At 38.2% G+C, this 576,716-nt stretch overlaps 12 protein-coding genes across 27 annotated transcripts in view; 6 read left to right on the top strand and 6 right to left on the bottom strand.

Moving 5' to 3' along the window:
* The first annotated feature begins 148,942 nt into the window (after window positions 1-148,942).
* tenm3 (teneurin transmembrane protein 3) lies at window positions 148,943-376,381 on the top strand. Its single transcript, XM_084098060.1, has 33 exons — window positions 148,943-150,910; window positions 169,389-169,715; window positions 175,640-175,918; window positions 248,619-248,825; window positions 267,343-267,571; window positions 278,220-278,318; window positions 280,558-280,796; window positions 291,224-291,346; window positions 301,723-301,928; window positions 303,454-303,664; window positions 306,190-306,291; window positions 306,729-306,923; window positions 309,177-309,377; window positions 312,808-312,993; window positions 319,587-319,610; window positions 320,659-320,679; window positions 321,782-321,928; window positions 323,683-323,899; window positions 329,521-329,640; window positions 332,366-332,627; window positions 336,092-336,359; window positions 337,743-337,886; window positions 351,018-351,267; window positions 353,560-353,580; window positions 359,221-359,453; window positions 359,947-360,101; window positions 362,762-363,636; window positions 364,537-364,712; window positions 365,524-365,759; window positions 366,395-366,691; window positions 368,818-370,429; window positions 370,554-370,684; window positions 370,909-376,381. The coding sequence occupies exons 2-33, from the start codon at window positions 169,484-169,486 to the stop codon at window positions 371,665-371,667; spliced, it is 8,457 nt and encodes a 2,818-aa protein (XP_083954186.1). The 5' UTR covers window positions 148,943-150,910; window positions 169,389-169,483; the 3' UTR covers window positions 371,668-376,381.
* A 29,931-nt stretch (window positions 376,382-406,312) lies between these two features.
* On the bottom strand, window positions 406,313-433,796 carry dctd (dCMP deaminase). Of its 2 annotated transcripts, XM_084105726.1 has the most exons (6): window positions 433,647-433,796; window positions 428,476-428,587; window positions 426,431-426,566; window positions 421,283-421,399; window positions 412,834-412,930; window positions 406,313-407,133 (listed from the first exon to the last, which is right to left on the bottom strand). In XM_084105726.1, exons 1-6 carry the CDS (start codon window positions 433,685-433,687, stop codon window positions 407,031-407,033), a joined length of 606 nt encoding a protein of 201 aa, XP_083961852.1. In that variant the 5' UTR covers window positions 433,688-433,796; the 3' UTR covers window positions 406,313-407,030. The 2 variants fall into 2 exon arrangements, with proteins under 2 accessions (XP_083961852.1, XP_083961853.1); XM_084105727.1 differs by lacking the exon at window positions 421,283-421,399.
* Window positions 433,797-435,794: 1,998 nt separating this feature from the next.
* Window positions 435,795-443,519, top strand: irf2a (interferon regulatory factor 2a; the record flags this gene model as incomplete). Of its 6 annotated transcripts, none has more annotated exons than XM_084107215.1 (10): window positions 435,814-435,984; window positions 438,464-438,557; window positions 439,675-439,774; window positions 440,002-440,178; window positions 440,337-440,371; window positions 440,464-440,575; window positions 441,024-441,116; window positions 441,259-441,302; window positions 442,792-442,854; window positions 443,196-443,519. In XM_084107215.1, the coding sequence occupies exons 2-10, from the start codon at window positions 438,471-438,473 to the stop codon at window positions 443,517-443,519; spliced, it is 1,035 nt and encodes a 344-aa protein (XP_083963341.1). In that variant the 5' UTR covers window positions 435,814-435,984; window positions 438,464-438,470. The 6 variants fall into 6 exon arrangements, with proteins under 6 accessions (XP_083963339.1, XP_083963341.1, XP_083963337.1 ...); XM_084107211.1 differs by having other exon boundaries at window positions 440,949-441,116; XM_084107214.1 differs by lacking the exon at window positions 435,814-435,984 and adding an exon at window positions 436,381-436,618.
* A 742-nt stretch (window positions 443,520-444,261) lies between these two features.
* tmem134 (transmembrane protein 134) lies at window positions 444,262-448,699 on the bottom strand. Its single transcript, XM_084107217.1, has 8 exons — window positions 448,517-448,699; window positions 447,417-447,673; window positions 447,262-447,329; window positions 446,167-446,253; window positions 445,951-446,027; window positions 445,663-445,707; window positions 445,399-445,452; window positions 444,262-445,172 (listed from the first exon to the last, which is right to left on the bottom strand). Exons 2-8 carry the CDS (start codon window positions 447,627-447,629, stop codon window positions 445,090-445,092), a joined length of 627 nt encoding a protein of 208 aa, XP_083963343.1. The 5' UTR covers window positions 447,630-447,673; window positions 448,517-448,699; the 3' UTR covers window positions 444,262-445,089.
* A 4,000-nt stretch (window positions 448,700-452,699) lies between these two features.
* On the bottom strand, window positions 452,700-507,539 carry stox2a (storkhead box 2a). Of its 4 annotated transcripts, none has more exons than XM_084100930.1 (4): window positions 504,677-507,539; window positions 465,559-465,711; window positions 458,726-461,240; window positions 452,700-456,423 (listed from the first exon to the last, which is right to left on the bottom strand). In XM_084100930.1, the coding sequence occupies exons 1-4, from the start codon at window positions 505,002-505,004 to the stop codon at window positions 456,222-456,224; spliced, it is 3,198 nt and encodes a 1,065-aa protein (XP_083957056.1). In that variant the 5' UTR covers window positions 505,005-507,539; the 3' UTR covers window positions 452,700-456,221. The 4 variants fall into 4 exon arrangements, with proteins under 4 accessions (XP_083957056.1, XP_083957057.1, XP_083957058.1 ...); XM_084100931.1 differs by lacking the exon at window positions 504,677-507,539 and adding an exon at window positions 481,955-483,628; XM_084100932.1 differs by lacking the exons at window positions 465,559-465,711; window positions 504,677-507,539 and adding an exon at window positions 481,955-483,628.
* A 1,141-nt stretch (window positions 507,540-508,680) lies between these two features.
* Window positions 508,681-512,299, bottom strand: ing2 (inhibitor of growth family, member 2). Its single transcript, XM_084100961.1, has 2 exons — window positions 511,990-512,299; window positions 508,681-509,977 (listed from the first exon to the last, which is right to left on the bottom strand). The coding sequence occupies exons 1-2, from the start codon at window positions 512,126-512,128 to the stop codon at window positions 509,280-509,282; spliced, it is 837 nt and encodes a 278-aa protein (XP_083957087.1). The 5' UTR covers window positions 512,129-512,299; the 3' UTR covers window positions 508,681-509,279.
* Window positions 512,300-514,013: 1,714 nt separating this feature from the next.
* Window positions 514,014-516,028, top strand: sod3b (superoxide dismutase 3, extracellular b). Of its 2 annotated transcripts, none has more exons than XM_084100877.1 (2): window positions 514,014-514,211; window positions 515,245-516,028. In XM_084100877.1, the coding sequence occupies exons 1-2, from the start codon at window positions 514,093-514,095 to the stop codon at window positions 515,873-515,875; spliced, it is 750 nt and encodes a 249-aa protein (XP_083957003.1). In that variant the 5' UTR covers window positions 514,014-514,092; the 3' UTR covers window positions 515,876-516,028. The 2 variants fall into 2 exon arrangements, with proteins under 2 accessions (XP_083957003.1, XP_083957004.1); XM_084100878.1 differs by having other exon boundaries at window positions 514,072-514,211; window positions 515,264-516,028.
* A 520-nt stretch (window positions 516,029-516,548) lies between these two features.
* aip (aryl hydrocarbon receptor interacting protein) lies at window positions 516,549-525,079 on the top strand. Its single transcript, XM_084100866.1, has 7 exons — window positions 516,549-516,852; window positions 517,639-517,821; window positions 517,962-518,150; window positions 518,289-518,465; window positions 523,569-523,710; window positions 523,913-524,145; window positions 524,269-525,079. The coding sequence occupies exons 1-7, from the start codon at window positions 516,754-516,756 to the stop codon at window positions 524,272-524,274; spliced, it is 1,029 nt and encodes a 342-aa protein (XP_083956992.1). The 5' UTR covers window positions 516,549-516,753; the 3' UTR covers window positions 524,275-525,079.
* A 50-nt stretch (window positions 525,080-525,129) lies between these two features.
* On the bottom strand, window positions 525,130-531,083 carry cdk2ap2 (cyclin dependent kinase 2 associated protein 2). Its single transcript, XM_084100900.1, has 5 exons — window positions 530,590-531,083; window positions 530,161-530,320; window positions 529,624-529,715; window positions 525,757-525,877; window positions 525,130-525,445 (listed from the first exon to the last, which is right to left on the bottom strand). Exons 2-5 carry the CDS (start codon window positions 530,213-530,215, stop codon window positions 525,378-525,380), a joined length of 336 nt encoding a protein of 111 aa, XP_083957026.1. The 5' UTR covers window positions 530,216-530,320; window positions 530,590-531,083; the 3' UTR covers window positions 525,130-525,377.
* A 3,761-nt stretch (window positions 531,084-534,844) lies between these two features.
* On the top strand, window positions 534,845-538,870 carry lgi2b (leucine-rich repeat LGI family, member 2b). Its single transcript, XM_084106804.1, has 8 exons — window positions 534,845-535,145; window positions 535,339-535,410; window positions 535,612-535,683; window positions 535,869-535,940; window positions 536,404-536,475; window positions 536,576-536,745; window positions 537,214-537,378; window positions 537,471-538,870. The coding sequence occupies exons 1-8, from the start codon at window positions 534,949-534,951 to the stop codon at window positions 538,286-538,288; spliced, it is 1,638 nt and encodes a 545-aa protein (XP_083962930.1). The 5' UTR covers window positions 534,845-534,948; the 3' UTR covers window positions 538,289-538,870.
* A 1,450-nt stretch (window positions 538,871-540,320) lies between these two features.
* On the top strand, window positions 540,321-551,959 carry ccdc149b (coiled-coil domain containing 149b). Of its 6 annotated transcripts, none has more exons than XM_084097961.1 (13): window positions 540,321-540,549; window positions 541,523-541,684; window positions 542,454-542,492; window positions 542,953-543,060; window positions 543,229-543,345; window positions 543,953-544,125; window positions 545,908-545,980; window positions 546,110-546,194; window positions 546,326-546,473; window positions 546,636-546,712; window positions 548,837-548,869; window positions 549,022-549,108; window positions 550,705-551,959. In XM_084097961.1, exons 1-13 carry the CDS (start codon window positions 540,499-540,501, stop codon window positions 551,235-551,237), a joined length of 1,686 nt encoding a protein of 561 aa, XP_083954087.1. In that variant the 5' UTR covers window positions 540,321-540,498; the 3' UTR covers window positions 551,238-551,959. The 6 variants fall into 6 exon arrangements, with proteins under 6 accessions (XP_083954087.1, XP_083954086.1, XP_083954089.1 ...); XM_084097960.1 differs by having other exon boundaries at window positions 550,702-551,959; XM_084097964.1 differs by lacking the exon at window positions 540,321-540,549 and adding an exon at window positions 541,306-541,407 and having other exon boundaries at window positions 550,702-551,959.
* A 9,742-nt stretch (window positions 551,960-561,701) lies between these two features.
* Window positions 561,702-576,716, bottom strand: part of LOC311078321 (uncharacterized protein) — a 25,017-nt gene continuing 10,002 nt past the window's right edge. The window contains exons 2-9 of the mRNA XM_084107068.1: window positions 575,706-575,818; window positions 575,316-575,391; window positions 571,730-571,916; window positions 571,428-571,496; window positions 568,118-569,064; window positions 566,091-566,914; window positions 565,822-566,001; window positions 561,702-563,495 (exon numbers count right to left, since the gene is read on the bottom strand). Coding sequence (XP_083963194.1) covers window positions 563,200-563,495; window positions 565,822-566,001; window positions 566,091-566,914; window positions 568,118-569,064; window positions 571,428-571,496; window positions 571,730-571,916; window positions 575,316-575,391; window positions 575,706-575,818 — 2,692 coding nt within the window. The 3' untranslated portion in view covers window positions 561,702-563,199. The remainder of the gene's footprint in view (window positions 563,496-565,821; window positions 566,002-566,090; window positions 566,915-568,117; window positions 569,065-571,427; window positions 571,497-571,729; window positions 571,917-575,315; window positions 575,392-575,705; window positions 575,819-576,716) is intronic.

Below are 576,716 nucleotides of genomic sequence, written 5' to 3'. Positions count from 1 at the left end.
ACAATGACATTTATTTTGTACAAACTGTATATTTTATCCCCTAACCCAACCGCTAAACCTACCCATCACGGCAAACTTTCTGCATTTTTACATGATTTATACAATGATTTATAATCTGAAATTGCCATCTTTGTGTGGACATTTTGTCCCCATAATGTAGGGTTTACCTACCTAATGCACTGCACTATATGATTTGGACTTGTTCGTGGAATACATTTTTTTAATTTATTTTTTTATTAACTGAACAGATTGTTAAAACAGATTTTTCACGTCTACCCTGCTCCTGTTATTTACAGCTGCCTTGCAGGTCGCATCAAATACTGAATAATGTCCTCGACATATTCAGCACTGCTCTAATATGCTGTGTAAATCAAAAGAGAGTGCTTTAAAAGTATTATGACACAGTCCTATATTTTTTCTTTATTTTTTTTTAATTTTTTTAATTATTATTTATTATTATAACACTGTCACTGTCTTTACCAGTAATGACAGAGGTGATCTCTTAATATGTGTACTAAGTGCTCCCCTACCCTTAAAATACATGCATTTGCTCTTAAGGTGATTCCGGGAGTTTATCTGGAGTGTCTTCGTTTATTTAGCTGGTCCCCTATGTATTTATTTATCTGTTTCCCACAGTGCTGTATTACCTGTCCAATACTGTGGCCAGCTCATCCATCACTACTGCAGGCTGTGTCGGGCCTCTACGTGAGAGCACCCGGTCATGCGACACACACACACACACACACACTGCCAACCACTCATGAATACATTTTTCACTACCTTGCTCCTGCATTATGCCCAGCCCCATGTTCTGTCATTTTCCCTGTGTCCCATCGCTGTCTCCTGCTGTCCCACGGCTTTAGAAAAAAGAATGCAGAGTACAAGAATACACATACGGGCTTACAAACAACGAACAGAGAGATATCCAGCCAGGGTCTGGAATGGAATTAACTTTTTTCCACAACTGAATTGTGAAAACGTATTTGCCATAAATATACCTTACCATATTTCATTAAAAAAAAAATTAAAAAAATAATATTGCTTTTTGGAGTAACTCTTCCTCGCACCAGCTTTTCTCTCATTTGCTGCATGCCGAGTTGATTTTCTTCCCAGCGTCCGGTTCAGCATTGTGACACATACATAGTTGTCCTCCTTTTCACTATTGTCTTTTTTAATTATGCATTGTTATGGAGTTATTTATTCAGTTATTTATGTTTCGCTTTTCTTGTCTCATGCTTGCTGCCAGTAATGCAAAGCCTGAAATAGGTTTGCTGCGGCAGCACACGGATGCGGAAATGTGAAAATCAATTTCCCCCACTTTATTGTCAGGGAGAAGAGGAAAAATAGTTTATTTGGCGACTCCTTTAAGGTAGCAATATTATTATTATGCAAATACCTGCAGAGCAGAGAGTCATTATTTTTGATTGAGTTTGCTTTTCTAGATGAGCAAATCAGTGGTAATTGTGTACTCAGGCTTGGCACACAACAGGTCTATCACAGGCAGTGTCACAAGTTCACATTACCGTGATGTATGGAGAAAAAGAGACTCGCATGTGACTCACACATGGGATTGTCACTGCACAAATCTTGACTGTAATTCTGGAAGTTCTCATGCTGTGGATCCTGTTTTAATGATGGAGAGGGATTCATTTAGCTTATCAAGAATGAATACCGCCTGAAGTCAAGGCGACGACTCTGAAGTCTTTATTATTTGTTTTCAGAGCCCTTTTCTTGTCGAACACATACACACACTCCTAAATGTTTAGGAGCCAAGCCGTTGAATCTTGAATTTCAATAGCAAACTTTTTTTTTCTTTTTTTTTCTCATTATCATAGCAAATCTGATTGGACCCCTGCTAAGGAAGTCTGACAATGCTGAAACATGCAGATGTGATATTAATTAATGTGGAATTAATATATATACATATATATATATATATATATATATATATATATATATATATATATATATATATATATGATTACACTTTATTTTAAGGCATCCTTGTTACAGTTTAAATTACACACATAAGTACTGAGTAATATTAATTAACAATGGACTTAATATATGATTGGGGTTTGGTTTAGGGTTAGTTGCTTGTACTTATGCACAATTCACTGTTATTACTATAATAAGAACATGAAACGTATAACAAGGACAGTGTAAAAAATGTGTTAGCAAATTTATTATGCAGTTATATACTGTATTGTATGCTTTTCGTTTTAGAGAAAAAGGGGGAAATTGGGTCCAAGTAACATATTGTTTGGCTAATGTCAGAAACAAAAGAAGAGAAACAAGAGTGATGGCAGGAGTAATTCCATTCATCAAACTGAAATTAACTGTAATAGCTGAGAGTTTTTATATATAGCTCACTTTTTGGTGTTGAGAGATTTGCCGCTTTTTTAAATTTCTGTCATACTGAAAAACATTAATCACTCTGGCCTCTAATAAACACTGTGTGAAAGGCAGAGATGGAGGTTTTTGAGGGTAAAAGTTGTTCATGGGAATTGTTAAAAAAAAAAAAGAAATCACTCTGGGGGTGCCCCTGCCCGGCCTCTCTCATGGCCAATTGTGGCGAGCAGGACGAGGCCGAGGGCCGTGAGAGAGCGGCACGAGCCGGTGGCGTGATTACTGATGAGCGACACCTGTGCGACGCACCGGTCTCATATCTCTCACGGAGGAGCAGAAGCATAAAGGGGAGCGACGACAGTGGAGATCGAGAGAGGACAGGCCTGAACTTGTGTTGTCTTTTGTTTTATTGTAACAGCAGTCGTCCGTGAGGGGCTGCTGTCTTTTACTTTCGTTTTGTATTTGTTTTATTTTTATCATTAAAATGTGTTTGAATGTTCGCCGGTTCCCGCCTCCTTCTTCCCACAACATTTAACCTCGTTACACCAATCAACAGCTTCACTCCTTCTGCCTTTTATTTCATATTTTTGCCATAGCAACAGGCCTGAACTGCAGCAGCTGACAAGAATTGTAATGCATTGTAATGCATTTTCTTGCATATCTTGAGTTATTTTTTTACACTCCTTTTTTCTCTATGCATCTTTCATTGACTTGCTCTTTTCTCTTTATTTGTTGTCTTTATGTTATCTATGGCATTTGCTTTTGTTGTAGTTATCAGTCACTATCAGCAAAGCACTCTTTTTTTAGTACTCTACTAATAGCAGATTCATTAACATAAATTCTATACTGCTCGATTTACCTCATGGATCATGGCATTGTGTGCATTTTGACTAAATTGGTTGTGACAGGAGTATTATCGACAGCCACAGGAGATATGGGCTTATGAGATCCTGTTCCCTCAAGGAGGTGACTGAAGCTAAATTTTACTGACTCCAGTGGTCATATTGTTTTCCCTTTCCATCGAAATTTTTTTTTTCACCTTTCAGGGGATGGTTTGGAGTAATTTCAACCTAGGGTCCTTTGCACCATGACCTCGAGCCAAACACCCCCCCCCCCCCCCCCCCCCCCCAGAAGCTTTTTTTCCCTTGGTCGAACAATATTAAAGTTGGAGCTTATTTAGAGATATCAGCCGAATGGCTAAGTGAAGACGCTAATGGATCCAAGGTTGTATCTCGTAAATTATCCCACTAATAATGCCTGGAATGATACCAAACTTCTACAGTATTCTACATTTTCTGTACTCATAAAACGAGGCATTGGAAAGTTTGTAAGTACATCAGGAGTTTATTTAAATAACACTTGCCTGATGGCTTATGCTACCATTAACCCGGACGTCGAGGTCACTTCCGTGATTTAGGAAAAGCCCGTAAAAGTCCTGGCAGAAAGCGATGCATTTTTTATTATTTTTTCCGAAGTGTTGACAACTTAGTGTTAACTAATAATTGTTGCAAATGGGTACTACAAACAAAATATTGCATTTAAATCATGTTATTTTTAAACAAGTTCATATGAATATTGCTTGCTATTAAAGACATACTTTTAATCATGCCCAAATCAGTGAACTTATTACATAAATGCATTCAACGTTTAATTATGCAACACTCTTTACAGAAAAATATCCCACAGTTATGGATAAACTCACAACATCATCATCAAGTGCTGTGCTGGGCACATTGGGCAACACGTGTCCTCCAACATATTCGATTTGTGGCCAAGTTCTATACATCTTCCCATAGGACACTGACATTCTTCAGGTCTTCGTGAAACATCTGTCTCCATGTCTTCCTTGGTCTTCCTTGGTCTTCCCTGCATCCTCCTGGTGGTGTCCACTTCATAACTGTCTTTGGGTGTTGTTGTTTGGGCATGCGTAGGATGTGTCCAGCGAGGTGCAGCCTTTGCTCTGTCACAGTCTTCATGTGGAGTCTCCTCCTCGTGATCTCTTTTATATGTGCAGAACCAATATTGAAAATAATTGATCTTTTTCCATAGTGTTAAAGTATTTTGTTTTCTCTTTTCAGCTTCATAAACTGTACTTGATGTCTGCCTAATGCCTTTATCAAAAAAGTGTCAGTGCTCATCAGGAGTTTTGGTAAAGGACATATTCATTGCCATCCATTAGTTCTAGTCATGCAGCGACTTCATGATGCAATAGTCAAATGTATATTTCTGCAAGTGTATATAGCAGGTGTTTGTCTGAACAATTGAAGATAGTGAGAAAAACCTTTTGAGGAAAACCTTTTGAAAACAATCAATAGTTATGGAATTCTGTTTGGTGCTGAAAGGGTATTACAGAAACGACACACTTGACATACTGGACATTATTCTGTCAGTTTGTTACCTTTACATTTAGATGGACTTAATGTCTTGCATTTACCTTCATTAAACCTTTTATTACAGTGGTCACTATAGTAAATGTCCACTATAACTACATCTATGGTATCATTATATCACTACCTGGTTCATGTAAATGTAATATACCTGTGAATGTATTTTATTGAATCATTTTCTTGCTGACATTTATAAACTATTTTAATTTGCCTTTCATTTAGTAACAATAAAAGTGAACAAGGATATAGAATTAAAGTTGAGAATGTAAAATGTTGTTCTTAAGTATTTCCCTATTTTTTCTTTAAAGGGAAGAAACAAACATATTTTCACATAACAAAGTTGAATCTCATCTCTTGGTTTGTAAAAGTATTATTACTTCATCAAAGCGATTTGTTTAACTATAATAAATTGCCTCTGTATCTGGATAATTTTTTTAATTAACTGTTTTTTTTTTACTGTTTTGCAGTAGTTTTAGCACTACATTTGTCTTTAAACAGTTTGACATTAAATATTGGAATATGCTTTCAAAATTGCTTTTGTTACATTTATTTTAATTCCAAGAGTTCAAATGGTGGAGAATGGCATAATTAAATTACATTTACATTTACATTAGATTATATTACATTAATTACATTAGATTACATTTATACCTTTGACATACTATACATACACTGTAAATGTTAGAAGTACGTTAGTACATGCAATTATCTTTAATTAAGATATTGAAAAAAAAGTTTATCTTTCAAATGTATTTATGCATCAGTTTAACCACACAGAGGAGTCTTTTGTTTTAAAATGTGAGTTGTATTATTTAATTACATATTTAACAGCCTAAATATTAAATATTTAAGGAATCTTGGTTTGCTTCAGCCAGACCTGGAAGAGATCTGTCATCATTTACCATAAATTGACAAGTAAGTGTGAAGCATCCGTTCAGCTGGGTTGTTATTGGCTGTGACTTTATCGCAGAACTCGCTGTGATTGGACTATAGTTTAACCCATATAAAACGGCGCTTCATGTTACAAAGTATGTTTTGGTGTATTAAAGTATTATTACATTATACATTAAGTTAATTGTAAAGTGTCTCTATGTTGTGAGAAATTACTCCTTTGCCGAGATCCCAACCCTAAGCATTTCTGCATATGTGGGTAATGTAGTTTAAAACGTTTAGTAATGAAACAATAAATGTTAAATAAATAATATCTTTAATGGACAACTGGATATCTAAATATGTTAACTGTGCAAACCTTTATATATGAGGGGCAGGCAATTTGATATTTTACTGTGAGCACTTTTAAAAAACCTTTATGCCAGCTTTATGCCTGAAAACTGTGCCCAACATTATTTAGTAAACATATATAAGCAGTTGTCCTGTCGATTGTCTCTTTGACACACTAACCAGACTATGAGTTACACCCATTTGAAATGTGCATTTTGTTTGCTCTTATTTCAAGTGATAACCTGTACAATGTAAAATTGTTAAAATACTGCAATACAAATTTCATGGCAAGAAATAAGAAATGGGTACAGAGGCACAGGATGTACCATGCTCATAAAGCACCCATGGCCATGCATACTTCTCAGAGACTAGAGACTGGAGTATTCCTCCGTGGCTGCACATTAGTCTTTTCCCTCTAGAATCCTCTGAAGTTTGTGCCTTCTCTGCTATCCATCTTAAAGCACAAATGCAATGTTTTTGGTCTGTGCAGTATAAGGCCTTGTTTAAGCCAAAGAACTAACCAGATATTACACATAATTCAAAGAACATTTACTATTTGATTCCTAATATATGCCACAACTCATTATCTTCCAAAGCTACCCAGAACACCAGCATTTACAAAACAATGGAAAAATGTAACCTGTTTATATTAACTAATTGCTTTTAATCACACTGGTCTGCTTTTACCGAAGGAAAACAGAAGGTGCCATTTTTAAGAACTTAATAGTCCTTTGAGAGATCGACATCAAATTATGTACTACATATTACAGCATTGTTTCAAAACTAGACATACCAATGGACTCGCGCACCTTTCTGTCTTCTTTGGGCACAAGATGTTCCTTCCTCACCCTAAACAAAGGACTTATTCGATTAGCTTGCTTTGATATAAGGACTGGTCTTCCTTCTCTGCTGAAAAACAAGAAAGTCTCTACTTACTCTATGTGCAATTACTATTGTTCTTGAGACATATAAATGAAGACAGTTATAAATAAGTTAATTTACCATACGATTCAGGAGAGAATTTGATGAGTAAATGATTAGAAAAAAAAAAGAAGAAATATTCTAAACTTTACCTGGGAAGGGTCTATCACAGCAAGATTCGCTGCGACTCACTTGTATCTATTGTGAGGGTTGGCTGGGTTAAAAGAGCTGTTGAGTTTGATATTGTAGCGATCTTGAAAAAAGGACTAAGTTATCTGCAAGTAAGCCTGCAAGACAGAAAGAAAGGTCATCTTATTACATTACATGCAAGTAGTCAGTTTATATATAACTGTTGGATTTATTTCTGTAAAGAGTGTTGCATAAATTAAATGTTAAATGCATTTTTATGTAATAAGTTCACTGATATGCGGACATTTCCATGAATAAAAGTATGTCTTTAATAGCAAGCAATATTCATATGAATTTGTTTAAAAAACAACAACAACAAAAAAACATGATTTACATGCAAACGGGACAGTTATCAGCAGTGTAACTGATCTGATCATGACAAAATAATCGAATATCTGATGTCATGTGACAAGTTAAACTAGCTTTTCCACTCTTGCAAACAGAGGTAGGTTATGAGGTGTGGAGAGACATCATGTATCATTGGAACATGAACAGACAGTGCCCAATTTGTAATAGTTTTTAATATAATATATATTAATATAAACTTTCTGACAGTTTGTGGGACATCCGACTACTTTCCAAGAAGGGGCACAACTGATTTACAAATATTGCAGGATATTCTGCAGGATTATGTACGAGTATCGTACAAATTTGACAACTTGTTAAATCTTGTGAATAAGTAAGACTCTGAGACTATGTTTGTACTGATTGGGCTATGGGTTTTGTAAGAAAAGGTTTAAGAAACAACAAACGCTTGATAAAATGTTTGATTAAAGGTTAAAACCAACACGTACATACCATTGCAAATATTTGCCTTTGCAGCTTTTCCGTCTCCTCCGTTTACTTCTCCTCAAACAATAATGGGCTGACTGAGTCCGAAAGGCCCTTTTGGTATTTTCAGCTGAAAAAAGAGAAAAGAAAATATCATTATGTATAATATATAGGATTATTTAAAGGAAAAAGTACAGATTTACCTTACAATTTTGGGATTTTGTGGTAAAAGCATTGTGAGTGTTGTTTTTACTGTGCTTCTACTACAAATACCACTTTGGAACTAATAGTACTACTCTGAACCTGATATGAATATGATTAACTGATTGAAGGTCAATAGCACGTCACGTGACAGCTTGTGTTTAATCACCCTAGTTTAGTAAGGTGTTTTGAATTAGAAAGCAATGAAACGCAAAGATATAATGCAGTGACTGAAAATGAGGGAGCTAATCTGATTCATATCGACAAACAGAAAAGATATATCTATTATTAGGAGAACAGCGTATTTACGACTACTTACCAACAAATGGCACATGTGAACTGATGCCAAATATTGTGATGTGTTCGGAATGAGACTTCTTCAGCGCGATTTCCTACTGATAATATTCACGTCTGTTGTTGACACCACAGGTTTCCCATTGAAAGCAATGGAGTTTCCAATCGTCCATAGAGTGACGCCAAGGGGCGACTTTGCTGTCTTCATTGTGACACCGGGGGCGCTTGGCCATGCTTCAGTGTTTGACGCCTTGGGAGTGAGAATGGGTTGCTGTTCATTTGATTCACATGGAGTTTGAAACTCTGTGAAGCTGCTTGTAAAAATAGCCATTGTTTCAATGCACACCTTTTTTTTCAATCTGAATGAATTCATCCATTGAATCCGAACGTATTATTTGGTTATTATGGATTATTTGGTTGAATTTAAACGTTGCAACTGTATTGTGAAAAGTGCTATAGAAATGAACTGACTTGACTTGTATTTGGAGTGTCTAATCTAGAGACCCTCCAGACAAATGCTGCGTCTGAAATAGCATACTGTTGGTACTACATTTGTCGCGTTATGTCAAAATTGCACCTGATACGTTGGATGGGATTATAATAAGCGAGACGCTCATGTTCACTCTATACAGAGTGTTAGCTCAGTTGCTTACTCTCATGACACATAGGAACACAGCTAAAAGTATTCCTTTGTTTGACCTTTTATTGAAAGTAGACTAAATTTACCTGTTGAGACATGCCTTCACAAGCACCCATAAAAGTAGTTGAGTTGTGTTTGAGTTGAGTTGTGTTTGAGTGTATTTTTGTAAGTCTGCTAGTGTCACAGAAACTCCATGTTTCACCTTTAAATGGTACGGCTCATCGGCTGAGGACACGCATCTAAATCAGAGATGACAAATAAGAAACACCATGGCAGGTGTCATTTTAAATGTATGACAGAAGTGTTTTTTAAATGAAAAATGAAAAATAAGTAAATATAATAAATATTATTGGCATATTATAAATAAAATATAAGTAACATTTAATTAGAATAAATAAGTATAATCAAAATATAAGTATTCTTTAAAAAATAAGTTGAAATAATGCAAATTGATGACTTTAATAAACCAATAATCGATAGTCTAATAGCCTCAGATAGTTACAGTAGGTCTGTCTCTAACAGTTTATACGTTTTTGTTATAAATACATTTCCCTATGGAGAAAATGAAATACTATGAAGATAGTTTTAGTTATGACATTTTTTTTACTTGATTTAGTCTATTAGTTTTGTATCAAATACAATGTGATTTTCTTGATCGATTGCTGTCAGAAACAGATAAATTTTTCACTCTGGCGAGCGATTCACAGACAGCCTTCCCTAAATGAAATCAATTATTTGCCAGTAAACCAATGAGAACACGGGGCAATGATGATAATGATTAATCCACTTACCTGAAACCCTCCATAACTTGCAGATTTGAAGAAAATGACCATCGTTAGGCAAAAAAATAAATGATGGACAGTTACATACATATTACCAACATTCTATCATGTAAGCTTCATGGTACACATCAAACAAGGGTATTTATGGGATTTATTAATTCATATTAATTAGCGAGTCTACGAATCGCTTGGGTATGCAGAGCATTCGCAGCTTATATGGCCTGCATACCTTCTTTATAGTATGAATGTGTGTGTAGTATGAATGAATTTTGAATTACTACATCCACCATGGTGTCATTGTCATGTGACCAGCTGCGTCAGTTGCATCGAATCCTCTCCCGTGGCCTCATGGGATAGTAAAGTGTCCAGCAAATGCACACTTCAGAGTCTCGCCACTAGTAGTATGTAATCCGGATAGTTTTTGTCTACTGTTTGTCAAAATTTGGTCAGTTTCTGCTACAGAAAAAAAATTATATATATATATATATATATATATATATATATATATATATATATATATATATATATATAAATATATATATATATATATATGTGTGTGTGTGTGTGTGTATTAAATTTTCTCAGTGCAAACATTCTGTAAATTTCAATTGGACAAATAAACAAAAATGGCTTCTGGCAGCCAGTTAAATGTAAGGGACCAATAATTTTAATTCAGTGGCTCCTCACCATGACCTTTGATGCATGCAAGTATTCTATATACCAATTGTATCTACAGGATCTGTTGTTGCACATTTCACAATTTTGATTATGATCCCCCTTTCCAATGTTCTTGGACCCTTAAGATTGTTGTTTAATGCCATATTTAAGTAATATACTGTAGTTATGTTTTTTATATCCTGGTATGTAATTACATTATTAATACGGCCATAATCTTTATTTTGATCCTTGTACTAAATTTGAATTAGAATATTATAATCCAAAACCAGTCTAACTGAAAAACTGTTTTGTAGGTACAGAGTCAGACCACATTTCACAATAAAATAATATGATACTATATATTTCATGCAGGTCCTCTCAGCCCCCTGGCTAGTTTACAAGTCGAAGAAACCCAGATACTAGTAATTTAAACATATTTCAGCATGAATAGCTATTTCCTCATATTTTTCATGCTTGGAGGTTGATTTAGTGCTTGTAGATAGACACCCCCCTGTGAAACATTTAATTGTCAACATTCATCTGTATAAAAATGAAATATAACCCCCTTTTATCTGCTTCTGAGATAATGACACCAAGTAATAAATATGAGTTCCTACCTACTTGCTATTTAAGGCTTATTTAACTTGGCTCAACTATTCTGGGGATGGTTTTAAAATCATATTTAAGTTGGCTCTTTTCGCCTTATATTTAAGCAATTGGCACACAATAAAATTTAATGTTGTGTGCAATGTGCAGTTTATTAATCATAACAAGATGACTTTTGTTTGTGAGACAATAACTCATACCGGATTCTCGATTGAGCATGTAGGCTGTGTTTTCCTGTGCTATTGTTTTAATAATGTGGTGGATAAAAAGAAGGAAGGCAAATATGGAGGCGTGTGAAGTCTCAGAAGTATAGAGTACATACGTCAACGGCTGTCTCGGGATGGTGCTTGAAAGCTCCAGTCAGACGTATAGCTTTGAGCCAAGGTGCTAGTAGGGTTGAACACAGGGACACCTAAAAGATGTTATGTCTCTCTGCTCTTTGATTCTTTTTTAAAATGTTTTTCTTAATGTCTTTCAACCACATGCACATTTTAGTTAAAAAAGTCCTTCTGCATGGATTCAACCTACTTAAAAGGTAAATTGTCAGTCAGGTTGAAAAATGTCACCGAAATGACAGAATGCTACAATTACAGCATTGCCCTGAAGCTTCTAGGCATTTAAACCCCTAGTGTAGTGTGTAGTAGAAATTCGCAAATCTTCATATAGTAAAGCACAACCTACATTTATTAGACAAGTAGTGGCCTTAGACCAAAAGAAAGCCACCTCTCTTTTAAGAATGTACATGAAATGCTGTTCCAAGTCACACCAAAACCCTAATTGTAAGGAACGAAGTTTCTTTGTCATGGGAAACCAATTCCGACTCAATTATCTCAACTCCCTGCTGCTTATGTCCTCTGTTGTGGTCGATCAAGTAGCCCTATGAGGTCTCTCATAGGGGAGAAAGGGGGAGAAAAAAAATAATAATAATATATATTTAAATAATAATAATTAAATATATATATTTTTTTTTTTTCAAAAAACAGTATATGCTCAATTCACTCCACCTGCACTATGGGTAAGGTTGTTCTCCCAGCTGGATTTAATTTTCATATTCTCATTGTTAATTATCTCCAACCTCTTGAAGGGCGAAGTGTGGCTTCAGAAAAGGAGCTAGAGAAAAGGGAAGCCGGTCGCTAATAAAATTTAAGTATAGGTGTCATCAGCTGTTATGTCCAAGTCTTACATTGTCAGATTTCTGTAGCTTACGTCAGTTAATTAAGCACGCCTTGAAAAAGTCAGGGAAAATTTCTCCCGTTCACGAACAGGCAAAGCGTCTGGGCTTATTCTGTCATGCCAATGTAGGGATATGTTGCCGCAGACAGTTAAGCAGCAGGAAACAAATGACAAACTAAAGTCACGCTTGGTAGAAGTGAGGTAATGCATCAGTGCAGCCCTTCTTGTGTTGCAGTCAACGCTGTCCCACGATTTCAAGGTTACATTTTTTTTTTTTTTTGTCTTAATTTTTCTTCCCGTGGAAAATCTCTCATACCATATTACACCCGCAACTGTGTTTACTTTGCCCATTCAAAGAAAATAAAATAAAAAATAATACATTCCATCTTCTGACCTGGCTTCTTTGTTATTATATTTTGGGCAGAAGATAATGCGCTTTTGTCTCATAATAATCTCTGGCTAAGTGGTAATTGCTCTATTGATGGCATTACTACAAGGCTTTGACACATCATTACTCACTTAACTACTTGACCTGGAACAAATGTTGAAGCAATTATTGCTGAGAGCTTCTCTACATGGAAAATTGCCACAAACTTTTGCTCGGGGCATTTCATGAATGACTGTTTATGTGATATCAACAATAACTTTCTTTTGACTGATTTTATTACTGTTATGTTCATTTTCCTGTATGTTATGTCTATTCATTTCAAGGGTAGATTTAGCTTTTTACATTAGGGATGCTCTATTATGCAAATTGTAGCCATTGCTGATTAGCTGACAGCTGTTTTGAGGTTGTGGCCAATAACTGATGTAAAGATAATATTGTAAATCTGTTCTACTTTAAATAAATAATTAACAAAAGAAACATACATACGTAAATACACAAATAACAAATAAATAAATATTCCATAAATATTCACACATGAAAAAAAGAGCTCTTAAAAATAGAGGATGGACAACTGAGATGCTGGTTACAAAGGTTTAATGCAGCAAACTCAGACACGAGGGAAAGATGGATATAAATACAGAAGTTTTATTAAAGTTATACATTTAACTCAGAAACTGGAAAAAACTAAACACAAAGAGACTGTACTGAGAACACCAACATACAGCCATAGAAGGACAAGTGCCAACAATCAACACGGGAAACATTGGGGTATAAATGCACAGGATAACAAGGGGCAAACAAGGAACTGATGAGAGTAATCAGTCACTATGGAAACAAACAAGGCAGCAATGAGAACAAAGGCAAACACAAAGAACTAAACACTACAAGTGAAACAGCAGAACAATAGGAAGACAAAATATACTTCAAAATAAAAGTCTTTCAACAAAAAGATTAAACATGATATGCATTATATATACATTTAAATAAAATATATAATATTGGCTAGTACTGATAAATACGGTTTAAATATATCGTTCATACTTACATATTATATTTACCTTTTTTTTTGGGGGGGGGGGGGGTTGTGGTTTTTTCACAAGAATGGGTGCTTTAGAGTTAATATTTTAGATCTAAAATCTGTGTCATATCTATATTATATATTCTGATTTTTGTTGTTGTTGTTGTTGTTTTTCTAAAATTTCAAGTATGTTTTGCAGCTATAATTTATTCATTCATTTGTGTTTTCAAACTTCTTTACTCATAGGAGGGGAAGGCTGAAGGAGGTCACACTGTCAGATAGAGACCTCTCTCTCACTTTCTGCGATTAAAATTTAACCAGCACTCATGTCACCGCTGTTGGTTTTTGCAGAGTGGCTGGCCAATCCCCTGGGGAGGATAGTGCTTGTCTGAGGAGACCTGAACAAGTGAGGTTAAACCGTGTCATCCACCCCACGCCTCATCCACTCTGACAGAGGATGAGGGGTGCCGGCTGACCCGACTCGTGTCACATTAATTATTGCAATAATCACTCAGTAAGTCAGCTACCCTCAAATGCAGCCCTGCCAGGCTTTGTGACTAGCTGCCAGCAACCCCAACATTTTAGCATACAATGCTTGAGATTACCATATTGTCTCCATTTATTTACCTAAATAAAATAAAAGAACAAAATAAGTGGGCCAGTCATTTGTGTGCAGGGTTACAAATTTTGGACAGAGTAAGTGCTTATAATAAATTTAATTTTAACCTTTTTTAAATAAATTTTCTTTTCATGTCTTTTTGGGCTGGAATAATAACACAGTATTGTTGTCGCTTTCATCCTTCTATAAAATTGCTCTAGATTGACAAATTTAACCATAAAGACACAATCTTAGCATTTTGCAAGGATTTTTGCAGATCATACAGCCGTAGCTTTGATTTTCATGGCACATGCGACGAGGTGGTGGTGGATCAACTGTTTAATTCCTTTCTATTTTTCATTTCTTGGATTATGACAGGCAGAACATGAGCAAAGACTCAAGTGGTGCTCTTTCCATTGTTTGTTTTATTGTTCTCTCCAAAAAACCATTATCGTGTCCATTTATTCAGCGACTGTAGTCACACCCATGCACATACCTCAACACAGAGGGGTTAAAAACAATTTGTGCTTGGATAACCTTTTTCACTGACTTTATGTATTAGTATTGTGCAGTATAAATAGCTTCAGACATTTGCAGAAATTGTGGCCGAATAAGAAGTACCTGACTGCACAAGTGCTGATGGGCTTTTGCATTGAGGACTTAGTAGTAAATGTCCCACAGTAGTTTTATCATCAACCATTGATGTCTTTTTAAATGGCATACTTGAAGCATGCTCAGTAGCTAAAAAATAAAATAAAAAAGCTTCTTTATTCAGTACATTTTCTCACATATATACTGAGATGCCAATAACTAAGGGACACATTTATTCCAGTGCTTTGAAATTCAACACAAGTGTTAAATCATCAATTTTGCCCTCTGCTTATATGAATAGAGGAAAAACGTGATGTATATCGTACAAAGAATCCATAAATAAAATGAGGTGAAGTCAGTGGCTGAAGCCCTGGGATACAACCCTGTGTGTGTGTATATATTGTAGTTCTGAGGCCAGTGAATTTAGATGAGGCGTTTATTTCTCTGACGCTGGAGGGCTCACTCAGTCCATATCAATAATGCAGCGCTCTTTTGAAATGGATTGTTGTAACATACATTTATTACCACAAACAGAATAATGCAGTGTTCTCACTCATTGTTTGCCATTGAGTTTTGTGGGTTTAGGTGAACGTCACCTCTTTGTTTCCTTTCAAACCACAGGGTCAGAGTTTGGCACTGCATGTGTGTAGTGTACTGTACTGTAGCTAGTGACACCAGTCACATTGGTTGACTACCTACTGTATGTGCTCTTGACATTTCAGCACTTCACCCTGGTATGTTGTTATGCATACGAATATTGATATATCCCAGTCAAAATGAAATCAAACTTGAAATTACTTGAAATGAGAAAGTTTAAAATTAAAAGTACCTCTCCATTCCTGATGCCACCATGACACCAGCAGTATTACCAATGATAGTTTGTAGTAACAAATAAAAGCTACACAAAATTTGTTTAACTTTATTATTGTAGCGAACATAAATAAATAATTAAAAACTTTGAGACTTTGTGACTTGGTTTTAATAATTAGCATGTTTATAATTATTTTTTAGAGTAGGATTTCCCAAACTGGGGTATGCGAACTCCAGGGGTTTGAGGGGGAAGTGGATTTGTGAGTTGATGAAAAGCTAATAACTTATTAAATCATAAATATGCAAAATTTAAATAACAATTTTAAAACAAATATCAAAATAAAACACTCACTATAAAAAAAAAAATTAAATATGTATTTGTTTACCTGCGTGTTCGACATCAGAGAAATGTGATCATGTTGTTAAATTATTGAATTATTTTTCACATAATGGTTTTAAATAATAATAATAATAATAATTAGCATTTTAGGTTAACATGCATAAGAATATATAATAGGAAAGAATATATGTAGTGTAACAAGTCACTATTTCTTTTTAGTTTTTTACCATTTAAATCAACTTTGTCATTCATTTTTGTCAAATATCTTCAGTGTAAATAATGAAGTAAAACATTTCCTTCTAGTCTATCAATTAATTTGAGGTCATGGAGGTCATATTTTAGATGGAGTATAGCATGTCTCACCTGTCAACTTCCCAAAATGATTTTATGCCACCTACACTTATTATTATTATTATTATTATTTTATTTTTATTTTTTTGTATATCAGCATCTTTAAAAGCGTATTTGCCTGGAAACTGTTAGGGATTCTACATCACTGATAAGAGCTGAATAACTAGCATGTCAAATAAAATAATTGATCATAGTGTGCCTGATGCAAGCCTTTGCAATGGGGACTTGATGTTTCTTTTTGAGGAGTTACAGTGAACCGTTTCATGATAATACCTTACAGCTATTGCTTTCAGCTTCTTGAAACACCAGAAATATGCTGTTTCAGTGAGGCCTTCTGTAATGCTTGAGTCAGGAATGATAGTGTGTCTGTGGCATACTTCAATGGGTGCTGTTTGTTCTCTCTCTTTTTCAGGGGTCAGCTGTGTGAGAAAGAACACTTTTAGATTTTCTCAAGAAAAAAAAAAGAAAAGAACCAAAGAACTGCTAGATTGTTAAAACAAGGACATCTTCCTTTTTTTACCCCAAACAAGATTCTCCTCTACACACAATCCCACACTCATACACTCTAAAACATAATAATACACTTAGTGATACACATTTACGCATTCATGCACATAAACACATACACACACACACACACACACACACCGGCAAGTGATGGTGACATCTGGAGTGTTTCTGCCTGACTGGTGCTAGATTCCCAGCGTGACTGACTCTGTAAGAGCTTAAAGCAAGGCTTCTCTTCACTCCTTTAGCCTGTCTATCAGTAAAATAAATATATAATAAACACCTCACTTTCTGTGCATTAGACCAACTGCGTGTGATAATCCCATGTAACGCTTAGGTTAGTGAACCCTTTAATAGGTCGACCTGATTAAGGCACAAGCTGTTGATTGGACAAATGCTGTGTCACCTTCAATTACATGGATGTGGGTGAACTGTACCACCATCCTCCCTTTGTGCGATTGTGAGTTTGTGTGTGTTACAAATAGACTCGGTATTATCATAACACTTCTGCCTCTGTGAATGGTTTCTTTGTGTCCCTAAAAGTGCTTATCCATTAACAGCCTTGGGTTAAGAAGAGCACATTTAGCTATTACCTTTAGTCACATCTGGTAGAGCAATGTGATTTAATACAATTTCCATATGCTTTGGAGATTTCTATTTGTACTTTCTTATTGTCTACTATTCCACTGTTGGTATTTTGCTCTTTTACTTGTTTAACCTTTGACCTCTTGAGATGAACCACTTATATTAGTTGACTATGAAATAAATGACTCATCTGTGTTGTATTGTATTGCTGAGAGCCTGATTTGTTATTACATGTCGTCTCAGCAACAACGCCTGAGAGGAATGCAAATGGGATCCTTTCAAAATGTCATTAAAAAATCATTATTGGCTTACTTTGACCTTTCTTTGGGTAACCATGCCTCTGTGCTTAATTTGGCATACATAATTGATGGAGACCCATCCTCATTCAGAGAAAAAACTTCCACTCTCAATCTCTGTCAGTCACTTACACTTGAAACAGATGCAGGACTGACACATTGTTGTGTAATTCTTTCACAATGATTTGGACAATTGCACTATTTTATGTGCAATAATTTTGTCCTGCATGGTTTCAAGATGTGTAAAACACAGTTAATATTTTGTCTCTCACAGAAAATGCTTCTACGTTTTATAATGATTAGTATTGTTTCACTGTAACTTTTGTAATGTAGTAACACAGAGATGCTTGATTCAGAAAACCAAATTTATTTATAAATTTTTCATCAGAATTATTGATGGAGGTCAGTTGTGTTTAGACATTAGTGACTTTCAAAATCATTAAGTGAATTTAATTTCTTTGTCTTTCATCAAGTCCCACACCAAACTTACAGATCTCTCTTAAAAAAAACAAACAACAACTTTGAATTGAATACATATGATCTTTAAATAATAATAATAATAATAATAATAATAATGCATATGTTTACTTATATAATTTTTGTATTAAAGTGTTACCAAAATGTCACAAGTTTTGTTTTTATAAAAGTCCTTCAGTTGATTTATCTAAATGATAAACTATTATATAAATGACACTTTTATATATTAAATCATGTTAGAATTATGCTGCTTTATTAAAATTAACACTGTCTTAGCAACGTTTTCTTTAAAAAAATGCAGCTTTTATGACCTTCAATAAATTGTGAAACTATGTGGAATATTTGGAATGTATTTTTCTCATCGCAGAATAATTTAAAAATGATCTAGTGCAGGCAAAAAGTGATTCAAAAACTCTAAAATAAAATAAAAACTTTCTCTTCTGTACATTTTAACACAACATTGTGATAGTTGATTAAAAACATTATACACTAAATATCAGCTAAAATCATTTGTCCATGTTTCACACCCAAATAAAAAGCTTTTTTTTATTTGTTATAATTTAAAAAAGTAACATAAGTTTATGTTGTTGTTATTTATTTATTTTTTAAATATTTTACCCCTCTCCATGTTCTGATTTTTGTAGCAATAAGATCAACCCAAACTAGCAAGTGTGCTGTAGTGGCATACATTTAGATCACTGTTGTGTCACAGTTACAACTATTTAATAGAGAAAATAAGAGGAGAAAAACAAAAAAATGGCTAGATTAGTGGAGCTAAATCAGCATTATGGTCATTATAGGCAAGACTCTGCTCTCATTAGAGACACTGCAGCACTTAGACGCCAGTAAAGTAGGTATGCCATAACCATGTCTCCCAACTTTCTTCTAATTGAGATATCAATAATTAACAGAGTAATATACTGTCTAAATAAATCATGTAAAATGCCGCCCCAAAAATCTTGCAAGAAAGTCTAATATTTATTCCTCTGACTGACAGAACGAACATGGTACACAATTCAAATTAAACTGGTTCGCTTTTCCTAACTTTACTTTTACTTTTGTTTCAACGGATGTGTTCTTAAAGGAGGGAACAGGTTTTTTTACCCACAAACTGTGAGTATTTTCTTTTCTTTTTTCTTCAAGTAACTCTTTACGCAGCAGTGCAATTGATCTCAAGGGCAATCATATAAGAGCTTTTCTCACTGTGCTCAAATCTCTACAAAAAGGGGCTTTTTTTCTTGTTTTTTTTTTTTTCTCAAGCTTATCATATTATATCATATTATCATAAATAAAATATAATATAATATAAATATAAATAATAGTTGTATATTATAAATATTACTAATATAATATAACAAAACATTTAATATTAATGTAATATTAATTATGTTTTACAGTTGCATTGTGTGATATTTTATTCATTAAATTATTTTAATTATACATGCTTGTTTTGTAAATATAAATATGTCCCTTACATTTTGGCTCACTTAAGATGTCAACATGCAATATATTGTAATCTTCAATCATTCTTGTTTTATTGCTCTTTCTAGCACACACAACTAATACAATTATTTCCTATACACTGCAGAATATTAGACCCAGAATTTTGCATCACAACCACACCCCCTCCATGCATCTAGTTTCCTCATACTTGATTATCTCCATACATCTTTACAAGGGGCTAAACGCATTGCTTGAGTGTAGAATTAAGAAATAATCAGTCTATTGATTATAATTGTTTCAAAATTAGAACTTGAACTTTTAATTGTAAAACAATTGCTTTGTTATTTGTTTTTTTGTTAGTTTTTCATTATGATTCTTTATTTTAATTATACTGTATAAAATGGATGCTGTTACCTTATACATCAGAAATATTACTATATTACTTACTCTACAATTATAAAAGTGCTAAATGAATAAATGTAACTACATCTCATGTGGATTTATTCATTAATACATATTATCATTATTATCACCATCATCATCTCAGCAGTGTGGTTTCATTTAGTAGTGAGATTCCATCAGTTGATTAATACTATAGTTATTGTATTATGAACTTTACATAGCCTAGGTTAGACTTTGTGTTTGTTTTGTTTACCTCCAACTATATTTTGATATTTGCACTTTTCTATTTTCATTTCATTTATTTTGAAGGAGAGAAGAGTAAGCTGATTTGCACTTTGCAATAATTAACAAGTCCCAAAGTTTCGTTTAACCCTCTCTAGGAGGGTTTAAGAAGTTCCCAGTGATGTCCCCTTTCATTTTTTTTGTCTCCTTCTTGCCGATGTCATCCCTTCATAGCTTGTTCCAAATGTCAAGTGCTTTGTCTCCTGCTGCCTTGATGACAGCAGCAATTAGTCTATTCATGCTTCATTAACACTCCATTTTTAATCAGAATTAAAAGTGTGAGGGGAGAAAACACACACACACACACATGCATGTGCACACACATACTTTGCACACGTACTCTGAAAACACACACATTAAAAGCGCACCCCATGCTGTTTCTTAACCTCTCTGTGCCCAAACCATCGTGCTAGGCAGCTATTAGTGAGATTTAATGTGTCCAGTTATGTGGCCATTTGATTAACTTTCTTTTTTTTTTTTATAATAATTAAATAATATAGTTAATCACTTTGAGATTCGCTTCTCACTGATGATTCAAAATCAAGTCATTGGGTTTGACGTGGAAGGGTGCGATTTTATTGTTGGGCCGGTTTCTCTGCCATAGTGAGGAGGAATCGGAGGGGGAGAGAGAGATTGAAGAGGAGGAGAAGGAGAACATGAATAGCACTCGACCGTGGCTTTGACCTTGTTAAAAGGGAACAAGGATTTTTGGGTGCACTCCATCGTAGCAACACACTCACCAAAGAGACTCGAATGGAAAGGCTATCTGGCTTTGTCACTTTTCATTAACCTCATGCCCTTCCCTCAACTGGAGGTAGACACGCACGTTTCTCCTCCTCTCCCTCTATCCTTTATTTCCTTCTGTGTTTTTCTTTCTGTCTTTCTGTTACCTGCACACCAAATACTTATCCACAGGGTCACACGTTTTGTGGGGAATTATTTAAATTAGCTCACGCATTATACTCTTTAGCGTGGCATGTCTAAAGACATCTTCGCGCAGAATGTGATACACCAAGCTGTTGTAAGTAAACTGTTTTATAATCAGTGTTAATATTCTGGCTCCAAAATAAATAAAATACAATACCATTTTTTTTTTTTTTAAACAGAGAAACAGAGTGATCTACGCCAATGGAATATAATTTCAAGTAAAATAAATATTTTATAATATATATATAAATATATTGATTTTATTTAAATTTTAAACTTACATAATAGCAAAAAAATAATTACAAATTATATTATTGGCTCATTTAAGAATATCAAGAAGTTCATTTTTGGAACATTCACTATACTCTTTTTATTTAATTGTTTTTTTTTTTCTCATCACTCATCACTCGTAACACTTTAAAGTTTTACACATTCACTGAACCCTGCACATGATTAAAGAAAGAGAATAATGAGGAAAGACTTGCTGTGCTACGATTGGGAATGTCATTTGCTGCATGAATGGAAATCACATACCATCAGAGAGGCTCTATCAAATGGCTTATTATTATTTTTATTTCACATATATATAATATTTTAGAAGATTATTCTGGCATTCCCTTTAAAAAGTAGGCATGCTGAGATTTATATATGAAAAGGTGTATTTAACAGAGGTATTTGGACAACAGTAGTTTTGAATAGATTATTCTTCTGTGTATTATACTTGTGATTATGTAGTCTTCATTTTTGTCTATAAAATACTCCTGTGTAATGGTTCACCAGTTTTCTACTGCATTTTGTTTTTTAAATGCTATGAACAGCATTTTATAAATGCATTCTCAACATATTTCTCTATAATGGCACTATAACAGCCATACAATGTAGCGATCTATAACAGCCCTTTCAATTGTTCTACTGAAATTTTACATGGCCATATCCTTTAGTCTCGTGTGTGTGTGTGTGTGTGTGTGTGTGTGTGTGTGTGTGTGCGCGTGCGTGCGTGTGTGCATGTGCTGTGCGTGTGTGTCTGTCTCTGTGTGTGTGATATATATACTGCTCCTTTTGATAGAACATAATATAAAATTATGACTTTGCAATCGAAAAGCAAATATTTTTCTTTATAAACGGAGCAGTGTGCTCTTTATCACTAGAGCTGTTATGACCGAGTATCTTTCTTTCTTTCTTTCTTTCTTTCTTTCTTTCTTTCTTTCTTTTACACAAAGTTAAACCTTGAAATTAAATACACAATTTAACCCCACTGCATGGTTTTTCAGTTTAATTTTTAGTAAATAAATCAATTCAATGCAAAGTCTCAAAACTTCCTTGCACCTTTGTATGAAGGCTGGGCTATTATGCAAAAATAATAATGCCATATGCCATCTTTCTAACAAAAGAAATATTGATTCACCACATAAAATAATACATTTCATAACTGTATAAGAAAATGTGTAATGGTGTCACCTTGTAAGGCACTATTGTTTGTAAATCTGCTTAAACCATAAATACACAAAATACATTGAGTGTGCAAACATTTAGGTGAGATATTTGTAATAAAAACAAAATGTCTAAAATATGACCCCCCCCCCCCACCCCCACCTCTCCCATCAAATTAAAAAATCTCCCATAATAATCACCAAAGGGGGCTATTCCTCCCATTTTCCCAAATGACTTTCAGGCTTTATGTTAATTTGGCACAGCGTCTTAAAGCATGGTGTGAGACGGAAGACGTCATGACTCATGGACCGACAATTAAAAACGATGGTACGGACAGAATGCGAGAACACGTTCATATGAATGGCCATGATCTGTACGATATCTATCATCTGGTCATTATCGCAAAATAAACCCCATAGGGTGATTAAATGCAAAGTCAATCACAATCAAATATTCCAAAGAGCGACGTAATAAACAGGCAATATTGATTTCTAAAGTAAATTTTTGTTTGTCTGTTCAAAGCTTTAGACATTTGTCACAAAAATGTATTTAAATGATGAATTTACCTGATAATTTTCGACTCCCTTATGGGAAAAAAAGTCTAAGTGAATTGTTAAGCTTTGTGCAGGGAAGGGTAGACTTGTGTATGACTTCTGTGCATCTGCGGTTGGAGTTTCTGTCTGTGTCACCAGCATATGACCCCGCGTTACCAACATCTCTCGGGAGTGAGCTTTCACTCTTAATGAAATTTGAATGAAATTTCATGTAAATGACTGCGCTAATGATGTTAGCACAGGCGCTATGCATCCCTTCTGCAATTTCATCTCTCTAGACAGACATTGATGCAGCCCACTCTCCCCCTTTAATGATAGAGCACAGAGCAAATATAATCACACATGCCCCAACACCCCGCAAACATATGAGCGCCTCTGACAAACTTTATATGGCCTGGATCCTTTCCGGTGACTGAGGTTGTTGGTGGGGTAACGTGATATATTTTTTCTAATTTACTGGCTCCTGTTTCTTCTTATTTAGGCTGCATCAAATCACACACTCTCCCGGCGAGAGGCAAAGGTTTGCCGTGAGTTGTTGTGGCGCCCTGCTGCTTTCATGATAAAAAAGACATCGTTCCGAATGAGTTTCCCCCCACAGCGCGTTGAACAGGGTGTTTAGACTGGCACTGGGCCGCCCGGGTTTCCAGCTGCACATTTTGACGGACTGCGTACAAGGTGGGCCATGGCAAACACAATCAGAGACGGGATCTCATTCCCAACTCCAGCTGAAATTAAGCTGCAGAAAGAGTGTGAAACAGCTAAAATATCCCTGAACAAACACCAATCACAGTAAAACCTATTGATAGGTAGTGAACAATGTGAGCAGATGAAAAGGAATGCATCAAAGCTTTATCTTTTATTGCTCATAAAAGCTTTGATTTCTTTTTCATTTGCTGGTATTGCATCATAGGGTCGGCTATTAAACCATGTTATTGGCTTAGGTGAATTTTTTTTTTTTTTTTTTTTTAGTGTAGGCTTACCTAAGTTTATTTTAGAGAACATGCACATTCTCAAAAATTAAAACGCACAATCAGATGTTCCTAATAACATTCCTATTGTCCAAGCTTGACTAATGGTTCCATTTTCGGACATGAGCTCGTCTCCCTCTCTCGCTTTGTCTCTACTGCTCATTAGAGCTTCATTATGTCATTAGGGGCTTTGGAAATGGGTTTGAAAACAGAGCACATGAGTAAGAGGAGTCCTTAGAAAAATAATCAAACTGGTAATAACAATGAGGCCAATTTGATCTCCCCATTATCCCATTTTCAGGCATGTGGATGAATAATGAAAGAGAGATGAAGGATGTTCTCCGTGAAGGGATGCCCTGGACCATGTCCAATTGTCAAGCAGAAGCTATACTTGAAAAAAGTCTTTCTAAAACAGACCATGATAAAGATGCATTTGAAGAACATGCTCCCTCTTGTACACGCATGCACAGCATTTGATTTGTTCAAAACATATTTTAATTCACTCTCTTCAATTTTTTTGTTCACTCCCTTTTTTCCCCATTTGTAGTTTGTCTCTCTTAAGAATACAGTAGACAACATAAATGTGGCACTCACAATATCATTTTCTTCGGCTGCTTCTTTCTTAGCTCTGATCCATATCAGCTTGCACAAGGGAAGTGCACATACAAGCATCGGATTTAATAACACCGTTTTTTTTGTTTGTTTTTTTTCATTTTAAGAACAGTCAAGCTGGTATATGAAAACATTATCATGTGTGTCAGCAGGTCAGAACATGGTGTGTCAAATAAATGCCTATCTCCATTAGGTAGACACGGTGTTCCTCGGTACACCAGTGTTATTGAAAAACAAAATGGTTTTTTTCCCCCGTTTACTCTATTAGCATGCCCATTCTCTCTCCCCCCTCTATATCACTCCTCCCATTTCCCCTTCTAGTTTACCTCTGCTCACCTCTCTCTACCTGTGGGTGGGTTTGCATTTGCCTTGATTCAAAGCAAAGCCCCTACTGTGCCCTTGAAGTGGAAGGCTGAGATTATTTTCAGGAGGAAAATCCATAAAGCTCTCTTCTCTTCACTCCCTCTCTCTCTTACTTTCAAAGGAAAAGACCTTTACAGTTTGTCCCTATGTCCTTTACAAAAAATCCTGCAAACACCACACACTGACAAATTACATTACCATGCAGTGATTACATTTTTTTTTTTTTTTTTTTTTTTTATCGTTTTGAGGTTAACTACTTTAAAACGTATATTTATTCATAATAAATTAAAATAATATAAATATTAATATAAATTAAATATAACACCAACATTATCATTAATGTGATTTATTTTTTATTAACCCCATCTTGGTTTCATTTATAATTTAACTTGACATTAAAATGTTTTAAACTTGAACAAATGCGACTGAACCTTTGAAAAAACTCACAAGGACTTTATGCATCTCTAAAGTTGTGCAAATGGAAAAGTGTTTAAGGTTCAGATGCTGTAGACAGGTTTACTGTGCAATAAATGTGTCTATCCAAACAAACAAAAACATACACATCTTTGCATACAAATACAATTGAGTTGTTAGGAAGGCTGATCACAGAATCCATGTAACACATGTAATGGACACTGGAGATTAATTTAATAAGGTAATAATACAGTTTGAATGTCAATAAATTATACAATGATTTAACTTAAATATACACTCTTAAAATAATCCAGTGGCTTTGTAAATATCACAATGATAAATAACAGTACTACTTTAATAAAATCTCTGAATATCACATAAAGACTATAGATATAGAAAGACATTTGACTTCTATTACTTATGAATGGGAGAAACTGCAACATGGCGGAATACATCCCGCCTTTATTAAAAGAGCCACTCGCTGATTAGTAAAGCCATTGCGTCACTACAGCTGCCGTTAGAAGCTCTGTTTCCCATAGAAACCTGAGACTCGCGCTTAGGAATGCACATGCGCATTGGCTCATCTAGCCTGAAAAATTACTTTTTTGTTATGCTACTTGAGCATAAGAAACAACATTTGTGGGACAGATCATGTCAGATTTTGTTTCTGATTTGAAATGTGTTACTTGTGAATTCAGCAAGCAGTTTTTGAGATTTCAGGATTCCCCCATTCAAATAGATAGGACTTGGTCTTGGATGCCCGAAATAGCTGCCCGGTGGTGTTGCAAATATGGCTGAATTTCCTTGAAAGGGACTTTGATATCACTCAAGTGATTGAGTTTTGTCTAAATTGTACAGCTATTTTTTTTCCCACTAAACAAAATTAGTGTTTGACTAACAAATTAGATTGTTAAAATATACTTAATATTTTTGTTATATTGCAATCAAAATAATATAAATAAATGATCTAAATAAATCAATTATAATGCTTAGTTTCAAGAATCACAATTATTTCATATCAATAATATTCATCTTTGACAAAAATGTAAGAAATTTAGTAAGTTGGAGAAATTAAAACAGTCATTCTCATTGACAGTTGAAACAAATGCACTCCTCCCCCACCCTTCGACGAAACAACCCATCGGTTGAGTTACTGAGCAAGGGCTTTTTGCATTCTCTTCAGTGAGCAGTTCCCGGTAAAATACAGGTTTGTGTATGTTCTATTTCATCTATAAAATCACTTCTATACTGTTAATCATTTTATTTTATGCAAATGATCACATAGGGACATGATGTCAATCAATTAAACGAGTGCCGGATCTGTCTTTTCACGGGATGCCTGATGCTTTGCATAAAATAAATGACTTTATCCCTAAAGATACTGGATACAATTAATTTGGATGTTAAAATATGTTCTCAGAACTGTGTAAGTTTATTGGGCGGATTATGGAGTCAGTCACTGCATCTTTTGGCTATGAGTGAAATGCAGGGAATAACTCTGAGGTTCGCAGTTCCCCGCCAAACATAAGTCCAGCTCCAGCACGAGAGCCAACTCAGAGTAATGAAATGTTTGTTAAATGAGTTTAGGCAATATTGTATACATGTTAAAGCAAAATAAAATATTCTGTAGCCTATTAAAAACTCATCGAAAATAAAATAACTTATCTTTTAAACCAGGGGTTGTGTAGAGTATTTTACAAAGGTTTAGGGGAAATACATTCATATTACTCATAAAAATTATAGTTACCTTAACTCATTGCATCTACAGTACTTAGTTTTATTTGTCCTGGTACCAAATGTAGTTACTCAGATCTACTGAAATTTACTTACATTTACTCAAATCATAAGGTATATTTGTTTTCACTTTCAAATTTAATCAATATATTTAAGTGTAAAAATGTTTGATAAAAATAAAAAAAGTTACATCATAGTTGAAGTTTTTACAGTGTAATACTACATACTAATAATAATGAGCTATGTGAAGCAAGTACATAACATTTAGCAAGAACATTATCACACCTTAGTGAGAATTAACGCCAATCTGATGCCTTCCTCCTCTCTCTCTGTCTCGCTCTGTTGAACATACCAGTCTGCTCAGTCTTTTAGAAATAAAACTTTCACTCTCTGTTTTCTAACTTACCTCCCATTCTTTCAGCCAATTGGTTGAGGAACGGGGGGAGAAAATGGCCTTGTAAATCATGAATATGGAACACGCATTTCCCTCCTCTTCATACACATTTGTTCTCTCCAGGTAGTCCGGCGTGGCTTGATTAACTTAGACTTACGTCAGGCACTCAGTGTGAGGACCAAGCCACTGTGCTACGGAATACTGCTCGCGATAAGTGCCCGCTGTTTGACGTCCCATCAGGAAATTCCACAGAGTGAGTGCTGCACATATTATGCCACCCCCCACCTCCCCCTCCCTGTGACTGCACTAAGGGACTGGCAGTGCTCTGGAGTGGTTGGGATGTGTCTGATATCTGGCGTCAGTACTGATATGTCCTCTTCCCCTTGTGACATTGCCTCACTCCTTCCCCTCTTGGGCCCTGTTAAACATTTAATCTTTGGATGAATACAGTTGTTCTGCCCACTGAGTCGAACCTTAATTGGGTACTAGAAGTTCAGAGAGCAATGAATTTGGTCTGACTGTATGTGTAGTGTATAATGTAGGACATTATGTCCATTGAGGACATTAGTTTTTTTTTTTTTTGGGTGTCTCGTCTGTACACTTATATTAAACTCTATTACACTCTATTATATTAATTTCAAAACTACGGTGGAGATTGTTTCTAGTCTTCATGTTTTAAATGTTAATGCTAAAGTATTTGTAACCGTGTGTTTATTAGCTTCTTGTTTCATGTGTAGAAATGTTTCTTTGGGTTTGTTTTTTCATGGAGTTCAGAAAAAGAAACTGTACCGGACACCGTCATCCGGAAGGGCAGGAATTATAGTCACTTTATAATTTTCCACTCTTGACATAAATTAAGAAATTACTGTCATGGATCCAAGTTTTATCATAAACAGTGGTCAAATATAAAATCTGGAGACTTAAATCTTTCTAATGATACAAAGTTTGACCCGATCAAGTAAGACTGTGATGTTTTAACGCACAGTAAATGTTGAACAACAATAACCTGGGGGCGCCAGCGATGCAGTGCAGGTTAAGGAGTTAAACATTTGCTAAATATTCTGTTCAAAAGGTAGGGGACATTTTTCCATAATAATAATAATAATTGTTTCTTGAGCACCAAATCAGCATATTATAATTATTTTATTTGTTGCTGAAAATTTTGCTTTGCCATCACAGGAATAAATTACTCTTTAAAATATATTAAAATAGAAAATTGATTTTTTTTTTAACTGTAATAATATTTCACAAACAAATCCAGCATAAGTGTAACGGGTGCATAGGGATGAGAGGGGGTGAATCCAAATGCACAAACAGTTTATTAACACAAGGCAAAGTCACAGATAATCCAAACCTTGAGTAGGCACATACTCCAGACAAGAGAAACACAGGAATGTAATCCAAAACACACAGAGAAAACAAGAACGTCCAAGCACCCCCCGACCGAAAACATAACCATCAACAACTAAAGAAACACTACTGAAACATAAGAGCTTAAATACTCAAGGAAATCAAAAAAATGAATTACAGGTGTGTCTAATGATGATAACCATAGTAACCAATGTGACAACAAGGAGAAACAGAAACCAAACACAGGAAGTGAGCACAGAGAATACATTTCAACATAAACGTCCATACAAAACAGAAGACACAGAACCGGGATTGTGACAATAAGAAACATTCAGAAACATACAAAATCTTAAAAACTCGAAGTTATGTTATTACAATTACATATTACAAAGTTATTGCACATGTCTACACATGCCTACTTTTTGATCACTTCCATTATAATCAACCAAGCTGTCTACACTATGTGAACCCCGTTTCCATATTTGATGCACTGCAGCTACTCCAGCCACTTTATTGGCCTGTCTGCCTGATATAAAATGATTTTATTTTCAGATTTAAATGCATGAATTGATTTCTATTTGAGTCCTTTCAAATATAAATACAGTTTTATGCAAACGTTTGGGAATCCCTGATAAGTATCATAATTTCAGTTTTTATATTCTGCTGGGCTTTCGAAAGCAGCAACTTCATTTGGATATAATTTATACCTTATGGAAACAGTAAGATTTCAGTTCTGAAATGTATTGAATCAACAGAAACAACACAATGTGAATCATAACAAAAACAGACAGGTCCAAAAATTTGCAAACACGCCAATGGAATTACCACATTAATATTTAGTAGAGTCTCCTTTTGCTGAAATAACAGTAGTCCCATAGCATGATGGACCCTCCACCAAATTTTACAGTAGGTAGCAGGTTCTTCTCCTGGAACGCTGTGATCTTTTTCCGCCAAACAAAGCGCTTCTGGTTGTGACCAAATAACTCTATCTTAGTTCTACCAGAAAGACTCGGGAGATAAAGTGATGTAACAAAGCATATATTTATTGACAGCCCGGCAAGCATTGTAAAGTTCTTTGGCGTAGGCCCCATCCATAGCTCGTAATCCGAGGGTAGCGGATCTGCATCTCCTGCCTGAAGACGAAGGCAGGGGCGCAGCCGACCCCCTTAGAAGGTATGGACAGGACCATCCTGGTGGTGGTGGGGAGGGTGGAGGTTGTTGTCGCGTCGGCATCTGCGAACTCAAACATGTGTAAGTACCTATCTTTTATACAGAAAGTATAAAGACGTGATTGGATAGAGATGAAGGTAATAAGTGACGTAGTGATTGAGTCTTCCTGGCAGAACTTAGCTAAGGCTTCCATTTTCTCCTTGGAGGTGGTCTGTGGTTTGTCTGTGACCATTCTAACCATTCTTCGCCTTTGCCTTTTCTTGGCCTACCACATCTTTCCTTCACAAGGACTGTTGCTGTGGCCCTCCATTTTCTAACTATATTTCTGACTGTGGAGACAGAGACCTTAAACCTTTGTGATAACTTTTTGTACCCTTCTCCTAATTCATATTGATGAATTATCCTTATCCTATCGTTTTTAAGTCAATAGAGAGCTCTTTTGAGGTTCCCATGTTGCTACTTTCAGAGAAACACAACTAGCTAGCCTGACGTCGTCATACTCAGATTCTAGTCAGAATATGAGTCTGATACTGCTGCATTGGGCTGTGATTATGGGGCGTGTTTCAACCGAACCAGGAAAGAAAATGCCTCAGCACTCAATTGGATAGACCTACAACCAATCAGAGCAACAGAGTAAGTGACGTATGTTCTTCATTCATCTTTTTTCGACAAATGCCTTGATCGCGGTTCTCTGTTTGTCTTTTAAAATGAATGCGCTGTCGATATCTTCTATAACAGACGCGATAGCGGAATCTACACATCTCAATTCTCCAGCGGCAGCCGTCTTTGTTGTAAACAAATTCAACCCAAGCGCTCTTTGGTGACGTGGATGATTACGTTACTGTTGATCATCTGTCCATCATCGTATAAAACCCGCCCTGACAATTTGTTTGGTCCGAACAGCTCTGGTTCGAGCATAGTTGCTCCACAACGGATCAAGTCCAGACCGAACTTCCCGACAACAAATGTTTTGGTTGGGGCTAAGTTCGGCTGGCATCCAGGCTAACAACTAGCAATAAGCTACCTTGAATGTCCTTTTTCATGATTGGTTGCACTTGTGTTTTCAGTCTACTGTTCATTGAGCCAATTAAATTAATTATGTGTTGCAATCAATCAACATTTAGTGACTACAGGTATTCAAATCAACACAATTGAAAGGGTGGCCAAACTTTTGCACAGCCTATTTTTCACATTTGATTTTATTTCATACAACTCAGTACTGCTACACTAAGAAGTTTTGTCTGAAAAACATCACATTATCCAGCTTTCTCTAGAAACTGAATGGCATATCACTATGATCTTTTTTTTTTTAAAGACAGAGCAAATTATCATGCAACCTCAGGGGGATGCCCAAGCATAAAACTGTAACTTATGATCTTCACATCAAAGCCAGGTCATGATTTGTTTGGTCTCTTAATGGGACTGCTGTTCTTAATTGGAATACTCCACTAATCATTCAGAGCAGCTATGAGGGTGATATTCAAATCAAAAACTGCATAAACTGTATATAGTTACGATTTGTGACTGTAACAAGACTTTATTTACACGTTATTTGTAGTACCAGTTCAACTCATTCTCTATGGAGAACAGTAGTGGCTCTTGAGCACAGTAGTCATTTTTATTTTGGAAGGGTGTTTACATTTCATTTATTTTTATTATTAGCTATAACTTCTGACTTTCAAACACATGGTAAATAAAACAGTATGCCTGATTTGTATATATTTTTTTCACTGAAATGAGTCGTAAACAGGATGCAGCTCCATTTTCAGTAAACAAACTCCACTAGCGATCAGTAAATGGCAGTGGGAATTCTTTCATTGAAAATTCACAGCAAATGAATTGGCTGAAGACCACACTAGGCACTAGCGGCTCTGAATTAGACTGATTGAACACTTCACTAAGTGAGATGACTACTTCAAAGATCAATTTACACATCTCACTGTGTATTGATCAAACTATTTGCAAGCCCGGCATTCTCACGGTGAGCATTTCAATTAACTATACATGAATGTAGGAGTTGGATCAGTAACGTTTGCTTGCCTGGGTGGAAGTTAAATCATGGAATTTGGGTTGTTTTTGCTCTGAGAAAATTTGGAAAAGGCCTGCCTTGGTGCAGAACTCATTTTTCATCATGAGTGTCATGTTGAAAATATTAATTTACAGTAATATCAGTGTTAATAATAGTGTTCATCAGACATCAGTAAACAACATAGTTTCTATATTATCATTGTAGGCTATGGAGATACTTTTAGTTCAATGAAAAACTGAGTGTTAGTTCACAATATGTTTGTCTACTATAAACTCTCCCAGCAGGGGACAAAATAAGGTTTAATGTTTCTATGTGGCCACTAAAAATCCTTAACAGCTTTGTGGCTTCTCCTTAAAAGTGACAATAAAGAGAAGTTATAGCACAGATTTCATAGGTACACTAGAGACTGGTCAATAGCTATTGTTTTAGCCAGTGCATTATGAAGGAACAGCAGAAGAATGCACATAAGCCAGATCAATCAGACGATCAGACGAAGCATTCTTCTGGAGTCATTTAACAGTGTAGCTAATGACCTAAACATGATCATTATCCTCACCAGCGATTTCCCTTTTTCAATTCTGGGAAACATTTGGTCGTCTCTCTGAACATAATGACGATTCAGCTAAAGATGTTAACTGTGAGTGATTTTTAGTCTTGTGTAGTCAGACTGTTTACTTGCAGCAGAGTCTTGCCCTCAACTTATTCTGTCCAAGTTACACAGGATAAGGCCATCTGATTGACACAAAAAGCAACCATCCACTTGGTCACTTTATTTTTAACCTGCTATTTAGGGATGACCTTAATAAAAATTAATCAGATAATGGCACAGCAGTCTCCATGAACAGCTGTACAGAAAACAGTAAAATAGTGAACCATGTGTATAAGATCCAAATGTTTGCTAATCCAAAAGACAGAACAAACAGAATATAGAAAGTTCTGCTCATGTTTACTTTTCTGAAATTGGTGGATTGGGCATCAGATGGTCAGTGAACAGACTGTGGTTTGAACTGTAACACTGTAACATGGCATATGTCATCCTTTCGACTTCTGTTAGACAAAGCTATGGCTGTAAAACTTTTTTTTGCCTTTGGCTGCCATCCGCATGAGAGAAACAATTCTAAGGGTGAGTTTTCATGGTGTTGGGATAATAGCCATCTGACAGACACGAAAGCAGGTAAAATAAAATCTCGTAAAGTGGAGTGAGGCCTCTGCTTTCCTGTTTCTGGCATGTTCCACAAACCATGTAATGAGGTCAAGCAGCAAGGTGCTGTTACCACAGAGCACAGGAGCAGACGGTTAGAAGCTGATGCGCTATAGACACTCATGTTTTAATCTCTCACATGGCTTCTTCCTTCACTCATTACCAGATTGACAGGTTTTATGGTCTAAGCAGGCAGTCCTGCTCTCACAGTTCTGTAATATATGCAGGCATTCCCTCATGACCTTGAAAGATAGCTCAGCTAAAATTTTGTGATTTCTTTCCATGACAATTATTCTCTTTCCAGAGTTGATGGATTTCATTGGCCTGATTAGTTTGTTTAACCTGCCATACTGCTGATGCAATGAGCACTTTTTTTTTTCTAGAGATTGGCATAATAATGTTGTAAAGCATACAACAGATTTTTTTTATTTATTTTTTTTTTTATTTCAGTTTTTATTAACAAAGAGAACATACATTAAATTCAAAAGCGATTCACTGGTATCTGCATTGCATTGTATCAAGTCAAGTCAAGTCGCCTTTATTTATATAGCACTTTATACAATACAGATTTTTTTCAAAGCAGCTTTAGAGTGATAACAGGAAAATTATGCATTTTGTCTGCTTCTCAGCTGAAGTCAGTGCAGTGTTGATTCAGTTCCATTGTAAAGATCATCAATTATTGAATTAGCTCATTTCATCTATAAAGCAGTTCTGCAAAAATGATGTCATCGTCCAGCTCAGTTCATTTCTCATACAACAGCGTCAGTACAGTCAGATCAATAATATTGTTGAATATTAAGTATCTCCAACTAAGCAAGCCGGATGCGACAGTGGCAAGGAACCCAAACTCCATCAGGTTACAAAATGGAGAAAAAACTCTTGTTTCAGTCAGGGGGCCAGTTCTCCTCTGGCCAAAAAATTAACGAACACGGTGTCATTATGATTCAGACTGCATCACAAGTCAGAGTTCAGATCGGGATCGGTAGCATTCAAATATTCATCCGGTTCCTTTTGCTTGAAGATCGATCAATAAAACGTAAACGTCAGACGTTGTTATAGGAAACATGCTGAAAGTCAGAAAATGCGGAAAATGACAATATAATGGAGACATGTTTGTATACCAACAGAGACGAAAGCGCGAAAAAATCTGTACATACCAGCCTCTTACGGTTCTGCCACTGCCTCAGAAGCAGCAGTAGACCAGCAAGGCAGCTACACATTGTCATGTTGTAAAATTTAAATAAGACAACATCTCTATTGCAAACCCCTCCCTCCATGTTGCGGTTGTTGTTGTTTTTGGCATATTCCTACCAATAGGAATAGGCGTATTCTATGGCAACGTCATTGCCATAGAAACCAATGCAGATATTCCAGAAAACTAAACAGCTGCATGGACACTCAAATCGGATCTGAACAGTTGTGATACACAGTGTGGACGTCAATGATTTTAGATCAGATTCCAATCGTATACACAAATAATCAGATTTGGACTGACAGTGTGAACCTAGCCTAACAATAATTTAACTGATTTGAATAATAGAAATTGTTAAGGGTAAAGAGATGTGTTTTTAGTCTAGATTTAAACTGACAAAGTGTGTCTGCTTCCCGAACGAGGCTAGGAAGACTGTTCATAGCATATGCGCTGCATATTACCGTATAGATATCCACAACGTATAGCCTTCTATCAAACACTTAGTTCTACACAACATGCACAACTTTGTACTTCACAACATGTCCAAATTATTTGAAAGTGAAATCCAGAGCAGTAAATGATTCTATCAAAAACGCAAAACAAATCCTATCATAAACCATCCACTAATAAACCATTTTACCTCCTACAGTTTAAAACGGCTTCATTTATTTATTCTCCCTGTTTCCCCTGTTCAAATGAAACGTACAGTATGCCACTACAGCAGAAAGATTTCCTTCGGGTATTTTTTATTTTATTTTATTTTTTAGCTGCACTGACCTTGTTTAAGGACATAATTGTGTTATCATTCTTATGTGAGGAATTTTGTAGAATCAAAAGATGTTCTGTTGAAAAAAACAAGCGGAATGAATGTCACAATTCTCACATGTCGTGAACAAGAGAAATGAATACCTGAATATGCATTTTTCTAATGCCTTATGCAGGATGAAAAGCCCAGGTAAATATTGCTTTGAGGGATTGAACAATCTGTCTGCCCCATCACAAGCAATAGCTCTCGCCTATCGTCATCATCATCAGTCTTGTTAATTATAATCATTTTGCTTGTGTCAAAGGTATCCAGCCCCAGAACTGTTTGCCCTGTTCCACAAAGAAACATAATTGTAGTTTCTCCCTCTCTTTCTTGTCTCTTCATCGTAATGAAATATGAAATATGATGTTCTGTCAGCAAAAAGCATTGTTTTCTTTAGGGTTTATGATAGCCGGGAGGCTGTGTTCAGACAAAAACTCACTCAGGGCTTTTTGACTAACTTGATGGAATAGATGGTCTGTCCGAATGCTTGCCCACATCAATAGGTATTCTGATGCTCAAGGTCCTGTAAATGCTTTAGCACAAAAGCCATTAAAATCCTACTTCTGCTGTGGGAGAAAGTCTTTTTTCTTGTACTAGGGGCCCTCATCGCTTTCCCAAGGCCATTTTTTTCCTCTGTGCGCGTGTTTTTTTCGTCACATTGAGTTGCTTTAACACTGCAACATTAATGACAGTGAACTATGTTTGAACTCTGTGTTCTGCTCTGACATTTTTCCCAAGTCCTGCAACCCAGACTGTTTGCATAAAGTGCCTTCAGAGTGTCATATTTCAAATAGACAGAGTGTCTATCATTAAATAATTCATCTATGTGCAGATGTCTTGACATGGCAATTAATATTTATTGAATTAAAAACCCTGCAAGAGCAGCCGTCTGAGTCCCCCCCACCTTTTTTTGGAAAGAAAAGCAGAGGAGAAGAAATAGATTGTGAAATCTAATCATTTGTTTTATCTGTCATGCTTCATTTTTCCTCTCAGAGAGCACACTCTTTTTTTTAACATCAACACTATGGTGTAATATTATGTTTGATCTAGACTGCAGCTGCAGCCTTACATTTGAGAACAATTTCACCTCCGTCGCCTCACATGGTCGTCTGATTTCAATTAGTGACTTCGAGAGGGTCTTGAAAGGGGCTAATAGCTCAATTACAAAAAAGAAAGAAAAAGAAATCACATATTACTTCAAACCATCCCCTTCTGTGTTTTCATAACCTAAATTGAAAACAGTTATAATAATGTACGTGTCTTCATGCCTAACTTTTCCTTCTTAGAAGAAATCTTCAGGATTTAAGTAGGACAGACAACTATAAAACAATACAGTAATTGTGTTATTTTTTGATGTAGTATTAATACTGAATAGTAATATGAATTTATTTTAATAGTGTCTATTACTTTATTAAAATAAGAATAAAAATGGAAATATACAATTGCTTGGAAAAAGTAACATTTAATTAAGTAAAAATGTTTCTTGCACATATTCTTTTCACTGCTGTCCTTTGAAGAAAAACAGGTTTTTGATAAGCAAATGAGTGCAGATATTTGATGCATTCATTTTAGAGTGAAGTTAACATAATTAAAATTATCTTAACGAGATTCAATTTAGCGTTTGGGTAAAATTATAGTGCTAATATACAGTATGCAATTCATCATTTATAATTTCATTATAATTATAATGCTGACATGGAATAGAACAACATCATCAGTGGTTTTAAATGCTTTAAACAGTGCAACCTGACCACAGTGAACTGCGCTTTTGAATTTCAAAACCACATCATAATTACTGTATTCATAAAACAAAGAAAGAAAATCAAACGATGAATTCAATGCAATATGCAAATGCAAAGATGCAAAGTAACCACACCCTTTTTTTTAATCAGTTTGTCCACGCAGCACTTTGATTCTAATTGGCCCTTTAAGGAAGAACCAAGTTCATAAGGTCATGAGCTATTTTTATAGGAAGATTTTTGGAAGAAGCTTTTTTTCCTTATCCCTCCTGTCTAATATGACAGAGCGTCTTCCGCATCATTACATCCCCCAGACAGTCATCAGCGCAGGGAGTAAGAGTTGGCTGTGGGGAAATTAGATTGCAAAGCTCCCTCTCCTCCCGCTTCCCGGGCTTTTTTTGGGCTAAATACCTGATTATCCCACATTTAGGAGTGTGGGGAAAAAGAAAAAAAAAAAACAGCAGCTGGATTGTAATCAATCCTTTTAAAAAGTGCAGCTTGCACGGCACTTCTCTCCAGTAGGATAAATGTGACACAGAGGCCTCCGATTCCGCTCCCCTGATGAATCGCTCCCCGCTTAATGATTACGGGAATTGTCATCGACTGATCATCAGTCTCCATTTATTTCAAATCAACGTCAGGAGTTTGTATGGCCCCGAACGAGGATGTGTGTGTGTGAGTATGTTTTCTCTAGATTGCCTCTTCTCATCTGCACCGCTCCATAAGGAGCGTCAGAGCGGGGTCATGTATCATACCAGTGTGTGTGTGTATGCTTGTGGTGGGATGGTAGAGTGCAGACCCCCCTAGTGTCATTGGCCCCCTGAGTAGTGCTGTTTTAGGAGCCCCACTGAACATCTCATCTCCGCCTTCTCAACAGTAATGGCTCTTTTGACACAGGCTCTGCACTACTTTTACAAACACAAGTATTACCTACTCTACTTTCTTGGGTGGATTTGTATGCTTTAGCTGTAACGTTTAAATGGCAGCCAGTCAGTAGCAGAGTGTATCGCTTTCTCTTTTTTTTATCATTTTACGTGTAATTTGCACTTAAAAGGTACACTTTTTTATGTTTGAAACAGACAATATCAACATGTAATTGCATCATCTAAAATGCAATCAAAAAGCTAAAATACATCTAAAAACATTTGCTTTGTAAAAATCTGGAATTATAATATATAATCTGGAAAGTTGTATTATATTATATTATATTATATTATATTATATTATATTATATTATATTATATTATATTATATTATATTATATTATATTATATTATATTATATTATATTATATTATATTATAGTAATAACTTTTGTACAAATCCTTATAGTTCCTCTGACGACTGGCCAGTACAAAATTTTCAGTAAATGGGGAAATTTTGATTATGAAAGACATTTTTAACAACCTACTCTATTGCCTTTAAATTAAATTTATAAATGCAATAAAATAAATCTAAATCCATATTACCTCAAAGTATTTGTAAACCTTTGTAAGTTTCTAAAATTGCTTGTACGTATTGAGCGTTTACATTTTAGATGTCTTCAGAAGTGCAAACATACAAAGAAAATTTGCAATTAGATGCTGAGTATCACATTGATTAGCATGATATTAGCCATACGGAATGGGTGACAGCTAATCAATGGTAGAAAATCTCCTCCTTTATTCTATCTATTTGCTCATAGACACACAGAGACTAATAGTTAATCAGCCTGTGTCTATATGGCTCTCTCTCACACTCTCCTCTCTGCTGTTTGCTTTTTTCTCTTATCGCAAGGCTGTAGTTAATACCCAATGCTCAGTCCACAGAGCTGACATTAAGCAGACTCCAGTGTGTGTTCCAGGGTTAAGCTAGATTAAAGGGAAGAGCCCCTCATACACAGCTTTGTGTTCCAGATTTTCTCCATTAGTCTGCAGGCCTTTCACCTCAAGGCCTCATGTGAGGACTGTATCACCTGAATATTTGATCAATAGGCCAAAAAACCCTCGTGCAAGGAATTAAGCAGTTTGTTTTAACTTCTGAAATATAATAAATGGGTTCTCATGTGTTGTGTTGAAAGTCAGTTCTTTCACACCAAATACAAATGCCTGTCTATTCTGTAACAATTTTGAAAACACTTGATTTCATGTGAAGGCACACCAGAAATATTTACTTACTGCGAAGAAAAAAGTTAATATGGTAAAGGTAAAGTGAATGTGCTAATGCATGAGATGATTTACTTATGTTCAATGCTATTAATACATTTAGCCAATTTTAGCCAAGAGTTGATTGAGTGATTATTAATAGATATTTTATTAATGAAATGAAATACAATTTCTGTATATTGGATTTGAATAGTTGCAGGTCTTGCAATTTGTGAAATGATGCTACATTAGACACCTGCACAAAACAAAAACAGCAGAGGGACTGAATAAAATATCAAATTCACTTTCTGACAGTAGATGGCGCTTATGGAAGAGCAGCGGCTTCTTTGGTTTACTCTGTACACAAAGCAGTTATAAACACTACTTTATACGGAGGTAAGAGGAAAATAAAATACCATCAAAGCTTTTCTGAAGACAGTCAGTTGCCTTCAGAGACAAAACAGATACAAACAAACTTTGGTTTATTGTTGGGCAAATATCTGACCCTAGTGTGAATGGATTCATAGGTATGCTTTGTTCCTATTCAAGATCTTGTTTGTTTAGACTAAATATATTTGCACTTGGTTTGAAAGAGTATAAAACACGAACAAGGTCTTGTGGTTTCAGTGTTCAAGTAGCAAGTGTACTTATAACAAATGCCCTTGATGCTGTTTTATTTTAATTATTTTAAAAATCTTCAGTTTTTCTTCTGTAAATACCATATAAAATGTCTGTTGGATCGTCACTATTCAGAGCCACTCTACTCAAGCCAAATCAAACAGACTCAACTAGGATTATAATCACACTGATACTACCCGTGCGTACAGTATGAAACATGATTAGTAATTCATAATTCTCAGCCATGTCTCAGCAGAATTTCTAGAAGATCTCTTTCAACAAGCTCCATGACAATCTAGATGTCAATAAAGTCTGTCTTACCCTGGCCTGGTTTCTGTGACGTTCTGTGACTTGAGGCCCTCCATCCCAAAGACATGTCCCGTCAGGAGAGCACAGAGGCACCTGAGACATTAAGACTCACAGGTTAATGTAGTCTTTGACGCAGGCAAATTAGCGCAACAAAAATAGACCAATTGACCCCATTAATTTCTTCTTCCACAATCATCCCAAGGGCCGGAGGAAGGAGGCGAAACAATAAATCACAATTAAGCAAGTCAGCTATGTTCATTAAGCTTCGTAAGGACTAAATCTGCACTCTTTATTCTGTGAGATTTGCAATCAGAAGTATGGGTCACTTAGATGCAGAAGTAGTTGGCGGATTGATTAAGATGGTCTGGAGAAGTGTGTGGATTGATTAGTGTGTACTAGACTTTAGAGAGACTTTAAAGTAGAGGTTTGGCACAGGTTGAAATGACTCTGCCTCAATTTGGTAGGTGTCTTGAATTTGTAATTTGTATGCAAATATTTATGGTTTTTGAACATCAAGTCCATGGAGAAGCTTTTTTTTCTAAAATGATGTTCCAGCACTGGCAGCAAAAAAGTGAATATGAGATTATTTTTTATTTTTTATTTTTTTTAAATCAGAGTGATTTCTGTAAGTCTTTGAAAGTATTACCCTTTTAAATGGCATACACAAAATACAAGACTTTCTTGCTTCTCAGATTAAGAGCAGCTGTTTGCCTTTTATGGAAAAGGAACTGTTGAATAGAGTAAATTGTGTTATCAATTTTCCCGGTGTTCATTATCGCTGAATTAATTGATAACAGATTTTGTCGTGAACTACCCTGCAGAGATTCTTCCGTGAGTTCAATATCCTCTGTACATTTAATCACTTTCTCCAAAACATAGAGTCAACACTATTTGAAGATGACAAAAAAAATAATTGCTCTTTGACGAAACCTCTAGAGATTCATATCTATTTGTCCACAAGACATGTAGCTGTAATATTAAGCTTTGATTGCTGCACAAAGTTACACAATCACTGTAAAAGAAATATATTATTTTGTCAAGAAGTGGATCTGAAAACTGATAATAATAAATAAAAAAATGCTGTTATCCCCTTAAAATTTAAATGTAATAATGTAAATGTAAACAGTGATTAATTGAATCCAGATCTAAATCAATTTGTTGTTCAATGCTTTTGAAGATAATGTAAAACTAGAAAAAATATATCTGCAGTGTAGCCCAGCAGTTCTTTGTCAGATCATTTTTGAAGCTAATTAATGACATGCCCTGTTATGTTGAGAGTAGCAACATCAACACAAAAAAATCAATAAAACATGATGTTATCAGAGTTTTTTCATGATTAGTATGGCCATTACTTGCATGTGAAAATTACACAATTTATTTTTTTCTTAGTGTTATCTCTCTCATTTCTAAAGGAAGCACATCGACAATTTTCAGGAAACTAGTAAGCAAAGTGCAGCCACATTTGTACCTCTCAAAAACATTAAGAGATGATGTGGTGGTTTCACTTATTCACCCACATCTTCATTTCACATTTTGACCAAAGCACCACGAAATGAAAATTACCACCACCCGTCGCGTCTAATGCCTTTTCTCATCCCATAATTCTTCAAACCCTTTCAACGTGCATTCAGTTGTTCTCTGACGGCAGGAGCAGTGGCGCCTCTTCGTTTAGAGGAATAAAAAAAAGAGAGAGGGAGGGATGAGTGGAAAGCAACCCACCTCAATCAAGAGGTCCATTCATAATTGAGGAGGGGAGAGATATGTGCTGCAGGTCAAAAAACTCTACTGCATAATTGAGGAGCAGCTAAAGCTGGAGTGGCTCCATGGTGGCACTCTGCAGCCATAAAAAAGTTCCTGAGAGGCTGTGTATGTGCATGTGTGTCTATGTGTGTATGCATTTGGTTGCACCTTGCCAGGTCTGTGACCCAACTAATCTTGAGTGCACAGTGGAGAGTCTTTTAAACGGTACGTTCTAGAGATCTTTCAAGCATTATGAATGAGTTTACATGCACAAACTGACACAGAATACCCTTAATAACTTGACAATGTCATGTAAATGCTTCAATTGGGTTCTTTTAGCGAGTAAAGGTCATGAGCGGTTTGAGCAAAACCCAGTTCGCACACCTAGATTTTTGTCAGTTAACTATCAATAATCATAGTATTATTATAGGAGTGCTAGTAGTAGCAGTAGTAGAAGTATTAGTATTATTATCAAAATACATTGTTACACAACTAAATAAATAAAGGACACCATCAGGTAGAAATAGCTCTTCAAAGATGACAATTGCAGGTTACCATTTTGATAGTGTACAGTCGAAGGCATTTTCTGTACATGATGTTGCACATTGTTGGGTTATTACATTTTAATTATTATAATATTATATAATATTATTTTAAAATAAATAATGTTTTTATTGTAGTTATGCAGTAATGTGATTGTTGGCCTTCCTTTTTGTAGAAAGAAAGAAAGAAAGAACACTGTAAAAAAAAATTACATCCCCAAGTCAAAAATTTCAAGTGACTGATAACATCTAAATTTTTCAATTAGTCTGACGTATTATTTGTCATTGAGCCAATGTTAACAGACTATTGCAACAAGAATTTCACTTGGGCCAATTGAAAAATGTAGATGTTATCGGTCACTTGAAATTTTTGATTTGGGAGGGTTAGAAATTTTTACAGTGAAAGAAAGAAAGAAAGAAAGAAAGAAAGAAAGAAAGAAAGAAAGAAAGAAAGAAAGAAATGTGGTGATCATGATGGATTGTTAGTCGTTTCATTTCTTTAAGTACGACACAACTTAGCATTTTACTGCACCATTTATATCTCAGTTGGCAAGAATGATTTCAAATGCCAAATCTGTCTTCTGAGCAGACGCTCTTTTGGAAGATGCCATTTCTCATGACTGCAGAGTGATGTTTTTTTCTGGGAGCTTGTGGATGCCCTGTGTTTGACCCTGAAGGGTTGAGTCATGTCTGTTGGGCTTCTTCTTCTGAGAGGCTTGGAGAGCCTCCCTCACCCTTTCACAGCAATGTCACATGTGCTCGAGAAAGCAAAAGTTCAGCTTTTGCTACAAACTGTGAGTCAGTTTCCCTGACACCTTCACCACGCTGTTAAATTATGGATTTGCATTCCTCTTCCTCAGATGCCTAAGTGACTCTGCTCCAGCAAGTCAGTAAATACATCTCCTGTTTCTGGGAGTTTCTGCCAAAAAGAGAGGCAAGGAAAGTTGTCAGGATGTGGAGGGGAATTTCCATACAGCGCAATTGGCTGTCAGAATTGGCTGTCAGTTTTTTTGTTTTTTTTTCTCCCCCAATCCCTTCTTACTTCCAGAATTGAACCCAGTCACACATTTGCAGAGGGTTAACTCGACAGAAAACTCTTTGGATGCAGTTCCTGAAAGGTTTCTGTCATGCATATGTAGTCATGACAGGGATGAAATTTAAATGTGTGTGTGTGTGTATGTGTGTGTATGGGGGGCACACGTGGGGGCGCGTGTGTGTGCTGGTGTGTGACTGCAGTCAGGCCACTCTGTGTGCTGACATGTCCCTGTAGCCTCTCACTCCATCCAGATGCCTCCAGTAACGCATATTTATACATATATTACAATCAGGACTGAAACAAGTCTTCAGCAATAAGCCACAGGAGTTAGCACTCCCAATCCCCTTAGGGAACCGCTACTGTCCTGTCTGTCTTTACATGTCCACTCAGATCCGTCGGAGCACTACTTTGCAAATGTATTCACATCTCTGCCAATTCTCAGTTTACCGAAGTTTTAGTTGCCCTGTTGATTCTGTGGAGTCAGCTGAGGCTCGGGAATGAATGTAAAACTAAACTTAGTAACCTGGACTATGAAATAGTCTTGGTGACCATATACCAAGAATCTGAGTGTTTATAGTTTCATAATAATAATTATTATTATTAGTAGTAGTAGTAGTAGTAGTAGCAGCATTAAATTATCTTAATTAAGTTACAGAGAAGTCATGGAAATGTCTTAAGTTAAGGCAAGACATCACAAATAATAGGGTAAAATGTTAACTAACAGATATCACCATACTTCCTCAGTTGATTAATAACAGTATGTATTAAATGCTAGGTTTAAATGTGGAAACTACTTTTACTTAAATGTGGAATTTTATACAATTCTAGAACATAAATCTGAACACCGGATGAAGACAGATTCAGAATATAAGTTTAATTTTGTCGACATATTAGAGTTCATACATGTTAAGTTTTTACAAAGGAAATTGTGGATGTCTCTCTCTCTCTTTCTTTTTTTTTTCTCTCCATAAATCAGAAAATACTATATATAATAAAATGATATATAAATCAATTCAATTATATATAATCAAACCCTTTGTAAAATCCTTCAGAATTTATATAGATCGATTTAGTTCTATAGTGGATACAAACTAATGGATGGATGAGTGGATGTAGTGGAACAGCACAAACAAAACAAAAAATTAATTTTGAAAAAAAAAAAAAAAAACAGCCTTTAAATATATGTATTGTAATTACAATCTACTAGATTGTAGATTGCAATCTATACAGACACAAATAAAGTAATAAAAAAATAAAAAATAATATATATATATATATATATATATATTAGGGCTGTCACGATATGATATCGTGATTATCGCGTCCAAAATAAAAGTTTGTATTTACAAATGTGTGTGTGTACTATGTATAATTATTTTATATATATATAAATACACACACATGCTTGTATACATTTAAGAAATATTTGCATGTATATACTGTTTATAGATTTATATATAATTTATATTATATAAATATAAATATTGTATATCTAAATAACTTTTTTTTTTTAAATATATACATGCACGTATGTGTATTTAAATATACAAAATAATTATACACAGTACACACACATTTATTATGAAAATACAAACTTTTATTTTGGATGCGATAATCGCGATATCATATCGTGACAGCCCTAATATATATATATATATATATATATATATATATATATATATATATATATATATATATATATATATATATATGTGTATATATATATATATATATATATATATATGTATATATATATATATATATATATATATATATATATATATGTATATGTTTTATTTCCACTAGTCTTGAAAGCAGATATGTTACGCAGATATGTTTTTATATTTTAGAATTGACTAATGCATGAAAAAAAAAAAACATGGTTTTCCATATATTGTGTCTTGCTATAATATAGGTCTATTTTTTCTATAGTGGATACAAACTAATGGATGGATGAGTGGATATAGTGGAACAGCACAAACAAAACAAAAAATTAATTTTGAAAATCTTTACTCTGCACAAAAAATATCACCTATATGTTCTTCTTTGTAAGCCCACAAGCTCAGGGTCTTATTGAAGATATTTGTTCACTAATTAGACTAACTATGTAAATCTATCAATTCATACCTGACCTACAAATGAAAGCTCTATGGAATGGAATGATTAAAAAAATCCTTATTCAATGGATGACTGGAAAGGCCATAAATATTCTTGGTCATTTTAATAGATTGACATGGGGGAAAAATGCCATACTTTTGACTCAGTTTACAACCCTATCCAGAGAGATTTTTGGTGTGAGTGTGTGAATTTTATGTTTTTATGAGCGTCACGAACTGGCTGTTCCTTGAGTCATGTCTCTCCACGTAAACTATTGATTTATTTTGGCAATGTGACACCAGTCATAATTAGGGCTTTGTTGTGAAATAAGATGCTTCTCTCTGACAATGTGTCCCTTCAGCAAAATAAATAAATAAAACAAACAAATAAATAAATAAATCATTGTTTGAGCTATCTGGCACCCTCCCAGCTTGTTCACAATGCTTCTGTCAAAATCTTCTCCTACCAGCGCAGACGGCATGTGTCATTACAAGAGTGAGAATGTTCATCATGCACAATGACTAATCAGAAAAAAAAACACATATGCATATTTACACAGATAACACTGTCTTGATATCAAAATCCTGATCCTGTAGGTTAATGGGAAGTGAAAAAACAAAGAAAGAAAAAAGAGAAAGAAAGGGGGGGGGGGAGTGTACAACTGTCATGACGACTCAAATCTGTTTTGACTCCTTCTGGCCCAAAGAACTTTCTAAGAAGCATCTAATGCTTAAATGGGGTCAGGAGAAGGTTAAAAAGCGCTACATGAGCGCAGTCATGAATATTTCAGCTGCTGACTTGAAAATACTTGCAGTGTTCATGAGGGAGGTGGCTCGTGTCACATCCTTTTCTCTTTCCTGCCGCTGAGCAGCACTTGCCCTCACAACCACAGGATTTTAGCCTCTGTGTTGGGTGGATATGAATACCCCCCTCAACACACGGATGTCTCTGTAGCGTAATGCCCACAGCAAATGTTCTATGCAGAGGCTATAGTTACCAAAATGTCTGCTCAAAGCATGCTGACAATATGCAGGATTTGAGTTAATGCTTTAGTGCTGCTGCTGCTGCTGCTGATGATGATGATGATGATGATGACTGTTATCAATTGCAGATAGAACAAATAGGTTGACAACTATTTGTATTTATTATTATTATTATTATTACTCTGTAGCTTTTTACAATAAAACTATTTTCACCACATAATATTAACTGAATGATAGGTGTGTATTAACAAAAACAAAAAGTTTGTCTTGCTAAGGCTAACGTTTTGTGTGTACACAATTACATACAATTTGCACTCAGTACATTGAGTTTATTAATGGCAAAAGTCTGGAATAGAATCCCTATACAAATTGTCTACACATTTAATAAATCATTTCCACACAGTATTGATTATTTTACTTTGATGTTGTTATTGTTATTATTACTTAAATGTAATTCATATTTTTATGATGGGATTTTATATATTTTAAGATTTCAAGTCTATAGGACTATACTAAGAGTAAAACTCTACAATCTGTACACGTAAAAGTAATTAAAAATGTACAAAAGTATGTGTGTGTGTGTGTGTGTGTGAGAGAGAGAGAGAGAGAGAGAGAGAGAGAGAGAGAGAGTCACAAAAAAAGACTATTTCATTAAAGGTAGATGTCCTCTTCCATAGCAACCAACGATATATCAGAGATTGCCCACATTTCTTTTACAATATTATTATTATTATTATTATTATTATTCAGTTACATTAATATTTAAGGGTGTTATATGCATCTTTCAGTAAATTCACAAGCTCTAGAAGTGCATTTATTTCGGTGAAGCAGTTTTACATGTGGTAAGTGCCTCAGTGAATCAGGAGAATAGCCCCATTAATCAGCAAAAGGTTATTCTTGCCATTTTTCAATGTCTATAAATTAATTAATATAAAACTTTTACAAGAAACTCTTTTAATATTGTCTTTAACACATTCTTTAAACGCATATACTGATCCTAGTATGCTCTTTGTTCTTTGTTTGAGCTTGTGTGCTTGTTCTTGTATTTATTTTACAAGAGGCATTGTGATGAGTGCATCCTAAACCAGTCTCTAAAGAAAATCTGGGTTCCGCTCAATTGTCCTCTCCTGGTGCGATTCAGAGTGAATTTCCTAACAATAGCTTCAGCGCTCCAAACTTCTCTTTCCCTGTCCGTCACAGTTTCTAAACAGGCACATCTGGCCCAAGCTTGAGGAGCAATAAACATCCAAACGACAAGCACACGGACGAGATTAGCAATGAGGAAGTTGTTAGTCGTGGTGTGTCCCACAATAGCCTTCTGCTCTATCTTTTCTGCTACACTGTGCCGACTGCACCACAATATTATATACACATTTAACAGAGACTGATAGAAAAATATAAGATGAAAACATGTCATGTTCTAGGACCTTTACAAATTAGAAACATGACCTTTTGTATTTATTTATTTCTTTTTGGTGGTCACAACATTTAGTTCTCATTGTACAGCTCACATTGTACAGATTTCTAATATGAATTGCAATTTGCAGACTCAGGGCAAGTATCATTTGAAGTGCCTACACCTCTTTTAAAAGATTCCTCTGATAAACACATTGGAATGGAAATCACGTCTTTAATATTAAGGGATGATGGGAAATAATTTAACTCACCGTCTATGTGTAGTTTGTTTGCGTCTCTCACTGGTGTTTTATTTTGCTTGTTTATTTATTTCTATATTGTATGCTAACATACAAATCTCTATTTGCTTTTCTTTCGAATGAAGTAGATTTTGTTGAAGTGCACTCTACTCTTCCACTACTCCAGTAGATGTTGACTATTCATATTGATGATGACTGGAACTAGTTAGAGGGAAAATAGCTTGAACTCTCTGACTGCCTCACAATCAATTCTATGCTCTTGTCGCATATCCCCGTGGCTGTAGTCTTTTTTCTTTGAGGCTGTTTATTGCACTGCCAACTGGTACAACATATCCGCAGAAAAACAGCAGAATTGATTTTAAATGTAGAAAAGAAAAATCATTTAAATGTCAAGTCCCATTTTTTTCAGTTCTTAATCTTATTCATTTTTTATTTTGAGTAATTATCAAATAATACATTACATGGGGAAAGAGTAATTATGCAAATGTTTTGGACATAACACATTATTAAGCATTGTTTGCGTAAACTATTCTGCATTATCTGAAAGATAATGGTACAATTTATCTAATCCGTCAAACAGCTCACATTAAACAAATGGTTGAGTTCAATGTTCAAACATATTTGTGCCATTAAGGAGGCTTACCTCAAACTCCTTTTTTTTTTTTTTTAAACGACAGGTTAACGCTAATTTTGATTCAATTATAAGACGGTCATGAGTCAGATGTGGAAGCATTTTAAAGAATATATAGCAGTGTTGGACAATCAGATTTATTTCATTTTATGATGGAGGAAAGATGAGACACAAAACTAATCGCAATGCTTTTCTATGCAGAGATAAGAGCCAATCATTTCATCTTTCAATCTTTTTTTTTTTTCTCTCACATGTTTTACTGTTAACATTCTTGTGGTATAATAGAATTGAGATTGAGAAATCAGAAATTTTATAAGCAGCGCAGTAGGTACGAAATGTCGGCAACACTTGAGTGTGCTCTGGGGTATGGCTGCCGTGGAAAGAGAAGATGTGTTGGAATTGTTTGAAGGAATGTGCCAAATAACTATAAGTAAAACTAAAAGAAAAATGCAGCATAATAATAAGTCCTTTACAAAGTAACTTTTTCATGGCAGGAAATAAGAGATATTTCTCGTAGTTGTTAAAAGCTCTTAAAATGAGTCCTTTCTAGATGACTCGGAGAATCAAATTGCTGTAAAGGTCCCAAAAGAGGCATGTTTTGAAGAACCCTGAGTGCGTAACTTCCTAAAAGCTGTTCCCAGACCAGTGCAGACGGGCGCATCTTTCATCAACGGGGTGATAATAACCAGACTGGTGCGAGACGGCGTCCCCCTGGAGAGCCCACACTGATTGATTCAGGAAAATGTTTAAACAGATGATACCTGAGGGGACGCAAATAAATTGTGGTGTGGGTTCTTATTTGTGGAAGGGATCAATACCATTCGAAATGAGTTTGGGACCCTGTGTGCCTTGTCTAGTGGTTTAATATAGAGGAGGTGAAGTGTCTGCGTCGGACAGAGAGAAAGTGCACTCAGACCCATCCTAAAGGGCACCAATCAAATCTGTGTTTTACAGGGAGTCAATCATCAGCCGTGCTTTTATTTGAGACCGTAAGCTGCAGCAACTTATTTGAAGTTGTGGCATCAAAACTTATTCTGCTGCGATTTATGAACAAACAGGTTTCTGGTTGGTCAGGGTGCTTGCAATTTTTTTCACTCCCCTGAGAGTATGCGTGTATGTGTGTGTGTTTTTTGTTGAAAGATAGGACAGTAATGGATCAGATTACATCTCGCTGAAGTGGACCGGCTGTTTTTATTTGCCTTTGCACAGAGCTAACATCTGCTATCTGTGTGCCCAGTTGAGTTGATTTCCCCTATTTTTGTGCACGTTCTGTTTCTTACTGCAGAAAGCTCTGAGTTTTTCAAATCAGAGAGAGAGAGAGGGAAAAAAAATATTCAGAATGGCTCTGGTCATGTATCATATTTACTATAGTCAATAAAAAAAGATCAAATTAATTTTATGATGTGCTGAATAATTAATCAAATTAATAGCATATGTGCATTTTCTGTAGATATGTATATTTGATGTAAAACCCAATGTATTATTAAAAGATAACTGAAAGACATTCAACTATTGTTGTAGATAATAACAAAAGTCAATATATTGTTTATTTCAATGTTCAATTCTTTAAATAATTGTTTCTCCATGTACACATGCACATCAAAATTTGGCCATTGTGTGTGTTTTATTGTATTTTCAGATTTAAGTGGCACATTTGTATAAATACTTTAAAAGATGCATTAATAGCAGCTGGATCTGGACTGACCTTGGATTCACAAAAACACAAAGGTAGTAGTTGAGCTCAAATTTCTCAGATGGTTTGAAAAAGAAACCATTACAGAATTTTAGTGTGGGTCAACAAGGATATTTTTTTTATATATTAATAACACACATTTTCTTATTTCACTATTGACTCTGAATTATTACACTAAATGTTCTGTATTTGTTCATTACAGAGGTGAATCTCTGTTTGACAACACAGCATTCTTAGCATTAAGCGCAAACCACAAAGACACATGTATTTCTGTTGATTATTATTGTTGTTGGTGTTTTTTTGTTTTTTTTTCGTTTTTTTTCCTAAGACCACGTTCATGGTCTGATTTAACCTACCTGTTGTCAAACAAAAAAGACAGGATTGTTTTTTTTGTTTTTTTATAACCAGTCGCTGTCCTTTCCTCATGTAGAAATGGTTCACACTTGCTGAAAAGTTGGTGTCAAAATTTGTCACTTAGTTTGTGTTCAGTGCTTATAGTGCGCTCCAGGCTGTTCCCTCTTTCACACACATTCAGACATGATGAGTATCAATAATTCATGGGGACTCGTGCTGACCCCGCCTGTAGTGACCTCTGTCATGTCCTGCCTGCTGCTACTTTATAAATAAACATCTGTTCATGCCATGTGTGTGTTTGTGTGTGTGTGTGTGTGTGTGTGTGTGTGTATACAGCAGCCTCTCGTTTGGAAGCCCACCATATTCCCTGTACAGTGCACTTTTGTTTCAGCTGATAAAGAGCCTTTGTATCGTAAACTTAAAAATGTATTTTTGAATTGTCTTCGATCTTTTGCAATAAAGGAGTTTGGTGTCAGGGTGTTCTAAGTTTATGATCTGAAAATTTCATCCACAGTCCAAAAAGACTGTCCCTAACTCACCCTAAATTATTTGGATATGATTATATTGGGACATACCTATTCCACATCTTCGTCCACACACTTTCAATAGATCTGTTTATGCGTCTGTGTTTGTTAAGTTTATGCCCAATCCTAAGTGTTCTCTCATATTTTTAAATGACACACAATGTCATTTGTACAGTACAATGCAAATGAACACATGGCTACCATTTAAGCTCACAGCCAATCAGCTTTAATTGGTTGAGATCAATACAGATTGGTTTTGTTGTTGTTGTTTTGTTTTTAATTGTTATTTTAATGAAGTGTAATCTAAGACTTGGGGAACAAAGTTAACCTTAAGTATGCACACCTGCAACACATAAAGAACAAAACAAACAAAAAAACACTAGACTAGACCTGTATGATGACCTGTATAAATTTCTGTTTTCAGCTTTCTTAAGCCTCATTTTAATTGCTTGTTTTATTGACAGAGCAAAGTTGTACAAGAATAAAAGTATAATAGTACAATATATGAAGGACAGCTTTGTTTAGTTTGTTTATCTTCTTCAGTTCAACTTCTTAAGTTCAAACAACTACAAAGTGCTTTAATAAGCGTTAATGTTCTAATGTTCATTTAACAATAATTCTATCAAGAAATGAATCCAATTAAATTAACAGAAATGAATCAATACGTGAAATACACAGTAAATTAATAGAAATTCTCAACAATTCTGTAGCGTCTACACACACAGTTTACACACCATAGTTCTTTAAAACCTTGTAAAGTCTCCACACATCCTCAATGTTCTGTGAGCGGAGTTAATCAAAGCTCGTGAATCATGTCCACATGCACTTACAGTAGAACATTAGGCATGCAGAGGCAGTCACCCTTGTGCAATTAATGGCAATTAAAGTTATACTTTTATGATGCCTTCTACTTCTACAAAGGAGTAATTGCTTTTTAGAGCTTTCAGTTCGATAACTGTCTTTTTATAGTGGCCCACTAGTTCTGAGGTATTCCCAAAAACAAGCTTTTCAAAAGAGTTTACATGTACATTACAATAATGGATTAATAGTGTTTGGTCAGTAGCCAAATGGCTCTCCTGTCTTCTGTATTTTTTTTTTTTTTTTCAGGGTTCCCCTCATACACATGTAACTGAGCTTTTTTAAATGTACTGAGGACAGTCGGTACTGCCTAAAAGATGAGAATCAGCACTTTTTTTTAATAATTAAAAATACAATGCCAGCAGTCTCTGTGTCCTACTTTTTGTGTGTGTGTATTTTTAGGCCTGTTAATTTGACATGTTAATGTAGTGTGATTAATTTTTAAAATACAATTAATCGTGTCCCCTGACCCGTATGTAAAATCTGTAATAACGGACCCCACCCCCCACCCCCCGCACACAATCAGCACAGCCCTGGTGCTAGTACACCGTTAGCTTGGACAACTATACTTACGGAGAGCTTTCACCTTGATGTTTTCTTTCATTCTTGCTCTAGACTTTCTCTTTCTTTCATCACACTCATAAGCTGTCTCCAGAACTAATGTTCATTCATTCACTCAGTTTATCCATAGCCAGGGATTCATTTACATCCACAGTTTAATTCTCTCCTTGTTGTTGTTGTTGTTGTTGTTGACACTTTTAATAAATATGCTAAAAAAAATAGTTATGATTCAGGATTTTTTTTTTTTATTGAATTTGAAAGAAAGAAAGAAAGAAAGAAAGAAAGAAAGAAAGAAAGAAAGAAAGAAAAAGTTACAATTTAGCCTAAATTAAGGGGACCAAATGTTGATTTGTAGTTATTGCAAACATTTCCTTTGAATTTAAGAAAACAAATATGTTTGATATATTTTTTTTTTTTCCTTAAAATAACTATAAAAAATAAAGGTATTTAATAGTTATTTTAAAGTTACTATGGAATAAAAATGAACAATTTCTATGTTTAATGGAATATTGCGGTATTTGTTATAAATTATTTATCCATGCACACATCATTATTTTTGTTTTTATTCATGTGCCCTTGTAATATTTATTCAAATGATCTTTCCCTTCCTCTTGCAATGGCATCTCTTCTCCGATTACTTCGCTAGTTTTTGTGCAGTCTAGTATGCAACACTTTTCTGTTCAAATCATGCAATACAACGGAAATGTATTATTATTGTGGCAACACTACAGTTAGCTCTCACTTGTTAACATGTATTAACTAACATGAACTAACAATGAGCAATACATTTGTTACAGTATTTATTAATCTTTGTTAATGTTAGTTAATAAAATTCCAGCTGTTCATTGATTGTTCATGTTAGTTCACAGTGCATTAACTAATGTTAGAAAATACAACATTTAATGTTTTATAATGTATTAGTAAATGTTGAAATTAACATTATTTAAGATTAATGCTGTAGAAGTATTGCTCATTCTTAGTTGTTGATAAGTAGTTAACTAATACAACCTTATTGTGAAGTGTTACCATTATTATTATTGTTATTATTATTATTACCTCCAACACCGTTCCAAGGAGCATTCATAAAATACCTTATTTTCTGGTTTCCTCAGGTTCTTTACCATAATTATTCTGGCAGCTCCATAACACCATTTCAAATTTGTTTGTTTTGATAGTCATTGGAACAATTATAGATGGGTCTGGAAGTTAGCTCTTCCTAACTCATTCTCTCTCTATGTTTGCCTGTTTCTTTCAGTTTGATTGAGGCAGCCTCCACCTCTTTTAGTCACGCAAATATAGTGAGTCCAATGGATTAGGATGAGGCAGCTGGGCTTCCATGTGTGTGACCAGCTACCTGAATTGAGACATCTGCTTTGGAGACAATTTGATGGGAGATGAAACGCGTAGCAATAGGTGCTTCACCGTGGTAGTGTTTTTCATTTAATCTTTGAGCTGCTCACACAAAAAATGCAGCACAGCATTGCATTAAAACATAGTTACGTTTTGCTTTTATATATTTACGATATATTGTCTCGAAACATAGAACTGTTATTTTTGATTGTTTCTTAGTAATCTATTAGTATTGAGTAACTTTGGCATCTGGTATCTGTGTGTGTGTGTGTGTGTGTGTGTGTGTGTGTGTGTGTGTGTGTGTGTGTGTGTGTGTGTGTGTGCGTGTGTTTCTTTACACAGTGCTGACACTGCAGTCCTGTGTTGCTGGAGTTTATTGTTGCAGCCTACTGAATAGAGACACACAGTTTTAGGGAAAGAGAATTGCTCAGGTCTTCCCCTGAGAGGAGCGAGAAATACACAGAGATGGACTGAGGGAGTATGAAGTGAAATATAATAGACTTGGCCAACGGTTCTTTTCTTAGGACTCTGGTTAAGCATGCTGAAGGTGTTCCCAGCAAGGACACATGTTGCTGTACGCTGACTGCTTCAATAAAGATACCTTGCAAACCTCTAAAGCCACCTCTGTCACAACCGGTTCCCACTTTTCACAGACATTTGTCTCCTTTTAAAACATTGTGTTGGGGATTGAGACACAATATTCTCGAATTCATCACAAATCTCTTGCTGACAGTCACATATAGTTTTATTAGCGTTAGGAGGGCAGGTGCTGGCATGTGAACACTTTCATCTCCCATTCAAAAACACCTTCAGCCCCTTTAAATGATGTGCGCTGTCAGCAGCCTATTGATTTTATATTGCAGATATGAAGTCTTCAGGTGTTCAAGGTTGACAAGGACGACTGTGAGCTGCCAAGTCCAATATTAGTCAACATATCATCAAAGGGTGCGCTACCTCATCAGCCAATCACAGTGCTCTTTCAAGAGGCATTTTGCAGGAGTGAAAAGTAAAAAAATAAAATTGTTCTGGGCAAATTACATTCCCAAAAATTTCGGAGAGAGAGAAGCGATGCTCGTTAAAGGCACTCAAGCAGGTGAAAAACACATTTTTGGCATGAGCTTATAAAATCAGCATCTACCGTATATGCCAATGATTGAGTGGAAAAACTCAAAATTTAAAATGGCTGGTTTGTCAGGGATGGTTTAGAGTGGCACCTGTGAAAATGTGAAACAAACATCGTCCTTGACACGGCACACACAATCATTCCTATAAACTCAGTGTCACACCGAGCACCAGTGCTGAAGCATTTCTAGCCCTGACATTTGCACAGACTTACAATTTTGTCATGCTGCTTAAGGGTTTTTTCTAGATTTTCAATGTATAACTTTTTTGAGATAAAAAAAAAAAAAAAATAGCACCTCCGCTGAAGAAGGGTTGGGTTTTGATCACTCATCCCGCATGCTTGTCATTATATATTGAAGTGTGCATGAATGCATTTTCTGGTTGTACAAACCTATTCAAGAGTCATTGTAACTGTAAATCTTAGAAATGTATAGAAGTGGAAAAAAGTATCATAAACAGTTGTGCAAAGTCTAAGAATGTCAGCATCCATGTGAGGAACTCCTACACTTACCTTTGTTTGAAGTTCAAGGTGTTTTTCTGCAGGATATTCAATGAACACATGGGTATGTTCGACAAGATGTAATGAGTCCTGCGTGTACAACGTGGAAAGAAAGGCGCGAACAGGCAAAGTGGGTTTGTTAGCAGAGCGAGTTTTGTTACAGAGTGGGTGCTGACAGAGTGTCGGGGTTGTGTGGCTGAATTGACGATGGTGACGCATCATTAGCTTAGTGGGGTGAAATAATAGTGTGCACCGCTGTTCCTTCAGCTTTGTTTAGCGTGGCGTCCTAGCCTCCCGGGATGCAACATGGAGAAATAGGTGTTTCTCTCTCTACCGAGTGAATGTTTGCAGCCCTAACAAGACACCCAGGAATAGGAGTTTTATACGCAGCACAAGCCAAGCACATTCCGGGGGCCCAGAGAGCCTCAGCGGCTCCTACTTGCTCCCCTGACACCGCGATTGATGCTCCAGTTACTTTCCTTTGCTTGAAACCTCCTACAAGAACAGCTGTCCCTGTATGAGCTTTATTTGCTTAAAACTAGTTCAAAAACACAAACATGACCTTAAATCATTTAAATAGCCTTAAATTGCTACCAAACAAGTTTGTTTGACACTCATTTGCTTCGGTCAAAGTGAAATAATCCATTATAGTGGCACAGGATATGAAGCTAAGCTTAAGTGGTGCTATGCTGGGAATATAACATGCGCAAAAGACCAGTACGCGTTGCCTGTTACTCTTTTTATACATTTAATTTGCAACCCGTGCTCATCGGAAACATGTGCCTGAGGCGACATTTCTCTAAAATTATATTACATTGCTTTTTACACTTTTCGAGACACTTTCAAAGTTGAATGTTCTGTGAGTGGTGGTAAAAACGCTTTTAACTTTATTTGAAACAGATGAACGTGAATCTTGCAACGTTTATTTCAATGGTTGTTTTTGCAACGTGACAGTTTGTAAATTAAATGCCTGGTGTGTGGCGCTAAAAGCTTTATTGCATTTGAAAATTACGTACCACCTACTCTACAACCTAAATAGTGTTAACAAAAGCAAACGAAAGATAAAATGCAAATGTGAGTGTGTTTCAAGCAGCTTCAAAGGGCTTTAAACGATACCAGACGATGAATAAGGGTCTTATCTAGCGAAACGATCGGTCATTTAAAAAATAAATAAAAAAGTTTAAGTTTTATAAGCACAAATGCTCGCCTTGCTCTGTTCTGTGTTGAAACGTTGAAAAAGTCACGCTTTTCTGTCCTGACGAAAATTTTCTTTTAGGCTTTTTAATATTAAAAGAAAATACCCAGGATACGCACACGAAATGGGCATTTTAAACGATAAACTGACACAAAGACATTTGAATATGTGTATATGGTCCTCCTTCTGCACATTTGTAAACACTGACTCGGTACTTCCGCCTACGTCAAACATGACCTTTTCAACGTAATTGCGTATTACGTGACGTCACAAACGCGCATCACAGAACAGAGCAAGGCGAGCATTTGTGCTTATAAAACTTAAACTTTTTTATTTATTTTTGAAATGACCGATCGTTTCGCTAGATAAGACCCTTATTCATCGTCTGGTGTCGTTTAAAGCCCTTTGAAGCTGCACTGAAACTGTCATTTGGACCTTGAACCGTTTGGGGCCCATTGAAGTCCATTATATGGAGAAAAATCCTGGAATGTTTTCATCAAAAACCTTAATTTCTTTTCGACTGAAGAAAGAAAGACATGGACATCTTGGATGACATGGGGGTGAGTAAATTATCAGCAAAAGTTTTTTTAAAGTGAACTAATCCTTTAATCAATAATCTTACTGTATCATTTGTGTTATGGAAATACAAGCTGTTGGTGTTTTTTACCTCCTCTAGTGTTTATTACAGCTGGGAAGTGCAGTAGGTACATTTTGCAGAAATGTAGGTAGAGGCACATATTTCCACTGAGCCTGGGCTGTCAGTTTGATGGTAAATAGAGTGTGTTTTTCATTCTGGAATAATTTTGCTAATCATTGAGTCTCCTCCTTGACAAACCCTTTCTCACAAAGGCTCTAACACTGTGAGATACAATTATATGCACAATCTAAGACTTTTATCGAGAAGCAGTTTAAACAGTGACTGTGTTAAGGGTGAGCGCTAATCTGTGTGTGTGTGTGTGTTTGTTGACAGTGTCACTGTCAGATGAAGGATGATTCCAGTGCAGCTGCAGGGAAAGAATCTCCATATCTCCATCTTTGTGACATCCCTGGTTCAACATCAGTCACATCTGTGTAGCACAAGCACTCACTGGCAGATACACGCCATGACACAAATCATATTTTTTATGATTTCCTTCTCCACATATACAAGTTGGGCAAATTCATTAATTCATTCCGCCACTTCCGCTTTATTTACTAGCCACAACATTTTGGACATTTCTTATCAGTTTTGGCACAGTAATTCATCAAATTTTGATCAGATGATGGAGAAGAGCAGACATGTATCAAGACACATGGCCATTAGATAAATTATCTTTCTCTCTTTTAGATTTTATTGTGATGTCTAGATTATAATGGTGGAGTGAGGCTGTACAGTCTCAAATTCCAGCAGCTCATGGTAGTCTGGTGCATCATCTGCAACTTAGCGCTCAGAACATGACTAACAAAACGGAGAATTGCGTTGTGAAATTGCAATCAGCACTATTTGGCAGATTGCACCATAACCTTGTTTGCCTAATTCCTTATTCATACTTTGTGAATTCCCCTCTCAGTATCTCACACACTTGTGCACTCACTAAGACCCCATTTAACCCATTGCTAAATTGCCATTTTGGATCATAGACTGATTGGATAGCTAGTGAAAACATTATATGCAACCAAGATGCATTAATGATACACTTGAAACTGGTTGTTCAAACCTTAAGGGAGGTGGTCTGAGACACATTATTGACAAGTTAGTCAAGGAAAAATTTTCTACAGGCAGTGTCAGCAACATCTCTGTCTTTCCATCATCTTCTTTTTTTTTTCTTTTTTTTTTTTTTTTTTTTTGTTTGGAAAAGGCATTTTCCATCACGATCAACAGTACAAAAATACAGAATTGGTGTTTACTTAAGTCCTTTTCCTGTTTATGCAACCGTTTACAGATGAGTAACAAGAGTCATTGAAGGACATATTTTGTGCGGTAAAGGACAGTCCTCCTGTTCCATCATGGGCATCCCTTGTCACTTTCCTGAGAACATATCCTTATATATTCCGCTAAATATGAAAGGTCCAGCACATTTGCTCTCATTAAATTCTCTCTTCAACCCACATGCTTGCAACCTGCAAAGTTGCGTTTTATGCATCAACATATTAACAATCTTAAAAAGACAACTATATACATTAGCGTGAAGGAACTTGCTTATTGTTGTTTCCATCTGGGATAGTAAACTGACAAAAAATAATAATCACATAAAGTAATACATATTTTTTTTTTTTTTTTTTTTTTTAACTTCAGAGGGATCATACAAAGTCTGCTCTAATCGGGGTTATAAATTCAATCAATTTTTCCCAAATTTGATAGAACTTAACCTTTTGGGTTCTCAGACAATAGGTCAGCTTTTCCATTTTGAATATTTCAAGAATTATTCCGTGCCAGTCCTCAATTGTGGGTGATGTTACATTTAACCACTTCCTGGTAATGGATTTTTTACTTGCAGCTAGAAGAGCCTGAAGCAGCTTTATGTCCCTCCTTAGTTTCAAGCACACTACATGACCCAGATACAGATTTTCAAAATTAAGGGGTATTTGACACTTGAACACTGTATTTAATGTGTTGTGAATGCCGCTCCAGTACTGGTTCAGTTTGGGGCAGCCCCAAAATACATGGAAATGGTTTGCCTCTGGTGAACCACATTGTCTCCAACAGGTTACATTAGTGTTCTTGTATTTCTCTTGACATGGGGTCTTAAAGTATCTTATAACATTCTTCCAACAGTGCTCTCTCCAGTCCATGGAGTTGGTTGAAGACCATTGAAAAGTGCATATTTCCCCCCAAACCTCCTCAGAAAGCCTTATTTCTGCCTCTCTTTCCCATTTTTCTTTAATATGAAGTGTACTTTCATTGGTGGCGTGGAATAGTGAGTTGTATAGTAATGAGATACCTTTTTTCGGAGTTGAACTGTAGGCTAATTTCAGAATTCTATAAAATGTTGATTCTGCTGCTGAAAGGTCTGTTATTTTGCATTTCTGGTTGAAGTAATCACGGATTTGAAGGAATCTAAAAAAATCGTTTTGTTGTAGGTCATGTTTGGTCCTCAAACCCTGAAAACTTTTCAGCTTTTTCTGACCGTACACGTTTTGTCCCCAAACTGAAAATGTATCCTTGGTAAAGTTCGTCCATCCATCTATCCGAGACCAAATGGGTTTGTTGCTAGGTGGACTTGTTAGGAAAAATAGATTTTGGTAGAAGACCTTAATAATTTATTGTAGTTTATTGTATTGATCAACAGAGATCAGTCTTTTAAAATTCAGAATGTGTCTTTTACATACCAAGAATTTGAATAAATAAAATCATTGCATTTGATGTATTGATGTCTTTAATTTAAAATTCTTATTAGATCTTGGCTGATTTCAGTAAGATTTTTACAGTGACTGGCAAACCTCAAAACTAAAATTGTCCAAATTGTATAATAAAAACCAAAAAAAAAAAAAATATATATATATATATATATATATATATATATATATATATATATATATATATATATATATATATATACATATATATATAAATATGTGAGCTTATATAGTATGCAGGTCTATTACTCTCACTTTTCCTGTTGTCTGTGTAATTCTGTCTCTCTGGAATCACTCTTTCTTACATTTGCGTATAAAGCTGATTCATTTGGGCTGCAGATGACACGGTTGACCCAACAGGGTTTGTAGGGTTAAAATAACAGCATGGCACAGTGTGGATCTCTGCGGGTCATCCTGTGCCGGCGAATAACAGCCTGTCTGTTGATTGATGCTTACAGGACCGTGTTATAATGAATAGGTTGGCTAAGTGAGCCATTTTCTCAAATAAGAAGTTTATTTTCAACCATTGACCTTGCCTTGTTGAATAATGCATGGCCAGGCAGGCTGATGTGTTTGAATGTGTGACAAGCTACTGAGAGGAGTTAATTTGTATTACACGCAAAAGGCCTGTGCTGTATTTAGTGAGTCCAGTGATGTGTCATCATCTGGAAATAAATCTTTGACACCTCTAGTCATTACTACCAACATATACCAATAATTACTCCCCCTCTCCTTCCCTCTGGCCACAGCTTTCAGTTCACATTTTGCACAGTTTTAAGCGGTTTATTCACACAAGTCGGTCTTTCAAATCTACGGCGTTTAAACATCCTGTCATTAGCCATACCAGAGCTACGCGGCGGTCTCCAAGGCCCTGCTGTACAGTAACCATGGCAGCGTCCAGCCTCCTTGAGAAGATTCCCTATTGGTTCTTATTCAAACGCCGTCCCAGCATGCCTCACTCAAGAGCTATGCAGAGCAAACGGAGGTATGATTAGCTCTCTGTGTGCTAGTGATGGAAGTACAATTTTGAGACAATTACTCAGCTCAACTTCACGATAAGTCCTTCTCTCTGGGTTCCTGTGCACCATGCGCTTCACAGATTTTGATTAGTGGCTATCAGCAGCCAAAGCAGAGGAAATTTCAGTATACCAAATTCGTCCAATTGCACATCTTTATTTTGTTTTATATTGGTTTGTGAAGCAGGTAGCAGTTTAAACTGTCCAGCTGTTCTTTTTTTTCTTTCTTTTTATGTACTAGTTTGTGGTTGTTTCGATAGTTAATTGATTATAAAAGGTTATTAAAAATTGCCTGATTAAAGACATGAACACGTTTAGTTAATTTTAATGAGCTCCAATGAATGTAATTGCAGGGGTTTCAGTAGTTCTTGGTGTTTCACTTATATGAAGCATTGGTTTTTTTACTATTGAAAAGTTTAATGTAATGCGAATCGGATTCCTCTTTCTGCCTAACACTCGCCATGTTTCTATCCCATTCAGATGAGAAAAGAAAAGCGTGTACAAATATAACTTCATCACTGAATTGAATTGGCCACAACACACAGGAAGTTGAATTAGCATTTGAATTAGGATTTCAGGTAGAGGATTTGCAAATCAAGGAAATTCAACAAAGGTAATGCATTCTCGGAAAATAAATGTTTTTCCACCTTGGTCCAAAAAGAAAATAGATAGATAGATCTAGGCAGCAACGGACAACTGCAGCAGATAATCAAAAAGAGTTAGGTAACTTTGCAGTCACAAATAATCACAATACAAAAATACATGCAAAATGAGACCATTAAGTCGCTGTCTGGAGGTCTTAAAGTGTCTTTTATATTGGAGTTGTGCAAGCTAGTTTGAAGTCCAAGGAGTCAACTCCACTAATTAAGAATGTGAGAGAAGTAAGTCAGAAGATCACTGGAGATGTTGTGAAGAAGTGGGGATGGAAAAAAAAAAACAGGTCATTACATGAAGCTTGGTGAGAAACTGGAGCGTCTCATCTGAGATGGTATGAAGCAAGGTGACACGGTCAGGCTGTGGGTCGCGTCAGGGGTGTTTGAGAACTGCTTTCAAAGTGGGTCATAAAGTGTTTTAGAGAAAGTGCGGTTTGCAGAGGTTAGAGAACAGAAGTGATGATTTAGGAATGAATGTATGATGTACTCATTTAATGTCAGAGGAGAATTTACATAGTTTTCTTATTTGATAGTTATGCTAAATGTGTTACGCGCATACCCGTGTCGTGTCTTATCTTCAAGGAATACTGAAACGAAAACAAAAGAAAGCCAAAGACTTGCATCTAAAGTAATTTATTTGAACTGAAAAAGAAAAATAATTTGGAGAGGATCCTTTGTGAAGCCTGACAGGCAGACCAGAACATTGAAGGCAATAGATTGTAGGAGTGATAGGCAATTTGTATTACAAGGGTATGGGTCATATGATCAGCATGTCTTCGCTGTCCTCTGAATGGGCTTTAGTCCTGCACAAATGAGTTCAACTACTCTTTGGACAGTAGGGGAGAGAGACAATGTAACATTAATGACTCATGAAAATGAATTAGCGGGCCAGAGAAAAAGGAATAACGCCAGAGAAAATAATTAAAATAATTTGCCTGTTTAAAAGGGCAGAAGGAAATGTAAAAATCGAAAGGCTGTTAAAAAGTGAAAACCGTGAATCACAGACCCAGCTGAACAACGTGAGGTTGGCACAAAAAGGGAAGAGGATGACATACAGAGATGGAGAGAAAATTGCAAACAGAAAGCTTTGTGTTCTGAAAGACCTTTGCCACCTGTTGCAGATTCTTCCATCTGAAGAGATGGTGAAATCGGAGGGAAGAGTGGAAGGCTGCGGGTCACTTAGGAAATGAAAAGGCTGAAGTACGACCAAATATTAATAGTCCAGGACTGAGACTGAGAGAACGAAAAACAAAGTGGGAGGGAATGCACATTGAAGTAGAGACTAATGGGACGAGGTCTGAAGTGGATGTGAACCTGTTTCTCAGCTCTACTTTCTGCTTCCTCACACTCTACCCTCATATGACAGTAGCCAAACACAGCAAGCTTTCATCAGGCTTGATTCAAATTGAGCACCCTCACTTCGAGAGCGGCCATTCTTAATGCTTACTGTCCTTATGTTCAATATCTGATGGAAAAATAGCCCGCACACAAGAAAAAAAGAGAGGTAGAGAGAGAGAAACATGTGTCTGTTTCTATTTGAATATTGATTTTGTCCTTTTCTAACTTCCCTTGAACACATCAGGGTCCTTTTAAGCAAAGAAAAACACAAATGTCAGAGGGTTAGAAAGGAAAGAAGAGTGGGAGAGAGGAATAGCGTGCAAGCGTGGAAAGTGTGCATGTCGGGCTTGTAATTACAACAACGTGACATTAAATCAATGTGGATTAGAATGCATCGTTCACATTAGCCGTAGAGAGTGCATCTATTATGAGCTTTAATCAAAAAGTGACAAATGTAAGAATGAGAAGCAACAGGCAAAACTGCAGCCATATATTTATTAAAATAGCTTCCATTTGCCCTTGCGTGCGTCACACACTTTTAGTGTGTTATTATCAGACGATTGAAAATCAAATGGAAGTTTTCTGTTATTAATAATCATTAATACAATCTGTATATATCTTAGACTGAGTTTAGTAGTTCTACAATTTCTGCAATTTGATCTGGGTTAGATGTGTTTATATGGGTCCAGCATTTATATGGATATTGCTAATATGGGAGTAGGAGTGTAATTGTGCGGAGCCCCTAAAGGGATGTGGTGGTAGTAAAAATTTGGGATGGGAGAATGTTTTTTTTTCCCAAACCTTTTGCGTTCCCTTGAAAAACTTTTGCGTTCCCCCGAGAAACTTTGTGTTCCCTCGCAAAGTTATTTGCGTACCCGCTACCCGTACATACAGCTCCATATGTTAACAATGAAGCGTTTCATAGTGTTTGAACTTGGACTCAAATATAAAGAAATGCGGTCAGTGCTTAACTCAAGGAGTTCAGTGAAGTTGGCAATATATTCAGATATTCGAACTTCCCGGAAAAATAACTTGTAAGCTAAAGGTTGTTAAAACAAATGACACCTATTTACAATCACAGTAATGTAGACAAAGAGCTACAACCCAATTTTCCTCAAAACAAGTTTTATAATATAAATTTGTCTCTAAGGGGCCGTCTGCAAAATGCAAAAACCAAAACCCTTTTGCACATTTTATATTATGAAATATACTCAATAGCTTCACTGTTACACACTCTGCTGTTACTTAATTCAGTTCACACATCACTGCTCTCCTGCTGGTTATACGACAATACTTAGTTTGATTAAAAAATGCATCATATTTATGATTATTTATTATGAAACTAAATCAATAACTTCACTGTTTTTCATTTAGAAATTTCACACTGTTATACAGTATAATGCCATCCAATTCAGTATATAATGCAAAAGCTATGGTTGTAACTACTGTATTATGCTAGCTGTCTAGCAATATCATTTGTGTAAAGAATAGGCATACTTATTTGTTATGTGCTATTACTTGCCAAACTAAGTGTTGTATAACCAGCATTAAAGCAGTGATGTGTGAACTGAATTTGGTGTGTTACAGTGAAGTTATTAATATTATATTATATTATATTACTGTACATTTATATAATATTTTTTCATAATATAAAATGTGCAAAAGCATTTTTATTAAACTAAGTGTTGTAGTATGACCAGTGGGAGACCATTGATGTGTAAACTGAATTTGGTGACACTACAGTGTGTAACATTTAAGTTAATTACTATTTCTGTAGTAAAGTTTTTTGGGCTATATTGCACTTTGCAGACGGTCCCTTCGGACTTGTATCTCAGCCGCCTGCTCATAAAGCTCGTTTTTTGGAAATTTGTGTTGTAGCTCTTTGTCTACGTTACTGTGATTGTAAATAAGTGTAATTTGTGTTTTAACAACGTTTAGCTTAAGAGTTATTTTTCCGGGAAGTTTGAATATTTGAATATATTGCCAACTTCACTGAACTCCTTGAGTTAAACACTGACTGCATGTCTTTATATTTGAGTCCAAGTTCAAATACTATGAAACGCTCCATTAACGTACGGAGCTCTGAAACACTGCCAGCGGGACATTAAACAGGACGTCTCTGTCCGAGCTCATAACAGGTTTTGAACGCAAATATCAACGCAATAATCCCTCGAAAAGATATTTGTGTTCCCTCTATTACAATATTCCTGCTATTACAATCCATGAGAAAATTTAAAAGGCAGACAACCATGTTTTCCCAATTACATTGTTGTCAGCCAAAGGTCTAAAACCTTAACCACCTTTTTTCTTTTTCTTTTTTGCCTGTTTGTTGTGAAACATACCTGGACCCTCTTGACCTGTCATTTTGTCTGGTCCAGCAGCATAAAGCAAGACTCCGCTTCTAAAAGCAATTGCTGACGTGTGTTGCGCTCAGCTGGCAGTGATAACTGCCAGTGCGATCACCAAGGCAACTGTTGCCAGCGTTCCATGGCTTGTTCATCATCAAAGTTAATTCTCATTCTTTCATGGAGAGATAGAGAAAGAGAGAGATTTAGTCAATGGGCGGGTGAAATCACTAAGGCAGTCTGGGACAAAGTGACCTTTTTGTAAATTATAAAGGAAAACGAAAAAGACGTGGAAGACAATTTAAAGTGAGATGTAAACTTTTAGGAAAGATCAAGACGGCATTTTGATTGAACAGTGGAGAGAAAGAGGTAAGGTGTGGGAAGAGTGTGAAGGTGCTGGTGGGCCTTCACAGGGAGATGGGTTTGTGAACATGCTGGCATATGCACATTTCCCCTCTCATCTGTCTCTGTCTCTCTCTCCTTACTGATGGGCTTGTGGAATCCATCTCTCCCCTGCTATTCATCATGAGCAAAACAGGATGTCACAGGCACCATCTGTGGACCATGTTATTCTCCATTACTTTCTTTTCCCTCTATTTTTGTCTGAGCGGAGGTGTTTGTGATTAGCCCCATCTACCTGGCTAATTAAAAAGGCTGGCAGGCTGACTTGAAGATGGAGGAAGCACTGGTGTCACTTCCTGATTATGTACCTACTTTTGAAAAGAGCACAATGTGTCAGGGCTCCTCTGAATCTCCTACACACAGGTATTTCTCCCCCTTACTGAACAGGTGGCCAGATGCACTTTTACTGTGTACAAGTAGCACTAGTGTGGTGTGCAGGCACTGGATGCTGCTAATGGAGTAGACTTATTATTATGAATTACCTATGGATTTGGCTTAACATGGCTTAGCTTTATTGTTGTTGAGAAGACCTGTACAGTCATGTTGTATTCAAGTGAGCCTGGATGAGGTGTGCTTTCATCGAGTTCAAGATAGATGGGCAGAAAGGCAGGCAGATGAGCTCATGATAAGACCACAGGGTTGTTGGAAGGAAAGCTATAAGTAAAAGAGTAAGGGTTTCGAGCACTGGGGTGATTCAGACATCCTTCTCCATGATGTTTCTTCCCATGAAATACTGTAGGACTCAAACCAACAGAGAGCACTTCCAGTGATGTCCAGTTTTGAAAGGGTTTATAGCGCTGATGATTTACTTTGTCGAAAGCACCATTATAAGTATATGTGAGAGTGATTGAGAGTGGGAGAAAGAGATTTTTCTTTTTATGTGTAGTGAAAAAAAGTCAACAAGATAGAATAGCCAAGCTGCTCAGTGCGAGGTCATTTTCCACAAAGTCAGCACAGCCTTATAAACAGGCATAAACAAAGAAGGAATCTCTAATTCTCAAGTATTCTTGCATACCACAACAGTTGCACATTACAAAAGTAGTGCCTTTAGATATTTAATTATACTAAATTTGCAAATATATTCATATTAGCCGCGTTTCCACTGTCGGGCCAGTGCGAGCCAGGGCTTTAAACGGGCCGTGCCGGGCTAATAGCCTCGGGCCAATAGCACCGGGCCTGCGTTTCCACTGTCGGGCCAGAAGCTCCACAGCGCTTCACTAAAACACGCCTGTAACACGCCTCTCTGGAACAACGTCACACTAACCCATCATTTCACCAACAAATGGAAGTTTTATCATAAAACTAATCAGAAATCACTGGAAACAGCGTTGAAAACAAACACGATAAAAGCGGCCGTTTGCTGGAATTTTTTTGTTTTGTTTACTTGAATATTTAAAACCCAAGCATCGATGTTTTACCACAGGTTTACAATAAAAAGTGATACATTGATCATAATGAATTAATTTATGTCAAAATTGCACATTAGTCACTCAGAAATAAATTACCGTTAGGTCTATTTCACAAAAGAAAGAGGACACACTTACTTTTTCAGTCGCGTCTGTTTCTTTATCTGGTAGTTACAGGACACATAGATGCATCACATTTAGAAAGAATGATAATTTCTACAAATATATGCCATACGACCTGAGGAGCTTTAGCACTCTCTCGACTCCCATACAGATATTTTCAGTCAGAGAAACAGAGGAAGCTCCCGAAAAAAAAGTTACTTTATTTTATGATAGTCCGGTTTAAAGAGACGAGACGTAGGCTACTGACAGATAAAATAAAAACATGACTGTGATAGCCTTTATGATTGGTCTGATTTCTTCAAGCGTTCACTATGTTTTTTTTTACTATGCGTATCTTCAAGCGTTTACTATGTTTACTATGGTAACGGTTAGCGCGCATAGTCTTTTGCATCACAAACAGAAGGCATTCAAACATGAACGCGAGTTAAATTATTTTAAAAGTCTTTAATGCTGACAGAATCATCCGACGCTGCCGTCTCCCGACTCAGGTGAACTCCGCCTCTGTTCGTAACCACTCCTCTAGCCCGAGCTGGCCCTCTTTGGCCCAAGGTATTCGACGGGCCAGAAATCCTGGCCGTTGGCCCCGAGTAAGCCCCGATCAAGCCCCGGAAGTGACAGTGGAAACGCGACTGGCCCTGGCACGCTCTAGCACGGCCCGGCCCTGGCCCGACAGTGGAAACGCGGCTATTGTTAGGTCATTAATTGGGTTTGTGCATGTTCATAGTACAATCCTTGCGGCCCTAGGGTTAGGGCCTTACACCATGTTTGTTTATTTGGGTTGGTTTGCTTGTTTGTGGTTTACAAGACTTGTTTGATGCCACTGACACTAATCGATGAGAACAAAAATGTAACTGAATTGAGCTGCATGATGTTTTCCACAGAGCTGCTTTATAGCTGAATTTTCTTTTTCTTTATTAACGAATTTTGCAACATTGACACTGTTATTGGAGTGAATTGAATCAACACTGAGCTGACTCAAGCTAAATGTAGAGCTGCTTATAGCTAAATTGAACTAATTTCATAATTGATGAATTTTATACAGTTATTGAACTGAACTGAATCAACACTGAACTGACTTAAGCTGAATAATGACACTATTGTCTTATGTAGAGCTGTCTCATATTTGATTAAGTTTGCTTCATTGATTCGTTAATTGTCCTGTTTATTACTGTGAAGCTGCTTTGAAACCATCTATGTAACCATAACCACATATAAAGCTCTATGTAAATAAAGGTGACTTGACTTGCCTGTCATTGAAAGCCTTTGTTACTAGGGATGGGAATTGATAAGAATTTAACGATTCCGATTCCATTATCGATATTGCTTATCGATCCGATTCCTTATCGATTCTCTTATCGATTCTTATTGGGTGAGGGAATAAGTACAAATTTGTTTGTATTAACTCGCTTTAATATCTGATCAGAAGACACAGCACAGAGTATACACAAATTATGTGTAGCAACCTCAGAACAAACCTAAAAGTAGGTGAGCTACTTCTCAAAGTAAAGTCCAGGGACCTATAGCCTAGGGCAGTGTTTCTCAACCTGTGTGCCTTGAAAGATTATCAAGAAGAGTGCCTTAGGATTAGGAAATTGACAATTTTCACATTCATTGGTCCGGACAAAAAAATAAATAAAACTGCCATTTATGTGCCATAAAAACTAAAAACACAGACTGAAAACAGTTTAGGAAGAGCTTGTGTCTTTTGGAATATTAACAGTGCTCATTTGGATTAGGCTATTGAGTTACTAAAACAATCTTTGTCAAATAATACACGGGTTTTCTTCACATTTTGAACGTTTTTGTTTCCATTTGTTTAATTTCAAAATCTGATGTGACTTATCCATTGTTGTTTTTACAGCTACAAAGCTGGGAGCACTAAATGATATTCAGGCACATTATACACGCTTTTAACATTAAATAAAGCACAAAAATAGTAGGCTACCTGATTGCCACACTTTGAGATTGTTGTTCCAGCGCGACGTCGCAGTAAAATAGGATCCGTTTCAAATAGAATCGTCGCGTGTCGCGGCTGGTTAAACTTTGATTAACATGGAAAATGATACTTTTTATCGCGTGTCGCGCCGTCGCGTCGCATGTAGTTAGGACGCGGTCAGAGCGCTTCTGCCTCGATGCCATGTTTGCTCATAGTGTTTGCTACGTTCTGAACCAAAACAACGCAGCACGTGTGTGACGTCGTGTCACATTTGAACGAGCGGAACCGATAAGCGGAATCGTTAAGCAGGCATGCTAACGGTTCCAAGGAATCGATTCACTGGGCACCGGTTCTGAAGAAGAACCGGTTCTCGGTTCCCATCCCTATTTGTTACACATCTTCTTTAATCGACCATACGATATTTCTTGTCATTGAATTTAGAAATTGGTAGATTGACTCATTAGGGTCCTGCGACCTTATACAGGCAAACTACAAAATGTAAATGTATATGCAAACGAACAAAAAATCATAAATTTTAGATTTTACTAATAACCGTACTGATGTAAAGAATCTGTCACGACTAACCACTGAGAGCAGAACTGCCTCATTATGCAGATCAGACATGTAGCTTTATGTGCTTTAATTTACAGTTACTTTTATTTATCACCTCAGATATTCGAACAAGTTTCAGTGCTTTTTTCCCATGACACTTGGCTCATAAACACATGCACAAACACATCCATATACCAGAACCCCCTGCTTACACTGTCCGTATCCCAACAACCATGTAATATCTTTAGTTCATGCCTCGATCATCCATAACTTAAGCAGCGGGGGCTATTTTGAAGGCCTTTCTCTCATGGTATGCAGCCCAGTCAAAAAGAAAAGAGAATAAAAAGCAGAAATGAAAGACCATATGACAGAAAATGTAACAACAGTAGTCACCAAAGTCCCTTTTGATCAAAGTCACCATATACAACACTTGAAAGAAGCAAAGAAAGCATCCCTCTCATTGACTGACCCCTTGTGAAGCACTGCATTCTGAGATGAGCTAACCTAAAATAGTTAAAGTAATAGACTGTTCTCCGAGCTAGTATGAAAGAGAACCTTGTTGGTTTAGATTCTGACTTGTAGCTAAGGGGCTGCAGAAATGTTATTAAAGATGTCAGTTTTGTTTTAGGAGGAAGGGCAAGCTTAGAGAGGGCAAGAGGCACATTGCTGTGAGGATGTCCATGTCAGATTAAAACAGACCTGTTCTCTGACAAGCTTTCATCTTGTTGAGGGCAAACTTTCAATAAGGAACAACAGGGGGATGTGCCATATATGTGCTACATGGGAACGGAATAGAAGTGCTACCTAGAAAATGTGCAGTTGTTACCTTAAGATACTACTAAATTGTACTTAATATCACACTTTTTATTAGTAGTAGTAGTACATTTTATATTATTATTTTGCATAATTTCTAAATTATATATTTTACATTCTAACTTTAAACTTTTTTTATACTATGGGGCAGTTGAATGCTTGAATCTGATTGGTTGACGAGCATTCTAAGGTGTGCAATTATTTTCAGGGAAACACACGGCTAAAGTAGTTCCAGGCAGGTCTTGACCGCATTACAGTTTCATATCACCTTGCCAAATGATTTCAGTTATTTTAGAAGTCCTTATAGACTACAACAGCAAAAGAAACAAAAACCACAATGACACTGACCGAGCAAATAAATATAGTAAACAATAGGATATAAACGACAAATTATGTCCATGTTTTTTTGCTAGAAAATTACGTTTTATTATGTATGGAAAGCGCATACTCTCTTTCTCCTGCTCTCTCGCACTCAAAACACACACATACAGTACGGACACACACTCGCACAGAAACTGTAACGGTCACCAGCTGGAGTGCCCTTGAGAACCACCAGAGGGCACTCCACACCCGACTATTATCACTCTCTCACAAACTACATTTCCCATAACTCACTGCCCGGACTCATCATCGCTGATTGCATTCACCTGTGTCTCATCATCCTTGTTAGTTTCAGCCTATTTATTCCTTGTTCATTCATTCAATCATTGCAAAGTTTTGTATGTTGTTGCACTGCATCTCTGAGCGTTTTCCCTGGTTTCCTGTTTCTTGGTTTTTGGATTTCTTGCCTGTTCCATGGACTATTCTCTTGCCTCTGACCCCTGCCTGTCTTGTTTTGTTTGTTTGTTTGGACTGCCTACCTGTGTTTTGACCCACTGCCTGTTTATTGGATTACGTGTCTAGATTGCCTCTTAATAAAAGCTGCATTTGGATCCTCTACTTTCGTGTCTTGGAGCAGATCGTAACAGAAACGTGTTGTCAGCACTACTCTGATGATTTTAAAAGTAAAATAGTTGCATAACAACTTAAAAGCTACATGAATTTCTCACTAGTGATGTATAGATAAACATACAATTTCGCTATTAATAGAGAGTAATTAATCTCTCTCTCTCTCTCTCTCTCTCTCTCTCTCTCTCTCTCTCTCTCTCTCTCTCTCTATATATATAATAATAAATGTCTTTAAATACAGTATCTGAACAATGTTTTGAACAATGCACACCCGAGGTGGTAATGTGGTCACGACGCGAAGCAGAGTCAGTTATTTCTTACTTCAAATTCTGCTTCAATTTCCTACCCCTTTATGGAATGTTCCCGATTGAGCTCAAGGGCTAATTGGAAACTCCTCTGGCTTGAAAAGCATCACAAAGCACTGCCTTCTCATTTACTTGTAAAATAAAATGTCTCCAATGCCATATCATCCCAGCTCTGTGTGAAAGCAAATATGGACGCAAATGCATTGAACACACATTTGTCCACACAAAGGGCGGCCTGAAGCAATCAACCCTGGCTCTGCAGTATCAAAGATACAGTCCCATATCCATAATAAAACACACAGGACCAATTAGACTGCTGTCCTTGAACATGTCTGTCTGTTTCTCCCTGCTCAGAGCCAATCAGATCAAATACTCCATGTTGTCCGTCATCAAAAAGTAACAGAGGCCTGTTGTCTAAAAATCTATTTTGTTGAATCTAACTGAAAAAGTTTAGGCATAATGTTTTGTCCCTGTATAGTGAAAATAAAATGTTATATATATTTTTTTAAATGTAATTAATATTTATTAAAGTTAACATTAGTAATGTTATTGTACTAGAGCTAGTCTTTTAAGGAGGAAATACAGAGAAGTTCTTAAATGTTATAAATATTTTATGATGATTTTCACATTGCATACAGCTGCTGCTGCTGCTACTACTAGTAATAATAATAGTAATAATAAATAGTTTGTAAATCTGTAATAGTTTGTTATTATTATTATTAGTATTAGTAGTAGTAGTATTGTACAGTATCCCAGTCATTCAACAGTGTAAAAAAATAAATAAAATCATAATGATAATGCTTTACATATTGCTTGTTTGGACACTTTCACGTAAGAGAGGATGCACAGCTATCCAGTCGTTTGTGTGTGTGTGTGTGTGTGTGTGTGTGTCCTTTTTTGGTTGTTTTGTGACCTCTTTGTAGATGTGCTTGTCTTGTGTTTGAGGAGGGAATGGTGAGATCAGTTTTGGCCTGATGATCATCCATAGTGCTCTTTACTTGACAACACACTAGCCTTGATCAGTGGCCTTGGTGAAGGTTTGGTCTGTTTAGAGAGCACTCTGTTTTAATTGTTTGTAAACAGTGGTAAAATGTTGTGCTCAAGAGCTTGAGATGATGGTAGAGCGAGCTCAAAAAGCTGCTGTGAAGGGTTACAGTTAGGTCACCATGGCTATGAGAGGTAAATGGCAGAGGTCCTCGGAGAGACATGGAGCAGATCATTGTACAACTTCTGTGTGTGTGTGCTCATCCGAGGGTCTTTTTTCTTCCTGCCCTTCCCGCTCTCTTTGCCTCTACTCAAAGAATGTGTTATTCTGATGAAGTTTCTTTCAGTGGCAGGCATCTGGTCTATATGCAGCGACTGTCATCTCCTCCAGTGCCCACACAAAATGGCCTCCAACTGCCAACATAATAAAATGGCAACGCATATGAAGACTTTTCACCCTGCTGGGGTCTATGAAAAAAATAAAAAATGTTGTACTCAAATGATCTTTTAATCACTCACTGCATCCTAAGTCATCGCTGTATAACTTTTCATGGTAAAATTGAATTTTCCTTTGTTCAAAAAACAATGCAGAGAAGTTTCATAACAACCTGACAATGGCAATTGTTTTTCTTTTCAAATGTCTTTTCAAGAGACATTCCGGAGTTGTGTAATAATCACAGAAACGGTTTATTGTTTTCTATTTAAATAGGGATATTAAAAATAAAATCTGGATATTTACATACAAATTACAAAACTATGTATTAATAAGTGGCTTTAGAAGATTATATTTTGTTTATTTCTGTATAATTGTACTTACTGTAAAGTCCGTGGCAATCCAGTTTACAATCCAGTTTCCGAGCTGGACTTGGGGATGCGTTCAGACTCGGTTTACTTTTTTTTAATTCGCCCTCTGTTGAATCCTTCTCTTTAGTCACAACATGTGGGATGACATCCAGCATTCTATAACGAGCACACACACACACCAACATGCAAACATTCTTTCTGCAACTCCTCGCTTCTCTCCTGAGAAGTCCCACTCTCTATCTCTCTCTACCTATCTCTCTATCTCTCTCTGCAGGCCTCATTACTGTACCTGCAAAGAGTGACAGAGAGGAGAAAAGGTTGTTGAAGTCAGAGAGAAAATTCGGGGACATATACACAGCAATCTGTCAATTCTAAATATACAGTAGAAGCCGGTGCTCGGCTCAGCGGCAGATGCAGTGGTTCTCCGAGCACCGGAGAGGGGCTCCATGTGGCCCAGCTGTCTGCCAGCTCAGATCAGGTCAGGATACAGAGTTCTCACCACACCACATTGGGAAGAGGGCTGTGACTTTGCCTTTGAAGTAGCACCCGGAGGCCGAGTGGGCCTTTGCATTTAGTTTTCCCTTAAAAGTCACCTCAAGGTAACGTGAGACTGCCTGAAGAAGCCAGTATTCTGGTTCTGTTTAGTTTACAAACAGCACTCTGCTCCTCCTCTGTGTTTCAGCCCACACCCTCTGCTGTTTCAGTTCTCTGTTCAGTCATTAGTCCCTCGATGGGACTGAAGCTGTTTTTTTGGATCATGGCCGTACCTTCTAAAGTGCACAGAACTGTGGCGCCTCTGTTCTTTACCACAACTCGCCTGCTCCTCCCTTAACTCATAATGGAGCTCATTACGGTAGCCCTCCATCTCTGCTGTGTACTATATACGCACATCAATATTGATGAGGCGCTGATATCATTATCAGTTTTGAGCTGTTTTGGAAGAGAAATGCTGATTTATGACCATTTGTCTCAGCGTTCAGAGACAGAAAGGGAGGAAAGGTGCAAGTGTTGCAATCGTGGGTCAGATCAGACATTTTTTAATTATATCATAATTTAGAGATTAAACATTTATATTAATCTCTTTGTTTATTTTTTTGTGATTTAATTATTTTCATTTGCATTATTTTGTGTTTTATAGTTATCGTTAGTTATAATGTTATAATTTATTTATTTATATATTTTATTTGGCTATTTTTTGCTATTTTAAATGAACCAACCAAACTAAAATATCTAAATATTTGCAGTAACCACCTAAAATGTAAAAAACACATATGCGTGTATGTGTATTTTTAAAATATATATATATATATATGACGATTAATTGATGAATTCATTTCAGTGTCCCAGTAATAATTGTTTATGTTTTTTTATTGTTATTTCAGCTCCATACTCCATAGGGTTAGAAGCCATCCCATGTGTATTTTAGTGCCATATTGCTTAGATTTTTATAGTTATTGTTAGTTATAATGTTATAATGTTTATATATTTGCTATTTTTTGCTATTTTAAATGAACCAACCAAACTAAAATATCCAAATATTTGCAGTAACCACCTAAAATGTAAAAACACATACGTGTGTGTGTGTATGTGTATTTTTTTTTTTATATGACGATTAATTGGTGAATTAATTTCAGTGTTCCAGTAATAACTGTTTATGTTTTTTTATTGTTATTTCAGCTCCATACTCCATAGGGTTAGAAGCCATCCCATGTGTATTTTAGTGCCATATTGCTTAATAAACTAATTAGTCATACTTCAGAGTCACTACGCTAATAATGTAAAGAAATGCTTTAGTTTAATGCAAGTTTAATTTACTTTTAATCCTTCTGCATTATTTTACCATGCCCTCAGAATTCATTCAATTTTAGAGTTATTTCCCTTTTTTGAGTTAATGTTAAAATTAAAATGAGAAAACACTCAAACTATGTGAATCTCAGAGCACACATTGCTAGTAGTATATTGGATACTGGATCTTTTTTAGTCATCTTTAAATGTATTTGAATTTTTTAGACTAACTTCATCCATTAGTAATTCAGTCAATAGATATATTCATTACTTTTCTATAATTGAAATACCTCTATATAATTAATTGATGTAATTTCGGTTTTATTACTATTTTTAATGTGAAACATTAATTTAAGTTATTGAATATGTTTAACGAAATGTTTTTTTGTATCATATTGTACAATTTCAAATAGGAGTTAATATACATTAGATCATGATCAAAATACAAAACAAACATTGTTTTAACAGTGGATTACATTTGTATTGTTTATTTTGTTTTAATTTGATCATATCTAATACATATATGACCAATATTCAGCAAAAAAAGCACTTCTTACATATCAGCTCTCCCATTGTATACACAGCTATCAGCATATTGTTTATTTTGTTTTTACAAACTGGATGATTTGAAATAATTTTCTGTTATAATTCACAGCATTCCAGAGATGTTCCCATGCATTTCCCCTTATTTTCAGTTTACCTTTTTATTTATTATTCATTTATTTTTATTTTATTTTATTTGAGTTAGAAGCAATTATTTAAAGGAATGTCAAATGACCTGAAGTGTTTGCAAAAGTAATTCATTTTTATGTAACAACTTTATATTAAAGCAGTCCACACGCTATTTCAGCAAGAATGCATCCAAGGAATTTTTCCATTTGCATAGATGACATTCTGTGTTGTTTTGAATACTTGAATTTATTTTGTAAGAATGTGTCAGTAGGGCTACATAATAAGTAGGGATAATAATAATAAAACAACACAAACGAAAAACAAAAAAAAACAAAAAAAACAATCATTTTAATTTCGTAAAACATTCTGAGAGCGGTTTAATAACTGTATGCAGCTCTTGGATGTTGCATGTTTGATTTTAACAACAGGGTTTACAAAACTATTTTCATGTTTCATCAAGCAGAATACAAAGAGTCTCATTATTCTATGTGACCTTAAGTTTTTGCCTGAAGATGTTTAATTTCCGTTATCATTAGAACAATTTGCTGATCTGAGTCATCCAATATGCAACAAAACTAAATTCAAAAGTAGAATATTATACTAACCGCAGCTTGTGAAAGAAGATGCCCTCAGTGTGTGTGTATACGCAGGTCTGTGTGTGTGTGTGTGGAGCAGGCAGTTCGTTTTTGTTTTGGCTTGTGTTACGGTGCATTTAAGGGGGAAAGAGAAATGTACCGTATCAGGGCGGGGCTTCATTTTGAGCAAGCGGGCACAGATAACATCTCTGAAAGTAACATTTTAATCTTGTAGAAAAAAAAGCATTAAATAAAAAAAGTGTATATATATATATATATATAATATTTGTATTGTTGTAATAATAACTTGTATATAAAAGAATAACTCATTTATATAATATAAATAATTATTATCTATATTATTTTTTAGATTTAATATATATCAAGGTATAGTCACCAGTGTGCTTTTCTTGGGACTGTACTGAATACAAAGTCTGCACAGGAGAATGTGACCAAGAAGAAAAGGTGGAGATAAAAATGCGTGTACGCATTTGTCCTCATTGCTCAGATGTGTACAGTCTATGTGCATGTGTTTCTGTTTGCATGTCTAATTTTTAAATGCAAACATATCTATTTATTTGTAGGTCTGAATGCTTAATGAAGTTGAGGAGAAGTGCTGAAATCTATCTGTGTGAATCGGTTCACTCGCTGCCATAGATACACAGTCTGAACGGTTGCCAGGGTGATGGGGTTCTGACCTATAGAGGCAGGGGAGGGATTGACCCGTGTCAGAGCACATTTGCTGCTTTTGACAGATCAGCCGTGGCTTTCCACTCTGCCGCTGTCTCTCAGGTGTCTTCAAGGCTGTCTTCATCCCTGCGCCGCTCCTTTGTGAGCCCTCCCCCTGTCCGCCCGCATTCCCCCCCCCCCCCCCCCCCCCATTTCTCCATCCCTCCACCCCGGCACGAAATCTTTTCTCTGGTTTTCTTCTGCAGCTCCACTGTCTCGCTCTCAGCCGCTGCGGTTCTCCTTCCCAGTGTTTGGGTGTGTTGGGTTAATGCTGCGCTTCCCTTGTTTCCTCACCTTAGGTGGGGTGAAGACCAAAGCTAATATTCTCTCCCCCGCATATCCAATCTAAACATCTTTAGCCGTGGATTGGCAGCCTAAACAAGAACCCAGCAAGACTGGCGTCCTCGGTGAGATGGCCCCCTCCGTTTGACATGTGCACAATGGTGCTGACCCCTTCTGACGCTTCTCTCTCAATCCCATCGTCCCATCGCCAGTACACCTCCCACATCAGTTGTTCTCATCTGAGCAGAGCTCACCTTTAACTTTGATGTACATACTTAAAGGATTTTTCATTACTAATCTATCAAAAGTCTTTTCTTTTTTTTTTAACAAACACAACAGCTCATATTTATAATGTTGCTGCTGTCAGCGGGAAAGTGCAGTTTTCATGGAATTGAAGGGGGATTTCACAAGGGTAAGAGTGACTAACTTTTATTAACCCATGTAATACAGGTCAAAGGTTTAGCTTCTTTATTATTTGTATTGATTAATTGTAATTACAACTCTGTGCTGATATTGTGCAATACCCATGAGAGCACTTCTAGTGAGCATACGTCTTGGAGCTCTTTCAAACATGTAGCAACAGTCTTATATTGTTTGACTCCTCTCAAAACCCGTCAGCAACATGAAATCTGCTTGCATTTACAATGATCGATTTAATACCAGCTGCATTTTCCATTCACAGCTACTTTTGGTATGTGCTTTTAATGCTTTGACAGTCAAAACGGGTCTTGGCGCCGAAGCAATAGCAAGAACACATCTGAAAGAACAGCTTGGAAGTCAACTTGCTGAAATATACATTATGTTTCTATTTCTGCTCAGCTGATATGCAGCCATTAGAGGGCACAGTTGGCTCTCCACAGCAGGAGTCCACAGTGCCCTCCGCCCCACCCCCTCCTGTCTCGCTTTCGGTTTCTCTGTTTCCCGCTTTCTTTTAGAGAGCAGATACTGGGGCACTAAGAGTCTTTATAGCAGATATGATCTGCTGTTTACATTCTGTGTTGCAAATGTATGCTTGTCGCAAATCTCCCGCACTTTACGCAGTGGGCTTTGAGTTGTACTAACACAGATGGAATTCAGATTTGCACTGTGCTCAGGTCCCGACACGAAAAGACCTGTTTATTCTTGGCCGAAACAGGCTCCAATTTACACCTAGGTGCAAAATCCTTGAGCCAAGGAGATTTGTTGTGTCGCAGCAAGATGCTGTTTCTGTGTCGCACAAGCACATGCTGCTTTTACATCTAAAAGCTCCACTTACCTGGTTGCTCTGGTATGAGGATATTCCCTGCACAGTTTGAAGAATAGCGGCTTTTTCTTCTGTCTTCTGTTACTATCGATTTAGTCTTGTTTTATGTGGTTTATTTAGCCATTTCAGTCCTAATGTAGAATCATTTCAGTCCTTTCAGCAATTCAGTCCTTTTGTAGAATCATACATACTAAATATTATAGGAATAATGCCTGTGTGGGTGTAAACAAAAAATAGATGAATACGTTTTTTATTATAATTATTAGCACATAAGAGAAAGAACTATGAATTTATTTAAGAAATACATTTCAATAATGTTGTTCTGATAGGTGCATGATTTTTGTCATTGCTTTTAGATGTTTCCTTGTTTTTACCAACTTCTTTTAATTACACATGCTTTGTGTCGCATCTTTGTCTTAATTGTGACTAGAGCCTGTTACATCGGGCTTTAGCTAATTATTTAATTGTTGCCTCATTTGTGATAATTGGCCATCTGAACAAGAAGACATTCATGCCTGTGGCAGATTTCGGGCCCATCAGAGGCACGTCTCTGTCTCTCTTTCTTCCTCTCTCTCTCACACACAATCATGTTTACTTAGCTGGCTAAATGAGGACATCTCATAGACTTCTATTGTTTTAATATAATGCTAGTTAAAATTAATACAGACTAACCGTACCCCTGCTATAATTAAACAAATAAAAATAAAAAATAAAAATAAAATCTTTAAATAAAAAAAAACAGTAGTGTCATTTTGTATAAAAAGTATGTTCTTTTTTTGCGGTCACACACTTTTTTCCAGTTATGTGCACACCTACATATCCTGCTTAGTGCAAGGACAAAAGGTGCCAAAAAAGTGATGAGCGCCATATTGTCTTTTATCATAAATTTTTAAAATAATTCTTCATTGTTTGCATCTCCCTCACCTGTGTATTTCTCACTTTCACAGCATTACTGCTTTCTCATTCTCAGAGCATCCATCTCTCTCTCTCTCTCTCTCTCTCTCTCTCTCTCTCTCGCTCTCCCTCTCTTTTTTCAGCGTACTTCATTGGCATGACAAATAATGGTACACTTGTATAATAAGACTATTTGTACATTTGTATAAAACATAAATAGGACAAAACAATATTACGTTAAAGGCAATATTGTAGTAATACAATATTAATAGTAAAACAGGAAGAAATAGTTAAGAAAGTAAATTAACTGAGGTGGAAGAGACGAGAAGAGAAGGCACAGTGTTCACTAACCCATCATATTGTGACAAGCAAACACGCACACGATGCTACATGCTTGTACTTGTGTTCCTCTAATAGATAGGGCAGGTTTTCGTTGCTTGACATGTTGTCAAATTTTGGATATATCTGTTTAATTTGCTGTTCGGATTTCACTGAACTTTGTGCATTCAGTCAGGAAATGCAGGTCTGTCTCAGCTCCAGTGTTGTTTGCATTATATGCACAACCTTTTGTCTTGTGGCAGCCATGCTTTTCTCAACCCGTTTCCACATCTCTGTTGATGTTCTCTATTTCTGTCTCTCTAACTACATCTAGTTGTGAGGATCAAGCTACATTGCTCTTAAGCATATTTTTTTTCATGTCTCTTTTTACGTCTTTTCAAATGTGCCTCTCTCTATAGTAAAACTGGGAGGTAATAGCGCCCATGTTGGTGAGAATAACGTGATTGGTTGGCTCCTCCAAGTGATTGCGGGTGCTATTTTTCTCTCTTCGCTACCAAATGGGTTGCCAGGGAGGGGGTCTTTTACTGAAATCAGACGACAAGCCAATGAGACGCTGGCATGCCAGATCAGGCTACTGAGGTGGATTGTGGGTAGAGAGGGTGGTTATTCAGTGTGCCGTTAAAGTAGGCCTCCATCCCAGTGCCCCAGCTGTGAGACGCCATGAGCTGAATAGGGCCGATTTCACAATCCTTTCAATTAAAATCACAACATAATCCTTCGTGCAACCTCTTCAGCAAATTTCCTCTCCTTCAGTCTCTTTGTGTGCCGAGTCTGAAGTCCGGTCACCAAGGGGAGATGTGTCTGGCATTGAAATGTTTTGATTCACTCAACTCCTTACTTTGAGAATATATTGCAAACGAAGGCCTGACAAATTTCAGATTTGTTCTTAAAACAAGCCTTGAAGACTTTGAAAAGAAAATCAGGGCTCATGTTGTACAGTTGTGATTGTCGTAAAATGGGGCAAGCTCTCTCAGGGGAGTACGTGAGCTCTAATTTGCCTTGGTGGACTAGACAGTCCCAAAGGGAGATGGATTGAGAGTTATGGTGCTGTATCAGCATTCATTTATTTGTGAATGAAGATGGGACAGACCGTTTTCAAAGCGCTACATGAAAATGGAAACTGCGAGGTGTGTGTGTGGGGGGGAGGGGGTGTTGAGATGAATATGAGACATTTTTTTGAAAGCTAAACATAGAAGTTGGGTACGGCCTGAGCTAAATTCACTAGATCACTCATAATCAAATTGTAAAATAAATAATAACCGTCAATTACATAAAATTGGATTATGTTTTCTTAAAGTAGAAATATAGCCAACCATTTACATAGCAAAGGCCTCACTCCATAAACACACTGTAACTACAGAGATGGCAATGCCCTTGACCTTTGGTGTTAATGTAATTTTTTAATTGGCTTTAAAAAATAGAGGCGTCTCAAAAGAGCTGTCATAGCTTATTTACGCCAGTCTGATTTGATGAAATTCTAGAGCTGTGCAGCCTCATGTGCACAGGGGTTTTACAGGGCTTTTTAGTAGTTACATACTCATTTTATCATTTCTGCTCTCCCGTTTTCCACCTCTCACCTCTTATTCACTTGGACAGGTCAGCAACACCTTCTTAGTAGTTGCATGGGGAAAATGACACAAGCAATTTGCAACTGAATCTTGGCACCATTAGAGAAATAAGGCAAGTGTGATCAGTGGTATAAATAGTACTTGTTATTCTATGTAATAAGGTTACTCCTGATTGCTTCCAGGTGCACGAGGCAGACAGTGGAAGCCTAAAGGTAATTCAAGCCTTTCGGCGCTTCTCCCACCAGGTTTGGGTTGAGAAAAGCAGATTGTCATTTCACTACATTTTTTCTCTCCTCGTTTCTAATGCTCTGTAATTCGTATGATTAACCTCCTGCTAGTCCCACCTCAGACCAGTGAGGATCATGTTCGCTCACGGTACCCTGATGCATAAAACATCCCCCTTCGCCGACGCAGGGAATTCCAGCCTAAGTTGTAAACATGTAAAAATGAGAATGATTGTAATTGAAATTGTTTTTATGGACTACTAATGAACTGAAAAGTTTGGCTTCCGGAAAAGCGAGACAGGAAAGTGAGAGAGGAAGGAAAGGAGAAAAAAAATGAATAAGCAAAAAGTAATGGTTCTAGTATGCGCATAATCCTAGGAGCGATTGCTTTACACAATGTTCACATGTAGACAGTGCGTGTGGCTCTCTCTGTCTTTGGCTGTGTTCTCGGCGATCAAACAAATGAATAAATACATGGACATGAAGTATTGATTTCAATTGAAATTATTATTATTATTATTAAGCAATCATTCAAGCAACTTTTTTTTGTTAAATGCACACTACCGTTCAAAAGTATAGGACAGTTTTTTTGGGGTGAAAGGAATAGATTAAAAGTTACAGTCTTTACAATGTTACAAAAGATTTATATTTCAAACAATTTCTCTTCTTTTGAACTTTTCATCAAAGAATCCTGAAATAAATGTATCATGGTTTCCAAAAAATATCAAACACAATTTTAAATTGTAATAATTATTCACAATATAACAGTTTTTACCAACCCCAAACTTTGCTAGTGTGTCTTGAAAATCTAATATTTTTCATATTATAGAATATTGTTGAGCTATTTTATTATCTTTCAGACATGACAAATGCAAATTAGACCTAATATAGGTTTATATAATGTAATATTATTAAAACATAGTTGAAAAAAAAAAATCCTTATGAGATTTTACTTGCAAATATGCTTTATTCATAGTCTACCGTGAGTCTTGTTTTGGAAAGTTGTACATGAATACACACTAAATTGAATGAATTACCAAGTAGTCCTCAAAGCATATTTTGCAATTAAACAAAAAGATTGTAACACTTCACTCACCACTGCCAGTCAGTCGGGATGTGTAGGCCACAGGTCACCTAATGCAGCAAAGAGGCGCTTGTGGATCATCCTACAAACTCATCTCCCAACAATTCCAGGAATGAGAGAAGACTGTCAACACAGTTATAATCAATCACATACCAGTGCTCTGCTTTTTCGTCCTAGGAACACGTAAGCTTTTTGTTCTTGACTAGTTTTACAAAGATGAGGAGGAATTAACTTTTAAAGCGCAGATATATTTGACTTATTTATGCTCCACAGTGTGTCTTTTTCATTGCATGTTTAATTGGTAGCAAACTAGCAATAAAACATTTGCATGACTGTAGCTGTGGTATTTTTTACTGTAAACAAAATACCATCGATGATGAGTGATGGCTGTAATCAGTTGTGAGGAGCATTCAAGTGCTGGACCCCATAGATGGTTTCATTGTGAAAATTATTTGTCCTCCATTTACTCCAATTGCAAGACATTTAGGGCTGATTTCATTGCAAGCTCAATGGTGAGGTTTTGCTAACATTCAGTTGTGAAAATTGTAAAATTAGCATAAATGACCGACCATGGTTTAGTTCCCCCAATTTGTGAAATTATGATTTTAGAAATCTGTTCATTAAGTGGAAAGTGACATTAAAATTGCTTACATTTTTTAAATCAGCTTTAGCTTCATAGGAAAAATAAATTAATTTAATAGCAATCATTACAATTTCAAGATGTATAACTAAATTGTATATATTACGTTATACACTTTAAATAACTGTTAGTATGGCGCCTTCATGAATCACAAATGATAAATAAAGTTTGAAGCAAGACCGCATGCCCTAAGTCATTCTTGGCTATGTGTGGAAAGGCATGATTTAGACTGATATTTCTCTCTATCTGTCAGGCTATCTTTCTATATTCTCTCTTTGAATCAGTTTTCGTAGAACTAGAGGTTCTCATGTCAACACATTGCTCAAAGAATCCCATTTTCCTTTTTATGAAGTGATCCATATTTTTTATAGTAGCATTCTCAAGGAAGTAGTCTTCACACAGGCTGGAAAACTTGAGCAGTCCGAGAGGCTTCTTGCTTTGAGAATTTACATTTCCCACATGAGTTCGGTAGAGAAGATTCACAGCAGCACAAGGGAATAATCAAACATGGCCTCCAGAGACTTTGTGCATGTAAACATGCTTTCTCTCTCACACACGCATACACATGGACAACTACACATAGAACTTTTATCAGGGCTTGGGTTATACGTTTGAAAATAACTTTTGGCCATACATGCTAATGGTGAGTGAAGTGAAGAAGAAAACGATAAGTTATATTGTTCTTGTTTTTTTGTTTTTTTACAAATACAACTATCTATATCAATATAACATCTATATCAGTGGTTCTCATCTTGTTTGTTCATTAAACCACGATCCACATTTTTAGGAATTTGAACCAAGCAAATTTATTTCTCAAACACACACACACACACACACACACACACACACACACACTATACATTTATTTATTTATTTTTTAATTACATGCACACAAATTGTAAGAATACCACTAACACAGATAAATATACAGTATAAGGTAAGACTATTAAATAGCAGTGCCAAAATAGTTTTTGTTAAAACAATACATTTATGGCGCTTTTCCACTGCATGGTACGGTTCACTTAGCCGAACCGTTCCGCGCCGAGTCGAACCGTACCGAACCGAGCCGTACCATGCAGTGGAAAAGCGCCATTAGTAAGATGGAATGAGCCACAGTCATCAAAAACATTGAAAATAACACAAATCGAAAATAAAGTTGTATTTTGGGTTAAGATTATGGAAACTACAGTTACCATGGTAAATACACAATACTAACATGAATTGTTAATATAACAAATGAACACTGATCCTGATGAATGGAATGAACATCATACCTGCATTCGAACCCTTCCCAGCTAACATGACATATGTATATAGTGAGCACAGTATAACATCTGACAGGACAGGAAAGTTCGTTTTTCTGAGGTGAGAGACTTTTTTTTATTTCCAAGCAATTTCTGAAAATAACATTAGAATAATGATACTAGCCTGACAACATCTCATCTGACAGCAGATACTTAATCATCAGTAAACTGCGTAATTTACCTGCATTGTGTCTTCAATTTTCTACTGTTGAGATGTTTCATGATCTTTTTTTTAGAGAATGAGAATGCATGTCTTCTATATGCTTTTATACATATATCTGCATCTCTCTTTATCCCTCTAAATATCTACTGTAAACCTTTAGGTGAGCTATGTATATTTGTGTTTGGTGTTGGTGGATGTTTGCATTGATGCAGCTCAGCTGAGGTTGTGCTTCACTCTGTAGTGTAGTGTGGTCTTGCATGGTGTGTTTTATCGTGATTTTGGTCTTGAGTAGATGATAGTGATTGCTGAGACAGACTTTCTCCCTCTTATCTCCTGAAAAACTGAGTTGTTTGTGCTTTACAGCTCACCAGGAGGTCCGCCCAAACCCCTCATGCTATCTCCCAACCGTCCATTGTCCAGATCCCCGTCTCCATAGGGAACTAATACTCTTCACTCTCTTCTCCTTCTGTCACATACACACAGACACAGACACACACACAAAGACAAACACACACACACACACGCACACACTCTCTCCTGCAAATGAGAAGAGGATATGCAAAACTGTGTCACTCGGCAAATAGCTCTCAATTAAGCCCCGATTAGGTGAATCCATGAATGATAATCAGGCCTTCAAAAAAGTGTGTTATCTATGTAGTATCAAAGCTTGTGTACGGCCTCTCGTTGGGAATAAAAGTTCAGTCAGGAGGTTGTCAGGTTTGTTTGAAGGCTGAGGTGGAGAGAAATGTGTGGATTTTACTGGCCTTTTTTTTTTTTTTTTTACTAGCCTTTATACTTTCATGAAAACAATATTGCATGCATTTTTGCCCTTATAACATTTATTTAACCGTTTATTCCTTGCATTTTAGTGATAAACAATGCAAGTAATTGTGTCATATGAGCTAGTTTCCTTCAGTCATTGAAACAGCATAGGCCTATGCCTCAAGAAATATGCTTGTTTCTTTTATTTTCATTTTGGTGGCTTAATGTGAAGTATATTGCACATATGAGTTCTGGAGAAAAACAAAAACCTTAAGCATCCCAGATCAACTTCTGAGGCAAATTTTCAACTGAGGTGAAAGTTGTTAGAAGATACAGTTAACTTACAACAGAGATTTCTTTAGTAGATGAATCGCTCATTTAACTTACATCAGCAAGGTACCTACTATCATTCATACAACTTGGTAAAAACCATGTATTATGTTGCCATTCTCTATAATTATCTGTTAGAGTTAACTTAAACCATATAACAGTACATTTTACATATAAATTTACTAACCAAACTAGGGTAACATTGTTTTATATATATATATTATTTCTGTACTCTAGGTTACTCAACTGAATAAAATTAAATGTAAAATGAAAATGAGTTCATAAGATGCTGCTGGGCTCATGAGAATACGTGTGTATTTTTACCTAAAGTGTAACGTTAGTTCTATCACACGTACATTTACTTACGTTTTATACACAGAGAAACGTATAATACTGACGTATTTACAGGACTAAAACGTAATTTACGTATGAACAACCCTACCGACGTACAAATTTGTACGTATTCCTATTTATGCATATTAAAATCGTGGCATTAATGTTTTGACTCTATTGCATTCAATTGTCTTATCAATTACGCTTTGAGTCGCATTTATTATGCAGTTTACTCTTTTAAGAAATAATAACATTTCGCTCTGTTCGTGCCTTCTGCTGCAAACTAGTTTCGGAGGATTAGCCTAACTTACATGGTGTTAAACAAGAATACACTTTAAAACCTTAAAAATACCTTCTTTAATCGTTTAACCATTTTGTAATATTTGATTTATTTACCGTGAGACACAAAAGGCGTTTTCTCCTATAGAACCATAATACACCATAATTTTATTAGCTTGATGTAATCCAAATCTTTATAATCCATACGTGTGCAAGAAAGAGATCCAAATTCAGCCCTTTATCCAGCGATCTTCATCTCCATTCTCAGCAGCAACAACCGTAAACGTCAAATCCCGCGCTCGTGATGTATTCAAATTCAAAAATTGCGCCCTCAAGTAGCGTTACGACATGTTTTACGACAGTGATACCAAACGCTCATTGGCTCTCGCCATCTGCTTGTTTCGTCACAGATTGCGACATGCCGTGTTTCAGTCGGTGAACTACATTTGAAATGGAGAAGCGCGCGCGCCTTCACACAGAGCGAAGCCGGATTAACATTTTCGTGGATTAATAACTTAAATTCTGCTCTGTACCTCATACAAAACTATTATATACTGCCAGAGAGGACTGCGACCGCAACACATCATCATGTGAACGACTTTTGGTACCGGTTTTGACATTTTCGCAATAAATAAATTATTTTGATTAGCTGCTACACATGTCTGTTGTTTTTCTTCATAATTGTAGCTTACGTAGTTTTAAGAAATGGTTATGGGTAGGTTTAGGGGTAGGAGTAGGATTAGTGGCTCAACATATCTTTTATGCTATATTGTTAATACAACTGCCATTTCCCTACACATCTCTGTCCATTACGTTACGTTTCATCCTTTTTATAGTCTGTATAAAATGGGTATGTTTAGGTTTGGGATTAGGCTTAAGGGATCTTACATTTATCTATAAAACGGTAAAAGGGAAATTATACAGATATATTTATGATATGAAAGATTAGTAAACAGTAAACGTTTTGTAGCTGTAAAATCGTAATAATGTTACTTTTAAATCATGGTGCAGATACGTACATGTCCTACATTTCAGCATCTATCCAAATGTACAAAAAGTACGTTTCTATCTTTGAAAATTACGTATTAACAATGAGACATGGATTTTTAAATTTTTTTTTTTTGTTTTTTGTTTAGATGTCTGTTTATGTCACTCAGATGAATTTGCAATCATTTTGCAGTTCACAATAACGTTACTCTACATCATTATTATTATTATTATTATTATTATTATTTAATTTACTTTTCAAATCCAATTTTACTTGCATTTAGATCTTAAATAGCATTAATTGTGTCTTGACTGAACTTACTGACAGTCTGTCTCGTTCGAACTACATTAATTACACCAAGAGTCTGTTACCCCATTCTCTAATAAGCCAAAGAGACCTTTGCCCGTAGTGAGAACATGTGCGGTGAACCCACTGTGTGAGATGTGACATCCATTTCCTCTTTTTTTTTTTTTCTTCTCTCGTCTTCAAAGCAATAAACTCAATAAATTCAAAGTCTCCTCTCTCTTTCCTTGCAGGTTGATTTGCTGATTCCTGGCCTTGATGCTCTGATGTCTGCTGGCCCTTGACCTTCATCCATGGATTAGTTCTTCTACGCTTGAGGCAGATCTGACTGACCAGATGGTATCCCTATGTGTCACTTCTTGTGGGTCAGGTGAGTGAAGCCCCTGTTTGAAATGACATTTAGTTACTCCATTTGGTCAGGACTGTTAGAAAGATTAACCTCGGGAACTGAAGATCATGAATGGGATGTAATGCTATGCATGAATCAGAGACCTACGCAACAATACAGTGGAGCGAATAAAAATAACTATTGAAATCCGCACCAGTCGGCTGGCCCATCAACAATTAAAATGCGACTTGATTTTCTTTGTATCATAAAGCCTAAAACTGGAAAACATCTGCGTGAATGCATATTGTGATCGTGTTAGTGTGTCAGTGTGTACAAGACATACTTTCTCCCATCCCTCCAAGGCTTAACGTCGTCATCCAATCAGCGACTGGCGCTGCCTAGATGAACCAATGAGAATGCATTTGGTTAGTATTCGTTCTATGGAATCAAAGGCACAGCACTCCTATGATATTAAAATGCCCTCTGTCTTTGTTCATACCACGCCAAACCAAGAGAGAGAAAGGGGAGGGTGAGGGGAGAGAAAACACACTACCCAAAAAAAAAAAAAAAAAAACTTTTTGTATTCCTCCCCATATGTCTCTGCGGGTGGGCACGCAATGACTCTCCCACTTCTCGCTTTGAAATCTCTGCCACTTCAGCTGCCTCCTTGAGCTTTTGTCAGCTTGAGACGCTGCACCTCGATGAAGTAGGGCAACTAGAGTACAGTCTACAATTCTTACTGCCGCCATCTTGGCCCTTGTCATTTCCTTTACTTGTTTGTCCCAGTTTTAAATGTTACATTGCTATATATCCAGGTTTTTAACCTGCCCCAGTTGTTCGTCCTTACACGTTTAAAACCTCTTTAAATCTCTATTTTCGTTGCTTTGTTTAAATAAATGGAAGTTTCAGCATCACATTCTCCTTTGCCACTGACCTCTCTGGACTCCTCTCTGGACTCCTCTCTGGACTCCTCTCTTCATAGTAATCATACATATTGTTAGGCTTTTCCTTCAAATTCAAGAAGAAAGAGGTTTCGGTGGGGTTTTGAATTATGCTTTCTCTTGATTGAATAGACCAGAATTTTGCTTTCTTTTTTTTCCATATGGAGTGGCGATATTATTGGGCAAATTGCACTCCTTTCATGCAGATAAATGGGCGTTCGATAAATGCCGGAGTGTTTTTTGAAGCGGCCAGAGAGCCAGGCTGCGTTGGGTGATAACTTCATCGCAGCGTGGGGTCAGGGGCAGGAAGAGAAGCCTAGCTGAAAGGGGATTAAGAGGAGCTGTCGAAGATCTCCGGACTCGGACCACCTGCTGGGGAGCCCAGGCCTGGTACGCTCCTAATGTTTCTGATCAGCTATGCCATTGTCTGTGTTCCCCTCTTTCTTTTCTCCCCTCATAAGAAAGAATTGGATTGCCTCACTGTTTCCCTGAACCCAGATTAGCAGTTGGGCCTTTTTTTGTTTTGTTGTTGTTGTCATCTACTTTCCACTATTTTTTAGCTAAGCTTAGGGATCCGCACTTCCCTTGTGCTCTTGTTTATATGTGACATGATGGATACAAGCAAAAAGGAATAGTTTACCCACAATATCTGTCATCGATTTCTCACCTTCATGTTACAAAACTGTGCAACTCAAAACAAGGATTTTATGTTTTTATTTTTTTGGAAGAATATCATGGTGACTCTCTGGGAGAACGGGACACCAAAGTGCCAAAGTGTACAAAAGCACAATAAAAGTAGTTTGTACGAGTTAAGCACTAAATTTCAAGTCTACTGAATCCATACCATTGTGTTATGAACAGACCAAGTTTTAAGTTTTAAAATGAAATAACCTGTCTGAACCTTGGAACAAATCATTCTTTTGAGGCAAACATTTTCAATAAATGTTGTAAACTGGTCAAATATAAATCATATATACATACATACATACATACATTAATTAGGGCTGCAACTAAAGATTATTTTGATAATCAATTAATCTCTCGATTGTTTTATTGATTAATCAATTAATCAGATGAAAGATCTAAAAATGTTTATACATTAAAATAAAATTGTAATCCCTTATTTTAAACAATGTTATTCCACATCCTGCCCAGTGCTGTGCTCCAAACCATGTGTAATATAAAGCCTATGAAAACAAATATAGTGAATGTATCTATGTTGTATCTATGCTGTACATATAAGCAAAACAAATTGGGTAAAAAAATACAAACATTACATTTTAAACCTAAAATCAACTGATTGCTTTCTATTTTAAGGAGATAATAAAAATACTAATTAAAACATTATAGTTAACAAAAGTAAATTAAGTTGTACGAGGTATGAAGAACATACACGTTCACTCGTCTGTACATAGTAATTCAATTACATTAATGGGCTATTCCATTTATTCCTATTAAACCTACACTTAATTTCTAACAAAAAAATATTTTAGCAAAATGTGTATTTTCGTCAGAATTATTGCGCTCCTATTCTGCGCGTGCGCCAACCAGCGCTCGTTCATTAAATTTTGTGAAGTTTAACAAGACTCATTTTATGTCAGAATATGATCAATGGAAATACTCTCGGGACTTTCTAACATTAACAGAAGAGGATATAACCATAAAATATAAGTTGTGCACTTAAGAAAACAGGTGTTAGAAGCATTAAACTGCACATTCATCTGAGACGGCAAGGCGCACAGGTAAATGCTAACGCCGCCTTCACACTGGCAGTTGAAATCAGCTCCGTAATACGCAATACGCCCCCAGCGGACGTCGTACTACACCGCTGAAAAGCGTCGGAAGCGAGTAGAACATAAATGGTGGAGAGATTAGAACGGTTGATTTTGTCAGTGTCAGAATGTACAATTCTGTATGATCTCTCTGATGAGGGTTATAGAGACATTAATCGGAAGGCTGCTGCGTGGAGGACAGTTGCCCAGGACGTTGACATGTCAGGTCGGCTAAATGTGATATAGTGGTAAATAGGGCTTTTAATTGTATTAACTGCCCTAATAACGTTAGAAAATCATGAAAATAAAAAAAATGTCATGACAACTTATCGTTATAAAATCATTATTTATTTTATTAAAAGTTAAAGGGATAGTTCACTTTGAAATTAAATTTTGGTATGTTTTAGCTTACCTGAAGGGCATCCAAGATGTAGGTGTCTTTTTTTCCGCAGTAGTTTCAATTTTGATATTTTTAGGTCAAACCGTTCTTGTCTGTCAGTCATATAATGCAGGTCTATGGTCACTGTCTCAAAGAGCATGCACAAGTCCAAATTAAAACAATTCCCCATCGTCCAAATGAAACAATTCCCCATCGTAAGTACACTTTGATGGCCTAAGACACGAAACGAGCGGTTTGTGTGAGAAAACGAACCGTATTTATATAGTTTTTGCCTCTTGAACAAAGCCGCGTCCAACTGATCTGACGGCGCGGGCGGGTATAGATACTGATGTCGCCTTGGCTAATGAACTGCAATAGCGAAGGCGACATCTAGTGCTAGTGTTTCTATACCCGCACGCGGGCGGATATAGATATAGAAACACTAGATGTCGCCTTCGCTATTGCAGTTCATTAGCCAAGGCGACATCAGTGTATATATCTATACCCGCCCGCGCCGTCAGATCAGTTGGACGCGGCTTTGTTCAAGAGGCAAAAACTATATAAATACGGTTCGTTTTCTCACACAAACCGCTCGTTTCGTGTCTTAGGCCATCAAAGTGTACTTACGATGGGGAATTGTTTCATTTGGACGATGGGGAATTGTTTTAATTTGGACTTGTGCATGCTGTTTTGAGACAGTGACCGCAGACCTGCATTATATGACTGACAGACAAGAACGGTTTGACCTAAAATATCAAAATTGAAACTACTGAGGAAAAAAAGACACCTACATCTTGGATGCCCTTCAGGTAAGCTAAAACATACCAAAATTTAATTTCAAAGTGAACTATCCCTTTAAGAATTCAGGTTTGTTTATCAGTACCATAGCAACGCTAACTTCCGCTGGAATTGTCGGATAAAAAAAGTGAAAAAAGTGAAAAGTGACACGTGACGGCCAAGTATGGTAACCCATACTTGGAATTTGACCTCTGCATTTAACCCATCCAAGTTAATGCACACACATTAGGAGCAGAGTAGTGAGTAGTTAACACACACACACTGCAAATGTGGATACACACACCCAGAGCAGCGGGCAGCCTTTTGTGTGGCGCCCGGGGTGCGATTAGGGGTTAGGTGCCTTGCTCAAGGGCACCTCAGTCATTTCCCACCGGTTCTGGAATCGAACCAGCAACCTTTGGGTTACCAGTCCAACTCCCTAACCACTAGGCCATGACTGCCATGACTGGATAGAAACAGTCCGTAGCCTTTCGCAAGAGTTTCGCATCCGGATGACCGACTGACACGATTTTTTTCGCACCGCACTCGTTCGGACCTGGTTCGGACCCATTCGCATGCGGTCTGCGAATCTCCATAGGAAATGAATGACTTCCGGTCGTTTCGAAGCCGTATCGGAGCTCATTTCAACTGCCAGTGTGAATGCTTTTGTTTAAAGCGCTTATAAATATAAAGCAGTCTAATTTTTGGACAATTTGGATCCGCTATTTTCCATGTGTGTTTTCATAGGCGTAATTTGTAGGTGGGACATGTCCCCACCACTTTTTGCCAGGGTCGATATTGTCCCCACCACTTTTTTGAAATATCCTGCGGCACGGATGTAGGCCTACCTAATACAAATGAAACATCTCTAGTTGACTAGCATTTATTTTGTTCGTTTGTTAAATAGGAGGTGATTTGGCGCTGGAATGTGTTGTTTTTTGTCCGTTGCCACTGTTATCAGTGGTGGAGGGCAACAGTGTTCTCTTGTGGCTCATGCATAATCTTCACACAGACGAGCGCTTCAATCTATCGCTGAGGAGACTCTCTATTCGTTTCCGGTGAAATCACAAAACAAACTGCACACAATTGTGTCCATGCTCTTGACATGTAATCACTGATGAACATCTTTGGATTTAATGAAGAAGATAAAGAAACCATTAAGGTTTTCAAGAATTCCATGCAAATCTATGTATTTATTCACTGACATGAAGAATTTCAGGACACATTATATTGTATTATGGTAGATGTGATTAAACGATCACGTTAAATGATAGAATAGAAGTCATCATGTTGATGACTTCTATGTCGATAAATTAAACTCAATGTACTACTGAAATTGAGTTCTGGACTTTGTAATGTTTTTTTTTCTGCAACTCCTTTCTTACTCCTGTCCTACCCACTTTTTTTAAAACAAAGTTACGCCACTGTGTGTTTTGTCCATAGAAATGGGTATATTCAAGGAGACTTTTAATATAATAATCCAAAAAATTAACAGACGCATCAACGAGGAGAAACATACCACAAGCACGCTGACATAAAACAAAGCTAGACAATGAACAGACAGAAACAGAGGGCTTATATACAAGGGCAAACTAAGGAGCTGACGAGTTAATTAATGAAACACACCTGAACTGAACTAACACAATCAGTTAGAAACCATAGGCCTTGTCCACACGGACACGGGTATTTTTATAACCGTGACTTTTTTTACGCGGTTCGGCCGTTCGTCCACACGGAAACGCAGTATCAGGTCACTGAAACCGAACATTTTTGAAAACCCCTGCCAGGGTGAGGATTTTCAGAAACGCCGGTTGCAGTGTTGTCGTGTAGACAGTAAAACCGGGGTTTTTGCTTCTGATTCAGGCTTCTGATTGGCCAGCGTGGCTTTACGATCGCCGCCTGCTGGTGTGGCATGCTCTTGACAGCGCGTGATTGCGTGTTTTCATGTAGGCGGAGATTTCTTTTAAACCGAGCATGTGTGGACGGGATTTTTTTTTAAAACGCAGGAGGAAAAACTCCGGTTATAAAAATACCCTATAGAGACAATCAGGGAGAGAACAGAGGAGAACCGAGTGAACAGACTAGAGAATGAACAAAGAAACTCAAACATGAACAGAACAGAGAAACAGATCAAACAACTCAAACTGTGACACTATATATATATATATATATATACATGTGTATATATATGTATATGTATGTATGACAAAAAGAGAACTTGTTAAAGTTCACTCTCTGTGACCTAATGTGACTCTTTCATTGTTCTCTAAGGTAACTAATGGAGAATCATGATGAGGGAGCATCCCACTCATCAGTGTCTATGGTCATTTTTTATTCATCTTATATATTCACAGATTAGCTGCAGGGGCTTCTCGGAATTTTTTATTTTCTCATTTTCTGAGGTGTCCTTTTATCAATGCCAAAGAATATAAAAAGATCATAAAAAATTAATTTATATACAAAAAAAAAAAAAAGCAACACTTTTCTTCCTAGCTATACATGTGTTCAACTGGTTAAACAGGCAACAACAGTAAAAATCTTTCCCTGCAATCAACACGTCTATGCATAAAATATTTCCCCGCACCATTTTTCATGGCTGTGGGCTGAAACAGCTGTAGTTAGATGCATGAATACTGATAGGGCCAATCGTGCAGAGTGCAGTGCAGGTGTGCAGGTGAACGCTCTCTTTGGCAGTTGCCTGACATGTTTCTTCTCTTTAGCATGGAGTGCAGACAAGCTCATGAATAACAGTTCTGATGAATGGTCTGAGCAGGCTTAGCACTAACTTCTACAGCACCTGCTACTGTGTTTGCACCCCACGAAGAAGTGTGTATATGTGTGTGCTTGACACAAACTTACCAGAATAGCTATTGTGTGCACTGACAGCTGTGCGCACTGCTCTAGACAAATAATTCATCTGTGCTTGATGAAAAACAACAGGCACATTTATGTATTTGCGTTATGTGACGTGTGACCTCATCAGCAACATATTACATCAAGTTTATTTTGATGAAATACATTGATTCTGTTGTCAAAAAACAGTAGGTTAAAAAAAAACAATCAAGCTAAATATCTGTGATGTTATAAAAAAAGAAAGAAAAAAAAGTACGTATTACAGTATTATTCTCAGACCAAAGGCTTCTGGCTTATTCATAGATGTGTGTTTTTCACATGTTTTGCTGATATGGCCTTCAAGTATTTGTCTATCTAAATTTATAAGCTGTGAATATGTCGATGCTGGCAAGGCTGTAGCACAAAGGCCGGATATGACTCCGTAAAGATGGTTTCTAAAAGATGGCTGTCTAAGCACACCATAGAGTTCCCAAGCATTTTTTTTTTAAAGCAGCCAACATCATGTTCTGGAACATTCTCGCTCTCTCTTTCTCTCTCCTCTCGTAACGGCTGTGGTCGGTCGCTCTCAGCCCGTGCCAACTTCCAATAACCATATTCCAGGAAAGAGCTCCACATGTTCAATTATATAATTACATCATCTCAGATTTAGACAGATGTCCCATAATACGTTTCAAATGCAATCAGCCGCACTCGTTCCCCACATAATGCATTTGGAGAAGAAAAATGATGTCCGCTGAGCATAAAACAGATCATATTTGTTGTGTTGGTGCTTCTGTTGCGCACACTATTGATATTGTCATTATTAGTATCGCCACAAGCTCCATTTAGTATTTTTGTTCGTAACATCAATGTGTTTTTATGGTGACTGCTTAAAATAGGCCCTTTTATAATGGCAGCGTATATGGAAATATGCCAAACAATAAACATACCCACAGACAAACTAATTGCCTAGTGAGAAAAATCACATAATAGGATGAGTGTGTTTATATGAAAATCCACAGCGATCACTCTCCCTACCTTGAGTCCTATTGTTATCCTCCAGCCTCAGTCCTCGACCAAACTGGTCTGTCCCGCTCAAATCCTGCCAGTTTTAAAGCATATCTCCTCTCATTGTTCGGCAGACAGCACACAAATCCCTTGAGCCTTGAGTCTAGTCCAGAGAACTTAGAATGAGTAATTGTTTACTTATAGAGACAAAGCTGAACTATAGTCGTACACTAGTAGTGGATAAAGACTTTTTATTTATTATTTTTCTCAGCAGTTAAGCTGCTCATAGACACAGTTTTGGCAACAGAGGAGCTGTGGGCTCAGATTGGGAAATAACAGTAACATAATTGGCCCAATTACTTAATATTGTTTTCAGTACATTTCAATATAGTATTTTATGATAAAGGTCCACTAATCGTAAAAGTGCGTGTGTGAAATTTGGCTTAGCTTCGAAATTACTTGGAGACTATATCTATATAAAAGCCATAAAATTGAGTTTGTAAACAGAGGTGAAATCATTTAAATAGCATTATTCTTTTAAAGGCCAGCGTTTTGTGCTCCGCCGATGACTGATAAGAAGGAATTGAAATGATATGAATGAGAATTTATTAATATGCACCGTTCAGTTCAAAGCAGCGCCTTGACAGGTTGAAGATAACAACATTGATGAGAAGTTGAATGACAATTGCATAAATAATATCTGTCCATCTCACTCATTTTTCAATCTTTTTTTTTTAAATCATATTAACAATTGTAAAAAGTTGTTGAATTTTGTGATCGAGTCTGACAGAGGAATGGAAATGGTGGCGAAATGTTTGAAAGGTGACCTTTACAGACGAGACTCTTAGGACAGACCGGCACAAAACATCCGTTCCATTCTTAAACCTGTCTCCATTTGTTATATCAAAATAGAGAGAGAGAGAGAGAGAGAGTCACAAAAAAAGACTATTTCATTAAAGGTAGATGTCCTCTTCCATAGCAACCAACGATATATCAGCTCACCTGCATGGCCACCTCCCTTTGTGCATGAATCAGATAACTCCACATGCTAATCACAGCAGCCGGCCCCCGCTGTGAATAACACCGCTGACCACGCCGTTGATGTGTTCTTACTACACATACTTCAGTGGTCAATTACACCCTCAAGGCAGCTCAGTAAATACTAATCCTTTCCTCATGAAGACAAAAACTGCCCGTTTTTGTTAGCTGTCACTTTGGCCTCCCAACAGATCACACGGGTCGTTTCTGTAAAGGTGTCGAGTTAAGAAAACCACATGCAAAGCTGTTCCACATGGGACAGAGGGAGTGCCACATTACGGATGCGGGATGTGAGCCGTGCAGCAAAATCAGAGAAATATTGTTTAATTAGAAAAGCTTCGTTGTTTTTTACTTTTATCTGTAAAAAACAAACCCTCACTCATATACACTGAATCTATATCCTCAGAGAGTGAACAGAGCTCAACATTTCTTGAAACAGCCTCGTAAGTAGATGTTGTTTTCAGCATGTTAGCACGAAACTAGTTTTTGTAGTTTGTTTTAGAATTTGCACGCATATACATGCATGAATTGTATCGTTTTATTAAATTAATGTACAATTAATGTAATCATTTCTGTGTGTGTGTATATACTACTGCTACTTAATTAGTTTATTCATGGTTATAGCACACACACAACACATACACTACCAGTCAAAAGTTTTTGATCTGTAAGATTTTTAATGTTTTTAAAAGAAGTCTCTTCTGCTAACCAAGGCTGCATTTATTTGATTTAAAATACAACAACAAAAACAGTAATATTGTGAAGTATTATTACAATTTAAAACAGCTGTTTTCTATGTGAATATATAGTAAAATGTAATGTATTCCTGTGATCAAAGCTGAATTTTCAGCATCATTACTCCAGTCTTCAGTGTCACATGATTCTTCAGAAATCATTCTAATATGATGATTAAATGCCCAAGAAACATTTATCATTATTATCAATGTTGAAAACAGTTATTTACATTTTTATTTCAGGATTCTTTGATGAATAGAAAGTTCAAAAGAACAGCATTTATCGGAAATAGAAAGCTTTTGTAACATTAAACATTACCGTTCAAAAGTTTGGGGTCAGTAATGATGTTTTGGGGGAAAGAAATAAAATAAATCAATACTTTTATTCATTAAGGATAAAGACATGTTTAATGTTACAAAAGATTATATTTCAAATAAATGCTGTTCTCTTGAACTTTCTATTCATCAAAGAATCCAAAAAAAATGTTTTTACCTAACTGTTTTCAACATTGATAATAATAATGAATGTTTTTTGAGCATCAAATACACATATTAGAATGATCTCTGAAGGATCATGTGAGACTGAAGACTGGAGTAATGAAGCTGAAAATGCAGCTTTGATCACAGGAATAAATCACATTTTAAAATATATTAAAATAGAAAACAGTTATTTTAAAGTGTCATAATATTTAACAATATTACTGTTTATTTTTATTTTTTTTAATCAAATAAATGCATTTTTTTGGTGAGCAGAAGAGACTTCTTTTAAAAACATAAAAAATCTTACCAATCCAGAACTTTTGACTGGTAGTGCATATGCATATATGCAAAGAGCCATGTTCTCACAGGGACCCTGGTTTAAGTCTGACTTGCGTTGTGTCCCACTTCTTCTCTCTGTACATACACTTTTATGTCAGCTCTATATGTCCTATAAAGTAAAGGCTAACAGCCCATAAATTAAAAAAAATAAGAAAAAAAATCAGAGAGAGAGATATCTCCGGTGACTTCACATTAGTGTTTGATAGCAGATGAGCGAGTTGTCCCTATTCAGAGTCAAATTAAAATGTATGAACACCCTAATAATAGGCTTTCAGCAGGTAATATTCATCCTCGGTTAGACATAAGTAGGCCCAATATACGTAGAATCTGAAGGGCTCTACCCAGCATCTTAAAACTAGGTCGAAAGTCATCTCTGTCACAGGAGACTGAGAACAGCCCTGCATTAACATAATGAGACATATCACGTCAGCAGTGGGCAGATTGCATCTTTCGTTCATTGGCATGTAGCTTGAAAGGTCATCCGGTGCTCCGTCACCAAGAACCTCTCAGGGTTCCTACAAGCACATGGAATAGTCCCAGGATGGCCAGATTTGCAGTGATAAATGCAGCGCTTTTAGTAAGACGATACATGTAGCACCCATGTAGGCCTTTATCTATGGGGCTAAACCTGGAGCGTTGTCCCGCAGCCACAGTGTACGCATCAAATTACCCCTCTCTCAGCCTGCAACAGGCCCTCTGTGGAATGACATCACTGCCAGTGCGTACCTGCTAGTGATTACTCTCTCCTCAAGCAAAATGCTTCCAGCCATCTATTACTGCATATAGCACCATATGAGTTGAATCATTACAACATTTTCCTTTTACATTCTGTGCCAACTCACTTTAATGGGATCCCTTTTTCCACAACCCTGTTGTTTTATTTTGCCGACCTGTTGTTTGTGCTCCAAAATTAAAACCATGGCACGGCATAAGTGTGTTGTAATAATGTGATCTCCATTTTCTTCTTGGCTCCCACCACATTTTTTGCCTTTTCAAATCCCCCTTTTAGAAAGTAAGCTTCTCCACAGGGAAAATTAAACAGAAACTTTATACCTTTCTTTTTAAAGGAATCAAATGTGTGTTCCTCTTCAGAAGTGTCAGTCAAACTCCCACTTGGTGGTCTGGGTTTGTGATTGTAGAGACTGACTCCGACAGCTATAGCGGTACACGGCAATTATTTTAAGAGGAAAAATATTACAGTGCTTTTTATCAATTACGTAATAGTTCGTAAACGGTCATAATGCCTCAGATAATATCCTACCTGAAAGCAGTACGTTATTCCAGTCCAACAGTGTTTGACATGGGCTTAATCTATCTATCTATCTATCTATCTATCTATCTATCTATCTATCTATCTATCTATCTATCTATCTATCTATCTATCTATCTATCTATCTATCTATCTATCTATCTATCTATCTATCTATCTATCTATCTATCTAAAATCATAAACAAAATGGAGCACATTAAATGTTTGATTAGTTGCTGAGTTTACATCATGTATGGTTCATTTATCATCAACCACTGAAGTTTTAATCATCGCGTCTTTGCAGAATATTTACTCAAACAGATGAATGCAAAAAGGACTCAACCAATCTTTGGAAGAAGGATTGTGTGATAGACATTGAATATGCTATTAAATTAAATCAAATTAAATTAAATTTGATGAGTAAATTATTATTATTGTTATTATACATTATTATTATTATTAGTAGTAGTGGTAGTATAGTTGTAGAAGTAGAAGTGGTAGTAGTACAAAACCTAAAAAAAAATGTATATGAATAAAACATTGTTTATTATTGTTGTTATTGTTATTATCCATTACTTGGCTATTTAACTATTTGATTTTTTAAATCCTCAGATTTATAAACAGGGGCTAGCACTTAGCCTCCAATCTCAATGGCATCACTAGTGTACATGGAAAGTGGTTTATTGTGTCTGCTTAAACACAAACAGAGCTGGTCTGGTCTGTGAAGTCATTTCTTTAAGTTTCAGAGATGAGATGAGATCAGTTTATGATAGCAACAGATGATTTATGCTTCTACTTCCTGTGTTTAGACTGGCCTTTAAAACACAAATGATCTCCCAAATGCTCATCACTCACTTTGCTGGCACTTTCTCATTGCCCCCATCCCATAAAAGTCCCACCCTCAGTTGGAATCCCCCCAGTGTGTGTGTGTGTGTGTGTGTGTGTGTGTCTTGTCTGACTTTCTTTTGTCTTGTTTGTGTTGTCACAACTTATCAAGTCTGATCCGGTGCTTGTATGTACATGCATTTTGTGTATGTTTGACCTTCTTGTGAAATGTTGCTACCAGCTTAGTGTGAACGAGTCAACTTTTCATCATGACAGATCTTACAGGAATGCCACAGATAGCTGTTAGCAGCCACGTATCTTGGCTAAACTACTTCCTTCAGTCATAAAGTGTCACAGAGAATCTCAAAGTGGAAAGATTTGCCTGAACTTGACTGTATTCTTTATTAGGCTACATATGGATTGACTCTAAGATGCTGTATTGATTGCACAGGTTAATGAAGAACAAAGTGTGAGGCAGACAGTTGAAAGGGAGCAAGACCTCAATATACAGGAAAAAACAATCAAACAGAAAATCCCATTAATTATCAAAACGCAACAAAACGAAGAATAAGCCCCTATTGGAGCGAAAAAGAGGAACAGAAAAAGCTGTGCAGGTCAAAGAGAGAGACTGGAATCATTGTTCAAGAGTTTCAATATCTCAACACTAATCTAAGAGGAAAAGAGAACGCGAGAATGGATGCATTCCATCTAGTGCTGTCCGTAACACGTGGCAGGTAGAGCAGGAATAGGTTAAATTAATCAGCTGCTCTTGTTGCTCGGCTCAATTCAGCTGTAGGTACAGCGTGGACCCATATCTGCAGATGGGGTCAGCCATGAAATATGGTGTGATATTGTCAAGTTGATGGAGGTCAGAGAATAAAGGGAATGAATTCATCATGGCTTGTGCATGATACATGGAGCAGTATACGGCTAAAGCGCACAGGGCAGCCGCCTGCGTTGGGAGAGTGAATGTAGCCATGAAACACACTATTTTCTCTGCCCACTGTAAGCATATTATTAAAAAGCTCAGTTTGGTAAATTGAATGGGCGTACTAGAATACACAGAGCTCCTAAAAAGGACCCATGACTGCATACATGGGCGTCATGTTTTCAAATGTGCTGTGTTTTGATGACATGGCAAAAGCTTAGCTCATGAATAATATCACATATTTTAATATTATATTTTACTACTATTATTATTATTATGTTAAAGTATATAGTACTACAATGTAAATAATTTAATAATAACATTGCATTTAGACAACATGTAAAATGTAAGCATTTTCACATTAAATACAAAGGTGTTTTGTATGCAAGTCTTGATGGGGGGAAAAAGCTTTTTGAACAGTGTTTTTTTTTCGATTCCTACTTTTTTCTGTTGCGTACCAAGAAGAAGAAAAAAAGGCAATTTAAAAAGAAAATCTGTACATTTGTTTTCTTCTGTGTACTTGAGGTGCTGTGGAAGGGCAACACATGAATTTAGCATGTTGTTTTTGGAAGTTATATCGAGCCGTAGACAGTCAAAAGAAAACTAGAGACAGTGTTGTTGCTGTGCTTTCCAATACTGATGACAACCACAACGATCACTCAGAAGAACATTAAACATTGCAAAATTCCCCAGATTGCTTCTCTTTATAATACCCATTAAAATGAAATTTTAGCTTTAGACTAGTTTAGACAAAATTGGCTATGGCAAAACTTTAGACAAAATTGGCTATGGTAAAAATAGTTGACTCTGCAACTTCACACCTTTACTGTCCCACCACAGAAATAAGGGGAAAATGAGAAGTTAAATCCTTACTGCTCATGTAGCCGAAGTTGCAACCGCTCCCCTTTTGTAATTATTACAGTATGCTTTGCAGATGACTACAGATGTTTTCTGTTAGCAGTTTTGTTTCAACTCCGAGAGGAAGATAATATGAATGTTGTTGTTTTGTAAATGCACACAAACACTTTTTTTATCCATCTGTCTGCACGGAAGCTCTTGCACACCCAGCGTCTGCTGCACATCTCATCATTCACATCATATATGATGTACACATCATGTATTCAATTCTCATTTCATATACGCAATTATACCAGTATTATTTACACGGCATTGTGTACAGCGCGTTCTGCAAGCTTCTCTGGCACCTGAACACACGGAACCCCCCGTAGTGAAATATCCAGTGATGTGCATCTGCAGAGCCCAGTGGTCACGTGACACATCTGGAGGTTTCCAGTTCTATGCCCTAGTTGGCTGGAGATGAGGGGGACCTCACAGCCTAGAGAGAGACAGACACACAGAGAGAGAGAGAGAAAGGGATGACATTGACTCGTCCTAACACTTCAGTGGCCGTGTGAGGGATGCACCCATGGAGGTGGGGGAGGGCTGTTTCTCAGTGCCTCATGGTGCAGCACCATCAGTGTACATATGCCAAACTGAGACACTCCCACACATCCACTCTGACGGCAGACAATAATTAGTAGAGGGAACGGGAAGGAACGAGTGACGCAGATATATGCATGCTTGTGTATTATGGGCTATTTACTGGTGTCGCTGTTGTATTGCAGGTAGGATTGTATGAGCATAGCCATCACACGCAGAGATCAGCGCCTCTGTGTGGATATCTGCTTCTAATCTCCTATTCTGGTGCAGTGAGTTGTTCTTGCCAGCTGAGTGTCTGTCAGCATGCAGGACAAGAGGGAAGTTTTGCATTTGTGGACACTCAGGGACAGGATGTGGACGGCTCTGTATGTAGTCAAGCATGGAGTGAAGTCAGGGTCTGTCACTGCCAGCCTCTGCTGCCCACTCGAGGCCGACCCAGAGGCACTGACCAAGCGGCGGCCGTCACACACACACACACACACACACACACACACACACACACACACATACTTAAAGACACATTGATTCAGCACCAAAGAAGTAGGAAAGAACGCGCATCCTCCATCTTATTCTTTAGTTTAATTAAATTACTGGTGGATTGTGAACTACTCAAAAATACAATAATAACATTTATATGAAATATAAAATATATATTTATATATTTGAAATATTATTATAATATAAAATAGTTGTTTTCTATTTTAATATATTTAAAAATGTAATTTGTTTCTGTGATGCCAAAGCTGAATTTTCAGCAGCAATTACTCCAGTCTTCAGTGTCGCATGATCTCTCAGAAATCAGTCTAATATGCAGATTTTCTTTTTCAAGTATCAAGTGATGTTATTATTATTATTATCAATGTTGAAAACAGTATTTTACAGCACACTTTAGACAAAATTTTTTAATTTTTAATTTTTAAAATATTAAATATTTATATTTATATTTGTGTGTGTAAAATACTGTGCTGTAAAATACATCAATGAATTCTGAATATATTCAGAATTCATTGATGGATAGAAAGTTTTAAAGAATCGCATTTATAATAAATATTTATTAGCACTGTCTCATTACTGTCACTATACTAATTTAACTCAAACTTTAGGAATAGACACATTTTAGTCCCAGTTGAAAACTACATCGTTTGTATGTGTATTCACTTCTGTGCAGCAGGTGAATGGATCTGCATCCTGGAATATGTTTCTCCAATCTGGACCCCCAGGTGTGTGAGTGCGTGCGCGTCTGTGGGTTGGACGGAGGGTATGTTTCGGTGTGGGTGTGAAATGGGTCTGTGTGTAGGGGGGTGTTTGTGTCCTGCAGTGGGAGAAAGAGAAACAAGTGAGTTAGAGAGGAAGTGATGAAGGGTGAAAGCAGGGGGAGATGAGACACTTTGATGATGTTAATTTTTGGTTTATCTCACAGATGGTATGAATGATTTCTGTTTGGTTGGAGCTCATCTAGAACACCAGGGGTCCTTTTATCTTTCCTCCTCTTATTTATTTATTTATTTACCTATTTTATCACCGGACCCCCCACCTCCACCCCACATCTACCCGTGCGGCACTACAACACTTTTGTTTTGATTACCTTGTTAACATTTCACTTCATTGAAAATTTAGTTTTCTTTGTGTTTAGAGAAGAGGCTCCATGTGGATTGATTTTGATTAATGGGAAGTCTGGTCTGAAGAGCAAAATAACCATTCTCCTTATTGAAAGTGGCTCCTAATGCAGAGTCTGAACGTAAGTGAAGTTTCCGATGTTGAATTTGGCCAACAACTGATATCTGTTATAATGATTTTTAGCAATCAAAGAAAAAAACTGTTTATGATGTATACATGGGTTGCTCTTTATTAATGATTTAAAGATTTCCACATGCTCTTATATATTATTAGTAAGTGTAATGGTATAATCTGTTTTTTGTTAGTTTGTTTTTGTTTTTTCCTTAATTGTATTCACAGAAAATGTGTAGAACTCTGCATAACAGATTTAAACACTTTAAAATACGTAAAACTAAGCTAATTTGTGAATTTTACTTGATTTCTATAGACCTTATTCAGTGTCTACGACATATTATTTTTTTGAGGGAGGGATAGAAGTAGACGATCAATACTGTGACAGTGAATAACGCAAAATACGTCTTCCAAAAGAAAAAAGAAAAAAACATTCATGGCAACAAAAAAACACACACACACACACATATATATATATGTATATATATGTGTGTGTGTGTGTGTGTATATAAACAGTATATTTAATAATATAGTAAGTTTTAGGGGATGTAAGGAATTTTATGAACGACAGCTAATTCAGTGTGCGTCTGACGAGTTCCGCGCATGATAATTCTTTGTGGGCTTGAGTTAATATTAATTTAAATGAATCATTTATAGAGAATGCATAGAATAATATAGAGCATGTGATACATATGTATGGTTTGAGAGAGTTTTCTTAATATTGGGATATATGTTGCTGCTTGCTTGCATCACATTTACTGACAAAGAGAATTATTACTACTCGTTTATTTTGTGTATTTGAATACTAAGAACAAACTATGGGGAAAGTTAAAAATTAAATGATATGAAATAGGCCTCTAGCAATATGACGATCATCCACAGAACAATTTCATTATGCATTAAAACTGGGAATACAGAATAAACTTTCCATCTTTCAGTAGTTGTTGTGATTTAATTTCTGCACAGGAGTGTTATACTGTATAGTGCAAAGGTAGACCATCATGCATGTTCAAAATATACCACAGCCTTCAGCAAAAGCCCTAAAATGCACCGACATACCACTCCCTTGTACTTTTGTTCTTCTGGGTGTCAGTTAAATTAATAATTCATATAATTTACAGAGTAAATCTGAAATTAATCCTAGCTGAAACTTGAGGAGAAAACCTGATTACATTCATTTAGCTCAGCACATTTAAGCCAAGCTTCTAAAACCCTTCCATGTTGACATGTGACGCGTGCATTACAGATGCAGACTTTTTAAATAAACGAAGGGTGCGTTCTACTTATAAAAGCAAAAACTGTTTGTTTTGCTCTGCCTACTGAGTTACACATATGCTTCTGTGGCCAAACAGTCAAAGGCATCCTGAAAATGTGTGAAACTGTAAATGAAAGAAACATTTTCCATGCTAACACTAAAATAGAAACCTGCCGTAGAAACAAGGATGCAGTGAATTTGCGTGAGTTTGGTAGAGGGTAATTGAGTGCTCTCCTTCCTGCATGAAGTGTGGGGCTGAGGATCTCTTCAGGTGTTTTTAACCGAGAAGCACACCACTCTGGGTTAAGCCGGGTCAGGCACCAAACCTTGCTAAAATTGCAGCTGCTGCTCCTCTAACTCAAAGTCTTTTGTAGTTACTAAGCTTCACAGGACTTTGTGGAAATATTTGAACTTATTTGAACCAATGTAGGTGCTAGGAGCAGGTGGATGAGGTCAGGGGACATCAGAGGTGTGCTTCAGTGGCAATGCCAATTTTAACTTACAAGACTGTCTGTGCACTCTTCATTCATCTTCAGGATAGAGGCATCTTGTTTTTGAGCTGTTTTTCCTTATATTCGTACATTGTGTATAACGTGATTCCTGTAATCTAATAAACAATTTCTCAAGTCAGTAAATCAATAGTCCATGCCTGTTTTTTAATAGCCATGTAATATGTATGATAATTTACAGTCGTCATTGTTGCAACACAAACAGACACGGTTCAGGGTTCTCTTTTTTTCTCACATATTAAAATAATTTAAAAGTAAAATGATTTAATTTCCACTTATTTATTTGGAAAGTAGCAGTCTGACGGTCATCGTGGAAAAATAAACCTGTTCAGGATGATATCACCTTATTGAGGTTTATTTCACAATATATAGCCTGCTGTATGTTGAATGGGGGATAGATCGGTGGTTATGGCACTACTGTTGTAATGTGCACCTGCAAAGGGCTTCATAAATGTGACTGAATTGGCAACTGTTCAGTTAAAAAATAAACCATCAAATATCACATACCTGTATACAACTTTTGAAAAAGGGCATTATATTAGAAGAGAGGAGGCCAGTGAATATTATTAGGCGTATGGCTTTCAGTAGTGCCCTGTAAATATATAAATATATATATATATATATTTATATCCCTCCCCAAAAAAATGCAATGTTAAAATGGTGAAAAAGCTTATGGTTAACTGTAAACTTTTGCCTTAAACATTCAAAATTATGTTAAAAGACAATACATGTATTTTTCCTGTGAAATAATTTACAAATATTTATATTTTTACTTTATATTACAATGAAGTTATTAAATAAGGTAAAATCATTAGTTCATGTATTTTATTATTTTAAAAATAGATTCAGTATAGGTCAGTATATTAGCATAATATTTAAGGACAAGTAATTCAATTAAATGAAAAGCATTATATCAGGTATAGCATGCTACAAAAGAAATGCCACTTGATAATACTTGTAACATCATCACTTTTTTTAATGCAGTTAAGTTCTGGAAGCTGCCATTTTGTTTGTACCATAAAAAAAAAAAAAAAAAGTAAATCTAGCAGTTGATGCTATTTTAATAGGCTATTTTTGTTATACAGGACATCGAACTGTTGTCATATCCCCTCCATGTTTTCGGTTATAGGAAGTGTTAACTTTTAGCATGCAAAATAACACTTTCAAGCGCTGTGCTGCTCCTCGGTGAGAATGAACTTCGCATCCCGAATGAAATCGCAAAACAGAGCCAAACCCATAAACTGCTTACAGTCGCTATCAGCCAGAGACGCGATGATGACGAGGAGCTTGTGAAAGTCATTCATCACGGTTCGGCGTTAGTCATGGATGACCCTTCATTTATCACTGATCCGGTGCTGGATACAGACATATAGCGCACTGATTGGACGCAGCGGGGGGAACCAGTGGCGCTTCACATCCAGACCCAGAGCTGAGGAAACACACACTTGCGCGAATTACCTATCTGTACTCTCGCAGCGCTTTCAGGTAGCCTAGACATGCACGCGCGCACTCCCGGCTTTGTTGTAGCTCTGTGAGGAAACAGCGGCTGCTCGTGAAACTCCGTATCTCGGTGTATCCGGACGGTGACGGCTGATATTCGGCAGAGGCACACATGAGCGCTGGGCTCATCGATCACCTCCGACCAATCTCCGTTTGCTCTGTACTTTCAGAGAGGAGATAGAAACATCTATCTGTCAACATCTGTGTGACTCGCGCTCTCCGGACTATCGTTTGGACGGGAGTTGCTGTTTGAAACGAGTAAGGAGGACTTGTTTTGCAAGAAACATCTCTCTGTTTTGTCGTTCCCTGAAGAAGTTGACCGTCGTTTAGAAGTTTTGTCAATGGGATGCTGAAGCACATCAACAGCAGGTAAGACTTCCGATGGCCTCAGCATGCGCGAGCGCTCTTGTAATGTAACTTAGTCCACTTTTACCCTTTAATAAAACAGGTCAGTGCAGGTTAATTTTTTTATTGTTAGTTAAATAAAAATGTATATAGAAAAAAAGGAATTCGGTGCATAAATAGGCCAAATCAGGCTATTTTCTGTATTTAAAGTTTAGTCAAGCGCGCGGTAATGTAAATCATTGTAAATACAGAAGGTGCACACAGGTTGTAAATGTGTTCACGTGCGGTGCGTGTAATCTTCACTGTATAGCAGCCTAACAAGGGCACACAGAGACTTTCACCGTCGCTTGATTAACTTAATCTGTTTGACTTCACCGTATTTAAAATATGTATGTACAGCAAATAGCTTGAAATTGTGTCATAAAAATATCAGTTCTTAACTAAACACTTCTGACAAGTTGCCTGTATTTACAGTAATGACGTTCAAAATTATTTTTCATTAACTGATATTTTTCATACTCCAAGTGTATGATGAAGACGTCAGATGGATATGGATATACAAATAAATGGATATACAAATAAATAACTTAAGAATGTCGTGCAGCATCTTTAAAATAATCAAACTTAAAAATACACTAACTCATTTGTATTTTGTATCTAATTGTGTAAGATTATGTTTTCTAAGCAATGACAATAAAATCATAAAATGATAAATTATGAAAGTAGTTATATTGACATTGTAACAATATCCTATGTGAACTATTATAATATCCCACTGCTTAGATTGCATGTGTTGAAGTTGTCTGTGAGTGTTTCATAAGGACTAATTCACATTTACTAAAGAAGCTGTTTTCCAGAAAACATGTAAAGGGTAACTTCCCTGCACATAGTGATTTTTCTTTGACTTGAGTTCTTCTCTCATGTTTTCTTCTGCTTAATTCTCAGCTTGCTTAATGGTTGATTCAAAACAGAATCCATTGAAATTTTAAGCCGGCGCTCATGAACAAATATTATCTCATAACCGACTTTTTGCAAGTACAAAAGTATGAGACAATTTCACAAAACACTGTCCGGCAGTTTTTTTTTTTTTTTTTTTTTAGTGTGTGTATGTGAGTGTTTTCTGAGCAACTTTTTTCGCTCATATTTTAGAGGGGAAAAAAATTATATTTAATTATTTGTTACTTATGCTAGACAAATCACAGCATTTGCTTTGGTGACTTTGCAACATATTGCTTTAGTGACTTTAATGGCAGTAAGTGTGTCTCTGAATCACTATTTATAATGTCAAACTGATCTGCACATCAAGGACTAGCTGGGTAGTAGGTAAACTACCCAAACACGCATATTGTATTTAGAAAAGCAAGATATTCAGAAAAGCAAGGCGATAAAAAAGGTTATCAGTTATGTTTTACTTATGAACACATACCTGAAGGTTGTGTTTCGACAGATAAAGAAGCAACTACACTGCAGACACACACACACACACACACACACACACACACACACACACACACACACACACACACACACACACTGACTGAAAGGCAGCATGGTACTGAGGTATCACCATGTACTGTAATTGTGTTGAAAGCTGATACTGGTGATAGTGATTGGTGAAAGATTCCTGGCCCATCCTAAATGATCTTTTGTTTAAATGTTAGTGTACAATATCTTGCCCGCTAAAGTCAGTGAGTGAACAGAGCACAGACATAGCCTCTCATTTAATCATGCTCCTATATGGCCTCCTATACTTTCATGAAAGATAATTTTCTATTTTCTGTTATTCATTATCATTTAAAAAAAAAAAAAAGAAGAAAGAAATTCTGTCACCTGGTTGTTTTGACTAGTTTAGGCTTTCTACTGTTTTGTCATTTGCGATTTTTTTTTAAGCACATCTGATTATTAGAAATCGTTCAGGTCAGTAAGGTCAATTTGAAATTGTAATATACGACTCGGACTGTACCATTTGTATATGTACAAGATGTTTGCGATACGAATGTGGATGTTTTTTTGTTTTATTTGTGGACACAGAAACGTCATAGGCATGTTTGAAAATGCATTTGCAAAGAGAGAAATCTATTATGGGGGATGCATTTATTTTTTATTTATTTTTTGTGTGTGTGTACATGGCTGAGAGACCTTTGACTAATCTGAAGTGTAGCCGAAATCAATTTTTTATGTTGCCTTGAACTTGGCCTTTGTTCACTTGGGAGACAGGGAGGGGGGAAAGAAACGGTCAACAGAAAAACTTAAACTGATTTTATTATTTCACATTAAAGTTAGAGTGATTGATAGGAGCACTTTAAAACTCTGAAGTGTCATTTATATCATGACAGATACAGCTTTTTTTTTAAGGAGCCGTGGCAGGCCGCAGCGCGTGGGACGGAGAGAGTGTGTGCATGTTTGATCTCACATCAAATACAAGAAGCAAGAGAGCACCATTTGTTACTGTAATGATGCTAATATTGTCACATATAGTGGCCCTCTTTTCCTCATGAAGGCCAGTACAGATGTTTATTGGCTGGGGGTTGTCATGGTAATGGGATTCATTGAGGGAAGATTGATTGACAGAACCTGCCCAGTGCGGCCAGATGTTTTATCATCTCGTTGCTCCTGCTTTCACACCTGCTTAAAAAATCAGCATACATATCATTTCATTATTCAAAGCCCAATTAGTCAGTGTCTTCTTTTTAATCATTCCCTGTCAATGGGAGGCATGACAGCTAATTGCAGAAACATTTATTTTCATGTAATTTCATTTTCAAGGCAATAGCACTCTAACATGATTAATAATTGTCAGGAGCACAATTGTTGAGAACAGATAAATAGGCTTTTTTTTTTTTTTTTTTTTTTTTTTTTTTTAACACCGGTTTGTGTGCGATTGTATATGGATGTGACTATTCATATCTCCACACTTCCTTCCTGATGGTATGGGACTGATTTACCAGCTTGTTAAATGTAGTGCATGAACAATTGGGAGCCGGCGTCGCATAGTGTACACACACACGCGTGCACATACACACGCACCGACGGGGGCCTGAATGGCGTGTAACATTTGGAGTAGGCTCATTGCTGCCCAGCCATGCTTAAAGAGGGATACACTGCCGTTTTTGCCGGCAACCCAACACCAGCTCAAAGCTCACTGACTTGAGTGCACATGCCAAACGACAGCCGTAGAACCACAAGCCTCGTGCCTCTTACGACCCTCTGTTCTTTTGTGTGAGTGTGACATAGGTGCATCACGTATCGAGAGGAGAGGTGAGAAAGCAAATAATGTTTGTGACTTGCATGACCGGACGGAATGTTTTTCGCGACCTACGCGAGGCTTAATTAAAACGTCACACGGCAGATGCGACGATGTCGCAGAGCTAAAGTGAACAGCTCGAACGTATTGATGTGCCTCTGTTGTGCCGCTTAATTGACATTTTGAGCAATGCACTTTCACTCGTCTGTTAACGGTCGGAGTGTGCTAATATTTCAGAGAAGAAAGGAATTGTCTGTGTTTAAGACCCATCCCCTTGACCTAGACTCTTTAATGCAAAGCCTTTTCTTTTAAGTCTGTCACTCTGATTTATGCTCAACTCCTCAATGCATTGAAAATGTGGAGAATACTTCAAATAGGATTATACACACACGCGCACACACGGACGCACACTCTGGTTGGAATCCACTCTTTTGAGACGGCCAAAAATGCAAATAGTTTTTAAATGGTAAAACGGATTGCTAAGTGCCTAATAATGCCATTACAGACAACAAAACAAATCCATTCTTGTGGAAACTACCAAAGAATTGTTAGGCAGTGTGACTGTACTGGACACCTTTTCTCATTGTCGTCTCCTAAAAGACAATGTTGACTTGCCAGCATAGTGTTCAAAAGATGGTGGCTGCTTGTGTTTGCTGGGAATTTAAGCAGAGTGGCTCAGGGTACTAGGCAAAAAGAGGTTTCAGTCAGTGTGTTTGTTTCAAAACAGCGGGACAATGGGGAATCCATTTTTCAACGTTCAGTGGGGTTTTGTGTCTGTATGTCTTTAGGTCGCTGTACTTGGCTGATCAGTTTATTTTTCAGAGGGGTGAAATCCGCTTGCAGCCTTCCAGAAATTCTTTTTTCTCCCCTCTTTTATAGTGAAGAGTGGCGAATGACCTCTCCCTGTGAGCCGCTATGAAAAATTCATGGTCTCCTCCCTCTTCGAGCCATTATGTCAACATCTAAAAATACTTTATTTCACACTGGCGCCTCTGTGATGGTCAATGATAAACAAACTGCAAAAACCACCAGCTCTGGCTGGCAACACTTTGGGATTGGCAAATAAATAAATAAAAATTTCCAGTTGCATCAAAAAAGTTGGACGGTTCTGTTGTGTTACATGCAAGCGTATGTCTTTTTGGTGAAATATGCAGTGCGACCAGTGCGGAAGACAAAGATTGTGTGAATTCTGTCGAGTGCGAAACAGGGAAATAATGGCAGCTTTAAAGTTGGCTCCACCTCCAACCTTAAATCTGTTGGGTTTTTTCCCTCCTTCTTTCATCTAACAATATTTGTGCCATCTTGTGAAAATGTATATTTGATAACAGTTAATATACAAGGGGGGCTTGGTGTTGTTACGCTGTGCTATAGGATTTGCTGCCGAGTGCCCTCTGCCAACTGTCGAATTGTATGTGCCAAATAAATGTATGATAGTAAAGAAAGAATGAGTTGTCAATGGTAGTTGATTCATTGAAGTATCTGTGTCTGTTGAAGGCTTTTTAGCTATTATTTATAGGATAGTGGAGGGAGATCTGAGGATTAGGATCAGAACATGACACAAGCTGGAGTCGAACCCAGATTCCTGACGGAGTGCCTGACTCAACCCTCACACTGTCTTATAAAATGGGCCTTTACCACATATGACTAGTGACCAAAACACCTGTTATTTTAGTTAACTGCAGATTGCACATTAAAGAACTTGTCTATTTTGACGGGAACATTATATCCATTCCCCATATTTCTTGACATTATTACAGCTGTTTCTTGGATTATCTTGGATTGATGTTATTCAAAATAATGCTGTGTGCGTGCGTGTGTGTGTGTGTGTGTGTGTGTGTGTGTGTGTGTGTGTGTGTCCAAAAGTTTGGGGTTGTTATGCATTTGTTTAATGTTTTTGAAATATATATATATATATATATATATATATATATATATATATATATATATATATATATATATATATATATATTAAAATAACCGTTAAATATATTTCAAAATATAATTTATTACTATGATGCATTACTCCAGTGTTCAGTGTCACATAGTGCTTCAGAAATCATTGTGCTGAATTGGTGCTCTAGTAACATTTCTTAGTTTTTTTCCCTGTGAAAACCGTGATACATTTTTGATGAATAATAAAAAAACTTTAATACTTTGAATAAAAAAAAGTATAAGTATATATATAAATTACTGTCACTTTTGACCAATTAAATGCATCATGGCTCAATAAATGTATATATATATATATATATATATATATATACATGCATACATACACACACACACACACACACACACACTATATTATATATATATAAATCCTACTGTCTCAATACTGTTGAACATTGGCACGTGTGTGTGTTCTTTGATTTTTTTTTTTTTTACAAGGTTAGAAATTCATTCTTGACGCACTTGTCCTCTCCTGACTATATGTGTGTCCTTTAGTCCTCTGCTCCATTTGAATCTACCTGTGCGTCCTTTGTAGGGTGCTGAGTTTGGATTGGCTGACGCCATACCTGCCGTCAGACTCTTTTATAGAATAGGACAGGTCAGTCATGTGTGTCCGTACCTTACGACACCCACCTTACGAAGCTTCACCTTTTAAGTTCTTATGCACTCCACTCCGCTGCAGCTGGCACAATGTGAGGACTTCTCATCACATGCAATCTACTTCTTCAATGACCTCTTAAAACCCTGATTCATTGGACTCGAGAGACAGGTATGATTTGTACTACGTTTTTGCAGTTTATCATTCTCGTATGGCCTTTAATAATAAATATATAATTCATTTAGACCGTCAAGATTTACTAATGTGAATACAGGTTTACAGGTGAATATGTTTAAAATGCTTTCATGACTTGGGAAGTAACTTTTTTTTTTTTTTGCTCAGTGATAATTTACCAGGCAATAAATGATTGAAAGGAAAATACATATTTGAGCAAGTCAGCGGTCATAGTTCACCAAGTGCCAGATGCTGTGATATTTTATACTTCATTGTTCCCATTTTGTTCTCATGTGTCCTCCAGTATCTTGTTTGGCATCCATATTTTATGAGAGCTGCAGTAAATAAAATGGAGGCTGCTGTGTATAAGTGTGTGAGGATGTTTGAGGGAGGGATGTAAACATGAACCGTGCTCTCCCGTGGCAGAATAGGGGTTCGCGCAAAGGTCTTTCTGGTTCTTGGTGAGGCCATCAGTCTTCCCTTTTGTCACTGTTACAGCCAATCCAACCCCACCCCCCCCCCGCAACTCCTTTCGGGCTTTCTTGGAGAGGATTCAGCAATCCTGCGGGCGCAGCTTTGTGACCAGCATGGTCAGCCCCACGTAACCTTTTAAGTCCAGCTGCGGCGTTCCACGGCAGATATGTTCATTAAGGAGAGGAGCAAGGCTTTTGTCTCCCCCGTCAGCAGAGACTGTGAGCAAGCGGGGTTTTTTTCATTCAAATAACCGCCCACTTGATCTCACAGCGGCTTAGGTGCAAAGGTTGTGCCGCTATTAATATTTTGTGTTTTTGCTTTACCAAAAGCTACCATTTTTTAGGGGCTAAAAACAACTAAGAACAATTTAAAGAATAATAATAAATAAAATAACGTTGTTGTCACTTTTTCTGTACGAGTCTCCCTTCAGTTGGAGCGTTTCTTTTGCAGACGCTGGAGAATTTTTGTGTCTTCGGTGCACCATAATTTACCACATTTTTTTTTTTTGCTTTCATTTTTAGCGTTAGGTCTAGGAATTGAAACAGAACAGACCTCTTGATAGCTTTCTTTGGATTAAGATCACGGAGGTTGAGAGGCCAGGGTGAGGGATTCGTCTTTCTAATGGCTGTGATGAAATTTTTTGCCACTGTAATTTATGTGTTTCTCAACATAACTTTATGAGCACTTACTTTTGGAATGCAGTAACCCCCTTTTCCCATTAGTTTCAGCTTTACAGGAAGGCCCACTCAATATTGCTTTAAATACCATATGAAAACCACCAAATTATAGAATTATATTTTCCCCTAAGTGAGGAGGTAAAAGGGGCCGTCATATATAATTCATGCCAAATGATTTCTCTTAAAAAGGCGTTTGAATTAATGTGAAGAACATGAGAGGTTCACTGCCTGCACTGTATGCTACAGAACATGGCAGGTAGTGTCTCCGGCCAATCAGATCCTTCGCTCCTCCAAAAGAGAGAGATAGCAGGAGGGGGTGAGAGACACATGAAAGACGTAATGAAGGTTAGTGAAATGGAGAGCAATACATCTTGCACATTGAGCTCGCTACTTGTTAAAGCGACAGGGCCTAACCAGAAAGGAATTTGCTTGATGGATGAATTTTACCCGTCTAATGGATACAAGCACTTGAAAAATGAAAACATCGATCCGTTCCCCAAGTTTTTCCATCCCTCTAATGAGAATGGGTGTTACGAAAGATTTTGAGAGGGTAGCAGGGACAGTCTTTTGCCCGATGATTCGGAGAAAATGTATCTCGGGTTTCAGTCACAGCTGAACTGCCGCTCTGTCTATTGTATATATTACAGAAGGAATAGAAGACGCTCGATTTGTCTCCCTATTGATGTGCAAATTCAGAATGTGTTAGATATTTCCTCTGTCATTAAGCTGGGGTTTTCTTTGAACCCCGTTAGCCCCCATTCAAAAGCGAAACAAAAATTTATTTTTCTGCTTGTTGCTATGGACACAGTGGTTTACTCATGTTAGCTAACTTCAAAATTCAGTACTGTTGCTTTGGAATTTGTATGAAAATTTTTTTTTGGTGTCATTAGATCTGTGGTTGTCAACTGCTGGGTCGCGACCCAAAAATGACCCGCAGGTCTGTTCCCACAGGCTCTCTGATAGCAGGAGAAATTAAACATAATTCAAATACTAAAACCAAAAAATCACGTTTGTATAGCAAAATAAACAGGCTTATCAACGTTTAAAGTTGATGCGAAAACACCTCCGTCGTTATTATTATTTATTTATTTATTATGTTGTTGTTTGTTTTTGTTCATGGCTGCCCGTCCAATCAAGCTATTGTATTTCTGAACAAATTCACCTGCCATATTTTGTAATATAGTATGACTAAAATGAAACCTATAGTTGGCATAGTGTTTCCGCTATTATGTATATATATGCCATTTTGTGCATTTTCAGCAAATGATTTAGCAGATTTTAGGACCTATACTATATATATATATATATATAGATATATATATATATATATAGATATAAAGATGCTATTAAATTGAATTACATTTTTCTGTTAATATAAAGGTAAAAAAAATAAAATCTAAATTCTGTTCTTCACAGTGGCTATTTATTGCAGGAGTCACGGCTCTTGCACTCCTGCTGTATATTCTCAAAGCGCTGTTTCTTTATCTGTCCTGATTGGGAGGCGATTGGCGGCGGTCACCGAGCAGACGGGGTGAGAGCGTGAGGCCACGATGATGATGGCGAGGGCGGAGAGACGTGAGATCCAGAGCTCGCCGGGTGCGTGAGCAGGCCGGGCTGAATGTCACACACCTCGCCCCCTCCACACACTTGTGCGGTGCTCTCATGGCACACTGTTAATTAATCTGTAGCTTCCAGCCAGACGGGCCCAGCTCACGCAGCCAGCTGGGAGATGGTTTAGACCGGGCGTGCACTCCCTCTGATGGCTCACTCTCTGGCACTGTCTGCCAGGTTACATCAGGTGTGTGTGGGTGTGAGCCCTGCTTGTGTGGGTGTAAGTGTGTGTTTGTGTGTGTGTGAAGGAGGGGGAAAAAAGGAAAACTACAGTGAAAAAAAAAACTTGCATTGATTTCCTGGCCATTGTACAATAACCCGGACTGAACGCTCTACTAAAAGGGGAGAAATACATTTCCTTTGGGAAGGAAAGAGGATGTTTCCTATACAAGTTATTCAACTTGCTTTCACCAAGGAAACTGAATGCAAACCGTAGAATGAATAGAATACTTTAGTTTCCACTTTATCTTTGTGAATGTAGTCAAACTTTATCTTTCCTTAAGTTAAGCTCAGCTTTATCAAATCAAATCAAATCAAGTATATTTGTATAGCGCTTTTCACAATACAGATTGTATCAAAGCAGCTTCACAGTATTAAATTAAAATAAAATAATACAACAAGGTTTGTTTCTAGTGGAATTTATTGATTGATAGAATAAAATTAAATATCCCCAAAATATCCCCAACTGAGCAAGCCAAAGGCAACAGTGGCAAGGAACCGAAAAAAACTCCATCAAGTGACCTAATGGTGTCCTAAAACTCCATCAGGTGACCTAATGGAGAAAAAAAAAAACCTTGGGAGAACCCAGGCTCAGTCGGGGGCCAGTTCTCCTCTGGCATTTATGAACTAGAGGCCGGATTGTAGTTTGAACTGTAAGATTAACAATATTATATGAATGCCTGGCCGAAAAGATGCGTCTTTAATCTAGTTTTAAACTGGGAGAGCGAGTCCGAGCAACGAACAGTATCAGGAAGACTATTCCAGAGTTTCGGAGCCAAATGTGAAAATGCTCTCCCTCCTTTGGTTGATCTGGATATCCTAGGTATGACCAAAAGCCTCGAATTTATTGATCTTAAAGCGCGCGATGGATTATAAGGCGATAGAAGATCCGTTAAATAGACTGGAGCTAAGCCGTTTAGGGCTTTATAAGTCAGTAGCAATAACTTATAATTAATACGGAACTTTATAGGTAACCAATGTAGTGATGATCATGATTTGGTTTTTTAACAAAAGTAGGGTTTTGGGCTGTTAAACAGTAAGCCAATAAAGGCTGTGAGGTGCAGTGATTGTACCACATATGTGACCCTGGACCACAAAACCAGTTACATCTAGCCTGGATGCCAGCCGAACTTAGCCCCACCCCCACAACATTTTTAGGTCGGGAAGTTCGGTCTGGACTTGATCCGTTGTGGAGCTATTATGCCTGAACCAGAGCTGTTCGGACCAATCAAATTGTCAGGGCGGGCTTCATACGATGATGGACAGATGATCAACTGTAACGTAATCATCCACGTCACCAACGAGCGCTTGGGTTGAATTCGTTTACAACAAAGATTACTGCCGCTGGAGTACTGAGATTTCACACTTACAAATAAGTCAGATAGAATAAATGCATATTTGGCGTGCTGTCCGAGGAGAGGGCTACGGGCTCGGTATTCGGCCCGAACCCAAAATACTCCCCCCGTATTCCAGGCTGTGGAAGAACAAGCCGAGAGTGAGTGGAGGGATGCTGAAAACTGTCAAGGAATGTTAGGTGAGTTGACAGAGTGAATAAATATATGCTTCCTCTCATGCTGATAGGGTAGACATGGTAATTGTTTGATTGGATTGATTATTTGAATGTGCTCCTCCCGAACTTTGTTTATGAAACATCATGTGTAGATTCCGCCATCGCGTCTGTTATAGAAGATATCGACAGCGCATTAATTTTAAAAGAGGAACAGAGAACCGCGATTAAGGCATTTGTCGATCGGAAACATGAATGAAGAACATACGTCACTTACTCTGTTTCTCTGATTGGTTGTAGGTCTATCCAATTGAGTGCTGAGGCATTTTCTTTCCTGGTTCGGTTGAAACACGCCCCATAATCACAGCCCAATGCAGCAGTATCAGACTCATATTCTGACTAGAATCTGAGTATGACGACGTCAGGCTAGTATACATCCATTATACATAAACAAGCTTTCCATTGATGTATGGTTTGGTAGGATAGGACAATATTTGGCTGAGATACAACTATTTGAACATCTGGAATCTGAGGGTGCAAAAAAATCTAAACATTGAGAAAATCGCCTTTAAAGTTGTCCATTTATGTTCGCGATTGTGCTGCATTCACTCACAAAAATAAATGTTTTATATATTTACGGTAGAAAATTTACAAAATATCTTCATGGAAAATGATCTTTACTTAATATCCTAATGATTTTTGGCATAAAAGAAAAATCTATAATTTTGACCCATACAATGTATTGTTGGCTATTGCCGCAAATATACCCGTGCGACTTGTGACTGGTTTTGTGATCCAGGGTCACATATAAGGGATTTTTAGTGCAACTTGATCGTGGCTCATCCAGTCACATTGTAGAATATTAGAACAGAACAAAACTGGAAAAAGTCATTTGAATTCAGTCATTTGATTCAGTCATTTCAACACTTTAGTCCTGAATTCATACCCATTTTTGCAAAGGCGCAATTGTAGCTTTGCTTCATCTAGCATGTATGCATGTTAATCTGATTATTGTTGATTACTGATAATTGTCCTCTGCATTGTATATTTGCGAATATACATATTGTGACATTTGACAGAGAGCTTCTCTACATAAAAATCCACTGGATCTCAATATTAGTGCACTTATAAATGCACTTAATGACCTTGGTGTCATCCAACAGCTATACCTAACATCTCAACTGGTTTCCCACCCACATTCCTTAAAGAATCAGAGGAGGTGCTAGACCCCTCGCTGGCACTCTCAGCACCGTCCAGCTGTAACACACCAGTAACAGAGAGATAATTTCATCTGCAGGGCTCGGCGCACTTCTCTGTCATTAATGACAGAGTCCCAGGCGAGTGAAGAGTGAAGGACAATGGGTACTACATTGAGGCAGTTGGGTTGCGACGCATTTGCATGGCACTAAGTGCATCTCAATGTAATTAAGATGGACGACAGTAGAATGTGCATTAGACTCCAGTCAGATACATTTTATGAGCTGAAGACACTGATTGAAGCCACAAAGTAACAAAGCTCGTATAAAGACTTTGTGCGGCTCACATGCGGTTTGACAAGTTTTTGGACATGCCAATTTCAACTCTTGAATGTCAGTTAGGTATTACAAATTAGGGTGTTTTCACACTTGGTTAGTTTTAAGGGTCTTATCAACACTTCTGGTTTTATTTTGCATTTGTGGAATGTTAAATACATTTTACCTCATTGCTGTACAATAATGACACGCAGAAGAGGAGTTGAGCATTTTATTTTAATGCAAAAAAACAAACAAAAAACTACAAACAGAAATTCAAAGGTTTCCCTTCAGTGTTCTGCCTGAGGCTCAAGGGCTTTACTATTTTGCAATGCAAAATGCAAAATATAAAAGAAATTGCAACAGAAATATACAGGGTGGGAGACATGACATGCAATTCTACCCGTCCATGATGTCATAACCTAATAAAAATGGGTATTTTTTTAAAATATATATCTTCATGTTGTTCCTCTGACAAGATATTATTACAGCATACCATATTTGTAGTTGGTGTATAAAGACCTCTACTTCAAATTTTTATCTAAACATCAAAATTGTCATGTGGTGTGACTGTCTGGGATATGTGTGACCTTACTAATATGACAATATATATCAGCAAAGTATAAATAATTGATAGATTTACAGTTTAAGTAACAGAATTAGGCCATTTCAACAGACACAGAAAGTGTTGATGTCTGTGTATGATTTTAAAGCAAGTTCTGGCCAAATACATTTTGTCCGTAAAATGGGCGTCATATGGTGTGACACTGCAACCTATATTTTGAACGGGCAATAATTTGGACATCATTATGATGAAGAGGTCCACACTCAACCAGGAAGTTGCAGTGGCATCTCTGGAGTGGTTTGCAAGGTCAAGAGTTGAGTTCTGGCTTTTTAATTTTTAATTAAAAAGCTCTGTATCTGATATGCTCACTAGTGGTCAGTGTTTTGTGTCTTATGGTGTGACATTTACATAAAAATGAAATACTTTTATACAAATTTTACTTATTAATTCTTAAAAATCATTCCTGCCATGTGGCAATTTACATGCTAAGTATAAGCTAGCTGTTTTTAGTTAACCAAGAGATTAGCTTAACTGAACAAAACGTCATATGGTGTGACACTGTATCATATTGTGTGACTGTTTTTCTAAGTCACACCATATGATATATTTGTCACACAATATTACATACACCTTTTTTAATGATAAATAAATAACTATTCAAAACATATTCAATGATAATAGTGAATGTTTAATAGTGAACATTAAATTACCTATACAATTAATGTATTTCTTTTCAATTTTATACTTAATTTAATGTTCTTGAAGTGAGATGGTGTTTGATTTACTCATATTTATGAGTTTCTTATAATTTTAAAAGTTTTAAAACAATGGTAGTATGTTTTTTGATTAATGTTAACTGAATTGAATTAATTGAATGTTGAATGGAAATAAAATACAGTTTTTTGCATTGACAAATTGTGGAGTGGTGCAGTTCATCATATAGCGTGACACTATATAATTTGGTGTGACATTCAGAATTGTGCCAGTAAAAATTCTTTCTTAATTATAAATCATAAAAAAGTCAACGGAACACAAGAGAAATAGTATCAGCAAGAGTCACAAGCATTTTCATAGATTTATAACCGGGTTTAACATAATTAATCTAAAATATCTGGAAAGGCTGAGGAGAGATGACTTACTTTGCATGATGATTTAGAAAAACAATACAAAATCTAATGAATCTGCACAAAATAAATGTTAAATCTTAAGATAGTAATGAAAACAATTTATGTTGAAGTTAGTTACTTAGGGAGAGTATATCCCATTTTCATTTTATATAGAATAACTTTTATGTCACACCATATGACAATTTTAGGCACGAATGCAACAAATTGGTGAATAAATCCAATTTCAAATACAAAATCTAAAAGACCACATATATTGTGGGAAATGCAAGAGTCAGTACAACACAACTCAATATTTTTTATGCCTAATATTTGAAGTAAAAAATAAAAACTTTTTTCAGGCTTATATGTCTCCCACCCAACACTTGTTTTCTCTGTACAGGGTTTTTTTTTTTTTTTTTTTTTTTTTATTAAGCCCCAGGCTGTCCGTTGATTACAAATTAACTACAATTAAACTTTTTTTTTTTTTTTTTTTAGTTAACACGATTAATCTAAGACAACCAAATTTGCTGAAATTGGCTTCTAAATATAAATATCTTCATATCATGTCATATAATCATCACTTTTAGATTACAATGATGTTCAACTGGGTGGTTCACTTAAATGAGTTCTGAGTTGGTTATTTTAAAGAGGACGAGTGGGAAAACACTGTTGAGTGGATTAGTTTCGCTGTGTGGTTTGGCACAATCTAGTGCCACAATGAATGATTTGTAGGCATTGTTGTGTTTTCAGTGGCTGTCATCTCTTAACCAGATGCTGCTTCAAACACCTGAACAAGGGTGTTGTTGACACACTCACTTTATATTTTGCCTTTAACATGCATTTTTGGAGCTCTTTTTTCAACACCCACCATCTCTGAGTAAAGGTTTAGGTGACTGCGTCATATGTTGTGAGTGAGATGTACATCTCTTCACAGAGCCTGTAACTGAAGAGCTTTCAACAGCCTTTCATCATTCCTGCCCCTCCAATGAGCTCAACTGGGTTTCATTTGCGCTCCCGTTCCCTGAAATGGAGTCTTCTTTTCCCCACCCTGATTTCCTGCATCTCTTTCCCTTTTTCTTTCTTTCTTACCGTTGACATGGCGACAGCTTGTAAGCTACAGGTGTCCGTGCTTGCCAGAGTAATGGTGGAAATAGGCTGTTGTACTCAAAAAGAGAAAATAACCACCTCACCAAACAAGACTGATTTAAAAAAAAAAATCCTTCTCTGGCTCAGAAATCCTTCTTTTAATGCCTGGCTCAGGATTTGGAGGAGATGTCTGCATCTTTTACTTTACTGGTGGTAGCTGTGTTCATGTGAGAGAGAGTAAAATATATAGAGACAGCGTCGTATTCAGAAACCAATGCCCCGTAGCACAGTTAAATCAGCATCTTATAAGTATTAGCACACATCTTATTGCTTAATTTGAAACACAAACAACTCTCCTCTCTCTTTTATGGTGTCTTTCTCTCTCTTCACAATAAATTGAGAAACTCCTTTGGTTAAAAACCACAAACAGCATGATATGATATATGTTGTTGTCTTTTGTGCAGTGGAAGAGTCCCACAGCGCTCTAAAATATTGTTGACATCAACATTTCTGCATTTGTTCTCAATTTAGTTGTTTTTTTCTTTTCTTCCCCTTTCGTTTCCCAAGTGGGCACATTGACATTTTGAATAAAATCAGGCCTGCCACTGGGGCTCCTACGGTAGTAATTAAGGGGAGGGTCTGTCATATCTGCGTTCTGATTCAGTCCTAAAAGAGTTACCACTTATCCTAATCTGTGAAAGCAAGACTTGCAAAGTACACTCTTTTAAAGTAGATGACTGCCTTGCGTAAGTGTTATCTGCAGCCATTGAGTTTAGGTTTGTTCGTGTTAAGCAAACATTCCCTGCAAATTTGAAAACAGAAGCTCTGTTCCGAAACCTAGTGAGCTAGGCAGCATCCTGACGGTCTTGGAACCTCTTAAGTGACAGATTTAGAACACTCAACATAGGCAGCCACAAATAGGCTGGACTCGCAATTAATTAATTTATAAATGTACCCACTACTGTTCAAAAGTTCGTTTTTTTTTTTCTTTCTTTTTTTTTTCTTTTTTTTTTCTTAAGGACTTTATTACTTGTATTCAGCAAGGATGCATTAAATTCATAAAAAGTGACGCTGTGTAAAGACGCTGTGTTGCTATCACAGGAAGATATTACATTAAAAAACTTATTAAAATAGAAAACAGTTAATTGATTTTTATTTCAGAAACATTAAAACATTAGTGTATATTCATTTTATTGATTGATTTATTTTATTCAATTAATTAATTTTAATTTTATTGATGACAGTTTATTTCTAATCAGCATTTGTAATGCTTTACATCTTGAATTTATTTCTAGAACTTACTTCTTACACAAATAATACATGTGATTCTACCTTTTAATTTTACCAAACAATGTGCTTTAGTGGGCAGCATAATTAATTTGCTGACGTTTTGGAACAGTCGAGAGTGAGCTTACTATCCCTTAAATTGCCTCCTTCATAGGCAGCTCACTAAGCTTTGGAACAGCAAGAATGGGCCGTACTAGTGCTGAAACACTGATTTTTGAATTGAAATTCTAAGAGAATATCTAAGCATCAGCATCTAAACCTCACCTGTTGAATAGAGAGCACTGATGACACTTCTCAGGCCTGTAGTTGTACTTTCTAATCTCGTTTGACCTTTCTAGAGGTGAATAACATGTAGCAACTGATTCTGTTTTTGTGAAATGTTTGTACATTTTCAGCAAGTCATTTTGCTTGTTTTTAATGTTGAGAACGGTTGCAATGGAACCGTTAGATTTTCATTTTGGTAAGGTCATTATCCAACCCCCCCCTTTCTTCCATTCACTTCCTGCTCGTTCACCATCCATGCCAAGGCCCTCAAATAGATGTACTCCATTTTCAAAATTAAATTTTTGCCTCTATCACTGTGGTCCTTTTGTAGTGGCGCAGGCCATTCAACCAATCCTCCTCTCTGCCTGTCTCATCAGCATCTGCTGTAGGAGGGCAAATAGTCCTAATTGTGTTTGGTGAGAAGCGACCACTGCTTGACTAATGGGCCCTACAACCCTGCAGAGAAGCAACGCTGCAGCACGAACCCCAGCATCTCCAACCCTCTGATGACTTTCCACCACAGGAACTGCAGGGTGTGGGTCATGCTGGTGGGTCAGCCATTCTGTGGTTGGGTAACAATCTCTCTCTGTACTTAGGGTCTGATGAGCAAATGCGATTGTAGAATGGAGGCCAAATTGACCCCCTCTACTTCATGATGGTTAAGAGGAAATGAGACTGTGGAGCTGTGTTTGTTCCTTTAGCTGATTCTGTCTTGCCTGCGATATCAGTGTTTACTACATCCACTTTCTGAAAAATTATTCTTTACTTCCAAACTCTTTATACACTAAAGATTTGGAAAGAAAGCTTCAATATAAAGCTTCTTTTTTTTTTAAGCTTTGGTTAATTATTCTCAAATGTAAGAAGAGTGTGATTTAGATCCAGAACTTTACCATAAACTGGGAAGGCAAAATGTCCTCATCCCTAAAAGTCTAACTATAATGTGAATATGATTTATTTATTTATATGAAAGTCAGGCTTTTTTAACTATTATGAAATCAGTAATCAGTGATGAGCTGGAACAATGTCTATGTATGCCACACTGGCCAAAAGTATGTTGTTTTTTTAATGCAGTGGTTTATACAGTGATTTATCTCATTAAGTTAATAATAAAATGCATGACTGACACTAAGCTTGAAAAGTCACATCTTGTTATTAAATGGGCTTGTAATATGAGACATTTCTTCTCATATTCAGTGCTGCAATATGTACAAGAAGTATAAAATTATGTAGCAAGCTACCAACAGGATAAGAGGCTTAAAACAAAGAACAATAAATAAATAGTCATCATAATTGATATCTTCATTCTTTTGACAGTGACACTGTCACATCTATAATAAGCAAATAACTAAATAAAATCATTGTTTCGCAAATGACTAACTTGTGTAAAATGTACACAATTATTTTATCATAAACGTAAGGTATAAGTACTGAAATAAAGATTTGCCTAGGTCATTACATTTAAAATTGACATATTTAATAAAGTAAGATCTATTTGAAGAATTTGTTTTTCACAATAATAATTGCTGCTTATTTATTTGTTTTTTTTCATTTAGAACATTGACAGATTAAAAACATGACCGACCATAATGCAAAATGTATTACACTCTGTTTATATCATAGTGTCTCATCTGAGAGCAATAACTGTGTGCATAAACAATCTTTGCATCAGTTGGGAAAACAAGTGATGTGACATTAGAGTATGCCCTTCTTCATAATTGTTATTATTATAATTGAATGATTATTTTTATGATTTTATTGCCGCTGCATTTTTAGGCTCTTCTTACTGCAAATGTCACAGTTGATAGTTAGCAGAACTCATTCAGCATGTTTTTCATGGTCATTTGTTCAAGGGTATTTATACAATCCTATTGAAAATAATGGTCCACTTACTTTAATTTAATACGAGGGCTACAGTAAATGACAAAATGAAATATTCACATTTAAACACTTCACAGGGCAGACGTTTGTCTCTCTCCTCTCAAGCTGTCTAACATAAATACCTTTTTTGGTGTGAATGGGATTTGACCTTCAACCCTACAATTTATTTTAAAACGTACAAAGCAGGGCAATTAGCTGCGCATAGCCCCGTCTTTCCCAGTGTCCTTAAGCGTCCTGCCGAAGTTCCATTAATTGCCTTCCTTTCTCATTCAGTTGTGTTGGCCCGATTGCAGAACAAACATGTTTACAATCTGGATCCATTGCACAATTCACAAAGTTTAAGCTCTGTGTTGCCGGAGCCTTTGCCTCTGGATGGATCCCCCAACGAGTACTCGCGTCCCAATTCTCGTTTGTATAGCATTGCACAGAGGGTATTATTTACCTTTGGTCCGGCTGGAAACTCGAGGGAGAGTCCGCCCATATGAGCTTGCAGCTTATAGACAGAGTTGTCCATCTGTTTAGACAGGAGGGATGGAAATGATGCGATTTACAAGGCAAACTTAAAAGGGGTGTCCTCCATTTTCTTTATTTATATCATTTAATCATTTAAGGGGGAAATTATCATTATTATTATTATTTAAGTGAGTAAGTCCTACAGTCCAGTCTGGAATGAGAACATTTTTCTCCAGCAATATTGTAGCATGTCAATCTTCAAAGCACACTGACCAGATTTACAGGAAGTGAAAGCAGACTTCATCCCATTGTCGAGGAAGTGGAGGTATCCCAATGTTCATAACACACACACTCACACACACACACACCTCAATGATAAGATGCTGCTTCCCTCACATAAGATGACCAGATGGTATCTTTAGTGTTGCCGGGTGGAGAGGGGATATTGTGTAATTCTCTCTCTTGCTGGTTTTGCAACATTTGTTGTTTATTTCAGCTTGAGAAATGCCGCGAAAAAAATGTTGTGTTAGCTCAAAAAAACAGTTGCACCCAGACGTTTTGGGGTTGTTAATTGAACTGGCCACCCAGTGCTTCCACTTCTGTTTAGTCTGTCAGTAGGAGTTTACTTCGTCGGCCTAAACAGCCACCAAGTTGCAAACGAAAACCTTTGGCTTTGCAGGGGCCGACATTTTGTGTTGACAGAAGCCAGAAAGTAGATGTGCTTGTGTGGGAGGGAGAGATCAAAATATCACAACGTGCCTTCCTGTCTTTTAAAATCATATCGTTGTTTCCTCTCTAATTCCATTATCCTATTTCACTAACAACTAGAGCTGTTTACTTTTATACTTTTGGCAAATTGCTTAATTTTTCTGCCAAGTCTTATTTTTGGAGCCTGCTTGGTTCGAACCGCATTTTTCTGTTCCATTTATCCAGATATGCACAAGAAAATACAAGCGGTAAAATCAGCAATCTTTAATCTTATGTGGATTAAGGCAAGTAATTAAGTGCTATAATTGCACACTCTTGTTCGTTTAAACACTTGTTATTGAAATAATTGGCACTGGAGTCCCTCCAAAGCCCAGGTTTTCTGACGAAATGACACAGCGGGGGCAACAGGTGACAGTTTTACAGTGATTCATCTACAGAGACGCTGTCAGCTGTACAGCTTTGGTACAACATATACACACACACACAAAAAAAAATGGTCGGGCAGGTTAAATCAGTAGAGGAGAGAGCAAAGAAAGAAAGAAGTGGGAGGTAGGGCTACTGAATAAGGATGGCATGAATGCAGTGCAGAATAGGACTTTGCTGACAGCGTTTATGTAATTTAATCTGACCATCTGGGGGAAAATCAAACTAATTTGAAGAGCTCGGGAGGGAGAGGGAGGCCGCCTCTAATCTGCTCTCACAGCCACATTGATATTCAGGAATGCACAAGTGCCACTGAAACACCGAGCCTATAACAGCTAGACACTCTCAACGCTAAAAGCCCAGTTGGGAAAACACAAAAGATGCAAGCTGTGTTACAACAATGTTAAGGAAAAAGAAGAAGAAAAAAGTTGTTGTTTTTTTTCTTCTTTTTTTCTCTCTCTCTCTCTTTTTTTTTTAATAGCTGAGAGGTTACCTATATGTTATACATTTAATACATTGATTCTACCCTCTTCTATCCCTGTATTTTATGCTCTGATAGTGTTGAGTTTTTTTGTAACAATGGATAAATACCTTATATAAACAAAATGTCTTGAATGTCAAATATTTTAGGAAATTAAGTCTATTATCAAATGCATTGCAATGTCAATGTCTTGACCATACAGAAGCATTGTAAGTATTCATACAATTGAAAACTGATTTTGTCAATGTCAAAAATGTGATAATTTAAGAAAAAAATATATAAGAGCTATAAAATTAATGTAGAAGAGCAATAAAAGTATATATATATATATATATATATTTCTAAGGGGTCGTGTGACACTGGAAACATAAAAGCCAATATAAAATCACTATTAATGAGCACAATTTTTTTTATTAATAGGCCAAAATTATATGTTGTTATAGCCTATAGTTATGGTCGCAAATTATATTACATAAAATGAGGGCCCGATTATTATTTAAACAAAATTGTGTGAGACGCTAAATGCTAATGAATAAATTTCTATTATAGACCTCGATGGACAGTACATGTGTGTCTAATGTCGTGGGTGAAGACACTTTCTCTGACATGGCTGTCCTGTGGTGTACGTGGGTGCCCTTGCCTTTTGGCAATGGTGTGGGCAAAGCCTAATGGGAGCAGCACATGGCGGATGACATGACAAACGGCGGGGGGCTTTCCATAACCATGCTTGTCGCTGGCGCTGAGGGCCCCAGCGGCTCCTAAATGCCTTTTTACTCCTGCGGCTCTCTGTCTAAATGCTGAGGATTAATTAGCCGCACCAAAAATAGAGACACGAAATGCAATTTTTGAAAAAAGAAAAGAGGACGGTGAAAGAAAAAAAGTAGGGAGAGGATGCTTGCTGTGCACTCGACTTATGAGGGGGAAATGGTATCGCTCGGGGCGACGAGGGCACGGTGCTGCATGATACAAATATGAATACATAAAAGTGAATGATAGTGCTGATAGTTTATTGCCAAATTTATCATGATAATTGTAAGATTCAAATGAGTGATGGTTTGTGCTGCCAAATCTATCTATCTATCTATCTATCTATCTATCTATCTATCTATCTATCTATCTATCTATCTATCTATCTATCTATCTATCTATCTATCTATCTATCTATCCATCTATCCATCTATCTGTCGGTCTAATTTTAAGTTGCATCTTCACTTTGACTCTATACTGTAATATTCAATCTCTGGCGGTTTATTCAGAGAGTTGAGTGAAGTCTATTACTCGTCCAGCTTCACTGACTCCTTTGCCCCTCACCGTACCCTCTGTCCATACATATATACCCCCTACCAGCAAGTCAAATGCCCATGCAGCCCTTCCCTGCCATAACCCATTACAGCACAATCATACGATCACAGACACAGCAATTTGAGCTAGCAGCATGTAGTAGAGCTGCGCTCCTCAAGTGCTTTTGTGCCTTTGCAGGCCTATTGATTTTCATATCATATGGATGGGTTCATATCATCTGTGGTGAGGAGCTTCAGATATATCAGAGGTCACTGACACGGCACATCTTTGAAGTCTCTGACCTGTATTTGCAACATGCCATATTTTGATAGTCCTCCTGTTAGATCACAAAATGGCTTCTTTTATAGTTCCCAACTCTGATGGGATGGTGAATCAGACATCCTGAAGTGCGTTTCTTAACCACGTTAGGTGTAGTGGTTCCCCTGAGTCACATTCAGTGGGAACGAAAGCTCATAGTAAACTGTCAGTGATGTTCTCAGTTCTGAAGCGGGTGAGAGTTTTCAAGAGGGTGTTTTATAATGAGAGCCAGAGAGCGTATACATGTTTAATGTTGGCCTCTCTTCCCGTATTCTCCTCTCTGATAATGCTTTCCCTTGCGCTAAAGAGCGACATTGAGAGCCGCCCACTTCAACGTTGTTTCAGCCCTCTGGAATGTTCTATAGAGGAGGAAGACTCCATTTAGTGGCTGGAGCAGCAGCCACAGTGAGAACCTTTCAGCACCGAGAGGGAAAGGGGTGAGGCTCTTGGAGTGGTTAGTCTGCTGCCTGCTTTGCTGGAACACACTGCATTGTCTTCCATAGACCTTTCTTCCTCCCTCACTTTGTCCCTGCATTCTCAAGAGTCGGGAGGGAGGAGTTTGGAGTGGTACAGCGGACTCGCCCTGCCCTCTCAGCACTACAACGAGGCCTCCCGTGAACCGACACAGAATCAGGGGTCTCGTTTTCAAGCTATGATTGTTTCTAAAGTTACCCAGTCTCCAGGTTCGCTTGAAATTTTTCTTTAAAGTGGGCTGTTTGCTCCCCTCAGATACCCCCACCCCCCCTTCGCATCTTCCCCTGGTGGTCCTTGGGAAGCCAGGTGTCCGGGATTGTCTCCAGTGTTTTACCTCGGCTAGCTAACAAGCTCCCCCTGGCCCTGGAGGAAGGCCCACTTTCCCTGCTGCCCATTCCCATAATGCTGTTTCATTATGGTCCCCACTGGAGCATACACGGCCATTCACAGAGCAAACTTCTGATGGCTTAACGACCGGTGCGGAAATGTTTTCTCCGAAAGATACTTTTTCAAGTGCCTTAATTTGAGTTTACATTCAAAGCCGTTTCCTTTGGGAAACTTGCCAGCGGTCCTGCAGAAACTTTTTTCTGCCCTTAGTGTGTGAGACCAGCACTTTAAGCAATTATAACTTATCAAGAGAGATTTTTCTTTGTTATTATGGTTCATGCTGTTTGCTGTTTTCTTCTTCTTTTTTTGTTGTTGCAGGAAACATCGAAGCCTGACAATGCCGAGATCCATTAAAAGCGATACAGCAGGGAAATTGCACACATCGCACGATTCGAGGGCCCTAATGGTGGCAGTTATAGCTCAAATATCAATCAGTTTCTGTTTACTGAAATGGATGATTCTCTTAGTGCAAGTGACTATCCATCGCCCCATTATCCTTAATGAGCAGCTGCCAGTAGACACTTTTCACATTTGTGATTTCTTCTTCAAGAACCCCTATTCGTCAGCCAGCAGGACACTCCCATTTTGGAACACGCATCCACTAGAATTAATTAGCCCCTAATGGTTTCTGTCATTTAATGCAAATGAGTTTTACAATTATCGTTTTGTTATCGCTCACGGTGTGCGCCGCTGTTCGCCTTTGCCCTCTTGGTGACACCGTTACTCCATTACCACGTTTGACGCTCGTTTCTCTGGGCCGCACCGTTACATTGACTCCAGTCGTGTATCTTCCTCTGCGTCAAGCAGAGCGAGTCGGCCCCCTTTTATCTGCCCGGTCCATCTCGATGCTGTTCTGTTTTTTATTTGTACCCCCATGCATCAGCTCCATTAAGGTCTCCACGCTCACGAAATTGACTTTCTGTTGTTTCTCTCGTCGTCCCCCTGTTGTTGCTATCACAGAACGTATCTGCTGTGTCCCGAAAATGCGTTTGCTCCCTGTCTGTTGACCATTCAGTGTCTGTTATTCAATCTTCAACAGAAGGTTTGGAGGAGGGATCCCAGCTGCTCGATGGCAGAACCCCTGCAGTAAACTATCAGATCCGAGCGAGGTCAAGCTCACAAAGCGCTCACCTCTGCCATCAGTTTCCCTCTCTACACTACTGATGACTCTATGTGGAGGCAAATGATTCCTCAGGCTCATGCTGTTAAACTTCGTTCTCCCCTCCTTCCCGTCATACATCCACCTCCAAAAGGCATAAGTAAAAAATAATAAATAAACAAAAAACAAGGTTTGACCTTCAATAAAGTCAAAGTAGTTTATTTGTGCCATTTCTATACAGAGATTGCACTTTCTGACTGTGACTTTAAGCTTAGCAGTGGTTGTCAGAATGTTTGAGGTGAGGGTTAATATTTTCGGTATGATGTGGGGGCGGATCAGAGCTGTGACACTTTAGTCTCCCCCAACCAGAAGTCAGGGATGCTGCACAGACTGCAGTACCAGTTGTCACTTGTTGTCACTTGGAAAATGACATACGGATGATCAGGACCTGACGGCATATGTGACGCTGGCCTGCCAAAAGCATGCTGGCACTTTTGGGCACTTTTTTTAACACCATTAGTCACATTTCCCTCTTGGCTTAGTTTAGACACTCTCCCCACTTGCTTTTCTGCATTTTCTCGTTCTTTCATATAGGGCTGTTAAAATCAACACGTTAAACGTTTACAGTTTTTTAAAAGTTGAATACGTTAAAAAGCATCAATTCTTTTTCTGTCATCATTTGGCTACAGATCACACTATAATTCATTCAAGTGCTATTGAACAATTTAAGCAAGATAAGATGCAAAAAAAAAACTGTAGGCCTACTGGCGCGCTGTCTGTGAAGTGGCTCTCTGTGAACAGACTTGCGCACAGAATGCCTCTTCAGAGCGCGCCAGTGCTGCACTGAGTTTTGTTGCATGCTTGAACGGACAAAAACACACAAAATTATGACAAAATTCGTGTTTTGTCGGGTATCCTGAGTTAAATGAGTTAAAGTGTGCATGTGTGTCAGATCCGTGTCATGTACGTCAGGTCTTAAAGTGACAGCAGCCAAATAAACCTGCTGCTGTCTGTGTCATAAATGTTAATTAGAGAACAAAAGACAGAGAAAATCTGAATAAGTTTTGTAGCTTTAATAAGTGATTCAACTCAATTAAATGTATAATTTATGCAGTGAAGACTTTGCAGTGTTTGATTATTAAATTTCTGTATATTTATCTGTTAGGCCTACCTGACAATCTTAAAGCACTGTTGACAGCACTATATATAGCATATCAATAAATTACAAAAATGAATAGTGAATATATTCATTCATTATTTAAAAAAAAAAAGTATTTATTTATGTAATTATTTCAAATTAATTAGAAAAATCATTGAAAAGTTCATGAAAATGTGTCTAAGTGTGGAAACACTGTATATTTTGATATAGGAGTTACAGAAGACCACGTTAATTACTAGTGCTTATACTACCTCTTTTAATTTATTCTTTTTTTAGCCATATTTTTATTCTGTGCAGCCTCTCTGAATTAGTCTTTCAGTGATCTGACTCATTTGAATTTGTCTTCCATCTCTGCTCATGTTGACCTTTGTTGAATTTATCGGTAAGCACTCAAACTAGCTTGAAACAGACTTGTATTAATGCTCTGTTTGTTTAGTATCGCAGCTTTCTCAGAATGTTCTTCAGCTTGAACAGTGGTTACATCATCATAGAACTTAATTAATGTCATAATGCACTTGCTTGGCCCGGTTGTGTTGGCCATGTGTAATATGATATAAAGACGTAATTGGTCTCTGCTGTTTTTAGTATTGCTGCGTTTCCCTTTACCCTCTTTGGATGGCGGTTGACAGATTGGTCATTACCTCTCAGAGGGCCCGAATTAGCGCCATGTTTAACGGCACTAACACAATTGAATCCTTTAATGATACCCCAGAGTGCAATGTTCTAGTGTAATGATACTGGACATGCTTTTTTTCTTATACTTTGTCCCTCTTTCTCCTCCTCTCTGTCCTAGTCTAATGCATTGTTGTCCTAGATAGTATCTCACATTTTGATGATGGGCTGCATTAGCTGCTTAAACACATCTGACTTGTCTATAACACACTGTCTGTTCCTGTTCCACTTGAAGTAATTGATCAAACACTCAAAGGGAAGTGCAAGTATCAATATTAATTAAGGCTGTCGGTCTATTAAAATATTTAATTGTGATTGATCTCATAATGTTGTTTTTGTTGTAGTTAACGCATTAACACATTCATTTACCTTACATAAAACCAAATAATATGAGTAATTATTAAGGCAATTTGTGTGGATGACACTTATAGCAGAATATATCTAGAAAAAGAGGTCCTTTGACGCAACAGTGCTCTTCTCACTCAAACAAACCAATTCTCAAACTACATGAAAATGCATGGGAAATGCAAACAATCTGCAATATTTTTTTTTGCTGCTACCGTGGTTTACATATTAGTCTTCTACTGGTGCTTGCATAAACATTTCTACGAATGGCGGTGTTTAACTTGTGGGTGATATTTCACATATTTAGTTTGGATTATAATAAAAAAATGTCATACATAGTATTCAAATGATTTTTGTTAAATGTGTCGTCTGGGTTAGAGTTGTCAATAAATGATTTCAGTTAACAGAATACAACCATTGGTAAAATTGAATAAATAATTATTAATTTTACAATTTTAAATAAATGCATTCAACATATTTAATTAACTGTATGAATTACACATAAACTATTAATATGATACACAATTAATACATTAATACAATTGTGTCGCTTATGTTCATTATATCCAGGTTAAATCTGTTTTTCTTTTCACTACAGAATAGAACGATTGTAATGTGACCCATGCAATTGGCATACAAGATCATATGAAACGCTCGCTTACTTCACTCAATAAATAAATAAATCAGTTTGTATCATAATACCCTGTTTATGGCACCAGATAAAGAATTGTGATATTTCGTGACTCAAGTATTGTGATAATATCGATCTACAAAATCCCTGCTGATTACAACCCATAAAACGAGAAATAGAGCTCATGCGCTGGATTGTTTGTATAGACTCAGAAGAAGCAGGAAAGTGTGCAAAATCTATTATGATTAGATGGGATCAACAAACTATCCACTCTATCCTTGGCATTTAATGCCTGGCTCTCCATGTCTCTCTGGACCATTCCCTCTACATTGAAGAGCTTCAGGGCACGCATTTATGTGCTTAATGTAAGCTATCCCAAAAAAAAAAACATCCACACCACCAGCAACCCTGAAATGTTCCTATTTTGTGTTTGGCCATGTCTGAGGCATAAACATCTCTTATTTATATGATTGGAGCCAGGCTTATGTTTCTCATTCTGGAGGTTTTTAGCTGGATGTGAATAAACCTGAGCTAAACCGCAACGGCTGGGCTCAGTAAGGTAACTCCTGTCCCCTGCCGGGAGTGGCCAGGGCAGCGGGGGTTCTGATGTCCGGCCTAATTGGTTAAGCATTCAGTACAAGTCGCGTCGCCGTGATCGGATTTCGACACGGACTCCGATCCTATCCTGATCAGCTGCACATGGTTTTCTTGTCTTGACAGCGCCACGGCAATCTTCCCATCTGCTTTTCATTTTCCATCCTTCCGTATCACTGCTATCTTTTTCATGGGGACATTCTTATATTTTTAGCCCCCTGAATGATTAAATGAAATGTTATATGCTGTCAATAGACTGCAGCACAGCATGATAGAAAGTGGTTTGTGCATACGTTCAAAAATTGAATCCTTTCATTTTTATGAGTTGTTTTTTCCCACCTCCGCAAGATTTTCCAGTTTCCCAGGTTACACCACCCTCCTGCGCTGTACAGGGCGCATCAGAAGGGGAGAAAAGCCTTTGTCTGAGGTTGAGCTGGCCGAGTCAACACCTAATTTCCCTTGACGGCAGGTATACGCCAGCCATGCTCTTTTACTTTTTTTTTTTTTTTTTACTTTTTTATTTGCTTCAATAGTATATATATATATATATGTAGCAGTTTGTAAAATTATGGAAAATAATGTCACGCTGATACCTCAGTGCCATGATTGAAAAACAGTTACTATCTGCATTTCCAAATGCCAGGGACATCGGTATAGCAATGGCAATATGCAAAATGACAACATCCCAACCCTGTAGTTTTATTCTAAGAGAGTAACTTTTTGAGAAGGTGTTTGATGGTCTCTGTGGTGCAGGACTTTTTCAATAATGCCTAACTGCAACAGCTAGCACTCCACAGTGAAGATAAAGCCAGTAAAGGTTATCCATCTATCATCACACACACATTGATAGGGCTGCTCAGTGGGGCTGAATAATGTTGTGCGAAGGACCACAGGGCCTGAGGAAGACCCACTGCGGTTAGCTCTTACTGTACTGTATTCTCCAGGAAAGCTTTGAGATACTGATATCCCACTATGGCTTGTGCTTAGACACACGGTCCCTGGAGTAGACACCATTATACATGACCACATGTCGCAGCATTGGGTTTTAACCAAACAATAAAGCTTGTCTTTTACCTTAAGATGTCACACACCGAGATTTCCACTCCGCTTAATGTAGCTACGGGCACTCGCCGAGAAACGCCAAATTCAATGAAATGACTTTCGTCACTGCAGCAGAATTTACTGTTTGTTTTAATTGTTGTTCACTCACTTAAGGCCCACATGCTTTTGACACATTCATGTTTTTAGACTGAGGTCATAGCAACGTTGGGTTTAATCCAAGAGTTTACCATGCACATCATTTTAAGGTCTACGGGCAATTTTTCCACACACTTGTAAACCCAGATTCCTTAAGATAATAGCTCACAACCTCTTCTTTGACTTACAGAGCTACCATTTTTAAAGCACTGATGTAATATATCTGTGAAAGGAGAGTGCTAGTTTGCAGCTTATTCACAGTTTTTTTTTTTTTTTTTTTTTTTTTTTACATCCACACATGCCAACAAAAAAGTGAGTGACTCTTCAGTATCTACCAGCATATTCCTCATTCAGACAAGTGTGCTTGATGTCTGAAATAAAAAATAAAGGGTGATTTAAACAACCATTTGTTAGCACACCTGTAGTACACACACACACACACACACACACACACACACTGGGTTACTTTATGTTTGCACATTTCCATTCATTGATGATGTTAGCAAACGCATTATTTCCAGACAGTAACGTGACTGATGTTATGTTCTTATTTTTTTTTTTTTCATGTATTTATTTATTTTATTTACAGTGAAGTTATGTTTTGTCCTTCTTAGTGGATAGCAATGCATTGCCCATCTCAGAGCCTTTCTATTTTATATGGAGATATTGTCGGCATTGAGACGACTGTCAAGTGCTATTTGTCAAAGTAGACACTTCACACTTCAGTAAAGCCCAAGTATCCTTTACACAGTCTGAAGATGGGTGTTGCTATTCACACAATTCACTTCTTACATTTGTGTGTGTGCTTGTTTCTGCATGTGTTTAGCTGTTTTAACAGCATATCAGTGTCTTGCTCTGACAAATCTTTGTAAGCTCTTGGCCCAGATGTCATGAGGCTCTGCCAAACTGTAGGAATCCTCCATAACTCTGTTTGATTAGTTGCATTGCTGCTTATCTCCATGAACAATCAACATAACATAAGAAATCACCTTACGCCAGACATACAGTATGACAACATTCAAAGTAATAGTTCACACTAAATAAAAACTGTCTTTATTTACTTATCACCATGTTGTTCCAACTTTATGTAAATGTATTTTCAATACAGCACAAATATATTAATTAGAATAAGCTATTCAGGTGTTAAATGGATGTTATATGGGACATGTTACGGTAACACTGTGACCATGTCTGTCAAGCTGCAAATATGACTAAAAAACACTATACAATTATCATAAAAGTAACCTTATGCTAGCTTTTTTGAGGAACAGAGCACATTAAGTCAATATTCACTGATATCCTTGCCCTCCAGCTTTTAACTACTCCAACCAGATTTTTGAACAATGTTTTTTTTTTTTTTTTTGTTGTTTGTTGGTTTAAAGAAAATCACATAGATCAAATAGATACAATAATTAGGTATATTTCATTATAAGTCTCTTAGTTCCCCCACCCCCTAATCTGTTTATTAAATTCTTACAATTTTGACAAGATAAAAATATTGGACAAAAATGACTATTATTGAGACTATTATTTTCATTCAGTCATACAACAAAGGATGGCTTCTCATTTTGACTCCAACTTCCCTTTTTGCTTGTCATTCACTTGATTCCACTGTTTTTTTAAAGGCATTTTGTATACTTCTAAATAGTATAAAGAGTCTATAAGTGGCTATTTATCTGTAAAATGGTAGATTTAAAAATATACCACAGTAAAAGGATTATCAGTGGTCTGTTTTGATATGTTCACACACGCTAGTTTGGATTCAAAAGACTTTAGTAAACAAGTTTTATGAGCTATTTTTATTTTATGTTATTTAATTTACTAGTATTATTTATTATTATTATTTTCATTTTTAGAGTTAAACAACCGCGATCAGATTATTTTAAATGACTCACAGTTTGTTCCACAGAACAGAAGAAAAAAGTCATTTGTGTTTTGCACAACTTCAAGGTCAGTAAATAATGACAGATATGTTTGGGTGAACAACTTCTAGCTCAGTGATCATTTGGGAAGTGCCAAGCAGTTTGATTCAAGGGCAAGAAAATTGTGCAGCGTTTCCTCTGTCTGTGAATGCTTACATTTGCTTCAGTTTACAGCCAGAAGTTTAACAATCATCAACAATGTTCTGCTGCACTTCAAACACATGCTCACAATAGACTCCCACACGATTCTGGTTTTCTGGATCCGTCTGGGAGTATCTGTGACCTAGCTGAAAGCAACCCATCCCAGCACTTTCACATGTGTCAGCGCTCTTTTTTTCTCCAAGTGCTAGAGGATTCATGTGTCTGAGATTTAAAGGTCTTAAAGATGTTAAACAGGTCATTCTAAGCTTAAATAAATACTGCTAAGAATACACGTATGCCCCTGTTAGTCTATGGTTCTACAACTTTCTGGCACTAACCTAGTGAAATCTATTTTGTGACACCCCAGAAGTGTTGTCCCATTTATCCAGTAGGTTGTATGAAAGTGTGTTCGAGAGCCTGAAGTGTTGCTCAGCATGGAGTGATTTTGGTTGTAACTTGTGGTGTTTAGTCAATGCACAATAATCTTGGTGTTTAACTGGACATGTACAGATGTATAAATCAACTGGACGTTTACAGCTCCGTTTCCAGAACCAGAAGACTACAGTGTGCGTTCCATCAGTGGCTTTAGCTGTAAGTGAGGATGGCATTATGCTTCTTGTTATCCTGTAAAAAAGAGCCCTCTAGGGCTGATTCTACATCAGATTGACTCCGATTAGGAATGATTGTAAGATTAGCATACTGGTCGGCACGGCAGACCCTGGATCAGCCATTTGTTTGTTCCGCCTCTTAAAGAAGAATCTGTTTCTTCTCAGCGCCATATTCTTCAGTAGTTTGAGTCAAGCACTTTGTTCTGATGATTCAATTTAGTCTTCCAGAGAGCAGAAATCACACAGGACCGCTAAGCGGCAGTCACAGGAAGTTCTTCAGAGAATAATTGTATCCTTCAAGCTTCAAACTTATTGATTGTTTCAAGTCCTGTGAAAATGACTCAAAGGTGGAAAAGGGGTGTTAAATTTGTCAAAGTTTCTTGTCATTACGAGCGAGACTGGCATGGATCCGAGCAGGATGTGCAGCCGTTTCAAATCAACCTAGAACGACGTGTGCTGATGAGCAATTAGAAAATGGTTTACATCATTGCAATCATCAGCCATTATCATAATCAACTTCAGAGTGAAGAGAGCCTTTTACCAACACCATCCTGACCTGCAAAATAGCACTCGCTCTCACTACGAGAGGAGACGTGCCCGTGTTTGAGCAAGAACTCCAAAAATGGCCCCAAATATAGTTGCAGTTCAGTCCGAGTCTAAGTCCACCCTTCTCGTCTACATAACACCTTCGCAAAACCCCCATGAGCTGCCCACATCACTGACAGCACAGCAATTGAAAACAGCGTTTTATGCTCTACTGTACTGCATTATTAACTGTCTCCTATGGGTCGTCCTGTTTAAAGTGTTATTGGGTTAAATTCTGTATGACACTGAGGCGTTGAGACACGCTCGACTCAACCTTCTGCTCTGGGGTCAAGTTCCCATTCTGGAGCATCAATCACGCTTACCTCATCCTGGTGGCCATATTAGAGTTACATCAGTCTCAATGGCCCCTCGTTTCAATACAATGGCTGCTCCATGGGAAATTAAAGCTTAATTAAACATGCATGGCAACGAGACACCATTGTGCTACAATATTTGACTGCCTGTGACCTGACAGATTCATTATCTGAGAGAGTTTCTCATTTTTATGACACGCTCCTCTGTGGACGTACAGGCTCTGATAAGATCTTGGTCTGTCTGCTTAATGGTCCAGACAACATGCTGCCTGCCTGCAACAACAAAATGCATTCACTGTTTATCTCATTTACAGTTTGGAAAATGGAGAGGAGGTTTAATTGAGTTTGAGCGGTTTGATGTGGACTGGGAGATTAGTATGTCTGTGTGAGAGAGAGAGAAAGAAAGAGAGAACATCTGAGAAAAGCTCCATATAGTTGCGTTTGACTTAGGTTGGCAGTTAGCCATGCACATTGTGGCAGTTTTGGCTTGGAGCAACATGAGCTGTGTATATGCAAACACACAAACACACAGTTTTGCTCTTTGATACTTGTGTACTTGCCCACATACAAAAGGTCATGCTATAATGCTAGTGTGGTTTGATATACATGCAAATATATGCAAATATATAACTGCTCTCTTGCAAGTATAGCGCTTACAAATCTTATTTTCACTAAGGCGTTGTTTGATGTTAAATGCAATAAAAACAGTAATAGTGCACTATTACTTCATATAGTTAAAAATATAATACATTACTGTGATGGCAATGCAGAGCACTGACCCCAAACTTTTGACCAGTATTATATATACTTTATTATTATTATTATTAATATTATTCATAAAATTAAAAGAAAATGTAAGACATTTTACATTTTTCCTAATACCTTCATAATCTTGTGCCTCCTTATGGCTCTCTAGGGGATTTTATTTGTCCGCCCTGGCAAAAATGTGTTTGTACTCCAGGCAAAAATCGTAAATTCAACCTCTTTCAAATTCAAAGTATTGTTCATGTCTGTAGTCCAGATTGTGCACCCCGGGGGTGAGTTACTGTAAGTGCCAAAATCTCATACTTATGGTTAGGAATTTGTTCAAAACCTTAAACCAAAGTATAACCAAGATTCTTTGCATTAGTCAGCAGCACCACTAATACTTTTAAGGTCTGTTTTAAATAGGCTAAAGGTAATCACCCTAATAAACTCATGTCCTCTGATCAGATAATAACATAAACTTAAATACATTGACAGCCTACAGCACAGATACTGTATTGAAAAGGATTTGGATGTTCGCTGGGCAAAGGTAGTTAGTGTTGGTCATTGGGATTATCTTAATACTCAATAAACTAACAACAGGAAGATTAGCGTGACTGACACACCGCATATGTTTATAATGAGGGGATTTGCACCTTGGCTATTGTTTGCTTGTCAGGAGAGCGATTAAACACCACAGGCACAGAGATGCTATGATGGCCTGTCTCTGCAGACAAAGCCAAGTGTATTTTGCTAACTCAGGTTTAGCACAGTCTGCGTACAACAGGGGGCCTCCTTCATGATGACATTTACTCTAGTCTGGGTGGAGAACAACATTTGTTAGCAAATACAAGACCCCTTTATGCACCCCGCACCATTATTATCATTATTATTACTTTGAATGTGCAAATTTGCCCTCTTAGTTGTCGGCAAATTTCGAAAAAGTACTTTGAAGGATGTAGAGTGTCATGTTTACTAATTGCAGTGTGTCAATATGCCATTAACTCTGTGTCGGTGCCAAAGAGCTGTTTGGATAAACTTAAATGGAATCATCTACTCACTAATCATGAGTGGCTGTTTGCTGTTAAATGCCGGTTTGAAAATGAGTCGCTAACTGCGAGTAGCATTTTTCACTCTGAGGGGCACTGTTCCCACTTATAGACGTGACAATTCCCACTGATTTGCACTGCACACGTCTGTCATTCTATTGTTGTGCAGCGGTCTGATAGTGAATTTCAAGTGTATCACGCGGTGAAGAGAATTTTTTCGATGTGTATCAAATGGGTGTGCCTTTCATCAACACTCAACAGGTGCTGTAGATTGTGTTTAATACATACATGTGCAAAATTGAGCAATAAAAGCAAGGTGCTCATAAAAGCTATCACGCTCGGCAAGCAGTAAGCAGCCTTGTGCTTCAGACCTCAGATTTTGTAAAGGGTCTCTCAGTCATGGATGAGTGTCATGTACCCACAGGCAAAAATGGCTGAGTGGCTGAATCAGACATTGACTTTTTTCCACAGACAGAGAATTTCATTCCTTGTGGATCAACAGCATCCCCAGGAACAAAAATATAAGAGTAAAAATGTCCCAATGGTCAAGGCCAAGTCTAAGTCAAGTCTTAGTCTTTTGTCACAAGTCCAAGTTAAGTCTCAAAACCCAACTTAATAATAATCTTCTGTAATTTTCGGTTTGGTAATGTGAATTAAAGGCCATATTTCTAGGGATTTCCTTGATTAAGTCATACTTATCTAAACTAACAAATTTATATCACTATGTAAACCTCACTGTCTGCCCTGACTAGTTTCATTGAACAGGTTCACAAGCATTTTTTCTTTTTTTCTGAAACTATGATTCAGATAAAGACTCTCTGTGTTTCCTTCATGTTCTTAATAGAAAATGAAACTATCAAAAGTTTGACGGCACTTTCCCACTGTATCCTAAGGGCAGGAATGCTCTTTTTAACACCATGGAATGCTCAAACTTCCCTTGCTCTCTCCCTGTAGAGCAGAGGCCCATAGAGTGGGATGACTTTATTAAAAAGCCACTAGAGGACTGGGTTAATCCCGTTGCCTCAGGAGATGTACCGCACCTGGTTACCCTTCAGCATTTGAGGGAATGTATGCTAACCATATCTAACATTTCCTCCCTCTATGCACACACACACTGGCCTATGTACACACAGTTCGACACAGTCAGCGGAGTCAGTTTGCAAAGAAGGATCAGATTATTTCCTGTTTCCATCCGACATGTTGTCAATTACGGCCCGGCGCCCAGCCTAACAGGACACTTTAGCGTTACCAGCAAATGACCTTACACTGTTCAAACAATTAGCCCAAAGAAAACATTGTCCTCATTGATTTATCGGCCGTCCTAAAGGAGAATTCTCCAAGAGAGAAAGGAATGCCTCTCCGATCATGCCGCCGCCATCATCTGGAAGTCTTTCCGCATAGGGTTCACAGGAGAGCCACAGTGGTGACAGGTCTATTTAGCACAGAACTCACCATCAACCGCCAACTAGCACTTACTAAGGGATATGTGTTTACAATCAACAGGGCTGTGATTCTTTTATGATAGTGATTTCTATCTTGGAATCTGAGAGAGAGAGAGAGAGAGAACAAAAGTTCACTGGCAGTGAATAAAAGCCTAAATATCATCAGAGCTAGAAGACTGTATATCTTCAAGGATAATGCTTTATATCTGTAGCAGTTAGGGTTCCTTCCCAGAGCCATGAACTTTGTTCCACCCATGTGTTTGTGCGCTGTTCCCAGCTCTCATGGCCAGAACCCTGGACCCCCACCTTCTAATGCATACCATTTTCCACACAAAGGCTGTTTTTCTGCACCAATACCTTCGTCTTTTGAACTTTTTAAAAAGCACCTTACTGATCGATCAGCATCATTTTTACTCAGAAAGAAAAGAAAAGAGAGGAGACATAGAGAGTGTGAAAGAAAAAGTGTCTTTACTCATCTTGTGACAAAGTACTCCAAGCATCTTACATGGTGTTAATCAACAGCCATAGAGCTGGCTGTCACTCACAAAAACCATGAGACGAGCCAATCAATACCAGCGCCCAGCACTGCTTTCACCGGCTGAGCTCAACTTTTGTAACTGTTACTGCAATGCTCGCATTGACCAGGGAGCCCTGCTCATTGGCCTGGCACATTCACCCTTATTATAAACTAACGGCCAATCTTACTACCATAAAGCCAGTCAGACCCCAGAGACGTGTGCTCAACAATGTAGCTCAGACAGATCTCAAACATTCCACCATTTCCACCAGCAAACAGTGAATCAGATTATCTCTGCCTGTCTACAGATAACCAAAGATGCCAAGCAGTAATAAAATACTGCGAATCAGTGGCCGCCAACTAAAGTGTTTGTTTTCCTGCATATGTGTAGTTTCATCTTCACTGGTTCTTGTCCTTGCTGCAGGCCATGCCAAATTAAAGTGACAACATCATTGGCTTTGATTATGCAGGTTTGATATGTGGTTATTTTCATGTTCCTTGGGGCGTTGTTTTGTGATATTGTTCCTGTTTTGTCTGCATTAGAGGCTCTGATGTTCTGTTGCTTCATTTCAAAGCTTTTTTAAATGTCAATGGGTGGGCTTGTGTGTGTGTGTGTGTGTGTGTTTTGGGCATCATACACTAGTGAACACCCATAAAACGGATATGAAACATCTAATCATTGATTTCTCATCTCCAGCATCTTAAAAATGCAAATGAAACATCCAAATCATTTTGCAGAGTTGCACTGGTCCTTTAACACAATACCCGCAGACACCCTCTAGTGATTAGCACTGCATTTGGCTCTCCCATCCATCCATGATGGAAACAGCCCAGTCGTGTCGGCAGCAGTCTCCAGGTTTGAAGGTGCAGCACTCTGAATGTGTGGATTTGTCAGAGTTTAATGAGAGTCCTCCCTGTGCTCTACTACAGTATCTTGTGCTGTTGACATTTGTCCACCCACCTGTGTCTGGGCTTTAATGACCCTTTGCATGTCAAGCAAGTGATTTCCACTTGTGCGGAGGCATACGCTGGACATTTTGTCAAGAATTGTGACCTCAAAGTGGATTGAGTCTTCACTTTTTATATTTAGGTGTGAAATGCAAGCCAGGTGTCTCCTCTCAGACTGTCTTTGGTATGTGTGACTCTGTGTTGGTGGATGTGGGGGTCTTTGACATTGTTCTTTCATACTAGCTGATTTTAGTTTCTAACATTTTGTTTTTCCAGTCCCTTTGCAATGTTTTTGGATATGACTAAGGCATGTCAGGCAAGAGGCATGTTTTCCATTATACTTAGTTGATGGAGTGACTGAGCTTGCCCTCCACCCCGAAATAATGGGCCAGCCATCTAGCTCTCCCTTTCACTCTGCATTCTTCTAGCTTGCACACATTGTTTCACAGTTTATTTTGTTAATACAGATAAGCCTTTAAGGAGCATGTTCTCTAGTGATCAGAATGCCAGTCTTAATTTCCTACATACACACTGCAAAATCGCCTCACAAAAAGCATAGTATTGATCACTATATACACACACTGGAAAATCACACTCGCACAGGCTCATTATTTCTTGATACTGTTGTCATTGTCTGGGAAATAAGTTTTAAGTATCTGTACACTTCAAAGAATTGCAAATAGCTTGTGATTTGTGTCTCACCTTATTTGCTCTTAGTGTTTGCATTAATGTAACACAGCTCACGTTTAAAACCAGTATTCTGAAATCTAAATGTGTGTAATATTTAGTGTACTATAAATACTATATACTTCGTATGAAGGCAGACATACTAAGACATACGTGTGTGTGTGTGTGTGTGTGTGTGTGTGTGTGTGTGTGTGTGTGTGTGTGTGTGTGTGTGTGTGTGTGTGTGTGTGTGTGTGTGTGTGTGTGTGTGTGTGTGTGTGTGAGAGCGTGTGTGTGTTTGTGTGATTTAGGGCAGCACTCTGCCTTTGAGTTATGACTCTAGATTTGTGTCATCTGTGTATATACTGTCTGTGTGTTTACTAGGGGAATGTTTCATTCTCTGAGGCTACCACACAGACCAAATTAGCTCTGTGTATCTTGTGGCATTCAACTTAATAAATATGAAGGAAAACACATTTATAGTCATCATTGTCCCAAGTTCTGGTTTACATAAAATGTCATATAAAAGAGACACAGTGTTGAGCTGGTTAACCCAAGCATCTGTTTCATGTTGTCCACTGACTGAGTATGGTTTAATATCAGTTGTCATTCAATATGGCTTTTGCACCATCATATGGCCGAATCTCACGAAACCTGCCAATAACATGTCCAGTTCATATTTCAGTCCAAATTTAAAATAACCCAAAATTATGGAAAATAGAATAAAGGAGAGGAATTTTTTTTGCTTTTCATTTTTGTTAACATTATTAAAAAAAATATATATATATATATATATATATAATAAAGCTAATAATTACAAAAAAAATAGATGCAATATTGTAATTATATTGAAAACATATAAAAGTATATCAAAGTAATTAAATTATATTAAATTATATTTATAATATATAGTATAAAATTGATGTTTTTGTGAGATTGACACATATTCAGGCCAGTGTATTGTGCTGTACTCAGTTGAGGGCTGCTTTTAATTGGCTTGTTTCAAGGAACGCATCTTCAGTCTCTCTCTCTCTCTCTCTCTCTGTCCTCTTGTTATACAGAATTAGACTCCCTCCCTATTCTATTACAATTAGGAACCCTCTTTCTCAGTAGTCTGTTTACAGTCCATTGTGCTAAATTGCTTTTATTTGTTTCTGTGCGTGAGAGCACATGACTTTGCACGTTGAAAAAAATGTTGAATTAACGGAAAGGCTTGTGATGAGTTCAAATGTTAACCGTAGATTGTGCTCTTTTGTTTGGCCGCAGCTAAATCATTTAGCAATTTCCCAGCTTGCATGTGATAAAAATCATGCACTGAGGCCAGTAATTTATCGCGCGCTCTCTCTATTTGTCTTTCGCTCTCACATATCATCCCCCTTTCTTCTGCCTATTTGTTGTCTCTCATATGCATATGCACTCCAGTGTGTACAAAAGTGCTTACCGTTGAGATATTTCAGACGTTCCCTCAGTTTGTGATGCATCACCAGAGCGGGGCGCAGCTGCAGTGCACACTGCACACTGTAGAGCCGGAGTGAGACAGGCCTATCGATCACTCTCACACCCTCTGTACATCCAGATGAGATGTACGGTGACACACGCGGTAGTTGTGAGAATGTTTCTTCCTGCCTCTAGCTCCAAATAGGCCTCGTGTAAAGTGAGACTGAGTGAATAGGTGACGGTAGCCTCTGCGCGTTCAAGTTACCCTGTGTTTGTGTGTCCAGGACTGGATGTATGGGGGGATTTAGTCAGGTCGCACACACCCGCTCCATCTTACTGTCAGCTTGACCTCCCAGCTGTGTCCTATCACATCCCTGGCTGTGGCCGTTAAAGTGTGTATGTGTGTGTGTGTGTGTTAGCAGAATCGTGCTTCTCTAGTTAGCGGTAGAAAATGAAATCTGCCTCAATTCACTAAATGCTGGTGTTAGTTCAGAACACTTCAGAGAGACACACATAAGCTCTGTTCCAAAAACCTAGTGAGCTTCATCCTTATAGGCACGCTTCCAACCCGAAGGCTGTTTCAAAAGGAAGGCATGTTCATTTTAAGGCAGCATCACGTGTTCTTCACAGAGAATGAACTGCAGCGAGCTCATCGGGTAAAAAAATCCAAGATGGCTGACAAAGAAGGAGAAATGTTGATTATAAATATAAATAAAAACTGAAAGAATGTTTAAACTATTTTTACTTCAAATGTGTGTCTGCTATGCATATTTATGCCTACTTGAACATGTCATTGTTGTCACATCGTCTGTGTTGAAATCAATTGTGAATTGAGTGACAACGCAGAGTTGTAGAGCATTTCAGATCACTCACTTGTTAGGGTTTTGTTCCACACAAGGATAGGCAGCAAGGCAGCTCACTAGGTTTTGTAACAGAGCTATTGTGGGATGTACATGACAGCATGTGGTAGACAAAGAGAGACAAAGAGAAATACAGAGTAGACGGCTTTAGGACTAGCATAATGTCCAATGGATCTGTTCTGAAGTGCTGTATGCTGATGTTAATATTCCAGCAGATCTGTAAAGCCTTTCTGTACAGGGAGGCTTTGCTGCTGCACAAAGCAAAGCATAGTGGAAAGCTAAAACATAACCACGTCAGTCCATTTGAATTCAGGTCGACTACCTGGTGACCAATAGCTAAGAAATTGTTGCAGTCATTCAAATGCTTTTATTTCATTTTATTTTTTTCTGGAGCACCACATCATGGCCAAATGACAGTCAACTTGGTACAGTATTATATTTTTTTTTTTTTCTTTTCTTTTTTTCAGTTTGGTGAAAATAGGTGTTATAATGAATAATTCACAGTATTTAAATTCTTAATTCAGTAGTCTATAAATACATTTTGCTATAAATGTATATGCATAAAAATGTAAATAGAAATTATTATGATTAAAAAAAAAAAAATCTTATACAACATTCAAATGTACACAAGATGCTAATATTAATGTATTACTTTTTTCATTATCGTACGGCAAAGTATTAAGTCTTGAGTCATATATAATTTAAATACATTATAGCATAATTTAATAATTAATATAAGTCCATTTGATTTAAATGATTATTTGATTAACAGTTTCACTTAAATATGTATTATAATTTTATATCAAATATTATGTGCATTGATTTTTTTTAAACTACATTTAACATTTTACTAATGTTAAATGTTAACAGCTGTAATATTCTTTGATATTTGATCATAATTGCAGCATTTTATATTTTACAATAAAAAAGTGAAAAATCAAGCAAGTGGTGTTTGCAGATGCGCATCAGGGACTTGGTGTGTTTTCCTGTCTTTTACTGAGTGCAGCCTATCACAATATTAGGTGTCGTTTTTCTCTCTTTTACACACACACTTTGTCTCCAGATAAATCCCAAGCCTGCCAGACTCTCTCAGTTTAACTCCAAACCAAGTGTCAACACAAAATCCTTCAGGGACGATTTCTAGCACATACACATGCACACATTTCTCCAAACATCACAATACAGAAGAAGCAGCTATTCTCTCGAAGTAAAATCCTCTCTTTCATCCATACGCACCGACCTATAGACAAGAGGCAGCGGGGAGCGAAGGAACGTGAGAGACGGAGCGGCAGAGGAGAAAAGGACTGAAAGGGAGATGGAGATAAAGGGCTCAGTTCGGCGGTTCGGCACACTGCAGGGGTGAGGCATCGTGGACCCAGGAGCTCGGCACTGTCGCTTGAGACGGCCCAGATGTGTCAGGCTCCTGCGTCTGAGAGATTTCCATCTCTTTGGCCCGTGGATCCCAGCCCAGCAGGAGGACTCCCAACCAACCCGCACAAAACAATTCGACTGCTCCCTCTACATTATTCAGCTGGCATAACCCCCAAGAAGATGGCGAGGGGAGGCGCAAATCTACATGTATGAAAGCGAAAAGAGCCCATTTTAGCTCATCGACGGATAGAAACTGCAAAAATGACGCACCACTGTGAAGCACTCCTGCAGATATTTTTATCCATTCTGAATTTTCACACTCGCAAGCCCTCTTATTCTGTCAGAATGTGCCTCTCCTTCATGAGAGACGTTTTTATTGTGTGTGTGTGTGTGTTGTGAATGTGTGTGCTTCCCTGCTATGCTGTGATCTGCCTGTATTGAAATAGCTCTGTATCATGACCTACATTCCTCAGCTGGGGGGCTGACACTCAGGGAGGGAGCGACGGATAGGGTGAAGGTAAAAAAAGAAGACACTCTGATGAGTTGAGCCTGTCTCCAAGTTCGCTTTTAATGTAGTTGGGGGACACGCAATTAAATGACTATAAACTTGACATTGTTCTCCATTATTGTTAACACTGCTGCCCCTTGCCTTGCCTTTTCTTTTTTTTTGTTCTTTTTTTTTTTTTTTTTGCAGCTGCGGCATCTTAATCCACATGTGCCACATTTGTTGTGTTGTTTATTTGTTTGTCAGGATTATGTAAGGCTCTTAGATGAGGTGAAGGGAAAGAGGGCACGACTCAAGGGAGTCGTCTTAGCCCAGGCTTGCTGCCGCCACATCACCCTCTGCTGTCTCAGGCCACAAACATCATAACGGCCAGCTTAGCACTGGCTGCTTATCTGGGAAGTTTCTCTGTCTCCCTCTCGCTCTAGATGTTGATGTATGTAGAGAGCCAGGAGCCTTTGGAGTGTTTGTTTGTAGAAGCGGGATTATTTTCCGTCAGGAATGTCAGTAAGGTGAGTGCTTGGTTTGTTGACGTTTAAGCTTTGCTCGCGGGCTCGGGGCTCCGCCGAACTCAACTCGGTGACTCTGGAGTGTGTGAGCCGCTTGTTTAGATGTTTTCAATTGTACAAATCTCTGCTACGATTGTCAGCAAACGTAAATGTAAGATCTCAAATTGGATCTTTATTCTCTGTTCTCATAGCTATGGAAGCCAGTTTCCATCTCTAAGCAAGCAAGTAAATAAATGAATTGGTAAATAAATAAAATAAAAACAGACCTTATTACACAAAATCATTATAAAAAATAAAGTAGTTCTTGTTATTGTGACTTCACATCTATGTGATCATAATTGTGATTTTCTTTTCATGATTACAACTTTAAATCTCAAAATGGTGATGACTTGATATTTCTCACTGTGTGACTTTATATCTCACAATTCTTACTTTATATCTTAATAGTGGTTTTATTTGTATTATTCTGACTTCATAATTCACAGTTATAATTTATTTTGTAAAATTTGCAACACAATTGCAAATTTATATCTCACAACTGTGAATTTATTTCTTGATATTGCAGCTTTATATCTCACAATACTTATATATCTTAGTTGTGATTTTGTTTTTATTATTGTGAATTTATTTCTTACAATTACAACTTTATATCCCATAATTGGACTATTTTATATATTAAACTTAAAATAATATTTAAAATATTAAACTCACAATTTCCTGTTTTACTTGTGTTTATTTTACTCTGAGGTGGAAAACGTGCTTCAGAAAGTAATGTGGAAAAGTATGACTTAAGCACACCGCACAGCGATGGTAGCAGCGTCATGGCGACCTGACAGGCAACAGGCTGAAAAAAATACTCGATGAGCGCGCCCTCAGAGAAGTGAAGAGTGTAGCCCGCAGTGACTGGAAACTGTTGACACCATGTGATACCAAGTAATGTGAAGAGACAGGAAGCTGCCTGTGACTCCTGTCATAGGACGAGTATCCCCCTTTGCTATGGGTGTGTGAGTTTGTGTGAATTCAAAATGGATGGATTGTTTTCTCAGGTGCGGGTAATAGTCTTGGCAGCTTTGTCGTCTATCACAAGCCAATCCAGCGAGTTCTGCAACACACTTGTGCGAGCTTTAGCATTAAAAGACACATAAGCATAGCAGACCCTTCCCTGGTGAGTGTATTCACCTGCCCATGGTAAATAAACCATGAGCTGTAAACATCACCAAACTATTTTTCCAGCTGCACATTTAAAACCGTATAACTTTTTTGCTCTTTATTAAATTTATGCAAAGAGTAAACATTCAATGCAGTCAGAGAAAAAAAAAATCTAGTCATTCTGTCTTTTTATGGTTTGAATTTACATATTTACATTCATTTGTCAAAACACAAAATCACAATACATAAAACATTTATCTTTTTTTCCCCCCCAAAGCTGCAGAGGTTTTCTTCTACAATCTGTAGTTTTGAATAGGAGACATTAATGTTTAAGTAGTTGTTTTTTAAATCATTTTTATAGCGGTCAGTTTTACTGTATTCCTTTGCTGTTAAGCGAAACCATAAAACACGATTTCCCTTTATGCATCCCACACTCTGTCTCCTTTACTGCCTCTTTCTCAGCTCGTGCTGGCCGTGCATGCTTTTAATAAAAAATTCTTAGGATAAAATGGTATTGGGTAAAAATGTAGCCAAACCACATGTGTTTGCCCTGGGTCTTTATCCAGGACCCTTTCTCATGCTTCATTCTGTTAACAAACCCCATAGAAAGCCCTGGGGGTTCATGAGCTAACTACAACACTGCTGTAGTACAGCACTAGAGAAGAAAAACACCACTCGTCTCATGCATATTCTTAATGATGTGTCCAAGCCAAATGAGGAGGTGAGCATTAGGTCAGTCGTGGGGGGAAAAGGGCTTTGATAACTCCTTGTGAGACTGTCGCAAGAATGTAAGAACCATAACTGATTTCATTTCACTCTCTGCACTCCTCACCGAGAGTTTGCTTTAAAGCAACATAATGGCTCGTCGGGGCTGATGTGGGCCGCTCTAACAGTTGGGCTGATTTCAATATTAACAAAAGAGCGGCGTATTGCACTGGGAAATCAACACTGCAGCTGCAAATTCCCAGACTCGAGCGTGCTTTTATAGGTTGGACTCCAGGCCTGGAGTAAGAGTAGGAGAGGAAGGGGGAATCAGGCAGAATCACATCACTGTGTCCTGCCGCCCGTACTGAAGTGCTCTGACAATCCATTGACCTGAGAGGGAAACTGTCTGATGTTTGATACATGACTCAGATGATGGACAGACCCAAAATCCAAACAGATATGTCATAATACAATTATTTCCTCAAGATGAATCAGCGATAGATCGCTGTTTCAAGTGTGACTTTGTTTTGTGAGAAGAGGCGGTCGGCACTCGGCTGCTACATGCTGTTGAAGTTGATAGTGAGTGCCAAAAGAGGTATTGCAACACCTGGTGCTTACATTGTGTGTGTCGGCCTGGATTTGCTGTCCTTGTGGGGACCAAATGATGGTAAAATGTGGCATACCTAATCAGTCGATACCCAGTTTTTCCATGTCGGCCATTTTGTACATCTGCCATTTTGAATTTCGATGCAAAATACTGTATTTTACATAGACATTAACGTATCGTTTCTAGACTTGGTATATGCCATTAACATTATGCATGAGGGTACACTAAAAGTTTGGGGACAGTTACAAATTACAGTGAAATTTAAAAAAAAAACTAAAAGCTTTAGATTTTTGCTTATTTTCACAAGACTTGGTTTCCATAGATTTCTGTGGTCATGCTGAAAAAATGTGATACCACATATGCCATAGTTGGCCTAATTTGCTGTCCTCCATTTTGAATTTCTTTGAAAACCTACTTTTTTAAAAGTCCTCCAAATTCGATTAGGATCATCTTCCAGGCAAATTAAAATATTTTGTGTAACGCATCAATGAATTTGGTGACACAGTGTCAAAATGGGTCTGAGGCTGTGTCTGCAATGCATTAGCATATTTAAAACAAATGTTGCGTCATTTTCACCACAGACTGAGCACATTTGGTCACAGTGCCACCTACTGGTCACAAGTGATTAATGTGCTATGGTCTTTATTTAGCTTAAAATCATATACAGATGTCTTTAATTTCTCATTTTTGCAGTTGGTGGGGTTGGCCCTGATAATTGCTGCTTGCAGATATTGATTTTTATTATTGTTTCAATCTTCTTCAACTATTTCTTGACCACAGAGGCCCAGCTGTGAGTGTTGCCACCTAGTGGACTCACTAATTAGTGTAGTTTGGTACATGCACAGATAACACAAAGTGTGTGCAAAAGTGTAAAAATCTGTCTGAATGGAGCTTGGTCTGCATGGAGCTTGTTTATATTTATACAAAATCTGTCACGCACTGTGCGCTAAATGTAGCGGTAAATGGAAAACCAAGATATGATTTAGGTATTAGGGTGTAGCATATATAATTACCTTATAATATAAACATTATATTCAATGGTCCCATGATATAAAAGTCCCCACTGTGGTATAAAAACAAGTTAGTGTGTTCTCTCAGCTTTGTATGCTTTTGACCTTACCTGTCAATGACATTATCAGCATACAGCTTAGAGACTTGTCTTTGGTAATATCACACCAGGCAAATGCGTGCTGATTAGTCTCACAACACACACGCTTACACACTCATCAGACCGTAGGGACCGAGATCGTAATCTGTTTCCTGCGCACTGGGAATGCAGGCGTCATGAAATTGTATATTTTCAAAATATCTGTGACTTGATACCACCGAAAGTATCCAGTAGACGCACCGACCCGGTCCAAGTCTCCACTAAGTCTCTTCCCGACTCTCTGAAGTTATCGTTAGCCCGCTCCGAAAAAAAAAGAAATATTAATCTATTTCCTTCCACGCTAACTTAAGTGCCCGTGAACTTTCTTCACTTTCACGCTTCTCTGAAACTTTACAATTGACTTTGTTCTGTATAATCCTCCATCAAGAAAAGATGACAGGTAAAGACTAGAGGAAGGCATCTTGGTTCAGGGGTGAGCAAGTGGTCTCTGATGCAACAGACGGTGGAGTTCAGAGACAACGGGCAACTTTATCTGATAATTGGCTCTAATCTGGATATTATTCTGGGCCGAGAGGCTTTTGTTCTGCAGTGATTATGCTGTCCGTTAGGTTCTGATCTCACCTCATGTCTGTGTAATTGAAATAACCCTGACCCTGAAAAGCCACTTGATGTGTCCATAAAGAAAGATGAGAGAGGCTGAGAGCATGTGGGGGAAAAAAACGATGCGAGAGCAAAGGAAAGCTGAGATGTTTGTCACATTATAAAAGCGTTCTCTTGATGGTCTATATCTCTGAGGCCACAGACCGGCGCACCTTCTTGTATGTCAGGAATATTGTCTTCCTCTTAGAGGAAGTATTTCTGCACCATGTCTTTTCATGCCTTGCCAGTGCTCTCGTTGCGCCGGCCAAGGTTTTGTCCCCTCTCCCCCAGAAGCCTCAGAGTCACCTCTCTCGTGTACCATTAGAAGTGCATTGTAGAACTGTATCCCCCCCCAGATTGTATATGAGAGTGGTTGAGGGTAACTGGTGTCTGATACTGTAGACAGTAGCCTGCGGCCGAGACCCAACAATCAGGCTATTGTCCAGCATCTGTATGGTTGAAAGTTGCTACCTGGTACTATCAGCGAGAGCAGAGGGTGCGGACGAGTGTGCCGTCAATGGCTGCTTTGTGAAGGGCCGTGTTTCCTCCGCCCCCTTCCCCATCAGCTCAATAGAAAGAGAGAGAGAAAGAGCAAAGGACTAAGATCCTGCCAATTAATCACCCTTTCTGATTTTCATCTATTAGGACATCCACCTTAGCAAATGCATTTGACACAGCATCACCAAATGCTGTGAAAAGAGACAATGCTGCTTAAAAGCTGTGCTAAAATATGCTGGCTCTGACAAACTAAAGCCCCTAGTATCCACAACGTAATTTTGAATTATTTAATTTGTGTAAATGAAATGCTGCGTTGCTGCAAATGTCATGTAATTTGGTGTGTCTTGTTTTCTGTCAGCTAGCTCAGCTGAAAATCAACAAGTCATAGCCATAAGTAATAACCAAATAGATCATTTGAGAGAATTCCTAGAAATAAGGGAAACAATTGGTCTGACAGAGAGGTAAAATAGTTCCTTTTATTTAGAATAAAGGAACAACAGGTTGATGGTGCTGTTATTACTGAGATCCAAAACTCTGATGTTGACAATATGAGGGGAGTGACTGAAATCACTATTTTGTCCTTTCACATTCTTGTAAGTTATAATTTATTTTAAGTGTTTATTCTGTTGACATGAACAATTTCAATACAATGTTATATTTTTGTGTTATTTCATCAGTACAACAGAAGTCTATGCTCAGAAAGCATAATTATTCCAGTCTTCAGTATCACATGAACCTTCAGAAATCATTCTAATATGCTGATTTGGTACTTAAGATTAAGTTTAGAAAGTTCAAAAGAAATAGAAATAGAATATTTTGTAACATTATACATATCTTTACTTTCACTTTTGATCAGTTTACTTCTAAATTAGTGTATATATATATATATATATATATATATATATATATACAAAAAAATAAACTAAATAAATACACTTGTTTCAGTTTTCATTCATTTCATAATTTAAATGTTTTAATTTTTTTAAACATCAATGCCATATTTACTTTATTTACTTTACTTTTTATTTATTGTTGCAATAAAAAGTATAACACAATTATTCACTTGGAAAATGCATCAAATCACTGAAATTACTGTTTCATATTGACGTTAAAGTGCAATGGTGAGGAAAGATGAAACTGCTATTTGAATTGCCTTGTTTTAAAACATGGCACAAACGGGAAGAGTAAATTCATTGTTTTCTGTAATTGCAATTCCTGTGTATGAAATGAAAAATAATGTCTATGCCATCTCATTCATGCTATATATATCCCACTTCAGATGCAGTGTATTGAATGAGGGCATTACTGCTCAAGACAAGAAATGTTCTGTGTTATTGCTAACTGCTACACTGTCACTTATATTATTGTTTAGAGGCGTTTTTCGGTACTTCTCTCAGATCTACAGTTGCCGTTTGGAAATTCTTTGAGTGTATTCTAGCTGATCTCTTCTGTGCCCTCATGTACGAGTAAGTAACTATATTTCATAACATCCGCTTGTTGAAGATTTTACCCTAACTTAGCAATGAATCTTGGAATCTAAAATTCCCTTATATGCCTTTTTGAGCATGTTGTACATTTTAATTTAAAATAATGTTAATAATAATAGTAATAATAAAATAAGCTAATTCTTCTGATCACTGTCCCAAGAGTAAAGAAAAGACTTTAAGAAAGCCAGAACCGTGCCTCATCATCCTCTACTGGCTTAGCATGGTTCTTGTTATGAGTCTAATTTAAAGGCAAATATTCATAACTCAAATCTCCTTTTCTGATCCCTGCGCTTTATACGGAATCTGTTCATTATTTAGTTGCTTCGTACAAGCCTTATTTAATTGGCATGTTTTTTTTTTTTGGCAAGTAGTCAGTTTTCATTCACATTATTATTTTCTAACCTTTCATCTACTGCACTACAAACTGGCAGTTGCAGTTTTTCATCATACATATATTGAGTTGCACAATCAGTGCAAGCGTGCTACACAGTCCTTTATGATTTAATTTCTACGAGAGTGTGTGATGGCTGTAACAGCTGGATGGCTCCTCTGGCTCTCACTCTCAGAGCTCAGACGAAGCAGCTCCCGGCGTGCTGATCATCCTCCCTATTGTTTTCTGAGTGGCTTATTAAATTACTCGACCTCCCTCGTATAGTGGGAGCTGTCAATGTGCTGCCCTGCTCCACTCTCCTGCAGGGCTCTCTCTCTCTCTCTCTCTCTCTCTCTCTCTCTCTCTCTCTCTCTCTCTCTCTGTGTCCGATAACAGGAGCTTGTATCGGGGCATTAATCCTTCTGCTCTCTTGGGTGGGATTAATACTCTCTCTTTGTGTAATTATGACCTCATTGCTCTGCTCAGATAAGAGGCAGGTTATCAGGTCAGACGACCATAGAGGGATGGCATGAAGGAAGAAGTGAGTGTCTCGTAGTAGAGGGACATTGGAGGAGACATGGAAAAGTTCACACCGAACACATTTTTGCATCTGTAAGTGCTGTTTTTCTACGTAAACATGTTGTTGATTAATGCCTATGGCTGTTGAGATGTGTCTCGCTGTCTTTGAAGGCAAGAACACATCCTGTGTGAACGGCCCTTTAGACAAGTTGACGTGACACTGTTTGTGCTGACTTTCTGTGACTTTATCAAGGAGACTACATTCTGATTTGTTGTCTTACTCCATGTTTTTCTCTCTCTCTCTCTCTCTCTCTCTCTCTCTCTCTCTCTCTCTCTCTCTCTCTCTCTCTCTCTCTCTCTCTCTCCCTCCCTTCCCTGGATGCCTGCTGTTGCTGCTCTGTGCCATATGGAGCTTTACTGGAACTCCTCTTAAAAGATTCACCAGATGAATCTCTCTCTTACTCTCCCTCTCTCTCTCTCGCTCTCTTGCTCTCTCTTTTGTGCTCACTCGCTCTCTCTCAGCTGATGGCTTTCTCATTTAACAGATTGGCTGATGTGTCAGAGATGACTAGGTTATGCCAGCGCTAAATGAGAGGAGGGAGTAAGAGACAAGTGCTTCCAAAAGCTCAGTGATGCTCCTGGGCCAAAGTTCTGTTTCTGTTTTGTCTCTCTTTGGCATATGTGTTTTTATAGCTTGTGCTTTTGGTCTACATTTGTGTATTATACTTATGTCTCTGACTTTTTGTATTGTATTAATTTATTTATTTGTAAATAGAAAGCTAATGAAGAGAAAGTGAATATACCTGTGATTTGCAGGTCTTGGGAGACTGTTTTTTTTGTTTTGTTTTTTCAGTGTCTCGCAACATGAGCTACTATTTTGAAGATGCTGTAATAAAATAAGTATGTAAATTGGAAGAAAAAAAAGAATTCTGACATCATTTACGTCAATATGTAAATGCATTCCGTAAATATGGATCAATTTTGAGCCTAAAGGTAGGAACTGTAAACTTTTAAATTAAGAATTAAATTATATTCAAATTAATGAATATAAAAATCAGTAAATGATACATAAAATATAAAGAAAAACATTTATTCATTAGACAAATAAAATGACGAAACTATATGTTTAGCAAGGGAGTTTCCTTGAGAAAAGAATCAATATTACAAAAATAAAACAAGGCAAATATTACAAAATGAGACATTAAAAAGTGTAAAAGTCACTTGCTTTTATAAAGTGACACTGCCCAACATCGACACCCACAGGTAAAGTTACAGCGGGAGGCTTGCATCACCTGTTCCCATTGACTTAAAACAGACCCCCTAATGCATGCGCTGGGTTTAGTGGGGGGTAATTGAGAATGATTGGGGGAAAGTCACCTGAGAGGATATGATTGGATATGATTGGTTCGAGCAATACATCCCGCCTCTTGTTTTTGTGCGCATTCTCAAATTAATTAAAAAGTAATTAAACAACTCAGCCTCTTAGATATCACTGCTTTGCCACGTCAAAATCAAACTTGAAATGGCCTGAAAACATGATTACTGTGTGAGTTTTTAGTGAGCAATCAGCCTGGGGAAATTAAAGGTACATCTTCGTGTCTGTGACCAGTGTTTACAAGCCTGAGGAGTGATGAAAATAAGTTGACTATTAAAAAGAAAAGCTTAACATCAATTCACAAATAATATATATATATTATATATATATATATATATATATATATATATATATATATAGTTTAAATTGTTACTGCCTTTAGTTATTATTTTTGGAATAAATGTAAAAATGTGTAAATATACTAACTTGATGAAATTTATACTTGTTTTTAATAAATAGAACATTACATAGTTATTGTAAAAATACAAAATAGAATTGTATTTGATCTCTTTTTTGATGTAATGTTTATTTAACCAGGAAAATCAAGTGTAACAGGGACATACATTTACATATATATATATATATATATATATATATATATATATATATATGAGGAATTTACCTCCTCATTTTAAAACACCACTCCACTGATATTTTAGGCAGCAGATATAAGAGTAATTCACACAAACTACTATATAAATAGAACTAATGTGCTAATTTTACTAAGGATAATTTGTCTGAGTAATGGTGGATGGAGTTAGGGTTAGGTTACTCTGTGTTTTGTGCTCTTAGTGTGACATTGTGAACAGTTATCGGGCCTGTGACTCTGCATGCGGTGTAGCTGCCTCTGAAGAGGGTGTAGTTTCTGCACAGCTATATGTTGTGTGTGAACGGATGAGTCTTGTCCTCGTCAGAATTATCTGTCAGTGTCACGCCATTCTTTTTGTGTCTTGGGCAGCTGCTGTCAAATACTCTCCCCCCCCAACCTCACTAAAACCCACTGACCGCCATTAACACACACACACATCTCAGCCCTCCGCCATCTGGAAACAACTGGGCCCCACTTGAAACACCCGACATAGATTTAGAAGAGCGGGGCTAATTTATAAGAGGCCTGTCCCACCGGCTCAGGTTTCAGGTAGCACTCAACACCCACTGTCTTATATTCACACGTCTTCTGACTGACATGTTCTGCTGCCTGCTTTGACATGCCATAGACATTCACATAGATACATTAATTTAATGTAATAGATTACTTTCAGGTGGGAAACATTATTCACTGAATCTGTCGAGTGAAAAAAATACATGGCAGATTCCAAACCATCAGCATAAATGGTAACCTATGACAACCAAGGTTAAAACAACACAGTCTCACACTGATCTACCCGTTTTGTAAGATCGAAGCATCTTTAGCTATTCTATTGTCTCAAGGCTAAATTAGACACGTTTATCGAGTGGAACAGTTTTCCATCCAGGTGTGTGTGTGTTTAAATGTGTCAGTGGTGGTCTAACTGAAGGCTGTTCGTAATTAGAACTGCTAATGATGAAGTTTAGAGAACGGGCTCCTCCAATTTGGAGCTGGGTGGCATCCCGTTGACCGTGGCAGCTCAAACTTACAGCCAATCACCACAAGGCAGCATAAATCACAGAGAACAGAGAGACATATACGGGGGAGAGGGTAAACACTTCCAGCTGAAAGCATTTGGGTGCTATTTGTTGAGAGGAATGATGTCGTTTATATTGGGTGATCAGCGATGTTTAACAGACCGGCGCTCTATTTCATTTTCTCTCCGTCTCGCACTCATCCCTCTTCATTCTTTTCTCTTTTTCCTCCCCCCTACACACACACACACTGCCTAAACACTCTTTCATCCCTCTGGATTTTCTCTCTCTCAGGGAAGGAGATGGGCCTGAACTCTGTCATCCTGCACATTTGGCGTGGAACATTTTGACACAGGGTGCTGTGGAAGAGTGACGCAGGGAGCCGTGCTGTGACTCGCTTTTGAATGTTTCTGAAAGCACAGAGTGACAACCATTTGAACTGAAACATTTTAATGATGCCTTCGTACTTCCAGGCAGAGGCAGCAGTGGAAAAAGAATGAGAAAGAAAAGTCGTGCCACGTTCAGGAGTTACGGCAAATCCTGCTTTGATGCCACCAGGGTCGCTGCATATTATCTCTGACCCCTCTATTCAGTGAGCAGAGCTTTCATTCCGGCCAGCTGGAAATGAAGTCTCTGGCTACTTTTCTTCGGGCCGCTCCCCTCCATACCGCCACAGTTCCGGTGATTATGTAGCTTCGGTGAGCGGCCGCTCGGCTGCAACGTCGTCCAAAAGTTTCAATTTCACACCATGTTCAGCCGCATCCAACCCTCCTATTCCACAAGGACCCTCTGTCAACCCCTGTAACCCCCCCAACTTACCTTGATACGTTTCCTTTTTCTCTCACATCGATAGCTCCTCTGTTTCCAATTTTACCAGCCCTCACTGTCAGTGTCTGGGTATTCTGCTGGGTGAAAAACGCTCTCTCTCTCTCTCTCTCTCTCTCTCTCTCTCTCTCTCTCTCTCTCTCTCTCTCTCTCTCTCTCTCTCTCTCTCTCTCGCACTTTCTCGCCCTCTGTCTTTCACACCCTTTCTTTCTGTGTTTCTTTCCAACTTTTTCAGTGCTAGTGTGTCTGATGAGCTCAAGCTGTTGAGTCTGCCTCTTAACAGATCGCAGATTATTAGCATGTGGCCTGAATGCCTTGCTCCCACAGTTAAACCACTCTATTGATGGAGATAATCATTACAACTATACACACAGTAACACACCCATCTCTCTAAATACTTTGCTCTCTCCCTCCATGTTAGGAAACATTCTCTTGTGCTCTTTGATTAACCATTTGATGCATGATATCAATCTTCAAAAGACACTTTTTTTAACCATTCAAGATGCGAACGAGTGACCTTTTACCCTTGTTTGTTATTCTTTATGACTACCTCTTTATATCTCTTTTCTTTGGTGTTGTTTTGTGTAACGAAAGAAAAAGTATATGAGATAGAGAAAAGGAAGTCGCGAAAAGTGTAGGTTGGAACAGTTGGGACAGACCCGGCCACGCCAGCTAGACCCACTCTGTGTTTTGGAAATTGCACGGTGAACTTTCAGACGTTGGGTGCAGAGCGTTTCATATCTTTAGTGCTGAAGTGTGCTGTCAAGTTCTTAAGGTGAATACCTGTTTACAGCCCTCGAACCTCATTTTCTCCAAAGCCATTCTCCCTACCTTTGATGGCCAGACTCATCACACACACACACACACACACACACAAAACCCACAGACTTTTTGCACACACAGTCATTCACACTCACACATTCTTATATTGCTCCGAGTGAGCATACTGCTTTAATCATTTTTTTTTTCTTTTTTCGTTTTCTATTAACATTTTTAATTTCAAATACAGCTTGTACAGTATAAATTAATCTTCCTTGGTTGTATTTAGAACAAAAGTAGACTTGTTCGATTGATATTACTTAAATATATTCAGCTCTTTTTTTGGAGGACGAAAAGTAAGAAAAAAATAATAAAAGGAATAATTATTATTCTTTTAAAGTAAAAAGAAATTTAGATAATATAATAATTTATTCGTCAAGGGTTTCATTATATTTACGTTTATCTTTTTACTTTCTTTGACCGAAGCTATTCGCAAGTCTAGGTTGCAAACACAAAAAAGCCAGACTTATGGTATTTCATGAATGCACAACATTAGTCGCATGGCTCTGACTTTTTTCTACTTTTTCCTGCTTTTAATCAGCTGCCTTAGAGAACAAAAACTTTTGATGTTTTACCTCGAATACCTTCACATTCCAGCACTGAGCTTCTTAACATTAAAATGTTTATATTAGTTGTAAGCAAGTGTATGTGAAAGAGAGAGCGGGAAAGAGAAATCTTTTTCCTTATGACTGAGGTCAAGTGAGCAGTTTTGGTCGTGACCAGTTCAGCCCAGCACAATTCCTCAACAGAGGAGTCTTGGAATAGGAAAGAAGTAACAAGACAAAAGGAAAAAGAGCAGAAGTGTTTAGGCAGGTAATCCCTTGCTGTAGGAAAATGGATCACTTCCATTCCAAACCTGATTCATTCCCTCTTTTAGTGTATCCTGTCCGTTCCTCCCTTTCTTCTTCTTTAATTCCACGCTTCTTTCATCTCACCAATTCAAATAGTCATAGGAAAGATTAACGGCGGGAGGGAAAAGCTGCTTTTTTGATGATGGCATTTGTGGGATAAACAAAAGATCTCGACAGCAGCTAACACTGAACTTTTTCTTTCCTTTGATCCCAATTTACAGAGCTCCTTCACTTGATTTTCCTCTTTCTCTTTCACTCACTCTCTCACTTTTCTTTCATACGGAACTCTTAACTTTTATATTGGATACAGTTGTGCTGGTCTGGCTTGTGTTTCTTCTCTTTTTGAGCTTTCATATCAGACAAGCTGGCAAAACATAAACCTACAACCCTACCACCGGCCAAAAAAGAAGAAAGATGGAGAGAAGAAATTCTCATAAAAGTAGAAATGCCCAGCTGATGTTTCCAAGCTGTTGAGTATGATGGGAGTTCTGGCAATGTTACGGAAAAGGAATATTTTTCCTCCAGTTCATTTTAGTTGCTTTTTAACCTTCCGAATGAAGTCATCTTTCGAGTGTGCTCAGCCGGTAATTTAGCTGGCTTTCTCACTGATCATTTCTCTTTTTTGCATTCTCTCTTCCTGGCTGTTGTGAGAAAGATATTAACCTGTGCATTGAGACAGAAAAAAAAAATGAAAATTTTCTAATTAAAGTTGTGTGTTTTTGAAGATAATGTTTCAATAATGTAAATCAGCAATACAATCTGACAACAGTGGAATTCTTTAAAATTCTTTGTTTATTTTTTGTTTAGGCTTGTCCACCTACACTGTAAAAATGATTTTTCGAAGTTGGAAATAAAACAAAGATTATTGCACTGTAGAAAACAAAAGCTGCTTCCTTACAATCAAAATGTCTAAATTAAGACATTTCAACTTAAATTACATTAAACTCACTTAAAAATGTGTTGAATCTTGTACAACTTCAGAAAGTTGAAATTGCTTAACTTATTTTGATAGTCAAAGCAATGTAAAAACAGATGTTGTCATAACTTATTGATCATATCATGTTTTACAGTGTGAAGTATGTTTTACAAGCACTTTTAAAATGCTATTTCAGTCTTTCTACTTCAAAATTTCATGTTTAATTCAATGTGTTACTTGCCATTATTTTGTAATTATTTGTGAAATTTAGCAGTTTGAGTAAAAATTATTAGTTTTTATTCAGTGTTGACAGAGAAACAAGCAGTATTGTCTAAAACATATATTTTGCTTAACTGTCTTCTAGTATTGCAAAAATTATCAATTATAATAAAAAATAACAAGTTAAAAATAATAATAATATATGTTTTTATTGTTTTCTTGTTGATTTAACAACTAAGTTTAATTGCATTTATGTTTTCATTTATTTTAGAATAAACATGTGTGTCTCTTTTAAAGTGTCTCTTTTATCTGAAAGGCAGAGCTTCCATTGCTACAGCCGCGATATTGTGTGGCACAATTCTTCCACTTCAGTGCTGGTCTGTCTCGTACTTGTCCTCACACTGTCTAGTCACGTGCATGACACTCACACACACAGAAATACACAGGGACTGACACACAGGTCACCTGGAACTGGCTACGGTCATTTATGAAGCAACCAGGGACATGTGCAGAAACACAAATGCACACATTTGCACATGTGAAAACAGTGCATATTCATCTTTGGCTGTAGCATGTTCAAGCTGAAATCCCCCCGTTGAGCCAAGTGTTACTTTTCCGCTTGACTTGATTCCTGCATCCGCTCTCACGGACAAGCACACACATGCATACGCAAAACACACACACACACACACACACACACACACACACACATACTCTTTCAACACTGAGTGACTCATTCTACAAACACACTGAGACGTATGCACACTGATTAGTGCTGTTTCTTATTCGAGGGGTTCATAGTCTGGTGGGCGTTTAAAACTGTTGTAGAGGAAGTTGTGGACTGTCGCTCTGTGTTTGTTTAAATAGTAATAGAGATTAGGGATGAAAATAAAGGGAGAAAACACATCAGCCGCAGCTGTTGTTGCTTCTTGAGGAGGACTTTATATTAACATACAAAACAGGACAGTGACAGTTGTGGATTTTCAGGTTCATTTGGTCGAGGCTAGTCCCCTCTAGCTGTATGGACGTCTCTGTTCCCACAAACCAGGCAAATTCAGATTTCATCTGTGCTGTGAGCCATCAATAATGCTCTTTATCATAAATAAATGTTGCCCCACAATAACATTTCCATGTCAGATGCTCAGCATGGGCCCTCCATATGAGGGGAAATGTATAATGTAAACATTATGAGATTTGTCTAATTTGTTAGAAGACATGCTTTAGCATTTTGCCTACGCTCCCAAATCAAATACATTTTAATAATATGAACTGTACATTGATTCCGGAATTTATGTTTGGATGTATTATTATTAAAATAATTCTGGCTGATTTGTGCAGGAAATCACTGCTGATGTGTCCACTGAAGCATGACATATTAATATATTCTCATTGATAATTTAACATATTCACTGCAAACGTAAACGATCCCTCAGACTCCCATGCCAATAGACAGCTCAAATTATTTCAACAAACCTCTTGTAACAGTTTGCCATATTAGTGATGTCAATGTTTTCCTATTTAAGGCTTGGTGCTAGTCATTGAACCGCAGCAATTTTTAATTAAGAATTTAATTACCAATAATGCAGTCGATCAGCTGCTTCTAATTCATTTCAAAGAATCAGATAAATACGGTGCACATATTCATCATAGACAAAAGTGTTCTTTGTTAAGTTAGCTGATTAGAAAATATATTTAGCCTTTTATCATTTTGTTCATAGTTTTTTTTTTTTTTTTTTACTTACACAAAAAAATCTTAAAATTGCTTAAATCTAATTATTGGGCTGATTCAAGCATTTGAGAATAAGCTCACTTTTTTGTAATTTTTATTTTCTATTCAACAGTGCTTTAAATCATTTTATACATTTCCATACTAGGTGCCTAAGGCTCAAATTAATACAGTATCTCTGAAAGTTTGGTGGTTATGATGGTGGTGAGAAGATAAATGGTCAATAAAAAGTGGAACTTCTGGTAACAATGTAATTTATACTGCAGTGGCATCAGCATATGGGCCTGACAAGCAAAAGATTTTGTCTCTGTTCCGAGGAGCAATATGGCGTGTGTGTGTGTGTGTGTGTGTACCTACTTAACTATATTTTGGGGACAAATTTGTACCCAGAAGTGACCAAAATCTCCAAAAAACTTCCTTTAGGGACGTCCTCATTTGTATATCTGGTATAAAAATAAAGTAATTTAAGGTTTTTAAAAAAAATGTAAAAATGCATAAAGTTTTCTGTGATGGGTAGGTTTAGGGGTAGGGTTAGTGTAAGGGAATAAAATATACAGTTTGTACAGTATAAAAAACATTACGTCTATGGAATGTCCCCATTTAGATACTGTAGATAAGCAAACGTGTGTGTGTGTGTGTGTGTGTGTGCGTGTGTGTGTGTGTGTGTGTGTGTGTGTGTGTGTGTGTGTGTGTGTGCTGATGCTTTTATTTGTGAGTTCAATATGTACACTCAGGCCCACTTGAAATCTGCATGCACATAACAGAAAAAATATAACTGCTGAAAATGTGAAAATTCTTCATATACAGCATTAAAGCCATATCAAAGATGTTCACGCTCATTTTCAGCACGAACCAATAAGAGCTCGGATCTGCGACAGAAGCACCTCAGAACGCTCTCTGCCATTTCAGTCAGCAACAGAGCACTCACACACACACTCAAACACTGCTTCACACTTAAGAGACATTATGATTACCCCTCTATTCTGCCTTTCAACCTTTTTTTTTTTCTTTCTCTTCTTTTTTTTCTTTCTGCTGTCTGACACATTAACGTTGGACATAAGATTATCCAACAGCAATTTTCGCCTAAAACATCCAAACCCCTCTGTTTCAGGGCCCCTCAAATCTCCAGTCCTTTAACACGTCCTTTAAATCACGCACATCGCATGCACAAAATCAAGAGCGCTGCCTCTGAGAGAGAGCGGGTGAAAGAGGAATGGCGAAAAAAGTATGTTTGAGCATGAAAAGCAAAGCATGCATGTTGGGAGGGCTCCAAAAGAGGGCCAGCCAAGAAAGAAATTAAAGTACAGCGATTATCTGGACCCAGAATTAGAAGCAGAGGGTTTTGGACTAATAAACATTTGAAACGCACCCCAGGGCCCTCGCCATCATTTATTACTCCACCATCTCCCATTAATGTATTTTTCTTCATCGATTCCCAGGATGTTTTAGGTAGATTTTATTAATTCTTTCTGGCAGGGTTTAATGAAAGGTTGTTGGTTATTTTATTTTTTTCCCTCTTCCTTTCCCAATCCCCTTCCGCTTTGTAAGTACTGATCCGGTGTTTTATTTCTGTCTTCTAATGACTGTATCGTTGTTATCAGTAACTCTTGCCGTATCACAGGCCGACAAAGAGCGGTCATCAATTAACTGACACCACCCCCACCGAAGTGTCCCGTTCTGACCTCTCAGCACTGCACTTAAGCTTATCAACTCCAAAAACAAAGCACCCCTCCATAGTCTCTTTCACATACACAGACTAGCATTATAAGAAATTATATTTTACATGAGTTTTGAAAGACTGTGTATGTACCAAAAAACAATGTAAGATAAATCCACTACACATCTAATATTGCATTTCCGTTGTTGGTTATATGAAAAAATAATCATCCACAGTTAGTGTAGTTCAAACAAATGATTATTTGGTAACACTTTACAGTTAGGTCTCATCACTTACCGGTAATGTTAATTGAACCATTTACTAACATGAACTAACAATGAGCAATACATTTGTTACAGTATTCATTAATCTTTGTTAATATTAGTTAATACAAATACAGTTTATTGCTAGTTCATGTTAGCTCAGGTGCATTAAATAATATTGACAGATACAACTTTTGATCTTGATAATGTATTAGTAAATATTAAATTTAACATTATCATACATGCTTTATAAGTATTTTTCATTGTAAGTTTCTGTTAACTAATGTTAACAAATATAACCTTTTTGTAAAGTGTTGAAGACACTATAAACCAATAAAAAAAAATATAAAAAACACAGATTCAAACTAATTATGTATTAATATTTATCTGGATATTCACATTCACTACCATTCAAAAGTTTTGAGTCATAATTATGTATTTATTTATTTTTTGTTTGTTTGTTGAAAGAAATGCTTATTTTTATTAAAACTTTTATTCAGCAAGGATGCATGTAATTGAACAAAACTGACAATACATATATTTTTAATGTTAAAAAATGTCTAAATGTTTTGAACTTTCTATTCATCAAATTTGAGAATAATAAATGTTTCTTGAGCACCAAATCAGCACATTAGAAGGATTTCTGAAGGATCATTTCAACATTGGAGAATGGAGTAAAAATAAAAACTGCCAGATCAGTTGTGCCATCACAGGAATATATTACATTTTAAAATAGTTTGATAAATATATCAAATAAATAAGTAGAATTAGTTATTTTAAATGGTAATAATATTTAATTATAATATATTATGTTTTTCTGTATTTTTGTTCAAATAAATGCAGCCTTGGTGAGCATAAGAGACTTCTTTCAACAAAAAAAAAACTACATTCAAAATGTCAAGTAAGGGCTCTTGAGTAAAACCAAGCACACAGGCTGCGGGAAACACTCTCACGCTGTCTCACGAAAGACGCCACCCTCATGTCTCCCGACAGACCAGAAGGTGGAAAGGATTTGTGAATCCTGGGAAGATTAAGTGTACAGCTTAGTGCTGTGTGACCGCTAGTTTACACTTTTTTTTTTTAATTCTTCTTTCTCTCCCTCCCTCTCTTTCCCGATCCCCATGTGCCCCTTCTCTCGCTCTCCAGGTAGACAACAGTAAGCTCACAGTCGGGCGGAGCCTGCGTCGAGCGAGCGCTCCGATTGGTTGCCTCGTTGCGTTACCTCGCGTCATGCGGGCAGGATGGATGTGAAAGAACGCAGGCCCTACTGCTCACTTACCAAGAGCAGGAGAGAGAAAGAGCGCCGCTACACGGGCTCATCCGGCGACAGCGAGGACTGCCGCGTGCCCACCCAGAAGTCCTACAGCTCCAGCGAGACGCTCAAGGCCTTCGACCACGACTCCTCGCGTCTGCTGTACGGAGGCCACGTCAAAGAGATGGTCCACCGAGAGGCTGATGAGTACGGCCGCCAAGGTGAGTCACCTGTGCCTGTCATACCTCACAGATGCAGGACCAATCCATTATGACTTTACACAGTCCAGAGGTCACATGTCACACAGCTTTACAGCACATACTGAGAAAAAATAACAACAACATATGCCTAGAAATATGCCAAGAATGACTTCTGGATGGATCACATTCAAATAATAATATATGTGATGTACAACCATAATTATACATAATTAGAGGAAATGAAGTTTGGTTTGGCACGACCGTACGCTTTCTCTGAGAAAACATTTACTCACTTTTGATTGAAAAATGAAGCGGATTCAAAAACAGATTAGACAGATTTACGGACACAAACTCACTCTGCTACTCGCCTAGTCGACGGAGCGAAGAAATAAAGCATTTCCTCTGATTACCACAATCCAAACCCCCTCGACCGAGCCCCTCATTTTCACATCCGAAGTTTCTGTTATAACATATGCCCACGTGTCCCATTGGCAATAATGAATGGCACCATAAAAAACATAAACTGCATTATTGCGCTGTTCTAAAGTTTGCAATGCACCCTGGTCGGCCACAGTTTTATTACTAATTATGAGCGCAGAGGGTCCGCAAGCATTCGCACAGCCGCACTTATAAAATCACATTCATTGAGTTCTTTGTTGTTTTTCTTTTTGTTTCTTCTGCATGTAAGGCTTCATCAAAATATGCACCAGTAAAGGTGAGTTTTTGCGCTGTGGATTTAGCACATTTGGGTCAAATGTTGTTGTTTTTTTTCCCTAGGTGTTGTGATTGTCTGCGTTAGCACTGTGTGTTTGTGTGCCCTTAACGTAAGTGTTGTGTTAAGCTGAAGGTCAGCCTAGCTGTTATCAGTCACTGGAGTGCTAGAGGCTCTGTCTGTTGAGTGTGTTTATTTTAGAAAGCACAGGAAGTGACACCAGATTACAGCAGGGGGTAAAGGAGCAGTCTGCCTGCAACCATTATGCAGGGTAGCCCACTCAGTCGCAGAGAGAGAGAGAGAGAGAGTAAAGGCGCTCACAGATGTAGTGCAGACACCGTTGAGCTCTTGAGAGACTGCACTCCGGCCTCAACACGGTCTTCAACACTCTCCCCATAATCACCCTGCCGCAGACGTCACCTAACCCAGTCTCAAGCCCTAACCTTGGCACGCAACAGCGTTCGTCATGAAACTAATTCCTCCCGTGTGATATATTTTTAGCCTTTAGACCATTGCAAAAAGAGCTATACCTAGATAATTAATTTGTGGAATAGAAAAGACCAGGCAGGCGAACTGAAATTGTTAATTAGCCATTACACAACAATGGCAGATTGGAATTACTGAGATCTGAAATAACGTAGCCTTGCTGGGAAGTGCTGCCGTTCAGTTCCATTACAAAGTTCCATAAAGTTCATTACCAGTTCATTGATTGCTTTCAAACTCAAATTAACACTTCATAAATATTTGAGCAGAAAAGCCATAATTGCTCAATTATCTTATCCTGTACAATTTCATCTACACTAATTGGTGTTCATTTGGAATTTATATGATTTTAATTGAACTTCGGTGGAACCCCGATTATTTCTGTAGTTAATAGCCCTTATTAATTCCTGTTAATGCAGGGGATCAATGGTTTTCTTTTTCATTGCTTTCCTTTTTTATCGCCATCCTAATAAAATGTGGCTCTTTTTTCCAGTGATTGTTTTAACATGAAATTCTTTGGCTTAAAATAACTGTAGTCACTTACGCATTAACACTTTATTAGGTTTAATTTGTTAACATTATCAGATATATTTAGAATATTTACTTCAGAATGCTTTTCATCCTTTGCATGATAGATATGATTTGTTTGATTTAGTAAAATGAATTTAATTGATTTGATTTAGTCAAGATAAATAGTTTTTTCTTCTTTTTCCTTTTTTTTTAACAAAGAAATGCATTTAAAACATTTTGAAATCATTTGAAAATGTTGCGCTGCATCCTTTGAGGAGTCGTAACCATTAAAAGTTACGAGGATCTGCTTGCAAACGACTAAATAAATGATCCGTTTAAAGACCAATATATTTCCACAATATATATGGTCTCAGTAAATGTGAGGAAGCTTTTTTTTTTTTTTTCTCTGGCATCGCGGTTTTTCAGGACTCAGTGTTTTTGGAGCTGTGCACACCTATCACCATGGCAGATAAGCTCCCTCCATGGAATGCAGTCAGAGTTTGGAAATCATTAGATCCAGACAAAAAGAACTGGAAATGAATTGGAACTCGTAGCGGCTGCTAAGCTGAAAGTTCTTTCACATCGTCTAACGTGAAGATACGGTTTAAAGTTTGGATTTAATGAATTGTAAATGAATCTGTTTTATTATTTTTCAATGGCATGGATTGATTTGTGTTTTAGTCTTGTTTAGTTTTTAGTTTTTTTTCCCTTTGGTTGCTTTTATAAAGTTTTTTGTTTTTTGTTTTGTTTCTTTGTTTATGGCGGAAGCATGTGTTTTAAATTATTTATTATTATATTTATTATAATTATATGTATATTTATTTATTATATTTAATTTGTAGACATTATTAAAAAAATACTTCAGTATTTGTTTTACATGTTTTAGCCCAGCAGCACATTATTTGTTTGTTATTTATTTTATTTTTTTAACTAAAGTTGATTACTCAGCTATTTAGTATGTAATCATTATCCACTTTTTTGTTCTTTGAATTTATTTTATCATTAATTTAAAGTTATTCTTAATTGTAGAATGAAAATATTTAAGTTTTTAAAATGAATTTTAAATTATCTATAAAATATATTTATATTTTGATGATGATGTGTATTGATTATCAACTACTATTATATGTTATTAAATAAGTATATTAATATTTCTAATCATATTTATGTTTTAGAATCATATTTTTGTTTGACAACAACATATATTTGTATATGAATTTCAACATGTAGCAGTAATTTTTTTTTAGTCATCTTGCCTTTGAAGTCAGATATTAACAGCCTGGAGACATTTCTGAAATCATCATCCAGATTTAAAGTGCTAAAAGTACCTGACTGCTCACACTATGGCATGATGAAGCTGTCTCCTTGTCTGTGCACATTTCCCCCTTACAGTTTTCACTGCAAAAGTAATTACATTTTAATTGCGAAATTATCTAATGATTGGACGTCTGAAGACAACAGCATGCTAGAGGTATTTTCTTTGTGTTCTATCCCATGCATAAATGGTGCAAACTACAGTAAGTCTTGCTATAAATAATACGACAGTTTTGATTGCAGAAAATCGGATACATATTGTGAACTTGACACGGATATAAATAATCGTTCATTTTAGTGGTAGTTTTCCCTTAGTTTGAGACTTTGCACAGCCCATGAGACTGCAGTCAGTTCATTAAAACATTTTTAAAGAGCATGTAAACGGCTGTTTAGACGTGTTGCCGCGGTGTTCCTCTCACGGTTAATTGCTAAAATTCCAAAATACATGTACTGTAGAAGGTGCACAGAGAAAACATCATCAGTCTCACTGTGAAACATTTTTCAAGCTCATTTTCAAGCTCACTTAGCACAACTAGGGCTGCCAGGGAACATACGTGGTGCTACAGAATAACAATTAGTCATGTGACTGCCCACCGTTATCAGCGAAAAGTGTTTGTATCTGTATTTTTTTAAATAAATAAACAAAGACAGAAGTAGGAATTTATATCTTATGACAGTTGTCTCAAATAAAATTTCTGTTATCCTTTATATCCTTTTAAGTTGTAGCCTTGGGTTGTTACACACACACACACACACACATTTGTGTCTTTGTTGCAATGTCACCTAGCACATTTATTTATTTGTTTATTTATTTGCTTTCACAGGGTTAGCTAGTATACATTTCATAGTCATTCAGCAGAAAGAAATTCTGGTAACTTGGGTTTATATCTGTGGTTCCAAATACCGATCAGAAGTCACATTTGCAGTACATTGTGGGTCTTCAGGGAACAGACTGCTAAGTCTGCGGATATTTGACTGTCTGATGAGACTTGATAGTCTCTTTGTTCCACACATGGGGTGTTAGCTTGCCGTGTGTGTGTGTGTGTGTGTGTGTGTGTGTGTGTGTGTGTGTGTGTGTGTGTGTGTGTGCGTGTGTGTGTGTGTGTGTGTGTGTGTGTGTGTGTGTGTGTGTGTGTGTGTGTGTGTGTGTGTGTGTGCGTTGTTTACAGAAGCTTTCCTTTCTGTCTGGCTTTTGGGTCAGTTGATACAATCTCCAATGCCAAAAATGAGACAAAAAAAAATATAGATTGTGCTATCAATTTACACCTTTAGTTTTCTTTCCTTTTCCCCTTTCTTTAGAGCTGTGGATCTTTTCATAGCTTGACACTATCCAAACGGCTCCCCAGTTGCCAGCAAGGCCCATTTACCTGTCAGCTTGTTTTACCAACACTCTATGGGCTGTTCCTACCCCACAGAACAGGCCAACAAAGCATACCTGAGTTCCCCCCTCACACACACACATGAAAGATGCCACTCTGTGCTTACAATGAGGACCACTTACCATGACGTTCTTATTTTTTCCCCAGTCCCTCCAGTGAGAAAAATACTCACATTTTTTCAGTGCTCATATACTATACTTACAGTGGCCTGTGTGTGTGTGTGTGTGTGTGTGTCCTGGAAAACCCTAGATTATGGGGACAAAATGTCCCCACAAAGATGGTAATATCTGAAATCCTTGTCCTTGTGGGGACATTTTTTTTGTCCCAATGAGTAAAACAGCTTATAATTTTTCACTGAGTGATATTTTTTGAAAATGTAAAAATGCAAAAAGTTTTCTGTGATGGATAGGTTTAAGGGTATGATTAGTGTAAGGGGGCAGAATATACATTTGTACAGTTTAAAAATCAAGGTCCCCATAAAACATTAAAACACAACATGCGTGTGTGTGTGTGTGTGTGTGTGAATGCATGCGGGTGTCTGTGTGTGTGTGTGTGTGTGTGTGCATTAATGGGTTATTTTTGGTGTCTCTTTGATTGATTGTTTCCTCTGCTTAACTAGAGCACTTGGAAAGTGTCTCAGTGTGTTTTAAATGGTTGCTGCATTGTGTGTGCACGTGCAGGTGTGCGTGTGTGTGTGTGTTTTGTTTTTGTATCGGTGCATTTTATTAAAATTATTTATTGTTATTTTTGACAAATATGAATACAATGATAGGGTGCATTTTATTATTATTGTTATTATCCAATCCATTATTATTTTCTTTATTATTATTATTATTATTATTATTATTATTATCCAATCCATTATTATTTCCTTTTTTTATGTTTTATTCATTTTGAAACTTTTTGGTAAAAACAGTATTATTGCGAAATATTATTAAAATTTAAAATAACTGTTTTGTATATTAATATATTTTAAAATAATTTATTTCTGTTATGGCAAAGCTGAGTTTTCAGCAATCATTACTTTTTAGTGGCACATGATCCTCAAGAAATTATTCTAATATGTTGATGTTCTGCTCAAAAAACTACTTATTATCAACATTGAAAACGTTTTTTGCTGCTAAATATTTTTCTCAGAATCAAGGATTCTTTGATGAATAGAAAGTTCAAAAGAAAAGTATTTATTTGTAACATTATAAATGTCTTTATTGTCACTTTTGATAAATTGAATGGATCCTTGCTGAAGAAAAGTATTAATTACTTTTAAAAACAAATCTTTGAAAAGACAGATCTTTTCATTTTACTTTAATTTGTTTTGATTAATTCTGATATACAAGCAAAATAACTGTCATTTTTATATAGCAGTTTAACACATAACTAAAATAAAAAACGGTACCATTCAGCTGCAATTTTTTTAATTATTATTATTATTTTTATGTTCTCTCCAATGCCAATGTGTTTTATTCACATTTGGCACTTGCAGATTGTTCATAGAAGACTATGTGTGTAGATGTATGCTCAGTTTGTTTGTTACGTTTCTCTTACAGGACAGAACTTTAACCTGAGGCAGCTGGGAATATGTGAACCAGCCACACGCCGTGGCCTGGCCTTCTGCGCAGAGATGGGCCTCCCCCACCGCGGCTTCTCTGTTGGTGCAGGCTCAGACGCGGACACTGAGAACGAGGGGGTGATGTCACCGGAACGTGCCATGCGCCTCTGGGGCAGAGGTGTGAAGTCTGGCCGCAACTCCTGCTTGTCCAGCCGCTCCAACTCAGCCCTGACCCTGACTGACACAGAGCACGAGAACAAATCAGACAGTGAGAACGGTGAGTGGAGCCACACTAGGGCCACATTCAGCCTTTTAGTGCAGATTCAACTAGCCCAAAAACTTGTTTTTTCCTTCTACCATGCTGGAAAATCCAGCTAAGGCTGAGTGCTGTGTTTTGGAACATGGTAACTGGTTTTTAGCTGGTCTGAGATCAACTAGTGCAAGCTGGTAGACTATATTGGATCAACAACAAACAAGCTTCCAATGAAGCTTATGGTGCTTCAACTTTTTTTTGGAAAATTGTGAATGTCCAAATTACCAGCTTGAACCTGCTAGAAATTAGCTACAATGTTCCCAAACGTAAGATTTCTACATAGAGAACTCTATAAAAGTTAATATTTATAGATTATACACACTTCTCTTGCACACTATTAGCATTATCACACTCTTTTGATTCTTATCATGACCGGCCACAGAGTCAATAGCAAGCAGAACAAAGTCAATATATCCGCATGCTCTCTTTCTCTTTATGCCCGTACCACTGCTTCCGCGGCCCTAAGAGGACCCTCCAGCGGCCCAATCAAAGGTCTGTCTTTGTGTCGGGCGCTAGGAGACCTTACCTAGCCATCGTTGGAATGCTCCGCTCGCATGAGCGAACACACACAATGGCTGGTTAACAGGCCCCAGTGGTTTGAAGTGCAAATTTGATCATGCTTGAAACCTGGAGAAGTGATGGGAGCGACGATCTCTCTCTCTTTCTCTCTCTCTCTCTCTCTCTCTCTCTCTCTTCTACTTTTTATTTGGTGCAGTCGTTAATTCCCACAAAGCAGCTGTGATGTTTCAAAGAAAACTCAGGTGACAGGCTTCCTCTGGGCCTCCCCGCCACACTTCCGCTGCCACTCTCCCAGAGCGATGCCTCGGCGGGGGGGGGGGGATGTCATCACGCCCTCACATGCTTTTTTGATTATATATTTATTCACACTAAAATCCCTCAGATTTGTTTCTTGTTGTTCTTTTCAGGTCCAATTGAGAATGAAGTGGAGGAGGGGTTTTTTCTCCTCCTTTTTTTCATGAATTGAACTGAGAATTAAAGCTGCTGACAGTGAGGTATAGGACAGACATTTTGAAGGAAGGGGGAAAACTAAGCAAATGAAGAGCTAAATCATTCATTATCTTCCTATGCACACACTCTCCTGTCACTTATTCTCATTTATTAATATTCCTTAGACTAACAGGTGTTGTGTGCAAATAACCTTTAAGAAGACCTTATCTAATCACTTTCATTAACACCTTTTGGCTTAATTAAGGAAAGCAAAACGCTGAGTGTGTAGGATTGTTATATTTGCTTTCATTATGAGATGAATGTGTGGGGCGACTCTCATATCTCTGATGACCAGAGCAATGAACGCACTCCTTCAGCAGGAGCTTATTCTACATATTTTGTATTCACTTTCCTTAATTTAGTTAATATTTGTGAAAGGAGCCCTGTATGTATGTATGTATGTATGTATGTATGTATGTATCTCAGTTGCATATTTGAAATTAAGAGAAGAAGCTTGAATCTAGTTGAGTCCAATATTAGTTTAGTCCAATGTTAGCATTTTGCTAAATTAAACATGTAATACTCTAACCCCGTGGTTCTCAACCAGAGGGTCCCAGCAAACTTCCAAGAGGGTGATTACATTTTAAACAAAGCAACTAAAAGTCAAAATATTTCTTATTTTAATTATTTTATTGGTTTTAAAGAACCAGGAGCTTACCTGAATATGTGAAAAAAACTCATTTTAAAAATGTAATTTGTTAGACATGGAAGTAATGTAAATTATTAAAATCGTACCCACTCCATGGGCATTTTTATAATGAATATACATTTTTCTAGTTAAACCCTGCTCTAAAAAAATAAATAAATTAAAACAGTAAATCATGAACAACTGCAGAAGCATTGGGCCTTTGACAGTGGGAGCCTTGGGATCAAAAAGACTGAGAACCACTGCTCTAACCAATATTTTAAAAGGTTGGTTCACCCAGAAATGAAAATTCTGTCAGTAATTACTCACCCTCATGTTGTTCCAACCCCGTAAGACTTTCGTTCATCTTCGGAACACAAATTAAGATATTTTTGATGACATACATTTGAGAGCTGTCTCACTCCTTCATAGGCTGCTAGGTAATCGACATCTGCCGGCCCAGACATCGTTAAAATAGTCCAAATGACTACAGAGACTACAGACAACCTTAAGTTTATCAAGCGACGAGAATACTTTTTTGGAACAACATGAGGGTGAGGAATTACTAACAGAATTTTCATCCCTTTAAAAAAATACACAGCACACAAAACATATTGGATTATTATTCTTTTTAAATGTAATTACATTTAACTATTCTATCTTTTTTATTATTACATAAAATATCAACTTTATTGTTATTATTATTATATTAATAACTTATCTTGGATTTTTTGTTCACTGACCTATTCTTAATGTATCATAATTAAGTTGACTATCTTTTGTAACAGCGTTATCATGTTCAAAAATGCCTCCTCTGTAAGCAGATCGCTAGGGTTTTTTATTTTTTATTATTATTTTTACACAAGTGTTAACATGTAACATAAGTACATGTGTTTTTTCTTTTTCTAATTGTCTCACTGAATTGTGGCATATGTTGCAGTTGCCGAGGCTTATGTCCTAACAAGAGACAGCTGCGGACAGTGTTAGTGAGTCCATGAGGAGAAAATAAAAAGAATATTTTCTTTCTGTTCTTGGTTTGTTTCACTTCACTCCAGTCCAAGATCTTTGGGATTAACTTCAGCTACTGTTTCCCTCCAATTCGGTGCCTCTTGACATGAATGTTGAAAAAAGCTTTCTCCAGCCGTACCAAAAGATTTCCTGTTTACATGTGCCTGGCGTCACCATGGAAGAAAGTGTGTCCAAATGATTGACACACTGTTTGGCTTTTTTAGGCCTCTTTCCCGACTCCCTTCTCTACCGAATTCAAGATGGAGTCATTTTTAGCTTTCAAGATTTTTCGGCTTGTCGCCTCAGAGCTTGATTGTGTTTGTGAGGATGGGCCGTCGGCCCTCGTGACACTGCCTTTTGACTTCAAACGCAGTGGAGGTTAATTCCATTTGTGGAAAAGCGGGATTTGTCAACCAGAAGCTGAGAGTGGAAGTGAAAGAGGTGTGTGTAGCTCTGTCAGACACGGTTCTAGTGAAAGGATCTCGATTCTGGTCCCACATTTCCAAGTTCACCCTTAAACTCTATTAGAAAGTACACAGAGAGAGAGACGCTCGCACAGAGACTCTCTCGGCTCGGCATAGAGAGCATTCGCTCTGCCTGCTCTCGCTCTTTGGACTTAATATCCTGTAATGGAGAAGGGGTCGGGAGAAACACCTGAGCACAATGTGTTCCACTGCAGCAGAAAAGACGAGAGAGAGAGAGGAAAGGAGAGGGCGAGCGAGAGATGGCCGCTAACAAAGGAGGGATATTTTGTCCTCCATCTCCAGGGGACATTTGAGCCAGGGATGCGCTTCACCGCATGCCCACCCGTGTCTCCCTCTTCCTGGGTCACTGCACACCTGCTCACTCCCCCAGAGGGAGCGAATGAAAGGAGAGAGGAGACACACAAACACACACACTTCAGTCTTCACAGTAAGGCAAAGAGGGAAAAAAAAGTTTTGTTCATTCAAAAGAACAGAATTTATTTGAACTGATTTTTTTTATTTTTTTTTATTGTAAAAGTCTTTACTGTCTCTTTTCAGCAAATTAATGCATCCTTGCTTAATACAAATATTACTTATATTAATATATATATACCGGTATATATATATATAAAAGATATCATACTGCCCCCAATTGTTTGATTGGTTCGCGCGCGTGTGTGTGTGTGTGTGTGTGTGTGTGTGTGTGTGTGTGTGTGTGTGTGTGTGTGTGTGTGTGTGTGTGTGTGTGTGTGTGTGTGTGTGTGTGTGTGTGTGTGTGTGTGTGTGTGTGTGTGTGTGTGCGTGCGTTTGTGTGTGTGCGTATTGCTCAACCCTCTTATATACTGTCTCCAGTAATCAAAAAATTATGGTTAAAAATAACCATATAATTTAAAAACCCTTTTAAAAGAATCAAGTAATATTTTTTCTATTTAAATAATCAATATTTAAAACTACAATACAACTTGTCTTTAGATCCAACAGAAATTGCTGTGCCTCCTCTGTCATTTGCAGCCAACTTGCCATCATATGACACCTGCTCCTCTGTCTGGATCTGTTTTTGATTTTGAGCTTGTTTGAAGCTTCTCTCTCTCACACACACACACACATCTGCGCACTACAGGGGGTCCAGGGGAAGAGGGATAGAGAAGGGGGGAGAGCCCTGACTACGTGAGAAAGAACCAAAGTCCTCAACTGACTATTCGAGGTCTCGTTAGCACCGCTCCCCGACTGAGGTTTTAATGTGCCTCTGTTCTGATTCAGGATGTTTCATTATTGGGGGCTTTAATCAAAAATTGCACGGCAGATATGAGAGAGCTTGCCCCTCTGTGAGCAAGGAAGCAGTTGCGCTGACATTAGTCCGTGTACCCGGGCGTGCGAGAGAAAGTTCCAGAACTAGCATCTAATCTCGCTCCGTTTTTTAAGAGTCTGTGAAGCTACATCAAAGGATTTGACAGGAGAGAAGCAGGAACTTCTCCGTCCTGACACTTTTTTTTTTTACTGGAATGCCTCACTTGAACGCTCACAGAGACCCATTTGGTTTGGGTCAAGAGCTTGCATTCCGTGTGTGTGTGTGTGTGTGTCTGGCTTGTAAATCCACCAAATTTTCTCAGCAGTAGTGACCAGCGGTCAAGCCAGATTTATCGTGTCAGAAGCGTCTCAAGCACTCTTTTCTATTACTTGCATTGCCATAAGCACCGATAGTCTGTGGCGCTTTTTTGCTGAATCATCAGAGGTGATAGAGACCTCTGGGAGTGATTTTCTGCTTGGTGGAATGAAGTGTCCACCACCTCTCCTTATGTTTTATATAAAGAGGGTCACAGGTGTCTGCTTAATGAGATTAAGAAAAATGTGTCAACAATAACGCAAATCCTGTAAATATCTTAACCGGCTTAGTCAGGCGGGCATGATAGTTCAGGGCACAGAAATTCCATTGCCTGGCTGTAGGTGTGAACACACACACACACACACACACACACAGTTAAACATTACAGTATGCAAAAATGTGTACTATTAATAAGCATCACATCCAAACAAGCTCGAACATTTTGCAATTTAAATGGGCAGTCATCTAATTAATTCAGGAAACTCTACAAAAGTGCTTAATTAGCCATGAGAACTATAAAGCCTTATATCTTAGGAGTGTCTTAATGTGTCTAATATATGTAGTTTAGTGCATCCTGCTTCCTCTTTAGCAGGCTAAAGCTTTCCAGACTGGACCGCTTTAATTGGATGCGTGATTAAATGAGTTATAAAGAGATAAATATGTTCAAAAAGTCTGTTGAACAACTACATTTTAACAATAACCAGGTGCTGAGAGAAAAATATTCAGAGCTGGAGAGTGGAAAAAGGCCAAGTGTGTTTTATATTATAAAAGGAGTTACTTATATAAGGGTTATGACATTCATGTTGCGGCAGAGTGTGTGTATGAATTGAAAAGCAATGCTGTTGTTGTTTCTTTCAGTTTAAAGTGCTGGGATTGTGTGGGCGACCCTAGCTGTTGTCCTCTGGTCAAGTTATTATCAGTTACATATCTGATATATTATCAGAGACCTGGCACAAGAAGATGCAGGGTGATGGCGATGGGAACGGGCTTTTGGGAAAGATTGCACCACCAATAACTAAGCCAGACCGCTGATGTGCGTGGCACATAGATAAGCCTCATAGACCTGTGAAACAGCATGGTGTTCATATGTTCATAAAAGCATGGCAATTGTTTACACTCAAACATCCACGTAATTTAATAGTGACAGGTGATTTCGTGAGATAACCACAAAAGAAACATTTATGTGCATGCCACAAATATGCTAATTGGATAAATGTGAAGTAAACAAAGATATGTGATTTGGATAAGTACTCATTATGCCATTTGTTTTGCTAATGGAAAAAGCATACCTTTTTCTTTTTTCTTTTTTTTATTCCTGACGAAAACATGGAATCCGTGCTCATTCTTTCTCTGGAGGTTTTTCTTGCACTCGTTACACCGTTTAAACCCAGAGAAATAACCATTTCAGAGAATTAGAGGTAGTAATCTATGTTCTGCAAAATAATCAAAATCTTTCTTGCCATTTTTTACAGTGCAAAAACTGCATTTAGCACAGAAAGATAATAGTTGAATTATGCAAATAAAGGCATAAATGCATTTTACATAATAAATTATAAATACAGAAATAAGAAAATTTACGTTTTAAATATTAGATAAGAAAATATTTAAATATTAGTTTTATGAATATAGCAAAAATAGGAATTAAATATTAAATATTAATTATTATTTATAATGTATATATAATTTATAAAATATATACTCTGTCATGACAACAGCAGAGTTTAAGTCTGCACTGATACTGCGTTTGCACAGAACTAAAGTCGCCTCTGAGACTAGTTTCAGAGATAAGTTGAAGCATATTTTAGTATTGCTTTTATGTGACATTATATCTTAAATCTGCTATAATACACCTTCTGAAAACAAAGCTTTACATAGTCCACTCGTGTCTTCCAGCATTTCAGTTTTGTTCCCTCATGGCACATTTCCTGCAGTGTTTAGCAAGCCAGCAATATAGACTCAATTTTGGAAAACAAACTTTTGCCTTCTGGCCTGAAACTCACTACAATCTATCCAGTCCTAGAGGAAGCTTTTCCTTAACTGGTCTGAAAGTGACTGGTCCCCCCATGAAAAAAAAACAAAAAAGACATGAAAGAATGCCTACAGTTTGATTTCCTCCCATGCCATGGCTGGATGGCCACGGTTTTGTTGCGTCTCCGGAGGCTAAACCGAGACGCATTGTTTTCCCGTGAGGGTCATGAACTCACCTCGGCAGTGTAACAACAGTGTGTGTGTCTGTTTTGTAAGAAGGATGAGCTATCAGCAGCTCACTCAAACACCCTTATCACTCACATAACAGAGAATGTGTTTACTCAGAAACACTGCACTTCCTAAGGGCCCTGTGGCTGCAATTCCAGTGTGTGTGTGCGTGTTTGCATGTGCGTGTGTGTGTGTAAATGCAGGTAGTTGGAATATTATATGTGACTTGCACGTACAAGAAACATGCTAACATTTACTAGAAAAGGGAAAAAGGTATAAAATGTAGAGTAAAAATGTCATATCATTTTTTTCTAACGTGAGTAGATTTCATTGTCACATTCTATCCCTTTTTTGTGTTTTACTTATTTCCATGACTGATTAAAAGTTATTTACAAATACTTTTGCTCTTTATTTCTCTGTTTTTATCTCACTCACATACTTCTAGTGAATTTGTTTACATGGATCATACACAATCACATGCTGCATTATGTGTAGATACATATATTTAAACCAATTCTGTAATGTGTGCCAAAACATTATGACCACCTGCCTAATATGGTGTTGGTCCTCCGTTGCGCTGCCAAAACAACACCAACTGACCGAGGTATGGACTCAACAAAGATCCCCTGAAGGTGCCCTGTGGTATCTGGCACCAAAACATTAGCAGCAGATCCTTCAAGTCCTGTTGTGAAGTGGATCAAACTTGTTGGTCCCAGCACATCCCACAGATGCTAAGTTGGATTTAGATCTGGGGAATTTTGAGGCCAGGCCAACAACTTGAACTCTTCATTGTGTTCCTCAAAACAGTGTGACTTCCACCAGGGAAAACCCAGACAACTTCCGGCAAATTTAGATTTGCTCTGCAAGTAAGTCTGGCAAAGAGCTCATTCAAGTCCATTTCCCCATGCCGAGAAATCAAGGCACCAATCAGAAACGTTGAGGCGGGCTTTACACATGACGATCGCTCTGATTGGTTTTAGGTCTAGCCTATCGCGCCCAGAGGCATTTGAGCGACGTCCACTCCGACGTCCGTTGGTGAAGCGCACCAACTTTTAAATGCATTATTATATTCAAATTGCAAACACATGAGGACAGTCTCCATGAAAGACCCACTGGCAGATGAACGTATTACTACATTTCTCTCCGAAACGGTAGGAAATTAAATTAGATTTAATAGAGGATTTTAACTGTGACAAGATGATTGACAGGGCAGTTTACATGACGGGATGCACGCGACAGATCCGTCCGATAAAGATGACGAAGTAGTATGTCCCAAAGTTGCCTACTTTTTTGCTACACATTCAAAAGTAAATACATTTTCTTCACAAAAAGAGTACATATGGCGTAGTGTAACTGGCGAATTGGGACGCAGCATATGGCTTTACACATGACGATCTCTGATTGGTTTTAGGAGTTTTAGGTCTATCCAATTGTGCCCAGAGGCATTTGAGCGACGTCCGTTGGTGACGCCCTTTTGGAAATGAGTTATTAAAGGAGCTTTGCCAGACCATAACTCAGTTACAACTGAGAATGGTCTGGTTTTAACCAGGCTACTGTTGTGTACCTGGTCTGCAACAATATTTAGGTAGGTGGTGCGTGTCAAATTCACATCCATGTGAATGCCTGGACCCAGGGTTTCCCAGCAAAACATTGACCAGAGCCAAGGTCCAGTTCTGATGCCTGTGTGGCCATTGTGTGTGCTTTCGGGTCATGACGGGTCATCATAGGCACTCTGTTTGATCTGTCTACGCAGCCCTATACACAGCAGAGTGTGATGTACTGTGCGTTGTAACACATTCCTCCCAGTAAAATTTTGTGTGACTTGTGGGCAATGAAGGCTATCATGTCTGGCCCAAGCCAACAATAACACACACAATCACAAGAGCACTCTTAAATGAGTTAAACAAAGTCTTAAATTAACATAAAGAGTTGTGAGAAAATGGGATGCGCGTCAGTTCCGCGTCATGTGCAGCAGTGGCAGGCCAGCAGCCACTTATTTCACTGAGACATCAGTACCAGTATTAGTATCAGTGACACTGGCCTTCATTCATAAAAAGATGCCATTAAAGTATTTAAAATATACTGTCTTTATGCTGTTTCTACATTCATTTGGAGATTAACTGTGAAATTATTACATTATAAAGTATATAAACAACCTATAAAAACTTAAGTGTTTTTAATCACATTTAATCACAGAAAAAATATGTGATTAATCAAAAATAGTTTTTTTTTATCGATTGACAGCACTAATTATATTATATTTATTATATTATAGTATGTTATTCCTGTGTATATAGCTTTTATACCTATAGAGCATGGAGGCCTGCTCTGAATATAAAATATGTGGCCAGTCAAAAATAGCTATCACATACCCAAGCACTTGTTCTCTCTTTCCTGCTCTCTTGGGTACAAGAGACACATACACATAACTGACCCATTTGTGTTCAGTTTAAACACCGAGCTAATACAATGTAAAACGCACAGTTACCTACAGCTCTTACTGAGAATAGGCCTCTGCAGCAGAGGGTTACTTCAAAGACATTACAGTCAGTGGGCTTCAAAGTCCTACAAAGAAACAGCAGTCGACATCAACTACATACTGCAGTTTCACATCCATCCGGCTCACAATACAACCCTCCATGTAGAATCTGTGATTCAGCATTCAACTGGAGATGTTCTTTCTTTCTTTCTTTCTTTCTTTCTTTCTTTCTTTCTTTCTTTCTTTCTTTTGATTAGGTAACAAGGCTTTGTAATGAAAGATCAAGCAGAATGAAAACACTGCGGAGAAAAGTTCATTATTTGGACTGCAAGTTGATTCTTGAGAACAGATGTAGCACAGGAAGGAAATACGGATAAATGTGGACAGGTTAAAGGTCTTATGTCAGGAAACATCAAATCATCTGTTCAATCAGCATACTGATTGATAGTCCTGATTAAGCGTAGTATATTTTTTTCTGCTTTGTTTCTCTATTGCATAGCTTGCATAGTTTCTACTGCATAGTAAGTCATGTGTTAACCCTGTATTAGAAGCATTTAGAGTGTAAATAGATGAGCGAGTAGCACTTTTAGTTGTTGTCCCTCATTGTGTTTTCAACAGGACTTGCGTATGTGCAAGCTAATCTCCATACACTGTATACATAGCAGCGAGTGCTCTTATCTCAGTAAGCCTGGCGTGAACAAGAAGCAGCTGTGTTTTGTTAGCACAAGAGTGTAGGCCACTCAGACTGGCATACGACCCTTCTCGCCCCCCTCGTTTACACCCCACAAACTGGACAGATGACAAGCAGACCTTGCTAGAAGCTCTAAGCCAGCCCTGGACACTGATAAAAGCTACAATTGTTTCTTTTCTGTCCAGTCGTATAACTCTCTGGTCATTCCATCAGAGCGGACCAAATCTAGCTTTGGACCCCAAACAAGCCCCCATGCCTCGGGACCGGAAACCCATCTTGCTGCCACCGGCCCGGCTTTCTGGCTCACAGTAAAAAAAAAAAAAAAAAGGTCATTTCCCTTTCCCCGACACCTGGAGGTTAAAAAAAATTGCAGCTCGTAAACAGAGTTTGAAACGAGCGCCATTATGGCAGGGATGTCATGAAGCAGCGCTGGCGGCGTAATGGCATTAACCGTGCTTTGTTACACTAGCACACCGTCATTAAAGAGCACTCTCTCCACAGTGGCACTTTCCAGAGCCAGGCTTTGACTGACAGAGTGACAGTTTCACGAGCCGTGAGTGAGAGCTGCGCACAATAGGCCATGTTAAACCAGACTGTGTAATCGAACATTAACAAGGCACTTTTATTCCACCCTACCCTGACGTTTGACATCAGCCTGCACGCTGGACTCTGTTCGGATGTTGAGACGTTTTTTTTCAGATAAATATTCAAATATTAGAATTTGGATATGGTAGCTTTTCATCACAACTCTGAGTATTTGAACAGAGTGTGTATCTTGAGAGGTTTTGGCCTTGTGAATTGAGTGAGCAGAGGAGTAAATTTCCCTCTGCGCTCCCAAATCACCCTCTCAATTCCAACATCAGGTTTCCAGCCTGAGAACTTCACTAAAAAATGGTGCTGTGCCCTTTCGGTGTTTGCAGAAGGGGTTGATGATGTCAGCACTGGAGGGGATGTCTAAAAGTGATAAGGAGAGATGGAGTAAGATGGCGAGATGGAGAAAGAGAAAAAGCTTCTAGCCATCTGTGCAAAGTATGAGTTTCCTCGCAGTAGTCCAGCAGATAAGCGCAATGGAAAAGGCCAGAAGGTTTCATTTACAATGTGTTTTTGCGCACTTGCATTCTTATGCATGCTGATTAGGGTTAATACTGAAGTGGCTCCATGTCAGATTTTGGTCAGCGTGAAAAAATGCAGATATGCAAATGCTCTGGACTCTAACAAAATTACAGACACAGACAGGAACCGAGTAATCTGATCCTTAAATTCTGTGTTTCTCTATGTAAGTTTCTGTGCTATGCCTCATATATAAAGTATTTCATGGCATAAATGAGATCCCACATGCCTAAACTTGAAAGCTGTTTAAACTCTTGTGTGCTGGTTGATTTTGCCTTAGCAACGTAAGCAGAAGCCAGTCATGGAGAACCAGTACATAACAATGAATCAATAGCTTACAAATCGCTTGGGGGTGTGTGGTGCCATAATGTCACAATCAGCAAAAGCTAACAATGCACCTCTAAAGCCCAGATGATATGTGCTGCTCTGTTCGAGTCCTAAGAGAGGGCAAATGAAAAACAGAACAGAGCGATAGACAGAACCACCCATCACTGTGGCACATTGGTTTAAAAGTTCAGCACCATGCTAAACTCATGTTACAATCTAGCTGTGGTTGTCATTCTCTGGAGACACTTTTTGGAGACAGATTTTTCCCCCCCTTCGTTTCAGTCGTATTTCAGTCTCTATGGGACGAATTCATTAAACACACTGTGCGCTGTGCAGTATTTCAGTGCAAAAACCTGCACTAACCACTTTTAATCCACTTAATCAGATAATAAATGTGGAAGAATAGCATTTTGCTGTATTTAAATTTTTTTTTAGTTTTTTTTTTTTAAATAGTTTTTTTGGTTTAATTTAGTTTTGTTTCATGTTTTGTTTTGTTTGCTGTCTTTTTCTGTACAGAGAAGACTAGGTGTCACTTTGCTGTCAAATCCAAAGAGGAATGCTCAGTAAAAGTGCAATTTTTTTAAGTGTCTGTCCTTGCGTTTAGGTAATGATGAGAGCACTCCAGTAGTCTGGAAACTTTTACTGGCATGAGTTTCCCTCCTTCTCTCTCTGTTAGCCATTAGCCAGGAGTCCAGCAAACCTTCTACACCTTATTTAATTACCACGCTTACCAAGACATAATTTAATTACAAAATGTGGTGTAATTGCTGATGAAAGCCTGTCTAAATGTGTGTCTCTTTTCTCTCCCCACTGCCCACTGTTAAGATCAATTGAGTTTTATAGGTCACCTGGGACATTAATTTTTTGGATGGCCGGCAATCATCCTTTTTAATGATACTCAGAAAAGGCCCTCTCAATTAGCCTGTCTGTCCGAACAAAGAAATCATTCATAGCTTCTAGGAGAAGGGGGAGGGCGAAAAAGGGAGAAGCTAGGAAATTGCAGGAAGTATGTGAGAAAAAGGGGAAAGAGTCCAAGGAAGATTAATCAGGCTACACATTACGAAATGAGCCACTGACATTGTGTTATGCATAGGGATGAAGGAAAATCATATTGTATGTGTCCAGAAATGAGAAAATAGTGCACTTGATATTGCACGGATCGCTTAATTTAACCATTTATAACTAAAGTAATGTAAATGTCTCAATGTCCGTTTGTTTGCTAGTCCCACAAATATTTAGATTAAGCTGATAAATAGCAAACTGACGACCTTCGATGACAGCTGCCTTCACATATTAAATTCATAGAAAAGCAAGGGTGTCTTGTTTGTTTTTGTTAATTTTTTTAAATTAATTCTTCTACTCAAATCATACCAGTTCTTATAATTCTTCCAGGAAAGAAAGCTTCCTGTTTCCTCCTGCTGAAGTAAGGGATTACGTTTTGAGAGTCATTTTAGGATGAGAGAAAGAATTTGCCGCTTTGTTGTTTTTAGTAATCTCCTAAGGTCAAGAAACCTTTATGTATTAGTCTCTCTAATGACTGTTATATTTTGGGATGTTTTTTGCTTGTCGTTTTTAGCTAATTCATCCATTAGGCCTATGCCCGCATCCACCGGCCAAGCTAGAGGTCAGCGAGAAACACTTTACCAGCAGTGTGTCGCGAATAACCTGAGGGAATTCTGCCTTAACACATCCCAGAGCTGCTTGTCTACAGGCTTTACAGATACATGCACACATTCCTCCTCAAAGTCCAAGGCCTGCATTTTCTCAAAGAGTACAAAGGAATATGGGAAATGTGGTGCGAGAGAGAGGCTTTTTTTGTTTTTTGGTTTTTTTGTAGACCGGGCCGATTCTTCACTGCCTGAATGCGCGAAGGGTCACTGAGCTGACTGAGTGCTTCAAGGACACAAACTCCCTCTATTCCTCTCTCTCTCTCTCTCTCTCTCTCTCTCTCTCTCTCTCTCTCTCTCTCTCTCTCTCTCTCTCTCTCTCTCTTCCTTTGTCCCCTGTGTGGTGCTGTGTGAGCGACAGCCCCAGAGGCCTGTGGGATATGTATGGAGTCAGTTGTTTAGAGCAGAGGAGCTCTCTGGTGAGTCAGAGACACTCGCTGACATGTGACACGAGGTGACAGACCAGTACATTGCTCACATTGAAAGAGAGAGAGAGAGAGATAGGGAAGTGAATGATGGGAAAAAAGGAGGAGTGCCGAGGCACAGACTGGATAGAGGTTAGACAGCACCGATAAATAAATAAAAAAGAGATAAATAAGAAAAATCAGAGGAGATGAAAGAGAAGGTAAAGACACTGTAATGTGCCGACTCATGTGATGTATTAACTGTTCCTGTTCCCAGAGGCGCCATTCCAAAGTCCCGCTGTACTATCTGCTGTGAAGGAGAAAAGCCAGATATTTCTGCCTCATCCCCTTGAGATTTTGCTATCGCTTCACATCGACTTCTCTCTTTATCATTTTATCCATCCATCCATGTGTCCTTTCACCCTTCCTTATTTTCCTTACTGCTGCCGATTCATAAAAAAATACTTAATTGAAAGAAAAAGAGTCAATAGCCTGTTTCACAAGCGAAGTTACGTCACATTTGGGCTTTCATGTTGACACAGTTTATGCTATGTTATGTTATTTCTGAGTTGGAGTATTTCTTTTAATAACTGCTTTGAATTAAAAAAAAAAGGTATTTGAGGTTGTCCTTTGACAATTATTATAAACTTTGTTGTGAAATCTAATTAAATTAAATAATTTAATTATACTTTTTTTTTATTAAATAATTTGCATCCAAATGATAATTCATATACATGAACAAAACCAAAGACCCGAAACTTTAGCTACACTTCTGTTAAAAAATGTAAGGTTAGTACAAGTTTTAGCACTGTGTCCACACAAATTTTAAGCATCATGACTGTTTTCAACATTGATAATAATGAGAAATGTTTCTTGAGCACCAAATCATCAAATTAGAATGATTTCTGAAGGATCATGTGACTGAGGACTGGAGTAATGGCTGTGGAAAACTCCATCACAGGGATAAATAATTTTAATTTCACATTTTAAAATATGTTAACGTAGAAAACTATTATTTATTTATTTAATTTGATGCATTCTTGATGAGCATAAGAGCCTTCTTTCATTTAAAAAAATCTTACCAACCCTAAACTTTTGAACGGAATAAACTGGTCTAACAGAAACTGGTGTATAAACAGAAAGCTGCTTGTGTGCCTGTCGCTGCATGAAACTGGAATGAAGCCTAACAGGATCAAGCCTTTTTTTATTATTATTGATAAGTGAGTAGTTTGCTCAGTATTTTATGTTGCTTTATAAAAGGCTATTTTACAAATCACTCTGCAGATAAGAAGGTTTCCATTTCATTTTCAAAACGTTTCAGTTCAATGGGGTACACACTTTAAAAAAAGAAAGCCTTAGCATGCTATTTGCACCTAGGCTTCAGCCATGCAGTAACCTGCTGCTTATGCGTGAAGTACACGGAATACTCGTTAATGTGAGCATTAAAATAATTTGTGCTGCTTTTCGTGCCTATCTCGTCATTTGAGGGGCTAGCTAATCCTGATGAGAATGCTAGCGCTGCAGAAGAGTTTCAGGCCCATTTGTAGCCCTCTTCGTTGTTAGCAGAACGTCAATGAATGTGGTGGTGAGCATCGCCCAAATCAAGAGCCCATGAAACATTAGAAGTACACGAGGCCTGAGCCGGAAGTGGCCGTGTTTGATCCAAATGAATAGCACTGGCTGAGTTAGCATAGGCGCCAGCCGCTAATCATTGATTTTTATGCTTCTTATCAGTAGTTTAGCCAGAGAGGCCTCTTATGCTGGAGCCGCTGGTGGCACCACTATGGGTCTATGGGTTTTTCAGGGCCGTCCGGCCTGTCTGCCCTCCAGAGCTCTATACACAACCTCAATTATGGATTCTGACGCTAGCGCTCTTCTGTGAAATGCTATCCCATAATACAAGAGTTCCAGGAAAGATTCTGTTTATGAAGGTGTTCTCAGTCATTTCAGAACAATTCTGCCACACACTAGAAGCAGTGCTCAATAGCCCTCCTTTTCATGAGCAAGATATTCAACAATTGTCCCGCTAATTTATTTTTATGCATAGGATAATCAGGTGAAGTATAGGCAACTCAGTGCTTTTAGCTGAGAGGGGCCACTCAAGGATAAGTGCAACCTGTATGTAATCAAATTTTCATTTTCGTCTTAATGCGTAGGTCACTTGAGATCTGTCAAGGCTATTGTGAAATGTGTGTATGTTGTGTCATGGGCCTTTTTGGCCCGGCTGACCTATGTAACAGCTTTAACTCTCTTTTAGACCCACAGAGGCCACTGGCAAACCTGTTTACTACTGGCTTTAGCAACTGGGAGGTCAGAGGTCGTCCGTCCTGTTACCGCTGCTGTTCAGCAGTGTGCATAGCCACCTCTGAGAGCCAATGACATGAGGTCACTTATTACATTTCAGCTTGCTTGACACAATACGAGTGTCCCCATATGGATGCCTGAATAGCTAGTAATTATGATGACAATGACAATAGCCTGGTGACATACTGCATCATCTGAGATTTGGAAGTGTGCAGCCTGTGATCACTTTTCTGTCCCATAAGTCCACATAGTTTTACAAATAAAAATAGCAGAGAACTAGAGCCTGGTGGCTTTTTTAAAGAGTAAGTGCTATTTTTCTACCAGGAAAGTTAAAATAAAATGTTAAAAGTTAACTCATGGTTAAAATGTTTCTTTGTCAACAACTCTAGAGTATTTAATTGTTTGTTTGTTTCTTTTTCTTTAGGGGTGTTTTTAATACATCATAGGTCAAAGAGCATATCGGGACAAGGCATAATGCCAACATAGTGGAGTTCCATAATGAATTTATACAACAAAGGGAAGTTCTTAATTTAATTTTTGAACACTTGTCTTATGTAAGCCTGTGCAGTAAGTTGTTTCATGTGTGAATGTGAACGATATTGTGCATTATTGTCTGAATTAGTGTATTTGTTCAGCACTCAGTAGCTTTTCTAGTAGCATATGTTAATGGGCGGGTTACAGAAATTACTTTTAGAATTTATCATTTCTCCTCTTTTCGCAGTTCCTTCGCTTGTAATATAGCCCCAAAAGATGGTGTTATTAGATGACAAGAAGGAAGCTTTTTGCTGTTATTCCAGGGTGAAAACTTGACACTTGCTCATGTTAAAACGTTGCAGTCAGAAATGAATGTCAATTACTGAGAGCAGTCGCCGGGTCTCTGGTGAGCTGGCCTTGAAGAAATGAATTTGCATCTTTAGTTTTTTTTTGCATCGTCTCTTTTTTTTATTCCTGAACAAATTTGACCTGATCCAGGCAAGAAACGTCAGGGACTTGGGTTAATTTAAATCGACGAGGAACATCATGTTTATGGGCATTAGAAATGTCAATAACACCCTTTGGCAGATGCTAAGCCATCAAAGTGATTTATGCTAATGATGATATTTTTGTAAGGTGGCCATATTATCCAGTGGGAAGCAGCGGCTTGCAAGGGTGAAGACTCTTTTGATTGTCAGCAGGATTATGTGGACGGTTTTTGAGGGTATTACGCTAGAAATGAGGTTTGTCTTAGCTGTGTGATTAGAGTAAGGCACTTAGCATTAGCCTATTCCCTTGTTCATATTTGTCCCTGGGAGATAAAGCAAGAAGCTGAGTTTTCTGTTGTAGACACTGGGGATTATTGAATTGGTTATACTAAGACAGTGAGGATGTGCTGCCTTCAAGTTTGCTGAGGACCATCGTACATTGGATTTTTTCTTGACAGAGGCGCCTAGACTACAGCCTACTGTGTATACTCTCTATACTTGATTTGCATTATTACGTAAGGTTAAATAAAACACTAGCACTAATTCTGCTGTGTGAAATATCACTAGCAGCATTAAACGGAACTGCAAAAATAAAGTTGTGTCTGCATAAATGGGATGGGAGATATTTTTTAACATCACATCATATACAGTAAATGTGTGCCTTAATCCAGTTCTTTCCCACTGAATGTCAAACTCAGGTGACAGAAGGTGCAGAGGTGGTGCTTTTCTCTCACACATGCGCTCAGTATCAACCTCTCACAATTCCTGTGTTAGCACCACATGCCTCCACAGTACAGTGCACAATCACTCTCGCTTTTCTCTGGAATAATGTGATTAGTTAAAAGCAACTCTCCCTTTGACCTCTGATGGAGAATCCAAAGACACAAGCTGTCCTCTATCAAATGGCCTCATTTTGAAGAATGAAAGTGGAGAGGAGAGATACACACACTCAAGTTTCTCTCAGCTAAAGTACCAAACCTCACCCCTGAAGCCCTATCACACTTTAAACAGCATGTAATCTCTCATGCTAATGTGCTGTATTGCATTGCTAAGCTGCTGTACTAAGTCCCCAGGTCTCCCATCTCTCACTGCTTTGAGGACTGCCGCTCTTTGACTGTGTGCAGGATTCATCTGTATGTGCTTTAACTCCCTGCTGAAAAGACCAAGCGTAGGTGGTCCCCAGCATATGGTGTGTTCGGGATGCTGCTGTGCAGGTGTCTCCACTAGGCTTCCCAACCTGCTTAACCAGCAAGACTTCCTTGGTCAACCAGATTCATCTGAATGATCTTGATGGTTGGTCAGCTTCAATAGCTCAGTTTACTGGTCAACCAGTAGAAACCAAGCTGGTCTTTTCTGCACGGCCATACAAAATGTACTGTTTTGTATCATACAGTCAGCATGACTACACCGAGTATGCAGAGGGTGTTTTTTTGTTTTTTGTTTTTTAGTCTCAGCTGTCATGCCACCCCCCAATGTCTATCAGGATTGAAGATATTTGATATAAGATATTGATTATATAAGTGTTCAAAACTTACTTCTGCCTCTCACTTCCGCCAATATGGATCAACGATTTTGATTACATCACTCTGCACTTTAGCTTCTCATCAGATTTTCTGTCCAATCAAATGCTCTCTTGAATCTAAAGCGTCCCGCCCCCTACATTACAAATAAATGCTGAAGCTGCGACTGAAACCGGTCACTTGTTCACACAATTACTACTTTCTATATGGTGAATGGCACATAGTGCACTATATAGGGGATAGTGAATGATTCAGACAGTGTAAATATGCATTACATTTGGGCGAATGAAGTTTGGTTTCACGTTAGTGTCACGTGAACCGCCGCAGCGCGCACACAGTCTGCTCCGGTCCAGAGACACGATAGCATACATCCTCAGCATGATTTGCTTTAGTGACAGTTTCATATTAAATCTAAAAGGGGAATAACACACACAGAGACAGACTTCTGATCCAAATTTTTAATGTCAGGAAATAAATAGACAATTATTTATGCTTTGTTGCTTGTGGTGGACTATTGAAATTGCTATTATGTTGAATTACCCTGACCTGCAGTTCAATAAATTACACTTCCTGTCATTCAATTCAACATACTGTAGGGTTTGTCCAATTCAATTCAAATTCCATCTCATAAATTGACAGGTCAGTTATTTAATTCTGTTTTTTTTTCCAACCCTCATTTGTTGTTATCATTTACATGCCCTCTTTAAACTCATTTTTCATACTTTCTCCACGTGTCCACACTGCAGAGTGTTTGAATGTGTTTGTGAAGTGGAGTGTTGGAGCATGATGGAATGATAAGGACAGGATTGAGGGCCCAGCCGACTGAATTCCTCCTGCTGTCTCACTCCGGCTTTCATGTTAAGGAGGTTTTGGCAGCTGTTTGGAGGAGTGTGGCCGAATTTTGCTGTTTTTGCTGCATCGGGTTAGCAGGGACAGAACATAGGACACGCTGCCAGCTGCTCTGTGAAGTCATGTCGCTCTCCTCCTCTACTTCCCTCACTCATTCCCTCTACCCCTCCTTTTTTTCGACAGCCTTAGGGCTCATGTAACCCCGTCTAGTATCATATCAGACGTGAACGACAGCAAGAAGGAGAGTGAGTGCGTGTTGGAGTAGAAAAAGAGGGTGATAGCTGAGAAATGCGTCAGAGAAGGGGGCCACAGAATGTGAAAATCTAAAGTGAGGGGACATGAAAGTAAGACGAGCTCCACCTAGACTTTAAATGAGAGGTCTGCAGAGAAAAGTGGGAGGAAGTTAAATAGCATGTTTCACCCCAGTATGTTAGGCACGGTAAGGAACACCTTATGCCTCAATGGCCAACTTTTATAACTTTAATGTCTCCCTGGCTTTAGTGCGGACCGAAGGTTTTATTTGCCTGGGCAAGCGACGTAGGGAAAGCATGTGGGCGCTGAAGGCTGGGAAGAAGAAACCGAGGCAGAAGGGAAGAAAAGGCGGTAGCTGCAGTTGGCCCTAATTATTTTTGCGGCTTACAGTGTACTTTTTGTGTCAGCCTTTGGAATGATTTACACACTTGGGAACATTATGAGGAAGCTTTGTGTTTTTCAGGGGCTATAGGAGAGGGGAAGAGAGGGAACGAGGCGGCTCGATGGTGCACTGTGCCCTAATGAGTGCCGACACAGCCTGCGCCCAACACAAACTGCATTACCAGCTGTCGGCCATCTTGTTTTAATATGCCCTTAATGTTGCTGCACTCCACTTAGCATGTCCCCCGCTCCTCTCTTTTCTGTTTTTGTTTCATCCCCGTTTTTTTTATTCTCGGTGAGGGAGTTAAAGTGCTTTGGTGGTTTTGCCTTTTTAGGGCTATTGGAAGGAGCCACAGCATTGCTTTTGTAACCACACACAGCTGGCACTGAGTCTGGGCCACAGCAATAGGGACTTTAATTGAAACACTATATGTGTTTATAGCCTCCTCCACCTCTCTGAGCCAGAGACCGTCCCACTGACGTCTTGTAATGTTTTTCCAATGCGTGCGTTTGTGTTTTTGAGACCCCGTGTGAACTGAATCTGTGAGTGTGTGTGAATGTTGTGTGTGTGCACATTTGATGGCCCCTCTATGCATGTGTGCCTGCCCATAGGAAGGAAAATTATATTATCTCAGTTGTTTCTCCTAGACGGCAATGAGATTAAAGGAAAAAGACCCCAGAAATCCCTTGTTACATTTCAGAAGCGATTTCAACCATCTCAAACTGTGCTCAGATTAGCTAAGATAAAAAAAAAAAAAAATCTGGGCAAATAAAATTAAATGAAAATATACCTCAAATGCAAAAAATTAATTAAAGCATCTACTGAAGGAGTAAACAGATTTCTCCAAAGGAACTTTGGAAGCTGAAATGTCTGAGACTTCAATGAAATGAGAACATGAGTTATGAAAGGGTAACATCCAATCCAAAAAAGGTGTGTTTGTAGTCTGCTCGGGCCCTGGTCTTCTTTGGTGAAGCTTTAAACATAAACCCAGTCCAGAGATGGGCCTCTCACGGATCTGAGGCAGAGAAACTGTTTATTTCTGATCATGGAGGGGTGGCTTCAAAAGCCTACACACAAACAAGACATTTCTAATTAGACATGCCACCAGAGAAAGGACAGATACGCCATACGCTTAGAGCAGAGAAGTGCTAAGTTTAAACAGATTCATCCTCTGTGTTTTAGGGCTGTCACTTTACATTCGAAAATCGATTGCACAATCGATCAGACCAACCAACACAAGTTTCGAAAACGAAAATGGGGAATCAATTTTAACCGTCATTTCTCGGAGCGCGTCCAGCTTGTCACGATACGCCCGCAGCGAACGCGCGTCACACAGCAACTGCAGGCTCTGACAAACACACTTAACAGCAAATTATGCTTCTGCATAATGTGTCTCTTTTTACTACAAAAATGTGAATTCTGCCGGTATGCAGACAGTCTCATGCATACAGATACAGATTCGGGCTACGCGTCTGCAATCGCCTACGTAGGCGAAATTTGTTTGACATTTCTAATCGTAAACACAACTATGTTGAAGCCTGCAGTAATGTTTTTCATTGATGTTATGGCAGTCCACTCAGCTTATTGTTTTTCGAGAATGTTGCACTCCTGTTTGTCATTGTGCACGAAACTTCACGCCAATAAATCATCAGGAATATTGCTGACTTGTGCACGCGCGTCTCAAGCGCCCTCTTTATGTTCGTCCTAATGCCTGTTAGTTGTTCGTGGATTTGCCCATATTTGGCGTTTAAAATGGAAACGTCTTTAGACATGGAAAATCGATTTTACAATCGATTCAGTGAACAGGAGTTTTCGGTTCCTTGCCACTGTTGCCTTTGGCTTGCTCAGTTGGGGATATTTTGGGGATATTAATTAAATTTTATCAATCAATAAATTTCCACTAGAAACAACCTTGTTGTGTTATTTTGGTTTAATGCTGTGAAGCTGCTTTGATGCAATCTGTATTGTGAAAAGCGCTATATAAATACACTTGACTTGACTTGACTTGACTTATGTCTCAAAAATCAACAGGATTTTTTCACAAAAGTGACAGCCCTACTGTGTTTAGATTGATACATCCAAACAACTCTCTCACAACAAATTACAGGCAGTTTTCATGTGTTACTGTCTCTGAAGGTTGTTAATTTGATTTCTTTATATTTCATGTGTTAACAAGAATTAATTATGCAGATGTAAGCTTGTTTTATCATCTCGGTTCTTAAGATCATCAACTTTTTTTGCCATTTCAATCGTATTCAATCGGTTTTTTGTCCTCCCACTCCCCCAGTGCCAGTCCACTATGTCATTACATGATCTTAGAAACAGAAACACCATATCACTTGTGACATTTCACAACTGAAATGATTAAAAGGCATATCAAAACAAAATCAGGAAATGGCATCTGTGAAATGACACACAACTGAGCACATCTTTGCATGACTTCATCAGTAATGTTGTTTTCTTGGTAAAAAGCAAAACAGGAGTCATGTTTAAAATTTTATTTTGTCACAGGTACTGTAGCCATGTTTTTGGTTCTGTAATTATATAGTATTTTTTTTTAAGAGCACACAGTTTATTACAGTAATAACGCTAATAATTAAAAACAATTAATAAGTTAATAAATACATACTGTAGCAAGGTTAGATGTTATGGGAAGGAGGAGGTGGGAACCGGCGAACATTCAAAGACTTTAATAAATGAAAAATGAACAAATACAAAATGAAAGTAAAGGCAGCAGTCCCTCACGGACGACTGCTGCCACATAAAATAGAAACAAAACATCAAATAAAATCCAGGCCTGGCCTCTCTCGTCCTTCACCGTCGTCGCTCCTCCTTTTATGCTTCCGCTCCTCCGTGAGAGATACGAGACCGTTGCGTCGCGCAGGTGTTGCTCATTATCAATCACGCCACCGGCCTCACCGCCGTTCTCTCACGGCCCTCTGCCTCGTCCTGCTCGCCACATACCCCCATCACCCCTCGCAGGCTGGGGGGTACCCACAAGACTGCGTCTACACCCCCACCCCCCTCCGGGGGGGACCGGTCAACCCGGCCGCGGCACCTGGGGGTATGGACAGATGAGGCGAGAGAAAAGGAGACTGAAGCATGCGGAGCAACAGAGATGAGAGAGGAAAAAAAATAATAATCTTGGTCCGGTTCCCGGACACACTGCCGTTCGGTTCTCTGAGAGCTGTGAGACTCACTCGCGGTGCCATGTGATGGTACTGGACATCCGTTGGGGGACGGCTCAACACTCCTCCACTTCCTGGCGGACGACGATGGCTCCTCCGGCAGCAAGTCCCCCATTCCCTGCTCTGCCCCCATCCTGGCTGACGGAAACAGGCTCCGGCCCATGTTGAACGGCGAACAGGAGCGACTCCTCCGCTCCCTCTCGGACGGCAGCCACCCCTCCTCGACCCAGGAGCACGGCAGCGAGCACTCCGTCCCACCTGCTGTTCAATCGCTCCAGCACCATCGGGCAACCATCGGCCAACCATCGGCGGTCTCCGGTCCTTTGCTGCCCGACCTCCTCAGCACCGAAATGTGTAGCAATGTTCGATGTTATGGGAATAAGGAGGCGGGAACCGGCGAACAATCAACAGACTTTAATGAATAAATTAACAAATACAAAATGAAATTAAAGGCAGCAGTCCCTCACGGACTTGTTGTGTATAAACTTGTTGTGAACCGTATGGTTATGTTTCATGGGATCTGTTGCACCTCTTGTAAAAGCCCATTGCTCATTAAAGCAAAATGTAATCAAAGTCCACCCCACACTGGCACTGGAATTACACTGCTCGTATCAACCTTCCTTCTTCCCGCTCAGTGTCTAACCCTGAAGCCAGCGTATCAAAGCAGACCTTAATGTAATTTTGGATTTATTTAATTCTTCAGCCTTAAGAAATGATCACTTTTAAACAGAAACATGCTTAAGTCAAACTGAATTCAGCACTCCCAAAGCTTTAGGCTGGGAATATGTGTGTCTAAAGCAGCATGTTTTCTCACCTCTCAGGACACAGAGCAGGCCTGCTGAAAACTCATGTTTCCACACACACACACACAAACGACAACTGCAGCAGCAGAATCTTCTGTGAGTGCAGTATCTCTCAAAAGGCTTTTCTCAACCATATGGAGGTCAAAAGGCTAAAGTGGTACAACCATATCATGCTGTAAGTAGCACTCCATGCATGCAATATGCGGATTTTCCATCCATGTGCAGGTGTTTACAGAGAAGGTTTTTTCCCTCCAGTGGGAACAAACAGAATAGCAGGTGCTGTTCTGGATTAGTGTCCCTCTCTGTCTGTTTTTCTCTTTCTCTCTCCTGAGTCTATCTCACTTGTTTTTTCATTCCCTCTTTGTTTTTTGCTTGGTCACTAGTTCAAGCAGACAGCTGTCACAGAGAGAGAAAGGTCTTCTGAGACACAAGCTCATGGCACCATTGGTTTGGGAGTGTGTTTGTGTGTATGTTTGGAGTTGTTTCCTTTGGCGATGCTCTAAAAAGTAGAATAGGGAAGTATTGAGTACCTAAATGATTCCGCATTTTGTGCCCATCAATAATACTAAAAGGCAAATCGTTCATTTGGCCTGAAATCTCCAAAACTGTTGGGGGTCTGGATTACATTTTAATAATATATTTATCAGCAGATCAGCAATAAAATCAGGTAGCAATGCCATGATTATTTTTGTTTTACAGCCTCAAATCATGCCAAAAACGGTTAGCCGGGGCAACTAATGCAAATATATATTTTAAAGTAACAACCTCTTATCTAAATTTTCATATTGAGTGTTAATATTTATAATGTTTTGTCTGTCTGTCTCATTCTCCTTAAACTCCTTAATATGTGTGTGTGTGTGTGTGTGTGTGTGTGTGTGTGTGTGTGTGTGTGTGTGTGTGTGTGTGTGTGTGTGTGTGTGTGTGTTTGTGTGTGTGTGTGTGTGTGTGTGCAATCACATACAAGATACAACATAAACATAAAATAGAACATACACAATTGTCATTAGTAGGTCAACCATAGTTTTTCTGACCACTGAAAGACCTGTTAACTCTGTCTTTTACCGTAGCCTTTCAACATTCACACATTCCTTCTCCATACAGTGCAGATCAATATTACTCCTGCTCTATAGGTTCACTGCACTCATATACTGTTTCTTTTCTTAAAAGAGAAATGGCATATTTCAGCTTTCTCCCCTTGACAGACTTCAGAACCTCTTTCATTATCATTGAAGGTTAACCCTGTCAAGTTTTTATGGTGGTCTGCCTTAATGCACAGCACTATTGTACACTTCTGCACACTGTCCCCTTCTCCTCATTCAAAACACACACACTTTTGATTCACAGAGCACTTCAAACAGTTATGCTGTGTGCAGTAGTGTGGATGTGTGTGTGTACCTGTATGTCCATGTCCCACTCTCATTTTCATTTACCACCAGGTTGTAATGAGTTTTCTCTATCTGTTTTTGAGTGATCCCCCTCTTCTCTGCCGTGGGAGAAGAGAGACATTTATTTCTCTTAATCTGAAGCGTAGCCAAGGGACTTTTCCTCCCCCTGCTCACTGTCACTAGAATTATAGATTAGGGGTTTACATTTATTAAACTGTAGTGTGCTTCCACTCAAAGCACCTCACACATATCTAATCAGATCTTCTTTTCCTCTTCTCCCCATTTTAGCGACAAAAACGCTTTTCTAATTTACCCATGTGTGTTTTGACCAGAAAGCTTCAAAGATGTAGAGAACACACTTAAACAGTCCAAGTATTTATTTATTTATTTATTTATTTACCTGAGAGCAGTATTTTTTATTGACGTGTGTGGCTAGGATTACTTAGCTATACTTTGTAAAAAAATCTACATACTTTCACAAAGTAACAATAGTTCATATGTAAAAAAAATAAAATAAAATGATTTAATAAAGTAATTAATTAAATGTGTTTGTATTTATACTTGTATTATATAATTGTTTAGGGTTAGGTTAGTAAATATAGTTAACTTTATATCAAATCAATAGCGGATTCTATTTAGATTATCTTGGTTTTTTCTACAGCCAACAAGGTTTCTGTTGAGGAGGATAAAAAAAATAATATCACCAGCTTAGTATAAAACCACTAGGAGTCAATGGAAAGTCCCCATCATGATATAAAATCAAACGTGTGTGTGTGTGTGTGTGTGTGTGTGTGTGTGAGCGGGAGAAAAAAGAGAGAGACTGAGAAAGTTAGTGAGAAAGAGAGTAGAAAGTTGTTCTGCTTTTAGCTCAGCTGGAGAGCTTTGGTTCTTGGAGGATACAGCGGTCTGGCAGTGGACTTTCCTCCATTTTGTGTCACCATACCCCTCAGTGTGGTGGACTTGGCTGTGTGTGTGTGTGTGTGTGTGTGTGACAGCTGAATGGATAATGCCTTGGAGTTAAGGAAAAGCCTAGAGTGAAACCAGACTCACTGCCCTGCCATCAATCCGCCTGTCGTCTTCCTTCCCTCTCTTTATTCCTCCCTCTTGCTTCTTTTCTCTGGATTTATCTCTATATAGTCTCTCTGTTTAATGCAGGCCTAACCTTTAAGGGCTGTTTGGGTGAACTTATTTGTCACCTTCCAGGCTTCCAGTGGTAAAAGAAGGTTCAGTGCCCTGTGGTTTTATTGGGAACCTGTAATGGAGAAAAAGAGAGAAACACAGAATATTTAGAGAGAGACTACAGGAACTGGAGAAGATGGAGTGAGCAAATACACATATCCATCACAGAGAACAGTCAGTGCAATGAAACTGCTGTTGCCCCATGGGGGAAAAATGAACCCTCAGCAGCACTCATACGTTCTTCTGAGTGCAAACTACTGTTAGCCCTATGATCGATAACATGACCCTCCGACAAGCTTAAGATGACCAGGTTTCTGAAATATATCAACAAATTATCTAAAAATTTAAAATTGTATAGGGAAAAAATCTGGTTTTGTGTATTTTGACCTTGATTGATCATATACTGTCATACTACTCTAAATTACATTTCGGATGACTAATTGTAATTTAGAGTATATGACAGAGTATGTAAGGTGTAAAGAATCACTCACGGCAACCCCATAATAATGATCCCTGACTAACAACAAGATCCATTCAAAACAATATGTGAGCACTGACAGTCACAACAGTGTTTGAGATTTATTTTTGTCATGCGATTAAATTAAATCAAAAATGATTTGCATTGTCTAATATATCTAATGATATGAACTGAAGAAAAGCTGAGGCCTTTATTCCAATGTGAGAAACACATTGAGAGAAAGACATTCGTCATATTTTTTTTTTTCTAACAATGAAAATAAAGATGCAATTGAAATTGTATATTATACTTTATAAATTCTATATTGTGAAGATCTACCAAATTAGGTATTATTTCACTGTGCTAGCTGTTTTAAATGCACAGTAAAATAAATAAATAAATAAATCAAGGACGAACCACCAAAAACTGAGAGTGTCCCTGGGAAACATGCACACCTGGTCACCCTAGACTGTGGAGTATGGTCATTCCAAAACGATCACTCAGACCTTTCATTTTCTTCTCGAGTGAAGTGTCTAGTTCTCAGAAATGAAGGGACTGTGCTGCATTGGCTAAGTCTCTTTCTCAAGCTCTACATGCTAACCTCTTTGTCTGTCGCCTGTTAAAAGCCCTGCTAAGTTCAACCAAACATTTTCTCTGGGATTTTTGTCCAGACAAAGACCCAATACCGGTCGGGCTTTTGAAAAGTAGGGCTGCTGCATAAAAGTGGGTGATTGTCCGGCTGCTGTATAGAGGCCCTGGTGTTCATGGCTGCTGTTATGCAGTAAGCCTGTTGTGTGAAACCGAGCAAGCCTCTAGATTAGCCGGCCCTGCGTCGATGCGGCCTTTTGTGCCCCGCCGCCTTTCGAATCCTGCAGTCGTGACCAACAAAGCGTGAAATGAGTAAATAACGCCCCTCGAAGAAAGCCCAACATTTTACACCATTGTCCACGGTCCCCTAAGCCGCTTAAAGACTTCAAATGCTTCACCACTTCTCTGTTCTTCCCCCCTTTTGAACAGTAAAATGATAATGACAGTCATTGAAATGTGTTTGTTTTTGTCTGTTTTCTGGGCTCTCATATCTAAATGCCAAATGATATGTTCCCAGAGCATGACCGCTGCGTGCATGCGAGAATGCGTGTGATTTACTGGAGTGATTTGGCACGTTTAGAAGTGAAATTAGTGTGGAAGTATAACAGAGAAGTAGAAATGTGGGGAATTGCCGATCTCGGCGGGCTAACACTGAGCATGAGCTATCGGGTTTGAACTAGAGAGAGGCCAAATAATCTGAGGCAGGAACTCCATGCCATCTGTAGCTCTTTCTCTAGCTCTCTATCTGTCATTCTCTCTCTTTGTCAAACATTAGCAGAGAGACCAAAAAGATTGCTGGGTTTGCCGTGCTCGCTAGAGTAATGTAGCTGCAGCTGAAAGGAAACCTATCATGAAAATGTTGCACAGATGCTTAGATGGGTTTCTATGGTGGTCCATATGGTGGAATAACACCATTAATTTCCAACAGATACATTTTAAGAGGTCGGGAAATGGTGTCATATGTAGTCTATGTCATAAATATACTAAGAAATAAAGGCTCCTTCACATGACTCGTGTCAAACCCACCTCTTGACACAAGGGTCATGCCCTGCTTTGACCTTCATATGAAAAGAGTCGCACCTAGCATTATAATAGTTGATTTTCATAGGATATATTGGACTATGATGTTTGCTCTCTGATTTGTTGATATGCCTTTGAGCTTGTGTCCAGGACCATCGTCATTGCCAAAAATATTATCACAATATTTTTTCCCATATCAGTCGGTATCGATATTTATCACGATATTCATTTACCATTAATGGGGAAATAAATATTGTCCATATTTGTTAGACCTTGAGAATGAATGTGAACAATTAAATTCCACAGTGTAAGCTACCATTTTATTTTTTGGTAACACTTTACAATAAGTTTTAATTTGTTAACATTAGTTAATTACATTAATTTTAGTAACTAACAAGGAATAATACATATACAGCATTTTGGGTTACACTTTATTTTAAGGTATCATTGTTACAGTGTAATTATATATTTAAGTACTGAGTAATATTAAGCAACTACATGCACTTACTATAGGGTTAGGGTAAGATTAGGGTTTGGTTGAGGGTTAGTTGCATGTCATTATGCATAATTTATTGTTATTACTATGGTAAGTACATGTAACATATGTAACAAGGACACTGTAAAATAAAGTGTTGCCGTATTCTGTAATTTTAGTTAATGTTAATCTCAACATTTACTAATACATTTCTAAGATCAAAAGTTACATCTGTTAACATTAGTTAATGCACCTTGAACTAACATGAACATTTTTATTAACTAATATTAACAAAACATAATGAATGTTGTTAGAATGTATTGTTCAGTTTTAGTTTATGTTAGTAAGTGCTTTAACTAATGTTAATAATGAGACCTTATTGTAAAGTGTTACCTAATTTTTCTGGATTCCATAAACTTTTATGATTTAATACAAATTGATCATAACAAATTGTAACAATTTAAGCAATCTTTAAAAATCTAATCAAATGAAAATATAACAATTTACAACAAAACATTGCGTTTTTTTTTTTTTTTTTTTTTTAAATCAAATAAGATGCTGCACAGTATATATTAAAACGGGTAAAAAAAATATATCTTTGCTGTATGATATTTAAATATATATATAGGTTTTAGGTTCATTCCTAAATCAAGGATCAGACTATTTTCTGTCTTGATTCCCATGCTGGCACCCCCCATTTCATGATGTGCTTTGCGAACAGTCTGGTAATCATTGGCTGTGCTTTAAAAGGTCAAAGGCTAACAGGGTTAAAGTTGAAATTGTCTGAACTTTGAGCATCCATTACAATGGTCAATCTGTGAAGGTAACTCTGTGTGGCTGCTTTGAGTATTTTAATGATTTTATTTAAATCTTTTTTTAAATAAATGTATTTAATTATTTTACTTTTATTTATTTATTTATTTATTGTGGCCTGAATGCCTTAAGACAAGTTACATGGCTGTGCCTCTTTCAAACACACACTCAAACACAAACACACTTGTGAGCACACAGTGCAATTTGTGCTCATTAGCACTAATTACAGTGTCAAGAAGTAATGAGAGGCTGAATACTTTCACAATCAGTGCAGTTTAAAAAGATCCATCTCTCCGTACACTATAAACACAATTAGCACTAAACTAACTTGGCTCCCTGACTTTTACCCCAAGTTTTTGTACCCTAACTTTATCTTTAGTTTCCTTTCCGTGGGGCATTTGGAAGGGGGTGGAGTGGGGAATCCAGCTTTTGAGCGGAAATGTAATGGTTTTTCTGCTTCCCTCTCCCACAATCGATTTCGCCACGCCGGGCAGGAAATGATGTTGGCACACCACAAATAGCCTGCAGATGACGGGAGATTTGATGCTAATAATTTGTTGGCGGAGAGAGTCATGCGGGCCGCTCACTGATGGAGATTGAGATGCGTTTGTCAGCAGACAGTCGGAGGTGAGCGAGAGAGGGGCGGACCGCAAGTTTTCCAAGGCGGGAAAAATGATTAGCGAATGTAATGTGGCAGATAATAGACAAGAGAATGAATATTTTATTTGGCCAGAGCTTCTGACGAGAGCAATTTGCATGTCAGGAGGTGACAGGCACGGTACAGATGAATGACAGCTCTATCGTCTGCACTGCGCTAAGACATTACCCTCAGATATTGTCTGTTATGAGACATTCACACCCTTACGTAGCACCACTTCACACTCTTTCATTGCAGTTTTCGCTTAGGAGGTGTGTGCGTGTGCGTGTGTGTGTGTGTGTGTGCCCACGTTATCTGATGAGTTTGTTTAGCTTTTCACCCCCTACAGCTATGTCTAAATTATATATATATATATATTTACTTCAAATATAGTCCATAACTTGTGGACTATAAAGGGAATTTATTATGTTAGATTGATGTCAAATATTTATATTTGTGTGAGCCAACAATGACATGAACAAGAGATGTTGCCCTGTTAAATTTGCCTCAATCCAGTTGTGTGGTTTAGGTTAGGGTTAGGTTTAGGATCCAAGAAGAGTATGTGGAGCTTGGATTAGTGAAAAGTGCAACCTCATGCCAGAAAAGCCCTAGCCACGGTCAGCGGGCCGTGCTGCAGATTTAGTGTTGGAATAACACTAATCCAGGTGGTTTCCAGCAGGATAATCGGGACATGAGAACATTGCCCTGAAGAATGTTGCATTAGGCTAAGCAGAAACTGAGTGAGGAACAGAAAAGGAGAGTAACACATACACCCTCCCTGACCTTTCCTTTATGGCAGCCAATCTGGTTTGTAAACATTAATTTATTCATGAGCGTGCATCTGGCTGTTTAAACAAGAAGTGCAACCCAGCAGCAATAAAAAGGAAAGGTTGACTGAGTCAGACACAATACACACTGACAGAGAGAGTGAGATTGAAGAGACCGTATCTAATAAACATGCTCGTACACTTACGCGAGCCCGACAGGTAGTGGCTTAAGGTTATAAATTTCCCTCCATCAATCTTTATAAGCATTTTATATAACAAACCGTTAAACCCCAGTGATATCCAATAGGATGCAATTGAAAAGCAATTCATGAAATGTTGACTGACTGTGGGTGCAACAAACGGCTGAGTGCAACAATGAGGCTGAGAGAAGTGCAAAAGCCGACAAACTACCAGCAGCTTAAATCATTTAACCACTCTTGAAAAATTACAATCTCGTAACTGCCATTGATTTCAGTCTGTTTATGATTAACTGCCATTGTATACACACATATTGATTATTGGATCTAAAAACAAGCTGCGAGAACAGTGTGTTTGTTTAGGGCTGTTCATGTTTTCTGTTTGTTAGCCTGTTCAGTATTGACGGTGCAAGTAGGAGGCATTCATTGCGGCAGTGTCACTTTAAGACCCAGGGAGACAGAATGATGTAATGCCAGTATATTTGCCCTCGCTGGAGACTGTCATCGGTCTCTGGGCCGAAAGCCCGTTTCAAATAAATCTGCAGGTCACATTAGGCTACAAATCAAGCCAAACTACAAATCGGCATGTCTTGTAGCCCAAGTTTTACCCTAAGCGCCGTAGCACCTCCCAGCTTCGCCGAAATTGAATAATGAATATTTTCCTCATCGTTGTTTTGTGCTCGGAGGACGAAGCTGGCTGTACTTTTTTGCCGAGCTTGTCCAGTGTGTGTGATGTGTTGGGTTCAGCAGGAGGTTGTGTTCACTTCCCTATGGGGCGATCGCTAGCTGCTGCCATCAGCACAACTCCTGCTTATTAAACCAGTGTTAGACATGTGGGTTCATATTCTTGGCTCTGACCCCACCCTTTCCTTTTCCATCTGCTTGGACCTTCTTATCTGCAGCCTCATTTGTCTCGCAAACCTGCTATTACCTGCAGCAGGGATGAAACTCACAGTGTGTGTGTAGGTGTAGCAGCAGTTTCATTGCACTCTGCTTCCACCACATGGACTATTTAGCATTGCCCTCGCAGTGTACCTTGATACACCCTCCCTTCCACCTGCATGCGAGTGTGATTGGTCGGGCCCGGGGGGAGGCTGGGAAATCACCTGCTCCATTTAGCCAGGTTGCAGTGGCGATGGCGGGACAGGCGTCCTGCTAGCAGGTCTTTGTGCTGTGCCCAGCACACTAAAACAGTGGGACTCCTGATTAGCGTGAATGGAGTTCTCCAGCGTGGGCCCTGCTCTTTATGATCATGGTGATTGTTGTTATTTAGCCTTTCTGTGGGTTAGATCGGCATACTGCCGTGCTGGAAATCTTTCTGACAGCGCAACAATTATCTGTGATCTGCATGACTGCATGCACCACAGCAGAAAAGTAAAAAAAAACAAAAAAAAAGAATAAATAAAATATGACCACCACCAAAAACCCCCCTTTCCAAAACCCAGTCTTGCTCTTTTTCTCAGCCTCATTTCACTCTTTTTGTGCATCTCTATCCTTGCCCTTTCCTTTGCTTCTCTTTCACTTGTTGTAGCCCCTGGCCTGAGCCCGGCAGGGAGCCATTGGGCCTCTGAATGAAGTGGCTTAGCTGGGCCGGCCTCCCTCTTTCACAAGGGTCACACCAGGGAGTCTCTTCTCGTAAGGGACAGCAGCAGCTGTGTCTGCCCCCTGTCTACACCTCCCACCCTATAATCCAGCTTGTGTTGAGCTGCATGGGGTGCACGTACATTGAGATATGGAGGGATAGTTGAGGAGGGAGAAGAGAAGAGGTAAAAGTTTTCCATAGTATGGGTGCGTGAGAGAGCACGTATCCTGGAGAGGGTGGCATATTAATATTCCGGTTCTATGAGAAAGAGCGAGGAATAGTGACAATAGATACTCGCTTTTTCTGCTCACGTCTCCATGGAGGCCTGTACTGATGCTCAGCTCTCGAAGTATCCCATCTTGCATTACAGAGACGAACAATGAAACTTTCTGCTGACTGACATTTGTTTAATGGACAGTGCTCATCATAAAATAACTAATAAGTAGGGCTGTTACTTTAATGTGTTAATTTAATCTGGTTAATTATGAATGAACAGTGCCCTCTGACCCGTACAGAAATTGTGCAATAATTGTTTTGTGGAGCCATTCGCACAGAACACATTCTGGCGTTCATAAAATGTATGAGTATAATTACTTTTAAACCTAGCAAGATATATCCCATATACAGGTGCTGGCCATGAAATTAGAATATCATCAAAAAGTTGATTTATTTCAAGAATTCAACTTAACAGGTGAAACTAATATATTATATAGGCTCATTACATGCAAAGTGAGATATTTCAAGCCTTTATTTGTTATCATTTTGATGATTATGGCTTACAGCTTATGAAACCCACGAAATCAAAATCCCAGAAAATTAGAATATAACATGAAATCACACAGTAATTACACAGTGATACCATGGTCATTGAACCAGGTTTTGGTTCTTTTGGCAGTGTGGGCAGGTGCAAATCCTTAGTAATATTATAAAATATATTGGTAACACCTTACAGTAAAGGTCCCATTTGTTAACATTAGATAACATGAACTATGATCAGCATACAGCATTTATTAACCTTTGTTATTGTTAACCTTTGTTAAATGTTCATTGTTTGTTCATGTTAGTTCACAGTTCATTAACTAATGTTAACAAATGCAATACTCATAATTATTGATTTATAATTGTGATCAATGTGCATCATTTAATCCATGTATCAAGTAATTAGATATTGCAATCGATTGGTAGCCCTAATAATAAGCTAAAATCACGACATCTCGATCACCCAGCCTCACAGGAAACGAGCAGCGGCACCATGGGAAGTCTTTTGATTTCTGTAGAGGATTTCTCTGGCATTGAGCTCCATCTGCCATCTCAAAGAGATTTTTAAATGTTTATTGCATCGTTCGAAATAACACAAATCCCTATTTTCATATTCCTCCCCTGCCCCCAAAGACCATCCCTTTGAAAGGGCCGCTTGGTGACAGTCCATCCCAGCATGCATGTACTCTGCTTTTCTCTGAGTGAGGTATTTTTGCGAAATCATTACACCAGTGGGTCAGTCTGATATATGATATCATTACAAGCCCCTGTAAATACACCCTCATTTTTTTTTTTTTTTTTTCATTCTGTGAGCAGGAGGCAAATGTAGCATATGATCAATGCTCAGTGAGAGAAAAGAGACTCTCTGAGGGAGATGCCTGTTGACTCGTAGCATGTAAGCCTTCCCTGCATATGCATTTGCTTCATCAGACGTTTACATTCGTTCTGGGCAGGCAAAGCGGCAGTGGAAATGAGGATCCGCTTCTTCGCCCCCTGTGATACCAAATGGACAGGAAAATGTGAGCTCTGTGGTTCGATTTTTATTTTATTTAGTTGTTGTTGATTTTGTCTCTAGAGACAGGATTTGGACATCGCTTCAATATGTGTATCTGTCTGTGGGCGGTCATTATTTGAGAATTGTGGGGGATATTAAAAGGACAACTCAGCTGTAGTTCGGCATTGGCGTCGTTTGGCACACGCTAAGGGGCTGGGAAGTCTTTTTTCATGTAAACTAATATCAGTCGTAAGTATCAGTGACATGTAAGCCATTTCAGTCGTAATTTTTAGTGCGTAAATCGCCAACCCGCTGCAACGGCGGTTTTGATAATTGCATGTAATTGTACTTCTTAAGATGTTCTTCTTTAAAGTTTTGTGAAGTAGTGCTTTAAAAGGCTAGCTAGCGCTGTGATGTTAATCTTAGTGTGTACCCATTAGTGCTGTGGGGCTCAAAGATATGGCTGGAAAAGAATTGAATTAAGCTTTCTAAATTTAAGCTAGCTTTCCATCAGTTTTAATGCCCTCACTCACTAATGAAGAAATGTGCAATAATTGGCGCAGGTAGCTTTTGCAAGCACCTTCTGTTGAGAATTAGCATGTCAGAGCTGGAAGCAGGTAGGAGTGAATCAACAGCCACTTTAAACAGGCATTCACTTCTCTCGCACCTCTATCTCACTTCTCTCTCCTCCTTTAGCAAGTCTGTTCACACCTGCACGAGGGCACGGGCCTAAATTACCTCCTGTCGTAGTTATAATTAACTACGGTGTCTTGTTTGATGTTTGAATAGAGTTGTCTGAAATTGACACTAATTTGCATCTAATTACGCAGAGATACTGAGACATGTTTGCCATCTCCATCAGCATTACGAGACACAATCGTGCATTTCTAATAAGTCCTGATGGTGTGTCCCATTTCTAAACATGGTTATGGCTATTGATGGCACACTTTGAGTGAATGGGTCAGGGCTCGTGCTGTATCAGTACTCTGCAAACAAAGGCCTGCTGTATAAGTTTAGTAATAACCATTCACAACATTCATTTCTCTGCATCATTGTGCAGCCCTTTTAAATACAGTTCAGTAAAGCACCGTGACCAGTTCAAGGATAATTTTTTATTTAACATTAAGGAATATTAAGAATCCGAAGTCCATTAAATTTTCGACAATGTCCTCTGAGTGGTTAGAAAATCAATAGCCATTATGCCTTGTTACATGTCATCTGATTCATCTACAGGTTTGGCAGTAACGATATCTGTATTTACCGGTGAAACATTGCACTAATAGACTGTCACACCACATTACGGTAGGCTTTAATTTAATCTGCGCAGGTGTGGGTGTATGTAAGTATTTTATGACCCTTTTTGTGCCCAGATTATTTTAAGAATCTCAACTAAATTGTTTTTCACAACTCATTTACTTCCAGATTGATATGAAGCAGATTTTGCATTGTTGTCTAAAGGCAGGGATTGTGTTTTTGGCCAGGCCTCTGTGAAGACCACGCACCGATGCCACCGCAGCCATGGCGCAAGCAGCTGCTGCTTGGCTGTTGGTTGCTGAGCCATCTGTGACTCTTCTACTAGCGGCATATTAATCTACGGCACTAAACTAGCCTGCCCTTCGAGGGAATTAAAACTAAAATTCTATCTGCCCTCTAGATAAATCGTACATCACAGCATGAGTGTGTAAGCTTGCGACATATATCGAACCTTTCTCAGGCACTAAAAGCCGGCTTCCTATTATTGGTTTATGAAAAATGAATTAGTATTGGAGAATTCAGCATTTCGCCAGTAATCTCTTTGCCGCAGCCCTCCTCAAGCCCAAAGTCACTTGACCCCACATGACCTCCAAGGTCACGCCCTGTCTTACATTTGGCTTTCGGGCCTGTCAGCATAGAGTCGGGCCTGGAAACAAAGTGACATGTCCTCTGATTGATGCTGACCTCTTATTGAACTCGCACCCCACGCAGACCACTGTCCACAGGGGACGGCTGTGGGGTTTTGACCACCAATACCTATCAAAGTCACACACAGCATACACTTTGCTTTTTTTGGTGTTTGTTTTTAAATAGAGCACGCCGTAGCTGCCTTGTCAGAGGACACAACCAGCTTTTTTTTTTCTTCTTTTTTTTTAGGAGGGGGGGGGTTGGGTAGGGTACAGCCTACTGATCAGGCTTGGGCCAGGGGGGCTGGGGAATTTGGGTAACACTTCTGCCAGGCCATTAATAAGTATCAAGTATAATATCTGTGTCTGTGTATATTAAGGAAAGAAAGACAAAAAAGAGACAGTGAGACCCAGAAGACACAGAGAGATGAGTTGCAACTGCAGGAGAAAGTTCAAACAGCATGCGTGCATGTGGCTTGTTTGCGCTGTGGCTTAAGAGCGCTGGCGGGGGGGGGGGGGGGGGGGGGGGTGCTGTATTCACCGGGGGCTACTGGGACTGGCACGTTGTGAGCAAACAGCCCTCTTTTTTTCATGGTGTGCTCTGTGGGGGCATCAGTGGGAATATAAGAATGAGGCAGAGAGAGTGAAAAAGAAAGAGAATGTAATAGAGGAAGGTCCCGCTGTACATTCGTGACCCGCATTAGCATACACACCTGTCGTCGTCTCTCGACGAATCCCCATCAGCTGTCAGTCATTCTGCAGTTCTCCTCATCGGCCGTGTCAATCTCCCCCCCTCCGCAGCTACGAAACACTGTCACCGTGGAGTGGACTGTTTACCTCATTACACTACCTTCTCGGAGATGGTAAATAGCTGGCATAGCAGGAAGACAGTCAAATAAGCAAGCAAATAGGAATAAAAATTGAATGTTAAGTGCAGTACCTGGGGACACTAGAGAGGAGAAGACACCCCGGGCGGATTAGCGGACGGTAGGATCTGTTTCTCCGTGATGGCAGGCCGTCACACTTCACTGACTGATGGATATACTCGTCCGCTCTCTGCAACTATGCTTAATTTGCAACTTAATGATCCGGCGGCGAGCTCCACAAACCAGCGCGTACATAAACTCTGTACAGTGCTAAAGTCAAGCTTAGCGGGGCGTGCCTGTATTCAACAGTGTTTTTCACAACTCATTTACTTCCAGATTGATATGAAGCAGATTTTGCATTGTTGTCTAAAGTCAGGGATTGTGTTTTTGGCCAGGCCTGAACACAACACAACTGTGTGAAGGCATTTATGGTAAGCAGAAACCGCACGTGTGCTCTCATACAGTTTATCCGTAGAGCTTTGAACGCAATGAACAGCTGAACGAAATTTTGTATTTTTTATTTTATCCTCCTTTCCCTCTCACCCCGCAAACAGTGCAATCTGCATTGTAATGCAAAAGCAAGTGGAGCAGAGAGGCATGAAAAAAAAAAAAAGTAATTTAAAAAAACACGACATTTATCAAAACCTATACACGTGTGCATGCAGAGCGATGAGAGCGTTTAGAATTAGATTACAGCGATCATTAAAGAGAGCAATTGTTGAGTCACACTTTCTGTGATGTGTCGTGGCCGCTCCGAGCTCTCCACGTGCACGGCTTTAATGAGTCCTTTTTTTAAATAGGCATTGCTCGCCCTCTTCATAACCCTGTGTGTATTTGCATGTATCTCCAAGGTGTCTTGTTACAGATCCTTTAAGATGTAAAGATGAGGTATAATCTGGTGTAGGATCATATCACATGTGTCTGTATAAATAGACAAGTTAACAGAAAGCTAATTGTAATGACAACGACTAACCATACTTCTAAAACTAAAAATGCATTTTTGCAATTGTATTTAAGATTCTCTCTCTCTCTCTCTCTCTATACACTATCATTCAAAAGTTTGGGTATGCATTAAATGTATGCATTAAATGTATCAACAGTGCAAAGGCATTCACAATGTTACAAAAGATTTATGTTTGGAATCAATTCTGTAATTTTAACTTTATTAAAAAAAAAAAAGGACAGCTGTTTTCAACATTGATAATAACATCAAATCGGAACCAGCCGAGAGTGAGGAGTTGGGGTGGCAGAGGGATGCTGGAAAACTGTGGAAAAGAAGTGAGAGACGGCTATATATTTAGGCTTCCTCTCGTTTTATTTGGTTTGATTATCTAAACATGTTTCTCCTTAACTTAGTTAATAAACTTTATGTAAAACAAGTACATTTGGTTCTTTCAGACTGCACATTTATACACATAGAACATTGATAATCAATTTGGTAAGATAAATGGCAGAATGCCTGAGAGAATATATTTAGTGAAGGACTTTATCGCTCTTTTAAATTGGCACTTGCTTTTCAGCAAATAATAATTAGAAAGTTGAAGATTGCCACATCAATTGCCCACATTCTCACATGTCGAGTAGAGCCAACAGAACCCCGAGACACAGACGTCCAGAACAATAGTTTATTATTTATTAATGGCCGGTGCAAAATACTTGTCAGAAAGCTAAAAAATAGTTATTCTGCATAGAAATGTAGGGGTCCTCGGCCTCTCTCAGTGGAGTAGAAAAGCTAATGGCCTCTCCTGAAACATGCCCGTAGGGGGTGATCATAAAGTCATGCATTTATGCACAAATACGTTCTGTTCACACCGGACCCGCTGCCAGCCATGCTCCTAAATCAAACAAAATAGCCCTCAAACTTTCACTTGTGCTTTTTATTATGGGCCACTGGACTCTGGAAGTGTTCTTCAGTTTTCTCTTCTTGTTTTGCATGATTTTTGAGTCAGGAAAAGACTGAAAGTGTAATCAGTGACAATTGTTGCTGTAATAATTACAATTAGTTGCTGGGCTTTCAACATATGCACGAATAGAGGCTTTTTCGTTAACTGTAAAGCATCTTTTGTTTGAGGAAAAAATACAGGATTATCGTTTTTGTAGTTGTTACTCTGAATTGATTATGCAGATGTGTGTGTGTTTGAGGAAAAGGAGAGAGTTTATAGAAGAATAGCAGGACTGAAACTTAAGAAGGAAAGAACTGTGTCAAGGTGGGCTTTCTTGTTCCCCCTCAACAGCAGCATTAACAGCTGCAGACCCAGGGAGTCTGTGTTTGTGTTGAAGGTGTGTGTGTGTATGTGTGTGTGCGCGCACATCCAGGGGGGTGACTGGAGAAAGAACAGTTCTTTTGGCTTCCAAATGGTTAATGCAGCTCCGAAACCCCTCCTATTCCCTCCCACTTCTACCGCTGTCTCCACCCCCTGAGTATCGGATTGACAGAGACTCGGCCAATAGCGTGTGCCGGGACCAGCCATGCGTGACGGGGGCTCCATCGAGGACTGCAAACTTCCCAGTGCATCAGCAAGCCTCTGCGAACAGCACAGACTCCGCGTGAGCGAGAGAGAGAGAGTGAGAGAGAGAGAGAGAGAAAAAGCAGCAACAGCGCAGAGTGTTAGAAACAGAGATAATCAGACCGCATGATGCTTCTTTAACCTCTCTGTGACCAACCGCGTCCGTTGAGTCAGCTGTCATCCTGCGTTTTTCATCTTTTATTTTTCTGGGGGGGTTTTTCACCTTGAGTTTTCGCTCTACAGTGGGAACACCGGGACACAGATCTTATATGTTCCGCACGCAGGTCTGGCTGCCGTGCATGTGTGAGTGTGTGTGAACGGCTGTGTGCGTGTGGAATGGGAAAAGGACGTTAAGTATTCTGTGCTGAGTCTTGATGACCCTCTACAGCCCTGGAGTGGGGGGTTCATTTTAACCCTTCAGGTCATCACTGGAGGAGCCCTGACCAAGGTAACATCTGAACACCACCCCCTTCCTCCCCCCGTCAATGCATGCTCATATATTGTTCTGTTCTGCTGTCCGATTCTTGTTGCGCACACTGCTTCTCTCACACTCTTGTCTGATTTCTCTTTGTCTTTATCTTAATGGTCTAGACATGTGCTTGTGTGCTAGTTTGCGAGAACATTTAGTGACTATCGAGTCTAATGTATCTGTTGTAGTTTTGTAATTTGAATTGTTTGAGTCCTAAAATTAGACAGAAATACTAAGACACACACTCCAAAGCTTTATTTTGTCATCACTGCTTTTATTATGATTTTTTTTTTTTTTTTAATGCCACTATTTGCATTCAAAATTAATTGTCTCAAAAATAATAGGATGCTACAAGGCAGTGCGTCATTTCTGAAAATCACGTCCTCTGTGAGCCTACTTGATCGCGATGCTTCTGAACACACTCTCAATTAGCCGATTCGTTTACATGCCCTTTTACTCATATTTTCCCTCTCAGTTAATTTTTGATTAGCTTCAAGGGGGACAGACAGGGAGCGGAGGCTTGTGCGACTGCTGCGTGCCGCCGCTCCACAATAGACATTTACAGTGCTGCTAATTGGAAACAGCTTCAGCGTGGAATTTCTTGCACGCTCTGCTACCTTTTCAATTGAACCACTCGCGCTGTCCGCTCGCCCGGCCCGCTTGATGGATGGCGATAGATATGATATCCGCACCCTTCTGAAAAGTGTAATTACAGGTTTTGGTCAGAAAAGCCTTTGATCGATGTGCGGATATGTGCAGGATAGTCATTTAGTTAACACTCTTGAGAGTCTCACCACTTTTTGTTATCTCCTTGTTTGTTTTTCCATTGTGTGTGGAAGTGAGTTGCAAATGTGTGTGCGAGAGTGTGTTTCCTTGCACATTCATCTGCTGTGGCTTAAGTTCTCCTGCACTTTTCAGAACGTCAAGTGATTTTTGAGTTGTGGAGCTCCACACGTAAAAGCGAAATCAAGAGGAAAAAGTGGTCCGCTGTGTGTATCAAATGCAACGCAGAGCCTCTGACCCCAACACCATGAGGAATAAGCTGTCAGATTGGCTATTGAGTCGGAGGCCATGTGCGGAGGTGTTTAATGTCCCTTTTGCAGCAGGCGTTAGTGTATGGTTCCACTTTAAACCCTGTATCAGGCTCACATTTGATTTATGATCATGCTCGTCTCCTCTGATTCCAAACAGAAAACTGATTTGGGAGCAAAAGGAAATGGATGGTTTGATTATTCTTTTTTTTCTTCTTTTTTTCATGGGAGAAACATAACAAAAGAAATGGAAAAAGCCATCTTCTCTTTCTGTACCCCCACCCTCACTTCATACTCCCATGTCTCCCTATTTCTCTCTCTGTCTCTTACAAATGGGGTGAGATCTCCTAGCAACCAGAGCTCCTTTTTTTTCTTTTTTTTTTGCCTTGTGTGATATATGTTCAATGTGTGCAGTAATCTTGCTGATGGAGTGCATTACTGGAGATGGTGCTATTACTCAAAGAATAAAAGTTTAAATTACCTTTGATACCAGCCAGTAATATAGGCTGATTTACTGTGCTGTAAAACGAGCCAGGTCACATTTTCTTATCCATATATTTTTTTGTTTTATTATTTTTTATTACATGATGATGATGGAGGGTGTTTTGGACGTCCTAGGTGGGAAGCGGATCGGGTCATTGGGAGCCCGTTTGAGCGGGCGCGTGTCTCTCGGTTGCTCTTTTAAACATTACCAAGCCTCATATTTAATTCATGCAGGGAAAAATTGGTTTGGGTTGAGGCTGCGCATGTGGCGCTTTTAATGGAAAAGCGAAAAAGTGAGAGAAAATTTTGCAGTTTACGTCACCGCCCTCCGCCTACCTTTCGGCCTTCTTTAAGATTTCTTCAGAAATATGTTTCTCTCATTAATAATTGGGGGGTGGGGGGGGGTTTGAATGAAACTGAAATTGAAATGAATTGCAACATGTGGGATGTATAAAATGAGAGGGATTGATTGACATTTTTCGTACCAGCTACTCTTTCATTAGTAAAGCGCCCCATTCTATTTCCATTTTTTTTTCTTTTGTCTCTTAACAACTATTAGAGCTGTCAGTTTGATTTTATTATCATTTTCTTTTTGCTTATTTTGAGTAGAGTATTGAGAGCAAGATGGAATAAAAGATTTCGAGATACCCTGCCACAGAGAAAGATACACAGCATCAATTACAAAGAGAGTGACTGAAACGTATAGATTAAGATAAATGAAGAGCAACAAGAATAGAGGTAGAGATGAGGTGTGTGTGGAATAAGCGAGTCTTATCTCGATGGGTGTCCAGATGGGTTGGATCTCTGTTCTGCTGTCTCAAAGGAGAAACATCTAGAAGAAGTCAGGCCCATGGCTGGACAGCAGAAAGGCTGAGGCACTAACCACTGTAAACCCAGATAACATCCCAGACGCTATTGATCTGTTTTATTTTCTCATCACAACTCTTGTTTTATCACAGCCAACCACTCTGATAACAGAGACGAATCCTACACACACGCGCGCGCGCACACACACACACACACACACACACACAAACACGCACACACACACACACACACAAACACAAACACAAACACTAAAAAACAAGCTGAATTTGGTTTGTGGAAGTTTTGGAATTATTAATGTGGCAATCTTCACCTTCATATTTATTATTTACTGAAATCTAAACGCAAGCGCGCTCACTGACAAATCCATAGCAACTACAGGAGACAACGTCCTCAAATATTCTTTAGCTCGGTGCTCAAACAAGTTCTCTGAGCTGTAGGTTTTTAAATATATATATATATATTTTAACTTTTATTAGGTTTTAAATTATTATTTTATTTTAATTAAAAATACCCTCTTTACAGGAATTATTTTACAGTTAAATGTATATTTAGCAACTGTAACAGCCAATATGTATTTAAAAATCTTAAATAAAATATAATTTAAACTAATTTTAGTTTAGGATGGTCATTTTATTTTATATATTTGTGTATGTTTTTGTGTGTTATGTTTCTGTTATATAATAAGTTATGCAATATTCCTAGGGTAATAATATGGCTTTGAAGAATATATTTTTCCTTTTGATTCAAAGTCTTACTATATTTAGAATCAAACATGTTCTGTAGATTTTAACAAGTATTCAGTTAAATATCTTCAGGAATATCAGAGGAGATCTTATGGCGCGTCTAACCCTTTTTTTATTATTATTGTTGTCCGAATTAAATGGTGACTATATTTTTTTGGGGAACACACACACAGACACACACGCACACACACACACACACACTCAGAGAGCCATACACACACAGATTAGATGTGTACAGGGTATATAAATTCACACAGATTTAACATTGAGAAAAAAATCTGTATATTCAGTTTTAACTTCTCTAAAATAATAATGAAATTAATTATAAAATGGTTAAATAATAAATAAATGTTAAAGAAATAAACAGATTATATAAAGATACATTTTGGTCCAATGCAGATCAGCTCTTGCTCACCACTTAACATAAATACTATAACAATTATTTAATGGCACTTGATATTATTTGTAATTAATTTATTTAATTATTATCATCATTGGTATCAAGTAGCAGCGTCGATAGACTATAGTACAATTCTATAAATATTTATTGTTTTTAAAGATGCAGAAGCACTGAAAAACAGGCGTTTTCTATTTTAGTTTTCCTTACGCTGTCCGCGATGGACTGCTGGTGTGTGTGTGTGAGACTCCGGTGTGCCGGGTGCTGGACTATGACAGAGTGATCAGCTTAGTGAGGAAGAGAGGCTTCTAGGCTGCCGGTAATGGCTGCTGAGGGAGAACGAGAAAGGCGATTCGTCAGCGCTGAATGAGGGGTCAGAGAGGTCAGGGTCCGAAGACACAGCTATTTGCAACAAATGCTTGTATGCACACACACACATAGACACACACACAAATGCTGCTGTAGGTGGGACTCACTATATTAATCCAATTGTCAGTAACAAACAAGCTTGACTGTTGCAGTGCCAAAACAGGGATTTATGCTTGCTATTTCAAACTTTTTAACCTTCACATAGCGAAAGATAGTAAGAATGGCTGCGTATATAATTTTTTTCCGATTGATTTCTCCCCTGTTGGGAAACGAAGGTGGGTTTGTTCATCTCTGTGGGAGTTATCTGTTGTAGTTTATCTCTGTCGGGTTATATTTACTTTCAGCGCACAGAACTGCATGTGTGTATTTTTACTGTACAGTATCAGCCAGCAATGGCGTTTTTTTTTTTTTTTTTTTTTTACCAGTTTTGTTTAGATTTGCTCCATATTGGGCTTTTTTTATTGGAAATATTCATAATATATCTGCTATTTTCTATAGGACCTGTAATATATGTGCAAATCCGGGCTCTGCTGATGCCCCACAGTGGCGGATGGCACTGTAATGTGGAGTACCACAAATTGGTTTGTTACCGGGGAGACGACGGGAGGAAAATCTCTTTGTCAGCAATTCGACACCTCCGTTGGTTTCAGCAGGTGACTCGGACTAACCAGATTATAGTATGTCCACTTTAGCCCCGATGTCCTTTCTCTGTCTCCTGTCGCTTCAACTCTTTCAACACATGCCACTATATCTAGTGAGTATAAAGTATTCAATGGCTCATCCACCAAGCAGCACAGTCATGTATAATGAAGCAGAGCCGCCACGAAGCGAGACAAGCAAGTGTGTTTAGAGGTTTTTGAATGTGCCTGCTGAAGGCAGTAAAACAGATTACAAACGAGATTACACTGACACGGAAGAGGAGAGACGGCATTTCATAAGCATCCAAGCTACAGTTAAACGACTGTGGCCACACATCATTGTTCTCTCCGTTCCACACTCTCATTAAGGTGATTAAATGAGCATTACTGTCAATGGGATTCAAAGAGAACGGGCTGGGCTGATAGATGCGACCTAGAACATCATGTTGACGCTATCTAGGGCACTTCTGAAGGGGGTTTAAGGGAGAAGGGAATGTCCCTTGTGTTAGCAAATCAGAATTCGCCACGGGGGGTTGAGGTGCACACAGACGAGAGACCCTGTAGTAGGTAGAACGTCACAGATGGGCGGGAAACGTTACTTCTGTCCCTTACGATCTCTTTTCACTCCAACGTCCATGATGTCAGATGTCGGAACAGAGCTCACGGACCATAATGGAAACTGAAACAAAGGTCATGAACAAACTCTGATCGTGTGTTGTGTTATAAACACTGTTTGAATGGGAACATATGAACACAGAATTTGCTTTAATGTGATGGTTTGGATAGGATAGAAAGTGTCTGGTTGTGGGTGTGATCTGGTCACACAAATAGATTAGATTAGATTAGATTTCTTTATTTGTCATAAAGTATAAATATTAAGCAGCACAACTGTTTTCAACATTCAAATTATTCTTGAGCAGCAAATCATCATATTAGAGTGAGTTCTGAAAGATCATGTGACACTGATGACTGAAATAATGGCTGCTGAAAATTCAGCATTGCCATCACAGGAATAAATTAAATGTTAAAATATATTTAAAAAGAAAGCAGTTATTTTAAATTGTAATAATATTTCATTCAAATTTTTCTATTTTTATCAAATAAATGCGGCCTTGGTGAGCATAAGAGATTTTTTTATTTGTTTTTATTGTATCGACCCCAAACCTTTGAACAGTATATGTATGTGATTAAGTATATCACAGTAGTAGAAGTTATCTTAATTCTTTCCCTTAGTTACATAATATTATAAATTATGTAATTAAGGGAAAGAATTAAGTTAACTGCTACTACTATGACTATTCTTTGAAATATGTGTTTGGAGTATTCTTATGATCTTATTCTCTTTTTATGTTGGATGGGATGCCAAGAGTTGAACCATTTTGTGGAAAGATGATGAAAAGGTCTAAATCTGTAATGATGTTGCATCAGGCAGAAAGACAGGAAATTAACCTTAAGTCAGAGTATTCAGTGAAGGATAAAAATAAGTGAGAAGTGTTGTGACAATAATAATGTACCACAATCACAGACATTTTTTTTTTTTTTTTTTTTGGATTTGATTTCTCAGAGGATGCCTGATTTAGCCGAAAAAACAGTAGGTCATTTTCTCTGTATTTTTCACCAAGGTTTTGTCTGAGAAAAACACAAACATGTTTTATTCAGATGGGATTAAAATCACAAAATGCATCTGTAAAACAAAAATGTACTTGACTAATCCCATCCGAATAGGGATTGAGAGGTGTGATTATGCAATGCTAATATGAATTCTGGATAAAAACATGCCTATTTATTAAACTTTTATTAACGGTGGTGATTATGTTTAGTAACACTAGTTTTATTAAAGTGTCTGGTCTTTCTCCCTCGTTCACTCTCCCTTTGTCCTTGTTGTAGGTTGAAAAAGTCGTTTTGATAGTTTATGTGTGACAGTGAGCCAGTGGAACTGTAGTTAGTGCTGTCCCTCCCTCACTACCAGCAGCTATATAAATCAAACTCTCTCTCTCTCACTCTTTTTCTTCCTCTCTCTCTCTCTTACTTCCTCTCTCTCTCTTTCTCTCTTTCATCTTTTGTAGTAACATAATGCTGCGCTGACCTTTTTTATGTAGCTGGGTATTTATTGTTTGTTCGAACCTCAGTCAGCTCAGTTGGCTGGCAAAAAGGCATTGAAGCAGCAATTTTCTTAGCTGCATTTTTTATTTATTTTTTTTAATTTTCTCCCCTTTCTTCCCTTCTCAAAGTGTTTTTATTTGGAATATCATTTTACAAAACAGAACCAATTGTAACGCCTAATATTGTGGCATATTTGATGTAATTATTGCAGCTCGTTGGCTGCAGTATATGCAGCCATCTAAACACTGGTTATTTAGTTCTGACCACCATATAATTATGTTGCAGCAATTTACTTAATACAATGGAGAATGATAAAACCAATATCAGAGTGATTGGATTTTCAGAAAACAAAAGTCATTGCCTCTGGCCATTTTAGTCTCAGATGCCCGTTCTCTCTCTCTCTCTGCTCTGTTTGTGTATGTGTGTGTGTGTGTGTGTGTGTGTACACACATACAGAGTATCTTTCTCACTCTCTTTTTCTTTCTTGCCATTTGAATTCAGCTGGGCACTCCTGCTGGTCCAATGCTGAAAAAGAGAGTCTTTTGATAGCTCCACTTAAATATTTTCCCCTTCATTAAAGAAAGCAGCCTCCATTTTAAAAGGGAAGCAAAAGATGGGTGGTAATGTTCTCCCATGTGGTTACCTCAACTGGTCAGCACATTTTGAGGTTTGTTCCACTTTGTTTGCTAATGTTGTTTGTCAGTGAGGATGAAAGTTTCTTACTGCTGCTGATGCATACAGTATCACCTCATTTATCCCACCGGCCTATAACAGATAATTAGACTGATGTCGGGTTCAACTAACCCTTATCAGACACTTTTCTTAGGGGGCCTTTACATAACACACTTTATAAACCGTTAGACAGTGTTTTGACATGCAACACTTGTTCTGCTCAAATACAGCGTAGTGCAAGACATACTGGTGTTTTAAAGGAGATGTTTAAAAGACAGAGCTTTTCAGAAAAAAAAAAAAGTATAATAAATTTCATAATAAATTACGTTTTTATAATGTAATACAAATGTGTATATAAAATGTATACACTGCATTTATTATTATTTTTTATTATTATATATTTTACTGCTTAAAAGTTTTGGGTCAGTAAGATAAATCACTTATGCTCACCAAGGCTACATTGATTTGATAGAAAAAATCCATAAAAAGAGTAATATTGTTAAATATTATTACAGTTTTAAATAACGGTTTTCTATTTGAATATATTTGAAAATGTAATTAATTCCTGTGATGACAAAGCTGAATATTCAGCAGCATTACTCCAGTCTTCAGTGTCACATGATCCTTCGGAAATCATTCTAATATGCTGATTGGGTGCTCAGATATTTTATTATTATTATCACAGTTGAAAATGGGGTCACACTTTAGATGAGGGTCCAGTTCTCACTATTAACTAATTATTAACTATGACTTTTGCCTCAATAAACTGCTTATTAATAGTTAGTAAGGTAGTTGTTAGTTGTTTAGATATTGGGTAGGATTTAGATATGTAGAATAAGGTCATGCAGAATAAGGCAATAATATATGCTTTAGAAGTACTAATAAACAGCCAATATCCTAGTAATATGCATGCTAATAAGCAACTAAATAATAGTGAGAATTGGACCCTAAACTAAAGTGTTACCAAAAATGGTTCTGCTGCCTGATATTTTTTCAGGATTCTTTGATGCATTCAAAAAGAAAAAAACATTATAAATGTCTTTACTGTATCTTTTGTTTAATGCATTCATATACATATAATCTGGATTGACTTCAGTAACCTAGTAGTTTGTTGTTGAATGAATGATGTCATTCAAGTAGGTGAGATGATGCAGAAATTGGCTGTTATCTGTTATCTTGTTTCTGAGCTCTGTGGGAGACCAAAAAATGAGGATGATGTCATTTCATGACATTTCTAGTCATGCTGGGCAAGAAATAATAACGATTTAGAAGAGCAGGGAGCAATCTGCAATGCTTACCATTTACAATTACAGTAATTGAGAATGAAACATGATTTCATGAATCTAAAAAGATAGTCTTTCAAGTTGTTTTTCCGAGAGAATGTTGAGGCTAAAGCAGCAGCAGAACTGGCTTTAATGGCTGCACTTGTTCCTTCTAAAATAGATTCATTACAGCGTAATTCATTACAGAAAATGAAGGCAAACAAACATAAGAGCATTTGGCTAGAATGAACATCACAACCCCATTGGGTTGACGTGTCCACACAACATGCTGCACACAGCTTTGCACAGCTTTACCGCACAGGGTGCGGCAGAAAGTGTAGCCAAAAGTTTTCGCCCACACTACCCTACAGAGACAACCGCTGAATATTATCATAAACCCTCAATAGGACTGAACACTGCATTTAACTAAATCTCCCTTTCCACATGATGAGCAACTAACCCTAACTCTAAGACTATTACACATTCACACTCAAATACACACGCATCCCCAAAATGCCTTTGCCTTTGTGGGGTGAGTAGCCATTTTTTCCCCTTTCCAACAGCATGACGTTATCCTTGAAGTTACAGTATTATTCTTGAAGATATTCATGTTTCGAAAGTAGCCTGGCATTTGGAGACAGTTGTTGGTGAGAAAAGAGGAGTGTGTATATGAGGTTTAAATCACAAATGTGTGGACATGCTGTTTCCTTCTGCATCATTAAGGGCAAATATTCTGCTAGGAATTAAATTTAGACGAGCAATTAAACAAGTGTATTTCAACCTTAGAAATGGGGTGGCAAGATCCCGGTATGAGTAATTGAATGTCATGATAATGGTATATATAATTTTACATGTTTTTCATCGAAGAGAAAAAAGAAAATATATGTATATAATGTGTATTTTAGATAATCTAGTTAATTCAATTCTTTAAAAAGGAAAATGGAATGATTTTAAATTATTTTCTGTTTTAATTTGAAACTTCAATGTGAACAGAAAAAGACAGACAGATAGAAGGATAGATCACAAACTATTGCTATTATTAAAATATGCACGTTAATGCACAGCAAAGGCTTATCTAGAGACCAGCTGACCTTCTCAAGGTTGTTTGTTTCAATACATCTTCTTTTAGTCAGCAAATTATCTCTAAGGAAGAGGCATTCATTATAAATAGCTTGCAGGAGCATAAAAAATGTGTATGCTCTTTAGACCACATTAATTACTGCAAGTCCGAATGCAGAGCTGACCGGTCCACCCTTAAACTGTGTCCAGTGGTTTCATATGGTTGTAACTTGGTGCTGTACCTTTTTTTAATGTTGTAATGATGTTAATTCTCTCCCTTAGTCCTCAAACGTGCATTGCGTTCCACTGATGCTGACAAATCATCATACTAGAATACTCTAACACTTCTATTTAACGGCGCCATTACACCACTGAATCTACAGTGTGAAACCCACTGTGACCAGTGTAGTCAGATTTCCAAACAAATGGCTCTTCTGAGCCTGTTATTTTTAGTAAATAACTATAAATGTGTTGTTTTTTATGAAAAACATCTGAACAGTAATTCAATAACTGAATTAATGGGACACATTTACTGAACCGCAAGTTATTACTTTTGTCAAGAACTGTTGTGTTGTGTTGTGTTGTGTTTCTTAAGGTTCATGGGAATTACATCAGTGTATTAATGATACTGGTTGTCATTAATAGTTTTGTTGCAATCAGTGTACTTTTATCCAAATGAATGCATGAAATGTGTTATTATTTTGCTTGTTTGTTTAATATTTTTATTTTATATAACTAAGAGCATAAGAGATTATTGCATTAATGCTGCCTCTAAAAAGTCTATGAAAAGTGATGAAAGCGCTTGTATTATATTTCACTTATTTTTAATTTGTTAAATCTGTTCTGCTGAACTCTGAAATGATCTCTTCATTTGACAACAAACATCTGAGTGCAGTAAACGCAATAAGAAATATTTCCTCAAAAGTACTAAAAGAATCATTAATGAAACAGAATCATTAAGAGAAATTGGAAACAGTCATTAAATATCTTATGACTCCCATCTCTTTAGGGATGTGTATCAGCAACAAAGTCACAATATGATACATGTCCCGATACAGAGGCCATGATATGATGTATATATCACTATACGGGTATGCACTAAATTTCACCTCAGCAGAATTTAGTACACCGCATACTATTGTCACAGTTGTGTTTTTCTGTCTGAGTCTTGTTTCATTACGTCACGTCACATGTCTTCCTTTGTTCTGTTTTCCCGCCACTCATTTGTTTCCATGGTAACCTTCATTAGTTCATCTGTCACATCTGTTTCCTCGTTAGTTTTGTCAGCTGTGTCTCGTTTCCCTATGTATTTAAGCCCTGTATGTTGCCTTGTTCATGGTCCGATCTACGTCATATTAAGTGTGTGAACCTTCTGCCCGTCTTCGATGTACCTGTACGATTTATATTGTGAGTAAAAGTTTGCATTGGAACTTTTGATTCTTCTTCTGCACCACACCGTGACAACTATAGAGCCATCGTTAACTGTAGGCAGAGCAGCTTTCCCTGTGCGTTATGAAGGGCCTTTGTAGCACTGTATAACAATAGGCAATGGCATAGGTTTCATGTTAGCATTGGGCACTCTCCACCAGATACAGTATTTTTAAGCACATAATTAATAATGTACCGTACTCATTCTATTACATTTATATTGTAATGTACTCAATATATTAATACAATCATCTTTACATTGCTGGTAGGTTATCATTGCACAAATGAACACTCTCTACATTCTAAACTAATGCGCTTTCTTCACTGTAGCTCATGCTCACACATTCAGACAGTCACTCACACAGAAACATTTCGCAACACAGAAACTTCTCAATGTGTCCATGCAACTTTTATCAATAAAATATCTTCACCACTGAAGAGCTACATTGTCTTTCTCAGCTAGGAGTTTTGCCTTGTTCTAGCCTATATATTATATTGTAATCATTAATTTCAGCACATTTAAATGCTGTTCTTGTATTTAAATTAAGCATGGTCCACCACTGCGGAATCGATACAGAAGCAGCTGTATCGTCGCATCGATGTATCGAGCACAGCCCTATCTGTAGTGGTTTTACTACATACAATTCATGGGTCACTAGCAGTGTGGAGGGGAAAAAAAACCTTTTGCCCAGATGAACTATCATCTTCCACAGACCGAAAGGCACAGTTTGTATGTAAAAAAAAAAAAAAAAAAAAAAACTCCACACTTCTGCTGACATTGCAAGCATTCCATCCAATCTGGTGTCTGGCAACAATAGCCAAGAGTCAGCCCGCGGGACACGGGTAATGACAGAACAGAGATAGAACAGATGAAGGGATGATGGAATGACAAATGCTCGGCTGCAAACTGGAAAAAGAAGGAAAGGGAACAGAGAAAGAATCATTCCTGATGGCGTCTGCCGTGGCACCTCGGCAGCGTTTGAGGGGCTCTCATGGAACAATCCCCAGATGTCTTGGCTTTCATTCTCTTCTGAGGTGATGAAATATTTTGGGCTCTCGATTTCAACTGCGGGATTGTCTACGCGTCTATGTGGAGAAGATTCTTATGAAATGTAGTCACCATTTCTTCTTCTTTACTCTTCTTCCAAAAGAGGATGTGGGAAAGAAAGACAAGGAGCTATAAAAAAAAAGAAGCAGCCGAGAGATGGATTGCAGGATCAGGTTATTTTTAATCCCACAATTAGTTGAAACTGAGCACTGAGCTATGAATGCCATCTCAGATGAGCCTGTTAGAGAGCGGCTTCACGCTTTGACTTCTCACTCCTCACAGACACAGACAAAACGACCAAACAATTACGGATACCATTGAATTTTTTATAATATCAAATTCAGCCTAGATTTTATTTCCAATTTTTATTTTATTTTATTTATTTTTTTCTCATACAACCTGGCTTAGTGAAATGGATGCATTGTAACAGTGAAGCCATTACCAGGCCCACAGAATCTGAACACCTTTTGTACAATCCAAAAATATTTGGGCTAATTTTATTATGCTTTCAGCTATCAATTAAAGTGTAATACTCTCAGCTTTTACACATTTGACCATTTTTATTGCATTATTCCCAATCTGCAGAGGATATGTCAGATTATCCAGAATAGCAGGATAGAGTAACACAATAACAAGATATAGCACCAACAGACAAGCGCTGTACTTAGAGATTTATCCATTTATTTGATCTACAATAGCCTTGTATGGAATTTGCCCTTTGGAGATGGAAATCGTGTGTGTATCAGTAAACCTTTCTCTCTGAACATGACAGACAATAGAAATCAAAATTAAAGGCACCCAGCTCCTTGTTCTGCTGTGGGCTGAGATACAGAAACCTTTTCAATAAGAATCTCTCTTTTTTTAAAACATACAAATGTATCAGAATTACAGTAACTTAACCTGTAGCATTTGCCTCCATTTCATAAGTCGATGTAATATTGTGTCTATATCATGTGTTTTTATTCAGGGTCACATTGCTTTGGTTGGATTGCCACAGCAATGATGCTCTATGGCAGCCTTATCTTCCTTTTTCTATGACAGTCCTTTGTGGAGAGAAATTACTGTAAGACGCATTCTTTAAGACTTCCAGACCTCTGTATGAAGGTGCAGAAATGCCTCCAATAGTTTATTCATAAAGATCCGCAGTTTTCTTTAAGTTCACAAGAAGCTTTGTAATGTCAACATAAAGAGGAGCCATGAATAATCATTCTTTTATCTGAGCTTTGTTGGGAGTATAGAAGAGTGGCTCGATCAAGCTGCTAAACTGTTTTCGAGCACCTTTGTAAAGAAGACAGACGGTTTTAAACCAAGGGCATAACAGAGACCACCCCATAATATGCACTTCTGAAAAACTTGTGTCAGTGTCTGGAGATGGGTTTTCAGCATTGGGTATGTGAATGTGTTGTGTACAGTAATTAAAGTGTGTTTGTATTTGCAAACAGCAGGTCAGCTGGTGAGATCAGGGTTGTCTTCCTTTCTGAAAGCAGTTTTGATCAAAACAAAAAAAGGTTTTAGGAGACAACCAACGTTAAGTGCTTACACAAGCAACAGAGAGGGTGAAAAGAGGGAGACAATGGAACGAAAGGGAGAGAATCCTTATCTTTCCATTAAAATGCTAATACATTTAAATGATCTGCCAATTCAAGTGCCGCTTGTTTTATTTGCTTTATTTGTTTTAATCCCACACTTCACAAGCCACACTGACAGTTAATACACTTGAGTGGGAACGATATTACACACACACACACACACACACGCACAAACACACTCACAGACATGATATGAATCCCTAACATGCGATGAGACAGTACTGCCAGCATTGGCATTTTAGCGACTGACCTAATTGGCCAGTGGTGAAAAAAGGAGGGGCCATCTGAGTTGACATACTAAGACAATGTCAAACAGCCCACATCACTCCAGTGACACAGGGACAATGGCCACGGTTTGGGACCCTGCAATTGTATCTGGTGTTGTTGTGTGGCGGTACTTGCACAGCTTCTGCCTGACTGCTTCTCACCGCTGCTGGCTTTTCATTAGCCTTAAAAGCACTTGGGCAGCACAGGTTGCAACGCATAGAAAAGCAGGCGTCTTTTCCAGTCTTCTGATACGAGTGCGCATGATAAAGCTCAAAGAATAGGGGGCCATTTTAGCGGCCTCCACCTCAGGCTAACTGAGTGGTTCATCTGAGGCCGTAGCCTGAGGATCTTTTGGAAAAACCACGAGTGTGTGGGGGTGTTTATTATTGTGCTCTTCTTGACCTTAGGTTACAGAGCTTCAGGGAGAAAATGTAAGCATGCATGTCTATATAATAGTTTTTTTGTTGTTGTTGTTTTTAGTCAATCTTATATAACAACACATAAAAATTACAAGTAAGGTGGCTTTAATATCTTTTATAATATCTATGAGTGCAAATTGAGACTGTTACTCAATTCTCTAGTGTTTCAGGTTTGCCAAGATACGTCTGCAATCAAAGGTCATCAAATACATCAAATACTTCCATTACCAAATCTGAAGCAATATTATTATTATTATTTTATCATTACAAATAATTGCAATGTAGCTATATATGATTATGTCAGCACAAACCATTTTATCGTTGTCCGTTACATAGGATATTTTAATGCATTGCAATGTATTATATATTGTACCATGTATCACATTAATTTTAATGTACTATGTCAGCATTTGTTTTTGATTTGTCTATTTTGATTTGTCTCAAGGAAATTTAAGAGAAACATCTGAGACAGGTGAAATAATGATTAAATAAATGATACATGTTTAAACTGAATTAATCAAATATGAAATATTAATAATTGCTTAATTTTTCCTAAATATTATATTAAATATTTTATATTAAATATTATTTAAAAGCACAAATGTTACTGATCTAATTTTGGTTGTGCTGATACAATCCCATAGATCTATATTACTTCATTTGGAATTATCTATTATATCTTCACTACATTATTGTATCAATATTATTTTTAATTATTTATATGTTGATTTGTTTAATTTCCTGTAGTTTGATTAAGAATCAGATACGTAAGTGCAAATCAGCCGTTCTCAATGAGATCAGGGCTTCTTTAAAATTCTCTCAGGTTTTCTCTCTCTTCTTGAAAAGTGTGTCTCTTCTTTGGCGCAGTTTCTATCACTAGTCAGTTTTGATATTGTGATGTATTGTGTTGTTGTATTGTGCCATATGCGGTGTGCATCGTATCGTGAGGTGGTTGTGGATACCCGGCCCCAGTGTATCACGCAGTGATCACGCAGTTATCGCCGACCAAACAGTAGGTTCAAGTAAAGCTCATGTTTTTGCTCTGTTGAGTCATCTCTTTAACAGTTTGTGCCAGCATCAAGCTTAAGCCAGCATTCACACAGATCATGGGTGAATCCATCTCTCCCTCTCTCCAAATAGCTCCTCAGTCTATTTCAGTGTCTTGTCCTCATAACTTTTTTCTCTCACGCTGTGCATGCTGACTATGTCTTCTGTTGTGCGCTGGGCTTTAGTTTTGATCTGTTTACTGAGTTGCTTGAACACACAGTGTCCCAGTAACGTTAAACAGCCCAAAAACATCTACTTGGCTCTGGCCGAGACTGAGCCCAGGGACTTTCTTATGGCACATCCTGCTCAAACTGATGGCTAATTAACATTTATTTAAGCTTTCTAAAGGCCCATTGTGTCCTGTTTACCTTGCCATTCTGTTTGCTGTGAAGGTGTGTGTATATGTGTGTCTGACTTTGAAGCGGAGCTGGAGGATAGATGCTAATGGCTCCTACAGCTATGCAAGTGCGGCATCTCTATTTCTCTCTCTTTCTCTCTCTCTCTCTTTCAGTAATGTGTATGAGGGGCTCTGGCGTGGGGACTCGAGCTGTGTACAAACTGACATTATCATGCAAAGGAGAGATTCGCCCCGCATTAACACCCGACACCTCCATAATGAGGGACCTATCAGAGGGTGTGTGTGTGTGTGTGTGATGTTCAGGTGCTCTCATTAGTCAATAGTTGGGAACTGGGCTTTGCCCCCCTTCTAATGAAGGCCACACTTTATTTCCAGAGGCCAGTCAGTCAGTCAGTCAAGTAGTTGTTACAGAGTGCTCTAACTCAGCCCACCGATGGCCTTTCAACTTCATACCATTAGAGAGCAGAAAATAGACCTATCACCCTATCAACACAAATCTGTATTTTTAACACTGTTTTATCTCAGCAGTGATGCCATTCCAATCTGTGTATAGAAAAAGAATTCTTGTCCATCACTGTGGCTGTTATTTTGTCTGCTGATTTTAAGCAGTGGCGCCTGAAGCTCTTTCTAAATCTACTGAGCTGCCTACTGTCTACATAGGCATCTACATACATTTACATTTATTCATTCAGCAGATGCTTTTATCCATAAAAATTCTATGAACATTGTTCGTTTTTTTCCATAAAACCCATATTTGCCGTAAAGAATACCAGATAAGTAGATTAGCTAGATTAGTACACAAGAGGTTACTGTTAGCATTTTGCTAACATTGTGAGACTCTAATTAGCATAAAACACATAAAGCTTATAGAAAATATGCTTAGTTATTGGACTAAGCTCAGTACTTCGCAGTGTTGAAGTTGAGTATGTTTATAGTATTTATAGACTTATCTGCAAAGGAAATATGCAGTGCTGCCTTAGAGTTTAGGTACTGTAAATTGATGAATCATATTATAATTATGCAGCCTAGGGTTTGTAAAAGTTGTTTTTAGATGCTATCTAAGTAGGCAGTTGACTCGGTTTTGGAACAGAACACACGTGCATGTGTGCGTGTGTTAAATCAGAGCTATGGACAGTGTTTATTTATTATGTTTACCTGCGGGTGCACTCTCGAATTTCAACCTCACTTAGCTTGACAGGACACCAGATTTATTTCACAATGGGAAACTCACATTTCTTTAATGGGTCTAATGAGCATCGGGTTTACCTGGGCCGTTTATATTTGCATGCATGAATGCATTTCATCATATTTGTGTGGCTGCAGTTGGGAGAGTTTGAATCAATCACTTTGGTAATGCAGGTAGGGCTTCATATTCAATCACAATGGAGCTGTAGGCCTGTGTGTGTGTGAGTGGGTGGGTTGAGACTGGAATATTTCCCACATAGCCTCTGACATAACCTATTTCAGCCCTTCAATTTCATCAAAAAACCTGTTGGAAGCTCTTCAAAGCTCCTCAATTTTATCCTCTCTGTCCTTAAATCGCAGCAAAGCACACCCAAAAAAAGACATACAAATGCAGCATACTGTAGTAATTCCACTGGTCATCCAGTGGTGTAGATTATCTGTGACATTCGCCACAATGCTTTTGATGAAGGAATTCAGGTCAGCCAATCAGGTGGACAGAGACAGGCATCAGATGGGCTGGATTTTTCAATGCTCAGAGGTCACACCAGCCCTTTAGCCACACATGCTCAGCTGTGTGTGTGTGTGTGTGTGTGTGTGTGTGTGTGTGTGTGTGTGTGTGTGTGTGTGTGTGTGTGTGTGTGTGTGTGTGTGTGTGTGTGTGTGTGTGTGTGTGTGTGTGTGTGTGTGTGTGTGTGTGTGCGTGTGTGTTTGTGTGTGTGTATGTGAGTTTTGCTGCCCTGTGACTATGTGAGTTTTGCTGCCCAGTGACTATTGAACACATTGTGTTTGCATTGTTTCAGCCTCGCTTTCTTGACCTGGATAAAGTGAGGTTTAACTGTGGAGTAACTGATGTGATGTTAACCCGAGCCTAAGGAACCTGCATCATATTGATTCTCACACACTTGAGCAAATTTTTACCTCGAGGCTTTTGGGCGATTGTGGAGCATCTGACAAGCATTCCAGCCTTTAGGACAAGCCCCTGCCACTCAGCAGCCAGTCATGTTCACACACTTCTTCCCATGTTCACACACACAGAGAGGGTAATTTGGAAATGGGCTGCTGAGACTGACATGTCTGCACCACATGCATCTCCCCGCTCAAGAAAAACCAGGCAGACAGAGGGGCTGTTGTGTGAGGGCTGCTCCCTGAAACCCCCCCCACCCACCCCAAACGCAGCTCCAGAGCCTTTCATTGCCAAATACAGCCTGCAGGTATGAGTGGTATCCGGTCCACTGGTCACTGAATCCATCCAGCACTTAGAACAAAGAGCACAACCATACCAGCAAATTCATATTCCATTTAATCACCATTCAGTTATCAATGCAGCTAACGATTGCCAAGTAAATTCAGTTTACTACACCGGGAGAAGAGGGAAAGAAACAGAGAGAGAAAGATGGAGGGCTAGTGCAGGCCTAATGGTATTTGGATAGAATGAGAGTGTTAAATTTTAACAGGGGTTAAGGGGGGTACAGCAGTGGAAATTGGGTGTTGTTCGAGAAAATAGAGAGAGCACTGGGGAAGACCTTTAAAAAGGCAGAAAAAGAGAAGAAAAACAGACCCTTTCAGTAGCTGTAACTAGACCTGAATCCCCCTGAAAAAGGAACAAGTATGAGAAAGAAAGAGATACACCGAGGTGAAGAGAAAGGTGATCCTTACGAGCAGAGATGCAGGCTCTTATCTGATGAGGAACAGCTATCGTAAATATCCAGCTCTGCCTTTACAGGAAACACATATGCACAATGTTGATCTAGAGAGCAAAACGAAAAGGAGTCCCTGTACGGGATCTGATGTCTGATATACTGCTAGGTGATAGGGATCAAAGAGCAGAACGGGACATTGATTTATTCCCATTTTTATTCCCCTCTTGGAGGAAACAATAGCAGCCACATATTGTTTGCCATTTTCTTCAAGCTGTGGGTATACGCATAATGAATGAAGCTCACAAAACCTGTCAAAATTATGCCTGGATCACATTTCTAAATTGTATTTCATAGTGAAAAAGAGGAGCTTATATTTTTGTACTACAGTAAAGAGAATTTGCCATTAAAATAATGTCCAAAAATGTAATGCTATATATATCATTAAAACATTTTTTTTTAATAATCATACATTGTATTTATATTTTTTTATTATCATAAGCTTCATCCAGTTGGTCTCAAAAGTCGATGATCATGATTTTTTTGTGTGTAGAAACTATTTTGGGCGTCTGCAATTTGACAGCCATGTTGTTTGCTGCCGGGATAAGCAGTGTTTTGAGGTTGTTTGAAGAGGAAGAACGAGCACGCGCACATATAGACATACACATCCACACCCGTGCAGATGGGCTCTTTTGTGGAGAGCTTTATCTAGGATCTGACGCGTGTTTACTGCAGTTGTCTGACAGTGGCTCACTAAGCTGCGGATGTGTATCTGAAGAAGTGTGCTTGCCTGGATGTTTGGGGGCTCAATGACCGCAACTGAGATCCAGGCCAGATGCGTGGGCACGCAACACCCGTCGCTCCATCTGACGCCCAGCATCAACCCTCGCTCTCTGTCTTTGCCACAGGCACTCCACGGGGTAGTGTACATATTTTTTGGCGTCATCTGCAGGATGAAAGCCTTGTGTGTAAAGATGGAAGAAGCGTCCTGCTGATGTCCTAGTGCCTTCCGTCCTTCTTTGTTCATCTCGAGCCAGATGTGTTGTCTCCCTGTGGTTGGTCCGGGTGTGAGAGGCAGGTCTCCTTTTGTTTGCTGCCCAATCCGCCTTCCTCTTTTCTTTTTTTTTCTCCCGCTCTCTGCTCTCAGCTGGTGCCATTTGAACATCTGCTCCCAGAGAATTGCCACCAACCAGACAACAGCGGCACACCATTTTCTAAAAAGCCGCGCTGGCAAAAAGTTTAAAAAAAGGAATGCTTTCTCACACCTCAGAGTGAGTTGTGCCAGCCAGCTGAGACTGATCCTGAGGGGGCTTGACTCTATGGTAAGCCTCTGGCCTCCTGTAAGGCTGTCTGACACCTCCGACTGACCCAGTTTAGGTGGCATTACCGTCACCCGTCCATTCACCAAACTAATCCCGCTTATTAAATCTTCTCTCTGAGAATCTATATTCATAGCACCCAATTAAAAGTGCATGTTTGTGAGTTTGTTTGTCAGGTGAGATTGAAATATTTATGGATGTGTAAATGAATGTGTATTCTTGGCTGTAGATGGCACACAAGCTAACCGCGGCAAGTGGTTAAAATGTATATCCACTTATACAAGCTCAAAAACAACTTGTGTTGTTTGAGATGCTTTATTTGAGCAGGATGGAAGGGAGCTAGCAAAAATTGAGAGCCTAATTTGTTTCCTGTTTTACAGCTCTGTGCTCAGGGACTCGGTTGTTCCTCCATAAACAATGATTTGTGATTGATGAATCCCCTTGGCACTTCAGCTGCATCATCTCCCGGCCTGCTGTCCCACGGTGACCATCTTCACACCTCTGATTGGTCCCTAGCTCCGGTCTCCTGCGGTAACAGCACAGGCCGTATGGCAGGTGTGCTGCGGGTGTTGGCTGGTGGCGAGCTCCTTGACTGATTTTGTTATCACAAGGGATGAGGATAATGAAAGGCTTGGGTGTTTGTGTATGTGTATGTGCACGTGTGAGATTACACTCTCCGAGAGGCCTCAGCCTGCTATTTTGCCCAGGAGGCAGGAGCACTGGCAGTGCTGGTTGGCTTAATGCTGAGAGATTAGGCCTCTCCGCAGAGGTAATTGCTCACAGCACGCTCTATTAAAGACAAAAGGAAAGAAAAGTGCTATCTGGAGCAACAGCTAATTTATTATGTGCTGTCCGGCTACGTCTTCATAGCACAGTGACTGTAGCCACGTGATCACACGGGTACTAGCTCCATTGTGAAATATGAAAGCCACCAGCCCGTTCCGTTTTAATTAGTGTAGTGTTTGCACACAGAAATATATTTGACAATGTCCCAGCAACATGATGAGCTTTTGTTCCTGAAAAAAAAAATGTTTTACATGTGTTTACCGAATGCTTTTTTTCTGGCCCTGCATGAGGGTCAGTTTCCAACACTCCTAATGGCTCATAAAAACACAGCAGCATACTAAACTAAACTAAGCATTCTTTTAGAATTTTTTTATTTATTTTATTTTATTTTGTGTTAGTTATTTTTTGTAATTTGATTTAAACTAAATTAAAATGATAAACAATCTTAAAATGAGTTTAATCATATATATATATATATATATCTGTGCATCATATATATATATATGTGTGTGTGTATTTTTTTCAGTTAATATTTATTTTATTTCAAGTAACAGAAAATTTTTGGTTTTAGTTAACCATAATAACCCTCTTAAGAACCCTCTGTATGAATCATAATATTCAATCATTTGTTCAACGTTTATTAGAGCGAGTGTGTATGCGCATACACTAAGGTTAACCATAATAACCCTCTTAAGAACTCATCAAATAGAGAAATAACAGTATGAAAATTGTGCCTTTGTTTATTGATTTGTGCGTGTGTGTGTGCGCGTGCGTGTGCGTGTGTGTGTGTACATCTGGATGTAGTGGCATGGTGGGAAAAAAAGTGGGAGCGGGTAGATAGCAAGATCAATAGCTCCGCATTCTAGGCGTGCATATTTTCTCTTCTTGCCTATCTTTTTTTACTGCAAGCAAGGAAGCCTTTGTCCCCACTTGTTATTTTCAAGCTGCTTTTCTTTTCCGTCTTCAAGAAGCACATGAGCTTTTTTAACTGTGTGAAATTACCAGCTAGCACAATGCCCTTGGTGTAAAGAGACGTAATCAGCGTCACTCACGAGTCTCTCTCAAACTTTAACGAGTCATTCATCTTTGTTTTGCCTCCAAAAACATGCTCGTGAAAGGAGGTGCTGCTTAACAGCACATGAAACGGTGCCATAAAAAAGCTGAAAGCAAATGGCGACCAGCCACTTTCTCTTTCTCTCTTCCTCGCTCTCTGACATAGATGTGTCAATTGCAATGCTTTCTCTCCTTAACTGACCCTAATTCCCCTTTTGATTGCTCTCGTTCAGTTACCTTAAGTGGGTAGTGTATGATTAGGGTCTTTTTCTGACCGGTCTGCTCAACCCCTCACCTCTGGATGTGCAGACCTTTCACCAGGACTTAACTACTTGAAACTTGTGATCTCCCTGTGTATCTTCTTTCACAATGCCCTTGCCTTAGGAAGCCTTAGGCTGATTTTATCTTATATGTATGTAACCAGAATGCGAGTTATTTAAGTCAATTGTTATACAAGTCTACTCTTAACAATATAATACATTAAAAAGAAACGGTTGCTATTGGCAGATTGAGGTTAGTCTAGTTTGCTAGCTGGGGTGTGAGTGGGTCCAAGCCCTCCCTGGGGGACGGTTTGTATGCTGGACTGGAGAGAAGATTGGATTTGTGGGTGCAAAGGTCAGCATGTGGGGGTGGTGGCCTGAGGACCAACCTGACCTCTGAAACCTTTATCATCCTACTCATGTCACATATAGAATATCTCTCTGTCCTCCTTTTCTATTTATCTTTCGTTCTGTCTTGATCAATGTGGCATCTGATCTATCTATTTATGTATCTATCTAGCATTCTATCTATCTTATCATACATCTATCTGTCCATCTATCCGTCCATCCATCTATCCATCCATCTCTCTCTCTTAACCAGCAAACCAGCACTAACCACTATGACAAGAATGACATTTCATTTCATAGATTCTATCTCCATCTGACATTCCCATACAGTAAATATCTGCTTCTGGAAGCCGGTTCATAAAGCCAGCTTATCTCCAGCTGGAGTGGATTGGCCCTCTTTGGTTAACTACTTGGGCTGAACCCAGTCACATATTTTTGCATTTGCTTAAATCCCTAATTCTGGCACATTGTTGAATCACCCCGACACGACTCTAAAGACCGCTGTTCCCAGCTCATTATATACAGAGGTTGAAGGACTCTTCCTTCACACAGCTGTGTGTGTTTATAATATCTGCATATCAAAGATCAACAGCATTGTCTGTGAAATTCTCAGCCACATTGATCTGTTGACAAAGAGCACTCTGCTGGCCAAAACTTCTCCTACATTTTATGCCATTGCGGCAGCTAACCACATGTGGCCCGCTGAAGAACCCTGCCCGCACCCCTCATTGTAACTGGCCGTGTGATTATGTGTGCGTGTGTGTTAACAGTCTCTCTCTCAGCACCCTGCTGTTCCCATTTGCTGGTTACAGCAATAAACTGGGCAAGCCCTGGTTGTTTTAACAGCACATGTGTTGATGAGCACTCTTTGGCTTTCTCAGCATAAGAAGGACCCAATTAGACTCAAGTCAGAAGTCTCTGGAACTGTGAGTAAGTGTGCACGAGTGTATATATTTGTATATTAGATTTTTCTCACTTGTTTATAAAATGTTGAAATGACCTTGCTTTTTAGAGGTGTCTTGCTCTTTTTTATGATGGCAGTGGAGCGCTGCAGTGTTTCTCGGAAAAGCGTATTCAGGCACAGTTCTCCAGTTGACATATTTGCATCTATTCATCCTCCATAATCCCACCATTCTTTTATTCTTCTCCAGTGGTGTTCAAATGTTTCTGTATGGATGGTTGTTGATGATGATTGTTTTGTGTGTGGTAGCATTTAAAAGACTTTTTGAACCTTCATACAGAATCTGCACTGAAAGTATTGCTTTTTAATGTAAAAACCACAACTGTATGAATCATAATATTCAATCATTTGTTCAACGTTTATTAGAGCGAGTGTGTATGCGCATACACTAAGGTTAGCTGGCTTTATAAACGCTACCCTCCACATTACGCTCTCCGCACACTTCCGTCTGCACCATTAACATCGCTGTGGCATGAATCATTGTAAATCGAATAGTGCACTTTGTGCGGGAATGAAACACGCCTGTCTCCGGATCATAATGGCGGAATTATAGCTCTCCCCCCATCATCACGCACGCGCTGAAGTCATACCAAACCCAATTAAGGAGAATCCGTCTTCATTTGCTGGGTTTTGGAGGCTGACAGGCAGAGTGTCAGAGATGTGCTTTGGATTGTTTTCTTTTTGAGGCGAGGTGGGGGCCCGGCTCGTGAGATTGATCGATCACAGGAAGCTGGCCAGGTATTGAAGGGTGTTGTTGCGGAAGGGGCGAAGACCTTAGATAACATCATCATTAGCCGGCAGACTGACACTTATGTGCGCATCATTATAGGCTTCATTGCAGATGGTGTGTGTATCATCATGAGTATAATGGTTTCGATTTTTTTTTTTTATTACTTATTGTGGTTTCAATTTCAATGTCTTGGTGGTGCTTTTTTTTTTTTTTTTTTTTCATAACATAAGTTGCGCCCCTCTCATATGTACTTATGCACTCAACCGTGTAGTGTATGAATTTTATAAAGGTTATTTTGTCATCGGAGTCTGATAGCACCTCCCCCTCCGCTATGTAATTAAAGCTGCGACAGTTGAGTGCATGAAGCGTCCAACATTTCACACTTCGTTAATTAAGTGCATCATCCAGGTATTTAAAGTGTAATTTTTCTATTTGGAATTTTCAGTGTGAACACACTAGCCTACTTACTAAACGGCATAGAATAGTGCACAAGTTCGCAAATTGGGATGCATCTATAATCATAACATGATACTATACCACACATTGTTCCATCTGCCTATGCTGACACTTCATAAATAAACTGCACCCCAATGAAAATAACTGCTTCATGATGGCAATGTCTAAGTTTAAAGTTTTATTTGTCAAATTCATAGCAACAGCTAGTACTTTTGGACAATGAAATTCACCTATAAATGTGTCATTGCTGCTACATTTAGTTGTAAATTGTGACTACCGTCACTCTGGCATCTCTAAGGCATTTATGATTCAGCAGCATAGACTGCATCTGCTCAGATCTCATGCCAGACAGCCAACACCAGAAAACAACTAGTCCCTGGATTTGTTTTTAAACTTCATGGTACAGAATGTATAAAATACTTTTGTTTGTGGCCATTTTTATCAACTTAACAAAACTCTGTCTCAGTTTGTGTTGTTTACAACATTTCAAGTAAATGGCTCCACCATTATTTGCTCTGAACGCTTTACTGCATGCTACTTTAATGTAAATTAATTTAAAATGTAGTGCATATTTGTAGTTTCAGTTTAGCTTTTGTTTTTAGCTAACTCACTTTTTTACTGTATTTTAGAAAACAGAAATATATAATATTTTCAACTGCTATTTGGTTTTTTCTTTCTTCATAGAAGTTCAATAAATGACGAGGGAGATAGATTGAGGAGCTGAATCTACGAGGAGAGAGAGAGCGCTATTGGTGTTTATAGATTCGGTCTCTTTGTATTTCTGTTGCAACAAGGAATTTCTTTTAAGGAGGGAGAAAAGGCCGGAGAAAAAAAGAGGAAGATTGAGAGAGTGTTAACAGAGAGCTAAATCATCAGAGAGAAGCAGAGAGCTTCAGCAGTTTTTGTTTGTTTGTGGAATATTGGCATTTGCAGACTATGATGTTTGCTAATGAAGTTTTGATTGATCCTCCAGCACATCACCTCCAGGCTTACCTTTAGCACTCAGTAAGACATCCAATATTTAAATGCTCATAATTAGTAATGGCATTTATGATATGTCACTCACCTTTAATACTGTTTAATTAATTTGTTGCCACATCGTTCCAATTTAAATCAAAAGTTAACATAACACAGCATTTACAACTTCTTTTTAATTGTTTATTTACATTTATTTTTACACATTTTCTCTCAAAAATAAAATGTTTCATTAATTTTAATTATAAATAAAAATCAGAACCAGATTTTAGTTATATTTCTCTTTTTTTTAACTTTACATTGGTAATTGTAATATGATAATTAATGTAAAAGGTAAAATGTGGTCAACTTTGACTTTCAGGCATATATTCACCTTCACACACTCCCAAGTTCACTTTTCACAGCACGTAATCAAAAACGTTCTAGATCACAAAGCAGATTGAAGATATGAAAACATGAAGATATGAATTGTTGCCAATTCTGCGTGTCTAAGCTATTGTGAATCTCTTTCCTGTTGAAGCATCGTTGGAGCATGGGCTGTCTCTCTCATGTTAGGCCAGCCAGACGTCCCAGGTGTAAGGGTATAAGTCTATCTCTTTCTTCAACCGTTTTCTTGTTCTTCCTCTTTCTTTATCTGTTCCTCACCAATGAGGGACCATCTCTGCTTCATTTCACATGTCGCCCGAAGGGGAAAAGTGCTGCGGAAAAGAGAAGCTAGCTATGGAGTGAGAAAATGAAAAGATAGAGGGAGCAAAAAGAGAGAAGGGGAGGCAGAGATTGAGAGAGCGAGGAATACTGGAGGCATTGTTCCACTCCAAGAGACACAAACAGTCTCAAGCTTTCTGGTATTCAACCCGCAGCTCCCCTGTGTTTGTGTGTGTGTGAGTGTTTTTCCAAAATGTTATAATTCTACAGGCAGCCCGGAAAGAGGGATACAGTGACACTAAAAGATCAGTCTGATAGAAAAAAAGATCTCTCTCTAATTTTCTTTCTCTCACACTCGTCCATTTCTCATGCATTTTTTCCTCCATCTTCCTTTAGCAATTTCTTCTCTCTCTCTTTCTATCTACATACATAAGTGCTGATGTTGAGGCCTACTGTTTGCATGAGTGGTTTTAATGATGCGCATACAAGGCTCAACAATAAGGATGGCCCAGGGCCCTTTCAGCCCAGGTGATGGATAAGGCCACTGCTGTGTTGTTTGCTGCAAACTTCAAACTCAGTGCAAACTTAATTTGGTTTCCCGTGATGCATTTTGTTTGCGTATTGTGATTTGTCAAAATTCATTTGCAGTCTAAAATCGGTGAGGTGTTTGCGAGAATGATTTGTGATAATCTTGGAAGAATCAATTACATCAGATAAATAAATTAGGCCTAGGCCATTTATGGTACCCTTTTTCTTTTTCAAATAATGTAAAATGAATTATATATGTTTAAATGTGTAATATTGTTATTATTTAGAACAATAATATAATAATAAAAAGGTAAAAATCTGAATTGTATGCCAATGTATTTAAGTAATGTTTAATGATATTTATTATATACTGTATATTATATATGATAGTTGGATAATGATAATAATAGTTATTAGCAGCTGTAGTAGTATGAATATTACATTATATCGTTATTATTAGATTGTTTTTATTTCATAATTATATTATTATGAGACCACCAAAACTATTATTCCATTTTGCTACATTTTTATATTATTAGCAGTAGTAATACAGTAGTATAGTTTTATTGTTAATAGTATTATATTATTTATTTATTATTTAAGAAAAGAATAATTTAAAAATGTAAAAATCCAAACTACTTGCCCAGGGGCAGCAGGGGGGAAAATTGTGTCATGATTGTGACACTCAATAACACCCTTGAATTTCATTTGAACTTATGTTTCTTTTAAAAACGACATGTGGTAAGACAGGTCTAATGATAATTATACAGCGTCCGCTTATTATTCAAGTGACCAACAATTGTCATTTCCATTTTTCCATTTTGGTCAATGCAATGATAGAAACGCATTAGCTGTAATGAGCATTTAATCTCTAAAGGCATCCAGTCCATTCATCCGGTTTGATGGAGCGTTTGTCATGTGTTAGTCAGTGAGCCCACCCTGCAGGGGGTCCATACAGCCGCAAAAACTCCAACTTCACACTCTTCTTTTCTTTTTCTCAATGATTCATTTCATATGCATCAAAGTCTGTGTATGTGCTCAGTTCTGTTACTGTGATGTGTCAACTGTTGTGTTTGGTTCTTGTTCAACTCTCAACCCATGAATTCATGTCGCACTAGATAACTGAAATGACACCTAAGTGGAATAGTGGCATATCAGACCATAATGCCTGGTTGTGTATGATTTATCCGCACATTGTTCTTGTTGAGGCATGTTACAAAGTGTGTCCTTCAGCTTTGTTTGAGCTCTCTGGTCTCCACTGAGGATCGGGTAAAGAGACAAAAAGAGAAGGAGAAAGATGGAGACAGGCGGTTAGTGATTTGAGCGGCGCGGCTTTTCTTAAGCGCTCCTGTTAGCACCGTGGCAAGGGTTGCTATCGATTAGAATATGAAAACCTAGAGGCCTGCATATAAGATTGGGGATGAGGAGGCTTTGGAGGGCAGTAGAACAGACAGGTTGCACACACACACACGTGCAGCAGCACAGGAAGTTGCTGATTAGGTTTGACCTGGTGTCAAGCACACAGAGAAATGCTGAAGAACGCTGGGCAAAATCACACGAAGAGAAGGGAGCAAAAAAATCAATGACTGACAAACAAGCGCCTTTAGTTTACTGCCGTGGAATGATGAGCCTGTGGAAATAATATCCTCATCATTGACTCTTTTGTGCCGTGTGTGTGTGTGGGTGTTTAGATGGCAGATGCTGTATTAAAAGCATAGAGCTCCAGATAAATGTTTGTGCAGAGCAGTTTATTTGCCTATTCCAAAAAGATTTAGAAGTTTATGAAACAGATAATTCTGACTCTTTAATAGGATGAGAAACATTCAAAGCCATTGTGAAATGCTGATAAACCCAATCCTGTGCATGTTTTGTGAACCGCCTACAATTAGTCTAATGAATTATATTACTCAGTGGAATTCAGTTTATTAATATCAATCATTTATTTCACGTCATGTCTAAGAAGTTAATTTGTAGAATCTTATGAGAGTTGTTCCTGTTCTGTGAAAACTTTGTGTGGAGTGTGTGCACAGATTCCTTGCCGGACTGCTGAATGCTAGTGCTGTTTATTGTGCTTGGCGAATCTGATATGGCTGAATTGATCCTCTAGCATGAGAGTACTAGTCCATGTCTCTTTCCTTTCACTAAAATAGCCATTTCTTCAGTTGTGTTTATGAGTTGGTTTGTTTGTGCACTGGAAGAATAGAGAAAATAACACTTCCCGTCCTGGCATTTCAACACTGCTTTCATCTCTTCTTTCTGCCCTCGGCTTTAATTGACAACTGCACTGGATTATGGGCCGTGTTCAACTTCTTCGTCTGCTCTCACAAGTCATTGCGCGTGACATGAGAGAAGCGCGTCAATCTGTGTTTGATCTGCTCACGTGTGTGAGTGTTAGACACAGGCAGCAGAGAGTGCTGATGGAGCAGGTTGGCTTGAAACCACAGACAGACCCAGGGTTATCACAGAGAGCGAGAACGAATGAAAGTGGGATGAGAGGTGAAGAGATAGAGGAAATGAATTTGTAAAAAAAGCTGCGAAACCGGGATTACGCGGCACCCTCTGCATACTCACTTTCTTCAATCTGTTCAACAGCTGAATTCCTCACCATAAAAGGCTTGTGCGCTGCAAACCATCTGAAGCTTTTTAGAATTATCAGTAGCACTTTACATGAAGTGATTTTATTACAATAGAAGCTGTTGTACTGAGCATCACCACAGCTGTGATTCAGCCATAGGATAAATAACAAAATAACAGGCTGTATCGCTACTAAAATATATGTCACTTGACATTAATCTCTCTTTTATTGAACTGTTGTATGAAAGCAATATCACTCTCACATTCATGCTAGTTCTGACTATTACACAGTCGTCACAGTTATATTGTTTAAAATAGCATTCTTGTTGTATGACAATTATAATACTTCTTATAATCTGTTGAATATTTTCATGAATAATTTAACCACTATCGTAATGCATTTTAGCACTTAGTAATTCACAGTTACACCTTTAAAATCTATAATGCATTAAAACATGATTAACACCCAATTTCATGGTTCATGTTACAATGTATTATACTTTATAATGTAAAACCTTGAATACATAAGCATTATAATCTATCATAACTCTGGTTACTTACAATTATTTATGACAATTTAGTCAAGCCACTTTACCTAAGTCTTTTATAATGCATTATAAGAGTATTCATAATGTGCGTTATAATGCGATATATCTTTTCATAAATAACTGTAACCAAAGTTAAAATCCATTATAATATTTGCAGATTCCTTGTTGCATCTGAAATTGTTTGTTTGTTGTGTTTTAATGCATTATATTTTCAAAGGCTTGACATAAGTATTATAATGTATTATAACTGTGGTTATAACAATTAGTCATGAGACCATTATAAGGTCCATTAAAAGTAATAATTAATGCATTAAACATACTTTTATAATTCATTACACATAAAGGCTTTAAGTAAAGTGTTACCAAAATATTTAATGAACTAAAGCAAGGGATGCACTAATGCAATATCTGTGCACAGATACCAAACGATTACTAATACAATAGATATAATAGATATCTTCCACAGCCGATTTTTTTTTCTTTTTCTTTTTTTTCTTTGCTAACAGGTTGTTTTTAAACCATGATAATCAATTACATATATTTTAAAGAAATTGAAATAATCATTTTATTCACTAGCAAGTGTTCCACATTTATTTAGCTGACGTTATATGCTTTATAATAATATAATATAATATAATAATATGTGTAGTATATTATGGACAAATGTAATTTCTTCTTAAATTTTGTTATACACAAAATAATTAATGAATGAATAGTTATCAACATTGTAATTAATGCTTCTGCTGCTGCAATTAATTCATTTTGAAAGTAGTTTTTTTGTTGTTGTTGTTTTGTTTTGTTTTGCTCAACGATTGAGCATTGTTCCTAATCATAGACACATCTGTTGTGTAGTAAATGCAGTGGTGAATCAGAGGCCATTTCACAAGCGTAAACACTTTAGTGCTTTAGTCAGTTGGTCTGAGCTCAGTAGATTCAACTCACACACACACACACACACACAGTGGTGTATCAGTGGCAGCACATAATGTTAATGGCACTTAATTTGTTGGTTGGGATTGGCAGGCTGGTGTGAGCCCTGCTCCCAGAGGATCTGCCTGTAATTGTGTTTCATATCATAAATATATAAATAAAGCTTGCAATGATTACAAAATAATAATTCTCCCCCACTCTTTCAGCCTCGCTGTTTCTTTTTCTCTCACTATCATTCACACACACACTGGCTTTTCGTCTGGACTTCCTTTGCTTTTCTCTGTTTCTCTCTCACAATGCAGTGTAATGTATGGAGTGGAAGGTAATTAGGTTGCGAGCAGGACTGCAAAGCCACACGCCACAGAAGCAGAGGTGACTTTGCTCACTGTCTCATGAGTGTGTCCAGATCCCTGACAGGGAGCTGAAAGCCAGTCAGCTTAATTACTATTCACTCACTGCCCTCACCCTTTGCCTATGACTGCTCTCAGATCAGGGGTCTTTGACCATGTCTGATAAGCTGTTATTATATGCTAAGTGGTGGCACTGAGCCCACGTCAGTGTTTTGAACTGGTTTGGGAAGGTGATTATGTGTCTGTGAGATTGGTTTCAGAAAGACATGAGCGAGGAAAAGAAAGAAGCCTTTTCACACAACAGGAGGACTGAAAATGTCAACAAGATGACACAATTTTCAGATGAATAGCATAAAATTAGGCTTTCTCTTATTATTCATTAGGCTGTTTTGCTGAAAAATATTTGTTTTCCTTCTAAAAAAAATGTATGTTTTCATTTAGTTATATATTTTCATGCTAATTATTATTTACTCATTGTCTTCCCTTAATGCTGTGAGTGTGTGTGCTTTTGTGTGATGTATGTGTATATGTACATACCAGCATCCAGCGTCCATTTGTTAATGGCTGATTTGATGGTAAATGGACTGCAAGCGGAGGTATATCCAAGATGAAGTGAATTTGGCAGCCACGGAAAGCGTGTGTGTGCGTGTGTGTGTGTGTGTGTGTGTGTGTGTGTGTGTGTGTGTGTGTGTGTGTGTGTGTGTGTGTGTGTGTGTGTGTGTGTGTGTGTGTGTGTGTGTGTAAAGAGAGAGAGAGATATTGTGGTTTCCTCGGCCTCACAACTTTATGCAACGCACCAATGCTGTGTCCTGAAAGACAATTGTGGGCACTGTGGAGAACATTTCCAATTTCATGTGACCAAAGCTAGTGGAGCAGAAACATCACAAACAGAATGCTTAATCATACTAGCTGCAAACCATCATTCTTTGCTGTTTTTTTATTTTATTTTATTTTTTTATTTTTGAAGCAATGGATGATTTTTGTTCACGCTGCTTGCATTAATGTTAATAAATGCATTTGATACAGCTTCACAAACATGCACTTCATTTTTGATTTGCAGGAAAGAAAAACAACTCCAACTTTATTTTTTTATAAAATCATTTACTTTTCATATTTACAGTAATGCATTTTTTTTTAAAGTACTGCTCTATGTTGGTTCTTTTCATTTGCGGTTGTTATTTTTTATTTTCCTTTGGTTTAAAGTGGTTTTCTTTTCTTTAGGTTCTCCCATGCCATCCTCTCTCTCCAGTCCATCAGTCACTGAGCATTCCCATTCTCAACCACCCTCACCCAATCTCCATGACAACCAGAGTTCCATCTTAAGTAATGCCACCACGCAGGCGGCACAGGACTCTGATTCGGAAGAAGAGTACACGGCCGTTCTCTATAGACCCGTAACACAACCTGCCCCCAGCAACAGCTGTAATGGTAAGGTAACCAGCCATCTCTTTCTTCTCTCTCTCTCTCTCTCTCTCTCTCTCTCTCTCTCTCTCTCTCTCTCTCTCTCTCTTTTCTCTCTCTCTCTCTCTCTCTCTCTCTCTCTCTCTCTCTCTCTCTCTCTCTCGCTCTGTCCTCCCAGGTCTGCAGAGTAAGAAAAGCGTGAAGGCTGTGTGTTCCTAGTAAAAAACACTGGAGTGAACTGTATGCAGGCCTTGTCTGGAAATGTTATTAATGAGAATGAGAATCTCACATCCAATGAGAGGTGTTTAACCTCTGAGTAGGTTAGGGGATGTTAAATGGACTTCAAATTGCACTCAAAAAAAAATTTTGCATGCTAAAAATCATGTTCAACTGAGAATTGCTAGACTTGACTGAACTTTGAATGAAGTTGAAGGGATAGTTCGGCCACAAATTAAAATTATCCCTTTGTTTACTCCCCCTCATGTCATTCCAAACCTGTAAGTATGGCTTTCTTTTTTTCTGTAGAACAAAAAAGCTGAATTTTGGAGGAATGTTCACACTTCTTTCTTCTGTACAATGAAAGTAAATGGGGACCAAATCCTTTAAAGCTCAAAAAGCCCATATTATTGGTCCACTTTATTCCAAGTCTTCTGAAGTCAAATAATTATGGAAGCTTGTTTCCCCCACAGAATAAAAAGTAAAAAAGGTAATTGCGACTTTTTATCTCACAATTGTGACTTTTTTTGTCACAATTGCAAGTTTACATCTCGCAATTCAGAATTGTGAGATATAAAGTCGCAATTGTGTGTTATAAAGTCAGAACTGTTGAGATATAAATTCGCAATTGCGAGAAATAAACTCGCAATTCTGACTTTTTTTTCTCAGAATCTCATGTTTATATCTCACAATTCTGACTTTATATTATATGTAAGCAATAAGGCTATTATTGCTTTATAAAACCTTTACAAAACCTTATTGCTTTTATAAAACGGTTACCACGCAATATTAAAGTAAAAAAAAAATGTATTAGTGCAACTTTCATGAAGTTAAGTCAATAAAAGCATTCCTTCCGCTAGAAAAAAATAGTCCCTGACCGTGAACAACAACGTTCCAATGTGTAATATGCAACAAAAAACAACAAACCGTTCTCAAACTTTGTCTCATTCTTTTTATTTTTTACAACACAATATTTGTGAAATTTCCTCACACAAATAGGCATAGCTTATCTCTCAGCATGAGAAAACGTTTATTTTTTTGTTTATTCCGTTATTTTCTCTCTGCACTAAACTAAATTTTTACATAGCCTAAATAAAAACACAAGGGCACATATTTTGATAGATAACAGTTAGGTCTTTAATCTATTTTATTAATGTTATTAATTTAGTTGCTAAAATGCTGCCTAACAAGAGATACTTTTTTTATTGTTGTTTATTTAAATTTATTTGAACATCTCCGTTTATTGTGCACGCATTAAATATTTGTCTCATTTCAATCGGCTCAGCACTGTCAGCAGTGTTTTCTGTTGCAGCAAGAATGTCGCTCCAGTGCTTTCTTTGTTTTAAGTTTGGCCTCCAGTAGCTCTGTAGTGAACTTTCACACTTATGTCCACTCACAGACATAATTTCCCTCGATTCGAGACCAGCATCGGACAGTCTCTGCACCATGGTGCTGCGAAGGCAGTGATTTGTGTAAACCTTGGAGGTGCCTGCTGCTTTACAAATTCTCTGCAACATTGTTGCGAGGTAGTTCACACCCATAGGCTCGTGTGGTTGCTAAGGGTGTTGCTAAGGGCGCAGTGATAAATAGAACCGTTGGGTGAAGCGGTCATAGCCGTGTTTTATCGTGAATTAAGCACAGCTACTGACCAATCAGAATCAAGGATTGGAACTAACCGTTTTATATTATATTATAACACACAATTGGGAGTTCTAAAGTTGTGAAATACAAACTCGCAATTCTGAGGAAAAAAGTCGTCTTTTTTTCCCGAACTGGACTTATATCTCGCAATTCTGAATTTATAACACGCAATTGCGACTTTATATTATGCACTTCAGAGTTTATATCTCACAATTCTGATACATAAAGTCAGATTTGCGAGATGTAAACTCATAAAAGTTTACATCTCTTATGTAAACAAGCTTCATATAATAGATAGAGAAGCTATCGCTGAAAATCTTGCTGTAAAAGTCTTGACAGTTGCAGGCAAAATCACAGCTTGGACATTGCGCTAGAAAGTCATGTGGGTTTTTAAAGATATATTATGATACAATTTTCATTCCTGGGTGAACTATCCCTTTAAAAAATAAGCTACGAATAGAATGTGTGTGCTTTTACTCGGAGCGCATTCTGTTTTATGTGTTCTGTTCTCATCTCTCCAGCAGCTATGCTTTGAGCCTCCTCCTGTTATTGTTTTCGTCTTGTGTCTTTTCAGGCACTAACACAAACAAACACTATGCTGGTGTGTTCTTGTCCTCATGCACCATGACCTCTGTGTCTTTGTTTGAGAGCCTTAGGAGCTCCAGCTGTCATCAACATCGTCTTAAGCCAGCATCCCACTAGCCGATTTTTCATGCGTACGCTTCATTTACATAGTCATTGGAGAATCAGAGGGAGTCTGTAAGCGCCGCCGCGTCTCTCAGCGGGCGAGTGTTAACAGCCCCAGCATCCAAACTCCCTGCCGACCCTCTGAAAACATCTAGCAAAGTTTAAAAAGTATCAAAGGCAGTCAGATGTGGCCTTGGTTGTGACCAATAAGCTTCTTCTTAATGAAAATTTAATGTGACACTATCTTGCCCTGATCTGATTCCCAAAAAAAAAAAAAAACTCACAAAACCATTAAACAGCTTGCGCCAGCACAAACCCTCTTTTGTCGTTAAAAAACTACTGTCAGGATTTACTAAAGTCACGCAGTGAAAAAGTAGCGCTGAAAAGGCGTGGACAGTTATTTTGCGGCTGACTTTATCGCATATACATTTGTAAGAGTTTCACTTTCAGACACAAAATCTATGGGAGTATTTGAATGAATCATGCAAGATGGTTTGCAAGGTGTTTGCGCCAGTATTTAATTCCCAAAAAAGCAGCTCTACCCTGCTCTTGGTAGATTGCGTTGGTCATTATGGAAATGATCCGGATGCCTCTGTTCTCTTTAATTTGTCTGTGATCATGTCTGTAGATCATGCGCAGAACTTTCCATTCACATCAGCGCTTTTTTGGTATTATGTTTAGTAAACCTGGCCTTAAGTCTATATATATATATATATATATATATATATATATATATATATATATAGTCTGCTATTTCATCTTCTTGTGGCAGTGAATTGGAGAGAAATGTCACAGACTTTCATTTTGTCTGTCACCACTTTTCCATTCTTAATCATTGAGTGACAGAAGCAGTTTCAGCAAAACCCCAACTACAATCGATTCGTTTCAAGTCGACCAGTGAGACATTGGTATTAAATTGTTACAAACTTATAAGCACATTTGAAACTTATAAATGAATGGTTTTACAGTTGTACTCACACAATCCAAAACTTGTATCTTATTCTTAAGCTGCCATTCATTTAAATCACCAGCAAACCTGTCAAGATTCACTTTCTTCACTCTGTGTTGTTGACATTGGTGTCGATGTATTTTTACCTCTAAAAGCCTGCCTTAAACAGAAACATTTCATTTGGCCCAGTATTTATCCATGATGAGGATGATTAGATTTTCTTTATGAGGGGAATGCACGGAGTTACTTTACCATTGTTTATTCGGGGGAATAGCGTGGCAAATTAAATTTAGGGCTCTCCTCTGCATAATTCCTACATTCTGCAGCGCATAAGGAAAGTATGTTGTTTTAAGAACACTTTATAGGATATAGGACTGCATGTCTCCCTGCAGTGACATCAGGAAGGTTGACAGACTTTACTTCTGAGCTCAAACAGGACCACACATGTCCAGATGTTTACAGTATGCTGCTTTTAAAGAAAACTCACCTTCTATTCATCCATACGATGTGATCCAAACCCTAATCAAAAGCAGCTCCAGTTAAAAGAAGAAAAAAGTGGATGAGTGTCAGGCTGTTCATAATGGAGGAGCTTTTATCTGAAGTGAGGGGCTTTCTCGATAACCATCTGAATTCACAGTGATGCAGGCTTGACTAGAAAACCCCACATTTACCGCCAGTAAGTCTTTTAGGCCGACTTGCGTGTGGCTGTCAAGTGGGGATGAGGAAGCACTCCAAGCACTGACATCTCATCATTTGAAGTGATCATCAATATTTGTAATGAGTGGAGGTGCTGTTGCTAATCGCTGCGGAGACGCAGAGGTGCCCAGACAACTTAGCAGATCAAACTGGAATGAGGGTAGGGAGAGAGAGGGAGAGAGAGAGAGAGAGAGAGAGAGAGAGAGAGAGAAAAGGTGGGACGGGTTGAAAAAAGGCTCCAGTACACATCCTCAGAGGTTTTAATAGTCTGAGAGTAGACAGCAGGTCAGTGCACCGGCTCCTGTCTGCAGCCCTCCATATTAAACGGCAGAAGGAACAGGAAAGGAGGAGAGGAAGGGGAGGTCGAGTTGGAGCAATGGTATTTATTTATTTATTTCAACACAATCTCAGCTATTTTGACTTATTTATTTCAAGAAACGGCTAAAGAAACATCTTTTTTGTCAATACTCGACCCGGTAATACTAACACTTACTATTCTATTATATTTATATTCTGTCTATTTCTTTATTTAACTAACTGGCACTTGTCACAGCACTTACATACTGTTGATTTGATTGCTTCTATTGTTCTCCTCATTTGTATGTCGCTTTGGATAAAAGCGTCAGCTACATGATTAAATGTAGTTAATCACTTCATGCATCTTGATGGATCAAATTGCATTTAATAATTTGTTAAATTATACATATAAATACACTAAGATTTTAAGGACATGAATCAGAAAATGAATTATGTATTTATTGGATTCAAGGGGTTATTTACCCATAGTTACATTGATTGCTTTTTATCATTTGTTTTTATTAAATAAAATGAATTTTATTCAGCAAGGAAAAAACTGATCAAAAGTGACAGTAAAGACATTTATACTATCACAAAAGATTTCTATTTCAAATAAATGCTGTTCTTTTGAGCTTTCTATTCATGAAAGAATCCTGAAAATAAAATGATCAGGGTTTCCACAAAAATTTTAAGCAGCTCAAATGTTTTCAACTTTGATAATAGGTATGGGTGGAAAGACCAAATGTAAAAAGCATTTTCATATGCATAAAAAACCTATTCAAGCATTCCTCTCTGTGAGTATCTATTCATCTGCATATGTTAGACTTCTATGCCTTTCTTTGTGAAAAAATAAGAATAAAGATTGAGAAAAAGGGTCCATAGAATAAGCACACTCTATTCTGGTCAAGACCCGCTCGAAATGCAGAATATGGATCAGAAGGATAGACAGACCGACAGCTAACAAGAGCTATGTCCGTCAAGAGCGATTACCCTCCGCCTGCGTAACCCATCCAACGTGGACTCTTGTTGTCAATTAGCCAGCCGGGGGTCCTGCTGAAGCGGACTCTCTCAAACTGAGCCTCGGGTCACCAGTCCTGTCGGGCTCCTCTTCTCTCACGCACCGATTGCTGTTGTCAGGTGCAGTGGGCATGAAAGCAGCAATTTTATAGCACAGGAACTCCAATAACATTTACCGGGGCCGACGGAGGCCTCCGACTCCTGCGCCTTGCTCACTCGGCCACGTGTGTTGCTTAAGTTCCTACTGTTTTTCGCTTTCTTGCTTCTAACTTCCATTCTCTTCACTTCCTCCTCGTTTTCTCAGTGAACAGGGAGAGAAAACTGGTGTATGGGCCACAGTTTAAATTAGGCGACCACATCAGTGCCTGCTAGAGAATAAACATGAGAGCATTTACTGTGATCCAGCTCCAGATGGGGGGCAGTAATGGTCCATTGGGGCTGTAAAAGTTGATGAATCAGGGTTGGATGCAGATCAGAAGCATCGTTCTCTCAAACAGAGAGAGGTTAGGTAAGGGCTAGAATAACACCTCTGAAAATAGATTCTGAGAACTGTTTGGTTTAGGAGGACCTAAGACTTTGCATTGTACAGCATAGGGCTTTGCACATTACCAAGGAAAACGGAAAGTTTTCTTCTAAATCACAGTTAGATCTTATTTAATTTTGATAAAAACAGATAAATACAAAAAAAAAAAAATGTTTCAGACAAATATAAGACTATATATGAAATGTATAAGCCTATAGATCCCTTCAATGTTTGTAAACATCGAACGCCTAGGTTGGGTGCGCGCGGGTCAGAAAAATGGTGCGGCTAATAGACCGGCATATTGTGTCAAGGCCAGGGTATGCACTGTTGCCATCACAGGAACGGGAACAGAACCATAATAAACTTTTTTTAGCTAATGGCGATTGTCTGCCTGATTAGAGTCCTGCACGGGTTCGGTTCAAATTTTGCTCAAACGGGTGAAAAATATCCAACTGTGTCGGGTCGGACACGGGTTTAAAACAATCACATGCAAACGTAAAAATATTCATATTTTTAGGAACACGTCTACAAAAATATGCCTGTATTTCAAGTTGATAAAATAATTTAAAATCCACATCAGTCCACGCGCCACGCCCTCCCAGGATCTTTCACTTTTAAAAATGCATCATAACCGCGCGCGCGACCTGCTTGCAGTCGTCGAGATGGATGCTGAGGAGTTGAAGAAAAGAATAGCTAGTGGAGATTTTAAAGTTGTCGACAGTCATCAAAAATCAAGTCCAGTCTGTGGGAGAAATTTGGAGTTATCTGAAGAAAATATTGTGAACGGTTTATTTGCTGCATGCATTTTCGTGTTGGATAGCCGCAAATGTGGAACTTCATCGCCGAGGAAGCACGCAGATAACTGTGGTAACAAGCAAGCAGTTCTGTCAAACAGTATTTTTTCAAATTTAACACTGTTAAGTATGTGTATTTTTTTTATATAATAAACGGGCAGACTGGGACAATGCTACGATCAAAGATGCTCGTGTTTGTAGTGTTGTTGTGTTATTGATAGATATTGTGACAACAACGGTATAGTTAAGCCCTGGTAAGTAAACAACTGTTTTCTGTAAACTGTAGACTGGTTTAATAGTTAGGTGAAGTTCGATATCTGGCATTAATTGTGACCTGTGTCATGCTACTTAGCAGATAGCAGTATCTATCTGAACCATAGACTGTAAAAAAATAGATCTGAACAGATGTCATCTATTTTTTTTTTTAAACGGATGAGATGCAGGAACCCTGAAAAACTTGACTCCACAACTGGTGTGATTTTCACAGTCCACGACGCAACAAGTAGGCATTTTTTCTTGACGAGAAATTATCTGGTTAACACACAATTCAATGGGATGGAATGAACTTTCTGACCCCGACATGCGCACTGCGAACCTAAAATTTTCCTGTGACGTCGATCGTGAAGGGGTCTATACATTTGGCTTATACATTTGTATAAGCCTATACATTTGCACAAAAAAAATGTATAAGAAACGTATAAGCCTATACATTTGCACAAAAAAAAAAGAAATAAAATAAATATGTCTGTTATATATGTGTATGAAAATAGTATACATATAATATATGTATTTTTTCACATACATTGCCAGTCAAAAGTTTGGAATAATTTAGACAACCATTACTCCAGTCTTTAGTGTCAAAGCATTCTTAAATGCTGATTTGGTTATTATTGGTTATTTTATCAATGTTGAAAACAGTTTTTGCTGCTTAATATTTTTGTGGAAAAATATTGATGAATAGAATATTCAATGTACAGCATCTATTTGAAACAAAATAAATATTTTGATACATATATGAGTACATTTATGAGTATATTGAATAGAGTAACTTCTACATAAAAGTTTATTTTGTTCACTTTACTATGATTCTAAATGTATAATGCATATGAAGAATCATATACAAATGTTAAGTGTGTCCAAATATATAGAGTTTGAAAAGCTGCTGCAAAGCACATCTTGTGTGCATTCTTTGTGCAAGTTTCTTCCATCACTCACTCACATGTGATGCAGCTTGTGGGATTCCACACTGGGTTATTTATAATGGATTTAAGTTTTAAAGATTAATATTGTACTTCATTCTGAAAGGATCCTTGTGTATTGTCTTGCTGGAGGTCTGTGTGTGGTTGCACCAAGGTTGCATGGAGTCATTTTGACACCAGTAATACGTCTTTCTGTCTGTCTGTCTGCCTCTCTTTGTATAACATTTACTTCACTGGGCTGGTAGGAAGAGCTTCCACTCGGGTTAGATGTAATTGGGAGCACAACTGTATGTCAGTTACAGTTCAGTGTAACACTCAACTCTGTGTGTGTGTGTGTGTGTGTTGGTTTGTGTTGCTTGGCACCCCTCTGCTGCAGCAAACATTCATTCTCACCTGCTCATTAAAAATACATTACCACCCAAAACGTTTCGTCATCAGCTTTTTAAATAATGCTCATTCTTCCTGAGAGCTGTCGATGTCAAACAAGGTAATGGGTTGTCCAGCACCTGGCACAGCTAGCGATCAGCCTGCCCATCAGCTTGTAAATGATCACCTTCCTGAGCAAACCCCTAACCTTGAGCGTACTCATCGTGGATATTCATGAGCTTCCTGCTGGTCACGGTTAGCCAAGCAACACCTGTTGAATTAGCACAGACCCGATGGATACTACAGGAAAAATATTCCAACCCGTTTTTGGCACAAAGAAGACAATAGGCCTGAGGTTGTTGAAAGGACAACATTTTTCAAATGCGTTTCCTCTGGTTTTCTCATCTTAAATTAGAAGCTGTTTATCACAGCTCTGCATTCAATTTGATGTTGCATACAATATCATATAGCCTTGCAACTCTGCGTTATTGCCTCGGAAATACAACCTTGCACTTCAATTCACCTCCAAGTGGTAATATCAGGGGACTCATCAAAGTGGAAAAAAAATAATATCCCTCTAAACCCCACAGCAATTACTCTGAATTACGCCAAATTATGAACCTGCAATTCAGCTCTGAGGCTGAGTATTAATGTCAGAATCCCTCCACTTTGTTGGTACATCTTAAATTGCCTTTCACTACCAACACGCACTTTGACAGTTTGAGAAATTTACAACCTTCTGAATGGTGTAATTACTTTTCTTTGTTTCCCTCTCCCTCGCTTTCCGTTCATTTTTTCTTGAAATATTCTTTTTTCCCCCGTTTTCTCGCCAGAGTGTGTCATGCAGGCTAGAGGTTCGATTCATCTCCAGTAATGATTTGCCCTTGAGTTTGTCAATATTTAAAAACCACTTTGTCCCCCAGAAAATCATAGACAGCCAGGCAGATAAATGTCACAACCTGCTGATATTTATCTTTTATAAATAGCACACTGTCCGAATGTTTGACGAGCGCTGATCCTTGGCGAGCAGGAACAGGGAACTCAGCTTTCTCTTTTCCATTTGCTTGACCTACAATTTCAGCAGTGCCGCCCAAAACGAGGGGCCTCTACTTTACCTCAGACATGCTGCCATTAATAACCGTTCAAAGCCACCGTCTGCTGTTCTTGGATGGTGGGAGCCCACATATCTCCCACAGTGCCACAGACTGGTCGAAATTTTGCAGAGTGAGTCGAGTGGTGGGCTGTCCTTTCTGCCTCTGTTCATTACTCTTTAGTAATGGCTGTTCTCTGTTGGGGGTTGATGCTAAATTGGCTGTTAGAGGCCAGAATCCCGCACTGGCAGTGGCAATATAGGAAAAGACAGCAGGAGAGACCTTGAATCACCCACCTTTTTCTTTTTTCCCCACCTTCTTTTCTGAAGAATGGATGTCTTCTCTTCAATGCACCCATATCGGAATCCCTCCCCCCACCCCACTCACCCGGCCGCACACATAGAAACACACACCTGTCAGCCATAGACCTTATTCACAGCAGCGCCATCTTTGATTTTTAATGGGAATGAAAGCGAGGCTGTGAGGGACAGACATGCATCTCTTCAATGGGCTGTACTGTTATTTAATGTGTTTTTGGATTGTTCTGCTCATGAAACACTGGAAAAATATCTTTCCAAGAAATTTCAGTTGACAAAAAACTCCCGACAATATAAGCTGTGGAAAATTGTAAGTAATCTAGGAGCTTTATACAGCTTTTTACAGCGGATGCCATTGGAGACAAGGCAAGACTATCCCTCACAGCCTCACTTTCATACCTGGCATGGCGCTGCTCTGAATAAGGTCTATAGACGCTTCACAACAGAGGCATTTTCAATTCTTTCTGGGTCATTGATTAGAGTGTATATGGTATCTGGTCCAGATCCAATACAAAGAGACGAGGCCTGCATACAGTGACAAAGGCTTGATCTTTCCTTTTTAGAGGAAAACACTGATTTTAGCCTCTCATCATAAAATGATAGTCTAGTGTCAAACATTTGCTGTAGTTTAGCTCTGGCTTTTAGTTAATCAAGTACCGGTAATGCTGTTTTTTAACTGTTGCATTCACAAGAAAGCTTTTCGTGTGAATCCTGCTCTCTGTTTATTGTTTATTATTCTCACCACAAGCAATCTTCAGGGTTCCCACGGGTCCTTGAAATCCTTGAAAGTTTGTGGATCTGAAAAAAAAAATGTCAAGGCCCTGAAAAGTTTTTGAAAATAAACATACATATATACAGGTCCTTGAAAGTGCTTGAATTTATTTTGTGCAAGACGTTTTCTATAAAAAAAATCCATATTATTCCCTCCTGTCCGCTAATGTGTTATTTCGCCAACACTTTGTGGCTTATGCATACTAACCCAAATATGTTCTGTCAATGACTGTATATTTGTATATATAAAACATATATATAAAAAAGTGACTATATAAAACATTTGTGATAATAAATATTTTATTTAACGTAATGTTGAATTGCTTTGCTTGTTAAGATAATGTAAACCCATGAGGTAAGAAAAACTTAAAGGAGTAGTTCACTTTAAACTGATTTACTCACCCTCAAGCCATCCTAGGTATATTTGACTGTCTTCTTTCAGACGAATACAATCGGAGTTATATTAAAAAATGTCCTGGCTCTTCCAAGCTTTATAATGGCAGTGAATGGCCGTTTCTGTTTTGAAGTCCATCAAAGTGCATCTATTTGTGTTGGTAGGTAAATTTTAAATTTAAAGCAATTAAATTCATTTTATTTTTAACAAGACCACAATTTAAATATCCAATTATTTTTTTATTTACATTTTTTTTTTAAGTTTCATTTAAAAAAAACAAAAACAAAAAAAACTTCAACGTTCAAAAATCTGAGGGGCCATGATGCTTCTGTTAGTCATTATTTTTTAAGAAACCTCCACTTAGTCCACCAGTTCTGTCGTCCATCCTGACGTCTGTGATCTGCGCACATGATGGAAGCCTTGGCATGTCTGTCTGGCTGCATTATGTTCCAGTGATGCGAATCATCTTTGTATAATGTGTTTATCTGTGGGGAAGTTGAGAGTTTGATATGTCACTCAGCTTTTTGCATGGCCGCCCACTCCCCACTGCGTTCTGCATTAATCCCCCCACCAATGAAATAGAGAGAAGTTCTGCAAGGTGAAACATGACAGGCTGCCACATTGTTGACAAATAACCTTTCCTTCCATTCCTGTCAAGCCCCCCCGAATGACAGCTTTAGCTTTCAACGACTGGTGCGCTTTTGAAATGTCAATTTAGCATCTTGACACATATTGACGACAGATAGCTGACATTTTACAGGCCTTTCAGTTAGGAAAGCGAGTAATCCCACTTATCATAATGCCAGACATGCTGCAATAAAAGAAAGTAACACTGAACTTCTCATTTCTTCATTTAAAAAAAAGTGATGTTCTCACATCAGACTTCCTCCAGAGGGAATGAGTGAGAAGGACTCAAAACACATCTGACAGGATGTCTCAGTCTTCGTTTCTTCAAATTTCTCAATCACCAGTCCATGAAAATGCACTACTCAGCATGTCCAGGAGCGCCAAACCTTCAAAATCACTCACTCTCTTTTATGACATGTTTGGTAAAGGGATAGTTCACTAAAAAAGCTATCATAATTTACTCTCACTCCTGTGTTTACAAACCCATGGTCCATTTGACGTGTGTGCTGTCTTCCAAGTCTTCTGAAACCACACTATATATTTATGAGAAGAACAGACCTAAATATAAAGGTGCAGTAAACGATTTCTGAGAAATGTTGTTGAAAGTGGATAAGACCAAGAGCCACAACACACTTGTAGCCAATCAGCAGCAGGGGGCATGTCCAGTCATGATGGGTGAGGAGAGAGAGTGAGCAAGAGAGAGATTTGAATGAAAGACTGTAGAAAGAGAGATGGCTGAGAGACAACAAACTCTTGCTTGTATATACTCTTGTGTACTGTATGTACATTTTTTTGCTCTTCCTTGTCATTTGTTCGTCATCTTCGCTTTATTTTTCACAAAACATTCTTTTTCTTCACTTCATCTATGATGAAGAGACACTCTTGCATTGTGTGTTTGTGCATTTTGGGGGCGGAGCAATGAAGGGAGGGGTGTATTTGTTTGGGTTGATTTCAAATATCAACAGTGTTTCTCAGAAATCACTTACTGCTCCTTTAAGTCATGGGAGAAGTGCTGTCCGAATCATGATGAACTTTTTTGTTTTAATCTTTTCAATGAATCAGATTATTTAGTTCTCAAAACTGGTCTCAATGATTCGTTCAATCTAGTAACAATCCACTGAAGATGAATATTATCATATTATAGAAAATAACTTTTAACAATGTATTTTGGTCTTTTTATCACACAAAGCTATTGTATGACTTCAGAAGAGTTAGTGCATAAATCGTATGGATATTGTTTTAATTGCATGGAAAACAATAAACAGCACTTTATTTTACAAAATCCTTTGTGCTCCATTGAAGAATGAAAGAAACAGGTTTGGAATGACATGATGGCCAATGGGGAATGGGTAAATAATTGCCAAATTTTCATGTTTGGCTGAACTACTCCTTTAAACCGAGTGTGTGTTTTGTAATCTAGGGCAGTAGAGCTGGTGGCCAGCTACATCTACAGTGAGTTTAGCCTCGGCCCAGACGTGCTCTAGATATCAGAGACGATACCGCTCTCCTTAATCACAGACTCCTGGGAACACCACCTTGTCCTTTCCTCTGTTTCCCATCCTCCGTAGTAGCTGAAAGAACCAAACTTCTCTCTTCCTCACACCCATTTCAGCCACACAAGGTATGTCACATAAATAAACGGTCTCATTACCCTTATGAATGTCCCACTGTGGATATACCACCGACAGCCCGCCTCAAAAGCTCAGTCCTCCTTTGGCTTTCTGCCTCTCACAGGACACAGCTCTATTAGGCCCCATTTACCCATTCACTTCTCTTCCTTCCCACAACACGCAATTCCTGTCTGACCCCCTTCGCCCGACTCCGCCATTGTGAGCCAACGCAGCAAAGAGACATTGATGGACGCTGATGGACACTCCCCATTGAGCGACTCAGTCCTTCCTTTTGTAAAGCCTCTTTCAGGAGGAAAGGTTTACAAAATGAGCATTGAGAAAAGACAAGAAGGGGGGTTGATGTTCGATATGACAGGCCTTTCCAAATGCTCCCAGCTTTCTGACAGGTGTGGGTGAAGGACGTGTGAGGTAATCTAGAGTTTGACAGCGCGAATATAAGCACTGACACTCTGGGTGCCAGGGCATTAGTGTTTCCGTTTCCTTGCACACACTGTCTCCCGCACACACACTTTCACTGCAGGTCAGATGTCTGCTGATGAACCATCACTGAAATACAAGCTCAGGCCCGAGATGTGCTGGTACAGATAAGCAGCACTTTCATTATTATTATTTTTTTACTAGCTATCACTCAGCCCCCATTAAGAGATAAACGACACTGGCTGTAATTTCAGGTCTGCCTGTGAAATCCTAATCAAATGGCTCTTAAAATATTTTTGCTGCACACGAGCATGACAGGCCGCGTCCCATGAGTTACAGCAGGCAGGGTCATCCATCAGTGATCGTGTTTCGGTGCCATAAAACCTGCATCTGTCCCATCCATCGCCAGTGACTGACATGACCTGGCCTTCTCTCCAACTACTACATTCTCCTAGCCAGAGGAGAGGGACACGGGCTGGGTTACACTTCCCTTCACCAGAGGAGACCAGAGCAGGCTGACGTCTGAGCGTGGATGGGCTTTTGAGAGGGGTCAGGCCTGGAGGTCAGAGAGCGGGCTTAAGTCAGTGTTACTGAGCATGTAAAGGGTCTGTATGCAGAGTCCCTGGAGAGTGACAGACGTGATGAGGCTAACAGGGCCTGCTGCGTGACAAATGTCCATTCAAGTTCTGGAATGGCACCTGTGTTGCAAACATATGGCAGCGAAATTGAGACGTATCGGGGAGCCGTCTCCGAGAACAGCCATAAAGTTGTCGCCCCACAGTTTTTTTGCGTTTGAGCTTGTGTGTGTGCGTCTGTTAGCATACTATATATCCAAATACATTATGTGCCTTTCTCCCTTGATATTAAATGGAGATAAGGTGAGCAATTGCTGAAAATGCTGAGCGTGTCAGATCAGCACACATGGTCGTCTCCTTCTACACTTCATTTACTCTCTCTTTATTTAATTTAACTTCTGCTAGCCAGGCAAGAAACGGCCAGAGACTATTAAATAAAATGTGATGTCTGCTGTTGTATCATGTGGCTTCATGCCTTAACTCTAATTTCTGGGATTAAAATGAAGATGAGAAAGTTTTTATTTTACTTGAGCAATCTTAGTTATGGTTCCAAACTGCAAAACCCAATTGTATTAATCAGTGCTTTTGTCTTGCTTTCCAGTAAATGTATTTAAACATTCTCCAAACAAGATACATTTACTTGTTTTGCCAAAATATGTTTTTCTCATAAAATAAGATTTTCTCATTACAGTCCTGTAAATATATTCATATCTTGAATTTTTTTTTGTTCTTAACCCACTGCTAACTTAATTTCTTGCTGTATATACAAAATTTGGTTAGATATATCCTTGAAAGCAATTTTCATCATCATTTTCATTATAATTTATGCAATAAAAAATATCTTCCAGCTTTCTTTCTATTCCAAACCATTGCTGAATTTAAATAATTTTTATTTGGCTGTCATACACCCTTGTTATTGAGAATTATTTTTTATTATTTTTTTTATTTTTTTTAATATTAAATAATTAAGATGTCAGTATAAAAGATGAAAATATAAAATTACACTTTATCAAAACTAAAGATAAAACGAAAAATATTCAAATCTGTCATATTTTTGGCACACTGTGTCTTTTGAGTAAACTCAAAATAACAGGACATGTCACATATATTCTCTGAAAACAGTTCTTAATATTTTATGCAACTCTTGTGTTAAGATTTTTAATTGGGAAAACAAGACAAAAATATATTTTTGGCCAATGCAGCATTACACTTGTGCTCAATATATTAAATAGGAAATTAAACATGTTAAACTACTGTTTTTACTGTTTGTATAGCAACACCCATATGGGCCAACTATTAACCTCAGCACAAACTATGTTAATGTGAAAGAGACTTATCATGTGGTTTATTTGTCAGACTGCCTGCCACCTCAGGTTTTTTTATGCTTGGGTAAACTCTATATAGATGTGCTCTGAACAGTTCCAATGCTGTATTGTTTATAGAAATTTCCTTCCAAATTGATCAGACTACTCCTGTGAGCCACAGTGTGACTTTGTGTTCTTTGGGCTAACATTCTGTCACCCCTCTTTGAAAGTGTATCTTCCTTAGGCATAATGGCACAGAAAACATATAGAGTTGTGTTTACTTATAGGGGCAAAAGCTAATTGAGTATATAGAAAAGCACCTTTCCGACAAGGATTGTGTGTCTGACAGACTGATTATCATGGGAATGAACAGTTCCATGCGCCATCAGTTGCAGAGGAGGCTGGAAATTGAATTTTAACAGACTCAACAGTCCCTCTTTCCTCTCCCTCCATTGTTTTTGATTTTGTTGTTGTGCTCTTTGAAGCCAGCAGCTGCAGAGTAGATAGGACCCAATGGAACGTGTTCACCCAGACTATGGAAATGTACCCAAGCACTCCCTCGACTACGCTATGAGAATCCAATCTGAAAGCTGTCTGTGCTCTCTCACCGCCTCTAGGATTCAGGTACTTGCTTTGTTTTGGTCAAAGAATAGATCAATCCTTGTTTTTGTGTGTGTGTGTGTGTGTGTGTGTGTGTGTGTGCGTGTGTGTGTGTGTTACAGCCCATCTTGAGTTTTTTTTGTTTACATGGATGACTTTTAGGGTGGAAACAGTGCAGTGCAGTGCAGACCTCAGACAAAAGCTTGAAGCTAGATGTGTTGTGATTCCCAACAGATTTGCACTCATGTATCTATGTTTTGCCTTAAGCAATCCATACCACACCTGTCTTCTTCTTTCAGCCTCTCAGCAAACCTTTCTTACCCTCCTCATTCTCTCAGCACATCATATTTTTACTTGAATAGAGCACACTGTATCCCAGTATGCTGCGGGGGTGGTCAGAACATCCTCCGTTGAGCTCTTTGATTCATGATCAGCTACACACACCTGAACCGCAGGGATAAAACTGCATCATCATTAGGGGTGTTCTGTTTGACAAAAATCATACATATCATGCTGATAGTATATATCACAATAGTGTTATTTTTGCAGAAAATTCAACCTCTGAATCTGACTAGGTACGTCTTAAGCCATTGTAAAATAAATGTATGCATACTTGCACACCTGTGACAGTGTGACCACACATCTGTTGAATTTTATAATAATGTGGCAGGTTGCTTGGCAACCTTGAACAACCTACAGTAGAGGTTTTCAAACTTTTCATACATTTTGTTGTATATTATAAACATATTTTTTTTTACTGTGTGAGAAAAATTGCAGATTGCACATAGAGGTTAATATTCGTATTACACTGTTACAACTTGGGTGTTCAGACTAAGAATCAAATGAAGAAAAGGTACAACGAGATAGTAGAGTACTTGTCAAACACAATTTGTATAACCTATGCACTATTGTTTGCTAGCATGTGTGTCTTCAAGCCTGCATTCAGAGAGACAAACAGGAGATGAGAGTGAATGAAACAGACATTTTCAGGCAGCACTAAAAAAGGTCAAAGAAGCCATGAAACGGCCTTGTCGCATCAGAAAAGATTTCTTCTGCTGCAGTCCGAATCTGCCAGAAGCTTCTCAACCGCAGTGCACACTCACTTACTCGCCGTTTGTCATTCTGCTTAGTTCTAATAGCAACCCTTCTGTATCAAACCCGCCATCAAAAAAGGCCACGTGAGTAACACAGAAGAGTGCAGGAAGTTGAGCAATGGTTTTGTCTTTCTGGAAAGGCTGCTGCGCATACATATCATTGTGTTTCATCTTATCTATGTTCAAGGAAAAGAATTTTGTGGCCTCAAGTTACAACACATAATCTCTTGCTCTCTCTCTCTCTCAATTTCTCATTCTAGATTTGACTCACCAGAGGTTTAGACGAGGACGTGATCCCTCATGATGTGACGAATGCCGCTTAAGATCCCTGACTCGAAATCGGCATAGCTAGTTGTAGGCTAATGCTAAGTACACAGCTTAGTCGGTCTTTAAAACCTCCCCTTTTTCATAGTGTTTTAAGGAGCTTGCAAAAGTGCTTTTAAGGTTCTAATTATGTGCCCCTGGCAATGACACACATCGAATTCATTGCATGTCCAAAGCCTTTAGGGCCCTGTTTAAACCTGCTACTTTATGTGTTTTCAGTGTTCGCACACTTTGTTTTCGGGTACCTCTGGAAGTGGTCGAAAGTGGACAAGTTCAAATGTTTAAGACACCATTTACACCTGTCCGTTTGGGATCAGATTGACAAAAACACATCTTATAATAAGGTGAAAACAGAGTCTATGAAAGAAAAGTAAAGTTGAAGGACAGGTAAACATACACTGTAGCTTTGTCTACGCAGTTGCCTCTAACCATACAGTACAATTCATATAAATAAACTTGATTTTAAGATTGAAGTAGATTTTCAAGGCATTTTGAACTGGCTGCAGGGCAGAGAAGTTATTTGCATTTCAACGGTGGTCGGTGGTAAACACAGTCTTAAGCTCAGCCAATAAAGCGCCTACTCTGCTCACAATCTCCACTACTCAAAACGCAACTTCTTCATAAACTTCTCGTTAACATGGTGCAATCCCAAATAAACCCAAGGGTGGATTTATTGCAATAATGACAGATAAGTGCCGCTGGAGACCCCGGCACATATGAAAGCGGATGTTTAATCGTCTCTATCATATGCTTAAATGTGTATGAGTGCGTGCATATGTGTCGTTGTCATCATGTACTCAGCAGTTCGACAGCTGGTGGGGGTGGGTACTAAATGGTTAGTCATCATCATTCTGTTATAATATGACCCAGATGTTCTTTGGCAAAAGCACATTCATCCAGACACATTTGCCTAACTGCCACAATTAATTACCAAGGACAACTGATTACATCTGCACAGCGTAACTACGCCGCCTCGCCATTGGTTAACCCAGTTTCATTTGATTCTTTCCGCAGATCAACCGTCCAATCACCATCAGCAGGGCCAGTCCACACTGCCACCAGCTCCGCCTCCGCACAAGCAGCAGCCGTCGGTGACGGCGCTGAACCACAACTCTCTGAGTAGCCGCAGGAACGTGAGCCCGGCCCCTCCGGCCGCCCTCCCCGCCGAACTGCAAACCACACCCGAGTCAGTGCCGCTGCAGGACAGCTGGGTCCTGGGCAGCAATGTGCCGCTGGAGAGTAGGTCAGTTACGCAATCACACACACCAGCACAGTTACATCCCACCAAGTGTGACCTGTGATATGGACAGATCTTTTATTTGACATTGCTCACACAGCAGAACACGTGACCTCCATATCTGTCTCAAAATAGTATGACTACAGGGCTTTTATTTATAATGCATCAAGTATCCAGCATACTAACAAACCTGATAGTATAATTTATCATTCACAAATGAATTTTTTAACATCATCAGTCAAAATTAGGTATCATCAGTCTCACAAAGCGTTTTATAATAAGACAGTGTCAAAAGTGCTTCTGCTGACTCTGCTAACATCCTAGAGTGTGAGTGACTTAGACCTCGCCAAGCTTAGGGGAGGATACGGCTTGGTTGTTTTCCCCCCATAAATCAGTGAGGCTGTAAGCTCGGAGGATACTCTTAGGGGTCTTTAAACACTAGCAGAAGGGAGTGCTTTGTTTTGGTGGTTGAACGTTAGCACTGTAATGGCCTCTCTCTGTTTTTGATCTACTCTTTCTAGTGACACTGTATATATAATGACTAAGCCTACCCCATTAAGGGATGTAACCACCTAGCACTCCTTTCATTCATCCTGTGTGATATAAGCAGAGTCAGACAGAGTGGGGGTGGGTGCAGAGAGAAAGAAATAACGGTCGTTCGAGAAACTTTTTTAAAGCACTTGGTAAGTGATGCTGTCATTGTGTTAAATATCTTACTGCCATCCTTTAAAAAATACTTGATGAAAGGCAGTCAAGACAAAGAGAGACAGTTTTTTGAAGGATGAAGGAAAAAGGCTTTGAAGAATATATGTACAGTCCTGCAGTGGCTAATGCAGTGTTTCCCATACATAGACTAAATCGTGGCGGTGCGCCACAGAATCACCACCGGCCGCCACATAATGCGTTTCGTTATAAAAAAAAAAAAATTACACTATTTAAAACACGCAGCGTATTTCAGCTGCATTTCCTTTCCCTGCTCTCCCTCCGTCTCTCTGTCACTCACGAGTCTCTCTCACAAGTGATTTTTTTGTCTCGCCAAAGCCTTATTTGATTGGTGAGTGATGTAGATGACTGCTGGGCTTGCAATAGGGCGCATATTTCTGAAAGAACGAGTAGAGAGAGGGGCTCGGTCGTGCGTCTTCAAACTGTCTTGCTCTCTCTTGCTCCCTCGCGCATATTAATCAAAATCAATTGACACGATGGTAAAAGATCGGAAGAAGTTTCACATGGAGCATTCGGATATTTTTTTCCTGAATTACTGCTGGGTGTGAATTGTGCAAAAAAAAAAAAAAAAAATGTATTGCTCGTGGTTCATGTTAGTTAGCCTAATACATTAATTAATAAACAATACATTAACTAATGTAAACAAATCAAACCACATTTAACCAGTGGCGGAGCCAGGATTTTTTCATAGGGGTGGCCAGGCAAGGGCCAGCAACCAGTCTGGGGTGGCACAGAAATCTTAATTATTTTATCATAAAAAATTATTTATGTATTGGACTGTTTTAGTGCCTACACAACTGAATAAAGTTCATTTGTACTTAATTGTAATTGAGATAGTAGTGAATTAGGAATCATGGAATACTGAGTGAATTTTATATTTTTTTATTATTACCCACCACCTCATATTACAATTAATTAAATAGTAATAAAAGGGCACACACTATAGCTAAAGTTCAACTTGCACAGTTAGCTTGGTTCTGGTTCTCAAAATCTCCAATAGCTTGTTCTACATTGTTGCATTTTCATGGATGAGATAACATGCAGATAAATACTGTAGTCCAAAGATTATTCAACCTTCAATGCGTTTGATATAATCAATGAACTCTTCAACCAATTCTGACTTTGTCAATAAAAAGTTTAACTTTCTATATTAGTTGTCAAAATAAATAATTGCAACAGTTCTATCATACCGAAATTAAAAAGGAAAACAAAAGTTCTCTTTTGAATCCCCATGTGCAAGAATGTGAACAAGGCGGAAGTCAACAGCACATAATGTAAAATGTTATGTTTTTCATAATGTAATGTTGCCAGAATGTAAAATTAGTTATTTTATGGATTTAAAAATTATCCATTTTTGTTTGTCCTTTACAAATGAACGCAAAATGAATGCCTATCGTCTAGTACAAATGCACAGTGCTCACATTTATTTGGACATTAAAACATTACATATCAGTTTGTGCCTTATATTGTGATCTCACATAGCAGAATATTTTAATCCAGACACATGTGACGCATAGTATAACAAATACATGCATGCAGTTTAGACAGCTTTAATCGCCTTTTTGATTCTTACATGAGTTAATTGACGACAACTACGGCTTTTGCGCGTGATGTGCGTACCGCAAGCGCAGTACAATGGCTGTCAGCCGTATGACAGAAAATGTAATTAGTTTTACTGACATTTGGCCCGACAACATCTCATCTTACCGAAGATAGCCAACTGAATAAGGACAACACCCTTTTCTCAGCATCTGACAGAAGTGTCACAAGCTTTCACACACATCTTCTAAAATAAAAGTAGCATCAGAAAAAAAGAGAATTACGTTTGTTGTTGACTGCACACTATTCGACTTACTCAAAACGGTCTTGCAACCCACCAGTTGAGAAATATTGACTCTATATTTACTGTTGTGCATATCACTGTCTGATGTTCTGCTGAAGCTCATTCGGCACTTGCACATTTCCGCACTCGTTTGACTTGCGCCTGGCGCTGAGGTGAAGTTGGAGTGTGCGTCTGAAAAGTCTCACGTTTTTTGTGGTCTTAAAGAGACGGTTCAGCGTTTTAAAAAACACAATTTTTGTCAATAAAAAAAGAGACAGAAACAGCAGTTGTGAGAGGGGTGGCCAAAGGGGTGGCCAAGCTTAGACCAAGGGTGGCCACCCCCTAGCTCCGCCAGTGCATTTAACACCTCTTAAAATGAGAATGTAAGTGTGCTTACCCCATTTTTTTAGTAAGAGTGGTTAGCAAGATAAACCTTTATAACCTTAATAAACTACTGTATTTTCAGGTTATCTATATGACAATGTGTAGAACAATTACCAAAACAATCTTTTATTTTAGACTGTTTGCGGTAAATGCAGTTGGGTTGTGAGTTGAGGTCTAAATAAGCTGTGAATCAAATAAACTTACTATAAATAATGTTATGTAATTTTTTTACTCTTACACTGAATGTGTGGATTTTGTGAAGGTGTGAATCATTTTTGATTAATATTTAATATAATAAAGTTCTGTGTAACTAATTATTAACGAAGGAACCCCCCCCTACACACACACACACACACACACCCCACCCCTGCCATGGAACAACACCCCACCCGCCCAGCCCCCACCACAAATTGCTTTCTAATCTGTGGGAAACACTATTAGCACTTCAATATCAAGCCAACAAAATATTGAAAAAAGTAAATGTAACCGTACCTTTCTACAGTATTTTGCTGTAGTACAGATAGTTGCTTAAAATGCTGTAATATGGCTTCACGCATAAATGCTCAAATGCACTTCTTAACGAAAATATACGTTTTGAAAAGGTTTCATGTAAATACAGTTGGTTTGCCTTAAGACAACATACACAGACCGGACAAAAAATGACTTTAATTTGTTTACTTTAATAAATTGTTTATTTTTTGATAAATATTTAGAGGTTGTATTAATATTTCTAGTAATATATATATATATATTAATATGTAATAATATTGGCTTAATACCTAATTTAATCATATTAAATCAACAGTTTTTACGGTGGTATTTAAATTGATATTGGAAATTTTGAAATGATCTATTGATCTCTGGTATAGGCTACTAAAATACTGGTATTGTGACAACCCTAGTGGACAAAAAAGTAGTTTTTAAATATGAGACATTAAGTCAACCCATTAAACATACTGTACATCACCCCTCACAACCTTGTAATTGTAACTGCGTTAGATTAAATATGGCAAGAACCCTGACTAAGGTTATAGGCATGCGGGTTCTGATGAGTGGCTTGCTTTTGAATTTATATTTGATGTACAAACACGGTGTTAAGAGATCCAGGAATAACACACCTGCCTCTGCACCTCCGCCCTCAAGTTTCACTTCATGGCCCTTCACATGGACACAGTGGTCACAAAACAGATTTATCCAACAGCTACACTTCCTTTATGGTCTTTCCCTCTGTTTCTCTGTTTTCCTCACAACTCTCTCTCACTTTATATTGTATCTCAGTTCTTTTTTATTGCTATGCCGTGGTCTTGCTTTTTTGCTTTGTGTCGTGTCAACCACAGCAAGATGTCTGCACTTTTGTCCATTGTTGTTCACCCCCATTGTTTTGCTTTCTGTCTCTTTTCCAACTTTTGCTCTGCTATTTGTTTTTGTTCTTCTCTCTCTGTCTCAGTGGTCAGACCATATCCTCGAAACCTTATCCTTGGCACTCCTCCACTCATATTGACAAAGAATTATGTAGATTTCTGTAGATATTAGCAAGAGAGCTTAAATGTCTGTTTATATCGTGAGATCTCACTGAGGAAGACCACACTGGACCACACACAGTCAGTAGGTTCTCTGACACTTACAGATGCTTGTAAATCCAACTATGGTGTTGCATCTTCTTACCAAATAAACACTCTGAAAACACACTCTAGTTCAGTTATGCTCAAAATCACAAATTGTATGCGTGGCTGCATTGGTTCAAAAGGTGCCGTGTTCCAAGTTAGACATGGAGCTTACTTAACAACTGTTTACATGATACGGACTGACTTTTAGAGTTAAAATAAACAAAATCCAGATCCTCGACAGGCACAACAGTGAAGTTTAGATGAAAGTAATGAGAAACATCAGCAGTAGTAAATGGATGAAAACATGCTGGCAGAGAGTAGAAATGCGAACGCTTCACAACGTGTCCTTGAACAAGTCCATTGATTTGTTTGAGGCAGTAGATTCTGGCTGAAGAAATGAACAAAAAAATTCAGTAGACTGAATTAGCCTTTGGAGAAAATGTAACAATCCAGTCCATAAATGCATCCTGCTAATTTACTTGCACCGGGATAAGTTATTATTTGACGTTATTTAGTTGCTGTTTCACATCATTTTCATTAGTGGAATAATTTAGCTGTTAGGTATAGTAAATTGCTCCAACGACACCTATGCTTCAATAAAGACCTCTTCCATGTATTTACTATGGATGCACCGATACCATTTTTTCATAACCGATCCGATACCAAAAATTCTGAGTGTCGACCGATACCGATCCAATACCAGCGCAGTTTCTTTTTTTTTTTAAGTAGAATTTCTATAACTCTATGTGTTGAACTGATAATCACTCTTTTGTGTGTTAAATACAATCTACTTAATACAGACAACTTCATTATAAAGAAAAACAACAAATCAAAAAAATATATGATCATAATCTATGACAAAAATGCTATTATAAACTATAGATTAGTGGATAATTCAGCAGTAAAATTTACTCTAGAAAAATCACAGTTTTTCAGAGTAAATCAGAGTGCACAATCATTTTATAAAATCTGAACATTTTGTGAAAAAAAAACATTTAGTGGGGAACAAATAAGAGACAATAAGTGTAGCTCTAAATCTGGTAAAACGTTACACATTGCTCTTTGTGTTGTTGTAAAATACATTCATGAAAAACAAGATAAAAAAATCAAAGAGATCAAAAAACTTTTAGGCTATGTATACTATAAAATTAAGACACTTTTTAAATGTATAGCACAGCTGTTTAATGAGGCAGCAACATAGATAGGACAGAACAAGAAAGGCTATGGATAATCTTTCATTGTGCAAAAGTATTATGATATGAAAGGCTCCAATATAGTGTGGCACAAAGCGCTTATCCGCATCCCGTGCGCAGGATGATGCGCTTGAAGCAACATGGAGTCACAGCGTGCATTGAAAAGTTCAAAGCACAAAGGAAAGACATATTGATGTGTAGTGTATTATACAGTATCTATCTATGCAATAGTTTATTCAGCGTTTTCTTTTAACAGTTTTAAATTTCAGTTACTGTGCGCGTGAAGAACAATTATAGTGCTCTCTACTCCAGTGTTGTGAACAGACACCCGGTAGAAAGTAACATGATTAAGGTACAGCAATACAGTCCAGCAAGATAAAGTAATTTTATGTGAAACCATAGACCTTTATCTACAGATCAAGTATAATAATAGTAACATTGAATCATCGTGTTGACTGTCGTGACCGAGCGCGACGCGCTGTTTGATGCTGAATGGAGAGTGACTGACAGCAGCAGCTGAGGGAAGAGTTTTCGTAAACTTGAATTTAACGACTTAAATATTCATTTCTACCTCACATTATACCATAGAATGGCTTCATAACACTTATAATATAGTGCACGAAAACTTTATGATGCTTTATAATGTTTGTGTGCCGATCCGGCAAACAATGGCAGTATCGGAGCCGATATCGATACTGAGTATCGGATCGGTGCATCCCTAGTATTAACAAGCATGAACAATTGGTTCCCAGGGTTCATGTTGGCATTGTTTAGCAATTACTGAATGTACCATTAAGCCATTATTGACATTGTCATGAACCTTGTGGTGAAATACAGATCACGTCTGAGCATATGCTTCTACATTCTTGTAATTTGTGCACAATTTGTGCTAAACAGGCAATTGAGTCTGAACGATCATGACTGGCTCTCATACGGTCAATTACCTCACTCTACTGTCTTTACTCTCTATGCTATTTGATGATGCTGTTAAAGTGGGGAAAAGAGAAACATGAGAAGCCTCTTGAGACACCTGCCGGTCCTTAACTGATTAAAATATCTCAAGATCTCTGCACAAGGACATTTTCCGCATTCAGAGTCTGAGTATTTCAAGTGTAAAAACAAATCAGGCAATTGGCGAACCTGCTTCTGGACTTGAGTATGCAACGTCCCCTCCCATCATTCTATATCCACTCCAGGCTTTCCATTTCCCATCCATAAATTTGAAAGAAGTTTTAATATATCTAATTATATTATACATAAGATTTGTAAGAAATGTCCTTACTGTTTTTGTTGTTTTTAATTTTGAATATACTCTTTGAGAGGGAGTGACATATTGCCCACATTTTTGTCCATTCCATTCGTTCCTTTTGCATATTATTGTATTTTTGATCGTCTTCACATTCCATCTATCTTTCTTTTGACTGCTGATAATCTATTACTGCTGTTTAATGCGTGGTGAATTCTTGCTTCTTATGCCATTAACATACATGTTCTGCTTGTGATAGAGTGGTAATGGATTTATCTTAAAATGAGGGAGAAAACTAAAGCACTTGACATTCCAAAACCTCGCTCTAGGCAAAGTAACACATCTCGCAACATACTCTGTTCTGTCCGTGATTTCATTTTTGCAGATAGCAAAACGGCTTTATTTTCAAGCTGTTCTCCATGTGCAGATAACCAGAAAAAGTCACATCAGCCACACACAGGGATCCCCCATGAGAATCTCAAAGCACTTTTGACTCATAGGTCAGTTCCCATGTCATGCCTCAGAGGTTAGACAGCTAAAGATAGACCTCACGACTTTCACCATCACAAGAGAGAACAAAGTGCTCATTGCATTCGATCACAACATCTCATTTTCTGTAGATATTAGCTTGCTATAAGGAGGAAATGGATTGTAATTAAAGCCAGTCTCTTTACACAAATCTCCTGTAAACTTCCTCTAGCAAAAGGTAGTAAACTGAGAAAGTGCCTAATGAACATTTACTGATTCTTTACTTTGTTTACTGTCTTTTTCTTTGGTACATGGTTTTGAAGAGGAGTGATTTATTGCTTCAAAACAAAACCAGACATCAAATTGACGTTAAAGTAAAGCATCATCCATCAATACAACTTCAATTGGTGTTACTGTAATTAAAAACAAGTATGAAATCCTGATGACTCATAAAGGATTGTGTGCAGAGTACAATCACACACCATTCTACCAAGTGTGCCAATTGTCAAGAGCCTTTAGATGTTTTGTTAGTTTATAAACCGGGAACAGACAGGGTCAATCCGCATAGACAAAACACACAGCAACTGTGAGATGCCTCTCAGTACAGGCTTATCTAAGAGCTGTGGATCATTCAGCACTGACACTTTGTCCTTTGTCACTTTTATAACTTGTAAATGTTCACAGTAGAAGAAAACACTGCAGGCAGCATTGAAAGAATGGGCTTCTTAAGAATAACAATAGCCTATTTGCATTTTCCTTCACATAGAGGTTATGATTTTTGTCTGCACTTTTTCTTTTTCTGCCTCCATACTGTGTTGTGGAGTGGAAAGAAGAATTTTAACATTATTCAGGCCTGTTATAGTTCATTATGAGAGAGATAGTTTTTCACAGTAGATATATGTGCTGTAGATTGAATATAGAAGTAGTTTTTCAAAAGTGTGAAGCACAGGGCTATTGGTTAGCATGAATGAAGCATAAAAAAGTGAAGTGTGTATTTATTCTGAAGATCATAGATCCTTGTTAGAAGATTATGAAAATATGTTTCCACATTATTCAGTCCATCGAAATAACTCATCTGTGTCGAATAGTAATTCCATGACTGAAAAATGTTACAATTTGTATTTCTTTCAAGTAGACTACCTTCAATTACGCCGCTGTATATAACCATTGTTGAGTTATTTGCCCGTTCTTTTATGCGTCCGCTCTTCCAAAATGTTCTGTGAAGGTATTTGTCAGAGGATGACAAATGTGAAAGGAGATACATGGATTAGCATAGCAATTTCCAGTCTGGTGTCATGCCTGCTGTAATCAATTAACAATGGTTATCCCGTCCCTCCTGCTCGGAAATCCCTGTTCGCTGCCTTCTATGTCAAAGGAACGTTATTCCTGTCCTACCTAAACAACAGATGCCCCAGTCAGTCCATAGATACTACAGCTGGAAATTCTATCTCTTTTTCATCATGTGTCTTCTGTTAGCTCTCGCTTAAGTGGGCGGTGAAAGTATTAACATTTTTACAGAGGGTCTAATCTCAGCATTTATCTAAAAACTATTTTCAAGCATGCACCACCTCTTATTGCTATGATCCCTTTAACTGTGATAAAACCCAATGTTAAATGACTATAAAAGCCATATGAACCGTGAATAGAGTGAATTGAAAGTGTCAGCAATCATAACAAAATGTAGCATTTATCATTTTCATGACAGAGTGACTTACAGTAAATAGGTCTTTCAAGTGTTAGTTCTCAGAGTTTGTCTTTGTATCTTTTTATATTCATTGTCTCAAAAATAGGGCAAAAAAAAAGGAATTTGAAACTATACATAAGTTATTTTAAATGCTGTCGTGTGGTTTGTTTAAAAACGGGGCACTCAGTGTAATTCAAGACGGACGAACATATGGTCAAGTCGTGTTATTGAGTTACATGTCAGCAAGTCACTTGTTGTAAAAACTTGAAGTAAAGGTTTGAACTCCTGCTATGAGGTCAGAAAGGTGAGTTGGTTAGAACATAGGTCATAGTGGTGTTATGCGGGGAAAACTAAAAAGTTATGTGTAAAGTCATACTGAATTACTCTTGGAATCCCATATATTTGTTTTGATCCCATAAGAAAATTTGTGGAGAGGAATGAAAAACTCTACATTGCCCCATGGCTTTAGATCAGTGGTTCTTAAGTGGTTTTACTTTTTGGACTTCAGCTAGCTCAATGCTAAATATTTTAAGCATGCAGAAATGTCCTTAAAGTCAAATATTGAAATATATTATTTATTTATTTATTTATTTATTTTAATAAATGTCTCAGCAGCAAATAATTAACTGCACAAAACACATTATGGTCAGCACAAACCATGTAATGCTGTCTGGGTCATATTTTCATTTACCTTGTGTGTGTTTTTTATTTATTTTTAATGCTTTTTGAAGATGAGGGCTTGTCACACAACCTGTCCATGTTGGTATATGCCTTGCCTCGCAATATTCTACCAAGTGACAGATGAATTTTCATCAAAATACATTAGAGGATGACGCGTGCACAGCCTTTGATGTCAGCAACAAAAGATATAGGAAGCATTGTTTTCTCCCTCATATAATTTGATTGGCCTATTTTTATATCCTAACAAAATGCAATTACAAGGTTAGTTACATTTTATTTTTGACCTTTAGCATTGTTTTTCCCAGCTGCCCGCAACCCTATCAGAACAGATCCACAACTAATTTCAGGGTCACGACACACCAATTGAAAACCACTGCTTCAGATTATATGCACCTCTAGAGATACCGATCCCTCTCTCAGAGAATGCTGTTGACTATAGAGGAAGTACAGTAATTAATATATTCTCACACTTAGCTCATTGTGGATGTAGAGAGCCTACCAATAACACTTTACAGTCATTCAGTGCTCTTGAGTAATTCTGTGGCTCTATTCACCATAATAAATATCCCCTCCTTATCAGAGCATGTTAGAGGAAATTAGAGGAAAACTGAATGATATATTGAACATAAAACTGCAGTATATTTATTTTATGAGTCTTTTCATGTGTGGGTTCGTGTGCGACTGTCTGTCTTTCATTCGGTGTACATTCAGCTATGACTGACTGCCGTCTGGGAAGCTCTTTCTCTGTGGATTTGCTGCCAAACTCATAATTAGAAATACCTTGACTGTCTCATCACCAGAAAGCACTGACGACCTTTATTCTAATTGTTTGTCTTTCTCATGTAGAAAATTAGCAAAGCAAGCAGTTCTTGAAAACGGGCATGACAACTTAATAGAGATGGATGTGTTCCCTCCCGTGTGCCACGAGGGCGACTATGGGGACGGGTATGTGCTCCTGAGTTTTCTCATGGTGCCAGCTGCTGATGCCAAGCCCAACACTGAGCCAACCAAAGTGCTAAATCTCCAGACGCCCCACCCCAACACAGCCACCCCCAAACAGAAGGCCAGCGCTGAGCCAACCAAATGGCCAAAGTCCCATATTAAGCCAACCGAATTTAGACAAAGCGGTCATGCACTGGCCCAAGCACCCATCATATATCTCTTCCCTTGTTCGGTTAGCCAGTGAATGCAAATTATCAAGAGGCATTTGATTGGCAGCAGATTCTGACACTGGTACTTGCTTAGGAATAATCGCTCTAAATTAAGTTGCAATAAAAATCCACTAATATGTTAATCGATTCGCCACTTGCATAAATCAAGTTACACAGCCTTTAATATTTTAATTTGACTAATTCTTTAATTGACATTCCTGCATTACTACATTAAATCCGGACTGCCTTGCACAGCATCTTGGCTTTGATTGGGTTGATTGTTAATATTGGAGTAACAGTGAGTTGGCAGCAACTGTTTACTGCACTAAAACAAGAGCACAGTTTTTCTCTCTCTCTCTCTCTCTCTCTCTCTCTCTCTCTCTCTGTCGCTGCATTAGAATGCAAGAATGCAGAGAGATTGTCGAATGAATTGTCTCGCTAATTGGATTTAGTGCTCAGTGTTATTTGATATCGCAGCTCGAATCATCTGTTTGTTCCATTGTTCAGTGTCTTCATGGGTCATTCTGTCAACATAAGGAATGCAATCGAACAGACAACCATGCAGTTTTAGAGAATTGCTTAGCTCTGCAAGCTTGTGAGTTGTTTTGTTTAACAAAAGGAGGGGATTTCATGTTGTGGAAGAGGGTTATGTAATAGGCCTATAATAAATGCATTGGAGAGACTGGGGTTAGTTTTCTTTTTTTAACTCAAGTGAATATTTATCTGTATAGATACATATATCTAAAAGTTTTGGCTACAAAAAAAAACCTTTAAACATTTACACTGTTGTTTCCCCAGTAAAGTACCATGACACTATATATGGGTGTTGTCACAAAGTTGTCACAATGAAATTTGCCATTAATAGTTTATTATAGGTGTTTGAGCTAAATTTAACCAGAAAAACAACTATGAAACAAAATTCATGAGAAGGGTAAAAAATATTAACAATTTGTATAGATTTATACAGGTCACAGCTACCTTCATTGTATGATTGCCTTTTGTATTTGTATTTATTTTGAATATTTTCAAAACTTGACTCTTAATTCTTTCATTTTTATATACAAATTTTCACACACAAAAACTATCTTTCCACAAGAAAATGTTATAATTTAATCTAGGTATTTGAAAACACCATACAAAACATCTGCTGGAGAAAATGTACATTTATGTATTTTGACTTTTGTTTCAAAACCCTACAGTTAGATAATATAGACAATATACTGTAGATATAGACAGCTAGTCCTGGTTGCCACTATGTCAACAGTTCGTCCCCTGGGATAATATGATCTTTAAATGCTGAATTTGATGAAATAATTTTTTTAAATGTCCTCTTCTGCTGAGTAAGTCAATACCGTTGATGATTTTTAATTAGAAAAAGCTTTTTCTCTACCTCTTAAATCCAATCAGCTGATTCCAGATGTATAGTGGAAAGTGCCACTTACACACACACACACACATTCACACATTTCCCATTTCTCCACTTTCATTTGGGCAAAGAAGCACAGCAGGCTAAAGGGAAGTCAAACACCAGGGCTTTGAGATGTGTTCGGTAAAGGTTGAAAAGAGAAGAGAGCCAGATTTTCACTGTGGTGTTCAAGCAAACAGAAAGGGCCAACTTAATAAATGTGCTGGTAATATCTTCCCAGCATAATTACCACATGCCAAGGGCTTCTGTTAGCCAATCATACTTTAAGTGCCAATCAGCAGGAGAGGGTGACACTAGCTTAGCGGGGGACATACAGGAGCAGGGCAGTTTGCGAGGGCTGTACGCCTCACTTCTTGTACTGCACCCCGCTTTGTGAACAATCTGTGCTGCTATTACTGTTCATTTAGACTTAATATACTGAGCTTTCTATGAAAAGTTATCTGATTTTATGAATTATAACAGACAAGTTCTTGGCATTAATCTTTTTTGCCTAAAGCTGTTTAATGAAAAAAAAATGTTTTATTAAATGTGTCAGATGTCTGTCACAACGAGAGTAAATGTTCATTGCTCTTTTCTTTCTCTCTCTCTCTCTCTCTCTCTCTTCCAGGCACTTTCTTTTTAAGACAGGCACCGGCACCACTCCTCTGTTCAGCACGGCCACGCCAGGCTACACCATGGCCACGGGGGCGGTCTACTCGCCCCCTACACGGCCCCTGCCCCGCAACACACTCTCCCGCAGCGCCTTCAAGTTCAAAAAGTCCTCTAAGTACTGCTCATGGAGGTGCACGGCCCTCAGTGCCATGGCTGTTTCCATACTGCTCTCTGTGCTGCTCTGTTACTGCATTGGTAGGTGAAACTCTGATGCTTTGCAGTATGATTGGGTCAACTAGATCAAATGACTAGCTGACTAGTGAAGTCATTCATTTGTTTAATGTATTTCCGTTTTCTCTGAAAAGTTGCATATTTAAATCCATCCCCTTTTCTACATCCATACACATGCAGAAGAACACCTTTGCCTGTTGCATTACCACTTGAGCATATTGCAGCATTGAGTGCATTTTTAAGACGTTGTGTTAAAGCTACACTGTGTAATTTTTTAAGTTGATTCTTAGCAAAAAACACTTTGTTCTTTCAAAATGATATGTGCTCATTAATGTGTAATTACTTCTACCAACTAATCAAGTATTCTCGTAAGCGTAGAATCTGCCATTTAGAATACATACGAGCGAGTCGCTCGAATGGCGGCAGCCATGTTGCGCCTCCATCTTGAAAATACATTAGCCAAAGAGGGACATACCTGGAAATTCAAGCTTCGCCTTTCGGGTTTTTACACTCAGTGGCACCGTGACGAATGCGAGGGGGAGATTACTCGCGACTGCCGACAGATTTGAAATAATACGGCCACCGTAGGAGTTAAAACGCCCTTGGAATGGGAGGGGCTAGAAAGTAATATTCAGTTGGTAGTCATAAACAATTTCACCGCTAGATGGGAGAAAATCCTACACAGTGTAGCTTTAATGAAAAAAATATTCTTGGAACCTCTGCTTTCTGTTCTGTTCTGCTCAGTATAACAGTTGAACACTAGAATGCATCCTGCCAAGGTGACCCTGAAATCTGAAATAATTTATCCAATTATAATGCATAATATATATAATTTATAGTATATACTATTTTTCAAATAATAATTTAAAATGAATAACTTATTTATTTATTTTTTATTATTATTATTATTTCTATTTAATTGCATATAATATTATTCCATTATTAAATAATGATTTATTGCTTCCTTAAAGGCCGGTTCACACCAAGGACGATAACTATAACAATAATGATATAATTCTAAAAATCGTTCTAAATGTAAAAGAATTGCATTGAGTCCACAGTCCACACCATAAGTATAACGGTAATGGCAGAGAGGAAAAATATAATTGGAATCACTTTCAGAACATATTTTTTTTTTCTGCTGATGATGAATAATTCATAGAATCCATTAAAAGCAATAGATGACAAAACTGTAGCGCATGTTTAAAATAAACAGAACGTTATCATGCGCAGGTGTGGACACTAATCTTGTTAACGTTATAGTTCTCGTTCTTGGTGTGAACGGCCCTTAAGACTGACTGGTCATTCAGGCAACCCAATTCATAGTTTTCCTGAGTAAAACTCCTGTCCCAGAAAACCACTTTGCCTTGTAATATTCAGAATATTTACTGCCACTTGATTTCTGAGCAACTTTATGTAGGGATAATTTCATTCAGGTTACCCCCTCTAGCAAGCCTGCAAAATGTTATTGTACAAAATATAATGGCTGTGGAGTACTATTTAAAAATCAACTGCTTTGTCAATTAAGTTGCCATGGAAACCACTGCTATTTTGTTTTTGTGTTTTTTTTGTCTATTATTCTGTCACCTGCTCAATGTGACCATGTTGCCATAGTAGCCGAATGTGGCCACATCGCCAGATAAATAAGAGTTATTTTCCTATTGCGTCCACATAGATTTAAGTTCGCTTTCATTTAGTATTTATCATGTACTGTGTGCCAAATGCAGACAGCCTTATATAAGCTTCCTCTCTGAATGGAGCCAGCAGTTTCCTCATTCCATACAAATGCCACGCTGATGAGAGGATTTGTGAATGGCCTGTAGAGATGCTGTTTTGCAGTGTGAGGTGGGCTGGTTTGTCTCAAAGACACGATGGTTCTGTTGAACGAACCACATGGGAGAGACAGTGATGCAGCAGGCACGGGACCTCTGTTTGTTTTCCTTCAGTTCACACCGCACTCTTTATTCTGCTATAATGTGAGAGGGTGTTCTTTACGCCTGGCTATTTTTGTAATGGTTCTATTACTGAAGAAAGAAGGCACACATGACACCCTCTGATGCAAAACATCATATTTCACTAATAAATAATTTCACAAATAAATACAAAATATTTTGCATAATATGTAAAATTTAGCCTGTTTTTAGAGCTCTTTTTACATCCTCTAATTGTAGCCTGCTGTAATGTGAAAAAAAAAAAAGTATTTAAATGAGACATTATGGCCCGGTTTCACAGACAGGGTTTAGATTAAGCCAGGATTAGGCCTTAGTTCAATTAGGGCATTAAAGTAGCTTTTATAAACGTGCCTTAGAAAAAAAAACATGTGCATCTTTAGACAAAACAATGGCATATTTTAAGATATGTCAGTGCAAGTTCCTTTCAGTTAAAATTAAAACAGCTTAATTAGTCTGGGACATGATAAATGTGTATCATGAATTCAGCTACACTTAATTAAATTTGATGTATTAATTTTATTCCAAAGTAATTACATTAAATAAATACATATATTTGATAAGAGTGCATGCTCATCATTACTGCATTATATGATATTTCATGTTCTGAAAATTTAAAACTGGCATGTTAATATTATGATTGTCCAACATATTGTCCTCTGTCCAAAATTAATTTGTTCCACACCTTTATTACTTCAAAAAACGTAATAGCACACCAACTGACTAATATTTGTGGAAAGTGCAATATTATCTAATCTAAATTGTATTAAAATGACAAAATTAATCATATTCACATAGTTTCTAGTGATCAGACACAGAAAACACACACCCAGACAAGCGCAATCCTACAACATTTTTTCCAAAGTCAATAAGAGGAAATGAAGTGCCCTCCGTTTCCCTTCTCAATGCAATATTGCTCCAAACCTATTCAGTGCTGTAGAGATCCAGCGGCCCCCTTTTATCATGAAGTCATAAAGGGATGAGAGGACAGCATCAGTGAGTCCCTATTACATCCAAAAAAGGATTGCATTTGTTCACTCAGTGGCCTTTCATTATTGTCCGTTTTTGTGTCACATTGAGAAAAGTCATTTTGTAGTTCAATTTGTCGCTCTTGGGATTGACAAGATGTACAGTATTAAAGCCTGTGCAGCATTAGTGCCGTGTCCAACAGGTTTAAAGAAAGTATTTGGATTCTCTGTGTGATCAGCAAGCAGAGTGGCTGAATAACAAAAGCTAATTTTGCTCTTTAGAGAAATGAATCCAAATCCATTTCAGAGTTAATTATTCCACTGTATTGGAGACAGTTCAGCAGCTTCCAGAGAGCTATTTACTGACACTCCACTGCCAGGTCTGCTGCTATTGTCAATACAGCTGCTAATAGAGCAGAGATCACAGCCTTCTAGAGAGACTGAAAGAGAGGAAGACACAATTGAAAAATTTTTCATAATTGGCCCATTTTCATTCTGTGTATTCATCTTCAAAATTATGTTCTTAGCTGTGCTCCGGCCTTATGAGAAAACATCAGTTTATTTGGCCTATTTAGACGTCTAGAAATCGAAGTAAAAAGTTTGCTGGAAGAAATGCATCATGTGTTGTTTTTTAAAGTCCTAACATTGTTTGCCATAATGACATAGCTGTTAGTTGTTATCAGCGACATTATGAATATAGTGTTTGTACTGTGTTTCTAGCCAGACCCTCAGCAGCTTTGATCATTATTGAAGATGCACACAGCAGGACATTTAAGAACATCACAGAAATCACGAAAATATATGGAGAGCTAATCATGTCAGTGCCCTGTAGGGGCCAAACATTAACAAGCCCAAAAACAGATTTCTTCTCACTTTCTTTCATCTGTGGCTGTTCCCTGTCCCGTTCCAGCTTTCATTATCAGACCTCATTATCCCTCTGAATTTGCGTTCCAAAACCTGTTATTTCAAACGACTGATGTTATGGGAATACACAATGGAACATTGTTACTAGACTTTTTCTTCCTGTTCAAGATGTTTCCACAAATGGATTTGACGGTATATTTACCAAATGACTTTCCATTTACTAAATTACTTCTGTTCCTCCCAAATTACTGCGCAGAATTAATAAAGTTTAGGGTGATAATACGTTAGACCTACTTAACCATTATGATAATCCTTATGCAGCTCTACTTACATCTGATAATTTAACTGTTATCCTAAAAAACAAACCATGTTTAAACAAAGGGCAGAGTGTCCGCAGGAGAAATACCAATTATGATATTTTCTTACAAGGCACTGTAATTGAATAGTGTCCACCTGCACAGCAGCAGAAACACACATCACAACAGTTTCCTGAAAGCAGTGCCAGTGACAAAATAATTTGTATTACTGGCTTTAAGCTGCTGAACATAATCTTAAAAAAAAAAAAAAAAAAAACATTTAACAGATATTTTATCCTTTGTTGTTATCCCTTTTTCTTCTGTTTAATTGGATTATTCCTTCCAATATACATTTACATTTCTGTTATTCTGAACTGTTTGAATATAGTTTACTGCAAAACTTGCACACGTAGTAATAAGGATTTTTATTGTGATATATTTTGTTACCAATTATAATCGTAATATATGATCATAGTGTCTTCCCAAAACTATTATATTATTTAAATATTATGCCACAACACTAAATCTATTTAGTACTTGTAACTGGATGGGTTAAATAGATTATGCAAAGGATGCAATGAAAAAGTATCTTAATGAAAGTATCCTACTCCATTACAAAAAGAGAGAAAACTGTACAATTTGATTCATAGATAATCCTAAATGACAAGAACCATATAGCATTTATCCAGTAAACACTTAGCCAAACAGATAACTTTTACTGTAATCTTCTGTAAAAACTGATGTGACATAATGGTTCTTCTGCGGTGGATGTGTCTTAAATTATGCATAAGAATGCATTATAGCTGGAGTAAAACGAGTTCAATGTATGCAGCGTCTTGGTCGGTCTCATCGTGTCTCACACTGTCAACATTGCAGATGGAGAACATATCCTTCTTTTTGGTTTCACACAGCAAACAATGCTTCTCGCTATGCGTCAGCAGCTCTTCCAGCTAGTAAGAAAACCCGGAGCCTTTTCTCTGTCAGTCCCATCTGGTGTGTCAGACCCCAGCCATCTCCACTAAACCCACACCCACACAACAGGAACGACAGAGGATGGGGAAATCAGATTTCTCTCCCTCTGTCCTTGTTCAACAGGGCTGACAAAGCCACGTAGAGATTTTCCATGAATGTTCGATCAATACCACATCCTCAGAGGATAGCTTTAATACTAGATGGGGGTTCACCCGGGTGCCTCAAACATGTTGACTGGCTCCTCGACGACCACTAAAATCACACTAGAACAATAGGTTAAGGCCAGTCATTTTTTTCTCATTTAACTGCACCTTGAAAGAGAGTTTAGCACAAGCCCAGATTAAATGCATTCATGACAGCATGGTGGTCACACGTAAATACAGAGCAGGTTTGTCCAGCAGGTTTAATTTCATTTCATAGTTTAGTCCCTCTTTTTTTATCCTAAGCTGGTAACTGTCCACTGTTCTTCTGAAAAATTGTTGGTTTTCCAGCATCTTCTGTATATTTGACCCATTTTCTGCATTGATCTAATGATTTTTAGATTCATCTTTTCACACTTAGGACAATTACAAAAGGTTATGTATATAAGGTTATAAATAAACATTTCTAAGATCTCCAGATCAATATGTAATAGACTATTTGCCAAAACAGAAAAAAAAAGATCATGGTAAATTATATGTGCATAACCTCATTAATAATTTATGAGCAAAGCTCAACCAAACCATAGTGATGCCCTTTGTGAACAAGTTGCATCTTCTGACCAGAGTGCTGATGACTTCTCACATTCCTCTTAGCATTGAGACCAAAAGCTGGAGAAAGTCATAAAGGGGCCCCAGTGGACTAAACACCAGCCAGAGGAAGCATGGCATGCCAAGAGTTCCTCAGTTGTGTTTTAAAAGATGGAGAAGCCACTCATAAATACTTCATAGCTTTTCGCACCTATGAAAAGCATTTTACATTTAGGCAGAGCCAGGCAGAGTTTTTCATTCGGTCTCTGGCTCCATGAATGAGTTGTGACACTCTGGAGAAAATACTAACTCATAGTCTTTCCACAGTGCACTCTCATTTTCACAGGTTAGCAAGCTGCTTTGTCTACGCACTTATAATTTTCACAGAATGATTTTAGAGTAACTAATAGTCTGTCATTTAAAAAAAAAATTAATAATATATATATATATATATATATATATATGTGTGTGTATTTGTTGAGTACCTTGTTCACCCTGAATTTGAAAAAGCAAGTTTTGAAAAAAAGAAATTGTTTTTCATAAATGGGCATACAAAAATGTAGCTTTGGTGCTTTGCAAGAAGTGGCTGATGATTGTAAATAAGGACGGTGAGAGTTGAGGTAATTTGTGTAGGTGATTTTGGAAATGCTCAGGGGACAGGCTGTCAGCGGTTGTACTCACAACACAACACCCTGAGGGGTGGAAGGACATTTGGTTTTGCCCTTGATTTATTGCTGCAGAAAGTCTTTTTTATTCATTGGTGTGTATCTCTCACAGTTAAAGCAACGGTTCACGGCTGACGCTTTTCTTTTCATCAGTTTTCTCAGTGTTGCTTGCTTTTGTTTTTCTCCCACTAATATCTTAAAATAGTTTCTTGTTGAGTCACAGAAAGCCAGTTTTTTTTTTTCCATCCTTGCTAATGATCATAAGTGGCATATATATATAGTGATAAATATAGAGCTGTATTTTAAGATGAAGTATCACTGGGTCCTCGATAGCATTGCGAGTCCCACTGGTTACATAACCACCAATCCTGCCTTGTATAAGTTGCCTTGCATTTAGCTGAACTGTAATTCTTACCGCTTTGCGTGTGCACTCTGCCTTGGTGAAAACTCTTCCTCCTCCTTCTTTTATTCATTCATGTACTCATTCTGCACACACCTGAGGCATGTAAACGGCCCACATTCAAACTGATCAAGCATTATGCTTCCCTCCATTGCTCTCTCTCTCTCTCTCTCTCTCTCTCTATATATATATATATATATATATATATATATATATATATATATATATATATATATATCTCTTTCCGCACACAACCATGTAGTATTGGTCTTTCTATGGAGCCTGCTCTATCATTCATCTCTCGCTGGTCCCAGGGCTCAACAAAGCGATCCACCTCCCATGATCTCACCCACCTTTAGCTGTTTTAGCACTTGTGAGACAACCGAGGGAAAGGAGATGAGGAAAAACACCTAACAGCCAATTTACATATTTGTCAGCTGAGAGAACTAGACGCTTTTTTATCTTGCACTTGGCACATTTGTATTCTAATAGCCTGGATGTGTTCCATTCACATGCATGAACGTTCCAGAACGCCCCATGGCTCTAAGATCTGTGCGTGCCCATCCTATATCCCTATTGTTAATGTTATTTATTCATCCACACTAGTTTCAAACATTGCAACAAGTGAATCCAATTGACCATCAAGAAACGGTTTCATTAACAATAAGAATCTGGTACAGAGGTGAGAGACTTTGCACATCCACATTTATTCCTCATTTATGATTCAGAAAAGTTAATGGAGCACCCTGCTCAAAAGTGTGTGCGAGCAGCTCAATCAGATCAGCAGGGGGTGGCCATCTTTCTGCCGGAGAAGTCAATACCGCCCACTCTCCCATAAACCCCTGCTTCGGCTCAGGTCAGAGTGCTGGATATCGGCTGCTCCATGAATGGGCAGACTCAGCGGGTATCTAATTTAATGAGAGAGAAAGAGTGAGAGAGAACCAGATAGAAAGATATAAAGAGAGTTTGGAGAATGAGCTTAAGGAATTTCATAAGCCAATTACTGTTCAAATACTTTAATGTAACTGAGTCGCACATCAACTCTTCTATACTCTCTCTATGTCTTTATCTGCCTCATTACTGCTCCAGTGTCATTGGAGCACTTTTGTTGTATAATGTTTCGAAAAGCTGGATAGCTGCATCTACACATACAGTATCAGGAATACTAGCAAAATCAAACAGTCACAGATAACAAGCACACATAAGAAACTTTAAGCACACAAATACACTAGCACTGAGAGGAGTATGATTTATGTAGGGAGGTTGTGTGTGTGCGCTCTGGGGGCATAAAGAGACCCAGTGGGGGTTGTTGGCAGGTCTAAATTACCTTTATTAGAGCCAACGTCTGCAGGTAGCACTGCTGTTACTCAGAGAGAGGATCAGCCTGTCCCCTCAGAGCAGCCCACCTCAGCACAGCTACCACACACACATACATACAGGGACCTATATACAGGATCTCCTCTGAGATTCTCATACTAATGCAAGACAAAACCAACTAATGATATAACAAATCACAGGGACATTACAATTACCACTAGATTAAGGCCGTAAGTAGCGTAATAGTTATATGAATTGTTCAGCCAAACATGAAACTATATTAATTTACGCTCATGTTGTTTCAAACTTGTATGGCTTACGCTTCTTTTTGCCATACAATGAACACATACAAAGTCGACAGGCAATACAGCTCCAAATAGGACAAAATAAGTATCATAGAACTATGTTATCATACTTGTTATATTCTAAGTCTCCTGAAGCTGTACTGCTGTTTTGTGTAAGAAACAGACTGAAATTAAGTCACTTATAATCTTGTCCTCTGCTACAGTATACTGTAGTTCTCAAATATCATTCATGCATAGACAAATCTGTGGATGAGACGAGACGAGGGGTTTCTAGTGTTTTTCTACCAAAAAGATCTTTACAAGCTTTAATAATATTGCACACAAGTTGTGTGTTTTTTTCTTCTTTTGAACCTTAACATCTCAATGCAAATATTGGTCATGTTTGCATTGTAAAATGAGCAGAGTTCTTCAAAACATCTCTCACATAAATGTTGATTAAATCATGACAGAATCTTCATTTTGGAGTGAATTATGTCTTTAAGGTTCTGGGATCACAATGTAAATATCATGGGTTTGATCCTTGGTAGGGTTGAGATTGCTGCAGTGTTTTTCTCAATGTCTGCAAAATGAATAACCTACCCAATGCTCAATCACTAGTATGTTTGAGCAGTATTTTTTGTCAACCCCTTGACATTTTGCTGTACTTCCTCTCATTTTACAGCCAACTAGTTCCCCATATAAGAATCAGGCCTCATGATGGCTTAGTTCCTACAGCATCTTACAGATTGAACACTATCCTGTATGACCTTTCCAGGCATGTGATTTAGAGGCATCACCAGGGAAACAAAACATGCTCAAATGGGTGCTGATTCACCCAGGTCGTCATGCTACCCACAGGGAACTGGTGCGGAATTCGTGGGAGAACGTTTGGCTGACCCACCTTGAACTATAACCAGATTGTGTTTCCAGCCACACCTGAACTGAACCTTGTTTCAGAGGTATACAGGGCCAGTGTGATTTTCCAACCCTTGAATCCCAAATTGCACAAGTTTACTGAACCCTTCCCTCCCTAGCATTCTCCCCAACACAGGCCAAATAATAGACTGGTTTGGTAAGAACATTCAGACATTTCAGGAACAAGTGAAATGAGACGGTGAAAGCAGCTGTCTAAACATATTACTCCACAGCGCAGCCGCACACTCTTTGCAGTCACTAATACTAAATTCATCAGCTAAGGCAAATATCTATCTTGGAGCTGTTTAACTTAAAACCCTGAGCTTTGATGAAGGAATTGGTGTTGTCACCTGACATGACAATGACTCTTTAAAGAGTTGCTTTAAACGAGGCAAAATATAGAGGCATAATTACAAATTGCCCTGTGTCTGTGTACACGTCATCAAGAAAGAGATGTTGTTACGAGGGGCAAGGGGCGTTAATGCTTTTGATAATGAGGGCACATTAATGTAAAAAAAAAAAAATTATGTGCTTGGATAAATCATTTATAATAAATACTGCATTATAAAAAAAATAAGAATTGCCCATTTTGATTCCATGGTGATTACTAATGGTGTTTACACAAGTATCACTATTACTATTGCTGATATTTTAAGTATTCATCTTTAGCATGTAAGTTTGTGCTACAAATCCTGTGACTTGATCGGGAAAGATGTAGAGTTATTTTTTTAAGTGATCAAACCAACAATTATTCTGATGGACATTAAAGATCCCATAGACGTTGAAGGAGGGTCCCAAGTCATATCCAGAAAACAGAAAGTCATAGAAATTTGGGGTAAAGGTGATTTGGGCCAGTATGTAACCTTCTAGAAACCCCTTAGAAAACCATATCAACATACCCTAGTAACCCTATAGCAACTAACCCTGGCAACCATCCACAACAATCTAATTGCCAAGTTTTGCATGGGAAAAGTTTGTTTTATATCGATTATATTACAGTGTTTTTACCCTCTCAACAATCCATTGCATCCTGTTCCTTTATCCTTAAGTGATAATTTCTCTATCTTGTGTGTGTGTCTCTCTCTCTCCACAGCCATGCATCTCTTTGGATTGAATTGGCAGCTGCAGGAGACTGAGGGCTATGCTTTTGAGAATGGCCAGGTCAAATCTGATGCCACGGCAACCAACGCAGTTACTGCCCTGTCTACTGAGAACAGTAAGGGTCAAACACACACGTACCCACTCACGCACAGATGCATAATATGGCACAGCCACAATCTGTTCAAGACCCTTCTCTAGCACAAAACACATTTGCATTTAGTAAACAGGCTGGAGAACACACTCAGTAATAGGCTAGAGAAAATTACCAAACAGACTCACTCCTACACAACTACACCTCTAGGACCCTCCGCCATGAAGACCCACACTCCCTTAAATAAACATAACTCGATCTAAACAAACACCCCCACACACTTCCACCAAACTCCCCCCATCCAAAAAAAAGCCTCAAACACTCCCACACAAATGGAAATCACACACTCCAAAACCATTTTCTTTGCACCGTGTCATCATTACTGGCACTCGGATGTGCGTTTTAGTGATCTGGGATAAGTATAAACCTCTCTGTGTGTGTGAAAGCAACAGGCTTACATTCCTAAGCATTTAGACACTAGTCTTACAGTATCAGGGCGGCTGCTTTGATGTGTCGACTGTCACGGCGGATGCAGACACGTCCGGTAACAGTCTGGAAATCAGGATGAGGAGCCAAAAAACATATTTAGTTGACAATATTAAGTTCAAAGAAGACAGTGTTTTAATGGGAGGATATGAGAGGGGTCTGTGTGTGCAGAATGCAAAATAAATGGGTTCTTGAGATTGTCTGAGCCTTTCAGACCATGAATTCAAGTAGTGAGGATTGTGAGATACCCTGGCATTTTACCCAGAATCTCTCTTTCTCTCTTTCTGTGTGCTCTCTAAAGTAGGATTTACTCACTAATATTGTCACTAATATTAGCTTCCACACAAACCTACTGACCAGTGAAATCCAGTGCTCAGAAACACACACTGGCTGTCAGTCGTGTTTTACAGTGTTAAGTACAGATACATTTATGCTTAGTTTGGTTATGAATGTAACTACCACCTGAATTAAACTTTCAGCATTCAAACCTGCATTTTAGGGGTGAGTTCAGGAAACCTGTGCTGTTAAAGTAACCCCATTGAACTAATATTAGTGAATTTCTTACACAGTATTTTTGTCTCGTTTTCCAGTAAAAATACCAAAACATTCTTAAAAACGCAATGAAATGGAGGCAGTGACAGAACAGATTATCGTAAAAGAAAAAATGTATACATCACCAGAGAGAAGTCTGACATTTTGATTCAAAATTACGAGATCAAAACTTCAGAAAGAAAGAAAGAAAGATACATGGATAAGTCATTCACAATACAATCTATAACATGCATTTAGAAAATAGATGAGGTGGCTTTTTGTTTCATGCTTACTTTAAACCACTTTCAGTCAAGATATATTTACTTAAGAAGCAAGATATGATATTAACATTTGTTTTCTAAAACAAGAACAAATATCTGCCGATGGGGTAAGAAAAACCTTTTGATTAACTTCTTATCTTACATCATTTTGCTTCTCAAGTGTTTCATGTCGTACAGTGCAGTGTGTCTCATGGATGTTTTCATGTAGGGTTCTGTTGTTTCATAGAAACATATGTTTCATCTGAGGATTTGCGATCCAGTCACTCAGTTTTGTGGTCTAGTCTGTGTTCTACAATTGTCTGTTAATTAGGATTTCACAGATTTACTCACACCTCGACTTGTTTATTAGATAACAATGTGTCAATTGTGATAAGACATGACGGTGTTATGGAAGTTAACATCTTTGATATTTACTGTCACCATGGTTAACGGCATGAGAATAGAATAGAGGTTGACTTCCGTTATACATTCACAAAGATAGTATTCAGTTCCCTCCTGTAAGAGTTTCCTGAACACCTGTGGTGAAAAAATGGTGTGAGTAAATATCTGTCCCAAATATTGGCTGTGTGAATGTAGCCACTGATAGCACATGCATCACACAAACGAAAGTGCTTTCCTACCAAATACATTCACTAATAATCACTAAGTCTTAGTCTGTCCGCACTAAAATTCACAACGCAAGTCACTGACTAAACTTCACATTGATTCTCTTTGCAGCATGAAAATAATCTGTTATTTAAATTATGTACAGAAAGCGATTAAAGAACTCTTCCTTTATAATCTCTGGAGCTGTCAATCACACACCGCGAGTTTATCAGTGACTGAGTTCTGGACTTTCGCCAAAACTCCCGTTATAATCAATAACGCTGTCTACACTCCACAATGAATCCCTTATTTACATTGTGTCTGCACTGCTGGTTATGATGAAAACATTCGTGAGAGTGCAGAAAGCGAGTTGCAATGATGACGGCAATGCATTCATGCGCTCAATAGACATGTCTGTCATCAGCTACATGCTCATCGCTGCAACCTTTCGTATGACGGGAGTAGATCTAAACATAATGCGATAATCAACACTTTTCAAAGTTAGTTAATCTCGACTGCTGTAATAGTAAAAAACGTAGTAAAAGTTTTCAAAAGAGTTCCACATGTAATGCTTATTTCATATGCAAAGATGTTAGCCAATCATAGCAGTGAGTGTTTATATTGAAATCTCACAACAGACATGCCCCTTACAAAAACATTCAAATCACAGAGCTAAAATAAGGGTCGAAAATTGCCTTTTAATTCTGCATTATGACATTTTTTTATGTAAAAATTATAAGTGCACCTCAGGAAACATTGTAAAATAAATATTTTTTTAAATGCAGTTCATGACCCCTTTAAAATGCAATAGATAGCTTTTAGTTTGTTTGCACATCGTTAGGAGCTTATGATTGAAAGCATATGCTAAATAACACATACAATAAGAAATAAATAACCTCAGAGAAATAGGAGCTATCGTTTTCTCCCACCCACAGACAGGTGTATTCCCACAAGGTCTCCCTCACTTAAGTACTAATTCAAGCACTCATGCGCTCTCAGAGGGACACACACTCATGCTGTGAAGATGGACGGCCATATGTTTGAAGGCCATTATGATGATGCTCCTTACAGTAATGTGTTTGTTCTTGAGGTGATGGAAGTGTCCACACTGGCAGTGATGTAGTATTAGATCAGGACATTTCTGCATCAGTTATATGAAATTTTCATTCTTTATAGTGTCTATTTGCCATCAGCAGAGTTAAGAAATTGGATGTCCTTTAAACAATTGCTCATGAATTGCAGGTAAATTGATTGTGATGTAGTTTTATAAGCGTCAGTGGCTGTTTAGTTGCACAGCAAAGGATAAGTCATTCATCTCCCCTTAAGCAGCAGTGACACAATCAGGTTAAGTTTATTTGAGCGGAATTTGCATTCAGTATAGTCGGTCTTTTGTTTCCTAGCTCGAGCCCTCACTTCCTTTTTTCTCTTTCTCACTGAAAGAAATAAAAATTTGAATGCCATTGGGTGCAGAGGAATGTTAATGTGTTAACAGGGCAGGAGAATTTGCTACGGCAGAAGCTTCCAGCGATGGGTCTTTGGTCTGCTGTGAGGGCCAAACAAGTTGAGGGGGAGTCCTGTAGAAGAGCAGCTAGTTAATGAAGCCATCAGCAATGTGTACAATCACACATCTTACTCTCAATCAATACAGACAGCAGCTAACACCCCCACCTCCTTCTGTTAACCTTTATCTGTGTGTGTGTGTGTGTGTGTGTGTGTGTGTGTATGTGTGTGTGTGTGTGTGTGTGTGTGTGTGTGTGTGTGTGTGTGTGTGTGTGCCCACCAACACCACCACCGCCGCTGTTTGGGAAGGACATGTCACACATACGCGCAGACAGCAGGGCAAAAAATGCAGTCTTGCGATTTCCATCAACATACTGTATATACGTACATGCATATTTGAGCACATAACCTTGCACCTGTATCCTTGTTGTTTCTTCACATTTGCATCTATTCTTCTTCAAGACCCCATGAAATAAGCATTAGATAGAGTTTTGGCTTTAGCCCATGTTGTGAAGTCACCTATACTTACAGAAGTTGACAAAATAACAAATATACACACTTTATTTATAGTATACAGTACCGTTTGACGTATAGTAATATAGTATACATTACCGTCACCATTTTCAATGTTGAAAACAATTGTATACTGCTTAATATTTTTGTGGATACATGTTTTTTTAGGAAGTTTTGAGTAATCAAAAGAACTGTTCAAAAGAACAGTATGAAAAAGAAGTTTTATATGACATTGTAAATGTAAATTCTTTTCAATATATATTTACAGAATAAAAGTACTATAAATAAAACGTAACTTTTGAACGGTAGTGTATTCTCTTTGAAATATTGATAACTCATCCTAACACAGATTTAGTCCAGTCGGAACAAAAATGAGAATGTCCCGAAAACGTTGCTCATCAAGCCATGTCATGGAGTCTTTAATGTAAGCTAATTAAGCAATGTCACACAAGAAAGTGTGACACAAGAAAGCAATGTCACACAAGAATGTAGCTGTTACTCACCTTTCTAACTGTATTGCAGAAATCAAAAATTGGATGTCGGTTAATTATTTATGTCTAAATAGCGATAAAACTGAAGTAATGCTTATTGGTTCGTCTCACCAGTTACGTAGTGTGAAATCTGTAGCTATAAATGTGGACGGCTCTGATATACAGTTCCAATCTAAATTAAAAAACTTGGGAGTAATTTTCAATTCTAATTTAACATTTGACCTGCATGTACGTAATACTGTTAAAGTTTCATTTTTTCATCTTAGAAATATATCCAAATTACGGTCCATGCTGCCTTTTTCTGTAGCAGAAAAATTAATTAATGCCTTGTTGGCGGGAGCATCGAAATCTATTCTGCACAGACTTCAGTGGGTACAAAATTCTGCTGCACGTATTCTGACCAGGACCAGACAAAGAGATCATATAAAACCTGTTTTAGAGACATTGCACTGGCTGCCTGTTAAATTTCATGTTGATTTTAAAATTCTTATGTTGACCTACAAGGCGTTAAATGGACTTGCTCCGCAATATCTTTCTGATCTTTTAGTACCCTACATTCCGACACGTAATCTTCGCTCAGCCGATGCCGGTCTCTTAGTTGTTCCTGTAACGCGCCTAAAAACAATGGGTGATAGGGCGTTTTCTTCGGTTGCCCTTAAAACGTATTATTTTAAAGAAGCATTTGGGTGAAACGTGATTGTTGTGGTTCTCCATGTGATATATTTGATGGTTTTGCTATAAACTATGTTTTGTTTATTGATTTTAAAATGTTTTTTTGTTTTTTTTTAGATTTATAATATTGTTTGTATGCATGCTCTGTAATAGTTTGTATTTCATGCTTATTTTTCTATTTTAATATTGATTATGTAAAGCGCTCTGAGAATTGACTTTCAAAAGCGCTATACAAAATAAAGTTATTATTATTATTAGTATTATTATTATTATTAAAGACAGCACAATTGCGAACGTAATATGGCTTTTCCTCTAAAAATAAGAAACACTTCTTATCCAATCGAATGAACCAGAACTAACTGCTGTATAATTATAAACAGAGTAATTATGACGTCTGTCTGTAAATGTCTTTATACAGAAAAGAATTTTCTTTTAAGACATTATTTAGTTCTTTAATTAACCATTTATCCTCACAAGAATGTCCCCGCAAGCTTGTTTTGTCAAATTTGACTGTTTTTCTAATGAGATTTTCAGACATGTCATGCCCACAAGGATTGAAAACCTGCCCACACACACAGACACATGAATAGTCCCAGCAAATCCACACAGATGCATATTCTTACTGACAGATTGAGCATACATCACACGCAGCAAAGTTTGACTTACATACCTGCTGTAGACCCTTTGAAATATGTATACACACTCACTCATTTGTCTGTCTCTTCTTCTCAGTGAAGAAAGAGTGAGTAATAACCGACTGCTGTTGTCATCTGCAGTTCACCTTTCTTTGAGAGACAGCTGACCTAAAAGCACTCACTCCATAAAAGAGCTTCAAGTGCTCAGTGTACCTCAAGTGTGTGTGTGTGTGTGTGTGTGTGTGTGTGTGTGTGTGTGTGTGTGTGTGTGTGTGTGTGTGTGTGTGTGTGTGTGTGTGTTTCAAAAGCAGGGACAATAGCCTCAGTGCAGACTATCTCCTAAATGACAGGATGTGCTTTAGATTATCTGCCTCACTTCAGAGGTACGTGTGTTCGTATTCAACTAGGGCTGTAGGGAATGACATTAGCATATGAGCACTTGCTGTTTTTTTAGAGATTGATTTCCATAAACACTGAGAAATTAAAGCAGACCAGCCGTTTTAATTTTCAGAAAATAATTCACTGTTCCTTGCACTCACTCTGTATTCAAACACACACCCTTCAGAGACTCCACTATCCTCACGCAGATGTATGAAAGCTGTAGTCTTGCTCATAAAACTGCATTTTATCCCACTTTTTATCCCTCGTGCTTAGAAGTGGAACCTAACGTTCCATTTAGCATTGTTTCATGGGGCCTTATTTATGTGCTGCACCATTCTGAAACAAATCATCTGAGCGACTGTATTCAGTCCCACTGCAGCAACTAAGAGAGCCGAGCATGACACGCTCTTAATGAATATACCACCACTTCCCCTAATGCACACCCAGACACACTTCCAAAGGCTTCAGTGAATTAAAAACTGCTCAAGTGACTTTTCTGAAAGTCATAAAGAGGCGCTAAATCTGAAACTGAATGCGTTTGGAACGAGGGAAGACACTTGGCAAAATCGCACATGGTGATGTTAATGTTTCTCAGGGCCCAACAGAAATGGTGACAGAAACTAGGGTGATGAAAAAATGAAAAAATATGGATGGAGTGTTGAGAAGGGAGTGAATAATAGCTATAAAGTGACAGAGGCAGAAACAAATGAATGACAGAATTGGTGTAGGGCAGAGAGAAGGGAGAGAAGTGATCAGTCACATTAAAGTGTCTCGATTTTCATGGGTTTAGCCTCCTGCTGTTGATACCTTCTCAATAGGATATACATCAAGATCAGAAATGTACTGACTTTGGGCAAAAATGTTTAAAATGCCCCCAAATTCAAGATTTTCCCGAATATTAGCACATTCAATAAATAAGATGTTGAATCAGCATTTTTTTTAACAAATCGGGTGAGTCAATTATTCACTGACTCATTCATAAAGACTTGAATGAATCAGCCATTTTGAACAAATCTTGTTGAATGAATGAATCATTGACACTCATTAAGACAGTAACTTGCTGCAACCTACTTGCGATTTTAGTTTGATAAAGTGTAATTTCAGGTTTTTAAATAATTTTATATTTCTACATTCCAAATTGTATATTTAAAGCTTTAATCTCATAACATTAATTATGCAGTTGTAATTGTTTTGGAAATGCATTTACGCCACCTCTGAGCTGCAATAAAGGGTCTTTGTATGTATATCTAAAAGCCAATTTAGGTGCAGCTTCTGTGCCACCTCTGCAGTGCAAAGATGGATTTCTTTGGTACTTATTTCATTTGATTGGTGACTTACCTGTAGTTTACTACTATTCTAATTGAATGTATTAATTAAATGTAAGAATTTCACATAAAAGATTATACATGCATTTCATAAGGTTTGAAGAAAGGTACAAAATGCCCCTGGAAATAAATTTAAGAGGACAAATATCTCCTCTTAATGGAGAAGTTAAATTCTGTCACTGATCTGCATTTTAGTAAGTTTGTCTAAGGGAGTTCTTGAAAGCACTTCAAATAAATTGAGTACTTGGTTGCATTTTTAATAAGACAAGTCAAGTTAAAAAGTTATTTCAAAGACCCTGTCTCAAGACCCTGCGTTCCATTCCATCCGGCTACGCTCTGTCTGTCCATTTGAAAGGAAGAGAGCGTCCTGTGTATGTGTGCCTCTCCAGAATCTCGACTCTGTTGCTGCCGTGTACTGAAACTTACCATGTGTCTGTGCAGTGTTGGAGCAAATTGCGATCTAATGAGTCGTACTGCAAGACACCGGTGAAAGTCACACAATACCCAATGAAAAAATGGGGCCCACTTTTTGACATTGACAAAGTTTGTGTATGGTTGCATGACCATGACTGAGTACTTGAGCAAATTCTGCAAATCACAAACATCTTGTCATCTGTCAACTGCAGCACGAAAACCACAATTCTCCTTTCTTTTAATTTGTTCAGGATGAAAGAACTATAAATATTGAACACACACACAAAAAAAAAATATTTCTAAATATTTTCTTTTTATAATTTCACATAGATATTTTCTATACTCCTACAGTTCATAATGACCAGAGGCTCTCCAGCTTTAAAAATGGCCAAAGAATCCATATGATTAGTGTAATGTATTCTGAAGTCAAAAACTGTGTACAAAAGAAACTAAAAATCATATAAGATCATATAGAACCTAAAAATGTTGACCACCAAATCTAATATTAAACATTTATCTTTTTTTTTTTCTTCATGAAATAACATTGTACTTTTGAAACAACAAATACTTTGTTGTTGTTGTTGTTGTTGTTGAACTATTAGGGGCCGTGTACATGCAGAGCCAGCAAATGAAACAAACAAATTTTTGCTGTTTACAGAGCCAGAGACAAGTGTGATTTCTAAGGACATCCATTTCAGTGATATCTGTCAGATAGCATTATATTATGCATGGTGTACAAAAGAAATACACTTACAGCAGCTTTTAATGTTATTTAGTGTCTTACTCACAGAAACATGCACACAGATTGTAAAGATCAAGACAGTTTGGCAAATCGCATGGCTGAGATAAGGAGAGAAGCTAAAGAAAGAGAAACAGAAAAAGAAGTAGAAGGCTTTAGGGAGTCTTTGCATCAAGCCAAAACAAACCTTCTACTTCTCTGTGATTCTCATGGGCAAATGCCAATTCAATATCCATGTCCAAAAAACACCCCAAGCATCCCTGGCACACACGGAAAGCAAATCCCTTTTCCACTGGCATTCTTTAAGTGCACCATCCCCTTCTTTTTATCCTGTGGACAATACTGTTGATCAGAGCTTCACAGATGGCTTCTCTCTCTTTGCTCTGTAGAGCATTTAGGGCCACAGGCGAGCTCACATTAAAACTAACAGTCAGCAAGTCCTCTCTAATTACTCTTTCATTCACTCCAATATGCTCTTTATGTAGCCGGCTGACTGCATTAGCAACACGTGCTACAGAATTACGCGATAATAATTAATTCAATATTAATGGCAGCTGCTCTCCATTAGCTGGCATATGAGCATTGCCTATTCTCCTTCTCCCATTACTGATCCATTCCGCACTGTTGCCTTTGTAACATGTTGTGAGGGGTCGGAATATGCCGAAGATTGTGTTTTGCTGAGTTCGTTGTGCGCTTGTGTGTGTAATGTCTAGACATTAGCTTTCCCGCTTGTTAAAGGAAGCGCTGCAAAGTCAAATTGCTTCACTTAGACTCTGCCTGTAATATTACTGCAGTTTACTGTAGCTACTCTTGTAAAACAGCAGCTCGACAATTACCATTGTGGCTGAGCTTTATGAACTAAACTAGATTAGATGTTTTAAGTTTATTCTGAAATCTCTTCAAGGTCCCTTTAACATTAGGAAATAAACTTGCCTGCTGGCCAGGGGTGCGTTTCTCATACAGCTCACTGCTTACAACTACCAAAGTATGATTCATCATTGGATATATTAACTAGCAAGTGACAACTGTTTCCTGAAACCGTAGTACTGTAAACATCAAATCGATGAAAAATGTTGCTAACGACGGAACTTACAACCATAGTTGTCTAACAGTGCTTTTTGGAAACGCACCCTAGAGCTATAGAGAGAAAAAATAACGGAGGTTTGAAGGAGTATAATGGTGCATAACAGTGTTTTCCTTTACTGTTGGCTGGATAATTCACTACAATGGTTATCTTGGGAGTGAGGGTCAGAAAGAGTTTGTTTGAAGATGCTAATTAACTGCTGTATGAAGTGATTTAACCATTTCTGATATCAGATTATTTTGTATACCTCATGTACAGTATGTTTGATCACACGTGAGGCTACAGCAAGAAGCACAATAGCATTGGCACACAATCGTATACGCTGCTAATGGAGGAACTTGTAGAATGTTTCATTAGATAGAGTTAGAAATTCACTCATATACACCTGTATTTAAGGTTCCCTTAGAACACATAGATTGTTGCTTAATATGTTTATAGACCACTCACTTGAATGTGATGTGAACAAGTTTCTGTATTGTTGGTTGTAGTTCCTACTGCTGGTTGCTCTCTAATGTTCTTTGTTTCCTGCCCTAGAAGTCATATAGCTTACATGACATAAATTTAATATAAACAATGCCTTCTATTAAACTATTATCAATTTATGAATCAAACTTCCATGCGATGCCAAAAATTGTATGGTTCAACATGGTTTTCCACACAGTCATTTCCTAATTATATCCTTGTGCAGAAGCAGATCATATAGAACAGGGAAATTGCTCACAGTTACGGTTAGCTTGTTTTCCATCTTGTTTTCTCTCTCTAGGAGTTTACTTTCAAGAGAATAACACCATAGACACAGGCGAGGTGGATGTGGGTCGTAGAGTGGTGCAGGACGTCCCTCCAGGAACTTTTTGGCGTTCTCAGCTCTTCATTGACCAGCCACAGTCCCTGAAGTTCAACATCTCTGTTCAGAGAGGGGCCCTGGTGGGGGTCTATGGACGGAAAGGCCTGCCTCCCACACACACTCAGGTATCAGATTTTTGTTGTTGTTGTTCTTAAGATGAATGTTCCACTAGAACTGAGAAATGTATATATTGGTTTAAATGAGGGGTATTCAACCATTATAGAACGAGGGATTTCTCCATAACACTTTATTCATAATGTTCATTGAGAACATTATAAAATGCTTACCAGTTCAGATAGTTAATACTCATTGTATTAGTTAGAAATGTCATGCAACATTTTCAAGAAATTTCTGCCTTATATATCTTCTTCACTGACCTCCTGCAGTATTTTCACTGAACCCCTGAGTTTAGATGATCTCTGTGGGTGCCAAATGACATGAAAGTAGCGCCATTGCATTTTTTTCAATGGCAATAATTCTGAATCAAGAGAAATTAAGCAATCTTTTGTAGGATGCTGTTTTTCACATTGGTAATCTTGTAATTTTTCTTTCATAATTACAGTCATAGTTCTCAGTGTAAGAAATACCACAGCACCCGCTATTCCAATTACCATCACAGACCTGCTACAAATGGCAGACAGCAAACTTTACTAAAAGGACCGCCACTTTTGTCAAACTTTCAAACCTGACCTTCAAAGCTACACAGTAGAGCTTGACAATTCCTATCCAATTTCTATCTGCCTCATCTCTGTAATTCAAACTTGAAGCAATTCATACTTCTATGTATGTTTTGCCCCCTTTGATTAAAAACTGCGCTTGGCCTTCGCAAGCAAACCAATTATTTTTCCTTGTCCTGGTTTTTTTCTTTTTGCCAAGCAACAACAGTGCCTGAGCTTCTTCAAGGGTATATCACAAAACCTGTAAATGCTTAATAGAGGTAATTGGCAGCGGAGGCCTCCACAATGAGAGTCGATAGCACTGACCCAGTACTTTAATTGCCACACATGAATCAATATGTTTCTTAAAGGCTGAATAAAGGATAGGTTGAAGTTCTATTGACAGACAAAGGTGTGGAGACTTCTGTTTTCCTCCACTGATCGAAATGTCTTCTTGTTTTGTCAGATGATGTTTTATAATTTCTTGCTCACTTATTCTTCTCTTGTGTCATTTTCCTACGGGACTCTTAGAAAAGAAATATCTTTTTAATGCTCTGTAAATTGAGAAAAGCATGTTAAACTCTTCAGAGGCCTTTACTAAGACTCGCTCTCTGGGAGCTGCTTGTCAAAGTGACAAAAAAACTTATGTCATAAAGCATTTCTGAAAAGTAGAGTGTCTTTTTAAAGATCTTCCCCTAACACTCACATTGAGGATACCAGAGTTGTTTCCAAACATATTCATTACATCTCTTACAATATATTTGCAAATGTCAATTTCTTGAAATTTAGAAGTTTTAGAGCCACATGCTCTTCTTACAAGTATCAAAACCAATTCTTTGATATTCTATTTTATAACATAATACATCAGATCCAGACATGCTGCACTGGTATTTTTCAAATCAGAGAGGTGGAGCTGCAGTGAAAATGTGCTGTTACTGCACTATGTCTGTGATTAAAATGTCGTTTGATTCTGTCTGTGTGTGTTTGTGTACAGTATGACTTTGTGGAGCTGCTGGATGGCAGTCGTCTGATAGCTAAAGAGAAGCGAGGACTGGTGGAGGTGGAAGGAGCAGCCAGAAAGTCTCGTTCAGTTAACGTTCATGAGGCAGAGTTCATCCGCTACCTGGACTCAGGCACCTGGCATCTCGCATTCTACAATGATGGCAAGAACACTGAACAGGTCTCTTACAACACCATCATCATAGGTAAACCGTGCCTATACATATATCATATTATGTTGTTTTTATAAATGTTTTTTTTTAAATATATATTATGAGAAAATTACAAAACTTACAAAATGTCAGATTTTCCTGCCTCCATTGAAGCACATTGAGCTCTTGAAACAATCTCAAATGATTTTAAATCACATAATCATCAGGTTTTACACAAACTTCAAAATAACTTTCTGCTTGAGTGCTGTTGTCAGTAGAGCCAAAATGAGGCATGCAAAATTCTAAGATGTTCTGAAATGCATGTAAAATTTCAGTTAAATTATTGTTCTGATCATTTTATTTATATGAAAAACAAATTAAATATTACAATATTACAAAAATATTACAGTATATAATCACAGTGTACAATATACACATACAATTTTAGAGAAAGAAAGTACTTTTCTTTTTTTTTTTTTTATCAAACGTTGCAGTAAAGACATTTATAACGATACATAAGATTTCTATTTCAAATAAATGCTGTTCTTTTGAAATCTGACTGCTTTAAAGACTATTTTAAATTGTAATAATGTTTCACAATATTAGTTTTTACTCTATTTATCATCAAATAAATGCAGCCTTGTTGAGACTAAGAGACTTCTTTCAAATACATCAAACAAATCTTTCCAAACTTTTGACATGTAGTTTATATTACACTTTTTCAGCCTCTGTGTGGATATTTGTATGTACAGAGAGAGATAAAGAGAAGAGTGTTCACTGGTGAGCGTGTATAATGACGATCAGGGCCGTATCGACCTGTGCCTTAAGTGGCCAGTGGGCGGCAGCTGATTCAAAGTGTTGCCTGGTGACCTGCAAGACCTTTCCTCTCTCATTCTCTCTCTTTTTCTCACCTTCTCTTCCCCTTCCCTTTCCCCACTTCTCTCACCTCCACCATGAACTCATAAAAATAGGCTTCAGCAAGAGTAATTTCCTTTGGAATTTGATCACAAAGACGAGAACATGAAAAATGGTCAGTGGGACTACAGCCAGCGTCCTCTTTTAAAAGCGGCTTGATTATGCTTCAATGAGTAAAAAGTTAACCTTTTGAAAATGAAAATTGATTATTTCTCTGTGGCGAGATAATATGGTCCTGCAGTGGGGTTGTCTCTCTGCTAAACGCTTCAGTAGTGTCATAACAGCGTGCTGGCAACAAGAGACCGGTGCAGTTCATGACGCTGTCAGAATTGACTTACTGTAGACACCAGTGAGCTGCTTCTTTTAATGAAAGAATCGACAGGCGATGTCACCTTGGCAACACACAAAGTGAGAGAGTCAAAAAGTGTGTGGTAGAAGTGTGGATCAAATCTGTGATTGGCTGTATAACAGTTGTGCACCTAGTAGAATGCTAGATCTAGTTCTTAAATCTGATTGGTTGAGCAGCATTCTTAGAGTGTTGGTATAACTGTATAACAGCCCTGAGAATTTTCACTGCTTATATCCCTCTGCTGGTCTGTGTGTTCCAGACAAACTTGGTTTCGGGGACTGATGGGACCACAAGGGATGATAAAAAATAATACTATTTTAAGATTAATCATGAGATTAATTATTTTATTATATTAACAGCCATAGTTTTCCTTCAGATTTATGTGTCTAGCAGTATTGATGAATAGAAAAAAAAAACTTAAAGTGAATATTTTCCAAATAATATTTTACTCATGTGTAATATATAAAGTTTGAAAACCCTTGTATTAGTAGTGGGGATTTATCAGTCACTCTTTCTGCAGGGTTACATTGTTTCGCCAGTAGATGACGACAAGTGACTCTCTTTAGAGTTAGCCATTGAATCCTTCACTTAACACTCAGGAACGAGACAACGTGTGTATGTTGCTTGGAAGCTTTGTTTGGAGCTAGTTGCTTTTGCAGAGTCAAGAAACAGCACTGATTCAAGTAATTTTTGCAAAAAGTTTTCGCAAGAGTCCTAGTGTATTCATATAAATAAGCGTGTTTTTAGTATATAAATGCAAATATGTAAACTTGAGCAGGAGCTGATGTGAGTGTAAACAATTTTGTGTGTTGCACGTTACGCATTTTGTTTGGCACCAGCTGTGGTTGTCATGAGGAAAACGGCTTATTAAACATGCTAAATATCTTCTTTATGAACGTGAAAACTTCAGAAAGGTTTCTGTGAGTTTTAGATTTAGGGTTAAATGATAGACAATTATCATTATTTCAGTATAAAAACAAAAGTCAATGGAAAGTCCCCACTATGACCGAAAAACAAACGCGCGTGTATGTGTTTTAATGGCCATCCAGCAGTGTAAAGAAAGCTCTGAGCAGAGCGTCTGGCTGCTAATTGGTGGTAATAATGCCTTGATTGGTTCATTAAGGCAGAGTAAGCCTAGATGCAGGTTTTTGTTAATCACGCATCTGGCACTCCTTTAATTAAAGATGGGGGGGTCTGAATGTCTGCTAATTTCCACAGACCGTCTCCTCAATTAATGCTTTTCTCACTCTCCTTTCCTTTCTCGCCCTCTTTCTTTCTGTGGCTCCCTCTCACACACTTTCATTCTTCCCCCCAGATACCCTCACAGAGTGTCCACACAATTGCCATGGTAACGGAGACTGTCGCTCGGGAACATGCCATTGTTTCCCAGGGTTCCTTGGGCCTGATTGCTCACGAGGTATGCTCTCTTACTCGCGTGCGCACACACACAGTCACACACGACTCTCCGGAGAAATAAACAACCAATGCCACTATTCATAATTGGTTTCAGATTGTCATTTGCGCAAGTGCGGCTGGCTAGCAAGCTTATGGTGGGACTCAATTCCCAAGCCTGAACGGCTTCTTATTACCAGGAGGAAGCAACAATTAGTTTTATTTTCATGGTCTTTTTATTGTATTATTTTGTTTATTTTTTAGTTCTATTATTTTTCTCTCCTCGTCGTCTGTTTGCTTTCATTGTCAGTGTATCAGTCTGGTTTAATCCATAAAGAAATCGCTTGCACTGAAAACTTCACCTGTTGAAGTCTTCTCTTCTCTGTCAAACTATTATTAAAAAAAAAATGTTTTGGTCTTTTAGCTTTTTTGCCCAATTGCTTTTTGTTTTTCTGTTCAAAGCCGCTTGTCCAGTGCTGTGCAGTGGAAATGGGCAGTACTCCAGGGGGCGCTGTCTTTGTTACAGTGGCTGGAAGGGGACAGAGTGTGACGTTCCTAGCAACCAGTGCATCGATATTCACTGCAGCGGACACGGAATCTGCATCACGGGCAACTGTGCCTGCAACACAGGCTATAAAGGAGACAACTGTGAAGAAGGTCAGGGATACAAATCAAGCACTTGTGGTTTTGCAAAGCAAATTGTCCTATCCGAGCTTGTTCATTTCTGTTTTTTTTTAAGAAAATATTTTAACATCAAAAATGTCTTTTATGTCTCTTAAGAAACAGTGTTTACCACTTCACCCGCAGATCCTCCATTGAATGGTCTGATGCTAGAAAACAGTTTATTTGTTTTGCAGAGTTTTTCCATCTGTTTCCCTCCTTACAGACATCTTCAGCATCTCAAGTCTCAGTTCATAAGAGACCCATCAGAAGTCTTAATGGAAGCATTTATCCAACACTGCTATTTTCAGCGTTCTTGCCATTAAACCCCACTGCATTACACCATCAAAGATGTGCAAGATAATGTGTTATCAACGCGATCACTGATTACCCATTGGTTTGAGCAGGGATTGATTTTTTTGTTCTCCTCTAGAAGTGTTTGAAAGCTGTCTCTGTGGACACGGACAGGCTTTTCACCAGACCTGATAAAAAAGAGAGCGAGTGAGAGAGACAGAATGGCTTGTTTGAGTGTTTGAGAGAGAGAAAAAATCTGTCCAGTTCATATCGCCTTTCAGCATCGGTTTTGCTTAATGAGGAGCCTAACGCCTTGTCTGTAGCCATCAAAGGGACTCTTCTGCCTGTGACCTTCTTTGATAATTTACTGTCCCTGCAATAATCATTACCAGTGTGTTAATAGTTCAATATTCCAAAAACAATTGCCATTCTCCACTTCACAGAGCAAATAATTACATTGATGTCCCTGCTGATGTGCAGGTCCCTTACCCATCAGCCTCGTGAGTGGGGAAAATGCTAGATTACAATTGATTTTTCTTAATTAGCAGAATTAGCTTTGTGCGTAGTGTTTATGTTACCGTGACTCGGCACGCAGCATGTAGAGTACTGACTGTGTTTATTTTTTTTCTTCCTGTAAGCCAGAAAGATTTTATTCCTGCAGCTCGATTGTAATGATTTGGCACGAACAACAAAACCGACTAATGCAATTTATGGAGGGAACTTTATTTTCTGGTCATGAATTGGCCTGTTGTCAATCAATGGCATGATTAAGCCCCATCAACTACCACACAATCAGAGGAATTAAGGGTTACTGAACCTCAGCCCTCTCCCAAGGGCTATTAAACACAAACACACACACACATACAAACATACATAATCTGCACAGGAGCCCTTTATGGCTTTTGAAAAGCAATGCGTAACACTGTCACACTCTGTGCACTCAGCCCTGCTTGCGCCTCAGTCCCCTTAAAAATTGCTTTTCCATCTGTAGCAGTGGACTTCTCCCGAAGAGATCTCTAGCACATTCTTTGAGAGCACATTGAGCGGTACATAGATCATGCTTCGCTACATGTACTGTCTGAATCTGCTTATAATGTGTGTGCACTGGAACAGGGGGATTTTTGAGAGCCATTTAATGTGAAGCTTATGCTATGCACATCTTGACAATTAGCAAATGATGGATTCCATTGAGATCAGTGAATTTTAAAAACGAGTGTATTACTGTAAAAACAACACATATTTTTCCTATTAACTTTATATTGCACAATGTTCCCTCAGGTTAACAACCCCATTTTATTTACTTTGCAAGCACACAATGCAGAGATGGTGAATAAACACAGTATATCTTCTCAGTCATTTAATTTAATTACATTTTTTTCACATTTGTTAGAGCGTAACCATTTTTTAAATAATTTAGAATGGTTTAAATTATTTGCATTTTATGAGAGGTTGCACTTAACGTTATACTTATTTTATGTTTTTGTCTAATCCATTATTATAGTGACTGTCTAGTTAGTATTAATAAATACAAAATTCTTCAATTTTACAAGTACTATCTATTCATTTTTTAGTAAAAGAATAAAAATATGAACATTTATATAAACGTGTTAAAAGTGTAAGCATTAGTATTAACATTTAAAGTAAATATGAACTTTTAATGTAGCAGCTTGTAGTACTTTAACATCAGCAAAGTTTTTAATTTCTTTTCATTATCACAGTGTTGCCTCAATGCAAAATTACCTGAAAAAAGGTCCCTCCACATATATTTATTTGAATAAGTTTATTTTTTGAATTTAGTAATGAAGTCTTTATATGCAAGAAAATTGTATAAAAATTTCATTTAAAAAATTTTCATAATGCTTGCAATGGAGGGTCAAAAACAACATGGTCAACATGCATTGTCTTACTACCCTGCTAACTAACAGGTTTCGCTTTCTTTTCCAAACACACACACAGTGGACTGCCTGGACCCCTCCTGTTCATCTCACGGAGTGTGTATTCACGGAGAGTGCCACTGCAATCCAGGCTGGGGCGGCAACAACTGCGAGATCCTGAAGACTATGTGCCCAGACCAGTGCTCGGGACACGGAACCTACCAGACGGAGAGCGGCACCTGCACCTGTGACGCCAACTGGACTGGACCCGACTGCTCCATCGGTACCCTTTATGCACTCATGCACCCACCTCCTCAATATGTCGGTCTTCCACACTTTATTATTTTATCTTGCTTTATTTGATACACTGAATGCCTGCTTATTGTTGTTAAAGGCATTAACAGGCTGTTATTTCAGATTTTCTGTCCTCCCCTCTGTTTAATCTGTCAGCAGACCTTCTCAAAGGCACGTTTGAGTCAACTTTAAATACACTATCATTATGAAATATCTTTCAGTCCATCAAAAGCTCAGCCGCAGCTGGTGTGGTATGTGTGTGCACGTCTTGTGTTTGTGCGAGTGACGATACTGATCTCTGTAATAAGAGCAGTATTGGACTCCTGCTGTTTTAGGACTCACCCATGGTCTGCCTTTTAGTTAGACAATGCTATTTTCCCAGCAGCAATCTGTGTCTAATGAAAATACTATTTCACCCTAGAGCCCCACACAGCAATCTCTCACTCACTTTTTCTCTCACTCCCTTTCTTTCTCACCCCATTTCGATCGAGGAAGAACCACCTGATGTCTTTGTAAACCACCACTTCCCTCCCTTCCATTAATTAGCTGTACATCTTCAATTAGTGCAGTGTTAATGAATGAGGCCTGCAACGCTCCCCCCCGTCACGTTGACGGCTGCAGTGTTGTGGTAAATGCAGATAAACGCCTATTGCGTGGGGACATATTTTGTTAGAAAAGTGTTTATAAAATTAGTATTACTCCTTTTGTCTTAGATAATGATAGAGTGAGAAAAATTTCATTCGAGAGGAGGGCATGTGTCAACAGAAGTGTCACGCATGTACCCCCTTACATTTTTTTTGGTTACACTTTATTTTAAGGTGATGTAGTTACAATGTACTTACTCAAATAAGTACGGAGTAACATTAATTAACTACCTTTACTTACTATAGAGTTATGGTTAGGGTTTGGTTTAGGTTTAGTTACTTGTAATTATGCATCATTTACTGTTACAGTAAGTACATGTAGTAACGTGTAACTACGTAACCTAAAAATTTGTATAAAAATAAATGTTACCCTTTTTTTTGCCAAATGTTATTTTTTGCATCTTGGAAAGTTAAGTTGCACAGTTATTGTAAGTAACTAAAATATGTGTTTTTCTAAAATACTGTGGGAGAAATTACATATTCACATTTCTTTGGTCAGCACTTCTTCACCAAACCAGAAACTTGTTCTTTTTAATTCAAATTATATATTAGTTATCATTAGCATTATTATTATTATTATTGTCACTTTAAAAAATAATGAGACAAAATAGAACATGCGCTCACTGTATAAAAACACATTTATAAAACACATTAATTTAATTTATTTATTTCAAAAAGAAACTGGGGGGGGGGGGGGTCATGGGCATTTGTTAGTCTTGCTATTTCTACATACATTAATACATCATATAAAAATTTTACTTTTAAAGATATAATTTAACATTTGGTTAATGTATTATGAAAAAACATTAACATTTCAAGTTATAATTGAAGTTATAAATAAGATAGAAGATAATGTATCATGAACAAACATAAATTAACAACCAACACTAGTATATTTATAAATTCACATTAGCCTATCAATGCCTACTGTGAAAATATTAATTGTTAGTTCATGATACCTAATGCTAATTTAATTAATTGAACTAATGTCAATGAAGTGAAGGTCTTACCAAATCATGATATTAATTCTGATTTAATTCTGCTGTTTTGCTTTTTTAGTCTATTGATTTTTCAAATTTAATGAAGCACATTGAGAATCAATTTACTAAACTAAGCCTCACAATTATATGAACTAAGTTATCGCCTAGTGAGCCAGGATTTTCCCCCAAAAAAATTAGGTGCATGACTCCTCGTACAACATGGACACACTCAGGCAATCAGTCCACACACTCTGGCTACAACTCTTGCAAAGACAGTAATCCAGATTGATATATTACAGTTGCAGCAGGCTTACGGCTCGAGCCGTCAGTTTTCCAGAAGTGCTTCCCAGCAGCTGCTCTCCATCTGTCTGTGTGAACTTACTCCTTGTGCACAGCCACTCTTTCTTTCAATCACACTCCCGCTCTAAGGAAACTGAGGTGAACTTCAGCGGAGTCTCGTCTGATGAAGGATGAAACACACAGGCGCCCACACATACACGCTGAAGGGCTGCGTCACTCCTGCCCACCTGCAGGAGGCATAATAACAGCACGCAGCAGGGAAGCCAACCACTAACTGGCACTCACCTGACCCAAGGGCTGATGGGAAATTCTCTCCACATTTCTTCACTTCTGTTTCCTTGTCTCAATACACTTTCACCAGCTCTGGCTGAGTGTCATGTCATGGTTTCACGCCTTGTCAGGAAGTGCCAGAGAAAGAGTCAGAAAGGAGGTTGAAGAAAGGAGTTTAACAATACCCCATCCCATGATTTGTCTTTATCAGGAGATGTCTTTCTAGTGCTTTGTTTCTTCCGTGACGGGGTGTGTCAGGCTGCAGGGCTCTAGTGGAATGGTGTGTGTGGGCTGTTAAACTACAGCTTGCTTTGCGCCAGTCTGTCTTCATCTGCTATTCTGCCAAACCCACACACATCTACATGCGCACATACACAAACTCATAAACTGAATCCAAATCAATCGCTATCAGACACTTTTCACAGGATATCATTCAAAATGCACCCAATTTTCCCTCATCAGCTTTTGTGGCCAGTTGCATTTACGCCCAGGTATGATAAACATGAAACTAGTTTCTATTGACAACAATGTCTGTATAGAAGCTTTTGTCAATTCAGAATCATTTCCTGTAAACATGCCAAAAAAAATGTTGAAAAGGAACAAACCTGCAAAGAGAAATGTTAATAAAATGCTTCCATGATAGCTTCGATCCCAAAAGCCATTCAAACGCACTCCTGATGTTTGGCAGAGCATGGAGTGTGTATAAATTGATTTATTTTGGCTTGATGTGTTTGCTTCAATCTATGTGGGAGGCCTGTCTTCTGGGTCCGGGTGGAAAGTTCAGCATGTCAGTTCACATTCATGTCTGTACGCTCTGATGTCTCCTTCCCTTCCCCCAAACACACACCTTTAACCAGCACCCCACTGACAAAGCCTCTATGAGGAGCGCACACACTCCACTAGGTCAGAGAAGGTTGAGAAATGTCATTGTTACGGGGTGCCGATTGAGGTGGGGCGGGCAGTCCCCCCGCCACACAGCCCGCTAGACACAGCAGGGGTCTGCAGTTATCTATTTCCTGTCATAAGTTTTTCACACTTGAAGTCAATAACTTAGACTTGACTGTTCTCAGGAATGTAACCTCTGCTCTTGCTGTTTTGAGTAGAGGAGACTTGAACTTGAAATGTGCTACCACCTTGTAAAACACATGACCGTTATCATCCTTGGCTAGGCTACAGCCCAGAACAAAAAGTGATTTTAATTTTTTCGCCTTGTTTGTGTTTGCAGAGGTGTGTGCAGTGGACTGTGGCTCTCACGGTGTGTGTTTAGGAGGAAGCTGTCGCTGTGAAGAGGGTTGGGCTGGTTCGGTATGCGATCTGAAAGCTTGTCACCCACGCTGCACTGAGCACGGAACCTGCAAGGACGGCAAATGTGAATGCCACCAGGGCTGGACCGGAGAACACTGCACCGTCGGTAAGACAAACAATCATCAGTACTGTATGTCAGTATTTACATTACATGGCCAAAGGAATGTGAATACCCGCCTTTTAACATGTTTGGCTCCTTAATTCAAGTGAATTTCAGTGGCCTTTTCTGTTCCAGAATGACAGTGATCCTATGTATAAAGCTAATTCAATAAAATAATGATGTCTGATATGGAAGAACTTGACTTGCCTGAATAAAGCACAGACCATGAATTTGGGAGGCCCCATTACCCCAAATCAGCATCTGATTTCTCTTTTGTCTGAATGGGAGTAAATACCACAGCCTTATTTTAACATCTAGTAGAGAAATGTGAGGATACACTTTTTTTTATGCCAAGCACATATGGGTGGTGTTTGGGTGTCCACATTTTTTTTGGTCATATAGTGTATTTGCATAATGTGTACAAGTTTTTTTTTTTTCTGTCTCTCAATTTTTTCCAGCTGGTGTTGATGCTATTGTATCAAAGCTATTTGCTATTTGTTAGGAAGTTTAACTCACATCTTTGAGCTTGTTTTGATTGCATATTCCCTTTGTTTGTTTTCTTCCACCTCAACAGGAAGAGGACTATGAGTGTTTGTTCTGTTTTGTACCTTTCCCCTGACCTTTGCTTGCTATCAAAGGGTTGACATTTTCATTGCAGTTGATGCAGGCTTCCACATGGGAACATCTATTCTGAAAATCAGGGAGCTAAACGACAGCAATTTCTCCTTACACAAGCACTAAACTCTGTTCATTATTTAAATGTCATGGCAAGTTGGATAGCATGTGTCCTGCTGGTTTAGTCTGGTTAATGCTGGTTAGTTGTGTTTTGGTGCTGGTCTTGTACCAAATTGTCCATATATATATAATTTTTTTTCACTTATCTATAAAAATATGGCCCAAAAAAAAAAATATATATATTTCTATTAAATTTTACATTTTAAATAAAGTCCCTCTGTTTCTTCTCAAACTCAAAGTCTTCAAGTTGCTTAACCGTCATTCACTAAATCTGTTGATTTGTTGTTAGCGTGTTGGCTACATCCTCCACCAGCTCAACTCTCAGCAGGGTACGTCAGCTGCTCCATTACTCAACACGAGCGATCGAGGTATGCGGCCTTGTTAGCAAGCAGGCCTGTTTCATTGGGCAGCTTTATGAGAATCTGGCCAACATTTTGCTATTCGTCTTCCAAATTAGCACGGTTAGCACGTAATTCTGTCCTGCTCTTCTGTTCGAGCCAGCCACCCACACACCACACTCTCACCCCGGCTCCAAACTTTACTGAGCAAAAATGCTTGCTGAGTTTGATCACTTAATGACCTTGTTGCTCTAAGTTTAAACATTATAAATGGCCATAAGACTGTAGGAGACCAAATGTTAAAATACATGTCTGTGGCTTTAATGGATTGGTCAGTTTTATAGTTTCATTTAAGCTGAAGTGTGAAATTTCTGTGCTGCTAGCATCACCAAATGAAATTGCAAACATAATGACTGTTATCAAACATGTTTGCTGAATACTTACCCTGCTTGTCGTTTGTCTGCCGAAGAAATTGTACACGCCATTGGTTGAGCCAATGCTGCTGTTAGGCTTGTCTGGGTGAACTTAGAAAAAGAGCAATGTGTTGACACTTTTCAGAGAAATTCACCTACGAATGGCTTACTTGCTTGTCCCTGTATATTAACACTTCAAGTTTAAAGTGTTTACAGTATAATGCATTTATGTGCAAACAAATATACAGGTTGTGTTTACTTTGTGTGTGGCCTTCCAGAGTTTGGAGGATTGAATACATCTCTTTAGGCCAAGGTTGATACTTCGTCCCTCTTTGCTGAGTGCATGCATTGCAGAAGGTGTGTGTGTGTGTGTGTTTGAAAGAGAGCACAAGAGGGAGCTAAAAGAATTATGGTACCTCATACATCATATGTGTCAGACTGAGATAAGGGGCCTCTTGGATCCATGCAGGGGTGTGTGTTTGTGTATGTGTGAATTGTGTGTTTGTGTGTGTGACCTTCCCTGTCCCTCTACACCCACTCACTCTCATTAGACCTCTTCACAGTGAGTCCACACACACATGCCTGCATTACAGCATACTTGCGTCATGATTATTTCACACAAAGACACTCAGACTGACCGGCAGCATCCAGACATTTTCAGTATGTATTTTATTGTTATGACATGAAGTCTTTCTCAAAAAGGCTAAAAAAATACAGACTTTTTTTCTTTGCTCTATGGGCTTTTTTTCTTAATCTGATTGGGGCCACTTTCATATATTGTCCTAGATCCTGGACAGTTTGAACTGATTCAATGAAATTTATAAAATTATCTCAATATTTTTTTCCCCCCGAAACTATTCTAATGACACGCACTTTAGGAAACTTAATGCCGATATAAAGCTAATCTATACTGTAATATTCACAATGTTACTTAATTTTATAACTTCAGCAAAATCTAGAGTATTTGATATATCATCAAGACCTAATCCTAACTGAACATTATGATCTGTAATGTGAACTTATCCAGACAGTACATCAGATTTTTAAAAGAGGCATCTGTTTGATTTAGCTTAGTGTGACTCTGATCTGTTTATTCATTTGGAAATTATTGGGGAGCTTCATGAGAGGAGGAGAAGGAGAGTAGGAGCATGAAATATTTCTCACGACACCCAAAACACATTCTCTGCCAACTGCACATTCTCTTGTCGAAGGCTGCGATGCTCTTTTTAGATAACGGGTTATTTCAGGAGTTGTTGAGCGTTAATAGGGCTTCTCGAAGAATACTCAATTTAGTGGGTTGAGGTACATTTAGTATTTTTTTTAATCCACTTGTAATCATATCACAGAAATGGCATCTATATGAGTGGAAGTCCACGTATCATATAAAAGAGCCAGTCATTTTTTGTGTATATATATATATATATATATAAACCACCTGTTTGTTTACTCTGAAATATGCATGTGCATTAGCAATATATATATATATATTTTTATTATTATTCCGATTTTTCACACAAAAAAAACAGGAAATTTCTGTTTTCCCTTATTAGTAGTTGTGTCACTGAAAATAGTAACTGAGTAAACTGAATTAAAAGGACTTTGGTGTAACTTAGTGAGCTACACTCACTAAATAAAAGCCTGTTTCTGAGATGCATCATCTCTACATCCTCTGAGCTCAAGCATTCACTTTAGCAACAAGTTTGGGAATATGATGAATCACAATGCATGTTGTATAATGTGGATAAATGGTGCATATTCTGGAACACGAATATACTCGTGAACCCATTTTCTTAGGATCGTTTATTAGTAATAGCTCTTTAAAGACTCTTTATGACTAAAGAAAAGAGATTTTTTTCTGTGAAGTGTGGCTTGTCAGAAGCTTCCACTGCCAGACATTTAAGATTTTTTATTAAGACTTGTATGCTTCATTAGGCCTTAGGCCCTTCCAGATCATTCATCAGAAGCACAACTCTTGCTGTGAGAAAGCCATGGATTACAGCAAGCTGTGCACACACATCAGTCAACCCTGCTGGAGCATACAGAAATGTACCCACACACACACATTCATTCAAAATAATCGTCAAACTTCCGTACTGTAAAAGTGCACAAATTGAACTATGATGTGAAGAATCCTAAAGCATTATTGGAGCAGATCGGTTTACTCAGCAGCCATATAGGTACTGCCCCCAGGCAGCTATTTTGTAGTCATGCAAGTTGAATGAGGAAAGACCGAAATATCCAAACTGCTTGGCAAGGGTAGGTTTCAATAACATGCCAAATCACAAATAAAATTTGACAACCATGGTATCACAAATGTTACTTTTATAGTTAAAATCTGGCTACAAAAATATGTTTTTCAGGTTTGTCCAGCTGATGGACATGCATGTGTTAGAGCAAAAAGGTATTGGCTGTTATATATTAAAGGCAGGACTTTTTTCCCCTAACATCTACCATATTGAGCTTTGTGATATATCGCATTTATTTCAGCACCAGTGTCACATGTTTAATATTTTTGTGGAAACCATGATACACTACCATTCCAAAATTTGAGGAATGTATGATTTAAAAAAAAAAAATCTTTTAATTGGCAAGGATGCATTAAATTGATTGAACAAAAGATTTCTAAGCAGCAAAAACTGTTTTCAACATTGATAATAGTAAGAACCATTATTAATAATTGAGCACCAATAATAATTGATGATACCTGTACATTGATACATAATGAAAATTGCACTTTAAAATATATTAAAATAGAATTATTTTAAAATGTAATAATATTTCACAATATTACAGTTTTACTTTTTATTATTTATCAATTCAGTATAATTAATACAGCATATTTAATGTTTGATCGGTCGAAAACAAATGCATGCGGTACTGAAGCGCCTGTCCTTCAAAACCTCCCATTTATGATCACGCATGCACAAAAAAAAAATCAATAGCAAAACCTACAGCACGCTAATACACAACTACATCATCTTGATCTCCAATGCCCTCAATTCTCCCCTCACATCAAACCATGTCTGATAGATGGATGATTAAAGCAAAAACAGCACGCACTGTACATCTACAAATCATTTTCCACACTTTATCATTTCAATCAGTAATTAAGGAAATGCCCTGTTACAGCATATTAATCCAAGCATGCTCTGAAAAGACTCTTGCAGTCTGTGTAATGCTGCGGATGGAGGTGGTGGTGGTGGCATGTGCTATCCTGTCATTACGGTGGCGGGGCATCTGTCGGGCAGGTAGAGGGCTGACACATTGCTAACATTTGATTGGTTCTGTGGGATGGCTTGAGGTGCCCATGAGCGTGATTAAAACACGTTTGGCCTCTATGTCACACTAGCTATACCCACAGCTGTGGGGGCATGTATACCACCATGTGGCTGTGCATAGCAATTAGGATAATGGAAATTAATATAGGCTTTTTCTTTTTGGAAGAACAGTGACTTAGCCGAGCTGGACGCGATGTGTAATTGTTTCCAGATTAATGTCACTTTAATCAGAGCTCTTTGAATGTGCACGTAAATAATGAAGCATTGATGTCCGTAAAGGGATGATTGCCTTTTTTTCCCTTCCCCTCCGTCTCTCCTTCACTTACTCTCTCTCTATCTCTCTCTCTCTCTCTCTCTCCCCTCAGGACCATCAATGTAAATGAACAAAAGTTTGTTGTAATTAGCCAGTAATTGGCTGCCCTCACTGGCAAGTTTCCAGCTCAGAGTATGCGTTAGCTTGTGTTTTCATAACCCATTGTGTATTCTGGGATAGATACGCAGCCCGGTCTTCTACAACTGTGTAAGTTCTGGATCTCCCAGACATAACAGTGAGTGTGTGGAAACGAGACACCCAAGGAATTTAATCAGTACGCTCTTGCTCTCTCTCTCTCTCTCTCTCTCTCTCTCTCTCTCTCTCTCTCTCTCTCTCTCTCTCTCTCTCACACACACACACAACCTCTCAATCTGTCTCAACCACACACAGTCATCTTCCATTCACACAAGAGTATCTTCCTTAAGAACATAATCCAGCTAATGAAGCCTCTGCATAGTAGCGTTGTTATGCTTGTATTAAAAGGTGACCTTTTATTTAAGATGATTTGTTGTGACTTAGCATATGTAATGTTATGACACGCCGCACAGGGTTTCTCCCAAAGCCTTGTCAGAAATCATTTCATTTAGCCACAGGAAGGAGATGATTGCTCTCATACACATGCGGATGATTCAGAGCTTATCCATACAGTATTCCCACCAACACACACTTTTTTTTTTTTTTCTCACTCAGGGCCATATAATATTTCACTCACACACTGAGAGGCTCTAGGATAATGTACCTGATGTGATGACAATGTGAAACGTGAAATAGCAAACATACAGCAGGATTCTTGAACCACATGTCAATCATCGGGATGCAATTTCCAATTAGCATGTGAGGTCCCGTTCGGTGCAGTACTGTAAATCCCATGATGCCTATGTTATTTACTTTATGCATTATGAGTGATAGTGTCACACATTTGAAAAACGATTTATGGGAACGATTAGTGAATACTGAACAGGAAGAGTGAGTCATTTTCTATGGGGGTGTTGTTTTTCATTTGTTCCACAAATGGTGACGCAGAGGATTGTGCAGGGTACCTTTAGGCTTTGAGAACCACGAAAGTCCAAGACTGCTCAGTGGACGTGTTTTTGCTTTATCTAACCCAGTGTGTTAGTTTTTGTAAAGGAGTTGTAAAGTAGACTGAAAAATATTTGGTGTATGATTTACTTTGAAACAATTTTCACTCAGAAAATGCTTGTAAAATTCACAAAGAAATGGGAAGTGAATTAAATGTGATATTTAAAAAAAAAATGTTATCTATGTTTTATTTACAACTTTGAAAAGTCTTTGTTTATATATATTGATGTGAGAAAGGAGAAATCAGTTAGCATGTCTACTCGTTTTGAATGTCTGTCAGTAGAGGATGCACTTTGGAACCAGATGCTGAAATTACGCCATCTTCCAGCAGTACTAAAAAAGCTCTTAGTTTCTGTATGTGGTTTTCAGGTTGACTGTCTTTTCACACCTTTTTAACATCCTCTTCTCTTCATTTTTCTTCTTCTTCTTGCTCCCTGTAAAGCTCACCCGGAGACGTATGTCCAAGGTACTGTATCTTTCCTCCTTTTTCTCTCTCTCATTCTCTCTCCCTTGAGCTCTTGTGTCCCGGATTGAGGTCTTTATGACATTTTTATGGCGCATTAATAACCTCTTCTCTCTCTCTCTCTCCTCTGCGTGTCTGCTATTATTGTGATTCTTCATTGGCTTCTTTTTTTGGACTGTCAGAAATCCAATCCAATGTCCTCAGTGCTCTCCTTGGCTAATGTTCCAACTTCTGCAGAACCATCCCCCTCGCCACAGCTAAATCACCACTGCTCCACATCTGCAGTTTAGCACCTCCTCCGTGTCCCAGAGTCGCACTCACGTTCGTTTTGAAAACAATAGTGCGCCATGAAAACTGCACGCAAATGACGATCAGCCATGTTTATTTTATAATGAACTACGAGCTGGCGGTGTAAACGGAGATCAAGTGAAGAGATACTTGCAGATTCTTGTTTACTGTTACTGAGGTGTTTTTGGAAATGATTTCACAGGGCTAAATCAGTGCTAAGCCAAGTGTGATTCTAGACTCGCATACTGGCATATGGTGCATCAGAATGCCAAGATTTAATTTTTTTTACCATTTAAGATGTTTCTTAAACTCTTACAGGCTTACTTTGATACTTTTACTCCAAACCTCAATATATTAGCTCAGAACATGTTTTTCGCTTGTTTTTGTGTTTTACCACATTCCATGTTGCTTTTTTTCATTTTCTCACTCATACAATGCTAAACCGACATGGCACGTAGTGTATCTCAGTATGGTATTTATTAATGCGTTGAGTAACACAATATACACGCTGTGGCAATCCTCCAGACGGAGTCGGCCAAAGTCGAAACAGCTCCCACTCCTCTTTCAACATCTCGTCTTCCTCCTTCTCAAAGCCCTTCTTTCCTTTCCTCCTTCTCTTTATGGTCATTTGCTTCCTTTCTCTCTCTTTTCTTTCCATTTTGTGTTTTTGTGTTCTGAATCGTCCTTCACTTGGACTCAAGTGCTCAGATTTTTTTTGTTAATTTTCTTTCCCGAATTTTCCTCCCTCCCGGCCCCATAATAGGAGAGAGGATAGGATTTAAAGGTAATGCATACCAAAGCCCCAAAGGAGACTGTCACAAGCAATCACTCCGCTGTCTCTCTGTGTCTTTCTTTCTTTTCTTGTTTCTTGCTTTCTTTCTTTCTCCCTCCTTCACTTTTTTGTCTTGAAGCACGATGTCAGCGTGTCTATGTTCTAGTCTCCTCGCTCTATTTATTGTTGTCCTTTATATCTGCCAAATTCATCATTGTTTGTCTTGAACAAGCCACAAACACACACACACGTAATTACTGACACGTGCACAAACACACACACACACACACACACACTTGTGGTCCTTGAGTTTTGTTTGGGAATCCTGTGGGTCCTGTCTCCATGCATCCCGCAGCCTGACCCCTGGTGTTTGTTAGCCTAGCTTCTCCCACAGTCCTCCCCTTCCCTCCCCCTGGCCTCTCTCGCTTTCCTCTGATTCCGTCCGGCGGAATGTGACCTGGGCAGAAAGTATAGCGCTGGAGGCACACACTCTCTCGCCAGCTCAGATGTCCACCCTATACTTTATGCCACTGGGATTCTCTGTGTGCCGTAGCTTCACATGGATGCCATTGCTGATTTATGATTCCCTCACCCTTTTATATCCCTTCCTTTGATCTCTTCTTCTAAATTCAATTTTCTCTCTTTTAATTGATTTTCTTTAAATATTTTTTTTCATTTGGATTCCTCAATCGGTTCTTTTTCCTTTTGAATCTCACCATGATTTTCTCACAAACGTATGCCATCCCTTTTGAAATGATTGGTTGTGTCGAGAGAGAACATCCGTTACATCCATGTGAATCTACAGCCTCTGTGCATCTCTCTAGGCCTGTTTGAAGTCCAGCGTCAGTCTGTGTTCACCTTTAAACCTTTAATTTCATTCTCGACGATGTCAGTGTATCTCTGTTTGGATTACCATTTGTGTTTCACAAGTCGAAGACACACTGTGTCCTACTGTGGCCACGTATATATGTCGATTTTTAGCTGCAACAGAACAACTTTCAGAGAGAATACTGTCATATAAATTTTAAAACACACACATAGAGACTCAGTCCAACACACATTTGAACATGCACACGCCCGTACTAGTGTATGACGGCTCTGTCTGTCTCTGCAGAGGGATGTCCCGGTCTGTGCAACAGTAATGGCCGCTGCACCCTGGATCAGAACGGCTGGCATTGTGTCTGCCAACCAGGCTGGAGAGGGGCTGGATGTGACGTTGCCATGGAGACGCTCTGCGCAGACGGCAAGGACAATGAAGGAGGTGAGGTCACCAGTGACTGGACGCATAAATGTTATAAAATTTAAATGGGATGCATATGGGAAAGTGAATGTAAATATCACATACATATTTGTCAATGATAATCAGGTCAAGTATGTCACCCTGGTGGAAATGGTAAAATGTGCATGTTTAATTGTTTATGAGACAACTGACATATTGTGACATTGTAATTTCTTCACCTTTAGTAAAAGTCATGATAAATTAAGTTTAGTAAGTAAAGTTTTTAAGCAGGTCTTAAACGCACCAAAACTTGTTATGGCTGTCCTAAGCAAACGGATAGAGTAAGCATATATTGATTTAGAAGAGTCACGCTATTTCTCACTGGTCTATCCCATCAGAATATAGCACACAAGATATGACCCTAAGACCAAAGACAAGTAAATCTCAAAACTGGAGGTTAGCTTAGAGTCTGAAGGTTCTACTTCTAGTCTTGACAGACATCAGGGAGACCGACTATGACAGAGCATCTCTTTTTACTTGCATTCAATAAAAATGACAGGCCTGCTCAAGGGGCAAGTAGTCGTGAATCCTTCTGCACTGATCTTGCATTCAGGACATGTGTGTCTGGTTGCGGAACGTTTTGGTACATGTGAGGTTCTGTTGCACGCTTGAGGTCCAGAATGCGGTCTAGGTCTAGAAATCTTCTCCACTGAGCTGAATGCATGAACCTTTAAACACAGCTCAATTCCAAAGCATTAGAGGAGATTGTTTTTCTAGTTGGAGATAATGCGGTCTGTAACATCTTAAATCTGAAGGATTTACAGTCCTCTGGAAGCCTGAAAAGAAGCTTTGAAGTTTTTCCAAAGCGGAAAGAAAAATATACAGTAAGGTTATGATATATCCTCAGTCGTTCAGTAATCGTGCCACGTTTTGCAGATTTTCTTTGAATTTGGCTTCCTTTCAATAGCTATTACAAAGAGGTACTGTAAAAAGATCAGAACATAAAGTTCTTTACAAAAACAAACATAAAAAATAATAAATACGTTTCTCCTTAAATACACATACATGTCCAAAGATCCCATTACGTGACCTCTGTTTTGTGTGACCTATATGCAAGCTATGTTAAAAGATTCTGCTCCCTCTGGAGGAACCTTTGCATGTGCGTGTTGACTTTGGCCGTAGCGGACCGGATTTAAAGCAGCGTGAGAGTTACGAGAGGTCCAGATCTCACATGAAGTTGCGTGGTGCTTTTGGCAGGGGGTGCCGGGACCCTCGTAAGGCAAAACAAACAGTCAGACACTCTGCCTCGGATCTCACCAGAGCAGTGTCAGCTCAGGGTGCTGTAAAAAAAGAATTGGTCTCATACTGATTAGTGCGTGTTTGCACATGTGTTATTTTACAACCCCCCTGTGACCGTGTGCCAGATGTACACGGGGCTTTTTATAAACTAGCTGAGACGGATGGCAGAGGTTTATGGCACTTACCTGCGGGAGATCAGATCGCATTTCCACACAAAGCATTAGGTGTATACTGATAGAGGCAAGAGAGAGTCTTGACAATGTGAAAGAAGAAAGAGAGGATATTGCTGTCATGTTTCTGAGCCTAAAGGTGAAAGAACTAATGCGTGGATGATGTATGAAGCATAGATGCAAAATCGTATCAATTCTCTCACACTATAAAAGCGTGACGGGATCTGTAAGACAGGACACAGGATATATACTGTAAGACACTTGAACACATAGAACCTCATATTTTTTATGTGCATTGTTAAGTGAGGTGTGTGTCTGTGTGTGCAGATGGCCTGGTGGACTGTATGGATCCAGACTGTTGCCTGCAAAGCTCGTGTCAGACTCAGCTCTTCTGCCGTGGCTCTCCTGACCCCATCGACATCATCAGCCAGAACCAACCCACAAGCCCACAGCAAGCCGCCCAGTCGTTCTATCAGCAAATCAGTTTCCTCATTGGCCCAGAGAGCACGCATGTCATTAACGGAGACAACCCGTTTAACAGAAGGTATGGCTGTATCAGGGCTCATCAATAAGGATGCCGTAAAGGCCCAAGCCTTATCGGGCAAGTGATGAACTACATCTTACATTAATCTTTTTAAACATGTTTTATACCAGCCCAACTTAAACAGTGGGGTTTTTTTTGTGGTCTCTTGAGTCGTCTAGTTCTCGGTTTCCTCCTAATTCTTTGTCAAAACAACAATGATTGTCCTATTTTATAGATATTGTTCATTTGGAGCGATCCACTGCTTTAATTAATAGAGCAAAGCCAACTATTCTGCACTGGAACCGAACTCATGACAGCTTGATTTCCATTCTTAAAACTTAAGTGATCTAAAGGTATAGGATCGGAGAGTATACAAAGATATAAATTAAGGCAAATGGGAGTGCAGGTTCTCTTGTTTGTTTGAACTATTTCTTTTTTTCTCCTCCTTTTATTTTGATAGACACCTTAATTACCTTTATTTCAACAGACACATAATTTCTCTGAAATTATGTTTATAGTTATTTTATTTAATTTTTTCTACTTTATGTACTGTATATGTACGTCTGTTTCTCTTGTGTATATCTGCTTTATTTTAGTTATCAGTTATGTCCTCCATGCTGAATTAAGTCTAACAAATAAATTGTTAGTGTTAATGCTGGTAACTTTGTTCGTAAGAAAAGCACAATAAAGTATTGGTAAAAAAAAAATGAATAAAAAATTATAGACAAATCAGTAGCCTAATGGTTCACACAATGAGCCGTTACCATAACATAAGCCATTATCATTACCTTAAGCCATATTGTTTCCAGCAAATATGGGATGTTATAGCTGTCGTGGAGTTGATTTAACCCTGATAGATATATAGCAAGGAACTGAACTTTAATGAAAAATATTTGTTAAAAGTCATATAGTTCATTAAAACACACACACACACACTATTTATCATACTTGTGGTGAGGCCAGTGCAGCACAAGTAAAGATGCAAATTACTAAACCAACTGATCTATAGCTGAAAAGGATTCTTAATGTCTAACAATTAAAAAATACTGAAGAGCAGCACTTGTTCATGGTGGCTTATGATGTAAATTTTATGAATCCAGTTTCTGCTTTGCCAGCGACCATGTGTGTGAACCACCATTAATAAAAAAGAAAAAAACATTACTCCCTACAATTGCTTCCAACAGCCCTCTTAAAGACTTCATACAGTTGCCATGGAAACAGATGTGCTGACAAAACCTCATAAGAACCGTGTGACCCGAGTTACAGAGAGAAAGATTTTCGAAGTTGCATTAAAGTATAATTTACAAATTATGCGCCTCAATTTGCATTGTGTATGTGAGAGCACCATAACGGTTATTGGAAAGAGATGTTAGATCTGATAATAGCCTGCTTGAATAAGCACTGCTATTAATTAAGTTGTCACATCCAGAGAGTGGGTTTGTCCAAAGCATCTTCTCTACGTTTGCTTGAATGGATATAATCATTTATTAGTTGTCATGGTCAACTGCCTTGATGGCTCTGTTTTACCTTGTTCATCCCTTTTGCGCTGTCATTTAAGCGCCTGTTCCTTTTTGTGCAAGATTCAGTGAGTAAGCTAATATCGGTGGAGACCAGGAATAAAAACACAAAGCAGACTGACTGATCTTCTGCGACACCACAAATGCTCGCAGTCACGTTTCAATTTGACTGATACGTGATAATAATGCAATCACGATCAGTTTGTTTATCTCGTTCCCTGCCTCCTATGCACAACTCAATGCACATGTTCTGATAAGATGGAAATCACATTAAAGTTAGCTTGATTACTCTCAAAAATTGCTTGGCAACTGCGATTCGGTCATGACAGATAACACGATTAGCTACAACAAAGAGTTTAATAGGCCCAATGCCGGTGCCCCATATGTGAGGACATTAAACCTTTAAGTACCTCTGTGGCAAGATAAAGACTGATCTGATAAGGGGAGGTGTAGACTAATGTGATTTAAAAATAAATGCACAAACCCACGCGGGGCACATCTGCACTGAATATCGGTCATTTTGGCTGGAGAGTTTGTTTGGCAGTCATTGAATGTAACACAAACCATGTGTACCAGACTCCCTCATCCTCCTAGCTCATGATAAAATAGAATAATCGCTCACTAAATAATATAGATGTTTAAGTAAACATTACAGTCTCTGGTTTTTGTATTCATTGTGAAGTTTAGTTCGATTTGTATGTTTTTTTTTTTTTTTATCGTAGGCTGCTTTTTGTTTAAAAAGGACAAATGGTGATAAAAGGACACAGCACAAATATATATATTTTGGCTGACTGAGGAAAGGCCGTTATTGTGAATAATGATATATATAGTGCCTGTCAAAAGTTTGGAAACATTTCCATTTTTTATGTTTTTGAAAGAAGTCTCTATGCTCACCAACGGGGCTGCATTTATTTAATCAAAAATACAGTAATTTCAGTAATATTGTGAAATATTACAATTTAAAACATTTGTAAAAAATTATTTATGTATATATGTGATGGTAAAAGCTGAATTTTCAGCATCATTACTCCAGTCTTCAGTGTCACATGATGCTTCAGAAATGTATAATATGCTGATTTGCTGCTCAAGAAACATTTCTTATGATTATCAATGTTGAAAACAGATTTGCTGCTTAACAAAAGAGAGATATTAATACTTGTATTCATCAAGTTTGCATTAAATTGATCAAGTGACAGTGAAGACATTTATAATGTTACAAAAGATTTTTATTTAATAAATGCTTTAATAAATGCAAATAAATGCTTCTCGTTGAACTTTTTATTTATCAAAAACCCTGAAAAAAAAGTATCACCATTTCGACAAAAAAAATGTTAAGCAGCACAACTGCATTGATACTTAGAATATGAAATGTTTCTTGAGCACCAAATCAGTATATTAGAATGATTTCTGAAGGATCATGTGACACTGAATATACTGAAAATTCAGCTTTTTCATCACAGGAATAAAATACATTTTAAAATATATTAAAATAGAAACAGTTTAATTTGTAATAATATTTTAGTTTTTACTGTATTTTTGGTTAAATAAATGCAGGCTTGGTGAGCATGAGAAACTTTAAAAACATATTGTTTTTTATTTTATTTTTATGTTTCCAAACTTTTGACAGATACTATTTATCTCCTCATTCTGCCTTCTGGGTCAACAAGGTTTCAAAGAAAATCCCGCTATGAAAAAGTTGTTGTTTGTGTGTTTCCTCAGGGTAACTACCTACTGATTCACAGCATAAACAGTGTAAAACAACATGCCACTGGAGCAAAAGTGCCAGCTCCTCAATATTCCAGAATTAAGTATCTGTCACACACCCTATATAGCCCAGCAGCCTCTCTCCAGATGTTTCTCCTATTTCATCTTCAGCCGTCCGTTCACTTGAACGCCTGGCTCAGCAAACCCCTGCCTGTGTACATGAAAATGTCTTGTTTTCATTTTGCTACATGCTTCCCAGCACTAAGGGGCCTTTTAAGCAGATTAAGCTTCTGTGTGGTGCATGTTGGCAAAATAGAAGGTGTTTTAAGCAGTGAGGTTTGGATGGAAAACTACTGGAGCATTGAGAGGGTCAGCAGCCAGAAGAGCGCATTTGTATGACCCCTTTAAGAATGAAGTAAATAACCTTGAGCACCTTGGTAGATGTCCACCTGGATCCAGCCATAATCCTTGTGATGGCATCATCGTGAAGGTGATTCTTAGAGAGAGAGAAGGGCAGAAAGGGAAAGCTATTAGAGGCTGTATATGGTCTTTAAAAAAATGTGTAAAATCCATTGATCATTATGGTGTTATGGTGTTTTTTTGCCATGATTTTTATGGTTTTGATTATTTCAAAACTAGCATATATATATATATATATATATATATATATATATATATATATATATATATATATATATGAAGAGTTCAGATGCAAAAGCCTCTAAGTGCCATCTGAAATCTGAAATTATTATTTTTATCAAGCTCGTATTTTTAAATTCAGTAATTTCACTTAAATGGCAATGAAAATTACCTATTGTCATTTAAGTGAAATTACTGAACTTAAAAATACGAGCTTGATAAAAATGATCATTCTAGAAGAAAATTTCAGATGGCACTTAGAGGCTTTTGCATCTGAACTCTTCATATATATATATATATTTCCATATACATTTTCTCTGTATTTTGATTGTTTTTGTGCATTTTACAGTACACATTTGTAGTTTTAGGTTTACATTTTTTTTGCACACTTGCATTTTTATTTCACTGAAAGGGATAGCTCACCCCAAAATGAAAATCTTGTCATCCTGGTGGCCTCAGAGCATGTGATATGCAGAGCTACAGTAATAGTTGTGTGTTGTGGTGTTCAGGGCAAAAGAGAGAGAAATACAGCACTGAGAGGGTGAATTACAGCATGCTTTTAGGACACTCAGGTTGTGGCAGCTAACACTGGACACTATTGTTTTATTATCTCACACAAAGCAAATGGGATTTCTGAGTTACGGTCACATCATGGGGAATGGCAGCTTATTTGTGGAATGTTTACCTGTGCCTGTGACCCTGGGGTCATTTCCACACTTCCCTTATCCCAGCTTCAAGTGGGGGACGACGCCACACTTTGATTCACTGCTGCTCTGCTGATTAGGCCCCCAGAAAAACAGTAATGACCTGGAAAATCATTCAATAAGTAGAGTGAGGTGTCCTCGGCTCGGCACTGCGGTGAAGTGACTCTCTGCCTTCCTGCCATTGATTAACAGCTAAAGCAGATCTCTCCCACTCACTCTGCCCAAAACAACCCAGCCTCTGATTAACTTGATGGTTGCTTTGTTATTTTGTTAGGAATGTCAATTGATAAAAAAAAATTATAATAATAGTTATCAAATTAGATATCCCAATAATAAATTAATTGCAATTGTTTAAATATATCAGTATCTACTGAGAAGGACAATAAGGTGATAATTTGATTAAATTAAAATAATATATTTTTAATTATTTATCTCTGTACAAGTGCGCTCTGGTCATTCAGTCATGCCTCAGTTCAACAGTTTAAGTAAAAATATATTTAAAAAAATGTATCTTGTGACCCCATTGTTGCACCTGTTGCTTTAAACTGACAGCTCTAATTTTGTGTGTGTGATTTGAAAGTCGAGTGTTTATCAAAAAACTAATTGATAACGCAGTTATTATTAAATAAAGTAATTTAATATTACTTAATATAAAGTAATATTAAATACTTATTATTACTTATAATAATAAGTATTTAAGGTATTTATTCCCCGGGTCGGAAAGTTACAGTTCTTTAAACAAAAGCCTTGGACACATCGATCATTATAAAGCTCTTTGAAGGAAAAGCTGCCTTGGGAATTATGCACATAAGAATCCCACTGCAGCCTTTAGGGGACTGAATTATGGCGGTCTACAGAGACAGGGGCGCAAGAGTCACATAAATAAGCATAGAGTGAGTGTGTGTGAGAGAGATTTTGTGTGCTTTCTAGTTATTTACAGTGGATTAGACATTTTAACATCGCAGTGAAAGCTTAGTGAATCCATGGTCAGTCATGCTGTAAATCATATTAATAGTGTGTGTGTGTGTGTGTGTGTGGGTGGGTGGATTTTTTTACCAACTGTGTGTTTGTTTTGCAGCCTGGTGTCCATTATCAGAGGGCAGGTGCTCACTGCAGACGGTACACCCCTGATCGGAGTCAACGTGTCCTTTGTGCACTACCCAGACCATGGATTCACCATCACACGGCAGGATGGCATGTAGGTTGATTGAAAACACAAGCAGACACATATCCTATATACATTTCCATACTGTTTCTGTCCTTGAATAACTGAATGTCATTATACAGCACAGGGTATAGATGTCACCAAAACCATCTGTTTAGTTATGTTTAGTACTTATGCATAAAATATACATACATACATGTGTGAAAACCTTTTCACTGAATACATTTGTTTTTTGTTGATTGAATACACAACTGAAAACCTTTATGGCGCCACAACTGTGTGTGTGTGTGTGTGTGTTATAGTGTGCTGTCTGATCTACCAAGATCATCTCGTGAAAATGTCAGGCATTGCTTCAGGAAGCAGTGCTTTAGCAAACAGCCTGTTTAAAATGCATTGGATTTACAAGGGTGGAATCAATCAGCCAATGGGCTGCACTCTCTCGTACTGTTAAACCAATCCCGGTATTATTAAGGAGCTGCAGCGCCGCAATCATGAAGGCCTCAGGACTGTAACCAGCAAGCTCTTTATGCAGACATCTTTGTTCAAGGAAAAGGAACTGTTAGGACCCACTATCATGTCCTGTCATTTGTCAGTGCTGAATGGCTAAAAGGCAGCAATCATGCAGAGAGGAAATTAAATTTGAATTGAATTCAGTGCAATTAAAGATAGAATCACAGAAAAGGGCATTTAGGTGCAGTTGATGGACTCTGTGGGGTCAAGTTTTTAAAAAAATACTTGAATGGAAAATGAAAATTCTGTCTTTATTAATTCACCTGCATGTCGTTCCTATAATGACGGTATGACTTACTTTCTTCTGTGGCGCACAAAATGTGTCACTGACATCAGACCTGATGCAACACATCTAAGGGTGCCATATTTGATTTGAGGTTCACAGTCGATGATTTTCAATGCTAAGTTGAATTTCAATCTGTTTATTTTAAGCTTCAGAAGATTTGAAATGACACAAAACTGCATTTTTTTTTTTTTTTGTACTTCATTGTTACTTTGGTTTGGAACCAGTGTTATATACTATTACAGTATTTATTGATTTTTTTCAGTTTCATTTTAATTTTGTTATAAGCTTTTGTCATTTTTATTCTTTTTTTATATTTCTATTTAGTTTTATTATTTCATTTTAGTTTTAGTCACTTTAGATTAGGGTCTAATTCCCACTATTATCTATGACTTTTGCCTCAATAAACTCATAATTACTGCTTATTAATAGTTAGTAAGGTAGTTGTTAAATTTAGATTGTGTGTAGGATTAAGGAATGTAGAATAAGGTCATGGAAAATAAGGCTTATAAATGTGATTGAATGTGAAGTACTAATAAACAGCCAATATCCTAGTAATATGCATGCTAATTTGCAACTAGTTTTGGAGAATTGGAGAAGTTAGTTTTGGAGAAGTGGACCCCAAAACTAAAGTGTAACCACTTAAACTTATTTTATTTAGTTGCTAAGGCAACATTTCTAATTTTGTAAAAATTGTTCATATTTTATTTAATCTTTATTTCAATTAACAAAAACAATTTTAATAGTTTTAGTTAACAATAGCAATACTGTTTGGAACCTGACAGCACTCGTCGCCATTCACTTTCATTATATGGAAAAGTGTAGCCAGGATATTCTTCAAGAATTCTCTGTTATGTTCTATAGAACAACAAGCATCCAAACATCATACTTGATAACGACATAGTTACAGAATTTTGTGGTGATTTTGGCTCCTATATTTGTTTTCTATTAAGTGAGAAATAGAGGGCATTAGCACACATAACAGCAATAAGGAGAGGGGTTTAACGGTATCAGTGCATCACAGAGATAGACAAAGAGAGGTGTTAGAAAGAGACTTCCAGAGAGATGTTTAATAGAAAATGTGATGAGAGAAGAGGTTGGACTGGAGAGAGAAAACCCAGACTGAACGAGAGAGAGTACAGGGGGTAGGCTATAGATAGAGGGAGTGTGTCCGAGATTAGCCCACTCAGCCAGCTGTTGCAGCTCTTGAACACCACAGCGGGGCAGGCCGTAAAAAAAATGGCAGTGGATAATCATGCCCACACCTCTTCCACATCCACTTACTTCAACAGGGAATCAGAGTACCAGCCACGCAGCTGTTAGGGACCAATCACCAGCAGCCTCTCCTTCAGAGCTGCTCAGATGCTCTGCTAGTGTGTGTGTGTGTGTGTGTGTGTGTGCGCGCGCGTGCACGCGTGAGCAAATCTTTACGCTTCTATGTGCATATTTTCTGCCCTATCTTGCTTTTCCCCCCTGCAGCCGTTGCTGAATATTGGAATATAGGACAGTTCGCTCAGTTCCTGACTCATTTCCCTTCTAATAAGGCTCTCATGGCAACAGAGAGAGAGATAGAGCCGAGGGAGAGTTTTGGCTTTTACACAAATGCATGATAAAAAGGCTCAGCCACATTATCATGCATTTTTTACCGTGGCAAGGCCCTGTGTCAGGAAGGAAAGGGCCTTCTTAGAAACTCTTGGCTCAGAGGAGACACGCACTGGGATCAAGAAGGTTAAAGGAAGAGACAATTAAACCAGGTCTAGCCATCAGTTCTCATGTCTAATTCATCTCAGTTACTCACTCTATCACCTCCACAGTACATTACCTGCATATTACGCATACCTAATGAGGAGAGTATGACAGCCCTATTGTTTTTTAAATGTGTATATCATTTTATACAGAACGTTATTAAGTTCATAGAAGCTAAGTATTGATATTTATAAATACACACCTGTTTTATCTGTGCAGGTTTGACATTCTGGCCAATGGTGGAGCATCACTGACACTGAGCTTCGAGCGGGCGCCATTTCTGACACAGTTCCGTACAGTATGGATCCCGTGGAATGTCTTCTACGTAATGGACACGCTGGTAATGAAGAAAGAGGAGAACGATATCCCTATCTGCGACTTGAGTGGCTTCATTCGACCCAGCCCTCTCATCGTGGCCACACCCCTCTCCACCTTCTTCAGATCCTCACCCGAAAACGGCCCCATCATTCCAGAAACACAGGTAAGGCTTAGTTTGACTCCTTAAATCAAGGTGATTGTGAGATTTCATACTTGCAAGCTACAATGTGGATGATGCAGATCTCCAAATCGGAAACAATCCTTCCCACCAAAGTGATAATTCTGGTCAGCTGGAAACTAAATGATAATTTATTTACATATTCAGAAGAGGGTATCATATGGCAGTAGCCAGTGTGAATCTGCAGTTGAGTCTAGACGAGCAAGAAGGGGCCTTTGAGAACAGTGATGGCACTAAAAAAACCTTGAGGAAACAGTCTGTTCTCTGTCCTCATCCTGCACCCAGCATGCAGTACTCAGAGGAAAAACTGTTTTAAATCTTAGTGTGGCGCTTGCAAGACCTACTGTAGAAATCACTACAGCCCTCGGCGTAACCCCACATATTGAGGAGATATTGGTCAGCATTGTATATCCTCTTGCACACCCTCCTTTTGTTCCTTTTATTGTGCAAATAAGCACACACTATCCCCTACATAATCTGTGTAAAATGACTCGAGCCTCTTGCTGCCTGTCTGTAAAAATGAAAGCTGGACCCACATCAGACCAAATAAAGCACTGTGTCTTTGGGGAAATGAATATAAAACATGCTTAGTTTGTGTCTTGCACAAAACAATTCCTAAGGTCTTAAAGGAATAGTTCACTCAAAAATGAAAATTCTGCTATTATCCTCACCCCCTTGTTTTTCAAAACCCATGTGATTTTTTCAAAACCCATGTGTTTGTGAAACACAACAGGTATATAAAAAAGAATATCCTAGCCACTCTTTTTAATATAATGAAAGTGAATGAGAATTAGAGGTGTTTAATCTATAAATGAGTCTATGTCTATGTGAGTCTAAATGAGACATAATGTATGAATTTGTTTTTAATTAATGATTCACTCATGCAGTTAAGTGCTTGTTGGAGATGTTGCCTGTTCATCAAAGAGCTTTCGTATGGCTTCAGAAGAATATAACATATGGACTACTTAATACTTTCATGATACATTTATCGTGCTTTTGCTCCCCATTTATCGTAATTGTATGGAAATCAGTGACCAGCTCTTTATTTAAAGTCTTCCACAAAAGAAAGATCAGAAAAAAGAAATGAAACAATTGTCATTGTTGAGTGAACAGATCCTTTAAAACTAATTGTAGTTATAAAAAGAAAGGCAAAATAAACGTTGATATTGAATGCTTCAGTCACTTTTTCTGTGCCACGTGAAATGAGTGCTGTTGTTGATTGAGAGGTTCACAAAACTTGGCTCAGTTCTGTCTGTTTCTCTCTGTCTGTATTTTCTCTTCCACCCTAACTTGTGTCCAGATGTGTATTTGATCCCTTCCTCTATAACCCGGCTTTTCCATTCTTACCTTTCTGTGGCATGTGTGTGTGGGGGGGGGGACATCCCCAGTAATGCGAGCACTCAGGGCCAACACATATGCTGTCTTACGATTTTGCTCCGAGACATAAAGGAGAAAAATTGTTTCCTTATTGTCGGCAGCATATGTAACAAGGCCACACTCCTCTTCCTATGTTTCTCCTCGGTCCCAACAGGGGCGTCTGTCCCCTCTGAGGAACCCCACTCATCAAAGTAGATTTGAATTACAGCCTGCTTTGAGAGCAACTCTAAACAGGGGTAATCAGACCCAACCAAGTTAGCATTTAATATGGGGCTTTTGGACTTCAGCTGTAATGGCCTCCAAGGTCTTTTTTTTACCCGGAGCGTCACACATAAATGGCAAACAGACATCCCTCAGCCAGCGCTCATAACGCTTAGCGGCCGTGACACTGAATGGGAAGGCATATTGCTTCCACTTGGCCGTCGTGCAGAGATGGAACATTTTTTATTTGGCTGGAGGAGAACGGCACGTTTTCACGTCCAGAGAAAAGCTCTAGGCGACAGTGGAAAATCACATGAGACATTTAGTGAATGAAAGATATATGGTTTCCCATCATGTTTTGTGTTTCTGCTTCAGAAACTACTGTGTCTTATAAGGCATATCACCTCTAAATGCAACGAGAGTGCATTGTTTTGGCTGCTTTTTGGCCTCTCACAGAAACACTAGCTCCTTTTCTTACCATGAAAAAATGCTTGATGATAAAACTCAATCTGGTCTTTATTACTGTGCATTTAATGGTCTGTATCAAATGAACTTTCAAAGCCTTTTTCATCTTCCCTTTCATTTGGCAAATGAGAAAATATTTTGCTTTAATGCAGCCATATGCACTTATGGCCCTTGCCCCCGTGGCTAAGAATAACACGGCTGCACACGTAGAGACACAGCAGCGCATGCGGTGCCATTTATTAAGAGCTTTATAGCAGGCGGAGTAAAGCATGTTATTAGCTCAGACTCTGTAATCAAAGTTCACAGAGGGGAGGCCAGTACATAGCATGAATGCATTGTGGCTTATAGACGCCCTTAAGTAAACCTACAAACATAGGATATGCACACACACACACACATGTGGATAGCATCAGCTAGTGTTAGGGTGGCAGCATAGTCCCTTCAAATTGAGAACATAATGCTACGGTCATGTCCGTGTGTGTAAATGTGAAACCTGAAAAGTGTGAGTTGAAACCACCAAACTTTGTCTTAACTTGCTTTCCTTTTATTTATCCCCTACCTATCATTAGTTTCCGGTTTGCCTGGGATTTTTTGTTGTCGAAGCCACAGACTGCATATCAAAGGTTCTCCCAAAGCCATCTAGCCCCATCTACTGATCCCTGTAAAAGTGCAGCGGCATCCAAACCAAAAAAAAAAAAAGAGAAGAAAAGAAAAGAAATTCCCTCTGGCTCCCTTTGTCCTCTGTGTTAGAGAAAAGCAAATGTCCCCTCCCAGTAGGACACTTGACAATGCCATGAGCTGGAAGACAGGGGGATTACTGTCTTTCCACAGTGGCTTGACTGGCTTTTCATTAAGCACTTGAGGAGAAAGCTGTGATGCAGAATTTCTCTGTTGATCCAAGCTGCTCCTCATCTCCTGTGTTCCTTTTGTGCATCTCAAAGAGGGAGAGAAATTAGCGCTAATGCTCTGAACTTTGGTGACTCCTCACCAGGGGCACCTTTAAATGCCACTAACTGCACGCCTGTGTTTCATCTGGTACAATGTGCCAGCTTTCTAGAAGTCTGAAATCAATCCAGTTTGAACTCTTCTACTGCAAGTTGTGGCCCTCAATCCTCTGTCTGTTGACTATTTCTCGTGGTCGAGCATGTGGAATCCGGTACAGTAATAGCCTCCGACAGTGATGTAAATATAAGCATGTTCCGCCCGTGAAAATCTCCCTCATTAGATCCAAGATGTCAAGTAAATGGCGGTCAGAGCAAACACAGGCACAGATGTGCTTTAATCCTGTGGAGAGAAAAATCGGAGTCCTCATCCTTGGCTCTAATGCCGCTTCCAGATGCTCCCGAGTCACTCCTTCTCTCTCCCATCTTCATTTATCTTCACCTCTTTCTCTCTTTGATGTGCAGGTTCTTCAGGAGGAGACGGCGATTCCGGGAAGCGACCTGAACCTCATGTATCTGAGTTCGCGGGCGGCTGGCTACCGTCCAGTGCTCAAGGTGACCATGACCCAAGCCACCATCCCCTTTAACCTCATGAAGGTGCACCTGATGGTGGCAGTGGTGGGACGCCTCTTTCAGAAGTGGTTCCCCGCGGAACCCAATCTGTCCTACACCTTCATTTGGGACAAAACGGACGCATACAACCAAAGAGTCTATGGCCTGTCAGAAGCTGTGGGTGAGTACACACAGAGATCAGAGACTAATATATATATATATATATATATATATATATATATATACTACAATATTGAATGTCCAATTAAATGTGAAAATTTTTCATCCAAGTATATTTTTGCAAGATTCTCTGACTGTTAATTTAGTGTAAATTGACACAGCATCGCACCTCTTCTCAAAACCTCCAAACTTTCCAAAAAATGCCTCCCAATTAACAGCATTTTTCATGTTTTTACTAATATTAATTATGAAATCAGATAGTGTAGTTGAGCTGATAAACACCCATCTATCACATGCTGTTCTTATAGATTCACAGAGTAGAGCAATAATGTAATTTACCCTCTGTAGAAAGACTGAATTTGTTACATGCAAAATGTAGATGTGCTTAATGGCCCATGCCACTTATGACAGTTGCATTATGGGATGTCTCTTTAAATATACCTATGCAAATCGGGAGTATAAATGGAAAACAAAGCAGTTATGATTAGGGCAACAATAGCACTGGAAGCATTTTTTTCTTTCCTCTAAAAGATTTTTTTTTTCACTGTGGCATTTTTTATGCTGACTGTATTTTGTAGTATGATTACCCATCAACAAAACCACAGAGAACAACATAACTCGTTCTGTTCTGAGGAAGGTCAAGGCGAATCTGTGGCTTTGTTTTTCACTTCAGCATTGAGAAAGACGGCCAGCTGCTGATGACAGCGCCTCAGTTTATTTTCAGCTGATGATGTGGCAGGCAGTAGGCCAGACTAAACTAGAAACATGCTTTTCAGCGCCTCACATAAACAAAATTTAAAGATGTTGAACCACAAAAGACATGTTTTTTTTCTCTAAATCAGGAATGCACTTTGCCTTTGCAAAGTGAACGGTGTAAAATTGTAAATAGGTTAGCTAGGTCTCACGAGTATTGATTGGCTTTCACCTTCTCATCAGGCTTTGGTTTGCCAATTGCATTAAGCAGGTAATTTTTTTGCCCAACGAATAGCAGTGCGCTTATTGATTCTCTCTGGGGGACATAAGGTCGCTTTCTTAATATGATCGGCTGAAAACAGTTATAAATTTAAAACGATTTGCACCTGGTGAAGCGCAGATCTGTTATAAGATTTACGAAAGTTATGATAGAGACACTACAGTGTTCAGGCTGGTTGCAGTAAAGATCAATTTATATTGTGTAGAACATCTGATAAGGCCTGGCAACGACTGCGGTTTATCAGCTCGATGTTTATGTAATGATTTATCTGCATGCCTCTTAATGTGGCGTTAAGACTTAGTCTGTATTGATTACTTTGCACTGGTTCTCAAGAAGGCTGCATTTGATATGATGTTTATACAATACATTTGCATGCATGAACAACAGCAATCTCTCTCTGTCTCTCTGAAGTGTCTGTGGGATTTGAGTACGAGTCCTGTTTGGATCTGATCCTGTGGGAGAAAAGAACAGCCATCCTGCAAGGTTACGAACTTGACGCCTCAAACATGGGAGGATGGACGCTGGACAAACACCACGTTTTGGATGTTCAGAATGGTAAGCCCACCTCTAAACTTTGACTTCTCCAGTGAATAACACAAATATCGCACTCCTACACTGATTTAAAATGCGCAGCTCATTGATCTTGGCAATCAGCTGAAATCATGTGTTTACCCACGCACTCCCAAATTTAAACAAAAATCAATTAAAACACACTTGCCTTACCTCTCCTTCCTCCTCTAAATAAGGTCCATTATCTGCCTGTTAATAGTTATTAACATGAGATAAGGTGTAAAACCTTTAATAAGGAGTAAATGAGCGCTCATTAGTGTCATTGCTTTTAAATGGCGTTGATGAAGTGGAGCTAGAGCAGCACAGCATTCTTATTGTCTCAAGCATGCCAATGAAGAGACATTTGACATTTTCATGTTAGTGACCTTCACCCAGATGAAGCAATCTGGAGTGCTCTCTGCAGCAAACATTTATGGCCACGTGTCATTGGGGGAAGACTGCCTTGATGAATTCTTATGGAGTCTCATCCCTCATCTTGGCTTTAAAAGGGTGATCAGCAGAGGCTGTCCCCATGTACCTTGCTTAAAGGTTGAACCTGTTTATTCACCACCCTTGTGCCCTTTCAAGGGGACATGATGAGCTGTTCTTAGTTTCCATAGCCCTGAAATGATAGTGGCGAGCAAGCTCTCTTTTCCAGGGCTAAATGTTTGTTTTAAGCTCCTACTGAAACTGAAATGGCTACCATTTGGCTACATGATAAAAAAAGTCATATCTTAAAGCACAAATTGAGCATCTTGTCATCTTTTACTCACCTTCGTGTCGTTCCGGACCAGTATTATTTTCTTGTGTGGTAATTTTTTAATGCAAAGGGACAAAAAAAGCATAAAAGTAATTAATACAATTTACATTTCTTGTCTTCTGAAGCCGTACGATTGGTTAGAGTGATGAACAGACCAAAATATGTTATTCACAAGAACTCTTACCCGCTACTGTAGCTCTTAAATATAATATGGCACATGTTTGATCAATACAACTTTTGTAGTTTATCGCAGAGCTTCAGTAGAACGGCTAGTGGCTTACATTTTGGTCTGTTTCTATGGTATGGATTCAGAAGTCCTTGAATATAAATACTGTATATATAGCACAATGCTTTATACGGCAGTCTGTGAGATCTGACACATAGAAAAAGAACAGACTTCACAGAACAGAGTGAGAGAAGAAAAAACTGTTCCTCACTGGGACGGCCGCAGACAGTGATGGACAGCTAGGAGCTGGTGAATCCATTAGGGGAAAGGTCATAAATTACCCAGTGAAGTGGGCCTTTGATGGAGGTATGTGAACAGGCCTAGTTCAGTGTAATGATTGTGGAAATTAACTCTCTGGAGCGAAACACAGAGGGCATTGAGGAATTGTACTAGTCCGTTTATCTTAATCTGAGAGTGAGTGTAGTATAGATTATAGATATACAATATATAGATATGTGTTAAACAGATACAATTATTTATAAATCAACATAAGACCTTTTCCTTCATTTCATCTGTCAGGGTTATAATCATATGCTAAAACTAAGATAAAAACTGTTGATTAAATAACAGAGTAAACAGGGGTTTTTTTTAAGTAAACTAACTATAACAGAATAAAACTGAAAACAAAGGTTGAGAAGTTAACTGAAACAAAATAATCAACACAAATAAATAATGATTTGTGCAGTCATGAAGCACTCATCACATGTCAGAATAATGTGACCTGTCTGTCTGTGTGGGAGAACACATCCCACAGGCAATATGGCATGATGAGATGCCAGTAACATTTTCTGATACTGACACAAATGAATTTGCAGTGACTGGTGGGAAATGGCACAGCTCTCTTCATTCTGTTAGAAACATTTAACTTTGATTTAACTTTTGTTGCAGTGATTTTATTTTTTACTTTGATTCAATGTAATTTTTTTTTATGTTTTGCTTTGTGTATTTAAAAGTTCTAATTCTTATGCGGCTTTGTTTCTTTGTAAATTAAGTGCTGAACATTCTTTTGCACTCAGAAAAAAAGAATAGCCAACTACAGGATGGGCGCATAGTCAGCCCTAGTTGCTCAGGCCCTCTTTTTTTGTTGTTGGCAACTTGATTGACACTAAGCCCTCTTTACTTCACTGGCTGAGAGCCAGCTGTCCGTACAAATTCCAACGGTCTTTCATCTCCATGCCTGTTGCCCTTGCGTCGTCCCTGACCCCCCTTTACCCAGCAGCCTCTATACCTCCTGATCCCCAGCATGTGTAACTGCCTGGTGAGTAAGGTGTCTGCCCCACCTAGGGTATCCCAGAATGCACTGCTGCAGTCCATTCAAGCTCTGATGGATGTCATTGATTCATGATTGTGGATTCTTAGTTCCACGGTTCAAGCCCCACATGAATAGTCAGTGCTTTCCAGTGTGTGTGTGTGTGTGTGTGTGTGTGTGTGTGTGTGAGAGAGAGAGAGAGCAGTTGAGTGAGATTTCTCAATCTTCTCATAATAATAATGTTGTTTTGTTAACTTAATCTAAAACTATTAAAAATAGTTTTATGTAATTGAAATAAATCTGAAATATAATAAAATATAAATAATAATCCTAGATGAAAAACTGAAAATTAAATACTGAATGAAGCTGAAAATTAGAAAAGTTGCCTTAAAAAAAATTATATTTAAATGCTTTAATTTTTTCCTTTCAGTTTTGAAATTAAATAAAATTAAAGCATTTAAATAGAATTTTAATATATATATATATATATATATATATATATATAATAACAAATGACAAAAGCTAATAACAGAATGAGTAAAACTTAAAAATGTAAATGAAAACTGGAAATGTATGAATAAAGGCTAATTTAAAACATTAACAAATTGTATAATATATGAATAAAATTAAAATAACACCAAATAATATTATTATTATTGTAATTATAGCATTTTAGGCAAACACTTTTTGGTTGCACTTTATTTTACAGTACGTGCACTTTCAATGTACTTGCAGACGAAAATACTGAGTAAGGTAAGGTAACATCATGGGTTAAGGTTAGGTTTAGGGGTAGGTTCAGGGTTAATTAGTTAGCTAGTTATTATGAATAGAATGTACTTGCAATACAGGGCTGTAAAATAAAGTGCTGCCCACTATTTTCCAGTGCAATGTTTAGTATGAGTAGGATCTGTCTCACATCACTCTTTCAGAAGAGCACACTGCCATTTGAGACCACTTATTACTGTCATTAGTCTCAAAATGGCTGCAACGACCTAATAGAAATTAATAGTAGCTTTCCAGATCCATAAATGTTGAACGTTTAGTGTGTGCAGCTAGGGAGCTACAACGTATGTTATTGTAAGTGTCCATCTGAAATCTGCCTAGCTGTAAGCTTTAGGCCTAAAAGTCCTTCAGTGTGTCTATATTCTTGTCTAGTTATAATGAAAGGAACAGAGTAATAAGACCAACAGTATGGTCCTCTGAGGTTTGGTTAAGTGTAGGAGTGTTTGTTTGCATTAGCTTCCCGTCTCTGGTGACCTCACCCTGTCACCACACTTTTCATGCTGTCTCACGGGGAAAACACATGCATGCTTACATCCAGACAACGCCCAGCCACAAACTAAAACACACACTCTCTCTATTTTAGCGTCCTCCATCTGTTCACATTCACAGTCTTTTCTAAAGCAACTAAGTTAATCTGCAGTCAGCTGGTCATTATCGCAAAATAAACCCTGACAAGTTGATCAGGACCCGACAGGAAGCGAAAACATTAGACTAGCACTGTGTAGGAAATCTTTGCCAGTTATATGGTTTAGTGATCATTATATAAAAGTATCTGATCGCACAATTTGGCGATTGAATAATCAGAATAGCATAAACATTTATACAGTATATGCACTGACATCTAGACCAGGGCTGATTTTATATTGCCACTCAGTTGGACAGAGTTGTAAGTCAAAGGCCCTGTCCCAAATGGCTCGCTTGACGTGCCCTTTCAATGGCCGTTGCTTGTCCATGAAATCCACAAGACTATAGGATGTCCCATTTGTTTTTTATATTTCACATAGGTGTTTATGAGTGGCTCTTGGTGCTCATTATGTGCTGAGCAGGGAACTGAACCGGTTCAAGAAACAACATCAAAAACCAGAAATGAAGAAAATTTTAACAGGAATACAAATGAAAACTAAATCAAGTTTAATCGTTCTGAACAGGAACGCTAAATTGACACTAACTGGTTAATAACATTATTTTATCGTTCTGTTTAATCATTTAATTTATCAGTCATCCAATCAGGAATTCAAATAGTGCAGCCTATGCAAATTTGACGTTGACGTTGTGAAGTCATTATAGGTAAGTCACCATGGCAATGCGCTGGCATTAGCTTTTGGATCTCAGGAGTTTTTCTCAAGATATGTCACCAACCGTTAAAAAGTGGCAGGTTATATCCAGCGTGGCATGTGTTTTGAAACCAGCAAAAATTGCAGGTTAGTGTAGAACCGCTACTATTTAGGAAATCAATTTTAAAAAAGCTGTATTTAAAAAAAAAAATAACTAAGCACCATGTTGTCAAAGTTAGTATTGTGGCTTTATGTATGATCAGACACTTGCATTTGTCATTATATTATTAACATTTCACCAGAATCAAGCTCAAATGGAGTTACAAGTTTTTTCACCAATGGGAATGTCTGAGATTTGTGTTTTGTCCATCATTAGAATGGTCGCATCTGAGGCAGTAAGTGCATCTCTTTACGTTTTTAGTAATTAGTACTTTGTCAAAGAAAAATGCAAAAACAAAATAGTCATCAAAGATGAGGATATTGGGCCCTCCCATCCAAAGCTGTAGTGTCTGAGATTTAAAAATAAATAAAAAATGTAATCAGTTGAGCCCAATTTGATATAAATATTAAAAGGTAAGATTAGATGTTTTATCAGGCTATATTATTTTTACATTTAGATACCCATGTATGGCAGAAGGCAATGTGACTGAATCTGATCAAATATACTGTATGGGGGTTCAGGGTTTTCCTCTTTAAGTCTAGAACACTTTTATGTTATTTCTTAAAATAAGTAATCTACTAAAAACAATCAAACGATGTTTATAATAATCCTAATTTTCATCAGAGAAGAAAACAAAGTTAAATAGTAATTTCAATGGTTTTTAAGGGGTGGTTGATTATGATACATAGTGCAGCAGCAAGTGTGAGGTTGTCATGGCAACCAGATACATTGCACTTTAATTACTTGCGCTACGTCTATTCTTGCAGGGCTAGCAATAAACACGTTGAAAATAATGCACTATAAACGTGTTTGTCAACAGAATCTCAAAGTAGGCTTTTATTAAGCAAATCAAGGAGTGAACTACTTACCCACTGCTTTAAAACAGATATTTGTTGGGCATGATTAAAGTTAAACATGCAATAGCATCCATACAAAACACTTAATATTTAGTAAATATTACTGAAAATGGCAGATTAAACAGTTTATATTCTAAAATCTATGTTTAAGTTTTGTTCTGTGTAAATTGAATAACATTTGGATGTAAATGGTCCTCTTCCTGACATAAATGCAACATCGGCATCTTCATCTGACTTTATTTTGCTTTGGTCCAGATTTCTCTGCAGCTGTTGTACATAGTAAAAAAAAAAAAAAAAAAACTGATTATCCATTGACGCCACACTACAAGTAAGCAGTATATACAATAGGCTTTTATCCGCCAAAATTCCGATTCGTCATGATTCGATTTGATTTGTTAATTTACTTGCAAAATATCAATTTAAAATTGATTAAAATAACTACATTATATATGCATATTTACATTTGAGTTGAAAATATTCTTAATTAAAAAAAGATTTAGTAAAATCTTTCATTCGCTATGGGGGTCCCATGGTGTGTGTTCAGCTTTGCTTGTCCACATACCACAGCTAGCGCTGGCTCCAGTCAGGTTATCTTAAAGAGCTCAATCACAAAATCCCCTTGCTTATGAAGAGCGCCCTTACTTTCTCTACCACCTGCTGTTATAATATATGTGTGCATATTAGTGCTGTCAACAATCACACAAAAAAATCTATTAATCGCACATTTTTCTGTGATTAATCGGACCTAACATTAAAGTTTTTCATTAAAAAAAATTTATGGTGTAAAAATATATGAAAATATATGATACCAGTACTGACAGTACTGTCTCTATTGCATTTTTTTTTCTCAATTTTGGCCATTAATTATAGCCATTGAACAGTACAGTATAATTGGAAGCCATCATTTTTAACATTTAATAGGTTTTAAAAAATATAGCAACGTTTAATTTAAGTTAACTTAAAATAATTTTCACATAGGCCTAAACCTATTGTAATGTCATATTTACATGAGCCCTTTAATACATCAGGGCTCAACGCTAAGGTTTTTTTCTACTGGCCCAGGAAGGACAGTTCAGATTTTTACCTGCCCTGCTAAAATGCTTTTGACCCATGTAACCTTGTAAACAGTGCTTTAAGATTTTCAGGTAGGTCTAACATGTAAATATACAGAATTTCAATAATCAAACACTACATAGTCTTCACTGCATAAATTATAAATTGAATATAGATTGATCTTCATTAAAGCTACAAAAGTTATTCAGTCAAGAGCAGTGAGTGATTTTCTCTTTGTCTTTTGTTCTTTGGTTGACATTAATGACACAGACAGCAGCAGGTTTATTAGGCTGCTGTCACTTTAAGACCTGATGTACATGACGCGGATCTAAAAAAACGGATCCTGTGTTAAATATTTTAACTAGTTCATTTTGACAGCCCTAGTGCATATATATATATATATATATATATATATATATGTGTGTGTTTGTGTGTGTGTGTGTGTGTTCCACTCTAACCTTTGTCCACATGCATACATGCATACTCACGAAAGTGGCGTAATCGCATTTTGACTCATTGTTAACTCATGAGTTCTTTTTCAATTTTTACCTGAAGGCCACTCCACGTTTGCCTCTCACCTCTCACACAAAAGCACTCACTCACTCCAGCACAGAAAATTCAGCTGCACTAGACTTTACTGCCCTTTCTAAATCCCATTGAGTTTAGCTTTGGTCATGTGCAGGCATGTAATGCAACTTTGAATCTGGCTGCATGAGCCAAGCACGCCTCGCTCTCTGATGTGGACGACCACTGCCTACGGGGTTTACCTGCATCCTCTCTCACTCGCTCTCACCATCTCAGCCTCCGATTCCTTTCATCTGCCCTTATCAGGCCCTGTCAGTGCTCAGCCACTGTACCTCCCCTCCCTCCACCTAACAGCGGGAGGTCAGAGGGAGAGATTCAGACACCTCTCTTTGGGACCGCAATTATTCCAGTCAGGAAATCTTCAAAGACAGTGTTTGATTGAGGAAGAGCATGTTCGCAGATTTCCTCCTTGTTTTTTCTGCAGTGCCGCATGCATGGTACAGTCACTCTGGACCAAAAAAAAAAATATATATATATAGCATCCCCTGCTTTTCACTAGTTTTGACCTGACTCCAAACACACTGTTTTCCCATTATTTAAATTGAATAATCGGGAAGGAGTTACTCCATGAAATATTAATGACAAAAAAAATGGCATAGAGATGTGAGAAATGAACACACAGGGAGAGGTGAAATGATTAAATTAAATTGATTTTGGTAATACTCGATGACCACTAATCGTACTCTCTCTGCACACACACCCACACGCTTCACGTGGCTCTGCAAAGATTTATTGCTGCTTTTCCATACTGAATTTATTTTCCAAATTAGCTGACACAGTGACTATGACTGTGCAGATAAACCAGTCCTTTGAGAAATGATGCATTGCTTCAAAATACCATAGGCCTGGAATCAAAAGAAAACAATACATAAAGGACTTTTTTATTTAATGCAGCAAAGTTTTCAGTATAATACGATTCTTGTTTAAATATATCTCACATATATTTGCAGTGTTACCAGATTCTTACAAAAGAGAGGCAAAAAACTAAGCATTGTCTGAAGACAGAGAGATTGAAGGAGAGTTGTTGAGACAAAAGAAGTGGAGTAGAAGCGAGACATGAAATGGAACGCTGAGAGAAAGAAAAGGAGGCAGTGACGGATGGTTTGTGAGGCGTAAATGGAAGAAAATTGAGTAGACTACAGCTCTAGCTCTGTAATCTCATCCAGTTTCTGACCCAGCATAAACACAGCAGCTATAAACTCCAATACAGCCTTTTATTGGCAAATCACTGCTTTCCACTCATGACCTGTCCCCCTCTGTCGGATTTATATATAAACACACATCACGCATATCAAAGGAACATGTACACACAATCATTATGAGATGAGGGCTGTCTCTCTGCATGCCTGAATAAATAGTCCAGTACGCCCCACATTGTGAGCCGTTCTCAATTTGGGGCCGTCATAACTTGTGTATTGTGTGTGTAATTGAAGACATTCATTGTTGTGCGTGTGGGTGTATGTATATCCGCTTGCACTATTATTCACAAGCCCTTGTTCGGCAGATCAAACAGGTGCGGTGTGGGTTTCATTACTGTAATGCAACCACGAGTAATTTGCGTGAAGGAGCGACTCATGCGCATGGCTCCGATTAGCCATTGAAAATGTGTTTTTTTGCATACACGTGTCTGTGTGTGTATCTGGAGCGACCTCCCTCAGAGAAGCTCGGTTTGAAGTCAAGGTCGTGTGGGTCTCTCCCAGGGCCAACGAGCCTCCTTTGTCCAATTTGTCTTTGTTAGCGGAGGATCACTACAGAGTAGCCTAAATGTAGTTTAGCCCTCCATCTACGAACCTCCATCCCTCTCACTCTTCCGGCCAATCCCTCGCTCAATGGCTTAATCGATGGTGGGTGGTTGATCAGAGGAGGAGGTATATTGAGATTTATGGGGACGTTTAGACCGCGATGCGGCTGCTGTGTGGACCGGTGCCCAAGCACACCCGAGAGGGGGCTTAAGATGGCGTCATTGATCTCACTCATAATTAGCGCACAGTGGAGCTAGATGCAGAATTCCAGCACGTTGCCCAATGTGAATAATTTAGCGAGCACAGCATGAAGTCATCCTTTGAAGTGCAGCTTTGAAGACCCCCCCACCCCAGTCTCGAACACCCTGCTGTTTTCAAAGCAATTCCCAATAAGCAGCTAACTGTGATCGCAAGGGCGCTTTTAGAAAACATTATATTGACTTGGACACTTTGAGTTCACCTGCACACTTTGACTCGACGTGCGTACGAACACTTCCTCTCTCTCTCTCGAATCTCTCTGGTTCTGTCCAGTCTTATCTTTAACACACACGCATTTGCGAAGAATGAACAGATGCTCACATTCTCCATGTTTTTGGAAACACTTTTGCTCTGTTCCAAAACAGTGTACTTACTACAGAGGCAGCATTTTAAGGCATCACAGACTCTCCCAAGATGAGGGAAATATTAATTATAAATAAACATTATTTCCTTCACTGCTGAAAAGTATTGATGATAATTTTTCAGTGTAATTAACTGTAGTGGAATCAATTGAGTCAGGTCTCTCCTGTGCATAGTGCTATTTGTGTGGCAAGCAAGTTGGTACCGGTGTAGCGCACTCCAAATCGGACACTTTTGAGGTTCCATGACGGTTCGGATGTAGGCAGTGTCGCAGCTACTTTTGGGAACAAAATTTATCCCTCTCTGTGTGGGAGGGGTTGTGCTGAGAAGGCAGTAGGAAGTTAGTGGAGTTCACAGTTGACAGGAGACTTGTGGTGGACTCTAATTTGAGCACTCACAGTGGATGACAGCGGTTTGTGGTGGCACATGTTATTTCTGCTCCGTCTACGAATCGCTTGTCTTTCCCTGATGCCCTCCATCTCCTTTCCCTCTCTCTCGGTCTTGTTTGCTTTCTCTATGGGAACTGAGAGCCAGCAACCCCATTAAATTCAGCATTCTGTATGAAATTGTGAGGCTTGGCTTAGCAGGTGTCATGTATCCTCAGCTCTCTTTGCTGGTTCTTGCCATTAAATGTGATGTGTGTGCTTCTTCTAAGAATATAAATGTAAATATAAACTCTACCTGACACTGGGAGTATAGAATATTTACTTTTTCCTTTTAACATTTAAAATCACATTCCTTATTTCTGGGCTTTCATAAGTGTCAGGCCAGATAGTTTGAGTTTTGTGTGGGGTAGTTCATCTAGTATTTAAGGATGCCCTGGTTTATGTTTGCTTAATGAACTGTATTACTGTAGTGCTGTATTACATGTATGCAGTATTGACCTGCTCAAATGAATGGAGAAAACATGCTGAAGCAACATGCTTTCAACACACTTTACATTTCAAAAACTAGTTGTTAAAATGTAATGGGGGGGTTTTTTTCCACCATGAAAGCAGGTAGATATTCGATATCTTATAAATTTCTTATTGACAATAGCTGCAGATTTATTAAAAGTGGGAGGGGTACTTTTGCAGATTGCCCAGGGCTTCTACAGTTGTAGGATAGTTTTAGGGCATGTTTTCTCTTATTTTAACTTTATTATTTAGTGTTACTAACATTGGTTATTTTTGTTTACCTATTCACACGTTATCTGGTATTTGTATACAATTCCTGCCTCTCATAAAATAAAAGAAGTACTAATTATGCTGCTGTCTGAGGAACAAGGTAACGAGAAACGACCAGCGGTGGTGGGGTTTAGCATAGGGTCGATCGGGTGTTGCTATTAGTGCACCATTAAAATATATCCTGAGGGAGAATATTAAAGGACAACATCGAGGATCAAATCCAAACCTAAGGCCAACCAAACTCATCACACAGCCCAAACTCGCACGCTGTGGCTTTTCCACACTGTGTTTAACATGCACACACACAAATATACAGCGAGACTATCAGAAACAAATTCATGTATGCTTTTCCCCCAAATATACTCCAACTTACAAGCACGCAAATTCAAAATTGCTGTGGCTATAAGATTAACCACGGTGTATTACCTGGATTCAGAATTGAAGTGGTGCAGTCATAAATAGAAAAACTGGAAAAAACTTTAGTTGCTATACATAATAACTTGTTCACGCACAGTTTAGTGACAGTCAGGAAATCGTTTTAACAGTGGGAATCAGGTCAGTATTAGTTTTTCATTTTGAATTTATACTAGGGAACAAAAACAAAAAGACATATTAAAAATATAAAGATAACTTACTGTGATGCACCCAACAGTCATTTCATCATGTGATTTGATTAATTGATTCTCTTAAGTTGCCTGTGCCATATAACCAAGCAGCATGTGTTTGGGCTGTTTATCGATTCTGAACTGCTGCCAGATTTCCCTTTTTCTCGCTGCTGAATATAGTAACAGTAGAATTATCAGTATGCTACGTTACTATAAAGCAGACCGTTTTGTGAACCAGTCTGAAAACGGCAACACCCTTTGATAACATTACATTAAGGTGCAAATTATCTGAGAATAAAATATTCAAAAGCAAAAATTAATTACTGTTTAAGAAATGCTAATACGCAAGATAAGAAGCAGTTATTTTTTCCTAATTGTTCGTAATGTTAGTTTGATATGTTTCCTAGTTTATTTCTGCCTAATTTATATAATTAAAATAATTAAAAAAAAATTAATATCCTATTTAGCCAAAGGTATGGATAAAGGTAGAATATTGAATAAACTACACAGATATCTTGATGTGCATGGGATTTATAGCAGTAACGAGATATTCCATAGATAAACTCTCTTCTCATTTACTAAATGGGTATAGCTGATTACATTTTTACAGATTTTTTGTCTTTTGCTTTGATTACTTTATGATTGGTTTAGGTTGGTCTAGTTGTTAAAAAGTCTGATAACAGAAAGGAGTTTTCCATGAACGATCACATGTCTGCCTGTGAGCAAAGCATATCCTCGGGTTACTGCTGGGGGGAATGTCAGGTGTACACACTATGATGTCTGTGTATATATATATTATATATACATGTCTTAACTGTGAACTTGTTTACCCAATCAGATTAGAGAACTGGATTAATGGCTCTGGTCAATGGCATTAGAGAGAATCAAAGCATGTTCTATCAGTGCACGACTTCAGCTTATTCAGTTTAAAGTTATCCATCGTCTGCATTTTTCAAAAACCAAACTGAATAGGATTTTCCCTTCTGTCTCTGCCGCTTGTGATAAATGTAAGGCCAGTGATGGGACCTTGGGTCATCTTTTCTGGGCATGTCCCAAGCTCACAGCCTTTTGGGGTGAAATCTTTAACCTGTACAGTGTCATATATAAAACTCCATTGAAACCTGATGGCCTCTTTGCAATATTGGGTTGTACCCCTTATTCACTAACTCTCTCTATAGACCTACAGCAGGCCCTCATGTTTGGTATGGTCGTAGCAAAGAGGATTGTTTTAAGGGAATGGAAATCTGTGTCCCCTCCCTGCTTTAAGATGTGGTTGAATGATATGGTATCCTGTTTATACCTGGAGGAGCTGCGTTACACTTTGTCAAACACCCAGCGCAGGTTTTGCAAGATCTGGGGGCCTTTCACTGACTATATTAAGAGACAACAGGATGAGTCTCAGGTGGAAGTTTGATATTATTATGTATTATTTTCCTATTTTCATTATGTGAATTGTTTTCATTTCAAGCCATCATTCAAGTGCTGGGACTCTGCCCTTAACTTTGGGCTTCCTTGACCTCACTTCTTCCCAAAACCATGGAACCCTTACTCTTCAGAACCTGTGGACATTTTTTTCAGTTCTTGGACTGGATTATAGATACAGGCTGGCAGTTATTGTTTTTGTTTTGTTTTGTATTGTTGTGTCCTGCCTTGTTGGTTTGTGTCTGTCTGTGACTGTTATGCAGAAAACCTTTGAAAATAAAATTATATATAAAAAAAAAACACGGCAGCTGTGGTTGCCAGTATTTTACCGTAAAAAAATACGGTAGTAATATTTTAGGTTTTATGGCATTGAACTTCAGTTTATGTAAAAACTGCTAGCTGTGGTTTCCTGTAATTTAAAAAATATTGTATTACAAACCAATTTGTCATAATAAAAGTTATTATTGAGAATTAAAAAAAAAAAGTACTGGATTAATGTTACATTATAAAAATCACAGCTATTCATTAGATCATGATATGAATTTTTAATTTAGCTTCTCCATCTTTCCAAAATCAGCTATATTATGATATGCTGTAGAGTAGCTCACCCACACAACCCTCTCTTCCTGTCCTGCAGGCATCCTGTACAAAGGCAACGGTGAGAACGTCTTCGTCTCCCAGCAGCCTCCAGTGATCAGCACCATAATGGGTAATGGGCGCAGGCGCAGTATCTCCTGCCCCAGCTGTAATGGCCAGGCTGATGGCAACAAACTGCTGGCTCCAGTGGCCCTCGCCTGTGGATCTGATGGCAGCCTGTTTGTCGGTGACTTCAACTACATCAGACGCATCTTTCCCTCAGGAAACGTTACCAGTGTTATGGAGCTGAGGTAAGAAACGCAAGCTAGTAAAAGAGGAATGAAAGGAAATTAAAAGAGGTATAAAAGACAGTCTGGTGTAGCCTTTGTGCTAATGATATGAATACTTTATGTCGTTAGACTGTAAAATGGGGCACTCAGCCCAGTAAAAGGCTCATGTGGTCTGAAAAGAACGTGCTGACAGTGACGGAGTTCTCGTCTGTAAAGGGTGACTCATTACTGGTGCTCTCGCCCCCCCCCCCCCCCCCCAAGACGAGAAGAAATACATATTCCCATACCTCGCTTTTTTATGATCCAACACAAGCCTTCTATTGAGCTCGTCCAGCCCACATCAAAGGCTGTGTGTCTGTGTGTGTGTGTGCCTGTTTATTTACTGAGCTCAGAGAAATAACAGTGTTTATCTCTCAGAGTTTTTCTGCCAACCCAACTAAACTAAGTTTTTTGTTTCTTCAAAGAGAGTAATCACTGATATTTGTATTATATGGCAGTAAAGATTATCATTTCAACAAGTATGTTTATTTTTTATTGAAATGTAGTTGTATTTTGTTGATTATAGGGTATTTATTTGCCACCAAAATTTATTGTGGTTGAGTTTCATTTCAGTTTCAGCTGGCATTCAAAAACTCAAATCTCATCATTCAATTATTTTACAGCAGTTTAGCCAAAAGTTACAACACCTCTGCTGGTCCTCTAAATATCATAAAATGCATTTTTATTAATAAAATGTTCATTTAAGCTAAAAAAAAAAAAGTGTAATCATTAAAGAAGTGACAAAGTGCATGTTTTTTTTTTTGTGGAACCCTAAAGGAGTTATTTTTGTATGTCCTGGATACTCTTCTCCAGTCAATCAAAGTGAATGATTACCTGGGCTGTCAGAAGCTCAACAGCCCCAGTCTCCAGTCACTTTCATTGTATAGAAAAGAGCAGCCTGGAAAAAAAGAACTCCTTTTGTGTTCCTCGGAAGATAAAAAAAAAAGGCCTACGTTTTTGGAGTGACATGAGGGTTAGTAAATGATGTCAGATTTTCCCTTTAACAGGAAAATATCACCAAAAAGCACTGTCAAATGTGCCACCTCTGTAATAGAAAAATTGGTTTTGATTGTTCAGTGTCCATTTAAAAAAAAGAAAAGAAATTGTGGTTTAATTTAACATATATGAGTGCAGCATGCCTATATTCATTTAATAATCTAAACTATCTCAAATATTCAAACTGTATTCTCTCCTGACTGTGATCACAGTGTGTGAATAATCAAAACACCATGAAGTGCAGAGGTGCAGAACTGATACATTACAACCATGAGGTGAACATATGTGCCCTCTTCTTTAAAACCTCAAGACCTGTCATTTCCTTTCCTTAGATCTAGAGTGGGCTCACACATCCACACAGAGACGTGTAGATATTCTTTCAAAGTGCTCTCAGGGTTCCTCTATATGAAATCAGATCCGTGTCTCGGGTCTTTTATAGACTCTCGCTGAAATGATCATAAATTCTTCCCTCACACTCGGCGGGGCCTAGAGGGCCCTCCATGTCACTCTCTGCTCTCCTGCAGCACCTCATTTAGCCATTGCGGTGATACATGACCGCTACCTCTTATCTCCTTTCTTTCCTTATCTCTTATTCCTTTCTCTTTCCCCTTAATTCGTCTGTCTCGTCCTTTTAGCCGCCTCTCGTTTTCCATCTCATGTTTTCCATGCCTGTGTCTTTCTGTCATTGACACTTACTGTATTTTTAACCTTATCTTATCATCTTCCTTTCATTCCATCTGCCCCCAACTTGATACCCACACAAAAATGTCTCATATGTGCACTCACACGAGTTCTCTATAAATGGCCCAGCACTTAACAGGTTTCAGTATCATCTTTGTGTGTCTGCTGCTCCTGTAAATTAAATTCCTTCATTAAAGCACTTAAACACATGGATGTAGAAAATGAAATGGTGGTCCTCTGTGTGACATATTCACAGCGTGGCTTCTGTACGGCTAAAGGCGATGTTTAAGGAATTGCTTTTCATTGTCTGGGACACAATCAATTTGCTATTATGGGCCAGTTAACCTCAGCATGTGCTGTGAGCTCATACTGTTCTTCAGTTCCCAGGTGGAATATTCACATATCCAACTCTGTTTAAGAAACCAGACAAAGTACAGTTAACAGCCCATCTCGCTGCGTTATTTCCTGTCCATGTGATTAATATATGCACACCTGTTTTTTTCTCTTTCTTAACAAGATTTATGTGCTTCTGCTGTTTTACACTCTCTCCCCTTTCTTATCTCTCTTGCTTGTTCTTTTTTCCTCTGCTGTCCTAAGAAATAAAGATTTCAGACATAGGTAAGCCATCTCATTAATGCACTGCTCCTTCCATTCTGGTGCAGTCTATTTATTTATTTTTAAGTGATTGTTGTTGCATGTCATCAGAAGTAATGTAAATGTGTGTCATCTGCCTCAGATGTTTCTGGAGTACCAATGACATTTTGAGATCATTCTTAAAGTTTTTGATTTTCTTGGTATTATTTAACTCACTTCATTTGCTTTAAAGCTCATTGCCCAAATCTTTAGTAAAGTGAGGTCTGAAAATCTAAGACCACTAGTAATGTTTTTTAATTACAAATTATATTATCAACATGCATGATTTCCACAAGTTTGTGTGAAACCTGATAATCATGTGATCCATTGCACATACAGGATGCTTGAAGTAAAGTAATTACCCCTTATACAAAGAACTCGCGTAGTAAATTTTTCAATCAATCTTTAATTCCAGGATTAAATCACATTTTGTATCCCAGATTGTCAATGTGGTCTCAGACTTCAGATGTCTCTGTTGATAGTGCAGAAATGGTGTGGTTCCATTGAAAACACTACTGTACAGGTTTTGACAACAGATCTGAATTCCTGACAAAATGGTTAGTATAATTCAACATAATGGCTATAATTTTTCTTCAAACACAATCTTAGTTTGTCAGTGGTTTATAAATCAACATTACTAATCCCAAATTCCCATGTCTTCCCAAAACAATGAAAAATTCCTTACAACCGTTTTTTCTTGCTCTGTGAAACCTCTTTCTTCACTTTGTGGATATAAGGGAAGCTTAGCTGAGACATTTATGTAGAACTCAAGTAAAACATTTTATTTTAATTTGGCATATTGCATATATCAGAAAGTCAAAAGGTACCTCATATAGCTTAGAAAGCAATTTTTTGTTTTTTTGATTTTTCATCTTTTGATTCTCTGGCCAGAAAAGGTTTAAGTAAAATACACAGACGTCCATTTTAGCTGACACTGGTGTAGACCTGTTTTCTAAGGAAGGATTCAGAACATAAACCTCTCTTGACAAGTCTCCAGTACTTCAGCTCTAAATGTCTCCGCCCTGTACAAGCAGAAGTTCCTGATAAACACTGCAAATAGACCCTCATCATCCCACAGATGTTTGAATAGTTCCAGTTGAGGGACGATGTACAGAGTGCTGTAGATGTTGATATCCTACATTAAGTTCTGTTTGAAACCTCTGTAGGGTTTAATCGCAGACGTATGGAGCTCATGAATGGAAATAAATGCAAGTAATTTGAAGTGGGCGAGCCAAAGCCATTAGAGCCTGTTGAATAAATTTGCAACCAGGGATAAATTTAGGAATCCCATGGACATGCTAACCGTTCCTCTCTGTCTCCTACCAAATCATTTAAAATGGAATTAGTGGCCAACTTCACTATATGGTTACATTGTGTGTGGGCAAAATAGTTCAGTTGACGTAATTAAAAGGGCGTATTTTTAGATGCATCCATCTTTTCACCAACATTTCTCAATGCTTCTGAGAAACAAAAACGACACATTAAGCATTAATGACTCTGAATTAATAAGTGCTAAGAGTTATTAATTCACAAGCACTGTTTCTGGCTGGTGAACATTACAAGCCATCTAATGGCTAGCCTTCGACTTCCTCTTGTCCTAGATGTCTCGGCTCATCTGTATGTGTCATTATGTCACGCCCATATAGCCTAATGCTCCACAGAGCCTCATAAACTTAGGAGATTATTGACCCCAAGCCTCAGTGTCCTTAAACCAAGCCGTTTCTAAGCCTCTACCTTCCCTGCTTCACTCCCAGAACTCACATTTGTTTCCATTTGGCACAGCAAAATGGTATATTATTTTTAGTCTGTTTGATCTATATTTACTGTAAGTGCAATGTGGTGTCTATGCCACATAGCAACAATAACTAACATAACCCGGAGACCTTTTTAGCCCTTTGGTCTTTTCCCGAGTTGCTGGTGCATGCTGATTCAAACTGTAAACAGTGTAATTAGCACATGTGAAAGCTGTACAAATCTACTGTATATTGCTTTTCTGTAAAATAGGGTTGATGACATGGTACCAATATTTCAGTAGTCGGTACCAATACCAGTCAAATTTCATGGTTTAATTTGAAAATTAAATATATTAAATAAATGAAATTAGATCATCTTTAATGCTATTAATAATGATAAGTAAATAATACATTAAAACATTAGCATGTAGCCATCAAATTGTTCAGTTAAGTAAAAATTGCATTAAAAAAAATCAAATGAATAGTTAGTGATAAAATGAAAAACAAATTAAACACATTACAGGTAACACAATAAGTGGCAGGTCTATTGCACTTACACTTTAAGGGCCCTATCTTGCACCCAGCGCAATTGACTTTGTACACCGACGCATGTATCTTTCCTATTTTGCACCCAACACACAGCGGACTTTTCCCTCAACAGACGCACTTTGGTAAATTAGGGAATGAACTTGCGCTCCCGTGGGCGGTTCAGCGAAAAGAATAGGCGTGTTCCGGCGCAAACGTTCCCTGGTGCTATTTTGCAGTTCCAGAAAACAATTCCACCACAGACCAAGAAAAACCTAGTCTAAAGTCAGTGGCGCGTTTTAAGGGTGAGAGAAGGGTGCATGCTTGGCCATAATGTAGCGTGTGCACAACGCGCATACACTTTGCTTCTCTCATCTACACACAGATGCAACAGTTGCCATTTTTGAAAACCATACATAATTACAAGGAAAAATGTTCCACACGAGGGAAATCATTGTGGTGTCCATGTAGATGTGAAAAAATAGGCATAAATCTAGCTTACACATTTACCCAAATTATTATACTCCTGTTTAACCGAAGCTTATTTGGGTGGGTTTCTCCCATCCCCATACAATGTCACTTTTCTGTCTTTTACGGCCCTGACGAGAACGTCGGTCTCCTCGGCTGTGAACCACTCCTGGCGTGCGCCTGGCAAATCCCCCGTTATAATAGCAATCCGCCATGGAACAATCGTGCCTGCTTTTAAAGGGAATGTGAGATGACACTCTGATTGGTTCATTTCACGTTACGCCCAAACCACACCTATGAGTAATGAAGCTACTTCAGACCAACCCATTTTAGATTTGCGTCGGGTGCAAGAGTAATTTATCCCGCCGGTATAATAGCAACAGCACCTTAGATCCGCCCACAAAGTTACTTGCGTTTTGCGTTTGATACTTTCGCGTTTCAAATCATTAAAATAGGGCCCTAAGACTTAATGCACGGATCTGTTTGACATTGCAGTTTCAGAATCAGTCCGATTGTCACGGCACTCGATACTGCTGGTACTACAGAAAGACTGGTACGTTACGTTTAATCTAGGGCTGCTCGATTATGGAAAAAATCATAATCACGATTATTTTGGTCAGTATTGAAATCACGATTATGTAACACGATTATTTCACCACTTTGGGAACGTGTTGCATTTATTAAAAAGACACGGTAACACTTTACAATAATGTTAATTAGTTAACAGTTAATGTATTAACTAACATGAACTAACAATGAGAAATACATTTGTTACAGTATTTATTAATCTTTTTTATTGTTAGTTAAAAATACAGTTGTTCATTGTTTGTTCATGTTAGTTTACAGTGCATTAACTAATGTTAACAAATACAACCTTTCATTTTAATAACGTATTAGTAAATGGTGAAATTAATATTAACTAAGATTAGTAAATGCTGTAGAAGTATTGTTCATTATTAGTTCATCTTAACAAAGGTAGTTAACTAATGCTAATTAATGAACCTTATTGTAAAGTGTTACCAAAGACACCTTTCAACAATTCTTAAAAAATCGAAATTTGAACATTTATTGTACTTTTTGAACTATTAAAATAAATAATATATAACAGATAATACTTCAATGAGTATTTTAATAATTCCCGCAGGTCTACCACTTATAATGCGGGAAATTCCCCCGCAAACATTGATTCACTTTAGCATGTAGATTGTATGAGTAGCCTAAATGAATCCACACAGATTATAAAATCAAATCAATAATTTTAAAACTTTCTCCAAAACGCAATTTCACAAACCGCGTGAGTGTTCAGCGGTGCCGCGTCTTCTCTCTCTCTCTGTCTCTCAAAATGCGCTGGACAAGGCAAGCGTCGAAACTACACATTCGCGTTTAGGAGTCGGGACATGATGGAGTTGCACTTGTACAATCGGACCAGCATTGCATCGTAACTAAAGTTTATCATTTTCACTTCTTTTTAAGTTTTATCAGTTTAAACATTCAGGCTGAGAGAGTTTATGGCATCGGGAGGGGCGGATCTGCGCGTGCGCGCGTCATTCAGAACACAAGACAAAATAAGAGCGTTCTTTCAAAACAGAACATGGCAAAATAATCGTTTTTACTCGATTATACTATTTTGGTGATCGTTGGGAGCAAAAATCGAAATCGAAATTCAATTAATTGCACAACTCTAGTTTAATCTCAACTTGGTACCGAAGTACTGGTACATTGACAGCCCTACTGTAAACACACAGTTCTGTTCCAAAACATAATGAGTTTATTTGCTGCCTTCCAAACACCACTAAAATGAGATACCTTAGGTCAGAGGTCTTCAACCCTGCTTCTGGAGACCCACTGTCCTACAAAGTTTATTTTTGCTTGATTAGCTGGTTCAGGTGTGTTTGATAAGGGTTGGAGCTAAACTTTGTGGGAAAGTGGGTCACTAAGAGCAGTGTTGAAGACCCTTCACAATGGGAGCATGCCGATGGTGCCTTAAAATCATACCTCCATAAGCAGCTGAGCTCACTAGGTTTTGGAACAGAGCAAAATATCTGATAACCAAAAAATGACCATGGATCAGCTCAAACATGGAGCCCAATACCACTTTGTAAATTTGATTTTAGATCAGCAAGTGAGGTTATCTAAAAATATAAATAAAAGTTAGTCAGTTACTGTACACAGCAGAGGTTTCAACTACAGCAGCCAGCATCTGTTTGCCTGCCCCAAAGCCAACCCTCTTGCAAGGTGTCTGCGCTATTCTTAGTCCTTAGTCGCTTCTAATTGAAACACTGCGACAAGTTGTTGATTTTCTTCAACAGATACATCACTTCATGTTGCTTGCTGGCTTTTTCCTTTGTCATAGGAGTGCGGATGGGAAGTGCAAATGATTGAAAGGATGTGACAGTTTGGTGGGCATCATTATGGTTGTGTCAGACGATAGTGATTTCCAGTCATAACGCATTAGGTTCACTCTGACAGAGTGCTCAACTACTTTCCCCTCTAGCTAGCCGGGCCAAACAAGTACATTCACTTCAACAATAAAACACAAAAGCCTAAGATCAGTGATCACATTTCTATACATCTGTAGGCCTTCAACAACTTAGATCTTAACTTTGTGTTTGTAATTTTAGGATTATTACCATAGTGGTTTACGGACATGAGACATCTACTAAAACAGAAAGAATTGTTTTACCTGTTCAGTTATCCATTCCATACCTCAAACTTATAAAATGAACTTCCTCTTATTCTGTCTCAAAGTCATCCATTCAATTGTGTTGTTGTATCTGTTTGTTTATATGTATATATATATATATATATATATATATATATATATATATATATACATTTTATGTAGGTTAACTACACTGACATTCTTGTAATTATGAAATTTTTACTTTTGTCCCAATAGCAACAATCCTGCACATAGGTACTACCTAGCAACAGACCCAATGACAGGTCAGCTGTATGTTTCGGACACCAACTCACGACGAATCTTCAGGCCTAAAGCCCTAACAGGAACCAAAGAGCTGTTGCAGAATGCAGAGGTTGTGGCAGGGACCGGAGAACAGTGTCTGCCATTTGACGAGGCTCGATGTGGGGATGGAGGCAAGGCCACCGAGGCGCTACTGCTGGGACCCAAAGGTAAAGAGACTAAACACCTGTAAATCAATATGGACTACTATAGCTAAACATGACACACTTCTGTTCTCTCACACGAACACATGCACAAATAATACAAAACACTATATTTTACTAATAAAATAATACTGGTTTCATTTGAAGTTATCAACACAGCAACATCCAGCCATTAAGCACATTTCTCTGAGAGAACTAGTGAGGCCTATGATACTCACTCAATCAGAGCGCAAGAGGGTTCAGTTCCTTTAGCTCTGACTAGATTTAAAAAAAACATATCTTCCTGCATATTACTTGCTCTCAACATCACTCTTAGCTCAGGAATAATTCACCACCCAAAAGCTCATTGTGAATAATTCACCAAGCGCCACGTCTTCAGTGACCTGGAAACCACAGGGGCAAGCGTGACATGTGTACCAGTCGTGTTTCGCCTGTTTGCAGGTGCAGTGTGTGTGTCTATTTGCAGATTTCACATCTGCCCCTCCCCCTCTCTATGTAGGCATTGCTGTGGATAAGAACGGGTTCATCTATTTTGTGGATGGTACCATGATCCGGAAAGTAGACCGGAATGGCATCATCTCAACACTGCTGGGGTCTAATGACCTTACATCTGCTCGCCCTCTGACCTGTGATACCAGCATGCATATCGGACAGGTATATATCCATACTCACCTGCTCTACATCACTGCTTAGTGCTCTTGAATCTTAAATATGAATTTGTCCATTTATTGCTGCAACAAAAGAAAAGCTGCAATACTGCTAACCTGAGTGTTGTATGGTCTATAGAGTTGAATTCAGTCCAGTTATGCCACTGGGCTAAAACAAAACATTAAAGGGCAGAAAGGTCAAATTTCGATTTATTTCAGAATGCGATCTGTGATTCTCAATACAAAGATATAGCCGTTTTAACCTGATACTCTTGCTTTATCACTGAAATGGTGTTAGGATGACTGGCCTTGTTTCAAAGATAAAAACAGAGGCTGGAAGCAACTGAAACTGTTGCCTCATTTGAACTGGAAGGCAGGATTGTTTTTCATGTTGTCCTTGATACATTTTAATATTATTTTGTATTTATTTACTATTTGTTTATAATAATTAAACATTTGTATTATCTGAAACCCTGTAAATAATAGCTTATTATTTAAAGGACCATAACAGAGAGTTTTAGAGCTTGCAGACTTTTAAATTATAAGTCTTAATTAATATTTTTATCTAGCCAACCACTTATAGTAAACTGCACTATGACCTTCTGTCCATCCACTGACCTCAAGACAAACCAAAAGCCTGAGGTCAGCCCTCTGTAGCAGCCTCCACCCAAACAAAAACCAGAGGAACTTTCTTGAAGACCTGGAGCTCCCCCCCATGGCTGCTTTCCATCTAATCAGCTTAGATTAGTGAGTCTGTGGAAAACATCATTGACAGGTCCACTCGGTAGTTTTTTTTCCTCATTAAAAAAAGTTTTACACAAAGGAATAAATAGTACATTTGAAAAATATGATTAATATGATGAACACTCCTGAGTTTAAGACTGCAGTCAAATCAGTAGCCTAATAAAAGCTGTTTTATTTTACATGGAGCAGTTTTTCTCAACATGTGATCTCCATGTTGAGATCACATGATCAGCTGACTACTATTAGTTTTATCTCAGTACCCCACTCTGATAGGGCACATTCTGGAATAAATTAATCATAGCTGGCTGTAAATAGATTATGTCTGCAATGACAATAGCTGAAATTGTATGTGATGCTACATTAATGTCGTTGAGTCTCAGCAGTCCAAGACTACCATATCAGCCAACCCAACAAACAAGAAATTGTGTTCTTTGGTAATTGTGTAATTTGGTAATATCTATTGTGGGTGTAGGAGTGAGACTCCATTTTACCTGCAACTTTATTATCAAGAGGGCCTTTTGCTTGAAATGGGGTGATATGCAGTGTATCCACAATCTTAGGCAGAATCCTTTCTCCCCTCACTTTATTTTTTTCTGGTCTCCCCACCAATCCCATTTGTCTCTGTCTAAGTGATGGAGGTTGGGGACGAGACATAAGGCGGTTGTCTAACATACCCTTGGGTCCAGGCTCAGTGAAGCTCAGTGAAGTATGGACAGACCCAGACAGTTGGTGTCAGCCTCACAATTACCCAAACGTTTGCTGTAGCAAGTCATCGATGTGCATCATTAAGGATATATACAGCTCAACCTACACAACTGTCACCTACCTCATTTAGGCCAATAGGGACAGCAGAAAATAACTCAAAAAACTCTTCAAGGAAATCTTCAGTTAAATCTGGGTTTAAAATGTTCAGTCTAAATCAAGTTTGTCCCCAAAGCATAAAAAGTACTCTAAGGCTACCAAGTTTCCCTTTTGCATATCAGGTGGTGACCTGAGGGTTGATGAAACATTTTAGGTGGCATGTTGTGGCGCACCCAAGTAAAATCTGTTTGCCCTAAGTAAAATCTGTTCTTAAGTTCATGCATTATGTAGAAGGTGGAATCACAGACGGGCCATGGCTGAGCAGAGAAAGCTTTTATCCACAGGAGCTGCTGTAGTTCAGAACCATTACGCTTTAATGTGGTGCTCTTGGTTGAAGACATTGAAGACTTTCTGGTTAAAGAAAGTCCCAATCATGCCATATAAGTTGATTTCATTGAGAATAAGTCTCCATTAGTGTTCATTAGTGTTCATCAGCTTTAGGAACAGACTGAAAATTACATTGTCAGCTTATCTTCACAAGAGTGAGTTATAGATTATGCAGTTGCATAACTTTTCCCCACTGGCACTTGGCAGCGTTATTGAAGTTGTCGAGACTGTATTCAAGAAATATTGAAACCAGATAATTCAGACAGACAAGACAATGTATAATCAAGGAAAGAATACTTGCACTTTTCTCTGTATGTCTGAGAGAAAGTGTGTGGTGGTGAAGGATTTTATTTTATTAATAGACATCCAAAAAAGACTGTCCTTGCAAACCTTCTTTAACAGCCTTGTTGAAGCAGTGGAGGTATTCCAGTCATCCATGTGGACAATGTTGTTCTGGCTGTGCTTTTGTTTGCCAGACAGTTGTTCCCTGTAGGCGCTGAGGAATTGCATCCCATTGCAAAATAAATGACCCAGCGACAGGCAAATCGAATGAACTTGAGGCACCCAATGTATTAAGCCTCCAAAGTAACAGATCCTTCTTCATCAGTGTCAGACCCAAACATCAACTGTGCACAGAGTGAGAGAGCAGGCGGTAGATGTAATTACGTGTCTGTGTATGTGTGTATATGCATGCAAGTTTTTGTGAGCTGTTTGTTTGATCTGTCCTTTCTCCAGGTGCGTTTAGAGTGGCCTACAGACCTGGCCATCAACCCTATGGACAACTCTATCTATGTGCTTGACAACAACGTTGTACTACAGATAACCGAGAACAGGCAGGTGCGCATTGTGGCAGGCAGACCTATGCATTGCCAGGTGCCAGGCATCGAGTACACCATGGGAAAGCGTGCCATCCAGACCACTCTGGAAGGTGCAACAGCCATTGCTTTGTCATACAGCGGTGTGCTCTATATTTCGGAGACGGATGAAAAGAAGATCAACCGCATCAGACAAGTTAGCACGGATGGCGAGATTTCTCACTTGGCAGGAGCACCCTCCGACTGTGACTGCAAGAACGATGCTAACTGTGACTGTTACCAGACGGGCGATGGGTATGCCAAAGACGCAAGGCTAAATGCTCCTTCCTCTCTGGTGGTCTCTCCTGATGGAACGCTCTACGTAGCTGACCTGGGAAACATTAGAATTCGTGCCATACGTCACAATCGACCTCCGCAAGGCTCTTCGGGTCTTTTTGAAGTTGCATCACCTGCCTCGCAAGAACTTTACGTGTTTGACTCCAATGGAACACATCAGTTTACTATGAGCTTAGTCACTGGTGACTATAAGTACAACTTTAGCTATAGCAATGAGGATGATGTCACCGCTGTAACAGATAGCAGTGGAAATACGCTCCGGGTTCGTCGTGACCCCAATCGAATGCCAGTGCGCATTGTTGCCCCTGACAACCAGGTCATTTGGCTGACAATTGGTACAAATGGAGGGCTTAAGACCCTCACAGCACAGGGGCAGGAACTAGTGCTCTTCACCTACCATGGAAACAGCGGCCTGCTAGCCACCAAAAGCATCCAAATTGGCTGGACCACATTTTATGAGTGAGTGCTTCTACTAATTCCTTTACATTACAGCACAGCGCATCTCTTTTTTATTATTATTAGATTTTAAATTAAGATATTCAGTGTGGTCTCAGATATATGCATATACATACTAAATTAAAAAAAAAAAGTAAAGAAGTTTGAGTTTTTACCTTTTAAAGATTTTTTTAAGATGTGCAGTTTTGTCAGCCTTGACATTTTGGATACATTGATGTTGCAGTGCACATTCCTGCTGTAGGGTTTAATAATGCTTTTCTAAGTCTTCAAAAATGCAGCATGTAGTTACAAAACCTACCATTTAATTTCACCACATGCTATTTAGAGCATGGTGAAAATGCTAAATGAATTTGAATGACATTTTCCGGCTGGTGGTGTACCAAAAGGTTTTGCATAATGCCAGTCTGGGGTAGGTCCTTCTGGCAAACATGTTGGACTCAGTGTCTGTGCACCTACCCTGCAATAACCACAAAGACATTGCAGGCATTGACAGACCTTAATGATTATGACTTCAATGAGTCAAGTTTTTATTATGTTTGTGGGTAAGAATTAATCCCCATTTTATATATATAAAAAAAAAATGTCCTCCGGCCAGTTGTGAGTGTAAGGCAACTCAAACTAGGCAGCATTTGTCAAAAAGCAAACCACACTGGAAAGAAACAGCCTATTTCACGTTTTTTCTGCACTTTTGTTTACGCCACATTTTTCTTTGTCTAGTGTACACAAGCAGATTGTCCATTTGACCTCTGTCAGATAGCATACATATAAACAAGGCCCAAACAAGACTGACTCTAAACTGTACACTAGTCTGCTTAATGTCATTCCATCATTAGAACTGCTGCTGACCACACATAAGTGAGGTCCAACTGCAAAAGGTGCTGTAATGGCATTTTTGATTTTCAGCTATGATAGTGAAGGACGCCTGACCAACGTGACATTCCCCACCGGGATTATCACCAGTCTGATTGGAGAGATGGACAGAGCCCTAACAGTGGACATTGAGACCTCAGGACGAGACGACGATGTCAGCATCACCACCAATCTCTCCTCCATTGACTCATTTTACACATTAGTTCAAGGTGCGCCATATCTCTGCCCTATTATTATTAACAATGCCCTGATGGTGCTTTAAACTGACCTGTTGCTTTAAGTCTTGGAAATGTTCCACACTGCTAATCAAGCTGTAACTCACAGGTTAAATCAATATTAATGACCAAACACTCATTACTCATTCATTAGAGCTAAAATTGTCAGATGGTAATTTATAGTTTCACTATAATCACAGCACCACAGGGAATGAAAACTGGACAGCTGGGTTCTGAAATAATACATCTGCATAGCACAGTTTAAAGCTGAATTATTTTAATGTTAAAATACTTTTAAAAACCTTAGCCCAGCTTAATATGCAAAGACAAATAATCAAAACATCCCAAACTGTCTTAACCAGTGACCTGAGTTTGGGACAGGACAGTATGTTTATTTAACCAGTTGCAGATTGGGAAACCTGTTTGAAAAGTTATTTTTGCAATTTTGTTTGGTGATGCAGAAATTACACACTTCTGCTTTATAGGGAGAAGTAACAGGCAGCAATAGGGTGACTTAATGCCAATTTGGGAAAAGTCATTATATTAAAATGAATTTAGTTAGATTAAAGAAGATTATGTATTTATTTGTTAAAGTGTAACCACAGCACAAACCAATGTAGTTCATGTGTCATGGGGTTTTCTTTTTACAAATCCTTTTCTAACCTCCTTAACTAAATATGATGGGACTTGATAAAAATCAAGGTGGTGATCCTGCCACACTGAATTAACAGTCTTAACATAATCCTTTATAACCTATCTTCTCCGGCTTTTTCCCCCACTCATTTCACTGTTTTCCTCTTCATAGATCAACTAAGAAACAGCTACCAGGTGGGCTATGATAACTCTATGAGGGTCATCTACGCCAATGGAATGGACTCTCACTTCCAGACCGAGCCTCATATTCTTGCAGGCGCATCCAACCCAACAGTGGCCAGAAGAAACATGACGCTGCCTGGAGAAAATGGACAGAACTTGGTGGAGTGGCGCTTCAGAAAAGAACAGAACAGGGGCAAGGTTGTAGTGTTCGGCAGGAAACTCAGGGTATGTAAAAATGTAATTTAGAAAGCTCTTTGTCAGTAGTCATATATATTAGATGTGTTTACTGGCGTAGTCAGAATAATGCATTATGTCTGTACAATACTCTTCATAATGCTGTTTTTGGCATGACTGATGTGAGAGTGCTAAATTATTGGCATTTTAAAATATGCATTAGTATTTCTGCAAACACTGAAACAAGAGGCTTCATCTTTAATATTAATTGAAACAACCCTCATATCCACATTTTTATTTAAACTAATTCTGACATAATGCAACCCACAGACACATATCAGAGAATGGCTTAAGAAAAGCTTTTGTCTATTCATCAGCTTCTGTCAGTGAACCAAACTATCTATTTCTCTTCTAAATTCTCTATTATTTTTTCTATATATATTGTTTTTGTAATGAAGAAGAGTTATGAAGAGCAGCTGAATTGTAATTGTAATTGAGAGAGAGAGAGAGAGAGTGTCACATAATGTGTTGATGACCAATATGTATGAAATTTTTATGTTCTATTCTGTCCTCAAAGTAATATATGTCTCTGAAATTAGGGTAACCAACTCCACACAAAAATACTATACCTGTTGTTAGCAATGAATGTTCTAATCAGTAAAATATTCTGTTTTCTTATCATAAAGGTCAACGGTAGAAACCTGCTGTCTGTGGACTATGACCGCTCACTGCGCTCAGAGAAAATATATGATGACCATCGAAAGTTCCTTCTGAAGATCGTGTATGATGCCTCTGGTCATCCTACACTGTGGGTGCCCAGCAGTAAGCTTATGTCTGTCAACCTCACCTATTCCAACACTGGCCAGGTCACAAGCCTCCAGAGAGGACCCACAATTGAGAGGGTAGAATACGACAGCCAGGGACGCATAGTCTCCAGAACCTTTGCTGATGGCAAAACCTGGAGTTACACCTACTTGGACAAGGTGAGAATTGTGAATTTTTTAAACAGTAGCTAGGCCTCTTATACCAGAAGATTTGCTAGATTGTGTTGCATATGTGTTGTGTTATTTGTCTGAAATTTCCAAAGGTTATTTTGCAAGGAAGTTTAAAATGTCTCAATCAGACTTATAAAGATATAAATGGATTGACAGTGTTTGGAAAGTACTAAGTTCCTTGTGTTACATTTGTGCATGCACATACATTTGATACTCCAGCACAATTTACCCTTAAGGGTAAATGCTTTTTGGAGATTGGTAGTATGAATATTCCACTTTCCTTGTATGGAAGTGCAGCCTGGACAATCTGCATAATAATTATGTGTTTCACATAAGAATACTGGGTTGGAACAAAATGGGAGCAAGTAAATAATGACAGAAAACTTAATTTCTGGTTGAACTGTTTCTTTGAGTTCAAGGTGTCCACAATCCGCCATCATAACTGAGATTTCCTTATGGTTACTCCCTTTGAAGTGGTTTTCCTTAAGCACACTATTTTCACTGTGTCAGCAGTACAAACATGAAGTTTGTTGGTCCAGAGAAATAGCTATACTACAATGACTAGTGGGGCAACGGATCACAAAACTCACGATTCGGATCATTTAAGGTTTTTGAGCCACGGATCGGATCATTTTTCAGATCAGCAAAAAAAATTTTTTTTGGGGGGGGGGGGGGTAAATTTAACTTTGCTTTATAACTTTGTAACTTAAATGTAATCATTTGGACGTGTTTTGTCTTGCCACTCTATGATGGTTAAACTTAGCAGTTAATCCACAAATCACATGAATGCCGAACCGTGTGGCCTGGTCCATACGGATCATGGATCAACTGTGATCCGTTGCACCCCTAACAAAGACCCCTAGTTATCTAAGAGTCAGAAATTTATGTGGCTGGTTTATAGACTTCAGAAACTGGTGTGTACAGAAAGGGAGAGAAACTGGATGTTGTGGATGTTTGTTGAGAGGAAATTTGCTTTGTAAAGTCTTTTATAGACAAAGTTACAGTCTTAAAATGAGACTGCAGGGAAAACCCGTGGTTTGAGCTAAGCCTAATGATACCATAAAGATAGAGACAAAGAGTGATATGAAAAGAATAAATTGTACCCCAACCCTTCAAACTTGCAGGACATCCCAGCTTTTTTGCTGTTGTATGCTGTACAGTTTTGTTTATGGACATTTAATTATAATGAAATATTTTTAGATAAAATTTGAGTTTCCCTTAAGAGAGCACTCAGCCACAACCACAAAAGTTTTGTGGCAAGAAAAACCATGGTGTGCAAATGTGTAGATTAAATATGCATGGATAGTCTGTCTTTCCGTCGCCTGCCACATGCGCAGGTAGCGTGACCAGTGAGAGGATATCAAACATACGCCACCAGCAGTGCCTAGGGAACTAGAATAATGTCTGTCCAAGTATGGTTGACAAGGTGAAGGCTTCTCAAAGGTAGACACCTCCTGTAGCAATTCCCCAAGGTGGAGAGGCCTCTAAGGATATCCCTCAAAATCTGCAGACGTCAGTCAGTGTGCTTATTTTACCAAGCAAGACATGAATATAAGTGGAGTGATGCGGTAGCTCTGAATGCCACAGTCTCAGATCCATTCAACGTAAGGGTCTGGGGATGTCTGTACTTAAGCCCCACAACATGAAACACTTATTTATCATCCTTTGCTTAAACTCACCTCTCACATTGTCCAACAAGACCCAAAACAGGCACAGAATAAACATGAGGCCTCCATCATTCATAACTCAAAGACAACTTGCTGACTTGTTTGTTTACCTCAAGCTTCCAGCTTAGCATACAGATGCATTTTAAAACCCCTTTTTATTGATGCCCCAGTTCCACAATATTCAGAGCACGAAAACCGTTTTCAACCCACCTTATTGAGATAAGTATGGGCACATCATGAGGCTAAAGCCTCATATTTATGCAGCAACAGACCTGCATTTAGAAGCTTGAGGGTCAAGGAGAACTCAATTAGGCAAAGAACGAATCACTAAATGGAGCGTTAATACCTGCTTTTACACACGATTTGTATTTTAATAGCATGTAAGAAAAGCATGAAAGAGTAATTGTTTAGGTTAATTTCTCCTCTCTCCCACCTTTTGATTTACAGTCCATGGTGCTGCTATTACACAGCCAGCGGCAGTACATTTTTGATTACGATCTGCAGGATCGACTCTCTGCCATCACTATGCCAAGTGTGGCCCGTCACACCATGCAAACCATCCGCTCTGTTGGTTACTACCGCAACATCTACAATCCACCTGAAAGTAATGCCTCAGTTACGGTGGACTACAGTGAGGATGGCCAGCTCTTGCGGGTGGCACACCTGGGCACTGGCCGGCGTGTCCTCTATAAGTACCGGAGACAGAACAAGTTGTCCGAGATCTTATACGACAGCACACGGGTCAGCTTCACCTATGATGAGACAGCAGGTGTGCTGAAAACTGTCAACCTTCAGAGTGAGGGTTTCATTTGTTCTATCAGATATCGACAGATAGGTCCTCTGGTGGACCGGCAGATATTCCGCTTCAGTGAGGATGGCATGGTTAATGCCCGCTTTGACTACACCTATGACAATAGCTTCCGAGTCACCAGCATGCAAGGAGTCATCAACGAGACCCCTCTTCCTATAGACCTTTATCAGTTTGACGACATCTCTGGCAAAGTAGAGCAGTTTGGGAAATTCGGAGTAATCTATTATGATATTAATCAGATTATATCAACAGCTGTAATGACCTATACAAAGCACTTTGACGTACATGGCCGCATCAAGGAGATCCAGTACGAGATCTTCCGCTCCCTCATGTACTGGATCACCATCCAGTATGACAACATGGGCCGTGTCACCAAAAGGGAAATAAAGATTGGCCCTTTCGCCAACACCACCAAATATGGCTATGAGTATGATGTGGACGGGCAGCTGCAGACAGTCTACCTAAATGAAAAAATGATGTGGCGGTATAATTATGACCTGAATGGCAACTTACACCTGCTGAACCCTGGCAACAGTGCACGACTCACTCCCCTCCGCTATGACCTACGGGACCGCATCACACGGCTGGGCGATGTGCAGTATCGTATGGATGAAGATGGCTTTCTGCGACAAAGGGGTGCTGAGATCTTTGAGTACAACTCCAAAGGGCTCTTGGTTCGGGTGCATAGTAAAGCCAGTGGCTGGACCATCCAGTACCGCTATGATGGGCTAGGAAGACGCCTGGCCTCTCGTAATAGCCTGGGCCAGCACCTTCAGTTCTTTTATGCGGACCTCAACTATCCAACACGCATCACCCATGTGTACAACCACTCAAGCTCTGAAATTACCTCGCTCTACTATGACCTACAAGGCCATCTGTTTGCCATGGAGATCAGCAGTGGTGAGGAGTTTTACATCGCTTGTGACAACACAGGAACACCACTTGCAGTATTCAGCAGCAATGGGCTTCTCCTCAAGCAGGTGCAATATACTGCTTATGGAGAGATCTACTTTGACTCTAACCCTGACTTCCAGTTGGTTATTGGATTCCATGGTGGCCTATATGACCCTTTAACAAGATTGCTGCACTTTGGAGAGCGAGACTATGACATTCAAGCAGGCCGTTGGACCACCCCAGATATTAGCACCTGGACCAGGGTGGGTAAAGACCCAGCTCCCTTCAACTTGTACATGTTCCGCAATAATAATCCCATCAGCAAGGTGCATGAAGTCAAGGAGTATGTTACAGGTAAGAGAGGGCCCTTCTGACATGCTGTATTGGTGTTTTGTTTGTGCAACCATGATTTTAATTAGTTTAATTGATTAGGGTTTTTTTTGTTTGTTTTTTACTATGTCTGTTCTTTATTTTATAGATGTCAACATCTGGCTTGTGACATTTGGCTTTCATCTGCATAATGTCATCCCAGGATTTCCCATCCCTAAATTTGACCTCACCCAACCCTCACTGGAAATGAGGAAGAGTCAACTATGGGATGACCTACCGGTATGCCATCTAATGCATTTTTCCCTTATGAATCTTATGAATATGTTTGACTTTCTCTGTCCTACATAAACTACTTGGCTGGATCTTTTTAAAATTTGCTATTTTAGTTTAAAAGAACACGATAAAAAAACAAAGTCTTTTAATTTGTATCATTCAAGTTCAAACTCAAATATAAAAATAATTTTAATTATCTAATGTGTTTTGTCTTTTTCTGCCAACTTTAGTCCATCTCAGGGGTCCAGCAGGAGGTTATGAGGCAGGCCAAGGCTTTCCTATCTTTTGAGAGGATGCCAGAGATCCAGTTAAGCCGACGACGTTCAAGCCGGGAAAAACCTTGGCTGTGGTTTGCCACAGTCAAATCCCTCATTGGTAAAGGTGTGATGCTTGCCATTACCAGTAAAGGCCAGGTGGCCACTAACGCACTGAACATAGCAAATGAGGACTGCATTAAAGTGGCCACTGTCCTCAACAATGCCTTCTATCTAGAGGACCTGCACTTCACAGTGGAAGGCCGCGACACGCACTACTTTATAAAGACCAGCCTGCCCGAGAGTGACCTGGGCGCCCTGCGACTCACTAGCGGTCGCAAGAGTCTAGAGAACGGAGTCAACGTAACAGTGTCACAGTCCACGACCGTGGTCAACGGGCGGACACGTCGCTTTGCAGATGTGGAGTTGCAGTATGGCGCATTGGCTCTGCATGTGCGCTATGGCATGACACTGGACGAGGAGAAGGCACGTGTCTTAGAGCAGGCCCGCCAAAGAGCACTGTCAAGTGCATGGGCTCGGGAGCAGCAGCGTGTGCGTGACGGGGAGGAGGGAGTGCGTCTTTGGACAGAGGGGGAGAAGAGGCAGTTGCTCAGCTCTGGGAAGGTGCTGGGTTATGACGGCTACTATGTACTATCAGTGGAGCAGTACCCTGAACTGGCCGACAGTGCCAACAATATCCAGTTCCTGAGGCAGAGCGAGATTGGGAAGAGGTAACAGTCTGCACAGCACAGGCTGTTCAACAGACTACTGCCCCTCTTCTCCCCAAGCTCCTCTCTCCTGTGTACACACTCCCAGAACTCCTATCCCAGAGACTTAAGGGAAAGGGGTTATGTCAGAGAAGTGAGGAGTTGTGCCTAAGTGCCACACACACACTGCAATTATACAAAAAAGAAACTTGAGGCACTTCCTCTCATTGACTGAACCACACCCCCATTCTACATATTTGTCCACATTATTGCATTGAATGGATAATGGACTCTCTAAGAGAGCAACCCAAGAAAAAAAAAACTCAGTTATGGTTTGTTTTTTTTGTTTGTTTGTTTTTTTGCTTTTTTATATAAAACCTTAAAGGTGACATGGTCAGTGATAAAATAGAGGGGAAAAAATCAAATGTGTTTACATGCAAAGACCACTGCACCCAGATGAACTAATATAATGTCTTTTTTCGCAAGACAGTGACTAATTCAGTGGTTCAAACTGTCCTGGGCATCCTTGTTTTCAGCAAAATTTTGTCAACTAGTGAGGACTGAGGTTTCAGACTGTGAGCTAGTTGATCGTTTCTCTTCTGCTTTGATTTTGTTAAGGGACACAGTTGTGGTTCATATAATCAAATCTGAGTGTACAATCTCATTCCTGAACCAACCCGAGTGGTGAATAGAGCGGAAACTGACAGAACAAAATATATAAATATATATCTCATAACTGACCGGTACTTTGACAAGAGATGTTAGAATATCTTTATGGATTTTTTTTTAATTAAAAAAATTCCACTTATCCGTACAATATTAGTCGCAGAGAAAGTAATTTATGTACAGTGTTTATACATAAAAATAAAATCTTACAAATATTGAGACTTTTTCGTCTTGTCATGCATTACTGTTTATACTCATGAATTTTACTATTTTATCTTATCCAAATTTGTGGTAATGCTAATTGAAATAAAATCAGCTGTACTGTGTCAATGAATCCTCAACATTGTTTTTCTTCTCTTTCCATACTCTGAAACTGATTGTTGCCATTTTTTCTTTTTATTTCTCTCTTTTTCAGATTGTCTAAATATGTTCAGAGATTTCATGCTGTTGCTGCAGCTGTAATCAACAATAGGTTTAGAGTAGCTGTCAGATGTGGGTTGAGTAAATACTACAATCGAATACTAAAAACCCAACAAGGGTTTAGTAATTTGCCAGAAATTATCTAAATTGTTCCTTTACAGTAATGTCATGGTAATGGTATTGTTCTGTCTTTAATTGGAATGCATTTCAAGCTTAAAGTGTCACTTTCTGTCCAGAGATACAACTTCAAGCTATAGCCTCGCTTTCTATACAGAGATATAGTTTTTTCAGAAAGTTTCCTTTTTAATGTTTTAGATTAGGGACATATGACACTAGTATTAATGTCTATTGCCACTGGCAGCATAGGGTGAAACAAAACTTCCAAGGAGTTTATATCCCTGCATTTTAACCAAGACTAAAATTTCCCTAGACATGAAGAAAGCTCAAACTCTCTTGAATCAAAAGGGACATTAGAGAGTAGACGGAGTGTGGCTTTTTCCAGTGAACACAGATATTGTAACTTACATAAGTTCTAAAGCTAGATGAATTTAGAAATGTAGGGTGTGTTCACACTTGGCAAGTTTGGCTTGATTAAAACGAACCCTGGTGTGATTGCTCTGTTAGTGCAGTTCATTTGAATAAAGCCCCTTTCACACAGAGATTCCGGAAAAAACACAGATAATGTGTACCGGGATTTGTCCCAGGATCGTTTGATTTTGGTTCATTCACACTGCCAGTGATTTTCCGGAATCTGTGAGTGCGTTCACATACATCCCGCAAAGATCCCGTAAAGACACGTGACGTCAGGATGTGTTGTAGAAAGGCCAGTCTAATCTTCCACTACCGCTCTTTCCATTGTAGTCATGCACTTGGTGGATTTTTTTACGCAGTGTCTTAAGTTTACTAATGATCTGCGCTTTTGATCTCGAGAAACCATGCTCGAGCATTTTTTTCCGGATTCGGTCGTACACTAACGCATCGCGTACCGTTCCACAAAGCTGGCGAACGATCTCAGCTTCAGCGCAGATAGTAAGGAGCTCCCGGGTCTCTGCTTCATTCTAGTTTGCACACATTTTTTCGTTCTTTTTTTGTTGATGACGAACACAAACTTTCTTCTAAGAGCAACAAAAGTTACGCATTGATCCTGGCTTTTGTTCACACGGGGCGCGTTCCGGGACTGATCCCGGCAATGTTACTAGGTCCCCATCCCAGCATCAATCCCGGGACGTGTTTGCGTTCACACAGAAGGCACTCTAGCAAATGTACGGCAATTTCCCGGGATCAACGTGCTGTGTGAAAGGGGCTTAAGTGTGAACGCTACCATTTGAACCCTGATGCGCACCAAACAAGCGGACCGAGACCCCTGAAAAGATGAGTCTCGGTCTGCTTCCAAAACGAACTCTGGAGCGTTCCGAATGATATATGAACAGAAAAACGGACCAGAGACGTGTAAACAAACCAAAAACAAGAAGATGAGACCCTAAAAAGGACAGAATGCTCAAGCATAGCTGTTTTTTCTCATCGTAGTCACGATGTTGCCCATCACAGTTCGGAACAGGCAGAACTGTGTCTTTGAGCAAATCTTCGTTTGTGTGTGTGAGACGAAGGAATTCCTGCCGCTGTTTTGATTCCTTTACACATTTTATAAGCTATTCACGAGTTCCTAGTTGGTCAAAATACCATCATATGTAGGCTAAGCACATACAACGAGCGCACACAGCATTGTTTTGGACGTTCAGTAAGTTCCGTCTCAAAATAGGCAATACGTCATTAAAGCCGACTAATCAGGTTGTGAACGTATCCCTATGCCTTTAGGTTTGGTATCTTAAAGGTTAGGTGATAAAAATGCCAATGTGAACCTGATGGTTCCCCTGGGGGGGGGAGGGGGTCTGGACCAAACGAACTAAGCGAACTGAACTACAAGTGTGAACACAGCCTGAAAGAGCACCAAATATGAAGTGAACAGTTACCTAAAAAAGATTTTCATCATGACCCACATGAATGAGATTGATTTAGGATTTATTTTACTTTTAAACATTTGACCAATGAGTTCATCTGAGAGCACCACAAACATTAAAGTGATCAGAAGTCAACCCAAAAGGGAAAAACAATATTAATTTGTATGCCTAAATGGACTGCCTCCTTCTTCAGATACTGTTTTTGTAAAGGCTTTTTAAAGATTGTATAAAATAAAATGTTCTGACTAATGAATGAGAAAATATTGTTTCCATTTTAGTTTGTTGTTTTCCTATGACAAGTTTTTTAATCAATCATGTAATTGTACGGTGGAGCATATTTTTCTATTCATGTGTGAATTGAGGTCTGAAGGAGAGATTACCCACCTGTGGGCCTGTGAGGTTTTGTTTGGGATTCTCAGTCACTGACTGATCGGGAGGGTCTCAGCTCATTGTTAGGGTGAACTTTTCCCTCTGGAAAAAAAAAGGTGAGCACTTAATTAAAACACTAGTAATAACAGAACAAGAACCACTGCAATATTAAGAAAAAAAAAAAAAGTGTTTGCCTTAAAAGGTCTACACAGATTCTCTGAGTTGCTCTGCAATACAGTAATGTTGTTTGTTGGCATAAGGAATGGCCACTGTACTCAGGAGTCCTTCAATCAGTGTGTACGAACAAATTCCAATTTTGTTTGTCAACATAGTCAAAGTATTCTTATTAAAACCCAGAACTAGCTTAACAGAGGCGGATTTGGGAAAAACATGTTACTGAGTAGCGGTGAGGATATAAATGTATGTGAGAGGAGAAGTGAGGAAAGAAAAGGTCCTGATATGTTTGCTAGTGATTGCATGCATACAGTGTAAACTCAACAAATCAAAGAAAGGTCACATTTTTCTCTTGCAGCATATTAGTGCCAATATGTACGTGGTCTGTTTTGATATTTCTTTGCACTACAATGTATATGTTAAAGATGATGCCTCTACATTATACATTATTGCAGTTGTCACATCTCTGGTCGGATCTGAGGGAAGATTGTAAAAACTGGTTATTTTTCCTAAATTAAAAGGAAAGATGCCTGTACAGAAAATCATCGGTATTTAATTTATAACTTTTGAATAAATGCCATTGTTATCACACAGTTCAGTCACTTAACAGTAATGTTTTCTCATATCGGATCTGATGTGGGATTTGGTTAACCTAAAATGTGTGCATTGTCTGACTGAATTTGTCTGAGTACTGAACATTTGAAAATGCTGTGTGTGATTAGCTTTGTAGCTACTGCGACAAAACAACCATTGCTTTTTTTTTTATTACTTTGTTTTTTGAACATTCTCTACATTTTGTGTATTTTGTATTATCTGTTATTCCAAACAAATACTACAAACTGAAGTGATTTTACCTGTAAATTCAATAACTTATCTTACGATCTCTCGTTTGTAATGAGGATTTAGAGGAAGTTGTATAATGATGTTATGTTATTTGTTTTTGCTCAGTTTTGCTTTTGTATTGTTTTATAGCCATGCGGCATCTCGAAAAAGGCTCATGATTTCCATTTGATAGACACGTCTGTTTAGAGTGCAATTAAAGTGCAATTTTGATGTAATCTAAACTAGATCACTGCTGGATTCATTACCTTTTATCTTCAACATGTTTAATGCTCCACAGAGATCAATCATAAAAAATAAAATGTAATATTCAAACTGGTTGTGTATTTATTAGTCCATTTCACAAATGTGACCACATTCACACATTCACATCTTACCCATTTAGCCAGACAGCAGAAGAATGCAATAGAGCAGTTGTTCTCTAACTGTGGGTGGTACATAGTGTGGCCCTGGAAATGTACATAAAAAAATAATAACAACAATTTACTTTTTTTTTTTAGATCTAATGTCTTGTTACTATTGTGGTGTATGTGTGTTTTTTAGAAGCTAGGGATTTTACAGATCAGCAAAGGGCCAATCAAGAAATCGATGAGCAGGGATAAAAAAACAATTGGCATTATTCATTCTGTCATTTACTCATGTCATTCCAAACCTGTATGACTTTCTTTCTTCTGCAAAATACAAAATATATTTAAAATGTCTACATTTGCTCAAAAAATAAAATAAAATAGAACGAACATTGTTGGTGACTAGGTGATGCTTTGTTCTGAGCTGACTGAAAGTGGTACTTGCCCTGAAATGTTTGAGAATTCACCGAAACTGAATATCAGTTCAATATCCATAACAGAACAGATAAAACAGAAATTAAAATAAATAAATAGATAGTACAGTCAGACTGTCATTATCACAAAATAAACCTTGACAGGGTAATAAATATAAATGTTACAATGAAAGCATGTATGTGAAATCGTTATGAAATTGCTAATTTCACGGTTTCATGATTCCCTATAATTCATCAATTATCCATATGTTTCATAAATTCATTCTTATGAAGCAGAGAGCCTTAAGGATTTGGCCCAGAAGACAGTATCTGATTTTATGGGCAAAGACACATTCCTTACTGCAGAGAAATAGCTTTGCTGGCCCTTTGCTGTTTTGAGAGCACCAGTCCAGATGTGTTTCCATAACAGTGTTTGAGGCTCACAGTGGCATAGTGCTCTCAATCAGAGTGGGACGCCATCCAAAAGGCCCCACATCTCAAATGTGGTCGTGTTTCCAGCAGCTGCAGCTGCCGAACAGAAGACACAAAGCACACATAGAAGATATGGGAAGGCTTGTCAAAAAAAAAAAAACCCTGACTGGTTGTAATGGGCTTTCCAGTCACTTCTGCTGCATGTCTTTAAGGCCAACCACATCTCTTTTGTTTGCCATTTATGAGAAGGTCTGAAGTGCTGAAACCAAGGCCACGTGGTGAAATGCCTTACAGGTGCTGTGTGTCTGTTTGCTCTCATCACTGGCGCTCCATTATACTCTCAAAGCAATCTTAACTGAACATCCAGCACAGGCTGTTCCTTGAGTGTGTGACAGACAAACGATATACAGCCTGTATGGCTGCTGCTAACCTTCTGATTTATTTTATGAATGCGAGTTAAACAAATCAGATGCTGTGTCGAGTAAAAACAAAAACATTGCTTACCGGATATCAAAAGTAAAAAAAGTATAACTGGAAGTAGGGATGATCTGATACCATTGTTTCAGAACTGATCTGATCCCAATACCAAAAATTCAGAGTATCGGTCGATGCCGATTCGATACAGCGCAGTTTTTTTAAATCATTGTAGAATTTCTACATCTCTGTGTGTGGAACTTATAATCACACTTTTATGTTAAACACAACCTCTTGAAACAGACTACTTCATTATAAAGAAAAAAAAAAACAAATGAATGAAAAAATATTTATTCATAATCTATGACAAATATATATTATGAACTAGGTTAGTGGATAATTCAGCAGCAAAAGTTAGTCTAGAAAAATCATGAGTGCATAATTATGAAATCTAAATATTTAATAAATAAAAAAAACATTATGTAGTGTGGAACAAATTAAAATGAATAAGCATAGCACTAAACCTGGTAAAATGTTACACAATGCTTGTATTGTTATAAAATACATGAATGAAAAACAAATTGTATAGAAGTAAATATATTTAAATGAAAGACATTTATTTTAAATGTATAGCGTAGCTTTTTAATCAGGCAACAACGTGATAGATAGGACAGAACAAGATAGGCTATGAATAATCTTTCATTGCGCAAAAGTATTATAATATAAGGTTGAAGGTTCCAAAACAGAGCGCCACAAAGTGCTTATGCGCACATCCCGTGCGCAGAATGATGCGCTTGAAGTAACATGGAGTCACAGCGCGCAGCACTTCACATTGAAAAGTTCAAAGCACAAAGGGAAGATATATTAAGGCTTAGTATATCTATGCTACAGTTTATTGAGCCTTTTCTTTTAACAGTTTTATATTTCAATTAATGTGCGCGTGCACAAAAACTTTAAGGGGCTTTATAATGTGTTTATGCCTTTTGTGGGACTTACCAAATAACGGAATAGTATGCACAATATTGGATTTGGATCGGTCCTGTCTGACTGATCCGGCAAAGAATTGCAGTAGGCTATCGGAGCCGATACCGATACTAGTATCGGATCGGTGCATCCCTAGCTGCAAGCAGCGATGACAGGCCCAAGCACCGGCGCCACCACCCGATGACTTCAGGCAAACAGTGCACGGTGGGCAATATGCATTTAAGCTAGTAAATATAAAAGTGAAACAATCAGCCTAATCGGTTGAGTTACAGGAGTTAATAACGGAGCAATAAAGCAACAGCAATAAAGTGAAAAAATAAAGTGTATTTACAATATTCACATGAAACTCCAAAGTCTACTCGAAGTCTATTCGCACCATATGTAGTAACTGAGAGCGGATCAATCAGAGATTATTTAGTTCAAACAGAATCCCATAGAAAGTCCAAATGCACAATACTATAAGAAATATGTCATTTGAGATGCCATTCAGTCTGGAAACTAACTGACTCTTCTACATATAAGACAGAGAACGCTTGTAAAAGATAATCCCAACTAGAGAACAAACATAAGATGTTCAACTTTATAGGCAGTTTTAGAGATAGAGGTTTCTGGATCATTCTTTTGCTCCAGCTGTTTCACCCATTTCTTGTCTCTCCTCTGAAAACACTCTGTGGTCATCTTTACAGATTCCTCAAACTTACAGAACTTAACTCTTTCCCCGCCATTGATGGAAATTTCCGTCATTAGGGAGACAACGCTTCCACGCCATTGATGGAAATTTTCCAGCTTTCCGTTTTTTCACTGTTATTCGGTAGGGGGCGCTATAAGGCATCTTCTGAAAGAGTACTGAATCTCCTGATTAAAACACAGGCGAAGAAGAAGCAGAAACAAGCAATATCATATGTAAGCATGCATATGTAAAATAACGCAATCATCAACATTAAACAGCATATAAATTAAAACTGCCTTATGTTACTGAATGAAATGTCAACCCAGGACGAGGTATAGGACTGTGCAAGCAATTAGAAATACACTTCATGGTTAAGATTACTTTCATCAGAGTCTTTAAAATCATTCTGCTGTGCACACTAGGGCTGAACGATTAATTGCATTTGCGATAATATCGCGATATGATAAAACAATGTTTTTTTAACCACAAAGGCTGCGATTACATCTCTAGTCACGTGACACACGAGAATAAAGCAGTCTGCAGAGAAAGCATAAACCTAGCATGCTACGCTGTACCTTGACCTGTTGTACAATGGCCTCAGGCTCGACAGAACCTGACCCTGCGGAATCTTTAGTGTCAAAGAGAAACAGTGCATCAGTTGTGTGAGACTATTTTGGCTTTAAAAAAGTAGATGCTGCACAGCGTCAGTATAAAGCAGTTTGCTGTTGTTATGAGGAGGAGGAGGCGGGAACCGGCGAACATTTAAAGACTTTAATAATAAAATAAACAAATAAAAATTAAAGTAAAGGTAGCAGCCCCTCACGGACGACTGCTGCCACATATAACAAAAAATGCAAACATACAGTAGAGTCGCAGCGGAACTGAAAACAAAGTTTTTCGCTGCTACAACTGACATGTGGACAAGCCATACAGCGGAGAACTATCAGAGTCTTACGGTGCATTTCATTACTGAAGACTTCGACCTCAAAGCTCGCTGCCTTCAAGCTGCCAACTTCCCAGACGACCACACAGGAGAAAATATTGCAGCCGGCCTTAGAGAGGGGCTTGCCAGCTGGGATCTCCACGAAGATAACCTTGTCTGCACTACGACGGACAACGCATCAGATATGATGAAGGCAGCACAACTTAATGAATGGACCAGGCTCCAGTGTTTCAGGCACATATTACATGTGTGACAATGTGTTTTCAGAGTGAGAGAGAATGTGATTGTGTGTAATGGTCTTGTAGCCTTGTATCACACAAATTTTTTAATTGTTATTTATTTTTCCAGAAAATGCAATCAAAGATGTGCTAGAAGCTGGTATAGGGAACTTCTCTCACAGTTGGAAGGAGGAGGCAGCAATGACTGAGGCACTGAGAGAGCTCAAACTTCCTGAGCACACCCTCATAACTGAGTGCCCAACAAGATGAGGATCGACAGAAAAGATGATTGCCAGAGTGCTAGAACAGGCCAAAGCCATATCCCATGTATTGTCAGGTGACCGATATGCACGCTCCCTCATCCCAACCTGGCAGGATATTGAAGTGTTGGAGTCTATTCACAAGGCACTGCATCCTCTCCTGGAATTTACAGACACTCTTTCTGGAGAGTATGTGAACATCTCCTTCCTCAAGCCAATTCTCCACCTTCTGGCCACATCATCCTGGCTAAAAATACAGATCAGACTATGTTGAGTAAAACCAAGGTCCAAGCTTTTGGATGTTGCGTCATTCATGGACCCTAAGTTCAAAACGCAGTACATCAGCACAAACAACATCCCTGCCATTAAAGGATAACTGTTGCCAAAATGCAACCTAGGGTCTTTTTGTTAATCTACCCGAGGCAAACTTTCATTTAAAAGCATAATTAGAATTGAAACGCCACTTTTAAGTTTGACCATATTTTCGTTTTCGGTCAAATTGCCTTTTGAATGGGAGTGCATGGGGTATCAAAAATAGTCAATCTCCGAATGCAACGTAACAGGGAGGAGAGTAAAGATGGAAGGCTCCTAAAGCTTAGTTCCATATAAATTCACGGATAATTTGTGGTTTTGTCATTAGTGAAAATCAGTATTGACCTTATATTTGAAAAAGGATGCTCATATAAGAAGCAATACTAAAATTCAGAGTCAGTTCATTCACATTCGGAGATCGACTATTTTTGACTGTCAAAATGCCGGCAGACACAGCTACAGTGAGTCGTTCAAAATCGTTCTTTTTAGTAAACTCTGTGTACACAAACAATGTTCTCAGTGCTTGAGTTCATGTGTAGAGCCCCTGGTGATACTTCGAGCAAAGTTTCATGTAGTGTTGAGCCTTCTTATTGTTTTAAAAATAGCGATTTTTGATGCTGTCATAGTAGTGCCCCAAGCACTCCCATTCAAAAGGCAATTTGACCGAAAACGAAAATACGGTCAAACTCAAAAGTGCCGTTTCCATTCTAATTATGCTTTTAAAAGCTTGAAAGTTTGCCTTGGGTAGATTAACAAAAAGACCCTAGGTTGCATTTTGGCGACAGTTATCCTTTAAGACCCGACTGAAGACGGAAATACTATAATAATCAACAAGATGTACACATATAACCAAGTTAATAATTATGTCCTTAAATTTGATACTTCCACAAACACATACATATTTATTTGTAATTCAACTGCAAAACTAATGTGATTTTCTTTTTCATCTGGCAGGAGAAGAGATAGTGAAATCGTTCAGAAGTCTCCAAGTGCACAGCCCTCTGGGGAAAAGGCATAGAAGTCACTTGGCAGCCTTTTCAAAGCCACTATGGCCTCTTCTGCTTTGCCTGAGCAACTTGAAGATGTTACGGAGGCAGAGTTAAAGTTACCCGTTGACCCCTGTCATTGATGGAGAGGAAGATCCCTTGGCCTGGTGGAAGGTGCACAAGATCAACTTCCCACAACTGTGCAAGATAGCCCACCAGTATCTCTGGTTTTCCTAGCAAAAAACCTATGAGCTACTGAGAACCATACATTAGGATCACCAAGGCTGGCGGTGCCATACTCATTGTGCACTTTAGTGTACTTATTTGTGTACTGTTTATTACAGTGACTTTGAATTATCTAAATGCTGAGTGTGGTTAAGCCACATATTTGCTTTTTATATTTCTGCAATATGCACTTTAGTTTGTGTGATTTGTTACTGACATTAATGTTTACACCAGACTTATTTGTCAGTGCTTTATGTTGTCATGATAATTATTACATGTTTACAAGGCTGGAAGTTCAACATATCAGTCAATATACTACTGCGATTGAAGTAGTTAAAAATGTCATGCATCACCTAATTTCATCATAACATAGGCCTGGAAATAACAATTTATGTTTAATCAATCTAATATTGTTTTGGTTATACTATACAACGATTTATTGCTTGTCTTTGTTGAATAATGCAGAAGATAAAGAGCTTAAAAAGTAATCACGTTAAATCGTAATATTGGTTAAAAAAAAAAAAAATATATATATATATATATAAAATCAAAGAAATCTGCCTTGAGGCCTTCAGAATCAATAGTGCGGGCGCCTGTAGCTTAAAATGAATGGCAATGAAACTGTTGTTTTAACCAATCAGATAATCAATCAGATATAATCAATCAGATTTGATTTGCCCATCTAGCAGGCGTACAATAACGTCAGCATTTTCACGTTTTTTGATTGGATGGTCAGAGCGCGTACTATTAGCTACAAGTAGTCAGAGCTAGCAAACTGCATCTGTAGCGAACTGGAAAAATGAAAATATATTCCTGTAGATTTAATAGTTAGTAGCATTAATGTTTCTTTCCCTCCTCGACCCCCAACAGTTTCAAACCTACAGGGGTAAAAACCCTTATCCAGCCTTATATCAGGGTGAGAGCATGGGCTGTACACATTGTCATGCGGTGACTGTCCCCGTGTCCACTGCTTCTGTCGAGCGGACATTCTCAGCCCTAAAGTGAATTAAAACTTATGCCAGAAATATGACTGGACAGACCCAACTTTCAGCATTAGCCTCCATGGCGATAGAAAAGTTTGTTGGGACTGAAACGCACAGATAACCTGTACAACAGAGTAATTGAAGTCTTCTTGAGGAAAGAAATTAGGATGGATTTTGTGTAAAAAAATAATCAGCAGTTTTAGTGAGTAGCCTAATATAGCCTATTGCTTTTTTTTGTTCCCAGTTTTTCCATGCTGAATATAATTTTCTTCTTAATTTTTCTTGTAATTTTTTTTTTTTTTACATTCATACTATTGTAACGTTTGAAGAACGACAAGACAAAGGAGGCTCCGTTTCTGAACTTTTTAATCGGAACGCAAGAACAACTCAACTCACTCGCTCGTTTCTCGCTACCCAGCCTTTTCCGAACTCACCACATTAACCCTGCAAAATAAAACAGCAGTTTCACAACAATTATAAAGAGTCTGTGCGCTACACTATTAAAAGTTATTAATTCAGGTAGGACACCACTGAAGGCCTAGGTGTGAAATGCACCGCCCGCTACTGAAACCAGCAGATGTATTGATAGAAGCAGCATTATCCTGATTAGTCATGATCTTAAAACACTCTTCTCAACACAGCGTGTGAAATATTTAAATGTTCCCTTTACGAACATTTAAAGTGTATTTACAATATCCACATGAAACTTAAAAAAAAAAAAAAAAACTAAAAAACTGTCCCAGTATCACAGATTAAACAACATGTAAACCTATTAAAACACCAATAAAACCATTATAATATAGAGCGTGTCTTATGTGACAGTGTTACAAGAGGATTATATTCAAGTCATTTGTATGTGTCACACTTCCTCCACACTTCACACTTCTCACACAAAGCTGGTGCACCATCATTTTGTTACCAACAATCAGTTGCTGGTACCTAATTCTAGTAGTAATACAAAGAAACAGAGACAGAATGAGAAAGTTTTTCATCTGCTTCCAAAGTGGAAACCTTTTCACAAAGAAGCATAATCATAATACATTCATTGATCGAGTCTAAGTAAAAAGAGCACTTGCATTGCACAACAAAACATTTTCAACAGCTGCAACTAAATGTTTTTTGTCATTTCATTCTGTCACTAGTCCAATGCCCTCCTCCAGTTAAATGAGACAAAGATGCACAGATTTGGAGATCATAATTGATTAGCCGTAGTAATCAGACCTTGTTGACTTTGCAGCCAGTCTTCTGAAATCTGGATTGAAGCCAGTATGAAAACTTTTTTTTTTTTTTTGTGACAGCTTAGGCTTTTTGTGACACGGATTAAAATGTTTATTTTAAAGCACAGACAGGTTAAGCTGAACTACGCTTGCAGAGTCACAAACTGCCATCAGCCCTTTTTGATTGAGCAATGCTTTGGTATCGAGTTCTCTCTCACATTTTTTCTCCAAAGACGACTGATCAAACTTTGAGTCAGACAAAACTTTTCTTTAGAGATGACACCTTTCTGCTCACAAGTCTCCAGAAAGACATATCTTTAGAGTTGTACATAAATATTCTGTGTTACCCATTTTGGGAATTTAAAAGTGGCACTAACCTGCAGATGGCTGGATACTTAACATGAAAGATGGCTCTTAATTAGTATGAAACGTTAAAGCAGGACAATGCATGCATTTGAAATACAGCCAATGCTTCTTTTTTGTGTCAACTGTATAACCCACCTTACACTGAAGCCATTTTTATTGTGCTTTTCCCTCATTAAATTAATGCAAATAAATGTTACAAAAATGTACTTCGTCATAACAGCACCAACCTTTTTTCATAATTACATGCAAAATTTTAACCAATCTTTGAGTGAACCTATATGGCTAATGTGTGAACTGGGCATGCAGAATTAAATGCAAACCATTTTTGAAGCAAGGAGGGCTAAAAATATCAACCCAGGAACAAAAAAAAAGTGTCCAACTGACAAGGCCATAATAATCCATAAAGAAAACTGTATATTCTGACTAGCCAAATACTGTATCACGTATCATATTTTATTTATAGGCAGGTGGAGTGGTCCCATCAGCATAATTCATTAACTACCTTCAGACAACCCCCACACATTTTCTGAATTTTAATAAGATCATAGGCTTTAGGTGGCAGGTAGTGATTAGGTTAAGTTAAAGTATTTATGATAGAAAGACATTTATACTGATTGGCTTCATCACTCTGTCTCTTCTCTACCAATAAGCTGGTGTGTGTTCTGGCGCAGTATATGGCTGCCGTCGCATCATCCAGGTGGATGCTGCACATTGGTGGTGTTGAGGAGATTCCCCCTTCCATGTAAAGCGCTTTGAGTACCCAGAAAAGCGCTATATAAATGTAACAAATTATTATTATTACTACTATTTAACCTTAATATGGTTCCTTTAAAGGGGCTAAACTAAAGTGGGGTGGAGTTTGGCAATTCAAGTTTTGGTAGCTGAAAAGTAGAGGAACACAAAGCAGTGGACCTCATTCCTGAAAGTTTTATAAATATATGAGTAAACTTGGAGTCATTTGTGCATAGAACAGACCTTCCTGAAAACCCTCCTCCGGATTCACAAACGTTTTGTAAACCTCAGATTTGATAGTTAAACATGAGTATGTAAATGAATTCCAATCATTCATAAATAGGCGCACTTGACACTCATTTACAATCAGCATAATCCCCGCCTATGAATTACAACTACGTAAATTACATGTCCAGGGGTTTCATTTATAAACGTGGCGTATGCACAGAACGGGGCTGGAAACATGCGTACGCCTCTTCTCACACAAAGTTTGTGATTTATTAAAAACAAATTTTGGAGACAAAGCAGGTTGGCGACAACGATGGTGAGCTGAGGGACTGACGGCAGATGAAGGAAAACCACTTTAAATCCTCATTATGAGTCCTAATCAGAAATACAGTGCATGTTCACAATAACAGTTTAAATAAATCAAATAATGATTTAAACTATGTTTTAAATCTGATATACACATTGAGATTAAATATGCCACTCATTAATGGAGTTAAGCACTTAAATTACATGAAATCATTACAGAGAAGTTACAAAAAAAAAAAAGATATATTCTAATAAACTGAAATATTTGTAGTGGATGCGATGATTTTGAACACTTTTCCTGTGGCATGCTGTGTTTTAAAGTTTTAACAGCAAGGATTACTTAGCGCATGATAATAGCAGAACTCATGGTCTGAGAAAATATTTTCATGCGAATAATAATCAATAATGCCTATCTGAATCCATTAAAAATACTATTTGGCCAATGGAAAAGATTGAGGAAAAACTTTCTCTGAAATGTATTTTAAATACAAAAGTAAATTCTATTTTGTAGGCTATTTTTACATTAATGCAAGTAATGTTCTATTTCACTGTTCCAGACCACCAGAGACGGTCAATACATGGTGCAAGGAGTCACGTCTCGCGTATCACATTGAGAATCTCATATCAATTCAGTCACACGTGACTTCGACCGATGACTTTTTTTTTTAAAACAACAAAACATACAATTTTAGAGCCAGGGGAGCAAAGAAAACACAAAAATAAATAAATCACAAGAATACAAGACCTTTGTATCAAAGATTTTGAAGACAGTACACAAATTAACAGTCTTAATAGCTTTTCCATTAGTACTAGAATGAATAGTAGAAAAGTCATTTTCAAATTCTTTAAGGAATACTGAGAAAAGGGGCTTTTTGTTAGAAAACTTACACTTATGGATGTGAAATTTGAATAATAAAATTAAAAGATTAATTACAAAAGCCTCCTTAATGTCAGGGTGTGTGCAGGCAGAAGAAGAGGAAGGCAGAAGGCTCCAATACAAAGTGTTTACTTACAAATATAACTCGAGCGATACAAAATGGCAGGATACACACACACAGGTTGCAACGTTACATACTGTAGACGAGACCGGACAAAGACTGACTGAACAGAGGGAACTAAATACAGACACTGATGAACACAAACCAGGTGACACAGATGAAAATGATTGACAAGACACAGGTGATGATAATGAACTAATGATGGTAGATATGGCAACGGATGAGTGGCGGGAAAACAAAAGACGTGACTAACAAGGCTGAACAGAAACACAACAGTTACACTTAATCACACTGTTATCATACTTTGAATATCCAAAAGTTACATTTTCAAAATGCAAAACAAAATTTGAGAGTACCTTTTCCTTAATAAACATAGACACTTCATACCATAACTTTTTCACATGACTACAATGCCAGAAAATGTGGGGTACCACATTTTCTGGTACCCAGGGTCTGTGCAAGAAGGCTCACTGGGGGATACGCATACTTGCGGAGGCCCTGCGGCCAGCTGTGCGCCAGTGCATCCGTGCCAATCGTGCCCTCGGTCAGGGAATAAAGCAGGTCGCAATGGGACAAGTCGTGGGAGGCAAACAGGTCTACCTGTGCGTCCCTGAACTGATCCCAAATCAGCTGAACCGTCTGGGGATGGAGTCTCCATTCTCCAGGTAGAGGCTGAAGCCGTGAGAGCTCGTCGGCTGCACAGTTCAGGTCTCCTGGAATGTAAATGGCTCGAAGCGACCTCAGATGCTTCTGACTCCATATTAGGAGGTGGCGGGCGAGTTGCGACATACAGCGGGACCATAGACCACCTTGTCGGTTGATGTACACTACTGTTGCGGTATTGTCTGATCAGACTAGTACGTGCTGGTTCTTGAGCAACGCACGGAAGCGGTGCAGAGCCAGACATACTGCCAGCAACTCGAGGCAATTGACATGCCAAAGGCGCTGGGGTCCTGTCCAGGAGCCCGCAGCGGCATGTCCAATGCACATGGATGCGAATCCCGTGTTCCCGTAGAGGAACAAGGGCTGCCTCGACGACCTTCGTGAAGACACGAGGAGACAGGGCTAGCCCGAATGGGAGAACGGTGTACTGGTATGCCCGCCCCTCGAAAGCAAACCGTAGGAATGGTCTGTGTCGAGGTAGAATGGAGACATGGAAGTAGGCGTCCTTCAGGTCGATCACTGCAAACCAATCCTGTGGCCGCACACATTCGAAAATGCGTTTGGCCGTGAGCATCTTGAACAGCAGCCTGTGAAGGGAGCGGTTTAAGATGCGCAGGTCCAGGATTGGCCGTAACCCACCGGATTTCTTGGGTACAATGAAGTAGGGGCTGTAGAACCCGGACTTCATTTCGGCTGTCAGTCTCGATCGCACCCTTCACCAGTAGGGTGGCGACCTCCACTCTCATGACAGGGCATTGCCACCGACCATAGTGAAGCAGAATCCCCTGAAGCGGGGAGGAGACCGTGCAAACTGAATCGCATAGCCGAGCCTGATGGTTCTCGCAACCCAGCGGGACAGCTTGGGAAGCTCTAGCCAGGCTCCCAAAAACTGTGCCAGTGGGGTCATGCGAACCACAGACGTACCCTCGGTGGTGCAGCGAGGTGGAATGACCGGCCCGGATGTGGGCGGCGTAGCGACCCGGTGTGGGGGCACGGTCATTAGCCGCGTCCTGCCAGAGGAGGCCAGGGAAGGACCAGCGTTCCACGGGGGCGTGCTCTGGCAGGGGTCTGGTGACAGAGGGGGACGAGAGTGGCGAGGCTCGTGAGCGGCACGCACTGTCATCCGAGAACTCTGTGTGCTCAGAGATGGGTATGTCAGTTCTTTCTTTAACCACATTGGGGTGCTGCTCGTCGTGGGACGAGCAGCGGGGTTGGGATAACTGTTCTGCCCTTTATCTCAAACGCCTTGCTTGAATATGCAGTCAGATAACGCCTCCCAAAGACAACAGACACAGGGATTGTTTCCAAGGTTTACTGCTGCCCAAGGAATAACGTAAAACTGTAAAAATACAAAATACAGAATCCTAAATGTACAGTGTCAATTACATGTTTGCATCAGCACAACAAAGGCTTTTACATTGCATATAGTTAGCATCAACTATAACAGAAACAGATTGTGCATTCACGAAACAAAGAAAACTAAATTTACATCTGGGATATAAGATATAACAATTAAATATGCATAGGAATTATAATGTAGCAACATCTACATACCGAAAGTGCCTTCAAAACAATTTAAATAAAGGAGCAATAGTAGCCATGACCGCATGCTTTTCTTTGCTGCTGGGCTCACATTTGTGATCATATAAGGACATTAACAATATTATATGCAGTACCCAACTTTGAACAGAAGGGGTCAATTTACTACAACTTTTACATAAAATAAATGCAGAATGTTCATATAGAACAGCACAATAACCAAGGATTCTCCCCCAGCCTTACACCGGGGGAAGGAGTGGCCCTGCTACCATCTCCTGGAAAGAACTGATCACCATCAGCCCGTCTCAAGGGCGCCGCTTAGCCTGGCGTTTAGCAGGGCCAGAGAGGGCTGTGGCGCCTTCCTGCGGCTTCCTCCACGACGCGGCCCGGGTGAAGGCTGCTGCTGGGGCCGTGCGGGATGGGCGGGATGGGCGGGAACCGCAGGAGGGTGCCCTCGGCGGCGAGCAGACTGAGGATTCTGTGCCGACGGCTGGGTGGAGGCAGCAGCGGGCCGTCGGGGCAGAATATGTTTGATGGCCTCAGTCTGCTTCTGGGCAGTCGAGAACTGTTGGGTGAAGTCCTCGACCGCTCCGCCGAAGAGGCCAGCCTGGGATATGGGGGTGTCGAGGAAACGGGTTCGCTCGGCCTCCCTCATATCAGCCAGGTTGAGCCACAGGTGTCTCTCCTGGACCACACATGTGGACATCACCTGACCCAGGGAGCGTGCGGTCACTTTCGTCGCCCGGAGAGTGAGGTCAGTGGCAGCACGCAGCTCATCAAAGAGCCCTGGGCCAGTCCTCCCCTCGTGCATGTCCCTGAGCATCTGGGCCTGATAGACCTGCAGAGTGGCCATGGCATGCAAGGAGGCGGCTGCCTGCCCCGTGACTCTATAGGTCTTCGCCACGAGAGTGGAGGAGAACCAACAGGCTTTGGAGGGGTGCTTTGGGTCACCACGGGAAGAAGCGCTCTGCGGACATAGTTGCATCACAACAGAGCGTTCAACCTGGGGAACCCCAGTGTACCCTTTAGCAGCGGCCTGATCGAGAGGAGGAAAGGCAAAGGAACGATCACCGAACGATCACGGGAAGACTGGGGAGTCTTCCAGGACCTCGTGACCTCCTCATGCACATCCGGGAAGAAAGGTATTGGGGTTGGACGCTGACGGGGATCAGCGGCCGCACCCAAAAACCAATCGTCCAGCTGCGAATGCACATGGCCGGGTGGAGGAGACCACTCGAGCCCAATGGCCGCGGCTGCCCGGGAAAGCATGGCCGTCAGCTCGGGATCAGACTCGGGCAATGCTGGCACACCTGAAGGTGGCAGCACAGCCGAATCATCTCCCGAGGACTTCTGCCCACCTTGTGATGCAGCAATCGACATTGAATCATCGTCTGGAGCACCAAAAGAGACCCGCGTCATGCCGAAAGACGATGTTGCGGGTTCAATCGGGACGCTCTCGGGTTGCAACGCTTGAGAGGGGGGTGTGGACCGAGGAAGAATCGTTGGTGCTTTGTTCCACACCGTCACCCTCAGGTCACCCTGGCCACCAGCCGAAGTACCAGCTCTCATGGAGGAGGTAGATCGGGGTGTGGATGAGGGGACTCTCCCTCTTACGAGGTCATTGAGTCTCGACTGTAGCATTGCGATGGTCATGTTTGGTCATCCACAAATGCTACCTTAGCGTGATCAACCCCCAAACACGCAAGACAGCGATTGTGCCCATCAGACTCTGAAACAGCGCGACCGCAACCAGAAGTGCACGAGCGAGACATCTTTAAAAAGACGCGCCATGTGCGAGCTCTTTTGTGAGAGGAAGAAAGTCTCCGCAGAGTGCTGAAGCGACCAGGGAGATGAACACACAAACACTGGCAGATCACTGCACAGATCAGCAAGGAATGATCTGGTAAGGTATCCTTGGTATCCTTGAGTGTTAAACAAATGACAAACTAAAACGATACCCTTTTCAAACCAGCTTTCTAAAAAAATACTTTTGTGTTTACAAAATACAATGGTTATTCCAAATAAAAAAACACTGCGGAGAGAACTTGTGCTTGTAGATCAGTTTCCAAGCCAATAAACTTGAGCATGAAAGGCAGAAAGTTTCACTGGCAATTTGTCAATATTATAATCACACATTAGTAAAAAAAGAAAGACCCCCAAGTCGGTCAAAAATAAAATCAGGAATAAAATAATTTTGAGGGTATTATTTAAAGTAGAGAAATCTAGAAAATCAAGGCCACCACTTTTAAGATAATTTAAAACAACAGATTTACGAATGTAGTGCACATGATTTTTCCATAGAAAATTAAATAAAATCTGATCAATAGTTTTGATAGTTTTATTGTCTAAATGTATAGATGAAGCAACATAGGTTAGTCTAGAAATTCCTTCTGCCTTTGGCAGATTGGACTCCACCTCTAAGGGACAAGTCCCTTAATAACCAGAGATTAAATTAGCTTTTAATCTTTTCAAAAGCAGGATTAAAATTCAGAGAAACTCTATCTTGCTCACTTTTCGAGACAATGACTCCCAAATAATTAACAGCTTCTTTAACAGGGATACCATCCAGGTACAAGAGGGGAGCTTTTCAAGGCTAATATTTCACATTTTTTTAATATTAAGGTACAGACCTGAGGCATTTGAAAACAACTGAATACTTTTAATTGCCTGATGAACCTGGCTAGAGTTTTTTTAAAAATAAGGCTGTGTCATCCGCTAGTTGACTAATTAAAATACTTCTACCAGCAATATGAATTCCTTCTAGCTTACTATCCTTAAAAAAATGACAGAAGGACTGTGCTACAATAAGAAATTAAATTAAAGGGTGCTCAATAGTGTCAAAGGCCTTGAAAAAGTCCAAAAAAAGAATTAAACTGTCATCCTCAACAAGATCAGAGTAATCAATAAGGTCGAAAACAAGCCTAATATTATTAAAAATATGGTGGCCTTTCATTAAGCCTTATTGATTTTCATCAATAATGGAGTTCAAAATTGACTTGAAACGGCTTGAGAAAATGAGGGCAAACAATTTATAATCATTATTAAGGAGGCTGATGGGTCTCCAGTTTTCTAAGAAAAGTGTATCCTTTTTAGGCTTAGGTATTAAGCAAATGACACCCTGCTTCATACTTGCTGTAAGCTCAGAGCAATTTAAGCTCTCTATATACACTTCGAGGAGGAAAGGGGATATAACCTCAGAATAAGCCCTGTAAAATTCAGCCGTTATCCCGTCGTTACCAGGCAACTTGTTATATTTTAGTTGAGAATTTGCTTCCTTAACCTCATCAACAGTAATTGGAGAATCACAAAAAACCTTTTCATCCTGATTAATAGAATTAACATAACCAAGGTGCTTACAGAAAGTAACTAAATCAGCTACATTCAATTTAGAACTATACAAATTTGAATAAAATGTATAACAATATTGGGAAATTTCTTAAGGATTTTCTGAGACAGACCCCTCAATATTTAATTGACCTAATGAAAGCACCTTCTGCTCTTAATTTATACAAATCATCTAACTTAATTTGCAAGTCAACTAAATACGCTTTTTGATATCTGACAAATTTTCAGGTAAAATCTTGGTAATAGACGAGATTTCACTGACAACTTCCATTTCTTTAAGTCGTTTTGAATTAGCCAAATTAGAACTATATTTTCTTAAATATTTCCCAATTTAAAATTTTGGTTAAAAAATTGGTGCCAAATGAATTTTCTTGTTTAGCTTTATTCCAATAATACCCAGTAAGTCTTTCCAGCTCTGAAATAACCTCTTCCAATAAGAGGAGCCCCTGTTACAACTAGCTTCAGGAGAAAGCAAAAATTGAATGCATACAGCCTTATGATCTATTAATGGAGTCGCCGAGATATCAACACAAATAGTATCTTTGTCGAGATTCCTAGAGACTAACCAAAAATCAATTTGTGAAAGTCTAGGTGAATTTTTATTGCTCCATCCATGTGTACATTCTATCATTTATGTTATTGGCCCTCCATATATCTATAAGCTCGAACCTATTCATAAATGCTTTCAAAGCAGAGTTTGAATTTGTTGGTCGACCAGGTGGCCACCTATCAAGGGATTTATTTAAGACAACATTAAAGTCACCACCAATCAGTAAGTAGGCGTTTTTGACTGCCAGTAAGGAAGCTTGTCTTCCATAAAAAATAATAACTGATCATTCTCAGATCTAGAGTTATACCCATAATAATTGACAACAATAAGATTCACATTGTAATACTTTAGAATTAACAAAATAAAGTGCCCATACTCATCACAGTACGCATGTAAAACATCACCTGCAAAGTTCTTTTTTAAACAAGATACCCCTCTGCTGAATGCTCCGAACCATGAGATAACCATATCTCGCTACCCCACTGAGATTTCCAAAAAGTTCTGTCATTATCTTTAGAGTGAGACTCTTGAAAAAAAACTAAGTCAGAACCAAACTGTCTGGTAAACAAAAATAAGGCCTTGCGCTTAACAGCATCTCTTAAACCTCTGGCGTTTAAAGACAAAACAGAAAAAGACATTTAAAGAACACAAACACTATTAACCTGCTTAAAGACAGAACTAGGTAATCAAACAATTATTTAAAATAGGTCACAAAATCGAAAAGTGGTGAAAAAGGTCAGATAACAGCAGCATCATTTTATATCTCAAAATCTGCAAAAAGAACTATAACAAACGAACCAGAGACAGCCTCTAAAAATTACTTGTCAAAATTTGTATCACTGTCTTAAAAGAATACCTGACATCAAAATTGGCAATGTCAGGTATTAAGATGAAAACATCTCATGCAGAAAGAACGATTTCACCCTGTCCTTGAATAAAAGCTCTGCCTCCGACGAAGTATGCCGTCTTCCCCTCTGCACGTGTCTTCTGAACCTCTGGCCACAACTTCCTCCTTCTTTCACGATCTCCAGACAAAAAGTCCTCCATGAAATGCAGACCATCCTCTTTCAGATATGAAGAAGTCTTCGCGGCCTTCCAGACAGCGTCTCTGTAAGAGCGGACAGAAAACTGTATGATGGTCGCCCTGGATCATTCCGCTCCACCTTGTTGAATCTTCCCGAGACGATGAACCTCGTCAATAACTTCTGGGAGCTTGTTTTTTTTGCTAGGAAGAACTTTTTGACAGATTTTGACCACTTCAAGGCGGATGTCTTCATGCGCAGATTCTAGAATCCCGCAAATCCTCAGATTACGTCTTCTCAAGTACGTCTCCATGTCATCCATCCTTCGCTGCATCTGCGCTACGGGCCACTCAACATCATCCACATGCCGCTCAAGATTTGTAACCTTATCAACAACAACTTTCAATTCGGCAGACATATCAGAGATCTTTTTTTCTATGTCATCAGAGCGGCTGTTGATCAACTGCGTTATGCCTAACAGTTGCGATGAGACATCAGCTCGAGCATCGTCACTTGCTCTTTTCTTTATGATCGGCAATTTACTCAGGGTGATAGGCAATGCAGGAAACTCCTCTTCAGCTAAACTAAACATATCTTCCTAGGACGTACAAGTGACCACGTAATCATTGCCACCACTGGCTAAAGAGCACGTGTTATCATTAGCCGGTTTAGCAGCGAAGAGTAATTCGAATGACCACGTTTACACCCCATGTTAACACAGAACAGAGGAAAACTTAAAGTCAGAGTCGTAACAAAAAAGCAACACAGTGTACAAATAACAAAAAGCACAGTTGGTGCAAGAGCTCGAATAAACACGTCTGATCAGGTAGCCATCTTGGACTCCCCCCTTTCTTTCAATAGTCTGACCGATGTCATGTCAGAAGCTATATCAGCTTCCGAATACATCACGGACGGTCTCTTTGTCATTCTCGCGGAGAGATCTCGCTCGAGTGTGCACAGCTTTTTGGGTTGGCATTGCTTCCCGCTGTAGCTGTGTCTCGAGAAAAAAACAAAGATACGCAATTTTGCGTTGGACGATCTCGAAATCCCGGGGAGACTCACTAGTAGCTAAGCCTTGTTGTTTAACTACTGCGCTCTCTTACCGGTAGGCGTGGCTTGGGAGTGGCCTCCTAGGGCAGCGAAGCAAGTGCATTCTGGGAGGAGTTGTCTTTCATCCACATGAGCCAAAAATACATTTTTTGTTTTTTGTCAGTGTAGAAAGCTCCAAATTCAAAAATAATTTCACATTTCTTCTACATAAATTACCCATTTTAAATACACATCCATCTTTCCAGAGGTGAAGTATCCCTTTAAGTCCTATGGGCCTTATGGATGCCCATGTTCAATGTCCTGCCTGTCTAGGCATCGAACATCTCAGGGAGGCTTAAACTGACCCTTGTCTGGAATGTAATTCGATGCCTTTGGAGGTACAAAGGTTGGCAAAATTTTAACCTGAAGTTCAAGATTTTTTGGCGCCAGTCAAAACCAAGGTTCAGACTGGTAGCAAGCGTTCAGCTAGCAAAGCTAAAGGGCCTCCAAGGAAGAAGCAGACCCCAGATGCAACGCTATCCCACCAGGTAGCTGAGCTATCTAATGCTGTGCAGGGCATTCAGGCTTTGTTGGAGAAGTCGTTTCCTTCTGCTACTCAAAGCACAAGTATGGATATGAGAACATCTGTGCTTAACCCCTTGTTGATCAGGTTCGAACCAGCAGCTGAATGTTCTAGGGTTGAACTGGACACATTAACTCTGGCAGCCTCAGATTCATTAGTCGCTGATGAGCAGGACCATTATACAACCCTTGGAGGAAACTTCTGCTGTGCATGCCCAGTCTCAGCACTCTCATAGTGATGAGAGTTCAAGCATTCAAGGTGCTGGTTTTTCAGTGACATTTTCAATGCAAGACACAATCAAGATGGCCCTTACTAAGTTGAATTTGGACCTACCTTCTCCATCATTGGGGCCTTCAAACCTTTTGCATCGTCCGCTTGTTCGACCAGAGGATTTCCTGATACCTAGCTGTCCTGACTTTACTGATGTTGTTTTCTCAGCATTTCACTCTGCCCCTTCTTCCAGACCAGATCGGGTAGCACGCACTTTAGCCACAATGGCTGAAGCCCAGGAGATGGAACCTCCTGTAGAGCCATGTATCTCTTCTTTGGTGGTGTCTCTGGATGAGGCCATTAAGCAGCAGTTGCGCTACCCCAACCCGAAATGCAGGCGTGCTGATGATTTATTGGTTAGTGTATATAACACTGTGTCAGGATTGACTCGTGTTGGAAATTCAATGACTCATCTTCTGCTGGCACTTCATTCGACCCTGTCTACAGCAGCACCAGATAATACTGCACTGGAACTTCTTGATGCTTCTTGGCAATGGCAATCTTACAGGCCGCCACAACCGGGTTATCAGTCTGGTTTGCCATCAAGAAGAGAAGTACCCCGTTCTCAGTTCAGGCCACCAACTCGTCCTGCCCCTACTCACCGACTGTAAAGACTGTTGTGCAAAAGTAATGATTATGAATATGTAATATAGCAAGGAGACATTTTAACCCTTTCGCACGTACGATCACACCGGTGTGATCAATCTAGGCTGGTCCCTGGAGCGTACGATCACAGAACGGTCAGTGCATCACGTGATCAACTGCTAAATTCAAATGTGCTTTCGCGCGTTGGCTGGCGCTGAGCCAGAGACAGGCACGCTCAGAGCTGTCATATATCACAACTTTTCAGTGTTTTCAGCCACATAATGTTTATTTTAGGTTTCAGCAAGGGCGTAGATTTGGTTTGAACTTTGGGGGGGTTGAAGTTTGGATATGCCTCCTGATATTGTGATCATGGTATAAATGTTGGGGGGGTTGTAATGCATATATTTAAATATTGGGGGGGTTATCTCCCCCCCATCCCCCCCACAAACTATGCCCCTGGGTTTCAGACATATAAGTACTAAAAAACCAATACATTTAGAGTTTGTAAAATACACACTGATGTCAAAGGAAGAGGCAATAATAATCCTTTCCATTATAATTAGTTTTATTCATATCAGATACACATTGTGTAAGTAACTTTAAAGTTTACTCTATTCTTCTCCCAGTTCACCTGCCACTTACTTTTATGTATTTCGGGAGAAGTGGATGAATTCACGTGTTGTAAATCCAACAGATCCGATTCTCTGAACTGCGTCTGGGGCACAAACTAAGATGGCGGCACCCATCGCGCATACAGCTCAACTAACGCGATCGTTATAAAGGTGTTTAAACGACAAAACACTTCCACTTGCATATATTTGACAATCGGAATATCAGATATTTCATGCCATATCTAACAAATTTGTGAATATTTTGAATAAAAAAGGAAAAATGACAAAAGCAGATCATCATTCATTCAGCTCTGTTGTTGCTGCGGTGTTTCACGTGACAAGCAATGACGCGTCACCATGGAAACCATAAAGTGACACATTCTAAATAACGGTCGCTTTGAAAAACTCACGCTGGGGGGTCAGCCAGAATATTTTAAACTTACGTGTGAAAGGGTTAATTGTTTATTTATAAACAGGCCCGGTCGTCAAGGGGGGGCTTGGGGGGGCTTAGCCCCCCCTAAGATGGTCTCAAGCCCCCCTTGCGGTGATCTGAATGATGATTATGTGACTGAGCGTTCGTGCAGGGTTCGCCTAAACACTTTATGAATAAGATAACAATAAACGAGAACTGTCTGAACTGTTCTTGACTGGCTATTAAACGTCTCACACACGTGAGAGGAAAACCCGAAGACCGTGACACCCCAAGTACAATGCATTGCCTATCTACGGCAAGCCCCGAGGGGAAAATGCATTGCACACACACATAGAACGAGCGCCAGCACATCCAGAATTAATGCATCATAACACAATCAAACATAAGGTCTGTTACAATTATTATTATGAGGCTACTTTTATTATCAAATCAATATTACATTAATTAGCCCCGCAATAATTTCATAGCGCATCACTGCATAACCGACACGCAGCGATGAAGATGTTATATTAGTCCTCATTTAAAAAACGTGTTTAACACGAAATCATTCTAATTTTTTTCACCATGGGCCACAAGAGAAATATTAAGAAAATAAATTAAGGTTAGGCCTATATACGTTATCAGAACATGTTGAGTAGATTCAGCTCTCATCGGTCAGTTTTTACTTTCACTTTCTATAGTGAATAATTGAATGGGATTTGATTACTTCTTCACCGACATATCTTTCGCTTAAAATGCTCGCCTTCATAGTTTAAAACACAAATATTTCAAATGTTGCGACGTGACGTTTTTCTTTTTCAACAATTGCGCAGATTGATGGACAGCAATCACATTTCGCGCACGTCTTATCCCCGCAAAATGTTTCCAATCGCATTTCGCATGCGTTCCGTGATTATCTATTGTCTGCTATATTTATTAAATTATTCTTATTTATTAAATCCAGGCAACTGGTTGATGAAACATTGGTTAAAATTAAGATACAATTAATACAAAACGAAATTCACTTTAAAGAAAGGCTTTGTGCTTTCTGTTTGAGGTCTCTGTGAAAGTTTTAAAGGTGCCGCTTTCAGAGCGGTCACGTGCGTAACGGAGAACTGTCACGTAACATTGTTTTTTCCTCATAAATGCTAACATGAAAAATTAAATAAAATGAATATTTTGTATTCTGTGGAGAGCCAACCCTTCTTCATCCGGCGGGTAGTATTACTTTTGGTTTGCGCAGTGTAATTCACAGAATTACTAAAACATATTTTGCTACCTAAAAGTTAAAGATTTTTTGTGTCACGTCCATAACCATGTGTAGCCTATTTCCCTCATTTTAAATATAAAACGCATATGTAGACTGATATTTTTCTAATGTCTGGACTCCTTTAATAAGGGAGTATGGATATATAAACAGTTTCAGTATCTATTAAATGCATTTTCTGAGAATTTATATTTCAAGTTTTTACTGCAAATGTCACGTCCATAATGCTGGAATTGCAAAATTTTATAGAATTTATCCTCAACTAGTTTTTTTTTTAGTTTATTTGTGGTGTAGGTCTACGTATTGTATGTTAACTTAAAATTTGGGTGTGTCGCGATTCTGCCTTCTCACACCGCCTCACAGGTTCGTGGATCTGAGTGTCGCGATTTCGGTTTCATATTGCATATTGTTACAGCCCTAATTATTAGAAATATAGACATTAATAGAATAAATTGTTATGCAAGTACTTTTAATTTTAATACTTAAAGTACATTTAAAATCAGATACTTTTTACTTAAAGGGATAGTTCACTTTGAAATTAAATTTTGGTATGTTTTAGCTTACCTCAAGGGCATCCAAGATGTAGGTGTCTTTGTTTCCGCAGTAGTTTCAATTTTGATATTTTTAGGTCAAACCGTTCTTGTCTGTCAGTCATATAATGCAGGTCTATGGTCACCACCTCAAAGAGCATGCAACTCACCGCATCTTTTGCAGCGATTTTTGTGTGATATCAGTGAACACCCCTGACCACTCGGTGAGTTTCACGTTTTTGTAAACGAAAGTGTAATGCGTTTTAGGAAGGATTGTTCCAGTGCACCTATGTAACCATTGTGGAGGTGGGGGGGTGCTACCACAGAAACTGAAAATTCTCGGGCCAGCAGCATGTGTCCAAATTTCAATTTTAACCGTTCTATTTCATCAGAAACGATCTGAAAACAGGGCTTTAAGTGTAAAATACCGAACTTGTCCTTTAAGGATTTTTAGATTTATTCCAAAATAATAACAATAAGAATGCAATGCAGAAACAAATTTCAGATTACATCTATATTTTATTGTGTTCAGCTGTATTTATTTTTTTGTTGTTGTTGTTGTTGTTTTTTTAAACTTATTTTCAAATCATTAGTCATCAAAGCTCGTAAACACTGCAGGTGTCATGATGGTCACAGACACTATGTAGCCTACCTTTAATTACACCAAGTTTAATGCTCACAAAAAAAAACAACACAGATTATGTTTTCAAGCCATCTCAAGTTTGATTTTGACATGACATAAAGCATGATACCTAGGCGGGTGAGTTGTTTACTTATTTTTTAATTTGTCTTCCATTAACACCGTCATTTAATTGACTCACACCAATATGCGGATGCGGAACGCCACGACAGGCGGGATTTATCGCGTGAACCAATCATAACTAAACACTGCCTCCTCTCATATGACTTTCCCCCATTAATTTTCAATTAACCCTATCAAACTCAGCAAAAGCTTTAGCAGGTCTGTTTAAAGTCAGAAGGCATGAGAGACGCTGATTCCTGCGGGTGTCACTGTTGGGACAGTGTCATTTTAGAAAAACCAGTGATTCATACACTTTTGATGTCATATTCCGTAATATTTGCGTTGTTCGGTAAACATGATTAGAACAATAACAATGTAAGACATCCACACTAGATGCAAAAAAAGAGCGTTAAATACTTCATAATCAAAGCTGTGACACTTTGTTGATCTTTTCACCAGGTATTATACTGTTCCCTGTTTTTTCATTATTTTTTTTTTTTCATCTGGAACATTATGGGAAGCAAGTTTGATGGATAGCAAATTGAGCTATTTGAGCTTAAATTCCATAAGCTGCAGCAAACATGAAGGTAAGTGCTGCGGTTAATTTAAAATGCTGTACTGCATTCAGGTAATTTCATTAGCTAGCTGCACATCAATTTATGCAATTAGGAGGTTTAATGGAGACAATGGGCCAAAATGAAAAAAGACATTAACTTAGTACATTCCACTTTTTACTAATTTCTCTAAGAGGGCATCTTTTAGGCTACATTTCTGATCAAAGTGTCTCTTTACTTGGCAGCCAAGAGTTTTTAATGCAGACACCTTCCTCTGTTTTTTACTGTTTTTATCTACACAAGGCTTTTGGCTAAAGACCAGTGTTTTTTCAAGGCTGAAATTGAAAGAAGCATTGAGGGGGCTCATTGCAGGCCCATGCAAGGCTTTTTCTCTATATTAAACCTGAGCTAAATCAGACGGAGCACCAATGGCAAACCAGCTACTCTATTATTTGTCAGTAAATTAAGTTTTCGTACTAAATGTATTAATTTTATTTATCTTCAAACACTCACATTACGTTTACCTGAAATATTAAAATGTAAGAAGTAGCTGTCAGAGTGGGATAATGTAAAAATATGCTAGAAAGTAAAAGGTAGGTTTTCGGTTTATTCAACACCCACATCACCTGTCATTGTTGTTACACTTGCTGAGCATGATTTGCCAAACACCATATCGGACAGATTGCATCTCTCTGGTCTGAAAACTTCTGCCTTCAACTAAGGCTGAACAGCCTCTTTACTGGAATGGAGGACTTTTGTTTTTCAAAGTGTTAAACCTTGTTTTCTAGTGTGAAGATGAAGCCTACAGGAAACTATAGCTTTTAGGTCATTAAGTTGCTAAGGACAGATGTACTTTACTCAAAGGAAAAGGAACTGATCCACAGTGTATTTCAAACTGTGCTTATATTTATATACACATACACACAGGGGTGATGCCAAAGAAACAAACCAAAACAACCACAAACTGTTGAAACAGATGTTGACCACCACCATAAAGCCTAGTGTTTTTCACAAAGATAAACTAGCCTACGTGATTAACAGAATTGGTCCCTTACCAGCTCTTATGTAGAGAGAGATTTTCCTCCGATTTCTGACATAATATAGATGATAAAGATGTTGATTATAATAATAGATAAGTAGTTGGTTTAAACTGACATAATCAATGTGCTTTGTCCTTCAGATGCATTATATCTGACATTGATATAATTCATCTTTCTGTCATCAGCATGCCTCTATCTGCCACCACAGTTATCTCTTTACATAATTCCTGACACTAAGTGACAGGACATTGGGTACTGCTGAAAGTACGCTAGATCTGTCACTCACTGACCTTTTTGAATGTCTACACAGGACAACCATTTGATGAGAAAGTAATGAGAAGAAAAAAAACACACTTATTTTGAAATAAGGAACATTTTACAGAAATCATGTGGCTTTTCACACCAGTTTTGTTCTGTTCCTAAAGTAGATTGTCTTTCCCCAAATAAAGACCGACAAAACATTTCAAAGTTACAGCACTGAAATGCTAGATTTTAAAAAGATGACCATATGACATTAGCACAAAAATGAAAGGCGTATGTCTTTTAACCGCCTTTCCAGACACCCAACCTGAAATCCATCAAGTATTTTTGGAATGACTTGAGTCTATCACAGGTCATCACCAGTATGACAGAGCTTTTAATGTTCTTCAGTATGTGCAAAATTAGGTAAAAATATCTATAAAAATAGGTTTTCATGAAGTACTTACTTGTTTTTTTTAACAGTTAGATTTCTTTTTTGCATTCTTTTTTTTTATTTAGTTGTTGCAAGGTCTGCTTTGTGTGGTGTGTATATATGTATGTACATTAAGAAATTTGCTGAAAAAATAATTGACAGTGAGAGGACTTTCTTTTTTATGCTGAGTATATATTATATCATCACTTGAGTTTTACATAATCTAACGTGCATATATGCAGAGATTATATCTTCTCCCTATAATTTTCTGTCAGCTCTCAGACTGCCACTGTCTGTAGTCAAGTTAAATTATTACTATGTCCTCCCACAGTTTGTATTGTAATAGAGTAAAACTAACATCTTGTGATCAATTTGATGTTACCTGTGTCATTTCTTTAGGTATCAGTACTTCACCTCTGAAGAGGGCTGCTGTGCTTTGGTCTGTCTTCTCTTAGACAGTGTTGTATGTCTGTCTGTCTGGCTGTCAGTGCGCTGTGTTCCAGAGAATGATTGCACTTGGTTCTCAAACAGATACGCTGCAGCACTTCATCAGCTACACCATCTGACACATGAGCAGGTTTTCATCTGCTTGCTGTAAACTTTCTTTGAGGCATTTTATAACCCCCTTTGCTGCTCAAACAGCATACTTTCCTTTCCTGCAAAAAGACCATTACAAGAATTATTTTTAGCAGCACCTCCAGACCCATCACCCAAATCAAATCATCAAAGGGAAAAACGTCATCCACATTGTGGATGATATGATGCAATTTGCATATGTCAACCACTCATGTCTTTTTAACTTAGGCTTTGAGGTGTTTATGACCTTTACCCTTAACAACATACTGTATTTCAGAGAAAAGAAATGGAAGAACAACAGGTTTTTTTCCCTCTTTAAGTATAAACTCAGTGGGCCTATTCTGTTTCAGCAATGACAACACTCCCATCAGGTGGGTGTAATGCCGCAATACATCATCATACTCTGACATGAAAATATGAGCAGCCACGCAGTTATAGAATGTGCTAAATAAAATATAGTCACAAAAGCTGCAATTAAGTCTATAGTCAGGGATAGTTCATTAACAATAATTACATTTTAGCCATGCATAACATTCTTCTGCATATGTAGTGGCCAAAAGTGATTAATTGGCTTTTTCGCACTATATTCATACTTTTACTCAAATATTTATTAAATATACTATATGCATGTTGTGAAGTTGTGCCTAAAGTGTAAAACTAATGTATGCATTCCATGTTTCAATTGTATAATTTGTCATGATGCAGTGAAACAGAACAAAGTGTGTCATGCTAAGCTTGCACTCATTATTCCCAGCCTATAATTCAATAAATCACGATGTGGTAGGTATTAGCTATATTATTAAATGTAGTTACTTACTATTTTTGTGAAAATGGCCAGATGGAAGGAGCTGTCCTATTTAACCAAGGAGGATATTAATAAAATGGCTAAATCTAGCCAGTCGGTTTTGGATATTGCTCATGTGCTGGATGTGAATGGTCACAATGTGCACAGAATTCAACTCACATTGAGACCACTACCATGCTGAAAGTAATAAGGAAGACTAGTGAGCATTTTGACAGGAGGATGAAAATCACCTGAATGTGGGACCACCTCAAACGCTTCAAAAGACCTGGATGAGACGCGCAATTGTGAGGAACGTCCAAGTTCATCTTGAACTGTAACCAACAGCTAAAAGAGGCTGGATTGAGAGGTTGTGTTTTTTATAAACCTGAATGAATTGTGATAAGTCATAGGTCTTCCAATGAAGCTTAACTTTTGGAAAAACTTAAGGAGGATCCGAAAGTTAAGCACGACAAATGCACGAGTCAAGTGTTAAGTGAGTCAATACCCAGAGGGAATGGATGCTGTAATCAAACACAAGGATGAACATAAAACATATAAATAACTGAATACAATGTAGTCAATATTTTTGCTTGAAGCTTTTTGCTTTTCTATGCATAATACTATAAAACCCATATTCCATGATATGCTGGAGATTGCCTTTCTTTTAATACCTTAATCAAGTTTAGTGTATTCTTCTTCCCAGTAAATCATACTCATATTTTGTAAATATCCCCTCTGGACATACCTTTTGGCATATACTGTGCATCTCAAAATGTCCAAGCTGCTATTTTCGGGACAATGCTAGACGGTAGACTAGGACCAGGGACATTTCCTTGTGGCAACAGATCCATTTTATTTTCCATTAATTTTCTTTTAGAAAATACTTTCTTTCATGCAAGTGATAAGATATATTTTAATATCTTTTTATGTCAAAAGACAAGAGTGCACAAAAAAAAAAAAAAAAAATTAACAATTGGCACACAAGAAACATTAAATCGCATTTCACTGACCACCTATTAATGAATGACCTCTTTCTGGATAATTTCTGGAAGCGGCATTGGTTCTTATTTTCATAAAACATGTGCAACCAGCATATGTAAGGACTGTCTATGGTGCTGTTAAGTAACTAGCTTGAATGACTCTTTCAGTATGGCACCCAGTGATGTCTGGTGCTTATTTGTGTTCACGCTCTGTTGTCTAAAGAAAGTTTCTATTTAACAACTAGATTTGCAGTGTTGAGCACAGCGTTTGTGCGCTGCAACTTCAGTCACTCACAGCACTCTTGCTCGGTTTCTGTATATAATTTATTAGCAATTTGAATAAAAGTTTTATTTTTCATGCTGCTAAGAGGACCAACGGCCACGTATACATTGTAGAGTTTCATGAGAGACAACTGCATTTAAATGCAGTGAATCCTCTAAAATATTTGGCTATATGTTATGGATACCTCTAAGCGCCTATGGTGTTATTTGAACAAATCTGCATAATTATGCACATCTGTTTAAAATGGCCTATATGGGCAGATTGTTCACATGATGTAGGCAAAAGATTGTTATTTTTTTGCATGACAATTGCACGTTCTCATCTGTTTTTCTTTTAATTATTACCATTTTGGGCAGCATGTCTAGCTATTTTTCTTAACTGCATCAACTCAGTTGCATATTGCATATTGGTAAACCCACCCTGCACCCGCAGTACTTAACAGAACACCCGACCTGGGGTGCGTTTCCCGAAAGCATCGTTAGCCAACTATGGTCGCAAGTTCCCTCATTACCAATAGAGTTCAATGGACATTGCGATGAACTTGCGACCATAGTTGGCCAACGATGCTTTCGGGAAATGCACCCCAGGTCGGGTGTTCTGTTAAGTACTGCGGGTGCAGGGTGGGTTTACCAAGCAGGACCCGTGCAAGACTCTTGAGTGGAATCATTTACAATGAGCTGATAATGTGCACTTCCCTCACAGTATATGAAAGTGTGCTGGTCCTCCAGACCTCATTACGCTTCAAAAGCCTTAGGATCTCAGTATTCACGAGCTTAGTATTAATTATCAACTTCTTAACTGTTATACAACTCAGAAGTGACAAACCAAACCATATGACAAACCAAAAAAATTAAAATTGCAGTGCCATACAACCATTACATCAACTCTCAAATGAAGATTTATGTTGTTAAAAGATCTCTGCATTATCAAATCCCAGGAGGAATAGTGAATAGTAGTGACCAAATGATGCTCAGAAAAAAATGTCCAATTATACTGTTAAGAAATATCATTAATTCCAAAGTTTGTTGTGTGTGATGGGAAACCGTTCAGTGATGTATGCATGCCACATAACAAAAAAATAGCAGCTGTGTGGGCAGATTTATTTTGTGTTGTGTAACAAAAAAATAAAAATAAAATATAAATCTCATAGGATGCCTATGAACCAGAAACAGAGTAATTTTATTCAGTTTTTATTTTGAGAGTGTGATCCTGGTATAACGATACCTAACAGTTGCAAATACATCGCTCTAAAATGCAAGTCTTTTGTTGTGGGCTCTAACCTGCAGACACAACATGCACAAAACAATACGGATTGCGGTTTGACAAAATATGAGGTTTATCTGCTGGGGTTCTTACAAAAGCTTATGAATATGAGCAAAACAGTCATCAGAGGTTTATTGAAGGAAAGGGTAATTTACAGTTTTTGAAATGAAATGTGAGTGAAATGAACATCAAAATCTTTTAAGATCAAAAAGATTAGAAGACAAAGGTAAATAATTTGATTTGGTTAATGTTGGCATCCAGTTTGATTTTAATTTCCTCATTATCAACCCAACTGTACTCTAAAAGAACTCTAAAAGAATCAATTTAAAATAGGCACATCAGCCAAGGTCACTTACCGGCCGCTATTTTATAAATTGATAAAAAAATATTAAATGTTATTCATTAGAGCATATACATAAAAGAAACACATTTCAAAACTTTAACTACTGTCAATTTCAGCAAGTTTCAAGATTTGAAGAAACGACGATTTAAAACAAAATTGCACGACAATGAACTATATCTATTTACTAATCACTCTCAAACCCATAAAGACCTTCACCAGTACATAAACAAGGTAAACAATGTGTCTGTTTTATGAATACTTAATGTCACGCTCCAAGTTCCTTAGCTTATGATGACTGTACTCCCCCAAAACCACTGGAAGTGTTCAATCCGGGGTGGCTGATTGAATTAAAATCAATGACAATCTTTCCTTGCTTTGGCTTGAATTGCCTGTAGGACAGAAATAAGAACAGAAAAAATATATAAATATATTACTGAAGCATGTCCAAATAAAACAAGTAGTTTGTCACTCTTGTCAAATCAGAGATGTTTTAAAACACCTTTATAAAATTGACAAAGAGAATTCACTTCTTGTCCTCATTGTCCAAGTTGTCACACCTATAATTCACCTCAGCATGCTGGAGTTGAGGAAACCAATTACACACTAGTCCTTGTGAGAAAGAACACAAGCAGCATCCCCTCCAAAAGGCAATCCCACCAGGACCAAGCACCTCAACATCTCACGAGAAAATACCCTGCCAAGAAGAACCAAACCAGCAGGTGGTAAACTCCTTTCCCCCCCACTTTCAGCCTTTTCTTCCATCTTCACCACAAACCTTGCTTTTCCGTTCCTTTTATTTTTCTTGTTCTCAATTCACCTTCTATCCCACTCTTTTTACTCTTCATTCTTTTATGAACCCCTCCCTCTCAGTGTGAGATGAGCTGGATGTGGCAAAAATCTATTCCTCATCATTGAACCTCTATAACAACAGAAGCCAATCCATACAAATAGAATCTCCATTGACAGAAAAATTATTAAAGACTTTGTCCACGAACATTCACAAAGCTTGGACTCTCGCTCTCCCATGTTCCTTAATGCAAAGCCGGCATCAGTTGATGCCTGAGCAAATTGATTCATCATCTTATTCAGAATTCAAAATGCAGAACTCTGCACAGCAATGGTGGGGTTTCAATCCTTCATTTCTCATCATCTGGCACTTAAAATGAATAAATAAAAAGCTGAAAACATATGATCTACTACTGCAGTTCATTGTCTGAGTCAAAGTCAGATGTAAACTTTTATCGGACATGCAAGTAGCGCATTTAATTCCTTTTTCCGCAGGTCGAAAATGTGCATAAGGAAACATTATATGTAAACATAACAAACAGACAGACAGATAGATTTCAAAAGTTTGGGGTCAGTAAGAATTTTAACATTTTTGGAAAGTTAAAGAAATTACTTTTATTCATCAAGGACGCATTAAATTGATCAAAAGTGACAGTAAAGACAATTTATAATGTTACAAAAGATTCTATTTCAAATAAATGCTGTTCTTTTGAACTTTCTATTCATCAAAGAATCCATGAAAAATAAAATGTGTGACGTTTTCCACAGAAATCTGTTTTCAACATTGATAATAATAATCATAAATGTTTCTTGAGCATCAAATCATAATATTAGAATGATTTCTGAAGGATCATGTGACTCTGAAGACTGGGGTAATGATGCTGAAAATTCAGCTTTGATCACAGGAATAAATTACACTTTACTATATATTCACATAGAAAACAGCTGATTTACATTATAATAATATTTCACAATTTTTACTGTATTTTTAATCAAATAAATGCAGCTTTAGTGAGCAGAAGAGGCTCTTTTAAAAACATGAAAAATCTTAACGACCCCAAACTTGTGAACGGCAGTGTACATAGATAGATACCATACATACATCCAATCCATCCATACATACAATGCAAAAGTCTTAGGCACGTTAGTATTTTCACCCCAAAAAATGGTTTTAAGGCAGTTATTTGTATATTTTGCTGTAGTGTGTCAGTACAGTAGGAAATATCAGTTTACATTTCCAAACATTAATTTTGTCATTAATTGTAATAATCCAATGACATTTTTGTATGCACAAGGAATGTCAACAGCTGGTGCTCCACACGGAGATCTGATCTCACCATAATCGAGTCCATCTGGGATTACATGAAATAGAAATACAGTGAGGAAAAAAGTATTTGAACACCCTGCTATTTTGCAAGTTCTCCCACTTGGAAATCATGGAGGGGTCTGAAATTGTCATCGTAGGTGCATGTCCACTGTGAGAGACATAATCTAAAAAAAAAAAATCCAGAAATCACAATATATGATTTTTTAACTATTTATTTGTATGATACAGCTGCAAATAAGTATTTGAACACCTGTCTTTCAGCTAGAATTCTGACCCTCAAAGACCTGTTAGTCTGCCTTTAAAATGTACACCTCCACTCCATTTATTATCCTAAATTAGATGCACCTGTTTGAGGTCGTTAGCTGCATAAAGACACCTGTCCACCCCATACAATCAGTAAGAATCCAACTACTAACATGGCCAAGACCAAAGAGCTGTCCAAAGACACTAGAGACAAAATTGTACACCTCCACAAGGCTGGAAAGGGCTACGGGGAAATTGCCAAGCAGCTTGGTGAAAAAAGGTCCACTGTTGGAGCAATCATTAGAAAATGGAAGAAGCTAAACATGACTGTCAATCTCCCTCGGACTGGGGCTCCATGCAAGATCTCATCTCGTGGGGTCTCAATGATCCTAAGAAAGGTGAGAAATCAGCCCAGAACTACACGGGAGGAGCTGGTCAATGACCTGAAAAGAGCTGGGACCACCGTTTCCAAGGTTACTGTTGGTAATACACTAAGACGTCATGGTTTGAAATCATGCATGACACGGAAGGTTCCCCTGCTTAAACCAGCACGTCAAGGCCCGTCTTAAGTTTGCCAATGACCATTTGGATGATCCAGAGGAGTCATGGGAGAAAGTCATGTGGTCAGATGAGACCAAAATAGAACTTTTTGGTCATAATTCCACTAAACGTGTTTGAAGGAAGAAGAATGATGAGTACCATCCCAAGAACACCATCCCTACTGTGAAGCATGGGGGTGGTAGCATCATGCTTTGGGGGTGTTTTTCTGCACATGGGACAGGGCGACTGCACTGTATTAAGGAGAGGATGACCGGGGCCATGTATTGCGAGATTTTGGGGAACAACCTCCTTCCCTCAGTTAGAGCATTGAAGATGGGTCGAGGCTGGGTCTTCCAACATGACAATGACCCGAAGCACACAGCCAGGATAACCAAGGAGTGGCTCTGTAAGAAGCATATCAAGGTTCTGGCGTGGCCTAGCCAGTCTCCAGACCTAAACCCAATAGAGAATCTTTGGAGGGAGCTCAAACTCCGTGTTTCTCAGCGACAGCCCAGAAACCTGACTGATCTAGAGAAGATCTATGTGGAAGAGTGGGCCAAAATCCCTCCTGCAGTGTGTGCAAACCTGGTGAAAAACTACAGGAAACGTTTGACCTCTGTAATTGCAAACAAAGGCTACTGTACCAAATATTAACATTGATTTTCTCAGGTGTTCAAATACTTATTTGCAGCTGTATCATACAAATAAATAGTTAAAAAATCATACATTGTGATTTCTGGATTTTTTCTACTCTCACAGTGGACATGCACCTACGATGACAATTTCAGACCCCTCCATGATTTCTAAGTGGGAGAACTTGCAAAATAGCAGGGTGTTCAAATACTTATTTTCCTCACTGTAACTGAGTCAGACTAAATCCAGAAGAACTGTGGCAACATCTCCAAGACGTTTGAAGAAACCTACTTCCAAAGCTGGTATGTGTAAAATTTAAGGCACTGTTAAAATGCTGTAAAGTGAGGATGCTTTCAAAAATAATGTCATAAATATATTTTATCTATCAAATAACTTCTATTAACTAAATCAAATCAATATTTGTTGTGACCACCCTTTACGTTTTAAACAGCCTTTGTCCAGGTACACTTGCACATAGTTTTTCAGGTAGCTTTGCAGGTAGGTTTCTTCAAGCATCTTGAAGACGTTCCCGCAGTTCTTCTGGATTTAGCCTCTCTGTTTTTTCTGTTTCTTCATGTAATCCCAGATGGACTCTATGATGGTGAGATCAGATCTCCGTGTGGAGCACCGGCTTTTGTCAGACTCCTTGTGCATACAAAAATCTCACTGGATTATTACAATTAATGACAAAATGAATGTTTGGAAATGTAAACTGATATTTCCTACTGTACTTTCACACTATGTGGTTAAGACTTTTGCACAGTACTGCATTAATGTTTATTTTATAATATGAAATCTAACTAACTTTTTTGTGAAATGTTTTGCTTGAAAAGTTTTTTAGTTCTATTTCCTTGAAATAAATATCACTTGGTTTGATATTTTGTTATATAAATGCTATACCATGCCTACATTTATGAGAGGCTTAAATGTCCAAATACTTGGCACAGATGGACACAGACTATATGGACATTGGGTCAAATTTTTTTTGAAATTGTGATGGGTGTGGAATAGATTTTAATATCTTTATTAAATAGCCTATGGCTCTGCAATCAAAGGGCTGAAGAAATGGAAATGCAGAGATCCATAGTAATGCTGGAAGTATTGGAGAACAACCTTCAAAAAGCGGCAGCAGGGGAATTAACCTTGCTACCCTCAAAGACAGGCAAGAAGCATGAAAGTATCTTCAAGGATTTCCTGATTTTCATCTTCAGGCGGATCTACTCCTTTTGTCTCCTCAGGCTCATGTCCCCCCAGTTCTATTTGATCTGACTCTGATGAAAGGCTTCAGAGTTTATTTACCGTGCATCTATATATAGTGTGTACATACAACTGGGAAGATGAGATTTCCGTCCAGTCCGCTCTTGCTGTAGTTCCTGCTGGCTCTCTCTAACATAGAGGACTTTGTTAGGACTGCAAACCCCACAGAGAGTTCAGTTAAGTTGTCAGTTAACCCTGTATCTCATTAAAAAATAAAAAAGTGAAGGGCTTCTTCGCTCACATTATGCGTTTAAACTAAAGGTTTTAAATGTTTGCATTTACATTTTGCTATTTTAATCCCTGTATTCTTGAACTTTAAGCTGACACCTTCGGCGTGGTACACTCATTCTATTCGGACTGTCTGATGGATCACACACACACACACTTAATTTTAAGGTGACGTTGTTGATGATCTTTGAACTGTCGACTCAAACTTCTTTGTCATGTTTGTCTGTTCAGTCTGACTGTATATGTTTATATTCTAAACTTTGTTTGTTTGTTAATGTCATTTATGTTTTGTAAAACACCTTAATTACAGATTATAAGTTTTTATATATTATCATTATTATTGGAAGTAGTAGTAGTAACAGTCACTGATGCCAACATGCATGAGGGGAAACCAGCTCAGCTCCATCTTGAATAAAACAGCTTTTCTAGGCCACTGATATTACTGCAGTCTCCATCTCATGTAGATATACATGATTGTAAATCATATTTTTTTAATAATACTACTCATTTCTTTGTTTGCCAGGTATGAAAAATACAACATTACAATACAATACAATACATGATTTTATTTTAATCATCCACCAGGCTAGTCTCTTAAAGTAACAGTACACAGTTCTCTAAGCAAGCCACAAGACTTGAGGTATCATTCATGTCCACTGCACAAACAAATGTTTGTGTAGAGGTGTGTGTATAAAACAACAGTAAAATATAAATATATATAATTAGTAATTTATAAAACTTCATTGATATGATTAGTCAATTGAGGCTGTTTATTGCACTTTTGAGGTGGTCATGAAGGTGATATGATTTGGCTTCCTATGGAGTATGAGACAAATCCAGACTTGTGCACAGTGCTTACTCATTTTTCCCCAAGCATGTCTTTTTTCGAAGGCTCACAGAAGCTTTTTGATGCTTTAGGTCACACATACACCCACACATCTGAGGGTCAGGCTCCGTTACAGCCTTGATTGTACAATCGTTCGGGCCAGTCAGATCCGACAGGAATGCAAATGAACCCTCTTAATTTCCAAGCCACACACCAACCCCTTACTAAGGTCAGACTCGAGAGACTTACTTGTATGTGATGCCCGCCAAGTTAAGCAGACGTCTGGAGGCAGTCATTTCTGGAGTGTCATGGTATTTGTCTGACAAATAGATCACATCCTTTATACCTGTAAGGCAGAGACAGCAGAAGAATAGTGTGGGTCAGACAAATGCACACACACACACAAAAAAAAACAGAAGGAGAAATTCAAACAAACAGGCCCAAAGAGAACAGGGACCCAAAATAGCCTGTTAGGAAAGAACAAGAGCTTGTGCTAGGGGAGAAGTCGATAACTTGTCGCTGCAGGCTCAAGCCAATAATCAACCAATCCCAATTGAAACGAAATCTGCCCTGCTGGCGTCTAAAAAACGTGGGGCATTTGGCAGCACCCCCACGCATCCTGCTGACTACTCACAAGCGGCCCACATGAGGAGAGTCTATAAAAGGCCCTGTTAGCCAAGCTTTACAGAGAAACACGAGGAATCTGGTAAAACCACTTAGACTCCCTCTTGCCCTTAACGCTTTCAGAGGTGAAAAAGAGTAAACCAACATAGCCAATGGTTGTTGCAACTGCAGGTGAATATATCGGAGAGAGACACACGCACACCACCCCAAAATACACAGCGTCAAGTACTTTTATCTGCACAGGAGGAGAAAAGTGCTCTGATCGAAGGCAAAATGACTTGCAGAGTGAATTCCACCTTTCATTAAAGGCTGTCACTACAAGCATGGGGCTTCTCCATGGAATTATTTGAACAATTTAAGAGGCAACAGATGAAATTACCATGGAACAGCCTGGCTATGCTATCTTAAAACCATGCCATCTTTTGTTGGTGACATTTCATGGTGCATAGGGGGGAGGGAAAAGGACTTCTCATCTGGCTATTTAAAATAAAAAGCAAGCACTCAAGGTCCAAAAAAAGCCCTCAAACCATTTAAAGTGTTCCAACTAAAACCTGACGTGATACCTAAAGGAAAAGGCCGAAGAAATTGCACGAGTGCTTCCATGTAAACATGCCTTTCCATGAAAAGAACATGAGGATAAGTATCGAAGCTGCATAAAACACTTCCAAGACGACAAGCTGTCCAACAGAAGGGAAGCTTCTGATAGAAGGTGGAGCAGAACTCTAGAGATGCCACGTTTCCAGAAGGCTCTCCGGAGATGAGGTGACAGGACAGTCCCTCAGTCCCTCCAAAAAACAGTCACAGCAAGTGACAAGATGGCAGTTGCTTGGGAGCTGAACACTTTAATTCCTCAGAGAGAGGATAGGCTCTAAAGCCGCGCTTCAGAAACCCTGTCGCTGGCACCGAGAAGCTAAAGTGCAGGGGGGACATCAACATGGAAGCCAGAGGAAGTGAAAATGATTGGTGTCATTTCATACAGTAAGATTGAGAGATGGACACGTTTGAACTGCATTTGAAATGAGCTGTAACACTTTCTCACTGGAGGAATAGCTACAGAATTAGATACAGAAGGGGGGAAGTGTAATATCTAGGGTCTTCAATTTCACATTTGTCGTGGACAAAATTATAGATCGAGAAAAAAGGGGGAGAAAGTACAGTGAAAGATCTCATTTCTCAATGAGTGCGTTTACATGCCACCTCATAATGCGATTATAATAGGATTTTGGCAATATTGCGATTAAACTTTACCTCATGTAAATGCAATACTTCGATCAAACTAATGCGATTAAGCTCATAATTGTAGTAAGCATATTCGCATTGTAACGACTGAGACAAATCAGACACAATTATTTGGTATATGTACCAAAAAAATCTTTAAACTTCACTCTGGGATCTGTGGTCCCATCCCCCCAAACAGGGCAAGGTGGTCCAAGTTACCATGACCACGATCAGATAAGTTGGTTTTATTGGTGTTAAAAGAATGTGGCCACATGCTCAAGAGAGAGACAATGGGAAGACAGAAACAATCTTTAATACAGACTTTGCTGCATTAATCATAGACAAACTGATCTAAATGAACATGCATCCCAGAAACTGTGTGAATGATTTACTGTCTTGTGTACTATTATGTATATACTATGGTATGTATTTTATTATACAACCAACCAACGGTCAATGTAACCTTACCTGTATCATGTCTCCTATCTAATCAATCCTCATTTAATGACTCACACTTTGATGTACATCACCTTCTCTTAGAATGCAGTGTGGGTTTGTTATACCTATCTGAGCATTAATGAACAGAAAAAAGGTAAGGCAGATGTCTAACCACACTTGAGATAGCGTCATAAATCCTCCCCACAGAGGAAACTCCCGCTCAGAAATTCTTATTGGTTGAGCCAACCCCAAAAGGGGTTACCTTTGTCCAGCAATAAATAGCTTCTCCATTAGCTCTTAGCTCTCTTCTCTTCTGGCCTCAACTGCTGCTTCTTCAAGTTGATACTGTGATATGACAGATGAATGATTCTGTGTAAACTGGAGTGAATAGATCTGCTCGTGTCATTTAAACATATTACTGCGATTAAAACCTCACTCACTCTTTTTCACTCACTGATTATTAGAAATAATCACATTATTGGTGCACATGTAATCATAGTCATTTGACCAAGAAAACAAACTTTGTGTGGGAAGTCAAACGAAAGCTTTGTCACCGGGCACAAAAATGCATACCATTGGCACCAAAATAAAGGAAAATATTCCTTTTAATAAATCCCTCTGGTTGTAATTAAATTATGTTAGTTTTCTGTTAAAGAAGCACACACCAGCAATATCAAAAGGTTTACCACGTACATAGAAACAAGATACAGCCCGGATGCCTTTATAAGAGAATCAGGGTGGATTCGTATTCCAAGTCTACTAATATTCCCTTTATCCTCATGTTTTTTACATGCAGAGGCTTTTGTGTTTCTTCATATCGTGAGGCTTTACAACTTCTAGTAAACAAACATGGCCAGAACACCTTCAAAATTAACCAGCAGCGACGACACCCCGACTCGATTCTTTTAAACTCAGCATTCAAACATTAAACATCCGCTTGGTTCAGCTCCATCTGATTGGCATCATCAGAGGGCGTTTTTAATGAGGTCGGACGATCATTTTTAGCAGCGTTTTGTTGCATCCTATAGAGCGTGTGGAGACGAAAGGGAAAGAAAGTGCTGTGTGTGTTCCTTAATGATGCCAGTGCATTGAGAGGAAGCTGACACCCCACTGAGAGATGGGCCGGGGCAAGGCCAAGCATCCTGAAGATCAGACGGCATCGGAGCGTGTGTCATGCTATCTTCAGCACACAGCTTCAGTAGGCTTTGCCACAAGTGTACATGGAGGGGAATCAGGAAAGAGAGAGAGAGAGAGAGAGAGAGAGAAGATCAGGACAAAAAGACTTGGAGGGGAGGAGAGAGAATGAGGAAGAGGGTGTTAAGAGAGTTCAACAGATAAGAAGAGATTGAAAATAACAACAGAGCAGGGTTTGGAGAAGGAAAAATAAGAGGAAGACAACCTGTCACTATGTAGGCTGTATCTAAGCAGCCAAGAAGGCTCACAAAGAAGCTGGCTGCTCAAAGTGACGCCCACTGCAGGTTTCTCAGTATGGCAGGATGACCATAGAGAACCTCAGTTTCCACCTGTCTCCACTGTCATTTCATCTGCAGCCACATCAGCATTGACAAGGTTGCCACTTTAAAAAAAAAAAAAAGCTCACTGTTTGAGCGGTTCATCTTGTGTCTACCTCAGAAAAAATAAATATTAAATGTGTTTGAAGTGGAAAGTACATAAAGCATAATAAAGAGTTCTTTTCAAGCATAATTACAGTCATTCTTGTTGCTAAAACAAAGTTTGACAAAACTGTTTAAGAGCTCAGTAGAGATTGCATTTAGTTAACTTAAAGAAAACCCTAAAGAGGGTAAACAAGTTATTCAAATGATTTCTCACTGAAGCAGTTTTGGTGCTACTACTGAATTTACTTTTTTCTTTTTTTAAAACATCTCTGGTGCCAAAGTGACAATAGGACTGTTCATATTTGTTCCCTACATATTGAAATTTACAGCATGGTGCATTTTCCAGTGGCATATAACTTAGTGCTTTTAAATATGTGGTAAAAGGGACTTTTTGAATTGACATCGGCCAGACTGAAATAAATAAATAAAAATAGTGCGGTCAAATCGATTAATCGCATGCAACATAAAAGTTGGTGTTTATATAATATATGTGTGTATATATATATTATTATATTTATATATACACTGCCGTGCAAGAAGTTTTGGATCGGTAAAATTTGTAATGTTTTCAAAAGACGTCTCTTATGCTCAACAAGGCTGCATTTATAAAAAAAAAAAAAAACAGTAATATTGTTAAATATTACAACAAATTAAAATAGCTGTTTTCTATTTGAATATATTTTAAAATGTAATTTATTCCTGTGATGCAAAGCTGAATTTTCAGCATCATTACCCCAGTCTTCAGTGTCACATGATCCTTCAGAAATCATTCTAATTGTAATGTTAATTTGATGTTCAAAAAACATTCGTTATTTTTATCAATGTTGAAAACAGACAATCTTCTCAGGATTCTTTAAATGAATATAAAGTTCTATTACATTTATTTGAAATAGAATCTTTTGTAATATTATAAATGTCTTTACTGTCCCTTCTGATCAATTTAATGCATCCTTGCTGAATAAAAGTATTGATTTATAGAAAAGAGTTGTTTTAAATTGTAATATTTCACTATATTACTGTTTTTTTTTGTATTTTTAATCAAATAAATGCAGCCTTAAGGGACTTCTTTTAAAAACATTAAAAATCTTACAGATCCCAAACTTTTGAACGGCAGTGTATATTTTAGTGCTGTCAATCAATTAAAAAAATAATAATAATCACACATTTTTTCAGTAATTGATCAAGAATCGCATTTAAAAACATTGGAGTTTTTAATATTTTTATATTGTAATAGTTTCACAGTTACGCTCGAAATGAATGTACAAACAACTTAAAGACAGTATATTTTAAATATTTGTTGTAATAGCATATTTTTATGAACACACACACACACATTAATTATAGACATTCAGCATTACAGTATAATTAAAAGCTATCAATTTTCAACATTTATTAGGCTTTAAAAATAATCTTTAATTTAAGGGAACTTAATTTTAAAGATTGTTTTAATCTTGACATAAACCCTTTATAATAAATGTAATTTACCTGTGGCCTTCCTATCTGTGTATTTTTAATGGAACAGATAGGCCTTATTTTTTTCAGTGTGAATAAGACTCAGCACATCATATGGAGTTATTCTTGAGCCAATAATAATGAACGTAGCTTTTCAAGAAACTAATGAAAATATAAATTGAAACTAAATAAATTATCTCTGAAACTGAAAAAGAATAAATCGCAGGCAAATTCTTTGACTTCGTTTTTAATACACTGCATGTTTTGCTAACTATTTCTCATATTTCAGTCACTGATCTGAACTTACAAATGCGCTTCCAGAGTTTTCATTTACGCTTCTGAAGTTTTCGTTTACGCTCCCTGAGTTTTCGTTCGCCGTTCTGACACATTTCTCTCGTGGGGGCGGGGCTAGTAGCAGTGTGTTCTCATTGGTTACTGAGTTTTTGATTGACAGCTTCGTGACCTGGAAGTGAAGACGTCAGCGGTGTGTTTATGTGTGGATGTGAGCGTCTGTAATCGCAGCTTTCTATTTCATTTTAGTGATATTAAGTTTATATCTGTATTTATTTGCTGCTACACTATATTGTTGAGATGATTTCTTATAGAAGGAATAGTACAGACGAATGATATTTATCATTAGTCATCGTTGCTATATCAGGAGGATACTGGATAACGTTAGCCTACTCGTGGTAAGTCTGATTTTTTTTTTTTTTTTTTTAATACTATACTAATACCATTTATAATACAGTACTGGCTTTTTTTCAGGTGGAGAGGCATTTTAGAGCTCAGTGAGAGCCCATAACATTATACAGCTGTGTTGTCTTGATTTAACTGTTAGCCCAATCATTACATGACTTGTTTATCTACATTCGGTTACAGTCTTCGATTAGATCATATTTGCTTCGATTAGATCATATTTCCCCACAGCCACCCCAAACAACATTGGGCTAGAGTACTGTACAGTATCTGTACTGTATCAGTCAATGACCGATGCCATAGGACCAGAGCGCTGTCAGTCACTGCCTGATTCAACTTTGGCAATGTAAAGCCTTTTTTACCATGCCAATAAAGCTATTTAAACATGAATTTCTCAATTGCTGATTAATTTGCGATGCAGAGTTTTTGAAAGAGGGGAGACACGACTTGACCACAGACCACGTCTCTGTTCGTAATATGTAAACACTCAATTATTTTGAAGTATCGCCCTGGTTGCAATATTTATTCTGATTACTTTTGTGTGATAAAGATGACTGATAAAGCTATTATATGTATCTAGTATGAGTAACAAAATGCTTTTTCTGTGTCCATATTTGACTAATAATAATGAAAAAAAGTGCACTTCAAATGAACATTTCTGAGAAAAATGTTTAATCTTTAATACTAAATATATGTCCAAATTAAAAACTTAATACATGCAAGTAATTATGACTGAAAACATCCAGCAACTAAGGAATACACAGCCATTATGTTTATATATAGGGCAATACAGCCATCTACTGGTTACACAACAGTATTACAGATGATAAATGCTGCTTGACTCCGAGGTAAATATTTAGTACTGTAAAATCCCTTAAATGTATATGTATATATGTATATATGTATATATATATATATATATATATATATATATATATATATATATATATAATATTTTAAGTATGCAACTTGTTACTGTATGTGGGAGTTCAAAGCAGTTTGTATTGTTAGATTATAATACATTTCCGCTCTCATTTTCCAACTTTTCCATAAACAAAATTCTGATGCTGACACAGAGGATGGAGTGATAGTACCAGAGATCCACTGTCCCTATCAGACAATAATCTTACTTTGTTCAGACACATCACCTTTGAATGACTGGGATCTTGATCTTCAGACACCTGATTTATTTTAATATAAACTAGCAAATATTTCAATTTCCTCTAGATTAAAACAAACAGTTCACAAGTACACAAGAGGTTTCACTTTATTCTTATTAATCTATGCTGATCTTGGATTAGCATACCAACAGCATATGAATGTTCAAAAGTTCAACCAAAAATACAATTCTCTCTTATTTTACTCACCCTCATGCTGTCCCAGATGCATTTTACTTTCTTTCTACAGATAAACACGAATTAAGATTTTAAGGAAAGTAATCCATCTCTGCGAGTCCTAAAGACGCTTTAAAAACCACACACAGTGAGCGTGACGGTAATCCATGCGACCTCAGTGGATGAGTCAATGCCTTCTGAAGTAAAACAATAGGCTAGATAAGAAAAATACTAATAATATGACTGTTTTAACTATTAAAAATCACTTCCGACCAACTGTCTTACGTACATGGGTTACAATCCACTTGTATTATGGACTCACAGAGATGGATTATTTCCTTAAAAATCTTTGTCTATGTTTATGTCAAGAAGAAAGTCATATACATCTGGGATGGCATGAAGGAGAGTAAATGATGAGAGAATGCTCATGTTTTGGGTGGACTATCCTTGCACTGCTTGTGTCCAGTCACTGCTTTGTTACTTGTACTGCAACAGGAACTGCTCAAAGAATCATTGCAACATTTAAAATGTATATGAATTTTTAAAATGTATTCTGTATTTGTAATTGTGAATTTTGTATAGTAATGTATATCATGAGAAGACTTTCTTGACGGCTGAATATATCACACACGTTTGCTAGTATTCTCTTTAAATTGTAACAGCTGAACCTAATCAAAGCCTAACATGCAAAAGAATCATCAGGAATAAACAAATATTCTCCGAAAACATCGGACACTACAATATTTTAAGTATTATATACAGTACTTTAATGTGCAATTACACCTGAATAGACTGAATAGATCTCTTGTGCTCCTAAAAGCTTCTGCCAACTAAGTAGTAGCAGCAGGTAAATACAGATAAAATTAAAAAACAAACATAACTTAATATGACTAAAATGAAACAGAAAGCTGCGATTACAGACGCTCACATCCACACAAACACACCACTGACGTCTTCACTTCCAGGTCACGAAGCTGTCAATCAAAAACTTAGTAACCAATGAGAACACACTGCTACTAGCCCCGCCCCCACGAGAGAAATGTGTCAGAACGGCGAACGAAAACTCTGGGAGCGTAAACGAAAACTTCAGAAGCGTAAATGAAAACTCTGGAAGCGCATTTGTAAGTTCAGATCAGCGACTGAAATATGAGAAATAGTTAGCAAAACATGCAGTGTATTAAAAACGAAGTCAAAAAATTTGCCTGAGATTTATTCAGATTTGTTCAGTGTGCTACTAGAATTCCTGAACAGTGGAAATAAAAGTGTTGTTTGAAAAACCTAGACATGCAGTTAGAAACAAATGCTCAGATACACTCTCACCTGCTTGAATAATGAGTTTGGCGCACTCGTTGCAGGGGAAGAGCGCTACATACATAGTGCAACCCTTGACATCTGCCGAGTTCTTATTCATGATGGCGTTCAGCTCTGCGTGACACACTGCAACAAGACATGAAAGACCTGTTAGAAGCGTTCAGAGGTCACAAAGGCGCATACATGCAGCACAGAATGATGAATCATAGCTATGATTAACAATTCTGCTTCACAACATGGATTGAGCTTTCTTAGCTTGTCAACATTGTACCACGCCACCAGAAAAAGGCTCCAGTCACCAGTTCACTGTTATAAAGGAAAAAGATTTGAGCATGAGTCTGAACAGATGTCAGCTCTCCACAACATCACCCAGAAAAAGCCCTGTCTAATCACTCACTCTGCTCGCCTTAATTACGGAGAATGAATTGGCCCATCAGCGGTGGCACATTACCACTGCACCACGAAACACCGGCCTGACACACGTTTATTTTGGCAGAGCTTCAGCACAAGGCAGAGAGAGAGAGAGAGGGCATGTAGTTATGATGGAAGAGAGACATCAGTAATTCACACAGATACATTGTGTGTTTTAACTGGAAGCAGGCACACACATAAAGCAGAGAGAGTGTGCATGATAAAGCTCATGACGGAGTACGATCAAATGAGTGAACATGGGAGGGGCTGAGCTATTAAATCTATCAAACATTTGATGCATGTTTAGTGTTAATCTGACTGGACTGTCATTTATTTAAAAGGTAGCATGGAAGATATTGCTATATGGACTGCAGCAAAATAAAGCATAGCATCAACTAACATTTTTCTCTGTGGTTGCAGCATATAAACACTGTATCCTATTAGAGAACGAGGTGAAAGTGTCATTATATTCTCAGGGCAAAAAAATTTAAAATAAAAATCACATTAGGCCAATAAGTCTTATATTTGGTATTTCAGCAACCTCTAGTGGCACAATACTGTACAGACAGTTCGTTAAATCATTTTTACTATTGCTCATACTTGATGTATGATGTATTAAAATGTCAAGCAGTCCTCATCCACCCTCATAAACACTGTGAATAACCCTCAACTTAAACCCTCAACTTAAATGAAAATTTAGCAAAAATGTAAATATTGTTTTACACTTAAAATTATACAAATGGCTAAAGTTAAAAGTTATATATACTGTAGATTGATTTTGATTAAATTATGTCATTTTCAGTTTCACGCTTCAGTACAGTTTTGTAGTATTCCCCCCAGATTTGCATACATTTTTGCTCCAAACCAAATGTTGTAATGCTGTGACACTGTAGCACTCCATTTGGACACGGACTTGTTTTACTTAACCAACAGAACTATAAGCAACATCCTAAATCAGAACTAAAAACCACTCTGAACATCTAGCCAACCACTACTACAGCAAAGCCTGAGGATTTTGTCTAAACATCATTTACAATGTTTTTTTTTTTTTTTCAGAAAAATCCTGCTCTGGACTATTTTATGAAACAAATACAATTATTCTACTTAAACAACTTATTCAAAATGTCCTCTAGTGGTGCTTTAAGTTTTTTCCTGCCTCACTTGCTAATAATACAGTATTAAAGAAATGCCCGATATGTGGTATCCTTTAGCCCTTATATTTCAGCCATCACTTCTGCACCTGTAAACATTGTAATATAAAAATTCTACTTAATATGATTGATTACACTCCAAATCAATGAGACTCTAAACTATGGTCCTTAAGACTAGAGCTGCCCCAACTAAAGATTTTCCAAGTCGGCTGCAAGTCGTTGATTTTAGCCATTAGTCGATTAGTTAGGGGAGAAATACTAAGCCACAATAATGAGCAATTCAAATATAATTAAGCGCTCAAGCGCACGCATAAAACTTGCCGCAGCAACACCAGCAAATATCTCATTAACTTTTCTGAGATTAGAACGCAAACAAAATACATAACCTATAATACACATATCAGCCTTATCTTAAAATAACGAAACTTAACGAAAATATTTTTCAAATGTAAAACATAAATATAAATTATAAGCAAATTATTAAATAAATATTCAGCAAACTGAAACACTTAATAGAGAAATACCAGTGCAAACATAATCAGGTTGACTGACAAGTAGCCTTAACGAAGAATGAAAACAGAATGAAGAAGGTTTTTTAAAGAAACAGTTGTTGGCCCCACCCGTCCCAATGAGAACAAAGACAAAATCATTGTATGCAATGTGATTGCAATTAGTTTATCTGTCATACCAGACTTCAGAAAAGTTATATCATGGATTAAACAACATTTATCACATGAAAACAAAAAAACAAAGCTTTCCAAACTCCATGATCTGTGGAACCAAACCAAATTTCTTTTTAAAATTTTAATTTCAGGATCAATGTAATGAAAATGAATACAGTCCCTAAGTTTTTATACTTGTTCCTTGTTCCTAAACTATACATTAAGATTTTTTTTTTTGCTCATTTAAACAAGATAATCTCCTCTTATCTTTGGAACAAGAAACCCCCCAGAATACGTCTGTGTCTGTGCAAAACCCTAAAGAACAGACGGGGGTGGCTCTCCCAAATTTTCAATTGTATTATTGGGCTTGTAACCTAAGAGCTCTGACTTACTGGCAAGGTTCACATTACATAAACTACTCACCAGACTGGGTCCAGAGAGAATCCTCAGCTTGCCTTCCCTTCTCACTTTCAGCCCTCCTATTCTCACCCTTACCACTGGGTCTAGACTCTCACTCGTTGGACCCTACGGTATGGAACTCCGTCCAGATTTGGGCCCAAATTCGCAAATATTTCGGATGGCGGAGGGGTTCAATTCAATCTGTGCCCCAGTTGCTAGAAATCATAGATTCACTCAGCCTCTAAATGACCAGGCATTTTTGCTATGGCAAGAAAAAGGTATCTTAACATTTAAAGATCTTTTTGCTGATGGTTGCTTCTTGTCTTTTGCGCAATTAGAATCTCTAAAATACCTAAAGCCCACTTTTTCAGATATCTACAGGTACGTGATTTCACACGTAAGAATTTTATTTATTTTCATTCCCTTCAAGATCGAAACCCTATTGATCAGCTTTTTCCTGAAGACCCAGAGCAAAGAGGCAACATCTCTAGCTTGTATAAAACTTGCATCATTATTATCCACTTCTGTTAACACACAAAGAGATTCCTGGCACCTGGACCTTAATATCTGCCTGACGGACGAGGAATGGGATGAGGCTGAATATAGGATCCATGGCTCTTCTGTCTGTGCTAGACACAGCCTTATTCAATTCAAAGTGGTACATAGACTTCATCTAAGGCCAAGCTGGCAAAGATGTATTCCTCAGTTGATCCCACCTGTTCAAGATGTAAGCAATGGATGCAGATTTTTGTATCTTATTCTAGAATATTTAGTAAAAATGTTTGTGCAAATCCTTTAACCACCATCTTTGGCACTGTGTGTGGAAAAAAAACACACTCAAAAAGTGAATTGGACTGTATAGCTTTTACTTCTTTGTTGGCAAGGCGCTTAATTTTAATTAATTGGAAAGAAACAGTCCTTTCCCCCTTCATTTAAACAGTGGGCCAGAGATGTTTTACAAAAAAATAAGACTTAATTTAAGAGGCTCCAGGTTTAAGTTCACTGTCATGTGACGTCCTTTCATAAATTATAGCGGACAAACTGATGCTGGTGTCAGATTTTATAATTATAATTGTATGTATGCTGTGATGATATGTGAATATGTTTGTTGTTGATTGTTGTTTAAACAAAGAAAAAAATAAAAATAAATAAATAAATAATTCAATTTAACATTTTGGGTCACTTTGTGGAGTCCAACTCAATTGGCTTTACTAAAACACCAAAAAAAAAAAAAAGTCGAGTGCCAGACTGATAAATCCTCTCCCAAGTTTTCACACCTTCCCTTTGGCAGTACAACCCATTCAAAGTCTCAGGTTGGCATGTGCCGACTTTAGGATCGCCAGCTCCAACTCATTTCCATTTCTCACACAAATAGCTGCCACAAAGTGACCTTGCCCATTCCCTCACTCAGCAGCTCCACCGTTATCTCTCCCATCAGCCCCATGCAGGTGAAAAGTAATGCATGACTGCCACCATGTGCTCAAAAGAGCATACACATCACCACACAGTGTTTACAGACACCTTACGCTGCATTAACAGAGCCTCAAACTGGTGGTAATGTGGGTGTTGTGTGCTGACCTGTCGATGTCAAACAGAGGCAGACAGACTGATAATTATGGGTAACTGATTCTTGCAGTTCAACAGCCCAGACTCCAGAGGCCTGTTGCATGAAGCTAGTTGAACTCAGAGTAGGTTTAGAGTTGACAAGTACATATAAATCCAACCTGGTTTAGATCAGGTTCAACAGGCTCACAACGCTCTGTATAAACGTTCTGCCAACTCAGGTTTAAACGAAGATTTACGATTAACTCTGAAGCGCATGCACCTGAAAGTGTGACACGTGTGGCAAAACAGCCAATCACACGGAGCATGGAGAGCGTCAGTTTGATTCACTTCTTTTGAGAGAGTCGGCACAATTCACTTCTCTGTTGAAGATTAAGAGATTGTTATGCAAAATATAATTAATTTAAATGCATTTGCAAGGTAGGAATAAACACCACTGCTGCGGCGAAAGTTGGAGAAGGCAGCTGAAAGGAAATATCTGAATCAAACAAACTTATAATTTATATAATTTTACAAAGAGCTCAAAAGAATACTAATGTTTAAAAGCAAAATGTAATATTAACTGTAAATTATTATAATTACATGATATGAATTATACATAATTACAATTCATATAATAGAAATATAATAAATAGGTTAATTAGCAGCAAAATATGAGCAATTTTGTCTCTAAAATTCTTTCACTCTGAACTGCTTTCATTTGGAGCGAGAGATACAGGGAGAGTGGCTTTATTGCATCAGATACATGTCACTTTACTCACAGTGAATTGGTCCAGTTTTGGTCTGCTCTAACCCTGAATAAAACCTGATCCAGAGCAGGTTAGCCATGTAGCATAAGTTAGCATGGTGATGAAACCCGCTAAGAACCAATCCATATTCTTGAGCCCGAAAAATAGAATTTGCTCAAACAAATCTCAAACTTACCTGGGTAGCAACTGAAACAGGCCACAGGGATCAAATTCAGAACTCACCATAGGGGTATTTGGTGTCCAGTCTGTCATCAGCACTGCGCGACCAGGGCAGAAGGTCATCGTCACAACCGTTGGGCATACCATTGTAGCCAATACCCACTATCTTGTTCTCTTGATTCACGATACAGGCACCAACCTGAAATTAAATCAGTTTTAAGGAGTGGTGATACTAAACTTTTCATTTCATTGACTTTCATTCATACGCATGTGAATAAGGGAGACAGGAAAAGCAAGTTCATGCAAATTTAGCTTCGTTTACTTGCAAATTCCTATCACTTGAAGACATGTGACCAATAGAAGATCGACAAGTCACGTCGTGAGCTGAATTAACAGAACGCATGGTGACAGCATCCTAATATACCTGCTGCCGTGCACATCATTATTGTTAATGTTATGTCATTAATGTTTTATCTCGGGATGCCCGAGGTAACTAGAGACTACACCAGCTCCAGTTTGGATTCGGCGTATTACGAAGAATTCCAGATGCCCCAACGCCTGTGAAAAGTGTGAAATCCCAAGAGAACTTCAGATGACGCAAACTCTGAATGAATCAATCAATTATTATGATCAAAACTTGTAATAACTACTTCAATGAGCTCATTGCTTCTGCCTAAGATTAATACATGAAACATGATGTTATCTAATTGCATGATTTGTAGAGGGCTGGACCCGAATATTCGAATATTCGTTCGGTGGGTTGGTATTCGATTTGAAAATTTGACATTCAAATATTTGTTTTTTTGTTTTTGCACACCTGGCATCCCCCTCGAAACGGTTCTTATTCGCGCTTGAATATGTTCAACACTATAAAATCTGACGAAATACAATACTCTTTTACAGTTATCTTATATAGCCTGGCCATTTTTAATAGGATGGACAGTTGAAGGAACCCAACCTCATTACACTTAATTCATATATTTGCTTCTTCTTGGCCTACTAAAGTCTTCCTGCAATGGGAGTATTCTCTGGCTAGAGCGCAGAACAGCGGAGTGTGTGTGGACAGAAGTGCATGCCGTAGCTTGTGTTTTGGGTTAAGCTGCGTTGCTTTGACATTGTGGAAAATAGAATAATAGAAACAAAATGTATTAAGCTTTTTACCCGTTATTATCAGTCTAAATTAATCTTGTTTTTAATTTAACTTAATTTCGTTTTTCTTCATTTAAAATTCCTTTTTTTTTTTTCTTTATTTAAATTACATTTTTTCTTTATTTAAATTTAGTTTTTCTTTATTTAAATTTCATTTTTCTTTATTTAAATCTATCCTTTACTGTGACAGTAATTTGTTAGTCAGAAAAATATTAGACTACCTTATTAAAAGTATTGCTTAAGTTAACAGACCTGTGTGTGTGTTACGTGCGAGTGTATTTACTTTGTGTTGTTCATGGGGAAGATGTGTTTAATATCACTAGTGCAGTGTCCGTTCTCAGAGCATATAAGTCCTGCCCGTGTGAGGCGCGCCGCTTCCCGCTCGCGTTGTTCTGTAGTTTATTAAAAGTTTATTAATTCTGAACGTGTCACGTCTCACGTGTCTATCTATATTGCACCAAATGCGACACTGCACTCCCTTGTGAAGTCGATCGGTTCTCGAAATAATCAAAATGCAAACGGACAGACAGACAGAGAATACTGCCTTTATTAGAGAGAAGAATATGTTCAGCCCCCTCTCTCCGAAGCTTAGAATATTCGATGTTCATAACTACTAATTAATCAAACAACAAAAGACAGAGAAAATCACTCTTGTAGCTTTAAAAAAGATTCATTATTCATACATTCAAAACTTGTCCCTACACTCCCTACAAAATCCCCACAATCATTCTATAATGATTAATTCTTTCCAAATAGAGTTATTCAAGTCATGAAATGTTTTCAAATTGTTTTAGTAGCGCAGAAAAACTAAATATTGCAATGTTAGTTTTTCCAATATCGCGCAGCCCTATTTAATTTCATTTTGAATACTATTTAACCACATTTCAGATTGATGAGTGGTCACCAAATCAACCCACACTTCAAATTAGTTCGACTGCATGCAATCGATCTCTGGGTACCTGAGAACTGGGGTCTTTGCTCCTCTGTGCTGATAAGAAGGCAACAGCCATGAAATACTCTGGCCACTCCAGGTAGTCCTGCCTCTTCTTTGTCAGACCTTCACTGTGTGTTCTGATGGATTGAAAGAATGAATGAAATTAAGAAAAAAATAAACACCTGTAGCCACAAGAGCACAAAAAAAACCAGACAAATCATTACATTTAGGGAAATATAGTACATGACAATATGTGTAAACACCAGTGTTGGGTGTAACTATTACTAAGTACTTGTACTAAGTAATTAGTTACTGTAATTTAATTAACTAAGGGATTATTCTTAATTTTTCTGTAATTTAATTACAGTTATTTCTGATGTAATTGGGCTAAATACTGTGTATAGACCAATCCGATCTCACAGCAATTCGTACGCATTTTATGAGGTGGCTATTCAATACATACAAATTCGTACGAATTAGGCTAGCCACCTTGTAAAATAAGTATGAAACGTCATGAGATCAGATTGGTATAAACCAGTGGTTCTCAACTCCAGTCCTTGTGAGCCGCTGCTCTGCACATTTTGTCTGTCTCTCTTATCTGACACACTCAGTTCAGTTCATGGAGTCTCTCCTAATGAGCTGATGATCTGAATCAGGCGTGTTAAATTAGGGAAGACATACAAAATGTGCGGAGCAATGGAACCACTGGTATAAACTAGAACAATTATATATAAAACAATAGTGGGTTTAACATCAAAATGTTTTGTCTGATGTTAAAAAGTATGTTTATTATGTAACCCTTTAAATTGTTTGGTCAGTTTAAGGATATTTCATGCAATTTTATAGTATTTATTTGAAAGAATTAGAACAGTTGCATGCCTATCCTTGTATTATTCAGCTGGTTGAGGCTGATATGGGATTTAGAAAGTAATAAGTAATGAAATACTTTTTAGAGAGAGTAATTAGTACAGTAATCTAATTACACTGTTGAAGAGGTAATTAGTAACTAGCAATTCATAAAAATTTTTAGAGTAACTTAACACTGGTGAACACAAATATGATTATTTTCACCAATATTTTAAGAATGTGAAAATATTGAGGGCAGGATTTATATAATACTATTACCCTTAATATTAGCCAAATTATATAATTATTTACATTGTCATGAACATTTAAGTGCCAGGCACATTGGCAGACAGATGTATTGGCAATATTCTGCTGTTTTGAGATTATCAGCATTGGCCAATATTCGTGCCCTCATGTCAGTTCAAAAATCAACTATAATAGGCTACTTATCAAATGGATTGTGTACAATTTCTGTTTTCAGAAATGTATAAATAGTTTTCAGCATATGTGTGCGTGCATGCATCTCAGTTGCCTTTTGAATGGTTGTGTACATTCATATCTGCATCTCCAGTATAGAAGATTCCTATTGCCTCAGCAGAGTACTACATCTTTACTTGATCTTAACACTGGCACCCCTGACGCCCTGCAATGACTGTCTACTCTATTGTGTGATAAGGACTGACAGACATGATCATCAGATGGTTTTCCTCCAGGGCTTTCCGTTTTAGTTAAAAGTGATATTACACCTTGACTGTCTTAGAAAGGCAAGGGGATTTATGTGTGAAGATGTAATGGACCCATCTGACTTGACTCACTCTTTTTCCTAATGTCTCTGGTGATTCTCTCTTTTTTGAGCAGCTGTCAGAGCAGGTGTGTGTGTGTGTGTGTGTGTGTGTGTGTGTGTGTGTGTGTGTGTGTGTGTGTGTGTGTGTGTGTGTGTGTGTGTGTGTGTGTGTAAGAGAGAGAGTCTAATGGTGGAATACTGAGGGTTGATGATCTGAAGCTAATGGGTAGTGCAGTGAGACAATGCTGAGGTAGTCATTAAACAGTTATAAAATGTGCAGTTATCTGAAAACCATTTACACGATATAGGCTAGATGAAAATACAATGGGTTTTAGATTTTCCTTTTAAATCTAATCTGATTTGATTAGTGAGCCTCACTTACGGTCGCAGTGATTTTGCCAGATATGTTCCCGGATCAACATATTTTGTTTATCCTGGACATTCCTTTCCGAAAACAGTCCTAACCCTATCCATACCCCTAATCCTTCCCATAACTTATCCCTAAAATCAGAGGGAAATGATGCAGCTAATTAACCCTGCTGTAAGCCTAAACTTGACATAACCTGATTAGTTGATTGCCATGTTTTTCCAGGATCAACAGAGCTGTTGTTGATCAAGGAACATGGGGCCCGTTCTTCGTACGTCGCCAACTCAGTTAGCTGGATTTGATTGTTGACGATTTGGCATGATCTTGGATTGTTTGGTTCTTCGACGCTCATCCTGGACTTGCTGTCATAGCAACAGGTGCGCAAGCTTAAACCTGCTCGGGAGCAGCTTATTTCATGTTAACAGGATTAGACTGCGGCTCATAAGCGGAGCTGATACGGGAAGTCCAGCGCAGCGCGATAGTGCACTTTCTGAGATATATATTTTTTCTCGTGACTCGTGAGATTGTCGTTTACGTTATTAATTTGTTGGAAACGCACATTTATTTTCGACTTGTCGGAGTCGGGCTTTAACTACAGCACAAACTGTTTGCATTGCCCTAAGATTATTAGTGGCTCTTTCCTTTATATTGGAGATGCGGAGAACTTGATGGAAAGTGCTGTCTGTCGTGTCATTCGGAGTTTACCTGGCGCTTTTAGGTTTAAAAAACAGTTTTTTGGTTTTTTTGTGGCATTTCCAAGCCACTGAAGACCCAATGTTGTAAAGCAGTTTTTTTTAAAGCAGTTTTCATAATTTTTTATGAAGATCATGCAATCATGACCATGCCGATTACAGTATATGTCACTCAGGCTTCACTAACGTGACTGGTACCATAGACTATACTATAGGCTAGACCATAGACTGCCATCAAGGCCTCAATGAAGGGGACTATGTGAACAGAAAGGGGGTTCACAATGTAAATGTGCAGCCCAGTTACTATTGGGATTCTTAATATTCCAGATTAATAATATTATATCAAATAAAAAAAGGCAGTTGACTAAAATCTTCCATCACAAATGTGAAAGCAAAATGGCCAGGATCTGTGCATGACTTAAGAATTTTCACAAAAGATTCACATTTATGCACATTATTTGAAAGTGGTAAGAAAAGTTCCACAATTAAATATCAAGCTCACTGTATTACACACACTTATGCTGATCCTAACAGAACTGCATCTTTTCATAGGTGATTGTGACCCCATTCCCTGACCCAAACCAGTTACAAAGCAGCTCTAGCCAGGACAAGGGCACACAATGAAATGAACTTTGGCTAACTAAAGGGAAGATTTCAGTGTCTGAAAAGTCTGAGGGTTGCACACCTGACAGGGCCTGTGACATTGTTGCATGTGCCATATTACACAACATTGCCAAAAAAACACTTTTCATTAAATGTTTAATAAAAGACAAATATGCTTAGTTCCTTGAGTTTTATTTCAATTGTTCTTTGTAAAGAAAAGCCAGTGGTCAAGTGCCTGCAACAAGAGATATTAGACACATGCCTCATGCAACAAATAAAAAGGAAAAGTTGGCTATACACTGCCCACCTGTAGGCCTATGTGTCCTCTGTGTGTGCAGACTCTTCTGTAGGCCTTTCTGTAGATGTGGAATCCTGCAACTTATATTGCTGCCATAAAGCATACAAGTATAAATTAAGTAAAGTTATTTATGCACTTGCAGGTAGGCTAGTTCCTCCATATGACAGTTATCTGAGAGGGTTTATTCACTGTCCAGTGCAATGGAAACAAATGGACATTACAAAGTCTTATACTTTCTTTCCTTTGGAAAGTTAGAAAATGTCCACTTACTGCACATATTTCAGCCACCACTTTCTTGGGAACAGATACAAGTGTTGGTGTATTATGTAAAAGTGCACAAAAGAGGAAAACACAATGTCATTACAATGAACTACACTCGGGAAACGTGTTCAATAACTAATGGCAAAATATTTTTACATTAACATAAGTTTATCAGTTTTCACTTTCACAAGTCAAAGCAATTCATCATTACTTGATTTAACAGTTGAAGTGACTATACGGCTTAATTTAATGCAGCAAAAATTATTTTACAGTGTAGGCTACTAAGATCTTTTCTTTTTTTTTCCTCAGCCTTTTTCTTGGTTGCTTTTATAAACAGAACACCATTTATTTAACAGTGCCTTTTATAAAAGAGACTGTATAATATAATAATATATATAATATAACTATATAATATAACTAAAAATTACCATTATGTAGAATATTTTTGTACTTCACTTTTATTTGTTCCCATGTTCTAGTGTGGTGACTCTGACATTACAATGAACAAAGTAATTATGCAATTATTAAAATACAAAAATATAGGCTAATAAGTGATAAAAACATCTAACATGGCCACTTCTAACGGATTTAAATTGTCTGCTACTTTTTGCCAGCCCTCTCTCCTGGCTTTAGCAGACTTTGAGGTGTTCCCTGGCGTTTTGATTAAACATTAAAATTCCGAATAAACTTCGACTATTAGTTCTTGCTCTGCTGAGGAGAAAAACTGAGCGCTCTTTGGCCACTCTGAGCAGCCAATAGCAGCGTTGCTGATCAATATTTCTACTATCGATACATACATATCCCCTTTTCAACCAGCACATGAACGCGCAATTATCTCAGATAACTCAATCCAGCGATACTAATCATATCCGGCAAGTGTGTTCGAAGAACCGAGTTAGCCAGATCATGATTCGCACGATGATATCATCTTGGATGTTTCATTTGATCTCGGATGTAATAAGCAACGTACGAAGAACGAGCCCATGTTGTACTTGGTGAAATCACAGCCAGCTTCCAGGGCTGAAGACGCCACACATGGCCACAAGAGGGCAGTGATCATAAGATCCATCTTCATGTGCAACTATTTTTCAGTAGGCATATTTGTCAGCAAGCCAAAATAGCGTTTTTGTGCTAATGTGCCATAAACATAAACATATATCTTCTGAAAAACTGCCAACACACCGTTGTTGTTTTCACACAACGTTCAGTTCTGAAACCAAACTTATGCACTTCTCAGTACTCTAACACATTTCTCAGGAACACAAATCTAAAATCATGTCACATCTCCGCCCTAGCATGTGCTGATTATGAATTTAACAGTAAAGCAATATATAAAACACGTTACCCGTTGAGCTGGGATGTGCCGTTCTTTGCCTTGTCGTCCATGTCTTAATCAGAAAGTGTCTGCAGTGCTCTTATCGACATTCGGCTGTACGTCCACTGTGCAGAAGCAGAGCAGAAGAACTTCCCGCGAAAAACAAGAGACCAGCCCCTGTTCCGGGTTTAGAGGAGGAGCAAAGAGTTGAATAGCGCCATCTCTCCACAATTCTGCACACTGCAGCGAGTCTTTCTCTTTACATCTCACCAACCACTCTATTGCATTTTTGTATATTAAAATACGTCGTACTCGTTCATAAGATAGGCTACCGCTACATCATTATGAGTATTCTTCTGTAGCCTACTTTGTTTTTGTTAGAATAATAAAACAGAATGTATAACATAACAAATGTCTCTAAAATTATTGAAAATGAGTATTGTTTTAGAAGTATTGTAAGGCAGTTAAGTATAGGCATACCTTCTTAAAATGAAATCGATGAACGCATATGGAGTCATAACATGAATAACACTGCAAATAATAACGGGGTCAAAATCACCGTAAAGTGCATTTGAGACTTCATAATTTCCTAAATAAAAAGCCGAGATTTTCCATATGACTTTAATTTGTTTTGTATTAAGGAGACCTTATAGGCTGTTAGAAATGCATGTTGGTCAAGCTCCAGCACTTTTTATGTTATTGTATGATCAAACCACAATAGCTGTCATGTTCATAGTGATTATGAAATGTAGATTTTCAGAAAGATGTTTAGTCCCTTTCACAATACATTTAGTTAATTGGAAAAGTCTTTAATGAAATAACAGCAAAATATTTGTTTGCCTATATATAAAAAATAAAAAAAATGTTATAGATTTGCACTTTCTTTTCTAAATAATATCTAACAACAAATATATCTGGTTGGTAAAACTTTCACACAGTACTAACTGGCCTCATTTATTTATAAAGAAATTACACAAAAGGTTTTGCTAAATTGTTAAAATAATTAGCTTATTTTCATAAAAGATTGAGATGACGGTAGACAACATGACAGGTGGACAACAAAATGGCATGGTGGACAAAGGCTTTAATGGATGAAGAGAAACAACAGGAATAACAAGAAACCATTAAGCAATATACACTATGATGATACTCTAAATATGAAACTAAAACCACTCGATTCATCAAAAAACGTGGATTCATTTCAGTAATGAAACCCCGCTGTGTGTTGCTCGGAGACGCACACCATTGGATGTTGTCAAGCTTAACATGTCCACCCAGTCATAGTGAAATATTAATTAATATAAAAACTTTTCAGAAATTAAAAATATAGGCTATATTTCAAACAATACACAGTCAGCTTCAGCAATTAATGTTGAATGCAGCATTTTTTTCTAAAGTTAGCGTTTAATGAACACATGGTGTAGGCTACCTTCAGTTAGCAAAGTGATTTATTGTTGATGCTGACTGTGTATGGTAAAAAATTTCTATTTTGAATTTCTGAAAAGATTTTATATTAATTAATATTTCACTATATGACAGGGTGGACATGTTAAGCTTGACAACATCTAACTACAAACATAATAGGCTATGATGTATCGTTTTAGAAGTAATTTAAGACACCGTAAGTTTAATAGTTTAGTTTACCTTCATAAAATGAAATCGATGAACACATATATGGAGTCATTACATGAATAACACTGAAAATAATAACAAATAGCCTATGAAATCTCAAATATTAACAACAAAACTGAACAGATGGCTCCTTTTTGCACTCATTCACTATTCATTGATAACACCATTTTTTAATTACAATTGAGTGAAGAAGAGTTGAGTAGTTGAAAAAGTTCTGACCCTATCCTTGCGATAGTTCGCCCAAAACAGAATTTTGTCATCATTTACTCACCCTCATATCGTCCCAAACCTGTATGATTTTCTGTGGAACACAAAAGAAGATATTTTGAAGAATGAAAGGTTACAGTTTTGGTTCCCTTTGATTTCCATATGGACAAAAATGCAATGGAAGTCAATGGGAAGAGTTTATATGGAGAGAGTATGCTCTCCATGCTCTCCATAGGACCAGTTGTCAATATAAAGTCATACAAAGAAATTATACCCATCCCATCCCTGCTCCGACCACACCCTCCTTAACATTGCGCAATTCGCAAATTAAATCAGTCTGTCCAAAACAAGCTGGGACACAGACAGACAGCAGAACACCGCTGAGAAGTTTCACAACACAACTACAGCGAAACCCACCCTCACTCACCCAATGGCTATAAATAACTGTGCTCTTCTAGGATTATGGGGTTAGGACAAGTCCGAAAGAAAATAAGAGTTGACACAAAACCTACAGTTTGCTCAAAATCAAGTAAGTTATACAATTTACATTGTATTTTGTGTGTAACTGGACCATAAATACTCAAATTTTATATTTCGGGAACATTCCAATGCGTTCAACAAATTAAAATGACAAATGCCACTCTTGTTGTTCATACGGTCTGCTTTTAAAGTGGCATTCAATTATTTCAGCATGCATGCTTTACCAAGTTCCACAGTCACAAAATGTTTCGATCATAATTTGTACTTGTTTTACTAATTTTTTAACGCGACTGAACACACGTCCCAACCAGTTGGACCAGTGCGATTTTACTGGCAGTAACGCCAAGCTCCAGCAGGCGGTGTGGCATAATTTAGGAAGCGGAAGTGAAAGTGAAAGGAAACGTACTTTCAAAAGATACGCCGACCAATGAAACGTTTCGTTGTTTCACTTCCGCGGTCTGCTGCTTGATGACGTGTTGAGTCATTCTATCAAACGCGAAAGGCTTCTGGACGAATTCACATGTCGATTAAAAAAACACTAACGTTACATCGCTCTGCTTAAGATGGAGAAAGAAAATCTAGAACAAAACATGGCGATGTTTTCTGCGCAGTTCTAGGACAGGGTTTTATAACACATCTTATCGAGGAATCTCGGAGTAGGCTATCGATTGCCTCTCGTCCAGGTAACGTTAAATACATGGCTTCATAGCAGAACTATTCATTTATTAGTCTGTTTATAAATACATTGATTCTACAAGATTCTCTGTCTGTGCTGGGCTGAAATGAAAGCATGTTTACATTAGTAAACGTCGACATATGTATGTCACATTATGAAAGCAAATTTACGGTTTTAATTGACTCTGACAGATATGATATCGTTTATTCTTCTGTCTTTTATGAAAGGCATTACATATTTGAATGAATACATTAATGGCCTTCTATAGAACGTGTGTGAAAGGTAAGCCATAAAGGTGGAGCACGTTGTGTATATTACGCAGAATGAAGTATCGTTGTAAGAGCACAGATTTGATCATTGGGAGGGTGTGTGTGTGAAGTGGAATTCTCCCTTGTTAGATACTGAGATTTATTTTATTTATTTGTGCAAAGTTGATTGATTACTGTAATTAATTAATAATATTTAACAGAATTCCTTATTTGCATAGAATAATAAACAGATAGGAAGTATTTTGAATTATTTAAGCATCTAGAACCTTTTCAGTTTGTCAGAATTTTGAATTTCAAAGTGCCATGGGAAGTATATCTTCACTTTATATGTTTTTTTCTATTTAAAATGCAAATTTTCTACTCTTAACAAAAATTGTTTTCATTTCATCAGGTTCCTAATGTTTTTTTTCCACACAAAATGTTTGTTTTTTTTCCTTTGTGAGGCAAGGTGTCCAGTATATTTAAAGGGTTAGTTCACCCCAAAATGAAAATTGTCCCATAATTTACTCACCCTCAAGCCATCCTAGGTGTATATGACTTTCTTCTTTCAGCCAAACACAATCAGAGTTGTATAAAAATTATCCTGGCTCTTTCAAGCTTTTTAATGGGAGTGAATGGTGCCTTTTTTTTTTTAAGCCCAAATAAAATGGTAAATGGACTGCATTTATATAGCGCTTTCACAGACCTATGGCCACCAAAGCGCTTTACATTGCCTCACATTCACCCATTCACTCACTCATTCATACACCGACGGCGGTGTCAGCCATGCAAGGCGCCATCCAGCTCGTCGGGAGCAGCTGGGGTTAGGTGTCTTGCTCATGGACACCTCGACACTTGGTCAAGTGGAACCGGGGATTGAACCACCAACCTTTCGGTTTGTAGACAACCTACAACTTCAAATAAAGTGCATCCATCCATCATAAAAGTAATCCATACAGCTCCACGGGGTTAATAAAGGCCTTCTGAAGAGAAACAATGCATTTTTGTTAGAAAAATATCCATAATTATAACTTTATAAACTGTAACCACTAGCTTCCGGTAACATCCGTCCGCTCTTCGAGTTCCGGTGTTGTGCCGAATTTCGACCCCCCTGCCAAATTATTACCCCCCTCATTGAAGTCAGTACCTGATTTCCTAACCCCATCCCTAATCTTAACCCCTCCCCCACAACTAATCCTAAACCTACCAATACTAGGGGGGTAATAATTTGGCAGGGGTCGAAATTCGGCACAACACCGGAACTACACTCGGAAGTTCCAATCGGAAGCCAGTGAATATAGTTTATAAAGTTATAAATATGGATATCTTACTAAAACCTGTCACTTCAGAAGGCCTTTATTAACCCCCTGGAGTCGAATGGATTACTGATGGATGGATGCGCTTTTTTGGGCTTCAAAATCTCAGGAACCGTTCACTCTCATTATAAAGCTTGGAAGAGCAAGGATATTTTTTAATATAACTCTGATTGTGTTTGGCTGAAAGAAGTCACCTAGGATGGATTGAGGGCGAGTAAATTATGGGATACCATTTTTGGGTGAACTAACTCTTTACAACTTCATTCTATTTGTTTCTTTTCTATTCAGAGTCAAGATGCCAGTGGACAGAATGAGAATGCGCCCCTGGTTGGAGCAACAGATTACCAGCGGGGAAATTCAAGGTCTTCTATGGGTCGATGAGGTGAGGGTGGAAATTCAACAAAATTCTATTGTATTCAGTTTAAGAAGAGAATTAAGTTTGAACATGTAATGCTTAACTCATGTGGCACTTTGTGTCTTTGCCAATACATTGTCAAATTCCAAATGCAGACTGTCAGTCAAAATCCGATTTTTGTGCATATCCGATTCGAATTGAATCTGATCATATTTAGCAAGTGTGAACAGCAAAAAAAATCACATGAAATCTGATTTCTTACTAATCCGTTTCAAGCTACATTCATATGTGGTTTGAAATACTATTCAAATCTCATTTCTGGAAATCCATTTCAGTCTGACCTCTCTGTTCGGATTTCGCATAGCTTTTCTCCCTATGTGTCACTTTCTCACCAAGTAAAAACTTCAGACATCGTTGCAGGAACAAGGTTGCGTTGTGTTGTTGTCAATGTTTTAGTCTGACTACGTCAGACTTCGTACTTCCGCTCAATTTCAGTTCGCTTCTGTACTCAGTCTGAGATAGCGACCATTTTCCCCGTTTTCCTCCGGCCTCAAAACAGCCGGCCAATCAACGAACAGAGAGCGGGCTGAGAGCCGTGACGTAGACGCTGATTGTACCGTGGATTAGTAGATTTACTTCACATAATCTGCAAAAGACGTTCACAGCCATGTTAACTCCGTTATTTCGCTCGATGGTTTTGTTTTCGCATCATACATGTGTTTACAGTGGAAGTTAGATGCGGCTGAGCCTGCGCATAACACACGCCATAACCAAACGTCATGTGATTGGCTTACGTGTAACCAATGATTTTAAACTTCAGACAAGAGAGACATCTCCTGTACAGAATAAAGCCACTCATGTGAGCCTCAGTTTTTGACATTGCTTTATTAGTAGTCCAGCGCTGCAGCTACACATTGTCAAAGACAACATTGCAAACCCTTTCTAGTTGTTTTTGGCATAGTCCTATCAATGCCATGGAAAACGAAAGATAGCCATGGGACACACAAATCAGATCTGAACAGTTGCAATACACAGTCACTGATCATTTAGATCAGATTCCAATTGGATACACAAAATAATTGGATTTGGACTGACAGTGTGAACATAGTCTAATAGTACACTATTAAAATGTTTCCATTAACAGGAGAAAAGGATATTTCAGATACCATGGATGCATGCAGCCAGACATGGATGGGATTTGGAAAAGGATGCACCTTTATTTAAGAACTGGGCCATTCACACAGGTAACTGTTGACAGATCTGTTGTCCATTGTCTCTTTTATAAAGAATAAGGCTGACTACTTTAAAGGTGAAATTTGTCATTTCCACTATGCATTTGAGTTGATTCTGCATTTGCATACAGCTTTTAATGTATTTCTGCTGGGGTGATCCTTGTGCTGGATCTACTGATTTGTGACTCCATTTTGTTATATGTTATGATTCAGTTATTACCCAATTATGTCTCATACAGGAAAGTATCGTCCAGGCATTGACAAACCAGATCCTAAGACATGGAAGGCAAATTTCCGCTGTGCTTTGAATTCTCTACCAGATATTGAGGAAGTGAAGGATAAAAGCATGAAAAGAGGAAGCAATGCCTTCAGAATGTACAGGATGCTTTCCTCATCCGAAAAAGCAGTAAAGAAGGGTAAGTTTGGTCATTAATATAAATGCTTTGGGGGAAATTTCACCATATATTTTATGCTCATACACTTATCATTGTGTAGAATTACATAATTTTATTTTGGTAAACATTCTTCTGATGATGTTTAAGATCCTCTAAATGCATATTGTCATCTTCTTCAGGGAAGAAAAAGATGGACCTGGAGCAAAGAGCAAAAGTAGGAACTAATAGTACACTTAAACAATAGTGCACACTTCTGACTAAGTATTGCAAATGCAAATGATCTCACACCTATCCTCAATTCTTTAGGTTTTTCAGAAACGGAAAGCTGGCACTCCCAGAAAAATTAAACTTCTAAAAGGACAGAGTGAAGCAGAGTTTAAGATAGAAACTTCACCGGACAGCACTGTGCTATTTGCTGGTAAATAAGTCAAGTCACCTTCATTTATATAGCGCTTTTAACAATATGAATTGTTTCAAAGCAGCTTTACAGTGATAATAGGAAATTACAGTAACAGAGATTGTTTTGGCTTTACAGCAGCTCTAGGATAAAGTTATTGTCCAACAAAAGTGGACATGGATATTTGTTCTACCCTCAGATATCATACTCAGATACATTGGAGAATGCACTTATTTATCTACAGTGTTACCAAAACATATTTGAAATTTTAAGCCATTCTGGCACTAAGGCTCAGAACTAAATTAATTTTTAAATGTGATTTCTGACCACCAAAAGAGTACTCTTTGCCTTCAACAGTAGATCCATTGTTTTATACTTGCTTATTCATCAACAGAGCATGAGAGCTCCCCTGAGCCCATGTCATCTAAGAGGGATATGGCTGTAGCTGAACTACATGATGTGTGTGCAGTTGTTGAGGTGGCAACAGAGAATGAAGAACCTGCGGTTTGCCCCGCTGAAGTGTCTCTGCCTCTCCAGGACTCCCATGTTTCATCCTACAGTGGTAAGGATCTTTCTTGCCTTTATCTTTACTGTCTACTGTGTTGTATTCACCACAGGAGTCATAAATTACTTATTAGGCTACATGTTATTGTTGCCAAAAACACAACTGCACATCATCATGGATTTTATTCTATACTATACAGAGAGTGACACAGAGAGCATTTACAGCGACGAAGACTTGGTACAGGTATGTGTATTTTTAAATACATTATTTTATATTTTTTAATACAATTTAGACACCTGGATCTTTAGAAATTGTGTTTTTTGTGACAGCCAGTTAAGCAAATACACTACCATTCAAAAGTTTGGGGTCATTACTACTACTTTTTTTTTTTTTTATTCAGCAAGGATGCATTTACTTGATCAAAAGTGACAGTTAAGACATTTAATGTTACAAAACAATTCTATTCAAAATATTTTTTTATTTCCTATTTCTATTCATAAAAGAACCCTGAAAAAATGTAGCATGGTTTCTACAAAAATATTAAGGAGCACAAGAGATTTCATTGATAAGAAATGTTTTAAATCAGCATATTGTAATGTTATCTGAAGGATCAAGTGACACTGAAGACTGAAATTCCATGTGTCCCATTTAAATTTTTCTGGATTCTATTTTAAAGGGATAGTTCACCCAAAAATGAAAATTTCATTAAGTAACTCCCCCCTTATGTCGTTCCAAACTCTTTAAGACTTTCGTTCATCTTCGAAACACAATTGAAGATTTTTTTTTGGATGAAATCCGAGAGCTTTCTGTCCCTCCATTGACAACTATACAACTGACACTTTGATGCTTCAAAAAGTTCATAAAGAGATTGTAAAACTAATCCATATGAATTGAGCGGTTAAGTCCAATTTTTATGAAGAGACTCGATCACTTTATACGATGAACAGATTGAATTTAGGCTTTTATTCACATATAGACATTGTTTAGAGAACTTAAACAGAAGCTCAACCGAACCTGCTTGACGTCAAAAACAAACCTCATTGGTTCTTGCACAAGCTCAAACGTGCTGCGTAATGCGAGAATGAACCTCATTGGTTCACGTCAAGCCAACATGTTTGAGCTTCCGTTTACCATATCTGATGTGTAAGTTGATCAATGTTAATATGTGAATAAAAGCCTAAATTCAATCTGTTCATCGTATAAAGCTATCGTGTCTCTTCAGAAAAGTTTGGACTAAACCGCTCAAGTCATATGGATCACGAACTCTTTATGAACTTTTTGAAGCGCCAAAGTGTCAGTTGTGTAGCTGTCAATGGAAGGACAGAAAGCTCTCAATTTAAAAAAAAAAAAGATCAGATGCTCAAAACTTTAACAATTTAATTCATCTTTTAGAATGTAATCAAATGAAATTTTAACAATTTCTTAAATTTTGTTGACATAGTGCTGCACCACAGAGATTTAGATTCTGTTTAAATTAAAACATGGCTGAAAAAGTGATATTCCTTAAAAACAATGCGGACAACAAGCAGTCTTCATTTTAAGTAGCAGTCTTTTTGCAAGGTAATATTCACAAATACTAAGTCCATAACACGATTTAAGTGTACAGCCCTACTTTTGATTTATTCATCAAAATCTTGTCAAATTATGTGACATTCCACGTTATACAGTAAATTCCAATTTTATGACTGGATTCCGCGATTCTGTTTGCTTTTCTGCACTGCTGAAATCATAGGGCCCTAAGTTTAACACACTGGCAGGGAATGAAATGGTCTTTAGATGGTTCAACTTCAAACCGGTGAGAAAGTTACATTCCATATCTGCTTCTTACTTTGTAACCAAAGCCGCTTCTCAAATGAACAATGACTCTTAGTTATTGTTATTATTTTCATTTTTAATAATATTTCACAGTATTACGGTTTTACTGTTTTTTTTTTGTTTTTTTTTGTTTTTTTATAAATGCAGCTTTGGTGAGCATGAGACAATTTTTATAAAAAAAAAATCATACCCCAAGCTTTTCAACTGAAGTGTACATAGACATACAACAATAGAAACATGACATGTTGTCATTAAGCAACATCAAGTTGTTGTTGTTGTTGTTGTTTTTTTGTTGCTAAGAGTGTTAACTTTCCCTTGCAGCTTCCTCAGGACCTCTCCATAAAAGCTAGAACATCATGTAGTTCTGTGTTAAGGATCCCACCATCAGCTGATTCCTCTCCAAACACATTTTTCACATCAGCGAAAACAAATTTCAGAGTGACCAGCTGCAGAGAGGACTCGCCCCTAATTGCTTATAACACTCCTCCATGGTTTCCCTGCCCGTTTAATTTCCAAAATGTCACAGACGTGCGACCCTCAAGCCCTGCCCAAAAAACAGATCTCACCAGTAGCCCAACTTCTCAAGCCAGTGTGATGGCTAATGCTATGGACCTCTCTGTTGCAAAAAACAAAACACTACAATGAAGACAAATGAAATGCACAACCTGCTGCTTGTTCAGGTGATAAACTTACAACCCATAATCCAATATTCATCAACTGGTCTCAGGTCTTAGACTTGTGTTGATGTTCAGCTTTTAAAACCAAACCGTTTTAAGGTATCTGAATCCGTTAAATATTTTGCAACACACTACCTCATTCTCATAATTGTATTAAATATGTAACTTGTAGAACTACCTCAGATGCAACTCTTGATCACAGAAGTCAGCAGTGTAAGCTAGTAATAAAACAGCATTGGGAGAAGAACTACGTGTAGAACATTAGTATTAATTTCACTTTTGAGTAATTTCATACTTGTGACAGCAGATGTAACAAAACAATCAAAAATGAAATAGCACAATAGAACTGGAGATTTGCATTAATGTTTTTCTACAGGGTACAGCACAATATTGAGATCAGAGTTTTTGAAAGAAACGTTTGAATGATTTTTTTTATTATTTGTTTATGAATGTGGCATGTTTGTCAATTATATAACACAATTATTGAACTGCCTAGAGACCTTTTTTAGTTCTCTCACATGTCAGTGGGACTACACATACTTGAATAGAGACGCTCAACTAATTAAGAGTTGTATATTAACTTTACAAACCGTTTTCCGTTGTGTTCTGACAGAATCTTGTTTCAGTGTAATTGAGATTTGCTAAAGTTTCTTGTATAAGCTATTTTTATACAACAGTCAATAATGTGCATAAGAAATACAGCACTGAGATTTAAAAGCAAATATAAAAACAGGTTTTATTGTAGTGTCTAAATCATTAAAAACATTACACAATACAAAATCTTTTCAACACTCATTTGGTGTATGACACACACTAAAACAGTGGTTCAAAGTGTTAGTGGTACTAGTTAAAAAGATGAATGTGCAGTAGAAAAGCAATCACTGTGGTTGCTGTGTCTTACTTGATTTTACAATAGACGGAAGATAAATGAAAATGCTTTACAACTCAGACTGTATGTGTGTGTGTAGTATGCAGTGGCCTAAATGATAAATTGCATTGCATCAGATTGAGATTTTCATTCTTCATGTCATTCATTTTGTCTATGATTTCATTTTTTACTGTACAAGGCTAGTGGTATACAATTTCATGTTTCATGTTCAGTGCTCTATTTATGACAAAACTTTGTACATCTATAACAAGCTTATTATAATGCTCCTTGCTGAATTCCAAGTATGTTTCACTGAACTAAGGACAACACTGCAGCACAGCTCGTATAAAACGTCTCAATTGAATGCAACTTCTTAAATTCTATAAACACAGGTGTTTTAATACAGTCTGTGCCTTCTTATGAAGTAAGATTGTATATTGTTGCACTTGACACACTAAATCACAGTTTTTTTTCTGTAGAGGTTATACTTAAGACCTGTGTACAGACTGGCTTTAAGACTTTTACAAAAATGAAGAAATTGTTTAGAAAACCACTAGTAACTGAGGTTGTAAAAATAGATCATCCGCTTACTTCATTTTTGGGGTGGGGGGGGGAATTGAAATGGTGGGCAATCCAGACAACCAGTCTGGATGATGTGAAGAGAAACGGTTTACTTCTCAAAGTATGGCAAATAAAAGAACCTGAATCCTCTTCGTCCCCGAACCGCACAGCTTATATAGATCACATGATACACTGAAACAAAAAAGGGAAAATCAAGACATTGTAAAAGGGCATAATAGGTCCTCTTTAAAGTCAGTTTCTTCCTATGTATACACATTACTTGACTGCATTACAAAGATAACTTCACAATTCATAAAATTAATATATAATCTAAGGTCCATAATCCATTACTGATATTCACAAAGGCAAAGCTGACTATAATATAAAAGCTTGTATTGAGAATACATTTAGATCTTACCACCAGGAATGAAGAGAAGAAATCCAGGAACAAAGAAAATTGCACTTGAAACACCTGAAAAGACATTAATACATGGGTTACATTTTTACTGACCAAAACTGGCATGAAACCAACTGAAGAGTTTAACGTCTGAAGGTGGTGCTGTCTTTGTTTTTAAGGCATGATATGCTCCACTTATAATTAGCTGAACAGGTTTGTGTGCTAAAGCAACCCTGCTCATGTTTCATCTGTGTTTACAACCAATACCAACGTGACAGGTCTTACCTGCGTGAGGGTTTAACTGTATGACGATGCCTGTAAAGATCAAAGCTGATAGGTAGGAGGCAGAGGGAGGGGGACGATAGGGAGAGAGAAAAGACAATACATTTACTATTCAGCTGACAATCACATCCGAATTCACCATCTGTGCTTAAGATCAGAGTTGACAGCAAGATAAACATTAACAGCACTTTACAAGTCAAACAGAAACTGTGGTTCCCAAACACCTTTCCCTTGAGATGTATATGTAGTACTTATGATCAAAGAACATCACAAAAGGTATGAAAGTCTCACCAACTCCAGTGATTAAGAGGAGGAACGAGGCAAGAACGACCCGTCTGTTCTTCTTCACTAGCGGGTGAGACGTCCACCTGGGAACAATCCACACAGACCAAATGTTGAGGAAAGGAAAAGAATATCAAAAACTATTTAAATGAACAAGACCAGTATTTTTGAGTTAATGTCAGCTTATATAAATAGACGTTTTTCAGTAATGTGTGTGTGTGTTACCCGCAGCAGTGAGCAGACAGCTGTGTGACTGAGCTGAGTGTGCTGAATGACCACTGAGAGCTGCAGTAGGACAGAGTAGCAGGATCACTGGAACACAGACAGACACTTGGCTTTTCAAGTACTTGTACATCAAAAAAATCAAAGCAACATATTTTATTTTGTTTAGGTTGGTAATTTGATGGCTTGTTTGTTTGCCAGTTGGTCACTTCTTGTTCTCTGATGAAAATTTGTGGGAAATTAAGCATTTACTTTCACATTTAGCATTACCCTAGGGCTGAAAACAAGAAATTAACATCACAATGTATGTATAGTTGTCTTTTAAAATCTGGCATTTCTAACGCAAACTATGGTGAGCGACCATTTGAATGTGTCATTGCAGATACGTAAACTTATATTTACCAATTATTAACTGGGATAAACCTGCCTTTTAAATTTCTAAAATTGAGTAAAATAGGTGATCACATGTTTTCAGTGGTAATAGTAATGTGCAAGTGTATTGTCATATCAGCTTCACATGCTAATTTCAAGGCGCATGCAGATTCCGTAAATACAAACAATGCAATACAAATATAATAAAATTCAACTTAGAAAGAAAAAAAAGATGAAACAATTTTGTATATACATTTTGTCCTGATAAAAACTGTTGTTGTGTCATGACTTTTAGGAAAAAATTAGGCAGACCAAAAATATATCTGTAAGGAATATGTAATATACTAAGATTAATAAACTTTTTTTGTTTGTGTGAAGTATACACCCTGCTTCAGCAACAGCTTGTTCAGTCTGTCCGAAATCTTTCAATTTAATATTTTAACATTATATATTAATATTACTCACTGGTAAATATAATCACAGTATAATTAAATCAGGAGGTATTAATCTCAGGTGAAGGTTTTAATTAACGACTTGTTAGTGGTGCAAAATAGCTTGAACTAAAATAAAACCTAAATCAACCAATTCTGGATTAACTTTAAACTCAGCCTTATTGGTGCAACGCATCCTTCATTTTATACAATTCTGACAATTCAAAATAAATATTCTTGCTTAATGAGAATGTTCCAATTAAAAATGTCAACACTGTGATGTGAACTGCCAAACCTGATTTTGAAGAAGTTGTTGAAAGAAGAGTTCACAGTGCCACCTAAACCATCTTCATTTTCCAGATTCTGTGGGAGAACAGAAAAAAAAAAGTCAGTCAGATTTGCCCGTAAAAGACCCTCAAAGAGAAAGCGACAGACATGTAAACACCTGACCTGATATTTCAGATTACTGTGTTCAGGAGTGCCAGCGGATCCAGAAGGATGAGATTGTGTTTTGGCAAAAGAAAGAGGTCCAAATGTCATCTCCCCGCCACCGTCCTTCTCTCTCCCCTTCCATTCCCCCACATCTTCTCCAGGAACCACACCTTCCTCTTCCTCCTCTCCCTCCAGGACGAATGCGTCATCTATTGTGAACTGTGTCCCCATTGCTACAGGCCCTCAGACATTGACTGGATGTTAACCGGCAAGCACTGTGAAGATGATAAACACCACAGTTGAGTTACTGATCATCTACACTCTGCCCTTTACATTTCTCATACTTCAGTATAGTGCATTGACTGCCCTTTAATAATATTCCTTTACAATGCACAATAATGAATCCTAATTTCTACACCACCAAACTATTACAAAAGAAGAGCAAAGGACACTACCTTCTTTAGATCAAAGTTGCTCACTGTGGCTAATGTACAGACCATTTCAAAATTGTTATACAAAACTGTTTAACTTATTTTTATGGGAAGCACAGCAAGGAAGTGTTTTTCCTCTATTACGAGAAAGTATAAAACGACCTATTCGGATCTGTTATGAAGATGACGCTTTGTTTTTTATTATGTATTTCTCTTTTTTCATCCTGGTTTTATTTCAGCGCAAGACATTAACTTATTTGATTGAAACTTATCGGATCAGTCGCATTTACAGATGTTAGCTAAATCTCCATTTGATAAGGCATAATATAGGATTGTTAGATGTGGAATAAATGCCCGAGTGTAACATAACTTAGCTAATATTTGCCCTTAGGAAGCATGTGACTGACACGGTCTTCCGCTTTTTCTTAACAACAGAATATTTGTATCCACCCAAACCAATCTACAGCTTACGTATTACAGAGAAGCTCGTTACATGTATCACGCTTATAATTACGTGTCACAATAATAAATGTAAGTTTAAAATCATTTCGTTGAAAATATCAGTTGCAGAATTTCCAGTGCTAATCTACTGAGAAGGGTTGCTTGAATATTTACACAGCCGAACATCCCGTTATTAACACCACAATAGCGCTAAATCACAAAGGAGGAATCCTCTAAGTTACTCACTGTCACATTACTGTTGATCCTCCTCAGTTACACATAAATCCTTCTGCCATCGTCCTTAGATCACTTTCAAGGAATGCAAGGTTACTAAATCTGTTTAAATGTATTGTTTACTGGCCGACGGAAAACTTTAACCTAAACTTTGCTAGTAACAGCTGCTTCTTTTTTTGTGGGTCGACTCTAAACAGACAAAAGCCGCGGTGGTCTCTTCAGCGACACCTAGAGGACTGGAGGATCCAACAATTACAGTGGTAATTTACTGTATTGTTATTATAATTATTAATCATAATTATCTTTAGTAATCATTATAAATAATAGGCTATAATTTAACATTGAAATGTATATGATATATGTTTAATAATGAAATATTTTGAGAAATAATTATGGTGATGCTTGAAATTTGAATTTGAAGAAAGATAAACTGAATCTTGATGGGTGCGTGTTGAAAAGCATGTTATATATTACAATCCCAATGTATTTCTGTTTCTGTGTATCTTGAACTGATTAGTGAACTTAGCAAATCCTTCAAATCATTCATAAATACATTCTGATGCTCATCCCTTGAATTTAATGTGACAATTCATGAATTGTGTACACAGAAAATTGCTCTGCTAATTGTTTAAGGCTCAAGTATAAGGTCCAGTGTCATTTTCTTCCGTTCCATACATAATTATCCAGTCTGTAATTGTAGGCCTGTGAGGACATGCTACTAATAAGTTTATCAACTGTTTTTTCTGTTATGGTTCTCAGTTGCCCACTCCTATCCTACAATTGATGGCTGTCCCTCATTGTTTGCTCACTCTAGTGGTGAGGAAGCAACGGTGTGGACACTTGTTTAGCCAGGGTTGATGAAGTTGTATTTTTCAGACACCTGTTCACAGATATCTGTGAAGAGTAGGCTGTCTATCCATTATATTTTATGCAATGCCACTGAAAAGAAGAATACATGGCCTATTTTCAGTTATAAATACGAGGTTATGATAGATTATTGTTCAATTTATGTTCGATATTTTATTGCCAAGACAGAATATGTATGTCCTATCCCATGTGAACCTTCATGAGGTCATTTTTAAGGTGCGAGTTATACAGGTTAAGAAAAGTAGTTGAATACCACAAGACAATGTCACTCAAGGAGTGATGATCTACTGTGATGTGAAATTAGCGTTAGTGATGTGATATTAGTGTTTGCACTCTGGAGAGTGTCAAAGGTTTCTTTTTACAATGTGTTTTGCAAAGTTTAGCAATGTAGCAAATCACAGACAGCCTATCTGTATTTCTTGAACGCAATGACCAATCAGAGGCGTTTAAGTTAGTCAGAATCCACTCACCGCTCAAAACGCATGAGTTTTTGTACATTTTGAGCTGAGTTTTGTGAGCTCGCGAATTCTCTCATTATAACACAAAGTGTAGACACGATGTAAATAAGAGATTCAGATATCGGATTATCAGAAACAAGTAATGTCAATTTTGACTGTTTTTGCTCTATTTCACAAACGAAAATAGTTCCAAACAAAGCAGAATAGTTGTGTTTCCCTCCAACACAGAGCGTTTCTTTCAAGAATGAATCAGCTGGTTTGAACGAATCAGTGAACGAATGATTTTTCAGTTAACTTATGAATACTTGCCACTGGGTCCTCACTTGAAATTAGGTCTCTACCAACTATCAGTTAATGATCATACAAAGTACGAACAATATTAATTTAAAATATTAGCTTAGTGCATAATAAAACAAATTGAACGTAATTTATTTCACTTGATACACTGTTAATTAATTTATATATATATATATATATATATATATATAGCCTAAGCGAACAATTGAACATCATTACATTATTTGTATAGGCTAACTGAAATATTTGGACGTTTAACACTTAATTTAACAAGTAATTACATTAAAGATGATTGTGAATACAGGTAGGGCAAGTACAAATGCGTGTAGCTTTAAACTAAGTTACTGGGCTAATCGGGTATGCTATGCTAGTAAATAACCCACTGGATTCGTATAATATTTCTTTATTCAAAATTTTACATTTAAAACACTAATTTCATAACATTATTCCTGTAACTAATTGCAGTTATGCATCTAAACAACAGGCCTAATAGTATAATAATAGTATAATAATTAGTCATTTTTGTCAGTAATGAACAATATTGATTTTGCTCATTTAATTCCAGCATAATTATAAATTTAAATAAATAAATATGAAAGTAGCCTAATTACTAACTTCATTTTTGATGTAGGCCTATTTTTTTTATGAGAAGACTGCTTTTTTTTCCACTTGACCACCTGCCCCCCAAACTGTCTGTGCACGGCCCTGAAAATGTTACAATGTTTAAAATTTCACAGAAGCCAGACAGACGCACGTTCACTCAGTCTGGCACTAAGCGCGAGCTTGACCTAGCAGTGACCCTGTGAGGACCTCGGTCAAGCAAGACTTCCAGGGGTCACGCAAACTGGGCAGGTGTTCAGTGCACCAGGCAGACCGCATTCTAATGCTATTCTTAATGCTAATTAAACAGTGCATTTAGAATGTAACTCTCTTTCTTCTGATAAGTCTCCTTTTTCTCATCAGTTAGACTACATCAACACTGGCACTGAGTGTTAGGGACTCGTTAGGTCTGAAATATTAAGGCCTATCTGTTGTTCAACATATATCCGTTGTTCTGGTGGTTAAATTGCAGTATAAATCTTATACTTTATATTTTACAATATTGTATCCCATTACATTAACCATACCCCTAAACCTACCCATCACACAAAGCTTTCTGCATTTTTACACATTTAAAAAAAACTTTTTTATTTGTATTCCAGATTTACAGATTAGGACGTAGGTTTTTGGAGATTTTGTCAGGTTTTGGTCACTTCTGGGTACAAATTTGTCCCAAAAATATAGTTAAGTAGACACACACACACACACACACACACACACACAATAACTGCATGCAAAAACTATAATGATGCTTTCGGAAGTGTTTAATCATTATCAACATATATTTTTATTAATAAAAAAAACTAGATGAATGAGTTCCAAATGACAATTATTTTTGAGCCCCACACTTTTCAGTGTTATCCATTTACTTATTTATTTAATGTTTTATTTGTATATGGAAAGATAAACATAGATAAAACTGTGACAACAGCCATCAAATTCGTGTATCATAGTGCTTGTAGCTAAAGCTAATTTGTAACACGTGACATGTCCCTCCTTCGTCAATTTTCCACCATCATGTGACTTCAAACGTTTCAAATATATCTGCATCTGACCTTTTTTTCTTTTTTAATTTATGATTCTGCTCGTTGATATTTGTCATGTGTAGGCCTATGATTCAAATTAGCATATTTTGTTGTAGCTCTTAAATTAAACCGAATCTGTGCTCCATAGTCTATGTGCATTGAACCGTCATCTACAACAGTCTACTTTACTCTATAGGCCTAAATTGTTTTACACTGTGTAGCCACTAGATGGTGGCAAGATACAACCAACACTTGAATTTGCTGTCTTCCAGTAAAACCAGATAGATTATTTATTGATTAAATTTTACAGGGATCCATGAAGTTAATCCATGAAGCCCTGATGTTTCAGCTATTTATTCATTAATCATATTCAATTAGTATTCAACGATTCGTTATGTTTAACCTGTAAAACAACAGGGAAATGGAATGTATCATAAACGAGTGATTACATGCAATAATGCTTACACTCTTAGAGGAAAGAGTTCTATCGACCTTAAAGGTTTCTGTTAGTTGCTTCATATATAGATCTTTTAGGGATTCATCATTTCATGGATTAAGTTTTAATTAATTAAATATGTTTTAATTCTTTCTTCTTCTTTTTTTTTTTAAATTGAAAAAAATAGTTAAACATGAAAGTATTTCACAATCATTTTTCCTTGTATAAACCTGAAAGGGTTCATTATTGTGTCAAGAACCCATGGTTCTGAAGAACCCCACTTTACCCTTTTTTTCTAAGAGTGTTATATTTAAAATTCTCAAAAATGTCTGTCATTCTCACACAATCGTTTTTGAACCACTTACTTTCAATTTCATTTGGCATGCCAAAAGATTTCTTAAAAAAAAAAAAAAAAAAAAATTATAAAAGATTATACGGAGAAGTTTCATGTCCTGCCGAGTTAATATTAACCAAACACAGACATTCCACAGGTTTCAAGACACAAGAAAATGTAAAATTTATAACCAAACATGTTATTTTATTGTCTGAAAAAGTAACACAATCTCCCAACTGGGTTTATCACATATACTACCACAACGATGAAACACCATTACTACACAAATAGGGACTTCTTTTCAAATATTATAGACATTACAAAAAGATCCCTCATATCTTTCAGTTTTCTTTTGAAGTTATACTAAGCATGGCAGGTTGATTTCATTTACAGTATGATACTGTACACTGTCACCATTTAGAAACAATGTTGTCTGACGTGGTTCTAAAATCCATAATGTTAAGGGAAGACATTTCATGGTCATTTTTATTTCATATGAAATATTTTACAATATAAACAAAGCATCCGTCTTGGATGGACTTAACAGCAACCAGAGGCCAGGCATTTCAGTGCAAACATGTTTTTTTTACAAGGCAGTCTTGGCTGCATTACTCCCTTTTGTCTATCAACAAAAAAAGGGGGGGAGGGGGGAAAGATTACCAGATGAAGGGGTTTGAAATTAAAACTAAATTTCACAAAATGTGACACATACCCAAAATGCATCCTCTGACAAAGCCTTGTCAAGTAAAGGAGGTCATGTGTTTATATTAGTGTCCATCAGAAACCATTCAAAAGCGATTAAAGTTCTAGAGGTGTATTTGTAACTAAACTGAAATATACTTCTGGACTTAAATCATTGTTTTAAGAAAAGTTCTGATGAAATGTTTTGAGAAAGAATCTATTTATAGAGCTGACATTATGAGAAGCTTGCTCTGTCTAATGCTTGCTCTGTCTCTCTGATGTACATCTGTGATGTCTAGCAATGATTTAAAATCACCATCTATATATGAGGCTTTTGTCTTTCCACAATCTTCATCCCACCTCCAACTACAGGGTCTAAGAGGCTGTTTGGACCCTAACCACTGACCTCTCAAATATTAGGTGGGAAACTGAAAACAATACTATTGTAATCAGTATTGCCAAAAAGTAGAAGGCAGATGAACAATTTTTGATGTGGGCAAAACGTTTAGGACTGGAGGATGCCTGACATGATTCATTTGAATATATTCTATCTGTTGAGGTGCTTGTTTATAATATAGAATGTAGTCCCTTGATTTCCGTCGAGATGCATTTTCAACAAACTGAAGTTACTCACTGGGCTTGAAATCATGAAGCAGATAAACAAATATTCATGTAAAGGGGGCAGCGCCGCGGAGAACTGAAAATGGCTCCTTGCACAAATCGGAGGGGAAACATAAAATTGGGAATGTTTTGTAGATGTGGTGCTAGACAGATTTATACACAACTTGCAAATAAGTAAAAGACACTTCTGTCAAAAACTGAGAAAAATTGAGTTGAAACTACAGCACTTAATACTGATTACTTTAGAATAAGTCCTCTTAGTTACAATGTCCGCCGCTCCTTGTCAACATTCACAGAGAAGAGGCTGATAGCGCTGTGTTCCACAGGCAAAGAATCCAAATCTGTACACGTCCCTACCTTGTTGTTACACAGGTGGTGGAGGTAGCTAGTTATGTGCATGTATGTGGGGTTTAGGGTAGTTTGAATGGCTGATTGCAGGTGTGTCTGTGTGTGTGTGGGTAATAGTCGAGTGAGAGGGAGCGAGCTGAAAGTGGTTAACAAGAAGTCCCACAGGAGTATGGGAAAAGAAGCAAATAAAAGATAAAAAAGGGAGGATCACCACATAATAGCACCAATGGATGTGACATGAGCTCTGCTCTTTTTCCCAAATCTCACCGAGTCACTACAAGAAGGGACACGAGCGTTAGTTCTGGTGCATTGAGATGGCACGCCAAACAGTTAAAGCCATAGTCCAAAAAGTATTTTAATGTTTAGTTCAATCTTGGAAAAGGGGCTTTTGCTCATGGATCGGAACCTTGCTGTATATAACACAGGCAGGTCCAAATCGAATGTAATCTTTGTTCCTCTCTGACATATGATAGGAATGATAAATAACAGTGGAGCAAATTATTTGTACATACTTTCACTGAATCAGTTGTTCCAACCTAAAAGAAGCGTTTATTGAAATCATGAAAAGGTTGAGAATATTGTGAATATACAGATAATGTGTTGGCTGTGGCAAAAATCTTAACCATGTCATCTGTTGACCATATTTTGCATTTAGGTCGGGGACATGGCTTGAAAACCAGCTCAATTCCCATGGAAAATAAAGGTGAAAATAAAATACCATAGTGGTCTGGATTCAACTCAAGAAAGAACATTTTTCAAAATAAAGGTTTTATCAGAGCAGCAAAAGGGCCGAGTCTCTGAATCCCACTGGCCCAAAGGAAGAGAACTGTATGACTTTTCCTTGGAGTGTTTTGGATGTTTTTGGACACAACACCCGTGTTCCCGCCGTTGCGATTTCCAACATCCTCCTCCTTTCGTGAAAACAAATAGAGCCATCAAGCTACACAGAAGAAGACAAGCATGTTTCCAAACCAACAATGACATCCACAAGTCTCCTGGTTCATGAGAGACTTGGTATTGGATTCACACTGGCACACAGCTGTTTTTATTTCAAAAGGGAATCAACATAATAAAAATAATCTACATCTGACAAAAATGTAATTGAAATCATTTATATTTTTGTCTACCGAGAATGTGTTTTATTCCCTTAAAAAAAAAAAAAAAAAGACTGGTGTAACGATCCACAGAAACATGATTACAGACTAACTGATGCTTTACCTCTTCTTAGGAGAGTTAACTGTTCATGACCTGAGATTAATATTAACTTTAATGAAACAGGTAAATCCATTACGTAGTGTAAAGTTGCATACAAAGTAATTGTATGCACAATAAGTTTGGGTAAAAAAAAAAAAAAGAAAAAAAAAAGAAGTCATTTTTCGAAAAAAACTAAAATCTTAAATTTCAGAACGAGAACATTTTTTCCACTAATTCAGTCTATGTACTTGTTTTAATAAGCATATGAGTATGATTCTTATTGTTTTACCAATGCAGCTAACTGTCATGAGAAATGAGTTTATTTTTAGGAATATTATACAACTTTATGAATCATGAATTAAATGTTGCTCAGATGAGAGCTTTTATGCCTCATTTTTTAAAATTGTACTGCATACCAATATTACAAATCTTTAATACCTTTGACCAGCACATCAGCATCTACTTCTTAATGCGTGCAAACTTAATCCATTGGCTGGATGATCTCTAATCTGTGACTGACAAAATATACTCTTGAAAACAAAACATTGTTAAATTACCAGTTACTTCAAGCCTATTTTGAAAACAACGGTTGATTCCGACTGCAGAATTTCCTGATTAATTGCTTGTGAAGGTAAATCCTATGATGAGAAATTTCCTTTTCCATTTTTTCCCTTTTTCCTCTTTTTTTGCAGTGACCTTTGATGCTGTGGGAACAGTCTCTGGAAGCCATGCCTGCAGGTCTAACAGTCCCCATGTAGTCGAGGTGCTTGATGGAGGGAGTCACCCAACCTCCTGCACTTAGGCACCCCAACATTGCAGATCACCCTGACCCTACGTCAACCCAGACGGGCCCATGTCAGACGCTGGTGATGGAGGCAAGGCAGTTGGGGGATTTCTGCAGTTTCTCAGGTTGCGTGGTAGGGGGCTCTGGGATTGCACGGAAGCTGAATGGGGGGCCGATGCTGGTGGTACCCATGTGGCCTGGACTCAGGGCCGGATTCTGTCGCCGGTTGCTCTCCACAATGCTTGAGGTGTTGGACGCCAGACTCTCCCGTGTGCTGAGAAAGTGGTAGATGTGGGGAAAATGACCAGAGAAGAAGAAATGGAAAGAAAAAAGAGTGGGGTTTAAAGACAAGATAACTGATTATTTCGGGGCATCACACAGTCCTCACAAAGAGAAAATGCACAACCTCACACTATGTGGTTTTAACTCTGGTTTGCAGGATTGTTTAGCTGTACAAAAATCTAGATCTTGATGACAACAATAACATATTCAGACAACTAAACCAGAAGCACTGAAAGCCAACAATAAGAAAGCAGTATATATATATATACAAAAGAATATATTTATATTGAAGGTAGAAGTGGATTAAAGGAACAGACTGTATTCCACAGAATGTTTCCACAGAAAACAGAAGGAGAAATTTTGAAATTTCTTCTTGTCCATTAAATTACAATGAGCAGGTATTGAAGCTTACACAATTTAAACAAAAGCACCAAAGCACCAAAGTACTATAAAAGAGGTCCATATGATAGTGTTGTGGGAAACAGATTGTAATTTCAATCGTTATTCACTGAAAATTTTCACATAGCTCTCCAAGGTGAAGCAAATGTCATATTCATAACTGAATATTTATTTTGAGTAAGATCTAATTTAGTAATACTTTCATGGTGTCTTGTGTAAGGCATGAAAGTCCAGTCCCAGCAATCAATATACCGTTTTTTGTGTGCCATGGTAGAAAGTAAGTTATACAAGTAAGTCAATGATTTGTCAATGACATATTTTGGGGAAAAACTATTCCTTTAAATACAAAGGTTAAACTCAGATAGGATGTATTTAACATTAGTACTGCATAGAGAAAAGTGCAGAGTTTGTATGTCCCACTCCGTATAATTGCATTACTACCTCACATCAATCACAAACTAAATTGTGTCTATGCACAAGAGCTATGTTGGTGTTTTTCCAGGAGCTGTAGGATGACATCATCACTAATGTTATGAGTCATCCAGAAAATAGTGAATGATTTGTGTGTGTGTGTGTGTGTGTGTGTGTGAGTGAGAAGGGGCTGCTAGGGGTCTTAAAATGAGAGACTTGTGTCAGTTTGTCTCCTTAGCTTTTTGGGGCTATTAATTTAGAGGCAAACACAAGACATACAGACTAAGCTTATGGAGCGAACAAAGCACAGTCACATTGCAACTCTTAGATAAAGGGTCTTCAAATTTGTGTGGAAGTGCAGAAATAGCTCCATCACAATGTAACTGCCTGGGCCACAACTTTTGTATATTCAAGGCCCTTTACTTTTATCATCAATACATGGCACTGATCATTTAAAATGTACATTGCATTACACACATTTTCAAAACATTACAAATTTAATGCAAAGTTTAGTTTAGAGAATTTTTCTATGAGATTTTCAGTATAGAGCTTAATTTTCAAGAACTGGCATATCACTCAAAGAATGAGGAGTCAGAATATCATTATTAGGTAAAAAATGTTAGACTCCTGGATAAGCACGTACAGCTAAAAAACACAAACTTGCACTATACTGTAAGAAAAACAATATTTTGGCAGAAAATTAGTACCTTTTCCGTTAAGTTTACAGACATTTCCTTCAACCATAATACACAATGCAATGTGTAATTCAAAATATGGGCAAAACACCTGTGAAAAATCAATACAGAAATTTTCTTCATATTAACACGGTACATTGCCCTTTATCTTATGTGCCTTTCTTAATAGTGTATTGTAAGCAGTAGAGGCAGCACATGTGCAAAACATGTAGGCTCTCTGAGTTATTCTACTCCTGCCATATCCCTCTGAATGAGTCATACAGACACAAGGGGTCTATTTTTAGCAACTGAAAAAAGTCCTCACCCTCACTCATAAAGGGCTTGCTAACACATACACAGCCCTGGGAAACCCACTTAAAGGCTGTCTGTGCTGGTTTGTGGCCTTGACAAAGGAAAGGGGAGAAACCATGCTATGCACCTCAGTATAAGATGGGATAAGAAATTATATGAGCCCTATGGCAGCAATGTGCTTCAAATCAAACATGCATTTCATAGGTGCAGTCTAGTTAAAAACTGTAATAAAACAAAACGTATATAAAAAATGTCCTATGAAAAACACCAGACATTAGTTTTGTGGGATGTCAGAAAAGAAAAGTTGATTCTGGCACATTAGCAATTTATATTAATTAGTTTAATCTTATGACTTTGGCAAGTCATAAGATTATCTTTAAAAAACCCCAGAAGAATGGGAATAAATTGAGGCACTAAACACTTGTTCACGATCAACAATGTGCACTCAAATATGGGTTTTCAATTGTAGCATCTTCTTTCTATGGAGCGAGTACTTACCGAGGGGAGTTAAACCCACTGTCTACAGTCACACTACTGCTGTCCATGCTGTCCAGCCGTGCCGAGTGAGCAGTCTTCTGGCTGTTATTATTCTCGCTCTCCTTAGGGCTAAGTAGAGTCAAGTTGTTCTCAAATTTCCGCTGTAAATCCCGGTCTTTCTCCCGTTCTAGCAACCACTGCATGGTCCCACCACCTCCACCACCATCTCCGGCCCCTGCCCTCCCCTTTGTTTCTGTCGGGGCCGCCTCTTTACGGGAGGCCTCCTCTACCTCCTCCTCATCGTCATCATCTGACACGTTGTAATAGTCAAAAGCAGCTTCAGATGTGGAGGGAGCACCCTGTTCTGTGCCTGTAGGTGCCGGGGCAGAAGCAGACAAAGGGGTGGAGTTAGGTGGCTGTTGGGTCTCCAGAGTGTCAAGGACCTCGGATGATTTCATATGTGGAGTCTTACGCAAAGTGCCTGACTTTGAGTAGCCACTGTCCACATAGCTCACAGTCAAAACATTGAGTGGCGGTTTGAACAAAGTGTCCTTACTGAAAATCTCTTTCCTCTTGTCCACCCCGCCACCAGTGCTACCACCACCTCCCCCGCCCCCTGGGTCAGTGTTGTGTTGGTGCTGTATCAACCGTCCATTGGGCATAGGCTCAGGTGTCTGGCTCGGTGTGGGTTTGCCAGAACCGTTGTGCCCCTTTGTCGAGGAGTCCTCTTTGTACTCCAAGGGGTGAGGAGAGGGGAGGTGCGGTGTCTGCCGGTCAGCTGGAGAGCCCTTGCGGATTCCGTCAGATGGAGTTAAAGTGTCATGGTCAGATTTGCCCAGAGGCAGCGGGGCAGTAAGGATTGTTTCATTCGATGTATTGCACTGAAAGTAGTCATCAGCCAAAGGCTTTGGCGACAGGGCCTTCAGGTCACTGTAGGCTGGGAGGCTGTCCCTGCTCTTGTTCCGTTCTAGAGGGCTACAGAGCCTCGATTCATCCAAACTCATTTTGCCTATATCAAGTACAGACATTTCCGAGCTAAACTTGGCAGCAGAAAACATGATGCATGAATAGTGCGGGGCCTTTTGAGAGGAGGCCCTTAGCGTCCCATCGTCGGTATAGTATCGGCTTCTGTCATCGGGACTGCGGTCGTAATCCTCAGCCGTGCCAAGCGTGGAGCTCCCACCTCCCAGCGGGCCCTTGGAGTTGTCCATAGAACGTGATCGCTCTTTAGCCTTATCGGGCCGCTCGTTACGTGACTTGCGGTCCTGAGTGTGGCTGTGGCTCCGGTGCACTCTAGAATGTGACGTCCCACGTGAAGGCTCAGGGAAAGGCATCTCTGTTCGCCTCTTTGCAAGCTCCCCTGAAACATCCCACTCCGGGGTGACAGGAAAGTGCGACTCAGCAATGTTGGGGTTGCTGTGGACAAGATAGGCACCACCGCTTCTGCGTTCCACCGTGTACATTCCCTCTCTTGGCGAGCGTACCAGAGAATGGCTGAAAAAACGGTAGTCCCTCTCCAGGCTGACTGCTGGCAGGTCCAGATTGGAGCCCTCTGAGGGGTCTCCCCGAGAAGCTCGCGTCTTGCTGTGCGAACGCGACTTCCCGTGTGGTACACGCCGGTGACCTCGGCTGCGGCGACTGCGGGCACTGTGCTGTGCTGAGCTGGCCTTGAGGCGCTGAGCTCGTTCCTCTTCCAGCCGCTTCATGACAGCTGTGTGACGGGCCACGTTCTCCACTGTCAGGTCTGGGTTGATGCGGCGAATGATCTCGATCTCCACCTCACGGGGGATCGCTGTGGCCGACGGTGTGTCCTCATCCCTCAAGGGCCACTCCTCTGGAGGGAACTGTGCTGAAAAGGTGGCCAGCTGTTTGGTCTTGTCCTTTTTGAAGCTCAAGCGGAACAGCTTCAGCCCAAACTTCTTAGACTGCCTCTCACTGCTGCCCCCACCACTGCCCTCCTTCTTCTTGGTTAGCGTGTCTGTCTTGTAAGAGAAGGTGGCGGTCATGCTCTTGCTCTTATCGGTGGGGTCAGGTGGGTGCTGAATGGTAGCTGGAGGGGGTGGGGGTTGTGGGTATGAAGGGGGATCTCCTTTGGGTTCTTTTGGGGATTTCCTTTGAATTGTGGAGGTATGAATGCTGGGCACCTCATCGCGGTAGGCATTATAGGAGTCGCAGTGGTTCTTAGGGTTAGGCCTTTCTCGTACACAGCCAGAAGTGGAGGGAGTGATGGTTCCAGATTGTGGTGACGTGCATTGTTGTTGAGGTGGCGGCTGTTGCTGTTGTTGCTGTTGTTGAAGCTGTTGCTGCTGCTGTTGTTGAAGCTGTTGCTGCTGCTGTTGTTGCTGCTGCTGCTGTCGCTCTGGATGTCGCTCGTCCAGGTGGTACCACTTGCTGTTGGTGCGGATGAGGGACGGGGTGATGAAGTAGGTCTGTGGAGTAACAATGAAGTAGCCTTCTGGTGTGGGGTAGATCTTCCTCTCCCGAACCAACATGTTCAGCGTGTGCCGCAGGATCTCTGGACTCGGAGTGGGTACACCTGAAGAAAATACAACCATATGTAAATTTCATAATAATTTTCATAGTGCAAACTAAATGTAAGTGCTGACACAATTTTTGTGTATTAAATTTTTTTTCTCTTTGGCTAAAATTTCTGATATGATAATAATAAAACTTCAATCAGTAACAATTAATTTGTCAAAGGAATAGCTCAACAGGCAAACACTTAGATGTGAAAAATAGAGAGTGGGGAAGAGCGGAGGAAAAAGTTTGGGGGGGGGGGGTGTTGGGAGATGCAGATTAGTGGATTCATGTTCAAGTCAGCATTATCCAAAACTGTTCTGACATGCCAAAAGTAGGATTAACTGTGAGTATATATAAATAACTATAGAAGGCCAATCAAAAGAAGAGCATTGGTTGCTGATTTATGTCACCACCAATCACAACAAACCAGCCATTACCTCATCTTTCATCATCACGTCTGTAAGCCCCTCAATGTAATAAGACAAAAACTGCCATTGTGTGAATTACCAAAGGGGTCCTCCTTCATAAGATTAACTCAAACAATGATAAAATAAAAAAATATAAAAGAACAATAATATTATTAGATAATAATAATAATAATAAAATCTTAATCTGGGAGAAACTACCAAAACAATTATCAACAGTTTTAAGTAGTGTAGAAATTTTCCTTTTTAGATTTTAGATTTCACACCAGTGGTCCAAAGATCGTATTTTGAGAACCACTGTTATTGTACTTTGTTTTTTAATTTTTTTAAATCCTATTTATAAAAATGTATTAATATACAATTAAAATGGCTCAAAAGCACTCAAAGACAGACATCAGATTTGTGACATGACTCAGTACTGTGGATGTTTCTTTGAGTTTAGTATTTGAGTCACATGTGTAAACCAAGTAAACATCGTCTGTAACTCACAGACAAGGAGCACCAACAGGGTAGACTGCACTACAGGGTACATGGTGTCCTTCGCTGCACTCAAGTCCTCACTTCACCCAAATCAGCTTTTCAACACTCTCAATCACAGAAACACACACACACAACGGATAAAGGAGCAGATAAGCTGTAACTAGTCAGGGTTAAGTGTTGCCTGCCATTACATCATACAGTGGTAGTTGCCATACCAACATGACGCAACCCAGAGCCTCTGTTAATTTTTTCTTTTTTCCCACTCCTTCTTTAAAGGAAAGCAGGCAGACTATTCAGGTGAAGTTTGCACACTTTGCACATTGATTGACTGATTTCTTTGAACGCTGGGCAACAGAAGGTGTACAACAGGCTCATTCTACTCTACATTCTACGAGATTACTAAAAAATAATGTTTGATAAAATACAAATTAATTGCTTTGGACATTCACCTTTTTCTGAAACTGTAAACTGTTGGGAGTTTCCCATGGGAAAAATAGTGTCATCATAAATTTTATTTCCACCAGTACCATGAAATAATATTAAGGCAGAAAAACAAATTGTACTGTCCACTCCAAAACAGTCACAATAATCATAACCATCAATTGCAGTAGTTTAGAAACACATCTTGTTCCAAAAATATTTTTATAAAATGTACATTATTATGGGGTGTGTGGTATTATGAGGTATTACGGGGTATGAATATTTTCCATTTCATTCAACAAATCAAAATTATGGTCAGTCTTACTTAACTAAAAATACTGATTATGGATTTGACCAAGTGCTATAATCTCAGCATATATATATAATGAAGCCAAAAAATTTATCAGGCACAATATTTTTTATAACAAGGATTATCCCCCAAAAATGGAAGCCTTTTTATGATGTGAGAGTGTTTACAGCACTCGAGTGTGTGTGTGTGTGTGTGTTTGTGTACACAATAGGGCTGGGATGATACACCTATCTCCCAATTTGATACTAGTCACCTTCATTTATATAGCGCTTTTTACAATACAGACCGTTTCAAAGCAACTTTACAGTGATAATAGGAAATTAATGCAACAAAGATTGTTTTGGCTGTATAGCAGCTCTAGAAGAAAGTCATTGTCTAGCTTTAACTTTGATTCAATTCCGTTGTAAAAATCATTAGTTATTAACTTAAGAGCTGCTTAAAACAGAATACTTTTAATGTGTTCTAGCTGTTCATTTACACGACAACGCCATTTTGGTGGCCTGAGAACACAAACTTTGAAGTAGGTTTCAAAGTGCAAGTTATTTTAAACGGGTTTTGAAATCGATACAGTTATCATCTCTGCGTAAACTTCAAAATGTGAATCTGTGAGAACGCATAGTCTTTCTTTACAAAGTGACATTGCCAAATACTTGTCTGGCATGCATAATACAGCGTTTTTTAGTTGTTTCCGCGGATCCGTGTGAACGGGACTCATTTTGATGACGTCTTTATCTGTAGGAAAACGTTTGTTGTGGAAAAAAAACTTCTTTTCAAGTATTGTGATTTGATATTCCTGTGTATTGCGATTTTTGCTTGCTTTTTTTAACTCTAGACCATGGGGAAACGTTGAATGATACACTTATACATGATGGTGCAGGTCGTACTGTATATCCGTAAATGACTCTCCGTCCGCCATTTATCACTTTCTCGATATGACGTCATGCAATGCTCACTGTTATCAACACATACTGCCTCTGCTGAAATAAGAGGTAACTTTCCTCCGCCTTGTCTAGACTTAACTAAAGAAATTTAAAGGCACACTGTGTAATTTTTCGCCACTAGAGGTCGTTTATTCAAAACAAAGGCGTAGCTTGATGACGCCTTGATTTTGCGGAATCATGGGATTTGTTGTCTTGACCTCTACAGCCGGTGGAGAATACGACGGGACCCGGGCAGAAATCATATTCATGGTTGACCGGTAATGTATTTAAAGATTTATTGACGTTACGAAAGCCGTTGGAGCGGAACAAGGCCGCTGGAGCGATTGCTAATAATAGACAAGCACGACACACAGCTCAAGAGCAGTGGAGCTTTTATTATGCCACAGACGCCGTTTCCGCTTCTTCCGGTCATGCGAATGTGGGGTAATGCAGCGCTGTTTTATCATATTAGATATATTTGAGTGTTTTGAAAGTTGTTATAATACTATTCTGTGCGTTCGCTTGGCGGCTACTATATGAGACTCATTTCACACTGCAGTGAGCTAGATCGATACTAGGCATGGTAAATATGGTACTCGCAGTAAATCAAGAAAACAAGATTTAAACAAAAAGACTAACCGTGTTGAGCTGTATAACAATAGGTGCGTTTCCATTACAGATTTGCGCAAAACTTTAGCGATTTTTTCTAAATGTCGAGAAAAAACTATTGCGAAATGACGGCGTTTCCACATTAACTGATGTTATGCGACTAAAACTTATTTTTTTCCTCTTGCGATAAGTAAGTAATTCCAAAAATCATGGCAATGGACGTTGGTAGGTTTATGTATATCTCAGCCACTGCACTGACCATTATTATTAATCGAAGGAGACGTATGTGTGTTTTCCAAGCATTAATGGTAAGGAAAGACCCTTTATACTTGTGAGAGGCTTGTATGAGGTGTGTCTGGGTGTTTCTCCCTCATATCTGCTTCGAGGTCTTGATTGTGGCATTTATTTGAAGTTTAGAATCCATTATTCCTGTAATTCTTTTGTCTTTTATGAATTTAATAAAGAACTCTGTCTCGTCTTCTGTCCAAACATACCACGTTATCTACGTCAGGTGACCTGGAAATGCGCAAAAACTGTTTCCATTGCAGTTTTGTGAAATATTTATATTTCGAATTGCCTGAAAAACCACCTCATGCGAGCGTAAAAACTTTTTTGCGATAAATGGGAATTTTTGCGAAAATTACGTGTTTCCATTGGGCATTTTTTCAATTCGCAATTTCAATTTGCACAATTTGAAGGATAATGGAAATGCGGCTAATGATTAGTTTTCTGTCGATGAATGTATCCAAACATTTGCTCACTTGTCTAATAAAACACATCATATATTAAAGCATCTTTGGTATTTCCATGGTTTCTAAAAAATAAAACCGGAAATCGAGGGTAATGTGGGTATAATGTCATTGATAGGCAACGCACAGACACGGTCCGTGTCCTGGTTAAAACTGCTAATTTCTCTGGATTTAAACATTCTTAGAAACATTTGGAATAATGTAAGTACACAAATCAACAAAATATATAACACTGTTCTAGTGGTTTTTGATATTTTGATCCAAAAATCTTACATAATGTGCCTTTAATATGAATTAATATCGACTCTGGAATTCATTAACATATATATATATATATATATTACTATTTTTTTACGTAAAAAAATAGTTAGGTGAATTTTCCCCTCCCAACCCTAGTACATAAGTGTGTTTGGAGGGCTACCCGGGAAGCAGGTGGCAAGGTGCTCCGTCAGCGCATCTTGTGTGACAGGCTTGCGGGCAGAGTTCATGGCTGAGATGGCTAGACACAGAATCTCTCCCAGTGGGATGAACTGAGACTGACTGATGGGTGACATACTGATTGGAGATACATCGCCTAGAGAGAGAGAGAGACACACACACAAAAAAATGTTCAGTCCTACTTTACTAGAATATGTTTGTGTTGCATTAAAAAAAGGTGACATTTAAGGATCAATCAGTTGCCCAACAAGCAATCAACAAAATTAAAAACCCCTAAGGATAATTATGCTGAAGTTCAAGATGTCTCCAATAGTATTAATGTGGGACCTGTTAAGAGAGAGAGGAGAAAAGAGGAGTTTAAGGCAAGGGAGGGGCGTGGAGCTTTCAAGATGCTATCCGGTCACAACAGTAGCATGAGGGTCATCCAGGGTGTGTGATCACGTGTTGCTAAATGTGACCTTATACTGACGACTCAGCGATAAGCCCCTCTGCCTGCGTAGGCAGAAAGACCCCAGGCCATGCGTCAATATTGATCCCAAAAAAGCACCCATGCATATTGGATTTACTAGAAACACAGCTCAGATATAACAAACATGTTATATCACATAATACATCTGAGAGATTATACTTCACTTTTGCACTTTTTCATGAAAAATAAAATGCCCCTGGACTTTTGAGTTATAATGGAATATAATAAAGAAATATAAATTAAATACAATACTGGAATATTTTCTATAATTTATGTATTACCCTATTAATTGTGAGATAATAGTAATAACTGAGTCAGCATTATCTAAACTATTGCTGGCAAGGCGAGATTAATATTATGGATCATTTATACAGTTTTTCATATTGAAATTAAGTTAAATTCGGTCAAAGGAGAGGATGAGATGATATTACAGTGCATAATTCTATAGCACTGTTCATAAAACAATTATAAATTGTACACTTTAGCAGTCTTTATTGCTTGGAGATGATGTCCAAACTGATTAGCAGCAAAATAAACACTGATCAAGTGTCTGTTCACGTGCTTTGAAAGAAGCCAAAAAATATCTAAAGAAAAATCATATCTTTTACACTGAGGTTAAACTGTAACCCTGAACAACTCCTTTAACCTTTAAAGATTATGTTATGCTTCGCTACTTAGCTCACCATGCTAAAAGAAAGCATAAAACTGGTCTGAATCTAGCATGAAGGGCAACAAAGGGTCTGAAGCTGCGCTGCTAACACTGCAGGATGCAGATAGGATGACATCATCCACACGGAGCTGCTGCTCTCCTGGTGTGTGTGTGTGTGTGTGTGTGTGTGTGTGTGTGAGTGTGTGTGTGAACGGCAAGCAAAGGACCATCACTCAAATCCCAGCCTGCTGTCTTACTGTTCAAGCAGAGTATGTACAGACAGTAACATGCTGCTCATAACGCTCTAGTCTAAATGACTTAAGAAGCATTCGTGACTGTAGGGGAGGCTGGTAGCCTAGTGTTGTTTTTGTGAGGTATCAGCATGTTAGAGCTAAATTCACTTGCTCTCCATTATGAATTTTATTGTTTTTACTTTAGTAGGGGGAGGAGAGTGGGTGTGAGGATGTGTGTGTGAGAGAGAGAGAGAGCAGAATGGAGGGAGGCGCAGAGAGACCCCTCCCTCATCCCTCAGCTCCTGTGCTGCAGCCATCAGAAAAGGCGGCTCTGACGATGGACAATTACCCAACATGCTCCACTCCACACAAAGACAGGAGAGGTGTGACCAATCACAAGCAAGCTTCATCCACACCTTTTTTTATACTCTCCTCCAGCACTGCTCACTGGCACACACACACACACACACACACACACACACAAGTGCGCACACACACACACACACACACAAGCTAGTAGGTGGCCTGCTGAATTCGTTGTTATGGCAACGCATCCCAGTTGCTCTCTCTTGTTCCTCAGATGTGTGCTACTCCAGGATTTCTCTCTCTCTCTCTCTCTCTCTCTCTCTAGCACGCACCCACCCTCCTGTTCTTCCTGTCTCCATTCCTGCTCTTGTGCTACACACTCAATCTTGTTAGTGAAAAATTGAGGAGAGAATGTTGGCTGCAAGACTAAGCAAAACCTGCTCAACCACAAAGGCCATTTAGGTAAATAACCCCTATTATATACACACACATATCATCTCTTACTCTTGGAGTAGTATATTAATATGGAGTAGAGTATATAGATTTTATAAGGAGTTCATAAACATGTTCAAGATTTTAAAAAAGAAGAATCATGGTTTCAGCAAAATGATTAGCACTGTTAGAACTGTTTTCAACAATGATAATTATAATAAATGTTTCTTGAGCAGCAAATTATCATTATTAGAATGATTCCTGAAGGATCATGTGACACCGAAGACTGCTGAAAATTCTGCTTTGTCATCACAGGAATAAATTACATTTTAAAATATATTAAAACAGCAAACACTTATTTGAAATCTTACTGACCCCATTTATAAGTGTAATAGTAAAAATGTTCCATAGTTTTTCTCTTTGAATTGCAGAGCAGAAAATGCAGAAAAGTCAGTTGATTCCATCTGTGCCTGCCTGGTCATCATCAATAGTCATGGGAAACAGACAGCTATGACATTTATGATCACAAACAGGACTATGAATAGAACAAACAAACAGCCCGTCCTGCAAAGAAACTTGTGCTTTATACAAAAAACAGCATTAAACCTAATGTTCTGTTTGGACTCTGAGAGACTCAAAGATGGTTTAAAAAGCTCAAAAACATACTTATCAGGATGCTACTTTATGACTTATGTTGATCTTATGAAAACTGATTTTCAACTATTTAAACTAGATATAGACCCCAGATATAAAACATGAATAAAGCACTATAATGAATGAAAGCATTATTATTGATGTATGTACATTATTAATATTTTTGCATAGCCCTACACCAGTGGGGTCTCTGAGACCCCAAACAAATAAAACAAAGTTAACCACTTGTTTATTATTATTATATCATTATTATACACTAAAATACAGCACTGAGTCCTTGTGCAAGCCGACTTGTGTGGCTGCAAGCACATCTAAGGTGACGTCATCCCACTGGGCGTAAGCATTTGACAGGAAGGGGGAAGAAAGAGAGAGAGAGTGAAGATGAGGTCAAGAGATGAGGGATAATTTACCACGTTATAACTTACAATCAATGCATCACAGCTTCTAAAATTGTTTAAGAATGTAGCACTTGCTGCAAACATTTAACAATAGTCAATGAAAATAGTAAACACTAAGCAAAGTAATTTATGATAGTTAATTTAACGTGGACTGATGTGGCTGGGGAAAAGACCAGTATCAAGTGTATTTTGTACTAAAAAAGGGGTGGATATATTTTTCATGCTTTGTCACTCAATGTTTCAAGGATATGCATGATCCTTTAACTATAAGCTGCCTTTCCAATTCACAGGGACCCTACGCAGTGTTCACTACACAATTGTATATAATAGATCTATGTCAATTTATAGAAAATATAATGTCAAATTAGTGGTGGGTGAAATGACCAAAATCTTATATCACGATATGAGTACTTTTATTTTACAATAACGATATACATCACCAATACAGTTATTTTTGCTTTAAATAAAGAGAAAAAAAAAATTATACCATTGAAATTTCATAATTCTTATCACCATTTTCATTATCATTTAAAAAAACAATACTAGGCTAAATAAACCCAAGCTTACTGAAGACAAGCAAACAGTAATAATGAAAGAGCAAAGAAAACAAACTACAACAGAACAAAGACAAAAATGAAATAGACCTACCTGAAAAATGTCATGTACTAGAAATACTACTATAAAATGTATAAAGTAATCAAATGCATAAAAAACAATGCATAGTCTATACTGTGTAAATTAAATATACATTTATTCGTATTAAAGTTACAAAAGTGATTCAGTCAAGAGCAGTGAGAGATTTTCTCTCTTTTTTGTTGTTTGATTAGCATTAATAACAGCAGCAAGTAAATCTGGATGCTGTCCCTTTAAGACCGACTGCACGGATCCAATATACTCGTGCATTTCCTTTCTCAACTGTTTACGTTCACTTAAGACATAAATGACTCTGTAAAATCACCTGTTTTTAAACCGCAATGCTAAAAAACGGATGCAAATAAGCTTTCGTGACCACGCAGCACAACAACGTCACATGAGCATAACTGCGATAGAGGTTAATCATGTACCAGTATATCGCCCACTGTAAAACCCCATACATTTAATAAGAGACTGTTGTGAAACCACACATTTGAAGTGAATCAAGCTGAATCAAGAAAATGTACTCTTCCAACAATCTGGAACCACACTTAAAATGTCTGAATATCCTGTGAAGTCCACTTAGCAGTGCACTGTTGGGTGACTGATATCAATACAGATCTGGAATACTATTAAACAATATAAACAATAATAAGAATTCTTTTGTCAACCATTCTGTTCCTCACTATGGGCCGGCCTTTTAAATGGAAAATAAAATAAAATAAAAACTACTGATATAGTGATATTAATTATGATGAAAGGCCAGCTGTGCTTTACAACAAATGTGGAAAACGAAACTTATATTTATATTTGTATCTTCTGTGAGAGATGTCACCATCATAACCTTATAAAACTCAGGTAGAAGTTTGACTGAGGCAACACTAGGTGGAGGCAGGAATCCAAAATGTCCAAAACCAATGGAGGGGAAAAAAAGAGAGCAGCAAAATGTTTTCTAACATAAATGTATTTTTTAATCTCATAACTTTCATTCTTCTAAGGCTGTCACTGGGTTGTCCTGTGTTGTAAGGCCAACAAGTTTTGAATATCAAACAAATGTTATCCAAATCCGTCTGCAGCCTGATCTTCCTGAATTACTGTATTATTAGAACCAATGTTGGATAATAAAGCTAATTTTCTAGCCTAATTGATACCTGAAAACGCTCAGTCAATTCAGGGGTGCTACCACACCACTGAGAGAAGATGGAGGCTTGGTCACCTGACTAATCTCCTTGGTGATCTATGATGTAAACATATCACATTGAGAGGGAGCGAGTGAATGAGTGGGGCACAGATTTGATACCTATTTGATATGTAAAACATGCTTGTAGTCTTGTATATTTTAAGGTTTGATTATTTTATGATAATTTTGAGTGTTTGATTCATGAATGGCAAAAATGCTAATTTAAAAGTAAGGTTCCTCTTTTTTCTAAATAGTTTAATAGTGCAGAAACTTGTTATGAAACCTCAAGATTCCATAGAAGACAAGATGCATTCATGCAAGAGTGGAAAAGTGAGTCTGATAAAACTTTCAACGACTGACAATGACTGATGATTTTCTAATTGAAAATATGATTTCTGTTTATCTAAACAATGCAATAATACATCACAATTCCATGATCATAAGATTGTCTCTCAACAACCCAGGTACATCTTGTACTTTGTTAGCACTACATCTTAAAAAAAGTACAAAGAAACAGAGAAAGAAAGAGAGAGAGCCTACCTAAATCCTCACAGCTGCCCACTGAACGAGAGGTGACCTCATTTTTTTGTGGGAGAGGACACAAAAGATCTGTCTCCATGACAACAAACCAGAAAAAAAAAGTGTTTGTTTGTACACACCAAATGTGGCCAGCACTACCCTTGGAGCCCTATTGTATAGGCCATGCTTTCCACTTGTGCTGTGGCACTGTTCACTCTGGGAAGGCCTGCAATAGCTGAGGCATAGATCAAGAGCCAAGTGCAAATCAAAATCTTTCAGCAAATGGCTGAAACTGCAAATCACTATTTTTTTCTCAATCCCTTTAGGTGAAAGTGTGTTTTTCTAGGTACAAACTTTCCATTAACATTCTACATTAACATTCTAAACTTTCCATTAAGATTCTACATTAACTTGCTGGGAAAAAAAGATGGGGAACCACATATTAAAATGGCTTTACATAGTACAAATCTAAAAATATGCCACATTTCTATACATCCATCAGTATAGTATGACAGTCACCCTCTCCCACACATTCACCATGCCCATGAATTACATCACGTCCCATATGGCAGCCCAGCAGCTTCAAACTAGTTCAACTCCACCCATAAGACACACATCCACACACACTCTCTCTCTTACTGATAGGTAGGTAATGGATTAGGGTCACCAGACTGACTGGCAGGACTAGAACAGGTTGTTGGACAGACTTAAGCCTTGTTTATGTGTAGCCACGTCAGAATGCAATAATAATGTGACTTTATCAAATGCATGTAAAAAGCAAGGCATGCATCACTGATGCCGAAAACATCTTGGTTACATCCACAGTATATAAATAGACATATAAACCATCACTTTAAATTCATATTTAGGACATGTGAGTGGATTGGGCCATGTGACACAGCTGGCAGTCAAAAGCAAAGCAGGACACTTGTCAGAGGTAGAACAATGTCATTTTTTAGTAGACAAATTTCCTCAACCTCGTTTTTAAAATGATCAGTTTAGCCATTTTTAGACCGAAATTAATCTGAATTTTAGACCCAGCTTAATAGGGTCCTAGGCCAAGTTAAGTTTCAAATAGATGGGAATATTGAGGTCTCAATTAGTAACTGAATCAGTGTTGTGAAACTCCAGACTAAACTGTACACAATATCTTTTGAAATTTATGGTTAAAAAAAAAGGCAGATTTGGTTGCCTAGGATGGATTAGGATGGATATTGGTGTCTGTATATTTTGTGTTATAATGTTAATATACCTATACTTGAACTAGACCCCCCTCCTTAAAAAGTACTGATAATAATACAGGTGGTGGTACAATAGAAAACCACATGATAAATGAGTTCATCAAAAGTGTTCTGTCCAGGAAATATGACCAATACAAAGACAAAATGCCATCAGAATAACATACACCACTAAAATGATGCAATAAGCATGAACTAAATAATAGAAAATATAACACATAACATCCTAATGTACATTACTAATAACAAAAATGATAAGAATCAAAATAATTTATACAAAATATAATCATATGTGATATGTGTCAGACAGGGAATTCTGGTAATGTCCTTTTACTGTTTTTCCACTGTAACTTTACACAGTGTTTTCATTGTTTACTTGCAAAAGTCATACATTAACAGTGTTTTACAGTAGATTTACATAAAATGCAGTGTTTACAGTTTTTCACACTATATGGTAAGGTAACTTACAGGTTTTATTGTAGCATACATTTTTTACATTTTTTCTGTAAAAATAAAATATTTACAGTGTACTAAGCAGAATGTCAGACCCACTCTCTGCGTAAAATCATGCTACATTTGAAAGAAATTCAGTATGTAGCATACTGTATAAGCAAAGTATGTTTTTGTTCAGTAAACATGGATTTTCCACATACAACAGTACAATCAATGTCAATAAAATTCATTTTCAGCTTTAAAGAAAATACTGGGCATCCACTAATAGTAGCTCACAGTATGTTCATGTTGTTAGTACAGTAGCAATATTTCAAACACAACAAAAGAGTTCCCCGGAGCTACTCTTCTACATTCTAGTTCTCATTTACACTTTCTAAACCACCGGGTCTTGGCATTACATGTGTACTAGGCTGAATACTTTTTATTCATCATTACACCAATGGATAAAGTCTGATGATAAGAAGCAGAGATATTGTGAGCGCTAGGCCAGCAGGGGTAATGTGCTGCTGCTGCAGCTAGCCTAGCCTAGCCTAGCACTGCCTCAGATGAGAGTATACAGACTGAGTAGGCCACTACACTCCACTGCATTGACACACTTTCATTCTGCAAATCTGCGTAATGCGTCAAGCACCGTATGGAATTTATATAAGAAGCATTTTATCTTTGGAACATTAGATTTAAATATCGACTTCAATAAAACATGCTAGTGAATATGGATGTGAAATCTTGGACCAAAATATCAAGTTTTTTTATTTATTTATTTTTTTGTGTATTAGCAGCCAAGGTCACCACGAGAGCTAAAATCAATGGCAGTCTATGTTATGCTATTGACTGGTCTGGCTAGCTTGTGCCAAAACAGAGTTCCGCCCCCTGAACAACCCACATTTACACTCAGATTATCTGATATTGAGAAAGAACTATACATGTAGTAGACCATGTCAATTTTGGGTATCTGTTAATGTTTACATTTAAATGTACTGTTTTTAAAGTTGAATTATAATGTGAATAAATTACATTTATTAAGCTTTTTTGAATATTACCTTTCATGCAGTGTGTAATATAGCTGTTTATGAATGTAAAAGGTCAACAAAGTTTTAAAGATAAAAGTGATCGTCTCCTAAAAGAAAGAATCGATTCTGAACTACTGAAATGAGTCGTCAGCAATTCCAGTCTCACTTCCTGCTACATACCTACATAAAAGTGTAATAAATGTACATAATGCCAGCCTATAGTCTTCATTGGCTGCGCGCGATCAACGTCTACTTTGACTATAGGTGTAGCTGAGACCTGGAAGAGTTCGGTTCGTGTTTGGATTGCGTCGAGAAGATGCTGTTTTCTGTGCTGCGAATCCACAGTGCATGCACTTTAAAAGGATGAGGACTCACGCTGGAAATGATATGGGAAAAAAACCAATGCCATTGTTACTGTTCGAATCATTGCATATACAAATGCTGAAGAAGCCTCTGGAGTAGAGCTGCACAATTCTGGTTAAACTGAAAATTGTTTCAAACAGAGATCACGATTCTCCCATGATTCTGAACAGACAACTAAACAAAATAACACGTAATTTATTAGAGGTTCTGACAAAATGTTAATTGCTGCAGTCTATTTAAAACGTTTAATTAATCTGAATGAATTATTTTTAAAAAACGGTTTGAATGAATGATTCAATGACTCACTTGTTTCATTACTGGATGAATCAGCATTTTTGAACGAATCTCTTAAATGAATGATTCAATGACAAATACATGTTTTAACAGTCACTTGTCACCATCTACTGGTGTATTGATATAATTGATACAATCGTTATTTGAAGCGTCACGTTACTTTCAATAGGTGATTTGCTCTATTTTGATCGTTTCGGTAGACATCAGTGTTTATATCCAAACTATATAAACCAGTTCTTCTGTGATAATATGAATGATTGTAACACAGAAATAATGAAAGTGTTTGTTTGAAAAGAAGAAGTGTTTGCGTGAAGCCGTTTCATACCTATACATGATTCTCTCTGGGTCAGCATCAGCACAAAAGCAGATTTCAAGGTTGCGGTGTGAGTTTAAAAGACAGGCGAGTCGTTGTCATTTAGAAATGAGATCGCATAGGAGTTTGAATCAAGAATGCGATCATTTAACGATTAATCGTGCAGCTCTACTCTGGAGCTAAAATTCCAACACCCGTTGTAAGCAGTAGACCAATCACAACAGACTGGGCAGTCTGACCAATCAGAGCAGTAGGCTCACAGAAAAAAGGAGGGGTTTCGAGAGACTTAATCTTCGAACGAGCCGTTTTCAGACTCTGAGAGAAATTAGGTGAAGTGTATATTATGTATATTACAATGTATATTATGAGAAAAGTTTTTTTACCTTTAATAGTTGTACTATAGGAGACCTCAAAATAAGCAACCTAATAGCATAATAAGGGCACTTTAATAAAGCTACTTAAAAGTCACTCACCTTCACTTTCATGACAAAATAAATGCATACATAAAACATTATTCATTTTAGAAACATTGCGAAAAAGTCTCTATAGAAAATCCCCCATCATACAGGCACATAAAAAAAGGGCATATAAAAACCTCTGATCCTGATATTCTGAGATATCTGTCTCTGACGCAGATGCTGTGGCACTGGATTCCAAATTTAGCCAGGGCAAGAGTAGCCCTTGCCAAAAGCAGGCCATCCTCTGAAGAGAGTCTGGGGATGGAGTAGCAGAAATCGTAAAGTATCTGATAGTTAAAAGACCAAATGCCCTCCAAGAGATATTTGAGTCAGGAAACATATGTAAACTTCCAAAACATAACTACACATGAGTGAGCAGTCATGGACAACATACATGTATGGTGCGCAACTGCAAAATTCAAAGACTTGTCATATGAGGATAGAAGGATTCAACATACAATTTTGGTGCTTAACATTAGCAGCGTCAAGCAACTCTGTAATGTTTGCAAAATTTGATTTATATTGCAGAGACACATTTATGTGGGCAAGTGTACATGTGCATACATACCCAATGGGATAGCAATCAGATTGATCACAAAACACAAAGTGACTAAGTATACAGTAAATACGTTGCGCAGTTAATAAATAACTCAAGATCAACAAGATCATCCATGTTATCCCAGCACAATCTGAGAATGTTCTAAAGAATATTTTGGGCTTCAATGAAAGCAAAATATTTAAAGTAAGGAAATATGACCTTCTGTACAAACGAGTTAACATGGTCAGTCACAAATTTCATAAAGTCATAAAGAAAAATTGCAAAATACAGTATGCAAAACAAAGCAAGTTAAATATAGTATATATAGTATGGATCTCATTGTATAGAGTAGTTTGATGGAACTGGAAAAACCTAAGAGTGCTCAACCACAGTTTTTCATTTTCTCACTCTCTTTTCTGAAGACCAAAAAGTTGGCTTACAACCCAGTGAATCTATCTACAGCAATGGGAACACAGCTCTGTTACACAAACTTTGAGCTTCATCCTATGATAGAAGAATCTTTTAATTTCTTAAGTTAATTTTGTCCCTGATTCTCAACAATGTATAGTGGTCCAGTGTAACTGAAAAGTGAGGGAGTGGATAGAGACGAGTACTCAGGGTGGTCCCTTCAGACTAGGCCCAGACTCTCTGCTGACCCACTTTCATCTTAAGACAAGAACAGTCTCACTCCGTAGCCAACACTACTACAAGCACATTAACTGAATAAGGAGGTGATGAAGATACAGTCATACTATATGCACAGTCCTCCATGTTACTGTAAGGATTTATTTAGTAACCTTCAGGCCTGGCACAAAATGGAGACCGGCGTTCTTTACGGAAAGGTCAAATATCGCTATATAGGACAGACTAGAAACGAACACTTCTTCAAATGGGGGTCAATGCAGAATCTTCACTGCATGCAGTATGTTAGCTTGCAGTCCTATTTCCGTGGCCCAATCGCTCACCATCCCTCCCTCTCTCATGCTCTCATTCTCTTCTCAATCATCCCATGCAAATCCTGCATACAGTCCCACTAGTGATGTCAGCATCTGGGATGTCCAGAACTGGGGTGGATATTTTTAGCCTGGTGCAACGAGTGATAGTATGTGTAGAAGAGAGAGAGAAAAAAATGGAACGACAGAGCAAATCTGTGTTGTGAGGAAATAATGAGATGGTCTATATTAAAATAGGTGTGTGTGTGTGTGTGTGTGTGTGTGTCGGAACAGGGAAAGCAAGAGGCACTATATGAGGACATGCACGGCACGCACATCTTTCACACATGCATGTGTGTGTGTGTGTCATTATTAATGCAAAATATCCCAAAGGCTTAACTGAGTTCCTCATAGTGGCTGAATGATTTCTACAAATCTATCAGCTGACTGGAGGCGGAGACCAACGATTTATTCAAGCAGAGCCTCTTCTATCTCTCTCTCACATTACTACAGAGGCCAGGCTATTACTGCACCAGCATGGCCTCGTTCCTCTCCCACACCTAAATCAGGGACTCTGTCACAGCTGGGTCGGTGCATACGTGCGAGCGTGTGTAGTTACTTTGTGCCACTAAGTACGGTTCAGTGAAAAACAGGCAAGCGAGATGAAAGCATTAGTCAACATCAAATCAGAACCGACACTATTTACTTTCTTAATGCACATGTTCTTATTGATTTATAGGTGCAAACTATGCAAAATAGAAAAAATTGGATTGGCTTTGAAATATTTTATCTAGGGCTGGAACAATGCGTTGACGTAATCGTCATTATATTTAAACATATTTTGTGCTTAATACGGCTGCGCTTAAAAAGCATTCTGTTTTATACAAGCTGCGGTGTGTGCAAGGTTGCGAGACACAGCAACTAAACACTAAATCTCTCTGCAACTGGTTACAATTTAACATTTAGCACTTAACGCTGTTGTTGGTTATTTAAAATATCTAATGGATGAACTAGCGCCTCGATTGGACTCATTTATTTAACTATGCGCTGTCAGTCGTGGTAAAACTTCATGGTTTTATGGACACCGCCATGTTTTATACTGTCGCTATGGTTAGTTAGTTAGTTAGTTAGTTAGAATGTAGTTGTGACTTCCGCTGTTTGATCTTTAATCTCCTGAATGAACAAAACAGTTTAGGATTCACACTTGTAAACAATCGCTGCTGTAAATCCCAAAAAGTGACAGTGAATGCAGCCATAGTAAACATCTTTCCTAGGCCTACACTGCAGAAATCTTATCTTTTGGGATAAATAATATCATTAGGTAAAAGTTCATCCATAGATTATTAATGGTTATTATTTATTGGTAAATTAACCAAAGGATTATTCAACTATTGTTAGTTCCAGAACTAATTTAATCAAAACTCTATATAACTCTAAATAGACTTTCCTTTTCCGCTTACATCGTCTAGATCAGGCAGGCTTTTGGATAATGTAAACCGATTATTTTTCATTGTTTTAGCAAATTCATATTCATTGCAATTTTGGTATGAAACACCCACTTTTCACCATCCTATCAATTTTCACAATCCTATCAACTTTTTTCATGGAATATCCTGTCCTATGGAAGTACGTCACATTACAGAAGTAAAAGTGGGTTGCGAATTGAAATTCACACTAATATTAAAAACAAAATTTTGCACTGGGAGAATTTTTATTTTTTTGTAGGAACACGTTTTATAAGATGTTGGTTTTGCTTGTAATGTAGGACACAGCAAAAGTTTCCACAGACACAGAGAGAACATGTATCATGTTTTCCACAAAAAAATACTCAATTAAAAATGCTAAAAAAACAAAACTTACTTTTTATAGCACTTATACTGTAAATTGAAGGCATATAATACTTATAAATCAATGCCATGCATTACAAAATATATACTTATGTATAGCATAATTTTATTAGTATTCATCTAATGTTAAAATAATTACAAGCAGGTAAATTTAGGACAATAATAAGAACACAGCTCATTGTATGCAGCTGGTCTCATTGTAAAAAGGGTGGTAAGCACAATAAGCTAACTTTACTTGTAGTAAGACCCATGAGGTTAGTCAAGGATTTATATTAGTCTGTACTCTGTATACAGTGATTACCCTGCACTGACAAGTAAAAGTCGCACAGTTTTAAAGATAATCTTGACACCTACTGTAGTTGGGCACAATGTAAAGCTGGTTGGTAAAATGACGCGCTCCTGAAAAAGACACAAGGCAGCAAAGGTGTTTTTGCTGCACTGATCCATGTACTGTATGCTGCAGTTATCTGTGTTTTTATTACAAAATCTGTTTTTCACACAAATTATTATTACAGGAGCAGATTATCAATTAATAAAGACTTATTTTTGCATGGTTCCTTGTACAATACTATGTTCGGACCTCAAAACACTTTTATAGTGCCAGCAGTTCGCATCACATAACCAGCTCCATATGTATGGCATTTCTAAAGTAGTAAACTTGCTGAGTAGCTCGTCTGGTACAACACTGTACTTGCAATGCGGAGTACAAGTCCTTTGAAACACGACTTACCATAAAAGAACATGGCATGCTTTATTATCTCATGTTTGCCATTGTTAACACTATCAGTTTAGGGTAGGGTTTATAGGGGGTAGGTTAATTTCAAATGTAATAGAGCATTAACCATTTAGCACCACTCACTGCACATTTAACTCTTTCCCCAACAGCGTTTTTTAATTTAAAAGTTGCCAGCCACCACCAGTGTTTTTGATTATTTTCACAAAAATGTCATGGCCCCCAGAATATTTTGTGATATGAATATCTGAACATCCAATATGTCAAACGAAAGAACAGAGACTCTGCTTTTTAAAAAAGTTTTAGTCTAGCTTCATGCATTCCTTTTTTTAACAACACTTGAATGTGGGAAGGTTCATAAAAAAAGCAACATTTTGAACAAAAAGCTGAGAAAAATCGACAGTCTTTGACAGCCCCTATTTTTGTCAAAGACTAACGTACATAAAAAGCAAAGCTTTTATCGCTTGTTTCTGCTCCTTTTTTGCCCGTGTTTTGATTCGGAGATTCTCTACTCTTTCAGAAGTTGCGTAATAGCACCCTCTACCATATAATAGTGAAAACAAAGTAGGAAAATTCCGTCAATGACGGTCATCTGTTTTAGACCAAACTGAACATTCTTTTAGCACCACTCACTGGGCATTCCTTTCAAACATTTAAAAGTGTTGCAAATCGTGCAAGCAACATATCATTTTGCAAAAATGTTGCCTCAGCCACGTTTTTGCACTGAGCCTGGGTTGTAAATTTCTGTCTGTTTTTGATGCAAAACTATCAATATGTCACTTGACAGCCATAGTGATGGAAAAGTGCAGCTCAAAAATTCTCTTAAACATCTCCTTTTGTGTTCTGTGGTGAAAAAAACCCCCACAGGTTTGGAATACCATGTAAATAGGTGAACTTTCCCTTTAAAGAACAAAGGGACAGATGGCAAAATGTCAGCCTCTAAATCACTTAACTGTAAAGGAATTGCCACGTTAAAAAAGTGAGACCTGAAAAAAAACGTGATAATCAAGGTGTAGACACTTGTATCTGCCTCAGTACAGACAATTTAAACCACATCTGGTGAAAACTAGTCTGCTTTGTGGCACTTTCCATGGGGTACAAAATAGGGTCCAATGAAGTGAAGAATACTTTTTCAGCAAATGGTCAGAGAAAGAGGAACTTAACCTACGTAAAATGATGATTGTCAGTCTCAGAAGGTCAAATTACAATTTATATGAATGGTGTATTTTACATGGGATTTCTAATTTTTCAACCCTGTTACCAAAGATTGGGACAAAAGCAGTATAAAACAAATATAGCGTATATGTATAAAGCAATAAACATTAAATAAACCTCAAAATTAAATTCAAAATAAAATGTATCAAATCACTTCAGCTGAATGGGTAATAGTGATGCATATTTTGCCTATATTAAGGTACCACTCAGTAAAGTGGTTTAGGATGACTTTATTTCCCAATACCTAAAGAAACAATATTTGTCTGATCGTTATTCTCACAATAGTTTTAGTAACAGGGTTGAATGTTTACATTTTATGGCTGCTGTCTCTACAATTTGTGGTAATTTACTTGTCTTCATGTCATGCTGTAGAAAATGGTGAATAAAATTAGTTAAATTTAAAAAGATTAAATTGAACTTCTATTCAACCGATTAAAATTATGACAGTTGTATGCTTTTAATTGCTGGATACAGTCAAGAAGGTCAAGACCTCTGGGGTTGGACAGGCTTAATCTAACATTACATAATATTTTATCAAAATATCTAATAATTCTTTCAACCAAACATGGAATATGTGCCTAAAATGGTTTACAAAAACATAATGGGACACCAAAAAATATCCTATTTGTGAGTGTTGCCCAGTGCGCTTAAAGCTAAGAAAACTTAAAGATTTCTTCCTTTTCACAGCCTCTTTGCTAACTCACACCTCATAAACATAACACACACATGGCTTGGCTAGACAAACATACAAGCATATATAAATTGCTTTTGACATATCTGTATTAGCACCAACTTCAGTGGAAAGTTTCTTTACCTCAACTATAGATCAATTGGTTTATAAATGAGATGTGTCATCTTTCCATTTCACAATTGTGCTCTTCTACAGGCCTGACCAGCTCTCCAGCTCAATATTACGGACAATCACAGAAGACTCACAAGCAAAATGGAGAAAAGCAACCATGAATCCTAGGGCTATATCACAATCTCTCTCATAACACTCGTACAACAGGAAAACCAGCTGCCAGAATTGTTATTCATGATGCTACAAACTTAATGCTGTAAAACCCTTGCTGGGACCAAAATGGAGGATGCATGCTTAAATCATCCTTTTCTTTCCTCATGTTGTTGTGATCGCTTCACCTCTATAGACTGCTTCAAAAGCTCCTCTCAATCGGCACATCAAATACAGAAACCTTACATGCCCAGTTAAACAAGACACATTGATGGAGAATGGCAGGTTACTAATACGCTAGGCTAACAAACATTTATGGCAGGGTTCCTCAAATCCAGCCCTGGAGTGCCCCTGCCCTGCTGAGTTTAGATCCAATCCTACTCAAAGACACCTGAGCAAGCTAGTCAAGGTCTTCGGAGTTACTAGAAAATTACAGGTAGGTCAGTTTGATCAGGGTTTGAGCTAAACTCTGCAGGGCAGTGGCCCTTCAGCACCGGATTTGAGGAACCCTGATTTACAACCTCTGGTCCAAGGTGAATCAGAGGTCCTGGGGGACCCACCTGGTGTCATGTAGCCCCTCGGAGAAGGGGAGATGTGGGTCGAAGGAGGGGGCGGTGGAAAGTGCTTATGGTGGTGGTAGTCCTTCTCACTGCGAGTGCGGATGCGCTCTAAGGCCCGCTCCGATAGATCAGAGCTGGGCCAGGCCCGCCTGAAGTTGGTGCTGCGGGTCTTCTTCATGCCGGCAGGTTACCCGTGGCGGGGAGAAGGGGGAGGGGGAGGGGGGAGGGAAGAGGGTAAGGGGAGGGAGGGGGTGGGGAGTAACCTGAGGTTCAGTCCCTCCCCCACATTGGCAGGGGACACCCCAGTCCAGGTATCAGGCCAGAGTCATGGTAAGGGCGCTCTCGCACATGCACCCGTGCGTACGCATATACACACATACGCGCACGTACGCACGCGAACAGGGGGTGACACGTGGCGGCGCAGGCGGGCGTGCTCAGTGGTTGGAGGTGGGCGTGGGAGCGCTGGGATGGGCTGTCCTCTGAGGCATCACCCTTGGCTGGAACAAATCCCACCGACCCCCTGCCAAACATCCGGATTCGTGTGCCACGAAGGGCACATTACATCGCCAGGCACTGCGGGGATGGGAGAAGAGGGGGACGGCAGGGTGGGACAAGAAGGAAAACGTGAAGCAGCGCAAAGACAATTCCGGACAATGCGTGTGTACCAAACACACATATGAGTTTAAGCAAGGTGCATCACGATGAAAGGATGGAGTGATGAAGGAAGATAGAGGAGGGAGGGAAGATAGGGTATAGTGAAGGGAGGGAGAGAGAGAGAGAGAGAGAGAGAGAGAGGGAGGGAGAGAGAGAGAGAGAGAGGGAGGGAGAGAGAGAGAGAGAGGGAGGGAGAGAGAGAGCGAGAAAAAGAGAGAGGCCTGCCTGTCCAACAATAGCCCAATTCAGCACGATGGCGGCAGCCCCTCGGACAAGTCCGCTGAAAAACAAAAGGCCTGCCTGGAAAAGAGAAAATGCAAAGGGGGAGGGAAAAAAAGAAGAAAGGCGAGAACGGCCTCTGAGGTGACCTCGAAGCTTTGGTGATCTCAGTCCGCAGACAAGCCCTTGTCAGCCTCCCTCGTCTCCAGCTCTGCCACTAGCCTCCGTCGAAAACGACGACACGGGCGAGGGGAAGGCAGAAAAACCACGACGAGGGGGAAGGTGGAAAAAATGGAAACTGCAGATGCGGAAGAATGGTCCTCCTCTTTTGTTCCGTAATTCCACAGTGAAGGAGGACGGCGGCTGCGAGGCTACATGCTCATTCACGCGACTACATCTTGTCTCCGAGGCTCCCTCCTCTTTCAATGCTGCTGCCGTCGCTGCTGCTGCTAACACTGCTGCTGCCAGCACCTTATGAAAGGGGTGTGTGTGTGAGAGTGTATGTGTGAGTGAGGGGGGAGGCAGGAGAGCAGCAGAGCAAGCGATCGAGTGTGTGAGCGCACGGCAGAGGCTCTACGTGAGCGTGCGTGTTTCGAGTGCGATTGAGAGCGAGTTAGCGTGGATGGAAAAGAAAGATGGGGAGAAAAGGAAATAATAGCAGGGTTCATAAAGGAAATTAAAGACTGAATGGAAAACACATGCAGATCATAGCAGGTGTCCTAGAATAACATGTAATATAAAAATGTTTAAAACAAGTGCGTATCTTCTCCATCTTCCCCACGACCTGCTTTAGTTCTATGCTAATTGTACAAGAGTATTTGTTCTGTTCAGTTATAAAACAGAGAAATGTGTAAAATCGAATAAACAAAGAATTGTAAAACTCATCCACTACTTCACTACTCTACACTACACTACTCCATCAGGACACAATTGTATTTATTTAGACATTGTAATGACAGTAAAGGGATACTGGACCCAAAAATTTAAATTCCCTCGTCATTTACTTACCCTCATGCCGTATGACTTTCGTTCTTCTATGGAACACAAACAGAGATTTTTAGAAAAGTATCTCTCTTTTTGAGTCTATTTATTGCAAATGGATGGGTCCCTCAAAGCTGAAGCTTCAAACCAATCAAAATGAACACAATGGTAATGGTGTTCTGAAACAAAACGACAGGTGTGGAAGAAAATTACTAATATTTTAAATGTTAATATTATAAACAATCACTTCCTACCAACTGTCATACATGTGCGCTTGACGCAAACATCGGCACGTTGTGAAGCGTGACGTGAAAATCACTCAAAAAGTGCTGACAGTTGGCAAGAAGGTTTACAGTGTAAAAAGTTACAAATATTAGTATTTAGTCTTACACAAACCAACAACTGGGGTCCTATAGGTTACTGCCATGTTCATTTTGCATTGTTTTTGAAGAGTCAACCCATTCACTTGCATTATATGGACTATTTTTCTAAAAAGCTCTGTTTGGGTTCCACAGAAGAACGAAAATCATATTCATCTGGGACGGCATGAGGGTAAATAAATGATGAGAGATTTTTAATTTGGGGATGAAGTATCCCTTTAAATGCAGAACAGCTGGAGAGAGCTGAATGACCAAATGCCTTTGAATAACATAATTTGTGAATCATTATGCACACAAATGTATTCTACTTAATATAAAAAATATGCTTGAAATCATGAAATATCACATAAGATGAAGACTCCAGTTGTCTCAGTAGTATAATAATAAAAGGTAACACTTTATTTTACACAGTATCCTTGTTACACGTTACATGGACTCACTATAGTAATAACAGTAAATGATGCATAATTAAAAACAACTAGCCTCAAACCAAACCCTATGGTAAATATAGCAATTAATATTACTCAATGCTTATGTATAATTATACTAACAAGGGTACCTTGACAGAAAGTGTAATCCCAAGCAAATTAGTTTGCATGTAGTGGGTCATCACGTAAAGATCACATGACCAGAAAACAACTCCCTTTATCTTGGTAACCCTCTATTATTGGTCACTTTCGCTCTTTAAATACATTAATCATGGCTGACAGTGAATATTGCATTTCTACAATGGCATAACCACAAACAAAACATACCTATTCAGATGCACTTAAGTAACTTGGTATTTTTGACAAACCTAGTTGATATCCCAGTAATAATTGAACTTGAATGCAGGGGACTCATGCTAGTTTTGTGTTGATTTAAAATCAAGAGGAGGAGGAGGTTAGAGGCCAACTAAGCATGACAATACACCAATGCCTTCCCTTGAAGCTGCTCCCACCCCCTCTGCAATTAAAAAGAGAGAATGTGACCACAGCACAAAACTTCGTGCAAGAAGGCGTTACGGAGGCTAAAGGCTAACAACAAGCAAGAGGGGGTGTGACACAACATGCTGTGAACATGACCTCTGTGAGTCAGCATTAAAAGTTGGAGGGACTCATTTTACAGTAATTTATAGTAGAAAGTTAATATATCTCTTCTTCTTTTTAATCAAATGTACAGAGGCTCCGAACCTCCCCAGTTTCAGGATATTAACTCTACAGATGGTTTTGTTCTAGTCATGTATTTATACCTACCTACCCATATGTAAATGTCACAAACACAACATATGTGCTTTCTTGTAGTAATCATGGTAGCACTTTATTTTACATTTCAGTTCCCCATGTACATATTATAGTAATTATAATAACTGTGTAATAACTAGCTACTAACCTTGAACCTACCCCAAAACCTATCCTTAACCCATGTAGATACCTTATGTTACCCAGTTCATTCTTAGGTAAGTACACTGTACGTACATGTAAGTGCATGTACTGTAAAATAAAGTGAAACTGTAACAATGTATCTAGCAAGAACATAACTGCAGAATATCACAATAAAATCCACAATAGCTGATACATTTAAGCTGATTCAATGGAGAGTCGTTTTGAAATTTCTGAACTTGTTCAGAGAATAATTGCTACAAATACACACCTACAAACAATATATAGGCTACATACACATATTCAAGTATGAATAAAGTTTCTGATCACTGATATTTAGTTTTGATAATTTTACAATGAGTATAATCCTAACATACCATCTAGTGGTACAATAGTGCTACTATGAGTTCCAGTTCAATACATGAAACAAGTCAGAACAGGATAATTGTTCATCTTCTAGCGTATAAACACATGACAAGTATTACTAGCTTTGTAAGATTTTGAAAGATTTCTCTAATGTTCACTAAATGATGCATTTATTTGAAAGTTTTTTTTATTAAAATCCGAATTGTAAAATATCATTACAATTTAAATTTTCTATTTTAATATATTTTAAAATGTATTCCTGTGATGGAAAGCTGAAATTTCAGCATAATTATTCCAGTCTTCAGTGTCACATGATCCTTCAGAAATCATTATGCTGATTTGCTTCTCAAGAAACATTTATCATTATTACCAATGTTAAAAAAAGTTGTCTTAAGTTTCTTAAATGTCACTATAGATTAATTTAATGTATCATTGCTGAAAAAAATATATATAATAAAATCGTACTAAAGCCAAACGTAAAAGTTTTATTAAATAATAAAGTACTAGCAGCATTAGTATTAATATTATTTAGTGTTAGTGTAAGTATGTGTGGGCAATGCAATTCAATAGCCCAATGTCAACAAAACAAGTAAAATAGTAAATCTACTAAATAGTAAATACTCCTCTTCCCTTATCGACTGAGGCCCTTCAGCAGGTTCAGCTCAGGTACATTTGAGGATGAAGGCCTTGTGCTAACCTCTTCCTCACACCGTCCTATGCCCGTCTGCTTGCTCATCAGCTGAAATCACTAACTATCCTGCTTGGCTGCGGACTGGAGGACGGGGGATTGGATTAGAGAGTCAGTGTGAAGAAAAAAAGAGTGAAGGCGAAGCTGCTCTGGTTCATTCATACAAAAAGGAAAGGGGGGAAAAACACCAGCCATCTTATTTCTGAGCCGCAACAGCAGCCGTAACCATGGCGACGTTGCTTGATGAGCTCATAGGCTCTGCAGTAGGACATCTCTAAAAGGTGAATGGTGGAGAGTAGACACCGCTGAAAATATGGAGAGGGGCTGACGAGGATTTGATTGCTTTTTAGGAGCCATTTTTAAATCAATAAAAAAAGTTATATTATTGTTATTACCAATACCAACAAACTGATCTCTCTCTCTCTCTCTCTCTCTCTCTCATTTATATAGCTCTGGAAAAAAATTAAGAGACCACCGCAAAATTAGCAGTTTCTCTGGATTTATCATTTATATGTATCGGTTTATTTATCTATTAATTTTTAACAACACAATACTAATGTTTTAACTTAGGAAGAGTTCAGAAATCAGTATGGGAACATTGTCAGAGCAGAAAGAAGCATGTTTTCTTCCAGGAAAACATTGTACATTGCTTGAGTCACGTGTCCTTCACAAAGACAAATCTGCCTGATTCTGATCTTCTCTGATGAGTCCAGTTTTCAGGTGATCCTCTAATGTTTAGACAGAGACCTGGAGAGGCCTACAACCCACAGTCTTTTGCATCCACGGTATAATTTGGTGGAGGATTGGTGATGATCTGGTGGTTCTTCAGTAAGGCTAGAATCAGGCAGATACGTCTTTGTGAAGGATGCATAACTCAAGCCGCATACAAGATTATCCTGAAAGAAAAATAGCTTCTTTCTACTCTGACAATGTTCCCCAACTGGAAGGATTGTTTTTTCCCGCAGGACAATGCTGCAATCCACACAGCCAAGGCCAATCAACGTGTGTATGGAGGACCACCAGAACAAGACTCCAGACCTGAACCCCATGAAATCCCTTGGAATTTAAGCAAGAGGGTCACCAGCCATTAAATAAAGACAAGCTGCTTGAATTTTTTTCACCAGGTGTGACAAAGTCGCCCAACGCATGGTTATTCCACCAAATACTGATTTCTGAACTCTTCCTAAGTTAAACATTAGTATTGTGTTGTTTAAAAATGAATATAAACTTGTTTTCTTTGCACTATTCGAGGTCTGGAAACATCTTTTATTGTTATTTTGACTAGTTGTCATTTTCTGCAAATAAATGCTCTAAATGACAATGTTTTTATTTGAAATTTGGAAGAAATGTTGTCAGTAGTTTGAAGAATAAATCAAAATGTTTAACTCAAACAGATACATATAAATAATAAATCCAGGGAAACTGCTAATTTTGCAGTGTTCTCTTAATTTTTTTCAGAGCTGTACACACACACACACAACAATAAATCATAACATATAAAATAACTCAAATATAATTAAAATCACCTAGTTATTAGTTATTGTGTTGTCTCATTATTCCTCGGTTTTCAACGGTTTAAAACTTGATCTATCATGTGTCTGAGCTATAGATTTTATTTTATATGTTTAATTGATATAATAGCTTTGTGAAGCTATATTAACATGTTCAAATGGTTACAATATAATCATTAATAATTAACTAAAATGTTATTTTTACCATTTTATTTTTTCAATTAAAATTCTAATTACTATATTTAAATATATATGATATCACTCACAAGACAAACCTCCATGATTTATATTAAAACACTATATTAGAGGGCTGGATGCAGATATAAATTATACTCCATGCCTCTAGATGGCAGCAATGCATCAATCCATATCAGGAGTTTATTTCTGTCAGCCAGGCAGGTGGAGCAAGCATACAGCTTGATCAATATAAATAAGCCTTGTATAAACAACAGAGTAAGACACCACACAAATTCACATAGTCAGATTACTTTAAGGTCACGTCACTTTTGACAAATCACAACAGTCATAATATTATACTATGAAGTAGTATGAGAACAAGTTACATTGTGATGTAATTGTCATGTAAATTAATTAAATTAATATTTAATAAATTACAATAAAACTGAAATTATGCTGCATGTTACAAATCAATAAATCAAAATAGGATTGAGCTTGATATAAAAAGTTAAATAAAGAAATAAATGAAAGAATGTATATGGCCTAAATGTAATATTCTAAAACTCCACAAACAATAGCACATTTCTTTCTGTCATGAGTGTTACTATAATACAGGGCACACAAACAGTGCTAAACCTCAAAACCACAAAACCTCTCTAATCCAAGTTGAAATTCTTTTAAATGGGTGACCTCCACAGTTGAGATTTAAAAAGGCCTGCCCTGAACAAACACTGCACAAATGCTCCATTTAAATAGGGAATGAGACGTGGTGTAAAATGGAAGCTTACTGAAGGAAAATTTAGGGGTCTTCAATAAATTATTTGTTTCTTGAATAAACCTTTTGACCCCTAATAAGAGAAGACACTAAGAATGTGTTCACACTAGTAGTTCTGTTCTCTGGGTTCTTTTGGTCCGGACCAAAAGATACATTTAGTCCTGGTTCGCTTAGCATTCACACTGTCATTTTTAACACTAAACCTAAAAATACAACACAAAAAAACAGCGTTTATGGGTGTATATACAGTGCCCTCCACTAATATTGGCACCTAGGGGTGGAACAATACATCGATATGGATGCATCGATCAAACCTCTAACGATACGATGCATCGATGCCACATGTAAAATATCAATATGAGTTACCTTTATTTTGAAACTCCTCAAGTAACGTCTGTCAAAAGCACGCATTTTCGTTTACTCACAATACTGTCTGCCGGTGTGTCTTTGTTTAAGTTGCCTGTATTTTTTAAATTTATTTATCTGTTAATATTACTTAATCAAAACAACCCAGCTGCAGTTTGATTGATATTACTAGGAATGCACAATAAAAAAAACATGATTTATGAAAATGAACAAGAACGGAGTGATCTGTTTTTGCAAATTAACTCTTCTGTTGTATATGTCCCAATTGGGAGAGGGTGTGCAATTTTCACACAGAGTTCATAAAATGTAACTGGTTGTGTGAACTTGGCACATAATATCTAAATATCGATAAATCGATCAATATAGCCCTGAATTGAATCATATCGCAGTTTTTTTTTTGAGGTATCGGCAAATATCGTATCGCCGGCTGAGAGAATCGATATCATGTCATATCGTGATGAACTGTCCGATTAACACCCTTTGTAAATATGAGCAAAGGTGGCTGTGAAAATAAATCTGCATTGTTAATCCTTTTGATCTTTCATTCAAAAAAGAATGTTCTCTAGTTCATGTTGGACACAATTATTGGCACCATATTATTGCAACGTCCTTTTGGCCAAGATAACCAAGTTTTCTCCTTAGTGCCTGATGAGTTTAGAGAACAACTCCTGACAAGGGAACAGAGACCATTCCTTCATACAGAATCTCTCCAAATCCTTCAGATTCCCAGCTCCATGTTGGTGCTTCTTCTCTTCAGTTCACTCCACTCATTTTCTATAGTGTTCAGGTCAGGGAACTGGGATGGTCATGGCAGAAGCTTCGTTTTGTGCTCAATGACACATTTTTGTGTCGATTTTGATGTTTGTTTTGGATCATTGTCCTGATGGTTTTGATTTTTTAATCATAAAATATATATATAAAAATCTTTGGAGAAAAAACATTTATTTCATAATGTGATTTTCCCCCCACTTTCAACTGTTTTACTTCAATGAAAGGTTAGAATTTTGTCTTTTTTTTTTTAATGAAAGATCAAAAGTATAAACAATGCAGATTTATTTTCACAGCCGCCTTTGCTCATATTTACCAAGGGTGCCAATATTAGTGGAGGGCACTGTATATATTACAACGGAACTTACCGAACATCCAAAACAATTCTGTGTACTGTGTTCTGTGTAAATATGCTCGTTCTATGTGCGTACATGATATTTTTACCAGCTGAGAACTCACAAAGAACTTAGAAAATGTGTAAGGAGTCAAAACAGCGGCAGCAATTCCTCTGTCGCACACAGACGAAGATCTGCTGTAGGACGATGCCTGTAGCATGCTGTCCTTTTGGTTTGTTTAGATGTCTTTGGTCCGTGTTGCATTCATACACTATATTGCCACAAGTATTGGGACACCCCTCCAAATCATTGAATTCATTGAATTCAAATGTTCTAATCACTTCCATGGCCACTGTTGTATGAAATCAAGCACCTAGGCATGCAGACTGCTTCTACAAACATTAGTGAAAGAATGGGTCGCTCTCAGGAGCTCAGTGAATTCAAGCGTGGTATCGTGATAGGTGTCCACCTGTGCAATAAGTCACAATTGTTGGGAACAACATCAAGTCAGCCACGAAGTGGTAGGCCACGTAAAATCACAGAGCGGGGGTGAGGCGCACAGTGCGCAGAAATCGCCAACTTTCTGTAGAGTCAATAGCTACAGACCTCCAAACTTCATGTGGCCTTCAGATTAGCTCAAGAACAGTGCGTAGAGAGCTTCATGGAATGGGTTTCCATGGCCGAGCAGCTGCATCCAAGCCTTACATCACCAAGTGCAATGCAAAGTGTCGGATGCAGCGGTGTAAAGCTCGCTGCCACTGGACTCTAGAGCAGTGGAGACGTGTTCTCTGGAGTGACGAATCACGCTTCTCTGTCTGGCAATCCGATGGACGTGTCTGGGTTTGGCGGTTGCCAGAATAATGGTACTTGCCTGACTGCATTATGCCAAGTATAAAGTGTGGTGGAGGAGGGATTATGGTGTGGGGTTGTTTTTCAGGGGTTGGGCTTGGCCCCTTAGTTCCAGTGAAAGGAACTACCTAGACATTTTGAACAATTTCATGCTCCCAACTTCGTGGGAACAGTTTGAGGATGGCCCTTTCCTGTTCCAACATGACAGTGCACCAGTGCACAAAGCAAGGTCCATAAAGACATGGACTTCTAGAAGAATGGTCAAAAATTCCCATAAACACAATCCTAAACCTCGCGGAAAGCCTTCACAGTAGAGTTGAAGCTGTTATAGGTGCAAAGGGTGGGCCAACTCCATATTAAACCCTACGGATTAAGAATGGGATGTCATTAAAGTTCATGTGCATGTAAAGGCAGATGTCCCAAAACTTTTGCCAATATAGTGTATTTCAGTCGATATTTTCAGGGGTCTCAGTCCGCTTGTTTGGTGCGCACCAGTGTTCGGATGGCAGCGTTCACACTTAATCAAATGAACCGCACTAACAAAGCAATCGCACCAGGGTTTGTTTTAATTGAACCAAACCTGCCAAGTATGAACACACCATAAACATAAAGGTTTAACCAAAGCCTGGACGAGTAAGAGCCAGAAATGTATACCAACAGTCTAATGTAAAATCACAGAAAATCCTCTTAAGTATTACAAATATTTAACATTCAGATATTCAAAGTAGTCACATTTTCATAGAATTTGAATGATCTCAAATGTGTTTTTTTGTTTTTTTACTGTGTTGATGTGACAATTTATAAAAGAAAATTGTAAAGTTATTTTAAAGTTACTCAGCAGGACATTGTGGAGGAATATAGAGCCTCAGCTGACAAGCCCATTGACCCAGGTCATAAATCCTGACGAATATAAGCGCTTGAAGGACCCTAATTCATTTTAGAGGTGGGAAAACAAATTGACCACTATCCCCAACATCACCAATGGTAAACAGCTTCTTTTTTCAATGTTTGCACACAACACTTGGTTAATGTCAGTTTAAGATGATCGAGGCCCAGATCTGTTAGCAAAAAGTGTTTAATACAAAATACAAGGAACACACAATTTTTCTGATCAGTTTGACATTTTCAACCACTGTAGATACTCCATCTGTCCAAGTATTTGCTTGCAACCAAATATCATCCACTGTGACTTAGGACATGGTTTTTCAGTATATTGAGTACATGAACGTTCCAGATGAACCATCAATAAACAATCCATTAAGAAACTACAACCAGTCCAGTACTTATCATCTGAAGAATTTTTTTACAGTCAATGAAGTATATGAGTGTACATGACAAAGAAATCTACTCTTTGTATTCATGTTGGTTTTACATGGTTTTGAAAAACCGTAAAGAAAAGTTTAAATTTAAAGGTTTTCAATTGAGTAAAATGCCATGTGGTGTGAAACCAAAAAGCAAAAAGTAATACATATTTTCCTCAAACTCTAAATACATGTGAGTGCACATATCATAATTGTTTTCAAAAAGGTTTTAAATATATTTTTCAAGGTAAAAACTTTGTGTACAAAACATTAGTAAGTTACCTTTTAAATAATAATAAAAGATTATTTTTACTATTACTTGAAGCTGCAGTCCTTAACTGTTTTTGGGTTAAAAATGATCCAAAATAAACGTTTGACTAAGTACATAACCAGCCAGTGTTCAAAACTATCTGCTTGCTTTAGCTCATTTCAAAACGGTAAGCTTGTAATAATGTTTTTAATTCCAGTGGTACTGGTGGATTTCCGCGGGAAATTCGAGCATGTCTTTGCGTCATTACGTCACATCTGTACACATAAAGAAGGAGTCTCGGCTAGTAGGCTATGTTGCGTGTGAGGATGTTGGAGGTGGAGATTTATAGCCTTTTCTCACAGCACTTGATATGATTAAACATCAATTTGATGGCGGATCCAGAAAGGTTCAAACGACAATCACCAGGAGATTCACCCACTGTAAAACGCGAAAGACTTCGGACTGGCTACAGAAAAAAAAGAGTCTGCAACCGGGCCCATGCGAAAACAAGGATAAATATTGGGAGGGCATTAAATGTAGTCACACAATGCTGATGCTGTTAAAATGAACAATTTGAGAACAAAGTATAATTTGCACGGTTTGACGTGATATAAGCGATCGTTAAGATTTAATCAGCGCGATTTACTGCAATGCTTTTTTCCCTTAGTTGGTCAGAACAAAAGTGGATGATACTTACTTGTTCAGACGATATTTTCCAGTGAAAATTCTTATGTTGGTCATACTTCCAAAAAGTAGAATCTGTGATTCCGAATGACAGGATCCACACCGGCGCTGTGACTGACAGCCGCACATTCTCCTCAAAACATTGAATTCATCCCCGCTGTGCCGTGCCGAGGCACAACCCACGTAAAGTTGATAATTCCGCGAATAACTGCAATTGCAGATTTCGAACAGAGATGGCGACAAAGAGGAAAAACTACGGACTGCAGCTTTAAGGTTATCTTTTCAAGAGTTCAAAAATTATTCCTATTGCTTTTGAAGCAATAGTATGACACAAAAATATATATTTTTGTATACCACTCCATTAAAGCCTTAAGATTTTGCGTTAATCAGAGGAACACACTGAAAGAAGTGTTGCTGACTATTGTCTTTATCACAGTAATTTCCCCCTTTCAAAGCACTCTATAAATGTCAGAATAACAAGTGGCAACTTGCCAGGTTGTAGAATCTCCACAGGCTGCCCTTCCTAGTACAGGTTTGACTGAATGGCATGGCTGTAAAATGGCTTTTTACACATGAACACAAATTTATTTAAGACCGCAAGAGGAAGTTTAAAGCATGAATGGGCTAAAAAGATACTATCAAAGCACTAGCACATTTATTGTGTTGGCTGGAACTTTAGAGAATGACTGCGCCCCTAAAGCAAGACAGAGCAAACAACTGTGAAATGAACTGAGATGGATTTGTGTGAAACTTCTCAGAGTCGCTTGGGAGTGACTCTACACACACAGAAGATTGATAAGAGTGTGCAAGAATGGTATTAGTGAGACGACACTCAGCAAAGTTCTACCAAGGTGACACATGAAGGAAGCGGGCGCGGGAGAAGGTGAAGAGTGCAGGTTAGGCTCCAGGCTAAAGGAGAGATCACAGAGATCACTCTCAGATCTCCTTACAGGCCAAAGATCAAAGCCACAGCTGGTCTTTCAACCGGAAAATTCATCAAAAGTCTATTTGCCCAAAGTGCAAGCTCAGATATGTACTGACATGCTAAAATGCATAGTTAATGAATGAAAACAAAACTTTCAAATTATAAAACTTAATATCGTTTGGCTGTTTTAGGACCACTAATGTTTATTTGCCGAATTTATGCTGCTAAGTGTCATCAATATCAAACTGTCAATCTGACAGTTGGATGAAATGTTCTGACTAATAATGCTACCAACCTATATTTGCATTGTTCTATGGGTAGGTTTAGGGCAGAGGTAGGTATGGACGTTAAAGGGGTGGTATAATTCCCTTTTCACAAGATGTAAAATATGTCTTTGATGTCCCCAGAGTGTGTATGTGAAGTTTTAGCTCAAAATACCCCACAGATATTTGTATATAGCATGTTAAATTTGTCACTTTTTGAGGGTGAGCAAAAACGCACCGTTTTGTATCTGTTCCTTTAAGCGCAAATGAGCTGCTGCTCCCGGCACAGAGGGCGGAGCTTCAACAGCTTGTCTCATTTTACCTCACACTGACATGCACTGAAAATTTAAAAAACTTTTTGCCTTTTATGTTCAAACCGCAGTCAGACAAAGATGGAGAGACTCAAGAAGAAGTGACAACATGTAGAATGCAACAGGACATTTCTTATTCATCTCTCTGACTAATGTTTTTTCAGTTTTTGCTATCCTTAAAATCATTAAAAATTGCAGCTAAGTGCTCTGACATATGGTGCGGTTGCACTTCGGGCGACCCGAATATGAGTCCTACGCTTGAAGTCCTTTTAAACAATTATAATGACAACGTGTTCGTTCATTGGCCAGAGAAGAACTGGCCCCCCGACTGAGCCTGGTTTCTCCCAAGGTTTTTTTTCTCTTTTTCTGTTATCACTGTAAAGCTGCTTTGAAACAATCTGTATTGTATAAAGCGCTATATAAATAAAGGAGACTTGACCATGTGTAAGTGAAAACTTTTGCACAAAGCTGCAGCCACCTCACTAGTTGTCAAGTTAAGACGACTGTCATATCACAATGCATAAAAAAAAAAAAACATTATTGAATGCACCTTATGTTTTTTATGTGCATAATTTAAAAACTAATGTAGAAGTAAACTGAGCAGTTTAACATGCATGGAAATTTGCGCATCTGTACTTGCGCCAGGTTTGGTGTTGAAGGCAGAAGTGGTAGATTTACAATGATGTGTTAAAAGTGAACCTGCACAGGCATTACAGTCCCAAACACCACATCAGCCAAATATGCAGTAAAACACCACAGAGAACACAACTCAACATGACTTATTGCTCACCTCTCCCACACAGACATGCACAAAATGATTTACTCTCTTTGGATGATCAGGTGTTATCAACACACCTGATGACACATCTAACAAACCTTTACCCCTCGAGAACTGCGGAACAACGAGCAAGTGGAGGCACACAGAAGGTCAATAACACAATTTAATAGGGATGCACCGATCCACATTTTTTCATTTCCGATCCGATCCCGATACCTGAATTTAGATATCGGCCGATACCGATACTATTCCGATATTTTTGTTATCATTATTGTTTATTTTATATGATGCTGAAATAAACTTCTCTCAACATGCAAGTATGATATGTATGTAGGCTATGTATGTATGTATGTATGCATGTATGCATGTATGTCCCAAAAGGCAACTTGAGGTAAATTATAAGGTCAGAAAAGGAAGTAAAAAAACAGGAAATACTGTTAACAGGAAAAATCCCATTCTGAAAACAAATATGCAACTTTAAGGGTTTCAAATTGATTGTAAAGTCTTGAAATATAAGAAAAGTGCAAGTGTAAACAGCTTTACACACACACACACACACACACACACAATCTGAAGGGTGATCCTCGCTCCGATGCAGTAACTCTCTCGATGAATGCTCGATCAACATCAGCATCTTGCGAACAGACGGATTTCACCTCAGACGCGCGTCAATTTCGCACTGGACGCGCGAATGGATTCAAAATATTCAAGCGTCCAACTAGACGCGAATTTGACGCGCTATTCGCGTTTGGTGTGAACGCACAGTAACGTAGTGCTTTTTTAAATGTTTGATTGCGTTCGCTGTGTTGTACGACGCGAGGGAGCTTTAAAGAGCTCCGAATCACGGCTTTGCAACCATTGCATTTAACGTTAGCTGCTAGCTGTCTTGCTCTGCGGCGTTTCCAGTGTGAAGTATTTACACAAAGCGGACATGTGGCTAGCCGCAAACTGCGGAACGGATTTCTCTCATAACTCTGTGTCTCATTGAGCCGCGCCTCCGTTCAGGAAATCCATTCCGCAGTTTGCTGCCAGCTAGCAGACTCGCCGGCGGGAATGACTTTGAGTCATTTCAGCAAACAACATTAAAGCGCAGACATGACTCATGGATATCGGACATCTCCGCAGGTTGGATCGGGAAAATCCGATACGTGAATTACGCTGGTATCGGGTCCCGATACCGATACTGGATCGGATCGGCCCCATCCCTACAATTTAATAATTTTTTTTCTGGTATTTTGTTTTCCCTGGTATCTTGTTATTATATTAACATTATTATATTTTAATTTATTTTATTTAACAAGGATGTTTTCTTTGCTGCTGTGCCTTTAAACGTCCTCTTGACATGAGATACAGTGCTTATTTGAGACATTACTCATTATATTTGATCCGATTCTGTGAAAAGCAACAAACAAACAGTTAAGATTAGAGTAAAATGATCACAGATATTGTAAAATAAACTTCTCCTGCTCTTTCAAATGTTGGGATCCTTCTGTAGGATGTGCACAGCGGCAGGTGCTACACAGCCAAGAACATTAAACTGCGTTTAACTCCTATTGTTAGTACGTCTGCTGTTTATCCTGCTTCCACTACAGCTTGGACTCACTGTTTAGGCAGGCATTTGTAGGAAACAAAAACTTTTTTGTACATTTGGGTAAATGCTGTAACATATGGACACAATAGACATACTAACAACATCTAAAATGTAAGCAGTATTAGTATTTAGATAAATGTAAAATATTAACGAATCCTTTTATATCATAAAAATAGGCTATTTACATAGTTACATAAATATATTGTATTTTTAGATTCCTTAATCCTATCCTGTAAACCTAAACATGCCCAATTTTCAACAACATAAAACCCAAAAAACAGGCGAAACAGTATAAAGAAATGCAACAGACAAACAAGATCAAAATAATTTATTCCAAAAATGGGAAAAAAAACTATTTTTGATATCACTAATGTAAACCTTTGTCAAAATAACCCTTCTTGAGGTGGCAAATTTAGAATTTTTAATAGGTGTAGGATTTAAAAGTTTTTAGTAATTCGTCCCCTTGGAATTATAAGGTTCTATCTGACATTTTTGTCAAAATTTAGTTATTCACATATTCTTATTCTGTGACCACTTCTTTACATTATGTGATGTTGTTTTTTAAGTTGTGTACATTTTGGAACTTTTTATTTAGAAAATAAAAAGGTTCTTTCTACACAGTCGAATGGAATGCAAAAACTTTAAAGCTTAATACCTCAAAACTGCTCAGAACGCAGATAGAACCTTATAATTCCAAGGGGGCGAATTACTGAAGTAATGAAGATGCAAATTAGCCTTGGCTATAAACACTATTAAACCAACATGGGAAGATAATCTATGTTCACTGTATCTGTCCCTACCAAAATAAACTATTAAAAAAATAAATAAAATAAAGATCATTGATTAAAGACTTGAAATGGATCTGCTCCTCACACAACATAATCATACAGATTCTAAAGATTTGTAATTACATTGATCATAAATGCAATATAATCAACTGATTAATTCCATTAATTAAATATTCATAGATTAAATAAGGATTTGTAAACATTTCTACATCTGTAAGGTTGTTTTTAAGTAAATGATATATGTTTAGATGCTGTCAACACATCAATATTGCACTTTTTTAGTGGCAAACGCAAGTAAATAAGTATGTGATGTATGTGAAGTATGTGATCAAAGCACATTTCATTTTCATTGGAATTGACTTCCTTAACTCAAAAGATAAAGTAAAATGGATTCCTCATGATTTATGGAACAGGTACATAACACTCTTGGACTAACTGTGTCAACAACAAAAAAACTTTTGTCTGAAAAGTTGACGACTGAGCCAGGCTGTCCACACATCTCTACATGATGCCGATTTGCTGATCCATTGGCTATTTCCCTTCATTCTCTTCAGCACTCCTCCCTTTCCTCCTATTGAAGACAAGGCTTATAGGGCTTGTCACAGAGTTCCCTTTCCTGTCCCCCAGCCTTCCTTCCCATCTGCACCAAAAGCAGACCTCCCACCACAATCCATGTGTATACACGACCTTCAGGGACACTGTACTATCACGGCCCTTGTATGTTTCCGCCCTGTGATCTATGGACAGTCAACCACATTCCATTGCTGTCAGATGCTAAAAACTGAACATGTTTAAAGAGGGATTCTCACTTTTCAACAAATGATTGCTGTTCTGCAGACGCCTCAAGAGTGTGGTTACCAAAAGGCTCTAAGTGGTTAGTGTTTTGTGAAATCTAAAACCTTGCGGTCTCTGGGCGACCTCCAAGTTATACAAAGACATCAGAGGTAGCCACCCTAATTTACCCAGAGTATATGAATCTTCAACCCAATTCATCCTGACATCCAGAAGAAAATATGGGGCTTTGAGTTACACACATCTCAAATTTCTAATAATAATAATTTAGAATAAATAATTGCAGGCTATGTTTTTCACAATTTGTAGAAACTGTTCTTATTTTGTTTATGTTGGAAAAATGCACAGCTAAATTCTCAAAAGTTGAAATGGATTTGTCTATTTATCACTATTTTTAAGATGCAGAACAACACCATTAAAAAGGCACTTTTATCGCTTAGCTGCTATTAACTTTTCCTTTACTATATCGCTTATATCTTTTTCTTATGCAACATTTTTACAAAATACATCTAAATATGTTCCATCTTTGAATGTAAAAACACCCAGGCTGCTTACTTCAAAAGCTTTGAGATAAGCTTGAGTCAAACTTCATGTCTGCAATTAAGTTTTTACCAGACAGTGTTCAAAGATCTGAAAAAAGTTTCCTTACATAAGTTGAGTTAATGTCAGATGTATCACTGAGCACAAACATCCTCCCCACCGCTCACACAAACAGTTATGAACTCTACTTGACACTACTTGTTTGCCATGCTTGTGATAATCACACACCTTAGGGGACCTGTGCCATGTCAAGACATTTTTAGCACTAATGGAAACTTTTAGAACTGTCTAGATGGCAGTGTTTGCTGGCAGGGGTGATGTCTGGGTTATACATCTAAGGAAATACATTTTTAACTTTTGAGTCTTCACTTTTGTTGGGTCTGTTTCACTGCATGGGAGGAAGAAAAACAACTCAAGAATATAATATATATAACAACAATTATACAATTATATCAACAATTAGTTTATTGAAGAGCACAATATTCATGTTAAATGCCAGCAAGGAAAAATGTCTTATTTATGTTACAGTATAGGGGTTGTAAAAGGGGTTGGTTCATGTATAAAGCTGCTGTGTAAAGAAAACATGATCCAGAACCATAATATATACATATTTTAAAGCCTCATCTGTGTACATAATCTTATAATATAGGTACATAAGACCTCATGTTTGTGTGTATTTTTGCATGCCTAACCTGACAAGCCAAAAAAAGTGTAATCACTAACTATAGAAAGTTAAAGAACGTTAAATGGTTAAGACCTGTCTATTTTGCTGTCAATCGTGGATATTAATATGAGGGGTGATAATCAACAATAATCCTTTCAACATGACAATAACTGCTTGCAATATTTACTACATTAGTTGTTACAAAAGATGCTATCTTCACAAAATCAACTAAGAAAAAAGAACAATCTGTGATCAAATTCTTTGCTATAGGCTCTTAAAAATAAATGTTCCAAAATGAGTTTTATGTAGCGATGCAATAGCTCTATTTTTTGGTTGCTCAAAGAACCTTCAAGTGAAGAGTTCTTAAAAAAATTAAAAATTCTTAGTGTGAAGAACATTTTAATAATCTGAAGAACCTTTTTTCATAGCAAATAACCTTTTGTGCAGTGGAAAGGTCCCGTGAATGTTAACGGTTCTTAAAGGAACCATCAATGGAGAACCTTTCTTTTAAAAAGAGTAACAACAGCATGTGTTTGCATAATTTTTTTTTTTCTGGATTTTTAAAAATCTATTCAATAAATGGATGAATTTAAGGGCTTTTCAGGTAATAAAATCAGACCACAAACTGAAAAATAACCAGAGTGAATGCTTCTTTTAAACTAAATACACAGTCCAAACCATTGTAAACATTCAAAATGATGACTCAATCATTTTATCAGTTGGAATGTAGATTAGCCCATTCAAGTCAAAAAGTCTAAACTCAAATCTGCAAATACTAGACATATCACCACATTCCAAAAGGCGGTGGAATGAGAAGAATTTGAGCCGAGTGCAGTAATATGGTTTGTTTTATGTTTGCATTATGTGTGACTGGAGGCCCAATCCCTCACAGTCGAATATATTGAAAATATATTTTGTTAACACAGCCATGGAGACGTACAAAGAGTTCAGAAAACTGCAGGTGGAATATAGGTACATGGCATGTCGTAATTACCATAACGATTCTGAAGTGTAAGAAGCCTTCACTTGCTTGTAGAATGTGTAATTACAACGTGTACTGCAAACTCGTAATTTTCTGAGAGCTATGACTAAGGTGTGTTCAACTTGAAGCAGCGCTGTGCAGACCGATCGTTGTAAGACAGGATTCCTCAAATCCGGTCCAAAAAAGGGCAACTGCCCTACAGAGTTTAGTTCCATCATCATAAAACCTAAATTACAATTGAGTACGGCCCTGTTTACACCTGGTATCAAGATGCGTTTTAGTTGATCGGATCCTAAGTGGACAACGCTAAATACAGGTGTAAACGGGGTTTAAAACTTTTTGAGCTTGTCCACTTTCGACCACTTCCAGAGGTAGTCGAAAACGCATTCGACCGGATTGCTTTCATAGTGTAGATGATGTGGTCAAACAGCCGCAAAAGACTGCCTACTCACCGTTTACTGACTTAATGCATAAACATGGGAACCGTGCTAGCCAGAAGGGATTTAAACTTTGTGCTTGGTACGTTTTTCGTCTCAAGACAACATTGTTCTCTCACCATTCCTGATTTCTAACACACACTTTTCACAGGCACAGGTCACAGGCATTTGACGTCGTCTTGCAGCTATCAGAGCAGAAACGAAAGCTGATGCTCTCTGTGTGTTTTTCCGTCGTCTCTGTGCACGTTCATATATAACTTGCGTGAGCATATTTTGCCCATTAGATCGAAAGATCTGAAAAAACACATAAGCCGCGTTTCCACCTAAATTACCCGGAACAATTTGTCCCAGGAACTTTTTTACCAGGAACTTTTTTCCCCCAGACCTGTTTCATCCTCTGAATTTAAGCTTAATAAAGCCTGAACCTCGTCGTCGGTCCATCGGTCGTATTTTTTAAACTCCATTGTTGATTCGAATAGCAGACGACAGTTACTGCACGCACCGCAACAGATGGTGGTTGAATAAAATGCTGCGTGGAGTCAACCAATCAAAATGCGGCATGAACTCAACCAATCAGCATGTTCAGTGCCCAAGTCCCACCCCTGAATGTTCCTGAACTTTGAAAAAGTACTACCTCACCAGCAGGGGGGCAGTGTTTTGGAAAACACTGAAGCTTCCCCGGGCGCTGCCATTGATTAGCAGACCATCACCTGCTGTTAGCATTCCATTGACTCCCATTCATTTTGGCGTCACTTTGACAGCGAATAACTTTACATCTGAGGAGTTTAAAGACTCCATTTGTCCATTATTTATTTCTAAAGAAACACGAAAATGTATAAAAGGCTCCATTACCTTGTATCTTACGTTATGGCCCCGTAGAAACAGTTTTTGTAAAAATAGGCTAACGATTGCGTCATAACCACGCGACTCTCTGTCGCACAGTAGAGAGATTACCGCATGGACAGGAGAAGCACGCGGGCAATCGGGGGGACGTGGAGGCAAAATGACAAAATAATTAATCAGAATACTTAGCAAAAGTTGCTCCTGCTCCTAGCTAATGGACACCTCCTACTCACACTCTCCGTCTCTGCAAGTTTCGGAAGGGAATGATTCAGATTTCTCTTGGCACAGCTACTAGAAGACAGACAGGTTGCTCACGTCACATCTACGTCGTCAAGCTCAGTTTGAGTCTGCGCAGTACGCTCAGCCATCAGGAAGTGAGAGCTTCTAATTGACTTCACTTTTCTCCGTTGAATCCAATGGGGTCGCTGTGTCCATTTCTTATACTGTCTATGCTCACGAGCAGGGACTTTCGGAGGGGGAAATATTTACCCGGAACTTCACATAGACCCTGGTTCCTGCGGTGTAAACACACAGAGTACCACTCCAAAGTTCCTAGTTCCTGGGGAAAGTTCTTGCGGTGGAAACGTGGCTATACATTTACCTGCTTACAGACCCTCTCCTCAAAGAAATCAGGACAGAAGTGGTTGAAAGTGGACAAAAGAGAGATTAAAACACCAGGTGTAAACGGGTATGTGTCTCCCTCGTCTACTTGTGATCCGATCGACCAAAACACATACCAGGTGTAAACAGGGCTTAAATCAATTTGTTTTGCCAAGAAATATTGGGCAATTTTGGGAGAATAGGAACATTCCACAGAGATAAAGCACAGCTTTTCGTACTTCATCTCTGAATGATGGACAATCCAGTGGAAGGTTTTAACTTTAAACCTTTTTCTCCTTCAAGTAGACGTCAAGATTTATGTTAGTGTTAAAGCAAATAATGGGTGAACCCTTCAGAACAAGGGGTTTGAAAGTAATAGCAACAAGTGTCCTTGTTCATGTTGTTTATGCAACAAGAAAATCCTCATCAAATGTGTTTTAGCATGGGAAAGCATTATTAGATTGAATGTATATTGTATATATATTCAAAGCAGTTTTAAAGACTTTATAAAACCTAGTTTTATAAATAAATCCTAATATAAAACCTAGTTTTACAATAAATCTCACTGTAAATTCCAGTTGTCAAATTTATTTGTCCAAGATTGACAGATTTAAAAAAAGGACAGTTTTTTTCTGACATGACAATGATTAAAGGATACGTAAATCTATGTACGCAACTGGTTCTAGCAAACTGGCAGCTGTCAACTAACTGGCAACTTTTCCCACACAAAATACTGCTAAATATTTCAAGCATTATCAGGATACTGCAGAATGTATAATTCCTTACTGTATGTGTCATTGAATAATATAATGTTAATATGCCAGCCTATTTCAGCTATTTAAAGTTGATGAAAGTGGCCTCATTTATTTAAGTGAATTGTTAAACTTACACATAGAGCACAGCATAACTGACACAGAGACAAAATACCAGAAGGTCCCTACACACTAATGTACATTATTTTAACAGCATTTTTTTTAAATGTGATGGTTCACTTAAGGATTTCTGGGAAAGTATTGATTACTTTTTACTTATTGTATATCTCAAAATAAAAGTATAAATAAAAAATATAACTATAAAATAAGCCTTATTGAATATAACTTTTCTTCATAAATTATATGGTATTTCATACTTTTTTAACTTCTAAAACACTTTTTACAGTAAAATGCATTGTCTTTTAAATAATACCATTAGATCATACATGGTAAGGTAACTTTTACCTTCTTCTTAAAGTTGCATGTTTACAATGTAGGTGATTTAAGCAGATAAATAAACCTCACATGACAGTTGTGCATGGTGGGGACTGGGGAGTCTCAATACACACTGCAATTTGAGTTTACAAGTGCACCTTACTGGCATGTTCAATATGGAGGTGAATATAGGATACTTCTCAAACCTTTGCAACTACACATCACTGTGTTGAAACACTTTACTGCAAAATACTGGCACTAGGTTCGCCCACATAATTCCTCCTAAAAACTTGTCTGCTTTCTTCCCCTGACTGTGCAACAAGGGTCCCCGTGTGATGCCAATTGGTCAGACTTACCTATGCACTTGATCTCGAAGCCCCGCGGTGGTTTGAGGGCCCTCCGTGTCCATCCTTCCCTCAGGACCTCCAAATGATCCTCCTTGCCTTGAATGAGCAGAACATGTTCATCTATCCAGCCCAAGAAGAAGGTCTCGGATATGGCGTCTGTGACTTTCTTATTCCAGAAGTGCTGCATGTTCTCCGCTTTGAAGTCAGCGAATATCTCATAGCCGGTGTGATGTTGCTGAAGCTTCTCCGTGACCGCGGCGGCTGCTTCATCTTCCGTGCTGACCCGTGACAGCACTATGGCCAAGGAATGGGGCGCTATCTGCAGGAACTTCTCCATTCTCCGGCGCGTTTCACACACAGGCCACGGCGTGGATTGCGACCCTGTCCGATGCTGTCCGGCACTCACACGGGGTTTTATTGCGCACCTTATTGAATTTCCAAAACGAACACATTGCACCGTATTTCAGTTTATTTCCAGGAGCCGAAGCGCTGCGCGTGACGGCGGAGGGTCCACCAGCATGATACGCGCGAGAGACGAAAATGTCATTTATTCATCCGACAAACGCTTGCAACGCCGCGTTCCGTACGGTGCGCCCATAGCCCGATGCCAGCAGTCCGTTGGGCAATATTAAACCAGGCACTGCACTGATGGGCAAAGCAGCCGAGCTGAATGATCAATGGGACTGTCTGTACTAATAGATCTCAACCTGCCTCTTTCCACACCTCTCCCGCGACATTCTGCGCATTCGGCCGAAAGCAAGCGAGACCGATTCCTCCACCATCGAGGCCTCTTGAGCGGCGGGTTGATCGATCACTGCATTCATCGGTGATGTTTGTTGGCCATAGAGCGCAGGAGATGACTTCATTCCTTCTTATTCACGTCTTCATTTGGTGCACTCTGAGGTTGCCTCCCAGTCGGTCTATACACTGTTTGGGGCGTTCATATAGACCGTGGGCTTTCTGGTGTCACGCTCGCAGCCGTTAACTCGTCTCGGAGGCGTCGGGTTCTTGTCCCTGACGCCGTGCGCTTGGTGTCTGTCCGGTGCGGCGGATTAGATTGGACGTGTCGACAGAGAGCGCGCGGATCACCAGATGTTTTCCTGACTCCACCTACAGGCGGCCTTCAAAACATCGCGAGTGTCGTGCACGAGCCTCGCAACAGGTGAACATGGGGAAAGCAGAACGAGAGCTGGCGGTCACAGATTAGCTCAACGAACTTTTAATATTTTACAAGAAAGAAAAATGATGGGGTGGACTTGAAAGAGTCTATGAGAGGATAGGCTATGTTTGTGTTCTTTGTTTGTGTGTGTGTGTGTGTGTGTGTGTTGGCCAATGTGTTTTCTTCATTTATCCGGCACCTTCCTTGGTTTCGGTGCCTTTATCTAGTTCTGAATACAGGCTAAGGCATAATGTTACATTTCAACTGATTATAATTATGGGCTGATTAAAAAGAGCAAGTGCATCTGGGTCCAAAGCAAAAATATTAAAAATAGGCTATCCCAATTTAAATCGCTTTGATTTAGGCCTATTGGACTATATGATGGGTTTTTGATTAAACACAAAGAAATGTTTTTTTCTTTTTCTTTTTTTCAAAGGTTTCGCTGCCTAAAAGGCACTGAACTGTATAAAATGCCCCAATCACAAATAGGTGGTGACACCTATTTTTTTTCTACAGATATTAGCACATTAATTAACCCAGTCATATAACAGTCGTCTTTATAATGAATTCCTTTTTATAGCTGGAATGTATAATTGAATTCTTAACTTAATCAATAGGCCTAATTGAAAAACTAAAAAACTCTGGAAGTTTTGTACTTATTCAACATCATCATTAGGCTAGTTCTTAATTTTTGTACAAAAAAATAGCTTTCTATAGTTTTAGTTTTAATTTATCTTATTTATGACATTTTGTACTTTAGAATATTTGTATTCGTTTATTTCAAAAAAATTGTTTTATTGATTTATGTATTTTTTCTTTTCTTTTTTGGTAGGCAGTTTGAGTTTGTGGACTGTTATCTGAAAAGAATTTGGCCTTGTTTGCATTTGTGTGAGCTTCTTTTCTCTAAGGCCTTGATCAATTATCTTGAACACAGAGAGCAAGGGCACCCAGGCATTGGTGTCAGCTTTCGGTTCCCAAGTTCCCATGGTGTTTCCTCTTGTTTAGTTATTTGAGTATCACTAGAAAGAACAAAACTGAATCTTTTAAAATCCTGACCTAGGGTTGCAATTGTTTAGATAAAAAGGCATTTCTTTACACACTCCCACAGGCCCATGTAACTTCAGAATTGACACTGTGTTGCATTTCACATTAGAAGGTATTTAGTAATCAGGATTACTTATTAACGGACAGCTGAATTCATAGATTTTGAAAAGCTAACTTAACAAATCCTGGGTTATAGAGTAACCATGATTACTGTGTAACCCAGAATAAATATACATTCACAACTAATGATCATCATTTGTAAAGCTTGAATGAGCTGCAGGTAACCAAACAGCACAATGCTTTGTTGAATTAAATATGCAGGTTGTACTTTAAAACCGCATTTTAAGTGTCTTCTAACAAAATGTGATCTCTTTTTTTCAGACATCACTGTAAAATGAGCTGTTATTTTAAAGCGTTTTTGTTGTTTTGAACTTCAAAAAAGGGTTCTGAAACAAAACCAGCTGAGAACCAATGATGCGTTTATAGTGACATCTGCTGGCCGGACTGTTATTTATACTCTACAAAAAACTGAATTGCATGATTTGATGTAGTCTACGATTTGCTTCTATGTATTTTTTTCTGGGGGCAGTTTCATACAGTGCTTCTATTCAAATTATGAATGGTCTTTATATATCTGTCTGCTGCACTTTTTTTTTTTTTTTGTCGATTTTCTCAAAATTGTTCAGACTAAATCCCAATCTTTTAAATAGATATTTCTACTAACACCTCATCATAAACCTCCAAAAAACAAACAAACATTAACTTACCTCAGTAGCACAGCAAAAACTTGTAGTTGCAAGGACCTTTCATTAATATTTTCTTTACCAACAGCTCCTTTTTTAATTATTTAATTGGACTTTCACATCTAAATTGAAAGATAAAGAACACAAGAAATGAGAGCCAAATTCTACCATTAGCATAATATTATAGTCTCTTAGGCTATATAGTGTTGGGTAAGTAACTAAAAAAAGTAATTAATTACTTGTTAATTACATCTTCAACATAGATTACTGTACTAATTACCATCTAAAAAGTATTGCATTACGTATTTCTAATTTTCTAAATTTTTTAAATAAACAATATAAAATTGCATAAAATATTAGTAAAATGGACAAAGTTTTTAAAGGGAGGTTACATTAAAAACATACATTTTGACATTAGCCGTTAAATCTTGATGTTAAATCCACTGTTTTATATATAATTGCTCTATGTCTATACAGTATTTAATGAAATAACACCAAAGCAACTATAATTAAATTACAGAAAAAGTAACCCCTTAATTTACCTTTTCAAGGGATAAGTAGTAATAGTAATAATTACTTAGTAATGAGTTACACCCAACACTGCTCTTATATACAAGTCAAAAACTTTGACACACCTACTCACTCTTTATTCATACGATTTTCCACATTTTAGAAGAATAGTAAAAACAAAATGAAATAAAACAAATAAAATGTTAAATTCCTCTTCAAATTAGTCACTCTGTCTGGATGCCAGCTGCTGTGATGCTTTCATATAATAGCTCCTGCATGCTGCACACTTCTCATTCACTATTTAATCCAGTTTTTTGTTTTGTTTTTTTTGTTAAAATTTTGGTTTTCGTAAAGAAATGTATACATATGAATGATTTATATTTCATGAACAAGCCTTTATATCAAAAGATTTTTAAAAGGACAAACAAATTCAAGAGTGCCCAAGCTTCTGCCTGGTAGTGTAGATTTTCTCTAATCGAGCAACCTCTTAATACGCAGACCATATTGTCTATATATCTGAATTTTTTTATATCATCCATGTGACAAAAACAAGCAGATTAGAGACATAACAAGCACTGATTTATTTAAATAGAGGAAACTTAAAAAAAGAGAGAATTTAACAAAAACATCACTCCAAAAACAGTAACAAAGAAAATTAATTTGTTCTCTCACTGGAAGACATTTCAGAGGTGTGTTTTCATATATATATATATATATATATATATATATATATTCTAAAATGTGGAACAAAAGAAGAAGAAATGCAAAAGAAAGGTGTTGATAATGTTCATCAAACCCTGTGCATTGATCACACTCCTCTTTTTTTAAACAACAAGTGTTACCCTGGACCGGGTGACCTCCAACATATATAAAGTCTCGAGGCTTTCTAAAATCAACAATTAAGAGGAAAAAAAGGCTTAGAAAAGAACTCTTCATTGTCTTAGGGACATTAGTGGCAGTATCTTAAACATCTGTGTTTCCAGGGTTAATAACATCTGTTGGTCATTTTCCAACCTAATGCAAAAGCAACAACAGCACCTGTTTGGAAACTTTTCAGCTAAGTGCATGAGGAGAACCTTTTAACATAAGTTAAACACAAAAATCGCCAATCCCCCACACAGGCATATTTTCACTTAGACAATCTTTCTGTAAGGCACTACCTGGACCTCCTATCCTTCTTGGCCCTATCTGCACTTTTTTCCATAGTCTTTTCACTGTCGCCCCTGCATTTGGGGCAATACCATTTACCCTTGGGCTTGTAGGTGAGTCCAACACAGGAAAAATGGAACCACTCAATAGGACATTGCTCATTGTCGCAACCAATCATCTCCCCATAGGACACCTGTTCACAGAGGCAGTAGGTGGGCTCGTTGGGATCGATGGTGAACTCCACCGGCGATGCCTCTCGCTCTTGCTTGGCCTTGGAGCGCTTCTTCTTCTTGGCCGACTTGGACTTTTTCTCACGGGGCTGCTGCGGAGGCTCTTCTCCCAGGTCCTCCATGGCACCGTTGGCACAAGTGTCACGGCTCTCGCTGTTGCGCTGACGTCTGGGTCGCCGCGTCGAAGAGCGCTCGGGCAGAACATTCGCGGAGGTGCTTGCGGGGTCATGCCTCACCTTCTCCACTGGTCGCTCTGCGTCTGCCGGCTCCAAGAAGCAGGGCGAGTGGGCCTCGATCTGACGCGAGCGGTTTTCCACCACCTCCATCATCTGGGTGACCACGTGGATTTTCTCATCTCCCAGCTCCTGACTGCTGATGAGCGCCCGCTGCAACTGAATCTGCAGCCGCTTGCGCTGCCCACTGTCACTCTCCTTTTTGTACTTATCATAGATCTCATCCACCTCCTTGAGGACCTCTGAGTGGCACAGGAAAAAAAAAAGAGAAAGATTAAGTGAGGTGGCTTGTGCACACCGCATGCATTTTACAAAGCCATTCTTTATCATACTCTACTATGGAAGCCCATTTCCATCACAAAAAAAAAAAAAAAAAAAAAAAACATAATTATGACATAAAACAGTTTCTCAACTAGTGGGTCTTCTGAGTGGGTCACGGAGTGTGCAGTCAAAGAAACAACAGCAAACGTAATTCAATGTTTTTCTTAAGCAAGACTTTTATTTTGAAAGACATGTGCGTGAAAGCTATTGATACTTCTGTCAGACGCAGTTTAAGTAAAGAGTGCCTGAGAAAAATGCGTTGTCCTGATTCAGTATCCACGGTCAGATGAGATGTTGTCAGGCTATATGTCAGTGTCAACGTTATTTTCTAAATAAAAAGTCTCTCACCTTAACTTTCTTGTAGATCACTTTATTATAAATAAAGCTTACAACGTCGTAGTTATGTCAATTAGTAAGTAATGAAATTACCAAAGAGTATCAATAACAGGTACTTTGTGTGTTAGCTGGGAAGGTATGATGTTCATTATATTAATTCACGAACAGGTTATGTTAGTATTGTGTATTTATTTGTGTTTGTCCATGGTAACTGTTGTTTCTGTAACAGGTAACATGATCGTGGTAACTGTAACATTGCCACTTTTTTCACTTAGTGTTATTTTGTCTATTTTTAAATGACTGTGGTGCCAACTTACTAACTTTATTGAATTAACAAAACCTATTTTGGGACTGCTATTTAATATCCTACCTTATACTGTATATTCATCAGTTTTAGTCATATTCTTACAATTATGTAAATGTTAAGTAAAATGGGACGGTACTTTGTGTGTGTCATTTTGTATTCATATAAATCATTATAATACACACACACATATAGATATAGATATATATGAATTAGTTCAAGTTCTTAAAAAAAGTTGGGTCGCGGCTTAATGACCATGGGAAAATGTGGGTCCCATGACCAAACCAAGTCGTAATTATGACAAAAAGTCGATATTAAGGCATATTAAGTCGATTATGACATACTAAGTATTTAAGTATCTAAGTATTTATATAATTATAAGATTAAAAAGTCAAAATATGACAAAAAATAAATAATTATGAGAAATTGACAAACTAATAGCCTACTATTTAAAAAAAAAAAAAAAAAATTATCTAAATGATGACCAAGACAGTTTGTCATTACTTAGACTTTCATGACTTGTTACGTCATAGTATGTCCGAATTTAGACTTTTTATGTCATTATGAATTACAAAAGCACGTTTATTTTTCTTATGTGGCGGAAATGGGCTTCCACATAATACAGTCGATTGTTTGGTATTCGCGATGCATGTATGACAGGGTTGTTGTTCTAGTGCTTAATCTAACGCTGTGGAACAAAACCATGCAACCAGTCTAACGTTACCTGCCCAAGCACACAGTGCGTGCGCCTCGGTTTTTATCAAAATATGAGGAACTACACGGTGCTTTGCAACGTGAATGAATCGTTTCCCGTTGCATATAAATAATTTTGCTCGGTAACCTTCATTTGCAAACTGTAAAGTAAAAACTCGAAGGCTTTACGAGGCGTCGGCATCGAGCTGTAGATGTTTCGGCAACATGCGAACAAAACACACGCCGCTGAAAGCACCATTACGTCGATACTATGGCAACTAAAGCGATGCGTTAAGAAGGAGCACTGCCAAACAACAGTACAGAGTATGCACTAGTCAAAATGGCTGATCACTGGTGGTAGGATAGTGTTGCTGGAACAAACATAGTTGAATGTGCTAAAGACAAAATACAACTAAAACACAACGGGCGTGGACAGCATTGGAAGCACCGATAAAATGTTTAATCAAATGTATTTTATGTTACTGTGAAGAAATTAAACGAAGCCGGTCTACACAGGGTGAAGTGCACACGATGTAACGTTAAAATGTGCATAAATATACATCATACCGCACTGGCACCTTTCACAAATGTTTCGCTTACCTTGATACTTGGTGTCGATCTCTCGTAACAATGAAACATTCCTCTGTATATCCAAAGGCAGCGATTCGACACATTCCAAATAATCCTCCACGTAGTTGACAAGCTGCGATTTTTCCACGTTTGGATAATGCCCTAACATGATGATAGTAATGCATCAAGCAGCTATGCGCCTTTTCGAGAAGAACCGCGTCTTAAAAATAGGTGCTTTTCACACATAGGTTCCTTTAAAAATGTATTAGTTGGCAACCTCGTAGAGAGCTACTCTTTCCGGACAAATACAGTCCAGTCTTCTCTGGCTACGAGAACTCCTTCAAACAAAACTATCAGATGTGCGCATGCGCAAGATCAACCCATAAAATGCCGCGGTTTGCATTTTCAGACGGTTTAGCCAATGAGAGGTGGCGTTGCTGAGATATGGGCGGATCCAGGATCAGCTGGGCGCGTCCACACCAGAGTTCTAATGGAACACTGGAGGTTCGATTTCATTAAGGGCGAGATGGATCCATACGAGCACAGCGTTATGCTACGGTTAGCAAATATACTGTTTATAATGGGATGATGTAATGACAAAAGACATCAGTTGTAGTAGCGTCATAAATGAATTGGGACTAGGGGCGAAAATGCTATTGATAGTGACAAAAATACCCCGAAATTCAAATTATGGAGACTACGATTTAAGATATTTTTGTTAACCCCTGAGTTCAAAAAAAAAAAAAAAAAAACTGACACAGAACAACAATATAAAAACACAATATGAACACAGACATAGCCTATACATAAATATAAAATGCATTTCTAATATGTAAGCTAAAGAGTTGTAAATTTATAGTAGACACCGGAGTACAATAAGAAAATGAAAAATAAAAACCAGAAGGACAGTCAAGTCTTTTTAAACTTGTATCATTTGTTTATATTTCCTAACGTAATTGTTGGCCTAGTTAATTATATAAATTACATATTTTCAAATAAAATATGAGTTGATGCTGATGTAATTTGGTAACCCAATTATAATTTATTTAAAATAATTTATTTAGAATAAATTATATTAATTAAATTAACGTATTATGTTATTAATTACACAAAGGATTTTAATATGGTAAGAATAAAATGCTCTCATAAAAAATCCCTTGAAAATCAGCTCTAGCGGACAAGTATTGTCATTTTATTGAAGTTAAATAACTGACTGGAATAGGTTTTCATATATATATAATCAGTTTTCATGTTAATATTAATTGTCAATAAACATAATCATTTCAAGAATTTGAGATTCAAGATTGACCGTGTAAAACATTGCGCAAGCTGAGAATGAGCCCCGTTCTGTAGATGTACGTGTGTACTACACTTGTGTAACTATTTCATTGACAAACGGGGAATGCAAGCTCCACGCTCCGTCACTGAAGACATCTTAGCTCTGATAGGCTGCGCAATCCGCCGCTCTGCGCTGTGTGCAGGACATCTCTGCCCAGTGTCCGGGGACTTTCCCCTAAGCAATGATGGCGAAACCAGGTTCCCCGCAAGTAGCTTAGAATACAAGTTTTCAGGCATGCGCACTAATAGATTACTCGGCCCAGGAAATATATAGAGGGGAATGCAGCGATGCGTTTGCATGACGGTGACACAGTGGCGTTATTGCTTTACATTTATTTCAATAGATTGTTTTATAGAAGAGTGTGATATACCACTACAAAGACATACAATAATTGCGAAGCACGTATATTGCGATACATTGAATTACCTGGTCCTGAAGTGAGGACTGAAACGTCATGTAAATGAATCACCTACGTCACGTCGAAACGTCATGCGAGAGCCTCTCTCATTGGCTCTGGGTGAGCCTAAACAAGTTTTTTTTTTTTTTACTTTACGATAATATCTTAAATACTCAAAATATATAATACTTTAATAAAAAAATAAAATAAAAAAAACTACCTTTTCACTACTAAAACATTGATGGAGGACAAACAAGAGGGGAAAAAAATTCTTCTATTATTTGTGATCTTCTTAGGCCTGTGATTCATACGATTACTAGGCGCAATGTGGGGGCAGACATGAAATTTGATCCGTAGAAGGAGCGCAAGCATTGGCCTATAATTTACTAAATTTGAGATGTTTACGCCCCAGAGTTATGTAAGTGTAAAACAACAACCTTCCATTATTTCACGCGAAGGAACACCGATCGTTTGTTATTTAAAAGTTATTTTTTTAAACGTGACGTCACACGAGAGGTAAGTAGCTGTAGTAGAATCTACTCGTATACATCGTATACATCAGCATAACATGTAACCTAACGATATAGATTTTGTTTTTGGCGATTAGCAACGACGAGGCGTATCGTATTGTTTAGGATATTTGAACATTTTAATTAATTAAGACCATTAAAACCAGTAAGGCGAGACTAGCTATGTGGTAGGCTAGACTCTTCTGACACTATAAAGGCAAAAACTGTTTTTTCATGCATCGGTCAATTTTAAGATGTTGGAGTATTTGGCTAAGTGTTGTTTCAAATTAGTGGAAAGAAAACATCCAAAATACACTTTTAAGTGTTACCTTTATTTCATTTTATCTATTTGCGTATGTAGATTTAAATTACAATACAAAGGATTTTCTCAAAATGAGTTTTTTTTCTCCTGCACTGAGTCAGAAATCTCCACTTTAGCAGAACTAACATATACCAAACTTTACAGTTTTATTCCTATCCATATTCTGAAGGTTTATACAGAGTGGTTTGCTCATATAGCTATATAATACGCCTGATCTAAATACTTTTTTTTTTTTTTTTTTTGGCTGTTGGGTTGACAGTATTTTCATATTTATGGAGTGATAAAACAGAAATCCATAATCCCCTAATATGTCAACAAAATGAAACAAAAAATTTAAACCTGTCTTAATATATGTGTGTGTGTGTGTGTGTGTGTGTGTGTGAAAATTTGTGGGTATTTAATTGGATAATGCTCATTTGCATATTTAAATATAACATTTCAGAAAACTATAGTAATACAAATTTTATTTTTGTAATTCTTAATGTTATCAGTCAACTAGGGAAGTATGGTCATATCTATTAGTTATTTTTTCACATATGGTGTCTTGCCTTAAAGTTCATGTTTATATAGTATACATACACTTTTGTGAATATATGGCTAAATAATAAGCACATAGTCCATGTTCAACATTGCAAAGAGTGTAAAGAAACAGAGTGTTGATGTTAAATGCATTGGCTCATTGTTTAATTTGACTTGGCTTTTTGATTTTTTAATTAAGGTGTTTTGCTTTGCCGCAGAGAAAAGAAGAAATGAAAAGCTTCTACATTTTACCACTTCTAGCATTTTTGCTCAATTGCCATGTGCACGTTTGTGGGTCACGCTCACGTTTGGCATATGCTTCAAATCCAGTTCCCCCAGCAGTGTACAGTGATTCCCATCGGGCCGTATGTAGAATGCGCCCTAACACTGGACTAGCACCTGGCATGCCTCGTGTGTCTGGTCACATTCTTTTCACACAGTCTGGCCCAAACGACAAGCTGAGCGTGACTTTCAGGCTGTATGGTCTCCCTGTCTCCAGTCAGCAGCCCAGAGCGTTGCACATTCATGAGTACGGAGACTTAAGCAAGGGCTGCGGATCTACAGGAGGGCATTACAATCCCCTCAGCGTGAACCATCCACAACATCCAGGGGACTTTGGGAACTTTGTGCCTGTTAATGGGAAGATTCGTCAATCCCAAGACTCCAATGCAACACTCTTTGGGACTCTCTCAATACTTGGCCGGTCTGTTGTCATTCATGACGGGCAGGATGATTTGGGCAGAGGTGGCAATGTGGCAAGCTTGCTGAATGGCAATGCTGGAGGGCGACTGGCATGCTGTGTTATTGGACTGGGCAACCCTGAAATTTAATAGAAAATAATATACAATACATTTTGAAGTATTTATCAATAGAATATCTTATACACTTTGAAAATGGAATTGTAGAATTGCACTAATTGGCCTAAATGTCTGGTTGCTATTATATCTTCAACACTAAATAACCATTAAACTGAATTAATTGGCTTTTTAGATGTCTTCATTCTTTAAACTTGATTTATGTTTTTGATGCTTAATTTAGTGACATAACTAACTCAACTAAAGCAAAGAATAGATCCAAAATAATAACACAAAAAAAGAAAAATAACAATAATAAAAATTAATAATGCATTTTCAAAATTAATTAAATAAAAACAGAATTAAAGACCTATAGGTGTATTGAAGTCTAACTAACATCACTAATTCCAAAACAAGCACAAAAGCGTGTCTAAAATGGAATGAAAACAGTATATATATTGTATTGCTGTGGTGCTTCTTTACGCTGTCCAATGCTTCAATATAGGGCTACTGATAAAGCTCAAATTTTGGCCATCAACATTTCTTTTTGACCAACAACATTTATGAATATGATGTTTACCTAAAATAATAAATAAATTACAAACAGAACAAATGTTATTTTCTAAAGGTTTGTCATGAGTACATATTTAAAACATAAAAACACATTTATCTAACAAAAAAAAAAAAAAATCAGCTCCAGAAGAACAATTCAGTGCAAATAGTCAAAGAAAAGATGAGAAATACTCTCAGCATTCAAATTACAAAACACACATGTCAAATCAATATCTTATTTTTTTTATAACCTGCTTTGTTAAGCCATGAAGTGTAGCTGTTTAATGTGAACCATGTCGTAGTAGCGCCATCTAGTCTCAACAGACTGAGGGACACACTATTCTTCTACATCTTCAAGAAGAATGGAGGAACTTGCTATTAAGCTCATAGCGGATGGCGTTCAGAAAAAAGTAATCTCTCCCGGAAAAGGAGAGCTTTCCACGTTTCCTAATGGAACAAAGGTAATGTAACGTTCAGGACACATTTTACAGTAATGAAATGTCGAGACGGAGAACAAATGTATTATTTTGAACGTGTCGAACTCTACAGATAGCGAGCCAAGTTAGCTAGATTCACCAGTTTTGACGTGTACTATGGGCTTGAATTCGCCCGAAAATTGCTCAGAAGTCATGCAGTGGGTTATGTTAAGTATATATCGCATTAGTACTGTGAGAATTTGTACTGTTTTATGAGCTGTTTTTACAAGGAGGCCCAATGTATTCAGATTTAGCCTTTAGCTAAACATCGGGATGGATACCTGATGTTACAGACCATCAAGGAGGACTCGCAGACAATATGCGTGTATTTCTGTTTGCATTTTTGGCACTGAGAGGGGAAAACATTTGCCTCCCTTCTGAATAACATCTGAAAGCTATACGTAACGTTACGTATAATATACGTATAATAACAGCACCGTTTTAACTGCAATATCATGTAACGTTAGCCACTGGCTACATTATATGAAATATCAATGTCAAGCCTGACATATGAAATAATAGTCAGAAAAATGAAATGGAATCAAATGTTTGAAATGGAAAGAAAGAAAGAAGATTAGCATATGTGGGCAATAGTAAGTGAAAAATAAAATGTAAACACCAGAGATGTCTATGTTTTTGCCCTGAGAGCTTGTTGGGCTCAACATTTAGAAATATTTAATCAAACAAAATGTCATAATGCAACAAATATCAGAGGAATAAATTACATGCTTTATAACAAATTAATATTCTTTTATTTTTATCTCTCAAAAGGTCAGGTTTCATTACCGCACTAGTCTTTGTGATGGCACTGTGTTGGATGACTCCAGGACAATGGGAGGTAAGAGTAAACCTATGGAGCTCATACTGGGGAAGAAGTTCAAGCTTCCTGTGTGGGAGCAAGTGGTTACCACAATGAGAGAGGGTGAAATTGCTGATTTCACCTGTGATGTAAAGGTTAGTGACCTGTTAATTATTTTCTGCCTTTTATAGTAATATGTAAATATCTATGAATAACTATGTGTTATTCTTTAGAACATTTATTTTTTGAGATTCTTCGGCCCAGTACTGATTTGTTTTTGTTTCTACTGTAATAGCACACAGCTCTCTACCCCATGGTTTCTCTGTCACTACGCAACATCAGCCAAGGAAAAGACCCACTGGAAGGACAGAGACACTGCTGTGGAGTAGCTCAGGTTCACTCGCATCATTCCATAGGTCACCACGATCTGGATAAGTTGCAGGCCCATCCTCAGCCTCTAGTTTTTACTCTGGAAATGCTACAGGTGAGAAACACTAGCATGGTATCCTTTTTTTAGAGGTGTTAACTGAGCTATCATAATAAAACTGCCTAATTTAACAACAAAAATATTTGAATTACAAAGCGGCTGTTTCATGATTCTCTGTGTAATCATCTTCCTAAGGTCTTGCCCCCCGGCTCCTTTCAGTTGGAAATATGGGCAATGACAGATGAGGAGAAACTGGAGGCCATACCGCAGATCCACGAAGAGGGAAATGCGCTATTCAAGAGTGGAGATATTGGAGCAGCTGCTGAGAAGTACTACAATGCTATAGCCTGTCTGAAGAGCTTACAGATGAAGGTTAGTCTTAATAGTTGCTAAGCATTGAAGTGTCATGAAACCCCTGTTTTATTACTGGTCGTTCACACCTCAGATTTGAAAAAGATTAAGGAAATGGGCGTGCAGAGCTGTGGAAAAGTGGGAGTGTAGAGGGTGGGAAGAAGGGAGAAAACAACCAATAAAACACAGACCTACAACACACTCATTAAACAGACAAATGAATATTTAAAATATGAGCGGAGAAAGAAAAGCACAACAGAGTTGAGGACGCCTTGATCTATTTAAAAAAAATATGAACCTATGACAACAAACTCACAAAAGTCTTATCATGAACAATATCATTATTATCATTCCTAACAACTATCATGAACAAATAAAATATGTTTTTTTGATAAATTATTCTTAGCAATATCAACAAATCAGCATTACAACTTTGTAGAGCTATTGGTCTATATGAAAAATGAGGTAGAACATTAAAAAGAACTAATAATATTTTCATTACGTATACGAGCACTACAATATTTAAAAAATGACACATCAAAGAATAAAGGTATAGTTTTTTGTCCATTCCTCTTTGACTTTTCGGCTTTAAGTTTCTTCAGTGTATTAGAATTAGTTCATGATCAGAAGTACCACTGTATCAGTGTCCTTATATGCACTAGGGGTGTCGCAATATACCGGTGTTGACGATAATCATGATATTCAAAGCATGAAATATCGACATCGTGTTAATTTAGAGTGTGACAATATACCGGTATTGGCGATAACCACGATGTTTAAAATGACCAGGACTCTTATGATAACATGACACGTAAATACTCCAGCGCCAGTTCCTGGTTGACCTCTCAGGTGTCTGTATTGCACCCGTTGACACCGTTGACGCCCGCGCAGCTAATCTGAGAAGAATGTCGTCTGAGCGAGAGAGTGAAACACTGTCCACACCCGAAAAAATTAAGCTCACAACATCTCCTAAAGAAAACATCTCCTTAAAGGGGGTCGCACACCGGACGAGAAGCGCACGTTTTCAATTAACGGATGCTCTGAGGTAAAGTGTTCAGATCGCAGACTCAGCAACTATTGTATTTAATTGTACAGTACAGTCATAACATAGTACAGACAGACATTATCTTCATTTCATAATGTCCTTAAACGTAACAGTATTGCTGGCCATAAACTGAGAAAGTGCGCGTCCGGTGTGCGATACTTCGAGTTGTCTTAGACGCGTCGCGGCACTTCTCGTCCGGTGTGCGATCCCCTTAAACCCAATCTGCAGAATGTGTAGCCACCAACCTTTTTACCCATCTCCTTGTCCATCACTCTGCGGATTTCGCAATTTTATAGAGAGTAAATTGCGATTATTTTACTAGTCATGGAATGGGAAACGTGACATTAACCTGTTAACTGTTTCTGTGATCATATATCCCATTTCTTTACTCATCTTATTTTTGCATTTGTATTTGCACTTGATTTTTTTTGTTCAAATCTGCTATCTGCATGACTTGGCGCCAGCACAACAGGTTTAAGAGCTTTTCAGTTCTTCAGGAAACATTCAGACAGTGTTTCGCTTCAGTTTGAAACCAGATAAACTTCACATGCTTGTCTTCCTTCACAAAAATTTGCCATAGATTGAGTATACAAGAAGTAATGCATGTGCCTTGTGTTTATCAGTATCCTTATGTTTGTTGTGTAAAAAAGAAAAACTATAATCAAAGTAAAAATAAAAGATTCTATAGATATCGCGATATATCGATATCGTGAAATCTTTTGGCCACAATAACCGTGGTGTGAAAAATCCAACATCGTGACAGCCCTAATATGCACATATATATACAGTCAGTAGTCAACATTTTAAGTGGGTCAAAACCTTTCATCAAAGTTATACATGAATTTTGAACATTTTTCGTTCTTGTCTTAGGACAACTGTGATGAACTTTCTTGATCCACTTCAAATGTTGACTACTGTATTAGAAGAGACATTATGAAATATGTGCACACAGACAGTGCTGGTTCACGTTTGGAGCACTAGAGAATATGAAATATGTCCATAAAAACTTGAAACACACTTGCTCTGGTCCGGATATGAACTGTGATCCGCGTTGTGAGTGTTGTTACATGTTAAATATCGTTACAGTCATATTTTTTCATGTGTTGGAAGTAGTGTTGCACGATGTACCGATACTTCAAAAGTATCGCGATACTCGAAAATTAAAAATGTCACGATACCTAAATTTATCAGTATCGATACTTAAAAAAAAAAAAAAAACGCCTCCCTATGGACGTCTGTGATTTTTTCCTAACGCACGCAGCAAAGAACCCGCCGCTGTCAGACAAAACAATACAGCGAGATGGCTGCATGTGCGAGCACAAGTGGTCCACGACTCGTAGAAAAAGATGACGCGAGGAGTGACATATGGAAGTACGTTGCCTACCTTGCTCTGTTGCACGGTGCACCGAAACTTCAAAAGTAAACCGGAAATTAAAAACGCCACTATTCCTTAATTTATTAGTATAGATACTTCTAAGAATGACCGCGTTCCATATTTGTAAGGCCGGCGACACACTGGCTGCGTGTCTTGTCCGTTTTTATTTCGACTCCCATGTTAACTGCCTGCGTGACACACGCGTCTGGGCGCAGCTCGAGACGCGCGGAAAACGCGGGCATGCTAGAAATAGAACCGACGCCTATTTTTCACGCGACACGCACTGGAAGTGTTTCCAGGCAAAATAGAATAGGAAAAGATGTTTCTATGTCATTTTGACACGAATACATATTAATCAATGACATTTTGATGTTTGAAAGTTTTGACAAATACAATATAAAATGTAATTTAAAAAAATATTATTGATTTTCAAATATTGCACCTCTCAATACAGAACGAATTATTCTGTAGCCTATTTTGCCATCAACACTGCCGACGTTGTCTTTGCTGCTATATATTTAACATGAAGTATAGGCCTTCCACAACTCTCTCCCCACGTCAAATAGCCTATATCACCAATGAGGCTTATCATACCAATATTAAACATTGTTTAATATAATCGCTGTTCATATTTTTATTCAAAGTTCAGAATCAAGATAAAGCTCTTATGTTTCTTATGATAAATGAGATAATGCTGCTAAATTTATATTTTTTTTACCTTGAATGTCATTGCTCTAATTTATTTTTTATATTTTTATATTTCATATTTTGTTCAAATGTTTAATATATCTGCTGTTCATATGTTCATTTATTAGTGTGTTATATGATTAGAATGTTGTCCCGGTTTTAAAATAAAGCACAGCAATGATATTTGAGAGTGTTTCTTCCTTTTCAGGAAAAGTATCGAAAAAGTATCGAAATCGCAATACTTGACTTGGTATCGGTATCGAAACAATAATTTTGGTATCGTGACAACACTAGTTGGAAGTCAAACACCAGCTCTGACCTCATTGTGGGAAAAATGCAAACAACACTTTTGTGTTGCTGTACCGAGAAAACAAACCCTTGTGTCTGAACTTGAACAGGCTACAAGAATGAACAGCTCTGAAACTCTCTTTTGTAACATTTGAATTTTCCGCTGTAATGCGATCTCATGCATAATACAGCGCAGTGATTGGATTAAGAGTTCATACTCATGAATAAATGCAGAGAAAAGCTGTCGTGAAAGTGATGACGTAGATGCGTATACCTCACTTATGACGTTGGTTCAACTTTGCTTTTTAAACCAGAAGAACAAAATTGCTCCAAAAAATGAAAAAATAATCACTTTTCCCTTAATAATAATTTAAGCACCTGTGCTATTGTTGTTTTCAGTGAAGTGCAACTGTACATATGTTAACATCTCAAAAAATGTTGTAGGGTTTCATGACCCTTTAAAACTTACACATTACCCTTGTTGAAGAACAAATGTATCCTTGAAGCATTGCATGCAATATATCAGGGGTGGTTTTTGCACAGAAAGAAGCCGTTTGAAACCAACACTTCGGGCTGCACGCACGTTTAATGGTATTTGACCACAAATTGTTATTTTCAAACTGATTAAGCAAAATAATCTGAGATATTGGCCCGCTGCTTATTTATCCTAAAACCTTTTTCTCATTTGACATTTGTTATCTCGCATTTGGTGTTGGTTGCTAGATTTCAAGAGATTTAAGTCCCTAAAATTTGAGCTATTCTCTTAAATTGATACAGTTTCCTCCCAGTATTTTTCTTAATTGAACATGCTTTTTCTGCACTGCAAAAAAGCGCTGATGATCTGAAAACACCTTCATGAGCATCACTTGTGACTAAATCTGTGACGAAACAAACATGAATCTCACAAGTTGTTTGCGATTGCTAAATATATGCACTTGCACAACCTCTGTGCATTATCGTGTAGAACCAGCCAACAGTGTATTATATTCCTTAAAGGGATTAGCTCTCCCAAAAATTAAAATTCCAACATTTACTCACCCTTATGTCGTTTCAAAACCGTAAGACTTGCGTTCATTTTCTAAACGCAAATGAAGATCTTTTTGATTAAATCTGAGAGCTTTCTGTCCCTCCGTTGACAGCTACACAACTACTTTGAGGCTTTAAAAAGTTCATAAAGAGATCGTAAAACTAATTCATATGAATTGAGTGGTTTAGTCAAAATTCTGAAGAGACAAGATCACTTTATATGATAAACTGATTGAATTTAGGCTTATATTCACATATCAACTCACACATCAGTTGTGGTAAACAGAAGCAAGTTCTCGCACGTCAAGCAGGTTCAGTTGAGCTTCTGTTTAAGTTCTCTGATCAATGTTTATATGTGAATAAAAGCTTAAATTAAAACTGTTTATCATATAAAGCAAATGAGTCTTTTCAGAAAATTTGGATTAATATGGATTAGTTTTACTTATCTCTTTATGAACTTTTTCAAATGAACACTTTTTTTTTTTTGTACAAAAGTGGTAGTTGCGTATCTGTCTATGGAGGGACAGAAAGCTCTCAGATTTCATCAAAAAAGATCTTCATTTGTGTTCTGAAGATGAGCGAAAGTCTTATGAGTTTGGAACGACATGAGGGGGAGGGTAATTAATGACAGATTTGTCATTTTTGGGTGAATTATCCCTTTAAGATTGAACTTTTACTTAAAACATATATTCCCTGTTCAAAGGAGCGTCCGGGTGATGAGCATTGGATCAAACTAGATCTCATGATCACCCCTCTCCTTCTCAACTACTGCCAGTGCAAGCTTCTGCTGGGCCAATACTATGAGGTTTTGGACCACTGCTCTTCTGTCATCAACAAGTACGAGGGTAAATATCAAAACAAGTAAAATCACATGTACTTTTTTCCCCCCGCTTTTAGGGTAGTGTAATTTCTTGGTCCTAAATCTTTGAGGGAATTAAAAGCTGCATTAATATTGTTCTTTACAAACAAGCTACAGTTAACTTGAGTACCATGAGAACCGTTTTATTGCATTTCAGATGCCCATACTAAGTCTTGTCTTTCTCACAGATAATGTGAAGGCATATTTCAAACGAGGGAAAGCTCATGCAGCGGTATGGAATGAAGCAGAGGCAAGAGCTGACTTTGCCAAAGTGATTACATTGGAACCATCACTTGAAACTTCAGTTGCAAAGGAGTTGAGAGCAATGGAGGAACGCATTCGGGAAAAACAGAAAGAGGAGAAGGGACGTTACAAAAACCTGTTCAGCTACAGCGACAAAGCCTCTGCTGCAGCTACCACGGTTAGTTTAATCTCAAATGCGACCTATGAAGAATCTAAATTAGGGTGTATAACATTGTTAAACAGCAACAATAACAACAAAAAATGCTCCATTAAGTAACCTGTGCTATTTTCCTCTTTTCAGGGCTGAAACAAAGGTTGTCCAATTTTCCATTTATAAGGAGATATGCACTCTGATAAATGTATCCCTCACAAGTTTATTTAACCCATCATCCCCTTATTGTTCATCATGTTTTATTGGTAAATTGGACATACAAATGAAGAGTGCATCCAGTGCATAGCTTTGAATGGCCTGGCCATCCATTTATCCCTGAGAGTTACCCATCATTTGTTGAAGAATGCTCATTTTCATTGTTATCAATGGGATCTGCAAATCCTGTGAACCAGGAATGGGTAAATACCAGCCTTGTGTATTCACTTTTTGGATATTGCTGATGGAAACTTCACAACCCAGTGCATTATGGTCAGTGCTCTTTAACAAGGGCAGTCTGAAAGAAACAAAGCTGAAAGACAATCTGATGATGATAAAATGGGATTGCTATGACTATATTACACCCGTTATTCTTTTGTATTTATAATGTTTATTAATTGTATTGCTATTACCCTTATTGTCTTTGTATGTATACTACATTTTAATCTTGAAAGATAAAGGTAATAAATATGAAATGTCAGGCATTAGAAGGCCTGTGAAATATATAAGTGAAAGACACATTGTTAACACTGTGATAGATGTAAAAGAATATACTTCCCCCATCAGTGAAACAGAACGCGTATACTTATTAACCACTTTTTTGCGTAGTTAATAATTGTCACAGTTAAACCTATATATGTCATTACAAATAAAAATAAATTTTCAAAGTGCTTTTTAAATACATGTTGCTGCAGTTAGTCTGCATTTATGTTGTGACCAAAGCCAAATAAAGTTATTCACTCAATTTTTTAAACAAGCACTTCTTGCATGCAGTGGAATTAAAAATCTGACAAATTGATTTATTATTTTTTATTTAAATACAGAATTGCAAAAATTGGGCTTAAAAAATTTCTAGGCTAATCGCAGTGACACTACATGAGGTGTACATCTGGGAGATAGCTATGCATGATTGACAAATGTCGTTAAGAAAGATAGAAAGAGATGGTGTTGTAAATAGCTTGGCAAAGAGAAGGGGCATGTCTGTGAGAAACAGAACAATGAGGAGACAAGTACCGGAGGGAGGGCGTGTGTGTGTGTGTGTGTTATGTGCGAGCACTTCGCTCTGTCTCCGCTAGACACTCCCTGACAAGAGCACGCGCGTGGATGATACCTAAAGAAAGACAGAAACACATATCAGCCATTTCAAAGGTAAATGTTTTGAAGCATGATAGACCATTTGCTAATGATCCAAATATACAAAATTACTACATGTCAGACACTAGATGGCAACTTTTATATGTAATGCAACTTCGATAATTAATCTGCATAAAATAAACGTTGCAAGTCTGATCCCATGTGAAGAACTGAAAAACCGAGTAAACTATCACGACTGTCCTTAGGCTTACATTCCTCCAGAGGGCTAAACGTCACTGACTGTTACAAATGTGCTGCATGCACTTTATTCAGAAGGGTGTGGTGTACCTCTCTTCAGTCTCTCCATGGCACTTTTGCTGCCAGCGTAGGTAGGACGAATTTCACGGCTCATCTCCTCAATGACGGAGAGCAGCTCACTATACGTAGATCCCTGGGACACTTTAACTGGCTACAGAAAACAAGACAGGGCTCAACATTAAAGCTTGTCCGGGAAAAGTGGGGGGGTTCAGAAGTAACAAGTGAAAGACAATTTTACTTGCCAGACCAGACAAGTAGCCTGATTAAAACCTCAATAACAAAAAAAAAAAAAAAAACTTGGGAATCACCAAACCGCCAGAATGATTCTGATTTTATTTGATAATGGATAGTAATGTACTGACTGACTGTAACACGGTTGCACTGTTGAGGCTCGTGCAGCTTCTCAGAGGAAGAGAAAAAAAAAAAAAGCACAGCGCACACACAAAGACACTTAAAGGGATAGTTCTTCCAAAAATTTAAATTCTGTAATAATTTACTCAACCTCATGTTGTTCCGAAACCTGTATGAATTTGTTTTATGTGGAACATTAATAGAAGATATTTTGAAGAATGTTTGTAACCAAACAGTTGTGGGGCCCCATTGACTTCCATAGTATTTTTTCCCCCATACTGTGGAAGTCAATGGGGCCCCACAACTGTTTGGTTACAAACATTCTTCAAAATATCTTCCTTTGTGTTCAACAGAAGAAAGAAATTCATACAGGTTTGGAACAACTTGAGGGTGAGTAAATGACAGAATTTACATTTTTGGGTTAACATACTGTGGTAAAAAAATCAGAATGTTGAGTTTTTATATTTATAACATATGATATAGTTAAGCAACATCACACAATCAAGAGTGCAGTTTTCCTGAATACCATCACAATTGAAAATGTGACACTGATTTCATATTTCAATAAACAAATAGCCTAGTTAAAATTAAGTCACTTACATTTTACACACAATATTGTCTGTTTTTGTTCTGTTTGAGCAGCAAAAATATTTCCAGACAAAGATCACAGCAGAACCATAGCGCATCTCACAGTAACACTCAACCGTGTTTTCATTACTGATACAGCGTTTTGAACAAATCGTTTGAGTCAAAGATTCAATGACCCATTCTTGAACGAATCAGCCGTTTCGTTTGAATTAATGACTCAATGACTCACTCATTAAAATGGTCACCTGCCGCCACCCACTGGCTATTTAGTTCATTTCTTATTTGTATATTAAAAATATTTGTAAAACAATCTCATAACATTATTTAATGCAGTTGGAATTTTTCAATTTAAATTATTTAATTTGATTGGTAAGAGTCCTATAGTGTCGTATTATTAGGGCCCGAGCACCGATGGTGAGAGGACCCTATTGTTTTTTTTTCTTCTTCTTCTTCAAAGTGAATCGCTTTTTAGAGGGCCTAAACATGCTCGAAAACTCATGAAACTTTGCACACGCTTCAGAAGTGGTGAAAATTTACGTGTGATGTGGTTTTCAAAATTGGGTGGGGCAAATTCGGTAAATTATTGCCCCCACATTTTGCCCCGGCTCCTGGTTTCACGTACAGGTATGAAATTTGGTACATACATGTAATGACCCAATACCTACAAAAAAAGTCTCTTGGAGCATAGCCCTAAACACAACAGGAAGTCAGCTATTTTGAACTTCCTCCTAGATTTTGTGCATTTTTCGTAATTTCCTGATGTTGTACTTTAACGAACTCCTCCTACAGTTTTGATCTGATCCTCTTCAAATTTGGTGAGTGTAATCTTAAGGCCTTTGCGACGTTAAATTGCGAAAGATCTTGAATTTTCGTCGAAGGGTGTGCCCTCTGCGGCCTGACAAATGTTCACCCAATTTCGGCCTTCTGGTGATATATGCATGATCAGATAAGTTCAATATTAATGTTGCTTGCAGTTCCGATGTTGCTAGGCAACCACAGACAGCCTGCAGTAACTTACTGTGCGTTCACACCGGACGCGAATAGCTACACTTTGTGTGCATTCACGCGTCAAGAGCGAAATTGACGCGCGTAAAATCAAAAGTTTGAAGCGAAATTTACGCGCGTCAGAGGCGAAAGTTTCGAAACCTGTTGGCGGCCATCTTTTTTTGGTTTATCGAGCATTAGCATTAATCGAGAGAATCACCGCTCGTATATGCTCTGGAGAGCAGAAACAGCTGTGTAGGGGACATCGTCGCTGTACTCGGGTCCACCAAACCCTCCGGAGGGTTTCAGGAGTTTCACAATTTGCTCCAGGAGGTAGGTTTGGTGGACCTAACGGTGAGGACGCTGACGAGGACAGCGTAGGCCGTATAAGCCTCGACCTCGAGTGGTCGCTGCCTGACGAGCCCGCGCTGTACAGCCCGGCGCGAGGTTCACCCTCGCCCGCACCTAATCTATGATTTATTTTTGTTTTGATAATAAATGGAGCCAGCCTTCAAAAGTGAAACCTGTCCTGTGATTTTTGTTTGTTTTTATACACTAAATTGTGTTTGTTGTCTTTACATTAGATTAATAATGTTTCATATAATCTAGAATAGATATGGAATAAATAGCATTCGATACAAAATGAGTATCTCTCATATATTGAAATCGAGTTTTATGTTTTTATTTGCTTTATTGTGCATTTTAGTCATATTACAAAATAATTTATTGAGGCCAAACATAAAATAACATTATAAACTGTCACTTCACCACGTGACAGCAGCATGCAAGCAGGCTCCTGATTGGTTAACGCGGTGCGAATTGACGCAGAAGTTCAGATTTTTCAACTCGGGCGGCAGACGCGAATTTGCGTCAAACGCGTGAATGCACAAATAGCACTAATAAAATAATTCGCGCCAGACACTCAATTCGCGTCATTCTCGCGAACTTGACGCGCGAATGAGGCGAATTTGCGTCTACCGCGCCGCGCTAAACGCCTCATTCGCGCCGCAGGAATTTTTTACGCGCGTAACACGTCTTTGCATTGACTTAACATTGAAATCACTCGCGCCTGACGCGCTATTCGCGTCCGGTGTGAATGCACCATTAGGCATACAATTTCCAATCTGCCCCAAACTTCACATGTTTGATAAGAGTCCTGTCCTGAACACATGACCATGCTCATATTTGGTTATAGCAATAGCGCCACCTGCTGGTAGCAGGAAGTGTGGCAAATACAAAACGTGCTCGAAAAATCATGAAACTTTGCACACGCTTCAGAAGTGGTGAAAATTTACGTGTGATGTGGTTTTGGTGTGATGTGGGGGGGGGGGGGGGGGGGGCAAATTCGGTAAATTATTGCCCCCACATTTTGCCCCGGCTCTAGGTTTCACGTACAGGTATGAAATTTGGTACATACATGTAATGACCCAATACCTACAAAAAAGTCTCTTGGAGCATAGCCCTAAACACAACAGGAAGTCAGCTATTTTGAACTTCCTCCTAGATTTTGTGCATTTTTCATAATATCCTGATGTTGTACTTTAACGAACTCCTCCTACAGTTTTGATCTGATCCTCTTCAAATTTGGTGAGTGTAATCTTAAGGCCTTTACTAAAGGCGCCGGGTGGCGGTGGCAGGGGTGCGAGGGCCCTTTTCATCGCTGCTTGCAGCTTTAATTTTAATTGAATTTATTGATAAAATTTAAGATTTTATAATAAGATTAGGGGGGAAAATGCCCTCAGGGTAAATATCACAAATATGCAGATTTAAATAATGTCAAAGCTGATAGAACACTGAGAATATTGCTTCAGAATAAATTATATTTACAACACAAAAATCCTATTTTTTTTCAGACAAGCAACGTTTTTACTTGGACACATTTTCATTCCAATTAAAAACAGACAAGATCCACTGGGAATAATTTCAAGATTGCAAAAAAAGTAAAATCCCACTGTTATCATAAACTTAACTTACTTGTACAAAGCCCATTGATGGTGGACCAAAGTCACTAAATGCTGGTCTAAAGTTAGAAGAGGAGGCCAGAGATGGAGATGAGCCACATGATCCTAAAACCAGAGAGCAATAGGAAGACCAATCACAAACCATGAAAATGTCAAAAGGCCAATTTCAACCAATGACATCTCGCCACCCAGTGTGAGTATGGAAGGAAGTGAGGAAAGATACAGCCAAGATCGGATGCACGGATGTGATGGCATGGCACACTCACATATGGGTAATACAACACTTAGCTTTTAAGCATAAACGTGGTAAGGTGCGGTTAGCAACACACTATAACACATTTATGTAATGAGCAAGACAGATGGCTATGGCTCCTTTAACTCCTCCCCCTTTATCCGTGCCTCTGACCTCTTTTACAGTAGGTTCACTGACCCCTTTCCCCGGGATTAAAAACGGTGCATTTGAAAACGTGATAGACACAAAATACCCCATATGCGAGGAAAATGTGTGTAAAAAAAATCATGAATGAAGAGAGAGCACAATGAAACTCACCTGGTGGAGTGTGGTTGGAGCCGGTGGGTGCGGGGGCGATCGGCTTGTAACTCATATTTACACCGCCGTCGACTGTAGCCTCGCTTGATGAAAAGTTTCTTCTTATCTTCTGAATGTAATCTCGATGGGCTTTGGTATCTGAAGCAGGGACGATGCTGGCCTAATGTAAACACAAAGAGCAGATATACAGATAAGTATAAGAGGTGGGAGACATGGTAAAGGCTAGCGGACAGAAAAGACGGTCCCCTCTTAACTTAACCGGCTTCAAGCCCTGACTCTGTTTAAATCGCCTGCCATTGATAGACTTTTCCACTATTTTCTGCTAGGGTAGAACAACGAACACTTTCAAATAAGTGCGAACATTTGTGTGTAATAAAGAGTGGAGGATGTCTGTAGTGGTATATGAAAGGTAAATTTAACTATACCCACCTCTTCCGCGAAATCGCGACACGCGCTAAGTATCCAACAAGCCGACAAATGAAACAAACAACAACCGTAAACACTTCGCGATATGTTGGACAGTTGACGATGGTTTCTGGTCGCCGGTTTACACTTGTTCGAGGAGGTAAATGGTGAATATAACGCACGGGAATAGTTTCGCTACACGGAGGTGTCGGTTCTTCTCCTCTCTTCCTGCGCGTGCTAGCCTGCTATGTTATTTTCCCATGATACTCGGCAAAAAGAGTGACTGCGTCATCAGGCACGCGCCTTTGCACTCTCTTTCTTCCACAATGAAGATTCCATTCTGGAATTTTCTTGTTGAGGTGTTTGGAGAGAGTGTGCTACAGTAAGCCGGAGAAACGTTTGAAAAATGCCTGACCCGTTGTATGATATTTTTTTTGTTTTGTTATTTCAGAATAAAATATAGCCTAATAGAATGGCATAGTGTTGAGGCTGCTATCTGACTGCCTAATAGTAACTCCACCCACACACCTAATCCTAAATTAGGAGGAGCGGGGGAATAATCTGGCAGGGGGTCAGAATGTGGCACAACACCTATGCAAGTACTGCGTGCAATGTACAATATGCTACACTGCATTAAACAACGCAATGTGCCATGCACATTTAAAAAGTTATTTGAAATATTAGAATATAAGGACATTTATTGAGTACTCGGACAGCTGTTTGAAAGAAACTGTTTTTTACTGATGGATGTTTTAGCTGTTAATGATATCCAGCTTCTGTCTGAGGGGAGTTGCTGTTATGTGTTGAGTTAGATGGATCCATGGTCATCTTTTTATATTGGTGTGTTAGATTATGTGCTGGGGGAGATCTGTACCCATGATCTTTAAAGGGGTCATATAATGTCATTTTTGTACAAGCTAATATGATTCTTTAGGGTCTAAATTAAAAGTTTGTAATATACTTTAATTAAAAATTCTCATTAGTATTGTAAGAAAACACTCATTTTACCTGGTCAAAAACAGCTCTGTTTTCAGCACGCCGTTTAAGTGCATGTGTCTTTAAATGATAATGAGCTTTGCTCACCCCGCCCCTCTGTTCTGTGCGTACACCGTTTGTTATAATAACACAATAACCTAACGCGTTTTTCATTATAAACGTGGGATTATGAATTATATTGATAACGTCGTACATAGAAAACATGCCATAATGTACCCTGAGTGTAAAAATAGCCACATTCATCGTGAAGCGTGCAAGCTATTTGCAAAGATTAATATAAAGATTAATATAAAGGTCAATAAAACGTTACACTCACTTGTTCTTCTGGAGGTTCAGCAGGAACACGAATAGTTGGTACTGATCCTTTTTTCAAGAGCAGCTTCTTAGCAAATAACCAGCTTTATACTGACCCTCGTTTGTAAAGCAGTCTGGTGTGTGAAATGATTCGTGCAAACATGAAAGCATTGACGCTGATCGTGGGGAATATTCCCTTCGAAAACAAACTCAGCCACTGCGTCTTCAGCTGTACGGATTTAGAAACATCATCAATATGACTGCTGTGTTCGTTATTACACCCAAGAACAGAACACCACAATCTCTTAGACCGACGCCATTCTACTCAGCACTCCAGCTATCAACAATGAACGCGCGTCGGCGCGTGCTATGATTGACAGCTCGCTCACGAGGGCGCGAGTCTGTGTTTGAAACGCTGCTGTCAATCAGGCATCGTGGGAGGGGCGGCGATATTGTGACGTCACAATATCGAACAGCTTGATTTGAGACAAGAGGAAACATATAAGAAGATTAAAAAAAAAACACTGGATGGATTTTTATCATTTTATGATGGTTGTGTACAGGCACTGCCAACACACATTTCAGTACAATCAACTTGTAAAAGTGCATGTACCATTATATGACCCCTTTAAAGCTTTAGTGACAATGTGTTAAAGGAGTGGTTGATTATGATTTCACTTTTTTAAATTTAGTTAGTGTGTAATGTTGCTGTTTGAGCATAAACAACATCTGCAAAGTTACAATGCTCAAAGTTCAAAGCAAAGGGAGATGTTTGCTTTTAAAGGGGTGGTATAATGCCCTTTTCACAAGATGTTAAATAAGTCTTTGATGTCCCCAGAGTGTGTATGTGAAGTTTTAGCTCAAAATACCCCACAGATATTTTTATATAGCATGTTAAAGTTGTCACTTTTTGAGGGTGAGCAAAAACGTTTTTGTGTCTGTCCCTTTAAATGCAAATGAGCTGATGCTCCCGGCACAGAGGGTGGAGCTTCAAGAGCTTGTGTCCTTTCACCTCACACACAGACATGCACTGGAAATTTCAAAAACCTTTAGCCTTTTATGTTCAAACCTAAGTCAGAAAGTAATCAGAAGTCAGTGGAGAGACTCAAGAAGTAACAACATGTACACAACATTTCTGAATGGTTAGTTGATGAATTTATGTAGCTTATATGTTTAGTTATCTTCTAGTCATTGATTAGCATATTCTGTCTCGATAATCTATAAATCGCGTTCCCGGGGGCGGGGTTTATGTAAATTTTAGAGTTAGTGATGTCACTAACCTGGGAGGAATGTCGTGTAGTCCCTACCAGCCGTTTGTTGTAGTCCTTAAAAAGCAATTTCTTTAAAAGAAAATATCTCCCTCTGCTTTGAACTTTGAGCGTCGTAACTTTGCAGATGTTGTTTATGCTCAAACAGCAACATTACACACTAAATAAAGTTAGAAAACTGAAATCATATTCAACCACCCCTTTAAAGAAATCGCTTTTTAAGGACTAGGCTACAACAAAAGGCTGGTAGGGACTACATGATATTCCTCCCAGGTTAGTGACATCACCAACCCTAAAATTTACATAAACCCCGTCCCCGGGAACGCGATTTATAGATTATCAAGACGGAATATGCTAATCAATGACTAGAAGATAACTACACATAAGCTACATAAATTCATCAACTAACCATTCAGAAACGTCCTGTTGCATTCTACATGTTGTCACCTCTTCTTGAGTCTCTCCATCATTGTCTGAATCCGGTTTGAACATAAAAAAGGCCAAAAGTTTTTGAAATTTTCAGTGCATGTCTGTGTGAGTGCAAGTTGTTGAAGCCCCGCCCTCTGTGCCGGGAGCAGCAGCTCATTTGCATTTAAAGGAACAGACACAAAACAGTGCGTTTTTGCTCACACTCAAAAATTGACAACTTTAACATGCTATATAAAAATATCTGTGGGGTATTTTGAGCTAAAACTTCACATACACACTCTGGGGACATCAAAGACTTATTTTACATCTTGTGAAAGGGGCATTATACCACCCCTTTAAAGTATTTTCTTTGCTGTACTAAATAGACAATGCCTGAATGATGTTTTAAAACAGACTAAGGTGCTGACTGGTTTCTGAATTTCCTTAGTTGTCTGACTATGAGGTTTTTGTTTTTTGATGAGGTGGTCTGTATTGACTTGTCTGCAAATAGGCTATACCTAGGAATTTGCAGTCTGTTATGGTGACTGATTTGATGGACATTGATGCATTGGGAGTTTGGTCTGCAGGTAAAGCAGTTGGGAACCACTAATACTGCCTACTTCATAGTGACCAGATTGCAGAAGTCTCTGTCATCCATTTAAGCACCTCCCCTAGTCACATATAGATAGAAAGCACTTACATGCTGAAATCCGATCTGCTTCTAAATGATTAATGGAATGCATACTGCATACTGTAGAGTCCATTATTTGCTGTAATATTGAAGTTTATTACTGGTTGCCAGAGAAATTGTTGTAACTTATGTTATGCATCATCTAGTTTAATATGTAGGGAAATATAGGACACAAATACAGCTTGAGCTTATCTTAATGTAAAGTAATGACCAAAGTCGGCGAAGCTTGTCTATAACACAAGACACAGAAGCCATTCATTCAAAGAATTGCTGTGTCATTACCACATATTCCACTTTACCCACATGCTTTCATTGCTGAGATCATCTGTGCATTTTCAAACTTGCTCTATGCAGATAAAGCACAATTTTGCTGATATGACATTTAACTTAGGCCTATATAAATATTAATAGCCTGTAGCAAGGAAAAACAGGAAGAGGTGTCATAATTGTTTGTTTTTTTTTGTTTTTTTTTTGCAATAATTAGCACATTTTAAAATCATCTTAAGGCAAGGAAAAACACAAATGGTGATATGTGGTGATATGTAGAGATATGATCTAATGGTTACAGGCTACTTTGAGTTGTTTTATTGAATTTGTGAGACCTCCTCCAATGGGACAGTCTAAAGCACAACTGCATCAGAGCTGCTGATTCTGGAGTCAGTCCTTCGTGCTGCAGTTCACTGTGCGGGACAGGGGAGCGTTTGGATTTCGTCTCCGCACACAGCCATGGATCTTACAAACGATACATTTTCTTCCTTCCGGAAGTGTCTTTTGGTAACACTACTATTCATTTTTTCATTTCAACTGGTTCGATCAAAGCGAATAATCAAATGTCCTTCAGGATGCACTTGCACGACAGATTCAGTCATTTGTGTCGGTTCTTCTCTCATCCCCCGGACTATACCGAGTGACATCAACTCTCTGTAAGTGCAATATTATGTTCTCGTAACAATTTTTTGAGCGAAAATCCTCATAATTATACAGTATCAAATATAAAGATGGTGCGACATCCAAACCAATAAAATATTTGTGTTTTCGAAACTGAACGCGCACGTAGTGTACAAAAAAAAAAAAAAAAGAGAGTGCAATATTTATTAATTTATTATTCTTTTTTAGGAGTATTGTTAATTGCAGTTTCCCAGACATCAAGGAGGCTATGTTCTCGCTCATGCCCTCACTGCAGTTAATGTAAGTGACTGCTGCATCACTTTATTAAATTTAGCCTACCTGTTTATCTGCATTAGGAAACACTATGTATTAAATTCAAGGCATGCTTTGTTATGTTGGAAAATTTAGGTCATTTTCTGTACTATGGGACGGGTATTAATTGTGATAGTTTATGCATCATGGTAGGCTATTTCCTGGTATCTTTTTTCTCTCTCTTCTCAGTCTCCTTAGTTCTAATTCATTTTCTGAAATAAAGGAGGATGCATTCTCAGGGCTTCCTCATCTCGAGTATTTGTAAGTATTTGGACAGCTTTTCTGCAGTTACATTTATGATAAAAGGTGATCACTTCTTTACATTATATATTACTGACTAACTAAGATCCACATATTTGTTGGATATCTGGATCATTGTCCCTGCAGAGTGATTGACTGAAATTTTTGGCGATGTATATTTTGTCTCATTTTATTTCTCCAACCAGATTTATTGAGGGCAACAAAATTGAAGAGATAAACAAATATGCCTTCAGAGGACTTCGGGATGTTACACATCTGTAAGTATATAACATGCAGCAAGGAAAAGCTAAGACATTGCAGAATGCATATTAATTTAGATTATATAGATTTATGGCTGGCATCATATATAATATTTAATTAAGTAGGTCATATATTTTTTGTTTAATATTTTATTTTATTTTCACTACATAATGTGATACAGAATGCACATGCATAATGTATTTTCCTAATCTAGTTGTATAATAAACCTGGCATTGTGTACTACGATTGTTGGCTCTTTGATGAATGCTTTGTTCCTCTTTTGTAAGTCACTTTGGATAAAAGTGTCTGATAAATGCATAATGTAAATGATACACTGCTGACTGCTATTGTCTTGAGTATTATTAATTATAAGGTACTTTAGTGCCTAAAAATCCTGATTTCTCTTACATACATAAGTATAAACTATAAATAAAGTTTTTTGCCTTTGTGTATTGATTCATTTCCTCTCTGTTTTTACAGATCATTAGCAAACAACAATATAAAAACATTGCCCAGAGGTCTTTTTTCTGATCTGCGCTCTTTGATTGAACTGTGAGTTCTTCAGTTCACTATTTGCAAATGTGCACATGTAATCAACAACTTTTGCCAAGTAGTTAACTTGTGTATTCATTATTTCATGTCTAATAAACAGAGACCTGCGAGGGAACATGTTCCAGTGCGACTGTGAGTCCATGTGGCTGATGCAGTGGTTGAAGCGATCCAATGCCACAATCTCAGATGTTTACTGTGCCAGTCCATCTGCCATGAAGGGTGTCCTGTTAAAGGATGTCCCAGAAAAACACAGCAAGTGTGTCTCCACAGGTAACTCAATTTCTGTTGCTCAGATATCTCTGTTTTCTTTTTGTTGAATTTTAAATAAATGCTGTGAAAAGGAAGTTGAAATATTATTTTCTTTCTTATTGTGAAACAAACTTTGATTCTCGAACATAAAAAATTTGGGGCGGGACTTGATTTGATTGTCGGACTGTTGTGGTTTGCCATTGCTGTGATGTCATGTGAGTGACAGGTGTCCCGCCCTCTCGCCAGTAAACATGTCATCATAGAAGAGAGGAGTCTCTGCAAGAGGAAGGGGAATTTATTTTGATTAAAGATTACGAAGGCACATGGATTTTTATTTTATTTTTTAATGATGATGTGCACAGATAAATCATTCATAATAAATGCTGCAATATTACTTAAAAAACAAGAATTGCGAAATGCGATTTGTTCACACTTGTTTAATGACAATGAATGAATGTGCTACACTATTTCTGTTACTTTTCCCTTCAGATTTTGTTCAGCATCAGATAGTGAATACTCAATCCATGTCAGCAGACATCTTCTTTCACAAAGACGATATATATGTTGCTATGGCAGTTCCAAATTCAGACAGCTGCATAATCATGGAATGGGATCACATTGAGACAAATTTCAGGCCTTTTGATGAAATCACAGGTTTGACACTGTTAACTCCATAATCATTTGCCATATGTCATAACTATGAAAGAGTATAGAAGTTTATTTTAGTTTTTTTATATATATTTCAGGACGGTCTGTTGTTGGGTGCAGGTCTGTTCTGATCAACGAGCAGGCACTTGTCATTGTCTCCCAGCTCTTCGATGGCTCCCTTGTCTACAAATATGACCAAGCACAAAATAAGTTCACCAAGTTTCAAGCAGTTGAAATGCTTAATGTGTCCAAGCCAAATGACATTGAAGTCTTCCAGATTGGAGATGACTGGTTCTTCCTTATGGTGGACAGTTCCAAAGCTGGAATGACAACTCTGTTTAAATGGAACGAAACTGGTTTCTACCCATATCAGTTCCTTCATGAGTGGTTTCGTGATACAGATGCAGAGTTTATTGATTTAGATGGCAAATCTGTTCTCATACTAGTGAGCCGCTCCCAGGTTCCTGTTATCTACCAATGGAACAAGAGCACCCAAAAGTTTGTTCTACATGATGAGATAGCAAATATGGACGACATTGTCAGCGTGAAGGCCTTTAGGATTAAGGACGTTCTCTACCTTGCCCTCGCCTGCTACATCGGTGACTCAAAAGTCATGAAGTGGACCGGCAAACACTTTGAAGAAGTACAGGGCTTCCCTTCACGTGGCGCCACGGTATTACAGCCCATCAAGTTCAAAGACCAGCACTATTTGATTCTGAGCAGTGATTATTCTTTTTCCCAGATCCTCAGATGGGATGAGGAGAACCAGAGTTTTATCAAGTTCAGGGATGTGTATGTTCAATGGCCACGCTCATTCACAGCACTGTCAACAGACCAGCGTGATTTTGTGCTGGCCACCAGTTTCAAAGGCAAAACCAAGGTTTTTGAACATATTTCAGTGGATTATAGCAAATGATGCATGTGCTGTTATTTGTTCCATCTGGTCAGATGCTAAAACAAAACTCTATTCCTCAATATATGCATACATTTAACCTTGATATTTATGAATGTAATGTTTTGTCAACAAAAAGGCTGAAACCCAGTGCACATCTCTATTCTCTAGTCTTGCAAAAGCTATTTATGCAACATTTTTGTATTAAAGTTTGAATAAATAATGCACTGCAGCTTAATCTATTCAGATGTTGCCTGATTGTTTGGTCATATCAGGGCCCTTTTAAATAATTTCATTGTGAAATATTAGGTTCACCAAAGGTATAGGGACTCAGACTTCAATCCAAAAGACTGTGGACTTAAGCTTGTCAGCTTCAAGCTAATTTAACCTATTGAGCTGGTTTGACTGTATGCAAGCATGTTATTGGTGCTGACTAGTGCTATTATTCAGTAGAGACCCTCAGTGTTATTGCCTTTGATGAATGAATGAATTTATTTATTTTACAGAATCTTTTTGTCAGTTTTATAACTGTAGCTGGCCGAGCAATATAATGAATGTAGATTTGAAAATATATTAATGATAATAAATAAAACAGCATCTTCTATTGATCTGCTCACTCATTCTTGTTGGTTCTCGTTCACATGTATGCATTTTCAGTTTCTCACAAAGAAGCCAACTGCATAAATGGCTTGGCAGCTTGTCATGAATGCATCACTGTTTCCATACTGTCAATATAAACACAGAACATAATAAGAAATAAGCACATTAAAATGGACATTCCAGATGACACTTTATTCCTTGACAGTGAGAAACTGCTTGTGTTCACAAGGATCACTTTACCAGCCAGTCAGCAGTATCATTCTTTGTGACAGAGCACTTAGGTGTGATAAATAACTAAGACTGCATCAGCAGAATGTCACAGATGTAAGCACAGAAATTATGTGATGTAAGTTAGAGGCCTATATCTACAGTATATGATATTTTCTGCTGTGCATTATATGCACATTAGTATTATTATATATAGGCCTATAGAAAGAGACAGAGCCTATAGTTTTACCTTAATATGCCCAAAAATGAAAATACTTTTATTAATTACTCACCTTCATGTCGTTCCAAACCCGTAGACTTGTGTTCATCTTCTGAAAACAAAATGAAGATCTTTTTGATGAAATCAGAGAGCTTTCTGTCCCTCCATTGACAGCTATGCAACTACCACTTTGATGCTTCAAAAAGTTCATAAAGAGATTGTAAAACTAACCCTTATGAATTGAGCGGTTTAGTCCAATTTTTCTAGACTCGATCGCTTTATGGACATATTTAATTTAGGGTTTTATTCACATATAAACATTGATCAGCAAACATAAACGGAAGCTCAACCGAACCTGCTTGACACACAAGAACAAACCTCATTGGTTCTTAATGAGGCTCAGTTTTCACACGTCAAGCAAAGCTTGAGCTTCGTTTACCACAACTGATGTGTGAGTTGGTGAATGTTTGTATCGTGTCTTTTCAAAAAATTAAACCAATACACAAGTTAACTAAAAATTAAACCACTCAATTCATATGGATTAGTTTAACAATCTCTTAATTAACTTTTTGAAGCGTAAAAGTAGTTGTGTAGACTGTCAACGGAGGGACAGAAAGGTCTCAGATTTCATCAAAAATATCTTAATTTGTGTTCCGAAGATGAAAGAAAGTCTTACGGGTTTGGAACGACGAGGGTGAATATGATAGAATTTTCATCTTTCAATTTAATTTTTCAACTATCCTTTTACTTATCAATATCAAATTTGGTCATCGCAAAACAAAACAATAGAAAGAACAAATTAATATGGCTTAGATAATTATAATCATTTACAAGTTACAACATTATGTGAAATTCGTAATCTAAAAAACAAGTTTACAGGGGTGCTTATTGCAGCGAAACAATACATTCGCAACGATAATTTATAGTTTATTTGAGGCCATAGAAGCTTTATGATCACATAAATTACCCATGGTATAGCCTTGGCTTTTGCAGCAGTCACTTCACCATAGACTGCACTTCACGCGATTCGCGTCCTTAAAGGGACACGCTGCCATACTGTTGGCCATCATCCCAGCCGGAAATGATGTACGTGATATTTATGAAACCTGAAACATGTAATCGTGTCATCCTCGTCGCAATAGATGCTTAGGACGTGACAGTTGTTGTTAGTGACAGATCTTTTTAGAAGAATATTCTCTGACCGAAAATGAATCCTTCCAGAAGAAGCGAAAGTGATTGGCAGGGACTGGTGAATGAGGTAGGAAACGCAGACATATTGATGCCTCACGCTCCTCTGCACTCTATGAATCATACTATCATCAGCATTGCACTGTATAGAGGATGCTTACATTAACCATATAATAGGGTTTTCAATTAATTTACCGACTTGACGTGTGTAAAATTAAATGGCATGATTTGCTAAATACGATGTGCTGATGTACAGAGACATAAAAACCCCGTGTTTTCATATTTTCGTGTGAACGCTTGTTCCTCTTATCGAATAGTAGGTAGTGTCTTTCTCATTACATCTTTAAATGTCTTGCATAATAATAAATCAAATACGTAAGGTCTGACACGACATGATCAGCGGAGGGATTAACTTAAATCTTTATCCTCTTTCCTCTTCTCGTCAATATCCATGAACGGCGCTGAATTCAGGGTAGACCTTGCATGCAAATGAAGCAAATCTTGAAATTAATGATTTTAAACTGCAATGTTGCACTATTACAGGATGATATACGATCTCCTTAGGCTGCACAACATCATACACGCACAAAATGTAGGAGAGGTTGCTTTCTAATAGAGTGAGTGAACATAAATATGGAAGTATGATAGTGCATAGCCTAATTTCAAAGGATTGGTTGACCACTTTGTAGGTTGTTTTAATTTAAAGGCATGACTTAATTAGTCCTTTATAACAGTGGATCTAAACAGTGGGTCAGGGCCATTAATGGCCTTCAAGAAAACTTCCAAGGGGGCCCCGTGACTTAATTTAATTAATTATGATAATTGATAACTGTTTGATACTTTAAAAAAGTAACATTAAAGCATCTAACTACATTTAAATGTTACCAAAGAACATGCAGTTCCCGAAACATCTGGAATCAAAGCTCAGGTCAGTTTGTTGAAAAACACTATAAACCCACTTTGATCATTGTCTTTTCTGGCAATGGTGACTAATGCATTGAATTGGAGCATTAAATACCCCATTGTTTTCTTTCTGTGCCTAGTTCCTGGTATGCAAGAGAAAACTGGAGAGTAAGAAGGAGGCACTGCTGATCCTATCAAAAGAACTGGACACCTGCCAGCAGGAAAGGGATCAGTTCAAATTGATGGCAAACCAGCTCCGTGAGCGCCACCAAGGGCTGAAGAAAAAGTACAGAGAGCTCATAGTATGTATTCTATTCTATTCTATTCTATTCTATTCTATTCTATTCTATTCTAAATTGATTAAACAATCATGTAGAAGTAGAAGACATTCAGGAAGACATTAACTTTTTGCAATTTATATATATTGTCATTATAATGAAGTGTATTTCTGTCATGACAACTCTGAGTGTTTGGAGGGTTTCTGAAAGCATGCTGCACTGCTATAGCAAATGCTGACCAAGTATTTAAAGGTTAAGCAGCAAGCTTATTGGCTACTGATGCGTCTGGAACCAATCAGCTGTGCCTTTTAGAGAATATGTTTCCATCACCCTGTTTTTATAAATCGCATTATAAACGAGTGACGGAAAAGCCAAATTTCGAGGGGAGAAAAATCCCTTCATTTGCAAAAAAAGTATTTACGCTCGCTTGAGGTGGTTTTTGACTTGTGCGAAAGAGTTAATACGAATAATGGGAGATGGAAACTCATTTGCTTAATAAATTCTGACATAGTGAACATTAAACCCACACGACTAATTGGGTGTTTCCGCTAATGGTATTTTATTTACTGTTGGTTACTAGGTTACCAATACCACCATCCTCTGCTTGAACAACTTGATTGAAACGCATTTTATTTTATTTTTTTGCGAATTTGATTAAATTTGCTTCGCGCTTGGAAACCCAGCTACTGACCTGATTGCAAGCAGATTATCAGCCTGCGCCATCTAGAGTTCATGACAGAACTTTGTATTTATATTAACTATTTTTAACTTTTTTTTTTTTTTTCATTAATAGGATGGTGACCCCTCTCTGCCTCCTGAAAAAAGAAAGCAAGTATGTTTGTTATTATCATCTATTTAAACATGTCTGAATATATATCCTCTGTTAGATGCTTTTATGCCAAATTTAATTAATTAATTCTGAATTGGCATTTAAGTGTCTTTACACAGACCTTTTAATGCTGCTCAGAGGTGCATACATGCATTTATACTGGAATTCCAGCTGTATGCTTTGATGCTAGGGGCTGAGGTAGGTCAGAGCAGGCATCATTAAGCCTGGCTTTTATGCAGCATTGCATCTTTACACAGAATTTTGAGCAGGCACAGAGCAGCCTTAACTTATCTCTGTAAAGATGCCTTATTATGTATACAACTGAATACAAAACATATACTTAGTGAAGTAGTCAACCCAGCAGTATTTATGACTTTCATCTGATGTTATTCAAATAAATGGAATTTTGTTTGTATTACGTGTTGAAAAGTCAAATGTGTTGTTCGACCTGTGTTTGCCACAGGTCAATCTGGCGCAGTTACTGAGAGACTCGAGAGAACAGAACAAACAGCTGGGTGACGAGGTGAAAGAACTGAACCAACGTTTAGCAGAAGTGCAGGGTGATAACAAGGTATGGGCTTTGCACACGCAGGTCAGGTCATTTCTTTGCGTGACTAAATCATATGCACACGTTTGCAAAGTCAAATGAGTAGTCGCATGCTTATGAGGCTTCAACATTTTGATCACAGTCCATATATTGTGGTATAGCATAGATATATGCAGTCTTTTCATCACACAGCTGCTGAGGATGACCATTGCAAAGCAGCGTCTAGGGGACGAAGAGGTGGGGGCTCGTCACTTTCCAGCCCATGAGAGAGAAGATCTTGTTCAGCAGTTAGAGAAAGCTCGAGAACAGGTGCATTGCCTTTGGCATTCTACACGTTTTGGGGTCAAATCAAACTTAAAGTCCCCCTGTAGTCAATAACTTATCACTTAAAACTAATCTTTAATCACCAAAATTACATATTTAAATGTTTTTTCCTTGAAAAAAATTATTCATGCCTTAAAATCGCTTGAATGTAACTCAAAGGTACACCCTTGCCTCATTTAGTATATATGCGGTTCTATGAATATGCAAATTAGCCCCGCCTTCACTCACACCAGCTCAGAGATCCACTCGCTGACGATCTCACGTTGTGATTGGTAACAAGGTGGTTTGTGACGTCGGAAACACCAACGATTTCAAACCGCGATTTTGAGACTGTCTTTGGTTCACTGCAGTTTTAAAGAGAAAATACTCAACAATGATGTTGACTTCTGAATTTGCACATGGTTTGTCTTAAAGCATCTTAAAAACACCACATATAAACAAGATAAAAAGCTGGATTTTCACCACAGGGGGACTTTAAGTTCTCAAGAATATCTTAATGTGCCATGTCTCAGTTTTTTTGTCATAGATTTGAGGTAAAAAAAAACAAAGATACACTAATAGAGTTCTGTGTCCTTACCCTATGATGTTGTAGAATGAAGCACTGGAACAAAGCTTAAAAGCAGCCACAGATGAACTTCACGATGTGAGAGCAGAGCGTAATGTCTACCAGGAGAAAGCTCACAGACTAAATCTGGAAATTAACCACATCTTGGGTAGCAATGAGAACCGCATCCTGGATATAGATGCTCTTTGTATGGAGAACAGGTCAGTGTTGACATGTTCAGGATATACATACATTTAGCATTAGTAGTAAGAGATAAACTCCCCACAAGAATTATCTTACATATACAGAAATAATCCATAAACCAGTGCAATTTAGTTTTCCATGACAGTCAGTATATTTAACAGAAGTGTAGAAAACCTCAGTAACATAGTAAAGACTCAGTAAGAATTTATGCACAATTATAATGCACAATTTGCAAACATGTAGGGTATGGGCTTGTTGCATGTGGCCACCATGTTGGATTTCCAGTCTAGCGAGTGTGTGCATAGACACTTCCGGTTTCACCTGATGCCGAGAGCTGGAGAAAAACAGAAAATTATCTTTTATTGTTGTTTATAGAATCTGTTATATCACTTAAAGGGATACTCCACTTTTTTTGGAAATAGGCTCATTTTAAAACAAAGTTAAACAGTTGAGTTTTACCGTTTTCGAATCCATTCAGCCGATCTCCGGGTCCTATTAGGAAAAATATCGAAACTCTTTGGTCATTTTTTTGAGAGAGATGCTAATGGTCCTGTTCGATTCAATGATCTATGCTAAGCTATGCTAAAAGTGGTACCGCCAGACCCGGAGATCGGCTGAATGGATGCGAAAACGGTAAAACTCAACTGTTTAACTCTTGGGGAGTTGTAAAATGAGCCTATTTCCAAAAAAAGTGGATACTACTAATTTGAAACGCACGCATGTATGAGTCAGGTGAATGACTGAAATACACTTTACTGTCCACAAAGAGAAAAATGACTTGGACTCATGCTGAATATACATATGCCTACTGTAAATATACAAATATGTAAATATAACTAAATTTAAAAATAAAATATAGCAAAACAATATGTGTAAAAACAAGATAAGACACACAGACCCATCAGTTTGCTACGCATCCACACTCAAGAAATATTTTATTTCTTGCGTCACCCTGGTTCCCTTGACAAAAACCCGATAGGATTTTTCCATTGGCTTTTGGACTATTGCAGAAAATAAACTCCTTGTTCAACAAAAGTTTATGATTCATTCATGTTTTGTTCATCATGAGAACTTGAATTTTGAAGCCTGAATACAACTGGCAGAAGCAAAAAGCTAAACGTAGGCTATAAACAAACTACACCACGGTCAATGAGCGTCTGACAATTCTGTCAGTTTTTATTTAAAAAATGTTTTCCCTGAAAGTTTGAGTTAGAATAGTATAAACATGAGACTGTGAAAGCGGACTAGTGTCCCTGATGTTTAATGTCCCTGATTGACAAACTCTGTAGTCTCATTTAACCACTAGTAAGCAACTGCCTTTTTCAAGAAAAACCCCCCATTGACTTCAGGATCGGAAGTGCTAAAATGCTAACTTGTTTCCAGGTTTTAGCATACAAAAATGTAGGGGTGTCCCAATTCTTGTAGTATGTATAGTGTGTACACACCTAAAATTCCCCAAAAAATAGAAAAGGTGCACTCCAAGTGCCTGGATAATGGACTTCTTTAACTAAAAAAAAGTACATAGTGCATAGTATAAGTGCAAAGTGAATAAGTGCACTACATCATTTGGAACACTACTTACTGGTACGTCATCCCTGCTGCACTCATGATCAGAATTGTGGCAAGACTGACCTCTAGTGGTCTGGTGGGGATGTTACAGGCAGTGATGTGACATGTCCAGTTGGCTTTGCCATTGCTTAAATATTATCAATATCAATAGTGCTATTTTAGCTAATCATGTTGTGTGTAATTTGACTGTATATCATACTGAAGTCTTCAAAATATCTTCTTTTTTTTAGATATCTGCATGAACGGCTTATGCAGCTTCAGGAGGAAGTCAGCCTCCTCAAAGCAAATGTCATGAAGTATAAGGTATTTATTACACATACAACCAAATTATTATATAAACACAAAAGATTCACTTACTTTAATTGTAATATGTGTAAACTCATTCTGTATTCTGATGTTGAGCATATCATGTACTAATGTGTTTTATTACAGAGTGCTTTGGAAAGCAAGAAGAACTGCAAAGTCTATGGAAAGTCCAACAGCAGCTCTCTGACAGGTGTCCTCTCTGCTAAACAAGGTACCACACAGCACTTCTATGGAATCCAAACAGTAATAATTGGGTTCTTCACAAGTAGTATTCTTTGATTTATTTACAATTCTTTGAAGGAATGTTACTTAGAAGCTAAGGTACAGCTCATATGTTTCCAGTACAAGAGTTGTTGCTGTCCGAGGAGAATGGCTGCAGTCTCCCAGTCACTTCACAGTCCATTAGTGACCTGAAGTCCCTGGCCACTGCTCTGCTGGAGACCATCCATGAGAAGAACATGGTCATTCAGCATCAACGGCAAACCAACAAGTATGTTATGACGCCTAATTTTCTGTGCGGAAAGTCACAGAAGATCTAGTTTATTAGTATTGTGAGATATCACTTAAGTCAAAGTTACTTTTAAGAATACTTATTTTATAGGAAACTGTTAAAAAGTGAAATTTAACTAATAGTTTGTGTATATTTTACCAGGATCCTGGGTAACCGGGTTGCAGAACTGGAAAGGAAATTGAAAACATTAGAGGTGTCTGGATTGTGGAGTCTGCCAGGTAAACATCACGTCTAATACCATGCAGTTTACTTTAATGATCGTTTAAGTTTAGTTTAGAACTTTACTTCTGTGTAACACAGTGGTTCTCAACCTTTTTTGGGCCAGCGCCCCCTATCCAATATCCAAATCCCTGAACGCCCCCCACCCCCAAACTAATGAGCGAGCAGGAACGAGTGAGAGTTAACAGATGAAATAAGTGCAAAATGGTCTTTTATTAATACAATTGAACTATACTCCACAGTGATTAATCCAAAAAAACCAAAAACAAGCTATAAACTGCATTGGCATAGCAATACCAGTGTTTCTCACAGGATTTTTGGTAAATCTGTGGTGAGTGGACCTCTGGCCTTCTAGGGGGGTTCGGGGGCATGACCCCCGTAAGAAAATTTTGTGCATTTTAATGTTAAATTCATCAACCTGGTGCACTTTGTGAGTTCAAAATTAAAAGTGCCAACCCATATTCAGTGTGCAAATTAAACAAAGAAAAACTCAATCCTCTTTTATTTGTGTCTGTCTACATTACACTACTACATAATAAAAGTTATAATATTAGTCCCATGACAGTAATAGCCATATATTGTAAAACAAATACACTGAAAAATAAAGGGCGGTCATTAAAGCGGTAATGTTTGCACTTAGGTTTTATTACGCATTTAGGAGAGTATTGCAAGAAGCTGCTTACATTAACCTTACTTTCGTTAGAATTGTAGGCCTAAAATACCTTGGTATCAGCTTGTTTTCATCAATGGTATAATTAATACAATTACAATTAATTTTGTTTGTTGTGATTAATTTGTGTTAATAATCAGTAAAAAAAAAAAAAAAACTAACAAGATTAAACACATATGAACAATTAAATTATGATTGTATACTAAACTATACCCAAGCAGCGTTTCACACTCAGATGTGATGGCCGAATTAATACATTACCAAAACGTGATTGCAGAATATATTTAAATGATCCATCAAATTGTCATTTTCTCCTTACTGTCTTGCGAGTTAACAATAATGCCTGACCAGTAAACTACTTGGTGAACAAAGAAAACACTTTGGCATTAGGGATTGGAATTAGTTAATGCCTAAAAATGTAAAAGTTTTACCTTATAAATAGAATAAAGTTTAATTCATTTTAAAATTCGTCGCCAGAGTGAATGGGAACATGATTTATTGAAAATATTTGAAAAAAATTGAAGTGTTTCTTAAGTCAATACTTTTAAATGGCTTGTCAACTTTCCATTCCTCCACTGCATGATTCTAGGCACCACCGGATTGTTGTTAGCGCGAAATGCATTTCTGAGCGCGTGAATGCTGATTCTTGTCGGCGCTGGATTCTAGTCAGTCAGTGCTTGAGCGCTGGTCTATGAGTGGAAAAATAATATAATATAGTCGTTGCAAAAGTAACGATAGGCTACATGTCGCATTTAACTGGAAGATTTTAGAATGTTAGGCATTCTAAACTTTTGAATAAGAAATAATATCAAGTCGTCAAAAAAATAGGCTACAATCACAAGCGCGCGCGGTGAGAACACTCACAGCAAACACATACCTGAACTGCACATCATATTTTTGACATTATTGATACTGCTTTCAATCGTAATGCAATAGAAATGAACACAAAAAACCTGCCAAGTGCCTACCTACAACACTGACGGTGGACTTGATGTCAGGAGTAAAGCGGCTGCGGACGAATTTTTTTTTTTTTTTTCTTTCTTTCTGAGGTATTCTTTCACGCGCACCATAGATGCGCGTGCACACACAATATGATATCACACTCTGCGCATATGTTTTACAACATAATTTAACAAAAACATAGTCCTAACACTTTTTAAATAGCCCACTTAAAGTGTTTATTACAACTAAATTACTAAATGCTTAAAATGAATAAAAGTAAATGAACAAAAATTTGCGTTACATATTTACTCGTGAATGCCCCCCATTAACACCTGAACGCCCCCCTTTCAAAAATCTTGCTTCCAACGCCCCCCGTTGTTCTCTGAACGCCCCCCGTTGAGAACCACTAGTGTAACATAATATAGTTTATCTTGCTTATTTTTAATTTTTAAATAACTTTAAATTGCTCTCCCATTTCTGCTTTCCACTCTTTCTTCTCAACTCTCTGGAGGCATCACCTACAATGTGTCTCTTGGACTTGGGAGTACGTTTATTATTCAATATAATTTTTGCCTTTTATACCTTTCTGCAATTTTCTTCAAACTAATTCTATCTACCCTTGTTGTTAACCTGACAATATAGCTATCATTTATAATAGTTCATTAGTACATTTGTTGACGCCAACGTTGTTTACAGGAAGGAAAGCAGTTATTGTGCTGAGTGACTCTCAGCATGTCCAGTCCACCACAGAACAGTCTGTACATCTAACACCAGAGTCAATGGGTGAGTTATTAGTTATTATTGCTAGCCTGTGCTAAATTATTTGTTTAATTTATCTAAATAATTTAGTAGGCTAAATTAATAAGCAAAATGTTTAGTAATTTTTAATAGTTTTTTAATATTAGTGCTGTCAGTCGATTAAAAAAGATTATTTTTCTTGTAATTAATCGAGATTAATCGTACCTAATATTTAAAGTTTTTCATATATTTTTTTATTGTAATAATTTCACATTTAATCTCCAAATTAACGTAGAAACAACATAAAGGCAGTAGCCTATAATCGCGCTTGAATGGTTTAAAAGCATTTGCGTGAATAAAAGCGTTATCATATAATGTAACAGAAAAACAGAATGATAGATTACAGAAAAACGGATGCTGCATTAATTGCATTAAATATTTTTTACGCATACGATTAATTTTTTAACGTGTTAAATTAGGAATGTTGTGACACACATACGACCACAATCGAGTTCAGAAACAGGGTTTACAGATATAGAGAATAACTTCCTTTTTGTAGTGGACTTTGCAGACCTTTTTCATGCTCAAACAGCAACATAGAGTTAAGTGTAAAAAGCATAATAGGAAAATAAAATTTTAAACTGTAAATTTTGGAATATATTCCAAAAATTGCAAACCTCATGTGAGTTTGAGAATATGAGAATATTTCGGTTAAAGGGTTAGTTCACCCAAAAATGAAAATTGTCATTAATGACTCGCCCTCATGTCGTTCCAAGCCCGTAAGACCTCCGTTCATCTTCGGAACACAGTTTAAGAAATTTTAGATTTAGTCCGAGAGCTTTCTGTCCCTCCATTGAAAATGTATGTACGGTATACTGTCCATGTCCAGAAAGCTAATAAAGACATCATCATCATCATCATCATCCGGGTCTGTTGTCAATCCGCGTTCACGACTCCGCAGTGACGCTGCTGACGTAAGATGCTGCTGACATTAAAAATATATTAAAAAATATAGCAATACCAAAATACAAACAATGTAGAATAGCTTGAATACAGCTTGCGTCTCCCTCAGACTGTAAACGAAGCTCGGGCGCACCAGATAACACGTCAGCAGCGTCTTACGTCAGCAGCGTCACTGAGGAGTCGTGAACGCGGATTGACAACAGACCCGGAAGAGAATACAATGCTGAATAAAGTCGTAGTTTTTGTTATTTTTGGACCAAAATGTATTTTCGATGCTTCAAAAAATTCTAACTAACCCACTGATGTCACATGGACTACTTTGATGATGTCTTTATTAGCTTTCTGGACATGGACAGTATACCGTACATACATTTTCAATGGAGGGACAGAAAGGACTAATCAAAATATCTTAAACTGTGTTCTGAAGATGAACGGAGGTCTTACGGGCTTGGAACGACATGAGGGTCATTAATGACATAATTTTAATTTTTGGGTGAACTAACCCTTTAACTTCCGAAAACATTTTCTGAAGGTAAATCACCTCTTTTCACTGGAAAAAAGGGACAAATTACCTGTTACCTACATTTCTTAAGAGTCTATTTAAAAAAAAAAAAATAACAACAACAAATTGATCAATTGATGAAGTTAAGCCTTTGATGATCAATCTCTCTCTAGTAGGAGATGAAGAGATTGTTACTGGAGAAGAGGTCACAGAGGACACTGGACTGGCCGTGGCAGTCGAGTTGAACCAAAAGGATGAATATTTTACCTGCCCATATTCAGTCTCACAAACTCCACAATTCAGTAATCCAGCAGAAAGTGTCCAGCCTGTAGGGAGCACACAGTGTAAAACCCTTGCTTGTTGTGACTCTGAGAAGCCTGTGTGTCCTGCTGAGAGGGAATCAGAAGAACATAATGAAGATCTTACAAGCCGGGGATGTCAGTCTATGAATACAGAAGTGTCTTTGAAAGGTTCAGAAGAAGAGGCCGTGAAGAATGATGATCCTGTTGTTCTTTCTGAGGAGGACTTTGATATTCAATGTGTATTAGAAGACAGTCTGCCTGTGGCATCAGAGACCTTTGGCAGTTTGGACTGTATTTCTGGACCTGAGCCTTGTACACTGGAACAGCAAACAGAGCAATCAGTCGAAAAATCACATGCTTTCCCAGACACAAGTTCTCATGTTCAAACTTCATCACACCAGGAATGAATGTTGTTCTTCGTGATATTAAGAACTATGAGAGAAGCGCATAAAAACACCTCCATTCATTGAAGTCCCACTTAAAACAAGTGTACACAATGAAAAAGACTGGCAAAAGAGTAAAAAGAACCTTTGAATGTCTAAATTAAACGTATTTATTATTCCAATTACGTTCAAAGCAATATTCACCATGAGGATGGCTGGTAAAACCAGCAAGCTGAATATTAAAATCAACAATGTGATAAGCCCTTTCAGGAGGCTTTCAATCGTCTGAGATCATCAAGAATCTCGAATGAAATCTTAGATCTGGTGCCGCTATGATGACACTACCAGCAAGTTTATTTTCTTTTTCTAGAGGTTATTGTGAAATCATTTCAAAGACACTTCTTCTTTTATTTGGACTATTTTAAACATCTTCATAATTCATTTTAATCTTCTTGTAATTTGTCTTTATGAGTAAAACACAACATGTAATTCTTGATCCACATGCATAAGGTAAAGGTTCTTTTTTCCTTAATACACTGGATGTCATTTCAACCATTATGATTTGTTTCTTACAGAGTCAGTATATTTATTTAATTTCATATTTGTCTTATTTATTATAATTGATCTTAATGATTGTAATAGTGTTTGATCTGAGAAGGTTGGTGTAAAATCATTCTGTGTAGATCACCTAATATTACACTGTAATATAGTGTAAAAATAAAATCGGAACAATCATCAGCTTGAAAGCTTAAGTTATATTTATTTATGCACAGAAACACTGCATTTCAACACACTAGCGATTGCTATATAATAGGCCTGTTACTAGGCTACATCAAGTTTTAGTTTAAGTGGTTTGTGTTGATTTGACCTGTTGGGTACACCAGAAAATATTTATAATGACGGAAGGATTATCTCGTTGTTTACTCGATGTCCTCGCGTCAGTGTTTTATTGAAATAAAATCAATGTAACATGCGTGCTTACAAACATCAATGACATTTTCAGGGCACCGCCCCTATTTAGAAAATTGGTGCGAGCTGCCAGTTAATTAGTCACACATACTGACACGGGTCATTTGCAAATATAGGCTACTGGTCCCTCCATTGTATTAATAAGAGAGATAAGCAGTAATACTCTGAAATGTATCTGTGTAAACAGTGAGACAGTTTCGCCGCTTAGCCTATTTTTGCCATTCACAAAACACGTTGTATTTATCAACATACGTTTTTATGAAGCAACATAAAATATTTGAATACAATACTCCCCTAAAAGATTATGTCAGGCTTGGAAGTTTAAGCAGCTTATTTAGTTTGCGGTTTGGATTCCGCTTTGTGCAATCGCACTTTGGATGTAATTGGGTTCTGTTTCATATTAGTCTGTGTAATATTATTGGATAATTGCAGTGCCAGCCAGGCCCTGTTTACACCTGGAATCGATCAGATCACAAGTAGACGAGGGAGACACATAGCCGTTTACACCTGGTGTTTTAATCTGTCTCTTTTGTCCACTTTCAATCACTTCTGCCCTGATTTATTTGAGGGGAGGGTATGAGAAAAATATTTATGTGTTTTTCAGATCTTTCGATCTAATGGACAAAATAAGCTTGGCCAATTTACATATGAATGCGTCTGGAGATGATGGAAAAACATACGTAGAGCATCAGCTTTCGTTTCTGCTCTGACAGCCGCAAAACCACGGCAAACACTGTGAGTGTGTATTAGAAATCTGGAACGGCGAAAGAAGATTGTGCTTGGTTCGTTTTTCGTCTTCAAACCAAATTTGTGTCTTAATAATGCCAACAAAGTTTATATCCTGCCAGGTTAGTGCGCTTCCCATAATGTTTATGCATTAGGCCAGTAGGCGGAAGTGTGGCCATACAACCACATGAGCATCTACCAAAGTAATCCGGTGGAATGCGTTTTTGAATGCGCAAAGCGCGACGCCGATGGATTTGACGCTCCTTGCAGCTGAGAGAAGCCAGCTTCCATTGAAAATGAATGACTTCCGGTAACTTTGGAAGCTCAAGTTGGCGGCGGTGTGTACGTACAGTTACTTCATTCTTCGGGGACTGCTCCACCCCTGGTGGATGAAACATTGGAAGTGCTTTAGATGAAAGTGGCCGCACAGATTCCTTTCTGAAGAAAGCGTATGAGTCAGTTGCCTACATCACTCAGGCTGAGAACACTGCCAAATAATTTTGGCTGCTTCTAACTCTTTGATGTCTGTAGAGGTAGAACCCTCTGTCCCAATGTTTTTGCAGACAGCCTTACTGGCTATGGGGCACGTGACACGAGAACTGGGCCCTCTCACTGCAACGCTCTTGACTGCTCACCGACAGGTATCGTTTGCTCAGGTCAGATTGCCGGAGGATTGTAAAAAGACCTTGAGGGATCTACCTATCATTCCTGAACATCTTTTTGGTCTCGACGTATCTAAGGAGTTGGAAAGACGCATTAAGTTATCTGCGACCACTCAGCAGCTAACACTGGTTCAGTGTACCCCAAATTTTAGAATGCCTACAGCATCTGTTTATCACTTTTACACGCCTGTACCACCACCACCGACCTCAGGGCCAGTAGAGGTTTCTGGGTTCTGACGATGCCCAGATGTCACCCCCATGATAGTCCAGCCCGTATCAGGATTACTTCACCTGCAGCCCCTGCAGGTATGGAACAACCTCCTCCTGTTGGATTCATTCCAACATCGGCATCGACAGATTGACTCACAGTTCATGCCCCTCAGCAGTGGACATCACTGGCCTTTTTGACAGCATGCGTTCTGTTAGGAATTGTCCCCTCTCTTCACGTCGTTATAACAACCGACACATTCCTCATGGGTTGGGGGGCAGTTTGGAACCACAGAGGTATCAATGGTAAATGGTCAAGGGACTGGTCAATGGATCACATCAACCTACTGAAGATGCGTGCAGTCATTTATTTACGGTTCTGGGGGGCCACCACGTGCTTGTACATGTGGACAACACGACAACTGTTTTCAGTCTGAACCACCAGGGGGGCACATGGTTCGGAGAGCTTGTTGCGGCTCACTCAGAATATCCTCAGCTGGTCACTTCCACAGTTTGCGTCACAGAGAGCAGTTTATCTGCCAAGGGTAGTTAATCAGGCTGCAGATGCTCCGTCCAGGAATTGGAGCCTCCACTCGCCCGGATGTAGTTCAGGACATTTGGCAGGAGTTAGGTATGGCGGGAGTATATCTATTTGATTCGGAAAACAAAACTCACTGCCCATTGTGGTTTGCCCAGATGGAAGCGTCCAGACCATTCCTCCGATTCCTCTGTTGTGGAAGTCACTTCTTCAGAATTGCTCAGGACAGACGCAGGGTACTTCAGATAGCGACTATTAAGTTAGGCGACTGTCTAAACCATATTTTCCCTGGCTCCTAACTTTGTTGGTGGGCAAAGTGAAGCAGCTTCCTTTTGGTATATGTTTTTCGACTGGCAGTATCTGGCTGGCGCTGCAACTATCCATTAACCCTTTCACACATAAGTTTAAAATATTCTGGCTGACACAAACACAAATTTGTTAGCTATGGCATGAAATATCTGATACTGCGATTGTCAAATACATGCAAGTGGAAGTGTTTTGTTGTTGAAACACCTATATAACAATCGCGTTAGTTGAGCTGTATGCGATGGGCGCCATGTTAGTTTGTGCCGCTGATGCAGTTCAGAGAATCGGATCTGTTGGATTTACAACGCGTGAATTCATCCACTTCTCCCGAAATACATAAAAGTAAGTGGCTGGTGAACTGGGAGAAGAATAAACTTTAAAGTTACTTACACAATGTGTGTCTGATATGAATAAAACGTGTCTAATTATAATGGAAAGGATTCGGTTGCACACACAATTTGATCTACAATATATCTTGATGTAGACCTATGTGAAACAGAAGAGGCAAAATAATGTTTGTTCACAGTATTTGTATTTATTCAAGACATGATGTCTGTTTCAAAAACTGACCACTGAGATGAACTTGTCTTGAAATGTGCACAGTGCAAGAAAACATAACATTTCTGGACTTCTGGAACTTACAGAAATACATAAATAAACAAATAATGAATGCGAAAAATAAATACACATTTCAGTTCTTAACAAAGAAGTTCACCCTTTGCAGCAGCTCAGGCGACAACTCTGTTAACGTTATGATATGACGTAGCCATCACGTGGACTCCACGACTTGGAGGCTTGTTTAAGTTTTTAACCAATGATAAATCTGATATTTATTTGACACCGCTTTCAGCCAATCATTTGTTTGATTAATGAGCGCTGCATTTAAATGAACATTTCTTTAAAACAAAATTTATTTGACAGATTTTCCTTTTCTTAATGGCATAAACAAGCTTTACTACCTTGAAACAAACTGGAATGACACTGTTTCTGTCACTGCGAACAGGCGAGCACACGCACACACGCGCGCACACATCACTTTTGAAGTAAAATCGTGATATCGAATTGAACTGAATCGATGACATGATAATCGTAATTGAACCGAACTGTGAAATCAGTGTAGGTTCACACCCCTAAAAGAACATGACCCTTTCTTAGGTAAGGTGCTAGAAGTGTCATCACAACAGACCCAGAAATCCCAAGTCCTTGGTAATGTTGGATGTCACTGGTAGATCCAGAGTAAATGATCATGTCCTGCACATAACCAGTGAGCACATCACACAAAACAAAAAACTTGACCCCAAATCTGTGCCGTTTAGATGGAATGAACTGACGAAATGCCAGCCTGCTTTTCCACTTCATCAGAGACTCATCCACACACAGATCCCTGTATGGCACAAAAATGCGACGAAAGGAGGAGGTGAGAGCAGTGAATATGTTTCTGATTTTTTTTCAGCGGGTCATTGAAAACTGCTGTCGCATTGTTTGCGAAGTGAAGACAGCAGAGGAGCAGAAGGAAGCGGTCCTGTGAAAACAAAGACCCGAAAAATTGTGGCAAGAGCATGGGGTCTGTGCTCCAGTAATCACAAAGTGATGGTTTTTTGATCACCCCCATTAGGAGAACTGACACTAAAAATGTGTACATTTCAGGGATATTTGTTGGAACCCATTTAACAAGTTTTCCTTTAATTGCCCTTTTTTGCAAGTCAGAGGCATAGCGGTTTGTTTCCTCCACAATTTCTCTGATGACATCTTCTTTGAGGAACAATTTAAAACAATTGACCTCACTAGGGGATTCTGGTGGATATTGCACACCACACAGCTGGTTGTCAAAATTGCCTGGGCCAGAAGGATTAAAAAGGTTGGTTGCCTTCCATAACGATGAGTTCCATGAGTTCACCTCGATCAGCTACAGAACACTGATGGGAATATTGGTTCTGAATAAATGACATTTATAACACAAAAATGTAAAACTTTACTGAATATAGTTAGTTATTGCACCATCACAGTATTTGAAAAGGGTAGAGATTTTATTATAATATTAGGCCAATGTACATGAGTGAGTCGCTTGCTGTGTGAGGAAAGTGAGTCGCCAGCTGAGAGTGAGTCGTTCGTTGCTGAGGAAAGTGAGTCGCTCGCTGTGTGAGGAAAGTGAGTCGCCAGCTGAGAGTGAGTCGCTCGCTGCGTGAGTAGAGTGAGTCGCTCGCTGTGTGAGGAGAGTGAGTCGCTCGCTGTGTGAAGTCACTCGCTGCGAGAGTAGAGTGAGTCGCTCGCTGCTGTGTGAGGAGAGTGAGTCGCTCGCTGCTGTGTGAGGAAAGTGAGTCGCCAGTTGAGAGTGAGTTGCTCGCTGTGTGAGGAAAGTGAGTCGCTCACTGTGTGAGGAGAGTGAGTCACCAGCTGAGAGTGAGTCGCTCGCTGTGTGAGGAAAGTGAGTTGCTCACTGTGTGAGTAGAGTGAGTAGCTGGTTGTGTGAGTAGAGTGAGTCGCTCGCTGTGTGAGTAGAGTGAGTCGCTTGCTGTGTGAGGAAAGTGAGTCGCCAGCTGAAAGCGAGTCGCTCGTTGCTGAGGAAAGTGAGTCGCTCGCTGTGTGAGGAAAGTGAGTCGCCAGCTGAGAGTGAGTCACTCGCTGCGTGAGTAGAGTGAGTCGCTCACTGTGTGAGGAGAGTGAGTCGCTTGCTGCTGTGTGAGGAGAGTGAGTCGCTCGCTGTGCGAGGAAAGTGAGTCGCCAGCTGAGAGTGAGTCGCTCGCTGTGTGAGGAAAGTGAGTCGCTCACTGTGTGAGGAGAGTGAGTCAATCGCTGTGTGAGGAAAGTGAGTCGCTCACTGTGTGAGGAGAGTGAGTCAATCGCTGTGTGAGGAAAGTGAGTCGCTCACTGTGTGACTAGAGTGAGTTGCCAACTGAGGAAAGTGAGTCGCTCGCTGCGTGAGGAGAGTGAGTCGCCAGTTGAGAGTGAGTCATTTTGTGAGGAGAGTGAGTTGTTCGCTGTGTGAGGAAAGTGAGTCGTTCGCTGCGTGAGGAGAGTGAGTCGCTTGCTGCGTGAGGAGAGTGAGTTGCTCGCTGTGTGAGTAGAGTGAGTCGCCAGCCGAGGAAAGTGAGTCGCTCGCTGTGTGAGTAGAGTGAGTCGCTGTGTGAGGAGAGTGAGTCGCTCGCTGCGTGAGGAAAGTGAGTCGTTGTGTGAGGAGAGTGAGTCGTTGTGTAAGGAGAGTGAGTCGCTCGCTGTGTGAGGAGAGTGAGTCGCTCGCTGCTTGAGGAAAGTGAGTCGCCAGTTGAGTGAGTCGTTGTGTGAGGAGAGTGAGTCGCTCGCTGTGTGAGGAAAGTGAGTCGCTCGCTGCGTGAGGAGAGTGAGTCGCTCGCTGTGTGAGTAGAGTGAGTCGCCAGCTGAGGAAAGTGAGTCGCTCGCTGCGTGAGGAGAGTGAGTCGCCCGCTGTGTGAGTAGAGTGAGTCGCCAGCCGAGGAAAGTGAGTCGCTCACTGTGTGAGTAGAGTGAGTCGCCAGCTGAGGAAAGTGAGTTGCTCACTGCGTGAGGAGAGTGAGTTGCTCGCTGTGCGAGTAGAGTGAGTCGTCAGTTTATGACGAGTGGAAAATGCCATTTCCAAGGATACCCTGGTGAAGGAGAAGGAGCAGTCTACCCTTCTGTCGCCGTCAGTCCATGTGGATTTTTGAATGGGATTGATAGGGACTGCTGACGACAGACCGGCGGTGTTGTCACGGCGAGTGTACAGTTGAAACTTTTACCTGACGGCGTATATGAGAAATGTATGAAAAATATGTACGTCTAAATGGGCACGTCGCCTTAAAAGACACCTGATACATATGTCGTCTCCATGTAGGTTATATCACCTTTAAAAGCATTTAAAAGTTTGCATTAGTAGATGTATTTGTTATAGGCTATTGCTTTTACAGTAGCCTAATTAGTCAATACTATATATACAGTGGGGAGAACAAGTATTTGATACACTGCCGATTTTGCAGGTTTTCCTACTTACAAAGCATGTAGAGGTCTGTAATTTTTATCATAGGTACACTTCAACTGTGAGAGAAGGAATCCAGAAAATCACATTGTATGATTTTTAAATAATTAATTAGCATTTTATTGCATGACATAAGTATTTGATCACCTACCAACCAGTAAGAATTCCGGCTCTCACAGACCTGTTAGTTTTTCTTTAAGAAGCCCTCCTGTTCTCCACTCATTACCTGTATTAACTGCACCTGTTTGAACTTGTTACCTGTATAAAAGACACCTGTCCACACACTCAATCAAACAGACTCCAACCTCTCCACAATGGCCAAGACCAGAGAGCTGTGTAAGGACATCAGGGATAAAACTGTAGACCTGCACAAGGCTGGGATGGGCTACAGGACAATAGGCAAGCAGCTTGGTGAGAAGGCAACAACTGTTGGCACAATTATTAGAAAATGGAAGAAGTTCAAGATGACGGTCTCACCTCGATCTCACCTCGTGGGGCATCAATGATCATGAGGAAGGTGAGGGATCAGCCCAGAACTACACGGCAGGACCTGGTCAATAACCTGAAGAGAGCTGGGACCACAGTCTCAAAGAAAACCATTAGTAACACACTACGCCATCATGGATTAAAATCCTGCAGCACACGCAAGGTCCCCCTGCTCAAGCCAGCGCATGTCCAGGCCCGTCTGAAGTTTGCCAATGACCATCTGGATGATCCAGAGGAGGAATGGGAGAAGGTCATGTGGTCTGATGAGACAAAAATAGAGCTTTTTGGTCTAAACTCCACTCGCCGTGTTTGGAGGAAGAAGAAGGATGAGTACAACCCCAAGAACAACATCCCAACCGTGAAGCATGGAGGTGGAAACATCATTCTTTGGGGATGCTTTTCTGCAAAGGGGACAGGACGACTGCACCGTATTGAGGGGAGGATGGATGGGGCCATGTATCGCAAGATCTTGGCCAACAACCTCCTTCCCTCAGTAAGAGCATTGAAGATGGGTCGTGGCTGGGTCTTCCAGCATGACAACGACCCGAAACACACAGCCAGGGCAACTAAGGAGTGGCTCCGTAAGAAGCATCTCAAGGTCCTGGAGTGGCCTAGCCAGTCTCCAGACCTGAACCCAATAGAAAATCTTTGGAGGGAGCTGAAAGTCCGTATTGCCCAGCGACAGCCCCGAAACCTGAAGGATCTGGAGAAGGTCTGTATGGAGGAGTGGGCCAAAATCCCTGCTGCAGTGTGTGCAAACCTGGTCAAGAACTACAGGAAACGTATGATCTCTGTAATTGCAAACAAAGGTTTGTGAAAATGACATAAAATAGCAACTCTTATGGTGTATAATTTGCACATAGTCTTTAATCTCTAGGAGAAAGTGAGGAATTTTTAACGCGAGTAATTTTTTTACATTTTATTATTATGCTTGTAAACAGTATAAAGATTACATTAATGACATACAACTTAGAACTTTTGAAGGAATTTGGCTGTTGCTACCGGAATGGTGCCCATTAAAACTCATTCAGTCATCTGCCTTTTTTTCTCAGTTTATTTAACATGTAGGTGTAGACATTTCTCATTTATGACAAGTGATGGTAATTGTTGGTTTCTAATAAAACCATAAACAAAATAGAAACAATTAATGTAATACAAACACATTAGCATGTTTTAAATCATACATCTAAAATCAGCTTTAACAAATTAAATAAATATGTAGGATCAAAGAAACTAAACGAACTAGAATTCAATGTAGGCCTATTCAAAATATCAAACAAGCAAAAGGAACTTGTCAACAACTCAACAATTCCTCACAGGACTGGATCAAAGAGAGGTGGCTTTTTGTATCGAAACACAGAGATTGGATTTAATTAACAAGAAGTCACAGGTAAAATCATTAAGATTTGGTCAGCCAATCAAGTCACATTGAAAGGTAGCAGACTTTCTACACAATATGTATCAAGAGCAGGAAATTAAAAGAAAAAAAAGTTAACAATGATTGATAAGAAAGATAGAAAGATAGAAAAAAAACATGAGGGTAAACGTCTGTGGTGCGACGTAGTTCTTAACGACATTAGTTTCACGCGTCTGTGGTAAAAATACACGAATGTCTCCTTCGGAAGGTAATCCAAGGCACTTTACACACGCCATACTTCCGGCCGCCATACAGTCAAGACTGATCACACCGGTGTGATCTTATCTATGCGTCATTAAAAAGAAACTTCAAACTGAATACTGTTATGACTGTTCTGCTGATGGTTTAGTGCTCTCTAGAGGATGTTTAAAATCGTATGGTGAAATAATAGAAAAACTATATATTGTGATACCTAAAATTACATATATAACGTGTTGGTTACTGGAGTAAAATAAATCGGAAATAGTGTTCAGATTAACCGGGTATACATTTTTTTAATTAAATTCATTATGATCCAAATGGTATGTTTATGATTTTACAGAAGAACTCTGTATAACATGCTGAGATTAAAGTTTTGTCTTGAAGTTTAAAGACAGTCTTAAAATGCTTAATTTAAGAGAGCAGTTGCTGGAGAATAAAAGCAGTCCCAGTGGCAAAATTGCTATTATTATTTAGCTGTTTGTGCGGTTTTATTTATCTTTCAGTGCAAAGTACATTAATAATCCATAAGAAAACAAATTCAGTTTTTCATGTTCTTAGGGTTTTTAAATTGACCTTCAGAGCGCTGATTCAACAGTGAAAATGAAATTGGTAAGCTAATAATAAATCCACTCCACTTTTTTTTTTAAAGATCTACAAGAGACAGTGGGGACTTGATTTACAACATAATTTAATGCAAACAAATCTTTTTTGACTGCTTTGAAGCAAAAAAAATAACTGCGCCACTCACTATCCAATTAAACCTTTCAGAGCAGAGTGCAATGACACCGTGATCAATAAGGAAAAATTACTTGTGCCTACAAAAACAATTGAAAAATGTTAATGTAATAAACAATGCAATAAACAACAATGGCAAATTATATTCAATTGTTTAAAATGAATGTAGCACAAATCACTACATTGAAATATGTCTTTGGACTGAATTGTGAGGATTTTTTTCTGCGCTTGTGCATTTTCTTTAAGTGCAGCATAAACAAGACCAAGTCTAAAATTACAAACAAAACGTTTTTTATTTTATTTCATAGAACTTAGAAAAACACAAAGACAAAACAAAAACAAGCTCGTCTTGCCTACAATGGATTTACATCGTGCTCTTTTTTTCTGCAAATATTTACATTCAGTATGTACATGAAGTGGAAATGAAAAACAATTGCCACAGTAAGATTTAATAGTAATAACAATACCACTATCAACAGCAATGACAATATATATGCGAGTACATACATCGCAAAGTCTGAAACGACAGATGACAAAACAGCGAGATATAGATATAAAAAGTATAAACTGAGGTGTTACGTGTGGTTATCATGTGTTTCCAATACACAGTTTAAGTTTTGATATGGATTTGATGGATGAATATAAAGCAAAAAAGTAGACTCATCTGCTCACCCATTTATGTCCATTTCTAGAATTACATGAGAGATAGATGTTCATTTTTTCAATGTTGAACAAGCCAATCAATATTTGCATTGAAATATATGGAAAAAGATATCATGGAATATCCAGAACTATATCTTCAATAACGTTTCAACTGATTTAAATTAATGGAACATTTACCAAAACTAAACCCTCACCCTAATGTTGTTCCATACCAGTATGACACAAAAGAGAAACTAACTAATAAGAGAACAAACATTTTTGTTCATGCAATTACGATTAATTATGCATAAACATCTGATCTATAAGGTATTTTTAATTGTAATTGCATTGCATGTAAATACTTTTTTTTTTTTTTTTGTCTTCAAAATGTCTCAGTTTGTGTATTACTGTGGAAGGAATGCCATACTGGTTTGACAACATGAGCAAATGAGTACAGAACTTTATTTATCTAAAACCAAATAAGGCTTGAAATAGGAAAATAAAAACCTGGAAAAAAACTTTTAAAAAAAGTTCAGCTCAATTATGGAATGGGATTTATGAACTGTTTATAACTGTTTAAATTAAATTAAATTCATATTATTTGAATTTACCTTTGTAATTTTAATGAACAAAGATGGTAGACTTGGATGAGAATCTTTTTATCTTCCATTTCTTGTGTGTATTCCTTCATTTCATGAATAAATATAGTATCTGCATGTAGCAGAAAAGTTGTCACTGCAAATGTGAATAAAATTCATGTTTGACTCCCATAAAGGCACAGGTTGCTCAGTCTGCCTCTTTCTCTGTTTTTGGTGAGACGTAGGCATGGCCAAAGGGAGCGCAAAGCCATTCAGACTTTCAGCTGGTCAAAAATGTTAATCTACTTTCAAGCCAGCAACAGAAACTGTGCAGACAAAAAACAAAAACAAAAAAAAGTGTTCTTTTCGTATTTTGGAAAAGTACACAAGATAGGTGTGCATTTCCGTCTGCTTATCAGAGTGGTACCATTTTCCGTTTCAGACACTGGACACAAATCACGCACAACATCACATTAATTAAAGCATTTGTACTGTTTACTGTGACTGTACCATATAAATATTTTCACTCAGCACCTCCTCACATTCCCTCCCTTATGCATCTGCTGTTATTGGATGACCCTTCCCAGCATCGTGCTGATTCACAGCCCCAGCAGACAGACAGGGCAGACTGTGCTGGCTTTTCTTGAGCAGCTGTATGCGGTTGTGGCAGTAGAATTTAACAGCCCTCCAGTCCCGGTGGTTAGTGACCAGCAGGGGGCAGAGCTGCAGGCAGCGCTCACAGTCCGCTTTGGCGGGCACACGCAGCTCCATAATGTTTTGCACCAGGTGGGACTCAACAGCTGCCCGCTCTGCTTCAGACCAAGGCCGCTTTAGCACACCACGTTTCCCTGAGACAGAGAGGAGAATGTATGTTAATCATTATTCCTAAGCAAACACTTCACTGAAGCTCTCCCAGGTACACACACACACACACACACACACACACACAGGTCAATGAGCCAGCACTGTGCTGAAGGTCTCAGTGCAAAATCTGGAGTTTTTCCCTAATCTAATTGTGATTTAAATGTCTTAAAATAAACACCAACCATCACAATGGTCTTGCTTATATTTTACCAAAGTAGTATTGTATAATTGTATACATTTGTGATATACTGTAAACATCTACATATATGAACTACTTCTGGGAAATTGTATGTCCCATCATGTCTTTAACATTAGCGGTTCTCTGACCTTTGTCTAATTTTTCTTATCTCTTACTTTTAATCAGTTAAGAAATCTGGAAAGAAACAATAACCAATAATTTGTATTCCAATAATATTTTATTATCCCTATATTGTCCTAATGACAATTTTATGATTGGTTTATGTATTACAAACACTGTGCATTAAGTCATCATGGATTTTATACAATGTAAAAAAATATTTATCAACAGAATAAGACATTTTATAGTTTCTATGCTGTAATAAAGGCTTTGTCAATTAGCACTGCATTATTCATATACTTCATTGTTATTAAAATACCTCAAGATGGTTTGAAAAACGCACCATTTATTGTCGCAATGATGTGTTTGTGGTGCGTCGCAATCTGCTTTTTATTCAGCTACATTATGTGACAGTGTTTAGCACTCCATAATGTTCACATCGCCTCATTTTGGATAAATAAAACGTCAGGTCACGAATAGACCATCTTGTCTCTTTGAATTTAAATCTAGATTTATTCACATTGGCCCATGAAAACTTCTACAAGAACACGCTTGCCTGAAAAAAGAGCAGGGAACAAATTTACATTTTATTAAAACTAGTATTCTAGAATCTAGACCCATGGTCCAACACAATATTTGAAAGCCCCCCAGCCTGCATATAGGCTCAGATATTTATGATAACTCTACAGTAATTGTGAAAGTTGCTTGTTTTCAAACTTTATTTATTAACCGAAACTGAGAATACTGATTTATTAAATGACTGGCCGAGAACCACTGCTTTACATGATGATGCATACAGCTTCCCATAAATGTCATATATGTAGATGTTTACATCACAAAAGTACAAACCTAACCTGCCATAACCAGGGGCCCATGCCATAATGGTAGTTGAACAAACTCCGGGTTACAGGATTAGTTTCAAGTTGGCAAAACCAAAACAATTCAATCAGGCTTTGTTGGTACCATGACGCTGATCATCAACTTTCTCTGTCAACTCAGGCTTTGGTCCTCCTGAGTTCATGGAGCTCATGCACATAACAGTGTGACATCGGTAGCGAACAGCCAATCGTATGCCTTGAAACTTCTCGCGAGAGAATCAGCAAGATTAATTTCTTCTGCCGAAGATTAAGAGATTGAAGAATATGAAGTACATAAATGCATTTACACATACCAGTGCAAGTGAAAGTTGTGAAATTACTTTATATAGTTGATAATATACAGTATATATTTTTGGGGTATACAGAGACTCGAACAAGTAAGCTCAAATGTAGTCATTTTTAAAGTTTTATCTACTGATTACAAATCTTATTTATATTATATATGATCAGTACATATTTATATTCATTTAAACTAAATGCTTAATAAAAATTGTTAAACTAAAATTGCTCATGTCTAATGGATTATGGGTAGGCTATACTAATTATATAAATAATATAAAATAATTATAATGAATAATCATCTAGATTATTATCTAGCTATATCCAGACAATTTTGTCTTTAAAAATCACCATACAGTGACCTTTAATTTGGAGCAAGAGAAACTAGGGGAGTGGCTTTAATGTGTCACTTTGCTGACAGCTGATTGGTTCAATTTCAGTTTGAGATCTTACACAGAACATAACCTGCTTGCTATGACAACGAACACCGCTAAAAGCCAGGGTTGGCGCAAACCAAACTGAAACATACCTGTCTAGCCACCTAAACTGGCTTCATGGGCCCCCAGATATGTCAATATTCTGGTTACAAGAAATCTGAATAAGACAGCTGCCAAATGCTTACTTTTTTTGTTGCTCTCACCTATTCTTAGTTAGTTTAGCTACACTGTACAAAGGTCGCAAAATCTGTGTTTTTTGTTTTTTTTGTTTTATGTAATTCAATAACCCTTGTTTAACTGCATTGCACATGTAAACATGGATTGCAGTCACAATCATCAGTGTCATCCTCAGGCCCTGGAAATGAGGTGTACAAAGAAGTAGTCACACTGTATGATACAATCATACTGTCAGACTCACCAGTCTTGGGCTGTCCTGAGGCCTTTTTGCCGTTCATCTTCTTAGGCCGGGGGGTTTTGCTGTTGCTTGTGGTTTTCTTCATCATAATGGTGGTTGCAGGAGATGGTGCTTCTGGATTCTCTTTACTCTGCTCAACATCTGAATCCTCTGACAGAGAGTCAGCAGAGTTTCCTGACAACACTGAAAGGGGTGTGAAAAGAAGTATGACTGATGTGTCCAATACTCTTTATTTACACCTGCCATGTGCTTGACACAACAAACTCACTCACCATCTAACTCCAGACAGATGTGATGTAAACTCATTCCTCGGAACAGGACGCCATCTCTCTCTCCACATAGTACCACCCGACCAATCAGACCCATTAGCCCTGGGTCTTGGCCGATGGTTGCACAGCTTTGCGTTACATGATACTCTTTCTGCAAAAAGCTTTCCAAGCGCTGTGTGGCAGCCCCGCGGTGCCCTTCCTCCTCGCCCTCACTTAACAACAGGAGCTGCGTAAGTATCGCCACCTGTCTGCGGACGCGTGTCTGCGTCAGTGCCCGTGGGTAACGTGTACCACTGGATCGAGCCAAGCTGCGTAGTAAATCTGTCCCCCGCAGCGGAGTGGCAGGTGAATGATATGGCCGGGCAAACACGTAGGGGTTCTGTGGATCGATTCCCACACCAGCACGAGTCTGCAAAAGCACCTCCAGACAGGCTTCAGAATGTGGCGGGAGGATGAGCGGCTGCACGCGGCCACGTTTCCCTTGGACCCCAACGCGAGGGAGATGGGGGAGGACCAACCGCTCGAATGGTGAGAGTGAGGCCTCGAGTGGGGTTAGAGCTTGTGGGGCACCAGGTGCCATGGGGGTGGGGCACTGGGGTGTGATGCGGGCCTGGTACTCGAAGATGGTGAGTTTGGAGACTTCGCATTCACGGCGACGGTTGTAAAGGATGAGAAGGGCCAGGCTGGAGTGACAGAGGAGACGCCAGGCCTCAGCTGACTGTGGCGAGCGGGAGAGAGAGATGAAGGCAGAGTGCTGCAGCCGGCGCAGGTACAACACCAGGGAAGAGAGGGCGGAAAGAAGTGGGAGCATGTGGGGTCGACGTGAACTAAGAAAAGAGAAAAAGAACAAAAGTAAGGGCATGAGTTTAGAGAGACTGGAGGATAAATTCTAACAGTAAATAATTTGTGTCTACACTGGACACGACAGCAGCAAATCCATTTGACCTTTGTGTCAGAAGTGCAGGCATGTGGAGTATGTCAAATAAAACAGGGCATCAGTTTACCGTCAGGGATTTGTCGTATCGCAACGCATCCAGTGTCGACAGCATCACTGATTATAATGGGTTCTATTGTCTTTTGTCGTGTCATTTCACATCACTTGCTTTCGGTGTATACACAGTAGAGGTCTTCTCGGGTCCTAAAATCAGTACCCGTCCCGAATAATTTCTTACCCAAACCCGACGTGCATAAAATAAAATAAAAAAACAACCCGAGACAGACCCGATAAAATTTAGACCCGAGTCCGATCCGACAGCATTTATTTTCGAACCCAACTGGACCCGGACGTAAACGGCATTGCCGTGTGCACAGGCTGCAGCCCCGCAGTCAGTCAGGAAAAATCCTGTTGTCCTGCTGACTGATTTCCATTAATTTAATTTATTGATTTACTTATTTATTTTTAATTTATATTTTTGCCTGCCCAATGGATACAAGTTATTTCTGAGTTCAGCTTTCAATTGTGACCAGTGTATTGGAAAAATAAACTTGATAGCTTGATAAAAATTAAATCGATAGCCTTATAAATCATGGATGCGCTAGTGTTGTCTGCAACGCTATTTACCTCACTCCGGCGAAGGGCTTTAAAGCCCTTCACCTTCTTACTAGAGGGTGTGAGAGATGACACTTCGATTGACATTGTTCACCGTACTCCATGGAAGATCTTGCAAACAGCGAGTCTAAAATCCATGCTGACAGCGCTCGTTGTAACGGTAGGCAATAATTGTGGTGCAGTGCGGATACGGAGAGAACTTAGAAAAAGTGAGATAAATGTTGTCAAAGAATTGCTCTAAATAAAATTTTGTTAAATGCTCAACATAGTTTAAAAGAATTTGGGTCTTCTCGGGGTCCATTCGGAAAAAGCACATTTATTTTAAATGACCAGAGACCCGAGGCCACTAATACTGAACCCGAGACACTCAGTCTTGGATCTGAACCCACTCAGGTCTCGGGTCGGACTTCGGGTTTTCGGATCCAAGTGGACCCGCGAAGACCTCTAATACATGGTGTAATATCAATTGAAAATGTCTGACCTTGATAGGTCAGTCTTATCCTCCGCTCCGCTTTCTTCTTCTCTCCCTCCATTGTCCTCTCTCGCTTCTTTCGAAGATCCTGACTCCTTCACATGCTCCGCAAACACTGAAGTGGGCACCACCTCTTTTGTCTTCACAAAAATGTCTATCTCCTCATTCTCCTTTTTTATTTTTCGTCCTCCTTTTCTGGAAGGAGTAGCAGAAGTAGGTGGGCTCCTCTTTAACACAGACACTGGAACACCTCCTCCCCTGGGCGGAGTTGTCAGGGCTGGGGCAAGACTTTTGCGAATAGGGCTAGAGAGGGCAGGGCTCCTTCTGACTGGAGACAAAGCAGGAGGTGACTGTGGCGTTTCCACCACTACACCTGGCACAGGAGCTACTTGGAGGCATTGGGAATGTTTGCTCGATGATGGGAGAGATGAGTGTACACAATGAGAGTTACCAGAGGCGCGTGCTTGCTCCAGGGCAGAGCGCACATCAGGCTGGTGGGCATGGTGTTTGTTCAGATGGCGTGGGAGAGATCGGAAGTGACGGCCACAGTAGACACAGCGCTGTTTCTGTGCCATGGTGCTCTGCCCACGACCCACTGACACACTGACACTATTAGAAGGAACTCCTGCAGGTGGTGGGCACTTAAACACAGGTCTGGAACGAGCAGTGGTCTGCAGAGGGGAGGTTGGGATGGAAAGTGGAAATGAGGGAGGATGTCTGGGGGATCGTTGAGGTGCCTTTCTCTTGGCATGTGCAGCAGGAGAGGAGAGGGCTTTGTGCCTCTTGCGGCGGTGAGATGTTCGCATGTGCATCTCTCCATTGGCATCATCCGAGTCGGGGTCTGAATCACTGGGCTCAGAGTGAGAGAGAGGGGAGGACGAGGGAGAGAGAGACCAGGAAGGTGTGATGTATTCCGACACAGAAAGAGAAAGTGGAATTGGGCAGGACTCTTCCTCCTGAGAGAGAAAAAAGCACATACATTTCAAAGATCTGTTGAAGAGTAAGTAATCTGAAAGGCATTAGGTGAAATTAGGTGTTTACACCCATTTTACTTCTGAAACATATATAAATGACAAACTTATAAGTCTCATGACTGAAAGTGAAAACTGTAGGGCAGAACTTAATTTTATCCACCAGGAAATGACTGAACACCACCAGCACTCCCTTTGAAGAGGTTTTTGACTAGGATGAAGTGACCCTCAGGAGCATCTAGATGAATTCAAATGGTCATCCTTCTTGTCGATGAATTGCTATTATTGTCTTAACCTTCATTAAATTGTCAACTGGCATGTTGTTAATCAGTTTTTTTTTAAAGGCAATTAGAAAATTGATGGGTCACGCTGCAGGCCCCCAATCCACCTGGGCCCATATGCACATGCATAGCTTGCATACCCACACGCTACGCCACTGAATTTACCAATTTTCAAACCACAAAGTCGTTGAATATGTAAATCTCCAAGGCTTTCGTGAAAACTACAGATTATACTTTGCAGACTATACAGCATTTTTGTATCCGTGCCCGGGGACAGTTGGCTCGACAGAGGGTTATTAACAGAACAATTCATTTAAGGGTAGGTTTATCACTGAAAATTGTGTCATAATATACCTACTCTTTAAACTGCATTTTGGTAAAAATGAAACCCTATACCATAGAGGTGTGCAATATATATTGTCTACGATGATATCGTGATTGTTGTTTTAATGATGTGCGGTCTGACATTATCGAGTATGTCCCTCACTTTACAGAAACACATCTAGAGAGCACATGCATACACTAGTGTGTTAGACTAGTGTGTTTGTGCATTTAGAGTGCACACTTTCACTGCATGATTTAGTCTATTAAAATGGATTTAAAATGCCCTCAATATTCAAGATAAGGGGCAAAAATACCTCTGCATGTCATTTATATTTATATCATTTAATATAGTTAAATCAACCTCACATGAAGAGTTCCATTTTTTCTCCAAATATAAGCACAATTACAAATTTTATACACAGTTCAATAAACAAGAATGTAAAATTAAGAATTCAATTTTAGACAAAATATTGCCTGATTTTGCTCTATTTCACCAACAAAAATAGTTCCAAACAGCCACAGGACTGCTTTGTGTCTCTGAGCAACACAAGGCAGTGAATGAATGAATTGTTTGACTGAAGGATTCAATGATTCACTCATTAAGACAGTCAAATGCTTCGTTCCTGAATGAATCAGCCGTTTGAATGAATTAGTTGAATGTCAATGACTCACTCACAAAAATATCTTTATAAAGGTAAAAATGCCCTTGAAATGTAAAAATCTATTTAAATTTATGGAAAAGATGATTTCTGTCACTGCTGTGAACTGACCACCACACAGAATATGAAGAATATCAAAAACTTTAGGAGTCAGCTATCCACGGCAGTCCTAAATCTGCCAAGGTATCAACAGAATAAACACTAAGCAAAATATCGTCTAATTATTGTTATCGATAAAATCCCAGAAAATATCGAAATATAAATTTGTGTCAATATCGCACACCCTTACTATGGTTATAGCTTTCTTACCTGTACGTGACAACGTTTTGCTTCGGGGGGTTGGGGTGAACTAACAGAACTTTCAGTTTTCCTGTCCGTTTGGCCTAAAACACTGTGTTCATGGTCATCCACACTGAAATGTTGACTACAAACACAGGTTTTTCTCTTCGTATTTATGATTCTTTGCAGCCCTTAGACACTGCCTACAATATGTTGGATGCTTAACTGGGAACCGAAAGTAACACTCCCACCAAACGTTTAATCTTTGAATTCTTGCAACAGGGAACAATACAAGTTGACACCATTATGACTAAACGTTTGTTAAGAAGCAAGGTGGTATTTTGACTCTGGCATGCGTATCCATAACAGACTGGAGGAAGTGGCCTTGGATGGCAACATGCCCAGTGCATTATGGGTGTTGAAGTTTTCCTACCTATTTGGCAAAAGAGAAAACGGATGCCTTTTTTCCCCGTTTTCTCTAGTCAGGTAGCACAGATTTTTTAAAAATGATAATTTTTTACTGTATAGGCAGCCAAGTTTTACTGAAAGCCCATTTTGCCAGTGCTCTTTAAGTTGAATTTAAACAAAGTAGTACATACTGGATGGAACTGTAGGAAAATGATGGAAATGTTAGTATGCAGTGGTGCTTATATTTATGGTGCATTTACACTGATGGCCAGGGGCGCAACAATCATTTCAGGAGTAAGGGGGACAGGATCTTCAGCATAAGGCCTGAAAATTACTTGTTGCTTGTTAACTGGGTGTGTAGTCTATGATTGTGCATTTGTAAAAACTGAACTTATACCTTTTTAATGTTGCTCTCGTGGTCCAAACTGCAATCAAAGCTACTAGGAGGCACAGTGCCATGGAAACCCTGAGAGGGGGAGGAAACATCATCACAAAATTTTAGAGTGTGACTATAAAGTCCCACTAACATTCTCACACATACAGTACACATGAATAAATCAAGTACCATGCAAATAAACAAATATCAAAAACACATCTAAATGATCAAATTTGACGCAATTTGCACACAACTAGTATCACTAAGTGCAAAAGGAGCTTAGAGCATTGAGATGTGCTGGCCATTGTCATGGTTACACTTACCACAGCGTTTTCTCCCCACTCCGTCAAACTGTAATCCACAGTGATCTCCTCCCCCTTAGTGATGTCGCGGATCGCTATGACAATCAGTCGCACTTGATTTCCACAGTGCACTTCCCGAATGCGGCAGTTTGGTGGTGGGGGGTACGAGACAGCTCCCCTCAATCCGCTAGAGCCCTCCTCACTCACACTGCATGGGAGAAAACTACATCAGACAGCAATACACCTAAACAAACTGATATAGATTAACTTGCGTGTACAATAACATTTTAAAGGGGTCATGAACTGGCTATTTTAATTTTTTTATATTGATGTCTGAGGTCAACTTATGACGTTCGCTTGGTTTTTACATTCAAAAACATCAAAATGAAAAAGTAATAGGCTATTTTCTACCCTGGTTTTGAGCCTAGCTCCTGAAACGCTCGGTTTTTATGGGCGTGCCGCATTGAAGACTTGGAAGTAAACACCCACTGCTATGATTGGATAATAGTTTTGCATATTATAATGAGTTTCATGTAATGCGTGAATCGGTGGGTGGGGCTAAACAGGCAGTGTTGAAGTAGGCGTTGATCTTCTTCTGCGGAGGCGGTGTTTGATTATGAAGGACCAAAAATGACAGAACGAAAAATAAATAAATAAATAAATAAAAGTAGAAATAAATAAATAAATGCAGAAATAATAGTGAAAATAAATACATTTTGGTAATATAAATGGCTATTTCTGTATTTTTACATGTATTTATTTATTTATTTATGCATTTCTATATGTATTTATACATTTATTTATATATTTATGTATTTATATATTTATTTATTTATATATGTATTTATTTATACATTTATTTATTTCTACATTTATTTATTTCTGTATTTCCACATTTCTACATTTATTTATTTCTGTATTTCCACATTTCTGCATTTATTTATTTCTGTATTTCCACATTTCTACATTTATTTTTCCCTGCGCATGTATGCTAATTGACCAATGGCTAAGCCACGCCCCCAAACGCGATGAGCCAATCACAGTACGCATAGCTAACCCAATACACTCGGACATTCTCTGCTTCCTCGTCCATTGCAATGCATTGCGGTTATCAGTTTTCATTCGTTTTTATGTTTTTTCTTGTCATTTTGACTTTTAAACAGCGTGTGTGTGTGATTTTGGTTGGGTGACAGTTGTAGGTTACAGTTTGACAAGAGTTTACAGTTTGACAAAAGTACAATGTTGTGTTTTACACAAATATAAGTAGGCTAAACACTTTGCAGTTTTAATTATGTCCTGTATGAACAAAATGGAGTATGTTTTTATGTTTCCACTGTTCGATCGCGCCCGCTCTCTGACACAAACACACACAGACACACAAACACACACACACATTCCAGCAATGCAATCTTGACATCGCAGCCTGTTCATTATTCTGCGCTCACACCAAACGCGAATAGAGCGTAAAATTCGCGCCTATCCGCGTCTAGTTCGACGCTTGAACATTTTGAATCCAAAGCGAATAGGACGCGCGTATAAAGCGAGCGTTTGAAGCGAAATAGCACCAAACTATAACGTTTACACTGTGAACTGTAAATCTTTGTTCTGGAGCTGAAGCTTATCGACCTTCTCAACAATAAAATTATTAATATAACCCTCCAATGCATATTTAAGGCCCTTTTGGTGACATCGAGATGATATATAATCTTTCTGTCTCCAAAAAATCATCAATTGCCTCCTGTGAAATGTCTCCTACTGTGACAGCTGCCAAAGCGCCTGTTACCGAATGTTGACTGTTTGTCCGAGTGAGTGGAGGGGGCGTGGCTTAGCCATTGGTCAATTAGCATACATGCGCAGGGAAAAATAAATGTAGAAATGTGGAAATACAGAAATAAATAAATGTAGAAATGTGGAAATACAGAAATAAATAAATGTAGAAATGTGGAAATACAGAAATAAATAAATGTAGGAATAAATAAATGTATAAATAAATACATATATAAATAAATAAATATATAAATAAATGTATAAATACATAAATAAATACATATAGAAATGCATAAATAAATAAATAAATACATGTAAAAATACAGAAATAGCCATTTATATTACCAAAATGTATTTATTTTCACTATTATTTCTGCATTTATTTATTTATTTCTACTTTTATTTATTTATTTATTTATTTTTCGTTCTGTCATTTTTAGTCCTTCATATTTGATACCCTTTGACGTCATAGATCCCCACTTTGAAAAACTTTGTCGTTCGCTGTGCCTGGTGTCAATAAAAGCTTTTATTGGACTAACAAGGATGTTTTCAGTTCTGAAACTTACAGGATATTCTTATAGTATGATGACCTCTTATATGTCAAAAGCTCAAGGAAAATTTGATTTCTCAGTTCATCACCCCTTTAAAACGTGCATCCTCCCGATCAATTTTGAGCATCCAGATGGTATAATCAAACATATCTTGTGGAGCGCTCTCGGAGTATGCATCTATTTGTAATTAAACTGTTTGACTTCAAAGATTTCTTATCCTGTTGCGCCCTTCTATAGGCCATGACCAGCGACTAGTCGATGTCAAGCTTAAAGCGTCATGGCAGAGTATGCGCAACCCCTAGTATACATGTGTTTTTTGTTGAGTATCATTCATACATCAGACTGTTATGGCTCATATATGCAATTCATTGCAATTCAATGATAATTGAGAGATGGTTAAATAAATGTTCCCCAAAAGCTTGTTGTGTCAAGGAAACATGGAAAAATCTAAAAAAAAATGTTTTTGGAATAATCAAGTAAACCCAAGTTGCTTCAGTCCAATAACTGCTGATCTTATATTTACTTTATAAGAATCATGAAAGATTTCACAGCAAAAAAGATTTACTTGTTAAAAAAGTATAACTATCAATCAGATGGCAGAAGGCATGAAGCAGATTGTGTAAATTTTTCAGTAAAAATTTTGTCATACATTTTTATAGGCCCTACCCTAGTAATTTGCATATTAAATATGATACAACAGGCTAATATATTTATAAATAGGCATTATACTTATTGTTTAACAGAATTTTACAAAGAATGTTTACTTTAAGTTATGAGAGAATATGTTTTAAAAATGTGGCTACATTTTTTTAATACGCATTGCCAAACAAGCATTCTTTTTTAAACTAATTCATACCCCCAACATATCCTGGGCAAAATCACACAAACAAAATAAAAAAAATAAAATAAAAGTCACACATCAAATATATATATATAAATATATAAAATTATATATAATTTTTTTTTTTTCACTATGACTTAACGCAGCAATAAACAGATACAAACACACACATACCATGAGCCCTGGCACACACACACACACACACACACACACACACACACACACAAACTGGCCCAAAGAAAATAAACACGTTGCAATAACATACACAACCAGCATTCCAGTAATCCCCCACCTCGATATACACACAACTACATCTCTCGACCACACAACAAACACAATTACTTGCTATCTCCTCCTAGCATGCACACAGATACACACATGCAGTCTCTCTAGTCAGACCACACACACACACACACACACACACACACACACACACACACACACTCACCAGAGCTGAGCAGATTGTGTTTCATAGTATGGTCCATCAGCAGCAGGGACTCCGTGTTTGTCCTCACGACCGTCACCTGAAACACACATATTATAGGGTCTCACATAGATATTTGCACACTTATACTATCTCTGAAACATACACAAATATAATGTTAAGCTGTATGGTTTACTTGAAAGAGTAATGGTACATTCACACTTACAGTGATTGAATCACTGGAGGTTGACTGGTCACTTTGTTGCTGCTAACTGCTGTCAGTGTGAATACCACTTGACAATAGAGCTTGGCTCCTTATTTCTCGATCCAATTTCTCTCTTTTTTTTATCATTTTCTGTTTTCTTACATATCAATTAAAGAAACAAAAAGGACAAAAAAAAAACAACATTTTACCTTTCTCTGGTCCATAGCTGTTCTCTGACATGCTCTCTTCCTCATCCTCTGTGGCGAAGACTCTGTCGCACACCTTCACTGGTGTCCCTTTCCTTTTCCTTCCACAGCCACGTCTACGAAACACACACACACACACACCATCATCATCATCATCATCACATTAAACGGACAGCCTGAACAACTTAATCAGCAACAAAACATAAATCACCCAGACGAATCAATAACCTGGACACATCAGTGGATCAATGGAAATCACAGCACAAATCCTATTCAGTCTTACTTCTCTAAACCAAAAATGTGGAAGGAAAACATGTTTAATTAAGACTCGTATAATGCACCTCTATTTGTTACTAAAAATAGCACCGCCTATACAATTAATCTTTTATACCTGGCTTAACTAAAGGAAGCCCGTCAACTGATCTGAATCATTATGTGTTAAGCACATCAGAAATATAATATAATGCTCATCGTAGCAAGCACCACTAATTAATCCACTACACATTCACTCTTCTTCTTCAAGAAGAAGAATCAGTTAGGTAGAATCTATATATGTACATAATAACAGAACTCTGATCTAGAGAAGTTTTCCTCGCAAATCAATAATCCATAAAATCTTCAACAGTGGGTAACTGACCACATAAACGTGTGAGCTGCTGTTAATAGAGCAGTGTATGAAAGCCAAAGATTCGTTTTCCACAGATGCAGCGGTGAATGCTTAATTAGACACGTGTAGAGATGTGCAGTCTCTTGGTTACAGATGTGTTCAGTGTGTGTGTCGTGCCTGACGTATTCATTGAGCTGTGATAAGACTTAGTCTTGCCGACTGGATATTGATCTGCCGACCCTCCATCTGGACCCGAGAGCATATGTTTGCGTGCGCTTGTGTGCATGCAGGCGGGCGGATTCATATGTTCATCCCTCGATTCACCATTTCAGGTCAGCTTAATAAAGAACTGAGATGGAGATAATTACAAAGACGATAAAAAACAAGTCTATGAAACGTAATAAGAG

This window comes from Abramis brama, assembly GCF_963993115.1.
Source record: "Abramis brama genome assembly, chromosome: 2".
NCBI lineage: Eukaryota > Metazoa > Chordata > Actinopteri > Cypriniformes > Leuciscidae > Abramis > Abramis brama.
This window is presented reverse-complemented; position numbering and strand designations above follow the sequence as displayed.

What these genes read in the sequence shown, in the direction of transcription:
- tenm3 (XM_084098060.1), top strand. Translation starts at nt 169,484, where the DNA reads ATGGATGTGAAAGAACGCAGGCCCTACTGCTCACTTACCAAGAGCAGG. An exon ending in TGGGCCTGATTGCTCACGAG is followed by an intron (nt 306,292 to 306,728) that starts GTATGCTCTCTT and finishes TTCTGTTCAAAG; the next exon opens with CCGCTTGTCCAGTGCTGTGC. An exon ending in CCCGGAGACGTATGTCCAAG is followed by an intron (nt 319,611 to 320,658) that starts GTACTGTATCTT and finishes GCCCCATAATAG; the next exon opens with GAGAGAGGATAGGATTTAAA.
- tmem134 (XM_084107217.1), bottom strand. Translation starts at nt 447,629, where the DNA reads ATGGGGACACAGTTCACAATAGATGACGCATTCGTCCTGGAGGGAGAG. An exon ending in AACAACTTCTTCAAAATCAG is followed by an intron (nt 446,254 to 447,261) that starts GTTTGGCAGTTC and finishes TCTGTGTTCCAG; the next exon opens with TGATCCTGCTACTCTGTCCT. An exon ending in CTGTCTGCTCACTGCTGCGG is followed by an intron (nt 446,028 to 446,166) that starts GTAACACACACA and finishes GATTGTTCCCAG; the next exon opens with GTGGACGTCTCACCCGCTAG.
- stox2a (XM_084100930.1), bottom strand. Translation starts at nt 505,004, where the DNA reads ATGGAGAAGTTCCTGCAGATAGCGCCCCATTCCTTGGCCATAGTGCTG. An exon ending in CCTTGCCACCTGCTTCCCGG is followed by an intron (nt 461,241 to 465,558) that starts GTAGCCCTCCAA and finishes TATTTTCTTCAG; the next exon opens with GTGTACCCACTCCGAGTCCA. An exon ending in AGTGGGTTTAACTCCCCTCG is followed by an intron (nt 456,424 to 458,725) that starts GTAAGTACTCGC and finishes CCACTTTCTCAG; the next exon opens with CACACGGGAGAGTCTGGCGT.
- ccdc149b (XM_084097960.1), top strand. Translation starts at nt 540,499, where the DNA reads ATGAATCCTTCCAGAAGAAGCGAAAGTGATTGGCAGGGACTGGTGAAT. An exon ending in GCTCTTTGTATGGAGAACAG is followed by an intron (nt 544,126 to 545,907) that starts GTCAGTGTTGAC and finishes TCTTTTTTTTAG; the next exon opens with ATATCTGCATGAACGGCTTA. An exon ending in CATCAACGGCAAACCAACAA is followed by an intron (nt 546,474 to 546,635) that starts GTATGTTATGAC and finishes ATATTTTACCAG; the next exon opens with GATCCTGGGTAACCGGGTTG.
- lgi2b (XM_084106804.1), top strand. Translation starts at nt 534,949, where the DNA reads ATGGATCTTACAAACGATACATTTTCTTCCTTCCGGAAGTGTCTTTTG. An exon ending in CAGCAAGTGTGTCTCCACAG is followed by an intron (nt 536,746 to 537,213) that starts GTAACTCAATTT and finishes TTTTCCCTTCAG; the next exon opens with ATTTTGTTCAGCATCAGATA. An exon ending in GCCTTTTGATGAAATCACAG is followed by an intron (nt 537,379 to 537,470) that starts GTTTGACACTGT and finishes TATATATTTCAG; the next exon opens with GACGGTCTGTTGTTGGGTGC.
- aip (XM_084100866.1), top strand. Translation starts at nt 516,754, where the DNA reads ATGGAGGAACTTGCTATTAAGCTCATAGCGGATGGCGTTCAGAAAAAA. An exon ending in TTACTCTGGAAATGCTACAG is followed by an intron (nt 518,151 to 518,288) that starts GTGAGAAACACT and finishes CATCTTCCTAAG; the next exon opens with GTCTTGCCCCCCGGCTCCTT. An exon ending in TGTCATCAACAAGTACGAGG is followed by an intron (nt 523,711 to 523,912) that starts GTAAATATCAAA and finishes TCTTTCTCACAG; the next exon opens with ATAATGTGAAGGCATATTTC.
- sod3b (XM_084100877.1), top strand. Translation starts at nt 514,093, where the DNA reads ATGTTTACGCCCCAGAGTTATGTAAGTGTAAAACAACAACCTTCCATT. An exon ending in AACGTGACGTCACACGAGAG is followed by an intron (nt 514,212 to 515,244) that starts GTAAGTAGCTGT and finishes TTTTTAATTAAG; the next exon opens with GTGTTTTGCTTTGCCGCAGA.
- cdk2ap2 (XM_084100900.1), bottom strand. Translation starts at nt 530,215, where the DNA reads ATGAGTTACAAGCCGATCGCCCCCGCACCCACCGGCTCCAACCACACT. An exon ending in CTCCAACCACACTCCACCAG is followed by an intron (nt 529,716 to 530,160) that starts GTGAGTTTCATT and finishes CTCTGGTTTTAG; the next exon opens with GATCATGTGGCTCATCTCCA. An exon ending in CATCAATGGGCTTTGTACAA is followed by an intron (nt 525,878 to 529,623) that starts GTAAGTTAAGTT and finishes TGTTTTCTGTAG; the next exon opens with CCAGTTAAAGTGTCCCAGGG.
- dctd (XM_084105726.1), bottom strand. Translation starts at nt 433,687, where the DNA reads ATGGACGACAAGGCAAAGAACGGCACATCCCAGCTCAACGG. An exon ending in GGCACATCCCAGCTCAACGG is followed by an intron (nt 428,588 to 433,646) that starts GTAACGTGTTTT and finishes TCAATCCATCAG; the next exon opens with AACACACAGTGAAGGTCTGA. An exon ending in GGACACCAAATACCCCTATG is followed by an intron (nt 421,400 to 426,430) that starts GTGAGTTCTGAA and finishes GTCTTGTTGCAG; the next exon opens with TGTGTCACGCAGAGCTGAAC.
- ing2 (XM_084100961.1), bottom strand. Translation starts at nt 512,128, where the DNA reads ATGTTAGGGCATTATCCAAACGTGGAAAAATCGCAGCTTGTCAACTAC. An exon ending in GATCGACACCAAGTATCAAG is followed by an intron (nt 509,978 to 511,989) that starts GTAAGCGAAACA and finishes TGTGCCACTCAG; the next exon opens with AGGTCCTCAAGGAGGTGGAT.